Genomic DNA, 576716 nt, shown 5'->3' on the forward strand with positions numbered 1-576716 from the left:
TCATATCACGCTATCACCCGGCGAGCAATCGATGTGAACGGATTGTTAAGTAGTTAGGGAAGTTGTGCAGGATTTACTGCAATCGAAATCACAGGACCTAGAGGGTCTATTTAAGAGAGTTTGAGGAGATTTTGAAAGAGATGCCATTTGGTGTAACAGTGACGGCGCCAGTTACTGTCATGTACAATCAAGCAGCACCAGATGTTTTTAGAGATATTGTAAGGTACCTAGAAGGCACAATTACGAGGCGTAGGGAAATAGTTAGATGCGCTATTGAAGGGATTAAAAAAAGGGCTGAAGAAAGAGTAAAAGGGCAAACAGGGAAAATCAGAGAAATAGAGTTATAGAGGGGAGATAAGGTGTTAATTACACCGCACGGATTGTCGAAGAAACATCGGTTCCAAACAAACAAATTCATTAACCTGTTTTGTGGGCCATTTCCAGTAAGGAGAGTTGTCCATAAGAATGCAGCGCAAGCTGAAACTTTAATAAGTAGACATTCGTGGTGAGCACACCATATATGTAATGTAAGAATATGCAATAGTTAGTGAAAAACAGAACTAAGAGAAGAACAGACTGACAATAGTGTGTAGGCCACTATTAATTATGGCTGAGGTGAATTAATGTAAAACAATAAAGCGAAGTATGTAGGCCAAAGGACGACTAATCGTGAATCAAGTGAGCTGAAAATACGTGTGATGGTATGTTGTAGGACTGAAATAATGATATTTTTTATGTGAATTAGTCGTGCTAATTTTATATGTTTTATTTTGATGCAGCGATGATGCGAGTCTTTGAGGATACGTTTTGAGGCCGCGATGAGACGAGCTTTATTATACTGTGTATGTGCAAGTTGATGTAAGCTATACTAAGCCGGTAGGTAGTTTTATGGTATTGCTATGAGCATGTGATATTTTGTTAATAATGAATATGGCACAACGGAACCATTTAGACGGTGAACGAGAGGAATGAAAAGTAATAATAAGGTCTACATATAACGGGAGATAGAGAACGTAAAAGCGGAGGCTACGAAAGACTAAAGTTGAAGAATTATTGAGTCAGTCGTAAAAATGATTAATTAAAAACATCTAGAGAAAGGGGGCAACATGTTGCAATATTTGAATGGTTGTATTAATTTTTTTTGTTTCTACACATATGTTCCGGAAGGTAGTGATGTTAATGTGTAGAGAAACTTGAGGTCCACGAGTAATAAAGAAGGAAGACATCGAGAAAAGCGAGACAGACAGGTTGAGTAAAATGAAGATTAGAAGGTGTCAAGTTATAAGAGCAACAGGTGGTATAATTTTTTTCTTATTTGTGCAAAGGAGGAGTGAGAAAGTTCTAATGCTGTGAATCTGTGTGAACAACTGAGTACTACATACGTGAGTGATTTCGAATGGAAGCATGATAGCAGAGAATATCACTGGGAATGTTGGAATTATGAGGCCAGACAAGTAGATAGAAGACTGTATACATGATGCATAAATGCTGAGTGATGTGTGAACCAGGAGATTAGCCTGGATCCCCTAACCTAAGCATTAAATCCTTGACTTAACCTATACGTAAGTGACAGTTAGATTCAAAGTAACAGGAACACTTTCCGTGTGGTATTATGATCTACATTAATGGAGTGACAACAATGACAAGTCACTGAAGATGTTTTTTTTTGTTTGTCACATAAAACATAGTAGTGTTAGAACTTTTGAGGGTCGATGCATAAGATAGGGAGAAGTCACTGCGGATAATTTTAGTTACATATAAACTTGTGATTGAAACTGAAAGAAACATTTACTGTGTGGTATTACATGAATGTCATTGAAGATGTTTTTTTGTCACATAAAAACGTGTAGTATTAAAGATTTTGTAGGTTGATGTGTAAGACAGGGGAGAAGTCACTCAGGATAATTTTAGGCACATTCAAATTTGGGATTTAAACTGAAAGAAATATTCACTGTGTGGTATTGCATAAGTGTTGTGACAACAGTGACAAGTCACTGAAGATTTTTTTGTCATGTAGAAACTTGTACTATTAAAAATTCTGGGGATTGATGTGTAAGATAAGGAGAAGTAGCTGATGATAATTTTTAGTCACGTGTAAATTTCTGATTTAAACTGAAAGAAATATTTACTGTGTGGTATAGCATGAATGCTGTGATGACAGTGACGAGTCACTGAAGATGTTTTCTGTCACATAAAAAATTTGTAGTATTAGAACTTTTGGGGGTTTAGGTGTAAAGTGATATCTATGGGATTCATAGTACGTAAGTAGGATAAGTAATATTGTAAGATAGGGAGAGTACTAAGAATTGTTGGCTTGTGCAGATAATAGAGAAATGTCAGAACCGGAGGTACCCATGGGCGTGCCATGGCACAGACAGTGAAAGCTCGCGGCAGTACAACAGGAGGCACGAGCGAGTGTGGCAGGGCGAGGACAATGGGCGCTTACTGCCATGGTACACACGTCAAAGCACAGCAGCATTACAGAGACACGGGGAGTATTTAGATGGAACTATAGTAACTAGTGGATGAAGTGTTTTGTGTGGACATCAAGACTGAGGGCAAAATAAGAAAAATCATAGACGACAAGGTGGGTCGGAATTTTAGGGAAACAGTAGGTTGCATGTGATAATGTACAATTGAGATTGATAATATAAAAATGTTTGCTAACTGTAGCAATGGACAAACTATGAATTCAGGACTTGAAGCTTGACGATGTCAACAAAATAATTCCTTGTACTTTTTCAGTATTTTGATGTTATTTTGGAGTGAAGATTGTATATTGGAGTAAGAGGTGTATTTTGGATTAAGGGGAATATAAAGAGTGGTGAACTTCTCACTAAAGTCAGTCTTTATAAAGTGTTTTGTTTTTCTGAATTTTGTTGAATTGAAATGTCATACGAAGTTATTGTGGGCTGTTTTAAGTGAGAGATGTTGAGTGGAGTGTACATGTATAAATTTTAAGAATCAGGAGTTGAAAGAGTAAACGCAATATAACACTAAAAGGACATTCAACTAGAGCCAGTGTACATGAAAATAATATTTTTCACTAAGTATTTTGTTTTGTGTTAGAAATTCGTAATAGTAAAAGCAATATGACATTGTAAGGGGTCATACAACTAGTGCCAGTGCATATAAAAATAATGCTGTGTAACATATCCTTTGTGTAATTTACCTTCTAATTTGTCATAACTGTAATTATTTTTCTGAATTTGTGGAAACTTCCATATGAGTGAGATGGACAGTTAATCTTAGGCAGCAATTAGGTAAACTTCTGATAATAATGGTTGACAGACAGGCTTATAACGTCCGTTAAGTCAACAACGTTGTATTCAATTATTATTTTTCTATTTTGTTAACAATTTAAACAAATTGCATGCTATATGTCTTGGGAAGTGGACCAGTACAGAGATTAGGGTCTCCTCTGTGCTAGGTCATATATAACAAATTTCACATCATATTTGAAAAAAATGTGCGAGAATGCTCTAGCATGGAAAGTCCATTCTCTAGCCATCTTTTTTTTAATAGGAGTGGTTGGTGATGAGATGTGGCTGTTGTCTTTGGCAATGGCGACTCTTATTTATATTTCTAACAATCTAACAATACTTAATGCAATTGATCGTCATGTTCTTCTGAGAACATGAGTTTGATCGAAATAACATCATTTTTAGGTCATAATAATATCATTTAATTTACTAAGCACAGACTTACTGTCGGTGTCTGCAAACCAACACCAAGTTACAGAAGAATAACCAGTTGAATCGAACTGTTTTTATTGATTGAATAAGCTAAGAATGTCCACTGTTTTCTGTATTTCCTTATCCCATTGAGTCCACTGCAGGAAGGAGAAAGAAATGAAAGTATGAACATATCTGCAGGAAGAATGTTTGGGGAGATAATAAGGATCGAACGAGATATAGCGATTGTGAGTGTACGATAGGGAACAACTAGTAGAAGGGAGGTTTGACCGGCAACTTTAAACCGGGGAAATTCTGAGTCGCTGATTGGCTGGTCGTCGCTTGTTGCTGATCAACAATTTTATAACTAGTGGATGCACAAGTGCTAAGGACCTATAGCATGTAAGTAGGAAGTGTGCTATTACATGAAATATGCGTGTTAAATTAAGTACTGTTATAAATTTTCAATTTCTTTACGTAGCTGCAGTCTTGATAGATTTTATAACGTGGATCCTTTGTTAAGGACACATGGTATCTCGTGTGAAAGCGTGTGTCGAAATTTAGCAAACCAAGAGAAGATAATGCTTGCTTATTCATGTTTATTGGAATGTAGAGTCAAGTGGGGAGATTTTCTGAATAATTAAAAATTCTAAGCGGGGAAATAGATTAGTAAACTGATAAGGCAGCCATGAATTTTTGCTGCAACAAAGTATGTAGTTCATCTTGAGTATGTGTATGTCGTATGTGTGATTTTGGAAGGGTTTTCATATTTCAAAGGGTGAATTTGTGTCGGGAGTAGGCAGCAGTACAATAGTGGCTATCAAAGTGAATGATCAAATAGGCGCGGAAGTTATATATAATAATTTTGGTTTCGGTGGAATAATTTTGAGTGGAGATAGTTACTGTATGGTGGCAATCGGAACTGCTAATGGCTCGATCCTTACCTTTCTCCTATGCATATGTTGTGCAGTAATTGTGTGTGCATGTTGGTTAATGGGTACAGTTGTGGAATGTCCTTTTCTTCCGATCCAAAAGTGGACACTTGTGTTAATAAGAGATACCATTCTGTAGGGGACCATAGTTTTAGTAAAAAGTCAGATGCGTTGACGATAAATAAAGTCAGATGCGTTAAATTTTACATTCTTAATAAGAAAGTCAGATGCGTTCATATTACATTGGGCAATCTGATGCAAATTTTATGCTGTGTAGGCAGCATCCGCATTAATATTTCTTTAAAGATGTTGTAGTGGTTAACAAAAAAAGAAAAAGTGAAGAAAAGAAAAGAAAAGCTTGAAAATGTTGGAAGAAATAGTGAATAAACTTCGTGATTCGGAAAAGCTATTGTGTGGGTGGTCCTAGTGGCGTTTCTGACCAAAAGTAAACCAATTTCCACTACAAAAATTATTTGAAAAAAGAAAATTGAGAATAACAAATGGGACTGACAGAGGGAAAATGGCGTAGATAAGAGTTCATCCTTTACCATGTTAACATGTCTTCTTTCGTGCGGTGTCCAGGTCTTCAAAAATCTCCTACTTCATTTCTGCGTGAAAAGTCTGCTCCGAAATCTTGCAATCGTCAAGGAATCACTAATTTATACAAATCAAAATCATCTTGACATGGAATGCAATTTATTTTACATTGCAATTTCCATCCTCCGAATTTCATAACAACTTCCACAATATGTCTACACACTAATAAGTTTTTTCGTCTTAATCAGTTCAAGACTAGCTAATAAGTTCTTTACGTCAGCATTAAACTTCTTCTCTCGAGAGAGAATAGACGGATACAAAACAAAAAAAGAAATACAATTTTAATATTTTCTCTGCCGTCGAGTGCTCATACTTCTGCGACAGTATAATTTATATATGAGGAAACGAGTGTAACGCGGCCAAATTCAAAGTCCCGCTACAAAGTGAATTTCTTTGTTCTTATAAATATCTGAAATGCTCAATGAATAAACAAATTTATTCTATAAAAATTTCAAATTTTAGTCAGAACATTCTTTCTATAAGAACAGACAAACCTTTCATTAATTTGTTTTATTATCTGTTGAAAAAGAAATTTTATTCAATAATTTTACTAAATGTTAAAATATCAATCATTGGCTCAAGCGGAATTGACATAGCTTTCAAGTTTGGGCTTTTATGCAAAGGGCTCGATAATAAATAAATTGAACATAGTGTTACACTGCAGCAGTAGTATCTACCTTGCAAATATAATCATACAGTGTTTAATAAGAATTTATGAGTCAAAGTTCTCATGTTATAAGAAGGCACTTGAAACAAGGAAACCTTTTGTAGACTTTCTTTCATGTAATCAAACTTTATGAACATGGTGGGAGCTAACAAAGTCATCGAGGTCTTTTAGCATCAGCAATGCCTGATTTAATTCAGCTACTCTCCATCACCTTTGTTTTAATTTTGTTGATCTTCATCTGATAATCTCTTTTCGACTTAATGTCTATTCTATTCAACTGCTCTTGTGAGTCCTTTACAATGTCGAATAAGTTTCGACTACAATGTGTTATGGCACTGTTCCTCACCCTGTTAGTCTTCTTATCAAATGTGTTTGCTTCTAATTCATGTTATGTTACTGGGCTGACAGAACACACAGAACACCATCTCTATTGCTTCATAGCTACTTCTCTGTGGTTTGTTGCAAGATTTATGTGTATGATCTAACGGCGCTAGTCTGACATCTGTTAAAGTCAGTTGTAATATACAAAAACAGAAAGTTGAATGCTGCCGTGACTGTGCTAAGGTCAGCAACAACATACAAGTCAATGATGAAAACAAAACATTCGAATCCAAGTCTCTAGCAATATATATATATATATATATATATATATATATATATATATATATATATATATATACCTTTTAATTGTTCCTTAAACAGGTTGACATAGAAGAGAACCGTATGAGGAACGCAGGAGCTTCGTGATAGGCACAAGCAACTGCTGACGCTGCTCTGTGACTAGCATTTACAGTACACAGTAAAGGAGGGACACAGAACGTATGTCGATCACTACATTGTTCGCGGCTGACGTAAACGATGCTCCAACCTTAGTTGCCGCCTGGCGAAAGAGAAATTTGAGCAAAGGGGAGGAGGCAGTGGGTGGCCACTGTCAGGGTATGAGGCACTGTGGGGACAGCACATCCGTTGGTACTCTTGACATACCACATGAATGGCAACTCCGTCTCATGGATGTTAACTATGGGCAGCCCTCCCGAAAGTATTTTAGAGACTGAGAGCGAAATCTGGCAATAAAGACAGAGTGGGGTGGTTTCAGTACCCAATGCAGAATAGCAGCATCATCCAGAGTTGGTGCATTTGAAGTAATTTGACTTGATTTCTTGCACTCGCCAATGTAGAACAGTAAAGAATTAGAAACGGCGTTAAAGTTGACTCTGTGGACACTTCGCCTGTTCGTATTGAACATCTGCTGTTTGAAAGCGAAGATCACTCGTCCCACCCCACTATTACAATGTAAGTGGGGTGGCACGAAATTGATTTGTAGTAGGATTCTGGGAGATACATTGTGTTCTAAAATTACGACAAACTGCGAAGAAAACGATCTATTGTCACGTATCAAGCAAGGATTTAGAATATTTTTTCATACTACTGACTTTTTATTCGCCCCATTTCAGTCGACAGGAGATTCACGTTGATTCCATATTTCTATATTTTCAGAATGCTTCTGGCACCATCCCTCACAAGTAATGTCTAATCAAAAAACATTCTGTGAGAATGGATTCTTATTTTTTTTTCAGAAAGTTCACAGTTCGTAGAAATTGACATGAAGCCAACTAATGACACCGAAGTGATAACTGAGGTTCGTCAAGGAAGCGCCCTACGCACTCTGTTGTTCTTAATTTGTGTAACCTATTTAGGAAACCTATTTAGATTGTTTGCAAATGAGTCAGTTGTTCACACTCTTGCAGATTTCTCAGAAGGTACAAAGGAATTGCAAAATGATTTAGACAATGTATCTGTGTGTTGCAATAAAGTGTCATTTAACCGGAAATAAAAGAAGGTGAGGGATTCTCCACTAGAAAAAATAAGCATTAGATTTTGCTTAGATGATGAATAACACACATTTAGAAGCTGTAGATTCAATATGTACCTTGGAATCACTATTACAAACAAAATCGAACCATCATATAGAAAATGTGCGAACCAAAGACGGCTTTATTTGGTAGAACACTTAGGAACTGAAACAAATCTACTAAAGGCACTGCTGACACAACCGTTGTCCCTCGTCTTCTGGAGTACTGCTGCGTACTATGAGCTCCCTACCAGATACGCACATCGGACGACAACGAAAAGGTTCGAATAAGTGCAGCTCGCTTCGCACTATCGAGAAATAAGGAAAGTGTCACAAATTATGATAAACTAGTTGGTGTGGGAATCGTTAAAACAAAGGCATTTCTCGTTGCAGGAAGATATTTTTGGCGTTTCAATCACTAACTTTCTCTTCCGAATGCGAAAACGTTTTATTTGCCATCACGTATACATGGAGTAAAGAGTAAGAGAAGTCAGAGCTTCCACGAAACAAATTATTTAACTTACAACGAAGTGTAGCTCTTGAGTGAAGTGCCATGCATTTACACTTGAGTGAGCTAGTTACATTTATGTAATGCTAGCCTTGAAATATGTCATCTATGACAAAGCTTTTAGTAATTTTAGATTTGTACAACGTCTAAGCGTGATCTAAAATTGTTTGGACTCTTATTAAAGCAATCGTATTATTTCGAAGAGTTTAGTAACTGCTTAAATGGGTCTTTTTCCTAACCACTTTTGACATACACTGCACTTCTTGTCTTAGACGTTGCTGCAATGACTTCGAAACAGCCAATAAACCACAGTGCGTGTCTACAGTAGTTGAAGCAGGAATAGTATAACCTTATCTTTTGATTTTTTCACCTGAAAGAAAACATACTATTTGCTAATGAACATGATCGATAGTCCTAAGTGACAAAAGTTGAGAGTTGTTTCTGTATATTCTTTTAAAATCATTAACCAAGATTTTCCTGAAATTTAATTTCTTGACTTTAATGAAAAAAATGAAGCAAGCAAACACAGTTTCTACAACTCCAATTAACCACGAATTATGGCAAAGCGAATATCTCAGAAGATGAGGAAAACTTAAGAAACTAAATAATCACTTTTCTATAGGCTGAAGGCAAGTCCTCTGTCTCTTCTTTTACGTCACATTAACATTGCTCAACAAACAATACGACTATGCATAATTACTTGAAAGAAAGGAACTAATTAGCTTCAAGTAATACGAACACATGTTATTACAAATCATCTTGACAGGGATGTTCTCCATAACTAAGTAACACGAACTTTTCCTAACGTAACCGTTTCTCCCCTCCCACATGTAACTATAAAACAAAAATGTTTTCGCCTGCTTAGCTGCAACATAGACGTATAAGCAGTGAGCAGTTAACACATGACAGTACCTTAACAAACAATTAAACAACAATTAACTAAGTAGTGTCAGCGTCTCGTTTCAAATATGTATGTCCTGCTCGTCGTGTTGCACTTCTTGGCTACAATTCTCCCTGGATTTGTGGTGCAAGCAGTTACGACATAGATCTGGACTCGAAACAATCGTGCATCCGCAGCAGGTATATATCAGCGACCACTTACTTTTGTGAATGCAACAACTCGATGTCTCCATATTTTACTGCACAAAATTAACTGCTTATCGTGCACACTAGCCGTTAATTGCGCTGCGTCACTGAAGACTGCCTGGCTTGACACGTTGTGATATACGAGGGCTGGTGGTGCTCCGTCGTTTTAAAACCATATCGTGTAACATAGAAGTAATTCATAAACAATTTTTAGTAAAGAAAAATGTTAGCGAAAAATGTAAATATATGACAAAATGACTGGATAAGTCCCGTAAGATTAACTATGCTGATGAAGCCAGATAGTTATAGTTTAAACCAAATAAATGTTTACAACATACTATTCACATATAGGTGAAATGTGGCTCACTTGAACTGTAGATTCAAAATAAAAACAAGCAATATTTAATTATGAAGTTTGCGCAGAGCATTAATTAGAAAAACACTAACGACCAAAGTTTTTTAAACTGCACTGTAATTCGCGATAATTAACAGAATAGATTCAGAGTCAGAAAGCAAAGTTTCTCACTATCATTTATAGCAAGTATTGAAGTTCGTTCTCCTGAATAACCGCTGTAAAAAAGTACAAGTCCTCGACAAAAGAATACAAATATCAACTGCAACAAACAGTTATACTCCATTGAAGTATTAAAGTCTATCGCTCGCAGCTGATGTAACCAAACTATTGTTACTTGGGGAGCCAGTGCAGTGAAATTCTGCTGCGGGGAAAATTTTCAACATCGAAAAGGGATTATGCGATTTAAACAAAAAACCTCAAAATTTTGTTGTTGTTCTTGTGTTCCATAGACATCAAGTATCGTGTGATCATGGGGGTGTTTCTTACTGATCACATTGGCCTCCACCACTCAAAGAATTACTTTTGGAGAAATGCAAATGTTTACTGCTAGAACAGTTTACACTTAGAAATTAGTTCTGCTGTGACACTTATATACACTCCTGGAAATGGAAAAAAGAACACATTGACACCGGTGTGTCAGACCCACCATACTTGCTCCGGACACTGCGAGAGGGCTGTACAAGCAATGATCACACGCACGGCACAGCGGACACACCAGGAACCGCGGTGTTGGCCGTCGAATGGCGCTAGCTGCGCAGCATTTGTGCACCGCCGCCGTCAGTGTCAGCCAGTTTGCCGTGGCATACGGAGCTCCATCGCAGTCTTTAACACTGGTAGCATGCCGCGACAGCGTGGACGTGAACCGTAGGTGCAGTTGACGGACTTTGAGCGAGGGCGTATAGTGGGCATGCGGGAGGCCGGGTGGACGTACCGCCGAATTGCTCAACACGTGGGGCGTGAGGTCTCCACAGTACATCGATGTTGTCGCCAGTGGTCGGCGGAAGGTGCACGTGCCCGTCGACACTGGGACCGGACAGCAGCGACCCACGGATGCACGCCAAGACCGTAGGATCCTACGCAGTGCCGTAGGGGACCGCACCGCCACTTCCCAGCAAATTAGTGACACTGTTGCTCCTGGGGTATCGGCGAGGACCATTCGCAACCGTCTCCATGAAGCTGGGCTACGGTCCCGCACACCGTTAGGCCGTCTTCCGCTCACTCCCCAACATCGTGCAACCCGCCTCCAGTGGTGTCGCGACAGGCGTGAATGGAGGGACGAATGGAGACGTGTCGTCTTCAGCCATGAGAGTCACATCTGCCTTGGTGCCAATGATGGTCGTATGCGTGTTTGGCGCCGTGCAGGTGAGCGCCACAATCAGGACTGCATACGACCGAGGCACACAGGGTCAACACCCGGCATCATGGTGTGGGGAGCGATCTCCTACACTGGCCGTACACCTCTGGTGATCGTCGAGGGGACACTGATTAGTGCACGGTACATCCAAACCGTCATCGAACCCATCGTTCTACCATTCCTAGACCGGCAAGGGAACCTGCTGTTCCAACAGGACAATGCACGTCCGCATGTATCCCGTGCCACCCAACGTGCTCTTGAAGGTGTAAGTCAACTACCCTGGCCAGCAAGATCTCCGGATCTGTCCCCCATTGAGCATGTTTGGGACTGGATGAAGCGTCGTCTCACGCGGTCTGCACGTCCAGCACGAACGCTGGTCCAACTGAGACGCCAGGTGGAAATGGCATGGCAAGCCGTTCCACAGGACTACATCCAGCATCTCTACGATCGTCTCCATGGGAGAATAGCAACCTGCATTGCTGCGAAAGGTGAATATACACTGTACTAGTGCCGACATTGTGCATGCTCTGTTGCCTGTGTCTATGTGCCTGTGGTTCTGTCAGTGTGATCATGTGATGTATCTGACCGCAGGAATGTGTCAATAAAGTTTCCCCTTCCTGGGACAATGAATTCACGGTGTTCTTATTTCAATTTCCAGGAGTGTATTACGCGAATTCACTTATTAGATACCACTGGAATTACGGAACTTTCGGAACAGGAATGTAAAACAAAAAGTTTGTTTTATTGCACTTCTCAGCCACAAAGTCTCCTCATCAGACCCACCAGTACTGACACCTGGCAAAAGGCTCCGAAAGACAGACACTGACAAATGCCTTCTGACGATATATCCTACCACTCGTCCTTAAATAGTTTCTGTGACATAACACACTACTGAATTCAAGACAGACATTCCAATAATGAACATTGTTCAAATTTAAAGCTAAGTACGCATATGCATAATATACTAGATTATAGAGAAAACTATGGCACTTATTTTGCACCCTTTCATTGAAATATCCAAATAATATTAAACAAGTCATTAAAAAGATGTACGTAGCATACCTACATCTACAACATGACAATACATACATAAAACTGTAGATATACATGAAGTAGGACATTGTGAATACTCATCGATAAGGAATATTAGGTAACTTTCCAGGACACTCATGCCGCCTCTAGATTACATATAACTATTTGGGATTCACAGAACTGCGCATTAAATTTTAAACCTTCTCTGTATAACGAAAGCCGGCCGCGGTGGTCTCGCGGTTCTAGGCGCGCAGTCCGGAACCGTGCGACTGCTACGGTCGCAGGTTCGAATCCTGCCTCGGGCATGGATGTGTGTGATGTCCTTAGGTTAGTTAGGTTTAAGTAGTTCTAAGTTCTAGGGGACTGATGACCACAGCAGTTGAGTCCCATAGTGCTCAGAGCCATTTGAACCATTTTTGGTATAACGAAAAACCATTCCGGAGTCGCAAATTTTAATTTTTTTTTATTCACTCGATGAATAGTTTCGGACTGAGAATTTTAAGAAGACTTGAAAACCATGAGAAAAATATGCCACGAACAGTTACAGTGCATATAGCAGAGAATTTTCTGGTGTATTGATTTCTCTGTATCATGTTTGCACTGTGTGTAACGTAATTTCGACGAAATATTTCATAATTATCATTAGTTAATCTGTAGTTAATAGTTTCAAACGATAAGACATAAAAATACATTAGATACAGTCTAATCTTGTAGATCTAGATGTGGTGGAAACTTGTGAGCTGTAAACGGTGGATCGCTGTATGTGACTGAGTCCAGGATCTTAATTAAAGCGTTAACGGTTGCTTCTGCGGAGTTAGGTTGCATATTATTAATACAGGGAAAATTGAAAAATGCATCCACCACAACCAATCGGCTGGATTTCACAAAACTGTTAACGAAATCGCAGTGAATTCGTTCTCATGTCCGATTTGGGATTGCTCATGGTGAGAATGTAGCTCTGGTGCTAACATATACCACACATGACTAGTTGCTAGATATCTACAGCAGTGTGTGGGCACCACACATGGTTCAGGTCTAGGTTCTTCGTCTGGGTCATTCCCCAAAGACTTACGTCAGCAGCTTAAGAACCTCCAGTTGCAGAGGTTGCAGGATGACCGTATACTATTGATACTCAGAAGCGAAGATTCATACACAGCTGAAAACAAGTGCTATCATTTGAGAAATGTCCAGAATGGCGTTTATTTTTTTATTTTTATTTTTTTTTACTTTTTGACATTTGGACGTGTTTGGTGATTAGCTATGGTGTGTAGCTTCAGCTGTGGTCCAAGCGGTGACTGTAGAATTATGGTAGCCAACAGATAGTTATCCAGTTGATAACACAATATTTCTACTTTGTCGAATCGTGGGTCTATCACTATCTATGAACGTAACGAGGCACCTGCATTGGTTTATTTCCCAACGTTCTCAAAATGGAATGGTAAGTGGCCTGGTTAGCGATAGCAAAGATTGCTTAACGATCATAACTTAAAGCACATGGCTGAAGCTCCTTTCTGCAGCTCTTATAAACGCTGAAATGTTCCAACCCAGTAAGAAAGATTGACTCATAGAGAGTGGATGCTACAACATCAGTTACAGTCCCGGTAACATCAACCCTATTCAGAAAATTATTTCACAGGGCTGCATTGTTCGCGTGCTATTCTGGTGAATAATTCGGACTCACTTTCACAGTCAAATAAATCTATCAAGCGCTTTCTCGACCGCAATACCAATTTTTTCCTATTGCGACAGTCTCTTAATTAGATTTAAATATCGCAATGATACGTTCATCGTTTGCGTGTATTATACAGTACGGTATTTTCACAGCCGATTCTAATGATAGAAATGATAATTGGATCAAGACTCTACCCTGTCACCGGCTGCGGTGAACGAGCGGTTCTAGGCTCTTCAGTCCGGAACCGCTCGGCCGCTACGGTCACAGTTAAAATCCTGCCTCGGGCATAGATGTGTGTGATGTCCTTAGGTTAGTTAGGTTTAAGTAGTTCTAAGTTCTAGTGGACTGATGACCTCAGATGTTAAGTCCCATACTGCTCAGAGCCATTTGAACCCTACGCTATCGACAGGCGTTGATATACATCAACGAAGACAGTTGACAATGTGTGCCCCGACCGGGACTTGAACCCGGGATCTCCTGCTTCATGGCAGACGCTCTATCCATCTGTGTCACCGAGGGCACAGATGATAGTGCGACTGCAGGGACGAATCCCTTGCACGCTCCCATGAGACCCACATTCCCAACTTAGCGGCCACACACTACGTTCGTAGTGCCCCAACCCATTACACTAAGAGTTCGGGCAATACATGTGCTTCCGCACAGAAGGAGAAGGTCAATGGCGGATTAGCCTTAGCTATATGAAGATGGTATCTGTTCTTTCGGACAAGTCCGAAAGAACAGATACTATCTTCATCTAATAATGGAGTCTTCTGTTCAAACATATGTCCCAGTCAGTGCGGCGTGGTAGTTATATACGAATATAAGTTACAACATTCGCTAATTGACGTAAAATATGCACTAAAACGTATTGTTCCAACTATTACGCAGCACATATGTCCACACAGCACAAAAATTATTACCTGTTATTACCTTTTTAGTTTTAAATAAAGCTTTTAATATCACGTTCCGACCAATACTCCAACGAGCGAACCACGTTTCACTGTGTCTATCTCGAGGGAAACCAGCAGTCTCTGGATTTTCTTGTCAACTGCCACCGATAGCGTGCCGAAGGAACAAAGGCGACGCTAACGTCGGATTGTCGATATCAAAGTGCAACCATGTGTCACTTATAAAGTGAAACCAGGAATGAAGCCCACCAGTGTTACAGTCTATCAAATGCTTTGACAGAGGTGCTCAAACAAGGACCAAGTTATGCTATGTGGTTGGTGATAGGCTGAAACATGTTTCCATGCAAATTGAGTAAAAGTATCCGGACACCCCGAAGTAAAGCGAAGTTGATCACTAGGCGTCACGAGAGACAGACCTACCAGTATAAAAGGAGTTGGGGTGGGGGTGGCAAGTATTATTAGTAGAGCAGCAGAACCAGCAGAACAGGTCGGTCAGGACTAGTGATCGGATGTCACCTAGGTAACAAATCCAACAGAGACACCTCAATCCATCTAAGAGTGCCCAATCCGATTGTCGGTGATGTGAAGGAGCAACCAGAGGTAAAACAAGACTAGGCAGACCTGATGTGCTTACCGTCGAACATTCATAGCTTATGATAGAAGTTAACAATCGCTTTAAATAAGGGAAGGAATCACTCATGACCTCCAAAGTGCTCCAGCAGTCCACCCAGCACAATGACTGTGCGTAGGAAGTTAAAAGTAATGGGGTACAGCTGTCGAGCAACTTCTTATAAGAAACGCATTTCTAGAGTCGGTGCCAAGTGACGCTTGAGACGGTGTGAAGAGCAACGCCACTGAATGCTGGATGACTGGAAACGAGTGCTTTGGAGTCTCCATTCGTGTTATGTTTGGTTTAGCGATCCAGTAAACATTACTTGCCATCACTTGCGTCAACAGTGAAGTACCGAGGACGTGCTATCATGTTTTTCGTGGTCAGGATGTGGTCCTCTTATTTCATTTAAGAAAACACTAAATATGAAACTATATGACCACATTTCATAGCATTGTGTCAACGTGCAGTAGAGGAACAGTTCAGAGTCGGTAACTGCATCAGTATGACAATGGAGCTTGCCAGAAAGTGCCAAGTGAGGTGAAGGTTTGCCGACACTAACACTCCTGAGATGGACTGACCTGCCCAGGGTCCCAACGTCAGCTCAAAGGAACACCTATCGGATGAGTTAGAACGAGGACTCCGCTCGAAATCCTAAGACTTACTTTCTCTAGCCACGGCTCTTTAACAATAATGTGTTGTTATTCCTCCGCAGGTATTCCGACACCTTATTCCCAGTATCGTTCAAGCTGTCTTAAAGGCAAAGGGTGAGTCATCTCCTATAAACATTCACTAATAAGTGTCCAGATACTTTGGTCAGATAGCATATATACATGTAGAACATTTTAATGGCACACTTCTTTTTCGATATGTGAATTGTTCTCAAAAACGGTTGTGATGGTCTGAGATGTAAAAACTGTTGATTACTTGGAACCTTCAGCCTTTCTGTCTGCGGGAACTGCATCAAGACCGTAGAGTATAGCTTTAGTACCATGGGAAAAGGACGAGACGATAGAGTGTACTGAACACACCTCCCGTGGCGAAGATTGTTGAATGAGTGGCTAATATCATCAGCCTAGATTACTACCAAAAGTGTATCTCAGTTATTCAGAGCTATGGATCGATTGGCCCTGAAAGTATGGACTCGATCCAGCTCGTATTTCACAGTTGTTTCACGGCAATGGGAGTGGACTAAGTACAACAAAACATTGGAATTGTTGAGATGTAATCACTGAGGTGGATCTCTTCGCATACTTATGGACAAGATGATAGAACATGTATGAGGACAGCCGCGCGTGATTAGCCGAGCGGTCTATGGCACTGCAGTCATGGTCTGTGCGGCTGGTCCCGGCGGAGGTTCGATCCTCCCTCGGGCATGGGTGTGTTTGTGTATGTCCTTAGGATAATTTAGGTTAAGTAGTGTGTAAGCTTAGGGAGTGATGACCTTAGCTATTAAGTTCAAACATGGCTCTGAGCACTATGCGAATTAACTTCTGAGATCATCAGTCGTCTAGAACTAATTAAACCTAACTAACCTAAGGACATCACACACATCCATGCCCGAGGCAGGATTCGAACCTCCGGCAGTAGCGGTCGCTCGGTTCCAGACTGTAGCGCCCAGAACCGCACAGCCACTGCGGCCGGCTAACAGTTAAGTCCCATAAGATTTCACACACATTTGAACATTTTGTATGAGGACATGGGAGAATTGTACTAGAGAGAGCCATATGAGGCAAAATCCTTATATTGGCGTGGTAGAGAGAGTCGCTGCTTGGCCCATCAGATGAAACAGAAAACATTTGAGGGAATAATTGGCAATTCTCGTTCAATGTCAACGTTAGTCATCAGAACAGTCGTCGAACCCCTGCATCTGTTCCTGCATTTCGTTACAGTATTACACATTACTTCTCGTTTTACGTTACTTTTGTTATCAATAATAGTGTCTTAAGATGGCTGCAGTATAAACACGTTATGTGGAATAAAACAGCAACAACTATCCTTAAACAAACGATCCAGAATTATTCATGAAGGTTAACATGACTACTGACTTACACCAAGAATTTATTTCCTTCATATCCGAATATACTATTGTACATGACTTGCATTCATGTTTTAGGTTTCCATACCTCAGCTAGTACAAACGAAACTCTTAGAGGATCACTTTGTTGTCGGTCCGTCTGTCTGTTCGACTTTTATTTTCAGATAATCATTCTGTGAACTACAAATTTTAGTCAATGCCCTGTCCACTCTTGACTCGTTCCATGGCACAGTAGTTTTGTTTCACAAAAACAAATAAATAAAATAAAAGTCGAATATTGCTAATAAACATAACAAGTATCAATGAATGACAGTTTCAATCTTTATGAGAATTGCATTTATTAATACAATTTCAACTTTTACATGCTGCAAAATTATATTCTCATCTCGTCACGGTCACCGTCGCTGACAACAAACATGTCCACAGGATACCGTTCGGCGACTTCAGTTGTATCAGCAACACACGAAGTATCAATGTGGCATGAGTCTGAAACATAAAATTATTTCATCGTTATTAGAAGATATCAAAGAAAACTATAGTACGAGAAAAAAAATGAGCAGAATTTTATTGTTGTTTTTAACGAACAGTTAAATTATCTTCAATAACATATGTTTTCCTAGTGAAGCAATTTGGTGGTGAATTAACACACTGTAAAGGTGTATTTCTTTACATTGAGGGTCATTTTAAGTTACTGGAGTAACTATAAAGTGTCATTGACGAGTTATCGTGAACTGGCATGTGTAAAACTCAGCACCAAGTTTCTACACGTACATACATATTCCGGGAGCCACCATACGCTGCATGTGTAGGGTACCTTACACCACTGCTAGTCATTCCACTCTCAAATGGAGGAAGGGAGAAAAGACTATCTATATGCGTCCGCACGTATCCTCTCCCCTCTTGTCTTGTGTTCGCTGTCCTTGTCTGAGACGTATGTTCGTGCCAGTAGCATCGTTCTGCATTGTCATATATGCCTGTCTCCTAAATTTTCTCAGTAGTGAAAAGAATGTCTTCCTCCCAGGAGATCCCATTTGAGTTCACGGAGAATTTATGCAAAACTCACGTCTCGATCGAATGTAATAAATTACCTACAGGTGAGAAATCCTTCAGCATGCCTTTGGATTGCTTCGACGTCTTTCTTTAAACTGATCGAATGAGGTGGCGCAGCGGTTAGCACACTGGACTCGCATTCCCGAGGATGACAGTTCAGACTTGCGTACGGCCACCCAGATTTAAGTTTCACGTCATTTTCCTAAATCGCTTAAGGCAAATACTGGGATGGTTTCTTTGAAAGGAGACGGCCGACTTCCTTCCTAATCCTTCCTTAATGCTAGCTTGTCCTCCGTCTCTAAGGACCTCCTTGTCGACGGGTCGTTAAACACTACTCTTCATTCCTTTAGTTCAAATGGCTCTGAGCACTATGGGACTTAACTTCTGAGGTCATCAGTCCCCTATAACTTAGAACTACTTAAACCTAACTAACCTAAGGACATCACACACATCCATGCCCGAGGCAGGATTCGAACCTGCGACCGTAGCATTCCTTTACTTCCTTTCACATATTGAAACGTTGATGTGAATGTCGAAATCTGCAGTAGCTCATTTTGTGATCACTTTAATCTGGAAACATTATTCGAATCTGACCCAGCACAGACAAAAAATGATTGTATAATGAATATGAGTAAAAATATAAGAGAAAATCAACACATTTTAAAAATTGTTTACAAAAATGGATGAATTCGGTTCAAGGTGCCAAAAATGCTTTGTGACATTATTGACCATGATGAGGATCAGTACTATACACACAAAACTATCTGGAAATTTTGATGTCAAAGAAGGACCTCAGTCTTCTAAAGAAGTCACAAGACACATTAATGGAATCACAAGAAAAGTTGAACAACACCTGCACATTAGCAGCTGTGACGTCTGTAACAAACTGAGCGTTAATCACGAAACGCTTCTACATTACATAACACTCTGAAAACCATGGGTCAAAAGTATCCGGTAGATGCTTTACTTCTTGACTCCCAAAAGGCATTTGTCTCAGTACCACACCTACGCTTATTTTCAAAACTATGAACGTATGGGATATCAAGCGAACTTTGTGACTGGATTGGAGATTTCTTGGTGGGCAGGACTCAGCATATTACCTTGGATCGTGAGTCATAGGCAGATGTTGAAGGAACTTCAGAAGTGCTCCGTAGAAGCGTGGCGGGATCCTTGCTGTTTATATTGTATATTAATGACCTTGCACACAATGACGCTAATCTCAGACTTTTCTCTGACGATGCATTTATTTGTAATGAAGTACTGTGTGAAAGAAACTGCGTAGGTATTCAGTCACATCTCGATATGATTACAAAGTGGTGCAAAGATTGGGAACTTGCTTTAAATGTTTAGAAATGTAAAACTGTACACTTCACAAAACGAATAATATGGCAATAGCGTCAGAGAGTCACAGTTGGAATCGGTCAACTCATACAAATCCTTGGCTGTAACACTTTGTAGAGATACGAAATGGAATGGGACGGAAGCTCCATCGTGGGTAAAGCGGGTGACAGGATACTGGGAATATGCAATCAGTTTACAAAGAAGATTGCTTGCAAATCATTTGTGGGAACCATTCGAGTACATTGCTCAAGTGTGTGGGACCCTTACTAAGTAGGACTAACGGGGGATATTGAACGTATGCAGAGAAGGACATCAAGGATGGCCACAGCCTTGTTTGACCCTTGAGAGAGCTTCACAGAGGTTCTGAAGAAGCTGGACTGATGTAGTATCGAAGGTAGACGTAAACTACCGCGAGAAGACCTGTATGCAAAGTTTCAAAACTGGCTTTAAATTATTACTCTAGGAATTTGCTACAATCCCCTACAATCCAAATAGGAATCTTGAGAAAAGATGAGACTAATTGCAGCATTTAGAGAGCTATCTTAACAATCATTCTTCCCCTGCTCCATATTCGAATGGAATCGAAAGAACCCTAAAAACTCTTACAATGGGACGTTCCCTCGGCCACGCACTTCACATTGATTTGCAGGGTGTAGATGCAGATGAAAAATTAAATTTTCTCTCCTGCTTAGCTATAAAAATTCTTGTTATGCTTTAAAACCGTTCAGTGTGTTTATTTCACTAAATTTGTGTGCATATTTCATTTTAAACTAATTTCTAATAACGGTACTAACAAAGCGAAAAAGGTTGTTGGATTTTTACTTTTTTTTTTCAACGCCTCTGAAATATTAGATCCACAAGGCATTCATTATTAGGCACTGCAAACCGTGGGTACTGAAAGGTTACCGATCCCTGCTCTAAAAAAACTGTCCAGGTGCAAGTAGAACTGGCGCACCGTATGTGTATACAGACAGCTTAACCGTTCCGGAAATTGAAAATCTCGACCATTTTTGAATGTTATCGAGGATGATACGTGCAAGATATCGGTCCCAGGGATTCCAAGACTTTAGAGAACGCTTTAGTATCAAATCTGACGTCGGATAAGAAATATCAAAAAGACGTATTTTTCGTTTGATATAATTATAAATTATCAATTTTCGGATGTTTTCCTTTACTTTTAATGTGAAATCTTACTTCTCGCTGAATTTCACGATTCTAGGTAAATGGGAAGTGCCTTATAGGTTTTGATGATTAAGGCTGCGAGTATCAAAATATGTGACATACATGGCCTTATCTTTTGATTGTGCTCACTCAGAAGTTTCAACGTTTTACACCGCCAAGGGACCGTACTCTTTATCATATGACATAAATATCACCGAGATACGTCTACTCTTTCCTAAGAAAAAGGAGTCTCAGCAGACGGACAGACAAATGAGATAAAAAAATTCGTGATGCGACTACAGATTTAACGTTTTCAGTTTTTTCCATTGGTTTGCACTGCAGAAATTCGCTTTTTTGCCACATTTTATGACTCTAGACCAACAGCACGTACTGGTGAGTAAGTTCCCGAGTGGGAAAATATGTGGCATAAATGGCCGTATCTTTTAATAGTGTTAAGTTAGAAGTTTAAATTTATTACACCGTCAAGGGGCCATAGACCTTAGTGTGTGACATAAATTTCAACTTGATACATTTATTCATTCCTGAGGAAAGAGAATCTTAACAAACGGACAGAGAGCCAGATAACAAATGACAAAAAAAAATTCCGCGTAATATAATTGCAGATTTGCAGTTTTCGGAATTTTGCTTTTGTTTTACTGTGAAACATTGATTTTGTCATGATTGTCATGATTCTAGGTCAACGGGAAGAAGGATAGATTTCGATGAGTGAGCTATGGCACCTTAAAAAGGAGAGGAAGTCCCTTCATGACGAGGAGATATGTCACTATTTTAGCGAATTCCATGGCACGAATCAAGCGACCAGCTGACCGTCATTGTCCCTCAATGGCTAATTGAAGATGTAGAAGGATAAAGAATAATTCCGTTGATCGAGATGCCTGGCCACCTGGCTCACCTTTGAAGCAGCAGACTCCCGGCGCAGAGCAGCGGCCGACGCCGCCGGCGCAGCGCATCTCGGGGCTGTCCAGGGGGCAGGGCGCCGTGGAGCGGCAGACGGCGGTGTCCGCGGGGCTGGCCAGCCGGCAGCCCATGTGGGGGCCGCAGCAGATGTGAGGGCCCAGGCACACGCCCTGCCCTCCAGGGCCGCACGGCGCGCACCTCTGCAACACCAGCAGGCCGATCTGTAGCCGCGCTGCAACTACAACAGTCCGTGACCAGCCAGTCTGCCTAGAGTTTAGAGGTGTAAAGATTCTCCCTCCTGCCCCTCTATTCGCTGCAACCACTTAAGCAGCTCAGCATGTCGCGACGGAGACACTAGAGTACCTGTGGACCTGTGGACCTGTGGACCTGTGGACCTGTGGACCTGTGGACCTGTGGACCTGTGGACCTGTGGACCTGTGGACCTGTGGACCTGTGGACTCAGGCGCCTTGCCAAGGTTCGCGCTGCTCCATCAGTCACAGGTTCGAGTCCTCCCTTAGGCATGGGTGTGTGTGTTGTCGTTAGCGTAAGTTAGTTTAAGTTAAATTAAGTAGTGTGTAACCCCAGGGACCGATGACCTCAGCAGTTTGGTCCCACATGAACTTACGACAAATTTCCAAAGTACCTGTGTACTGAAGCACAGCAGGTCAACGTGGGTTTCCGCACGCCCGAGCTTCACAAACCCTGTTCAGCCTGCTGCAGCTGACAGCAGGTTGCGCTATCAATGCAGCATGACTAGCCGGGATATGTTTGCGTACGTTACTTCAAAAATGGTTCAAATGGCTCTGAGCGCTATGGGACTTAACATCTGAAGTCACCAGTCCCCTAGAACTTAGAAATAATTAAACCTAACTAACCTAAGGACATCACACACATCCATACCCGAGGCAGGATTCGAACCTGCGACCGTAGCGGTTGCTCGGCTCCAGACTGTAGCGCCTAGGTAACTTCACTGCAGCTCATTTATCATAACGGTGGGAACAGGAAAATGAACAAAACAAACTTAAAGAAGGCCGAGGAGAAATTAAGAATTGGGAAATATATACCAGTCAAGAAGCAGAGCCCAATTCCAGGAGGGGAAAAGTTTTCGTGCGTTTATGAGGCACTTTCAACTAAATGAGTATGTGTCTCGCAATGCAAATTCAGTAAACAGTTACTACACCACGTATACGGGAACCTCGAGTACGTTAAGCGATGTTTGTAAATTTTACAAGCAGCTTCCTCACTTTAGAAATATTTTGAAAGAGGACAAACAAGCAGTGGCTGACAAGTGAGTAGAAATGTATGCGAAGGGCGTGCAGCCATTTAGCAGTATACAGGCAAGCATTGATTGAAATAGCAAAAAAATATCACTCAGTGGATATTAAAAACCACATTCTGGTGGTATGCAACGTAGAGCGAAGAAAGTTTAGTATGCAAGAAAAGTTTCTTCTTTGAGATATATAGCTTTCAAATCAAATAAAATGGAAAACGAACTCCGTGTTCGCTAAAATACGTTTGGGGAGTTTAGAATGAACTGTTTTTCAGCAAACCCGGAATATACGTTCTGGAAAAAGTAAATAAAATTGCTGTAACTATGGTTAGCCAATGGCCTTGGTAATGCCGGTTCTCGTCAGATCACCGAAGTTAAGCGCTATCAGGCTGGGCTAGCACTTGGATGGATGACCATCCAATCTGCTGAGTGCTGCTGACAAGCAGGGTGCACGCAGCTCTTGTGAGGCAAACTCAGGAACTGTTTGATAGAGAAGGAGCGGCTCCGGTCTCGTAAACTGACATACGGCCGGGAGATCTGTGTGCTGACCAGATGCCCCTCCATATCCACATCCAGTGACGCCTGTGGACTGAGGATGACACAGCAGCCGGCCGGTACGTTGGGTCTTAAATGCCTGTTTGGGCGGACTTACGTCTCTTTTTTTTTTTAGCTGGCTGAAACACACTAAGGTTACAGAAACTAAACTTCCAAAACTTTACTTCAGTTGGCCTTCCAGTGTAATAGACATCTTCAGTTTCTTAGGAATTTCAACTTTCAGAGATGGTTCTGCTTACTACAGAAAACAGGCATTAGAGATGAACTGATGATGGTTCGAATTGAGAATAGCCAATAGTACACGAAAGAGAGCGAAGTTTCAGAGATTTGTTCATATCGAAATAAATAAATAAACCTAAAACATGCCGAAAAGGAAGAAAAGGGCAAACAAAATTCACCATTTTCTGGCTTACAGTGATGCAAAATGAGTACATATTTCATTAATGCCGAAGTCTGCTCATAACGCACTAATGAAAGCGTACAGAATAAACTGCTTCATAGCTAAGCGCAGTGGGAAGATGGGCGGGCAAACTTCCCGTTCTGCTGATAATGTGCGGGTGCCTGCCTGCCTGGCCAGTAGGCAATCATGGACAGGTTAAAAGAAGAATTTGCACACTTCTGGAAGAGTTTGAGGAGTAGGGACTGAATATTCTACCAGCTGCACGTGTGCCGGCCACACTATAGGCGTGGGTCCAGGCACACGCTTTGGCCTTTGGGCTCACGTGTCGACACTTCTGCAAGAAGAGTAGCCCACACTGTAACCATGTTGCACATACAGTACTGCTTTCTGCTACACACATTCTGTGAAGAGAGATCATTCTGCCAGCTGCGATGTGCAGGATGCAGCAGTTATCTATGTCCCAGCACAGAAAGCTCACCTCTGAATATGTAATTGATCATATTACACTAAACTCCACCCGAACAGGCCAAGAAGGCCCAACGGTACCGACCGGCCGCCGTGTCATCCTCAGACCACAGACGTCACTAGACGCAGATATGGAGGGGCATGTAGTCATCACACCGCTCTACAGGCCGTGTGTCAGTTTACGAGACCGAAGCAGCTACTTCTCAGTTAAGTAGTTCCTCAGTCTGCCTCACAAGGGCTGAGTGCACCCCACTTGCCAACAGCGCTCGGCAGACCGGATGGTCACCCGTCCAAGTGCTAACCCAGCCCCAGCACTTACATTCGGTGATCTGAGGGGAACCGTGTTACCACACTGGCAACGCCGTTGGCCGAACATATTACACTGACAAAAAAAGTGAGCACCCAAAAGACATGGTCAGTTGTCAGTGTAACTTCATACATGTACACACCATCATCAGGTACATAAATGATTAGAGTTACAATTCTCTCTGCCCAGTAGAATCATCGCCAGAGTACATTAGTGTTGTTCGCGTTTAGTGTTGTTGTAGCGTCTGGGAGGGTGTATAAGGGACGTGAACATTTTCAGAGTGATCACGGTGACGGCCACGGATATGCCACGTACTCGTATGAGAGAGCATTATCAGCACCCAACATGTTTGAAAGGGGCCTCATCGTCGGTCTCCATTTGCCTGCCTGTTGTCTTATCTTAATGAGAACAATCTAAAATTATCAGTACACGCATCACATAGTGACGATAGGTAGATGTCTACATATGTATACAATGCTCACTATGCAAGTCAGGATCAGACTGAAGTATGTCATTAAGACTAGACACTGTCAGTGCGATCTCAGTAGATCAGGCTTGAGGGTGTATCAGTCGGTTCGAAATTACTCGACAATATACATCCACTGCAACTGTGATAGATTTGTAATCAACTCTTCATTAAATAAAAAGTTTTCTTTAAGAGGCATTCTGCCATTGTTAGTAAGTCCAACTTTTATTGCTGAACTAGCAGTCACTTAAACGTTTAAGTTCATTTTAGAGATGGGTAGTTCGCGAACGAACGGGTGCAAGGGAACGGTTCACCAAGATGAACGAAAGGACCGAGGAACGAATTTCAAGGAACGATCGGTTCATAGTTCACTTCGGTCGCGGCGGTCTACTTATAGTGCCCGGGAACGAGGAACGATCGGTTCATAGTTCACTAGTTCACCTCGGTCGCGGCGGTCACTTCGGCAGTTCTCGTTCCAGCTTCGATCGCGTGCTCGTCTCAGTCTCGGTCTCCCTCGGCCGCACTCGTCGTTCTTCGCATGACCACGTGTCTCAGTTCCACTGCCGACTGCTCCTAGTTAGTTCAGTATCCAATTGTTCGTTTCGTTCACTGCGCTCGAACATTTTACATGTGTTCCAAACTGTTCTTCCACTTAGGTCTGGCTATTCAGCGTCCACGACCGGTAATCAAGATGTATTTTATAGTAAATTACATAAAAATCACGTTGTATGTAATAGCTACGTCTTTTCGGGTAACAAAAGGGCATATCAGCTCACTTCATTATATCGATGAACAGCAGAAGACATAGTTATAACAAGGCAAGTTTTTTTTGTTATATTATATTTTTTGATTTCATCCACTTGATTTAGCAACTAACTTTCAATAATTTGCTTAATTTCTACAGTCAGAAAATTCATATAAAACGATTTTCGTGTATCATATACAAAACATTACATTTAGGAAGGCTCTCAGTATTTTTAATTTTGGTTGTTTCTAATTTGCATTACTTGCTAGTTTGCTTTCTTTGAAAAAAAAAATGGGTTGCGGGTCATTTTGGCTCAGTAGCAAAAGCGGTGCTTCTCCATTTGAAAAGGCATAGATTGCCATAAAATCGTATTTACTTATTATCTCAAAATCATTTGTTCAGAAGGAGCTTTGAAACCGAAAACTTCATTACTGCGAACTTACATTATTATTATTATTGCTGCATTAACTTTAATAATGCAACATATAAACCTAATTTTTACTAAGCGTCTGACGCAAGTATGATGAGAAAACCACATTTTATTTTATGCTAGCATAAAGTCTACTTCGCCTACGAACTCAGAGACAACGTGAAGTATATATAGGGTGTAAACGATTATTGTTTACAACGTAGCATAGCTATGTAGTGGAATTCGAAACGAAGAATTTTATAGAAGACGCTTGTGGTCTATTAAGTTGGGAAACAGCCACCAACAGGTTTACAAAACTACATGTGCTATAGCCCATGCGCGTCGCGTGAGATTTTCATGTCCTCTTGTCCAGCCAGCTCTCTACACATCGTCATCGATTGTTTCGCCATTGTTGTTTGCATTAACTTATTTATTCACTGCCTAATTATTACATGTTTGTCTGTTTGTTGTATCTGCTAGTAACGGGAAACACATCGTCCATAATTGGCGAGCAGTCTGTACTCGGTACCGGTTTTCCGTGCGCCACTCTATATTATTTCCCTGCGATCAATCACACAACGCTCTAGTTGTCTAAACAAGACGTTCTGCAGAATCACAGAAATTACTTCTGAAATTGTGTAAGAATTCTGTGGTGAATAAAAACTCTATACTCCATGGGGGAGGCAAGTGCCCCCTTTTGGGGCCCTCCATCCTTCAGTCACCTACACTACTAGTTTTCAGTTTTTCACAAGAACCATGTGCCAAGCACAAATGAACGGTGAACGAGTAAAAATGAACGGTTCCCAAAAAAGAACTATCAGCAGTGAACTAGTTCCCAAGGATGAACGAGTTTGCCCATCTCTGGTTCATATTACATAAATATCCAAAATCATGATCGTGTATAGAAGGAGTCATTAAACTTGTAAGCAACCTTTCAAACTGGAGCCGCATGGAGTGGCCGCGCGGTTTAGGGCGCCACGTCACGGAGTGCTCGGCGCCTCTCGTCAGAGATTCGAGTCCTCCCTCGGGCATGGGCGTGTATGTCTTGTGCTCACAATAATTTAGTTTATGACAGCTTAAGCAGTGTGTAAGTCTAGGGACCGATAACCTCAGCAGTTTGGTCCCTTAGGAATTCACACACGTTTGAACATTTGAACAAACTGGAAAATATTCTTGCTTTTACTCAGCGTACAGTAATCACACACATGAGACAGTACCATTTTCGTACACTCGAGATTTCCACAACTTATTATAACATGATATGTATTTTCTGTTGCAATTATGGAAGACCATCAGTTGTTCAATGGAATGATGCCAATAAAAATTTGTGCCATACTGGGACTCGAACCCGGATTGCCGGATATCTTACTATTAGCACGATTTATAGACAAACCCAAACTTCCCCATCTTGTCAACCCTGTGTCTAGCCGTGAGTCGTTCTCGGATCGCCTAATGGTAATTGCTCCAAATCCCGATTCAAGACCCAGTCTGGCACAATTTTTCATTGTCGTCATTCCATTATACAGCATTATACAGCTTCTCCATATTCGCAACTGCGAATACATTTAATGTATTTCATTACGGCTGCAGTCACTACAGTGCCTGTTCCATCAGGAACATTGCATCGTAATTCTGAACAACACAGGCACTGCAATAACGTAGCACTGCAATAACGTAATTATTGTAACTTCTGGAATAGTCACTCGTGGACTGCAATAAAACCACGCGATGCTCTTTTTTTTCATTCTAGACTGCAACCAGCGACACCCTACCGCTAATGTCAGTGGTGTATCATGGTATCTCTCTACCGAGCCCAGTGCTGACAACGCAAAGAAACCTCTCACTAGCACGTACCACATGTCCAATACAATTCTCCCCATTCTACGCAGTTCCCCAATGTTGCTGAGTCAGAGTCACGAAGTTCGACATAGGTAAAAGCAGCAGGCGTTTTTGAGACGTGCCAGAGCACGAAGAGAGCGTACCTACTGGAGGAGTACGCTTGGACCAGAAACTAAAGGCTATTGATGTCGGTCACCCTTACAAGGCCTTTCCATACTGCTGAAGAGGACAGCCTCTCCAAACCCGAACAGAGGGAATGACTTAACAGTAAACATAACGTGAAAACAATTTAGAGAAAGTTGATAAATTGGTTGATTGTGTAAATAGCGGGAAGTTTTAAGGTGGAAACAGTAGACAGCGCAGCGAGTGAGAACATGGACGCCTTACGTGTTGCAGGCCGGCCCTCTTGCCCCCACGGGGACAGTTGGTGATGAGACAGGCGGCCGCGACGCTGACAGCTACGGTGAGCAGTACTGCTTGCTGGAACCTCATGGCTGCTGTGTGCCGGTCGAGTCGCGTCCACCGCTTTTATACCCCCACAGCCGTCCGGGACTGGAATACTAACGATACCGACCGTCCAGGCCATCTTGTCCTCACCGCCTCCAAAGCCCTCCCACATCCCCTGTTTCTTTTCACCTCTGGACTGCAATACAACCACTCATGCTCCAACCCTCTTCATCCTTTCATCTGTCCCTTAGTGAGTGAGTGAGTGAGTGTGTGTGTGTGTGTGTGTGTGTGTGTGTGTGTGTGTGTGTGTAAAGGTAGAATGATGTTTAGAAGCAAAGAAGCAAGGAAACTAAGCGGCAGATGTTCCATAATTACCCTATTAAAAAGAAAGAAACAGTAAAAGGGCTCGGCATAATCTTTGATGGGCATTTAAATTGAGAAAAACAAATTCTTTCAAAACGTAGGAAATCGCTCTGTTGCCTACATATAACCCAAAAAAATATGAAGCTATTGTCTCCCGAAAGTAAACGGACATTATTCCTGTCTCTAGTCAGCCAGATCTTTACTACAGCAGTGCATTTATCAAGGGGCAAATAGTGAAAACTCGAGACGACTCTAGCTACCTATGAATGCTTATGTAAGACCTTAGAGTAACACTGAGTTGTTGGATGATAGTCCAAGGGAGAGGAGTGCAATCTAGCTACAGCCGTTTCGGTCGTAACTGAAATCTGTCGAATTTGTATCAGTCAATATCCGCGACTCCACTGAACTGCAGATATATCATTGCTGACTTTTATGAGAAAAACTGCAATTCTGTCTGAATCTACATACATACTCCGCAGGTCACCAAAGGGTGCCTGGCGGAGGGTACCTTGTATTAACACTAGTCGTTTCCCTTCCCGTTCCACTCGCAGATGGAGCTAGGTAAGAACGTTTTTTTTACCCAGCCGTATGAGCCCTAACTTGTCGTATTCTATCTTCGTCGTCCTTTCGCTAAGAGTATGTTGGAGGCAGCAGCATCGTTCTGGAGTCAGTTTCAAATGCTGCTTCTCTAAATTTTCTCAGTAGTGTTGCCTGAGAAGAACGTCGCCTTCCCTCCAGAGATTGCCATTTGAGTTCCCGAATCATCTCCGTAACAATTGCTTGTTGCTGGAACCTACCGAAGACAGGTCTAGTAGCCCGCCTCTGAATTGATTCGGTATCGTCCTTTAATCTGACCTAGTGCGAGCCGGACATTTTGGCCGAGCGGTTCTTGGCGCTTCAGTCTGGAACCGCGCGACCGCTACGGTCGCAGGTCCGAATCCTGCCGCGGGAATGGATGCGTGTGATGTGCTTCGGTTAGTTATGTTTAAGTAGATCTAAGTTCTAGGGGACTGATGACCTCAGATGTTAAGTCCCATAGTGCTCAGAGCCATTTGAACCAACCTAGTGCTTATTCCAAACGCTCGTGCAGTACTGAAGAATAAGTCGCACTAGCTTGCTTTACAGATGAAGTATACTTTCCTAAATTTCTCCCAGCAAAACAAAGTTGAGCATTCGCTTTCCATACCGCAATCACTGTATGTCTTGGGTCTTCTTAGATGGAAATGGAGCGAATTCTTGATGCACCTGAAGTTTCGGCGTTGATCAGCAGCCAAGATAAACGCGACTTTTGCAAAACCCTGCCGAAATAATGTCTTCAGTCTTTTCCCGTTGTTTTCTCGTGCAACCTTACCGAGCTGCAGAAAGGAGTCTGTCTAACACATCAGCGCACAGATTCCGTCGCCAGTTTTCAACTCGTAAACATGGTAGTAATATAGGTGCGTCATCCGTCCGCAATACCCGTTGAGGGCGGTCCTCCCTTAATGCACAACGGAATCACAATAGTTATTTACCATTTATCCAGGTGCATCACAGCAACATATACAGTCACAGAGCTAGGAATTCGGCATTCCAGTTGGTGCTCTGCACAGTAATGTGGTGCGCTAGAGACACGGGGAATATCTTGGTGCAGTCCGCGGCTGCAAAAAGTTGATTCCACCCACGAATTTGAGGAAGGGGTTGAGAGGTTCATCATATTTATCTAACTGTAATGTGGACCCTAGAATAGGCTTTACCTATCAAACGGAAAAAAATGTAGTTTTCAAGACACATTTCGTTCAGTTTCAGTCAATAGTAAAGAAACAGAAACTATAAAAGTAAACAATAAATCCATTAGCTTTGACAGTTCCGAAGCTTTGCAAGCTACACTTTCCATCAGAGTTTAATTAGCCTTTTTGGAGTTTATTTCATGTTTCTTCACTTCGAGGGGCGTTAATGTGGCATTTTTGTTGAGAACCATCAGTATTTTCTCAGTCATTCTTATCTTTTTCCTACGTGAGATTATCAATTTCGCTTCACCTTGCATGCAGACAGAATCTGCTTTCATCGCTGAAAACCACGGAGCGCCATTCCAACTCCTAGGTGATCCTTTGACGACACCAGTCGAGGCGTGCACTTTGATGCTGTGGTGTGAGTGGAAGAGGGTCTAGAAGTATACGTGGCCGTAATCCCTCTGCTGAAAACCGATTCGCAACAATTCGTGTTGACACGTCTGCGGTCACGAGCCCTTCTGTCCTTGCTGTGGTAGTATGATCTGACTCTGCTGCCCTTTACAATACGACGATCCTGGCGTGCGTCTGCGCTGCATACACGTCCAGAACCTCCTCTAATGACCATTGACAGCAGCATCGTTGCAGTACGTCCAGCTTGTGTGGCAGTTCTCCGAAAGAACCATCCCGCCACTCAGAAGCCCACAGTTTGATCCCTTTCAAACTTGCTCAGTTGCAGGAAGCACGAATACGTCTCCGTGGCATGGTTGCCTGCTTGCTTCAAACTTTTAATTACACTGAGCCTTCTGGCTGTGAACATTCCCTATTAAAGTCTAGATACAGATGGTTCTCTGGTAGCTATGCCACTACACCATCTATTGGCGGATGACGTTGAAACCATTATCAGTACATCCGCTAAACCCAAGGTGGCATACACCGTCATTGGATCAAACTCAACGTCGTCTTTCCAAATGGTCTACTTTCTTTCCGGCATTGTATTTTGGCATTTGAAACAAGAAGTCTATCATCCTGTAAGACGTTTTCGCCGGAACGAGAAACGCCTTTCATTTAATGACTGCCACCGCAGCTTGCTTATCATATCCGTGCCACTCTCTCCCTTATTCCTTGACAATGCCACACGAATTGTCCTTCCTCACTGTCCGTCTCCGCCGCCCACTGGTCAGTGTGGCTGACTGCTATGGGGAGGTCCTGACTCCAGTTGCCGGTGCGGCCAGGTAATGTTCCTTGGTGGCAGTACTGGAATGGGTCGCTCTCCGCCTCGTGCTGCTATTTGAGGAGCTACTTGAGCGAGTACTAGCGGCTCCTAGGTCTGGGAAGCTGACAACGGCCGGGACAGCGGTGTGCCGACTCCATGGCACACCATACTGCAGCCTAATGACGTCATATGGCGGAGTGTGACACGGCAGTCCGTCGGTACGGAATGAACCAAGAAGACTAATAGGTGGAGCTTAAGTTTTATATGCCGCACTAACTTAAATTTAATACGAAGGGCGTTCAGTAAATAATACAACACATTTTCGTTTTGAAAGCACCTTGGATTTATTCAGGATTCCAATATACCATATTATTCCCCACTCTTTTGCCTTTTTTCTTTTTTTTTTAATCATCAGTTTTCTGACTAGTTTCATCCGGTCCGCCACGAATTCCTCTCCTCTGCCAACCTCATCATCTCAGAGTAGCACTTGCGACCTACGTCATAAATTATTTGTTTGATGTATTCCAATGTCTCTCGTCCTTCACAGTTTTTACCCTCTGTAGCTCCTTCTAGTACCATGAAAATTATTCCCTGATGTCTTAACAAATGTCCTGTAACCCTGTCCGTTCTCATCATCAGTGTTTTCTACATATTCCCTTCCCCTCCGATTCTGTGAAGAACCTTCTCGTTCCTTACCTGATCTGTCCACCTAATTTTAAACATTCGTCTGTAGTACCACATCTCAAATGCTTTGAATCTGTTCTGTTCCGGTTTTCCCACAGCCCATGTTTCACTGCCATACAATACCGTACTCCAAACGTACATTTTCAAAAAGTTCTTCATAAAACTAAGGCCTTTGATATTAGTAGGTCTCTCTTGGCCAGGAATTTCCTTTTTGCCAGCGCTAGTTTGCTTCTGGTGTTCTCCATGCTCTGTCCGTCATTGGCTATTTTGCAGCCTAGGTAGTAGAATTCCTTAACTTTATCTACTTATTGGCCATCAATTCTGATGTTAAGTTTCTCGCTGTTCTCATTTCAACTACTTCTCATTACTATCGTCTTCCTTCGATTTACTTTCAATCCTTATCCTGTACTCATTAGCTTGTTCATTTCATTCATCAGATCATGAAATTCTTCTTCACTTTCGCTGACAGAAATGCGATCAGCGAATCGTATCATTGATATCCTTTCACCATGAACTTTAATTCCACTCCTGAATCTTTCTTTTATTTCCATCATTGCTTCTTCGATGTACAGATTGAACAGTAGGGGCGAATGAGTACATCCCTGTCTTACATCCCTCTTAATCCTAGCACTTCGCCCTTGGTCTTCCACTCTTATTATTTCCTCTTGGCTTTTGTACATTTTGTGTATTACCCGACTCTCCCTTTAGCTTACCCCTACTTCCCTCAAAATTTCGAAGAACTTGCAGCATCTGACTTTGTCGAACACTTTTTCCAGGTCGACAAATCCTATGAACGTATGTTAATTTTTCTTTAGTCTTGCTTCCATAATCAGCCGCAACTCAGAACAGCCTCTTTGTTCCTTTGCCTTTCCTAAAGCCAAACTTATCGTCATCCAAGACATTCTCAATTTTATTTTCCATTATTCTGTGTATCATTCTTGTCTTGAGATTGGATGCATGTGCTGTTAAGCTGATTATGCGATAATTCTCGCACTTGTCAGCTCTTTTGCCTACAAAAACTTATTTTTCAGCACAGCCTACGTTCACTGCTACGGCCTTACGCCACCTCATTGGGAAAGCCTGTATGCTCGCATGGTACCGTTTTACTGGTCGAAATCGGAGCCAGCGTCTTGTTGCATTAATAACCTCCCCATCATCCACGTGGGGTATGTGCGGAGTGCATTATTCATTGGGCCAAACAGATGCAAGTCGAAAGGTACGAGATCCGGGTTGTCGGGTGGATGAAGAAGAACAGTTCAACGAAGCTTTTGGACTCCTCTCTGGTGGGCAGACTTGGGTGCGACCTAGCCTTGTCATGGAAGTTGTTACTTCAATTTCCTGAGGGTAACCTAATACACTTATGACTTGATTGTCGCAACATAAGGGAGTACGTCAAACAGAATAACGGTTTCACAGTCCCAGAAGACCGCTGCCGTGACTTTCCCGTCTGACGGTTCGGCTTTGAACTTTTCCTTCCGACAAGAGGTGGTGTGGCGCCACTGTATGGATTATCGTTTTGTTCGCGGTTCGAAGTGATAGACAAATGTTTCATTGCCTTTGACAATGGTTGCAAAAAAATTGTCAGTAATAGCCTCGTAACGCGTTACTTATTGAACGTAAAATGAAGAATTAAAATTTCTAGGTGTCCAGACAGACAGTAGACTGTCATGGAAAACCCCTTTTCAGGATATTGTTCAAAAACTGAGTATTGTTATATTTACCATTAGAACAGTATTTGCAATAAGCGAGGGCCAGCACGAAAATTATCTACATTGCTTATCTTAATTCGCCTATTACAAACAGAATTATATTTAGGGTAACTCTTCCCATTCACAAAGCGCAATTTTGGTTCAGAAACGGGTATTTCGAGTTATGCACGGTGTAAGTTTCCAAACCCCTTGTCGATCCTGTTCAGGAGTATGCGAATTCTGACGTTGGCCTCTCAGTATTTGTTGTTTCTAACCTCCTATTTTGCTAACAGTATGAACTTATTCTCAACAGTTTGTAACTTTTACTCAGCTAGTATTGGGCAGGAATCCAATCTGCATCTGGACTGCATCTCCCTGACTCTTGCGCAGAATGATGTACATCTGTCTACAATACGTTACCACAGCAATTTTAAAAATGTTAGTATTAATCTTTTCACATTCGAGTCCAAACTGAAGGACTTTCTTATGGATCATTGCCTCTATTCTGTCAGGGAGTTCGTGGAAAAAACCCTATACTGTGTTCTACTGTTGATTATCGTTATATGGGTTGACCCAGATGCCCCTACCGATGGGTTTTATGCAACCCACAATACCTTCAAAAACCATGCCATATTTTCTAGTTCGCTATGCGCAAATTATTAGTCCTACAGATAAAACGGACAGGACCTTTTTGTTTATTTAACGTCGTTAAATTTTTTACTGGGATACGTTTTCGCTGGAGACCACGGCTTTCGAGTTATTAAAGAAAATCGCATCTCAGCGCCAGTTTTATACGTTTTTCGTGAATAACCTGAAAACTACAACATTTATTAAAAACGTATGCCAGTACATAATTTAATTACATTAAATTTTCTACCAAAAGGTCCTGGTCATTTTTTATGTATGGCTAACGGTTCGCACGTAGCGAGGAGTGAATATGAAAATCTTGCTCGTGATATTTGTAGGCTTTTCGAGCCGCATAAACTCCATAGAGAGGGATAGCTGAATCATTTGTATTTTCGTGGGATCCGTCTACATTTTATTTTGTTCAAAATGGCTCTGAGCACTATGAGACTTAACATCTGAGGTCATCAGTCCCCTAGAACTCTGACAGTGCTACATAGTTTGGTCCTATCGAACTAGAGCTGTGAAATGAGAAAAAAATGAAAAACTAATTTTTTGAATTACTCTCGAATCTAGTGATGCAGTAAAATGTAATTGAAGATACTTTTATAACTGAAATCGGCTATGGGACCGAAAGAATGGTGCATAAAAATGAATCTACGCTGCAATTAAATTTTAGTTTATTAACGCCAGACATTTGATGTTATCGAGAAAATAGTAAAAGATATTTTCTCGCTGCATGAGTCATTGATTAGTTTAGTAAGAAGTAATAAAGTTCATTTTTTCCCCTCTAGTGATTTTGCCATGTGCATTACTATGTTTCTTAAATCATTAAAGATTGGTTGTGACGGATTTCACAATCGAATTTTCATACTATGTAGAAGATTTAAATGCTTGAAGAGGCATCTGCAAGAGGTTTGTGAGTGAACACTACATTTTACTTTCATTTCTACTTTCTAAGTGATAGGTTACCCAAGGAAATTCTGCCGTAATACATGAATGAGTGGAGATATGCAAAACATCTTAAGATATTGCTTTATTCAAGCACGAATCCAGAGGTCGGTTCCGGAGGGGGGCGGGGGGGTGAGATGTGACAATCAGTTACTGTCCCGCTCGTCTCCCCATCCCTCCCCAATGGTTCACCGTCACCACCATTGCTAACGTGTCACATACGCATAGAATTTTAATAAATATGATTGCAAAATATAATAAATAAATAGGCCCACTCTCAGGATATGAGCGTAGGAAAGCAGATACTGGAATCGTCCACCACCGCTCATGGCAAGGTCCTGGTGGGGGTTATTGTCGTTGCCTTCCTCCTATCTGTTACGTAGTGTTAAGTGAGTACTGCTTTGTATGGACAACTGTCGTGAGTGCCTGTAAAGTGAATTCTTGTTGTCATGGATGCAAGGAAGGAGAGGGTGAAACCTGTTGCCGACACACAACCAAGCGAGTAGCACCAGGGGACCTACCCAGCTTAACATCCCCATTCGACGGACGAACAACCATTAACATGACCCATGCTCTCACTTTGTGAGGCACTGCAGAGAAAAAAATGGTTCAAATGGCTCTGAGCACTATGGGACTCAACTGCTGTGGTCATCAGTCCCATAGAACTTAGAACTACTTAAACCTAACTAACCTAAGGACATCACACACATCCATGCCCGAGGCTGGATTCGAACCTGCGACCGTAGAAGTCGCACGGTTCCCAACTGCGCGCCTAGAACCGCGAGACCACCGCGGCCGGCGCACTGCAGAGAGATTTGGAATTTAATCCAGGACGCTGCGCACAAAGAGGTGTTCAGGAGCTTTATGCTACCCCCTCTCCTTCCATTTCTGAACAAATAAACTAAAAAAACCAAACTCCTCCCACGGTACCGACCGGCAGCCGTGTCATCCTTAGCCCTTAGGCGTTACTGGATGCGGATATGGAGGGGCATGCGGTCAGCACACCGCTCTCCCGGCCGTATGCCAGTTTTCGTAACCAGATTTTCTGACCAAACATCGGCAGTGAAAATTTCATCCAGCACTATGATTCGAACTGGTTTACCTTCGAGTCGAGCGTCACCGCACGAGTGTGAGCTAGAGACCCTGTCTACGGGAGCGGGTATGAAAAATATACAGAGTATTTAAAAAAGTGTTCCAGATTTTGAGAGGTGGTAGTAAGGACCGAAACAAGACAGAGATGCCCAGTAAACATAGGCTCTAAAAGGCATACCTTAAGAGCTACGAGCACTTGTTCATCTTCGCTGCCGTGAATCACATCTCTTCTACAGCAAGTACTCTGCTGCAACAAACGACCTATAGAATGCACTAAACAAATAAGAACACGTTCCTCTGCACCTATTCGTGATTACAGCATGCCGTAAACATCTGTTAGTGTCTTTACTGTAAACTGCATCAACAGTTATGGATAAGTGCAGCGCATACATTACTCCTAACAGAACCATTTTGTGTTTCGATAAGGTATTGAATGGTTTCGGGTTGTAGTTTAATCTTTGTGTTCACCAGCGTAATGACTGGACACCGTACTGAGCATCTCTTTACCGATGACTCACAAGTGCTGGACGCACGTAAAGCAAGCAGATTGCTTTAGAAGCTCTGCTGTTTCAGAGCAACAGAATAATATCACTGTCTTATACATACACTGTAAGACAAAAAAAAAAAAGAAAAAAACGATGCACAACGAAGGAACTATCCGAATGGGACGGAAACCGGGAGGTGATGCACATTTACAGGCAAACAAATGCTTAACATTTCAGAAAAAATTGATGGTTCACTGGGCCCTCTTACCACAAAATCTGAGGGGGACAATGAAGGTGTCCTGCCCGGAACACAGAAGTTGCCAAACTGTTGGGAAGCTGTCATAAGCAATAACTGAGATTACATCGAAGGCCTGTTAGAGTATTTTGTAAAATAAATTATTTTCGTCAATTCTATCTTCTAATGTACAGAACTTTTGAAATGACCCTTGTATTTGTTGCACAGAACTGAATATACTCCGCGGTTTTTACAAAATTAAGGGCGAGTCCATTTTCGGAGAGTCGCTGGACATTTGCATTCCATCCTTCCGACAAGCTTTCTCACTTCTCCGTCTTTCCGGTGGACAGGCTTTGCCTTTTGTTGCAGAGGCACTCCCTGTGTAGCAAAGTAAACCCCTCCTGGGCAGAGGGAGAGCTGCGAATGCAAAGCAGAGGCCGTTGACATAGGGAGCGCATCTCATCAGCAGCGGGGATGGGGTGGTGCTTTCGTCAGACCGCATAACGGGATGGAGAGGCACAATGGTGCGCAGAGTGGCTGCCGAGAGCTGCGTCGTGTGTGGACAGCAAACTCAAGTCTTCCATCTTCATTCCCCACACACCGGCAATGGCAGCCGAGGCCCTGAAGTATGATTAATACGTGACAGTGAAGATTCCAAGATCTGTCGAATGCAGGGAGCAGTCTACTGAGCACAGAATATGGACTGTGAGTACACCAAAGAAACACGAAAGTATTGAGAAACGGGATTAACAACAAACTTAGTTTCGAAACTGCCACTATGAATCTTTCCCTCTGCAGTGACATCTGTATTGTTTCTTAAATTTCCCGGTGGATTAAAAGTGTGTTTCGGATCGGGACTCGAAACCGGAATCTTGTCTTGATCTTACCAACTGAGCTATACAGGCACTGCTCACTTCCACTCCCACAGCTTTACTTCTGTCCCCTTCCTACCTTCCAAACGCCATAGAAGTCAACCAGTATATGTTGCGGGACTAGCACAGAATAAATAATATCATGGATAAATGTAATGTATTTGAATTCGAGGCGTAGTTCGGCATATCGTTTCAATCTTCTCAAAACCCGTAGTAAACCAAGTGAACGAATTTTGCTAACTTCAACAAAATAATGCATGAGGAACAAAGCAAAGTGAGTTTTCTTCGCCTAAAGAAATCTTCTGATTTCTTAATTTTGTAGTGTTTCCGATTTATTAACTGAAACACTGTCGTCTTTTCCCTCGTGAGCTACGTCAGGTAATCTGAAATCATTTAACTGTATAAAGACAGTGGTCAAAATTTGTTTTTCATATTGCTGAAACTTTAATATTGAACGTCGTCCAGAAATACGTTATAATATCTATACATTGGGTTGTTTATAATGTATTTATGACGGAAACAGTCCATTTTCCTTCTCTGAGATGACAGTATGCGCAGTCTATGGCAACCGTGTCACCTGCAAACATTGCCGTACTTGTGATGTGTGTCATTGTGAGATGGTACGTACGATCAAGGGCTCCGTACAGTCACTCCAACTGGGCAATGAATGAGACAGATGGACGTCGCAGTGAATGTCGCTGTGAGTCAAAGTAATGTCTCTAGAATCTGGAACAAGTTTCCAGCGACAGGGTCATTTGAGGATCGTCACATCAGTGGCCGCGGAAGAAAAAAGAGCAGGTGCAGGACTGATATCTATGGTATAACAGCCAGTAGATACCCTCAACATAATGCGACATGTCTATGTTAGCAGTTCCCAACACCTGCAGGAGTGCAGACCTCAACACAAATGATACGAAATAGGTTTCCGTGAGCGAGGATTACGTGCCACAAGACCTCGCAAGGCTCCTCCCAAAATGCATGTTCGGAGACAGGTTCCTACCGCGTGGGCAAGCAAACACTCTTTGTGGAGTACGCAGTGGAGGGACACGACGCTCTTTTCTGACGACACCTGTTTCTGCCTCCACCCTGACAACACCGATACTCGCGTGTGGGGCAACGAGGACAACTTTTACACCCGAACTGTAACATAAGCCACCACCGTCATCCAGGCAATTCAATCATGTTCTGGTGTGGAATCACGTATGACTGCAGGAAACTCCTTGTGCCTATATGCGGGGAGATCACTGGTGTGTAGTACGGGAACGACATCCTTGAACTTGTTGTGAACCCGTTTGGAGAACACATCGGAGAGGGATTCACGCTAATGGACTCCCCCACCGTCACAATCTTGTGACCACCTTCCTCGTGTAGCATACAAACAATCTAATGGAATGTCCCCCATATTCTCCAGTTCTTAACGGCATTGAAAATGCGTGGGATTTGCTGAAACGAGCCGTTGCAATCTTCCTGCCCCACCGGAGACCACTGTGGAGGAATGGAGCGATATCCTACAGGCTTTTCTGGAGAAAAGTGTCTCCAGTTACGAGGAGGGCCATTTGGTTCATGAACAATTTGTTATGCAAGATGACAGTGAGAAGAAACTGTAGTGTCTGCAGTCAAATCGCGCAGTCTGAGGCGTCTTGGCCGGCAGCGGGGTCCGAGTGGTTCTAGGCGCTTCAGTCCCAAAAAACTGCTACGGTCGCAGGTTCGAATCCTGTCTCGGGCACGGATGTGTGTGATGTCCTTAGGTTAGTTAGGTTTAAGTAGTTCTAAGTTCTTGGGGACTGATGACCTCAGATGTTAAGTCCCATGGTGCTCAGAGCCATTTGAAACGATTGAGGCGCCTTGCCACGGTTCGCTCAGCTCCCCCCGTCGGAGGTTCGAGTACTCCCTCGGAAATGGGTGTGTTTATTGTCTTTAGCGTAAGTTAGTTAAACAACTCTGGATTGATTTCCGTTTACTCTAACAGATCGGCTGCCACATTTTTCCGTGTTTCTAACTGTTGTGGTGTGAGATTTTTGGGGACCATTTTTGCACAAATATTTCTCATACCAAGATCTTCAGTTATTATTAGATGAACCATTTTCCGGACTGAAGCGCCTAGAACCGGCTTGTACCTAGAACCGGCTTGTACGGTGGGGTGTTAGCCTTAATGCTCACAACGAATTCGCCTAATTGAAATACCGATTCTGGGCAGCATGATCATCGAAATGAAATTTGTTGATTACTCCTTATACTACTGGAAGTGAAGCGTTCGTCCTCCACTCTTTAAAGACTGAGATATTTCAATGAAAAGTTTCTTAATAAGTCACGCTATGAAGATACTATGAGTGCCAAGAAATTTTACATTACTCGAATATCGAGACGAGAAAGAGAAGGCTGTAATGACGATGAATAAACGTTAGTCTCTTTTTAGACAAAATTCTGTAAAATCCTGAATGATTATAACTTAGCATGCATTTATGAAATAATTCATCGTTAAAATTAAATTGTTGGCCTGTGGACATCAGACCATCGAGGCGATTGTCGACATCATTGTTCGCATATAGATGACCGATCAGTCTGTCAAAATAATTACGTGAAAATGTACGCGGGAATGAGAAAACGATCTGCAAATAAATATCAGTATGGCTCTGCTTTGTAATAAGGAATACATAACAATAGAAAATGTAAAGTGGCCGGTCGTTATACCACCGAACAATCCGTCCTCAGTCTTTCCGATGTTGCCACGGTAAAAATAGAGAAATACATGTAAAATTGTATTGATTATACGAGAAACTAGGAAGGTTAATTTTATGTATATATACTGAAGCAGCGAGCGAAAGTTTTGCCAACACAGGAAATCAGACCCGGGTCTCCTGGTTACAATGCAGATGCTCTAGCTCCCAAGCCTTCTTGGCACAGCAGTTGAGATAACTGCACGGATTACTTTGACCCACCTCCCTCGTTGTTGTTGTTGTTGTTGTGGTCTTCAGTCATGAGACTGGTTTGATGCAGCTCTCCACGCTGCTCTATACTGTGCAAGCTTCTTCATCTCCCAGTACCTACTGCAACCTACATACTTCTGAATCTGCTTAGTGTATTCATCTCTTGGTCTCCCTCTACGATTTTTACCCTCCACGCTGCCCTCCCATGCTAAATTTGTGATCCCTTGATGCCTCAGAACATGACCTACCAAACGATCCCTTCTTCTGGTCAAGTTCTGCCACAAACTTCTCTTCTCCCCAATCCTATTCAATACCTCCTAATTAGTTATGTGATCTACACATCTAATCTTAAGCATTCTTCTGTAGCATCACATTTCGAAAGCTTCTATTCTCTTCTTGTCCAAACTATTTATCGTCCATGTTTCACTTCCATACATGGCTACACTCCATACAAATACTTTCACAAACGACTTCCTGATACTTAAATCTATACTCGATGTTAACAAATTTCTCTTCTTCAGAAACGCTTTCCTTGCCATTGCCAGTCTACGTTTTATATCCTCTCTACTTTTACCATCATCAGTTATTTTGCTCCCCAAATAGCAAAACTCCTTTGCTACTTTAAGTGTCTCATTTCCTAATCTAATTCCCTCTGCATCACGCGATTTAATTCTACTACATTCCATTATCCTAGTTTTGCTTTTGTTAATGTTCATCTTATATCCTCCTTTCAAGACACTGTCCATTCCGTTCAACTGCTCTTCCAAGTCCTTTGCTGTCTCTGACAGAATTACAATGTCATCGGCGAGCCTCAAAGTTTTATTTCTTCTCCATGGATTTTAATACCTACTCCAAATTTTTCTTTTGTTTCCTTCACTGCTTGCTGAATATACAGACTGAATAACATCGAGGATAGGTTACAACCCTGTCTCACTCCCTTCCCAACCACTGCTTCTTTTTCATGCCCCTCCACTCTTATAATTACCATCTGGTTTCTGTACAAATTGTAAATAGACTTTCGCTCCCTGTATTTTACCCCTGCCACCCTTAGAATTTGAAAGAGAGTATTCCAGTCAACATGGTCAAAAGCTTTCTTTAAGTCTACAAATGCTAGAAACGTAGGTTTGCCTTTCCTTCATCTACCTCCTAAGGTAAGTCGTAGGATCAGTGTTGCCTCAAGTGTTTCAACATTTCTACAGAATCCATAGCAATCGTCCCCAAGGTCGGCTTTACCAGTTTTTCCATTCATCTGTAAAGAATTCGCTTTAGTATCTTGCAGCCGTGACTTATTAAACTGATATTTTGGTAATTTTCACATCTGTCAACACGTGCTTTCTTTGGGATTGGAGTTATTATATTCTTCTTGAAGTTTAATTGAGTTATAGATGTCCAAAATATGTAGTAGAAATCGTTGTATAACTGTTGGTTACAATGACATAGAAGCTTCTATCTTATGCACAATGAAGGGACCAGGTACCTTAGTACGTGACAAATTTCCACTGTATAGCTTCATATAGTCATCAGAGAATTCGTGCTACATAAAGGTCGAACATTACAAGAGTCGATATACAAACGACAAAGAAGCTTTTTCGTAAACTTTTACTACAAATTAACACTTTTTGCGTTTTGTCGTTAATATTGCTGCTAATACTCATCTCTTTCCAAATACACAAATCAAAAAGAATCTTGCATAACCATGGTTCCTATAACTCCTGGAGATAGACGGTGATACCGGATATTGTATCACAGACACAGTCCGTTTGACTGTTCAGAGATGTCATTAAACCCGCCCAAAGATGTAAACAACCATGCATGAGCAGAGCCTATTAGACTTAGGGGGTCTGACAGCCGATCAGTTCCAGTCAATCCACCAGGAAGGAGGTACACGGCTCGTGTTGTCAGTTCAACCATGCCTAGACAGTCAATACTGTGGATCGATTGCATCCGCATTGTTACTTTGTGCCAGGAAGTGCTCTCAACAAGGGAAGTGTCCAGGTGTCTCAGGGTGAACCAAAGCGATGTTGTTTGGACATGGAGGAGATACAAGTAGTGGAGCAAAGTTAGTAAGAGTCCATTTCATTAGTGCGGGTTTCCTACATCAGGGGCAGGTATGCGCTCAGGGGCAAACCTATTGTTCTCCATTGATTGACAGGTACTTAGCCTATTGTTCTACTTTGACTCACAGGACCTTAATCTATTGTTCTGCTAAAACGATCCCTCCTTTTGATTGACAGGCACTTAACCCGTTCCCACTCCCCTCTCCCTTTAGGAAACCTCCCCACTTGCTGCTGCAGGTACACTTTCAGGTCTGAGTTATTGGAGTTCCCCTCTCACTTTTATCAATTTGATTGACAACTTAATTCAAATCTGATAAGCCCCCTCTCATTCCACCCTCCCTCCCGTAAATTGGCAGGAAGAAGACTCAGTTGATCTGTCATTTGGAGGGAACTCCATTGCAGTGCGTAGAATATCGTTTAAAAAATTTGGGCAAAATGTGGAATATTGTTTATTTAAACAATTTAGGGGATTCAAGGCAGTGTATGGAATATATGGAAATTGGCAGAGAGAAAGGATCCCACAGTAGTAAATTCAAGGGTATACTGTTCATTTATATAAAATTCAGTTTGTGGGGTTGGATTTCTCTTGCTTATTCTCTGCTGTTTGGAAACATATAGGTCTTGTAAGAAGTAATTATATGGGGAAAACATGTTGCATAACCTAACGTTCAGCACTGTAATCTGGGTGTCTTCACCTAATGTAGCGGCACCACAGTTTAAGATAGGAAAGTTAGATTCAGTGCAGCATTTCTGAATGCACAAGTTACAGCTAGGCGCGAACCTATTGACAGTAAGTTATGCTGACCAGCAGTTGCAAAGTAGAATGGAAGCCACAGGGCTGTCGAACCACTGAAAAGCGTAAACTCAGCGGTTTGCATGGCACAACTTACAGGCAGAAGGGGCCCACTGGCGCAACCTAGGTGTTAGGAGTACGTGACTCTGAGCATCATGTTAATAAAGCAGAGGCACACAGCCACGTATAAATAGGTGCAGGTTTCTAATGAGATTCATTCAAGTGTGGCAGCTCTCCTGGATGGGAGGGTATATCACACCACCAGCTACAAACAGCAGCAGATGAGGCACCAGCGTCCCAGTCAACGGCGGGTCGTTGGTTTGACCCTCTGAGGCCGACGGGGGTCCGTAGCCAGCCAGCCAATGGTGGGCCACTCTTCGGCTCGTTACTGCGGGCAGTCATCTTGGCTCCCAATGCGCGTCAGAGGCATCCCGAAGCGACTTAATACTGTGCCTTCTACCTCTTCCCCGTACATTTGGTCATCCTGATACATTCAGTGGCAGAAGCCGCCACTACAACAGAGGACGTCATCTGTCCAGTATGACGTTCGAGCCTACCGCCTGCATTACATTCACAAGATGTGGTGAGTTTTGACCAGTTTTCTTCTGAGTGTTGGACTTTTCTTTCTTGTTTATGTTTTCAGAATGGCCTGCCAGGAGCCACATTTTAGATGTTTTACATGGGCACAGTATTTTTTGTTGACAGAATAAGTGTTAAAGTATTTGGGGCAACAAAATTTATTATTTTTTTCGTAGCTTTTAATTACTTTTGTGTTGGTTTATGATGATACTGAGTGTGATGATACGGAGCTGTAGGAAGTCAGGTTGTTCTTGTACTTAAATGTTTTGTTTCAGGACTAACTGGGAATGAAAGCACACTATGGGAGAGTCAGGGACGCAAGGTGTGTCGGAACCAGAAGCGATGCAGATTTTGATGGAAAAGATAGCACAATTGACTGCGGACAATATGAGAACTGAATTAACATCTAGAAGTGAGGGGGAAGCTGCATCGGATCAGTCGTTGTTGTCTAGGATGCTACAGCAGGAGAGTGATCCAGCTGCCGCAAGTTCGATTATTCCGTTTTCTGGCAAGGCATCTGAGGATGTGCATTCGTTAGTGGAGGATAAACAGTTGTTACATGTAGCCAAGATTAGATTAACAGGTGAAGCAAAGACATATTTAACGTGTTCTGAGGCCTTAAAAAAGGCAGGACAGTTTAAACAGTTGAAGAAGGGGCTTTTACAAAGGTACAAGAAACAGAATAGCTCTCAGTACATTAGGGAGAGGTTGAGTACAATGACGAAGAGTCAGGGGGAGACAGCAGAGAAATTTGCGGACAGAATAAGGGAAATTAATGAGTATACTTACGAGTTGGGTCACAGCGATGAAGCGAATAGTGTTCTGTTGCAGGAGGCCGAGCACTTGATGTATTTTTGAAAGGGTTACCGCAGCATATGTCACAGAAAGCTTGTGAAGGAACTCCGGTAGATTTGTATTTGGCCATTCAGCTTCCAATTCAATATGAGGAAATAGACGTGGCAACAGGGGTACGCGAGAGGCAAACAATGTTTACAGCGGGTGTGAAATGTTTTGTGTGTGGTCGTACAGGACATGTGCCAAGGCAATGTACCCAGTCTCCGAGAAATAAAGGAAGGGGTGGAAATCGGCAGTGGAGAGGATGGAGAACTGGAGATAGAAGAGATGTACAACCGTTAAACGGTATAGGGGGCCCAAGACCCACCTAAAGGAGCTCCCGTTTAATTTCAGTGCTACGAATACGTATGCAGAGGTAGAATGTTCATTGGTAGGATCCATAGGAAATAAAAAGTGTAAGATTTTATTGGACACAGGGGCACACGTGTCAGTGGCTACTAGAAATATAATGGGACGAAGGAAGCTAGACCCACCACGTTATTGGTTGCGTGGAGTGGGGGATAAGGTGGTCACACCTTTGGGGTCGATGACAGTTGACATTCGAACAGAGAAAGTCCGATTTAATGCATGCATGGGTGAGCGAGGGCTACGACATGATCCTAGGAGTAGATTTCTTGCGTCAACATCATGCCAAAATTGACCCTGGACAACGAACTATAGACCCTGGTGGAATGTTATTTCCGCTAGGGGAAACTGTTGCCAATGCAGAGCTGTGGCGAGGGGCGTTCAACGTAATGAATATACCAGTTGAACCACGTACATTAGCATTAAGGTTTAATTCGCATGAGTGTGTGTCTAGTGGCACCGGAAAGTCGCTTTGGGTAAGTGTGGAGTCGAATCTACCTGTAGGTACAGTATGTGTTGTTGAACCATTGGAGGATAATGAAGATTTGGGTCCATTGGGTTGTTTGGTGAAACGTAGTGTTGTACGCGTACAGGAGGGGAACGACGGGCGAGTAGTTCCCGTGAACGTGGATAATTGTAGCGCTGTAGACGGGAATTTGAGGAAAGGAGCTTTAGTGGCAAATTTGTATGTGCCAGATGACGAATACTGGTGTTCGAGAGGTAGGCGAAGCGATCAACCAGTAACTGCCGATAAAACTGCATTGCGAGACAAAATTAAGCATTTTAAAGGAGGAGAAAGAGAGCATATGCTAGAATTATTGTGGGAATTTAAGGATATGTTTTTTCCAAAAAGAGCCGTTACCAGCAACTCCATTAGTTCAACATGGGATACCAACCGGGAATGAAGCACCTGTTTACCGTAAACCATACAGAATACCGAGGTATTTGCAGCCGATTGTGGAGGATTACTAAATACTAAATGTCTTCTTCCAAAGCTGTTTCACAGAGGAAAACTGCACTGTGCTTCCTTCTCTAGATTGTCGCATAGTTGACAAAGTGGTAGATATCGAAATAGACGACAGAGGGATAGAGAAACGATTAAAATCGCTCAAAAGAGGAAAGGCCGCTGGTCCTGATGGGATACCAGTTCGATTTTACACGAGTACGCGAAGGAACTTGCCCCCCCTTCTTGCAGCGGTGTACCGTAGGTCTCTAGAAGAGCGAAGCGTTCCAAAGGATTGGAAAAGGGCACAGGTCATTCCCGTTTTCAAGAAGGGACGTCGAACAGATGTGCAGAACTATAGACTTATATCTCTAACGTCGATCAGTTGTAGAATTTTGGAACAAGTATTATGTTCGAGTATGATGTATTTTCTGGAGACTAGAAATCTACTCTGTAAGAATCAGCATGGGTTTCGAAAAAGACGGTCGTGTGAAACGCAGCTCGTGCTATTCGTCCACGAGACTCAGAGGGCCTTAGACACGGGTTCCCAGGTAGATGCCGTGTTTCTTGACTTCCGCAAGGCGTTCGATACAGTTCCCCACAGTCGTTTAATGAACAAAGTAAGAGCATATGGACTATCAGACCAATTGTATGATTGGATTGAAGAGTTTCTAGATAACAGAATGCAGCATGTCATTCTCAATGGAGAGAAGTCTTCCGAAGTAAGAGTGATTTCAGGTGTGCCGCAGGGGAGTGTCATAGGACCGTTGCTATTCACAATATACATAAATGACCTGGTGGATGACATCGGAAGTTCGCTGAGGCTTTTTGCAGATGATGCTGTGGTGTATCGAGAGGTTGCAACAATGAAAAATTGTACTGAACTGCAGGAGGATCTGCAGCGAATTGACGCATGGTGCACGGAATGGCAATTGAATCTCAATGTAGACAAGTGTAATGTGATGCGAATACATAGAAAGATAGGTCCCTTATCATTTAGCTACAAAATAGCAGGTCAGCAACTGGAAGCAGTTAATTCCATAAATTATCTGGGAGTACGCATTAGGAGTGATTTAAAATGGAATGACCATATAAAGTTGATCGTCGGTAAAGCAGATGCCAGACTGAGATTCATTGGAAGAATCCTAAGTAAATGCAATCCGACAACAAAGGAAGTAGGTTACAGTACGCTTGTTCGCCCACTGCTTGAATACTGCTCAGCAGTGTGGGATCCGCACCAGATAGGGTTGATAGAAGAGATAGAGAAGATCCAGCGGAGAGCAGCGCGCTTCGTTACAGGATCATTTAGTAATCGCGAAAGCGTTACGGAGATGATAGATAAACTCCAGTGGAAGACTCTGCAGGAGAGACACTCAGTAGCTCGGTACGGGCTTTTGTTAAAGTTTCGAGAAGATACCTTCACCGAAGAGTCAAGCAGTATATTGCTCCCTCCTACGTATATCTCGGGAAGAGACCATGAGGATAAAATCAGAGAGAGTAGAGCCCACACAGAAGCATACCGACAATCCTACTTTCCACGTACAATACGAGACTGGAATAGAAGGGAGAACCGATAGAGAACTCAGGGTACCCTCCGCCACACACCGTCAGGTGGCTTGCGGAGTATGGATGTAGATGTAGATGTAGAGATCATTGATTGCGGACGGTGTTATAGAGCATAGTAATAGTTGCTGGGAAGCGGGCATTGTCGTTATGCCTAAACAGTATATGTATGCAACTAAGAAATACAGGTTCTGTTGTGACTACCGATACCTCAATAATAAGACAGTAACGGACGCATACCTCATTCCAAACATATCGGACACTTTTAATCACTTGTCACAGTGCCAGTACTTTTCTACGATGGATTTGACAAGTGGTTATCATCGGTTAGAGGTGGCTCCAGAGGATCTTCCAAAAACTGCTTTCTCTACAGCTGGAGGCCATTACCAGTACATCAGAATTCCATTCGGTTTGCAAAACGCTTCTGCAGCGTTTCAGAGGTTGCTAGACAGTGTCATGATGGGTTTGAAACCACGGCAGTGACTGGTCTCTTTGGATGACTTTATAGTGTTTTCAAGTAGTATGGAGCAACATAAACAGCGGTTAAGGGAAGTCTTTATGAGGTCAAGAAGAGCTCGTTTGACGTTGAGCCTGGAGAAGTGTCATTTTGCATTAGAAGAAGTAAAATATTTGTCAAGGACGGAGTGCGAACAGATCCGAAGATGGTACAGGTTGTAAGGGATTTTCAGGAACCGAAAACAGTTAAGGTAGTGCAATCATTCATCGGAATTTGCAATTTCTATTGACAGTTCTTGAAGAGTTTTGAAGATTTAGCACAGCCGTTGGTGCGATTGTTACTTAAGGGTGTGAAATTTGAGTGGGCAGAAGTGTGTCTGAAAGCGTTTGACAAACTGAAAGAAGTGTTAACATCAAGTCCGGTTCTTGTGTTTCCAGATTTTGAAAAGAAGTTTATACTAGCATGCGATGTATCAAATCAAGCATTAGGGTGTGTCCATAGTCAGGAAATTGATGGGAGAGAACATCCTGTAGCCTATGCGACTAGGCAGTTGAATGCAGCAGAGAGGAATTACCCAACAACAGAGAGGGAGATGCTTAGCGTAATCTATGGAAGCACATATTTTAAATGTTTTTTATATAGGAGAAGATTTCCGGTAGTGACAGATCATGCTGCGTTAAAGTGGTTGTTGGAGTTGAAGGATCCGTCCACTAGACTCGCTCGATGGGCTGTGAGGCTTAGTGAATTCGACTACGAGGTGGTGTACAAGCCTAGGAAGAAGGACGGTAATCCAGATGCACTAAGTAGGAAGGTGGCAAAAGTAGAAGTCATAGGTTATGACCTATCAGTGTGGCAAGAATTACAGGACTCGGACAACGATTGTAAATTGCATCGGACACAGCCACAATTTAATATGTACGACGGTCTTCTGCGCATGGAAACGAAGTTACGGCCAAGGGTAGTAGTGCCAGCGATGTTGAGGGATGAGATTTTAAAGGAACTACATGACCATGTGTTATCTGGTCATAGAGGGTATAGAGCAACGAATAGGAGAGTGGCAGAGAGGTATTGGTGGAGAGGTAGGAAAGCAGATGTGGATTAGTATGTCAAGAATTGTATACCGTATGCGCAGAGAGCAGATTTGAGTCGGAAACAGATACAGCTACAACGATTACCGGAAGCAACATGTCCATTTTTTTTGCTGGGGATCGACATCTTAGGCCCTTTTAGGCGAACACCATCCGGGAACAGATTCGTTCTGACAATAATAGGCCATTTTTCTAGGTATGTGGAGATGGTGGCTATGCCAAATCAACAGGCAGCAATGGCCTTGCAAGCGTTAGTGAACAGCTGGATTTTGAAGTTTGGTGCACTGGAGACAATATTTACTGACCAAAGGGCCAACTTCATGTCGGATTTAATGAAGGAACTGTGTAAATTGTTGAACTAAGGAAGTTGAGGATGAGCATGTTGCATCCACAGGCGAACAGAAGGACAGAACGGGTACACAGAACAATCGGTAAGATTCGGAGTTTTTGTGTGGGTTCTACATCTACATTTATATTCCCCAAGCCACCCAACGCTGTCTGGCGGAGGGCACTTTACGTGCCACTGTCATTACCTCCCTTTCCTGTTCCAGTCGCGTATGTTTCGCGGGAAGAACGACTGTCTGAAAGCCTCCGCGCGCGCTCTAATCTCTCTAATTTCACATTCCTGATCTCCTCGGGAGGTATAAGTGGAGGAAAGCAATATATTCGATACCTCATCCAGAAACGCACCCTCTCGAAACCTGGCGAGCAAGCAAAACCGCGATGCAGAACGCCTCTCTTGCAGAGTCTGCCACTTGAGTTTGTTAAACATCTCCGTAACGCTATCACGGTTTCCAAATAACCGTGTGACGAAACGCGCCGCTCTCCTTTGGATCTTCTCTATCTCCTCCGTCAACCCGATCTGGTACGGATCCCACACTGATGAGCAATACTCAAGTATAGATCGAACGAGTGTTTTGTAAGCCACCTCCTTTGTTGATGGACTACATTTTCTAAGGACTCTCCCAATGAATCTCAACCGCCTTACCAACAATTAATTTTATATAATCATTCCAGTTCAAATCGTTCCGCACGCATACTCCCAGATATTTTACAGAAGTAACTGCTACCAGTGTTTGTTCCGCTATCAGATAATCATACACAGATGTTAAGTCCCATAGTGCTCAGAGCCATTTGAACCATTTTTGAACCACGCCCTGCACCAAGTGCCTATCCACTGCAGATCTTCCTGCATTTCGCTACAATTTTCTAATGCTGCAACTTCTCTGAATACTACAGCATCATCCGCGAAAAGCCGCATGGAACGTCCGACACTATCTACTAGGTCATTTATATATATTGTGAAAAGCAATGGTCCCATAACACTCCCCAGTGGCACGCCAGAGGTTACTTTAACGTCTGTAGACGTCTCTCCATTGATAACAACATGCTGTGTTCTGTTTGCTAAAAACTCTTCAATCCAGCCACACAGCTGGTCTGATATTCCGTAGGCTCTTACTTTGTTTATCAGATGACATTGCGGAACTGTATCGAACGCCTTCCGGAAGTCAAGAAAAATAGCATCTACCTGGGAGCCTGCATCTAATACTTTCTGGGTCTCATGAACAAATAAAGCGAGTTGGGTCTCACACGATCGCTGTTTCCGGAAGCCATGTTGATTCCTACAGAGTAGATTCTGGGTTTCCAAAAACGACATGATACTCGAGCAAATAACATGTTCTAAAATTCTACAACAGATCGACGTCAGAGTTATAGGTCTATAGTTTTGCGCATCTGCTCGACGACCCTTCTTGAAGACTGGGACTACCTGTGCTCTTTTCCAATCATTTGGAACCTTCCGTTCCTCTAGAGACTTGCGGTACACGGCTGTTAGAAGGGGGGCAAGTTCTTTCGCGTACTCTGTGCAGAATCGAATTGGTATCCCGTCAGGTCCAGTGGACTTTCCTCTTTTGAGTGATTCCAGTTGCTTTTCTATTCCTTGGACACTTATTTCGATGTCAGCCATTTTTTCGTTTGTGCGAGGATTTAGAGAAGGAACAGCAGTGCGGTCTTCCTCTGTGAAACAGCTTTGGAAAAAGGTGTTTAGTATTTCAGCTTTACGCGTGTCATCCTCTGTTTCAATGCCATCCTCATTCCGGAGTGTCTGGATATGCTGGTTTCGAGCCACTTACTGATTTAACGTAAGACCAGAACTTCCTAGGATTTTCTGTCAAGTCGGTACATAGAATTTTACTTTCGAATTCACTGAACGCTTCACGCATAGCCCTCCTTACGCTAACTTTGACATCGTTTAGCTTCTATTTGTCTGAGAGGTTTTGGCTGCGTTTAAACTTGGAGTGAAGTTCTCTTTGCTTCCGCAGTAGTTTCCTAACTTTGTTGTTGAACCACGGTGGGTTTTTCCCGTCCGTCACAGTTTTACTCGGCACGTGCCTGTCTAAAACGCATTTTACAATTGCCTTAAACTTTTTCCATAAACACTCAACATTGTCAGTGTCGGAACAGAAATTTTCGTTTTGATATGTTAGGTAGTCTGAAATCTGCCTTCTATTACTCTTGCTAAACAGATAAACCTTCCTCCCTTTTTTTATATTGTTATCAACTTCCATATTCAGGGATGCTGCAATGGCCTTATGATCACTGATTCCCTGTTCTGCACGTACAGAGTCGAAAAGTTCGGGTCTGTTTGTTATCAGTAGGTCCAAGATGTTATCTCCACGAGTCGGTTCTCTGTTTAATTGCTCGAGGTAATTTTCGGATAGTGCACTCAGTATAATGTCACTCGATGCTCTGTCCCTACCACCTGTCCTAAACATCTGAGTGTCCCAGTCTATATCTGGTAAATTGAAATCTCCACCTAAGACTATAACATGCTGAGAAAATTTATGTGAAATGTATTCCAAATTTTCTCGCAGTTGTTCTGCCACTAATGCTGCTGAGTCAGGAGGTTGGTAAAAGGAGCCAATTATTAACCTAGCTCGGTTGTTGAGTGTAACCTCCACCCATAATAATTTACAGGAACTATTCACTTCTACTTCACTACAGGATAAACTACTACTAACAGCGACGAACACTCCACCACCTGTTGCATGCAATCTATCCTTTCTAAACATCGTCTGTACCTTTGTAAAAATTTCGGCAGAATTTATCTCTGGCTTCAGCCAGCTTTCTGTACCTATAACGATTTCAGCTTCGGTGCTTTCTATCAGCGCTTGAAGTTCCGGCACTTTACCAACGCAGCTTCGACAGTTTACAATTACAATACCGATTGCTGCTTGGACCCCGCATGTTCTGACTTTGCCCCGCACCCGTTGAGGGTGTTGCCCTTTCTGTACTTGTCCAAGGCCATCTAACCTAACAAAAACCGCCCAGCCCACGCCACACAACCCCTGCTACCCGTGTAGCCCCTTGTTCCGTGTAGTGGACTCCTGACCTATCCAGCGGAACCCGAAACCCCACCACCCTATGGCGCAAGTCGAGGAATCTGCAGCCTACACGGTCGCAGAACCGTCTCAGCCTCTGATTCAGTCAGTGGGACGAGTATTTGGAGTATATTGTATGCGCATACAATGCAAAAATCCATACAAATACCGGTTTTGACTCCGTTTTAGGTAGTGTACGGGCAAAAAATGCCGACACTGTATTATTTAGTGAAGATACAGAAAGGAAGGACAGGTGAATCTGTACGTCAAATCGCAAGGACAGTTCAGGATGTTTGGAAACGGGTACAAAAGGCGAATACAAAGCCTTTAGAAAGTCAGGAAGACGCAGTAAAGTGGAAAGGAAGTTTACCGCTGTATAGAGTGGTGTAATGGGTAATGCTGGGCAGTCCCTATACGCAAAAAGGGAAAAACGAAGAAATTCCTCACAAGATATCAAGGGCCATACCAAGTTGTTGAAACCACATCCTCCGTTAATGTTAAGTTTCAGCTGCCAACTAGAACAACGATAGTACACACTGGGTGGTTACGGCCATTTAAGGGTTGCCTGGATGTGATTGCAGGCGTGTCAAAGGAAGGAAAGAGGAAGAAAGAGAGAGTGAAGAGAAAAACAGGATGGAAAAACATGAAGTACCGTGTGCTCTGGGATCCAGACACTAGTAGAGTATTTGTAGATTGTTTTTTTTTTTTTTCTTTACGTGGCATAAATCATTGGGTATGGGTAGAGTAATTAGGCATTGTATTTAGATATGTTTTATGTATTTTCGAATATAGCCTGCTGCGGACAGCAGTCCTTTTGAAGAGGGAGGAAGTGTGATAGTGATCCCTGTCCTCAGGTCACTGAAAGGGGGAGCGTTGGTCGGTGATTCATCTCTTCATCATCGGGGTGGACGGCTTACGGGTGCAGCACCTGGATGGGGTTGTGCTGTACTGAAGGCAGGAAGATGTCGTGGTGTTGAGTCACCAGTGGTCATTAAGGTTGGTATGGAATGTATGGGAAATGCGGAATGAAGTAAGGAGGCTTGAGGAGGTGTTCGAAGAGCTTAGGCAATGTGCAGAGGGCAAGGGAATGCTGAAGGAAGTTGCAGGGGAGTAAAATAAATTGCATGAGGCTTATAAGACACTATGGAAGCCGGTGCCACGAGTAAGACGGAAACGACGATGGCTGAACGCAGAGGGAAAAATTTTAAAGACAGTTTTTGGAACCGCAAACGAAAGTGATATAAAAAAACTGAACAACGCGGTGGAAGCAATGAGGCAACTCGCAGAGGAGAGTAGGGCAACGGAAGCTTGGCATGCAACTCAGGTAGGGACATAGGAAGGGGAAGTCCTGAATAGCATATGGTTGCTCCGCACATTAGCAAGGCATGCAGTGGAATATGCTAAGGCATCGGAAGACGTAATAAATCGTAACCTGGGAACCCTACAGAGGCATCTAGGAGTACTAGATAGCAGGGTGGTGTTAATCAGACTTTTGCAAGGCATAGCTGACAGTGTGTGGGATGTGCTGGGAGTCATAACGAATCTGCAAGAAGCGTTGCATCACGCATTGCAAGGCCAGGTAAGTACCGATTTGTTACCGCCGGACCAATATTTACACGGGTTGCGCAAGGCGCAGAAGGAACTAGTATCAGGGTTATATTTAATAATGGAGCGCAGCGAGCAAAATTTGTCGTTTTTCTACCATGTTACAATGGTAAGGGGAACAAACGACCGTGTAAGAGTGTGTATACTTCGGTCCAGTTCCCGGTTATGGGGAAGAACGCGAGGTTTCAGTGTTACACGGTCCACCCATATCCAGTGAAGTGGGGAGCGTTGAGCAAGTTTGTGGAAGTGAAAACTAAAGAGGTATTGTTGATCTCGGCAACTAGAAACCGGTACGCTGAGATGGGAAGGGAGGAATTACGAAGCTGCCATACAGGGAAGGTAACGGTGTGTCCAGCCAGGGTGGTAAGTACCAGTCCGGACACACGCACGGTGCAGTTATTTTTAGCTACAGGGGAAGGAATAGACTGTCTGAGGGACATGGTGGAGCCAAAATTGAGCTTGCAACGGGTCGGGATTCACTGGATCTTCTCCACCTATGAGAATTTGGTAGTAGCAGCAAATTGTTTTGAGCGGGGAGTATTTGCAGAAGCGAAACGTACATAGCTCGAGGGGAGCGGAATTTTATTCAATGGAACTAGGTATAACGTCATAGGACCAACCTGACAGCGTCAATTTCAGGAGTCACGGAATTGAATGTCACGCAGCCACATCGGTACTGGCCAGAATCCACTTTAGAGTATTTGCAAAGGAAGAATCTGACCTCGTTAAATCAAACTCTGGAGCCAGGTCTGTTGAGATCCGTAAACCATTTCATTTTAGAACAAGAGGGGTGCATATCAGCCGAACACCTCGTGCAGTATGTCGCTCAGTAGAGGGAAAGCCAACAGCAAGTAACGATCATTTTGAGCACCTCTGCGCCAAGTGTCATCACAGCCTTAAGTTTGTTATGTGTTGTTTTCTTTCTGATCAGGCTGAGAGCTAATTTCAAAAGGGAACCAAGGGTAGTAGAAGTCTCAGTGGATTTGATACCGAGTACGTGACACGAGAAGGTAAGGGGTTGATCGAGCAGTGGTCGTCCAGTAAGGAATTTTTACGTTTTGTTTCATGTTATGGTTTTAAGGAGCACTAGACCACATTTAATTTTCGTAGTAGTACGGAAATATGTCATAGGTGCCGACCCAAACAAGTAAAAGGTCAACCTGGGGTCCCGTTCTTTCTGAAGAGGGGAATAATGTAATGGCACCACAGTTAAAGACAGGAATGTTAGATTCGGTGCAACATTTTTGAGCGCACACGTTACAGCCAGGCACAGACCTGTTGACAGTAAGTTATGCTGACCAGCGGTTGCAAAGTACAATGGAGGCCACAAGGCCGTAGAACCACTGAAAAGCGTAAACGCAGCGGTTTGCATGGCGCAAGTTACAGGCAGAAGGGGCCCACTGGCGCAACCTAGGTGTTAGGAGTACGTGACTCTGAGCATCATGTTAATAAAGCAGAGGCACACAGCCACGTATAAATAGGTGCAGGTTTCTAATGAGATTCATTCAAGTGTGGGAGCTCTCCTGGATGGCAGGGCATATCACACCACCAGCTACAAACAGCACCAGATAAGGCACCAGCTTCCCAGTCAACGGCGGGTCGTTGGTTTGACCCTCTGAGGCCGACGGGGGTCCGTAGCCAGCCAGCCAATGGTGGGCCACTCTTCGGCTCGTTACTGCGGGCAGTCATCTTGGCTCCCAATGCGCGTCAGAGGCATCCCGAGGCGAGGGCCACAGATTCGGACGCCGGATCGTGGGCACTTGTGGTCGCCATGATCTCAGCTCGCCAGCGAGGAAGGACACAGCCAGCTCGCAGCTCCCAGCGGAGTGGCGCTGAGTCAACGGGGAGAAGACCGCTGAGTCGGCTTCCAGCGCAGCCCTGATGACGCGGCCCTATAAGGCCGACACTCAACAGCGGCTTGCACTGAGTCGCTGCGGCAGTGGCCAAAGCATTGTGGGACCCTCTGATGCAGACCAAGGTGTAGGAGGGCACTGTGGTTGGAGACAGTAAATCATTTGGAGAGCTTGAACGAGTCTTAATACAGTGCCTTCTACCTCTTCCCGCTACATTTGGTCATCGCAATACATTTAGTGGCAGAAGCCACCACTACACTAATGTTTGACCCTTTGTCAGCACACAGCCACACAGCTTATTGTTCTGTTACGTGGTTTTCCATGTCACCTCTATATCCTTAAACTATCATACCACCCTTGGTACAAAATTAAGTAATTAGCTATGTCCTCCCACCATTTTCCGATACACTCTTCGAAAATTTACATGCTTTTGAATGCCATTTCTGGCGCATTCTTCTTTGTCACCCACCACCTGAAACTATTGTACTGCGTTTTACATAAGAATTATACAAATTAACGCAGCGTTCTATACTTAACCTGCTGTTCTGCTCCATGTCATCCACTCACACACACCCTCTCCTTAACTATTGCACTGCTAACGCAACATTCATGTAAAAAATTTATAAAAATTAATTACATCGACATTCTTCACATGTATGAGGTAGATTTTTTTTAATTCGTGGCATCCTGTTGGTCAGTGAAATTGATGGAATATAGTTTAAACAAAAGATTGCTAATAAAAAAGACGTCCTGCCACCCGATGCCGATGCCTGAGTCGGCGTGCATCGGTGCAACACCGACTCAAAGGAAGGCCTCGGCGCTTGTTGGTGACGTCACGTCACCTAGGCACGGCTAATGCCAGGTCTGTTGCAGGCATACTCATAATGGTGGCGCCTCCCTCCCTGACACAGGAAAATGTGAAACTATTGGCGGTAATTGACCAAAACACAACGTTCTGAGAGATTTCTGTAATCAATTAACTGTGCAATTCATTACACTTCTTAACAAATAGTGTACTCCTGAACTTAAATTTCCACCTGTTTTAAGGATTGACATACAAAAACAACTTCATGGTCCAGCAGCAACAGAATTCGTGCTTCTTTAACTTATTTGTAAATCTGAGGAAGTTGCGTTTGTACTGGGTTGCTTTTACAAGAAACTGAACATATTGATGCTCTTCTTTAGGTATCTTGGTTGACTGTGGGGTGAGGAGCACTGAATGTTAATGAAATATCTTGCGATTGTACACGTTGGGGGAGGGGGTGGGGGACAGAAGAAGAGCCAAAAGAGAGATACTTGTTTTATCAAATAAAATTTTTTTACCTTATAAAGTTCCTCCTTTCAGTTGCAAGAGGGGAATATTTATCCTTTCTGATGTGCATGTTTCAAAGTTTAAGCTCAGCAGTATTTTCGATATATGAAGCTATTTTGTTTCCTGTTTAGAATTCCTTTCGTTGAAAACGACTGTAATCTAATGACTGGCAACATTTGGACATTTACACATGTAAATTAGTTCACATTTCCAGTGACGATGTCAAACGAAAATAAATAAATAAAAGAAACGAGTTCATTGTAAGGGGGTGGGGTAAGTTTCGATAACAAAATAGATGAAGTAAATACAATTACTTGAATGTATAATTTCCGAAGCTTGCAATAGGGCAAAGCGTCTTATATTGATCTACGTTTGTTTCGAGAGGATTCAGTAATACAGAACTTGTAACACCATAGCTCTAATACTCCAATGATTTATTTTGGCTTTTGTTTCATTTAATATTACATCGTTAAGCTTCTGTAAATGTGTTTGATTGAATAGATAACACAGTATTGTATACTCCTTTCTTTGTACAAACTTTGATGTCATGGTTTGGTTCTATGCAAAGTAGTGTATCTGTCTTTTAAATTCTTTGTCCCATTTGGAGGGAACAAAACTTACTGTATATAATTGTTTTCTGTGTGAATAATTTTTTTTGTAGAAATGTCAATATGTGCAAATGTTCTGTTTTATTTAATGTATTTGGTTACTGTTATGTAAACTGCTGATCCTCACTTAGGGTTCTTAGTTATTCTGTATGTAAAAGTTGTTGTGGTTCCTCTCGGGAACGGAACTGTGTAGCGCGCGCAAATTGTGGTTGGCCTAGGTGGAAAAGGTGGAACAAGAGTCAGTCGGGGACGAGCTACGAGTCAGGGACGAACTACCAAACTGTGCACTGCTATGTAACAGTGCATATTGTGGTGGTCCCGAGAGAGGCTTTTCTGCTACTTTCCAATGCCGCGGATGGATGGATAAATAGCTGGAACTATTCTGGAATCGCCACCAAGAGTCCAGCAATTCTACCTGCAAATCCATCTACCAACATGTAGTTGCCACCACATTGCGCAATCACTGTATCGGAATGTTTTAATAATGTACAGTGAAGGATCAGCTCATCGGATGTTTTAGTGTGCACAAATATAAGGTAACTCATAACGGAATTTGTGTACCTACCTTGATTTTTTCCTTATCATAACACCTCTCAGGTTCCTCTCCGTTTGAACTAAAGTGATTACCGAGTGTCCCTACTGAAATAACATTAAAGACCAGTGTTTTTGCTAACTAATGCCTCTTAAACATAGTAAAAAGAAAGTTAAAATTAAAGATGCTTGCTGAAAGTAATTTTCCTAATAAAACTGCTTATTAATGTATTGTTGCCATCTTCAAATTAAGAGTTCGTAAGACTGAGGCTTATAAAGTTTTGCTTAGTAAATGATCACATTATTGCCTGTTGTAAATCTCAGAAGGTGAGTCAGTGTCTTACATATATGTTAATTTTGTCTCTCAATGTAGTAAAAGTGGAAAACTGCAGTGTGAAACGTTATATACTCATGTTTGCTAAGTGTTTGTCTCTCCTGTGTATTAGAAGTGCTTATTAATAATATAACAGGATCCACAGTTTGTCTATTCGGTTAATGCTCGGTAATAAGTAACAGAAAGACCACTAATTAGGAAAACCTTAATTTCTTTATTCAAATGATAGTGAGAAGCAACCTGTTAGTGGATTCCAATTAACTTTCATTTTAAACAGTAAAGTATTTAACTGAGAGAGACTTAACCTATATCCAATTAATGATTGTGCAGTGAATAGTAATAATAGCGTTATAAAGACCATTCAGTTTGTGTAAGCCCTGAAAGTAATAGTGTGTTTCGGTATCTGCTATAATTTTGCAAATAGTTTGTGCTGCTCTAACTGTTAGTTTCAATCATATCAACATATGTATGTGTCAAGAGTTCACTGCACTCGCGTGTGACAAAGTATAGGTTCTGTTTATCCATTAAAGTTATTAATAACTATTTTCTTGAACGAGAATATTAATCATTCTCTTTCCTAGTTAGGCTGGCGACCGTTTTCTTTATCCGTTGAACAGTGCAGATAGGCAAAATTTCGTTTGTTACTGTTCAAATATTTACGTAATTCTGACTTTCATTTCCGATAAGCCATCTCCGTTAGGTACAACACGGTAAACATAACAAAATTCCTCTCAGAGGGTAACACTGCTCTGTTGCTTTATACCATAATTGCTTTAACAACATAGTTTTATTTCACGACCTGCTTCCAACTTTAATGTTATGGTATAGCAGTAACGGACGGTAGTGTTATAAACTATGATCTTCATTTGTAGCTTTACGATAGTAAGAAAATCTTTCATCTAAATAAAATTGCAGAACCCAAAACAATACCAAACATTTTGTCCAAAAATAAGAGATTTACAGTTATAAGCAAGCCCAGGCGTTTCTGCCTGCAACAGACCTGGCGTTCGCTGTGCCTAGCTGACGTGACGTCTCCAACAAGCGCCGAGGCCTTCCTTTGAGTCGGTGTTGATCGGTGGCCCCCACAAAGTGACAACAAGGCTGTCAGCTACCATGTGCAAGTGTCAGTTCAGGTCCCACAAGGATGAGGCGGTGGCATCCCTTCCATACTTGACATCTGAGAAATTCCTGGCGAAATACGTGTTCACCTAGGCACCATTGGTGGCGCAATGACGCAGAGCTGCAGGTCCAGCACTATAGAAATGTGTTCCAATGCTTCCCAGAATAGCACAGAGTGCATTGTTCCTATGTGAGCGACGTGTAGCCATGCACCTGCGCTTACCTGCCCAGCGTGGCTGACACATCGCCACAAAATGTTCCCAGGACCTGTTTCGAAAATAGCCCAGAATAACACAGATTGCATTCTTCCTGATGGTCCTAATGAGACACCACATGTTACATTCCTGCAAATCGTTACATCCTGCTGTTAACATACGTCTCAGAAAAGTTAAACGTTCTCACCGCTAAAAGCCTTCATCATGTCTGCGCATGTTTGTTGCTAAAACACAATCATAAAACCATTCTTGTTGTTTGGAAAGAGAGCACTGTCTAAGCACAGGTGGGGAGAAAACAGAATTCGAAGCACTGTCCTACAGAAGAGGAAAAATTGTGGGAATTTTCGGTGTCCTAAACTGGTTTGGAGATGTCCTAATGCACAGTGATGGATGAGTGACGGCATCCCCACCAGAGATTGATGGTCTGCTTCAGCTTGTCTTTGAACACTTGCTTTCTCAGAACTTTCCATGGATACCTTGCCTACATTTTGTTCAAATCAGTTTGTAGACGCTCCTATGCCCCAGGACAAAAGATGTCTTGTGAATGAATGGAGCATTCTGATTGGCTCTTACTGAATTTACCCTCCACATTACTGATGCTGTTGATGTGGGAGCACTGTCCACCTTTTTTTTTTTCTTTCTGCAGACGAGACTTTCAGCGGCAAAACTATTGCACTGACAATTAAACCCTGCAAAGTGGCCTACAGATCGTCAAATACATAGAGATTTTTACTCAATTACACTGCTGTGTCACTGAGGACACGATCTTGATTATTAGAGGGTGAAATCGATCTCCAACCCGTCAATATTAGATTAGATTAGTACGTGTTCCATAGATCATAAATACAACACTTTGTAATGATGTGGAATGTGTCAGGTTAACAAAAGGTGTCTATACAAGATATTACATGACACTTAATATTTTTAATTTTTTGTGGGGGTTGGGGAAATTACCCTCTTACTATATCCAAAAATTCATCTAATGAGTAAAAGGGGTAGTCATTAAGAAATTCTTTTAATTTCCTTTTAAATGCTATATAGCTATCTGTCAGATTTTCGATGCTATTAGGTAAGTGACCAAAGACTTTCGTGGCAGCATAATTTACCCCCTTCTAAGCTAAAGTTACATTTGACCTTGAGTAGCGAAGATCATCCTTTCTCCTAGTGTTGTAGCCATGTACACTGCTATTACTTCTGAATTCGTTTGGCTTGTTAATAACAAATTTCGTAAGTGAATTTATATATTGTGAGGCTACAGTGAAGATCTCTAGCTCTTTAAATAACTGTCTGCAGGATGATCTTGGATGAGCTACAGCAATTATTCTGATTACACGCTTTTGTGCAATAAACACTCTTTTACTCAATGATGAGTTACCCCAGAACATGATGCCATACGAAAGCAGAGAATGAAAATAGGCATGGTAAGCAATTTACTCAGATGAATATCGCCAAAATTTGCAATGACCTTAATGCATAAGTAGCTGAACTTAAACGTTTCAGCAGATCCTCAGTGTATTTTTTCCAGTTCAACCCCTCATCAATGCATACACCTAGAAATTTTGAATATTCTACCTTAGCTAACGATTTCTGAAAGAAGTCTATATTTATTAATGGTGTCATTCCATTTACTGTGTGGAACTGTATATACTGTGTTTTGTCAAAGTTTAATGAGACCCCATGTGCAGAGAACCACTTCATGATTTTCTGAAAAACATATATCACCGCGTACTGTGCCGATGTAGTAAACATACAATTCGTATCGTGCGCCATACAAAATCTCCCCTTTGACATCACGCATGTAGCTATACAAGGTGAAAGGATATCAGTGATACGATTCGCTGATGACATTGCCATCCTGAGTGAAAGTGAAGAAGAATTAAATGATCTGCTGAACGGAATGAACAGTCTAATGAGTACACAGTATGATTTGAGAGCAAATCGGAGAAAGACGAAGGTAAGGAGAAGTAGTAGAAATGAGAACAGCGAGAAACTTAACATCAGGATTGATGGTCACGAAGTCAATGAAGTTAAGGAATTCTGCTACCTAGGCAGTAAAATAACCAATGACGGACGGAGCAAGGAGGACATCAAAAGCAGACTCGCTATGGCAAAAAGGCATTTCTGGCCAAGAGAAGTCTACTAATATCAAATACCGGCCTTAATTTGAGGAAGAAATTTCTGAGGACGTACGTCTGGAGTACAGCATTGTATGGTAGTGAAACATGGACTGTGGGAAAATCGGAACAGAAGAGAATAGAAGCATTTGAGATGTGGTGCTATAGACGAATGTTGAAAATGAGGTGGACTGATAAGGTAAGGAAGAGGAGGTTCTACGCAGAATCGGAGAGGAAAGGAATATGTGGAAAACACTGATAAGGAGAAGGGACAGGATGATAGGACATCTGCTATGACATGAGGGAATGACTTCCATGGTACTAGAGGGAGCTGTAGAGGGCAAAAACTGTAGAGGAAGACAGAGATTGGAATACGTCAAGCAAATAATTGAGGACGTAGGTTGCAAGTGCTACTCTGAGATGAGGAGGTTAGCACAGGAAAGGAATTCGGTGTCAGTAGACAAAAAAAAAAGAAAATATATATAGCTATCGACCGCCAGACACTTGTACATATACCGCCAAGGCAGTACAAGCACATGCACCATAGGTACACTTCTCGCTACACTAGATATTTCCCGTGAGGTCGGGCTGTCATCTGCCCCTACGATGCTTGATCAGTGCGCTCTCAGTCGACCAAAGTCACTCTCAGAAGTGTTGTACAAAGGCTGGGTCAGTTCCTCTCAGTACAAAGGCATCACCGTTTCTGGTCTCGACCAGCTTGTTTGCTTTCTACACCAATCTCCAGACTCTGGGATTACAAGAACACATGTATTTTCACATGGTTTGCTTGAATATTATACCATTTACGCGTTATTTCTCGATATCAAGCACATAGCGATATCGCTTGCATAGCAGTACCACTTGCACAACATAATTCTGAAGCTATAGACTGGAAATTATTTCTCTAGACACCCGAAACTTTAGCGAGGTGGAGCGTGCTGTAAACCACTGTGTAACTAGAAACTTATCTCATCTGTCAAGAAATTGACGTGAAAACTCGAAAAAAAAGTGGAAACTGATATTTCCACTTGCGAATACTGATGTTAGTGATATAACAGATTCCAAATGATGCCTATAATTTACAAAGTCAACTAAGGTGCTTCTCATGCCTAGAGAACCAGCAAACATGTCCTCCACCTGTCTTTCACCTGCTAGATGCACACACCACAATCGATGTTCCCTCAACTAAATAAAGGCGCCAAATGTGCAGAAGCAGTCAACCGGACAATTTACATGGGAGGGAATAATGGTCCAGCGCAAACACACGTCCATATTGAATCTTCTCAGATTTCCATGCAATCACGAAAGCTGTCCAACACATACTAAGTTTTAGTTCGCTATTCAGCCCTCTAGAGGACGACATGATTAAGTCCAGCTACATTCCTACACCCCAACAGGCCTCTCCATTCAGACAGCTCCTACCGTTAGCCGAAAATGTGAACCAATGCCACCACACGTCACCGGCGCTGCACGCCAAGCACGCACAGACTGAATCGCCCTAGGAAAACTGGCCACATATATTTTTTATCCCTGCATTTACAATTAAATATTACGATTGCAGTCTCAATTGAACTACATTCGACAATGAGCAAAGCATCGGAAATGCGCCCTGCTGACGGCTGTGGCTCTGGAAATAGAAATACTCAGGATACCCTCCGCCACACACCGTCAGGTGGCTTGCGGAGTATGGATGTAGATGTAGATGTAGAAATATCTGTACCATTCTTATGACTTGACATACTCTTCCTGGACCATGAATTTAATTTCAAAACCTTTTCTTAAGAATTTACTTTATTTACTAGCGATTCATCAAGAACATTAACACATTTAATCACACAATGTGAGAGTGGAAGTAGTTGCCAGTGGGTATCTGATGAAAACAAATTAAATTTCTTTCAAGAAATGGAAATTTTATTCCTAAAAGCACTTTTTTTAAACGGGTTTAAAATTATAATCAGAAAGCATCCTCTAAATATCAAGTTTCAATTTATTCAGAGGCAGAAAGAACAAATTTTGACAGTATGAGCTTTCGGGCTGAGAACCTTGCCGTTCCCTTTTGACGCGGCCGAAGTCACGACCGCTCACAGCAACCTCTGAAAGACAACACTGGTGCAAATCTGCAACACACCAGATTGCTTTAAACTAAAAATTTTAACAACTCACACAAGCACATAAACTATGCACCCTGTAGGAGGGATGGAAATGGTACAAAACACTAACATTAAAAAAATTAACTTGCCACCGAAGGTGCAACTTGATTTAAAAAAAAAAAAAACTAAAAACTCTTACGGTGGAAAGGTGGCAACTTTATATACTAAAATGACCATTTAAATTAAAATTAAATTCATGAAATTTAGTCCTACATAAAATATACAAACATGCTCTACATTACACATATACCACCTCTCAAGATGATAGGCAAGGTAAAAACATATTTCAGGAATTCGGCCGTTACACTTCAAGCAATAAATTCGTTAACACTGAATCCGACAAACATGACAGAGGCAGCTATTAACGTATGGCAGACAGACCGACAGACAGACACTAAGTGGCTAACAAATGCGGACGACAGACAGACGACAAAGCTGGGGACGAGAGACTGACCAAGAAAACAAGTAGAATTCAACAAGGAAATGAAACAACATATCACGAATCACTTAACTTCTAATAAACTGCGATGTCTGGCGACGACCTGGCGCAGCACCCCCAAAACGCTCTCCCGAACCGTTCGCTGCCAGCCGCTTTAACGGATGCAGGAAGGCGTGCCGATCTCCCCTCTCACGGCGTTGCAGCTCGAACCGGCCAGACCGATGTCGTGGGTTGACTCCTGTTGCTCTCGTGTTGGCCGCGAAGCCACTACCCCCTCGCTAAACAGCGCGGCCCACTGGACTCATGTGGCGACCTCACATGCGCCGACACTCAAGGCGGACAAGTCATCTTGTGTCTCAGTGCGAGGCCGACCAACCGATCAATCCAACCGCCAATGACCGTTGCCCGAGCAACTCGAGCAGACTGGCCAACTGATCAGACTAGGCCCAACAGCGAGCTCATAGCGCCCCTTAAATGCACGTGAACAGTCCCACCAGAGGGAGACACCAAAGCTGCGATTGCCACAGCGGCGCCACCGCCCGAAACGGAGGGCGCCTGCTTCACACTACGCGCTGCGGTGTGCTCTTCAAAACAGCAAAATTTTACCACAGCTCACTTCCCTTTGCTATCACAGTATTCCACATCAAATCCATACCTTCCTTACGATTGGACATAGTCATTTCGTTTGCACATGTCAGAACACAAACACATACTTTACAAGCTCAAGGTGAACCTATCATGCATCCTCTACTACTATGTATAATACTTGACAAATAACTGATTGCTTGCGATACGAAATAATACTGACCGAAAATCAGCGATGGGTGGACACGTCTCAAAAGCTTTTTTTCTTGCGAGTTTTTTTTGTTTTTGTTTTAGAGAGAGAGGCGTAATCGTCTTACAAACCGCCAGATGTTAAAAAAACACGATCGCAACGACCATATTACTATCAGAAGCTGTCTTGATTCTACAGGCGCATACAAGTATCCATGTCAAAAGCCATACTGGCTTTATTAATCGAGATATGGCATTATCTCTGAATGAAGTGGCTTTTCCAGACAAATACCGTGACACTGAATATAGACGGTGATCGCTGGGGTGTATATTATCAGAACAGCAATGTGGTTACACATTTCTGTTGGTGCAACCTCGTAACAAAATTACCAAATTTAGAAAGTTATTCGGCTAAGGAACATTGTATGAAACCGGTATTTGCAGCTCCCTCACGCCGCAACTATATATTTCTCCAGTATTTGTAATACATTCTGTCTCAATGCCACGTCAGAGGTTATGCGATATATCCACTGAGTTATAGGAGATGATTATTTGAGAAGGATCATAAACAGTAGATGGTGTGCTGATTGAGGCTGGAAGAAATGTACACTAGCTTTTCAGGTCTCTAGTGTTACACTCTCCGGTAGAAATGCTGTCTGGGGTTTGGAATCAAGTCTTTCCATTCAACCACATACCTGCATTGGATCCTATGGAGAAGTCCTTTAATGATTACAGCCACTAGTGAATCATATTTCTGGCGCACTCATATCCGGAAATGAGTCACCTTCTTTGAACCTATCAGCTATGGTAAAATTTTAGATAGTCCCTATGTCTCTCAACTCCCGCCATTTCTGCAGCTTTGCGCATGTGATCGTTCCAGTTCATGTAGGAACTGAGCAGAAGTAAGAAAGATCTGAGATCTGTATCTACCACCTTCTGCAACCTGTTCAGAAACAGTGACCTGAGTTAGTGTGACAGAAATGTGTTTGACTATTCGGTGGAAATGAGAACATGTCGTAGCTCAGCCAACAGTGTACGATGTGCAAGGTCAGTGCCAAACAAAGGCTGCAGCTGCAACATAAGGTAGTATAAATGACAGTATGGGGAGGATGAGGATTTTGCAACTGCATTGTGGTGCATCCCCAAACTACATACAAGTACTGCTGTCTGAAGCAGATCCGCATTCTTCAGAGCCAATTCGCGTCTATCACCCCAACATGCTGTCTTCGTTATTCTGTACTATCCAACAGAGAAAAATTATGAACTATTAAAGCTCCACTAACTTCATCCAATAGAGAACTCGATAAGATTTTTACCGCATCTCTCTCCTCCCATATATCGAAAACATATACCTTCTGCATGCTGGCATCAAGCACATGTGACGATCCTATGAAATATACTGCTATTGATCCATTGCAACAACCAGTGTAAAGCTGCATCGCCTGTACTGTAGGAGGATGACCATATCCCACGAACTATACTATAAGTTGAAGTACCCTCCCTGTGACCCTGTGTCGTCATTTGAAACAACGTTCTTTCTTTGCTGTAGCACGCTTTGTACACTGCCAAACAATTTGTTTTTTCCGCCATGACTTTGAGGTCTGTGTCAGGTTCTAAACTGACATTATCACGTTCTGATACATTGCTTCCCACAGAAAACTAGATGTCGCACAATATAAGTAATGTTGTTACTGCTGCTACCATAACACACCACACACACAGGAAAATTTTAAATAAAAGACAGTTTCAACATAAGGAAACTGGGAGAGAGTGGTGGCATTGTGGAGAGTTTCCGAACTGCAGTCTGAAGGTGATTGACGACTCCTATATTTTAACTCATCTGTCACAGTGACGGAATAGCTGATAGCTCCATGTTCCATTTCGACTGATTCCTCATATTGCAGTCATGTATATGATCACTGTTTCGGTGCTAGCCATCCCCAGAAGCTGATGACCCTCCACAAAAGTCTTTCTCCAACTCAGAAAAGAGATGTCAGTAAATCATTACGTGGTAACCAACAGCGTACCAGTGGATGGATGGGATGGAAAAGACACTGTCGATGTACTGCAATAATAAACATCACAGTTGATAGTGCAAACTATTTTCGCAATTTTACAGTAAGTTCAACATGCGACTGCATGTTTCCCAGTTTCAATACCATAGTTAAACTGCCCTTCCTCTACTTTGCGAATATCGATGTGAATGTATATAGATGACTGTGCAGTACATCCATTCATTGTTAATTCTCAAACACAAACATCATCAAAGTCTACCAGACATTGCTCTACACATTTCTAACACCTTGAGCATAGTGCATAATTTACAATTTATCTCTATGTGGATGGGGGTCACAGAGCATTCTCGCAGCCTTAGGATAAAATTAGAGACTAAAAGACCCCCTGCACTGTCTTTGACCAGCCCTCCCTGCATCACCGTTACCAATTTAATCTGCAGCTGAGCAGAAGTAGCCCACTATATTCCAAGTCTCATGAATGAATGTAACCAGCCGAGTCCTCACCCCCCCCCCCAGTACACAAGATTTCCCCAGATGTGCCTATGTCAAGGAGGTTAGCACTCGTTTTCGGTGTATAGTAACACATTGGAAAGTGTTGTGATGTAATAGCAGCCGTTAAGAAGAACAAGAAATGGTTGGTTTTTGTGCATGTTGGAGCTCCAGACGGATGGAGTTTAATGCATTTTTTAGTAAATCAACCAAGCTATCAACTCTGAAGTATTGTTCTAGAGTCTAGAATCAGTATCTTGAAGGTGCTGGTAAGAGAGAACATAAACACACACACTCCTTAGGCTACAAGGTTCCGTACTTAGAACAGGCTATAATGTTAGATCGCTCCAGTTTCCAACCTATTAGTCATATGTAAAGCTTGGCTGTTAATATTCCAGTGTAAGAAATAAGTTTCCAGTGCATGACACACATCCCTCTTGCCTGTTTCTCTATGATAAACTATGGTAACAAACCATAAAATGAAGAAACTACTTCCTTAAAATATTGGTTCTGTGTAATACATGCACAATGTAGCTTTCCAGAGATGTATAACATTCACTGTTCACATCCGATCATTGATCAGAAATTATACTATGCCCGCATCAGTCCTATATAAAATGATCATATTAACGGAGAGTTCCTCTCAAAAGGAAACAGATAAATGCTTAGCAGTGGCGTTTGACATGTGGAATTACAAGTCATGCCACCCCTAACTCTGTAAACAGGACTTCTGTCAAGCAAATGTTTTCATGGCTATTGCAGTGCCTCAAAAGCACCTATTGCTAACTTAGAATCACCCTAGTTATGAAGCTGAAGTCTAGATGCAACATGGGAATGGAATACATCGTATAAATCTTTGTTCGTTTAGAGGAATGTGTCACATTTCATCACATGAGATAGAGATCCTCTGATGACCAAGAGGTTCACTGTTAACGATCACAAGTAGAAACTGCTCTAAGACCCACACAGAACATGCAGTTGTATTCGAGTCAAACGCAGGCTATGTCTCACAACTGGTGCATTCTGACAGAACAATCGGAAAAAATGGTCAAATGAGCTGCAGCAACTTATCCCCCCCCCCCCCCTCTCTCTCTCTCTCTCTCTCTCTCTCTCTCTCTCTCCAGAGTACATCATCACTCTACCATCAAATCGTACCTCGTTAAAATTCCATCTCAACTGACTACTCCATCCACTCTATGTCATCCTTTAACACAGATGCAAGTAAGTTTAGAGGCGGATGGTTCTTTGTTTTTCCAGGAAAGTATCAAAGACAGCAGTCAACTCATGTGTATCACTACTACCTCAACAGACTTACAGTAGAATGCTGCCTCAACTAAAAAAACATGGATTCCTTGTTCCCGATGCTTCCATGTCAACGTTTTCTCATTTTCCTCTTGCTGTTAGAATTCTTGTGCATCAACCAGAAAACACACAAGAATGTCCTCTATTTTCCCACATTTTGGTCTGTCTTCTCTCAATTTATAGCTATTTTCCACTATTCTATCGATTTTTTATGTCACTTCTACCCAGGCGATTATTGAGAATTTTTGGATGCCTCGCACTAGCACAGGAGCACCTGCCCTGCGCTGAGACAGGGGCACCTGCCCCATGCTGGCACGAGGGCACCCACCCCGGATTGGTGCGGGGGCACCCACCTCCGTTAGCACCGACATACCCCCCCCCCCACTCATTATCACTGACACTCCCCATAGAATCGACCCCCCCCCCCCCCATTAGACTGAGACGGAAGCAAAGTCCAAGGCTTACGTGGGGGGCAGGGGTGTGGGCGTGGGCAGCATCAGGGTTGGGGCATAGCACAAGAAGCCCTTACCCTGCCTACACTGTCAGTACAGAATTGGTGGTCTAGCGCACCACAGAAGTTTAACATTGTAGTGTTGCCTTCTATGAACAGACCCCACAAGCCTTTATTTCTTGAGAATTTGCTCCCTTTTCTCAAGATAGTGGCGTTCACCATCTCACAGCTCCTCCATTTCAGCCTCAATCTAATGGCAGGGCTGAACACATTGTTCAGAAGTTTAAAACTCAGATGCAGAAGTATGTATCTGTTAGGTCCTCTGAAGTTGTGTCACACCATTTTTCTAGTTTGTACTGTTTCGCTCCTGTGGGGGACAAGTGCCCAGTGGAGCTGCTATATAGATGCCAAACACGGACCCTCATTCACCTACTGCATCTGTCATCACATCCACTGATGTCACCTGCTCTGCAACAGTTCAAACCAGGAGCGCCTGTCTGGGCTCATGGTTTTGGCCTCTGGCTGAAATGGGTTCCTGCCATCATTGAGCATTGCCAGGGCTGGTGCCTGTGCATCGTCCACAGCCCTGAGGAGTGTAATTTCCCATCACTTCTAGTGGCTATGGCTGCACATGACAGTGTCTGTCCCAGAGAGCCCACTGCCTCCCCTGCCCCCACCACACCGATGCCTGCTCTTGTGACACTGATGGTCTGGTTTGTGCCACAGTGGAGCTGCTGCCTGGCAGACTGCTGTCAGGGGTTCCGGGCACCACCCCACTCCTCAACTGTCATTGCCAGTGCATCCCCCAATGCACCTGATGCTGCAGCCACGGCCATCTCCATTGCTAGGTCTTGTAAGGCCATTGTCTCTGACGCCATCGCTGATGCTTCAGGCGCTGACCACTTTCTTATTCAGGTAATAATGGTATTACGGCAGGTCAAAATGTGAACCCCTTTACAACTGTCTTAAAAATATCTCAGGCATGTTGTAATTACCATGGATGTTAATCTATTTTTAAAGCTCAGGCCAAATAATGGCCATAAGAAAGAGTTACATGCACTATAGGCATGAACCAAACACAGTTCTTAGTTTCCAGGGGTCAGCCAAGAACAGGAGCTTTCGCAAATTGCATCCAACACTTAATCATGTGCAAATGAGGTACTCGCCATTTATCTCTATAATAGACCCCAAGTCACAAGGAATACAGACAGGACCACATCCATCTACCAAGGCACCAGTAATGGGAACTGACTCACTCAGAAGACACAATCTGCATCCATGAAGGCAGAGGGAAGAAATGATTTTTCAAATGGTGCTGGCACACTGTCCATGGTAAACAGCTGCCAACCACAACATAGTGACCACACCAATACCCTTAGCAAGAAACTCCTCTTATTGTGTGGAATAGCAAGATAAGACAATACTCATCTCTCCATGTGTACCATTAAAAATTTGATTGTTAGCTCCAAGAGGCAGGAGACATTCTTCATTGGTGCTACACATTTTAGTAACACTGCAGTGGTCTTCTTCGGCATGCCATTGTAGAAGTGCACACAGTCACAGCTAAATGAAAAATCTGTGCAATATGCACTTTATTTATATATATATACACTCCTGGAAATGGAAAAAAGAATACATTGACACCGGTGTGTCAGACCCACCATACTTGCTCCGGACACTGCGAGAGGGCTGTACAAGCAATGATCACACGCACGGTACAGCGGACACACCAGGAACCGCGGTGTTGGCCGTCGAATGGCGCTAGCTGCGCAGCATTTGTGCACCGCCGCCGTCAGTGTCAGCCAGTTTGTCGTGGCATACGGAGCTGCATCGCAGTCTTTAACACTGGTAGCATGCCGCGACAGCGTGGACGTGAACCGTATGTGCAGCTGACTGACTTTGAGCGAGGGCGTATAGTGGGCATGCGGGAGGCCGGGTGGACGTACCGCCGAATTGCTCAACACGTGGGGCGTGAGGTCTCCACAGTACATCGATGTTGTCGCCAGCGGTCGGCGGAAGGTGCACGTGCCCGTCGACCGGGAACCGGACCGCAGCGACGCACGGATGCACGCCAAGACCGTAGGATCATACGCAGTGCCGTAGGGGACCGCATCGCCACTTCCCAGCAAATTAGGGACACTGTTGCTCCTGGGGTATCGGCGAGGACCATTCGCAACCGTCTCCATGAAGCTGGGCTACGGTCCCGCACACCGTTAGGCCGTCTTCCGCTCACGCCCCAACATCGTGCAACCCGCCTCCAGTGGTGTCGCGACAGGCGTGAATGGAGGGACGAATGTAGACGAGTCGTCTTCAGCGATGAGAGTCGCTTCTGCCTTGGTGCCAATGATGGTCGTATGCGTGTTTGGCGCCGTGCAGGTGAGCGCCACAATCAGGACTGCATACGACCGAGGCACACAGGGCCAACACCCGGCATCATGGTGTGGGGAGCGATCTCCTACACTGGCCGTACACCTCTGGTGATCGTCGAGGGGACACTGAATAGTGCACGGTACATCCAAACCGTCATCGAACCCATCGTTCTACCATTCCGAGACCGGCAAGGGAACTTGCTGTTCCAACAGGACAATGCACGTCCGCATGTATCCCGTGCCACCCAACGTGCTCTAGAAGGTGTAAGTCAACTACCCTGGCCAGTAAGATCTCCGGATCTGTCCCCCATTGAGCATGTTTGGGACTGGATGAAGTGTCGTCTCACGCGGTCTGCACGTCCAGCACGAACGCTGGTCCAACTGAGGCGCCAGGTGGAAATGGCATGGCAAGCCATTCCACAGGACTACATCCAGCATCTCTACGATCGTCTCCATGGGAGAATAGCAGCCTGCATTGCTGCGAAGGTGGATATACACTGTACTAGTGCCGACATTGTGCATGCCCTGTTGCCTGTGTCTATGTGCCTGTGGTTCTGTCAGTGTGATCATGTGATGTATCTGACCCCAGGAACGTGTCAATAAAGTTTCCCCTTCCTGGGACAATGAATTCACGGTGTTCTTATTTCAATTTCCAGGAGTGTATTTCTTCATGTGAGACTTCTTTTATGACACTCACGTGCCGTTTTGATGTTCTAGATTCGGATATTTTACTGTAAATGTTGCTTCTACATAGTCTTTCATTGATTGTATCAGCACCTAATTGCATTGTGATATATTATGAAATTTTGAACATTAGCGAGTGCCATGATAAACATCTACTGTTGTCATCAATTATAGGCTTAATCATAAATGTGCTCTTTAAAAAATTTTGAGAGTGGTAGTCTTAACTTCATTCAAAACAATCATTCTTTGTTGTGCAACTAAATGAGAAATAGGTAATTTTTGAGAATTTTTTGAGACTTAGGGAACTATATTTTCGTAAGTTATTGGTACAAGTGTTTGGATACAAAACGTATTTCATAGCAAATCAGCATTAGTGGTTCACAGTCCTGCCAAAAAATGCATCGCCCCTGAATTTCATTGTATATCAGTGCAGACAAATTCGCAATTTTGAGAATTTTTGGAAGCTACCATTGTTCTTTGCATAATCTACAAGCAATTTGCAGTAAATCAGTATTTGAGATTTAGTTACTGTAGCAGATTTTCGAACTAATGTATTGTGTTACATCTAGTTTTCCCTTAAAGAGGAGTTGGCCTATATGTTATCTGCATTTATCATAAATTAACTCTGTTTTCGAGTTTACTAAGAACTAAAATTAATATCAGAACATTATAGGAAACTAGTAATTTTTACCACAGGTTTTTGTGTTAACAGAAATCTCGTTTCTCATTTTGAGTGTTTTCATCAGTTATTATGGAGAATTAGCGACTTTCTACCTCATCAGATTGAAAGATAATCAGTAGGCTTAACTTAAATTATTTGTTCACTGTATTGTAATACTTTGTACTAGCCAAAATGCAGTCCCACTGTGAATGCTGTTCTTGAACATGGGAGGAGTTGGTTAAAGTTCTTAAGCAGCTGCAAATTGCCCTGACTATTGTCAAACAATTGGCATTTATTGCTAATTGGTATATTGGAAGAGCTCCTGAGAGTCGCGTACCAGTGACAGTGGTACCAGGGGCACCTCAAGTACTATCCTCTCCTGTGGATCCTGTCTCCTCTACAGAAAGTACAGGATCTGTCATTACTCATCCAATCAACCACAAGTGATGTGTCAATGATACACCTAGGTGCCCTGTACAGTGTGAACAGGGGTGAGGGAGACTCAGAGTGTTGTAACAACCCCCCTAACCAAACAGTTTGAGAAGCTGTCTTTCACTGAAACTGAAACTGAGCCAGTGTGACTAACTTCATCTGTTCTGGGGAAACCTGTTTTGTCTGGTGTCAAGAGGAAGCAGATGAAAAAGGGTAGGAGTCTATTAATCATCATCAATTTGAACATATGGCAAATGATGGTACCTCTCGGGTAAAAGCCAGCAAGAGACAGGAAAGGACACCAGCTGCACTTAGTGCGTATGCCTGGGGGGCCTCATTTACTATGTTGAAGAGGCTATTCCAGCAGTCATTGAGAGAACAGGGTGCAACCAACTGCAGATTGTCGTGCACATTACAACAAATTGTCTGGGCTCTGAGAGGGTCATTTTGGCGACTGGCAGAAAAGGCTGAGAAGCTCAGTTTTGTGCCTGGAGTTTCAATGAAGCTCACAATTTGCAGCATTGTCCCAGAACTAATCATGGCCCTTTGGTTTTGAGGCAAGTGGAAGGACTGAACCAGAGACTTTGAAGGTTCTGTAACAAGCTAGGCTGCGACTTCTGGACTTGCACCATAGGGGTCCCACTAAATAAATCAGGTGTATACAATGCATCTGTGTAGGGTGCACACAAGGATTTTTTAGATTAGGCTACTTTACATCCAATCCAGATAATGATAGCTGTAGGAAATCCGGAAGTATCAATATAAGATTGAAAGAAATTCCTGCTACAGGTGAGAGTATTATAATCCTAATGGTAAACTGCTGAATCATATGCAACAGAGTGACAGAAATTGAAGAACTCATGAAGAGCACTGGAGCTCACATGATACTAGGTACAGAAAGCTGGTTGAAACCCAGAAATTGGTAGCACTGATATTTTTAGGGAAAATTGAAATGCATATCATAGTGTAATCATTGGTGGGGACTTTAATCAGCCAACAATTAATTGGGAAATTGCAGTTTTGTTCATGGTGCTTGTGATAAGACATCCTGCGAAACATTACTAAATTCTGAAAACTACCTAGAACAGACAGGTAGGAACACCACTCATGATGAAAGTATATTGGATCTAATGGCAACAAACAGACCTGACCTCTTTGAGGATGACAACATAGAAATTGGTACCAGTGACCACAATGCGGTTGTGGCATGATTACCAAACTATAAAGAACAACTAAAACAAGCAGAATATGCACTATGTGATCAAAAGTATCTGGACACCTGGCTGAAAATGACTTACAAGTTCGTGGTGCCCTCCATCGGTAACGCTGGAATTCAATATGGTGTTCGCCTTGATAACAGCTTCCACTCTCACAGGCATATATTCATTCAAGTGCTGGAAGATTTCTTCATGGACTGCTGCACTGAGGAGAGGTATCGAGATGTCAGTCAGTGAGGCCTGGCACGAAGTCGACGTTCCAAAACATTCCAAACGTGTTCTATAGGATTCAGATCAGGACTCTGTGCAGGCCTGTCCACTACAGGGATGTTATTGTTGTGCAACCACTCGACCACAGGCTGTGCATTATGAATAGGTTGATCCTGGTGAAAGATGCTCTTCAACAGTGGGAAGCAAGAAGGTGCTTAAAACATCAATGTAGGCCTGTACTGTGATAATGCTACACAAAACAACAAGGGCTGCAACACCACCGCCTCCAAATTTTACTGTTGGCACTATGCACACTGGCAGATGACGTTCACCAGGCATTCGCCACACCCACAACCTGTCATCGGATCGCAACAATGTCTACCATGATTCGTCACTCCACAAACATTTTGCCACTGTCCAAGCTCCTTACACCAAGTGAGGCGTTGTTTGGCATTTACTGGCGTGATGTGTGGATTATGAGCAGCCACTCAACCAGCCGCTCACATCCCACCTAACTGTCATAGTACTTGCAGTGGATCTCGATGCAGTTTGGAATTCCTGTGTGATGGACCAGATAGGTGTCTGCCTATTACACATTATGACCCTCTTCAACTGTCGACAGTCTCTGTCAGTCAACAGATGAGGTCGGCCTGTACGCTTTTGTGCTGTACATGTCCCTTCACATTTCCACTTCACTATCACATTTGAATCAGGGGACCTAGGAATTTTTTGAGACTTAAAGAACTATATTTTCGTAAGTTATTGGTACAAGTGTTTGGATACAAAACGTATTTCATAGCAAATCAGCATTAGTGGTTCACAGTCCTGCCAAAAAATGCATCGCCCCTGAATTTCATTGTATATCAGTGCAGACAAATTTGCAATTTTGAGGATTTTTGGAAGCTACCATTGTTCTTTGCATAATCTACAAGCAATTTGCAGTAAATCAGTATTTGAGATTTAGTTACTGTAGCAGATTTTCGAACTAACATATTGTGTTACATCTAGTTTTCCCTTAAAGAGGAGTTGGCCTATGATGTTATCTGCATTTATCATAAATTAACTGTTTTCGAGTTTACTAAGAACTAAAATTAATATCAGAACATTATAGGAAACTAGTAATTTTTACCACAGGTTTTTGTTTAGTAGTTTCGAACTAACATATTGTGTTACATCTAGTTTTCCCTTAAAGAGGAGTTGGCCTATGATGTTATCTGCATTTATCATAAATTAACTCTGTTTTCGAGTTTACTAAGAACTAAAATTAATATCAGAACATTATAGGAAACTAGTAATTTTTACCACAGGTTTTTGTTTAGTAGTGTGGAAATCTCACATACAGATGTACGACACAAGTGACACCCAACCACCTGACCCCGTTCGAAGCCCATGAGGTACATGGGGCATCCCATTCTGCTCTCTCACAATGTCTGATGACTACTAAGGTTACTGATGTGGAGTGCCTGGCAGCAGGTGGTAGCACAATGCACCTAATATGAAAAACTATGTTTTTAGGGGTGTCCAGATACTTTTGATCTCATAGTGTATGTGTTCAGTAAATTTGGTAAAAAATCAGTAGTGTCATATCTCCGTCAGGAACTTGAAACTTTCAGTACTGGGCAGGGACACATAGAGGAGCTATGGCTCAAGTTTAAAAGAATAATTGACCATGCACTGGGTAGATATGTACCCAGTAGAATAGTTCATAATTGAAGGGATCCTCTATGGTATACATTAACTGTTAAGGAACTTCTATGTAAACAGAGATTACTGCATAACATGTGTAAAACAAAATGTAGGGCTGTAAATACAGAGATGGTAGATTTGGCTGCCAAGAGAGCAATGCAAGATGCCTTCCATGACTACGGTAGCAGCATATTGTCAAACGACTTTTCACAAAATCCCAAAACATTCTGGTCATATGTAAAGACTAGTGGCACCAAAGGCATTGTCCAGTCCCCAGCAAATGAGACAGGAACTGAAATTGAAGGTAGCAAAGCAAAGGATTAAATGCTTAACTCCATTATCAGATATTCCTTTGCAAATGAAAACTCATGAGAATAGTCCAAATTTAATCATTGTACCACTGAAAAGATGAGTGAAATCAGTATTAGTATCAATGGTGTTGAGAAGCAGCTGAAATTGTTAAAACTGAGCAAACCTCCAGGGCCTGACTGAATCCCCATCAGATTTTTTATTGAATATGTGGCTCCTCTGATTGTAATCTATCATAGATCCCTCAAATAAAAAGCCATGCCCAGTTCTTGGAAAAAAGCACAGGTCACATCCATATACAAGAAGAGTAGCGGAAGTGATCCACAAAGCTATCATCCAATATCCTTAAAATTTATTTGTTGTAGAATCTTACAACATATTCTGAGCTCAAACATAATGAGGTATCTTGAACAGAATGATCTCCTCCATGCCAGCCGGCATGGATTCTGAAAACGTACATGTGAAACCCTATTTGCAGTTCTCTCACATGTCACACTGAAATCTTTGGATCAAGGCAGACATGTAGATGCAGTATCTCTTTATTTTCAATAAGCATTTAACTCAGTATCGCACCTAAGCTTATTGTCAAAAGTATGATCATATGGAGTATCAAGTGAAATTTGTGGCTGGATTGAGAACTTCTTGGTAGGGAGGATGCAGCATGTTATCTTGGATCGTGAATCATCATCAGATACAGGAATAACTTCAAGTGTGCTTCAGAGAAGAGTGTTGGGACCCTTGCTGTTCAATTGCATATTAATGGTATTGTGCACAATATTAATAGTAACATCAGGCTTTTTACAGATGACATAGTTATCTATAATGAAGTACTATCTGAAAGAAGCTGCATAAATATTCAGTCACATCTTGATAAGATTTCAAAGTGATGCAAAGAATGGCAACTTGCTTTAAATGTTTAGAAATGTAAAATTGTGCCTTTCACAAAATAAAAAAAAAATGTGTACTATCCTATACTGATAATATCACACTGTTGGAATCAGCCAGCTCATAAAAATACCTGGATGTAACACTTTGTAGGGATATGAAACGGAATGATTATGTAGGTTTAGTCATCGATAAAGCAGATGGTAGACTTTGGTTTATTAGTAGCATACTGGGGAAATGCAATCAGCCCACAAAGGAGGCCACTTACAAATCACTCGTGTGACCAGTTCTAGAATATTGCTCAAGTGTGCGGGACCAGTACCAAATAGGGCTAACAGGAGATATCGAATATATACAGAGAAGGGCTACACGAATGGTCATAGGATTGTTTAATCCATGGGAGTGTGTCACAGAGATACTGAAGGAAATGAACTGTAAGACTCGAAGACATAAGACACATAAATTATCCTGAGAAAGTTTGTTTACAAAGTTTCAAGAACCGGCTTTAAATGATGACTCTATAAATATATTGCAATTCCCTATACATCACTCACATAGGGATCATGAGGATAAGATCAGAATAATTACTGCAAGCACAGTGGCATTCAAACAATCAGTCTTCCCATGCTCCATACGTGAATGGAACAGGAAGAAACCCTAATAATTGGTACAATGTAAGGTACCCTCTGTCATACACCTCATGGTGGGTTGCAGCATATGGATGTAGATGTAGATAAAAATCTTGTAAGCTGCAAGGCTGCCCCCTAGAAAAATGCCAGGAAGACTGTTATTAGGAAAAAAGCCAGAGACATTCAGCCAGTGGCTAGAAATGATATGAGCTCATATGTAGCTCACTTTGATTACAACAAATTAAAATTTGTACAAATAACAGGATTGGAAACCAATAACTATAGACAATGATGTTATTGTTTCAATTGCTACATTGTCCTTCCATTTGCATATGTTGCTATTAAAAACTTGTATGTTGTGATATGTGAGGTACTCATTTGCCTAAAAATATATAATAGCTGGAGCAACATGACTTGAACCACTATGTGGATTTAAATTTTACTTTCAATTTCTAATAACATTGTCATTATATCTGCATAAAATTCATTACCATGATATTTGCAATTGTACTCATAAGTAACTTATTTATGATATTTTTTTCAAGCATGCAGTTGAGAATGAATTTGGTTTCTACAACAAAGGTAATAAAATCCAACTTGTAGGTCATGTCCTGTCTGCTTTCATACTGGGTTCAATTTACATTTACAATAAAAAAAGGTATCTTTTTACTTCACCAAATAGTTTATTCTGTGTGTATAATCCAGGAGGAATGAGGTTTGACAGTAAGTATGTCCATTACAGGAAGCAGCATGGCTGAACATCTATCACAGTTTGGGCTTGAGTATCATCAACTGGTTGTAGCATTCTGTGGGAACTGGTCCATTAGTATCCTACTCCAAGGGAGAAACCTGAACTGACAGACACTTAAGGTAGTGGCCAGCTGTCCCACATAAGCCTACTTAATCAAGAACCACTGTTGAGTGAGGAATCTAGGAATATGGACTTACTATGCCATTGCAGTTTATAGGCCTCCAGAGGAATTTCGCAAACATTTTTTTCATGTTTCATGCAGGAACGGAACGAGAAGAAACTCCACCTTTACAGTGATTTGTGGAGTACAGATGTATATATAGCCAAAGCTCATCAGTTTGAAGTTTAGCTTTTTAAAGCTACCAAACACTCAAGACAGTCTTAAACAGATTCAGCATCATTACCACAAACATGGCAGGAATCAACAGCTACAGCAGCAGTAACATTATCAGTAGTAGCGGCAACTGTAGAACTAGCATGTTGCAGATTGCATAAAAGGAGGAAAGTGCCTCCCTCCCTTCCAAAGGACTTTTTAATAGTAGTAGTAGTAGTAGTAATAGTAGTAATAGTAGTAGTAGTAGTAGCTACATTCATCTGTAGATCTCTTTTTACAAGGATATAGGACATGTCAAAGTTTTTTGCTCAAAAATTGCTGCAGTGATCAAACAGTATTGTGTACATATTATGCATTTATGCATAGTCTTTTGCCATATGGTGTCATATTTTGGAGCAATTCAAGTCAGGCAAAACGCTCTTTTATTATTCAAAAACGAGCGATAAGGATCATAAAAAGAGCTGCACCTACAGATCCATGAAGGGAATTTTTCAAAGAATATAAAATCATGACTCTTCCATCCATTTACATCTATGAAAGTATATGCTTTCTGAAGTCTCACCCCCAGTTTTCTTGAAACAGCGAGTTCCATGACTATGCAACAAGACAGAGTAATGACTTTCACAGAGAAGTGCATAAGAAAGCGCAGTAGAACAATAGTGCAATATACCACCCGAAAATTCTCTATAGTGCTCTTCCCTTAAATATAGGAAAGGATTCAGAGGCTGAGCAGTTTTAAAACTGAACTCAAAAGAATGTTAATTAGTAATAGTTTTTACAGTGTTAGTGAATACATGAATTCTTCAGAAAGATAGTGTACCTTCACCTATCTTATAATTCACTCATATACAAACTTGTGTTGTGGGGTAGACTCTTTTATGTACACACAAAAATTAATTAATTTGTCAATATAGAGTTTTATAATCATTGTTTCTTGTTGGTGTCCATTATACATAGAATATATGTAACTTATTTGTGTCCTACACTGTTATAAATTTATATCATGTAAGCTATAATTGTTTTTTGCCTATATATTTAATTCAGATTTGTTCACTGATATTTTTTTACATAGTATGTTGTTATTCATATTTTTCTGTGTGTAACACATGACAAATCCCATATCATTGTACATGATAAAATGGGTGCTCAATAAATCAAATCAAAATCAAATTTACAAGTTTAGACCAATTTAAAATAAGCTTATTCGTATACACATATATTTACAGACTTCTAGTTAGAGACAATCATTAGATTTACTCCTGGTATACAATATTCTTTCTTACAAATAACTTATTAAATAATGTAATGCCACACTGTTCACTCATATCTCACTATCAGCCATTGAACACACTACATGCACATTGTTTCATAACACTTCACTCATTACAGTCTCTCTCTCTCTCTCTCTCTCTCTCTCTCTCTCTCTCTCTCTTCTCTCTCTCTCTCTCTCTCTCTCTCTCTCTCTCTCTCTCTCTCTCCCCCTCTGGTGATCTCTGGACCATTTTCTGTACTGCAACTTCCCATTTGTTATCCTGAAAAACTGAGACAGCATCTCTCCATAATGAGTGAGATGTTGAGCTCAAAAAGAGGAAGAGATGTTAGTATTGTGCTATGCATAGCTTGGGGGGAAGTATTTCTAGAGAGGAAAAAAGAAATAAAGTGAAGGTGTTATGTGGAATGTTGGATGTTTTATAATCATTATTATTATTATTTATTTGTATAACATTTTCTATCAAACCCCAACTCCGTTTTATCTAAGTAATCCTTCAACATATAAAATGTATTGCATAACATGTACTTTTTAGCTGCCTTTTTAAATAAATGTATTTCTGCAATTTCTCCAATCTCTTATGGTAATTTATTGTACAGTTTTATTCATTGGTAGAAAATGCTGTTTTGAGTTTTATGTTTATTTTTTCTTGGTAAATGTAAGTTGAGTCTGTATAGAATACAAGGAAGGAAGAAGAAGTGCCCAAAATAAGTGACCTTAATTTCACCAGCCTCCCCCCATGAACCATGGACCTTGACGTTGGAGGGGAGGCTTGTGTGCCTCAGCGATACAGATAGTCATACCTTAGGTGCAACCACAACGGAGCGGTATCTGTTGAGAGGCCAGACAAACATGTGGTTCCTGAAGAGGGGCAGCAGCCTTTTCAGTAGTTGCAAGGGCAACAGTCTGGATATTTGACTGACCTGGCCTTGTAACAATAACCAAAATGGCCTTGCTGTGCTGGTACTGCGAACGGCTGAAAGCAAGGGCAAACTACGGCCATAATTTTTCCCGAGGGCATGCAACTTTACTGCATGATTACATGATGATGGCGTCCTCTTGGGTAAAATATTCCGGAGGTAAAATAGTCCCCCATTCGGATCTCCGGGCGGGGACTACTCAAGAGGATGTCGTTATCAGGAGAAAGAAAACTGGCGTTCTACGGATCGGAGCATGGAATGTCAGATCACTCAATCGGGCAGGTAGGTTAGAAAATTTAAGAAGGGAAATGGATAGGTTAAAGTTAGATATAGTGGGAATTAGTGAAGTTCGGTGGAAGGAGGAACAAGACTTCTGGTCAGGTGACTACAGGGTTATAAACACAAAATCAAATAGGGGTAATGCAGGAGTAGGTTTAATAATGAATAGGAAAGTAGGAATACGGGTAAGCTACTACAAACAGCGTAGTGAATGCATTATTGTGGCCAAGATAGATACAAAGCCCACACCTACTACAGTAATACAAGTTTATATGCCAACTAGTTCTGCAAATGACAAAGAAATTGAAGAAATGTATGATGAAATAAAAGAAATTATTCAGATAGTGAAGGGTGACGAAAATTTAATAGTCATGGGTGACTGGAACTCGGTTGTAGGAAAAGGGAGAGAAGGAAACGTAGTAGGTAAATATGGATTGGGGGAGAGAAATGAAAGAGGAAGCCACCTGGTAGAATTTTGCACAGAGCACAACTTAATCATAGCTAACACTTGGTTTAAGAACCATGAAAGAAGGTTGTATACATGGAAGAACCCTGGAGATACTAAAAGGTATCAGATAGATTATATAATGGTAAGACAGAGATTTAGGAACCAGATTTTAAATTGTAAGACATTTCCAGGGGCAGATGTGGACTGTGACCACAATCTATTGGTTATGACCTGAAGAAACTGCAAAAAGGTGGGAATTTAAGGAGATGGCACCTGGATAAACTGAAAGAACCAGAGGTTGTACAGAGTTTCAGGGAGAGCATAAGGGAACAATTGACAGGAACGGGGGAAAGAAATACAGTAGAAGAAGAATGGGTAGCTTTGAGGGATGAAGTAGTGAAGGCAGCGGTGGATCAAGTAGGTAAAAAGACGAGAGCTAGTAGAAATCCTTGGGTAACAGAAGAAATATTAAATTTAATTGATTAAAGGAGAAAATATAAAAACGCAGTAAATGAAGCAGGCAATAAGGAATACAAACGTCTCAAAAATGAGATAGTCAGGAAGTGTAAAATGGCTAAGCAGGCATGGCTAGAGGACAAATGTAAGGATGTGGAGGCTTATCTCACTAGGGGTAAGATAGATACTGCCTACAGGAAAATTAAACAGACCTTTTGAGATAAGAGAATCACTTGTATGAACATCAAGAGCTCAAATGGAAACCCAGTTCTAAGCAAAGAAGGGAAAGCAGAAAGGTGGAAGGAGTATATAGAGGGCCTATACAAGGGCGATGTACTTGAGGACAATATTATGGAAATGGAGGAGGATGGGGATGAGGATGAGATGGGAGATGCAATACTGCGTGAAGAGTTTGACAGAGCATTGAAAGACCTGAGTCGAAACAAGGCCCCCGGAGTAGGATTCCGTAGAAATACTGGAACACATGAGGCAATACTGACCTTATGACTTATCTTAGAAGAAAGATTAAGGAAAGGCAAACCTACGTTTCTAGCATTTGTACACTTAGAGAAAGCTTTCGACAATGTTGACTGAATACTCTCTTTCAAATTCTGAAGGTGGCAGGGGTAAAATACAGGGAGAGAAAGGCTATTTACAATTTGTACAGAAACCAGATGGCAGTTATAAGAGTCGAGGGACATGAAAGAGAAGCAGTTGTTGGGAAGGGAGTAAGAGAGGGTTGTAGCCTGTCCCTGATGTTATTCAATCTGTATATTGAGCAAGCAGTAAAGGAAACAAAAGAAAAATTCGGAGTAGGTATTAAAATCCAGGGAGAAGAAATAAAAACTTCGAGGTTCGCCGATGACATTGTAAATCTGTCAGAGACAGCAAAGGACTTGGAAGAGCAGTTGAACAGAATGGACAGTGTCTTGAAAGGAGGGTATAAGATGAACATCAACAAAAGCTAAACGAGGATAATGGAATTTAGTCAAATAAAGTCGGGTGGTGCTTAGGGAATTAGATTAGGAAATGAGACACTTAAAGTAGTAAAGGAGTTTTGCTATTTGGGGAGCAAAATAACTGATGATGGTCTAAGTAGAGAGGATATAAAATGTAGACTGGCAATGGCAAGGAAAGCGTTTCTGAAGAAGAGCAATTTGTTAACATCGAGTATACATTTAAGTGTCAGGAAGTCATTTCTGAAAGTATTTGTATGGAGTGTAGCCATGTATGGAAGTGAAACATGGACAATAAATATTTTGGACAAGAAGAGAATAGAAGCTTTCGAAATGTGGTGCTACAGAAAAATGCTGAAGATTAGATGGGTAGATCACATAACTAACGAGGAGGTATTGAATAGGATTGGGGAGAAGAGAAGTTTGTGGCACAACTTGACGAGAAGAAGGGATCAATTGGTAGGACATGTTCCGAGGCATCAAGGGATCACCAATTTAGTACTGGAGGGCAGAGTGGAGGGTAAAAATCGTAGAGGGAGACCAAGAGATGAATACACTAAGCAGATTCAGAAGGATGTAGGTTGCAGTAGGTACTGGGAGATGAAGATGCTTGCACAGGATAGAGTGGCATGGAGAGCTGCATCAAACCAGTCTCAGGACTGAAGACCACAACAACAACAATTTCACCAGAATGTTCAGTAAATAAGAAACACAATGCAACAATTAGAAATTTAATTAGTAGCCATAGATAGCTTGGTTGTCTGCCTTACTGAACACACTGGTACAAAGGAAATGAAGTTAATCTTCTTATGAATTATCTTGTCACTACAGCAGAACATTAACAAGAGGTGGAGGCCCATGTATTTATGTTCATTGTTATAAGTTCATTGTTATAAGTGATACAATTTCTTTGAGAGAAGAAAAAGATTTTGAACTCTTAGTAGTAGAGTTAAAAGGACAAAATACACTTATAAACTGTTTATACTGTACTTATATAGGTCTCCTGATTGTGATGTCAAAGCATTTTTCACAGTATCAGAAAGCCATACAATGAAGGCTTTCACGACCGGATGGTACTGTTGTTGATAATGCTTCTGGTTTATATGGCTGTGGTCCATGGAATACTTCTATTCCTAACATTTTGTCCAATACTATGTTGGACTTCCTCAGAGGTATGGCTGGTCCTGTTGAGTCCTGCCGGCCTGCCTCTGAGGATGTCCAGCGTATTATTGGACGAAACGTTAGGAATAGAAGTATTCCATGGACCATGGCCATATAACCCGGAAGAATTATCAACAACAGTATCAGAAAACCATCTGAAACTCTCAAATACGTCAATCCTATTAAAGAAAATAAGAGTTACCCAGCCTTCTTACAGTTCTTTCCCATATATATAAAGAAAACTGCTGCAGGAAGCAAAAAGAATCCAAACTCAACTCCAAAAATGAAAGCAAAGCCATTTGAAACATAGTAAAACAAGAAACTTGTAACACAAAGCCAAAACAGATGAACATAGAAGCTAGAAATAAAGATAATTTAACAGATGACCTTAAATACCTGGCCAACTTTGTAAACAACTACTTTACTAGCATAGCAACCAAACTGTCAGAAAAGCTTCCAGAAGTCCAGCAAACAGCTACAAATGACTGTGTACCTTACACAATGCTGCTGCTACCCACCACTAGGGTTGTAAATGCATTTAAGAGTAAAAAATCCACAGGTCATGAAGTTCAAATGTGAATATTAAAAGACTGCATTAGCAAACATTATAAATGAGTCATTTTCATCAGGTTGCTGCCCTGATTCCCTAAAGCATTCCCATACATAAAGAAGGTTATACAGAAAATGTAAAGAATTACAGACCACTTTCATTCCTGTTGTAGGTAATGGGGAACAGGCGTGATAATTATGTTCATAAATAATCACTCGCACTCCTGTCATTTACCATGAATCCTTTTATTCTTGCAGCATATAAACAATGCATTTAGCATAGAGCAAGTACTACACAGAACTGGTCAGGCGAAGATACAGTTATTCTTGTTGTAGTAGGGCAGAGATATTGTTGGGGGTAGAGCCAGTGGTTCTACGTTCCCACACTGTCTTTCTTTTCAAAAATAATGGAAACTATTATGAATAACAGACCTATGGAACATTTAAGTAAATACTAACTTCTGTGCAAAGGACAATTTTGCTTCAGGCCTGGAAAGAGAACAGAAGCTTCTACAGCAAAATTTACAAAAGTATTTTTAGAAACCCTAGATCTCAGCAAAACAATTGACACAGTTGATCATGAAATACTAGGTAAACTTTAAGCGCTAGGGACAAGGAGGACAGTAAATAAATGGTTTAGGTCTTATCTGGCTGACAGAGTACACTGGGCAGAGATTCCTCAAATTTCTTGTGGCTATAATTATGAGGTGAAATATCTTTCAGGTGAAGAAAATTTGAACATTAGAGTCCCTCAAGAGAGTGTGTTAGAACCAATATTGTTTCTCATTCACATTAATCACTTCCTACTGCGGATTACACAAAGACAAACTGTGTTATTTGCTGGTAACAGCAATATAATAATTATAGTGATAACACCAGAAATGTTAGAAGTAAAATGATAAGACACATATGGCAGTCTGCCAATGATCAGATAACAATAAAGTAACTCTTAATGTAAAAAAGACTAGTAACATGAATTTGTACATAAATAAAAAAACCAAACATAATAAAACTTAAAGTAATTAATAACGAAACATAGTGTGTGTAGCTGGCTCAAAATTTTTAGTTATATATGTTGATCAACAATTAAAATAGGATGAACATTTCAGGGTATGTGGAAAAAGAAATAGCACACCATTCCCTTACAAATATTAACCACAGTGTGTAACAGCTCTTGCCTAAAAGCAACATACTATGCACACATACATTCTGTATCAGTAATTGCATAAAATTCTGGGATGCAAGCTCAGACTGTGGAAAATGTGTACAGTTTGCAAAAACAAATCTTTAGAATACTGTATAAGAGTCACAAAATGGGCAACTACACCAATCTATCAAAAAACTGGGGTATTCTGACAATTCCAAGTTAATATATATTCCAAACTGCAATAGCAATAGGCAGCAAGCAGCTCCATACATGCTAATCAAACTAGATGCAGAAATTGCTTGTTTCCAGATAGAATGAGTAGAGAAAAGACCCAAACAATATATTTTACTAAAGAGTTAAGATATAATAAATTGCCAAAAGTAGTTTTCACTCCCTAGCCATTCAACATAAAATTATTATGAATAAATAATCAGGTTAAACAATTACAAAGTGGACAAAGAGGTTAGATAGAAGGATGGAGATGGAGAGAGAGAGAGAGAGAGAGAGAGAGAGAGAGAGAGAGAGAGAGAGAGAGAGAGAGAGAGAGTGTGTGTTTTCTCTAATGATGACATACATATGTGGCGTGCAGCACCGTAAATATCGATATTTGTAAAGAGTGTAAGTGTGCTATCTTTGAGATGGAGAGTTTTGGAGGATGTTTTCCGCTAACGAGTAGTTAGCCTCATCGACTTGTATCTGTGTAGACGTGAAGTGCTAATAAATTGTCATATGAGAGAATACTAGTTGTTTACCTACAACTATCACCCAATTCCCTCACTGGTGACCCCGTTTTGTGTAATACACTTTCAAGTTACGGCACGAAGTGTTATTTACGCGCCTACCGCGTCGGTTTTCTTTTCGCGATCGCGAGGGCCGGTGTTTTAGCTTCAGACAATGGCCTTTCAGCACTCACCGCCGCCCGGATCTCAGCAACATCTCTCCAGCATCCCTGCCGTCGTAGTGGATATGCTGCGAGATCCCTCAGAATCTTTCAGCCCGAACATGCAGTGGAATTCATCGAGTGCAGCCAGTTTCTGCCAACCGCCAACGGTCGCGGACTCTGGCTTTGTTAGCCTAGACTTTTCCACGTGTTCTCCACAGAGTGTTGTTCGGAACATTCCTACTCCTGTGTCGAACGCACAATTCAATACAGTTCGTGGTGTCGAGCGGAATCTTGCCACTTTGGAAAATCCAGCAGTAAATTCAATCCCGAGCCAGTTCCCGCCACGTGTGTATCCTTCCGCGCCGGTTAGTCAACATGTGCTCAATGCTCGCCAAACAGACAATATCACATCGAGTGTGCATCCTTGTGGACATGTGTGGGATCCTTGTGTTGCTCATAATCAAGTCAACAATTCTGTGCTGGACAGTAATTACCCGGACATTTACAACCACCCCCACCATTCACGGCCGAATGAATACAGAGTGCATAACGGACATTCACCGGCGTACGTAAGTACTAGCGGCTTCTCTCCGAGCTGTCTAGTCAATGAGAGTGCACATTATGACTACGATTCTCACAATGTTCGTGCGTCCGTCGCTTCTCAGTCGCCCCCCCGGCGTCAAGTGAACTTTGCGATACCCGCATTACAGGACGCCAATAATTCGGACACTCTATCCTCTTCGTACTCTACTCCCATCCGAAGAAATAGGTGCACCTCCACAGTGACTGCTGTGCCGAATCTGCCGAAACTACCAGACTTCAAACCCGCTCACCCGGAATTTTGGTTCAACCTGGTTGAGCAAACATTCAATGTCTGTGCTTTGGACGACGACGCGCGCTTCGTGTGCCTCATGAACCACCTTCACGACCGCGTCGATTTAATTTACGATCTGGTCAAAGCACCGCCCCTAGCAGAGAAGTATGCTATGGCGAAACAGACGATACTGGAGCGCGTCTCAAAAACCAGGAGAGAAAACGTGCGACAGCTAATTTACGAAGAGCGTCTCGGCGACAGGTCTCCGTCCCAGCTGTGGCGGTACATCCGTCTTCTCGTCGACGAGCAAGTTATGCCTGATGACACACTCGCAGAAATCTGGACAGAAAAGCTGCCTCTGCCTGTCCAGACTGCAATCTCTGCGTATGAGGATAGGCCAGTAAATGAACGTTTATGTGCCGCCGATAGAGCTTACTCCGCCAGGCAGCGTGAGCTCCAAGCACTGCATTCTGGACGTGACCGCACTAAGAAGCTGTCCAACACCACGCCCTTGTCTGGTGCTGCTAATAACAAGTTTGTTAAACTAGCCACCATACCTGCACCTCCAGCTCCGCCCAACGACAGCGCACCGGCCTCGGTGGAAGATTCTGGGTCGCATACTCCGTCACCTAGTTACTACCCACAGGAGCACAGGCCCGCTCAATCTTACTGTTTCTTCCACGCGAGATTCGGGGAGCAAGCACGCAAATGCCAGTCGCCGTGCTCTTACCCAAACTCCAACCGCAGGTAGGCAGCGGTGCCACCTCCTGCGACATAAACAACGTGCACCATCCAACGTTGCATTCCGTTTTGGACAACAACAGTAAGTGTGGTCGAGTCTATGTCCGAGATTTACAATCGGGTGTACGGTTTCTGGTAGACACTGGCGCAGATGTCTCTTTGCTACCGGCTCGCCTAGCGACCAATAAAGTGCAACCGCACAAAACAGTACTTCGTGCAGTGAACTTGTCTACCTTACAGTGTTCGGGTTCTACACTGTATACAGTGAAACTTTCGCCCGAGTGCAAGCTGAAGTGGACGTTTTTAGAGTCAACAGTTGAAGAACCTATTCTCGGAATTGATTTCCTCAGGCACTATCAGTTGTCACTAGATTTTGTGAAAAATACTGTGTTTTACCCCCCACTGAACAAACATATTCCTTTCGCTCCACCGAGTGACAGTTCGGCTAACACCAAACATGTGCGCTGGGCTAAGAAGTGCCCAAACCTATCTTAGACAAACGAGTGGCTAGCGGAGCGCGCCGAGTCTCCGAACTTGCGGATGGAACGTAGGGAAATGCTGTTGCATCCCCTCGACATACATCACGAGTTGACCTCCACACAACAACGCCTCGCGTCACTACAAGCGGACGACTCGTCGGCTACAGACAAGGTTAGTCCGTGCCAATCTGGTGTTCCCGTGCCCGCACACATTAATGATAATGTTGTGAACTCTGCAAACTGTGTCAGCATTCCCCCTTGTAATGACAGTGTATGCCTATGTGCTCATGTTCCATGCGTTTCGAATGAACAATTAACCTCCCAAGCCCGTGGCAATGAAATACAGCCGTCTGCTGTTAGGCCACACCCACTCGGGCCTACAGCACGCATAGCAGCACGGCCCGCTACCAAAAACCAGTGTACCAACCTCGCCCAGGTTAATATGCGTGCGTTCGCTACGCAGCCTTCGAGCGATTGGCACGCCTCAGCGCCACAGCTTTGCTTGCCTGCCACCGCCTGCTCCGCTTCACGGACATCTGACTGTTTTGCCGCGCCATGTATTGCAGTAGTCACTAATGGCACAGTTCACCGGTTACGTCTAACCGCTGGGCCGCCCATATCGCAACGCCCACGCCGCCTCAAGCCGGAATTTATGAAAATTGCAAAAGAAATATTAGATGATTTATTACAAAAGGGAATAATTGAACCTTCTTCTGGTTGCTGGGCTAGTCCTATCTTGTTTGATCAAAAGAAAGACGGTACTTGGCGTATGGTCGGAGACTATAGGCGTTTAAATGCTCGCACCACCATTGATAAATACCCGGTCCCACACATTGCGGACTTCAATCAAGCGCTCGCAGGTTCAGAGTGCTTCTCTGTTTTGGACTGCAAGCACGCATTTCATCAGATCCCCATGGCTCCGGAGGATATTGAAAAGACTGCCATAACCACTCCCTTCGGGTTGTTTCAATACAAATTTATGCCGTTTGGGTTGAAAAACGCCCCCCAAACGTGGCAGCGTTTCATCAATCAAACCTTATCCAATTTAGACTTTTGTTTCGTATACATGGATGACATATTGGTTTTTGCTCATACTTTGGAACAGAGTAAGGAGCGTGTTCAAGTCGTGACAGACACGTTAGCAGCTGCTGGTATAGAACTGAACAATAAAAAGACTCAATTGCACCAGTCATCCGTCACATTCCTAAGTTATGTTGTGTCGTCGGACGGTCTGACACCACCGCAGGACAAGATCAAGCCTGTTCTTGAGATGCCACGCCCCCAGACCTATAGGGAATTACGCAGGTTCATCGGAACAGTTAATTATTACCGTAAACATTTGCCAGCTGCTTCTGCGGTGCAGGCACCTCTCACAGATGCACTCGCAGGCTCACAAACTTCCGGCACCCGCTGGGTCCCATGGACACCAGACATGGACAAGGCATTTAACGAACTCAAACAGCTGTTGGCCTCCGCTGTCACTATTGCTCACCCACGTGCGGACGCGACAATGTTTATCACTACTGACGCTAGTGACAGTGCTGTCGGCGCAGTACTGAGTCAGACATACAATGATGTTACGACACCCCTGCAGTTTTTCTCAAAAAAGTTAAACACTGCACAGAATAAATACTCAGCATTCGACAGAGAATTACTTGGAGTGTACGAGGCCATAAAACACTTCAGAACTGATGTTGAGGGACGAGATTTCTATGTGCTCACTGATCACAAGCCGTTAGTTCCTGCGATAAAAAATCCTTCGTCTGACCCGCCCCCACGACGCTTTCATCACATTGACTACATCTTGCAATTTACAAATGACATTCGCTACATCCGAGGAGCGGACAATGTGGTTGCTGATTTTCTCTCGCGTGTAGGTGCTGTCACAACCTTAATTGACTTAACAGACCTACCTCGGTTGCAATCGGCGGACCCTGATACCATGCAGTTGATTTCGGACCACAGCTCCTCTCTCAAACCGGTACGCTCTACTTTCCCCGGCATACCTGAATTAGTGTGGTGTGATGAATCGACTGGTACGTTGCGGCCGTTCATTCCTAAGCCCCTTCAGCGCCAGGTCTTTGACAAATTACACACATTAGCACACCCCGGTGTCAAAGCTTCCACCCGTCTGGTATCTGAACGGTTTGTTTGGAGAGACATGCGCCGCAACTGTCAGTCTTGGGCCCGGACATGCTTGTTGTGTCAACAGAACAAAGTTTCCAGGCACACTTCCCCATCCCTTGGCTGTTTTGTCCAACCGCCAGGCCGGTTTCATCATGTTCATGTGGACCTCGTAGGACCTTTGCCCCCCTCCGAGGGTTTCCGTTACTTGTTTACAGCCATTGACAGGATGACTCGGTGGGCTGAGGCCGTGCCTATTCCAAACATTACCTCTGAGACAATAAGCCGAGCATTCTTAGATTCGTGGATCTCTAGATTTGGCTCACCTGTTTACCTCACTACTGACCAGGGACGGCAATTTGAGTCTTCAGTTTTCTCCGATTTATGTAAAATGTGTGGTATTGTCAAAATTCATACTTCTGCATACCACCCCCAAAGCAATGGGCTTGTCGAGCGATGGCATCGTACCTTAAAGTCTGCCTTGCGTTGTCATGACTCACTATGGACAGAAGCACTGCCCTTGGTGCTTCTTGGCCTTCATGCGACTTTCAAGGAAGATCTCAAGGGTTCCGTAGCCGAGTTTGTGTATGGCCAACCGGTGGTTTTGACTGGAGAATTAGTCGCTCCCACCCCACTTCCTCGGCCCTCCGAACTCCCTTCACTTCTCGAGCGAGTGCGCTTGCACTGCAGCAAACTTCAGCCGCCACTTCCGGCTAGTCATACACCTCCGCGCGTGTACATACCGCGCACTCTAGACTCTTGTGGGTATGTGTTTCTCAGAGATGACTCAATCAAAGCCCCACTTCAGTCACCCTACACAGGTCCTTACAAGGTTGTCAAATGCTCCGGGAATAACATGGACCTCCTCATAAAAGACTCTGTAACCACGGTCTCACTCAACCGAGTGAAACCAGCTTTCATTGAGCCTCAGGTGGACCCCCCTGATTCGGCCCCTATCTCTTCCAGTCCTACTACAAGTGGCCACTCATCTTCTCATACCATACATTCGGGTACTGATTCTCCACAGCGGGCTTCTTTGCCGAGCACTGCTTCTTCTCCGCTCTCATCTAATTCGAGTGGCCAAACTTTTCGAGGCTTCACTCCTCCCAGCCCTCGCAGTCGAGCTGCTAACCACTTGGATTCTACCATTGTGTCACCATCTTCGTGTGACAGCTCTTGGTCACGCCGTTCAATCCATGTGGGCTCCTCGTTGCCTTCGGCCACACTCCCTCGGCCGTCAGTTTATCACCTGAGGTTGTCGCCTGCGCAGTCCAGTGCACCTGCCACACCCCTCTCCGCAAACGCTTCTCCCTGCCATGGCTTCCCCACACCTCCCTGCCGCCCCCCCCCCCCCCCCCTGGCTCGTACAGGTGCCACCCAAGAAGTCACAACACATGTAATCCTGATGACATACATAAATTATCTGTTGTTGTTGATGGTGATAAGGCGTGTGTGTTACTCTCGTGTGACAAAATTGAGGGAGGAAGTGCAGAAACTCGTGTGGTGCGTCGCTTTAAATTAAGCACAAGTGCTGCGTGTGGCAATTTGGTTGCCTTTGTTAGGCCTTCTGGCAAGGTGATTCTCCGCCTGCCTGCAGACGAAGTGCTACACCTCCACTCCAGGACAGGACGTCGTCTTCGGCCGCCGGCTTCGCTTGCTGATTTTGCCGTCGACGTACCGGGTTTCACCCCCCGGTCTCCTACCAGTCGACCGCTTCCGCCTGACGCTGAAGAACTGTATGTTACCTTCCTAACTTCTCACCCCCCCTCCCCCCATTCACAGGGACGTACTCCATACTGCGCGGGGGGGGCTATGTGGCGTGCAGCGCCGTAAATATCGATATTTGTAAAGAGTGTAAGTGTGCTATCTTTGAGATGGAGAGTTTTGGAGGATGTTTTCCGCTAACGAGTAGTTAGCCTCATGGACTTGTATCTGTGTAGACGTGAAGTGCTAATAAATTGTCATATGAGAGAATACTAGTTGTTTACCTACAACTATCACCCAATTCCCTCACATACAAAGAAATTAGTAATAAATAGATAAATAATGGAATTTTTACTAGTACATCACACTCATACAACTATTTTGTCAACACTGACCTGTCCTAAGAATAAGAACAATTATGTGTACAGCCACAATCAGCCTGATGTGCCATGCATTACAGCAGGAACCTACACTCAAACATTGATGAAGAAGACATGCACCCCCTCACAAATCTGCTCCCCTACAGAAATTCTAAAAACTAATAGGGAAATGTGGGTTATAGGAACGCAAAATGATGGAGTAATTAAGACTCTATTGGTATTCAAAAATCCAACTTCACCACTTATAAATATATCATGTGATCATGTTCCATTACAATTTCAAAGGCAACATAAAAGATAAAGTGCACCTGAAAATATTGCAAATTGATGAAAGTAACTATAATATTGTGTCAGTATCTTGCACAGAAGTGTGAAGGCAAAAATGGCAAATATTTTTGTACAGTTTTTATGTCTGGGACACACCACTTAGAACTATGTTTTCATAGTGAATCTTTCAGTATTCAATGGTGTGGATGTGTTTTGTAACTGAGTTGTTTGCCTAGCAAAATAGAAGCAAATACTATGTAGAATGAACAAAATAAGTCTGAGAAGTGCCTTGTGAAGACTTCGATAGACCTAGAGTCCTTTCATGTTTGTTGTTGTTGTTGTCTTCAGTCCTGAGACTGGTTTGATGCAGCTCTCCATGCTACTCTATCCTGTGCAAGCTGCTTCATCTCCCAGTACCTACTGCAACCTACATCCTTCTGAATCTGCTTAGTGTACTCATCTCTCGGTCTCCCTCTACGATTTTTACCCTCCACGCTGCCCTCCAATGCTAAATTTGTGATCCCTTGATGCCTCAAAACATGTCCTACCAACCGATCCCTTCTTCTAGTCAAGTTGTGCCACAAACTTCTCTTCTCCCCAATCCTATTCAATACCTCCTCATTAGTTACGTGATCTATCCACCTTATCTTCAGTATTCTTCTGTAGCACCACATTTCGAAAGCTTCTATTCTCTTCTTGTCCAAACTAGTTATCGTCCATGTTTCACTTCCATACATGGCTACACTCCAAACAAATACTTTCAGAAACGACTTCCTGATACATAAATCTATATTCGATGTTAACAAATTTCTCTTCTTCAGAAACGCTTTCCTTGCCATTGCCAGTCTACATTTTATATCCTCTCTACTTCGACCATCATCAGTTATTTTACTTCCTAAATAGCAAAACTCCTTTACTACTTTAAGTGTCTCATTTCCTAATCTAATTCCCTCAGCATCACCCGATTTAATTTGACTACATTCCATTATCCTCGTTTTGCTTTTGTTAATGTTCATCTTATATCCTCCTTTCAAGACACTGTCCATTCCGTTCAACTGCTCTTCCAAGTCCTTTGCTGTCTCTGACAGAATTACAATGTCATCGGCGAACCTCAAAGTTTTTACTTCGTCTCCATGAATTTTAATACCTACTCCAAATTTTACTTTTGTTTCCTTTACTGCTTGCTCAATATACAGATTGAATAACATCGGGGAGAGGCTACAACCCTGTCTCACTCCTTTCCCAACCACTGCTTCCCTTTCATGCCCCTCGACTCTTATGACTGCCATCTGGTTTCTGTACAAATTATAAATAGCCTTTCGCTCCCTGTATTTTACCCCTGCCACCTTCAGAATTTGAAAAAGAGTATTCCAGTCAACATTGTCAAAAGCTTTCTCTAAGTCTACAAATGCTAGAAACGTAGGTTTGCCCTTTCTAAATCTCTCCTCTAAGACAAGTCGTAAGGTCAGTATTGCCTCACGTGTTCCAACATTTCGACGGAATCCAAACTGATCCTCCCCGAGGTCTGCATCTACCAGTTTTTCCATTCGTCTGTAAAGAATTCGCGTTAGTATTTTGCATCCGTGGCTTATTAAACTGATAGTTCGGTAATTTTCACATCTGTCAGCACCTGCTTTCTTTGGGATTGGAATTATTATATTCTTCTTGAAGTCTGAGGGTATTTCGCCTGTCTCATACATCTTGCTCACCAGCTGGTAGAGTTTTGTCAGGACTGGTTCTCCCAAGGCTGTCAGTAGTTCTAATGGAATGTTGTCTACTCCGGGGGCCTTGTTTCGACTCAGGTCTTTCAGTGCTCTGTCAAACTCTTCACGCAGTATCGTATCTCCCATTTCGTCTTCATCTACATCCTCTTCCATTTCCATAATATTGTCCTCAAGTACATCGCCCTTGTATAAACCTTCTATATACTCCTTCCACCTTTCTGCCTTCCCTTCTTTGCTTAGAACTGGGTTTCCATCTGAGCTCTTGATATTCATACACGTGGTTCTCTTCTCTCCAAAGGTCTCTTTAATTTTCCTGTAGGCAGTATCTATCTTACCCCTAGTGAGATAAGCTTCTACATCTTTACATTTGTCCTCTAGCCATCCCTGTTTAGCCATTTTGCACTTCCTGTCGATCTCATTTTTGAGACGTTTGTATTCATTTTTGCCTGCTTCATTTACTGCATTTTTATATTTTCTCCTTTCATCAATTAAATTCAATATTTCTTCAGTTACCCAAGGATTTCTAGCAGCCCTCGTCTTTGTATCTACTTTATCCTCTGCTGCATTCACTACTACATCCCTCAGAGTTACCCATTCTTCTTCTACTGTATTTTTTTCCCCTATTCCTGTCAATTGTTCCCTTATGCTCTCTCTGAAACTCTGTACAACCTCTGGTTCTTTCAGTTTATCCAGGTCCCATCTCCTTAATTTCCCACATTTTTGCAGTTTCTTCAGTTTTAATCTACAGGTCATAAGCAATAGATTGTGGTCAGAGTCCACATCTGCCCCTGGAAATGTCTTACAACTTAAAACCTGGTTCCTAAATCTCTGTCTTACCATTATATAATCTATCTGATACCTTTTAGTATCTCCAGGGTTCTTCCACATATACAACCTTCTTTCATGATTCTTAAACCAAGTGTTAGCTATGATTAAGTTGTGCTCTGTGCAAAATTCTACTAGGCGGCTTCCTCTTTCATTTCTTAGCCCCAATCCATATTCACCTACTATGTTTCCTTCTCTCCCTTTTCCTACACTCGAATTCCAGTCACCCATTACTATTAAATTTTCGTCTCCCTTCACTATCTGAATAATTTCTTTTATTTCATCGTACATTTCTTCAATTTCTTCATCATCTGCAGAGCTAGTTGGCATATAAACTTGTACTACTGTAGTAGGTGTGGGCTTCGTATCTATCTTGGCCACAATAATGCGTTCACTATGCTGTTTGTAGTAGCTTACCCGCATTCCTATTTTCCTATTCATTATTAAACCTACTCCTGCATTACCCCTATTTGATTTTGTGTTTATAACCCTGTAGTCACCTGACCAGAAGTCTTGTTCCTCCTGCCACCGAACTTCACTAATTCCCACTATATCTAACTTTAACCTATCCATTTCCCTTTTTAAATTTTCTAACCTACCTGCCCGATTAAGGGATCTGACATTCCACGCTGCAAATATTCATAAACCACAACCACTGATTTCAAACAACAGAAGCAAATTGTTTAATTTATCATGTTCATGTGCTGTTTTCTATTTATTTATCTCCTGTACCAAATGTTGCAAATGAAATAAAGCAGTTTTGCTCATTGAAGCTCACATGATCTAGTGTGTGTGCTGTGACAACTGCTGCAAGAAACATAAATATTAATGTTCACTAAACAGCTGACCTAATCTTATATGCCAATTCTGAGAAGTGTTACAAGTAAAATATACATTTCTGTTCACTGTCATGATGCCATGGTCTTCAGTTTCCTGTGCTATGGTGGATTGGGAGATATCTGGCATTTCCTGGTCAACTACCAACTTTGTCTGTGGAAAGTAATACATGGTGCATTCACATACGTCTTCCTGCACACTTCCTGATCTTTTTTCACGTACTTTTTTTTCAGTTTTTGTAGAAATTCATTGAGAGCAAATTGAAATTCTCTCTGTCTTTGTAGGATCTGGTGTATATTGTGGAGTAACACCCTTATATGGCGCAATATATCTGACAGTGAAAACAATTAATTTTTGTCAGAATAGTTTAATTGGATGGATAAAAAACTACTCAACAAATGGTGGCAGAAAACACACACATAAAAGAAGGTTGAAATTAGGCAAGCTTTCAGAGACAGTGGCTCCTTCTTCGGGCAGCAGTGTTGAAGAGGGAGGAAAAGTAGTGAAGAAAAAGCACTGGAGATGTCTAGGAAAAAGGGGTTGATTTTGGGAAAGTCACCCAGAACCATAGGTTAGGGGGGACTTACCACAAAGGGTGACTGATTATTGGGGACCACATCAGATGAGATTTGAAAACCTGAGAGCTTCAAGGTGGAAGACAGGGTAATATGCAGGACTGAGATTACTGTTTAAACATGATGTATGAGTTTATAAGAGTGCAAGCTAAGTGCATTGTACATAACAGAGGTGGGAGGAAGGGGGTGAAAAATAGATGGGTAAGACAGTGCTTAGACGGAAGAAATTAAAGTAAATTAAGGCCTGGTGGGTGGTGTGAACCTAGGACATGTTGTAGTACTAGTTCCCACCTGTGAAGTTCTGAGAAACTGGTGTCTGTGGCAAGAATCCAGATGGTGTATGTGGTGAGACAGGTGCCGAGGTCATGATTTCATGTTGTAGAGCATGGTCTGCAACAGGGTATTGTATGTTGCCAGTATTCACCCTCTACCTATGCCCATTGATCCTAATCGATAATTTGGCAGTAGTTACGCCAATGTAAAAGGCTGAACAGTGTTTACTTAACAGTTGGTATGTGACATGTTGTTTCACAGGTGGCTTTCCCTTTGATAGTACAGTTCTGCTAGTTACAGGGCTGCTATAGGTGGTGATAGTAGGGTTCGTAGCATAACTCTTGCAGCAGGGACAGTCACAGGGGTAGGAGCCATAGGGGAGGGAGATGGGTGCAGAAGGATGATAGGGTCCGACAACAATATTGTGGAAATTGGGAGGGCGGCGAAAAGCTATTTTAGGTGTGGTGGGCAAAATTTCAGACAAAATGGATCTCATTTCAAGGCATGACTTTAGGAAGTGGCGATTCCTTGAATGTGAAAATCCTGCTATGCCCATTGCATTAGAAAAGGTGAGAAAAACAATGTTACAAATTATCACCAAATCTCCCTCTTAACCATCTTTTCAAAAATTCTTGAAAAACTCATGCATCTTAGCTTAAACAATACCCTAAACAAAAGCGAGTTTGGATTTCGTGCTGGTCCTCCTACAGAACAAGTAGTATTCTGTTTACTCAAGCAAGTTCTGGAAGCTATGAACAAAAAAATGTCTCCATTAGGTATTTTTTGTGACCTCTCAAAAGCCTTTGATTGTGCAAACCATCTAAATCTTTTGAAAAAGGCAGAATATTATGGTTTGCGTGTTACCATTGGTTCATGGATCCCATCACACCTAAAGGACCGAAAGCAGACTGTAATGCTGAATGGCTCATCCAGAGAACCTGCCTCATCTGAGTGGAGCTCAGTAAGTTGTGGTGTGCCGCAAGACTCTGTTCTGGGTCCACTACTATTTCTCACCTTCATTAATGATCTCCCGCTTTGTTCTGATACAAACAGTAAATTTACTCTTTTTGCAGATGATATTACAATTGTAACTGACGATTTTACATATAACAATCTTGAGCAAACCACGAATAAAGTTTTCAATGATATTGTAAACTGGTTTTCTCTTGGTCTCTCACTCACAGATAAAACCCTTTATATGAGATTCCATACTCCACAAAGAAATCTGGAGGAAATTAGCATTAATTGCAGAGACCAAGAAATACGAAAAGCTGAGGTTACAAAATTCCTGGGTGCTTATACAGACAGCAAATGTAACTGGTCAGCACACCTTCTTCATCTTTATAAAACATTTAGCTCAGCAATACTTTCAGTATGGGTTATTGCTTCAGTGGCTGAAGTAGACGCCATTAAGGCTTTGTACTTCAGCTATTTTCATTCATTAATGTCATATGCTATTATATTCTAGGGGAACCAACCTCCCACAAAGAAAATTTTCACCACAGAAAACAAAAGGAATTAGAATAATGAGTGGTGTCCATCACAGGCACTCTCGCAGGCACTTGTTTCGAAAAATGGGGATCCTTACCACCTTCTCACAATATATCTTTTCCTTGTTGACCTTTGTCTGTAAAAACCCTTCTATTTATAAAGATAACAGTCAATTTCATGACTATAACACAAGAACCAATAACAGTATGCACATTGAAGTGAAAAGCCTCACTGTGGTTCAAAAAGGAGCTTATTACTCCAGCATTATGCTGTTTAATGCTCCCCCACCACACATAAAAGATTGTCAGCATTCAAACACCACACAAGGATGTTTTAAACAAAGATGGCGTCTAGTACGGTTGTGTGTAGTGATAAAGTAAACAAAAGTTACAGTTGTGCCTGAAAAACAGGTGTCTATTGGAATTGTAGTAGTGAAATCGTGAAGCTAAAAGAACGAATTTCAAGTTTACAAAAAACTGTGGACGTTTTAAGATATGACATTTCGCCTTTAAGAAACGAAAATGCTGAGCAGCTGGAAGTCCCTCGCAACGTGGCGCCAATTGTAAATAATCAGTCGAATTACTCGACAAACAAGAGTAAAATTTACGGAAATACGTGTTGCGTGTGTAAAAAGTACAACACTTTCAGTGAGAGGATGTGCTTAGCTTGCACTAAAATATCAAAAGTTGCAGAAAGGAGACATGCAGAATCGGAGAAATTCCAGTGTGTAGCAACTACATCTAACGAGCAAAACGCAACGTTGAATCGAAAAGTTTCAGGATTCTGCTACTGCGAACATCGTGTCTGTAAAGGAATTAAGTGAATAAAATGTAAAACTGTGTTTCATTTCTGTTGTATAAATGTGAACTCTCAACAAAAGTTCTGGCTGTGTATGGAAGACGAGTTAGGACTACACTTGAATAACAAAGACTGTACTTACGATATAATCAGTGTGCTCATTGATGAGGTTAAAGAATTAAAAAGTAAATCTGACGAGCTCCCACGACAGAAGTTACAAAATGATGAAGAAATACACATAGACAAAAAAAGGTTCCAAATCATGCGAAACAAAAACTCTATAAGCGAAATCGCTGCAAAAACCAATCAGTATATTACGCCAAAAAAACATCTAAAGCTGTAAAAAAAATTGCGAATGATTCCTCGTTATACATTACGACAAGGAACAGGTTTGATGTGCTACAAAAAGATGAAAATTGTGAACAACAAAGCACTGAGGTAAATAAAAACTTCATAGTTCCAGAAAACAGCATAAGTAGTAAGAAACATTCGTACAACAGACACAGCAGTAACATAAAAAGCTCACCTAAACACAAAAAAAGAATTACAGTGTTTGCAGACAGCCATGGGCGATCAGTTGCAGCTAACTTAATGCATCAAAGTCATAATAATTTCGTAAGCCAAGGAAATGTTATACCAGGTGCACCATTAACTTCAATACTTGAAAGCTGTTACAACTCACATAATCTCACAATTAATGACACAGTTATAATCTGGGGTGGCACAAATGATGTAGCCAAAAACGAAGCAGACAAGGCATTAAATGCTATAACATCAGCATTAATTAAGCTTCAGCACACAAATGTAATCATTGTAGGGATTCCCCATAGATATGATCTAGAAAACTGGTCTTGTGTGAACGATGAAACCGGGCGAACAAATAGGAAAATAGCCAAAATAGTGAAATCTTTCCAAAACACTCAGTTTGTAAAAGTCCCTGAGAACAGAGACTGGTACACTTCTCACAGACTACACCTAAATGCTAATGGCAAGGAAGAAATGGCCAGAACTTTACTTGCAGTCATATCTCCAAAAATCAACAAACCTGCAATATCACTTGAGTGGAAGATTCCAGATGGAACTGAGCAAATAATACCACAGCAAGAAAAAGTTACAGTACCAGAAATCAACCACAACGTTGTCAAGAGGACAGTAACGAACAATGGAGTAGGAAGATCAGTTTGCAGCAACAGGATATTCAAAAGTCCAGAAACACATTGTGCTTCTAGAAGATCCTCAAGACCAATGAAATCCAGAGTTCAAAGTGACATGTTTTTGTGGGAAAGTAAAGCAACTAACAAATTCCCAGGACTGGGTAAAAACAACTCGCCAAGCCAGCTAGTTAAAATAACAGAAGCTGTGGCATCAACTGCAGACTCTTCAGCATCACTTACTCAATCAAATGTGGTGGAGGATACAACTCCAGTTACGGTAACACCAGACAGTTCGGCAACTCCTCGGACTGTACGGAGCAAGAAAGCACCTCAACAGCTACCTTGACAACTAGACAGACAGAAGCCAGGTTGGGTAGTAGATCGAGAAATGCAAGATCGCCAAAGAACAGGAACACTTTTAATGCCTGGATCCAGAACGTATGTAAGTGAACCAACTCAGTGCAGTTTAAAGGAAGATAATCAGAGTGACCAGTTAAAAATACCACTAAGGCTCATGCACCTAAACATACAGTACCTTAGAAATAAGCTTAATATATTACAGGTTTTTGTAAATGAACAGTCACCTCATATAGTAGTGCTAACTGAGCATGGATTAAAATCTGATGAAATTATTTACTGTAGACTAGAGGGCTACTCCTTAGCAAATAGTTATTGTAGACAGCAACATAAGGTTGGTGGTGTGGCAGTATACATTAGTGAGAATCTCGAGTACAAGAAAATAAACTATCTAGACCAGTACAACAAAGAAGGCTTGATTGAAGTGACAGGCATTGAAGTCCACACCAAAGAGTGTAGAGAGGTTATGAGAAAACATGAAGTTATTGGGATTTATCATCCACCAAATGCTGATGTAGTTAGCTTCATAGACATATTTAGTAGAGTAGTGAGACATTGTGGTCCCAGTGACCTAACTATATTTGGTGATCTGAATATTGAGGCAAAATCTTCCAGTTTGTGTCATATGAGGTTAATAGAAACTCTTAACTCATATAATCTCATAAATGTAGTAAATAGTGATACCAGGGTAACAAAGTCCACATCTAGCAGAATTGATTACGTTATACTATGTAAACATATTAAAGACAGTGTTAGGTGTTGGAATATGGATTTTCACTACTCTGACCACGTAAACACAAGCATCCCAAAAATGGCAAAAGTTATCGAAAATAAAAGAATCCTAAAAGAGGGTAACATCCTTGCCCTAAGAAATAAATTAGCTATAGAGGACTGGGATCTGGTTTACCAGACTGAAGGATCTGAAAACAAATGGGCCAAATTCTATGTTACTATGGTAAGACACTTTGACAGATGCTGCCCTGTTAAGAAAATACAAAGAGTGTTCACCCATAACCAAAGTGCAAAAACCAACAGACTGATACTTCCAGGACCTGGATGTGTTATACAAGTCAACAAACCTGCAGGTTTTTAAGGCCAAGTACAACGAAGCCAAGAAAATCTTTAAGAAAGAGCTTTCAAATCTAAGAAAACAGATATACAGCAGTGAAATAGCTCAATCAGACAATATTTCAAAGACCTCATGGAGAATTGTAAATCAATTTCGCAATGCCACACCGAAGCCAGAAACTGAAATTGTAAATATAAGACATGAAGGAAACACAATTAAAGACCCTAATAAAGTCTGCAATGTTTTCAATAAATACTTTATATCTGCAGCTGTTAGTCAAGTTAATAACACAACTGTGAGTAGTGAGGTAAAGCTCTGCCCCTTTGAAGAGCCTCCTTTTGAATTCAAACAAGTAAGTGAAAAAGAAATAGGCAGGATAATAAATAACCTAAAGAATAAGTTCTCATCTGGATGGGATGGTTTGAGTAGTATTGTGATTAAAAAATGTAATGAGGAATTAGTTAAAATAATCACCCACCTGGTTAACTGCAGTATCAGAGAACATACATTTCCAAATGTATTGAAATGGAGCACAGTTAAACCAGTGCATAAAAAAGGATCCAAGGAAGAGGTTTCAAATTTCAGGCCCATATCATTAATACCTGTCTTCAGCAAAGTATTTGAAGTTGTGCTGCTGACACAACTTAGTGACTATTTCTTGCAACATAAGTTCCTAACAGAGACACAACATGGATTCCGAAAAGATCATAGTACTATCACAGCAATTACGGAATTTCTTCACAAAACATATGGTGCCCTTGATCAAGGAATGCAAACAGCTAGCATATTTCTAGACCTTACTAAAGTCTTTGACTCGGTAAACCATGAGTTACTTTTAAGTAAACTTGAGTCATACAATGTAAATGCTGCATCCATGCAGTTGCTGGCTACATATTTATTTAACCGCAAGCAGTGTACAAAGCTGACCTACAAAATCAATAATCAGATCATTAATTTCCAGTCCAAATATGAGACAGTCACACAAGGTGTACCCCAGGGCTCAATTTTGGGCCCTTTTCTTTTCCTAGTGTACATAAATGACATAGAGCAACCTTTCAACTCCCAATTGGTAACCTATGCAGACGATACCTCGCTGTTATTTCTTGGTAAACAAAATGATGAGTTAATGTTGGTAGCAACTGAGGGACTACAGCAAATAACTACTCATTTCCAAGGTCAAGGTTTGAAAGTAAATATCAGTAAATCTCAGTTATTGCCATTTAAACTTACAAACTCACACCAAACCTCTATCAGTAACATAGGTGGAATTGAAGTAGTGGACACAGAAGGCTGCAGATTTCTAGGTATTCACCTAGATGAAAATCTAAGATGGGTAAACTATATCAAATTTTTATGCAATAAAATCAGCAGTTCATTACATCTAATCAGCCAATTATCAAAAGTAGTTCCACATCAGACATTAAAAACAATTTATTATGGAACCATTTTTGCACAGATTAATTTCGGGATAGATATATGGGGTTGTGCTGCCGACATACATATGAACAGAATATTAACCCTACAGAAAAGGGCAATCAGAATTATCCATGGATTAGGGTATAGAGATTCATGCAAGGAAATCTTTGTTCATCATAAATACCTCACAGTCTACCCATTGTATCTTTACAAATTAATTATATTTTTTGTGACACATCGAAACAAAGCAACAAAGTGCTCTGATATGCATGCCTATAATACAAGAAATAAAGACTGCTACTACAGACAAAGAACAAAATTAAAAACAACAGACCATAGTCCAAGCATTAGTGGTCAAATATGGTACAACAGATTACTGAGCTCTATAAGGTGCCACAAAGGGAACTCATTCAAAGTGAAACTGAAATATTTCTTAATTGACAAGTGTTTATATTCTTTAATTGAATATTAATATTAAACTATATATATATATATATATATATATATATATATATATATATATATATATATATATATATATATATATATATATATATATATATATATAGTTGTGTAAAATCTGAATATTTATAATAGGTACGATGTAACACCCAATATTGTGCCTTATTAGGTACAATGGTACATTTCTATCATGTATATGTAATCACATTTGTATATATGACTGTACTAAGCTTGTAAAAAAATGCTATGACGTTTGCAAAAGACACCAGTTGGTGTCACCATGCAAAAAAATACAATAAATAAAATAAATAAATAAATAAATAAATAAAACAAACTCTCAAGGAGTACCTGATAGAGAAATCTTTTTATACAGTTGATGAATATGTGAAAGAAAATGTATAGAATCACTAAATTTGTAAGTGTTGTAAAATTAGTATAATTAATTTTATTTTGATATTCACCATATAGCAGACATGCTGAGTCGCAATAGGCACAATAAAAAGATCCACACAATCATTGGTGAAGCAGCATTAGATATTGGGTCCCAATCATGGCCATTAAGGCCTCTGTCAGCAGTAGACACACACACACACACACACACAGACACACACACACACACACACACACACACACACACACACACACACACACACATTCCATCCTGGATTTTCCATTGTCTAATTTTATTTTGAGTATTATCATAGGCATATGACATTTATTTATTGGTATTCCTGTATTTCCTTTGGAATATTTAGTTTATATTGACTCCTGTATGCATTACACATACTTAACATGTGAAACAAATATTTTCTGTTAACTGAATGTGCTGTTGTTGAGTTGATATCTTATTTACGTTGTATCTTTTATTTTATTTATGTCAGATATATGTCAACAGTGTACAATCTGACACATTCCATATCATAAATATATTACTCATCCTTAACATGTGAAACACGACTTTCTGTTTGTTGATTTTGATCTCATTTAGTTGATTTTTATTTACATTGTATTTTTTATTGTATTTATACAAGTTATATTTGAACTATGTAGAATCTGACATGTTCCATATCCTTGCGATTCACTTGCTACCAGCATTTACGGAACATGAAATGAAATAAATAATATAAATAAATAAACTGAATCACCATCCCCCTATTCTGAGTGAGATGCTGGGCTCAGGAAAATAGCAAGATACTACTACAAAGAGTAATTATAACTACAAATTCAAGAAATTACTCCTAAAACTGGAAAGCAGTTGGTGAAGCAGCATTAGATATTGGGTCCCTACCTGTTCCTTTTCTATATAAATGACCTACCACTTGCTATTGATGCTCATTCAGTTTAACTGACTGATGGTACATCAGTTGTAATTGAAAATGAGGTGTCTGGAAGAATTCCAGAAAATGTTAACAATACTTTAGAGAAACCTGAATCTTGGTTCCATCAAAATGGACTGAAACTAAATGTAACTAAAACAAAAATGATGATGTAAATAAAATAGAAAGAAACTTCCACATGGGAACAATATATTAAAAACAAAGATTCCAAGACTTACCAAGCGGGAAAGCGCCGGCAGACAGGCACATGAACAAAACACACAAACACACACACAGAATTGCTAGCTTTCGCAACCGATGGTTGCTTCTTCAGGAAGGAGAGGGAAAGACGAAAGGATGTAGGTTTTAAGGGAGAGGGTAAGGAGTCATTCCAATCCCGGGAGCGGAAAGACTTCCCTTAGGGGAAAAAAAGGACAGATGTACACTCGCGCACACACACACACACACACACATATCCATCCGCACATACACAGACACAAGCAGACATATTTAAAGGCAAAGAGTAAGGGCAGAGATGTCAGTCGAGGCGGAAGTACAGAGGCAAAGAAGTTGTTGAAAGACAGGTGAGGTATGAGCGGCGGCAACTTGAAATTAGCGGAGGTTGAGGCCTGGCGGATATCGAGAAGAGAGGATATACTGAAGGCCGAGTTCCCATCTCCGGAGTTCGGATAGGTTGGTGTTGGTGGGAAGTATCCAGATAACTCGGACGGTGTAACACTGTGCCAAGATGTGCTGGCCGTGCATCAAGGCATGTTTAGCCACAGGGTGATCCTCATTACCAACAAACACTGTCTGTCTGTGTCCATTCATGCGAATGGACAGTTTGTTGCTGGTCATTCCCACATAGAAAGCGTCACAGTGCAGGCAGGTCAGTTGGTAAATCACGTGGGTACTTTCACACGTGGCTCTCCCTTTGATCGTGTACACCTTCCGGGTTACAGGACTGGAGTAGGTGGTGGTGGGAGGGTGCATAGGAAAGGTTTTACACCGGGGGCGGTTGCAAGGGTAGGAGCCAGAGGGTAGGGAAGGTGGTTTGGGGATTTCATAGGGATGAACCAAGAGGTTACGAAGGTTAGGTGGACGGCGGAAAGACACTCTTGGTGGAGTGGGGAGGATTTCATGAAGGATGGATCTCATTTCGGGGCAGGATTTTAGGAAGTCGTATCCCTGCTGGAGAGCCACATTCAAGGTCTGATCCAGTCCCGGGAAGTATTCTGTCACAAGTGGGGCACTTTTGGGGTTCTTCTGTGAGAGGTTCTGGGTTTGAGGGGATGAGGAAGTGGCTCTGGTTATCTGCTTCTGTACCAGGTTGGGAGGGTAGTTGCGGGATGCAAAAGCTGTTTTCAGGTTGTTGGTGTAATGGTCGAGGGATTCAGGACTGGAGCAGATTCGTTTGCCACGAAGGCCTAGGCTGTAGGGAAGGGACCGTTTGATATGGAATGGGTGGCAGCTGTCATAATGAAGGTACTGTTGCTTGTTGGTGGGTTTGATGTGGACGGATGTGTGCAGCTGGCCATTGGACAGATGGAGGTCAACGTCTAGGAAAGTGGCATGGGATTTGGAGTAGGACCAGATGAATTTGATGGAACCAAAGGAGTTGAGGTTGGAGAGGAAATTCTGGAGTTGTTCTTCACTGTGAGTCCAGATCATGAAGATGTCATCAATAAATCTGTACCAAACTTTGGGTTGGCAGGCTTGGGTAACCAAGAAGGCTTCCTCTAAGCGACCCATAAATAGGTTGGCATACGAGGGGGCCATCCTGGTACCCATGGCTGTTCCCTTTAATTGTTGGTATGTCTGGTCTTCAAAAGTGAAGAAGTTGTGGGTCAGGATGAAGCTGGCTAAGGTGACGAGGTTTTAGGTAGGGTGGCAGGTGATCGGCGTGAAAGGAAGTGCTCCATTGCAGCGAGGCCCTGGACGTGCGGGATATTCGTGTATAGGGAAGTGGCATCAATGGTTACAAGGATGGTTTCCGGGGGTAACAGACTGGGTACGGATTCCAGGCGTTCGAGAAAGTGGTTGGTGTCTTTGATGAAGGATGGGAGACTGCATGTAATAGGTCGAAGGTGTTGATCTACGTAGGCAGAGATACGTTCTGTGGGGGCTTGGTAACCAGCTACAATGGGGCGGCCAGGATGTTTTGGTTTGTGAATTTTAGGAAGTAGGTAGAAGGTAGGAGTGCGAGGTGTCGGTGGGGTGAGGAGTTTGATGGAGTCAGGTGAAAGGTTTTGTAGGGGGCCTAAGGTTCTGAGGATTCCTTGAAGCTCCGCCTGGACATCAGGAATGGGATTACCTTGGCAAACTTTGTATGTAGAGTTGTCTGAAAGCTGACACAGTCCCTCAGCCACATACTCCCGACGATCAAGTACCACGGTCGTGGAACCCTTGTCAGCCGGAAGAATGATGATGGATCGGTCAGCTTTCAGATCACGGATAGCCTGGGCTTCGGCTGTGGTGATGTTGGGAGTAGGATTAATTGAATTTCTCACTTCCAGCCTTGCCTCTCAATCATTCTTGAAAAACCTTAATCCTACTCCCAACATCACCACAGCCGAACCCCAAAAGTGCCCCACTTGTGACAGAATACTTCCCGGGACTGGATCAGACCTTGAATGTGGCTCTCCAGCAGGGATACGACTTCCTAAAATCCTGCCCCGAAATGAGATCCATCCTTCATGAAATCCTCCCCACTCCACCAAGAGTGTCTTTCCGCCGTCCACCTAACCTTCGTAACCTCTTGGTTCATCCCTATGAAATCCCCAAACCACCTTCCCTACCCTCTGGCTCCTACCCTTGCAACCGCCCCCGGTGTAAAACCTGTCCTATGCACCCTCCCACCACCACCTACTCCAGTCCTGTAACCCGGAAGGTTTACACGATCAAAGGGAGAGCCACGTGTGAAAGTACCCACGTGATTTACCAACTGACCTGCCTGCACTGTGACGCTTTCTATGTGGGAATGACCAGCAACAAACTGTCCATTCGCATGAATGGACACAGACAGACAGTGTTTGTTGGTAATGAGGATCACCCTGTGGCTAAACATGCCTTGATGCACGGCCAGCACATCTTGGCACAGTGTTACACCGTCCGAGTTATCTGGATACTTCCCACCAACACCAACCTATCCGAACTCCGGAGATGGGAACTCAGCCTTCAGTATATCCTCTCTTCTCGATATACGCCAGGCCTCAACCTCCGCTAATTTCAAGTTGCCGCCGCTCATACCTCACCTGTCTTTCAACAACTTCTTTGCCTCTGTACTTCCGCCTCGACTGACATCTCTGCCCTTACTCTTTGCCTTTAAATATGTCTGCTTGTGTCTGTGTATGTGCGGATGGATATGTGTGTGTGTGTGTGTGTGCGTGAGTGTACATCTGTCCTTTTTTTCCCCTAAGGGAAGTCTTTCCGCTCCCGGGATTGGAATGACTCCTTACCCTCTCCCTTAAAACCTACATCCTTTCGTCTTTCCCTCTCCTTCCTGAAGAAGCAACCATCGGTTGCGAAAGCTAGCAATTCTGTGTGTGTGTTTGTGTGTTTTGTTCATGTGCCTGTCTGCCGGCGCTTTCCCGCTTGGTAAGTCTTGGAATCTTTGTTTTTAATATAAAACAAAAATGATGTAATTTGAAGCTAAACTGTTGGAACAAAATGAAATAAAAAGAATCTGCAGTGATCAGAATATCATAGAAGCAAACTACATGAAGTTCCTAGGCCTAAATTTTGATAAAAATTTAAATTGGAAGGTTCACAAAGACTGCAAACGTAACACCCTAGCTTTGCAATATATATTTTTTCAGGTGCCACAAGCATAGACATCAGAAAGATAGTCTATCACTCTTGCTCTGAGACCATTATTCTGAGGAAATTAAAGAACAAGTGTGTTGCCAAACAACAGGCATCATGTTGACTACTGTTAAGAAATATAAAAATGCTATATATTTCTTCCCTTTATATGTACGAAGCATTGTTCTTCTTATATAAAAATAAATATACACTTAACTTTTTAAATTTCAACCACAACTACAGCATTTGCTACTGAGAGAATTTTAAACTAACAGCACTCAATTAAAGCCTATGCTCAAACACTAGAGTACATAGGGTTAAAAATTCACAATAAAATAAAATATATTTAACATGGAGGTAGGTTCACTGAAAAGATTGCTCTATACCCATCTGGTGGAAAAGGAGAATTCTTTGAGGGCAGCTTTACAGTTTGAACAAGGAAATTATGGGCCCAGAGCTGAAGAAAGTTAAGGATTCTCCCAGGAATTTGTTAATTCAATTTTGTATTCTGGATGAATTTTATGTCCATAAATCCTAATTGTACTTATGTGTCATTTTGACATAATTTAAATAGTCTATTTTTGCATGTATTTATATCTTGACATAGCTAATGCAATATTTACATACATGTTCATTGTTGAAAGGTGCAGAGCAAGTAAAATACAATGTTTACTGCGTGTGCTTTTTTTTTTAAAAAAAAAAATAGTGCTTAACATCTAAGAGTTTATATATAAATAAAATATATCTGTATGGTAGGTTGGCATAGCAACATATCATGTGTGTATAGTGTTTTTTTTTTTTTTTTTTTTTTTTTTTTTTTTTTTTTTTTTTTTACTTTGTGTCAATGTATGTGTGTTATTACATTCACATAAAATTACAATAAAATTAAGATAAAAATCACAGCATTCATTGGCAATAGAAAATAAAATAAAATAAATATACATTTACTTTTGAATACTGGAAACCATTATATGTAATTGCATAGCAGTATCTCGAAAATGTATATAAAATAACTTAAAAATCCTGATATGTCTCCAGTACATCAAATCAACGATTTGAAATTGCATGTTGTGAGATGCATAAATCTATCATGCTCTTTAGATCTTGGTGCATTTTTTTACATCATTACAATGTGATCTTCTAGTGTAATGTGACAGGGTGTTGTAGTTGTCCCCTTTCATAGTTAACTGCAACTGTGTGTCCTATAAGTAATCTTTAACTGTGTAATATGCATTAGTTGCCAAGAAAGTTTTAGTTGACTTTTTAAACAGATTTAATTTAGCGGTCTTTTTCATCTCCTTTGGCAATTAATTATACAGTTTTATTCCCTTATAGAAAATGCTCTTTTGAACTTTCCCTTTGTTATTCCTTGGTAAATGTAAGTTGAAAATAGCTCCTGTTCCTTGATTATTTTGAACTATTAATGGAAAATTGATAATGCTGTCTCTAATTGGCACAACAGCTATACCATTCACTTGGTACAGCAAAGATACTCAGTTTTTTAAACAGTTCTTTGTTATAAAACTGACTACTACATCTAGTTGTCAATCTTACAGCCCTGTTGTGCGTGTATCCATGTTTTGTGCCTTCACTCCCCAGATAAGAATCTCACAGCTAAAAGCTGTGTCTACCTGGGCATAGTATGTCACCACAAGACATTAGCTGTTATTCAATTCAATTAAATTTTTATTATCACCTAACATGCCTTATACAATCAAAGATTGTGACGTAGGTGACTTGTCAGTTTTACACTATATATAACAATACTAAAAGTAGACAATAAACTAATAATATACATGGTGTAACATCTTCAAAGAGGTATTTTAATTACAATTATAATGCATTGTTACCATTCATGAAATCTTCTGCACTATAGTAACATTTATCTTTCAGATATTTTTCCAGGTCTCTTTTGGTACCTTTTATATTTGGGTCATCCATATCTTTCCATATTTCATTTACAAATTTCATGCCCATATAGTATGGGGTTTTTTCATATGATTTTAAACGGTGGGTAGGTAACATGTAGCTCATTCTATGTCTAGTATCATATTGATGCAAGAAGAAGTTGCCCTCAAAAAGTTCTGGGTTTCTTTTCGTGAAAGAGAGAGTTTCATAGATGTATATGCTTGGAATGCTCATTAGATCCAGTTTTACAAATAAAGGTTTGCAGTGTTGCTTTGGTTTTGCTCCCACCATTGCTCGGATGATTCCTTTTTGTAGTCTAAAAGCTCTAAGTATATTTGTTTTTTCAGACCCCCAGAAAATAATACTATACCTAATGACTGAAACAAAATATGCATTATATACAGTTTTTCTTACAGCAAAATCAGTGATACTATACCAGATATTCATAATATATACAAGGCTATTCCGTCGACCCAGTACATCTTTGAACATTTCATTTGTTGTGTCTAATAAAAGTTTTGCTGTTTTATCAGTGACTATGATTTTGCTGTCATCAGCAAAGAGGATTTTTTCTCCTTGTCTTACACTGTTTGGAAAGTCATTAATATATATTGAGAACATAACTGGACCCAGCACGCTATCCTGAAGGACACCTATGTTTATAGGTTTGTTGTCTTGCAATTGTTTTACTAAAAATTTATCATCAGCAGGCATGTGACTATCTCCACCATTTGCACCTTGATTTCCACTTAAGACTGGAACCACTCATTTGCCATTCATCTTACACTTATTTCTTCTTCTAATTTAGTGGTATTTTATGATGAACAGTATCAAAAACCTTGGACAAGTCTAAAAATTTGCTTGTAGCACAGTCATTCTTATCAAGGGCTTCAAGTGCCACTTTTGTGAACATTGTATCAGCCAGTGTGGCACTTCTCTCACTGTTGTTGTTGTGGTCTTCAGTCCAGAGACTGGTCTGCTGCAGCTCTCTGACTATTAAAATGAAACTGTCTGTGGTAAGAGGTTGTATCAATAGATATAAGTCATTACTTTATCTTCCATGAGTAGATCAATTATTTTTTCGAATATAGACAGCAGTGAATGTGAGCTGTAATTTTCAGTATTCTCTGAATTACCTTTCCTTGGTAAGGGCAAAATGTGATGTGTGTTCCAGAAAAATATCTGAACTAAGGGCCCTTGGTGACATAGATCAAGAAACGAAAGACAGTGTGAATAGCCTTAACTAAAGTGCTTCGGTGAGTCGGCTTTGTGCTATTCTCTGTGTTGTGATGTTTTATTTTGTCTGGTACTGAGTGAAAGAATTTAAGTTGTTAAAGTGTGCTGTCAGTGTTCTTCATTGGATTACCCCAACTTTCAGCAACTTCCCTACAGTGATGACCCTGCACAAAATGCATCACTATGGCTTCAGAGAAGGGAGCTGGCATGAAAATGGTGGGTGTCAAAAGCACTCTCCATTCACCCAGCAGTACTGCAACAGGTCCTCCTCATGATCAACAGTTTCAGCAAACAGCTCTGTAATGTAGGAACATACAAAACATTAAAGTATCAGTGTTTTGGAACTCAAGGTCACATCTCTGGTTCCTACATGTGCAAATTGTCGACACAATATGCAGAATGATACATTACAATTCCTTTCTGTCATCGTCCACTTAAGCAAAGCTCAGACAATCTTTGAGGAGAATACTTTACGCATGCATAGCCGCACAGCACTTGAAGTCTGCCTCATCAAGCACTTTTCACAGTCACCAGGCTCTGCAGATTTAGGGTGGGTGACAACTTAGGAAATATGTCTACCACCCAACTACTGCACAATCTGCACTCGCTGTTGGCACCTGACCTACTTTTGGAGCAGACCCTCCACACAACATGGCACAGCAGGCCTCCAAAGGACAGGGGCTAAAAATGCTTCGCTACAGGTCTGGCAGATAAAGCTGAAAAAATGGCACCTAGCATAAAGGCACAGTGCAAAAAGTATTTTTTTATGTCAATGGCCCCACCCCAAGCTATTCAGTGGCCATCACAAAACTGGCCCTGACACAAGTGTGCCAGCGGAAGCACTGGCCTCACTACTAATAAACTCACCTTAGAGATTAAAATGCTCACCATGCAGGTTACAGCACTACACAGAGGGCAGCACTCAGAAGAGATATGCCAAGGCAGATGATGTGACTAGCATCAGAATGGCACCAGAACAACAAAAGCAGTTGGTGCTGATACCACTACAAGTTTGGTAACAAGGTTCGCACCTGCTCAGCACCTTTTCAGTACCCAAATCTCCCTGACTGTCACTAAATGGCACAGTTACCCATGATGCTCAACATTCAAGCTGCCACTCACCCTGTTACAACTGCTGCATTGGTTTCTAAGGAGCTGCCCAGTCATGTTTTTGTCCACAGTGCTTGTCCAGGCACATGCAGAAAGATATTGACTCTGACAACCAAATTGCTGTCTTGTTCCACTGACATGGTGAATTTACTGCATGCATCTTCTGCAGTCGGATTTCAGGCTTACGACATACAGGAACAGCATGGTGGTGTCCATGCAAACAGGAAGCACAATATTTTTTGGCTAGTGCAGGGTACTGATGTTATGCACAAGTGCCAGGCAAGAAGAGACTGTGCATAAACATAGGCTTACAGGAACCAATCACATGGAATTTCCTAATTGTAGATGTCAGGCAACCTATAACTGGGGCAGATATCCTATATCATTTTCAGTTACTTGTGGATGTTTAGAGAGTCCTGGCATCTCAGACCATCATCATGAGCACCTTGAAGGAGAACAAGTTTCAACAGATCCTGGATCAAGTTTCCTGAGTTCATTTCTCCATCAGGTGACAGACATAAAAGATCAAAGCCTCAGCACCAGCGCAACAAGAGGGAGTGAAGTACAGTCACCTCAGGGCCAAGAACTTGGCTGCAGTAAAGACAGACATGGATAGACAAATTATGGACAGAATCACATTTTCCTCAGGCATCCTGTGGGCCTTGCCCCTCTACATGGAGACTGTGTGAAGATTGCTGGATACTGGTGACTTGTGTGAATCTTTTTGTTGTGCCTATCGTGAATCAGCATCTCCGCTTTATGGTGAGTAGCAACTTTCCTTCTCTAACATTGTTGCTGGGTACTGAATGAGAGAACCATCCTCAACAGTACAAGTTGCTATATGAGCACTTGTATATGCCATATGGGCTAAAAAAAATGCTGCCCAGGCACGAAAAATTTCATCCACCAAGTCCTCTGAGGTATACAGGGTATATATTGCTATAAGATGATAGCCATGTGTTTTCCTATCCATCTACATAGCATATTAAGCAGTTGCAACTACTTTTCAAGTAATTTCAATAGCAGGGATCGTGGTGAACACATCTAAGTGGGTTTTTGGCCTTGGCAGCATCAAGTTCCTGGGGCTTGATGTAACAACAGCAGCCATCTTGCCTCTAGCAGACTATGTCAGGGTGGTGACACTGCCAAGAACATTCAGGAACCTTAAACGGTTCTTAGGGTATTGAACTACTGCTACAACCTACCTCATATGGTAACATTGCTGACACCGCTGAGTGGATTGCTTGGAGGAAAATTTGCAGCAGGAAATAGGAAAGTGCCTTGGAGTTAGAAAGTAATTGCCACATTTGAGTCAGTGAAAGACTATGCCTCACCAGCCATACTGTTGAACCATACTCACCAAAATGAGCCAACAGCTATAATGGTGGATGCAAGCCAGGAGGCAGGGGGCATCATCCTTCAAGAGTGTAATGATAAGATAAGATAAGATTGCATATGGCAGACCATGGAATTCATCTCCTTGCTGCTGACAAAGAATCAAGGAAATTGTAGTGCTATAGATCATAATCTATGCCGATGACAAGCACTTCCTTGATTGTGTGGGTCACCTTGAAGGATCATTAATATGCATCTGCCCCACATGGTTGTAGTCTAGCGGTTCTAGGTGCTCAGTCCGGAACTGCGCAACTACTATGGTCGCAGGTTCGAATCCTGCCTTGGGCATGGATGTGTGTGATGTCCTTAGGTTAGTTAGGTTTAAGTAGTTCTAAGTTCTAGGGGACTAAAGACCACAGATGTTAAGTCCAATAGAGCTCAGAGCCATTTGAACCATTTTTTTAAACCCCACATGGTTGGGTACACTACGGCTCATCCTGATTGGCCTACAATCTTGCAATTAAGGAAAATCTGCAACATTTACCTCATGTACCATGAGGAGCTATGCCTACCAGAGGAAGAACTAATTACTGACAAACCCTCAGACCTCTCCCCGCCAGCTTCCATGACTGAGTTCGGTCAATACCTTCAAGGAAAAAATGGCCCTGCTACGTACTTTCACACTGCAATTACATGGACACAGGAACACTTTCACACATAAGTATCTCTACAGTACAACTCTCGTCTGGCTGTATGATGACGCAGTCCACCCACCTCTCATATCACCTAACAGTGGACCATACAAAGTTCTGCAGCATGGGACACACACCTTTAAATTTTGACGCAGTGGACAAGACAAAATGGTTATCGCTGAGAGGTTGACACCTGTTTGCTTGGACATGGAGGCTACAGACGGCACTGTTACCATACTATTCACCACACTGCCAACCACCTCCAAACAGCACCATGCAGAGGACCCTACCTTCATCAGGTGACACCAGTAGGACCCATTGCTGGAAAAAAACACAAGTTTCCTGATGTACCTGGGGCTCCAGGTTTATAAAAAAAAAGAGGGTGTGGGGGTGTGGATGATGTAGCGACACAGATCAACCAACAAGTAACAAACTGAAGACAGTGTTACATAGTTTTACCTGACATGCTTTGGTGTGCTAACATGGTACTATCCTCTATTGAGGAAATAGGATAACTTTTTATTTCGTCCATCTCTGTTGCATTAATACACAATATTTGATGCAGTGATTACTGGTTTCAAGCTGGCATGCCCATTCTCAGACTACACATCTATTTCCTCTATTAAGTAAATTGGATAATTTTTTATTTCGTCCATCTCCACTGCATTAATATAAAATATTTGATGCAGTGGTTACCGGTTTCAAGTTGATACACACATTCTCAGACCAAACACCTTGTTATTAACCATAACCAGTGATAAAAATGGTGCCAAAAGGCTTGAATAGATCCTACACTGGACGTCCACCAGTGTAGGCACTATTCTTGCATTTTGGCACCATATTGTGTGACTAGTCATGCTTAGTGACAGGATGTGTGATTTGAGAATGAGCGTGTAAGCCTGAAAATTGCAATCACTGCAGCAAAAATTTTATATTAATTCAACTGAGATGGACAAAAAAAATTATGCAATTTCCTCAGTACTGAATAGTTGCGAACCTACCAGCCCCTGGCATCATTCTTTGCATTACCAACCATTCTCTATGCTGTGACGTATTTGGAGTGTTTCAATTTAAGGAATTAAAGCATGAGATCAGGGTCCTTCATTGAATTACTGCACTCTTCAGTGACTTTCTTACAGACCCATTTAATATATTTGTTAATTGGTTTTGTATACTGTTCTTCAGAAGAAAGACTGGAGCCTCTTATATGCCTGCTGACTTCATACTTTCTAATTGTTGTATTGTTTTCCTGACTTCCAAATTTGTTGTGGGAAAGAACATCATTCTGCTGTGATTCTTGAAGTTTTCCCTGCATACTGAATATTCTATAAGGTTTCAGGATTGCAGCTGGATCATGTTGACTGCTAGCCACAATATTTTGGCTGGCAACAGTCCAGCCATCTTCAGGTGAGTGTCTGCCATTGGGGATCACTTGTACACGGTGTTGGCTTTATAAAAAAAAATTGGCATGGAAACACATGTACACTGGCTGATATCACAGAAGCGTCCTCTATCAAAATCCGCACCCTCAGCGAATAATGTTCCATCTGTGGCACACAGCCACAAGCGTAAAGGTGAAACTATATGTCCGCCCTCTGTCAGAATGCATGCTGCGATGGAGCAGTTAATAAAGAAGAATCACAGTTGAAGCATTTTCACACACGAATGTGCATCCACAAATGTTGGTTAAAAATGTTATTGCAAATTTTGACTCTCACATAAGTCGCAGGGGATGATTTCCACACTTGGTGCATTAGTACACGTCCACACCTGCGCATTTGTTATGTTGTTGTTGTTGTTTTCAGTCCTGAGACTGGTTTGATGCAGCTCTCCATGCTACTCTATTCTGTGCAAGCTTCTTCATCTCCCAGTACTTACTGCAACCTACATCCTTCTGAATCTGCTTAGTGTATACATCTCTTGGTCTCCCTCTATGATTTTTACCCTCCACGCTGCCCTCCAATGCTAAATTTGTGATCCCTTGATGTCTCAGAAGCTGTCCTACCAACCGGTCCCTTCTTCTTGTCAAGTTGTGTCACAGACACTTCTCCCTAATTCTATTCAATACCTCCTCATTAGTTATGTGATCTACCCATCTAATCTTCAGCATTCTTCTGTAGCATCAGATTTCAAAAGCTTCTATTTTCTTCTTGTCTAAACTATTTATCGTCCATGTTTCACTTCCATACATGGCTACACTACATACAAATACTTTCAAAAACGACTTCTTGACACTTAGATCTATACTCGATGTTAACAAATTTCTCTTCTTCAGAAACGCTTTCCTTGCTGTTGCCAGTCCACATTTTATATCCTCTCTACTTCGACCATCATCAGTTATTTTGCTCCCCAAATAGGAAAACTCCTTTACTACTTTAAGTGTCTCATTTCCTAACCTAATACCCTCAACATCGCCCGACTTAATTCGACTACATTCCATTATCCACGTTTTGCTTTTGTTGATGTTCATCTTATTCCCTCCGTTCAAGACACTGTCCATTCTATTGAACTGCTCTTCCAAGTCCTTTGCTGTCTCTGACAGAATTACAATGTCATCGGCGAACCTCAGTGTTTTTATTTCTTGTCCATGGACTTTTATACCTACTCCGAATTTTTCTTTTGTTTCCTTCACTGCTTGCTCAATATACAGATTGAATAACATCGGGGAGAGGCTACAACCCTGCCTCACTCCCTCCCCAACCACTGCTTCCCTTTCATACCCGTCAACTCTTATAACTGCCGTCTGGTTTCTGTACAAATTGTAGCCTGTATTTTACCCGTGCCACCTTTAGAATCTGAAAGAGAGTATTCCAGTCAACATTGTCAAAAGCTTTCTCTAAGTCTACAAATGCTAGAAATGTAGGTTTGCCTTTCCTTAATCTATTTTCTAAGATAAGCTGTAGTGTCAGTATTGCCTCACGTGTTCCAACATTTCTACAGAATCCAAACTGATCTTCCCCGAGGTTGGCGTCTACCAGTTTTTCCATTCGTCTGTAAAGAATTCGAATTAGTATTTTGCAGCTGTCACTTATTAAACTGATAGTTCGGTAATTTTCACATCTGTCAACACCTGCTTTCTTTGGGATTGGAATTATTAAATTCTTCTTGAAGTCTGAGGGTATTTCCCCTGTCTCATACATCTTGCTCACCAGATGGTAGAGTTTTGTCAGGATTGGCTCTCCCAAGGCTGTCAGTAGTTCCAATGGAATGTTGTCTACTCCGGGGGCCTTGTTTCGAATCAGTTCTTTCAGTGCTCTGTCAAACTCTTCAGTGTCGTATCTCTCATTTCAACTTCATCTACATCCTCTTCCATTTCCATAATATTGTCCTCTAGTACATCGCCCTTGTATAGACCCTCTATATACTCCTTCCACCTCTCTGCTTTCCTTTCTTTGCTTAGAACTGGGTTTCCATCTGAGCTCTTGACATTCATACAAGTGGTTCTCTTTTCTCCAAAGGTCTCTTTAATTTTCCTATAGGCAGTACCTATCTTACCCCTAGTGAGATAAGCATCTACATCCTTACATTTGTCCTCTAGACATGCCTGCTTAGCCATTTTGCACTTCCTGTCTATCTCATTTTTGAAACGTTTGCATTCCTTATTGCCTGCTTCATTTACTGTGTTTTTATATTTTCTCCTTTCATCAATTAAATTCAATATTTCTTCTGTTACCCAAGGATTTCTACTAGCCCTCGTCTATTTACCTACTTGATCCCCTGCTGCCTTCACTACTTCATCCCTCAAAGCTACCCATTCTTCTTCTACTGTATTTCTTTCCTCCATTCCTGTCAATTGTTCCCTTATGCTCTCCCTGAAACTCTGTACAACCTCTGGTTTAGTCAGTTTATCCAGGTCCCATCTCCTTAAATTCCCACCTTTTTGCAGTTTCTTCAGTTTTAATCTACAGTTCATAACCAATAGATTGTGGTCAGAGTCCACATCTGCCTCTCGAAATGTCTTACAATTTAAAATCTGGTTCCTAAATCTCTGTCTTACCATTATGTCATCTATCTGATACCTTTTAGTATCTCCGGAGTTCTTCCTTGTATACAACCTTCTTTCATGATTCTTAAACCAAGTGTTAACTATGATTAAGTTGTGCTCTGTGCAAAATTCTACCAGGTGGCTTCCTCTTTCATTTCTCTCCCCCAATCCATATTCACCCACAATGTTTCCTTCTCTCCCTTTTCCTACTCTCGAATTACAGTCACCCATGACTATTAAATTTTCGTCTCCCTCCACTACCTGAATAATTTCTTTTATATCATCACACATTTCTTCAATTTCTTCATCATCTGCAGAGCTAGTTGGCATATAAACTTGTACTACTGTAGTAGGCGTGGGCTTCGTGTCTATCATGGCCACAATAATGCGTTCATTATGCTGTTTGTAGTAGCTTACCCATACTCCTGTTTTTTAATTCATTATTAAACCTACTCCTGCGGTACCCCTATTTGATTTTGTATTTATAACCCTGTATTCACCTGACCAAAAGTCTTGTTCCTTCTGCCACCGAACTTCGCTAGTTCCCACTATATCTAACTTTAACCTATGCATTTCCCTTTTTAAATTTTCTAACCTACCTGTCCGATTAAGGGATCTGACATTCCACACTCCGATCTGTAGAACGCGAGTTTTCTTTCTTCTGATAACGATGTCCTCTTGAGTAGTCCCCACCTGGAGATCCGAATGGGGAACTATTTCACCTCCAGAATATTTTACCCAAGAGGACGCCATCATCATTGAACCATACAGTAAAGCTGCATGCCCTCGGGAAAAATTATGGCTGTAGTTTCCCCTTGCTTTCAGCCGTTCACACTACCAGCACAGAATCGCCGTTTTGGTTAGTGCTGCAAGGCCAGATCAGTCCATCATCCAGACTGTTGCCCCTGCAACTACTGAAAAGGCTGCTGCCCCTCTTCAGGAACCACACGTTTGTCTGGCCTCTCACCAGATACCCCTCCATTGTGGTTGCACCTGTATCGCTGAGGCACGCAAGCCTCCCCACCAACGGGAAGGTCCATGGTTCATGGGGTATAGTTTTTGAATTAATTATTCACTCAGACATAAGTAAAGTTTATGCTAGGGAACAAGAATTAGGCGATTATTATACTAAAACCAGTTTTTCACGACACAGTTCAATCACTATTTATTGGCGTTGTTCTTTTCTTTCACACAATGAAATTAGCGCTAGTGAGACTGTTTACAGTTTTACTTTAATGATAATTTGACTCCGAGCCCCCAATAGCAGTAATGTAGGCTGCTATAAACTAAAATTACTCAGTCAATTCGAACAGAACCACAAGTCCAACTGTCCTTTTTGTTCTAACAGTTTTGGCGCGAAATCGCAGTTCGCCAAATGTTCATTTACGACGATGTATACCTCATAAATCGTACTCACACAAATAATCGTAGCACTTTCAGTTCACCAAATATATGCTTGCACACTAGCACTCTTAAACAATACTCTTTGTCGAAATAAATCGGCGCGAAAAAGAATTCTCAAACGACCACATGGGCCGCCCTCAAGTGGGGCTTGCTCGCCACCCACCCTCCAAAACTACTGACCCCCGAGGCAAGATGGCCGCTCGCTTATATAGGCGCGGATGTCCAACCCCCTGGTTATTTAAGTACCAGTCTTACCAGTTAAGGTTACAAATTTTGATACATGCATCCCTCGACAGAAATAAGTATACCATCGGAACCGCGCTAAAAAGTACATCTTATTTACTATCTTACATTAATTTCTAGGATTATTCTTTCGCCCATAAATCAAGTTTTAGCTTCTGCAAAATTTCGCCACTTAGTGCAAATTTGTTAGTTTACATCTGTGCTGCAAAGTTTTAAAATGTAACTGCATATAGCACTGTTTTTAGGCGTAATCTATAGCGATCTATACATTGCGCTCCTCAAAATCTTCATATCTATAATAATAATTAATTATGGGCGACAATTGTCAATAATAATTTGCAAATATTGAGAACTATTACAAGTTACATGTATAATATGTTATAACTTAACGAGTTTAAAATACGTGTAATGCCACCCAAAATATTATATAGTGTCGTTCTTTACGTCATAAATTTCCTATTGAATTTTATAAACAATTTCCCTCAGACTTTGTTTATTGCTCTTTACAGGCTTAATTATTTATGACTACGGCACTCGATCCGCTATGACGAGACGTTTTTAATGAGTGCTCGCTCATCCCTGTAAGTTGTTATTTATTATTTGTACTAATCTTTCACTATTCTTGATATTAACCGATTTTGAGGTTACTATAACTTTTGCGTCTCATGACTTGAAATAAAGATCGATCTTTCAGAAGGTGTATATTGCTGACGACGATCCACTGCCACATCGCTCTTCACCGTAACTTACATAGTTTTCGCGTAATGCGCGAAAAACCAAACAATGCCCCAAGCTACGGTCCACGTGTCCGCCGGAGACCATCCCACCGACCGTTGCAAATTTCGCGCGGGCGCGCCACGCGCTTCCGCGAATTGCGCACCATGTAGCGCGCTCGCCGTCCACTGCCACATCGCTCTTCACCGTAACTTACATAGTTTTCGCGTAATGCGCGAAAAACCAAACAATGCCCCAAGCTACGGTCCACGTGTCCGCCGGAGGCCATCCCACCGACCGTTGCAAATTTCGCGCGGGCGCGCCACTCGCTTCCGCGAATTGCGCACCATGTAGCGCGCTCGCTCTCCACAAAGCAATCCTTGCATACTAGAAATATTCATCGAGTAACGGGGGTTTGTATCGTCCCACTGCTCACATCGCTAAAAACAAATGTCAGATGTTGCCAGATGTATCTTTATGAATAAAATGTTTTCTTTCCCAAGCCTTTTCCAGTTGAAAGCTGTCATCCCAATTTGTAAGATTTTGTGCTAGATGCATTTCCACAGATTTTTTAAATTACCGATTCCCAAACGGATCTCGCTGGGGCCAAGATTTCTGTAACAGAATAATCCATAGAGTGCCTTGTGGTAATACTATGCTCAGCTATGGCCAAGTTATTGGGCTGCAAAAGGCGAGTGTGATGCTCATGTTCAATGCACATTTTGTCTACTGTGAGTATCGTCTGACCTATGCATGCTTTGCCACATTGGCAAGGAATTTTGTACATCCCAGCAAACTGCAGACCCAGTTCATCCTCTACCAAAACAAGAAGGGCACTAATCTTTGTCAGTGGCCAGAAGATTACTTGAATTTGATGTTTCCTTAGGATGCTCCATTCTTTAGATGATAGGTTGCCGACGTATGGAAGGAACGTCCTGGACTTGAATAGCTCCTTACCTTCTTGATGTTGTGGGTTGTCACGTTTCTTCCTCATTAGCAACCCTACTAATCTGATGTGGAATGTAACCATTATCTTTGAACACCAACCCCTGTAGACGTTATAGCTCCTTTGAAGGGCTGTGTGCATCAGGAAAAAAACATGAGTCCCTTACACGTATGTACTAAGGACATGAGTAGTTTGTGAACGGTGATGGTAGCTCGACGCTTGCTGATAAAGTTTCGTATGTGTGGGCTTATGGTAGACAGAATGCCCTAATAACACTTCCATTCTCCTAGTAACCGAGACGTCCAAAAATGGTAAGCAGCCATCCTCCTCTATTTCCATCATATACTGATGTTGTATACTGAATTCAGCTTTTGCAAGAAGCGTGACAGTTAATCTTCACCATGCGGCCACATTACAAAACTGTCATTCACATATCACCAGAAGACTCTCAGATTAATTTCTACTGAATCAAGTGTCCTTTCCTCCAAGTCTTCCATAAAAAAAAAGTTGGCTACAAGAGTGGAGAGAGGACTGCCAATGACAACATGGTCAGTCTGCTCAAAATATTCAGTGTTAAATAAAAAGTAGGTTGAGGAAAACACATTATGATAATGTGCTGTTATATCAGCTATGAACTTATTGCTAATGTTTGACAAAGTTTCCATAAGAGAAACCTTAGTGAAAACTGAGATGACATCAAAGCTCACCAGCAAGTCAGTTTCATTGAGTTGACATGACTTCAGTCTATTGATAAAGTCAGCAGAGTTGCAAACATGTTGCGCGCACTTCCCCACAAAAGATCTTAGTAGACAGGCAAGGTGTATCATCAAGTCATGTATGGGGGCATCGATATTACTGACAACTGGTCATAACTGTACTTCTTTTTCGTGAATCTTCAGAAGACCATATAACCTGGGTGGCACAGAAGCTGTAGGCCACTTCTTGCAGAATAGAAGGAGAATTCAGCAGTTCTGATGTTTTCCTTTCCACTTTCCCTGCAAGGTCTTTGTCAATCTTCCAATACATTCGTTCACTCAGCAAGTTATAAATTTTCTGTTAGAAAATGTAATGTGGCAACAGCATGGTGGCATTTCCCTTATCTGCTGGTAAGACCACTGTGTGAGGATCTTCTTGTAGCTTTCATAGTGCTGTTCTTTCTGTGACTAGAATGTTTCTCTTCTGAGTTGGTGCTTTTGTGAGCGAACGATAACAGCACTAATTCAATCGAACAGAAGCAGGATTCACAGCATAGGGGTGAAGTTCATAGCTTTCCCAAGCACAGACAGTGTTACATGTCCAAAACATTATCTGTTATATTGATCACGGATAATTGATAAGTATCTCCTTGCGGTAATGTTGCTGATATCCAGGCAAACTTCAAAAACTGTCTTGAAGTAGACACCTTATGCATCTAGTCCAACTTGGCCCAGATTATGTCGTCGACCTACTCCCAGGAAAGTGATGGCAGGCTCAATGTGTTCTCCATGTGTATATAAAACAGCTGTTTTAATATGGTGTCCAATTCATGGCTAGTAAAATGGATCCCTTCCTTCACTAGTACTCAGCGTGCCATTTGTGTAACAAGTTTGCAGCAGCAGTCTGGGCAAAATATCTCAGTATAGCAAACTTCAAAATAAGGCCATTGTCCCAACACTAGAGTAAAAAACACAGATAACTTAAAAACCATTCTCACTTATTGTGTAGCTTGTCCAGCCTCTACATATGTAATGCCATCACCTCCCTGTGAGGTATCTGATGTGATTCTTGTAGTTTTCCCAGCATACTGAATATTCTATAAAGTTTTGGGATTGCAGTCAGATCATGTCGACTTCATGGCACAATATTTTGGCTGGGAACCATCCAGCCATATGCAGCTGAGTGTCTGCCACTGGAGACTGCTTATTCATGGTGTTGGCTTTATAAAGAAAAGTGGCGTAGAAACTCATGTGCATTGGCAGCTGTTACAGGGGAATCCTCTGTCAAAATCTGTGGCCTCTGCAAATAATGCTCCATCTGTGGTGTGCAGGTGCACATGTAAAGGTGAAACTACATGTCTGCCCTCTGTCAGAATGGGTGTTTGCATCACTAAAAACAAATGTTAGATGATGTCACCAGTTGCATCATTATGTATTATATGTTTTCTACCAAAAGAAATTAAAGAGATCACTGGGTGCCAAGGCTTATCCAGTTAAAAGCTGCTGACATGATTTATAAGATTTTGTGCTAATTATATTTCCACAGATTCATTAATTACTAAATCCCAAAAGGATTTTGCCAAGGCCAAGGTTTTTGTGGCAGAATAATCTATAGAGTGTCCTGTTGTAATACAATGCTCACTTATGGCTGTCTTACTGGGCTGCAAAAGGTGAGTGTGGCACTCATGTTCAACACACATTTCGTGTACTGCACATGTTGTCTGACCTATGTACACTTTGCTACTTTGGCAAGGAAATTTGTATGTCCTGGTCTTCTGCAGACCCAGCTCATCCTTTACCAAAACAAGAAGGGCACTAATCTTTGACATTAGCAAGAAGATTGTTTTAACTTGATGTTTCCTTAGAATGCTGCCTACTTTAGATAAAAGGTAGCCGATGTATGGAAGGAATGCCCTGGACTTGAACAGCTCCTTGATGCTGTGGCTGGTCATGTTTCTTCCTCATTAGCACCCTAATAGTCGGAAGTGGAAAGTAACCATTATGTCCTAGCTCCTTTGTAAGGCTGGGTCCATCAGGAAAAACATGAGAACATTGCACCAACATTCTAAGGACGCCAGTAGTTTGTGAAGAGTGATGGTAGCTCAACACCTGCAGATAAAATTCCATATGTATGGGCTTATGGTAGACAGAATGCCCTAATGAACCATCCTCTCTCCTAGTAACCAAGATGTCGAAAAATGGTAAGCAAACAGCCTTCTCTATTTCCATCATAAACTGATGTTCTTGTGGATTGAATTCAGATGTTGGAAGAAGAGTGACAGTTCTTCTTCACCATGGGGCTACACTACAAAAGTGTTATCTAAATATTGCCAGAAGACTTTCTGTTTAAGTTCTGCTGAATCAATTGCACTTTCCTCGAAGCCTTCCATAAAAAAGTTGGTTACCAGAGGGAACAGAGGACTGCTCATGGCAACACCATCAGTCTGCTCAAAATATTTGTTGTTAAATAAAATGTAGGCCACGAAAAGGATGTGATGAAAAAGTTCTGTTATATCAGCTGTGAACTCATTGCTAATGAGTGACAAAGAGTCCATAAGAGGAACCTTAGTGAAATCTGAGACGACATAAAGCTCACTAGCAAGTTAGTTTCACTGAGTTGAAGCGACTTCAGTCTATTGACAAAGTCAGCAGAGTTGCAAAGAATAAACATTCAACATTCGAAGCATGCTGAGTGTGGCTATGGCCAACACAGAAAGTTTTTTCCAGGAGTCCCCTCATGGCTCCATGTCATTTCCACTGATCCAGTCTGTCACCACATTTTTGCCTGCAGATGAGAACTGGGTCACCAGTGAAGAAGGAAATGGGCTTTTTTCACTGCTTTCAAATCAATCACATAGTGTTCCAGCTTTTGCTGTCAAACCCACACACTTAGTTGTGAATGTAGGCTCAGGTGATGCTAATTGATTAATACATGATTACATAGTAACACATTTGTTTCTGAAGGTGGTTAGACAAACAATCTTGTAAACTAATGTCTGAATGTTCACATGCCATGGTCATGTGAGGGCAGTAAATAGCTCAATCGTAGATCCTGGAGGGTGCACATTCCTCAGTGATTGAATGTGTAGTATGACTATACAGCCACAGAGAGACAAAGCTTGCATGTCTGCCTGAACACACAAATTCTCTCTTGGCTCACTGGGCACTGTTTAATTCATGGAAGCAATGGAATGAAGCAAATGATCGGTTCCTGTTCAGATGCATGAATGCGGCGGAGGTGAGCATGTGTTGTACACGACCAATGTTATCCACGGCTGACAGAATCTGCAATCAGCGTAAACGTCCACGTGTCATAGAGGTCTAGCTTATACTGGCTTTCACTTCATCTCTTTCATGCCAGTGGGCACTGTAACATAGCCAAAAGTTGGCCTAAGGAGAAAATCTGCACTTTTGTGTGAGTACTGGCATGCTGCCAACTGTGCAATTCTGAGGTATGGCTGCCAATGATCCTGTGGTATGGCTGCCACAATTTAATAACAAAATATGTCAGAATATTAACCCTGATCATTACTATGTGAAGCTTATGAACAAAATCTCTGTGGGTTATATGACTGAATAATGGTTCAGACCACACCAACATCAGTGGTAAATAGTATTCAGTATTTAACTGTATTATTTTAGAAATGTTTCTCAATCTTGCTGCTGTCTAAAGAAATTATTTATTCATCTTTACACATTCAAGGTTCCTCTCACAATGATATAGGAATTATCAAGGTAGTAGCTCAAAATATACAACACACAGATTAACATGTTTTATGAGGATGGGACAGACAGTCTATGATTCACCAGATGGTTGGCAGTGACCTTGATTAAGAAACCAACCTGACATTTGCCTCAGTCATTCAGTAAAAACACAGAACACTCCAATCAGGCCGGCCAGACAGAGCCTTGAATATATTAACAGCTGCAGTGCCTCATTCTGTTGGTCCCTGCTGTACAATGTTCCTTAATTTACACATATACAGAAATTCTTTCCACTGACAAGAGAGCAATGTGTGAAGCCTCCAGTGACTACCATAGGAAAATATTGTCAAATGATCTTTCACAAAACCCAAAGAAATTCTGGACATGTGTAAAGGCTGTTAGTAGCCCTAGCAAAACAGAGAGTAACTGAAATTGAATGTAGCAAAACAAAAGCTGGAATGCTTAACTCTGTTTTCAAATGTTCCTTTACAAAGGAAAACCCAGGAGAATTGCCACAATTTAATTTCTGTACCACTGAAAAGATGAGTGAAATAAGTATTAGTGGCAGTGGTGTTGAGAAACACCTGAAATTGTTAAAACTGGACAAAGCTCCAGGGCCCGATGGAATCCCTATCAGGTTCTATACTGAATTTTCAACTGAGTAGCCCCCTCTTCTAACTATAATCTATTTTAGGTCCCTCGTACAAAAAACAATGCCCAGTTCTTGGGAAAAAGCACAGGTCACACACATATACAAGAAAGGTAGTAGAAGTGATCCTCAAAACTACCATCCAGTATCCTTGACATCGATTTGTTGCAGAATCTTATAAGATAGTCTGAGCTCAAACATAAAGAGAGTATCTTGAAGAGAAAGACCTTCTCAATGCCAACCAGCATGGATTTTGAAAACACAGAACATTCGAAACCCCACCCGCACTTTTCTCACATAACGTACTGAAAGCTTTGGATCAAGGCAGCCAAATACACATAGGGTTTCTTGATTTCGGAAAACTGTTTGACCCAGTACCATACCTAAGCTTATTGTCAAAAGAATGATCGCAAGGGGTATCAAGTGAAATTTGTGACTGGATTGAGGACTTTTAGGTGGGGAGGATGCAACATGTTAACTTGGATGTAGAGTCATCACCGGATGTAGAAATAACTTCGCCTGTGTCCCAGGGAAGTGTGTTGGAACCCTTGCTGTTCATGTTGTCCATCAATGACCTAGCAGACAATATTAATAATAACCTCAGACTTTTTTCAGATGAAGCAGTTATCTATGATGAGTACTGCCTGAATGAAGCTGTGTAAATATTCAGTCAGATCTTGATAACCTTTCAAAGTGGTGCAAAGATTGGCAACTTGCTTCAAATGTTCAGAAATGTAAAACCATGCCCTACACAAAACAAGAAAATGTAGTATTCTATGATTGTAATATCAGTGAGTCACTGTTGAAATAAGCCAATTCATACAAACATCTGGGTGTAACACTATGTAGGGATGTGAAATGGAATGATCACATAGATTCAGGTGTAGATACAGCAGGTGGTAGACTTCAGTTCATTGAAAGAATACTGGGAAGGCACAATCAGTCTGCAAAGGGGTTTGCTTACAAATCACTTGTGCAACCAGTCCTAGAATATTGTTCAAGTGTGTGGGAACCATACCAGATAGGAGTAACAGGGGATATAAAACATATACAGAGAAGGGCAGCATGAATGGTCACAGGTTTGTTTGATCTGTGGTAGGGTATCACAGAGATACCGAAAGAACTGAACTGGAAGAGTCTTGAACACAGGCGTAAACTGCTTGAGAAAGTGTATTAACAAAGTTTCAAGAACCAGCTTTTACTGCTGACCCTGGAAATTTACTATATTTCCCTTTGTATTGCTCACATAAGGATTGTGAGGATGAGATTAGAATAATTACTGCATGCAAAGAGGCATTCAGACAATCATTCTTCCCATGCTCCATACATGAACGGAACAGGAAGAAATCCTAATAACTGGTACAGTGGGATGTACCCTCTGCCATGCACCTCATGGTGGTTTGCATACTATAGATGTATATATGGATAATTTGTTCCAGCCAACTCATTATATACAGCATACTTTGCATTAAAGGACACTCAATGGTGATTCCTGGACTGTTAAGATGCTTATGTGCCTCCCCCCCCCAACGCTTCCCAAAGTTGACTCATGCCTGCACATATGGAACTATACTCCTCAGTCCATATGGAAAACTGGGGCATCTTCTCGCATGATGAGTGAGATGTTGAACACAGGAGAATGATAAGACACAATTATCATGAATGTTACTTATTGATACCCGATGTTCTTGTCAAAGTAGCAAGTGCGATCATGTATTGAAATGCAACGGCGTGTTGTAGTTATCAACTCTCATTACTACTCTCTACTCTTGAGTCCTCTTATTAATTTTTAATTAGTAGAAATAGTAGCATAGTAATAGTAGAATTGCGTAATATGCATTGCTTATTATACGAGCAAACAAAGTTGGCACGCGGCGTGTTGTCTGATGGGAGCGACTGTACATGCCTTTATGGTCGCCCCAACATCCACAGCGCTGAATGTCAACTTAGTTTGCGGATCCAGTATACAGAATAGTTTGGCTACCTTTTTAAACAGATGAATTTTAATAGTCTCTTTCATTTCCTTTGGCGATTTGTTATTGATTTTTGCTACCTGATATATTATTTTGGGTTTTTTGTTTGTTTCCGTGAGTAAATGCTGTACCACGATTATGTGTAGAATTATTGGTGAAATACATAGTAACGTTTTCCCTGATGTGTACCACATATTGATGGGATAGACGTATCGGTACTCACTTGGCACAGTAAGAATGCCCAATAGCTGTTTACCATGAGACCGACTACTACTTTATCCTCTTATTATTAATATTCTTACAGTCATTTTCTGTAGTTGAAAACTGTGACCAAGTTTTGTGCCATGTTGCGTGTCCCCACCTCTCAATAAATATGATTGGTTGTTTGCAGCTGTTACCTTACGGTGAAAACAAGCGCTGAGGCTCTGTGTAGGGAAAACGAATTTTAAATTTAGCGGCTATTGACTCATTCGCTTGTCACGACCTTGGTGAAGTCAACATGGCAGCAGTGGCAGAGATGAAATCATTTTGCTGAAGCGCAAGAAGTTACTGCGACAGTTAATGTTTCGTCAACAAGATAATTGTGGGATGACATGAGATCGGCGTCGTTGTACAGCGTTGAAAAAAAAATTAGCAAAATGCACGACTATCATGTTATCCCATGGATTTCATTAGTTTGTGATGTTTTGTGGATGAGTGAAGAAAATAGAATCGCCGATGTTCTTCGTTAATTGACGCATGCAATGCACATGTAGTTCGTACACACGAAGCGCTGGATTTGTCAGCAGCGCCCAAAAGCAGGAACGGAGAACTATCATGCGTAACTTTACGAGACAAGGAAGGAAGAGATGACATAACCTCCACACTCGAATGTGTTTTCGTTGAAGTTCTAACCATGGCGTAACGTTTGTGCGCAAAGGAAAGGTGTAAATTAACTTTTATAGTCCGTGCCGTTTGTTTGTGTGTTCCCACTCAAAAAACTATGATAAACAAGTGCCTGAAGTTATGCTTCTAAAAAACTCATATGTGATAAGTGTTTTTTTCTGCTGTACGGAACGTTTAAATCAGTGTTGTACTTAAGTTTATTGTTTTATTGAATAACGATGGATGAGAAAAGAATTGCCGATTACTTCGTGGTCGCCGGATTACCTGAAAATCCCGAGCCATTGGAGGAATTTTCTCATGACAGTGCACATCTGAAATCGAACTACAATCAGCCACCAATAACAGATATCACTGTATATTTTCCAACCCTTGGAGAAAGTGTGCCACCAGAATATACTGTCCTGAGCAGAACACCAACAGGTAACTTACAAATTGGCTTGTAAACCAAACTTAACATTAGATTTGTAAAGAAAAGGAATCATCCTTCCAGGTGCACCTTTTGTATGCTTTTGAAAGGCATCTGATAACAAGCATTGCGAAGACAACGCTCTGTACTTGAGATATGTATGATAGTTGTTGTGATATTGAAGAAAATAACTGTCAAGGCCCCCCAGAACCAACAAGTATTTCATACACTCCTGAAATGATTAAATATTGCAAATTAATAACCATATATTTGATAGAGAGTACGTACGTGATTCCACATGTACTGTATATATTATTGGGCTACTGTCCACAGAGAAAGCATAGTGATCCCTGTAAGCTATTGTAAACAACTACAATAACAGACCTTTAACAGGTTTGTATGGGATAGTACAATTGGCCTCTCCACTCTCTTCCAAAAAATTATGGTTGTAGGGACTTTCTGATTTACAATATAGGCCCTAGATCAATTATTAATTGAGAAAAACTTTACAACAATTTTGTGGATTATCTGGCAGGCTCTGTTTTGAGAAACCACTTCATTTGACTCCTCAGCATTCTTGTTAGCAAGTTCTTCTTTTTCCTTTCTTGAGTAATAGTTGAAACTGTCTTTGAACACACTGTACTCACAATCCAGTCGCTGTTATGATTTGATTTCTTGTATTGCAAAATATGACATGTTCCTGTTATAACAAGTATGTGACACTTTGTTGGCGCAATGCACTCTTCGATTGGCTTACACAATTGCAAGATTTATAATTGAATAGAGGTCACTAGAGAAGTAGACTTGTTTGTGGAAGTAAATCAACTTACACTGTACAATTTCTAAAAAAAGTTTAAGGGGATAGTTAAGTCATATGTTTTGTATATTATATTCCTTACTATATTCACTGATATTGCTTTATATTAGTTTTTAATAAAATGATGACTGAAGCAACACACACATTTTATTACGCTGACAGAAAATAGACCTATATATCTGTCAATAGAACATTCATAGATGGATTGGCAAAGAGCAAAAAGAGGATAGAAGCTTTTGAAATGTGTTTCTACAGAAGAAAGCCTAAGGTTAAATGGTTACATGATGTAAATAATGAAGAGGTACTGAGTCGAATCAGGGAGAAATGAAATTTGTATCATAGTCATACTAAAGAATTAATAGCTTAAGGAACATTAAGAAATAGTTAACTGAAGAAGTGTGTAGGGGAACAAATCGTAAAGGGAGATAAAGGCTTGATGGCAGTAAGTAGGTTCAAATGGATGTAGGTCACAGTAGTTATGCACAAATAAGGACTTGCCTAAGACAGAATAGCATTGTGCACTGTGTTAAACCAGTCTTCAGACCAAAGTTGATGACAAAAACAACAACAATGATGATAACAACAACAACAACACTGACCATCAATTATGAAACGTGCAAGATAGGGCAAGTACATAACTCTTACTGAACAAAAGGCTGATTTCTTTGTTAGATTCTTGACTATACTGGAGTCATATACTACACTGACACTTTCAGATACATGTCACTAAGGGTAATCTGTATCATTAAATAATCACGAATGAAAGCAACGCACAAATATTATGGTTATATACTAAAAACTGTATATTAGTATACTGTAGTTAAGGTATATTGAAATAAATGTTTACTACTACTAATATATACTTTACATGAAACATTTCCATGAAAAACAGTTGAGATAAATGATGCCGCAACTAGTGAACCGTGATCCGCATCTCTTTTATTATTCAGTGTCATATATGATGATTATCTCAGATATACGTATTGTAACAATGAATGTTGCAAGTGATTAATCTGTTTCAGAGATTAGTTAACGTCACGATACCATGCCAATCAACCAATGACCTCATTAAAGTGACTGTGATACAAGCTTTAAGAAATGGTCAGAGGTTGACATCACTAACAGTACAAAAACATTAACAAAATAAAATCCAACAGACTAATGGGGTTCTTGTTTTTAATGTTGTCTGATATATTTAAAACTTAAAAACAACAGAACACTGTGGGGAAAATTGGGGTTTTGATCACACACGTTAATGTAACTATTGAATATGTAGTAGGCCTATATATAAAATGAAAGATAGCCATGACACATTTGTTGGCTTCAATAATTCCAAACCAAATCATCACCTGACAAGCAATCCTAAGCTGTGGGCTATGCTATAGCTTATTCTGTCACCATAAAAATTGACAAAAACAGCTTTTTGTTGTGACTCATTTGTTGGCTTCCCCAACTCTCATCCAAACTATCACCCTTGACCCTAACCTCTTCTCAGACTGTAGTACTGTTCAGTTTGTCACTGGAACCTTATGAAAAGTACCATACATAGAATGGAGGTCCATATCCGCTAAACCTATTTAGGTCTAATAAGCAAAACTGTTTAAGCCATCACCCACAAGAAATAAATGTCCGTATCACTATCAACTTTTTTGCCAGTAGTTGTGACATCACACCAATGCCTTTATCTGAGACACACCCCAGTGCAATTCATGCAAGGACACAACGCTGGGGGGTAATCACTTGTAGGCACTGGTCCTCTGTGGTAAGCCTCCCTGGACACCTTTGAATGAAGTATAGAGGAGAGAAAAAATATATGCCATGCTGAAGCCACACTTGAAGAGACGCACTCCAGCCCACCCACCAGGACCGCTGGAATGATTTTCCAGAAAAGCGAGTCAGCAGCCATGGCGGTCACGACCTCTCATGCTGTCAACAGAAAATCCAACAAGGTTTGCCACAAAGCAACATCTGGTGTGAACACAAGAGCTTCTTGCCACTTGAACTCTGAACCAGATCCCACCCATAGCTGCAAATATGGATCAGCATTGGTATGCTGGTCAGTGGAGCATGAAGAAATGCATAAGAATGTGGAGCATTACCAAATGTCATAAGAATACTTACTGAGAGAGAGGGCCACTGCTGCAACTAATGGGCAGTCTTATCCAGCAGTTTGGAATGGGGGCCAAATAAGGAAACCAACGGCTCGTGGTCAGTGATGAGAAGGAACCTCGCCCCATACAGCAAGATGTGGAACTTTTTGACCCCGATGATAATAGGTAGTGCCTCCTTTTCCACCAGTGAGTAGTTTTGTTGTGAAGCAGATAGTGTCTTCGAAGTGTAAGCAATGGACTGTACAGTGCTGTCTGATCTCTGATGGGCAGGACAGAACCAGTGCCATACTGGGATGCATCACAGACCAGAGTCAAAGGCTTATCTGGCATAAAAGAGGTCAGGCAGGGAGCAGAGCACTTATGCTTCTTAAGAGACTGAAAAGCCAGTTTACAATCTGCAGACCAGATAAGCTTAACGCCCTTCTGGTGAAGCCGGTTAAGAAGCTGGCCTGGGGAGTGAACTGAGCATAATATGAAATATTAGCAAAAAATGACTGTGTCTCCTTCAGGTCCTTGGGCACTGGTAGGTTGACAATGGCCTTGAAAGGGGCCTTCCATTGGGATGAGACTGTCTTTACTGAGCACATGACTCAAACAAAAAAACAAAACAAAAATTGTCCTCTGGGTAGAACCATTGCACTTTTCCAGCTTTCAACATAGGCCATTATCCAGGAGGCATTGGAAAACCAGCTGTCATTTCCATAAATACTCTTCTCGATTAGGCCCCATGACCCAGATGTCATTAAGGGAATTGACGCAATAGGGAATGTCTTGAACCAACAGTTTCAAATATCATTGTTAAATTCCCAATGCAAGCGAGATTCTAAAAGACAAGCTATTAAACTGATAAAGTGCGATGAGTGTCTTGAGGACCAAGAAAGTCCAAGAAACTGCATCCAATGGCAACCGCAGGTAAGCCCTCCCCCTGATAACTTCACCAACAAGTCTGCCTGCCATGGATTTGGATAAGAATCTGCGACACATCGTGCATTGACCGTCTGTTTAAAATTGGGCAAAGGCACACGGTGCTGTCAGGCTTCTGAATTACCACCATAGGAGTGGTCCACTGTCTCAATGAAGTAGGAGAAATGACATCCTTGTCCTGTCAAAGGAACAAGTCAGTCTTTACCTTGTTGTGCATGGCGAATGGAATTTGGTGGAGGTGACAATTTTGTGACTGCCAACAGCTTAAGAGAAACGCGTCCTGAAATTTTCTGCGGTACCAAAGATACTGTCGAGCAATAGACTATAGCACCAAGTAAGAAATTCAAATTGGTCACAGAGTTGGACTGAGACACTAAATGCACTTTGTCCATGACCTGAAAGCTGAAAATGGTAAAGGTGTCGAGCCCAAAGATATTTTGCGCCAATGTTGAGTTGACCACAAACAATGTAAGGTGCCATTCCACATTCTTGTAAGGCTCAGACATGGAGAATTGCTCTTGCAAGAGAATGCACTGTTTACTGTAAGACACATCCTGATGAAGTATCCAATTCATTTCTGGACACCACAAGATCCTCTACGTATCCAAATTAATGAGGCTGATTCACTCTTGTGTCTATCTGAAATTCGAACTGCCACTCGTTCACATTGAACATCGGCAAAACACAAACGGCTACCACATGTGGGACCTCAGAGGTAGCCCCAGAGTCCAATGAAAACACCAATGCATTCGATGACTGACTCATGGCCCATCAACTGTCACAAACAATTTCCAAATGGCTTAGCAAACAGCATACAAAAACTAACCATAATTATCCTCCCAACTTTGTACAAAAACAAATTTCCCCTGCCTAATCTTTTCAGTCTCCCTCCACCTCCAAAGTCCCATCGTCCAGCCACAGTGGAGCATTCCCTGTGTAACTCAGTACGATCCAGGACTGGAGCAACTAAATTACATTCTCCATGAGAGTTTTGACTATCTCTCGTCGTGCCCTGAAATGAGAAGTGTCCTGTCCACTATCCTTCCCATCCCTATCACAGTAGTAGTCCGCCATCCACATAACCTATACAATATACTTGTCCAACCCTACACAACCCCTGCTCCCAACCCCTTAACCCATGTCTCATACCCCTGTAATAGACATAGGTGCAAGACCTGTCCCACACATCCTCCCGCCACCACCTATTCTAGTCCAATCACAAACATCACCTATCTCATCAAAGGCAGGGCTACCTGTGAAACTGGTCATGTGATCGACAAGCTAAGCTGCAACCACTGTACTGCGTTCTATGTGGGCACGACAACCAACAGGCTGCCTATCCGCATGAACGGCAACTGACAAACTGTGACCAAGAAGCAAGTGGACTATCCTGTTGCTGAGCACGCTGCCAAACATGACATCCTTCATTTCAGTGACTGCTTCACAACCTGTGCCATACTGATCCTTCCCTCCAACACCAGCTTTTCTGAATTGCGCTAATGGGAACTTTCCTTGCAATACAGCCTACATCCCCATAACCGTCCTGGCCTCAACATTTATTAGTCATTGTCCTGTCCCATCTATCCCCTTTTCTCTGTTCCCATTCCAGCACTACACAGCCCTCATTCCACCATTGCATCCAGTATTTTTTCTTCTCTCCTGTTCCACTATCCTCCACCCCTCCTCACCTCTCTGTTGCCCTCCCTCTAACCTCCACCTCCCAACTGCACATAACTGTCTTATCCTCCTCCTACCTCATCCGTGTGCACTCCTCAACAGCACATCACTGTCCGCAACCCCTACCCTACTTTCCCTCCCACACCCACTCCAGCCTCCTTCTTGCCCCCACCCAGTCGCTACTCCCATCATGTACTGGTGCTGCAGCTCGCATTGTGGCCTCAATTGCCTGAGACTGTATACAGTCATGTATGTGTGAGTTGTATTTGTGAGAGTATGTATGTCTATATGTGTGTGTCGTCTAATTTTGACCGAGGCCTTACTGGCTGATAGCTTTATTTGTGACAGTCTTTTTGTGCTATGTGCGACTCAGTATCTCTGATATATGGGGAATATAATATTTTAATTCTTGTGTTTGTTTCCTTATTTTTTGTGGGCTCATATGCTGTAAATTAAATCATGCCAGTGATAGCATCAAAAATATTTTGAGTTTTTTTTTCTTCCAGAAAGTTTGTGAAATCTCCAATACAAATATCAACTACATTATGTGCCGCATTGTTTGTGTCAGTTATAAACAGATGACAAAATCTCAATTGTGCAGTTTCTTGCATCTTCAACAACTCTTTTTTTCTGATTTCACCATATCACTAACTTGGGTATTAATGGTTATTTTGTGCAGAGTATCGAAGAACTTTCTTACGTGGCACTTCATTTCTATATTATGGATTTTCAAATGCAGTAGCTGTTTCCTTACTACAGTTTAAAGGGTTTCTTAACCTTTTTGACTCACTTCTTTCCATTTTGTTGTAGAAATTCATTAAATTTTATGGATTGTTTTGTTTTTCTAATTTGCTGAATTTATATTTTTGCATGTTGTGCAACTCCAGTTGCAGTATGTGTTTACTCGCTATGCATTTTGTTTTTATTTCTGAAAACCTCATCAGTTGAAATGTTCTACTGATTGTACACGTTTGGTGGGTACCTGTGTGGATTACAGCACAAACAGAATCTTGCGATCGGCGTGTAGCACATTGACTTCTGAGACAAGCCCTGCCTCCTCTTACCAGAGCTACCAGCTTATGACTTAGGAAAAAAGAAAGAAAAAAAACATATAATGGTTTAATGTATTGTAGAAGTGACATGAGAGATGATGGAGAGCAGGTAGAACAACATGAGAGATGATGGAGAGCAGATAGAAGAACTGGGTACAGCCCCTTCACTCACTTCAGTAAATAATAATAGCAGTAACTAGACACAACACTACACATGGACCAACACTATATTAACAGCAGCTACTTGTTGTGCCACACAATACAGTTACTTAGATAAGGCTAGCAATGGGCATACATATTCCAGAGCTGCACAAAGTCAGCCAACTTCCCCTGGTCACAGGAGAGCCAAGGTACAGTGTGTGACCAGTACCTATACCCACACTTGTGCTACTGCCAACATTAATAAGCAATCAAGTCACAATGGAGATATTAATAACCAAATCTGTTGAAGACAATATGGTCAGTAGTATCACTTTATTTTACAGAGGAGTACTATCCGTAACACTTTCTCAAGTACAAATAGGAAGGAGTGTTAGCAGCAGAGCAAGTAAGCTTTGTCCAGCATATTATAGACTACCACAGAGAGAGGAGTGATGAAGAGTGTGCTAGGTGGTGTCTTCCTCACTAGTGTAACACTATACTTGTGCTTTGAGAGAGGAAACAAGTAATGTATGAAGCAGAAGAAAATATTGGCCAAGGATCTCGTGTGTGTTCAGTTATTTTTAAATTTGTCTTCATTGGCTTCCAGCACCTTCAGGATATTGGAGTGGTTGACAGATTTACTATTGTGCAATTCTTTATCAAATACAGGATAATAAATTAAAGGACTTTGAATGCAATCTAAAAGTGTTCATCATTAGACAGAAAACTCTCAAAAATTTTACAGTAATATTGTTCATAGTTCCAAGTGTCTTTCTTATACCATATCCCCTTGGATTTTTGTTAAGTAGGCTTATAATGATTCCGCATTAAACAAACCCATGATGAATCATGCAGTACTTCTCTGAATCGTCCCCCCCCCCCCCCCCCCACTCACACTCAGTATCCCTCCCTCCCTCCCTCTCCCCCTCTCTCCATAATTCAAATTTGTAACAGTCTGAGACCAATGAACAATACTTAGATGTGGTTATTTATTGTTATTATTATTATTATTGATATTGATATTATTTATTTACTCGTCCTTAGACCATTCAAAGCAACAGTATCAAATATGCCAGACATTATAGAAGTAATAAGCACATATATAAAATGAAAATCAAGTGGGATAGGATTAGGTGAGGATAGGGCAGGAAGTCTGCCATTGAATAGTAAATGGAACCATCCCAGCATTTACCTCAGCAACTTGAGAAAACTCCTATTAGGATGGCTGGATGGGGAATAAACCTCTCTCCTCCTGAATGTGAGTCTAGGGCATAAAGACTGATATAGCCACTTTTTTTTATCTCTCTATCTCTCTATACATGAAATTGGAAGGGGAATACAAATACATGGGCAGCATTAAGGTTGCAACATGCACAAGAAGTGAATCAGTGATGTAACTGGAATGTGAAACCTTGATGTAAAACACATCTGAAAAAAATGAAAACACATGAACATGCTATTTAACTGTACTGAAACATATAACACACACAAATGTGCTGCAACTATATCCATCACAACCAATCATCCATTACCAGATGCCTTCTCTGAGATGTGTTGCACAGCATCTGAAACAAGGGAAACAGAAAACCAACAGCAGAAACATTATTTTGCAAAGACAAATACAGCATAGATGGGACATCAGTTAACAGACTCAAAAGAACTCAACAATAAATGAGGACCTAGTATTCCTATAAGTTACTGTATTCACTTACATACAATGTAAGTGAATACAGTAGCTTATAGGAAAAACTTCTAAAAAAGAACTAATTTAAACTGCTGTAAAAGTAGTTTCCTTCCCCAATCTCTTTATGGAATTTGGAAGTGCATTATAAATAATGACACCAAAGTGGCTCAATGCCATTCTTACTTATTCTGTGTACAGGGATTCACTGTTACAAGTATTGTAACTGTTTTAATCGCAGTTAATTAGCAGGCCATGAGTCTAGTTGTTGTCATCAACACACATTTGCAGATGCACAAGGAGGATACAGTAAACAAACACAACTTTTTAAATAAGGGCTTGATGTAAGCCATAGCATAGCTACACTATATAATCAAAAGTATCTGAAAATGACTTAAAAGATCATAGCACCCTCAATTGGTAATGCTGCAATTCAGTATGGTGTGTTGGCCCATCCATAGCCTTAATGACAGCTTCTGCTCTCACAGGCACATATTCAATCAGGTGCTGGAAGGTTTCATGGGGAACGGTACACCTATTATTCATGGATTACTGCACTGAGACGTTGGTCGGTGAGGCCTGGCGCGAGTCCGGCTTTCCAAAACACCCCAAAGGTGTTCTGTAGGATTCAGGTCAGGACTCTGTGCAGGCCAGTCCATTACAGGGATGTGACGGTCGTGTAACTACACTGCCACAGGCATATGACACAAGTGATACCCAATCACCTGACCACATTCGAAGCCTGTGAGTTCTGCGGAATGCCCTATTCTGCTCTCTCATGATGTCTGTTGAGATCACTGATATGGAGTACCTGGCAATAGGTGGCAGCACAATACACCTAATATGAAAAATGTGTGTTTTTGGGGGTGTCCGGATACTTTTGATTACATAGTGTATGTGATAAGATTCAAGCAGCCGTTTCCTGTAATGTAAAAATTTCATTTTATCACCCATCCCCAGAAAACTATTCCATAAGCTACAAAGGACTGGCAGTAACCAAATGAGCCATTCTAGCACCACCTGAAGAGCAAAATTTAGAAATAATTCTCAGAGCAAAACATGCAGACTGAGTCTCGAGAAGAGTTTGGTTACAAGGTCTTTCCAGTTTAAGTCTTGATCAGTTTTGATTCATCTTTTCAATTTTGTGTGTGTGTGTGTGTGTGTGTGTGTGTGTGTGTGTGTGTTGTGTGTGTGTGTGTGTGTGTGTGTGTGTGTGTGTGTGTGGGTGGTAGGGGTCAGCCTGTTGAAGGACTTGATGAGTTGTTGTGGACAACGATTCCTTAATATTGCTCACTATTACACTAGTGTCAGCTGCAGTTTCTGAGATGTGTTTGTCATTTATATAAATAAAGAGCAGGCTATCTTGCAGTGCACTTTCTTTGCATCAGATAATAATATGATTTTATGATTAGAATGAGCTGATGTGAGTTCCATAATCTCGGATCTGCTATGCAAATATGATTGAAACCACTTGTTTTCAACCCCTTTTAGCCCCTTTACTTCCAACATTGCAAAAAGAGTTTCATGAGTAACAGAATAAATGCTCTGGGAAGATGTAAATTATTGATGACACTTGATTTTGAAACCAATAATCATGATTTTAAAAAATAAAATAACAAACAAATTACAGAACTGAATCTAGATCTTAATTTTTCACCCTTAAATTGTATTATGTTTTCTTTTAAGTAATACACTTGCATACAGAGGACACTACATGACATCGAAGGAAAGCCTTCTTGGAATGTGAGGGAGCTTGGTGGACATTGACTGCTGCAATTTTCATCCTAGAACACAATTTCAGAAGCTGCTTGAAACTGACGATGTTGGCAAATATAGTAGGTAGGGATATTAAAAAGAAATGTTTTTAACAAAATGGTGGCACGCTGAAATAAGAGTCACTTTTTTGACAAAACAGTTGCTATAAGAACGTGCACCGAAAATCTGAATTGAAATATATTGCAGTATTCCTGCTTACTACAATAGAAAAAAATGTTGACTTGGCAGTTACAAAAATGTATACTGTAATTACATGTATGTTTTATGAGTTATAGCTCCCACAAACTTGAAAAATGTTGTTAAAAAAAACATTTATAAGTTTGAACTCATGTTTTTTAATATTGAAATTGAACAGACCTTCAGTTGGCAGTGATGGCACCACCCAGTTAGCCTTTTTTTCACCAATGTCAAAACACACTTATCTTGAAATTAATATTGATTTACTGGCTTCTGCTTATCAGTTGAAGCATTTTTTGCACAATTAAGAGTACTTTTTGAAATTTTCTATACATTTGCTCGTTATTTTCAAGCACTTACATTTTACTTCATATAAAAGATAAGTGAAATGACATGTTATGCAGATATGAGAAAAGCATGTGCTTCCAGACTGTTTACCGTAAATGAATTGTTATGAAGAGAAATCTTGTTGAGAATAGTATTTTAGTTGATACTAATATTCACTGTGACACCATCCGAAGCTAACAGGACCCCTATTTCATCAGTAACTGTTATAGTATTACATCGGTTGTTTTCAACTGTATGCTTATTACCACTCTCGAATAAAGGTATCACTTGCAATCTGTGGGAAAACACTCGGTGAATGATAAATTAACAATGTGAGCCAAGGGCTTTGCAATTTGTGAAGCAGTTATGTGTTGTAAATGACACCTGTACATCATCTACATTGTCTGACAGTTTGCATTTGAAGCTTTTAATCTCCTTCACTATCTGATGTTCACTAGTTGGAATGAAACTCGTGCCATGTGCAGATATACACTACCCAAATTTACCCTATTTTGCTAAATTTAAGCTGGGCGTTTGGCAAACATTTACAAAGTAATCATGTATGTAACTTGGCAGATATTTCTTTGCCAATAGTGGTATTACCAGCATTGTTAGTGTAATTTCCTGCTTTTCATATATTTTCTCTCTTTCGCTTTTTACAGTATCCTATGTTGATTTTGATTTATTGCCAAACATTCTTATTGTACTATAGTTTTTACGTAGTTTTTCATTTGCAGTTACCAGCCGATATATTTTCTTGAATGTCTGTACCTATGCCATAAACTGGGGTTCTGTAGAACATTTAATTTGAGAACTGAGCATTTTTTAAAGTCCTACAGAAAAACTTAATGTCTGATATAATCCAGCAGCTAGATTTAGAGACCTGACATGAATGTGCTCTGATTAGTCAGAAAATTCATTTCAGAATTGTCCCTGAATATTGAAGAGAAAGCATCATAGAGGCATTGTTACTACTTGACTGTGAAAACACTTCCAACCAGGATTCATTACGTAGACCTACAACAAAAAATACAATTTTCCTTAGAAAAATTTCTTCTTTAAATAGAAGTACATTCCTTTCTTTTATAGGCATAGCTGGAATTGTAAGGATGAGACCATTATGATCAGATAACCTTAAGTCAGTATGAAGTCAGGCCCATTTACATTCTGCCAACATTGTCCAAGGCTTTGGGATACAAAGTTCGCAAAAAGCTTACTAATTATTTATATAATAGAGGGAAACATTCCACGTGGGAAAAATATATCTAAAAACAGAGATGATGTGACTTACCAAACGAAAGTGCTGGCAGGTTGATAGACACACAAACATATACACAAAATTCAAGCTTTCGCAACCAACGGTTGCTTAATCAGGAAAGAGGGAAGGAGTGGAAAAGACTAAAGTATGTGGGTTTTAAGGGAGAGGGTAAGGAGTCATTCCAGTCCCGGGAGCGGAAAGACTTGCCTTAGGGGAGAAAAGGACAGGTATATGCTCGCTCGCTCGCTCGCGGGCGGACACGCACGCACCCACACACACACACACACACACACACACACACACACACACACACACACACACACACACCTGTGTATGTGCGGATGGATATGTGTGTGTGTGTGTGTGTGTGTGTGTGTGTGTGTGTGTGTGTGTGTGTGTGTGTGTGTGTGTGTGTGTGTGTGCGTGCGTGTGTGTGGGCGCGCGAGTGTATACCTGTCCTTTTTTCCCCCTAAGGTAAGTCTTTCCGCTCCTGGGATTTTAATGTCTCCTTACCCTCTCCCTTAAAGCCCACATCCTTTCGTCTTTCCCTCTCCTTCCCTCTTTCCTGATTAAGCAACCGTTGGTTGCAAAAGCTTGAATTTTGTGTGTATGTGTGTGTTTGCTTGTGTGTCTATCAACTTACTAATTATTTAATATCTTATGGCAGTTTAGATGAATAGCAGTCTGGTTTCTGGCAAAATTGTAGCATGATGACTGTTCTTATAAAAGTGATGGATGAACTGGAATAACATGTGACTATTAAGTGCTTTTTAGATACTCTTCTAATTGTATGTTAATTGTATGCAACTATTCTCTCCCAGTGCAAATATCATCTATACATTGATGGCCTTCATTTGTATGCTCTAAGTGCAGGTCAAACAAACCTGTCCACAACTATCCAGCAAGGAAATGCTGATTTACTTGCCCTACCAGAGCAGGCACAGAATGTGGGTCTGAAACTTAACCCATCTAAAATTCAAGCAATCTTAGTCACCCACAAAAGACTTATTACCCCTCAGTTCAGAGAATCTCTTCCACAGTTAATGCTCAATTGCACAGAAATAACCTTTTTTCTTCTGCAAATAACTTAAGGATTATTCTAGACCATCACTTAGACTGGATTGAACACAAAGCTGCAGTCTGTAAGGTGTCAGAATCACATCACACTCTACAGAAATATAAAAAGCATTTCCTTTTGAGCTTAGAAGGAAGCTCTTAGAGAGTCTAATACTCTTCTTACTAGATATTCTCCAAGGACTTTCGTACAAAAACTCACACAGGCCAGAACTGACAATTAATGCTTTTGTACAATACAATAGTGATGTATGCTTTTTCGACCATATCATTCTTGCCTACGAACAACTGTTACAGGTGTATGCTGATAAATCAAAGTAATCAAAGTAATATCCTTTCTATATCAGGAACCCAATTTTGGAACAATTTTCCTAAAAATATAAGAAATTAAACCCCTTTCAAACTTCAAAATACAGCTAATGGTACACCTTCCATCACAGTAGCCATATCTCCCAACGTCTGTGCAGCTCACTCTCACCATTTCCTCTCCCCCACAACTTTTCTCTACAGCTTGTTGGCAGAGCTCTCTATTTATATTCTGTTCTTTCCTTAGGGGCAGTGTCATGGTAATTTCAATATTCTCCTCTTTCTTTATCCCTTACACTTCTGATAATACTAAACATGTCTTAAATAATACTAAACATGGCTTCAGGTCCATTAAGTTAATCTATACCATTCTAAGGGCCCTTTACCACTATTCTTCTTATTCTTATTCTTCTTTTTCCTTCTTTCTTCTTCTTCTTCTTCTTCTTCTTCTTCTTCTTCCTCTTGTTGTTGTGAAAGGTTTGTGATATATTTGGTACCAGTGTGTGTTGTTCCTGGTCAGGTGGAAGAGAGGCCCTTGGGGCCCGGCTTGGCTAAATAAGCAATAAATAAATAAATATTTTCTATCTCTGTGGGGTCCACATTTGAACATATGTTGTCTGTAAGATTTGTGATTGTATTTGTTATTCTTGTGGGCTGTTTATGAAAGGAAACATGTTGGAACTGTGCAACACATTAAGAAACAGTTTTTTGGTGTATAATCATTCACCAGATTTATGTTGAAGTCCTCACAGACAATTATTGTAGCTTTCTCAGTAAACATATTATCCACCAGAGACTCCAGCTTATTAAAGAAGATGTGTAAGTCCCCACAAGGTGCTTTATCCAGTGCCATAATTGTTATATTACCCATGTCACCTTGCTATTGAACAGCAGCAACTTCAAAACTCTTTTCAGTACTCAGTTCTTCATCTCCCTCACACCCTTTTTTTAATTCCGCATCAGATTTAAGAAAAGTACAAACTCCTGCACTTTTGACATCATGGCTACAAAACTGACTCTCCAGATTATAATGATTAATTTTAACAATACCCAGTTCAAAATCTCTGCACCAGTGAGTGCTCCATATTTTGCATACAGTCAATATTGGCATCATTGACTGCAACTTCAAAGTCAAACAATTTCTTTCTCGGACTCTGGATATTATAGCTTAAAATATGAAAATTTCTAGAATAGAGACTGGTAACAGTTGTACTCACACTTTGCTGTGTCATACCTGGTGCTACTTTTTTTGGTGGGGGGGGTGGGGGGGAGATCCCAAAAATCCTTGAGCACTAAAGGTTGAATAAATGCTTTGTAAGTAGTTTTTATTGTGAGTGAACAGCCTTAGGATTATTCCAGTAAAACTCAGTCTGGAATTAGCTTTCCCTATGGCAGTCAAGAACAGTTTTATTTTTGTCATTATAAGAAACAGAATTAATAGCTGCACAAATTGAATTACTGGATACATATACCTTCAAATCTCTTCACAGGTTTCTCAGCAGACTTGAATCATGGAAGCTTACGCAGTCCTGAAGTTTACCTGTGCTATCGTAGAGGAAGAGACAAGCCACCTCTTGTGGATGTCGGGCAAGTTTTTTGATTTGTTATATTTTGTAATCTGTTCTATTTATTGACAGTTAGTTATTAATATTGGCATATGTGTGGGAGAAAATGCCAAAAGTTCGCAAGATTATTCTTACAAGCAAAATTTATTTTGTAAGTTCATTCTTTGTTTGTCAAATGGAGCAGTAGAAGACAAACATACTTGTATGTGCATATTAAAACTGGCTTTAAAATGCAGTACTGAAATTATTATAGCATTTGGTAACTATTCTGTAAATGTATAACACATGGACTCTGTTGCTTATTATTGTCAGTGCACTTGTTTAACAATAATGGAAATTCTTGTATGGAACAATACATAAAATAAGGGAAAGACAGCCACTCACCTTTAGTGGACTGATATGTGGCACAAGTGTGCTTGCGTATGCATCCTCTCTTTTTCTGGAAAAAAAACACACACACACACACACACACACACACACACACACACACACACACGGACTAACTCTACCGCATACTACCCTCAATGTATTTGTGTACTATGACATTGCTATACATACAGAATTATTGCAATGGTTGCATCTGTCAATACACATTATGCTAAGAATCATCTGAATGTCAGATATTCGCTTGCTAATGAGATAGAGCACATTGATGTACTTTGTTTTAAAAATAAAATCCTGTGACACTTCTTGGTAACACAGAAACATGCTATAGACCATTAACGAAGGTAATCATTAGGATTACAGAATATACCATCTTACTGACTTTACAGGAAAAAGTTGAAATCTTCAACATCTGTGAGGAAAGAAAATCTTAAGTGTACAAGATATAGCAGTGCATTTTGAAGTGAGTAAAACACAGATCACTGATATTTCAAGGAACGTGAGTGACATCTTTAAATTATGGGTTGGAAATGAAAATCTTTCTGCTAAGCATTCATTTTCCAGTACATGTAGGTTAATAGTGGGCAACATAACATTTCAGTCTCTAATTTTCATTTACATACCAAGAAAAGACATTGGAATGTGTCAAGAGAAATGAAACACGTTTCTGCATCTACTTTCACATCTATGTAGATACTCTGCAAAGCGTCGTACCGTGCATGGTGGAAGGTACCTTGTACTGCTCTCCTCCTCCTGCTGCTGCTGCTGCTGCTGCTACTGCTGCACGTCATTTTCTTTTCTGTTCCACTTACTAACAGAGCAAGGGAAAAATGACTGTGTAAAAACCTCCATACGAGTCCCAATTTCTCACATCGTATCTTTGTGGTCCTTACACAAAATGTACATTTGTGGCAGTAGAATCATTCTGCAGTCGACCTCAAATTCTAAATTTCCATAATAATGCCTTGCAAAAAAGAGAATCATCTTTCCTCAAGGAATTCCTGTGTGTGTTCACAAACCATCTCTGTAATACTTGCTAAATGGTCGAACCTGCATATAACAAATCTAGCAGCATGCTTCTGAATTGCTTCCACGTTTTCTTTTAATCTGACATATTTGAACAGCATTCAAGAATGGGTCACATTAGTGTCGTGTACATTGTCCTCTTTATGGATGAGCTGCATTTTCCCAAAATTCTCCCAATAAAATGAAGTCGAGCATTTGCCTTCCCTACTACCAACCTCATATGCTCATTCCATTTAATACTGCATTGCAATGCTACACCTAGATATTTAATTGCTGTGACTGTGTCAGGCTGCATCCCACTAATGCTGTATTCAAACATTACAATATTGTTTTTTGTACTCATCCACACCAACTAGCATTTTCTACATTTATAGCATGCTGCCGTTCATCACACCAACTGACAGGGGGATGTCACAGGGGGAAAATTCATGAAAATTTTACCAATATATAGCACTGTAAGTCTTAAAATAAATGGGGTTGGCTACAGATGACAGATGAATTGCAATATGATGGCTGTGGTTTGAGTTTGAGGTGCACATTACACCATCTGTACTGTTCAGTGTGTGTGACTGCGCAAGTTCATTCATCAACAGTTGTCGCACTGTTAGGTAGCAAAGCCCATCCACCATGGCAAGATATTACCATGCTGCATGGGGAAAGTGGGTTTTTAACCACCCCGGGACCAAAAACAATATAAAAAGCAAAATGGCATTGATTTCTAATTGTCACAAGACTGATGCGAGACTGTTCAGTATGCTGTCCACCATTTTCTGCAACAAGTTGAAATAGAGAAACAGCATGTTCCACAACAGATCAGTGTGTCTCGGGGGTCATGTTTCGAATGTGTTGTGCATTGCATGCCTTCAGTTCAACTACATTCATAATTGGAGCACTGAACACTACACCTTCCAGATAATACCAGAACCAGAATTCACATGGATTAAGATTAGGTGACCTGGACAGTCAAGCTGTAGGGAAATGATGGCTGATAATTGTAGCATATCCAAAAATTTTCTGCAGTATCTGTCACACTGGCTGTGCAATGTGTGGGGAACATCATCTTGCTTAAAAATGAGCCTACACCCCTGCTATTGAAGGGTTGGAATGACATTGGTACCTAAAAGACCCTCATAGTGTTTACTAGTGGTGGTGCAGGTAATGGGACCTGCAGGATTCATCTCCTTGAAAAAATATGGCCCTATGATAAAGGATGCTATCATCCCACACCACACAATCATCTTTGCAGAATGAAAGAGTACCAGTAGACATGCATATGGATTTTTCATTGCCTATCTTCAGCAATTCTGCATATTGACAAGTCCTTGAAGATGGAAATGATCTTTGACTGTCCGCAGAGTGTTCCATGGCTGTTCATTTTCCACTTCCTTGTGAGTAAGAAACTCTAGAGTGAATGTTTGTCTCAGTAGCAGGTCATCAGGAAGCAATTCCAGAACATGGATAATTGTGTATGGATAGTAATACCAGACGTTTAGTAGGATTGCGTTTCGTAGGATTGAATGCAACATGCTTGCAGGCATGCCCAACGTTCGGGCAGTTTCTCATGCACTGCATGTTTGCACACCACTTCTTGACACCTCCAGTAATGCTGTGGCCACATTTTTGACAGATGTCCGATCCACTGCTTTCCCCCCTTTGCCACATTGCACTTCAAAAGAACCTATCTTTATGAATTTTGTAGTCATTTTCTCCAGATCCTTAGCAGATACTGGACCAATGCTTCTTTCATACTCTTGAGTGTCTGCAACTTTTGCAGGGCAGGCACATAGTTATCATTTTTTTTTTTTAGGGCTATATTAGCAGTGTGTGGTCCTTCGTGGAGACAGTAATGTTGGGCATCTTGGATGCAGACTGAGAACTGCACATGTTGGTGTGTGTATTATGACACAGTGCCGTCTATTAGTCAAATTTTTGTTGGTTTTTTTTGTGATGTTTCCCCTGTGTCAATAATATGCTGTTCAAATCTGACGTCATTCTGGGCTGTGGTTCTCTTTCTGTTTTAATTGTGGGAACCTAGTATTGTTGATGTAATTTATATTACAGTGTGACAACATGTGACATTATAAATGCAAAGCTTTTATGTGATATGATTCGTTCAAAATGGGTTACATCACTGTGTATCTCACTTTCATTTTCAGTGACAAGTTGATAGTTTTATTATCTGACATCAATACATAATGTGATGCTTAAATACTTTTAAGCAAATGTGTGACATTTTATAATGTGTGTGTTGTCATTAACATTTACATCAGTTAACAGATTTTTGGCAGTTTAATATTGTAATGCTACTTATGTAGTTTTTCAGTTTTGTGCACTAGAACCTGATGATGGTCAATCGACTAGAAATGATTCTTTATTTGAACAATTTTATCAGAAGCTCAATCAGAACATTTTTCATAGATAAACTAGGTCTTTTCTTCAGAGCCATAACCAGTAAGACAATGTTCTTATAATGTAACAAGTGTGTGGGAGGAAAAATTTCAAAAAGTAGACTTACACTGTGTATCAGCAAGATTGATGAATTTCAGAAACGTGTTGCTAGAGGCAAGATTTCTGGACATAAAGAGGCTACTGGCATTTTCTGTGACTTGTCAAAAGCCTTTGACTGTGTGAACATTTTCTTAAGTAAATTAGAATATTATGATGTCACCGGCAATGCTGCGAAAGGGTTTGAGTCTTATCTATCCAACAGGAAACAAAGGGTGTCATTGTGAAATACCTGTGCAGTAAGCAGTGAGTCTTCATCTCACTGGGAATTAATTACATGTCATGTTCCTCAAGGTTCCATCTTGGGCCCATTGCTTTTTTTCTTGTGTACATTAATGACCTACATACATCAGAACAAAAAACAAAACAAAAGGATCTGCCACAGCAAAACATAACTAGCTATCAGTACAGCATGATTTACAAATGGTTCTGCAAAACCATGTAATGTAAAATTAATATCTGAATAAAGAAAACCCACTGATGATGGCACAGATGCTCTGAAATATGTTTGAATTGCATGAAAAAAACTGTGTTTTGCATAAGAGGTAGTTCGTGTATTCAATAATTTTAACTGCAAACATTGCAAACGCAAGAGCTGTAAGTCTAAATGATGAATACATTAAGAGTAGAAAAAATCTGTAACTTTTAGAACTGTTACTTCATTCTTCAGGGATGAGTGATGGGTAGGGTTAGGAAGGTCTGAAAGGAGGGGTATGTTACTCCAACCCCAGGATGACGACGACTTCCCTAATGTATGGAGGAGAGAAAATATGGATCCTTCGTCATGTGGCAGACTATCAGTTGAACTGCACACTAGAGACCAGAAATCAGTAATGCCACTGGTGTTCATGTCTGAGGTGGGAGTCACAATTTCCGCCCCCACACGCACACACACAACGCCTCCTATATATATATTCCCCCCCCCCCCCCCCCCCCCCCTCTCTCTTCAAATCTGTAGTATTTATTATATGGTACACCAGTGAAAACAATTTTAAATAAGTATAAATACGTATCTGTCTGTATTCTTCATGTGATTATTTATGTTTCTATTTTAACAGCGTAATGTATGAAGGGAAGGAGCGCATTATGGCTGATTCAGAACCAATAGTCACTACTCCTGGAGGAAGAATAGCGAATGTGAACAACTCTGGGGCAAAGACATTTGTCACCTTCAGACGTGCTTCACCCAGCATGCCATGCAATGAGCTTGTTGTGACGGACATATGTGTCATACTCACCAATAAAGGCGAAACAGCACCTCATGCCTTCTGTATGATCAATAGAAACCTTAACAAGGGAATGGTAAGTTCTACCATAAAATAACTATCTTTTCCAGTGTCATTCATTGCCATAAATTATTGTATATTTTTGTTTTCAGGTTGGTTCTGATGTATTTTTATGTTACAAAAAGTCAATGAACAGAGCAACATCAATATCATATAAGCCAGGTATGTTTGTAATTGATTGATCTCTTTTGTATTTGATTTTCTGATTTCCAGGGCTCAGTAGATCAGTTAGTAGATGATAAGATCTCTGTATTGTTAGTTATTTACACAAAACTTTTTAAGTACATTCCAGAATAATGTTCAGAATGTTTACTGTGTAAACATCCTGTTCACTTTTTTCATTTAGTTACAACTTCCTATTGAGCCTTATTACCTCTTGTACCCTGAGGAAATAAAGCATTTACAGACACTAATTTAATATAAAAAATTACACTTCTGATGTTCTGTATATTTAATCATGAACTGGCTTTCATCTCCTTACACCATTGTCAGCTAACAACAGCCTAAGAAACCACAAGCCAAATAAATAAACAAAATTTGTAGAACATCAGTAAGGTTTTTCCTTTTTAATGTTATTGTCATGTTCATTCATTCAGTCACTTGTTGTTGTTGTTGTTGTTGTTGTCTTCAGTCCTGAGACTGGTTTGATGCAGCTCTCCATGCTACTCTATCCTGTGCTAGCTTCATCTCCCAGTACCTACTGCAACCTACATCCTTCTGAATCTGCTTAGTGTATTCATCTCTTGGTCTCCCTCTACGATTTTTATCCTCCACGCTGCCCTCCAATGCTAAATTTGTGATCCCTTGATGCCTCAGGACATGTCCTACCAACCGATCCCTTCTTCTAGTCAAGTTGTGCCACAAACTTCTCTTCTCCCCAGTCCTATTCAATACCTCCTCATTAGTTATGTGTTCTATCCACCTTATCTTCGGCATTCTTCTGTAGCACCATATTTCGAAAGCTTCTATTCTCTTCTTGTCCAAACTAGTTATAGACCATGTTTCATTCAGTCACTTATGGACTATTTTATAACACCTCTGCAGTATTTGTGGCATGGCTGATTTAGGAAAGTATTGCATATCATAAGACTGCTATGTTTTTGACTTTTACATAATGTGTGGCAATAGTTATATGACCTCTATTGCTGTGCTTTATGAAAAATTTAGTACCTTTTTCAGTGACAAAGAAAGAATCAAAATTATTTTGCGTACTTTACACATGGCATTAGTTATTGAAAGACACAAAACATGGATAGTAAATGCTGAGTAATATGCATTCTGGGTTTTAGTCTCCAGTCTTCTTTTGTTTGCACAAATCTCATTTTGTTGCATTCTTAGAAGCAGTGAAGAAATTTCCACAGCACAAGTTGGCGCTGTTCACACATTGTGCCATTCTCATTTGTGAAGATTTCATCATGAGTTTTAGTCTATGAACTGAAATTAAAATGGGTTAGAAATTAATAGACTGCATTAAAAATGGATGGTATTTTATTTTTATGTATTTACAGATAATTTGGTATGTGAAATACTTTAAAATTAAATTTAAAACATGATGTTCTGCAGCAATAATATGTACTGTTCAGTAGATTTTCAGTTGTGCAATCACTTTTCCATACATTTTGAATAACTTTCCTTGTACCGGGTGGGGCACAGCAATTTTCTTTATGTGAACCTGTTGCTGAACTCAGACTGTCAAGTGAGTGTTCACTTGCTGTCGGAATTATTGTGCATGCTAAAAACTGTTTTTTATCTTTATGAGATTGTATCTGAAGGCTTGGCCTTGCAGAAGACTTACACTTCATTGACACTGCATGACAATGCAGCAGCTCACACTGCCTTTGTTTGCACAGCCTACCTGATCTGTACTGATTTGTCAATGGTGCTGCAACCACTTTACAGTCGCAACATGGCTCCAGTGGACTTTTTTTCCTTGTTGTTTTCTTATTTGAAAACTGACATCAAAGGAAAGCATCTTGAGTTGATGGCCAGTATGCAAGTTACTTTGACGGCTTCCCCCGAAGAGCATCCTGATTCATGAGTTACAGAAAGCTAATGATGCATGGAAAGAATTTGAAGTTGTCTGAATCTATCTGAGAATTTTTTATAACAGAGAGAGAGTGTGTGTGTGTGTGTGTGAGAGAGAGAGAGAGATTATTTTCTGGACAAACCCTGTAAGTTCGTTTGCTTAGCTATTGTTTTGCTCGAAGATTCAGCAATAAAATACTCATAAGATTCATCCCATAATTTTTTGTTAGTCACTCATTTGTGCCATTTTTAGCAGTATATAAAAACTGAGAATGATATTGATTACTATACACTGAAATAGGTACTAATGGTTGTCATAGTGCTCTACTATCAATAGATTGTTCCATATTCCTGCCCCTTTTACTACCCATACTGTTTGTGTCTTGCCAACTATCACAGCTGCTGTCATTAAAGCTTTTATCTGCAGCTTTTTTTGTAGTAACTGACAAATGACTCCTCTTCATCAGTACAAGACATCATTCAGTAGCAAAGGCTACAGCAAACAATTTGACTGCCATTTGCCACTAACTGTCAAATTTCACTCCTGACAGTACCAACAGAACCAGTCATGTTGACTACCATCGTCTAACAGCCCAATGTTGTTGTTATTGTTGTTCTTGTTCTTGTGGCGGTGGCAGTGGCAGTGGCAGTGGCGGTGGCAGTGGCAGTCTTATCGGGTCTTGTTCTTCGGGCTGAAGACTGGTTTGATACAACTCTTCACACTAGTCTCTCCTGTATAAGTTTCGTCACCTCTGAATAGCTACTGCTGACTACATCCCTTTCAATCTACATACTGTACTCTTCCCTAGGTCTCCATCTACAATTTTTACCCCTCACACTTCCCTCCATTCTTAAACCAACAGTTCTTTTAGTCAAGTTATGCCAGGATTTTTTGTTCTCCAATTCGATCCAGTAACTTCTTAGTAGTTATTCAGTCTACCCATTGATTCTTCAGGATTCATCTGTAGCCGCCTTTCAATAGCTTCTAATCTCTTTTTGCCTGGTGTAATCTCTCCCTTAATAATTCTAAATAAAAATACCTTGTTCTTTAGCCTTAGGAATGTGGAACTTAAGTTTTGGCTATCAGACTTTGAAGGAAGATGACATACATCATACCACTACAAATAATGGAAAATAAAATGTCTGTGGTGTGTATGTAATTATTTACTGCAAAAATTAATCATAAATGATGGAAAGGTCTTGTGCAATAAAATATTTTTCTCATTTACTTAGTTTATTCAACTTCCAAGAATAGAAACCCACCTAACCATATCTCACTCATTCACATTGATGAAAACTGACAAATCCAAATCCATTCACTCCAGAAACCACAGGTTGTTCAGTGTTCGTATATCAATTAATTACACCCCTCAGTGCAATTATTAAACATATTTGTCTTTAAATTCACATATTTTTACATCCTGACTCTTGCACCAGATGCCACTCCACTGACTCCATCCCACAACTCACTTCACACATTTGCTACAGATCAGAATTGTTGACATAACCTGACATTGCTCTGACCATCAGAAAAGATGTAAAGTGAGGAAAGTTTTACAAGACAAGGCTCGTCAACTGGTGCATGCTGTTAGATTAGGTTAGATTAATTATTCATTCCATAGACCCATAAAAGAGGGAATCCTCCTGGGTGTGGAACATGTCAGATAAACACATTATAAAAATGTAATTAGAAAAACTTTAGTTTCATTAATTTTAATGATCCTCAGTCAATAAACAGTAAAATTATGGACATGAATTAAATTTAAACTTCTAGTATTTACAGGTTTAATACTTACATCTGCTTTCATTAAATCCATCATTCAGACATTTGCTAGTTTCTTGGCTATTACAACCAAGTGTTGTCAAAAATTAAATTATTCATTTCAGTGATCCTCAGTTAAGAACAGTCAGATTATGTACAAGATTCAAAATTAAACTTCCACTATTTACAGTCTTAAGACTTACATCTGCTTTCCATACATCCATCATTCACACAGTAGGTAGTTACTTGGTTGTAACAGCCAAGTATTGTCAAAAATTAAAGTATAAGAAATTTTCATTAAAATGGTCTACTGCACTTGTTGAGAAACTAATGGATGGAATAGGAGGAGTTAGCCACCGAAAATTCTAAACTCTTAATGGTTGCTGGTAACTTATTGAAAATATGCGTTGCTGAATACTGAACTCCTTTCCGGGCAAGAGTAAGTGATTTTAAATCTTTATGTATATTGTTCTTATTCCTAGTATTGATACTGTGATCTAAGCAGTTAGTTGGGATAAGAGATGTATTATTTACAACAAACTTCATTAAGGAATAAATATACTGTGAAGCTGTGGTTAACATACCCAATTCTTTGAATTGGTTTCTACATGATGTTGTTGGATTTACACAACTCATTACTCTTATTATACGCTTCTGTACTCTAAAAATGTTTTCTCTGTTTGTGGAGTTACCCCAAAATATGATACCATATGACACAATGGAGTGAAAATAAGCAAAATATGCCAATTTATTTATATTTATATCTCCTATGCCTGACATCATTCGCATTGCAAATACAGACTTGTTTAGGCGCTTTAGCAGTTCGTTAGTATGTTGCTCCCAACTGAATTTATCAAGTTGTAATCCCAAGAATTTTACACTCTCAACTTCTCCTATTTCCATGTCGTCATATTTTATACACACACCAGAAGAAAATCTATTGAAAGTTCTGAACTGCATATAGTGGGTCTTTTCAAAGTTTAATGGCAGTGAATTGGCTGTGAACCACTTATTAATGTCAGTAAAAAATTGATTAGCTGCCCTTTCTAAATTTATATTTGATTTACTATTTATTGCAATGTTTGTATCAACTGCAAACAAGACAAACTTGGCATCTGGTAATGTAACAGGTGACAGGTCATTAATATACACAAGAAACAGCAGTGGACCTAGTATGGACCCTTGGGGAACACCACATGTAATTTCTTCCCAGTCAGATGATGTCTGATTGCCTGCTGCTAATGACACCCTTTGTTTACTATTAGTAAGATATGACTGAAACCACTTTGCAGCACTACCAGTGATGCCATAATATTTTAATTTACTTAAAGGAATGACAGGTCACAGAATATGCCAGTTGCCTCTAATTTGTTGTCCAATGAATTAAGGACATTTTCGCTGTCAGTGTAAATAGCTTTCTCAATATCACAACCCCTAAGAAACACAAACTGTGACTTTGACAGAATGTTATTTTCACTAAGGTGCTTACGTAGATGCTTGAACATAACCTTTTCAAAGATTTTTGAAAAAGCTGGCAAAAGTGTGATCGGTCGGTAATTTGACAGCATTTCTTTGTCCCCTTTCTTGTGGAGAGGTATAACTTCAGCATATTTAAGCCAGTCCGGGAATCTTCCTGTGACAAGTGATTAATCAATAAATCAATCAATTTCTTAAGATACGACTAAGCTCATATGAACACTCTTTTATTAACTTTGTTGATATGTTAAGACACTATCCATTCCTTTCAGCTGCTCCTCCAAATCCTTTGCTGTCTCTGAAAGAATTGCACTGTCATCAACAAATTTTGGAGTTTTTATTTTTTCTTCCTGAACTTAAATTACAAATGTCTCCTTGGGTTCCTTTACTATTTGTTCAGTGTACAGATTGAATAACATTGGGGAGAGGCTTCAAACATGTCTCACTCCCTTCTCAACTCCTACTTCCCTTTCAGACCCTTTGATTCTGGTTTCTGTACAAGTTATAAATAACTTATTGTAGTCAGTATTGTATCCTTACTTCCTTCAAAATTTCAAATAGTCCAGTCAGGAGCATCAAAAGCTTTCTATAAATCTACAAATGTTATAAGCGTAGGTTTGCCTTTCTTCAACCTACCTTATGAGACAAGTCAAAGAGTCAGTATTGCCTCACATTTTCCTATATTTCTCCCCAAACTGATCTTACACTGTGGTTGCGGCTACCAGTTTTTCCATTGTTCTGTAAATAATTCATGTCAGTGTTTTGCAACCATGACATACTAAACTGATGATCTGGCAGTGTTCACACCTGTCAGCATCTTCCTTCTGTGAAACTGGAGCTATTACATTCTTCTTGAAGTCTGAGGTACTTTGCATGTCTCATTTATCTTGCATATCAGGTGTAATAATTTTGTCATGGCTTTCTCTCTTAGTAATACTGAGGAAATGTCATCTACTCCAGGAGGTCTTGTTTACATTTAGGTCTGTCAGTGCTCTGTGAAATTAGTATTGATATAAGCCAGGGTTGTAGCCTCTCCCCGATGTTATTCAATCTGTATATTGAGCAAGCAATAAAGGAAACAAAAGAAAATATCGGAGTAGGTATTAAAATCCATGGAGAAGAAATAAAAACTCTGAGGTTCGCCGATGACATTGTCATTCGGTCAGAGACAGCAAGGGACTTGGAAGAGCAGTTGAATGGAATGGACAATGTCTTGAGAGGAGTATATAAGATGAACATCAACAAAAACAAAACGAGGATAATGGAATGTAGTCGAATTAAGTCGGGTGATGCTGAGGGAATTAGATTAGGAAATGACACACTTAAAGTAGTAAAGGAGCTTTGCTATTTGGGGAGCAAAATAACTGCTGATAGTCGAAGTAGAGAGGATATAAAATGTAGACTGGCAATGGCAAGGAAAGCGTTTCTGAAGAAGAGAAATTTGTTGACATCAAATATAGATTTAAGTGTCAGGTAGTCTTTTCTGAAAGTATTTGTATGGAGTGTAGCCATGTATGGAAGTGAAACATGGATGATAAATAGTTTGGACAAGAAGAGAATAAAAGCTTTCGAAATGTGGTGCTACAGAAGAATGCTGAAGATTAGATGGGTAGATCACATAACTAATGAGGAAGTATTGAATAGGATTGGGGAGAAGAGAAGTTTGTGTCACAACTTGACAAGAAGAAGGGATCGGTTGGAAGGACATGTTCTGAGGCATCAAGGGACCACCAATTTAATATTGGAGGGCAGCGTGGAGGGTAAAAATCGTAGAGGGAGACCAAGAGATGAATACACTAAGCAGATTCAGAAGGATGTAGGTTGCAGTAAGTACTGGGAGATGAAGCAACTTGCACAGGATGGAGTAGCATGGAGAGCTGCATCAAACCAGTCTCGGGACTGAAGACCACAACAACAACACAATAAGCCATTATTCTCTTTAGCTGCAAACCCCAGAAGGCAGTGGCCAGGCACATATTGAATACACTGTAAGCAGTCAGACATTTATATATTAGTTGGTACCCACTTACAATGTTAAATGCTTTGTCCAACAGGAAATAGCATACTTACACTTTACTGTTTCTGGTAAGCTGCCATCAGTCTCTGTAGAGTTAATCCGAACTCCACCAAGAAAAATTTGAGCCTTTTGAGGGATATTTTTTGAGCCTTTTGTTATAAGGGAACTGTGGTCTCTGGTGGCCAATATGTACTTCATGTATGGGTTCACTGAATCCGATGGAAGAGATGGTGGTATGCTGTGCTGTGCCTTCAGCAAAGGCAAACACATCATAGTAGTTTTGCATCTATATGTTGATGCCTATAAGAAACCTTACAAATTTTTCAGTGTTGTGAAGGTATTTTTTCAGAGTCAAATCTAATTAAGGCCATGGACTATATAGATGATAATTATATTATTATAGGTAATGAGCTGCTGACTTTTTTTCTTTTAAGGGTTCCCTGCATTGCAATGTGTGAGTAATACCATGGGCTCTAAAATGCATACCTTAAGAGTTGTGATGCCTTCTTTAGCTTCGGTGCTGGGAAGTAAATTTCTTCTACTGCATGCCTTTGCTTTCCATATTTTGACAGGTGATGGGGTAGAGCAAAACAAGGAAAAAGTCCAGTAAACATGGGCTTTAAAGTGCATACCTCAAGAGCTGTGAGAACTTGTTCATCTACATATACATAGACATATACATCAGTACTCCGCAAGCCACCCGACAGTGTATGGCGGAGAGTACTTCTGGTACTGCCACCCTTTTTTTCCTGTTCTATTTGTGAATGGCACATGGGAAGAATTATTGTCAATAAACTTTTATATTTGCTCTAATTTCTGAAATTTTTTCATTGTGGTTAATTCATTATTGTATGTTGCAGGAAGTGATATACTGTCTGACTCTTCCCAGAAGGTAGTTTCTCAAAATTTCTGTAGTAAACTTCTTCATTGTGTGCAACACCTCTCTTGTAGTGTCTGCCACAAGAGAGTTTGTTGAGCAGCTCTGCAGTGCTCTCGCAACAACTAAATGAGCCCTTCATGATATCTTCTCTCTCTCTCTCTCTCTCTCTCTCTCTCTCTCTCCCCCCCCCCCCCCTCCCTCTCCCCCTCTCCCCTCCTCCTCCTCCTCCTCCTATCAATACTACCATCACAGCCCCATCAGATTTAGTGGTAAGTGGGCCTAGTGGACGGCTGGTGTGGAACTGAACACAGATCAAGTATGAAAACAGGAAGAAGGGGAGTACTGGACTGTGGGAAGAAGGAGGGGGGGGGGGGGGAGGCAAAGTAGAACGGTGGCTCAAGAAGAGGAAGTGCAATATAGAGCAAGGAAATAATGAAACGGTGTCATGGTTAAGTGGTTATGGTGGTGGACTGCTATTCGGATGAGCTTTGTTCATTCCTCCCTCCTGGCATTTTTTATTTTTATTTATTTATTTTATGTTCACTTTATTCAAATTTGTGTCCGTGTCTTGGTGTTGTAATGTCTGTTTACAACAGTAAGATATAAGTTATGGACCTGTAATGACAGTTGATTCTGCACAACTACACTATTAGCAGCCGAAAGGAAGTGGCTTTTGAATGGGAACCACAAATGTTTGACTAGAAGCCAACAAGTCAACCGAATCCTCCACCAGAAAATTCATCTGGTGTGTCGTACATGACATTAGTGACAGCACGTGTATCATTTGATAGGAATCTCTTATCTACACACCTATTTGGTACAAATGGTAAGTGACTGAGATATACCTCCTTGACTGATTTAGATGTTTGTATGAATGTGAATGTGATCACTCCCAAGGAAATGATGAGAATGTAATAGTTTGTCACATAAACTGCAAGAAATGAATGCAACAGTTTCACAATTACGCAGTTTCTGTGTGCTCTGTCAGAACACGTTTTTAACATTTTTGAAGTTACGTTCCATTTTGGAAATCTCGACTCTTAAATTCCTTTCTTGTAACAAAGTTCACACCTGTGTATTTATTGTTTTCGTTTCTGTGAGAAGTCTATATGGTATCTCACCGATCTCATTATTCATGACGTTTACTTACGATGGTAACATATTCTTACAACATGACTCATTCTATAACCAGTGTATAGTATGACAACTGCCAAAACTACAGAAAGAGAAGAAATGTTTCAGTGACTAGATGGACAGTTCATGATGTTGTGAAAAATAAGTAAATAATTAAATAAATGGCGTGAAGGAGTTTCGAATATGGCTCGTCTGCTTGCCAGTCCAACATCATGACCACTTGCCCATGATGCCGTTGATGTGTCAGGTTGCTCTTCATTGCAGTTCTTATTCCTGGACCATTCACTTTGGTTTCTATTTTAATTATTTATTTATTTATTTTTCCCACACTTCAGTACACATACTTCCTGATTTCATGCTAGATCTTCTGTGTCCAGTTTTTGATGAGCTGTCCATTGATGCCTCTTACCATTAAATCTGAGTGTATCTGATGGGGAGTTTTCCTTGTCGGAATCTGTCAAACAAGCACCCCGTAAGCCATTTCGTCCATGGATGATTTGCATTTCCTTAAGCTTTTCCGTATGAATCTATCTGGTGTCTGCTTTTACTATTGTTGTTTTCTGTGCACCAAGGCATGTTTAGCCACAGGGTGATCCTCATTACCAACAAACACTGTCTGCCTGTGTCCATTCATGCGAATGGACAGTTTGTTGCTGGTCATTCCCACATAGAAAGCGTCACAGTGCAGGCAGGTCAGTTGGTAAATCACGTGGGTGCTTTCACACGTGGCTCTCCCTTTGATCGTGTACACCTTCCGGGTTACAGGACTGGAGTAGGTGGTGGTGGGAGGGTGCATAGGACAGGTTTTACACCAGGGGCAGTTGCAAGGGTAGGAGCCAGAGGGTAGGGAAGGTGGTTTGGGGATTTCATAGGGATGAACCAAGAGGTTACGAAGGTTAGGTGGACGGCGGAAAGACACTCTTGGTGGAGTGGGGAGGATTTCATGAAGGATGGATCTCATTTCGGGGCAGGATTTTAGGAAGTCGTATCCCTGCTGGAGAGCCACATTCAAGGTCTGATCCAGTCCCGGGAAGTATTCTGTCACAAGTGGGCCACTTTTGGGGTTCTTCTGTGAGAGGTTCTGGGTGCACGGCCAGCACATCTTGGCACAGTGTTACACCGTCCGAGTTATCTGGATACTTCCCACCAACACCAACCTATCCGACCTCCGAAGATGGGAACTCGCCCTTCAGTATATCCTCTCTTCTCGATATCCGCCAGGCCTCAACCTCCGCTAATTTCAAGTTGCCGCCGCTCATACTTCACCTGTCTTTCAACAACTTCTTTGCCTCTGTACTTCCGCCTCGACTGACATCTCTGCCCTTACTCTTTGCCTAAATATGTCTGCTTGTGTCTGTGTATGTGCGGATGGATATGTGTGCGTGTGTGTGTGTGTGCGCGAGTGTACACCTGTCCTTTTTTTCCCCCTAAGTGAAGTCTTTCCGCTCCCGGGATTGGAATGACTCCTTACCCTCTCCCTTAAAACCCACATCCTTTCGTCTTTCCCTCTCCTTCCTGAAGAAGCAAACGTCGGTTGCGAAAGCTAGTAATTCTGTGTGTGTGTTTGTGTGTTTTGTTCTTGTGCCTGTCTGCCGGCGCTTTCCCGCTTGGTAAGTCTTGGAATCTTTGTTTTTAATATATTTTTTCCATGTGGAAGTTTCTTTCTATTTTATTTACATCTTCACTATATTTTCTTCTTCACCATAAAACAACTACACAAGTTTCACATGCACTTTCAAGTCTCGCAAATCAACCCCTGTCTGGAAAACATTAGTACTTAACATATACCGTTACAGACTCTTTTTGGTTTTAATAACCTTTGTCAAACCAGTTCTTGCTCCCATCAAGTCAAACGACAGAGTATATGAGTCTCTAGATAAAACATATTTCATTTTTCCCAACAGTCACTACTATTTCACTGCCAAAGAGTAGCCCTTGATTACTCCTTGTAGTGGACATACAGCTTTCAAGGCATGCTCAGTCACCACTTGTCAGCACCGATAGACCGCCACAACTTTAGTCATCTCGTAACATGCGCCCGTTCTGCACACACATAAACGGTGGTGCAGTAGACACGTTTCCACTCTCACACACTCATCCTTAAAATATCGTAGGTTCGAGACGGTGAAATACGAGTGTGTCTAGAATTTACCCCGAAATCCTCGAGGCACTATGTATGCACAATATGTTAACATTTATTTCTGTTCAGGGTCAACTGGCAGAAACTGAATCATTCATCAGTCTTCTGCAGTTTCTTTTTCAAATCAGTACTGTTTTGTAGCATTGTTACTTTTTTTTATAGACAACTGCATCAACTGCAAACAGTTTGAAAGAGCTTCCCACACTTTCTGCTAAATCATTCATATACTGTGAAACACATCTCTTCCACTGAACAAGTGATCATAGCTCCTATGGTATGCATTTTAGACCCCATGTTTGCCAGACTTTCTCTCCATACTGTCTCCTTCCAAAATATGGATTCCTGCCATATCCCTGAATATCCCTGTCATATCCCTGAATACAGACCCAGTAGAGAAGTAATCACCATAACTGTTACATTTATCCCACTTTAAGACAAGAGAATCAATGCCAAAAATATTTGTGGTTGCCATGGTACAATGATTGTACCCAAGTGTGCACCTCTTCGTCCTATGCAACTCGATACCCACAAATGCCTTTCTTCAGGGCTCCAAAAATATGGAAATCAAAGGGGGTGGGGGATAGGGCTGTATGGAGAATGTGTGTAAGGGCTTCCCGGCGAAACTCCTGTTCCTTAGTTGAAACAAAAGGCATACTATCTTTGGGAAAGTCATAATGGCCTTTTTCTTTGATTGCAAGAACACACTGTTCATTAACTTTCTGAAACACAGCTCTACAATTAACACATGGTGATATTTGGGCACTTTCGCATAAATGGAAGCACTGCATCAAATCCAAACACCGGGGACTGTTGACAGAAAGCATCATTCTGTTGCAGAATCATGCCCACCCACATATTGCCAAATGATTGAAACTACACTGTAGAAGTTTCACTGGGAAGCCCTTACACATCATCCATACAGTCCGGATCTTACCCATGTAAATTCTGTTCTGAAGAACAACATTCGGGGCAGTTCGTTGATTTGCTTTGGATGAAGAGTTGCATGCCTGGGTACAATCCTGGTTCCAAATGTAACTGCTAACTTTTTTCCTAAGAAGGCTATTTTCACAGTGGGATAAATGTATTGACAGTTATGGCAATTACTTCTGAAATAATAAACAATTTATTTACTTTTTTCCAACTGCCTTGTTTTCATTTGATGGCCCCCAGATATATATTTGTTGTTCTTGAGAGTTGCACTGAAATGGAATAGACTGTAAAGTGGAATGAAACTGATGTTCTTTTTCAGGTATTTTGTCTCGATATCCATATGCAGATCGTCGAGATTTTCCATTCCCTCCATCTGTGCCATTGTTCTGCTTACCTATGGGCTCTACAATAGAATGTTGGCCAGTTTCAGCAACTCAACCACGGCCTGTTTTCTCCACATTTGTGCTTACAGTTTCAGATGCAGCTGAAAAGGTTAGTCTGAATTTCTGAGTTTTCTAGTTAAAGTGTGTTTAAAAGGAGTGTGTTGGAATATCTTGTAGCATCATGCAAGAGTTGAAAAGGGTTGATGTAGCAGTGAGAAAGAAAAAACATTTCACAATTATAACACTTTTTCTTCCACGAAGAGTCCTCTAACAGCAGAGGTCTGCAAGTACGAGTACATAGACATTTCTTGTGTTTAAGGTGTATGGATCAGCAGTAACTTTCTATGAAAGGATTCCTAAGGATGCACTTTCTTCAAAACAACAGGAAGAACTGGAGTTGAATGATGGTGATCAGAAAACTGTGAATATCAATAAATGTATCTGTCTTCTGTCACATTGGCCATTCTTTGATACATTTGAAAAATTTCTTGGGTACCTTTACAACATGTCATGTGAAGGTTCTCACAATGTACCCATTGAGAGGTAAGTTCTGGCTAGACATTGACTTCAAATTACATTAAATACACTTCAAAGAAAAAATACATTTGAATGTTCTTTTTTTGTTTGAAAATTATACCTGATAAAAGATAACAAAAAAAAAAAAAATTACCGCTCTAAAACAGAGAATGTTCAGTCTGAAGTATATGTTAAGTTTCAAAAGTGCTGTTTCACATTACTAATCACTAATGGCATGCACTCTGTACAGTACTGCATCAAACACTTGGTAAATATTTGTATACCATTTCCCAGCAATGGAATGGACCAAAGTGATAAGCAAAGTAACTCATTTGCAAAATCCTGTGTTTTTCCCTTGACAGTTATTATTATGTGTCATACTACAATTATTTACATGCCATGTTTAGGGTGTACATACCCCCCAGGCAACAGAGAAAGTTGGGAAAAACATGGGAATTTTTTCACCTGGGAAAAAACTGGAAAAACGCCGAAATTTTTTAGAATTTCAGGAATTTTATATTGCTAAGTTTTCAGTTAAATTTTTGTAATTTTGACTGGTGAGAACTGATACTCCAACAAAGAATTTTACTTTAACCTGCTACTGCAGAATAATACTTAGCAATAAAACATAAACAAGAGAAGAACACAAAAATAAAACTTAGATTGCAAAGAAAATGTGTCATTTACACTAATGAAGCATAATGCATGCAAAATGTCTGCCAGTACCAATAAATACTATGCAATGCTTCGTAATAACAAACTGCTTTTGATGAGTGTGATGTCACAACTGTTTAAATTAGGTTCATTTGAGCAGTTGCCAGTGCGCTCATGCCTATGCTCATAGCTGCAATCACTTATGAACAGCACCTTCTCCCACTTTCGGCTACTGGAAGTGTCACTATCAGCTGCATAAGCAGTATCAGCAAGCAAGCAGATGTTAGCTAGAAAAATTTTCTTGATGTCCTCAAGCTGCCAGGTTTGCATGTGCACAGAATATTCTGGGTTGTAGTGGAGGTGTGTGGGGTGTGTTTATGTTTTGTGATTTTGCTATTTTCTTTCTATTTACAGCTCTCGCTTCAAATGAAAACAAAATTGTGTTCTGTGACTGGGAGCTATCTAGTGATTTAAGATACATCCACATAATTACAGAAGACCAAAATATGTTATTAGTTTCAGTTTTCTGAATTTATTTTATTTCCACGTTCTTGGCAATCAAGCATTAATCCCCTTGCAGAGCAATGAAGTTATTTTTGTCGTTTTGCTAAAGAAATTTGGCTCTCAGTAATCTTTTCCTCAGAGCTAGTCAGTTTATTTGAAACAAAGTGTTTCATTCCACACTATTGGCTAGTTTCAACTGTTCACTCAATTGATAGTGCAGATTTTCATTTCTGCCACGTATAACATTATGCCATAATAAAGAACCAAACATGAAATAATACAGTACTGGCACTTCAAGAAAATTGAGATCGCGAAGACCATACTGAAAAGGTTATGGCAACTGTTAAGCTTTACACCTGCTTTCTGCATTGCCCTCCAGGAAACTTGTTTCCCAGCAATGTGGATCCCTGCTCTCTGCAACTATTGAGGATACAGCAAGAACCTTAGTGACTATAATAGAGTGTCAAGTGGAGTTTGTGTCTATGTCCTGAACTCAGTATGCAGTGAACCTGTGCCCCTTCAAACCCCTCTTGAAGCTGTGGCTGTCAGGATAAGGACAGCACAAGAAATAACAGTCTTCAACATATATCTTCCTCCAGATGGCGCCGTAACCTTGAACACATTGGTTGCACTGATTCATCAACTTCCCAAACGTTTCCTACTTGGGCAGATTTTGATGCCCATAACCCCTTCGGGAGCAGTTGAACGGAATGGACAGTGTCTTCAAAGGAGGATATAAGATGAACATTAACAAAAGCAAAACGAGGATAATGGAATGTAGTCAAATTAAATCGGGTGATGCTGAGGGAATTAGATTAGGAAATGAGACACTTAAAGTAGTAAAGGAGTTTTGCTATTTAGGAAGTAAAATAACTGATGATGGTCGAAGTAGAGAGGATATAAAATGTAGACTGGCAATGGCAAGGGAAGCGTTTCTGAAGAAGAGAAATTTGTTAACATCGAATATAGATTTATGTGTCAGGAAGTCGTCTCTGAAAGTATTTGTTTCGAGTGTAGCCATGTATGGAAGTGAAACATGGACGATAACTAGTTTGGACAAGAAGAGAATAGAATCTTTCGAAATGTGGTGCTACAGAAGAATACTGAAGGTAAGGTAGATAGATCACGTAACTAATGAGGAGGTATTGAATAGGATTGGGGAGAAGAGAAGTTTGTGGCACAACTTGACTAGAAGAAGGGATCGGTTGGTAGGACATGTTTTGAGGCATCAAGGGATCACAAATTTAGCATTGGAGGGCAGTGTGGAGGGTAAAAATCGTAGAGGGAGACCGAGAGATGAGTACACTAAGCAGATTCAGAAGGATGTAGGTTGCAGTAGGTACTGGGAGATGAAGAAACTTGCACAGGATAGAGTAGCATGGAGAGCTGCATCAAACCAGTCTCAGGACTGAAGACAACAACAACAACAACAACAACAACAACCCCTTCGGGGGTGGCACCATGCTTACTGGCTTAGTTAGAGATGTCAAAACTTTCTTGCCTCAACTAGACCTCTGCCCCTTAAATACTGCCTCCCCCCCCCCCCCACACACACACATATGTCAGTGTGGCTCGTGGTACTTAATCGGCTATTGATTTATCCCTCTGCAGCCTAGGGCTTTTCCTATCTGTCCAATGGAGAGCCCACAATGACTTGTGTGGTAGTGACCACTTCCCCCAGATGTCTACCAAGATGGGCTTTAAACAAGGCACACTAGGAAGCTTTCACCTCTGCTCTCACCACTGAATCTCCTCCACATGGTACCATCAATGTGATAGTTGAGCAGTTCACTAGAATGATCCTTTCTGCCGTGGAAAACGCGATCCCTTGTTCTTTATGGTGCACCCCGGCGAAAATCAGTATCTTCACGGTCGCTGGATATCACTGAGGCTATTAAAGAGCATCGGTGAGCTCTACAGTGATATAAGCAGCTCCTTCCCTAGAGCACCTAATAGCTTTTAAATGGCTCCGTACCCGCATTCGCCAGCTTATAAAAAGATGGAAACAGGAATGATGGGAAAGGTATGTATTGACCATTGGGTGCCATACCTCACCTTCCCAAGTCTGGACGAAGATAAGACGTGTTTATGGGTACCAGACCCGACAGTTGTCCCTGGCATTAACATCAATGGTGTTTATCTACCGACACAAATGCAGTTGCTGAGCACTTTGCTGAGCACTATGCTCAAGCCTCCATGTCTGAGAATTATCCCCCAGCATTTCCCACCCTCAAATGGTGGATGGAAAGGAAAGACCTCTCGTTCACTGAATGTCACAGTGAACCCTATAATGCTCCATTTACTAAGTTGGAACTCCTCAGCATCCTTGCACATTGCCCCAACACAGCTCCTGGGCCAGATTGGATCCATAGTCAGATGATCCAACATCTTTTGTTCGACTTCAAGTAACATCTCCTCATCATCTTCAGCCAGATCTGGTGCGATGGCGTCTTTCCATCGCAATGGTGAGAGAGCACAATAATTCCAGTGCTCAAACCTGGCAAATACCCGCTTGATGTGGATAGCTATGGCCCATCAACCTGACCAATGTCCTTTGTAAGCTGTTAAAACGTATGGTAAGTCAACGGGTGTGTTGGATCCTGGAGTCACGTGGCCTGCTGGCTCCATGCCAGGGCGGTTTCTGCCACGGTCGCTCTACCACTGATTATCTAGTTTCCCTCGAGTATGCCATCCAAACAGCGTTTTCCAGATGCCAACACTTGGTTGTCGTCTTTTTTTCATTTCCAAAAAGCTTACGACACAACCTGGTGACATCATATCCTTGCCACATTATGTGAATGGGGTCTGCGGGGCCCACTCTCGATTCTTATCCAAAATTTCTTCTCGTTCCATACTTTCCATGTCCAAGTTGATGCCTCCCATAGTTCCCCCCCCCCCCCCCCCCCCCCCCCCCCATATCTAGGAGAATGGGGTCCCACAGGGCTCTGTATTGAGTGTCTCTCTATTTTTAGTGGCCATTAATGGTCTAGCAGCAACTGTCGGGCCGTCTGTTTCATTTTTTCTGCATTTCATACTGCTCCTCCAATACGGGTGTTGCTGAGCAGTGCTTACAGGCAGCCATTCACAAGGCACAGTCATGGGCTCTAGCCCACAGCTTCCAGTTTTCAGCTGTGAAGTCGTGTGTTGGCACTTCTGTTGGTGGTGTACCATTCATCTGAACCAAAACTTTACCTTAATGATGATACACTCATTGTAGTGGAGACATATCGATTCTTAGGAATGGTTTTCGACGCCCAATTGATGTGGCTTCCTCATCTTCATCAGCTGAAGCAGGAGTGCTGGCAGCACCTCAAGGCCCTCTGCTGCCTGGCAACACCAACTGGTGTGCAGTTTGTTCTATGCTGCTGCAGCTCTACAGAGCCCTTGTTCAATCCTATCTTGACTATGGGAGTCTGCTTTATGGTTCAGTGGCACCCTCAGCATTGCGTTTACTCGTCCCAGTGCACCACTGTGGAGTTCGGATGGCAATGGGAGCTTTTAGGATGAGTCCGGTGACCAGTGTCCTGGTGGGGGCCGGAGTCCCTCCATTGAAGGTTAGGCATGCACAACTGCTTGCCAGTTATGTTGCTCACATTTGTAGCTCTCTTGAGCATCTGAATTACTGTCTCCTTTTCCCACCCACGGCAATTCATCTCCTGCATTGGAGGCCCAGGTCAGGGTTTATGATTACGGCTCACGTCCGATCTCTTCTGTCTAAAGGGAGTCCTTGCCTTTACCACCTGTATTTATTTATTTATTTATTTATTTATTTACACGTGAAGTTCTGTAGGAGCAAATCTCCAGGGTCATGGAACGTATCAGTACATGAAATTACAGCATAATAGTAATAACAATTAAAAATAAATGTTCATGAACCTGAAAAAATCAGTCCATAAGTTTAAATAAACTCTATCAGCAATACAGTGAGAATCAGCTTAATTTTTGAAGGAACTCCTCGACAGAATAGAAGGAGTGACCCATGAGGAAACTCTTCAGTTTCGATTTGAAAGCTCGTGGATTTCTGCTAATGTTTTTGAATTCGAGTGGCAGCTTATTGAAAATGGATCCAGCAGTATACTGCACACCTTTTTGTACAAGAATTAAGGAAGTACGATCCAAATGCAGGTTTGATTTCTGTCAAGTATTAACCGAGTGAACAATGCTTATTCTTGGGAATAAACTAATATTTGTAACAAGAAACAACAATAAGGAATATACATATTGAGAGGCCAATGTCAAAATATCCAGACTCATTAACAGAGGTCGACAAGAGGTTCGTGAACTCACACCACGTATTGCCTGAACTACCTGTTTCTGAGCCAAAAATATCCTTTTAGAATGGGAAGAGTTACCCCATAATATAATACCACACGACATAAGCGAATGAAAATAAGCAAAGTAGACTATTTTTTGTGTCGAACAATCACTCATTTCTGGTACCGTTCAAATAGTAAAAATGACAGTATTAAGTCTTTGAACAAGATCCTGAACGTGGGCTTTCCATGACAGCTTACTATCTATCTGAACACCTAGAAATTTGAACTGTTCAATTTCACTAATAATATGCCCTTTCTGTGAAATTAAAACATCAGGTTTTGTTGAATTGTGTGTTAGAAATGTAAAAACTGAGTCTTACTGTGATTTAGTGTTAGTTTATTTTCTACGAGCCATGAGCTGAGGTCATGTACTGCACTATTTGAAACCGAGCCAATGTTGCACACAACATCCTTTACTACCAAGCTAGTGTTATCAGCAAACAGAAATATTTTAGAGTTACCTGTAATACTAGGGGGCATATCATTTATATAAATAAGGTGTAGGAGAGGCCCCAACACTGATTCCTGGGGCAGCCCCCCCCCTCCCTCCCCCCCCACCCCCCCCCCACACACACACACACTTGACAGTACTTCCCACTCACACCCCACATCACAGCCGTTATCAGCAATGTGAATAATGTCCTTTTGCTGTCTGTTGCTAAAGTAAGAGGTGAACCAATTGAGAGCTATCCCCCGTATTCCTTAATGGTCCAACTTTTGGAGCTTTTTTTTATCAACAGAATCAAATACCTTAGTTAAATCAAAAAATATGCCAAGCATTCAAAACCTTTTGTTTAGCCCATCCAGTACCTCACAGAGAAAAGAGAATATAGCATTTTCAGTTGTTAAACGACTTCTAAAGCCGAACTTTACATTTTATAGCAAATTATGTGATATAAAATGGTCAATTAACCTTACATACACAACCTTTTCAATAACTTTTGCAAATACTGAGGGTACAGAAATAGGTCTAAAATTATCTACATTGTCCCTTTCTCCCTTTTTATAAAGCGGCTTTACTACTGAGTACTTCAGTCACTCGGGAAACTGACGATTCCTAAAGGAAAAATTACAAATATGGCTAAATACAGGGCTAACATGTGCAGCACAGCACTTTAACATTCTGCTAGAGACTCCCATCATAAGAGTTCTTAGTCTTCAATGATTTAATTATTGACTCAATCTCCCTCTTGTCTGTATCACAGAGGAGTATTTCAGACATCAATCTCAGAAAGGCTTTTGCCAAGAAAGTTATATGATTTTCTATAGAAACTAAATTTTTATTTAATTCACCAGCAATGCTCAGAACATGATTGTTAAATACTGTACATATATCTGATTTATCAGTGACAGTAATATTTTTACTGCGAACTGACTTCATATCGTCGACCTTGTGCTGCTGACCAGGCACTTCCTTCACATCTGACCATACGGTTTTAATTTTATCCTTTGAACTAGCTATCGTATTTGCGTACCACATACTCTTTGCCTTCATAATAACATTTTAAGCACCTTACAATACTGTTTGTAATTGGCTATTGTAGCTTGAGTGTGACTACTTCTAACATTTTGATTTAATTCCTGCTTTGTTCTACATGATATCCTTATCCCACTAGTTAGCCACCCCGGGCAGCCCAATACTACTAGTACCCCCGTTAAGAATGTTCTAGTGGAAAGCAACTCTCGAAGTGCATGAGAAATGTGTTAAGAAAAGCATTGTATTTATCATCTATGCTATTGGCACTGTAAACATTCTGCCACTCTTGTTCCTTGACGAGGTTTAAAAAACTCTCTATTGATGTTGGATTAACTTTCCTAGATAGTTAGTAATTAAATATGACATTGGTTTGAGTACAAAAGCCTTTTAGTGTTAAAATTTGTGCATCATGGTCTGAAAGGCAATTCATACTTTTACTAACAGAATGCCCATCTAGTAATGAAGAATGAATAAAAATATTGTCTATGGCTGTGCTACTGTTCCCCTGCACCCTAGTTGAAAAAAACACAGTTTGCATCAGATCATATGAATTTAGATCTAGCAACATCCTTTTTCTTGCACCATCATATACAAAATTTATGTTGAAGTCACCACATATAACTAGTTTCTGGTACTTCCCAAAAAGTGAATCAAGAGCTCACTCTAGCTTGAGCAGAAATGCTCAGAAGTCGGAGTTAGGGGACCTATAAATAACAACAATTAGAAGTTTAGTTTCACTGGTACTCGAGTTCCATTCACATACACCTCCACAGTGTACACCTAGGCCATAGATTCACCTGGACCTTTCACATGGTCCTAAGGACTCCGTTAACCCCATGGCTCTCCGCTGTCACTTCCTCTCAATTCTTGACATGTACCGGGACCATGAACTGGTTTAAACCGACGGCTCGATGGCTGATGGTCACGTTGGTTCTGCATATGTTCATGGAGGACATATTGAACAGCTCTCCTTGCCAGATGGCTGTAGTGTTTTCACTGCAGAGCTGGCAGCCATTTCTCGTGCTCTTGAGTGCATCTGCTCATGTCCTGGCAAGTCATTTCTTCTCTGTACTGACTCTTTGAGCAACCTACAAGCTATCAACCAGCGCTACTCCTACCATCCTTTGACAGCAACCATCCAAGAGTCCATCTATACCCTGGAAAGGTCCAGTCATTCCGTGGTGATTGTGTGGACCCCAGGCCATGCCAGAATCCCAGGAAATGAACAGGCCAACTGGCTACACTGAAACTGCTTCTGGAGATCGGCATACCTGTAACTGACCTGCGGTAATTATTACGCTGCAGGGTTTTTCAGCTTTGGGAAGCAGAATGGCATAATCTCAGTACACACAACAAACTGCATGCCATTAAGGAGACTGAGAGTGTGTGGAGTTCTCCATGTGGCTCTCTTGCATGGACTCCGTGGTTCTCTGCCGGCTCCATATTGGCCATACATGGCTACCTCCTCTGTCACAAAGACCCATCTCGGTATCACTGTGGCTCACATATGACTGTCGTCCGCATCTTGCTGAACTGCCCACCTTTAGCCCCTCTGCAGCGGACTTTTAACCTTCCCAGTATCCAATGTTCGGTGTTGGGTGACAATCCTCAACAGCAGATTTAGTTTTATGTTTTATTTTTGATGGGGTTTTTTATTGTACCATCTAAGGGTGGGCATTTAGCCTTCTCTCCGAGTCCACCACCCTCCCTCCATTTTAACTCTGTCGCACTTTCTTTGCATTTGTTTGTCTTGGTGGTCGTCTTTTTCCCTACATGTGTTCATTTCACCTAGTCTTTTTGGGCGGACATTTTAATGTGTTGCAAAAGTGGCTGGCTCATCCTCTTTTATTATTGTAATCAGCCAGCCCAGACCCTGTGCTCGATGGTTTTAATACCTTCTTCTATTTTTCCTTGTGGTGTAAGTTTTCCCAATTTTTTGTTCGTTCCATTCGTTTCCTTTTTAGGTGTGGTTCCCCATTCCTTTTCCCACTTTAACTTTCTCAAACATACTTCGGGTTTTTTTGTATCTTGAGCCTTGCTTGCGTCAGGAATAAGGGACTGGTGACCTTTTATACCCCAAACAAACCAAAAAAACAACCAAGTAACCAACCAGTTGTTTCCTAAATGGCTGGGAAGTTCTAAGCTGCTGAGTAAAAATTTTAACATTCAAAAGATTGATACATTTTACAATTCCGAAGGGAAGTATACTATCACTTGAACATGGAAAAATGTATTTTCACCCGGGGAAATGTATATTTTTAGCCAGAAAAAATTGTATTTTCACCCAGGAAAAGTGTATATTTAACTGGGAAATCCACAGAAAACCCAGAATTTTAAGGAAGGGCAATCACTCAACATCAGCAGACTGATTGGTGTCACATGGAGAAATGTAACTGATCAGAAACTCATCCTGACTCTTACATTCCCCCCCCCCCCCCCCCCCCCACCTCTCTCTCTCTCTCTCTCTCTCTCTCTCTCTCTCTCTCTCTCTCTCTCTCTCTCTCTCTCTCTCTCACACACACACACACACACACACACACACACACACACACACACACACACAAATTACACTGTCTGTTAAAAAGCAGTTTCGGAAGCAGTGGGGGTAGAGGAGTTTTGCAACTGGAATTGAAGGGTAAGTGTAGGGAAGTAGTGGGTAGCAGCAAAGCAGTCAGAAAGCTGTTATTGAATTGTCAGTCTCAAAATGAGAATAAGTTACAATAAACATTATGGAACTGCAAGAGATATGAGAAAGGAAATAGCAGGGAGTTTGGCATAAGAAACCTCAGGATTGTTCCTGGAATAACATTTTTCTACTCTTTGCCAAAGTATATGCTACAGTGGACATTTGTGACAAGCTAAAATTGTGTGGCAAACTGTGATTTAAACCCAGATGCCCTACTTTCAGTGGGGATAAATATAAATGGGACAGTAACTGTACAAAGTGATGGGAAAAATGAGCAATGTGGCAAATGTAAGAAGGTAGACAGCAGGCATTGAGTGTATATTCTGGTCAGCCAAGGCAGATGATCTGTCTGTGAAATGTTACAAGTAGTTGTGCATGGCCCAGTGAGGGTGCAGAGCCTGTGCACTGGTAAGGGTGGGCTGGCTACGATGTGGTGCGCATATGCCAGTGACAGTGCAGAACAGGTGGACAGGCAGTTCAGTGACAGCATCCAGACCACTAAAGGTGGCAAGTTGATGGGTAGCCAAGTCTTGCGGTGAAACTTCCACGTACAGGAGATGCAAGGAAACCACGAGGCGGTCAGAGAGAGGCAAGAGGAAGGACAGCCAAAGGTGGCAATGGGGAGTGGGTGGCTCCAAGCAGGGCCAGACCAAAGGCAGAGCAACAGAAGACCCATCAGGAGGAGATAGGCCTGGCGCTGTGCAAACAGAAAAAAAGATGAGTCATGGCATCAACGGAGGGAGCAAGGAAGACTGGAATGGACAGACACCAAGAGTGCCAGAATGCATTAGGAGCTTGGACGAAAAGGTTCACTGACTGAGCCAGCAACAGTGCTGGAGGCAGTGGCGGTGGCCACGGGGAGGGCAGTGAGAATGAAACAAGCACCAGAATCAGTGGCACCACATAGTGCAGAGGTGCTGCATAGGGCAGTGTTGCGGTCATAACAGGCTGTATCAGGCCAGGTCTGGAGGTGTCAGAGTGGATGGAGGCACCACATCGTGAGGCCTAGAGGAGGCAGAGGCATTGGAATGGGGGTAGGAGTCAAAAGTGCCTGGATGTAAGAGTGCAAGGTAGCAACGTAGGAAACTAGTGTGTGAGAGGTGGAATGGGCAGGGCAGGAGACAGGTGGCCAAAAACAGGGTGACCAGGAGAGAAGCAACAGGAAGTGCTAAATTGCTAAGCGTGTAGCAGAAGCTGTGTTGGCGTGGCTTTACGAAGTGGGGGTGGCACCCCCAAGAAGTACTGAAGTGAAAGAGTGTTTTTATAGTTGAAAAGAAGCAACTGCTGGTCCTGCAACTGGTCAAGTTGCATAAGCAACCGTTCTGGCACAGAAGAAGCCATGTGGAAAGAGGAAGTGAAAAGAGACCTGAAGAGCATGAGAAGAACATGTGTGGAAGCGCACAAATGCTGAGAGAAGGGGACCTGGTTGAGCACAGATACTGGAATGAAGTTCCAGAGACAAGGGTATCCTGAAAAGTTTACCCTTGTTGCCCACTAAAGTATCCATTGTGAGATGGTGCTCAGAGAAAGTAAAAGTTACCTGAGTAGCATTGAACAATAGAAGATTATTTCTATGAAGAATCACAAGAAATATGAACATCAGAAAACCTATTCTCTACGACAAAAATGTAAAAATTTTCTTGACCTGATAGAAGAATTGTCACTCTATCAAACACAGTCCCAGGAAGATGCGAGAGGAAGCACACAGTTTGTCACCATAGGTTACACTTCCGTAGGCATGGTAGGAATTGGTCATGGTAAAAATAAGTTGTTGCAGTGGCATAGTCCTAGTCCTAGAACTGAACTAGGTGCACGGTACCTGAGACTCATCATACATCAGTCGAATTCATGATTGGTTTTAGACTTGACGTCAGACTCCTATTCAGAGTTCTATATTCCAACATAATTATTGTAAAGGAGAGTGACAATAAAATGAGTTAAATGTTTATTTGACACTGTTGTTGTTGTTGTCGTCTTCAGTCCTGAGACTGGTTTGATGCAGCTCTCCATGCTACTCTATCCTGTGCAAGCTTCTTCATCTCCCAGTACCTACTGCAACCTACATCCTTCTGAATCTGCTTAGTGTATTCATCTCTTGGTCTCCCTCTACGATTTTTACCCTCCATGCTGCCCTCCAATGCTAAATTTATGATCCCTTGATGCCTCAAAACATGTCCTACCAACCGATTCCTTCTTCTAGTCAAGTTGTGCCACAAACTTCTCTTCTCCCCAATCCTATTCAATACCTCCTCATTAGTTACGTGATCTATCCACCTTATCTTCAGCATTCTTCTGTAGCATCCCATTTCAAAAGCTTCTATTCTCTTCTTGTCCAAACTAGTTATCGTCCATGTTTCACTTCCATACATGGCTACATTCCATACAAATACTTTCATAAACGACTTCCTGATACATAAATCTATATTCAATGTTAACAAATTTCTCTTCTTCAGAAATGCTCTCCTTGCCATTGCCAGTCTACATTTTATATCCTCTCTACTACGACCATCATCAGTTATTTTGCTCCCCAAATAGCAAAACTCCTTTACTACTTTAAGTGTCTCATTTCCTAATCTAAATCCCTCAGCATCACCCGACTTAATTCGACTACATTCCATTATCCTCGTTTTGCTTTTGTTGATGTTCATCTTATATCCTCCTTTCAAGACACTATCCATTCTGTTCAACTGCTCTTCCAAGTCCTTTGCTGTCTCTGACAGAATTACGATGTCATCGGCGAACCTCAACATTTTGATTTCTTCTCCATGGATTTTAATACCTACTCCAAATTTTACTTTTGTTTCCTTTACTGCTTGCTCAATATACAGATTGAATAACATCGGGGAGAGACTACAACCCTGTCTCACTCGTTTCCCAACCACTGCTTCCCTTTCATGCCCCTCGACTCTTATGACTGCCATCTGGTTTCTGTACAAATTGTAAATAGCCTTTCACTCCCTGTATTTTACCCCTGCCACCTTCAGAATTTGAAAGAGAGTATTCCAGTCAACATTGTCAAAAGCTTTCTCTAAGTCTACAAATGCTAGAAGCATAGGTTTGCCTTTTCTTAATCTTTCTTCTAAGATAAGTCGTATGGTCAGTATCGCCTCACGTGTTCCAACATTTCTACGGAATCCAAACTGATCCTCCCCGAGGTCCGCATCTACCAGTTTTTCCATTCGTCTGTAAGGAATTCGCGGTAGTATTTTGCAGCTGTGACTTATTAAACTGATAGTTCGGTAATTTTCACATCTGTCAGCACCTGCTTTCTTTGGGATTGGAATTATTATATTCTTCTTGAAGTCTGAGGGTATTTCGTCTGTCTCATACATCATGCTCACCAGCTGGTAGAGTTTTGTCATGACTGGCTCTCCCAAGGCCATCAGTAGTTCTAATGGAATGTTGTCTACTCCAGGGGCCTTGTTTCGACTCGGGTCTTTCAGTGCTCTGTCAAACTCTTCACGCAGTATCTTATCTCCCATTTTGTCTTCATCTACATCCTCTTCCATTTCCTTAATATTGTCCTCAAGTACATCGCCCTTGTATAAACCTTCTATATACTCTTTCCACCTTTCCGCCTTCCCTTCTTTGCTTAGAACTGGGTTGCCATCTGAGCTCTTCATATTCATACAAGTGGTTCTCTTCTCTCCAAAGGTCTCTTTAATTTTCCTGTAGGCAGTATCTATCTTACCCCTAGTGAGATAAGCTTCTACATCCTTACATTTGTCCTCTAGCCATCCCTGCTTAGCCATTTTGCACTTCCTGTCGATCTCATTTTTGAGACGTTTGTATTCCTTTTTGCCTGCTTCATTTACTGCATTTTTATATTTTCTCCTTTCATCAATTAAATTCAATATTTCTTCTGTTACCCAAGGATTTCTAGCAGCCATCGTCTTTTGACCTACTTTATCCTCTGCTGCCTTCACGACTTCATCCCTCAGAGCTACCCATTCTTCTTCTACTGTGTTTCTTTCCCCCATTCCTGTCAATTGTTCCCTTATGCTCTCCCTGAAACTCTGTACAAACTCTGGTTTTTTTCTGTTTATCCAGTTGCCATCTCCTTAAATTTCCACCTTTTTGCAGTTTCTTCAGTTTTAACCTACAGTTCATAACCAGTAGATTGTGGTCAGAGTCCACATCTGCCCCTGGAAATGTCCTACAATTTAAAACCTGATTCCTAAATCTCTGCCTTACCATTATATAATCTATTTGATACCTTTTAGTATCTCCAGGATTCTTCCATGTATACAACTTTCTTTTATGATTCTTGAACCAAGTGTTAGCTATGATTAAGTTATGCTCTGTGCAAAATTCTACCAGACGGCTTCCTCTTTCATTTCTTAGCTCCAATCCATAATCACCTGCTATGTTTCCTTCTCTCCCTTTTCCCACTGACGAATTCCAGTCACCCATGACTATTAAATTTTCATCTCTCTTCACTACCTGAATAATTTCTTTTATCTCATCATACATTTCATCAATTTCTTCATCATCTGCAGAGCTAGTTGGCATATAAACTTGTACTACTGTAGTAGGCATGGGCTTTGTGTCTATCTTGGCCACAATAATGCGTTCACTATGCTGTTTGTAGTAGCTTAGCCGCACTCCTATTTTTTTATTCATTATTAAACCTACTCCTGCATTACTCCTATTTGATTTTGTATTTATAACCCTGTAGTCACCTGACCAAAAGTCTTGTTCCTCCTGCCACCGAACTTCACTAATTCCCACTATATCTAACTTTAACCTATCCATTTCCCTTTTTAAATTTTCTGACGTACCTGCCCGATTAAGGGATCTGACATTCCACGCTCCGATCTGTAGAACGCCAGTTTTTTCTCTCCTGATAACGACGTCCTCCTGAGTAGTCCCCGCCCGGAGATCCAAATGGGGGACTATTTTACCTCCAGAATATTTTACCCAAGAGGACGCCATCATCATTTAATCATACAGTAAAGCTGCATGTCCTCGGGAAAAATTACGGCTGTAGTTTCCCCTTGCTTTCAGCCGTTCGCAGTACCAGCACAGCAAGGCTGTTTTGGTTAATATTGCAAGGCCAGATCAGTCAATCATCCAGACTGTTGCCCCTGCAACTACTGAAAAGGCTGCTGCCCCTCTTCAGGAACCACTTGTTGGTCTGGCCTCTCAACAGATACCCCTCTGTTGTGGTTGCACCTACGGTACAGCCATCTGTATCACTGAGGCACGCAAGCCTCCCCACCAACGGCAAGGTCCATGGTTCATGGTGGGAGGTATTTGACACTACCGTAGTGAAACCACAGTCACAGTTCTGTGACTATGGCTTGACTATTGTATTGTCAAATAAACATTTAACTGATATTCATGCAGCAGGAGAGCTGCAGGCAGCTGTCCTATAAAGGCCACCTGGTGTATGGATTCCAGGAAGTGGCTGGCATCACATGCCTTCACCGATGTGAGAAGTGCCAGCTGTGTCCGGTGATCATAGCACCCTCACTACTGCAGCTAATGTCTCAGTGCAGTGGAGCAGCATCAGCTGCAGGCATGACATCAACCTGTAGGGCAATGCTGTGTGGCTTGTTTGCTGGGTCATGAGGCACCAGCCTTCCACTGCACTGCTCTTCCCGTTTGAGCGATCTCTGTGTGTAAACAGTGGCCATGCATAAGCAACAGCCAAGGACATTCATTCCTCTTCCCTTTGGAGGGATATGGTGAAGCCATCTCAATGCGTAGATAGCTGCCATGGCAGAGGTGATAGTCAAGGACATAGTAGGAATTAATGCCTTGGAGGACTGAATAAGGTCCCAAGATAAGTTTCAGAGGTGATTTAACCAAATTTAAAAAATTCTTATTGAAGATACATGCTGATATGTGACTTCATTAGCAACATTCCTTTATTATGTTATTACTTTATTAGGTGAGGTGCCAAATGTGAACAGAAAATTCATGCTGAATAAGAGAGCACACTGTAGTACAGAACCACAAGATGGGCTGATTGTTTCAACAATATGTATACAGTAGTTGTATAGTATCAGAATTAGAAACAGCAATGATTTTTTTCTTACATTTTGTCTACATTACAATAAATTCCTTTCTTTTAGATATTTCATATTTTCATACAATGAGTAAAAAAATTATGATAAGCAGTTGTGTGTCATTACGTAATGCATTTTTTATACTTACTGTGGTCCTGGCAGACTTTTTTTTATTGATTTCCTTATGAGCTGCAGCTTGCCCTGGAATACTGTGTGCCATTCCTAATACATCCCTACAGTTTTCATTTCCTCTAACATTTTCCTTCTAATTTCCCAGATGAATATAGAAATGTTATTATCTACAAGCACTTACTTCTTTATTGTTGCTTGTTAAGTAGGAATATATTGTATTTATATTAATTGAAATATGTTTAGGTACATATCATATTTCTTGGAAGACATTCCATTTCCATCCCCTCAGAGGCCACGAATTCTGATACAGCTTTCAGCTTCTGACCGTCTTGTACTGACACAGCCAGAAGATCTTCCACTTCCCAGAAGGTATGGTAGCAGACTTCAGCATTATGGTTACTTATTTAATAATATGTTTACTTGTTTGATAAGCATCACATATTCTTCAACTTAAATATTATTTTTCAGTGGAGCAGGATTTAGAGAACTTTTGATGAGCCTGGGACCTGATAATTGCCTTCTTGTTTTGCTGTTGGCACTAACAGAACAGAAACTTTTGGTGCATTCTCTTAGGCCTGATGTATTAACAGCAGTAGCTGAAGCAATTTCTATGGTATGTGCTGTGCAGTTTCATTTGCAGTCTTGTGCTAAATAATTGTAAAATATATAAGTAGGATATTGTTTTGTTTCTTTTCTTGCTAACATTGGTACCTTCTCACTTTTTTTACAGATAATTTTTCCTTTCAAGTGGCAGTGTCCATATATACCTCTTTGTCCACTTGGTTTGGCAGAAGTTCTTCATGCTCCACTTCCGTTCCTTATTGGAGTGGATTCAAGATTTTTTGATCTCTACGATCCACCAGTAGATGTTAATTGTGTTGACCTTGATACTGTCAGCATATCAGTGTAAGTTGGATATGATAATGTTGTTGTACGGTGGTGATTTAACTCAAGTGTGCTCATAGACTGAAGCTGTGTAGTGCATCAGAGAGACTAGTGTAGATAACCATACTCTCCTGTAAACTGATTTAAATCTGATATCATAATCACTGAGATGGTCCTGTTTCAGTGACATGCATATATCCAGTAAAACATAAAAGATGACTCACCACAATATAGTTACAAGACTGTTTTAGAGGAAGGTGATAACCCCTTAATGACAGTCCACAGGCCATGGGGTTAACCCATATGCACTTATTCTGTGGCATGTACTGCTTGTGTGCCATTAGCACACTGTGTTGCAACAGCTGCAGGATTGAAGTGCCATCTGTTTGTGGTATGTCATATGCATCTAGGTGGTAGATAAGAGGTATGCATTCTCGTTTTAAGTTGTGCAAGATGTCTGACCATGTGCGGGCTCACCCATTGCAGAGGAACAGGGAGAGGGATGATGGACATCGTGACCTGTAAAGCTGGGCCTTCCAAGCGTGGGTAGCTGCTACCTTGATGCCCAGAAGTGAATGGGCCTCTTAGGCCACAGGGAATGGTGCTGATTTGGCTGCTGACATAGCTGTGTCACATTAAATAGTAGTTGGTGTTCAGGGTTACATGGAGTGAGGTGAGGCTTACTCCAGTTGGTGTTTTTATGGTGGTAGGACCTGCAGTTGCGGTTGCAGTGTGCCCCATAAATGGTATGGTAGCTGAGGTGGCTGCCTTTAGCAGTGACAAAATGTTTCTGTTCTCCTCTTTGGCCAACGGTTGTGGAGATTGTATCTTTCCTTTCTTCTGCCTAAAGGTGTGGGGTCACACACAGTATTTCCTGGGGATGGACTGAGTTAGGCCTCCATGATGTTAACCAAAGCAGAACTATCAGTGTGTGGGGAGGCATGTAACATCTCAACTGATCTTTTTTCCATTTATTGCTTAGGATTAATGTTTCTATTGACAAATGTATGATGGTCTTCTGTATCTGCTGTTTAAAGATTCTGACCATTGGTTTGGTTCTCTTTTTGATTGGGAGTGGAATAGAGAAACAATCAGATGCTCACTCTGTTTTACTGACAGAAATCGTAGGTCTGGTAAGCCATGGGACATGGTCATTTTTGTGCAACAAGGGCTTGCAGTCTCCTCTGATGACAGAGATATTTACCAATAGCTTGGTAATAACCTCCATGTTTGTGGAACCACCCTGACAATATAGAGAAAATGTGGTAGTGTGTCTGTGTAGGTGAATTATATAGGCTGCAAAAATGGACCAGCAATGCTCACCTGTGCACTCTTGTCTTGCCACAGGAAAGGTTTTTGTGACACTACAGTCTGAGCAGGGTTATGTGACCTTTTGTGTCAGCATCAGTGATAGGCCATTAGGGCTGCCGATGGGCTAATAGCTTCATGCAGGCAATTGTTCAGTTGATTGGGTGCAAGGGACAGAGGACACAGGTCGAGTATTTTCTGAGTGAGACACACACACACACACACACACACACACACACACACACACACACACACACACAGAGAGAGAGAGAGAGAGAGAGAGAGAGAGAGAGAGAGAGAGAGTTAATTATTGTATTACAAATGTAAGCAGTTTGGATGCACAGTTTTACTAATAGGAAATGGCTTGGTGAAGTAATGCTGAAACTTCACAATCTCACTAAAACGCAATTATCAACTTTTTAAACAACAAGCTTCACTATCTGGTCGTGCTTTGTCTTTCTTGCATCAGCTTTCTCGTTCATGTGTTCTTGGACTTGATGATACAAGTCTTCTCTCGAAAACCCATCTCGCAGTGGAAAACTTATAAGCTGCCCAAAAATGCTAGGAGGCTTTATACCCAGCAGAACAGTTGAGTGACTTTCTGCACTCTTCTGGGGATATCATATTGATAAGTCTCAAAGTCTGATAACTTTTCATGCCACTTGTTGTGTTGTTTCCCAAAATACACTAAATAAACAACCAACTTCACATGTTACATACTTCACTGGATTGAAAGCTTGTCTGTTGGGAGAAATAGGAATATGTTTCATTTTACTGTCTTCCATAGGTTTCTTCCATAATTTTTATTTACACTATGGACCATTATCACTAATAATGTACTGAGGCTGAATAACATTTACAGAATAGTCGTCTTCTAATTTCTTAAGCATAAAATAGTAATATTTTAAATATGTTGAGAAAAATTCCATACAAAATTTATTCTGTAGCATGGAAGTGGTCAATGCAAGTCAATTGAAAACATCTCACCTGGTTTACATGAGATTATATACATTAGTCTTTTGTGCTGCTCGGTTGACACTTTAGTGGTTTTTTTTTTCATACAATGTATGTCTTCAAAATTGTGCTGAGTCTGTTCACCATGTTGTTAAATGTACAATACATTTGCATGGTCCAAAATTGGCAAAGCTGTTGCGAATATACAGTACCTTGCAAGGTCATCAATAGTATGTCACGGTATACAGACTCTCCATTGATCAAAATTAATGTTACATTTTTGAAACAATATTTCTCTTCCAGATTATAACTTATAATTTTTGTCTTATTCAGATCACCGTATTCATCCACTTCTAGCTTGTCATCTGCATCTTGCTGACATATGATATTCTGCAACATTTTTTGGACAAACTGTTGTCCCTCAACAAGTTTGATAAAATTTACACATGTATCTTTCTGCGTAGGGTGGGCTGTGTTTAACACTATTGCATCTCCAAAAAGGCATGATAATGTTTCTGGTATGACTTTAATCTGTCCAGGTACATATCTTGTTTCAAAGTCAGGTTCTTGTAATGTTATTGCTTAGCACATGACAGAAATGGGCACAAGATGTCAGCTCACTAGAAAGATAGCACTTTGTGGTCAACAATTACTGTTGTATCCTTGCCCAAGAGATAAAATGAGAACTTACCAATTCCCATGATGAGAACTAATGCTTCTCTCTGTATGCTTTTTCTAAAACACAGTTAAGGGTTGACAAGCAAATGCTGGTGTTTCATACCTCTGTTGACACAACATCTGATACAACTGCACACCTATAATACAATCGTGGGAGTCTGCTCCTAAATAAAAATCCACTGACAAATTTGGATGTTGCAATAATTTTGCATCACCCAATTTAGTTTTTTTAAGATCAAAAGCTTCATGCTGTTGGTCTCACATCCACAAAGTTCTGTTTTTAATAATCAACACTTTGGTACAGAGAATTTTCCGACACATCCATTTCGTCCATATCTGGTATAATTGGTTGCAACAATGATGCTGTGATAACCCACTGATGGTGTATGAGGAATGTTTGTTCAAAGAAGCTGTTTCAAATTCTTTAAAAGTTTCACATTTTTCTGGTGCTTTACTGCCCAATACATGAGCTCCATCTATTAAATAGCTAACTCACTCCGTCTTCAGGCCATGAGTGGCCTGCTGGGACCATCTGATCGCCGTGTCATCCTCAGAGGAGGACGCGGATAGGAGGGGCGTGGGGTCAGCACATTGCTCTCCCGGTCGTTATGATGGTATTCTTGACCAGAGCCGCTACTATTTGGTCGAGTAGCTCCTCAGTTGGCATCACGAGGCTGAGTGCACCCCGAAAAATGGCAACAGCGCATGGCAGCGGGATGGTCACCCATCCAAGTGCCGGCCACACCCAACAGCGCTTAACTTCGGTGATCTCACGGTAACCGGTGTATCCACTGCGGCAAGGCCGTTGCCTATTAAATAGCTAACATGTATGACATTTTTCCATCTTTCTGAGCGTATTTAAATGGAAAGCATTTTGCAATTATTTGTTGAAAATCATTGGATGGATGCCATGAAGTGTTTTAAATTGCTGAAATCTTCTCAGGTTAAAACTGTGATCCATGATGATATTAGGTGGTGTAATGATATGTACACTGTTCCATTCTTTGAATGGGTATCAGCCTCATCCTTAAAATTTTGTGATCAGATTTTGCTGTATTGTTGATGCATTTGTGTATCACTTCATTAATGTCATTAAGTTTTGTTTCAAGCTCTGTCCAATGACCTTGTACACCACCAAACAGTTTCATTGCAGCATTCGCATAATCAGTGCACTTTTGATTTCTGGTTGCAGTTCCATAATTGTACTGTCAGACCAAATCGGAAGTTTCAGCTATAGGCTTTTTTCACTTAATCTATTGCTCTTTGAACTGTGTTTATACTGTGATTTCACTCTAATGATTATCACATTTACTCTGCAATTCCACCTTGAGCACATCATGATTATGTGAAATTAAATCAACAAGTTCACTTTTTGTATCTCTTAATTCTGCTTGTACTCCCTGTACAAGATTATTTCTCGACGGATTTTCTTATTTAAACTGTGGAGCAATTCAAGTAATGCCTGGTTATGTCTTCACATGCAGTGTCTGGTTGCGTAGCCAGGACTGTTGTTGCCAAATTCACGTTATCATTATCACCAATTTTATTGCTTTCAAAATTTTCTGTACTTTTTTCTGGCTCAGGGTAATTAATTACATTTCATACAAATTCAGATTCACTGTTCTCTGTGCCATTAGCCATTGTGTATCCACTTCACTTAAGTTCGACAAAGTTAGTAATGGTTCCTAAATATATCTAATGAAATTTAAAATTTACCATCTTATGACCCCACTGCTACACATTTTGTGGACATAATGTAATGACCTGGCCTATTCCGGGCTGCTGTGTGTCAGGATGGGCAAGAGAAATAGTGAGGGAGGGAGCAGAATCATAACAGGGCATGCAGTTCAACAGTTATACAGGGTGTATATGACCCGGGAAATCTGGGAAAGACCTGGGAATTTTTCATTGTTTTAGTTTCAGTTAAATTTTTGTAATTTTGACTGGTAAGAATTGATTCTCTAGCAAAGAATGCTACTGTATTCTGCTAGTGGAGAATAATACTGCAGCAGTAAAACATAAATGACAGGGAAAAAATAGATCTTTAGTTGCAAAGGAAATGTGCCATTTACAACAAGAAAACACTGTGTAGGCAAAAGCATCTGCAAACAGCAAAAATATGTCAAAGGGCTTAGGGCGAATACTATGTAATACTTCATGATAATAAACGCCTTTCCATGAGCGTGACGTCACAACTGTTTACATAAGGTTCATTTGAGCAGTTGCCAGCAGGCTGACGTGCATGCACAGTTGACTTGTGGATGAGCATTACCTTCTCCCGCTTCCAGCTTCTTGAAATGTGGCTGGTAGCTGTATTGGCAGTAGCAGCAAGCAGCCAAATGCTAACGAGAAAAATGTTTCTTGCGCGCTCTAGCTGCCAGATTCATGCTTGCACAGAGTTGTAGTCTGGAGGGTGGTAGTCTTCTCATGACCAATATTTGCATTAAGTGACATTACTGTTTCCTCTTCACTTACAGACCCCACATTAAATAAAAATAAAACGAATTTCTGTGGCCAGGAGCTATCAAGCGAGTTAAAATACACTCTTTATGCTTTATACATACAAACAAGCGGGCTTTGTACATCACTGCAGCTGTGCACGCACCACTTTGCCTGTTTTATAGCTCTCTCTGGCAACTGCTAAATCAAACCTATTTCTGACAGTCTCGGGATAGTATTGCGAATGATGGTTTGAAAAGCATTACTTTCAAAGTAAATGTCCTTTTACGCAAGATGAATTATGTGACGTGTGAGAAAGTGGGATGAATTTCTTAAATCACATAGCATTTGACTCTTGTTTAAAACTGAATACTTTGAGCACCAGCCACATAGAGGAATTTCAAGCCCAGAAGGCCAGACATTTACGTCATTATTTTAAATTTACTGGCACATTTGTGTGGCGTACCTTGTAGCTTATTAATCTTTGAGACCAATATTATATGTGTAAGCTTAGCTTTTCTTGTTCCTACATCATGTATATTAATGTAAACCGTTAACTTTTCCCCTTTGTATATGATGATGACGATGACGTTTGGTTTGTGGGACGCTCAACTGCGCAGTTATCAGCACCTATACAATTTTCAACGTTTGCTCAGTCCAGTGTCTCTCCATTTTCATGAATGATGATGAAATGATGAGGACAACACAAACACCCAGTCAACTCTAGGCAGGTGAAAATCACTGGCCCCACCTGGAATAGAACCCAGGACCCTGTGCTCAGGAAGTGAGAACGCGACCTCGAGCTCTTTATTTATTCACACTACGTAAGTGATCTTGCTATTGGCCCCCACCCCAACCCCAGATGTGAATCATTGATAGTGTGCAGTCTGTCAACCAAAATCCCTCAGGGGATGGTGGCTAGCTAGACACCCACTCCCCACTTCGGTGAAGTTTCCCAAAGTTTCACAGCTGTTAAGCCACAGGTAGGACATACCTTGTGATGCAACTGGATGAATTAATCAGCAGACAGATTTCAAACCGATCTTCATTACACCGTTTTAGCTGTGGCGTATCTGAAACACAAAAGCCCATTATTCTCACCACTTAAAAATACAGACAGAATGGTGGCACAACTAAATGCTTGAGAGCCCCTAAGTTCAAATATTTATAACCTTACAGCTGTGCTTGTGACATAATCCTACTATTGGGGATGGTGTGGGGGGAGGGGAGTAAGTTTGTCATGTAGTTGTTCTGTCAGCTTTTCCTAGTTCGCTCTGCCTCGAGTAAGGGTTGCTAGATTTCCTCAGTAGCACACAAGTACTCTGAGTTACAAAATGTTACTTAACCGCTGGTCACACTGTGTTAGTGGCACCAGGCACCTCAGCCATGACCAGTGTCACAAACCCAGAGTCTCTGGAGTGTTTTGATGTAATGTCAACAATAGCATATCAGCCACACTGGCCTATCTTGTCTGGCCATGGCTGGAAACTTTTTTTTTTAAATTTACAATTTGTGCACCAAACTTTTTTCGGAACACAGCAGTACTAACCGTATAACTGCCATCATCTGCATGTGCCACAGCCAAAGACTGGATGTTGCCCAGACATGCAACTCTATGTTGTAAGCTCCTCCCCTGTTATACTCTCACTGAATATGATTTTTGTCCTCCTCCTGATGTGCAAGTTGCTTAGGCAGTGAGCTTGTAAACTTTATGGTAGGTTTTTGGTGATATTATTTTATGAGCTTTAGGCCATAGTCCAAGACACATTTCTCTGTCTAACATGTCATCTACTAGTGGCTGTAACAATTCAAAAAACTATTACAGTCTCAAACAAGTTCAAAAAGCTGAACTGTTTATACGTTTCCACACTACAGTTGGTTCGTGAGATCATCAGGCCACTGCCTAAGGTCACAGAGTCTATTGATGTGTGTGTTATTGAGCTTTATTTGATTTTAAGCTCTAAAACTTGTCTAAATTCACTCCTTATTATATTCAGTTAAAGTTGTTTTTGAGTTTCTGTGGCATCTCTGTACATCCTTACATAGTAATGATTCAATCTTGATAAAACCATGGTATGATAATTCCATGGTCCCAGTGCATCCTACATCTGCATCTACACACAAATACACATACATACTCCACAAGCCACTAGAAGGTGTGTGGCAGAGGGTACCCTTACCACTACTAGTCATTTCCTTTCCTGTTCCATTCACAAAATACAGCAAGGAAAAAAAATGGCTGTCTGTATTCCTTCACACAAGCCCTAATTTCTCTTGCCCTCATGGTCCTTATGCAAAATGTACATTGGCAGCAGTAGAATCATTCTGCAGTCAGCCTTAAATTCCGGTTCTCTAAATTTTCTCAATACTGCTCCTCGAAGAGATTGTTGTCTTTCCTCCAGTGATTCCCATTTGAGTTCCCAAAGCATCTCACAATAAATGCATGTTGTTTGAACCTACTGGTAACAAAGCTAGCAGCTTGTCTCTGAATTGCTTCAATGCCTTCCTATAAACCGAGCAGGAGCGTATCCCAAACACTTGAACAGAACTCAACAATTGGTCACAGTAGTGACCCATATGCAGTCTCCTTTACAGATGAACACTTCCCTAAAATTCTCCCAGTAAATCAAAGTCAGCCATTCACCTTCTCTACTACAATCCTTAAATGCTCATTCCATTTCCTATTGCTTTGCAACATTACAACCAGATATGTAAATGATGTGATGGTGTCAACCAGTACACTACTAATGTTATATTCAAACATTATGAGTTTGTTTGTCCTACTTATCTGTATTAACTTACATTTTTCTACATGTAGAACTAGTTGCCATTCATCACAGAAACTTGAAATTTTGTCTGTTATACTCAGTGCAGACACATTCCTGTACACCATAGCATCATCACTCAGCAAACAACTGCAAATTGCTGCTCAACCTGTCAAGCAGTTCATTTATATGTGTATAAAATAACAGTGGTCCTATCATACTTCCCTGGAGCGCACCTGATGATACCCTTGTCTCTGATGAACACTCACTGTCAAGGACCACTTATTGAGTTCTGTTACTTAAGAAGTCTTTGAGTCACTCACGTATCTGAGAACCATTGTTCAGCTATTGCTCATCTATTCATGTTGCCCAGATGATAATATTTCTTTTGATTCTTAAAGCAGGTGTTACTGCTTCTTTTTGTAGTTCCTGTTTACACTTGACTGCATATGCAAGGGATTTTAGTACTCCAGCTGTGGCAAGTAGTAGATGTAGGTTCTTTGTAGTGTCCAAATGTTCACACATCCTTCTTGCAGGTTTAAACATTGTGTCAATACCAAGTCTTCCAAGAACTCTGCTGTGACCTGTGACCAATTTTATGGAAGGAAAAATTTCCCTTTAGATGGTTCATTCTCATTAGAATCTTCAGATTTTTTAGGTTTTAGTGACCTATTTATCTCGGTCACAGTAGCCATATCTTCTGAAGGCTGCTCATCCACCAAGTACTGTGGCTCAGACATCCTCTGATCCTGGTCCACTGGTGTTTTACTGTAGTGAACTATTTATCTCTTTGTCACTGTAGCCATTTCTTCTGAAGCCTGATCATCCTCCAAGTAATGTGGCTCACACATTCTCTAATCCTGCTCCCCTAGTGTTCTGGTAACTTCTCTTTTCTATTTGGGATGAACCATACTAAAAGAATCTATGAGCTACAGTACTTGGAGGATACATTTGATCATTTAAAAATTGCCTTCAGATAAAAGAGATATTGTGACAAAAAATAAATAGGGCACTACATCTTAAAAGACCTGGAGAGTTTAATGAAAAAGAACCAACTAAAGGGAAAGTCTTCCTCTCATTCATAGAACCAGTTAGAGCTCACATCGGCAGATTACTTGGAAAACACTGTATTTATACAATGTTTAAACCTTCAAGGAAGGCGCGTGAATATTTGCAGAAGATCTACAACCTCAGGTTGCCACAGCCAGAGTATATAAAATCCCTTTCACAAGGGACCAAGTGTGCATATGAGCAACCCAAAGCAGCATTAATGCCTGCCTTAAGGAACACAAGCCATTGTTATCTGGGTAACACAGATAAATCAAAGTAGCAAAACATGCACTGGTACCGGGAAACCACCAAATTCATTTTTCTGAGACCGTGGTTTTATCAGGATCAAATAATTACTATGCTTGGATATACAGAGAAGCCATAGAAAATCAAAAACACCAAAACAACTTTAATAGCAAATAATAAGGACTGAGGTTAGACAAGTTGTGAGCCATAGTACTAAACAAAGCTCCATAACGCATGTCGGTGCAACCCAGCAGCCTGGCATATAAACTCTTGAGCATGCTGAGGTCGCTTGATGTTGTAACTACTTTCTGAGTTGTTATAGTCACTGACAATGTCTGCAGCACTGGGAGATGAAATGTTAGGCAGAGAAAAATAGCTTGGATGAGAATCAAATGCCCATAATTCAGATATCGCAAAAACACAAATACTGGCTGTGAAAACCTGCATTGTATCATTTATTGGTAGGATCCAAGTTCACAGAAACTCTCACAGTTGCAGGCTAACACGTTAAGTCGACCAAAGCAGAACAAAGAATACATTTAGTTTATTGGTTCCACAAAACATCTGTCTTGACAGTTATTGGTGTCTTATGATCATGGGCCATTACCAGACACCCAGCCCTGCATGTAAAATATAAAGCATATTATTCAGTAAATGTTATACACTAGCTATTAGACACGCATCCACATAGGGGCTCACTTTCATGCATACTACTGTGTAATACTCACAGTACACACTCCAAATCAGGCCCATTTTTGAGACCAGACACAAAGAGCAATTCATCCTCACATTCACACAGCAGTATACAATTCAGAAAAGTCATCGAAAATTGTCTTTGAAGTAGCATTAGAGAATGGCATGATTTCTGGCAGCACTTGATGTCAATCTCTTGTACTTCTATAAGACTAAATGATTTTCGGTGTTTATTATGACTTCTGGCAGCACTGAATGGCAATCTCTTATACTTCTATAAGGCTAAATGATTTTCACTGTTCATTATCCAATAGTTACTGAAAATAAGCAGGTGTTTGATAATAGTTATCAGGTCATATTCAGATATGAATCTATTATTGATTTAACATTAATTGTAGATCAAAGAGAATAGTTTGTAAATTAAGACTGCCAAGTTTATGTGCCAGCTAGCTTAATAGATGATGATGAAGAGATTGAAAAAAAGTCTGGTGAGATAAAAGAGATGATTCAGATATTTAAGGGTGAGGTAAAGTAATTATGATGGGAGGCTGGAATACAATGGTAGGAAAAGTAAAAGAAGGAAAAATAGTAGGTGAATATGGTCTTTGGGAAAGAAATGAAAGAGGAAGCTACCTGGTAGAATTTTACTTAGAGCATAATTTAATCATCACTGATACTTGGTTTAAGAATCATGAAAGGAGGTTGTGTTCATGAAAGAGATGTGGAGACACTGGAAGGTTTCAGATTTGTTATATAATGCTAAGTGAGAGCTTTTTGAACCATATTTTAAACTTGTAAATTTCAATCTCCAGGGGCAATTGTGAACTCATTCCATAATTTATTGGTTGAACTGTAGATTGAAACTTAAGAGCCTGCAAAAAGATTGTAAATTAAGGAGATTGGACCTGGATAATTTGAGAGAACCAGAGGTTGTTGAGAGTTTCAGAAGAAACATTAGGTAATGATGTACTGCAACAGGGGAAAGGAATACAGTAGAAGATGAGTGGTTAGCTTTGAGAGATAAAATAATGAAGGTGCCAGAGGATCAAATTGGTAAGAAGATGAGGCCAAGTAGAAGTCCTGGGATGTCACAAAAGTATTGAATTTAAATGGTGAAAGGAGATAATATAAAAATGTAGCAAATGAAGAAGGCAAAAGAAAATACAAACTTCTAAAAATGAGATTGCCTTGGAAGCAGAAAATGATTAAGAAGCAATGGGTAGAAGATAAATTTAAGGGTATAGAAGCATATATGTATCTACGGGAAAGGTAGACAGCCTGCAGGAATATTAAAGACACATTTGGAAAAAAAGGTAAGAAGCTATATGAATATCAAGAGCTCAGGTTGAAAACCAGTACTAAGCAAGGAAGGGAAAGCTCAAAGGTGGAAGAAATGTGAGGAGGACTATACAATGGAAATTTAATTGAAGGCAATAATATAGAAAGAGAAGAAGATATAGATGAATAGATGAAAATGAGGTAGGAGATATTATACTGTGAGAAGAATTTGACAGAGCACTGAATGACTGAAATTGAAACAATAAGTGACATTTTCTCAGAACTGCTGATAGCCTTGGGAGAGCTAGCCATAACAAACCTATTCCATCTGCTAAATAAGATGTGTAAGACAGACGAAATACCCTCAGAATGTAATAATTCTAGTTGTAAAGAAAGCAGCTGCTAAAAAGTGTGAATATTAGCAAACTATCAGTTTAATAAGTACTGATGTGAATTATTTACAGAAGAATGGAAAACTGGTAGAAGCCAAACCTGAGGAAGATCAGTTAGGATGCCAGAGAAATTAGGAGCATGCAAGGCAGACTAACCGCATGGCTATAGTAAAATACAGGGTGCAGAAGGTTACATACAACTAGCACAGAAACCAGACGGATGTTATAAGAGATGAAGAACATGAAAGGAGAGTAGTGGTTCAGAAGGGAGTGAGACAGTGTTGTAATGTATCCTCGATGTTGTTCAAAAATCTGTATATCGAGCAAGCAGTAAAAGAAACCAAAGAAAAATTTTCAGATCGGATAATGCTGCAGGAATTAGGTTAGGAAATGAGACACTAAAAGTATTAGAAGAATTTTGATATTTGTGTAGTAAAATAACTGATTATGAGGAAACAGAGAGGATAAAAAGTGTAGACTGACAGTGGCAAGAAAAGCATTTCTGAAGAAGGGAAATATGGTAACACTGAATATAGATTTAAGTGTTAGCAAAACTTTTCTGGACCATTATTGGAAGTGTAGCCCTGTATAGAAATGAAATGTGGTAGATAAACAGTTCAGACAAAAATAGAATAGAGACTTTTGAAATGAGATGCTGCAGAAGAACACTGAAGATCGGATTGGTAGATCATAAAGTCAACGAAGTTCGTCAGATGTTTAATCATGTGGCCATAGGACCTAGGTTTCATGCTCATGGCAAGAAATGATAATTATTATTATTTTTGTGCTGATCAGTGTATTCATTATGTTTTCTGTTTTTTTCTTTATTTCAGAGAAGTACTGTCAAATTGGCAACGAAAATTTGTGACCATTTACAAATGCAAACTTCTGGCACAACATGTTGTTTGACAGTTGAACCTCAAAAGAGTGACTTATGATATATCTTTTTCTGTGCTTTCATTGTACAATAACATAAGCAAAAGGATCTTGTTGTTAATATGTTTTTAGATACACTAACTGGAGCATTAATCTCTTTTTGTCACTATGACAATTCATTGTTTATGGAACTTTCAGTACAGTATTGTTATTCTTGCTTGTAATATAGCTTTGATTGCTCAGTGTGTGTTATATGGATATTCTTAAATTATGCATGCTGAAACCTAGGGGAATTCTGTGTAAAGGACTATAACTCCAGAGTCAGTTGATTTTACATTCAAGAAAAGTTACATCACTTATTATTGGCTATTGCAAGGAATTTTGCCAGATGATCTTGTATCTTCTGTAACTTTCCAAATGTATTTCAAGTGGATCTTTAAGTTTTGTGCTCATGGCTGCAACAACTTAGCAAAATAAGCCACTTTGTAAATAATATGTAGGAAAGTGTACTGATTATTCCATTATCTTTCAGTAATTTCATAACAAAGTGATTAATAAAATCAGTGCCAGTATAGTTTGAAACTGTAAGATTGTTGAATGTTAGACTACTAAAATCTTGGAAATTACAGCTGTGAAGATAGAAGAAGCCTCAGTACAAAGCTGCTCCCAAAGAAACCAGCCAGGATATTGCGGAACAGCCTTGAGAATTTGCAACAGAAAGTGATGTTGCACATAAGAACTGTGAACAGTTTGGCTCAAGATACATCAAAAGAAAATAATATTGATAGAGATTTCCAACTAAAGAGGAAGGAGGTAACAAGATTATAACAGTGTGATAAGTAATTTATAATTGTTAATATGACATTCTGCTGTTCATCATTATAATAGAAAGCAACTGAAAGTGACGGCTGAATGAATTTATATTAGAGATGCTTTTTTATATCATCAAGCAACCTTCTGTTGGATCTGTTACATTTTATTGTGGTGGGTGGGACTTGGAGATAGGACTAGAGCAAGTCTTAGGGGCAGATGAGAGGACTGGAATAAAATTCTTGTTTGTCATCCTGATGCTGAGTTTGTCCATTTCACCATATTTGATTAACATTAATTACTAGGGACTTGAAAATGTAACATCTATTTTTGGCATACTTTGCATGTTTTTGACAGTAGACTCCTCTATTTTTTTCCGAAATTTACATCTATTTGTGCCTAAATGTGCATCTGTTTTTGGCGAAATTTGCAGCACTGTTGGGTGAAATTTGCACCAATTTTTTGTGAAGTCACATCTGCTTTTGGTGAAATTCGCATTTTTTTCTTTTTTGTTGTTTAACAGGTTGTCCTGCTACTTGCTTCAAGATGAAGCCACAGTACTTTGAAATGAACCATAAAAAAGGAGAGATATTTGACTGGAATGTTTTGTTTCTATTTAAGCTTTCGGCAAATGATTGTTTCTGCTGAGAAGCAGGAGCATTTTCCTGGAAGTGAACAGTGTGTTTATATGATTTAATGTGCTTCTCAACATTTATTTTTTCTTTCCCCACTCATTTCAATAACTGCAAAATCTGCAGCATATTGGTTCCAATCTTTCATGAGCATTCATAGCTGTGTGACCCATATTAGACAACACTATGTACAGAACTGACAAGCTATGTGCATAAAAGTGGAACTGAAAATAACTCTGTTCACACCTTAGGGGAAAACTTTTGGCATGTTCAAAATATATTTATAGGTTCTGTTTTCTGGTCACTACAGTGCAGAGTGCAGACACTATAAATCAGCCGTCAGCCATAAGAATAAACAAACAAGAATTATGACCTCTAGAGGGGAGAGGAACAGAATAGGGTAACAAGCCCCACCTCTTTCTCTCAGGGCAGCCAGCCAGCCTATACTCATGTTCTGTTTCTGCAAAAGCAGAACCAACACATTGTCATAGGAATTGTTGAACTCTTTTGGTGTTGTAGGAGGATCATAATTGGAACCCCATGTTGGACAAGGATCAGACTCTGAACTCATTTTATATAGGAAAAAAATACGACAACCTATGCATAGTCAAAAGTGTTCGGTAACATCTCTTGCACAATTGCTGACTGAAGTTGGAAGTATTGTAAACAAGGTAGTTCAGGCCCAACCTCTAGCTGTATTGGACACAATTACAGTCCAAAACACTCACCACCTAAAACTTCCACATGAAGTGTCTGCATTATAACAACTTTTGAACTTCAGCTAACTGACAAACTTGCATCTTTCTGTGTTTTAAAATGCTAGATCTCATTGCTGACTCCTGTGTTGCAGTACACTGCATGTATCTTAGACGAACCATTCAGCCTCCCACAATTGGTGTGGAGCCAGAGCTATGTAGCTTCTGAATATAAAAGAAGGGTAATTTCTTCTCTGGTCTGTGTCAAGAGAGAGAAGGAGCATAAGAGATGTTCACTTGGTCTTTTAAGAACACATCTGTTGATCAGCTGGAAAATCTCTGACATTTTTTGCCATTCCATTAAAACTGTCCCTTGCAATCATACTACACATTTTTTCAGATCATTTCACTTCTGTTAGTTCACGATTTTTATAACCTCTTGTTATATGAAAATGCCAGTAGCACACTACCACACTACATTTCCATTTAACATATTCATCAGCAAATTGTTTAAGGTTCCACATGCACTGAATGAATTGTTGCAATACAATGTTTTTAGCCCTCTTTGTCTGTAAATTGCACCATCATCATCACAGAAGATAGTATCTCTTGGCATGTAGGTCAATGTGTCTTTCGGTATCTTGGTTTCTTCCATTAATGTTAAAACATCCTTTCTAAAAGTTTTTAGTTCACTTCTGATATGTTTATATCCATTCTGCATATCTTGCCGCCCATCTCATTTATCTAGTCACTTCACTTCCTGTACTTTCTCTTTTTCTGTTCCTTTGTTGTAGTACTGTCAGCCTATTGCACATTTTAATATTTCCCTTGTGAAAGACAATATTACTACCAAATAGACAGTTTAGTGATATCAATCAATTGGCTACATCCCAAGTTCACTTGTTTATGTAAATTTATAAAAACACTACCATTTAGTACCATAGTCAAGGCATTTGTCAGTCATGGCTGAACGCACTGTATCAGTATTAACAAAGTTAAGATCACACAAGCATTTTAATACAATAACAAGTTAACATAAGTATAGTATAGTACTTAATAACAAAGAGTGAGAACATTTTTACAAATACATGTCCATTAAACAATAATTAATTGCATATAATACTGCATTAAAGAGTGAGAACATTTTTACAAATGCATGTCCATTAAACAATAATTAATTGCATATTATACTGCATTGTTTAGGCAGTGCAATTTGCTATTTCACTGCCAAAGAATTAATTCAAACTGCACCGTGGTGTTTGTCACATATTGTGCAAAATATTTCCTCAAAATTTCACTAATATTTAGATGATTGAATATTTTAATAGTCCTGCTGGAAAATTGGTTCACTTCATTGACAGGTAACAGTTTGAGATGTCTTTTTTTCTTATTGTGTGTGTTATAATTGTGGATATCACTCCTGTTGCTAAATGTTTAATGATTGTCCTACACATACATGAGACAGTTGAAGACACGTTGACAGAAAATTGTCATTACTTATAGAAATGCAGCGGTTGAGTTTCCTGCTTGATATTATGATCTTTATTGCCTTTTATTATTATTATTATTATTATTATTATTATTATTATTATTATTATTATTATTATTATTATTATTTAGTAACAGTACTTCCTTGCTGCTGGTAGAGTGATCAAATAGTAACGGGCCATAGCTGATATGGCTGTGAAACAGTGAATAATATATCATTAACAGATACTGATCACTTATCACATGTTTCAGTTTTCTAAGTCCGTATTTGATTCATGAAAGTTTGTCACACACACACGTGTACAGTGTGGTCTTGCAAGTGAATTTGCTGCCCACCATAATACCCAGAAGTTTCACAGCCCCTGATACCTGCTGCAGTTTTGCCTGGCGTAGTCCCCTTATTGTAGTCAGTCTGCCAAGCTGTGGACATCTATGCTAAAAATTCACAGCTATTTATACAAGATAGCAGCTCATCTGCTGTGCCAATGCACCACATCTAGTCATGTTTTTGACAACATTTTCTTGTCCCACCAGTGGAGAAACTGCTTGACTCATTCTGTAAGACTCCCATCTTCCACCACACTGGCAAGTTCATGGTGCCAGGTCTGATCTGTCTCACAATGTTTGAACAGCCTCATTGCTGTAACAGGCATGCCAACAGCTTGTGCTCACCAGCTGCCTATAGCTTGCACAACTCTGTGTTGCTGTGCTTCACAGAATTACCAATCTTCTTTTTCCTGAAAAGAAATGTTTGGTATTGAAACTCTTTATGTAGGCATCGAAATTAAATTTAATTCCTTCTTTTGAACACAGCATGAAGTTGACTGTTACTGAGTGCTACACAGTCATTGTGGAAGGATTTCCACACACTAAAACTATTTGTTTGTGTTTATCTGCTTTTTTGCACTTTACATGTGGTTTGCTCTCATCACTCACCATTATCTTGGTACAGACTGTTTTGGACTCAGCTCCACTAAAGTGTAATTGTTCTTATTACTGCATCAACAACTCAGATAGCAGATGAGGTACTCGTGGAAGTAAAGCTGTGAGCATTGGTCCTGAGTCCTACTTGGATAATTCAGTCGGTTGAGCACTTGCTGGCGAAAGGCAAAGATCTTGAGTTGGAGTCTCGATCCAGCACACTGTTTGAATCTGTCAAGAAGTTTCATAACACACTCACTTCACTGCAGAGCAAAAAATTCATTTTACAAACTTTCTCCAGGCTGTGGCTAAGCCATGTGTCTGCAATTTTTTTTCTTCCAGGAGTGCTAGTCCCACAAATTTCGCAGGAAAACTTCTGTGAAGTTTGGAAGGTAGGAGATGAGACACTGGCGAAAGTAAAGCTGTGAAGATGAGTTGTGAATCATGCTTGGGTAGCTCAGTTGGTGAGCACTTGCCAGCGAAAGGCAAAGGTCCTGAGTTCGAGTCTTGGTCCTGCACACAGTTTTAATCTGCCAAGAAGTGTCAACACATTTGTCTTTTGGCTCCATGTTGAGAAAAATATTGGTAATTGCTTGGAACACATGCATATTCCTTGCTTTATCAGATTTACAATCTAAGGGGTAAGTATGGCCTGCAGTTGTTCCTCAACTACGGTGTTCATCGTAAATGCACTGAGTTCTTCAACCACAGCATGTAAATCATTGCATGCAGGCCTGAATCTGTATACCCTCAGCTGCCATCTTCTGATGGCACAGGGACACACTAATTTGAAGACATCATTGTCTCATAATTTGAAGACACCATTGCCTCATTCAGGGAGTTAGTTACTTGCATGTTCTATGGATCATAGTTGCAATCTCTTGCTGTAATATGGAATGTTTCAATTTGTTTATCGGTGAAAACCTACCATTTACATTATTGATTTTTTCATTTATGGTAAGCTATTTATTCCTTCGGTGGTTTTTTATTCCCCCCCCTCCCTCCCCATGCCTATGTATTTGGACTCTATCTCTCTCTCTCTCTCTCTCTCTCTCTCTCTCTCTCTCTCTCTCTCTCTCTCCCTCTCTACTTACCACACAGTGGAGATGCTGAGTCTCAAATAGGATGAAAAGACTGTCACAAATAAAGCTTTCTTCCATTAAGGCCTTTGTCAACAATAGGCCACACACACACACACACACACACACACACACACACACACACACACACACACACATGACTGCAGTCTCAGACAACTGCAACCACATTGCAAGCAGCAGCACCAGTGCATGATGGCAGTGGGAACTGGGTGGGGGTAAGGAGGAGGTTGTGGTAGGGGGGGGGGGAGGGATAGTATGGTGGGGGTAGCGGACATTAAAGTGCTTCAAGTTAGATGGAGGGCAGGAGGGAGGCGAGTGGGGGGAAGTAGCAGAAAAGGAGAGAAGTAAAAAGACTGGATGTGATGGTGGAATGACAGCTGTGTAGTGCTGGAATGGGAACAGGGAAGGGGCTGGATGGGTGATAACAGTGAATAACGGAGGTTGAGGCCAGGAGGGTTATGGGAATGTAGGATGTATTGCAGGCAAAGTTCCCGCCTGCACAGTTCAGAAAACCTGGTGTTAGTGAGAAGGATCCATAAGGCACAGGCTATGAAGCAGTCATTGAAATGAAGAACATCATTTTTGGCAGTGTGTTCAGCAACAGGGTGGTCTACTTGTTTCTTTTGGCCATAGTTTGTGGCCAGTGGGCTGGACATTTCTCATGAGAAATGCCCTACCCACTATCCTTCCCATCCCTCCCACAGTTGTATTCTGCTGTCCACCAAAACTACACAATATACTCATCCATCCTTATACAACCCCTGCTTCCAACCCCCTTACCACATGGCTCATACCCTGTAATAGACCTAGATGCAAGACCTGTTCCATACATCCTCCCACCACCACCTGTTCCAGTCCGCCACTAACGGCAGCTATCCCATCAGAGGCAGGGCGACCTGTGAAACCAATCATGTGATCTAGAAGCTGAGCTGTAACCACTGTGCTGCATTCTATGTAGGCATGACAACCAACAAGTTGTCTGTCTGTATGAGTGGCCACTGACAAACTGTGGCCAAGAAACAAGTGAACCACTCTGTTGGTTAACATGCTGCCAAACATGACATCCTCCATTTCAATGACTGCTTCACAGTCTGTGCCATATGGATCCTTCCCACCAACATCAGCTTTTCCGAATTGAGCAGGTGGGAACTTTCCCTACAATACATCCTATGTTTCTGTAACCCTCCTGGCCTCATCCTTCATTAGTTACTGCCTTCACCTATCCAGCCGCTTCTCTGTTCCCATTCCAGTACTACACAGCTGTCATTCCACCATCACACCCAATCTTTTTACTTCTCTCCTTTCCCGCTACTTCCCTCCCCACCTCTCCCTTGCCCACCATCTAACCTGCAGCACTTCACTGTGCACTACCCCCACCACATTAACCTTCCCCAGCCCTGCCCCAGCCTCCTCCTTACCCCATCCAGTCGCCACTTCCATAATGCACTGGTGCTGGTGCTTGCATTGTGGCTTCAGTTGTTTGAGACTGAAGTCGTGTGTGTGTGTGTGTGTGTGTGTGTGTGTGTGTGTGTGTGTGTGGTTGATGAAGGCCTTAATGGCTGATAGAGTTATTTGTGACAGTCTTTTTGTTGTGCCTATCTGCAACTCAGCATCCCCGCTATATGGTGAGTAGCAACTTTCCTTTTCATAATATTACATTTTTCATAGTAAAGATATTTATAATTTAATACTTCACACATTTCTGTGCCAGTATAAGGCTGTATGATGGATTGTGTAATTCATTTCTTCCTCTAGCATCACATTTATTAATCTTGCTGTTTTCGGAGTGTGCCTGTTTATGACAAATTTCATTGTTGTTGTTGTGGTCTTCAGTCCTGAGACTGGTTTGATGCAGCTCTCCATGCTACTCTATCCTGCGCAAGCTTCTTCATCTCCCAGTACTTAACTGCAGCCTACATCCTTCTGAATCTGCTTAGTGTATACATCTCTTGGTCTCCCTCTACAATTTTTACCCTCCACGTTGCCCTCCCATGCTAAATTTGTGATCCCCTGAAGCCTCAGAACATGTCCTACCAACCAGTCCCTTCTTCTAGTCAAGTTGTGCCACAAACTCCTCCTCTCCCCAGTTGTATTCAATACCTCCTCATTAGTTATGTGATCTCCCCATCTAATCTTCAGCATTCTTCTGTAGCACCACATTTCGAAAGCTTCTATTCTCTTCTTGTCCAAACTATTTATCATCCATGTTTCACTTCCATGCATGGCTACAATCCGTACAAATACTTTCAGAAACAACTATCTGACACTAAGCTACTACAAACAGCATAGTGAATGCATTATTGTGGCCAAGATAGATACGAAGCCCACACCTACTACAGTAGTACAAGTTTATATGCCAACTAGCTCTGCAGATGACGAAGAAATTGAAGAAATGTATGATCAAATAAAAGAAATTATTCAGATATTGAAGGTTGACGAAAATTTAATAGTCATGGGTGACTGGAATTCGTCAGTGGGAAAAGGGAGAGAAGGAAACATAGCAGGTGATTATGGATTGGGGCTAAGAAATGAAAGAGGAAGCCGTCTGGTAGAATTTTGCACAGAGCATAACTTAATCATAGCTAACACTTGGTTCAAGAATCATAAAAGAAAGTTGTATACATGGAAGAATCCTGGAGATACTAAAAGGTATCAAATAGATTATATAATGGTAAGGCAGAGATTTAGGAATCAGGTTTTAAATTGTAGGACATTTCCAGGGGCAGATGTGGACTCTGACCACAATCTATTGGTTATGAACTATAGATTAAAACTGAAGAAACTGCAAAAAGGTGGAAATTTAAGGAGATGGGACCTGGACAAACTGACAGAACGAGAGGTTGTACAGAGTTTCAGAGAGACCATAAGGGAACAATTGACAGGAACGGGGGAAGAAATACAGTAGAAGAAGAATGGGTAGCTCTGAGGGATGAAGTAGTGAAGACAGCAGAGGATCAAGTAGGTAAAAAGACGAGGGCTAGTAGAAATCCTTGGGTAACAGAAGAAATATTGAATTTAATTGATGAAAGGAGAAAATATAAAAATGCAGTAAATGAAGCAGGCAAAAAGGAATACAGACGTCTCAAAAATGAGATCAACAGGAAGTGCAAAATGGCTAAGCAGGGATGGCTAGAGGACAAATGTAAGGATGTAGAGGCTTATCTCACTAGGGGTAAGGTAGATGCTGCCTACAGGAAAATTAAAGAGACAACTTGTATGAACATCAAGGGCTCAGATGGAAACCCAGTTCTAAGCAAAGAAGGGAAAGCAGAAAGGTGGAAGGAGTATATAGAGGGTCTACACAAGGCCGATGTACTTGAGGACAATAATGGAAATGGAAGAGGACGTAGATGAAGACAAAATGGGAGATAAGATACTGCGTGAAGAGTTTGACAGAGCACTGAAAGACCCGAGTCGAAACAAGGCCCCTGGAGTAGACAACATTCCATTAGAACTACTGATGGCCTTGGGAGAGCCAGTCATGACAAAACTCTACCAGCTGGTGAGCATGATGTATGAGACAGACGAAATACCCTCAGACTTCAAGAAGAATATAATAATTCCAATCCCAAAGAAAGCAGGTGTTCACAGATGTGAAAATTACCGAACAACCAGTTTAATAAGCCACAGCTGCAAAATACTAACACGAATACTTTACAGACAAATGGAAAAACTAGTAGAAGCTGACCTCATGGAAGATAAGTTTGGATTCCGTAGAAATACTGGAACACGTGAGGCAATACTGACCTTACGACTTACCTTAGAAGAAAGATTAAGGAAAGGCAAACCTACATTTCTAGCATTTGTAGACTTAGAGAAAGCTTTTGACAATGTTGATTGGAATACTCTCAAATTCTGAAGGTGGCGAGGGTAAAATACAGAGACCAAATGCTATTTATAATTTGTACAGAAACCAGATGGCAGTTATAAGAGTCGAGGGGCATGAAAGGGAAGCAGTGGTTGGGAAACGAGTGAGACAGGGTTGTAGTCTCTCCCCGATGTTATTCAATCTGTATATTGAGCAAGCAGTGAAGGAAACAAAAGTAAAATTTGGAGTAGGTATTAAAATCCATGGAGAAGAAATCAAAATGTTGAGGTTCGCCGATGACATCGTAATTCTGTCAGAGACAGCAAAGGACTTGGAAGAGCAGTTGAATGGAATGGACAGTGTCCTGAAAGGAGTATATAAGATGAACATCAACAAAAGCAAAACGAGGATAATGGAATGTAGTCGAATTAAGTCGGGTGATGCTGAGGGATTTAGATTAGGAAATGAGACACTTAAAGTAGTAAAGGAGTTTTGCTATTTGGGGAGCAAAATAACTGATGATGGTCGAAGTAGAGAGGATATAAAATGTAGACTGGCAATAGCAAGGAAAGGGTTTCTGAAGAAGAGAAATTTGTTAACATCGAATGTAGATTTAAGTGTCAGGAAGTCATTTATCAAAGTACTTGCATGGAGTGTAGCCCTGTACTGAAGTGCAACGTGGACGATAAATAGTGTAGACAAGAAGAGAATAGAAGCTTTCGAAATGTGGTGCTATAGAAGAATGCTGAAGATTAGATGGGTAGATCACATAACTAATGAGGAGGTATTGAATAGAATTGGGGAGAAGAGAAGTTTGTGGCACAACTTGACTAGAAGAAGGGATCGGTTGGTAGGACATGTTCTGAGGCATGAAGGGATCACCAGTTTAGTATTGGAGGGCAGCATGGAAGGTAAAAATCGTAGAGGGAGACCAAGAGATGACTATACTAAGCAGATTCAGAAGGATGTAGGTTGCAGTAGGTACTGGGAGATGAAGAATCTTGCATAAGATAGAGTAGCTTGGAGAGCTGCATCAAACCAGTCTCAGGACTGAAGACCACAACAACAACAACAACAACAACAACCATTATCCTCATTTTGCTTTTGTTGATGTTCATCTTATATCCTCCTTTCAAGACACCGTCTATTCCATTCAGAAAAGAGTGTATTCCAGTCAACATTGTCAAAAGCTTTTTCTAAGTCTACAAATGCTAGAAACATAGGTTTGTCTTTCCTTAATCTATTTTCTAAGATAAGTCGTAGGGTCAGTATTGCCTCACGTGTTCCAACATTTCTATGTAATCCAAACTTTTCTTCCCCGAGGTCGGCTTCTATCAGTTTTTCCATTCGTCTGTAAAGAATTTGCGTTAGTATTTTGCAGCCATGACTTATCAAACTGATAGTTCGGTCGATCTCATTTTTGAGACGTCTGTATTCGTTTTTTGCCTGCTTCATTTACTGCATTTTTATATTTTCTCCTTTCATCAATTAAATTCATTATTTCTTCTGTTACCCAGGATTTCTACTAGCCCTCGTCTTTTTACCTACTTGATCCTCTGCTGTCTTCACTACTTCATCCCTCAGAGCTACCCATTCTTCTTCTACTGTATTTCTTCCCCCGTTCCTGTCAATTGTTCCCTTATGGTCTCTCTGAAACTCTGTACAACCTCTCGTTCTGTCAGTTTGTCCAGGTCCCATCTCCTTAAATTTCCACCTTTTTGCAGTTTCTTCAGTTTTAATCTATAGTTCATAACCAATAGATTGTGGTCAGAGTCCACATCTGCCCCTGGAAATGTCTTACAGTTTAAAACCTGGTCCCTAAATCTCTGCCTTACCATTATATAATTTATCTGATACCTTTTAGTATCTCCAGGATTCTTCCATGTATACAACCTTCTTTTATGGTTCTGGAACCAAGTGTTAATTGTGATTAAGTTATGCTCTGTGCAAAATTCTACCAGATGGCTTCCTCTATCATTTCTTGCCCCCAATCCATATTCAACTACTATGTTTCCTTCTCTTCCTTTTCCTACTATCGAATTCCAGTCACCCATGACTATTAAATTTTCATCTCCCTTCACTATCTGAATAATTTCTTTTATCTCATCATACATTTCTTCAATTTCTTCATCATCTGCAGAGCTAGTTGGCATATAAACTTGTGCTACTGTAGTAGGCTTGGGCTTCGTGTCTCTCTTGGCCACAATAAGGCATTCACTATGCTGTTTGTATTTGCCTACCCGCACTGCTATATATTTTTTTTTTAATTTATTTCATAAGCAAGTAAATGTTCAGTGAAGCTGATGTCAATACATCCAACTGTTGAAACAGTTGTGTACAAGCATATTTAAATTGGACATTACATATTGCCCTGCCAACCAGTAACAAGTCCAAATCCAAAACCAGGTTGTCAGTGAAACACAACACTCACAACTGGAAGCATCCTCATTATAGGAGACTACAGCACCTTGGATCTAGATCTGGTCAGTTGTCATCTGTGTGGCTGTGCTGGCCTATCCTTATGTTCTGGTCATGTTGTTACATCCTGTTCACTATTATGAGCATCGAGGATAGTCCATCCCATCAGTTTTACAATTGTCAAGTGGTTCTCAGTACCTTTGAACCTCCCCCATTGTTGATCTGCACCTCTGAACAGTAGTAAGGCTTCATATGGAGGATGTGGATGATTTGTCTGCATTTTTGTCTTCTTCATGAAGGGACATAATCCTTGACTTCATTTGCAATGTCCAACAAACAACACAGGTTATGATATGACCCAAAGTAGTGCTTTGGTTACTTTTCTCATAGCCCCACTTTCCGCAAAGGCATAAGAATCCATACCAACTAACCCAGGCTGTATCTCACTGGCTGGTACTTGACTTTGCATCATTACAGTCTTTCTCCTTAAACATCCAGGGTCAGTATATGTGCTAGCTGCTATGTTTTTCTTCAGTCCTGGTGATCAGATGTTTCACATAGTCATCCTGAGTATCATCCAGTTGGAATGGGAGCAGCATATCCATTTTGTTTTCAGCCGTGCAACCATGAGGAGAGCGAATGGTTGAAGACTGTAGTGTGGTACTTCGCTGTGTTGTATGTGAACATAACAGCATGCAGTTTCGTTCCACATCAGTGTACAGCAAGAGCATATCTGCCAACATCTTATTAAAATGTACAGTGATGCCATTCGTTTGTGGGTGTTCGGCAGTTGTCATCCTGTGGGTAGTGTTGCAACATGAAATTATCCCTGATATTAATTTCAACTGGAAAACTTTTCCACCAGCAGATATCATCATAAGGGGTGCTTCTTCCACATCTTTGTTGACAGCACAGCTAGTGAGGCTGTCAGTGCAGTTTATTATCCATCAGTTCCCATTTGTTGACTTTGGTAACCTCACCAAGACGTCAGTTCCAATTCGGTGGAATTGTGTTGCTGCAGATGGGTTGATACCAGATGCCCCAGAGATGACTGTGGCACCTCCTTCCATCATTGGCATTCCTTACAGTGCCTCACATAGTGTCTAATGGTGGAGACCTGGTCAGTGATGTCTGCATCTGATTTGCTCTAGAGTCTTCATAAATCTCAATCTGATTTGCTCTAGAGTCTTCATAAATCTTAGGTGACAATATATTGGAGTACCATGGAAATACTTCAGAATTGTTGACTGCAGATGAGATGTGATGACTAGCAGTTGTTCCCACCCATCGAATCATAGTTTGTCATATACATCATTCCATTTATAATTAGGATTCTCCTTTGGTCAGTTCTTCACTCTTCAAGGCTTCTATGGTTTTCAGCAATGCTGTATCTTCCCTGTGTTCAGCAGCGATGCCATTTATTACCGTGATGACTGAGATTTCATCCCTGCTTCCGTGTTCTGTCAAGGAATTCCTTGAAAGATGATTGTCAGCATCTCTGATGGCATACTCCTTCCAACTCAGCCCCATGCACCATGCGCCCGCCTCAGGCCACACCTCCTGAACACCTGACAGAGGGACCAATTGGCAACTTGAGGTCCATTCTGTCAGACATTTTGCCAATCATACCTAGAATATCTTTTTGTCACCCTCCCAATCTCCACAATATCCTTGTCAAACCCTGTACTCCTTCGCTCCTATCCCTATGACTGCCCCCACTGTAAGTCTTGCCCTATGCACCCTTGTAACAGACTAAATGTGTACTATCAAAGGGAGAGCCACATGTGAAATGATATATGTCATATACCAGCTGTTATCTAAACACTGTTCAGCCTTTTAATTTGGCATGAGCGCCACCAAGTTATCAGGATGAATCGGCATAAGCAGAGGATGTGTACTGGCAATTCGCAATATCCTGTTGTAGAGCATGTTCTACAACATGACAGTCATGACCTTGGTGCCTCTTTCAGCATGTGTCATCTAATTTTCTGTCCCAGACACCTGTTCCTCAGACCTCCGCTGGTGGGAACTGAACTCGTGCATGATACTTTGGCAGTATTATCTTTCTCACATTTTACCTTATCTTGCATCTTTAAGCTCTCATGTTTTCAAATCTCATCTGTGCAGTCCCCAACAATCAGTCTTCCCTTCTCATCCCATCCAGTAAGTCTCCCCTGACCCATGGTTCTGGTTGACTTTTCAATATTCTACCCCTTTTCTGAAACCTCACCAGTACCTTTCCTTCATTCGTCTTCCTTCCCCGTTAACCCTCGTGCCAGAAGGAGGAGCCACTGGCTCAGGAAGCTTACCAAGTTTAATACACTCTATATGTTTTTTCTTCTGCCTTTGGTGAGTCATTTTTTTATCTATCCAATTACATTATATTCTCAAAAATAGAATAAATGAGAAGTAACGTTTCTATGATAATTACAGTAATACATTGTATAGAAATAAAAATAAGACATACCAGTTTTTAAAAACTCAGTACACTGTATCTTTGCAGGTCACACGTACAATTGTACCATGACAAGAGCTTCCAGTAAGACCTTTCAGTAAGGCAGCATGCCTTAAATAGCACTCTGTGGCTCTCAGTTGGTATTAAAAGCAATAGGACTTCACAATGTTAATTTTCACTTGTGTGTGTGTGTGTGTGTGTGTGTGTGTGTGGTCTTCAGTCCAGAGACTGGTTTGATGCAGCTCTCCATGCTACCCTATCCTGTGCAAGTTTCTTCATCTCCCAGTACCTACTGCAACCTACATCCTTCTGAATCTGCTTAGTGTATTCATCTCTTGGTCTCCCTCTATGATTTTTACCCCCCACGCTGCCCTCCAATGCTAAATTTGTGATCCCTTGATGCCTCAAAACATGTCCTACCAACCGATCCCTTCTTTTAGTCAAGTTGTGCCACAAACTCCTCTTCTCCCCAATGCTATTCAATACTTAACATGTACAAATTAATTAAAGGAAAAAAGTGGAATTGTCACAATAAAATTCAAAATAATATCTACAAATTGGGCATACAGTTATTTCATAAAAAATAATGTACAAAAATAATGACTAGGACTTGTCATGTTAAAAATTCAAATTTGTCACATTTTAAGTGTACGGTTACTTCACAAAAATTAAAATGGACAATTGTGTTGATTAAATATTTTAATATATAGCTATAACATTATACAAGGCAGAGCTTAATGCAACTTTACGCTACTATAAGGTATATAAACCTATATTACAACCTCTTTTTATTTTCGTAGGTTGAGGATGTAAAATGTAATGGGTTTATATTAAAATACACAGAAATGTTTTGACATGTAAAGAACTATAGGCTTTGGTACTGTCACCATCTGGTGGCTGTTGTGTTTACTTCTGCCATTGACACTTCAAACTTGGCTATATCTGCCTCAGCCCATGGAAGATGCACACACAATGGACAACAGGCAAGCACCACTGCTTCACTAGTAAGTCTCAGAAAATGTCAGAGTTCCAGTTCAGCCTGAAATCATTTTGTTCATTGAGCACATGCTGTTGTTCTTTCTTGCCATGAACAAAGCTTTCCATTTCTTCTAGTATCTCTATGGTGTAGCCTTTAGATGCCTTGTATAAAATTTCTAAATTATCTTGCAAATGGCCTGTTTTATTTCAGACGATCACTGAGGGCATTCTTGTTTTGATCATATGTGTGCTCTCTAAGTCTAACTGCTAAGTTCCGGCCATTTTAGCCAACATAAAATTTATTGCAGCCATGGCAGTTTATTTTATAAACACCAGAATCCATGAATTTATTACATAATGCCAATACTCTAGTGTCATATTGCTCCCAAGGCCCCTTTCATGCAAAAGTCTATGTTCACTGTTTCTTTTTTAAAGCAATGCGTGAGTTATTCAGAGTGTGCACCATGTATGTCATTACCTCATACTTTCTATCACGAACATCCTTTTTACAGTCATTAGTCCCCTTTTCTCCCCGCTCAGCTTGTACATTTTCCTCATGTCATTTTCTTTATATCTGTTGGCCCTTGCCACTTGCGTGATTATCCCGAGTTCTTTCTTGATTTCATTACTTTTTTGTGGTAGCTTAAGATCTGTAGTGGCCCCTGGTGCAGGGTGGGGCAGCTATGAGCCAGAATGATGCGAGCAGGAGGTGTAGGCAAAGTGGAAACCCAAGAGATTGCAGAGAAAAGCTGCTGCAAATGTAACAAGTTCTTTTATTGACACGTCTGGGCTGCTTGATACAGCAGGTCAGCAACTGGCTGGCTGGCTGGCTGTCTGTCTGCACGTCCTGCGATGCTGCCACGATACTGCAGAGTACTGACAGACTCATTGTGTACGGTGGCCATACTGTCCTCATGCCAGTGGCTTGCATTCTCGATGTTGCTGCATCCACTCCAGCCCCTGGTGATGCATGGCTGTGTCATTGTGGAGGATGCACATCACATGGAGATGCCCATCCCACAGTGCCAAGATCTGGTGCACAGAGCTGCCCTGCCATGGCTGCAAACTGTTGCCTTCTACTGGCAGTTCCATGTGGCATTCTCATCCTGCACAGCCCTGTGATGCTGGTTGGGCTGTGAGACTTAGAATAATTGTATTACAAAAATGACCAATACTTATAGTTGGCAGTGCCATGCTTGTTGTGCCGCTACCAATTACTTATTCTAAAATACTCCTGCCACCGTCTGTGTAGAAATCTGCCTTACCCCTTTCTGCACTAGTTTGTGCTGTACCATGGAGTTCTTTGTTTTCAGCAAGCTGACCTGGCTCCCAACATTGCATTGACCTTTATTACAGTGACAACATCCCACACTCGCTTGTTGTCTGTGCTGCTGCAATACTTCACTCAGGCTGACTCTGATATGTCCATATGATAGTTACACTACAGGTCCTATGGGTGGCTGATGTAAAATATGCCCACTCCTGTCAATTTGGATGGCTAGAGATGACTCATAACTTTATCTGTGTCTATCAGTATTTTGAATACTGAAAATAAATGTCTCTTGTGATGGTTAGGTCCAAATATTTTATACTACAGTCTTTTTTGAACTCTACCATTAATTTATTTTTTTGTGAATTGCACTCATCTCTTCGGCTATACTGCAAACCTCATCCTTATCACCTTTATAAAGTTACATTAACCTCTACATTGTATAACGTCATAACTATACATTAAAATGTTTTATCAATATAATTGTCCATTTGAATTTTTACATATTGACTTTTATGAAATGGCCATATGCCCAGTATGTGATGTAAATTTTAATTTTTAACATGACAAGTCCTATTCATCGTTTTTACAGATTATTTTTATGATGTAACTGTATGCTCAGTTGTTGGACATTATTTTGAATTTTGCCACGACAATTTTTACTTTTTATCTTGTGTTTAATTTGTGACATTAATTGAATTTTAACATTGTCAAGTCCTTTAACACCACCTATTGTCGACAAGAGTATTATTTGAGGCAGGCTGCCTTACTGAACAGCACTAGATGGAACAATTGTACATGTGGACTGACAAAATGCAGTATGTTGAGTTTTTTTTTAAATGTGGTAAGTCTTAATTTTGTTTCTATTCATTCATTGCATCATATTAAGGTTGTCATCACAGAAATGGGTGCACAATGCTGCAACCACAATTTTTAATCACTTTTCCAGTGATACAAAATGTCTGACAGACAGCAGAGTAAGATTTGAAAGTAAACTGAAAATATGTCTTCTTGAACTCACATCTGTATGTCTTCTTTTTTATGGAAAGAAAAGGGGAAAAAAGCCTTTTTCGGTGATCAGCGTGTAGGCATATTTATAAAAAAATTGTGATGTAAATATAAAATTACTCTTACCATATCATAACAATTTATCCTGCAAATGATCCATGTAACATGAAACTAGCTAACTAGTACACAATTGAAGACTACTTAGAGATCTCAGAGTAGTGGTTAATAATGAAGGGGAGTGATTACAATACCCTGCCACATTACAATATGTGGCCATATCGTGTTTGCATATTTTTGAACTGTTTATTTTCATTGTGTTCTGATTACAAATCCTATATTATTTTAAGATGACCCCTGTATGAATAAACAAAAGTAAATAAGAAGACAGAATTGTGACTACAGCCAACTAGCAAAGACTCGCAGAATAGAACTGTACAGTCAGTATGTCATCTAAACTGTTTACTTTTGCACAGTTTCATAGCTTCCAGCACTTTTTTCAAAGAAAGCTACCACTTTACAATACAGTCATATTGTTGCTCGTAGCTAGCCTTCTCTGTACTCAGTTGCTGCCTTCGACTAGAATGCAATGGTTTGTGTGTTGTAATATTTCATTACGCATGTTATTAACTTTAAAGATTACAAACACAATATGAGAGGTACAAGGTGGTTGACAGAAAAATCTAAGTCTTTCTTTCTAGGCTAGGATAGATACTGCTCCCACTCTGAAATGAGTTACATATGACTAAAAGTAATTGAGGTGAATGTATTAGTGTTCACATTAGGTATTTCATAATCATATGAAAAACAGAGTACAGAAAAGTAAGTACCTTTATCCTGATATGGAACGAGCCAATAGAACTTGTGCAGGAGGAATAAAAAATTATATTATGAGATCTGTTCAAAACATTATAGAACCTTCTCCACAAAATTTTTCTATGCTTACGTTTTACTTTTTGTGCGAGGTCTCATTTTAAATACTCTTCTTCATAATTGATACACTATTCTCAATTATATTTCCATTTCCAGAAGCATTCTTAGTACACCTCTTGCTGGATCATGTGAAGCACCGTCTGTGAATTTTCTTTTATCTAATCTATCATTGTAAATTTTCGTCTTGTGCGCCCGCGCGTGCATGCGCACCCCGTGTGTGCGTGCAATAGTCACACACCAACAGGGATGAATGGATGAATGTGCGGGTGTGTTATCATGATGCAAGAGCCATGAACTATCTCACCACATTACAAGACATTTTCTTCTCACGTTTTCTAACAGGCATCACAACACATCTTGATAGTACCATTAATTAACAATTTGTCCCTGTGGCCTGAATTCATGATGAACTTATCCTTCAGCATCAAAGAAAACTATCAGTGTGGGTTTGACATTTGCTCTGACCTGATGAGCTTTTGTCTTGGAGAACCTTTCCCGACTCATTGTGAAGGTAGAACCTCGGTCACATCCTAACTGTAGACTCACGTCTCATCACCATTTCTCTTAAGGAACATCTGGTTCTCATTTGTGTTATCCAAAAACTTTTCACTGATTGCTAGTCAAAGGTCTTTCTGGCCTTGACTCATGAGCTGTGGCACAAACTTGTTGGCAACATGATTCATTCCAAGATGCTGTATCACGACTTCATGACATGATCCATCTGAAATGTTACGTTCTTCTGCAATCTCTTGGACAGTCAGTCTTCAATTGGAACACTTAATTATGTTGACATTCGTGACATGAGCGTCATCTGTAGACGTCAAAGGGCATCCAGCCATTTTGAAACCATGTAAATCATTCATAACATCTAGCACAGCTTAACCATTCATCATGATAGGCTTCCTGCATCATTTAGTATGTCTCTGTAAAGGTTTTCTAAAGTTTCGTGCAAAACTTAATGCTGAGATGTTGCTCCTCTAACTCTGCCACCTTGAAATTTGCAAACTGTGTGACACAATGTTCTACTCAATACAGTACTGAACAATAACTAACAGATATACAACAATGAAACTTGTAGTAGTTACACATTAAACACAGGCGTGTTCAGGGATGCCAACTGCATTTCGCTCCAACACACCGTTGGCATGAAATTACAAATGTACCGGAATTTTTTGAACAGATTTTGTACATAATATATTTCTTGTATTTTCCTTAATCTTTACAGCATATTCATCAGTTGCTGAACTAGCACTTGAAATTGAGAAGTAGGAATAAGTACCTTTAGAAAAATTCATATTATTGGTATCTTTAAATGTGTGACACATAGGGAGACAATAACCCTTTGCCTTTTGTTTCAGCAAACACTAGAGCTGGAAATTCAAGAAGCATTTCTACGTTTTATGGCAACAATACTGAAGGGATATCGTTCATATTTGTTGCCAATTACCAAAGCACCAACTGTGGGAACCACTGACCCTAATTCATTATTTGACCTACAAGGTAACATAATTACAAATCAGGTGGCATTTGTAACATCATTAAAAATTTGCTCTTAATTTCTAACCTACATAAATGACCTTCCAGTGAATTTAGATGATAGTTCAAAAACTGTAATGTTTGCTGATGTTGAAAGCATACTAATTGAGGGCCCAAACTCAGCTTTAGCAGACACACCTCTGATGATAGTTGAATAGGCCACAAATAGTTCACAGCAAATAGTTTATGCCTTGATCTCACAAAGATTCGTATTATGCAATTTCAAGCAAGCAAACATGACCTGTTAGCATCATAAGTGGACATAATGGCCATACTCTAAATGAAACATTGTGTGCAAAACTCCTAGGGGCACATTGAATATAAGAAATGAGTCAGCACTTGAATTAACTGATCAATTTCAGTCCAGCATGGCATGCCTTTAGATGCATCTCCTGTTGTGTTGTCTTATTTTGCGCATTTTCATTCCCTGTTACCTTATGGAATTATTGTGTGAGGCAGTGCACTTAAAATAAATAAAGTATGTGTTCAGCAGATGTAAGCATTAAGAATATCATGTATAGTAACTAACTTTACATCTTGCCGAAGCCTTTTTAAGGACCTTGGAATTCTTACCCTCAATCTCATTACATTTACTCTTTATTGGCTTTTGTTGCTGATGATAAAAATCAATTGGAACTGAATTAATAATAACAACATTCTACTATAAATAGAATACCATAGCCGTACAAGACACAAAAATAGTTTTCATTTAGACTTTTCCTCCTTGTCCAGGTTTCAGAACGTAGTTACGGGGTGTATATGACCTGGGACAATCAGGAGGTCCGGGAAAAATGTGGGAATTTTTTCATCCGGGAGAAAACCAGGAAAAAGTCGGTAATTTTTTAGAATCCCGGGAATTTTTTGTTGTTTTAGTTTTCAGTTAAATTTTTGTAATTTTGATTGCTAAGAACCGATACTCTAACAAAGGATATTACTGTGTCCAGCTACTGCAGAATAATACTGCAGCATTAAAGCATGAACGAGAGGAAAAAAAATAAAATTAAACTTAAATTTCAAAGGAAATGCACCATATAAAAAACACAGTACCCGTACAGGCATCTGCAAACAGCAAAATGTGCCAAAGGCTTTCGAAAGGCTATGCAATGCTTCATAGCAACAAATTGCCTCCAATGAGCGTGACGCCACCACTGTTTATATTAGACTCATTTAATCAGTTGTGAGTGGGCTCATGCACGCTCGCAGTTCAGTCTCGTATGAGTAGTTCCTTTTCCCACTTGTGGCTGCAGAAATGTGGCTGTTGGCTGGCAGCAGTAGCAGCAACCAGCCACACGCTACTCGGAAGAATTTTACTGGCGCGCCCAAGTTGCCAGATTCACGCAAGCGCAGCAGGCCCACATCAAGTGGGGGGTGAGGGCAAACCGGGGTATCTGAACCGGCCGGCAATTTTGGGGGGAGGGGGCAAATTCATGGGAAAAAACCTTGTTTCACAAAGCACCTAGCATCCAGCACACGTGGGTCTATTTTGAAACGCACCTCTGCTGGTTTTTGAACACACTCTAAGCTGATTTCTGAATGAATTATATGTTGATTTTTGAATGCGTGTGCATAATGTACATGACGTCTCTGCTAGGGGAATCCTCGTCACATCTAGAAATAAACTTTCCTGCAGACAAAACGGAACGGGGCTATACGAGCTGAGTGGAATAAAGTCGAACTGTTGAATGCCAACTGGTGCTTGTTTATGTAGTTGATTCGGTTTGCGAATGTTCAGCAATGTTATAATTACTAGTGAAATCCATAGATTCAGACTACCAGAGTGGAAATAAATGACTAACAGGAATAACAGATAAGAAAGATTATGCATTATCTTCTCGGTGTATCCAAGAAAGTTAAATTTTTACAGAAAATTTTTGGCCAGATTGCTACACTAGACAGGGCCTATGGTAGTCCCCGGGTGGCAGCCGCTTAATTTCCATTCCGAGAGTAGCGCGGAAGACGCGTTGTACGAACACGTAGTAACAGCTAACTGGAGAATAATTGCTGGTTAACTAAACCGGTGATTGTGGCAGGGTTAGTAAAGTTAACCGTAGAATGAGCTTTGACAGTGGTAGGAATAGTTACAGAATTATTGATAACCAGACTGTTTGTTAGAACGAGTAAGGAGAAGAAACGGGGACATCACACAAATTATGGAAGAATATGACAATTCAAGATTTATACAAAAATTTAGTTCTTCTACTTTTCGGTCTAATCCATGATAAACTGGAGTGTATGAATGAAATATGAAACTATTTCCCAATGTAAAGCTTTTTGCTTGTAGTAGGCCAAATAGGTATTGGTACTTTGTGAATTATATTCTGTCATATTATAAAAATGATTATTATTGCCAAAACAGTTTCGTTTATTTCGTGTGTGTTACAGTTGCTGCAATATTAGAAAGGCCTAATTTGTTTTATCCAGCACACAGTGACAAAATAGACATAATCAGATCGAGAATCCACACCAGTATTAACAGCTTTTTCAGTATTAGACAACGACATTTCTATTTTTCGTGCAGCAAAATGTTTGACGAACTTTGATTAGGTAATATCATATTTACTTGAATCTAATAAAAACAAAGATTCCAAGACTTACCAAGCGGGAAAGCCCCGGCAGACAGGCACATGAACAAAACACACAAACACACACACAGAATTAATAGCTTTCGCAACCGATGGTTGCTTCTTCAGGAAGGAGAGGGAAAGACGAAAGGATGTGGGTTTTAAGGGAGAGGGTAAGGAGTCATTCCAATCCCGGGAGCGGAAAGACTTCCCTTAGGGGAAAAAAAGGACAGGTGTACACTGGTGCACACACACACACACACACACACACACACACACACACATATCCATCCGCACATACCGCACATACACAGACACAAGCAGACATATTTAAAGGCAAAGAGTAAGGGCAGAGATGTCAGTCGAGGCGGAAGTACAGAGGCAAAGTAGTTGTTGAAAGACAGGTGAGGTATGAGCGGCGGCAACTTGAAATTAGCGGAGGTTGAGGCCTGGCGGATATCGAGAAGAGAGGATATACTGAAGGGCGAGTTCCCATCTCCGGAGTTCGGATAGGTTGGTGTTGGTGGGAAGTATCCAGATAACTCGGACGGTGTAACACTGTGCCAAGATGTGCTGGCCGTGCATCAAGGCATGTTTAGCCACAGGGTGATCCTCATTACCAACAAACACTGTCAGCCTGTGTCCATTCATGCAAATGGACAGTTTGTTGCTGGCCATTCCCACATAGAAAGCGTCACAGTGCAGGCAGGTCAGTTGGTAAATCACGTGGGTGCTTTCACACGTGGCTCTCCCTTTGATCGTGTAAACCTTCCGGGTTACAGGACTGGAGTAGGTGGTGGTGGGAGGGTGCATAGGACAGGTTTTACACCGGGGGCGGTTGCAAGGGTAGGAGCCAGAGGGTAGGGAAGGTGGTTTGGGTATTTCATAGGGATGAACCAAGAGGTTACGAAGGTTAGGTGGACGGCGGAAAGACACTCTTGGTGGAGTGGGAAGGATTTCATGAAGGATGGATCTCATTTCGGGGCAGGATTTTAGGAAGTCGTATCCCTGCTGGAGAGCCACATTCAAGGTCTGATCCAGTCCCGGGAAGTATTCTGTCACAAGTGGGGCACTTTTGGGGTTCTTCTGTGAGAGGTTCTGGGTTTGAGGGGATGAGGAAGTGGCTCTGGTTATCTGCTTCTGTACCAGGTTGGGAGGGTAGTTGCGGGATGCGAAAGCTGTTTTCAGGTTGTTGGTGTAATGGTCGAGGGATTCAGGACTGGAGCAGATTCGTTTGCCACGAAGGCCTAGGCTGTAGGGAAGGGACCGTTTGATATGGAATGGGTGGCAGCTGTCATAATGGAGGTACTGTTGCTTGTTGGTGGGTTTGATGTGGACGGATGTGTGCAGCTGGCCATTGGACAGATGGAGGTCAACGTCTAGGAAAGTGGCATGGGATTTGGAGTAGGACCAGGTGAATCTGATGGAACCAAAGGAGTTGAGGTTGGAGAGGAAATTCTGGAGTTGTTCTTCACTGTGAGTCCAGATCATGAAGATGTCATCAATAAATCTGTACCAAACTTTGGGTTGGCAGGCTTGGGTAACCAAGAAGGCTTCCTCTAAGCGACCCATAAATAGGTTGGCATACGAGGGGGCCATCCTGGTACCCATGGCTGTTCCCTTTAATTGTTGGTATGTCTGGCCTTCAAAAGTGAAGAAGTTGTGGGTCAGGATGAAGCTGGCTAAGGTGACGAGGAAAGAGGTTTTAGGTAGGGTGGCAGGTGATCGGCTTGAGAGGAAGTGCTCCATTGCAGCGAGGCCCTGGACGTGCGGGATATTCGTGTATAGGGAAGTGGCATCAATGGTTACAAGGATGGTTTCCAGGGGTAACAGACTGGGTACGGATTCCAGGCGTTCGAGAAACTGGTTGGTGTCTTTGATGAAGGATGGGAGACTGCATGTAATGGGTTGAAGGTGTTGATCTACGTAGGCAGAGATACGTTCTGTGGGGGCTTGGTAACCAGCTACAATGGGGCGGCCAGGATGATTGGGTTTGTGAATTTTAGGAAGTAGGTAGAAGGTAGGAGTGCGAGGTGTCGGTGGGGTGAGGAGTTTGATGGAGTCAGGTGAAAGGTTTTGTAGGGGGCCTAAGGTTCTGAGGATTCCTTGAAGCTCCGCCTGCACATCAGGAATGGGATTACCTTGGCAAACTTTGTATGTAGAGTTGTCTGAAAGCTGACGCAGTCCCTCAGCCACATACTCCCGACGATCAAGTACCACGGTCATGGAACCCTTGTCAGCCGGAAGAATGATGATGGATCGGTTAGCTTTCAGATCACGGATAGCCTGGGCTTCGGCTGTGGTGATGTTGGGAGTAGGATTAAGGTTTTTCAAGAAAGATTGAGAGGCAAGGCTGGAAGTGAGAAATTCCTGGAAGGTTTGGAGATGGTGATTTTGAGGAAGAGGAAGTGGGTCCCGCTGTGATGGAGGACGGAACTGTTGCAGGTAGGGTTCAATTTAGATAGTGTCTTGGGGAGTTAGATCATTAGGAGTGGGATCAGGATTGTTTTTCTTCGTGGCAAAGTGATATTTCCAGCAGAGACTACGGGTGTAGGACAGTAAATCTTTGACAAGGGCAGTTTGGTTGAACCTGGGAGTGGGGCTGAAGGTGAGGCCTTTGGATAGGACAGAGGTTTCGGATTGGGAGAGGGGTTTGGAGGAAAGGTTAACTACTGAATTGGGGTGTTGTGGTTCCAGATTGTGTTGACTAGAATTGTGAGGTGTTGGGGGGAGTGGAGCTGGAAGTGGGAGATTGAGTAGATGGGAGAGACTGGGTCTGTGTGCAATGAGAGGAGGTTGAGGTTTGTTGGAAAGGTTGTGGAGGGTGAGTGAGTTGCCTTTCCGGAGGTGGGAAACCAGGAGATTGGATAGTTTTTTGAGGTGGAGGGTGGCATGTTGTTCTAATTTGCGGTTGGCCTGTAGGAGGATGCTATGTACAGCCGGTGTGGATGTGGGAGAGGAAAGATTGAGGACTTTGATTTGGGATAGGAGTTGACGGGTGTGTTCATTGGCCGAGTCGATGTATAGGTGAAGGATTAGGCGGGTGAGGGCTATGGATTGTGCTGTTTGGAACTGGTATAAGGACTGATGGAAAGAAGGATTGCAGCCAGAGATGGGAACTTTAAGTGTGAGGCCTTTGGGAGTAATGCCAAATGTCAGTAATGCCAAATGTCAGACAAGCCTGAGAGCAAGTTGGCATAAAAATTTATACTGCTGTGGTAGGTGTTGGCATCCTGCCTATTTGGCTACATTAATGCGTTCACTATGCTGTTTGTAGTAGCTTATCTGCATTTGTAATTCCTTAATAATGGAAAAACTCATATAAAGATGTGAAACAATTACTAACAAAGAGATAGAGGGGCTGGCCAGTACTTACCTTACCTCAGCTCAGTACAGCCGATAGAAACACAAGAAACAACCAAAAATTTAAGTACCTAGCTTTCGGAAAAAATGTTCCCTCATCAGGGAGGAGAGAGGGGAAAGAAAGGGAAGAAGGGAAAGTGGATTTAGCTACTCACAACCCAGTTTATGAAGCAACAGGGAAAGGAAAACAGGGAGGGTAGCAAGGATTAAAACTGAAGACATTGCAAAAAGGTAGGAAATGATGGAGATGGGACCTGGATAAGTTGAAAGAATCATTGTTGCAAGTTTCAAAGGGATAATTAGGCAACAATGTACTGAAACAGTGAAAGGAATACAGTAGAGTATGAATAGTAGCTTTGAGAGATGAAATAGTGATGGCAGCAGAGGATAAAATAGGTAAAAAGACAGTCCCAGGTAGAATTCCTAGGATATCACAAGACATATTGAATTTGTAAATAAAATAGAAAGAAAATATATTAAAAACAAAGATTCCAAGACATATTGAATTTAATTGATGAAAGAAGAAAATATAAAAATGCAGTAAATAAATCTGTTGAAAGCAAACACCTAAAAGATAAGATCATCAGGAAGTGCAAAATGGTTAAACAGAAATGGCTGTAGGACAAACATAAGGATATAGAAACATCACTAGGGGAGAGATAGATGCTGCTGGTAAAGATAGATGCTGCCTATAGGAAAACTTAAGATGCCTTTGGAGAAAAGAGAAACAGCTCTATGAGTATCAAAATCTCAGATGGAACGCCAGTACTAAGCAAAGAAGGGATAGGTGGAAGGACTATATAGAGGGTTTATACTAGGTAGATGAACTTGAAGGTAATATTATAGAAACTGAAGAGGACGTAGACAAAGATGAGATACTGCAAGAAGAATTTGACAGAGCATTGAAGGACCTAAGTCAAAACACGGTCTCTGGAGTAGACAACATTGCATCAGAAGCACTGATATCCTAGGGAGAGCTAGCCATGGCAGAACTATTCACCTGGTGTGCAAGATATGTGTAACAGACAAAATACCCTCAGACTTCAAGAAGAATGTAATAATTCTAATTCCAAAGAAAGCAGGTGCTGACAGTTATGAATATTACCAGTCTGTAGTTTAATAAGTCATGGTTGTAAAATACTGACCCTAATTATTTGTAGAAGAATGGAAAAAGTGACATAAGCTGACCTTGGAGAAGATCATTTCTGATTCTGGAGAAATGTAGGTACACACAAGGCATACTGACCCCCCCCCCCCCCCCCCCCCCCAGTATACCAGGTGTAGAAGTATGAAACTGGAATTTCCCTAGAGATGATGTTAGTCTCTGTGTAGGGCCCATGAGACCACATCTGCAGCACCATCTGTTTCCTGTAATGGCTGACAACAAATGTCAACACACAGTAACCCAAGTCCCATACATCTACGTCTGTTTCAAACCTGTAAACAACAAATGACCACAGGGCAGTATGGTAATGGTAGTGGTAATTGCAGCAGTCAGTCTTATTTAAAAAGACAGTTAAACTAGTTTAAAAATACAGGTTGACTCTTAACAAAGAAGACAACAGCAACCAGCCACTTTCTGCAGGGCTGTTTATTTAAATAGCGCCATTATTGGTTTCAAACTGACAGGTTCATCTTCAGACAACTGGTTCATGTTGTGATACATTTTACCGTTAGCTTTGGCGTTTTGTTTTCCCAAATGATGAAATTACTTTGGGGTGGTGGTGCCCTACAAATGAAACAAGATAGACAGTGTCTTTTCAAGTGTAATTTTGCCTCACAGTGATTTTAAATGATGTAAACAAATTATTAAAGTAAAGATGTTTTTGGTAACTTAGTTGAAAAATCCACGCTGTTATATTCCAGTGCTGACTGCTTGTGATCATGCAACAGTGATGGCTGTATGATGCCCTTTTTTTTTTTTTTTTTTACATGCGTGAATACACATAATCTTACACATCAAGAAGTTTCAACACATGGAAGTGTATATACAAAGATGGCGATAATGCAACAATAACAATGCCAAAGACTTTCACTCTCGCAGATATTTTGATATATACATATATGTGACAGTAGGAGTTTACAAATTACTGTTGTTCAATTACTTACTCTTTATATTAACAAAGAACTTATTAAAATTAAGATAAACAAATGAGCAGCCAGTTTGTTATAAAGTGTTCCTGCAGTGATGTTATGTAAATATTGTGGTATACATTGAAAGCAAAGTAAATGATAAGGGATAGGTGTACAGAAATAAATATTACAGCTGTGGACATGTTATGTAACTATTGTGGCATACATTGGCAGCAAAGTATCTGATTTGGGTTGGATGTACATGAATGAATATTATCGGTTTTTGACAAAGTAGCACAGTTGAAAAATGTAATAACATAGCTATATTTCGGCCATGTCATCACACTGTGGCTCTTGTTGCAAACTACAAGATACTGCATAATTAATCACAAGTGAGTCAATGACACAACAGGGTATAACATTTACCTCCTTGCCCAGTTTTACAACTGTTATTGTAAGTATATAGACTGGTTGATAATCCATGTTGTGGGGATCTTATCCAAATTCCAGATGCATTTTAAACATTCTGCTCTGTTGCTTACAGACCACTCAGCTGACTTCATCTGTATAAAGTCCTCCCATCTTCTAATCCAGTGACTTTGGGTTCTTGGAGTGCCCCAAGCTATCTGGGAATTTAGCAATATCATAATAATCTTGAAAATTAATATGAAATTGTTGAAGTGTTACATGCTTTTATTGCCTCCACTTACAAAAGTCGATCGTATGTCCTTGAGTTATCAAGCAGCAGAATTACAGAACATATGGTACAGTAACGTATCTATATGTTACATTACATCAAAATTTCCTGTACATTAAGATTAATTCTCTCAGTTAGTGGTAGTGTTGCTACTGCAATAATATTTGTTCAACATTATGCATTTGTATGGTCTTTTATTCAAACATTGTAATACTGTCCTTTGTGACATAACCTACTTCACCGAACACTGGTTGCAGACTGTCTGCTCACCTCAAGTAGAAGTATGCCAGCACACCAACATATTATGCAATAAAAAGCAAAGAGAAACCTTTACTTTAAACTGCACAAATTATTGTTCAGGCTGTAGGACATTATCTCAGGGCACCCTTAAGCTTCCATACTAGACCAGTCCTGCTTCTATTCTGGATGAATTACTAGTAAATATCAGTTTCTTATCTTTTTTTGCAGGCAATGCTTATGTGTTAGTTGAAAATTGAGATGCACAAAAGTTTCCTGTATCAGTGCTCAGTATTCACAACAGCTCAGAAAAATGGTTTCAATTAAATTCGTTGGATGTGAACACATCTAAAACACACATGATGCAATTCAGAACCATATAATCAAAATGCAAACAGTACTAATAAATATTGGTTTCTTATCAGTTTATTGCAGGCAATGCTTATGTGTTAGTTGAAAACTGAGACGCAAAAAAAATTCCCGAATCGGTGCTTAGTATTCACAACAGCACACAAAAATGTGTTTTAGTTAAATTCGTTGGATGTGAACACGTTTAAAACACACATGGTACAATTCGGAACCAAATAATCAAATACTATTCACAACAATGAAGACATAGAAGAAATTCATAGGACTGAATTTAGACAGGCAGACAAAAGTACCCAGCAAACAAATAAAGCAACTTTGCATTTTTCATGCAAATAAGATCAACTGCAACTAACATGGTCACACAAAAAGTCACATATAGAAGGTACTTAAAATTTTTTTTTAATGTAGTATTGTTTTTTGGGGAAATTATGCTAACATAATATGAGTACTAAACATACCAAAAAAAGTCATTCAGAATATGTGCACTGTGGATAACAAATAACTGTATCATCCATTATTTAAAACCCCACAACTATTAACGCTCCAATCACTATATAGCTATGAAATTATCATCTTTTTTTACACCAGATATGAATTGATTGAGGAAAATCATTTTGTTCATATACATGTCAACAGAAACGAAAAAAAACTTTATGCTTTGTATCCATCATCTTAATCTGTATGCCCAGGCCCCTCAAATGAAAGTGTGTAGCTTATTAAAAGGGACCACGTTAATACAAATGAAGTTAGTTCCACTGAAAATAAATCTGTATGAAGCACCACTACAGAAATAGATGAATTCATGTAGGGTGGACTGATAATAATATATATCATTTACTTATATATAAATACCATTTTACTCATATATTATTCTTTATTAGTTTAAAAATTATTGTAACTATGATGTAAATTTCTGACGTATCTGACGTATACAAAGCACACAGTGCACATTTACATCATGAGAAGCACAAATTATAATTCACATATTAGTTTGATAAAAACAAATTGTGTTTGTGTACTTATATTATTTATTTGTTTTACAAAATACACACTAATTAAACAGTTTAAAAAACTTGAACAGTAATTTAACATTAAGAAGTTTCATCAGCTAGCCCCCCTGTCGTGACTGCTTCACTGAGTAGTAGTTATTAATATGAGGTGAATCTTCAGTGGAAGTAAGTAGTGCTTCTCCTGTTTTAGAAGTTCATTTAGCAGCCTTTCTAATGCTGCCCAAGCAGCTACACGCTGCTGGTGCCAACTCTCATATTACTGTGAATGAGGTCTGTCCAATAAATTCCAGAACATTTGTAATTTCACAACAATGGCGTGTTGGAGTGAAGTGCAGTTGGCATCCATGGACATGCCTGTATTTAATGTTTAACTGCAGAAAGTTTCATTGTTGTATGTCTGTTTATTGTTCAGTGCTGTATTGAGTAGAGAGCTGTGTCACACAGTTAGCAAATTTTGAGATGACAGAGTTAGAGGAGCAACACATCTGCATTAAATTTTGCATGAAACTTGAGAAAGCCTTTACAGAGATACACCAAATGGTGTAGGAAGCCTACAGTGATGAGTGGTTAACCTGTAATCGATCTTATGCAAGGTTTACATGGTTTCAGAATGACCGAACAGAAGTTAAAGATGACCCTCATTCAAGGTCCCCTTAAAATCTATCGTTAATGCTCATGTCTGGAATCTCAATGAAATTATGCCTGCCAATTGAAGACTGACTGTCAGAGAGGTTGCAGGAAAATATAGCATTCCAGTTGGATCATGTCATGAATCCAGAGACAGCACCTTGGAATGCATTGTGTTGCTGCCAAGTTCATCCCAAGGCTCATGAGCCAAGACCAGAAAGGCATTGCAATCTATGGTGATGAGACATAAGTCTATGTATATGATGTTGAGGCCAAGGCTCTATCTTCACAGTGGGTTGGGAAAGTTTCTCCAAGACCAAAAAAATCTCATCACGTCAGGCCAAATGCCAAAGCCAAGCTGATAATTTTCTTTGACTTTGAAGGATTAGCTCAACAAGAATTCGTGCCACAGGGACAAACTGTTAACGGATAGTACTATTGGAACGTGTTACAATGCCTGCTAGAAAATGTGAGAAGGAAATCGCATGAAATGTTGTGCGACAGTTCATGGCTCTTGTATCATAACAATACACCCACACATTCTTCCCCATTGTACATGACTGTTGCACAAAAATGAAGTCACTGTGCTGCCTCATCTCCGTACTCTCCAGGTCTGGCCTCTATGAACTTTTTGTTGTTTATTTTCAAAGTTGAAACCCCCATTGAAAGGATGACAATTTGCAATGATAGATCAGATAAAAGAATATTTGCAGACGGCACTTCATGCAATCCAGCAAGTGGTGTACCAAGACTGCTTCCAGAAGAAGAAATGGTGTTGGGAGTGGTGTATCAGTTGTGGAGGAGTGTATTTCGAAGGAGACCATACACAATAAGTGAAGGGTAAGCACAGAAAAATTTTGTGGACATGGTTCCAGAATTTTTTGAACAGGCCTCTACAGTAAATAAATGCAGCAAGTTACTTAATCAAATGTGCAATTTTTGTGGTGGGCAGGCAAATTTTCATAAAGTTAAATTGTATACATATTTCAGAAATTTTATTATCTTGTTTTTATCTGAAATAATTGTTTTCTTTTTAAAGGCTTCCTTCGCTCCAGAGATAAGAATAATCATAAATTTTTCACCTATGTGATGAAAACCCAGATGTTCATACGGTTTATAGAAGAGCGCTCATTCGTTTCGGATATGGATGCAAGTTGGGCATTTTTTGATGAATGTACAGAGAAGGTGACTTTTGTTATTGTATTACTATTAATGGTGTATTTGCTTGTTCACATATGTTTTCATTCTGTGTTACCATGATTTTTGTCTATCAATGTATTTTCTAAGAGCATCCCTGTAGTTTCTCATTGATTATGGGAACCACAGAGCATGCTGAAATAATGAATGTACCATCTGTTTCACGCCTGTTTTTGGTTGTTTTAGGTTGATGATGATGGTGAGTGTCGCCTCTTAGAAATGGATGAGTCTCAACATAGTGAACGCACTGTGTTCATTCCACCACCAGAGCCAACTGGATTATCACCAGGAGTGACATATTCATATGAGGTCTGTGTTATTTTGATATTTATTAACTCTGTATATGTTCTGTGTCCTTATTTCATGTGCCATAGATTAAAAAAAATAGGATATGTCTCACTCTTGAGCAGAAATAAGTGTTTTAGCCAAAGCTTAGCAGCAACAATCTGGAAGAGACTGAGAATTTTACAGAAATACATTGAGATCAATATCATTTTATAACATTCCTGATGGTTATCATATTGATGTTGAAGACCACGATCGCTTTACACATTGCCAAGTAATATTGTAATGTATTATTTCCCCTTTCAAAGATATATTATGTCTATAAAATGGTTGTATATTTCTTGTGTATGTGACATTGTATTGATAATATAGAATACTCAAGGTAAAAGAAAGGTATTTTAGTAACATGATTTTTTTAAGTCACACTAAAGGACCCTTCAATATATTGTATTTATTATTTCATGCATGTTGTACAGTCCCTGAGAGGGCATTCCTTATTTAGTTTTCTTTGTAAATACTAAAAATGGCAAGAAAGTAATACCTTCCATTAATTTACAAGGGATTTTGGTTAAACCATGGTGATAACATTGTTTATGAATACGTTACACCTAAAAATAATCAGTAATTCTGTACAATCCATGATGCATTCCACAACCTCCCTCAACATCCCTACGATGAAATTACCTATATGGATGCGACAAAGTTCTCATTCTTCCTGAAAAACGATTTCTTTACATTTACCCAACAGAATTTCTCAGTTCAATCCCCAAGCATCTGTTACACCTTTCTATCAACTACACTGACCCACTGACCCCTCCTAACAATATGTGATCCACTAACTCGTTCTAACAGTATGTGTCAATTTGTAACAATCATAAACATTAGAATATGCTGTAGGATTCTGTAAAAAATGAGCATTGGCGATTTGGTTTGAAATTCAATTGTATCCATTTCTTTACCCTGATATGCACTAGGAAAGGTATTAATTCTGGACAATATTTTGTGGTGTCGCCGCTAGACACCACACTTGCTAGTTGGTAGCCTTTAAATCGGCCGCGGTCCATTAGTATTCGTCGGACCCGCGTGTTGCCACTATCAGTGATTGCAGACTGAGTGCCGCCACTCAGCAGGTCTAGTCTAGAGAGACTCCCTAGCAATCGCCCCAGTTGTACAGCCAACTTTGCTAGCAATGGTTCACTGTCTACATACGCTCTCATTTGCAATACGACAGTTTAGCATAGCCTTCAGCTCCGTTATTTGCTACTACCTAGCAAGGTGCCATATTCAGTCACTATAATTACTATCTTCAAGAATTGTGAATCATGTACCGTCAAGAGCGACGTTCATCATTAATGGATTAAAGTTAAGTATCAAACTAATTATGTCCGCTTTCTGAATTTTCATTCCTTCTTATGTTCCAGACCTCACTTCAGTATAGTTCTTCCCTCCTCACGCCAGTCCGCATGAGCTGAAACGCGTGCATTTTGGCCTCCAATCGTAACATGGTGTTGGCTCTTCTGCTAACACAAAATGTTTAATATAAAATCTAGTGGGGATTTAAATAAGTTTTGATACCTTGTGCAGTTTGAGTAATTCTTATTGTTTTCCATTACTTAGAGTGGTTATTTCAGTGTCAACCATTATAAGATTTGGTGCTGGTTGGACAGTACCATGGTGGTAGGATCCCCTTGAATGAATGCATATTTAAACGTAGAGTTTTGCTTTGTGTTTAGTGTCTTCTGTTTCAGAAACAAACTGATCTACAAGAGACTGTATGAAAAGTTTTGATACAGCAGTGTCAGTCTGCTGTAAAAGAAATTGCTGTTAAAGACTTGATTACTGTGTGAGATTTTCACTCTGCAGCAGAGTGTGAGCTGATATGAAACTTCCTGGCACATTAAAACTGTGCGCGGACCGAGACTCAAACTGGGACCTTAAAGGCAAAGGTCCCAGTTTGAGTCTCGGTCCAGCACACAGTTTTAATCTGGATTACTGTGATTATTAAAGGAGATCCAGCACCTCAGTGGCTGACTATATTGCTAGAGTTCAACCATATTTTCACCACTTTTCACAAGGAAAGTAGGATACATTCACAGTTTGACAAAATTAACAGAGAAGGTCATTTTCTTGTATGTGGGGACAAGAAATTTATTTGGATAAGGCATTTAGACAGGAGAGCTGACAGAAAAGGGTGGCTGTTAAGAGGAATGCAGCAAGAAGAAACGTTCTGTGGACTGTCTCTATTTTAGTATTACAGATAAAACACCTTGCACTACTATTGTTTAAGTGCCCCGCCCCATCCCATGCCTTCTCACAGAATATCTGATTTGAAATTTTACTGTTATGGAAATGGTATTTATGTTGTTGTTGGCATTTATTTTACTAGGTAGATGTACACAACCCTATGGGGTGGTAAACCTGTTTCTGCAACATTCTGCTAATTTGAGCAGTGCCATTTTATTCTTAATCATCTTACTATTTAGCACTTCCAGCTTGACTGATTCAAACAGTAGTTGTTTTAAAATGTACCAGAGCTAGAAAATGCAACTGTTTACAATTGGTACAAGAAATAACCCAGAAACATCATCAAGTTTAGTGCACACTGCAATACAGAACTGGAGTCCCCAGTGCTGCAGTCTCCTCAGTGACATCAGGGGCACTGACCAATGTTAGCTGCTAATTGTGGGTGGCCTACCTGTTAAATTCCTACCTGCCTTGGTCTCTCTCTCATAGCCACCAGTTACTCTTCCCTCCAACTGTCCCTTCTCCTCTTCTACCCCTCCTATCTTCCATAGTCCACTCCAACAGTTAAAACTACTCACTCTATTCAAGCTGCATTGCAAGTTCATAGTTCTCAACCAAAATGGTGTAGCCATGCAGATGTGTGTGTTTGTCTTCTGTGCTTAATTAGCTCTAAAAGAATACATAACCTAGAAACGTAGCAAAGTTTTCAATCTTGTTTATGTACCTATCGACACTCAGTATCTCACCTATCCCGAGGTTGTATTTTTATACAATTCACATAGTTTTGTGGTTCATTTTCCAAACATCATTAATTTTCTGTTGTCAACAGGGCTTCAATTTGAATCCTTTACTCTTCAAACAAAAGGATGTTAAAGGTTTTCTAAATGCAGCACATCGTCTAAGTGGAGGTGCTCCAGGAAGTCCAATGGCTCGGAGAACAAAGCATGAAATTAAGTTGTCACAAAAATTGGCAAGAAAATATTCTTCTTCTCCTGAGCACTGGGCTAAGTACCTTCTGGGAACATGCTTCAGGTATGTTTAATCTTGTTATCATTTAAAGGTGCCAGTCAGTAATACTGGTATGGTGGACTGATACTAGCTTTGCATTTATAAAGTAATGTGCTGGCATTTTCGATCAGGCATATCAAGCTCAGAGAGGCTTCTTTTGCAGCAGATTAGTTAGAAATATAAAAGTAATAAAATGTATATTAACAGTTGTAAATAAGCAAATTTTTTAACTAGTCCGTTAATCATTATACACTGTGCAACAGAATTAGAGGGTCACTTTTTCAAAAACTTGTAATTGTCTCTTATTCCACTGCACAGGAGTTAGGAAATTTTCCTACCTCCATGTTCTAGAGCAACCGGGAGACTAAATTTGTATCGAAGTTTCTGAAAGGTATATTTTTAAAGGGTTCAACAAAGATAAGGCAGTGGCACCAAGGCTGTTGCTGAACGGGGGGAGGTGGGGAGGTCTTAGATGGGCCCAGTGCAATTTTAATCATGGGTGTGATAATGTAGCGTGTGTGCGCCTGCACACACACACACACACACACACACACACACACACACACACACCACAGGAGGGCATGAAACAAAAGTGCTGAAAAAGCATGAAACCCCTTCACTGCTTTGGATCATATTCAGATTTTATTAAATGGTTTTTAACAGTGCCTAGCGTTTATGCCTTTTATACCAGAGCAAAAACTGCACTCTCACAACATCCCAAAGGAGTCAGATAATGTTCAATGTGGTCAAAACCTCACAATGTCCTTAGAGTAGGACTGAAAGCTCACAGTATGGCAGCAGTGTTGAACAGTGTTCTGTTGCTAATCTTACTGCAAGTATTTGGGAATCGACACCCCAAGGGAAGCAGTGGTCTAATTGGCACGCGTTATGTCACCCCCCTGAGGCATTTCTGTGTCAATTTTGAGCTTCTGTGTGTCTGAAATGTTCCCCTTGACCACCCATGAGAAAACTGCGCAATTTCAGAGCTTTGTGTTGCTGTTGTGACCCCCATCACAGAAGCAGCAAAATAATTGGTGAAATGTGTGTAAGTCGGACTGTTATGACCTTCCTGTCATGTGACATGTCCATGGTGGCATTGGGTAGAATTGTGATGAAATTTGGTTCCAGTGTAACATCATAAACCCACCTTAAAGGTCACACAAACTTCCAAGCTGTGGTCTTTTTTTTCGCATGTGTTGACGCCTTGTTGTTTGAAGCATCACTGAACCTGTAACCTAAACTTCAGCTCATTCACGTTGTGTGAAAATTTCAGTATTCTTCCTTCATACGAACTATTAATACTAGAGAAAAAAGAACTGAACTTTTCTTGTAGGAAATTTAGTGTAGTTTAATTTTGTTATGTAACACATTTTCGCTAGAGGGTGTGATTTTAGAATTATTCATGAAAAATGAATAAAAGTGATATTAATTGTGTTCTGTCGTAGGGATCATTTGAAATAGATCAGATGTCCACATGAAGTTTTTTGTTCAGAATCAAACAGTGGAAAATCTAGGATGGAATGATAGTATTATGAAAGGGATAGGTTTCACCTCACCATATAGTGGACTTAACATCTGCACTTTGTTCAGAATCACTAATAAACCCCTCGAAACATGTATCTTTCCTCCTGACTCACCCTATATCTACATACGGTATCTTTCACAGTCCACTAGACAAATGTATCTTAAGATATGCATTATGGATGGAATCATACTTAGAAATTTTAAAAAAAGTTTCGTAAGTCCCCTTAAATTTGACTAGATACATCAGGTAAAAGGTTGGAGGAAGGTGAGGGCATAAGGACCATGTCAGGTTAATCACTGTTATAATCAGCATTATGTTTTTAATATATGTGCGAATTTTTTTCTCTGTTATCATTATATAGCTGATGAAAAAAGTATGTGTATTGAAAAAGGAATACTAATACAAAATCCTAAAAAAATGATATATGTTTTGAATGTACAACTATTTTCTGTTTGGTGAAAAGCTCTCAGGTTTCTAGCCAGTGTCATTGTTAAAGTACTGCAACATTTCAATGAGTGTCATCCTCGTCATCTTCTGGCAAAGTGTCAAGATATGTGGATGCCGTGATTATAGGGTCAAGTGTCCTCCCGCCTCCCCCCCCCCCCCCCCCCTCCTCCTCCCCCTAGCTGTAGGTGGCTGTGTGCTCTCTGGACCCCAGGCAGGAAGGGGTTGAGGTTGCAGTGATGGGGCTAGTAGGTGCTCCATTTGCATCTCTGTGTGGTCATTCTGGTTGTGTCTTGCAGTTGGATGGTACTGGTTGCACTCTTATCATATTGCAGCTAATCCCAGATGCCAAGTTGCACTAAGCTGATATCCTTCATCTCTGTTGACAAAATGTCATGAACCGTATTTCAATGGATTACTTTATGATGCTTTCTCAATGGCTGGTTGCTCAGCAGAGCACCTTGGTGTTCTGGAAGTCAAGGTGTGGTCTTCCTTGAAGATATGCTCTGCTATCAGTGATTTTTCTGTCTGTCCCAGGGGCACATGCCTGATTTGCTCGTTGCAACATTTCCAAATACAGTGCTGTGTTTTCTTGATGTACTGTTGGCCACATCACAGATGATGCTATAAATTCCTGGTACAATCATTTTAATAAGTTTTCACAGAGCCTAGATGCTCTTTCATCTTCATTGGTTATCAGAAGACAGTTTGCATGTTGGATTTTTTTAATAGTCTTGCAACTTCTTGAGAGTAACCCAGGTGCAGAAGGCAAGCATACCTCTTGTCTTGTTCTTCTTCTTCTTCCCAGTTTCCAGCATCTTATCTCTTTTTGAATACCCTATTAATTTGCCCTTCTTTGTACCCATTTTTGCAGAATACTTCCTTCAGGTGCTGTAGTTGGTTGAGAAGGTTTTCTTTATCACAGGTGATGTACACTCTAAAAACCATCTTCCAACCACTACTGAAGTTGAAAGAGTTGCTGGCCTCTGCAAAAGACCTATTAAAAGTGAATGTAGCAAGAGTATACACCATCACTTGGCAAACACAATGCTGTATTTCGAAAGGCTATGAAGAGCACATCAGGCTTGTGCACCTGGGGCAGACAGAAAACTCAGAAATACCACACAAGGAAGACCACACCTCGACTTCCAGAATACCAAGGTGCTTTGCCGAACAGTTGCCTCTTGGGACAATGTCACGAAGGAAGCCATTGAAATATGGGTTCACAACAATCTTGTCAACAGAGATGAAGAACACCAACTAAATGTCCATTGAATCCAGCCTTAGCAGCAATAAGACAATAATGTGACAAACCCATTCAACTTGCAAGACACATCCAGAATGCTCGCAGAGAAATTTGAGTGGAGGGCCCACTGCCCCTACCACTGCAGCCTCACAGCCCTACACAGCTGTCAACCAGACACTACATGGCCACCTGTAGCCAGGTGGAGGGCACCACACTACTGGTGTAAGTATACAGTATCTGCTTATCTCAACAGCTTCTGCATATCTCACTTAATCTCACACTTCACCAGAAGATTATGAGTGTGACATTCATTGAAATGTCGTGGTATTTTAACACTGCCTCCCTGGTTGGTACCCGAGAGCAAGAGCTTTGACCAACAGTACATGCCGAGAGAGCCTACATTCTCAGATTTCTGTTTATTTTTATTGTGAACATGTATTACTATTGCTTGGCCTCACAGTTTCATTCTGTCCACAGTATCTGGTTCATACACCTACCAAGCTATGTTATGATGTATCGAAGCAAAGCAGCTACTTGTCTACGTACTGCTTATGAGGTCTTAGTAAAAATACAGAAAATGAAGTTGCAGCCTATGGATGAGGTATGTTACAACTTTTTGCAATTGCTAGGCAACTCTTTCATATTCTTCAGAGTCTTTGTCAACAATAAAAAATTGTGAATGTATGTTCATAGTTTTCGGGACTGTTGGTTCGTTACTCAGAGAAGATGAATTGTTAGAAGAGGGTGTGGAGGGGGGAACTAAGACCCCAGAATGAGAAGAACCTGTCTATTGCGTATTCCAACCAGGTGGATACTTCTCATTCTCTGGCCTCTTACACCCACCATCGTGACCTTCCAAATATTTTTTTTCTGTGGATGACAGTAATGGTTTCATAAACTCAGAACTGGAATTTCACTTTATATACAGGGTATCTTAGAAGCAAAATAAAAAGTATACCACTCAAATGTTGTTTAGCTGTCAGGGCGATATCAGTCAGCATTGTTGCCTTTTCTAGTAACTACATTCATTATGAAGATACGGACAGCAGTACATCTTTCTTGAAATAGCACTCTATATTTTTTATTCAATATACCACTGTCTGTCTCCTCAATACCAGTTCAAAAATATATCACAGTGTACCATCCACAAAAACATGACTATATTAAAAACAGAACACAAAAGTCACCTGCACTTCCTGTATTAGAAAACACACAGTTAAAGTGCTCAGGGTAAAAAACACCACAAAAGGCAATAAAACATCTGAAACTTCCTGGCAGATTAAAACTGTGTGCCCGACCGAGTCTCGAACTCGGGACCTTTGCCTTTCGCAGGCAAGTGCTCTACGATCTGAGCTACCGAAGCACGACTCATGCCCGGTGCCAAGTTTTTGTCTCGGTTGGGCACACAGTTTTAATCTGCCAGGAAGTTGCATATCAGTGCACACTCCGCTGCAGAGTGAAAATCTCAATCTGGAATAAAACATCTGTTTTGAAGGTGGGTTCTTGTCAGGATAGTTTTCTCTGTAGAGTTCCTCTTCCTTAGTTACATTACAGCTACCTTCAACCACAATGTTGTAACGATTCGGTTCTTAATTGAAGGCTACCTTAGCTGTACGCTATATATCATTCAAATAACAACGGGTATCTGTATTGTAAATAAAACATTGCAGTTACTGTTCTGTTAACTTACATGCTCCATAGATGAATAGCATTTCTACCGTTTTTCCATTTGGTGTATGTTGCACTAGCACAGACATTTAACTTAGGATGGTTAACTGAGATACAGTTGTGCACTTTCCTTGTATTTCCATTTGTTTACTGTCAACTGCAACAAGTGGATGAGTTACTTTGCCCGGTTACCTGCACTGTGAACTAGTACAGGAGAGTCAGTAAGTTTTGTGACACATCTTGAATAGGTTTTGATGGAGGAAGTGTAGTACTGAATAAAACATATATGGTGCTATTTAAAAAAGACTCATTGCTGTTTATCTCTTCATAACAAAGAAATTTTTCAAGGAAGGTAATGATGCTGATTAATTTTACCCTGGTAGCTAAACAACATTTGTTTCAAAGATTCTGTAATTTGCTTCTGTACAAAAAGTTTTTGGGTGGGGCTGGTCAGATGTTTTATAACTGTTTCACAGGCAACATGTGCTTGTTAAGGTGGAGAAAGAGTGTATCATAGAATAGTAAGATGGATGGGAAGAGAAGAGAGAATAAAATTCATTACCATAAGTTAAGCCTAACCACCTATGTTAAAAGAGTCATTATTTTTGCTTGTAATAATTTCTTTTTATCACTTTCTGTATTAGTGTAGCTCCATTTAAAAATAATTTCTCTAGATGGATCCATTTACTTTCCGTTTACCCTATTTCATTCACATAATTGTAAGATGGTATGAAAGAGAATCTTTCCAATATATCACACAAACCCTGTGTATTGGCGTGTTGAGAAATCCAGGATGGCTGTATAGCAGATAAATACTGTAAAATATTTTCATCAGTCTATCTTATCTTTATTGTTCTAACTCTTTTACACTTACTCCCTACAGTTTTTATTTGAACCCTCTCAATACCGTAAATGTCTGCTTCATTCTGCCTCCCCTCCCAACATAAATGATTTTCACTCACTGTGTTGACAGCATTGTCACTGTGATAGCTTAAAATTGTTAATAAACACTTGCAGCAAATTTTGTTTTCAGAAATGTTAGTAATTTTCTTTTGAAAATCGTGTTTAATACTCAGTGACTTTTATTCACCTGTTTATTTCTTTTGCTTTCCATCTATTCACTGTCTTCAACTGCATGAAATCCAAAAACTCCTCAACTTGTTCCACGACTTCAATCTTAAATACCACTATTTTCTTTCTAATGGTTTGGCTGTACATTATTTAAGTTCTGTTATAATCGATTCTTGACAGTGGGAGGAAGAAGATAGTTTGCTACTCACCATAAAGATTACACATTGATTTGCAGAAAGGCACAATGAAAACACTGTTACACACTTAACTTTTCGCCAAAGCCTTCCTCAGAAAAGGAAACACATACACATTCATTCTCAGTTCATACACACTTGACTGCAATCTCTGGCAGCTCAGAGCAGAAGATCAGCTGCCATGTTGAATGGAAGTAGCAGTATGGAGGGAGCAGGAAAGGGGAAGGGATAGCAGCATACAGGTGGAAGGAAGAGAAGAGCACTGTCTGGTGGAGTGTGCAGGAACTACACTGGTGTCAAAAATTACAGCAACAAACTGCTGTTTTCCCATCCTGTGTTTAATTCATGATACGATCATACAAACTGTCAACCAGATGTCCATATGATCATATTCTGCACAGAATATGGTATTCCGGTCAATGGACAACCATGCCAACAATAATGTCAGGACACCTATGAAACAAGGTGTAATTTGCTGGGTAGCCCCACATCCACAATCTTTGTGAACACAGTCACAGACAGTGCAGTGTGGCACAGAGCAGATGCCTACCAGAATGTCTGCTGTGGAGGACCAGAGATAGAAAAGAAGCGGGACAGTCGCAGACTGATGCGGCTCGATAGCTTAGTGTGCATCATTCTGTTGTTTCTCAAATGTGACAACAGTGTATATGGAGCAAAACTGTATCCCAAAGACCAGGGCCAAGCCGACCACTTGTGACTTCAGAAGAGAGAACCGTTATTTGACTGTAAGGGCATGACAGTACCACCTTAGTACTGCACAGCAACTGGCATGTGAATTCGCAGCATCCACTGGATGTGTTGTATCGAGGCAAATGGTGTGCAGAAGGCTGTGGCAGAATGGCCTTTGTTGTTGGAGACCTGCTGTATGTCTACCTCTGATGTGTCTTCACAGAGGAAATATCTAGAATGGAGTCATCAACATGCTACCTGGGCAGTCAAACAGTGAGCCAGTGTTGCCATCACAGATGAGACATGATTTAGTCAGGAGAGTGATTCTCAATGGGTTTGCATCTGAATGGAATGTGGAACACGATTTCGTGACCCAAACATTGTGGAATGAGCCGATATCGAGGAGGATCTCTAATAGTGTGGGCAGGGATTATGTTGAACACTCGAACCCCTCTTCGTGAAATTGTATGGGTGAATCAACTAGGTTTAACTGCTGTCAGGTATTGTGACAAGATCTTGGGACCTCATTTGTGGTTGTTGCGAAGTGCTACGGACAAGGACTTCGTATTGATGGACGATAATGTTTGACCTTTACAGCACGGGTGGTTGATGTTTTCTAGGAAACATAAAATATTGCACGCATGGTGTGGCCTGCTCACTCTTCTGATTTGAATCCCTTGAGTCATGTCTGGGATGCACTAAGGAGCTGGCTTGCGTCACATCAGTGTCCACCAGCCACTCTCCAGGACTGCAAGCAGCTCTGCAGGAAGAATGGGTGTTATTGCCTCAACGTGAGACTGATGGCATTATTCTCAGCATGCCCTGTCGTTGTCTGGCCTGTATTGCTGCCAGGGGTGGTCACACCCCATAGTGAGCACATTAACCAGTTGTTGGAACGTGTATGCAAATTCATTAAGTTGGAAAGAACAAAGAACATCTTTGTCTACCATTATACATGTTGTAGTTGTGTATGTTCTGTGTTCTTTACATTATTTTTACTTTACTATTGTGTATTTATACTGTTTTGAAGCAAAATAAAACCAACCTTGTAAAATTTCCATATGTTGCCTTAATTTTGGATGCCATTATAGATAGAGGCATGATAAGACTGCCACCAGACACAGTGCCGGGAGGCTGTGGAGGTGAGACAGAGGTAACAATCAGTCCCTCCTTAAAGCCGTAGGTCCTTCGCAGAATCTCTCTCTTGAAACAAATTTCACATCATACTCCAATGACACCCCATGCTCCCATCATCTGCATGCTGCCCAAAATCCACCCAACCCAAAAATCCTGGATGCCCCAATGTAGCTGGTTATTGTGCTCCCACTGAAAGAATTGCAGCCCTCATTGACCAACACCTCCAAACAGTTGCCCATAATCTATCGTCCCATATGAAAATACCAACCACTTCCTTCACTGACTGTCCACTGTCCCCACCCCTTTACCCCTTGGACCCCTACATGTCCCTGTTGATGCCATTTCCCTGCACACCAACATTCCCATTCCCATAGTTGTGCTGCTATTAAACAGTTACCTTTCCCAATGTCCTTCAGACTCCAAACTTACTACCTCATTCCTAACCCACAACTACTACTTCTTTGAAGGGAAGGAATATAAACAAATCCATGGCACAGTCTTGGGCACCTGTGTGTCGGCTTCCCTGTGCCAACCTTTTTATGGGCTATCTAGAGGAGAACTTCCTAGCCTCTGTAATATTAAGTGGTGAAAATGTTTTTGTGTGGTGAAGTTTGGGATGTGTATCGTTGCTTAACACACGAAAATCTTACACCAAATAAATAACACACATCTTGCACCGGGGTGTTGCATCTTAATGCTGCTGTAGGTTCATCTTGATGTTACTGCATCACCACTCAGGAATCGTGCAATGGTAGAAATAAGCCCCAGGAATTTGTGTTTACAAAGAGTTTTATTTTGCACGCTAGATGTTCGGCGGCAAACTAAGACTGATCTCAAACTGCACTGAACTGGACCAAGACTGACTTATGGTGGCGAACAAGTCGCCTCTATTTATATGATTTTAAACAATTACTGACATTGTTACATATTAAATTTACATATTTAACAATTAAAACTTTTACATACATCTTCCCAAATTACGTAGAAATTTACATGAAATAAAAGTGGGTAATTTCATACAAAGACAGGAAAGAATCTGTTTTTATTAAGGCTATAAATTACATGTTTTCTCATTGCAACAATATATTCCGTTAACTTGCATATATTACTTTACTTACTTGAAGGATAAACACCCTATCATTTTCAGGTGAACAGACGGATTAGTTTTATTGAATGAAAGGCCTAGATTCAATTAATTACATTTTGTATGAGTAAAACTTTACATTTCTATATAGTCGTAATTACAATTCCACTTACTAACACCAATTAAAACATGAGTGTGCTTAATTTTGACTGAAAAAATTATTATGCCTTATTAGGGATACAATTTGTTTTTAGCTTGAATACATAAAATAGCTGTCTTTTGATAACTAGAAATATCAGAATTTTAAATGTTAATTACTTCATAATTACAATAGCAATTTTATTCCTACCATGTGCCTGAAGTTTGTATGATGTACAAATTGTGATGGTACATCAGCTTTTAATCCAATGTGTTTCCTTTATTCTGCAATATAAACAATGTCAGATGAGACTGGAAAAGGATACGGGATACCAAAAATGGTTGTGATATTACACCTCCCAAAACACCAAATCCTAGTCTGGTTCAGGTTCATTGACAGTATCAACATAATATGTTTGATTTCAGTGGCTGCTTCTCACTCTAGGCCACATGGATCCTCCCCTCCTTCACCAGATTTTCTGAACTGTGCAATTGTGAGGTATCCTTACAACACTTTCTCCACTCTTGAAATTATCCTGGCCTCAGCCTTCGGTAACCTACTACCCCCAACCTTACAGCCAACAGTTTCCATGTGCCGTCCCTACTCACAGCCCCACAGCCTTCCAATGCTGTGTCTGGTGGCAGTCTTGTCGTGCCTCCTTTTAGTTCCTGCATGCTCTTCTCTCCCATACCCTGCTGTTCCATCTCTTCCCCTTCCCTGCTCCCTCCACATTGCTGCTTTCATTCCACTTGACAGTTCCATTCTGGTCCGAGCTGTCAGAGATGGCAGTCATATGTGCATGACGTGTGCTTGCCTGTGTGTGTGTGTGTGTGTGTGTGTGTGTGTGTGTGTGTGTGTCCTTCCTTTTCTGAAAAAGGCTTTGGCCAAAAGCCCATTTCTGAAGAAGGCTTTGGCCAAAAGCTAAGTGTGTAACAGCCTTTTGGTTGTGCCTGTCTGCAACCCAAAAGGTCATCTTTTATGGTGAATAGCAATCTATCCTTTTCCATATATTGCTGATATTCAAACCTGTTATATTAAGTTCTTCCTTTGTTTATGGTAGGTTGCCTGTACTAGAGGCAAACACTACATGATCTTCAGCAAAATAAAGGTGTTTAGCATATGCTAAATTAACCTGCATTCATTTTTCATTTTCCCAGTTTCAGGATTTGAAAACTTCCTTCAGGGCTACTGAGAATAGTTTCAGATCACTGGAATCTCCTTCCATGTCTCCTCCTTTTAATTGTGAATTTTTCACTATCTTAATGAAGTCAAGTGGTGGCTGTAGCATTGAGTATTGACATATATGTATGTTTCCATATACTAACATAGGTTGAATCAGTGCTGTATTTCTTAAAGGATGTTAGTGCAGATTTGTTCAAAACTGAATGAAAAGCACCCTCAAAATCTGCAAATAACAGACAAGAGAAGAGATTTGTATCAGTTGGTCTTTTTCGTAATTTCTTTCATGAGCTGCAAGTGTTCCATTGTACTTTATCTACTTATAAAGCAAATTTCCTCCATTTTATGATGAAAAACTAATTTTTTTCTGTGTGATTGGATGATAAATTTAGTGGATATCTTGAGCTAGCAGATACAAGGCATTTATTATTTAGTTTTTTTATGTCATGTTTGTCTCTTCTTGTGAAGTACAATAATTACATCACTGTTACAGTTTTAGGTAATTTTCTTTTTCCACAAATATTTTCATTATTGTTTCTAATTTTTTTTGCAAGTTTTCTCCTTAATCCATAGTGACATTGACTAGATAATTGATGGAAAATGGAAGGTACTACCAGCTACAAAAAATCACTAAAAAGAGAAACTCATTCTGTAATTCAAGGCAAGATGAACACACACAGTTATTTTGTATTTTGTTATTAGAAATTTCATGATGGAGAATTAACAAAAATTAGAAAGACAACACACACTTGCCAGTAAATGATGGGTGATGCATAGACACATTCAAAAAATCAGATCATTGCTCCAGCTTTCAAACTGTTCTTGTTAAACACACACACACACACACACACACACACACACACACACACACACACACACTTAAAAACTAATGTAGTAATGTAAACTTAGAAACTAAGGTGACAGTGTACTTTCTGATCTCTTCACTGTGTTTATATGCCACCTACCATTCATCAGCATGTGAATTGCTGTCTTTGTTATTTAATTTTTTGTGTATATTATACATTAGCAGTATCACTGATAGTTGAAATGTGGTTGTGGAGTTAAGGAAGTGTGATTCATGACATTAGACTTACTTTTTACTTTTAAATCACGAGAGGCAGAAACTGGTAACTGTTTTACTGATTAATTTGTTTGAGTCTTTTTCCTTTTATGTGTGTTTCAGGTTTGTTACCGTGTGATGATGCAGCTGTGTGGTGTGTACAGCCAACCAGTCCTTGCAGTGAAACTGCTTTTTCAGATGAAACGAAGTGGTATACAGCCAAATGCTATTACATACGGCTTTTATAACAGAGCTGTATTGGAGGCCACTTGGCCCTCAGACTGCACTAATTCTAGTCAGCTGCTGTGGAACAAGTTAAGGTTTGTGCAACTTTGAGGTATAGACTGAGGAATAGTGTGAAATACTGTCTGTTATATTCTATGTTTATATATACGTATAATCTTATATGAGGTTACTGTTTTAGCCGTGATAGTGTGTGGGATGAATTACTGTTGGAAGCCTCCATATGGTATAAAATGTCACTAATTTTATCTTGTTTTGTGAGACATTTGTAGGAGGGAACAATATGATGACGAATGTACACTGCTGTAATTTCAACACTGAATCACACTGTGATGCACAATACCTCTCTTGTAATATTTTGCACTGGTCTTGGCTGAGCTATTGATGCTTTTTCAATTACTAAACAAACATGTGCTCTGCTCTTTTGATTTTTGCTATTTCTACCATCAGTCCTACGTGGTAAAGGTCCCAGACTGAAAGTACTAGTCAGGTATTGGTCAAATGAGGGTTTTGTTAGCTATCTCCTTCCTGAGGATTCTTCCATTGAATCTGCCTGTCTCTCTTATTATTATTGTTATATGGTTGTTCACTTTAAATCACTTCATATGCATGCTAAAATCAAACAGTGGAAACTCCAGATAACAATATCAACTACGTAGGAAAAGATAGATTTCTACTAATGATAAAGAAGCGACGTGTCTTCTTTATGGTAAGTAGAATTCTATTTTTTCCTGCATTGTTTGTATGCGTGCTTAGATATGTAATGTAAGTGACTGAGTCCAGTGAGTGTTTGGCAATCGTAATCAAATAATAATGGATCTTTCTACCTATTAATGTGCAACATGTTACATTCGTTTCTGTTGTGGGTTAATCTCCAACCCCAGCCCAAGGTGCCAGTGTTATCCCTGCATTTTGTTACAGCTATCAAGCATTGTGATTTCTCTGTATACAACAGTGTTATTCACTAACACTTCATGAAAATCTGTAGTTATGTGCACACTGTTCACAATCATAGTTGAAAATGGAAATGATCTATGCAGTTTTCCAATTGCTTGGCAAACTTCATTCCTTCAGTGCATATAACAGACTGCTGTTAAAAGTGAGGAGAAAGTTCGTTTGCATTCTGTGTGTAAATTCATATAGATGTTCCATCAGGTGCAACTGCCTTTCTTTTGTTGAGCAATTTTAGGTAATTTTCTATCCCATGGTGACTAATCTAAAGATCTGCCAATTTGGTGTTGGTAATATCTTTAAATGGAAGAACCATGGTACAACCTTTGTCAGTGAAACAATTTCAGAAAACAAAAATTGATATTTCAGCCTTCTCTCTGGCATCATCTGTTTCAGTGCGGTGATGGATAGTAAGTGACTTAGCAGATGGATTTGATCGGTGTACAATAATATTATTTTTCCATTGATACTCATCATTTCTATGTCAGAGATAAATATTTTGTTGATGGCTCAAGCATTTGGAGCTGTATCACATTATTGCAAAGTAGGGTTCATCAATATGTGAGTTGGGGTGGCAATCTATAAAACATAGACATTTAGCGGAGATGCGAGCCGCGATAGGCACGATAAAAAGGTTCACACAATTATAGCTTTCGGCCATTAATGCCTTTGTCAGCAGTAGACACACACGCGCGCGCACACACACACACACACACACACACACACACACACACACACACACACACACACACACACACAACTTGCACACACGTCTGCAGTCTCGGAGAACTGAAACCACACTCAGTTCTCCGTGACTGCAGACATGTGTGCAAGTTGTGTGTGTGTGTGTGTGTGTGTGTGTGTGTGTGTGTGTGTGTGTGTGTGTGTGTGTGTGCGTGTGTGTGTGGACAAGTAGTCTGAAAGTAGTTTTCTGAATTTGTGAATCCCCTGCCAAACATTTAATTGTAAACTATAGAGTAATCATGAGCTGTAGAATCCTTGTTCCTGCCACCCACTGTAATTACTTTAGTCTTCTAATCTATAGCAGGTTAAAGAACACACCGAAGTTGTAGTAGTTATTTGACAGTGTTCAAGAAATGTCTTCACATTAACTTGCCCTGTCTATTTACTGTCAGCAGTATTTAACTTTAACGTCATATGCCCTCATAAAGAAAATATGTTGTGTGGAGATGCAAGTAAATATTCATGCTTAGTAACCAACAGAGCTACATTGCAAAGGAAACCTGAGAAATCCAATATGTGGTTGTAAGCGGGGAAAATAAGTAAACTTGTTTGTCGAAAGGTGATAGAATATATCATATGATGATGGAATATATTTAAATTAAAATCATCCACTCCCTTTTCTCTACCTTCATCCCCCTAGCTCACTTAACTATCAACTGTTGAATCTTCACCTCTACTCTTATTTATTGAATACGTGAGGACAATCTTTTTGAACACCAAATGTTGCCCTAATGAATCTCCTCCATTTTGGGTGCCATGGAATATTTTTTAATTACTCTAATTAATATTCACACATGATGTTGATGCCATCAGCACTTTATGCTATTCTACTTGAAACAAGTTAGCTTTGTCAACCAAATCAGCTTCAAAATGAATTAAGGTTGACCAGTTTTGTAATTGACCTCACTTTAGGAGAACAATGTTAAAGTATTGGATTTAGTCAACTAATGTTTCAAGAACAGTTTACAGTATTGTAAAACATTGCCAGTTTTTTGTTTTGTACTTTTATCTTTTCATTAATAAACAAACCATTTCAATAAAATTCTTATGGATGCATGGCTGTGTCGTTATGTAAATAAAAATTCCAGTATTTTGTCCACTGTCATGAGCATCCTTCAATGGATGGATCACATACAACATGTCACTACAGTTGCACAGGGGGTCTCAGCACAGCTATCACAAATTTTCAGAAGAGATAGAGGACACCTAGATGATGGAAAATCACAGAGCAACGTATGGTCATAAATGTATTCCTGGCATAGTAGGGATGACATAAAATGCAAGAAAGGAAGGACATTGAAAGGGTGAGAAAACATGTTTATTATGCTTAATACAGCTAAAATGCTGGAATGACTTTAGCTGATGTATGCAGTAGATGGCTGCAACATTATATGCGTGATCATCGTGACCACACTCGCTGTGAAGCTTCGCTTTGTCTGCCAACACAGTGGCACCTTACACAAATGTGGAGCTGACAGATATACAGGTACATCTGGTATATAAACCCGCTCATGCAGTGAGTGAAGCGCACAGCAGCTGTACACTCATTGTTACCCCATGAGGTAAACTCCCAGCCACATGTTCTTTGCACACACAGACAGGAGGTTGTCCAAAAGGGAATCCTTCAATGAATGGAGATAACAAGGTAAGCAAACACCTGACAATAGTAGCCAGAAAGGAGACTGTGCTAGGGCTGATACACAACAATCCTGGTGTCAGTACAGGCAGTGTCTGGCAGATTCTGCATGACAACTTCATGTGCCAGTACTACATCCACTGTGCTAGCCCGTTCTTGTTACCCCAACATTTGACATCTTTCTTCAGGAAGTATTGTTGCAGCTATTGAACAACACACACATTCCCATTGTGAAGTGTCCTGCATTATGGTTGCAGCATGATGAGGCCCCCTACATTACAGTCTTGATGTGCGTCACCATCTGAGTGCAATGTAACATCATCATTGGATCAACCAGAGTGATCAGGTGCATTGGCATCGGCAGACCCCACTTGCCTTGATTACTTCCTCTATGGATACACCAAGACATTGGTGTACAATACTCCCCTTAACAGTGCTGAGAACCTCGTTGCGCACATTATGGCAACTGCCGGGGATGTCTGGAACACATCCAGTATTTCCCAGAACACTAGGTCCTCCATGCACCAGAGATGTGAAGCATGCAGCATGGTCCGGGGTCGTAATTTTGAACACCTTCTTGGATGATGTTCATTGTCCATTATTGTTCTTACTACTCGGTTTCTTCTGTACTACACATAATAAACAATTTTTCTCAGCCTACTCGATTCCTTGTTTTCTTGTGTTTTTATGGCGTCACTACAGCGCTGAGCTGAAACACCCTTTATATGTTCAGAGGGCACATACCTCATAATGTATTACGTGGTCCCTATACCTCCAGATTTCAGATGACATGGGCAGTAAAGTTTGGAAGGTAGGAGACGAGATACTGGCAGAAGTAAAGCTGTGAGTACCGGGCGTGAGTCGTGCTTCGGTAGCTCAGATGGTAGAGCACTTGCCCGCGAAAGGCAAAGGTTCCGAGTTCGAGTCTCGGTTGGGCACACAGTTTTAATCTGCCAGGAAGTTTCATATCAGCGCACACTCCGCTGCAGAGTGAAAATCTCATTCTGATACAGAATATTGTCTAGCTATTGTAAAGTGTTGCCATGTGCTGTTCCATAGTAAAGTGATACATCTCTTGATGAGTAATGATGAACAGCTCCTGCCTCGTCGCAGGCAATGCCAGATGCTTCTTCCACTCCTCATAGAAGGACAAGGCTTAGTACATTACGGAGTGGAGTAAGGAAAGCAGTAATGTTGCTGAATGTTGCGAGCAAGAATAGTGTGTTACTTCGTCCTCTTTGCCGGCTGACGAGACGAATTGTGGCATACACAAGGCCAAGTTTCAGCTCTGTGAAAAGAATTTGCATATTGCACAAAGGGAATCCTGGGAAATCACCAGAAACTCCTGGCACAGTGTCTTAAATTTCAGTTCAAGTTTTTCTTCTGGACAGTCTTTGTCTGAATTACTTTAAAGTGATCGTTTTGTTTTGTGTGTAAAAGAATTTCTTGTCAATGAGTAGGTAGATCAATATGCAATAACAATGAGTGTTTAGAAGTAGTCCTCATGTAGCCTGCAGGCTCAGGTTTTAACCTGCTATGACAAAGATATTGGGTACCAACCACATTGCATATCAGATGTGTGTTTGGGGTTATGCATATTCACAGAGCTGTAGTTCCCCTGACTATATAGTCTTTTGTGATAGAAATTATTGCCATCACTAACTTCATTCAGTTACATGAGGCTGCATCATCTGATACCTGGGGCCATAGTTTACACAGCAGTTTGAGTGATTTTAAAAAGTTGAAGACTCCCTGTGGGACATCTTGTTACTTGTAACTGTAGATTCTGCATAAAATTGAATTCTACTTTCTGATATTTTTTGTTCTCTTTCACGTAGGTCAGGATCTACTGGGAAAATCCAGGTTGAAAACTTTGACAGGGATGTCTTGAGACAAACAATGGAAGCCTTCTACTTGATCCAGAAGTTTGCTCCCAGTCTGTGGAAACTTTGACCAGTTTGTCGTTGTATTCTTCAGTCCTGAGACTGGTTTGATGCAGCTCTCCATGCTACCCTATCCTGTGCAAGCTGCTTCATCTCCCAATACTTACTGCAACCTACATCCTTCTGAATCTGCTTAGTGTATTCATCTCTTGGTCTCCCTCTACGGTTTTTACCCTCCACGCTGCCCTCCAATGCTAAATTTGTGATCCCTTGATGTCTCAGAATATGTCCTACCAACTGGTCCCTTCTTCTTGTCAAGTTGTGCCACAAACTCCTCTTCTCCCCAATCCTGTTCAATAACTCCTCATTAGTTATGTGATCTACCCATCTAATCTTCAGCATTCTTCGGTAGCACAACATTTCGAAAGCTTCCATTCTCTTATCGTCCAGACTATTTATTGTCCATGTTTCACTTCCATACATGGCTACACTCCATACAAATATTTTCAGAAAAGACTTCCTGACATTAAATCAATACTCGATGTTAACAAATTTCTCTTCTTGAGAAACACTTTCCTTGCCATTGCCAGTCTATATTTTATATCCTCTCTACTCTGACCATCATCAGCTATTTTGCTCCCCAAATAGCAAAACTCATCTACTACTTTAAGTGTCTCATTTCCTAATCTAATTCCCTCAGCATCACCCGACTTAATTCGACTACATTCCCTTATCTTAGTTTTGCTTTTGTTGATGTTCATCTTATATCCACCTTTAAAGACACTGTCCATTCCGTTCAACTGCTCTTCCAAGTCCTTTGCTGTCTCTGACAGAATTACAATGTCATCGGCGAACCTCAAAGTTTTTATTTCTTCTACATGGATTTTAACACCTACTGCGAACTTTTCTTTTGTTTCCTTTATTGCTTGCTCAATATACAGATTGAATAACTTCGAGGATAGGCTACAACCCTGTGTCACTCCCTTCCCAACCACTGTTTCCCTTTCATATCCCTCAACTCTTATAACTGCCATCTGGTTTCTGTACAAATTGTAAATAGCCTGTCGCTCCCTATATTTTACCCCTGCCACCTTCAGAATTTGAGAGAGAGTATTCCCATGTACATTGTCAAAAGCTTTCTCAAAGTCTACAAATGCTAGAAATGTAGGTTTGCCTTTCCTTAATCTATCTTCTAAGATAAGTCGTAGGGTCAGTATTGCCTCACGTGTTCCAATATTTATAGGGAATCCAAACTGATCTTCCCTAAGCCACAGATATATTCAGTGTGAATGAAACTTTAATAGAGTTGAATGTTGGCAGAAGAATGATGATGCCAGTGTTATGGCATGGTGTTTAGCCTCCTCTAAAAGATTTATCACTGGAGGTTTTGGATCAAGGAAGGGGGTTGTCAGGGACACCCAACTAAAATTCTGAGGTAAATCCACAAAAAGTGATTACTATAGTCAAATGAACACTGGAAACTTTGAAAGGTGGTTTGCTAGTATGGTTCTCCCAAATCATCTTGTGGTGACGGACAGTGCTGTGTGACAGACAGGTGGGTGCTGGAATGGCCACAGAAGAGGCATGTTACTTGTAATGAGACCATGTGGAAGCAGTCTCTATTTGTTTTAACTCAAAAACAGCTGTTTAAGATTGCAATTGAATCTCTTCTGTCAGAAACTGTTGATGACTGGGAAGGGTACCACAGGAAGGTCCAGCAAGTGGAAGGAGATTACTGGGGGTGCGACATTTTGCCACAATGTCAGTAGGTAAAATCATTGTCAATACTGCTACTGCTAAATTGCACAGTAGCAATAATAATGCATCATCACAGATAAGTAATTTAATGAGACACAGTGACTTATGTGTATATATATTTTCAGCGTTACATATGTTAATAAATGTTCAAAATTTTACTCATTCCCTTTTTATTGCCAAAATGTAAGTTTTACTACTGGTTCTTTTAACTCCAATTTGTCTATGACAATTGATGTGGAATTAGTAGCCATAAGTACTATCAATGAACACAAAGCTGTGGGCAGACCTTGCTTACTCTGCCCCCCCTGTCAGGATTCGCTCTTCTTCAACAGTAATAGCATCAGTTACATTCCATGCGATTTTAATTCACTGTCATTAATGTGTCATGTTGTATCTGACGTCTTATTCTCTCTTTATTTGGTTTCATTTTGTGTAGTTTTGGCATATATGAAATGGTGTTGCTTGCAAATTACAGTCTTGCGCGATGCGCCTCCCATGCTGTCTTCCTGACCTCAGCTCCTTCCAGAAGCTTTTATGCTGCTTGTCACATAGCCCCAATACCCTTACCATAAAAGCACAGTTCCTGCTGCTTCCTAGCATCCCTGCTGATGTTAGGTTACTCCTTTATTGGCACACCTTATGCAACATTACTCCTTTAGCTATAGTCTCTCAGTACTTAATGCTACTTATTCATGATACATAAATGAAAAGTTGTTATGCAAAGATGATGTGACTTACCAAACAAAAGTGCTGGCAGGTCGATAGACACACAAACATACACACAAAATTCAAGCTTTCGCAACCAACGGTTGCTTCGTCTGGAAAGAGGGAAGTAGAGGGAAAGACGAAAGGATACGGGTTTTAAGGGAGAGGGTAAGGATTCATTCCAATCCCGGGAGCAGAAAGACTTACCTTAAGGGGAAAAAAGGACAGGTATACACACTCGCGCGCGCGCGCCACACACACACACACACACACACACACACACACACACACACACACACACACACACACATATCCATCCGCACAAACACAGACACAAGCAGACATTTGTAAAGGCAAAGAGTTTGGTCAGAGATGTCAGTCGAGGCGGAAGTTCAGAGGCAAAGATGTTGTTGAAAGACAGGGAGGTATGAGCGGCAGCAACTTGAAATTAGTGGAGGTTGAGGCCTGGCGGATAACGAGAAGAGAGGATATAATGAAGGACAAGTTCCCATCTCCGGAGTTCTGACAGGTTGGTGTTAGTGGGAAGTATCCAGACAACCCGGACGGTGTAACACTGTGCCAAGATGTGCTGGCCGTGCACCAAGGCATGTTTAGCCACAGGGTGATCCTTATTACCAACAAACACTGTCTGCCTGTGTCCATTCATGCGAATGGACTGTTTGTTGCTGGTCATTCCCACATAGAAAGCTTCACAGTGTAGGCAGGTCAGTTGGTAAATCATGTGGGTGCTTTTACACGTGGCTCTGCCTTTGATCGTGTACACCTTCCGGGTTACAGGACTGGAGTAGGTGGTGGTGGGAGGGTGCATGTGACAGGTTTTACACCGGGGACATTTACAAGGGTAGGAGCCAGAGGGTAGGGAAGGTGGTTCGGGGATTTCATAGGGATGAACTAAGAGGTTACGAAGGTTAGGTGGACGGTAGAAAGACACTCTTGGTGGAGTTGGTGGAGTGGGGAGGATATAGGGAAACATTCCACGTGGGAAAAATATATGTAAAAACAAGGTTGATGTGACTTACCAAACAAGAGTGCTGGCAGGTCAATAGATACACAAACATACACTGAAAATTCAAGCTTTCGCAACCAATGGCTGCTTCTTGAGGGAAGGGGAGGGAAAGACGAAAGGATGTGGGTTTTAAGGGAGAGGGTAAGGAGTCATTCTAATACCGGAAGCGGAAGAGATCTGGCAGATCTCTACCCAAACTCTTTGCCTTTACAAATGTGTGCTTGTGTCTGTGTATGTGCGGATGGATATGTGTAACAAAGATTCCAAGACTTACCAAGTGGGAAAGCGCCGGCAGACAGGCACAATGAACAAAACACACAAACACACACACAGAATTACTAGCTTTCACAACCGATGGTTGCTTCTTCAGGAAGGAGAGGGAAAGACGAAAGAATGTGGGTTTTAAGGGAGAGGGTAAGGAGTCATTCCAATCCCGGGAGCAGAAAGACTTCCCTTAGGGGGGAAAAAAGGACAGGTGTACACTCGCGCGCACACACACACATGCACACATATCCATCCGCACATACACAGACACAAGCAGACATATTTAGGCAAAGAGTTGCGAAAGCTAGTAATTCTGTGTGTGTTTTGTTCATTGTGCCTGTCTGCCGGCGCCTGTCTGCCGGCGCTTTCCCGCTTGGTAAGTCTTGGAATCTTTGTTTTTAATATATTTTTCCCATGTGGAAGTTTCTTTCTATTTTATTGACAACTTTGTTTATATATTTATTTATATATAACATTAGTAAGGAATCCTTTAACAAATAGTAAGGAATCCTGTAACAATAGTAAGGAATCATATATTTTTGTTAGTACTTACTTGATTAAGACTGGTGTGCACATAACCATTTACAGGGTGTATCATGATTAATGGCGTAAACACATGCAGTTGAAAGTACATGATACTAGAAGCAAAAAAAGTCGCAGTAAAGGTAGAGTCGGAAATGCGTGTCTTAAGAGCTACAAGCAATTTTTTGGCTTCCATACCGTGAAGCAAATATATTCTACTGCAAGCTCTTTGCTTTCCATATTTTGGGAAGTGATAATATGGACCAAAACAAGAAAAAATGTCCAGTAAACATGTGCCCTAGAATGCATACATTAAGAGCCATGAGCACGTGTTCATCTGCAGTACTTTGAAACACAACTCTTGTAATGAACAACTGCTCATAACTTTTAAGGTATGCATTTTAGAGCACATGTTTACTGGACATTTTTTTTTCTTATTTTGATCCATATTATCACTTCCCAAAATATGGAAAGCCATAAGCTTGCAGTAGAAGAGATTTGCTTCACAGTATCAAAGATGAAAAATTGCTCGTAGCTCTTAACGTATGCATTTTTGACCCTATGTTTACTGAGACTTTTTTGCTTTTATTGTCATGTACTGTATGCCTTTACACCATTAATTATGATACACCCTGTATATAAAGTGTAATAGTTATCCTTCAGAGCAGATAGATCTCTCGTAGATGTGCTGATCTCTGTGATTTTCGTGTTTACTTAAGTTTGACATCTCTAGACTTTAAGATTTATGCTGTGATATTGACACTTTTTATTTTCATCAGCCGTTATTTACATGATAATATAACTAAAACCAAACCACCTAAAATCAAATTTATGAACACACAATAACCAATTTGTAGTTGTTTGTTTGTTTGCTTTTTTGTGGGGGGGGGGGGGCAGTTAATGTAGGATGACATGCTTCAAAAGGCTGCACCTATTGCATAAAATTCTTATTGTGTGTTGGTTCATGTTCACAGAAATTTGAATGAATCAGCCCAAGTCATGGTATGGAAACCAATGCCGAAACATCTCAGAACCACCTCTGGCCTGAATTACACCCTTCACACACTGCAGGTTAAACACCTCATTGGGCAGTTAGTGCACTTGATGCCCTGCTTCATTTTAAACAATTCAAAACCATGGTGAAAACCATGTTCTGCTGGATCACACTTAACACCTCCAGTCAGGTGCTGTTCAGCTTGTGTGTTGTTTGGACCATAGAATACCTGCCACAAAGTTTGCTCAGAAACTGGATGAGATAAGTCTGCATTCACAGACAGCAGAAATTTGTGTAGGATTTCAAACCAGTTGTCCTTAACAAGGCATAACACTTGTTCTTATGTAATGTTACGTGGCATTCCTTGTAGACAGACTAAGCAGCTGTGTTGATCCAACACCAAACTGGGCAACTTCATTTGTGGCATTGTCAGAGCCAAGTCCAAACACAGTAGCCCGATTTTGCCATTCTGTCACGCCTCATTATCGACCCACGCTACTGCACTGATACTGTACAACTGACTGGCATATACTCACTACATCCCTGCCATGACTGTCAATGGTGGAGGCTCACATGTCACCTAGTACCATTTCTACACCAAGTACAATGATTGAAAATTAAAATGGTCATTATGTTATTTTAATAAATATATTGTTCATTGAGTCTATGTAAGTAACAATTGCAGACAGTGTGGCAATAATTTGGAGCACATTTGTTCTGCTGCCTTAAATAACAATAAACAACAAACTGTTTCTATAAACTGAAACCAGATTATACTTTATGATTCATTATTTTAATTGTATTGCTTTATTTATTTCTGTTAGGAATGTCATTATTGGAGTTGCATTGTTTCGTCGTTCTGGAGCAAGAAGACGTCTTTCAGAGGACGCTGTTTCATTTGCTGATGCCATGGATGGTTTGTCTCACACTTCTGTAGACAGTGGAAACTCTCATGAATATGCACAGGTTCCTCCATCATCTGATTCATCTGAAGTAAAGAGCAAACACATTGGTGGTAAGTCCCAATGCTAAAATACGATAAAAATATAGTATTTCTCTACTTTTGGTGCTGGTATAGTTTAGAGATTATCTGATGAATGGTATCTGGCTTACATGCTTTTATGGCTATAAATCCTGTACAGCTCATTTCATTTCCAATTTAATTGACATGAACTGCAGATTGCTAGTGATACCACACCAGATTAGCTGCATGACACACAAACTATCTTCCTGATACATCTTATTTGGAGTGGGCTAGAGGTGGTTTAGGTGGTGTCTTCCTTTCTTTCTTTTCTTTTCTTTTTTATTTTAATTAAAAAAAGAATAGAAAATGAGATAAGTGAGTCTTGAGATTTTAGAAGCAGATAGTTCGTTCATCTCCTTAGTTCCTTTCTCTTGACCAGTTATCTTCCTCTGATTGCTTTCCTTCATATTTTTCACTTTTTAGTTTTTGTCACTACTTCCCTTAATATCCTTATTGCCAGAATATGTGGAGCAGGTAAAGAAACCTTTGTGAAATTTGCCATACCCATCATACTGTTATAATTCACTGTTTACATTTTGTTCTTTGTTTGCAGTTGTTTTGTAGTATAAGTGATAGATGAATATTAATACCTACTTAAGAAAAATAAAGCAAAGTTATTAAGAGTGTTAGTTATAAGTGGGTACTGAATAAAATTGTTGTTATTTCTTCTGCTTTATTTGTCCTGTTTGTAATTACTGTGAGAATCAACACCAAACACCTTGTCGTATTCACCATGATTTTGTTTTGCATAAGATTCTACCGGCCACATTTGTTATGCTATATTTTCAGCAGTACTTGGCAGTGACGATTGTTAGGAAGGCTTTTGATGGGACTTTTCAAGTATTGGCAGGAACTTCAGACTACATAGCAAATATTTTGTGACATTTGGCTCACAAGGTTGACCCACATTTGCTTTCAGGTCTTATATCCTTCCTTGGTTATTAAACAAACATCTTTTGCTAACTATATCTTCTGGGCAGCAAATAGTATTCTGTTAATCACTATGCACGCAAATTTGTTTTTATGCTGACTTCTGAAGAGGTTAGAAATAAAACTTGTAAGGTGTGTGTTACCTGTTAACAATTTACCTTTTTACCAAATATTTTGTTTTGAATTTTCGTGTATATGTATTGCTAAGGTACGAAGCTTGCTTTTCTCAGTACTCTTAGGGACCATCCTGATCAGTGCGCATTGTCTCCCTCGCACTCCAACTGCCCCACCCTATGCTAATAGTGTACTGATGGTCTATTTGCATTAATAGATACGTTTCATAACATCTTTAATAAAACTGTCAGCTGCGGAATAAACTATGGGAGGGAGCCCAGTGTATGCAAGTGTTATGTTGGGTTTATTGTGTGAATTGGCTTTTAATCAATGTAATCACAATTTGTGGAAGCTCTCCTCCCTCCTCTCCCCCTCCCCCCATTTCATCTCTCCATTAGTACTTCCATACATCACTTGTCACTCATTCCCATGCTATTCCATAAAGAAAAGATACTTAACAATTCAGGCCACTTGAATACCCACCCCCTTCTTTTCTTAATTATATAGCTGGAAACATTCCCTGCAACTGTCCTTAATTCCCACATCCCTGACCTCAAATCTCCAATGCTCGTTGCTCTGAATCTAGCTTCCTTTCTCCATGCTCCAACCTTTCTCCCACCCCTCATCCGTCCTCCTGCCTTCACATCAGCCTGCTATTTTTCTACCCCAACTTAGGTCACCCATCATAATCTTTCCACACAATTTTCTTCTTATCTGAGTCCTCTACCTTCCAGTCTCCCTTTTTCATTCAGTATGATTACTGCTGCTTATCTAACATGTCCCTCTATTTACCTACACTTTCCAACCCATTGCACGGTCTCACCTAACCCAATCCTTTCTATTCCACTCTCCTCATGCAAAATCACTTCTTGCCCTAGTCAGGTAGTAGAAGTCAGTATTTACTCCTCCCCCTCCCTCCCCCCCCTCCCCGCTCTGTGTGTGTGTGTGTGTGTGTGTGTGTGTGTGTGTGTGTGTGTGTGTACATGCATCATTGTGTGGAAAGCTCATCTTGTGAAAATCATTATTTCAAAATTTTAAACATTGAAGCAGCAACTGTTGAAAATATTCATGGTAAACGATAACAGCCAAACAGTTGGAGGAAAAAGATTTGTTGAAATCCTTGACCACGGTTTCATCATATCTATCTTCATCAGAAGCAGAAATACACTAAAATCACATCCTGCAGTGGAGATACATAAAATAATCGTGCCAAAGGCTTCGTCAATAGTTAAAATTAAAATATCACCTCCACTGGTACAGCATAATGTTTGGCATGATTGTTTTATTTATCTCCACTGCAGGATGTGATTTTAGTGTATTTTTGCTTCTGATGAAGATATATTTAGATATACCAAAACCGTGGTCAAGGATTTCAATAAATCTTTATCTGCAACTGTTTGGCTGCTATCATAGAAGTATACCCCAAAGAAAATCATTGTATCGACAATGGGAGGCCACACTGTTGGGATTACAGATTTACTTCAAACTTTTTACACCATTAGAAGACCATTAAAATAACATAATGTGCAAGTCGTAAGTTGGAAAGTCCAAGAAAACTGCAAGAGAAGTTTTACACATCTGTTATGTGGCTTATGTAGGTGCCTTGAACATGTACGAGGTGACGATTCAACTCTCACACAAATTTAATTTTTAATGCTTTTCTTTTTTTCCATCATTAGTGATTTTATTTAATTTATGTGATATTTGGGACGTAATATAATGAAAAATGCAATATGAATATATATAATCAAAAATGCAGTAAATGAAGCAGGCAAAAAGGAATACAAATGTCTCAAAAATGATATCGACAGGAAGTGCAAAATGGCTAAGCAGGGATGGCTAGAGGACAAATGTAAGGATGTTGAGGCTTATCTCACTAGGGGTAAGATAGATACTGCATACAGGAAAATTAGAGAGACCTTTCGAGAAATTAGAACCACTTACATGAATATCAACAGCTTTGATGGAAACCGAGTTCTAAACAAAGAAGGGAAAGCAGAAAAGTGGAAGGAGCATATCGAGGGTCTATACAAGGGTGATGTTCTTGAGGACAATATTATGGAAATGGAAGAGGATGTAGATTAAGATGAAGTGGGAGATACGATACTGCGTGAAGAGTTTGACACAGCACTGAAAGACCTGAGTTGAAACAAGGCCCCCTGAGTAGACAACACTCCATTAGAACTACTGACAGCCTTGGGAGAGCCAGTCCTGACAAAACTCTACCATCTGGTGAGCAAGATGTACGAGACAGGCAAAATACCCTTAGACTTCAAGAATTCCAATATCAAAGAAAGCAAGTGTTGAAAGATGTGAAAATTACCGAACTATCAGTTTAATAAGTCACAGCTGCAAAATACTAACGCGAATTCTTTACAGACGAATGGAAAAACTGATAGAAGCCAACCTTAGGGAAGATCAGTTTGGATTCCGTAGAAATATTGGAACACGTGAGGCAATACTGACCCTACGACTTATCTTAGAAGATAGATTAAGGAAAGGCAAACCTACGTTTCTAGCATTTGTAGACTTTGAGAAAGCTTTTGACAATGTACATGGGAATACTCTCTCTCAAATTCTGAAGGTGGCAGGGGTAAAATATAGGGAGCGACAGGCTATTTACAATTTGTACAGAAACCAGATGGCAGTTATAAGAGTTGAGGGATATGAAAGGGAAACAGTGGTTGGGAAGGGAGTGACACAGGGTTGTAGCCTATCCTCGAAGTTATTCAATCTGTATATTGAGCAAGCAATAAAGGAAACAAAAGAAAAGTTCGCAGTAGGTGTTAAAATCCATGTAGAAGAAATAAAAACTTTAAGGTTCGCCAATGACATTTTAATGATGTCAAAGACAGCAAAGGACTTGGAAGAGCAGTTGAACGGAATGGACAAAGTCATGAAAGGAGGGTATAAGATGAACATCAACAAAAACAAAACGAGGATAATGGAATGTAGTCGAATTAAGTCGGGTGATGCTGAGGGAATTAGATTAGGAAATGAGACACTTAAAGTAGTAGATGAGTTTTGCTATTTTGGGAGCAAAATAACTGATGATGGTCGAAGTAGAGAGGATATAAAATGTAGACTGGCAATGTCAAGGAAAGCGTATCTGAAGCAGAAAAATTTGTTACCATCAAGTATAGATTTAAGTGTCAGGTAGTCTTTTCTGAAAGTATTTGTATGGATTGTAGCCATGTATGGAAGTGAAACATGGACGATAAATAGTTTAGGCAAGAAGAGGGTGGAAGCTTTTGAAATGTGGTGCTACAGAAGAATGCTGAAGATTTGATGGGTAGATCACATAACTAATGAGGAAGTATTGAACAGGATTGGGGAGAAGAGAAGTTTGTGGCACAACTTGACTAGAAGAAGGTATCAGTTGGTAAGACATGTTCTGAGGCATCAAGGGATCACCAGTTTAGTATTGGAGGGCAGCTTGGAGGGTAAAAATTGTAGAGGGAGACCAAGAGATGACTACACTAAGCAGATTCAGAAGGATGTAGGTTGCAGTAGGTACTGGGAGATGAAGAAGCTTGCATAAGATATAGTAGCATGGAGAGCTGCATCAAACCAGTCTCAGGACTGAAGACCACAACAACAACAATCATTATCCTCATTTTGCTTTTGTTGATGTTCATCTTATATTCTCCTTTCAAGACACCATCCATTCCCTTCAGAAAAGAGTGTATTCCAGTCAACATTGTCAAAAGCTTTTTCTAAGTCTACAAATGCTAGAAACGTAGGTTTGTCTTTCCTTAGTCTATTTATACGCACCTGGTGTGTGTGTGTGTGTGTGTGTGTGTGTGTGTGTGTGTGTGTGAGTGAGAGAGAGAGAGAGAGAGAGAGAGAGAGAGAGAGAGAGAGAGTGAGTATACACCTAACCTTTTTCCCCCCTAAAGTAAGTCTTTCCGCTCCCGGGATTGGAATTACTCCTTACCCTCTCCCTTAAAGCCCACATCCTTTCATCTTTCCTTTTCCTTCCCTCTTTCCTGACGAAGCAACTGCTGGTTGCGAAAGCTCGAAATTTTGTGTGTGTGTGTTTGTGTGTATTTTATTGTAGCTGTCTACCGGCGCTTTCCCACTTGGTAAGTCTTGGTATCTTTGTTTTTAATATATTTTTCCCATGTAGAAGTTTCTTTCTATTTTATTTATACCATCATTACTGTGACAAACTGTGAAATGTGAACAGATTTCAGAAAATAGAACAGAAAGAGTAGTGAGATTCGTTCACAGACTGAAGAATAAAAACCTGTATCAATTGTGGGCCTTTTTACAAAAATGATTATTGATATCAGATTCACACATGCAAGAGACAGTTTGGCTTTACAAATCAAAAGCACCTGTCTGCACTTAATAATATCTTGTGAATGCTTTCAATGTTAAACTCTACACTTGTTATAAAAATACTGAAGTCCAGTATCTCATTATTTCTCAGTCTAACACATATATATGCCGTTTAAATCTACCCACTGTAGCAACTTGAAACGATATTATTATCCGGTGCTTGTGATTCCATTTAAGTCATTGCCTCCCTTGTGCTGTTAACAATTAACAATATGAAGCTGACCAATGGTGTCCATTTCATCATTATGGAAGCTGACTGTTAAATAATTGTAGGAGCCTAGTCACAAGTATACATGATGATGACATAATTCTGGAGCAGCTTTGGCTGTACAAAAGTAATGTCTTCACATAACTGTATACCAGAGGCTTCTAGGAAATGTTTCCATTATTTCTTACCATGTACTCTTACAGAGAGCTCCACCAATAAAAAGGCACCAATAAAAAAGGTGTGCCAACAGGATGTAGCTTGTCTTTGAGGATTCTCCTAATCTTATACATCTTTGGTCTATATACTGCCTCTATCCACCTGCCAGTGCTACTCTCTCTCTCTCTCTCTCTCTCTCTCTCTCTCTCTCTCCTCTCTCTCTCTCTCTCTCCCCCCCCCCCCCAATCCGTCTCCCTCCCCACTCCGTCTCCCTCCCCCTCTCTCCCCCCCTCCCTTCCCCCCTCCCTCCCTCCGTCTCCCTCCCTCTCTCTCTCCCTCCCTCTCTCTCTCCCTCCCTCCGTCTCCCTCCCTCTCTCTCTCTCTCTCTCTCTCTCTCTCTCTCTCTCTCCTCTCTCTCTCTCTCTCTCTCTCTCCCCCCCCCTCTCTCTCTCCCCCCCCCTCCCTCCCTCCCTCCCTCCCTCCCTCCCTCCCTCCCTGAAATGTGTTTAGTTGTCTTTACAGGAATATTTGTTTATTTCCGCTATGCATACTATTAAATACTAAATAATTTCACTGTTAATAAACCTGGTTCTGAGCGTAATGGCCAATACAAAATAACATTCATTACATAATTTCCACATAGACTCAAGACCATTAGTTAATCAATTACAGCAATTTCCTACAGGTGGCACTGACTGATGAGAGCTCACATTTCAGTTGCTTCCTATATCAGTAAACTTGACTGCCTATAAATGGGGGCGAACATGTTTGATTGTGATATTCACACACAGCATCTGTCTTAAGGTCAAGTAACTTGCTAGTTATGCATGTTAAAACTGAGAAATGAATTTAATGTATTATTAAGGTGGTAATAAGGGTCTTTTTAAATAGCTTTCAGAACTATACGTTCTTTACTCGGGAAGGAAAGAGGGATAGAACAGCAATATGGGGGTGGGAGTCACCTTGCTGACAGTAGTAGTGTTTAGGAGGGCAGCACAAGGAGGGATATGTTGGGGAGCGAGTTCAGGCGAGAGAAGACTGGAGGGCCAACTGTAGTCTATACACGGTACACAATAATGTGTTGAGAGAAGTCTGGCGTACCCAGTCGACACTAACTGTAGGAATACCATTAAGAGGTTTGTGAGCAATGTTGACCCTGTGACAAAGTTAGGTCACAAAAGAAAGAAAAAAAAGTTCATGATGATAATAGGATGAGTGATATCAGTGGTGAAAAGTGCCATTTGAAAGCTTTTCAGAAACCTGAGGTCACATTTAATGTTATTCGTATGTAGTCATCTGTGCCAGTGCCATTTGCTGCTGTGAGATTGGAGCTTGTACCTAGCATCCAATGCCCCAAGAACATCCCTCAGAACGAACATACATTGGAGCTAGTGTCTACTAGGAACTGCAAATTGGTGGCAAGACATGGTGATTGTCAGCTGAGTTAGCGTTGTTGAATAATAGCTCCATACAGTTGTTTGTATTACTTTGTTACTGGTGAAGGGTTAATAATTACATGACCTGCTTTGAGGGTCATACAGTAGTCTAAAAATGCCACAGTATGTGTATTGATCATTGCATCTTCCATTATGCCAGTAATGGCAAAATGTCTCTCTACATGACTGAACCACAGACCTGCACACTCAGGCCGTAGCGGTGCTGCTTTGAAGATGTGAGTGCCACAAACAGTGCAGTTGACTAGTCTTGCATCTAGTACACTAATTTATTGCCTGCTTGGATGTAGTTGAGTTTGGTTTCTGAGTATTTCACAGTGGCATACACATATGAAACTTTCTTGATGCTCAGACTTTGCTGTCTGAGTGAACTCGAACTTTTGAAGGTATTCACCAGAATTATGAGGTGTAAGGTAATAGAGACTGCCTGTAACATCATCTCTTGTACCACTGAAATAAATATTTTAATTTTGATTCCAATATCTGAAGTGATGAATTCTGTACACCCAGACATCAATTTCGATATGGAGGTAGAAAAGGACAACTGGCCATTTTCAGATGTGGTGGTTGAACCAAAGATAAGTAAGTGGCTTGGCAATTCCATATACAAAAAGCAGACCCACACAGTTTTGTTTTTAAATGAGTTTCCACCATCCTGTCCAGAAGAATTCTGTCCAGAGCACTGTAAAATGCAGAGCTCAAGACATTTTGCATTGCAATAATCTTCCATCTGAATTAAAATGCTAGAAGTATGTGTTTTGTGGGCAATGGGTACAAATCACACCAGATTAAATCTGTGTTCACTAATAAGTAAAGGTCCAAATGTGTTCATCCAACAGAAGAAAAAGACAGTCCAACAACATTTCTTCCTTTCTATTTAGCAACTTTGAGCAAAATACTACTTAGGGTATTCAAAAATGATTGGTATTACATTTTTGTTCACAGAAACCATATACTGAATGAACGGACACAAATTACATTAGGGATATTCCCCACCAATGCGTCTGCACTTTTGCCATTTTTTCTGGCAGCTTCTGTATTCACCTAGCAAAACGTTCTTTGGATGTATTGTGGTGCCACTGGTGACAAAACTACATTAAGTTCATAATTATTGGCTTATCTCCACACCCATCTGTTGCTGCACAGTGGTGAGGGAATGCACCCATTGTGCACACATCTTCTTCATCTTTAAATCTTCATAGATTTCGGTGTGAAGGATTCCCGGTGATATACCTGTTGCCTTCTCTAGTTCATCAAATGTGATTCACCTGTGCTCCGTTTATCAAGTTGTTGATATGTTGGGCGTTGTTTGGTTTGTGTGTAGCTGCTGGATACCGAGTGCTTTCACATTTTTTCATCACAATCCCTGCTGCTACTGCACTCTAATACCAAACAAAACATGGATCTGTGATTTGGTCCACTTTCCCTACAAATGGCTACTAACAACTTTTAGATTCCTGTAGCAGCTACTCGTTCCTTCCAGAGAAACCACGCTGCCCACCATTACCTACGTTTGTCTGTTTTGATGTCCACCAGCATCCTCACCAGCCACAACAAATGCTGCTACAGTGCACCACCTATGAGAAGCAAAACCACCATCTGGTATTGGTAGACAGTACTGCAGTCGTACCTTCACACATATATCAATACACGTTTCAAATTGCTACTATTCAGGAGTTGTAGATGGAGTGACAATCAGTATGCAGCAGTGTTTCATTTACTACTACAAATTAAAGAAACAGTGCCTTCAGTAAAACACTGCCATGGTTTGAGAGGATCTTGTATTTTTAGTGTTCTGTGTGAATTCATTGAAAATTTCGTAAGGCAAGCAATCCATAGTGTGTCTGGTCACTGTTGTGATCATAAGTGTCACACCAAACTCAAAAAAATAGAAGAGTATGTGATAGTGGAACACTGCTGTACAAAGGGACATAAAAATCTCCTGTGAAAATACAGAGATCCTATGTTGTGCCTTATTGTGCTGGGACTCTATAATAAAGGAAGTGGTAGAAATCTGGATGTATTATTCCACCCTATTCAGTATACAACGAAATTAAATACTAAACAAATAAAGTGCATTCTAGGTATAAATATTCATCATTTTTGAACAACTTAACCCTTTCACTGCTATGCCTGTGTGCATGTAGGTGATAGTTGCTGCATGTCTCAAGTGCTACACCCAAAAGAATACAGGTTTACTTTTCAATTTCAGACTCCACACTTGTTTTAAATCATTCTTATGTTGCTTTTTCCTGATGGGTACCGTTCTTTGTTCGGTCTGGTTGCATCACTTTAATCTTATAAAAATTCCACTGTTGTGCTGTGCAATTCATTATTGCTTTCCCAATGGGGTGTTTCCTGTGCAGCGTTTCTAGCCCACACTTGTCTTAATTAAAAAATGATTTATTCACCCTTCAGCCACGATAACGGCAGCCCATCTGTCCTGGCCGGGAAATGTGTTAAGATTACGTCCAGGTGGGCAGGGCCTCTCACCTGATGTTGCCGGCTCGACCTATCTTACCTGTGGAAATTCTATGTAATTGTTTTTGTAAAACTGTAGGAAGTAATAAATACGAGTTATATTTCTTATGTATGACTTTACAAAAAGAAAAGAAAGAGGAAAAAAGAATCAACTATGAGAAAGTCTGTTTCCGCCACCATGCACAGGTCTTGCACCTGCTTTCCTGGAATTGCAGCGAAAGGGATGATTTTCATAATTACAAACAAAATCTTCCTCTTATCATTTCACTTTCTGCTCATTTCTTTGGCAGAGGTTGGATTAGTGAAACACGTTTCTTTGTCATTCTAATTATTTATTAACATCAGATTGACTGTTCACAACACAGCTTCTGGAGAGAAGTGAGACAAATGAAAGACATCTTCAGATGAGTGGCATTGTATCTTTCAAGCTATGTTTCTTTACAGGTCAAAAGCTACACACAGACACCCTGAATCTGTGTGCAATGCCCATATTTAAAATTCCACATTTCCCATGGGAATTTGTGCAAGGCAAACTTTTTTAGTTACCCCAATTTTATAATCAACACATTAATTTTTATGAAAGTGCATGTTTTAAAAAACCATAGAATTATGGCTACAGAAATATGGTAACTTTTGGAAAAAGAAAATTATTCTTTCAAAAGTGAAGTAAAGAAGGTTTCAATTTAGGTATGTCAAGGTTAATACAAACGACATTCCTCTTGTACAAATTTTAGGCCATACACAGTTTGCCGGTATTGTAATTTTATCAAATTTCTGTAAATAAAATGGTTTTAATGAAACTAACTACACTATTACAATTAGAAAACTGATAACTAAATTCTGAATAATGAAATGTAATGCGAAACATTTTGAATAAAGAAGAACTGGAAAAAAAAGAAAGGAAAATACGCAGATGCAATTATTAAAGAGGGGATTAAAGTTTTGCAGTCACATTTACAGAATGAATACCAATAGGCTAATGAAGAAAATTTTTAATTTCATTTCCAAGAAAATTTTTAATTTCATTTCCAAATTAAGACACACCATGGGATGGCTGGAAGAGACAAGAAGGCATTTGAGAAAACTTAATGTCACAGAAAACACCTTAAATGACAGGGAACATTTCAAGCTAATGATCATACAGCTGAATTTCATATGCGCAACAAGAGCCAAAACATAAGGTGATGTCAGATAAACAGAGGCAGGCCACCAGCCAGTGCATAAGTAGTTCTGGGAAGATAAGAAGAAAAAGATTTTGCCATAATCTTGGGTTCTAAGCAGTCTACAGTACACACACACACACACACACACACACACACACACACACACACACACCACACTATTTCTGGAACATATTGATTACATGTTACTTACAAAATAGCAGAAAAGAAATATATAATTTTATTCATTATTTGGGTCATTAGTTCCCCCTTTTTATTTTTGACTATTACCTTTATTTTAAAATAAATTATATGGTGCCAAACCATCATTACTATATGTTCACCGTACATGTTGAACTAGTTATGTCATTGCTTGTTAAAATAATTACTTATATGTGATTACATTTACTGTGTAGTTCAGATACAAGTTAGTATTGAGAATACCTTATAAACACTGATATAGACTACTACAAAATCAAAATTTTCCTACCCATTGTTAAAAGTTCATAGTGCATCAGCAAATCTATCTGAGATAGTGTCTATAATCTTACTGGAGCCTGGGACAGATTGTTAGAAATGGGGCCTTCACAAAGGATCATAAGTAAAAACTTGATTTCAAGGGGAAATGGTGAGACTGAAAGCAGTCCACAGTTTTCTCCTTGCCCTGCAAAGCTGCCCTGTTGGATAACAAAGGCTGCACTCGCAACCTTGTCCATTTGCACATGCAAATCTCATTCTGGGTGCTGTCATTTTGTCAATAATAATCTAAGCCATTATTTTATAAAATACACACACACACACACACACACACACACACACACACACACAGGTCTTTGTCCTGGTAGTCAGTAAGTTGCTGATGAAAATATAGTGAATATCTTCCATAGCTTGAGTTTTATCGCCAGACATTATGTAGCTTGAACACTGAGAGAGTTTTGTAACAGAGTTTGTCTCCGTAAGGAAATTCTTACCTCAGTAGTATTCATGTGATTTCTTACCTCAGTAGTATTCATGTGATGTATGCTGCAAGGTTTCCTGTGTGAGATGATGAACACATCTAGATGCTATGGCTCATACTCCCAGAAGAAATGTTTCTGTTGCTCTTGGAGTTGCTGATTCTACAACTATTAGTGATTTACCTGTGCTCTTAGCTGCCACAAATTGATGATAGCAGACCATTGAATATTGTGGATTTCGATACTCACATCTTACAGACTTTCGAGACTTGTATTATGTATGCATGAAAGTTCCGTTCTTTCACACAAGTCACAATTTTGTAGTGAACAAACATGATTATGCTATAGTAGATTCACTGATTTGTTTGTTTGTCAAATTACCTGCTGAAGAATTTGCGTTCATGTAGACTTGCATTACTGTCTGACGAGGTCAAACACTAGGTGCCCACTAGCAATCCTCCATAGGTAGTTTGTCACAGTGCTGCATGTAAATTTCTGGAATGATGTTGCTGATTCTAGTGTGCGGTTGTTTGGCTGGTGTAGAGATTATCTGCCCTGTCCCCCATTTTCTTATATTGTGGTTATTTCCTGTTTACCTTTTATTATTTTATTTTCCTCTCTTTCTTTTGTTCTTTTTATTCTTTAACTGAATTATTCTTTTCTCTTTTAATTGTGTCTTGCTTTGGTAATCCAAGTTTAGTTCTCTACCATTAGGGCTCTCTCTTTCTTTCCTCAAATGCCTTCTATCTCCTTGTAGAACAACAACAATGTAATTAAATTAGACATTCCACTGTGTATTGTGATTCTGTATGTGTCCTCAAAAGGCTTACGAAAATGTAATGTTGAAATATTTGTGGTAGCACTGTAGTTTTGGCAATAATCCTTGGTTGTATGAATGTGGCTGTTCTGTAGTTTTATACAGTTTTATTTCATTTCTCTGCACTCTAGTTGTTGTAGTACTTTTCTTCTTCATGCACTGCTGATTCAGTATTGTAGCTGGCTTCTTCTATTGCTTAGGCAACCAGACAGATACCGACACAGGATACAACAGCTCAAGTGTCAGTGTCAATGCACGTGAAGTTCAGCCTGCAGTGACTTCAGATACGCAAACAGAACTTGTTGGTGGTATGTGTAGTTGACTTTGGAAGCTTTCTTGAGTATGTAGCAATATAGTTAATTAACTTGGCATTGCTATTTCTGTTGTAAAATAAATTAACCCTAGTAATGTATCAGTGTAAGTAAAATCATGTATAATTTGCTCTGGGTATAAATTTTTTGTCAGTCTGTTTTTGCTGCATTGTATGATATGTCATTATTTGGTCTCTTAATTATAAATTCTTCAGCATGCTTATATTCTTTCCTTTCATTCATTTTATTCATGTGTGATAAACTTATTTAATTGAACCTGTGTGCATTATGCTATCTAATTAGTTACCAAGAACAAAATGGGAATGAGGTAGGAGGATAAATTTAAAACATTGTAACAACTAAGAACATTACTGTAATGTTGTAATTGTATGTTGTTTTGTATCTCCGCATGACTGACTGATGTTTCAGTGCAGTACTAGGTAGATATTTGTACTTGCAGACTCATTCTCATAGGTGCCTATGATCTGTTCAGATATCTTTTTTATATAATACTTTGAAAATAAGTGAGATGGATGTGGATATATATTTCTTACTTTTCTAAGAACTGATAGGGAAGTGGTTATGTAGCTTCAGGAAAATTGTTTAAATTACATAGAAGCAATTGTGACATGGGAATTCTAATTTAAGAATTTAGTAGAACATACAGTTTAAAGCAGTTTTATTTACTCATACAGCTCAAGGTCTGACACAAGGCTTTCTTATTGTCAACATTCGGGCAATGTCTCTGTCAGGTGTCTTAACTATAACTTCTCATTTCAGTGGCAGATGAGTAAATGTACAATGTACTCATGCTTGTGTTGCTGTTGTTATGATGTCGACTGTTATGGTAGAAGAGAGAGGGTTCACATGTAAGCTGGCTTATATCCAGTTCCTATCAAATAGCACCAAGACAGAAGCTTGGTTTTCACACCCCAAGGACATATCACCGTCAATAGTGTTGCATGGTCTCACTTCTTGACACACTGCAAAAAGGTTTGGAATTTGGAGTCTGCACCTGTATCAGAATAACAAAGTGACTGACAATTGAACATGATAAAATCAAATCAACAGTCACATCAGTGGCTATAATTGTTGCCCGCAGAGTAATACGACAATAGTGAACAAAACAGAAGGCACAACCAAACTTTGTTTGCTGGTTATTTGTTGCTGTGGTAGCTCTTTGGTAAACCACTGTCATTCACTTTGTTATTGTGGTCTGTTTGTAACACAGGTCTTTGGCACAAGATCTGATGATTTTCTAGCAACTCCTTTCCTATCAATACTGGCCAGATAATGGCAGTGAAAAATTTTTTCAGCATTTCACATTAAACCAGTTACTTTTGAGTCTTGTGCCACCTCACTGGTGTGCATTAGCTGCTTCAGTTTTACAGGCAGTTACATATTACATTCATCACTTAAGATAGTTATATTGGAGTAGGAATTAAAGTTAGGGAGAAGAAATGCAAACTTTGGAATTTGGCAGTGACATTGTAATACTGGCAGAGACAGCAATTTAGTATTTCAGGGAAGTGTGGTGGGTTAAAAACTGTAAATCGAGACCAACAGACGAATACAGTGAACAGATTAAAAAGTATGCAGGTTACAGTAGGTCACTCTGTGTCAGCTCTCCTAGGTTTCCCTGCTCAACTATCACAGATTTCAACAAAATTTTATGGAACATTGGTAAATTTTTAACGTTTGTCGAAGCAATAGTCACCTTGTACAACTGGACACTTTCTCTGAAGAATAATAATGAAGAGAATTTTACAGGACAAGTGCAAACTTGAATATTTTGTTAAAACACAAAAAAATTTGGTATTTTCAACCTGATTTTGCAAACAACTGTGTTCTATGAAACTTTTCAAATTGTCTTCATTAGAAAGACCATGGATTTAACCACCTAAAAAAGTATGTTTGATTATCCAAAGTGAGCTTACAGTGCTAGATAATTTGATTCAAACTTGTGCAAGAAAACCACTGCATGAAAAAATTTAAAGTTTGGCTTCTCATATCTTTTAGAGTAAACACATGCTGAACATAAAACTTAATATGCAGTAGCCTGGTAGTACAAGGATGTTGAATACAAAATTTCACTCACCTACTATTTTGCAAGAAGCTACAAATTCATCAAAAAGATGACAGTTTTTGTGAAAAGGGGAAAATAGTTTATATTCAATACTTCTTTTTCATATACCATTTTCTGTTATTACTTCAAAACCAGTCGCATCCGAAACAATGTGTTTTGAACCCCACAAAACAGTGGGTTTAATTTCCAACATGAGCCAACAATGCTACATAAATTGAGGCAAAATAGTCCTACAAATCACTCTGCAAATGAAAACTTTAGGTTCTTGTATCTTGTTGATTAAAAATGTGATGAACATGAAACTTTTCAGACAACAACTTAGTGACATAAGGTTTTCCCAGATAAAATGTCATTCATGTACTGGTTTCTAAATTTCTCAAAATCAGTTAAAACTTAATTTTTGTAAAAACTACAAAAATAGATCACTTTCAGTGTGCTTTCTGGTGAATCTAATTTATATAACTGATCTGAAACTAACCACAGTTGGACAAAGCATGTTTTCAAGCATTCAGAAAATAGTGTCTTAATTTTCCATTGTTTGCTTACATACCAGAAAATGATGGCAAATCGTAGTAAATGGACCGCAGAAACATGCTACATTGCAGCCTCCTGTTGTCCATGTTTTGTTGCTTGTGGTTTTTATTTTTAAAGTGATGAGTAATATATTTCTAAATTGCATTGCTCCATGGTGACATTGTCACTAATGGATGCAAAACATGACCAAGCAACCCCTTTCCAATAGGGTCATGCCTGATAGCCATCCAGTATGAGCCACAGGTGGGTTTCTCCATCAAGGTTTCCAAGCATCTTATTTGGTTTTTTAATATAAGTTACAAAGCCTTGTTATGCTACCTGCCTGCTTATAAAGCCATTTGATAAATAACTTATCTGTGATCCTCAAATCTGTAGAAGTATCTCACATAGGTGGCAAGCAAAAAGTAATATAAATTTTTATTTTAAATTTATCAACATTGCAGTTTTCATTTAATTTGAAATTTTTGAACCTTTTTCTACTGTTCTTTTACTGGAAATTGATACTGTCAGCCAGATGATGATATTGTAGGAACAAAGCGTGTGGAAACGAGATGTTGTTGTGTTACCCAAAAAGCATCTTGTTTCTAGTGCCAATGAAATGAATGAGCTGGGCCTTGAGGATGCATAAATTTTATCAGTGCATCATTTTGTTCAGTTGATATCTCAGTAATGTTACACTGTTCAGAAGTTTAAAATCAAAATTGATATTGCTGTTTGCTTGGCACATACAAGAGATACTCCTACATATTTGAGAATTGGAGATAAGGTATTTATCAAGTGACTTTATAAGCAGACAGACTGTAACACAGGGGGCTTTAGAACCTAAATTAAGAAATGAAAGTGGAGGTTTGGGAACTTGAATGAAGAAACTCACCTAAGGCCGGTATTACACAGCTGTCAGGCTTGACCCCTATTGCAATGAGGTTGCTGGTTCATGTTGTGCAGCCATTCCTGACAGTTTCACCATGGATCAATCCAATGTAGTGAGATATTGCTTGTCAACTTAAAAATAAAAACCACATGCAACAAAACATGGACAACAGGTGGGTGCAGTGTAGCCTGTTGCTGTGGTACATTCCATCACATTTGCCATCATTTCCATGTTTGTTAGTGGACATTGGAAAATCACATGTGATTTCCAACTGTGGTTAGTTTGAAGTCAGTTTTATAAAACAGATTTACTAAAAGCAAACTGAATATGATCTATTTTTGTAATTTTTACAAAAATCATGTTTTAACTGATTTTGTGGAAATTTAGAAAGCAGTAAGTGAATGACATTTTATCTGGGAAAACATTATGTTACTAAGTGGTTGTCTCCAAAGTTTCATGTTCATCATGTCTGTAATCAACAAGATATAGAAACTAAAGTTAAAACTTTATTTGCAGAGCGATTTTTCCAACCAGTTTGCCTCAGTTTATTAAGCATTGTTGACCCATGTTGGAAATTAAATCAACTGTTTTGTGGGGGGCTGAAAATACATTATTTTGGATGAGACTGGTTTTGAAATTGTAATAGAAAATGGAATTTGAAAAACAAGTATAGGATATTCACTGTTTCTACCTTTTCATAAAAATTGTCATCTTTTTGATGAATTTGTAGAATATTTAAAAATAGATGAATAAAATTTTGTGTTCCACGTCCTTGTGCTACGGAGCTGTTGTGTATTAATTTTCATGTTCAATGTGCATTTGCTGTAAAAGATATAAGAATCCAAAATTTACATTGTTGTCATGCTGCAGTTTTTATGACCAATTTTGATTCAAAGTATCTAGTGTACTTAATGTGCATTGGATAATCAAATACACTTTTTAGGTGGATGAAACAATGGTCTTCCTAATGAGCCCAGTTTGAAAAGTTTTATGGAACACAGTGGTTTACAAAATGAGGTTGAAAATACCACATTTTTTTGTTGTTACTAAATACTCAAGTTTGCACGGATTTTATTCAGTATGGCAAAGTGTTTCATAAATGAAGCTTTATCTTTGAGACCCTTGTGGTGTTAGGTTACTACATACCAAGTTTCACATTCATCATACCTGTAATCTTTGAGATGTAATCAGTCAAACTTTTAAATTTTTGATGACTTTGTCTAAATTTTTCTGAGTGTATATGTCTGGTACAATTCTTTTCATTATTATTATTATTATTATTATTATTATTATTATTATTATTATTATTAAGAAAATGTGTCTAGTGGTACAATGTCTTCAAATTTGATTTCTTTCAACAACATATTGCGTGAAATATAACAGCTAAAATTCATGCTCGCTTTGTGTAAAGTGATGCACAGAGTCAAACAAGTGACTATATCTTGGCCAGTATTGCTTTGACACATCTTAAGCTTTACCAATAGTCATCAGACACATGTGTAAATGTTGACACACAATTTTGTTGAAATCCATGATGATCGAGTGTGGAAAATGTTCAAAGTTAGGTTATTTGACATGGAATGACCCAGTAGTTATTCGGAGATGAGTCTTGCATAGGACAGAGTAGCATCAAGAGGTGCATAAAACCAGTCTTTGGACTGAAGACCACTACAACAAACAAATACCCTTCATATATTTTGTCATGTGATGTTGGAATGTAAATGCAGGAGAAAGAAAAGTGTTGTATACCATACAGTAGCTACTATACTCTACATATTTGATACAATCAGGAATTCGTAGCAGATATGCAAGTTTGAATGTTAATAGAGCAGTTGGGAAGTGAAAGGGACAGAAATTACTGCATCAATAATTTTAGCTATTAGCAAGTAAAAGACTAAATAAAACTGTGCTTAAGCATGAATTCCTTGTATCCCTTTTTTATTACATATTTGTAATTTTAATAAATAGACAAGAGTTCAGAAGATACGCTGTTGAAGTTGTGGCTTGTATATTGCTTACAGATGTTAAATGTGCGAGCAAGGCAAACCCTTCTGACTCAGGCTTCGCACAATTTGACCGCTTCCGCTCACGTCATGGCAGCATTGTGAGACCCTCAGGCACTTCCTTGCTTACACCAGTGCGTCCCCTGCATCAACAGCCATGTAAGTTATTGTATGTATAATATATGGCATTTCAACCAGCCACTATAATTGAAAGTTGTTGTTGTAATTGAAAATTGGCAAGAAAGTTGATTTTCCATTAGTGTATATTCACTATACAACATTTTAAATTGTGGCAATTTTAAATGTGTCTTGTGTGAAATCTGATATACTTTTTGCCGTTTCAGAAAAGTCATTGTAAAGAAGGAAAACGTGGACCACAGTATGGTCAGATTGACAAATTTCCCCTATTCTTGCAAAAGTTAAAAATGTTTATTATATGCCTTGTAATCCACATGAAACAAAATTTCTCCAAATCATAAAAACAAGTGAAAATAAACTCTATAACACTTAAGTTATAGGAGTAGATGAGAATGATACTTGGTAAGGGGAAACTGAGGGAAGTATTTAATAGAAGGTACTGTTAGCTTGTCAAAAATATAGAAGTGCAGAAATGCACTGACAGCCCAAAATATTTTGAACACCTTCTTAATAGCTTGTTGGCCAACCTTTGAAACGTGAGACATCAGCAATTCTGTAAGATACAAATTCAGTATGTCTTTGACAGGTTTCTGGAGGTATGTGGCAACAGATATCTATGCACAGGTAACAGGATTCCCATAAATTATGGGCTGGTGGCTTGAGGGTGTGGGAATGGGGCCCAGCGGTTTCCCAACCATGTTCTATGGGTTCACATCAGGTGAATTTGGTGACCAAGATATCAGCATCAGTTCCTGAAGCCACAGTAGCATAGTTCTAGCCTTGTGGCATTGGAAAGTCATGTATATTACTAAAGGTTTATTACAATAGGGCAAGTATTAAAACTAGAAACTGTTTGTATGTGTTGAGGTAGAGTAACTCGTGGTGCTCAAATTATCCAGACTACAGTCATCCAGAATTTGAGAATGAGAGCGCTTAATGACTTACAACAAACTTTAAATATAATTTCATATATTTTCCAAACTTTTTCTCTATGATCTCCCCCCTCGCCCCCCCCCCTCCCCCGCCCCCTCCACCCCCTCCAACCCCCCCCCCCCCCCCCCACACACACACACAAAATAATGAAAAGAGAAAAACGCTTGTTGCTCACTACATTTCGTGCAGTAAAACTTCAGTGTCAGGCATGGCATTTTAATTTATTACTTCTTTACTACTTACTTTATTGACAGCACATTTTGCAGGCAGTATCCATGTATAGCACTGAATGTATGCCACATAGTTCAGGAGATAAAATATTTTACACGAGAGAGTTTTAATAAGTCAGTAAATTTCCATTAAAGAAAAGAACATTTTTGATGCATCTTCATGGTTGGTAAGCTTGATTATTCCAAGGATTTATGAAGAATTCTGACAATATACAATGTACAGTTCATTGTTGATGGCTGTCTGAATTGAGGAATTGTCAAGTGTGATTGACAGTGGAGAAAACAGAGTTTCGTGCTGTTATTAAACATTTTCATATGAAGGGTTGGACTGCCACACAAATCAAAACAAGCTATGATGAATTTCGTGCAGGCTCTGCACCGTCATTGAAGACCATTTACTTTTGGATTAATGAGTTTAAACTTGGTCGGACAAGCACTGAAGACGAAGGGTACTCCGGCCTTTGAGTTGATGTCATCATGAAGGAAACCATTGACAAAAGCCATGATATTGTAACGAGAGACCACTGAATGGACGTTCATGGTATTGCTGAGACTGTAGGCATCTCAACTGAGCAGTACATAATATGCTGCATGGAGAATTGGGTATGAAGAAGCTGTATGCGAGGTGGGTGCCACAATTGCTCAAGGCCAACTAAAAGTATATCCGAAACAACATTTCATCATGGTGTCTGGCAATGTTAAATTGCAATCAGCAAGACTTTTTGCACAGATTTGTGACTGCTGATGAGACCTGTATCTATCATTGCCCACCAGTTTCAAAATGACAGTCAAAACAATGGACAAAGGTGGGTGAAAGTGCACCAAAGAAGGCATAAGACCATTCTGTCAGCTAGTAAGGTGATGGCTGTACTCTTTTTGGGATCCCCAAGGAATAATCCTCATCGATTACTTTAAAAAGGCAGAACCATAACTGTACCTATTATACTTCAGTACTGGATCATTTGAAACTTGTGTTGGATGAAAAAAGACCAAGGGTGGCATGCAGAAAAGTTCTCTTTCACCATGATAATGCACAATCCCACACATCAGCAATAACAATGGTAAAAGTGCATGAATGGGCTCTGAATTGGTTCCTCGTCCACCCTATTAACCTGAATTAGCCCCAAGTGACGTGGAGGCTTTGGCTCACTGGGAAGAAATTTACATCAAATGAGAAAGTGTTAGTTGCAGTCAATGAGTATTTTGCAGAGTTTGACAGAACCTATTTTTCCAATGGGATGAAAAAGTTGGAGGATACATGGGCAAAGTGTGTATCCCTCAATAGAGACTATGGTGAGAAGTAAGACGAACTGTTTACAAAATCTGATCTATCAAACCGGTCTCACACATAGGTGTTCGATCCTTTTAAAGAATCATGGCCTGGAGGTTTACTGGTTCTACTAGAAGGTGCCATCACTGTCAAAGGGTGTCCAATAATGTTCACCTGGTCCACAGCTGTCATGACGCCACGACGCCACATTTGATTGTTATCACAGGTCCCATAGAAGTTCAGATGAATGAATGCCCCCCCACCCCAGCATACCTCTGTGCCCACTGGCCTGCATCCACAGCATGCTGCTTGTTTCGAGCAGCTGTTCATCTGGATGATGGTATAGACACAACTATTATTGTGATGTAATAATGATGTTATTCATATAAACAAGAAACACTTTAGTACTGATTCAAGGTCCCAGCTCGATGATCCCGTGCCCACTGCAGGCATAATTAACATTTTTATTCCATCAATGAAGTAGTGTCATAAAGTAAATGAGACTTGAAAAAGGCTCTGTTATAAGAACATATAAGATGAACATGTGGGATAGAAGCAGGAGAGGGAAAAAATTATGACGAGGGGTCTGTATCGGTTGTGAAATGCCTTTGATATGGTATAATTAACATTTTTGTTCCATCAATGAAGTAGTGTCATAAAGTAAATGAGACTTGAAAAAGGCTCTGTTATAAGAACATATAAGATGAACATGTGGGATAGAAGCAGGAGAGGGAAAAAATTATGACGAGGGGTCTGTATCGGTTGTGAAATGCCTTTGATATGGTTAATCTGTTGATCCAGGATCTTTTGTGGCATTGAACCTAACTTACACTTCTAAAAATGTTTGACTACCAAAAATAACATATGTAAGTGAACACTGCAAAAATAAATAGAATACTCAAGTTAGAAAGTTGAATAATCAGAATGTGCATAAACAAATAATACCAAGTAAATAAACACTGGAGGCTATTTTATAATAAAACTGTTTTCAAGAAAATGGAACTGGTAATAACCACAAAGAAGACACACATTTCATTCTTCAGACATATTGCATAATAACTGTGAACTACTGTTTATTGGATACTCACACCGATTGGGTATACAAAACACAAATAAAGAAAGTACTGAATTCCAAATGCTATGTCATGAATGAGCCAGTTAAGTCACTGATATTAAGCATGTTGGGATACAATAAGATGTATTATCAAAAAACATCAAAGACACTACATGCAATCTTCCAGAGTGTGTCACAAACAAAATCCTGGCAATATGTAGTCTGATGACCCATAAGGCAAAGATACAGGGAATGGCCAAAATAATGTGAACACCTGTAATTATTTGGGAATCATTTATTAATAAGGGGTTGGACCTCCATTTGCCCGTGATACAGCTGCGATTCTTCTTGGAATACTGGCATATAATGATTGTATAGTCCTCAGTGGAGTGTTGTGCCACTCTTTGATCAGAACCTCTTCTAACTCCTGTAGTGAAGAGGAAGATGGAAATCAGCTCCGGAGTCTGCGCTTCAGTACCGCCCGAAAGGGCTCGATAATGTTCAAGTCTGGGGACTGCAGTTCAGTTGCATGCTCCTCATACCACGATTTTACTTTCCTGGCTGTGTGAATTGGTGCATTATCGTCCTGAAATATGGCATCACTTTTGGGGAATAACATTTGAAACATGGGATGCAACTGATCACCTAAAATGTTCACATAATCATTGGATGTAACATGGCCTTTGAGAGTAATTACGGGACCAGCAGAATGCCATGATATGGCTGCCCACACCATCACACTTCCACCTCCACACTTAACTATTGGAATCAAGCAATCAGGATTGCAGGCTTCTTTTGGCGTTCTCCAAGCGTTAACCTGGCCCAATGTTGGAAATAACAAAAACATTGACTCGCTGAACCATGTGACATGTTTCTACTGATCAGCTGTCCAAGATTTATGCTACTGACACCCTGTTTTATACTTCTTCGTGTTGGTTGTCATTGCTGATGGTTTCAGTATAGCAGCTCACTCTACAGTCACTTTAACCACTGTAGTTTTGTGTTGTTTTGACACAGTTCACGTTAGAATATGGCAATCTCTGTCATTTAGTTTTGATTTATGCCCACTATTACATTCACACAATGATGTCCTTCCATGTTTTGTTTAGGCTGTCATGCTGTTCAAACAGTTGCTCTTGTAACATTCAGTAAATTTGCTGTCTTGGTTACTTATGCTCCAGCTAATCGGGCCTCCACATTCTGCCCTCTTTGAAACTCTGTTAGATCTTTCCATTGCACATCAACCTCGGGCTCTGAATGCAAATACAAAATGTGCTCTGCTCGTAAACAACCTCTACTAATGCGCAATTGGTACTGAACACTCACAGTCCAGTACGACATGTGCCGTACCTGCATTGTTGACCGTCAAACACTACCACCCCATTACTACAGTTCACATTATTTTGCCTATCCCCTGTATATTTACAGCAAAACTGAACATCATGAAGCGAAGCAGCTAGTTGTATCTCTGTTTTATTAATGGCAGTTTATTGCGAGGGGTGTGTCGCTTGATGTTGGGTTATGTCGCGGAGCGCTCTGTAGCTAAGCAATTCCCACAGGCATTAGTTGTGTGTTATCATTAACTCCCGTGGGTATAGTAAATAACACATGTAACTGTGCCATAACTGTAATTCAAAAACCTAGAACTTAAGTTTAGAATAAACAAAAATGCTTTCACAATGAAACTGTTGTATTAAATGGTTTTGATAGTCTTATTGTGTTAATTCTCTTCGTTGTCTTTGATTGTGTATCTTTCTACAATTTGCAAAATCCAGTCCAGCCTACCACCCTATAAAGAAGTAATGCTGCAAATGTGCTGAGATCATTTAATACAACTGAGGTCAATTGGTTGAACTTTGGCATGCTAGAATGTGGAAGCAGATAAATGTGTGCTCTATTGAAAGAAATGACAGTTACAAAGTACTTTTTGTGCTAAAATACATACATTGTTTTACACAGTTGAGAGCAGTGCTGGTCTACTGATGACTGGTTTGTACAATGGACCATCTTTGTCAGAAGAGGAGACGGACGTTTTTGACTCAGCTTTTGGAGGTGACTCCCCTACAGTAGGATCACAGAGGAGACGTGCTCGGAGCGGTAGTTGTTCTGAGTTTGTCTTCAATCTGCGACATCATGGTCAGCCTGCCAGCCCAAAGCCAAACCGAGCTTCTGAGACTGAGGCTTGGAAGCTTCTTAGCAGGTATTGTTGATACATTGCTCAGCGCATTAATGTGTTAGAAATATACATAAGAAACAGTTCTTCTTATCAGTTGACACCAGAGCTGGGCAGAAAATCACACAAAAACATTACTATTTGAAACCAAGAAACCTTCTTTCAGTAAAACACTGCCGATCGTCACAAGAAACAGTATGAATTCAACATTAAACAAGACAGTTACTCAGCATAGTCAGGCACGGGAGAAAATAACATAAATAGCTTAAGAGTGAAATCAATAAAGAAATTATTATAGTACGACAATTGAGAACCTTACAATTTAGGAATGGGTGAGAGAGCAACAAATCTGAGACAAAATTTGGAATACCAGCCAGATGGAAAGGATTGACTGCTACTCACCATACAGAGAAGGCACACAGTGACAAAGAATGCTAAAAATATTTCAGCTTGTTGACAAAGCCCTTTTTCAGAAGTAGAAAACTCATTCGCATTCACACAGCTCTCTCTCACACACACACACACACACACACACACACACACACACACACACACACCTCACATGACCACTGTCTCCAGGCACTAATGCCCTACTGTCACCGGACTTTATATTTTCTGGCAATATTGGAAGTGATTAATTAGCACAATATAGGGTCATAACTGTTATGGGGACAAGTGCATGTTGCAGACCAAGTTCCCATTTGTAAAATTGTGAAGTACTGATGCTGGGAGGAAGAATCATCTTTACCAAATGGTATTATACATTCTGTTTGACAGTTTTGTGATTATGTAGGAAGTTAAGTTGTGCAGCAGTGGTGATAATGAAGCTATTGATTTTAAATCCATGTGTGTTGAGGAGAAACATTGTCTGATGGTGGCAGTGTTGCAGAGTTTGCGAGGTGGAGTTATGATGTGACAAGAAATGTTTAGCACTCATTACATAGTGGTCCCATTAGATATTTGCAGTACAGAAAAATTTCTGCTGTTTAGTGTTCTGAATTCTTGCCTTCGTAATAGTAAAGTTTCGAGATTTCATAGCCATATAGCAGAGGCATGATAACAATTGTCAAGTTGATGAGATGTGTGATGACTGGATGGGTAAATGGAATTCTGTTTTGCTTGTCTTTCTCGTTAGTGAAACATTCAGAGAATGTGTTTCGTTAGTAGGCAAAGTGACCGAGGAGTTTTGTTCAAAAAATTCTGAAACATTTTCCACAAAATTTTTTCTGTGCTTACCTTTTACTTATTGTGAATGCTATCCTTCGCAGTACTCTCCTCCGCAATTGATACACCACCCCCCCCTCTCCCCCTCCCTCCCTCCCAATACCATTTCCACTTCCAGAAGCAGTCTTGGTATGTCTCCTGCTAAATCGCTCGAAATGCTGTCTGCAAATTTTCTCGCATCTCATCTATTGTTGCAAATCTTCATCCTTTCAATGGGGTTTCCAACTTTGGAAATAAAAGAAGTCCACAAGACCAGGCCTGGATGGTATGGAGGATGAGGCAGCACAGTGATTTCGTTTTTTGGGCAGTCACACATCCACAATGATGAATGTCCAGGTGCCTTATCGTTATGCAAGAGCCATGAATTATCTTGCCATATTTCTGGCCATTTCCTTCTCACATTTTCTTGCAGGTGTCGCAACACGTCCCAATAGCACCAGCGATTAACACTCTGTCCCTGTGGCACAAATTCATGATGAACTAATCCTTCAAAGTCAAAGAAAACTGTCAGCATCGCTTTGGCATCTGACATGATGTGTTGAGCTTGTTTCGGTCTTAGAGAACCTTTCCCGATCCATGGTGAAGACTGAACCTTGCTCTCAAGATCATGACTGTAGACCCACACCTCATCACCAGATATGATTCTGGTAAGGAACATCTCGGTTTCATTAACACAATCTAAAAGTTCATCACAGATTGTGAGGCAAACGTCTTTCCGGTCTCGACTCATGAGCTGTGGTACAAACTCTGTGGCAATGCAATGATGTGTCAGGATTTCATGACATGATCCAACTGAAATTCTACATTCTTCTGCATTCTCTCACACAGTTTATCTTCAATTGGCATGCACAATTTTGTTGACATTCATGACATGTGTCATTGGTAGACATCGAAGGGTGCCCTAAACAAGGGTCATCTTTAGCTTCCATCCGCCCATTCTTAAACTTTGTGATCCATTCGGACACTGAGTACAGCTTAAGCACTCATCACCATAGGCTTCCTGCATCATTTGGTGTGTCTCTGTAAAGGTTTTCTTTAGTTCCATGTAAAATTTAATGCAGACGCATCACTTCTCTAACTCTGCCATCCCGAAAGCCGCGAACTGCGCACAAACTGTTCAGCGTTCTACTCAATATGACACTGAGCAATAACTAACAGACTTAAAACAACGAAACTTCCGGCAGTTACACATTAAACACAGATGTGTACAGTGATCTCAACTGCATTTTGCTCCAACACACCATTGGCACGGAATTATGAATGTTCTGGAATTTTTTGAACAGATCTCGTATGTGTTTTGAATATGTGTTGGTGATCATATCATCATACCCTATCAGAGTGATTTCAGAGCAGGCTGAGCATGCTTTTTGGTATTTTTAGTCTGACTGAATTGCCCATATATGCTCTTGAAGCTAGTTATGAATCATCGTAGATCTTCAGGTATATGCACTGGAGAAGCATACTAGAAGAATACTAGGATAGTATAGTGTGAAGAATGATACATTTCTTTGTTATTTTCATCAAGAGCCTGTAGTTCTATTTGTACAACTGGTTAAAAGAGAAAGTGAAGCACATTCTTTATTTGTATGGTAGCCAGTATTGAAACTGAGATACTTACAATGAATACCAAAACTTGTGTGTTGAAAGCATAATACACAGAAAGCAAAAGGAGACCTGTTTATTAATGAGCATAACTCACAGAAAGATGTTTAACTACTAATCAATACCAAGAGGTGTGGCATGAAATTGTTGAAAGAGGCCAAAAAGTCTTCTCTACAAAAATAAGTCAAGTGCTCTAAGAATTTCAAATGCTGAAGATAGTCGTTGTATAAAAACAAAATGAGAATCTGAATGCTTCCTATATCCCTGAAGGCCCTTGCTATGTAAAACAACAAAAAGTAGTCGTATTTCTGTGCTTTGATTCAGCACCGTCTTTTGTGAGCAAAGTTTCACATTTGTACTAAGATGCCAACTAAAATATGTCAACCTGTTAGTCAGTACATGTTTCCAGTACAGTATCATTTCCCACATGTATGGTCTGATAGACCATAATCTTCCTGTTCTTCTTGGTCAGTTTCATACACACAGAAAACTATTTTCCCTTGAAAGGGCAGGCATACAAACAGATCCGAGGGGAAACAAAATACCTAATCTGTTGTGAGAACTATTTCTTCTAATCTTCTGTTTTGCTTATTCAATGAAAATCTGGCTTGAGAAAGATTTATTTGTTGTTGTTGTTGTTGTTGTTGTTGTTGTTGTTGTTGTAGTCTTCAGTCCTGAGACTGGTTTGATGCAGCTCTCCATGCTACTCTATCCTGCGCAAGCCTCTTCATCTCCCAGTACCCAATGCAACCTACATCCTTCTGAATCTGCGTAGTGTAGTCATCTCTTGGTCTCCCTCTACGATTTTTAATCTCCACGCTGACCTCCAATACTAAACTGGTGATCCCTTGATGCCTCGGAACATGTCCTACCAACTGACCCCTTCTTCTGGTCAAGTTGTGCCACAAACTTCTCTTCTCCCCAATCCTATTCAGTACTTCCTCATTAGTTACGTGATCTACCCGTCTAATCTTCAGCATTCTTCTGTAGCACCACATTTCGAAAGCTTCTATTCTCTTCTTGTCCAGACTATTTATCGTCCATGTTTCACTTCCATACATGGCTACACTCCATACAAATACTTTCAGAAAAGACTACCTGACACTTAAATCTATATTCGATGTTAACAAATTTCTCTTCTTCAGAAACGCTTTCCTTGCCATTGCCAGTCTACATTTTATATCCTCTCTACTCTGACCATCATCAGCTATTTTGCTCCCCAAATAGCAAAACTCCTTTACTACTTTAAGAGTCTCATTTCCTAATCTAATTCCGTCAGCATCACCCGACTTAATTCGACTACATTCTATTATCCTCGTTTTGCTTTTGTTGATGTTCATCTTATACCCTTCTGTCAAGACACTGTCCATTCCATTCAACTGCTCTTCCAAGTCCTTTGCTGTCTCTGACAGAATTACAATGTCATCGGCGAACCTCAAAGTTTTTATTTCTTCTCCCTGGATTTTAATACCTACTCCAAATTTTACTTTTGTTTCCTTTACTGCTTGCTCAATATACAGATTGAATAACATCGGGGAGAGGCTACAACCCTGTCTCACTCGTTTCCCAACCACTGCTTCCCTTTCATGCCCCATTGACTCTTATAACTGCCATCTGTTTTCTGTACAAATTGTAAATAGCCTTTCGCTCCCTGTATTTTACCCCTGCCACCTTCAGAATTTGAAAGAGAGTATTCCAGTCAACATTGTCAAAAGCTTTCTCTAAGTCAACAAATGCTAGAAATGTAGGTTTGCCCTTCCTTAATCTAGCTTCTAAGATAAGTCATAGGGTTAGTATTGCCTCACGTGTTCCAACATTTCTACAGAATCCAAACTGATCTTCCCCGAGGTTGGATTCTACTAGTTTTTCCATTCGTCTGTAAAGAATTCGCGTTAGTATTTTGCAGCTGTGACTTATTAAACTGACAGTTCGGTAATTTTCACATCTGTCAACACCTGCTTTCTTTGGGATTGGAATTATTATATTCTTCTTGAAGTCTGAGGGTATTTCACCTGTCTCGTACATCTTGCTCACCGGATGGTAGAGTTTTGTCAGGACTGGTTCTCCCAAGGCCATCAGTAGTTCCAATGGAATGTTGTCTACTCCGGGGGCCTTGTTTCGAATCAGGTCTTTCAGTGCTGTGTCAAACTCTTCACGCAGTATCGTGTCTCCCATTTCATCTTCATCTACATCCTCTTCCATTTCCATAATATTGTCCTCAAGTACATTGCCCTTGTAAAGACCTTCTATATACTACTTCCACCTTTCTGTTTTCCCTTCTTTGCTTAGAACTGGGTTTCCATCTGAGCTCTTGATGTTCATACAAGTGGTTATCTTATCTCCAAAGGTCTCTCTAATTTTCCTGCAGGCAGTATCTATCTGACCCCTAGTGAGATAAGCCTCTACATCCTTACATTTGTCCTCTAGCCATCCCTGCCTAGCCATTTTGCACTTCCTGTCGATCTCATTTTTGAGACGTCTGTATTCCTTTTTGCCTGCTTCATTTACTGCATTTTTATATTTAGATTGTATTTATATCTGCTGAAAAAGAATTTTCTTTGTACCAAGGTATGTGGGTATGCATAATGCATAATAATGAAACAAAGCCATGCACATAGTACTGAAAATTGCTTGTTGTAGATACAGTGAGAAATTATGACATTACATAACAAGAATTCCTCAGAATAGGTGCCTGGAAATAGTTATGTTTAATAATATTGTCTCATTGAATTTTACTGTAGCAAGAGAAATTGCCATTCTGCAGTGCTATAGTTTTCAGTGTACTGAAATGGAGCAATTATGTTTCTTCTTCTGCTTCTTCTTCTTCTTCTTCTTCTTCTTCTTCTTCCCATCAACTGTTAACGTGCAATTTTACAAAGAACATGCCCTCTTTTTCAGCCATTTAAATATTGTGTATTTTGTACTGGGTGGGTCATAAGCCAGTCGTCAAAAATGTGTTTGCTGCAGTAATACTAACCAAATGAAAATAAAAATTTATTATCTACACAGAAATACATGAAGAGTTCAGTGAACCTACAAAAGATACAAAGTAGTTTCCATGCTGTGCTAAGCAAACTTTCCACATTTTCGTTTTCAACATTGGTTTATAAATTTTGTCACAAAGCTTCCAATTCAAATTTTGATTGGATTCATTCCTGCAAATGCTCAATATCACAAGTCTTTGCAGAATAAACCTCATCTTTTAGTATATTCGAGACTATAACCAGACTGTGGTATACGAGGATAGTGAAGGCTTTCAAAAGTTGACTATTTTCCAGTTCTATCAACATATCATGAATCATAACTAGTTAATTTACAGAATTGTCAGTCCATATAAAAAAATAAAGCTTGAGGAATCCATCACTGAAAATCCCAACCCATAAACTCATGCCAAGAGAGTTTAACTCTGTCTCCATTGTAGGATCCTAGTAGATACAGTTTTGTCTGTTCACTCTGCCATTTGACTTAAACTCTCCACTTCAAAAGAATGTTTTTGTAAAACTTGGTATCGACTTCTTGCCTGATTGCGCACAAATAGCAGAATTCGTTGTGCCTGTCTGGATCACCTACATTTAGCCCTTGAAGTCTGTGTGATCTTAATTTTTGCTTTTTCTGAATACTTTGTTGGTTTGTTCTTGCTATTCCATACTCCTTGGATGCATGTCTTTGGGATTTAATTAGGTGATTGCGTAAACAAAGTGCAACAGTGTTAATATTCTCTTCTGCAGTAACAGACTTTGGCCTACCTGAATATCAAAGCTCCACTACCAACTCAGTCTTTTCAAATCTTTAATTTTAATGGAGGCTGGATGTCTGGAAAGTGCTCTGCAAACAAAACATCACTTTAATTAGAGTCATGTTTCCACCATATTTGCAAAACAAATGTGTACTGTTCTGTAGTTAACTTTCTATTCATTGTGTCAGATATCAACAAACAACAAACCTCAGACTGCAAGTATCAACAGACTTATGGGTGCTACACACTAGTCAAATTCACGTCTGATTACCATAACATTAGATAAAGTCTAAGGATTGCTAGTGACATCTGAGTTATTGCCCTTCGGTGTATATTCTTTGTTACTTAAAATCTTCTATAAATAGATAAGATTACTGTTTTAATGCGTTTCAGATTTGGCAACTTGCTCGCAATTCAAAAAGGCATAAGCTGTACATCAATTTAATCATTTTATTTAACTATGGTATCTCCATGCTTATGTGTATACTTGTATGAGAGCAGATTTTCTCAACTGATAGTGACAGCACCACAACCACCCACTACAACCATTATTATTATTATTTATAGATGTTAAAGTTACTGCTAATTGACACTTCATTTCTTAGTGCCTACTTCTTTCAGTTAATCTTAGTCTTATGTGCAAATTGTGACATTGACATTGTGACACAACAAAGTACTTTCAGTGTTTGAGCTGCATGGCTACAAATATACTCAGAGGAAGCACTATTTAACTACTTGAATACTGAACCCTGCTCGTTGTCTATTCGTCACTGACCATGACAGGCAGCAGTTCCTTCTGCCATGCTGGGAGCTGACTGTTTGTTTATCAGAGCCTTAATTCAGGAACAGCTGTTTTCCTTTGCACTAATGTTGTCATAACACATGAAAGACTTCCAGTTGTAAGACTATTAAGTACACCAACTAGGACCCTCTTAAATCTTTGACGCATTTTGTGCTGAACTTTGCTTTCATTTGAATGTGTCTCATTCCATTACATCTTTTGTTACATAGCTTATTTCAAAACTTGTGAGCACCTTGCACTCAATTTTCAACTCTATAAAGTTAGTTAGAGATCTGTTTGCTTAAACTTCTGTCCTTTACTTTAAATAAGTATAAAAAATGTTATCCTTTCAGTACTGTCCGTGGACTATTTTCTATGTTCTGATATACTTTACTGCTACTTAATTTTAAAAATTCTATTAATTTGTGGTGATTAGTGATGAATGTAATAAAAATAGTGTTATTGGCACTAATGCGTAATCTGTTCGTCATGTGTTGCTGTATCTTGATAGTGGTGCACTCCAGGGTAAGAGGTATTAGGCTTAACTTTGTGTTGAAGGACTCTGAAGTACCATGCTGTAAGCTGTCTTTGTGTTAGCCCAAATGAATAAATTAAGACAGGCTGCAGTCTGTGTGCAAGTTCTGAAATTTGTCTAGGTGACCACAGGAAGGAGTCGTATTACATTTTTGTCGATACCTGTTTCCCAAAACCCAAATTTTGTAAGTACTGCTTACTAGAAATAGAACAGTTTAAACTTTTTGCTGAAGTGTGTAGTACGACGTTTTCATGATTATCTGTAACAAAATATAGAGTAATTAAAGGAGATATATGGTTGGCCAGGCAGTACTCGCTTTGAGCTGCAGTTCCAAGAACACACTTAAAAGTAGAAAAAACTACAGCAACGTATGGTACTGTTAGCTCAGCCTCTGCGTTTGAGGAACCCTCCTTTTGTGAGGACAGGAGAGACAAAGATGAAACGAGAGACTTTGAAAGAGACTGACTGAAAACAAAATATGGTGTTTCAGTCTTCAATCGCTATTCTTTATTTTCAATTACCGGTTTTGGGCTAGCTACCCATCTTCAGATCATATATTGTAGTTACAGAGTAACGGACATCTTACTCTGTAACTGCAATATATGATCTGAAGATGGACAGCTAGCCCAAAACCGGTAGTTGAACATAAAGAATAGTGATCGATGAGTGAACCGCCATATTTTATTTAAAGAACAATTGCGGAATTCCCAGTGATACAATCATGTCTAGTTTTGATGACTGAAAACACTTGATAAAGAGTGGGCCAACTTCAGTCAAGGGATGATAGACAATCAGAGTGATCCATAAAGATGGATTAATTCATCACTGTACTGAAGCTGGCACAATGCTTACGAATATACTGTCTTTAATCTTTTACTCTCTCTGATGCCTCCATCCCTTGTCCTCACAAGAAATGTTTTTATCTCAGTCTGTTGGTCAGATGACCTGTCCCTCCTTCCTAACCATCCCTGACCCATCCCTCTCTCCTTCCTGAGGAAGGAATTATCAGTTCAAAAACCTAGGTATAGTGTTTTTTCCACTTTAAAATGTGTCACTCTCATGTGTTGGAACTGTGCTTCCTAAAGATTAAGTACTGGTCAGCCATCCTGTCTGCTTGTAATTTTACTGTTTGACACATGATATTACATTACAGTTATGGTCACACATTGCATATTTTATTGTCCAGTTACATTATTGTGCTTGTCAGTGTGGAGTACTGATCGCAATAGACATTAAGAAGTAGCTTTTTGTAATTAGAGTTTTCAAATTATTCTCTACTTTTTTTCTGATCAGGTCAGAGAGTTTTGCCAATGATGCTCAAATTTTGGACAAACTTGGTCTTCAGGCAGAACTTCATAACAACACCAATAATGTGCCTTCAATTCCAGAACTTCCCAGAACTACAAAATCACCAAGTTCTAAAGTCATTCCAAACAGGTAAATTACATCAACCATTGTAGTAGTCTTTTTATCCATGCAGTATTTTCTTTTAATTTTTGTGTTGTATATTTTGGCAGGGCTCTGTTTGGTCGTAGAAACAGCCTAACATTACGGCGTCAAAGCCGGGAATCGTCGTCAGAACATCTGGAAGAGCGAAGTTCAGCTGGCAGTACTGATGATTTGGACTCTGTTGGCAGTAACACACCCAAACACTTTGGTAAACTAATGTCTGCCTGGGGTTCAAAAGTTAGTCGGGTAGGAAATGAAATGTGGGATCGTGTAGGTATGAAGAAGCTAGACAGTGACAGCAGTCTTAAGAAAAGCAGCACTGATTCTCTTCTTGATTATCACAATAATGTGAAGAATAAGAATATTAAGAATTCGTCCTCCTTTATGGTAAATAAAACTCCCCAAGTTTTACACTCTGCAACTACTGCAAGTAATACGCATCAGACACAGGAGGAAAGAGAGAATTTTCAGTGTGACCCAAATCATGTAAATGGACCACTAGATTCTCCTAGTAAGAATTCTGCTGCTCATTCCCAGAAGACCTCACCTGTAAGGACACCTGTTACGGAGAATGACCCCCTTGGCGCTCTACATATGGAAGATGACATACCCCAAGACACAGAGTCACCAGAACCGCCTAACATTCAAGATCATTCCAGTGCATCTCAGTATAATTCAAACGCTGCAACAGTTGTGTTAGAGTTGTCAGATAGTGAGAGAGGTCCTGTGCTTTTTGGTGGTCGGGGACGAACTCAGGGTGTGTCCCGTAGTGCAACTTTTACTCAAGAAAGTTCTCAAGTTGGAGATGAGGATGAATTAGAAGAAGGAGAGGGAGAAGCTCACTCTGTGCAAGGAAAGTCGATGCAACGATCATCAACAATGCCTGTTGACGTTCCGGTTACATCTGGTGGGGTAACTTCAAGTATAAGCAGCCTTGGTTCAAGCTTCAAGTTACCATTCAGGTGAGTTTTGTTTATATAATTATTGACATCAAGAAACTGGGCAGATTACACTGCAAGGCATCAAAGTTCAGGTAGTTTTTGATACAATTTAAATGAAAATTTTTTTTAAAAAATTCTCTACTTTGACAGTAATATTACACAAATCTTTGGACAGTGAAATAGTATATCAAAACATTTTTCCAATCAAAGTTTGCTCATTAATCTTTTTTGCACTACATCCTGCTTCATAAAGTAGTGATGTCTGTTAGTTTTTGTATTTGCTAGTAAACAAAAGTAAACTCCTAACAAAGTAGGGTAAAATTACTGATTAATGTAACTTTAAAGCATTAAAGTCCACTGCTTCATTTTCATGAATGAATTTGGACTTCATTTATCTGCAGAGAAAAATCCAAAAACAATATTACAGTAAATGTTCAACCAGAATTTTGCTTATATGTATATTGGCTTGCACATCAACACATTCAACTTTACCATGTTGCTGCATATAGCTAAGTGGTGTGTGTGTGTGTGTGTGTGTGTGTGTGTGTGTGTGTGTGTGTGTTTGTTTGTTTTAGGATGTGTGGCATGTGTGGTTGCATGCATGAAGTGCTTGTGTGCATACGTGGCTCCACTGTGTCATTCACTCTGCGATATAGCAAAAATTTAAGTTATATCAACCACCAGACTAATTGTATAGCATTGTAATGGCCTACTTACACTGCCATTTTATTACTTCTTGCAAAGCATGCACACTGTGAAACAGCAGCAAAAAGTAAACTACCTGGCTGGCTTCAATAATCTAAAATATTCAAAGAAGACACTTTGTTTCATGTGAACAAATTTCAGAAAAAATGACAGAAGTTGTTGAATCAGTGCATTTAAGTAAGTGCAGTTTATAGTAATGTTAATAATGAGATCTTTGCTAGCTTTGGGATGAATGCTTTTTTGAGTTAGAGTACACATACACATGCGTGTGTGACCCCTTGCCCCACTCTTCCTCTTGCCCCCCTAACACTCTCTCTCTCTCTCTCTCTCTCTCTCTCTCTCTCTCTCTCTCTCTCTCTAACATCGCCTGTTAATGAATGGTTGTCCAAGCAGACACATGTGTAGAAGGTAGAAGGTGGGGGAGAGGACGGGGTGAAGAATTTGGGAAAATGTGTGGGGCAAGCCTGGGGTTCCCATTTGTCTCAGTGTTTCCAGGACAGTCTCAGTTTTTAATTAAATGTCCCAGAGTCCCCAAACCCTCTTAGTGTGACTTTTTCCCTTTCTACACTTATTACCTATTCTGATACAATGGTTTGTCTGTCTGAAGTTTCTTAACATTGGTATTGTGTGTCATTTGCATGAAAAAACCGAACTGTTTTAGTTGTCAAGTTCATATAATATATTGATATGAATATAATAGAGGGAAACATTCCATGTGGGAAAAATATATCTAAAAACAAAGATGATGTGACTTACCAAACAAAAGTGCTGGTAGGTCGATAGACACACAAACATACAAAGTGAAACTACTGGCAAAAACAGAAAGAGAAAATAAGACGACAGAACAGATTTCGAAATGCAACAGTGACAATATATTAATTGTTTCAGAAAATTGATGTTACTGTGATCGTGTGAACAGGTGCATGTGTTCTAACTTCAGTGTGTTGTACTGTGTACAGTAGTTTAGTGTTCCCAGTACTTGCAGCAGGGACTCTGATTATATTAATATTGCTTATGTTAATTGTGGGAAAATGCAAGTGTAAACTAAACAGTAAGGCACTGCAAGAATTCCCATTAAGTCAAAGAAGTGAGAAGAATGCTGTGTGTGCAGTTTTGTGGTCCAAAATGTGGCACTGGACATGGAATGCGCATTGACCTAGTAACTCATATGAAGTCTGACAAACATAAAGCTGAGTTCCGGGTTAGCTCTTCAAGATCAAAATTTGATAACTGCTTTTTGCAGAAGATAGTTTCAGACATGGATAAGCAACTTCTGGTCCAAGAAGCTTTATTTGTGTACCACATAGTCAACCAGAGTTTCAAGTCCATGGACAGCTTCAATGAGGTAATGCATTAAATCTCATGCTCATAAATGAAAACTAAATTAGTGATCATGAATGTGATTGTGCCATTTTCTAAAATAATGAAGGAACTGAAAGCAGTAAAGTTAATTTCAGTGATGACAGATTCTTCCACCCACATAAACTTCAAACTAGCCCTTTAGTCGTTAGATTTTACCACCCGGATAAAGGCATTGTAATGAGAGTGTCGTAGTTGGTGAACTTTGGTTGTGGGAGTGCGGAGCATTTGACTCCGTATGTCTTACAGATGCTGGAGAAGTTCAATCTTAAGAGAAATGATGTGACAGTTCCTGCTGGCGATACACACAGCAATTATGGAGTAAAGAAATGGAAAGATTAAAACAGTATTTTATTTTAAGTTGCAGTGGAAGCTTGAAAATAATTTGATTGATGTAGGGTGTTCTGCTCATATTGTACATGGCATTGTCCAAACTGGCACAGATTGCACACTAGTTGATATACAGATAATTATTAATGAAATCTGCCAATATTTCTATGTCTGTACTGCCCACTTGTTGAGAAACTAAAATCCTTCTCTGACTTCACTGAAGTAGAATACAAGAAACTCTTAGGCTGGAGTAAAATAAGATGGTTATAGCTTCTACCAGCGGTTTAAATTGTCATTGATATTTCCCAAACATTAGAATCCTACTTCTCATCCCTTAAAAAGTATCCTGTCACTGAAGATTTTTCCCCCCTTCAAAAAATGTGCTCTCCTTAATCACTCTTCAGTTTCTTCAAGCTAGTTCCAGTATTTTCTCCAACAGTATTCTGTGCATAGAAAAAGAAAATATAAATGTAACTGATGTTGCAGGCAAAAGATTTTTGACATATGTAGTAAATCAATATTATAAGAAGGAAAGTTGCTACTCACCATACAGCGGAGATGTTGTGTCGCAGATAGGCACAAGAAAATTATTTTCACACTTAAAGCTTTCGGCCAATGGCCTTTGTCAACAAGAGATACACACACTCAATGCAAATGCAACTCACACACAGGACTGCAGTCTCAGGCAACTGAAACCACACTGCAAGCAGCAGCACCAGTGCAACCCTAGCTTACTTATTTGTTAGATAGTTTAATTAATTTCTTTGCGTGTTTTTGGGTACTTGCATTGTTTAATTCATATATTTCGGGCATATTATAGTATTTGAGGGTTGTAGCATCGCGCCTTAGTACCTGAATAGTGCAAATTCGCGTAGTCGTCTGTTTTCTGTTTTTGTTGTGAACGGCCAGTGTCGGCTGGCCAGTCAGTGTGCTCCCTGCCGCCGTTGGATAAGCAGCCGCTGCAGCAAGTCGTATAACCCTAGCTTACTTATTTGTTAGATAGTTTAATTAATTTCTTTGCGTGTTTTTGGGTACTTGCATTGTTTAATTCATATATTTCGGGCGTATTATAGTATTTGACAGTTGTAGCATCGCGCTTTAGTGTTTACTTCTTAGATTCTTATTTAAATTGCGTGTGAGTTTCGTATAGGAGGTGCAATTTCGAGTTTTAGTTACTGTAATCGTAAATTCAGCAGATTGTAGCGCAGTCGTTAGGCATTTGTACAGGTTAGTTGATACATTCTTTGTGTGTTCCGCTTGCGTTATCTAGGCACGGACTCGTGTTTCAGTAACTGTTGTTAAACATCAATTAGAATGGACAGGGACTGCGATTGCTGTGTTCGGATGAGGGCTGACTTGGCATCCCTTCGCTCACAGCTGCAATCGGCGCTGACTTCGGTCGCGCAGCTTGAGGCTGTTGCCAATGGGCACCACTGTGGGGAGCCGGACTCGGGTATCACGGGGATGTCAACCTCATCCCGTCTGTCCCCAGATCGGTCTGCCGCTGTGGTTGCCCCGGTTGCTGCCCGCAGTGGGGCTGAGCCCTCGCCTGTGGTTGATTGGGAGGTCGTTCCAAGGCGTGGCAGGCAGCGAAAGGCGTCCCCGGAGGCTGATCAGAAAGCCTCCCCGGTGCGTCTGACAAACCGGTTTCAGGCACTGTCTCTGGCTGAGCCAGATGCAGCCGCCTGCCCTGTTTCAGAGGATCATTCTCAGCCTTCAAGGTCCGGGCAATCGCAGAGGGTGGGCTTACTGGTAGTTGGGAGCTCCAATGTTAGGCGCGTAATGGGGCCCCTTAGGGATATGGCGGCTAAGGAGGGGAAGAAATCCAGTGTGCACTCCGTGTGCATTCCGGGAGGAGTCATTCCTGATGTGGAAAGGGTCCTTCCGGATGCCATGAAGAGCACAGGGTGCAGCCAGCTGCAGGTGGTGGCACATGTCGGCACTAATGACGTGTGTCGCTTTGGATCTGAGGAAATTCTCTCTGGATTCCAGCGGCTATCTGATTTGGTGAAGGCTGCCGGTCTTGCTTACGAGATGAAGGCAGAGCTCACCATCTGCAGCATCGTTGACAGAACCGACTGCGGACCTTTGGTGCAGAGCCGGGTGGAGGGTCTGAATCAGAGGCTCAGACGGTTTTGCGACCGTATTGGCTGCAGATTCCTTGACTTGCGCCATAGGGTGGTGGGGTTTCGGGTTCCGCTGAATAGGTCAGGAGTTCACTACACTCGGCTGGCGGCTACACGGGTAGCGGAGGCTGTGTGGCATGGACTGGGCGGTTTTTTAGGTTAGAAGGCCTCGGGAAAGTGCGGGATGGGCTGCAATGTCAAAGGGTGCTTGGCAATTACAGGACGTGCTTGGATCAAGGAACAGTCGGAATTATAGTTGTAAACTGTTGTAGTTGCGCTGGAAAAGTCCCTGAGCTTCAAGCGCTAATAGAAAGCACAGAAGCTGATATCGTTATAGGTACAGAAAGCTGGCTAAAGCCTGAAATAAGTTCTGCAGAAATTTTTACGAAGTCTCAGACGGTGTTCCGGAAAGATAGATTAGGCAGAATTGGTGGTGGAGTGTTTGTGTTTGTCAGTAGTGGTTTATCTTGTAGTGAAGTCGAAGTAGATACTCCGTGCGAATTGGTGTGGGTGGAGGTTATACTTAACAGCCGAATTAAGTTAATAATTGGCTCCTTCTACCGACCCCCAGACTCCGATGATACAGTTGCGGAACAGTTCAGAGAAAGTTTGAGTCTCGTAACAAATAAATACCCCACTCATACGGTTATAGTTGGTGGGGACTTCAACCTACCCTCGGTATGTTGGCAAAAATACTTGTTCAAAACCGGTGGTAGGCAGAAAACGTCTTCCGAGATTGTCCTAAATGCATTCTCCGAAAATTATTTCGAGCAGTTAGTCCACGAACCCACGCGAATTGTAAATGGTTGCGAAAACACACTTGACCTCTTGGCCACAAACAATCCAGAGCTGATAGAGAGCATCATGACTGATACAGGGATTAGTGATCACAAGGTCATTGTAGCTAGGCTCAATACCATTTCTTCCAAATCCATCAGAAACAAACGCAAAATAATTTTATTTAAAAAAGCGGATAAAGTGCCACTAGAAGCCTTCCTAAAAGACAATTTCCATTCCTTCCGAACTGACTATGCGAATGTAGACGAGATGTGGCTCAAATTCAAAGATATAGTAGCAACAGCAATTGAGATATTCATACCTCATAAATTGGTAAGAGATGGAACGGATCCCCCGTGGTACACAAAACAGGTCCGAACGCTGTTGCAGAGGCAACGGAAAAAGCATGCGAAGTTCAGAAGAACGCGAAATCCTGAAGATGGGCTAAAATTTACAGACGCGCGAAATTTGGCACGTACTTCGATGCGAGATGCCTTTAATAGGTTCCACAACGAAACATTGTCTCGAAATTTGGTAGAAAATCCGAAGAAATTCTGGTCGTATGTAAAGTACACAAGCGGCAAGACGCAGTCAATACCTTCGCTGCGCAGTGCCGATGGTACTGTTATCGATGACTGTGCCGCTAAAGCGGAGTTATTGAACGCAGTTTTCCGAAATTCCTTCACCAGGGAAGACGAATGGAATATTCCAGAATTTGAAACACGAACATCTGCTAGCATGAGTTTCTTAGAAGTAGATACCTTAGGGGTTGCGAAGCAACTCAAATCGCTTGATACGAGCAAGTCTTCAGGTCCAGATTGTATACCGATTAGGTTCCTTTCAGATTACGCTGATACTATAGCTCCCTACTTAGCACTCATATACAACCGCTCGCTCACCGATAGATCTGTACCTACAGATTGGAAAATTGCGCAGGTCGCACCAGTGTTCAAGAAGGGTAGTAGGAGTAATCCATTTAACTACAGACCTATATCATTGACGTCGGTTTGCAGTAGGGTTTTGGAGCATATACTGTATTCAAACATTATGAATCACCTCGAAGAGAACGATCTATTGACACGTAATCAGCATGGCTTCAGAAAACATCGCTCTTGTGCAACGCAGCTAGCTCTTTATTCGCACGAAGTAATGGCCGCTATCGACAGGGGATCTCAAGTTGATTCCGTATTTCTAGATTTCCGGAAAGCTTTTGACACCGTTCCTCACAAGCGACTTCTAATCAAGCTGCGGAGCTATGGGGTTTCGTCTCAGTTGTGCGACTGGATTCGTGATTTCCTGTCAGGAAGGTCGCAGTTCGTAGTAATAGACGGCAAATCATCGAGTAAAACTGAAGCGTCCTGGGACCTCTACTGTTCCTGATCTATATAAATGACCTGGGTGACAATCTGAGCAGTTCTCTTAGACTGTTCGCAGATGATGCTGTAATTTACCGTCTAGTAAGGTCATCCGAAGACCAGTATCAGCTGCAAAGCGATTTAGAAAAGATTGCTGTATGGTGTGTCAGGTGGCAGTTGACGCTAAATAACGAAAAGTGTGAGATGATCCACATGAGTTCCAAAAGAACTCCGTTGGAATTCGATTACTCGATAAATAGTACAATTCTCAAGGCTGTCAATTCAACTAAGTACCTGGGTGTTAAAATTACGAACAACTTCAGTTGGAAGGACCACATAGATAATATTGTCGGGAAGGCGAGCCAAAGGTTGCGTTTCATTGGCAGGACACTTAGAAGATGCAACAAGTCCACTAAAGAGACAGCTTACACTACACTCGTTCGTCCTCTGTTAGAATATTGCTGCGCGGTGTGGGATCCTTACCAGGTGGGATTGACGGAGGACATCGAGAGGGTGCAAAGAAGGGCAGCTCGTTTTGTATTATCGCGTTATAGAGGAGAGAGTGTGGCAGATATGATACACGAGTTGGGATGGAAGTCATTACAGCATAGACGTTTTTCGTCGCGGCGAGAGCTTTTTACGAAATTTCAGTCACCAACTTTCTCTTCCGAATGCGAAAATATTTTGTTGAGCCCAACCTACATAGGTAGGAATGATCATCAAAATAAAATAAGAGAAATCAGAGCTCGAACAGAAAGGTTTAGGTGTTCGTTTTTCCCGCTCGCTGTTCGGGAGTGGAATAGTAGAGAGATAGTATGATTGTGGTTCGATGAACCCTCTGCCAAGCACTTAAATGTGAATTGCAGAGTAGTCATGTAGATGTAGATGTAGATGTAGATGCATGATGGGAGTGGCAGCTGGGTTGGGAAAGGAGGAGACAGGGGCAGGGAGGGGGAAGGATAGTATGGTGAGGATGGCAGAGAGTGCAGTGCTGCAGGTTGTGCAGGGGGGCAGGGAAGGGGGGGGGGGGGAAGTAGTGGAAAAGGAGAGAAATAAATAAGAAATAATAAAATAAATAAAAAACAGTGGATTGGTGATAGAATGACAGCTGTGTAGTGCTGGAGTTGGACCAGGGAGGGGCTGGATGGGTGAGGAGAGCGCCTAAGAATGTTGAGGCCAAGAGGGTTATGGGAACATAGGATGTATTGCAGGGAAAGTTCAATTCAGAAAATCTGGTGTTGGTGGGAAGGATCCATATGGCACCAGCTGTGAAGCAGTCATTGAAATAAAGGATATCATGTTTGGCAGCATGTTCAGCAACAGGGTGGTGCACTTGTTTCTTGGCCACAGTTTGTCGGTGGCACTTCATGGTGACAGACAGCTTGTTGGTTGTCATGCGTACATAGAATGCAGCACAGTGGTTGTAGCTTAGAATGCAATACATTGGTTGCAGCTTAGCCTGTAGACCACATGACTGATTTCACAGGTAGCCCTGCCTTTGATGGGATGGGTGATGTTGGTGTCCAGACTAGAGTAGGTGGTGGTGGTAGGATGTACGGGACAGGTCTTGCATTTAGGTGTACTACAGGGGTATGAGCCATGAGGTAAGGGATTGGGAGGAGAGGTAGTGTGAGGATGGATGAATATATTGTGTAGATTCGGTGGACGGTGGAATACCACTGTGGGAGGGTTGGAAAGGATAGTGCGCACAACAAGAGGTAATTGAAACCCTGGTGGAGAATGTAATTCAGTTGCTCCAGTTCTGGGTGGTACTGAGCTATGAGGGGAATGCTTCTCTGTGGCCAAATGGTGGGGCTTTGGGAGGTGGTGGGAGACTGGAAAGATATCGCTGCCCCCTACATACTCCCACCATCACCTACTCTAGTCCAGTCACTAACGCCACCTATCCCATCAGAGGCAGGGCTACCTGCGAAACCAGTCATGTGGTCTACAAGCTAGGCTGCAACAACTGAATTGCATTCTATGTAGGCATGACAACCTACATGGTGTCTGTCTGTAGGAATAGCCACTGACAAACTCTGATCAAGAAACAAATGGACCACACTGTTGCTGAACATGTTGCCAAACATTTCAATGGCTGCTTCACAACTTGTGCCATATGGATCCTTCCCACCAACACCAGCTTTTCTGAATTGTGCAGGTGGGAACTTTCCATGTAATACATCCTACATTTCTGTAACCCTCCTGGCCTCAACCTTCATTAGTCGCTTTCCTCACCCATCTAGCCCCTTCGCTGTGCTCTCATTCCAGCACTACACAGCCATCATCCCCCACTGCACCCAGTCTTTTTTTATTTATTTTATTTGTTTCTCTCTATTTCTCTCCTTTTCCGCTACCTCACCCCTCCCCACCTCTCCCCTGCCCGCATCCCAACCTGCAGAACTTCACTGTCTGCCATCCCCACCATACTATCCCTCCCCCTCACAGCCACAGCCTCTTCCTTTCACCCACCCAGTCACCACTCCCATCATGCACTGGTGCTGCTGTTCGCAGTATAGCTTCAATTGCCTGAGACTGCAGTGGTGTGTGTGAATTGCACTTGTGTGTGTGTGCGTTGACAAAGGCCATTGGCCGAAAGCTTTAAGTGTGAAAATCATCTTGTTGTGCGTATCTGTGACTCAGCATCTCTGCTATATGGTGAGTAGCAACTTTCCTTCTCATAATACTGTTACGTTCCATCCTGGATATTCCCATATAGCAAAACAATAGTTACATTAGTTGAAAAGTGAGGGGCTAGTGACACATCACCAGCTCTCTCTGGTACCTGCATTGGATGGATTCGTGAATGACGTGAACATTACTGGTAATTCTTTAACTGATGGAGTGGACTGCCCTATATAAAACCTTCAGCTGTATTAGTGTTCAAGAATTGCTTAGTTTTGTAAAATCTAGTGTCGTGAACTTTACTATGGATAAGGGAGAACTATTTGATGAGTGCTGTTGTGTAATCTGCGTGAAGGTAAACTGCTGGACTGTAATGTTGGTGTCAGTGAAAAACAGAAAGAAAATTTTACTCTTTTTTTTTTTTTTTTTTTTTTTTGCAATGTGTGTTTATCGTAATACATTTTAGACCCTTGGTTGAATTTTCACTGGCCATTCCATGTTCTAATGCATCTCCCAAAAGAGTGTTTTCAGTAATTAAAACTTTGTGGATAGATGAAAGAAATAGTAAAAGCTCTGTCAGTGATAAAAACCGCATTCGTTAGTCTAAATAATTTAACTGGATAGATAACAAAATCTACTTACCAAGTGGCGGCAGAACATACACATAAAAGACAGTTGTAATTGGCAAACTTTTGGAGCCAGTGACTTCTTCTTCAGGCAGAATGGTTAAAGGGAAAAGAAGAGGGGTGAAGGGAAAGGACTGGAGAGGTCTAGGAAAAGGGGTAGATTTTGGGAAGGTCACCCAGAACAGCAGGTCAGAAGAGACTTACTGCATGGAATGAGAAGTAATGACTGTTGGGGACTGCATTGGACAAGGTATGAAAACCTGAGAGCTTAAAGGTCGAAGACAGGGTAATATGCAGGCAGAGATTACTGCTTAAACATCATCTATGAGTTAATAAGAGTGAAAAGCTAAGTGCATTGTATTTAACAGAGGTGGTAGGGGAGCAGTGAAAAATGGTAAGACAATGACAGATGTAGAAAACTAAAATGGAGTGAAGCAAAATACTGAGACGGATGAAATTAATATAAAATAAGGCCAGGTGGATGTTGTTGTGCTGGTTCCCACCTGCGGAGTTCTGAGAAACTGGTGTCTGTGTTCTGCCGCCACTTGGTGATTGCTAGATTTTTTATCTATCAACTTAAATTATTTTGTCAATAATTGATTATTTTTGTTGTTATATTTGTTAGTCTCTTATGTAGGCTTCTACAATTTGCTACTTAATAAAAATAAACTTCTAGAGCAAATACTGTACGCTCCGCTAAATAGTATTATTCAAGCACTGCCTGCAGCACAAAATGTGAGAAATTTGTTTTTATATCTGTACCCATGTGTGCAACACTGCCATTAATCCCTCATCAGTCATATTGTAGATTAAGTGAAAATAAATTCTTATTAAGCCTCTGTTAATTGTAATTCTACTATCCCCTGAGTTTTACTAATTTTGTTATTTTGAAAATGCTGTGGATTTAGTTAACATAATAAGGGAACTCAAAGCAAGTTGCTTGTGTGGAAGTACTGAAAGGTTTGTGTGTGTCATAAAACTTAAAGGGTGGAATATAAATGAGAGACAAAAGGGGGGACTGATGAAAGGGGAATACAGAAGTGAGAACAGTTGCTCCGTCTGATAATACACATCCTCATCTCTGTGCCCCTGAAACAAACATTTCAGTGTGGATACTAAATACATAGAAGACTCTACTGCAAGAAGATATTGAGAATACATGCATCCTTTTATAAACTATTAAAAAATGTTGTAAAATGTACAATGCCAAACCCGAAGTTATGAGAAATGGTTAACAATATATCACATGTAACCCAGATAAATCTGTATTATACAGGAGGGAAAGAAAATTGTATGGAGTAAATGACGGTAGTAAGCTTTGTGGGCAGTAAGAATAAATTATGAAATCACAAGCTACAGATTCATCACTAGAAAAGAAGAAGACCAGAAGTAAATCGCACACAATAGTCGCAACACTTACTTCCCTCGTTACGTTTAGTCATGGTGGTGATAAAGATTGAAGGGTTCAGATATATTCTATTATGGCAACACACACTATACTTTTGGTGGCAATGTTTTGCATCATATTAGCCATCACATTCACACTTGCTGCAGCTGGTAAGGAATTTCAGTTTCTGTAGAGGGAAACTTACTGTTACTCACTTATCCTTGCTTTAAACTGGCCTGAATTCAATAGCACAAATCACTTTAAACAGTCGCTTTTATTGATTGTTCCATTACACATTTTGGCAAATTATACACCTCTCATCAAGTGTGTTTGCATAAATTAATAAGACACCAAATTTGTAAAAAATTGTTGGGCAGTCTGATCCACTTTCTGGTAGTGGTCACAGAAAAGTATTGGGATTAAAAACACTGTATATAACCTGAATTAAACTAAAAATGCATACAGACACAACATATAATCTTTGTTTAGTCAGTAATGGAAATACCAACTAAAGTGATTGGTTATGATTATTTTTGTATGTTCATTAACAGTCCAGATTCCTCACATATCAACAACAACAACAAAAATAATAATAATAAAAAACATGAATTATTCTGTCTAACATCCTTGTACCACAAGAAGACACCAATTTTACAAATAAGGAATAACATATGGAGTTGCAGTTTACTGTATGCTTGGTAGAATGCATGGAAGAGATAGATAAACTCCAGTGGAAGACTTTGCAGGAGAGACGCTCAGTACCTCGGTACGGGCTTTTGTTAAAGTTTCGAGAACATACCTTCACCGAAGAGTCAAGCAGTATATTGCTGTCTCCTACGTATATCTCGCGAAGAGACCATGAGGATAAAATCAGAGAGATTAGAGCCCACACAGAAGCATACCGTCAATCCTTCTTTCCACGTATGATACGAGACTGGAATAGAAGGGAGAACCGATAGAGGTACTCAGGGTACCCTGCGCCATACACCGTCAGGTGGCTTGCGGAGTATGGATGTAGATGTAGATGTAGATAATGCAGAATATGTTATATTTAACCATAACATTAGATCATTGCGAAGTGCTGATTAAAAGAATTTTCTTTTCTTTACTATTGCATACAGTGAGTATTTGTTTGAAAGTCACACTCCATATGGACCTGTGATTTTTAGCTGTTTTTGATTTACAGACTATCGTTCAAAAAATAGGATAGAGTGAATATTACTAACATGTGGGTGATGCCCATTAAATCACCTACTAACAGTTGCAGTTACAGGTAAAGGAGTTCAGTTACTTTAGTGTGCATAAACTCCCCTTAATTTTAGTGGGTCATAAAGGAAGAACAGAGCTCATTTACTAAATTCCTTCTGACAAAAAGTGAGTAATAATGGCAAGTAGTAAACTGATTGAATACATAATAAATAATGATCAATATACAGGTTACTACATTAGGAAAGGTGTCCTCATTTCATAAAAAGAAATCTATTGCAAAAAGAGTCTGACTCTCTGCAAAGAGAGAAAGATGCCTGGGAGGGGGAGGGCTCAGGACATGACCACAATCAGAGATGACCAGCACCTGCAACCAGGGGGGCAGATGATGCAGAGTGGGGTGGAGATGAAGCAGATGGCATGCTGTGAATGTGTCTATTGAGAAAGAAAAAAGAAAATATCTGAGGAAGAAAGTAGGGCCTGGAGGTCAGAGATGGATTGCTGGCAACAGGCAGGAAGGAAGGGCCGTGTGGACTGGCAGTTTTTGGGCCAGAGGTGAGGAAGCATTGTCAGAATCTGAGAAAGCGAAGGCAGTGGCATTGATTCCTGCACAGATGGGACATTGGGCAGGCAGGACACAGTCACAGAAGTTGTGAGTTGTGCAGGAAGCACTCTGTGTGTGATGCAAAAGCTGTGCCATGCTGTCTGTAGCATGTGGGGGCATTGACACCAAACAGTGCTGCATCAAGCAAGCAGTGTGATCATCAGCGTTGTTCCTCTGTCAGCTGGCAGCTCAATAGTAGTTTCCACCCCTGCATTGTCGGTAGTGGTAGTGGAGCATGATTCTTCTTCAGTGACACTAAGCTACCCTCCCTGGACTGGTTTGGTTGTCCCTGCACACAGACCCTTAGGGATGAGTTGTGACTGCTGTTATATGTGCTGTTTGGTACAGGTTCGTTGATCTGGAGGTATTGTCTTCCACAACCTATAATTTTTTGTGAAGCCCATTATAAGCCCCTTTGAGAGTAACACCATGACTACATTCCATTTAAATGACAGATTTGAATGTCTCTGGTCTGTCAGTGATAGTTATTCTTACAATACATGCTCCTGTCGGCTGGATATATTCCCCATATGCAACCTTCTATACAATCACATTTGTATGACAGAACACAATTTTCTTTAGCTGACGATGATAAGCATTCAAATCATAGAAAAAGAATCCCAAGTTGATTAGTGCCCAAACTGGTTGGCTGTCAGGATATCCTGTCACCTCTGTAACTTTCATCCATGAAGGATTTTTATCTTTGCCTCACTTCCATAAATGGCCACCTGATTTAGATTTCCTGAATTCAGCACATAGGTAAGTGGCTGGTACATCTGTAGAGTGACAGGGAATGGCTAGAGCGTGTTGTCTTCTACCTCTGCAGTGGCGTATAACATGTCCAGGGTTTCCACAGTGAAAACAGAGCAGTGTGTTGTCTTCCATCCTTCAGATGTCTGTCCTTCCATGGGATGTTTTACTTGGTTGTGGAATTGGTCATACCCACTTTGATTATATGCTGGGTTGTCATTTGATGGTGGTGGCATAAGACCAAGTTGGCCGAGTCGATTCTCCATCGCACATTTGACTGATGGAGTTTGGTGTGAAAGATTGATACAAGTCTTCTTCAACATTCTCTGTTACGTCCTTATGTTTATGGTTACTTTATGAACTCAGTTCAACATTTCTGGCTGCCTTACTCTACTGTATCTTTTCTCTTACTCTCTGGCATATGAGAGGAGCAAGGTCATGATGGTTCTCCCAAACTCCTCTTTTCTGTGGATTTCCTAGATACACTGGTGTCACTCGATGACTGTTCTGTTGTTGTGACATTCTTTACCAGAAGAGTTTGGTACATGTCCTCTGCAACTCCTGCCATCAACTGTGAGATTTTGCGGGTGCCTGTCATATTGGGGTTTACAGGGCTGTAAATTGTCAAAACTTTCTTTATCAATGACTGTCATTACACCATGACACTGAACCCTATTCTTTGATATTGTTCTTCTGTTAAAAGGACTTACTATCTACTGTCACTAAATATTTTCTTCAGTTCAGCAGGGAATTTTTTCCGAGCTATTCGGCTTCTTTTCGTTGTGTATGAACCGTTGCTGTGCTGTACCATCCAAGTAAAAGTACACATTTGCCAAACACATCATGTCATACATCTGGCAACTCAGTCAAATCCTTTCAGCTGTTTTGTAAGGTTGTGACCAGTATCTCCAGAAATCACGGGTGGGTGTCTGACGTGCAGCGGTCTCCTGAATATACAGACTGTGGGACTGATGTATTGCTTGCATTTGGTGCCTGTCTGTGCAGTTGAGGATTTTACATTTTCTAATTGAAGCAATGGTGATGTAGATGCCTTGAGGATACCCATTCCACCAAACAATGTCATGTCAAAATCACAATCAAGTCCAAATCCAAAGGCAGGTTCATTAGCATCCAAATCCAAAGGCAGGTTTGTCAGCAAAGCACAACAGTTAGAAATGAAAGTAAGTTTATTACTGACACTGATGTACTGTCAGGACAATACTGATCTCTGGACAGTGAGTGCAGTTATATATTCAAACAACAAATGTTCCAAAGAGCTAATATTCCTACAACCATTAAATATTGCATACATGCAAACATTTCAAATGTAATATATTTTAAGAACCTTCCAGAAATGATAAATAATAAATAACAAATAATGTGTGAAGCAACGACCAGCAGCATGCCAAGCAGCGATGCTAAGTGTACACAATGCTGATGGCACCAGAGCATGTGGCAATACAGCCCATCCTTCCAGATATAGCTAAGTAAATTATGTTGTTCCAACACTGCAGCATGGGCTCCTCGTCTGCCCCTAATCATGCCTCTGAGCAGAAGCAAGTAGTGTAGGCAACACAACAGACAACAGTATTACTTTGTGTGGATGCACGAGTTGCTTGGCCACCCGTGCCCGAAGCACGCAGGCAATGAAGTACGATCACCTATGTTATGGCACAGCTACTAGACTACGCACTTATTAGTTGTTTGCCCGTACATGCCTGTGCTTGTCCATTTGCTTGCCAGTGGGCACACAACCTCAACAGCTTGAAGTAAGTAAACACCAGTTGCAAACCTATATTGTATGACAAGTTGGTTGTCTTTGGCACTGAGTACTGTTCACACAGGTTAGGTGCAAAGTATAAAACATCTTAAATAATCTCTCTTTTGCACTATTCAGTTGTAGCTGTAATCAGTCATTATTATCTGTGGTGAATACTAGTCACTAAACTGTGCAAACCACTGAGCCATGGGCATAAAAATTAAATACTGAAATTAAGATTTAGATATTAAGAAAAGTGATCAGTAAACTGGAAATGTTTTATTTGAATGTATAGAAATAGGCATGGTGGCAGCAGATGGAAGTATATAGAAAGACATGAAATATATAGCTTTGGGGAGCAGAGGTCTTCAGTAGAGGGGAAAGATTTGGAAAAGAGACTGACAAGATTTGACCATGCAGGAAAAGTCGCCCACAATATCCTGTAAGGGAAGACTGTCTGCGTGGGATGTTAAGGGAAAGTGTGTAGTTGCTATTTGAGAAAATTTGTAATTTTAATAACTTATAAGTGGCAGGATGTTAGTAGATAAGACCAAGGTGAGTGGAATTGCATCATTAGATAGGAATGGGATTGGAGGGTGGTTGAAGAAAAAATTGTAGACCCAAGGAAAAAAACAAATGAACAGATAATACAAGAAAAAGAAATGGGAACAAAGTCTTTCGTGATGGCATTTATATGTAAAACATTCTCGGATTTCTTGTCATGTCAATTTGGGATAAAATCTCAAGCTTTTGACAACTACCTCCACTGTCATCATCAGGAGCAACTGACTGTCTTCACTGCTGCTGTGGTAGCCTTTTTTATATCCTGTGGACAGCTTCTGATTGGTTGGCTTGTGATTGGTCGGTGATTACGTACTGCTGTCGCATACGGTGTCAGTGTGTGCACCAATGGCACCACCGCTTCTGTTGGAACGTAAACCTTGGAAGGAACGTCTCTGCTGCTTCTCTGCATCAAGCGCTCGTTTCCATGCACAGCTCAGATGGTATCTGCTATCGCGGTTAAAGTTATTTTGGCTCATTCTTATTTCAACAGCCTCCTTAATAACAGAATCCCAGTACGTGGAGGCATGGGACAGAATTTTTGTTTCATCGAACAATATTTTATGTTTGTTTGTGAGGCTGTGCTCTGCAATTACCGATTTCTTCAGTTCTCTATTTTTAATATGGCGCTGTTCTGCACAGTAGTAGGAAACAATATGAATGAATGGTGCGACCTATACAATTGCTTCCACACTCACAGGGAATATTATATACTCCAGGGGTCCTGAAGCCGAGATTGTCCTTAACAGGGTGCATCATCCCCTTAAATCGGTCTTATACCCCGTCTACACAGGACTCTTCCTATTTTGCTGGAAATAGCACCAAAAAAAGGAAGAACCGCAATGCAATCGGTGTTTCATCCTGTGAGTGTGCAGCATTTTCAATATTTATTTATTTATTTATTTATTTTTATTTTTTTTTTGAGCGCTGCCTTTATATCCCGTGCACCATAGCCATTCTTAGAAAAAGAAACCATAAAAAAGAGGGAAAAGACAGTAAAACTTAGTTGGAATTGAAATAAAATAGGTCGTGAAAACCAAGAACACATTGTAGAAACTATTTCCCTTTTGTGATTTTCTGAGGATTTACAATGATATCTGGTTTTACATTCATCATGCTTCCTTATAATGTGTACTAGATTGTACTTTTGATACCAGTATCATTTGCTTCCTTTCCTGTCCCATTCCTAAAAGGTGTGCAGGAAGGACGGCTGTTGGTTAGGCTCTGTTTGAATCATAACTTTTCTCATTTGGACATCATGGCTATGTCCCCTTACTGAAAATAATTATGACTTTGATTTTCCCCAATCACTTTGTTCTTCTATGACCTGTGGTAAATTACTGCTATAAGGGTTATGAGTACATCTGCCTAGTAGATATAGAATCATAAAGGAATCTTATTTGGTCAAATTTCCATTCCTATGTTGAGTGATTGTGGTTGATTTTCAGTTCTGTGATTGCTTATTTCAATACCTGTCATTGCAGCCCTTTCCTTGTTTGTATGATGATTGAAAGGAACAACAAGTATATGATCTTTGACAGTGATCCAATATCAGAAGACTGAATTCAATCTTTTGGGATTGTCTCTGTCCTTAATTTGATAACCAATGAGCACTTGTATTGATGATTTTTGTCTATTTAATGACTTTACTTAAGATGATGATTCATCAGATTGAATGGTGAAATTTTACTTTTGAATTCATTGAATGCTTTCACACTGTTCGCTCCTTACACACATTTAACTTCATTCAGCTGTTGTTTTTCACTAAGGCTTTGAATTTGATTAATTCTGTTTAAATCTCTTGACTTTAAAGTAATTTTGCAATACTGCTCTTGATCTATGGCAGGTCATTCGTACCCCTCACCATTTTTCTCATTACACGTACCTTGTACATGTCTAAAGCTTATTGTACAACACTTTTGAATTTTATCCATTGATTCTCCAGAACTTCAGCCCCAGAGAGATAATATTTGATGCCCACTGCTTAGAGAACCAGTGATTTGTTTCAAGGTCACATTTTCTAAGTAAAAATATATTTTCACATTTCTTAACTTGAATTATGAAAAGAATAGATTGTTACTCACCATATAAAGTGGACGTTGACTCACAGATAGGCACAATAAAAAGACTACGAAACATGTAAGCTTTCAGCCAAAACATCTTCTTGTGTAATAGACACCATACAACCAAGCCATGGCCAGACCAGAGACAGTGGTCATGTGTATGTGAGCTGCATTTGCAACTCAACATCTCCACTAAAAGGTGAGTAACAATCTACCCTTTTCATAATTTAGTCACAAATTCCTTTGTTTACAGCAATTGGACTGAAAGTTTGGGTTTATTCATGTTTTTGTTGTTGTGGTCTTCAGTCCTGAGACTGGTTTGATGCAGCTCTCCATGCTACTCTGTCCTGTGCAAGCTTCTTCATCTCCCAGTACCTACTGCAACCTACATCCTACTGAATCTGCTTAGTGTATTCATCTCTTGGTCTCCCTCTACGATTTTTACCCTCCACGCTGCCCTCCAATGCTAAATTTGTGATCCCTTGATGCCTCAAAACATGTCCTACCAACCGATCCCTTCTTCTAGTCAAGTTGTGCCACAAACTTCTCTTCTCCCCAATCCTATTCAATACCTCCTCATTAGTTACGTGATCTATCCACCTTATCTTCAGCATTCTTCTGTAGCACCACATTTCGAAAGCTTCTATTCTCTTCTTGTCCAAACTAGTTATCGTCCATGTTTCACTTCCATACATGGCTACACTCCATACAAATACTTTCAGAAGCGACTTCCTGACACACAAATCTATACTCAATGTTAACAAATTTCTCTTCTTCAGAAACGCTTTCCTTGCCATTGCCAGTCTACATTTTATATCCTCTCTACTTCGACCATCATCAGTTATTTTACTTCCTAAATAGCAAAACTCCTTTACTACTTTAAGTGTCTCATTTCCTAATCTAATTCCCTCAGCATCACCCGATTTAATTTGACTACAGGTTTATCCATTACTAGCAAATATTGCCTCTCATGTTAGTTCTCTAATTAGCTGCTCAAGCTAATTTTTGGGTAAGACATTCAACACAATTTCTAACAATCCCTGCCTGTGGTACCTGTTTAAGTTGCACAACTCTCACATTTGTAGCTGGTAATTTAAAATCTCCCTTTGCTGTCACAACATGATAAGGAAAGCTGCCAGTGATATTCTCGAAGTGTCCTCCCCCCACCCCCCTCCGTGAAGCTTCTTGCCATCACCACTGTTGATGTCTGCAGGCTATAAAATCATCCAGTTTTTATGTTGGACCTACCTTTGTAGCTTACCTTTATGCAGATCATGTAGAATTTGAAATCTGTAAATTCTCAAATTCATTATGACAGTATATATATTGTCGTCATTGGTATCTAGCCTATCATTGCAATACGTTTAGTTTGAATGTCATTCACTTCTGCTTTCATCCAGCTTTTTGTTCATAGTACTATGTGGATATTATTACTAATAATAAGTCAGAATACTACTGGATATGAGCCCTGCATGTGAGGCTAACTGTCATCATCATTTCAGACAGAGTTATAAAGGAACTGAAATTGGCCCCTGAATCCAGACAGCAGCCACTATTTGTGCATACATGAACCATGACTGATTACTTACTGTCAGTTGTACTCATTGTACTCAGTACTTAAAGGTAGAGCTGCATCCACACCTCATATGAGACTTTTTGGCAAACATACTAAGTGTACACTAGCATTCCTTCCCAACCTGCCAGTTATGTCCCTTAATGACTCCATTACCCATCTAACAGTAGAGCTCCCAAAGATCAACATAAGTATCTTCTCTGCTTTCTGAACTCTGCAAGAACATATTATATCTGCTTATAAGAAGATTTAAAGGTTCTGCTGTGAAGCATCATTGTCTAAACTGCACAATTTTTATACAAGGCAACTGCCTGTTATCTTCAAGTCCAGTTGTGGCCGGCTGTTGCATCTCACCAATTTAAACACTGGTTCACCATAATAAAGCAGGTGTTAAGAGGCAGGACTATAATGTCAGTGCGGGGGACGATCCAGAGCCCTCTGCAGGAGAAACAAGCCGTGAATTCTGCACACATGGCACAAGAAGCCTAGCTTAGCTGTCCTGGCTGGATTCCACATCGTTATCTTGTTGAATTCATTTGGGTGACCGATAATGCCTATACGCAACCAACACTGATTCCCATGCTTTGCTGAGCTGAAATCCTGAGACTCTGTTTAGTAATATGTTAGCTATATGTATTTCAACTGCTTGTTTACTGACAGAGCCTTAATATGTGTAGGCACGTGAGAGGATATTAGTCTCTCCATAGTTCATGTCGTGTCCTGTATGAAGACAGTGTTCAGCAACAGCTTTAACACATCTGTGGATTGTTCTGTTGAGTTTTATAGTGTTTCATATAATGTCCAGCATCAATAGAAAGACTCATTTTCCTTCTTATTATTATTTTTAAAAATTTAGCTGTAATTTTATGTGCACTTGGGGGAAGCCGACTGATGCATAGAAGCAATTAACGTCACAGACTTTTGAGATACCACTCCTTTGTTTACTATAGAAATTCACACTCTGTGTTGAAGACTACTGTTGATTTCTTGTATCTCTCATTACATTTTTTTAAATGTCTCTTTCTGTTTATTGTGCTGAAGGAAACTAGAAATATTTCTACTTTTTCATTATACAATTTTATCTCTCATTGGATGTGACTTTCATTCTTTTAAATTATTGGTGCATTTGACTTTATCTCAAAAAGTAGTAGCAGCCAAACTGTATGTGATATAGAGCTGCTTACCACATAGAAATACATGACAATAAGATACCAGTGTTGCTTAGGTGGAAACAAAATAAGAGGTTTACAATCAGTAAACTGGGTCTTCTGTATCTTTTGTTGTACTGCTCATTTGATACAGTCAAACTTAAGTATTCATTTGTGGAAGTTCAGTTAATTATCTCCCTTTGTTCTTATTTCATTTTATTGTCCTTGAGTGACTGGGGTTATCTTTCATATAATCTTCTCTGACACACTATAAAACTGAATAAGATTCAGATACTCATCTCACTTGTCATTCACGCAAAGAGTGTGTATAAGCGTCCTTTATTTCCAACCAAAATTGTGGGCAAAGTTTAAAATCAAACATTTTAGCCGGTATTTTGGTTGATAACTTGTGAAACATTTATAAAACTGAGGACATATTATTTGAATGACCAGTGGAACTACGAAGCACATAACCCCTTCCCAAACATTAAACTAATAACTGTAGTAGGCAAAGATCCTAAAGTGTTACTGTATGTTTTTTATTTTTTTCACATAATTTTTTGCTTCTTCTTGCAGTTTCTTTTTGTTCACATTTACAAGTTAAGGAACCTAGTTTTACTGTAATTGTTGTTTCTAGATATATTTTTATTTTTGTCGAAAAAGTGTAATGTGGTTTTTGTAAGTTTGTACTTATTCAGTGCTTCCTCACTTCTGTATAAGCAATTCTCTGATGTAAGCTTTTTTCGAGAATAAGTGTTGAAGCAGTGTTTTTGTCACCTTAGTTGTAGCTTATATGTAGTATCCTTTTCCTATCAATCATTCAGCATGCCAGTTGCTCACCCTTTGTGTAGTTTGTGTGCTAACAACACCCATATCTCGCTTCTTTGCAGCCGTTATTCTCCTGCTCGACTCAGTCTGCGTAAAGCAGACCTTCGCATCGGCACTCAGATCATTGAGAATGCTCTCACTAACTTCAGGTCAGATATTCATTACGCACGGCTTTAGAGGTAGTCTGCATGGTGAGCATGTATATTAGAATTGTAGAGGTATTTGCATATAATTGTTTGTGAAACGTCAATCTGTTAACTCTTTGTATTATGTTATAATACTTCTGATAAAATAATGTTGTGGTACTATACATCTTAAATCATAAGTTACTATATCAATAAAGGTAAATTGTCACTGGGAGCCAACAAACCAACTACCAGGATTAAAACCATCAGGATTAATAAATGGGGTCCTAATCTCTAAGCTCGGAATATCATCCCAGTATACTCAAAGAAATAATAATTTTTGCATATAGTCCTTGTGAATCCAGTACTTGGGCTGCAGCTGAGACATTTATCCGATGATTCAGGTGAGTCTTTGGAGGCACTGAGAAATTAGGAGAACATTGTTTGCAGATTTGAAGCTTTCAGTTTGATTATGAGGCATTTCATTTTTTGGATTTTGATCTGGTACATAGTTTGAAAGCTTGCTATATCTACACAACTTCTTTGCAATTCACACTCGAGTGCCTGGCAGAGGGTTTATTGAACAACTTTCACACACTTTCTCTACCGCTCCATTCTCAACCAGCACATTATGGAGTTTTTATATCAGCATAATCTTAAAAGGATTCAACTGATATACAAGCTGGACTGGAAGAGTTGCATTTATTAAGAAATATGAGCTTCTTCGGTACACCGAGAATATGTGCTTCTAACATTTCTTGTTGACAGCAGTTCTTGATTCAGATTCTGGTATATTTATTTTGTCATCTTCGGCGATGGAATTTTGGAAAACTTTATTTAATAACTCGGCTTTAGTAGCACTGTCATCGGTAACATTACCATTGGTATTGCGCAGTGGGGGTATTGATTGTGTCTTGCTGCTGGCATAATGTACATACCACCAAAATCTCTTTGGCTTTTCTGAGACAGAGACAGAGTTTCTTCGTGGAGACTATTAAAAAATTTGACATTGAAATCTGCACTAAATTTATGGCCTCTGTGAAACTTCACCAGTCTTGGGGATTTTGCATTCTTTTGAATTTAGCACGTAATTACCATTGCTTTTGCAAAAGTGTTCTCACCTGTTTTGTGTGCCATGGGAGATCAGTTCCATCTCTTATGAGTTTATTCAATATAAATATCTCAACTGCTGTTGATTCTATTTCTTTGATTTTAAGCCGCATTTGGTCTGTGATTGAATGGGGATGGTCTCTCTCTCTCTCTCTCTCTCTCTCTCTCTCTCTCTCTCTCTCTCTCTCTCTCTCTCTCTCCTTCCCCCCTTTTTTTTAAAAATATATTCTGCATTTCTTTTCGGTGGGTTTGAATGTTATGCGCCATTCAGTCTCACTACAACAATATTGTGGTCACTAATCCTTGTATCATCTGCCATGATGCTCCCTGTTTGCTTCGGATTATTTGTTTCTAAGAGATCCAAGTATGTTTCCACAATCATTAAACTTTGAGTTGGCCCCTGAAATAATCACTTAAAATAACTTTCAGAGAAAGCATTTATTACAGTTTTGAAGAACGTTTTATACCTACTAATGGCTTTCAACATGTATTTATGCCTATATATCTTGACAAGATGGAAGTCATCATCAACTACAACTGTGTGAGTAGGGTATGTATTTGAGATGATACACAAGTTCCAGCAACTGCATCATCTGAATCAGGAGATCAGTAAAAGGAACCAATTATTAACTTATGCTGGTTGTCAAGCGTAACCTCTACACATACTAACTCACTGGAACTATCTAATTCTATTTTGCTATGAGATAAACTACTACTAACAGCAACAATACCAGAGAAGGAAAGTTGCCACTCACCATATAGCAGAGATGCTGAGTCGCAATAGGCATAACAAAAAGATTCACACAATTATAGCTTTTGGCCATTAAGGCCTTTGTCAGCAGTAGACACTCATACACATACGCATACATACACTCACGCAAACACAACTTGCGAGCAGCAGCACCAGTGCATGATGGGAGTGGCGACAGGGAGGGGGTAAGGAGGAGGCTGGGGCAGGGAGGGGTAGGGATAGTATGGTGGGAGTGGTGAACAGTGAAGTGTTTCAGTTCAGACGTAGAGCAGGAGAGAAGGGGTAGAGGGTAAGTAGTGGAAAGGAGAGAGATGAAAAGAAATTTATAGGCTGGGTATGGTGGTGAAATAACAGCTGTGTAGTGCTGGAATGGGAACAGGTAGAGGGCTCGATGGGTGAGGACAGTGACTAACGAAGGTTGAGGCCAGGAGGGTTACAGGAATGTAGGATGTATTACAGGGAAAGTTCCCACCTGGGCAATTCAGAAAAGCTGGTGTTGGTGGGAAGGATCTATATGGCACAGGCTGTGAAGCAGTCATTGAGATGAGGGATATCATGTTTGGCAGCGTGTTCAGCAACAGTGTGGTCCACTTGTTTTTTGGCCACAGTTTGTCGGTGGCCGTTCATGCGGACAGACAGCTTGTTGGCTGTCATACCTACATAAAATGCAGAACAGTGGTTGCAGCTTAGCTTGTAAATCATATGACTGGTTTCACAGTAGCCCTGCCTTAGATGGGATAGGTGATGTTAGTGATTGGACTGGAGTAGGTGGTGGTAGGAGGAGGATGTATGAGCCACAAAGTAAGGGATTGGGAGCAGGGGTTGTGTAAGGATGGACGAGTATATTGTGTAGGTTCGGGGGATGGCGGAATACCACAGTAGCAGGGGTGGGAAGGATAGTGGGCAGCACTATTCTCATTTCAGGGCACAACAAGAGGTAATCCAAACCCTGGTGGAGAATGTTATGTAGCTGCTCCAGTCCCAGATGGTACTGAGCTACGAGGGGAATGCTCCTGTGTGGCTGGACTGTGGGACTTTGGGAGGTGGTGGGAGACTGGAAAGATAAGGCACGGGAGATTTGTTTTTGTACAAGGATGGGAGGATAATTACGGTCAGTGAAGGCTTTAGAGAGACCGTCTGTGTATTTTGAGAGGGACTGCTTGTCACTGCGATGACCATGGGTGGCTAGGCTGTACAGAAGGGACTTCTTGGTATGGAATGGGTGGCAGCTGTTGAAATGGAGGATTTGCTGGTAGTTAGTAGGTTTGATATGGACGGAGGTACTTACGTAGCCATCTCTGAGGTGGAGGTCAACATCTATGAAGGTGGCTTGTTGGGTTGAGTAGGACAAGGTGAAGCAAATGGATGAGAAGTTATTGAGGTTCTGGAGGAATGTGAATAAGGTGTCCTCACCTTCAATCCTAATAGCAAATATGTCCTCAATGAATCTGAACCAGGTGAGGGGTTTAGGATACTGGGTTTTAAGGAAGGCCATCTAGGGGAACCCTTCCTTCACTGACCGTAATTATCCTCCCATCCTTGTATAAAAACAAATCTCCCGTGCCATACCTTTCCAGTCTCCCACTACCTCCCAAAGTCCCACAGTCCGGCCACAGAGGAGCATTCCCCTCATAACTCAGTACCATCCGGTACTGGAGCAACTGAATTACATTTTCTGCCAGGGTTTCGATTACCTCTCATCGTGCCCTGAAATGAGAAAAGTGCTGCCCACTATCCTTCCCACTCCTGCTACTGTGATATTCCTCCATCCACCGAACCTACCCAATATACACATCCATCCTTACACAACACCTGCTCCCAATCCCTTACCTCATGGCTCATACTCCTGTAATAGACCTAGATGCAAGACCTGTCCCATACATCCTCCTACCACCATCTACTCCAGTCCAGTCACTAACATCACCTATTCCATCTAATGCAGGGCTACCTGTGACACCAGTCATGTGATTTACAAGCTAAGCTGCAACCACTGTGCTGCATTCTATGTAGGCATGACAACCAACAAGCTGTCTGTCTGCATGAACAGCTACCGACAAACTGTGGCCAAAAAATAAGTGGACCACCCTGTTGCTGAACACGCTGCCAAACATGATATCCCTCATCTCAATGACTTCTTCACAGCCTGTGCCATATGGATCCTTCCCACCAACACCAGCTTTTCTGAATTGCCCAGGTGGGAACTTTCCCTGTAATACATCCTACATTCCTGTAGCCCTCCTAGCCTCAACCTTCGTTAGTCACTGTCCTCCCCCATCCAGCCCTCTCCGTTCCCATTCCAGCACTACACAGCCGTCATTTCACCACCACACCCAGTCTTTTAATTTCTTTTTATTCCTCTCCTTTCCGCTACTTACCCTCTACCCTCTCGGCACCTTCTCTCCTGCCCTCCGTCTAAACTGCAACACCTCACTGTCTGCCACTCCCACCATACTATCCCTCCCCCTCCCGGCCCCAGCCTCCTCCTTACCCCCACCCAGTCGCCCCTCCCATTATGCATTGGTGCTGCAGCTTGCAGTGTGGTTTCAGTTCTCTGATAAAAAGCTATAATTGTGTGAACCTTTTTGTTGTGCTGTTCGCGACTCAGCATCTCCGCTATATGGTGAGAAGTGTAGCAACTTTCCTTCTCTGGTAGTGTCACATTCCATCCTGAATTTTCCATTGTTTGATTTTTACTAACAGCAACAAACACATGGCCACCAACGAAAGTTTGCTTGAACTTATCTCTAACTTTAGCCCACTTTGAGTACCTATAATAATTTGAGCTTCAGTGCTTTGTACTAGCACTTAGAACTCCGGTTTCTTCCCAACACAGCTACAAAGTTTACTATTATAATGCCTTTGTTTCCTAGGTCTACCCTTGTCCTGTGTTTCAACTGCTCCCTTTGAGATTGAAGTCCTTTTTGGTCTTTTGTGAGCCTTCTAATCTAAAAAATGCCCAATTCACTCCACACAGCCCCTGTTACCAATGTAACCATCTCCTGTGTGATGGACTACTGATCTATTAAGCAGAAACCGATACATCGCCACACTATGGTGCAAGTCAGTGTGCACACAGAGAGCACACTGGACTTCTTTCCCTCCCTGGCAGTCATATCCCTAAGGGCCCCCTTTATGCACCTGACACTGGAGCTCCCAACTAACAGTAATCCCACCCTCTATGGCTCTCCGGATCTTGCAGGCTGAGCGGCTTCCTGTGAAACAAGACAAGTGACTGCATCTGCCTCAGGATTTTCATCAGCCACAGATAGCAACTGAAACCTATTTCTCAGGCGAACTGTGTGTGTTATGGTCGGCCCCATTGCAAGTCTTCACTGCCAGCCACACCTTGGAGTGACCTCCCACTCTGCTATAGGTGAGACTTAACATCAGTGCAGGCAGTAAATCAGGTGGCCTCACCAGTGGATTGATCAGGGGACACGTGGAACATGTTAGATGTCCTTTGGATGCACTTGTCCAGACACCCCCCCCCCCCCTCCCCCATTGTGGGGCCCAGTGACAGCCTCAAGTTGCATAACCTGGACTCTGAAAGAAGGGTCTCCATTTCAGCCTGCATCCTAACACAGCAATCACAGTTGGTGTCCATGCTAAAATTGGTGGAATTCTGCACTAGGCAGTTATTAAATTGCAAAAGTGTGTCTACTATGCATACAAACATACAGTAAATTTACAAACTAAACAACTAAGCACACAAGTAAAAGAAAAGAAGTCACTGCTGTTTGAAGCTCTCACAAAAAATTGAAAAATGTACACTGTACTCTCCTGTGATGCTGATTTGGAGACAAGAACTGCCACCTTATCTCGTTGTTTGATATATAATAATGTTTACAAGAATTACTTTATATTAGAAGTAGTATGGAGTGAAGGTGTCCCCAGTGATCTGTGCAGCACCTTACTGACTCGAAACTCTTAGTTGTCTGTGAAAGAGTTTGCGGATCTATGTATCTAACTCATAAAAAATTGTTTCTAATCCGTTCAAAGACTTTATGAAAATCTGCATGTGTAAATACTGAATGCAGAGGTCATTCATACTGATAGATAACTCCATAGCGTTTGGGGAAATAGAGAATCATTATCTTACCCATTTGCAGAACAACAATGGCTCAGTTTCATGTTAGTGAATAGGCTGATTTTGGTCTATACTTGCAATTTTGGTTTGAGGATCATAATAAACCAACTTTTGGTCACCAGTCACATCATCTCATGTCGATGAACCAGTAATCTTGGTAGAACATTTCTTCATGCTGCCTGTACAAAATCATGACCACACCACTTTGGCAAATACTTGATGTCTCTGTCTGTGTCTTAATTGCTATTTGGTGATATTGCTGTGCAGTACAGGGGATGTGCTTGTTGTGACCTCTTTCCCAGCTGAGCAGTGTGCCACAGCATCCTGCTTTGAACACACATTCTGATCTACCTGAAACTTTATATCATTAACTAGCAATTGATCATGGAAGATTGTCATCATATTGCTCTTGTAGCATTTAATAAATTTTCATAGTGGATTTCTGCAGACAGCCATTTTGATATAATATCATGCATACTGGAAATTGTCCCTATATTCTAGAAATAAGTATTATTTACTTTTCTTTCACAATATTAGGAAAAGAATAGTTGCTACTCACTGTGTAACCGCGATGTTGAGTCACAGATAGGCCCACCAAACGAATGTCCGAAAGTGAGCTTTCGGCGAGCAAGGCCTACACACACACACACACACAAATGCAAAATGCAACTCACACACACAAGATTGCAGTCTCTGGCTGTTGATGCCACAGCATCCAGAGACTGTGGTCGTGTGTGTGTGTGTGTGTGTGTGTGTGTGTGTGTGTGGTGATCTCTATTTCCAATGTAGGCCTTGTTGGCCAAAAGCTCATTCTCTGACAGTCTTTTTATTGTGCCTATTTGCGACTTAGCATCACCACTGTGTGGTAAGTAACAACTATCCTTTTCATAAAAGTGTTACAGTCCTTCCTGGAATTTGCACTGTTTTCTTATGCCAGATTTTTATGACTTCATTGTTATGTAGAAGCATTCATTTTGGTTTAGATATCTCATGTGCCCTATTATGACAACATCAGCACCATATGTAAACTACATGAGATGAAAATATTTATTTTCACTCTGTATTGAACTGTTCTTGTAGATGTTGGGCTTATTACTCACAGGACCATGGCTTAATGCCATATATTTTAGTAATTCAAACATTTTATCACTAATCAGTAGTATAAATACAGTATAATTTATTCCATTATTTTCTCTGTGCACCGTCATTCAATTGTCCAGAATATTTTGAGTTACGCCACATTCTAGAATAGGACTGAGTCAATAATATAAGTCTAGCACAGGTATACTGAACAGATTAACTGCATACCTGGCAGATTATCAAGGTGTTGCTGTTGTTTGTTTCAACCCAGATACATCTTCAATGCATATATGTGATGTTTTTATAACTTGTTTTTACTCACTATAATGAACAGTAGAGATTTGAAAGTATTGTTGGCTCATGACCACTAGTAACACAAATGTAAATTTTAGAATTTATTCTAAAATTCATTTCAGCTTGTCAGCACATTGTAGAGTGCACTATCGATGAGGCACTATGAATAGAGCGTACAAAAATTGTGTAGTTGTGTTATGAACTGAAAGTTTACACGAAAATATCATTAAATGTAGGGTGGTATGAGTTTAATATTGAAATTTACAGTGGCTGGGCTGCAGTTTACTATCTTCCACAAAAGAAATGATACTCTTAATGTTACAAACGGTACCTACTGTTTACCATGACACGTTACTGCATGGCTATTTTTCAGGCTTGAACTGCATGCTTACACAGTGAAAAGTTTAGGCACAAGAGAGAAATCAGAGTATGAGGGACAGAGCAGATTCTTACAAACATGTTCTTGCACTCCACTGGAAGGCAAAAGCTGTGTGGCTCCTTATAGAAAGGAACATGCAGAAATTTTCAAACAGTTGAAGAAAAAACTGCAAAGCGTGTGTACTCACAGTACTTTGAAAGTGACTATACATGATAGGAATATAAATTTGTGATATCCTTCTCTTTCATTGTAAGCAACATTCCTTCTGAAGAGCACCAAAATGTGACTGTAATAAATTACAAATCCACTGCCAACAGTTTACACCATTAAACACGTTACAGCATAGGGACATGTGCAAGATCAAAAAAACTTTCTACTAATGTGTTATAAAAAATGTTTATAGTAATGTGAACATCATTTCTTTATGATAGTTACAAATCTCATACTGTGACATATTCACATTGAATAAATAACACATTAACATCTTCCCTAAAATATTATGTTGTACTGCATCATTAATTCAAGATCCCATCATAAAGAAGCAGTTTCAGAAGTATGGGATAAGTTAGGTTATTCATTACCAGAAAGAAGTAACTTTCAGAAACCTGCTAATTTGCTTCTACGATTTTTTCACTCGTTCCTCTCGCTTATTTTGCTTCTTTCAGTAATTTATGTATGTGAAGTTATTCTGTAATTTAGAGACTGTGTTAAACTGTAGATTACCCCGTAATTAGGAATGTCAGTTCCTTCAACAGGATCATGCCTAGTAAAGAAACGCATTGTTAAAGCCAACGTTCAGGTGGATGGCAGTTTTATCTGTTTAAATTAACATTAAGTCCATTAAGTGTCATTAAACTGTTATGTTCAGTTAATGCTTACATGGGCTATAAATGAACAATAGTTATCAGAAAGGCACTACTTAACATCATTTATACTGATCAGCATATGTTTAGCTTCTAGTGTAATGATCAGAAAGTAGATCTATATAAATGCTGTCAGAACAGAGGCCTGGTAACATCATTGTCACTTGTCATTTTGGTAGCAGGAATGTCTACTAAGATATGTTTTTAATTTGCAATTATTTTCAATTTTTAGCTTTATAGCAGCTGATATTTTATCGAAACCTTTGCACCAGAATACAGAATTTATCTCTATATACTTTTGTATGTTGTATTGTTATGTAAATCACAATTCATGTGAAATTGACTGTTATCAACAAATCCATTAAGGGGCAAGGGTACCCAGCTATAAGTATAAAAATTCCAAAGGCTTTGAAGGGACCTCAGCAAGAAATGCAATATTTACTTTACGCATGATTCCTACTCATATTTGTTTTGCTTGACAGTTAATTTAATGAATAAAGATAATGTTCCACTTAATTGCAAAGACACTGGTCAATTTATTAGAAACATGAGCTTTGTAGCTCACCTTTTGAACACTCATTCTGAGAAAGCATTCTAGGGATCATCTCCTCCTCCCCCCACCCCTTCTCTCTCTCTCTCTCTCTCTCTCTCTCTCTCTCTCTCTCTCTCTCTCTCTCTCTCTCTCTCTGTGTGTGTGTGTGTGTGTGTGTGTGTGTGTGTGTGTGTGTGTGTCCCTCCACCCCCCCCACACAAACAAATAAAATATTGCCACAACTTAGTCCCCAACTGGGTTACATTGGGTATTCTATTATAGTAACTGGTATTTGTGTTCATTGGTGGTAACTATAACTGTTTTATTTTAGTATTTAGTAATATTAAAATATCTCCAGTCACTGTTTTTTGTAACATAACTACTTAGGCTTCTGTGGTCAGTGTCATGATGATTAAAATTCTTCTGAATATGGTACTGCATCATTGTATGAAATTCAATTGAAAATCCAAGATGGAATGTAACAATATTATGAGAAGGAAAGTTGCATCTCCACTATATGGGGGCGAGTGGCAACTTCCTTCTCACAATATTGTATAAAATACTTCAGTTATAAACTATAAAACTAATGTTTTGACTGAATTACAAAGGCCCTCCTCAGGGCAAGACAATGCAGTATGGTTGAAACATTGGTTTTACAGTTTATAAGTAAAGTATTTTATGCAATGACAAGGTACCACACCCAGAAGACTTTTAATTGTCAATGTTGTTTTTGTTATGTCTGATGCATTCATGAACTAAAGTCCATTTCCAGTATCTACAATTTTTGCCTTACATTTGTTTCACTTTTCCAACAAAGCATTGAAGCAAATCAAAGAACTATAAAACTTTTGAGAATGTCATCCCAGTTGAAACTGAATGTAAAATTGTGAATAAAAATTGGTGGCATTTAACTTGGCTCTTTCTTTCCAAAACTGTTTCCTGCATAGATGAAAAATTCTCCAGGTTTGCGTTAGCTTATCGTAAAAGTTGACATTTTCATAATTTGTTATTCCTTATTATGCTTATTTTTGCTGTACATTCATGGATGTTATTAAGTGAAACTAATTTTCTAGCTGCACAGTGTATGCATTTATATTATGTTACCATGTGCTGTGCTGCATACAATGTGGCATAGTGGTTAGCCCCATGACTGGCATGCTGTGGATCACTAGTTAAAACACAGCCACCAGGAATTATTCGTTAATAAGTGTTAACCATTTGTGGAAGTTTCTGAAAATTTCTTATGTTTGTAATATTTGCTTATTATGGAATATTCGATGTCTGTATAAGTAGCAGTGGTCTCCATCCAGGAGTTAGGTGCTGCTCTATCTGTATATTGGTGTTCATAATAAACATCCTTTCAGTGGTAAGTGTTGCACTTCATTGACGACCATACTTTTGGATTTGTACATAACCGCAGTTATGATGTGACAACATGATGTATATATTATTACAAAGTGGAAGTAGATGTTATGGAGTGACACTGAACAAGGATTTGTATGGTAACAGTAAGTTTAATTCCTCAGCTGTGATGAGTTGTTCTTATTTTAAGTTTTTGTCAATTATGTCTAAAGTTGGTTGCATTGCTACAGTTCCTTGCAGAGTTGCAATATTAACTGACTGCTGTCTTCACTAGATGTATGTGTGTCTGTAATTAGCTTGGTGAATTTTCTGCTATTCCTTATGGTTGTGTTGTGTTCAGATATGTACCCCTTTTTCAGGAATTACAAAGATTCTTAATGGACTGCGATCCTTTTCAACTCTGGGTTTAAGAATTTTGTGCTGTGCTTATCATACCTGTAGTTTCCTTACTGAGTAAAATATAGTTACTGTTCTTCATGGCTTCTTCTATGGACCTCTGAAATTTATTTTCACGTACACAGTCACCTGCATTGGGATGGATGCATTACAGTTTTGCTTTCAATATCATCATGTTATTAGCATTTAGTTTCCTAATGATGTTTTGCTGTCTTCCTCTCCTTTTGCGTGAGTGAATGAGAATGTTAAAGCCTAGCTTGGAAGCCGCAGCAGTCATATGTTCCATGGTTTGTTGATGCAATTTAGCGTCAGATACTTTCATGTACAAAGCACTGAGGTTTTGTGATTTACAAAGCAAATGCAAGTTGTGTTGAGTACAGAAGTTTGGGATTTTTATTTATCAGTTTTACTTAATATTGTTTGTGGATTCTGTTGTGGTTACAGTTTCGTAAGTTTGTTGTAATTTTGTTTCATTCTCTCTGTTAAAACGAACAGCTTATCTCTTGTGAAGTTCTCTATATGTTTGTATTCCAGTGTTCATATATGTGCCAAGCTGCAGTTACAATGTGTATACTACTGTCCTGTTGAGATGATGGATCATTTTGTAAAGTGAACTTATTTCAATTGTTACCCTTGATTTTTGAGCAACAGTTAAAACTCTTCTGGTATATGTCATTTTGTTTGAACATTATCTTCACATGGTTTGATGTTAAACTTTGTGTGACAAATTATTTGGAGTCTAATATGCATTACTGTTTTGTCATCTGTACAGATTTTTTCCTAAATTTGTATATTGTCCATATTGCCTGCCAAGATATTCTTAAATCGTTAACATAAGAAGTTAGTATGTAAAATTATATAATAAAAGAAGTATTTTTACTCAATAACATCCATAATTGTGCAGATAAAACATGTGTAATGAAAAATAGGAAGTTGTAAGATTGCTAAGGAGTCATGTATGATATAATGACAAGTATCACTAATGTTCTGTTTGAATGCAGAGGAAGTCCCTTTTCAATGGTGCAAGTGTAAAGACAGAGACGAGGTACTCATTATAAATTCATATTCGTAATTTTTGTTTCACTTTTTGCATTTGGTTTCATCCATGAAGCCATTCTCACAAAATTAATGACTGTCTCTGTAAAAAACTATGCGGAAAACTTAAGCATATGTAAACTGTAGAAATGCAAACTTTAGTCTTTGAAAATGGAATTTAATGTTTAATTTTGAATCACATGTAATAGAAACAACAGTGTTTTTTTTTTTTTTTTAAGTATTCTAACCAAAGATCTGTATACAAAGCAAACAGTGAAAAAAAAACTAAGGAGAAATTTGGAAAAGAAGTTAAAGTTCATCAAAAAGTATAAAACCCTGAGGTACACCTATGAGATTTAAATTCTGTCATAGGCTGTAAAAGACCTGATAGATCAATTTCATTAAATGAAAAGTATCTAGAGAAGTGGTTGCAAGGCAAACATCAACAGAAGTTAAATGAGGGTACGAGAGAGATGTCAAATTAATCAGGTCATGCTGGGGAATTAGATTAAGATACAAGATTCTAAAAGCAATAGATGAAATCTGCTGTTTCAGCAACAAAATAAATGATGGCTGAAATTGGGAGGGTACAAAATGCAGACTGTCAATAACAAGAAAAACATTTCTGAAAAAGAGAGATTTATTGACATCAAAAGTAAAGTTCAATTTCAGAAAGTAAAGTTCAATATCAGAAAGTATTTTTCTGAACATATTTTTCTGGTGTGTAGCCTTGTACAGTAATGAAACATGAGTGATAAGCTATGCAGACAAGAAGAGACTGGAGGCTTTCGATATGTGGTGCTAGAGAAGATTTTGGAGATGTAATGGGTAAATTGCAAGTTTAAAGATAGTGAATTGAATTAGGGAAAAATGAAATTTATGGTATAACCTTGCTAAGAAAGTAATAGTATGATGACACACACCCTGAAGCATCCAGGAGTAGCTTGGTAATGAAGGGAAGTGAGCAGGGGGAGGGAGGGCTGAGAGGAATTTTAAAGGGAGACCCAAGCTTGATTGCAGTGAGCAGGTTCAAGTGGATTTAGACTGGAGTAGTTATGTAGAGATGATGAAGAAGGGACAGGTTGATAGAATACATCCTGCGGAACAACAAATCTTCAGTTTCGTAATGGAAGTTAGTCTTGGGGGTGGGGGGTACAAATTGTTCGAGGTAGGCTAATCTGACTACAGTAAGCATGGGCAGTGAATGTAGACAGCGGAAGTTATGCATAGATGAAGAGGATAGATTTGTATGTAGAGTGTATCACACCACTTCACATCATCATCCTGTTTTTGGGTATTTCCTAATTTAGATGGTCCATTGTAAGGATTCCTTACTTATAATATTACTGTACATATGCAAGCTAGCAGTGACCAATTCTCATGTGCAAACAATTATCGCTCATCTAAAGGTACATTGTGATTTATTTCTGCATAAGTCTATACCTTAAAAGTATTACTGTTTTAGTATCTGTATATTTTGAAAAATGGATTCATATTTTGACTATTATTTTTTCTAGTCCCAGCAGTTTGACTTCCAAAAAATCAAATGAATTATTAATTGGAGGCCTCAATAGCCTGAAGTCTGCAGCTACTTCAGTCGCTAAGAAATTTGATGAAATTAAAGAAGCAATATCTGCCAACTCCACACCTGTAAAAGGAGTAGTTGGGTATGGTGAATTACAACATTTCTGAATATTCTTTGAATGTAACATAGTTTTGCATGTATTTTGTAGTTAACCTGCAGAGGCTACCTGTTCTTATTTTCAGGTATCTAAATTATAATCTTACTTGTTACAAATAATAAATTTGGTGTGTGTATTAACCTGACTGTTAGGCAGACTTGCCAATAAACTTCTTAACAATAATTCAGCTTTTTTCCTGCCCACATATGTATGAAGTTGACTTGGAGCTTTTAACTGATATCAGACTTTTTCATGCAAGAAGACAGTTTTATAGCTAAGAAAACTTGTAGAAAGGAAAAGCTTTCATTATTCAGATTACATTAGATGGCTATAATTGTTAAAGGAAACAATGTGGCCAATCATATCCTGACATTTGCATTGAATGTAAATAAATAATTTTAAAAACTCTTCAATATGTTGCAAAAAATTGTGAATTGATTCTCGGCTTTGGTGCTCAAATTATCCAACTACATGCAATAGATGATTGCAATTTCTGTTCATTCTCTTATTATTCGACATATTGTGTACACGTGGTATTCTGGAACTTTGAAGTATTTGAGGGGAAGAAAGAGAGATTACCTCAGAAGCTGTATATGGGGTATTTGACTGTTATAGACACAAATGAAAGGTGCGAGTAGAGGACAGTGAAACAAGCAAATAATTACTATAAACACAAGCTGATCTACTACTTGGATGATGTACCTTATGGTGAAAAGATTAGTCTGTGGTACATAAATGATGTGCTGGCACACTTTCATGTGACTATTCAGGAATAAATAGCGTGAATCTTGGTCAACAAGTGCATTGATAATGGCTGAACAATGACATGGCCTCCCAGGTCCCCCAACTTGAACCTGTTGGCTCTTTTTTGTGTGGCAATATTTAAAAGCTTTGGTGTATTCCAGACCTGTTGATAATGTTGATTAATTCTGGGGAACACGTTGTGGATGGTTGTCAGTGCCTTTGAAACATGCCTGGTATTTTTTAATTTTTATATGCATTGATAAGATGATGTGCTGATGCCAGCTTTCACATGAATGGTGGCCATGTAGTACACTTATTGTAAAGTGTTTGTTCTCAAGAGCGTATCTGCAATTTGGGTCCTCAGGGACTCTGTTGTAAGGTGATTGTGTACTTGATCACAATACATCATATTGGGGAAAGCGTTGGTTTGTACCTATGATTTTTAGGATTATTTGCTTGATTCTTTGTCATTCAAGCATGTGTTCCTTTGTACCCATGATAGTAAACTATTCTGTATGTGCACTGCAACTCACAGTTTCATTTGGACTTGTTTTGTACCTCTCTCTTGCAAAGGTTACGGATTTCATAGACTAAATGATTTATACAGGTACATATACAATTACTTATCAAGTGATTCATGATGCATGATGCCAGTGGCTTGGTAGAATGTCTTAGCTATGTTGACTAGGTGAGGACAATGATATTGTAACTACTCCTTGAATAAAGTCAAGTCATATTGCAGCTTCTTTGCAGCCATGTCTTCCCTTTTCAAATTATTTCATATTGTAGCCTGAGCATTGCAATTTTGCTTTAGTATTCAACTCTAGACAATTTGAAAGAGTCAAGTGTATAAAGAATATGATTTGATATCTTGTAAACAAGACGTAATATTTGCTTCGCATGCTTGAGAGCAATTTTTTTCATCTATTTTTGGATACTCAGAAGTAGGAAATGAATAAATAAACTACTTTGCAGAAAGAACTGTGTTGCTACCAAGTCACCTCTTGATCTTGAAATGGCTTTGCATTAGGATATGGTCAAGTCTAGTATTTGCTCAGCTGCAAAGTTAGTGTTCTTAAAAACGTGAGAGAGGCATGATAAATAGAAACTTAAACTGGTCTTAATAGAATAATTAATCCCTACTATCAAGACGAGAACTCATAAGAATGTTGTTCCAAATCTGTGACACAAATCAGCTTTAACTTTCCTAGCAGATTAAAACTGTTTTGGACAGGAAGCTCAGTTGGTAGAGCACTTGCCCACTAAAGGCAAAGGTGCCATGTTCGAGTGCTGGTCTGGCACAGAGTTTTAATCTGCCACGAAAGTTTCATATCAGTGTACACACCGTTACAGAGTGAAAATTCATTCTGGAAATTAGCTAGTTTTCAAAAAGGAAAAGAGCAAACAGGAAAAAGAGATGGAATAGAAAATTTTAAGTAGGCTTATTTTGTTTCCTGATACATTAAATTACCATACACCTAGCTTTGCACACTATTCTCCTCTAACTGTACTTGTAGCAAACAACTTGCACAGCTGTTCATTATGTGTGCATCATAATCGTAAATACTTTGAGTTGCTTCTATCTGTGATAACAAATAAGGTGTGTTAAAGAGTAAAGGGAGTTTTGTAATTTTGAGTGTTGCATTAATCTAATTTTTTATGTTGGTGTAAATGATTAATGGAAAATCCCATATAAATATGTGAAAAAAATACTAACAAAGAGATAGAGGGGCTGGCCAGTACTTACCTCAGCTCAGTACAGCCAATAGATACACAAAACAGAACAGAAAATTAACGTTCCTAGCTTTCGGAACTTCATTCGTTCATCCTCCCTGATGAAGGACAAAGTTCCGAAAGCTAGGAATGTAAATTTTTTGTTCTGTTTTGTGTACCTATCGGCTGTACTGAGCTGAGGTAAGTACTGGCCAGCCCCTCTATCTCTTCGTTAGTATTTTTATGTTGGTGAACATTTATGAGAAGTATCTGTGCAGTGTTAGCCATATCAGGTATTTAATTTTGTCATGAGCTACCGAAAAGGTTCCATGTGTTTGGGTAGTATCAACGATTATTTATTTTGATTCAGATAATTTGCATCAAATTCTGCTATTAGATCAGAATAAAGTGCGGTGAAGTTTTAAAATGCCGTGCATCTCAGTAAAGTCCACAATTCTTGAAAAATTTACTCATCCTCCAGTACAGTAGCATTTTCATTATTTAAATGTAACTCTCAATGCCTCTTTTCATTAATACCCCTAGAATATCCTCTAAATATTTCATATAATTATGTATCAAAAGAAATTTGCACGAAGAAAAGCTGTGTTCCTTCAGAAGATTAAATTCTAAGTACTGATTATACACACATATAAAAGTAAGAAAAATCTATCACAGTTTTTGGAACCTTCAGGGATAAGTTGGGAAAGACAGAAAGGAGGGGCTTCTCATTCTTATCATACATTGAGAGAAACGTGCGTATTGCCATGATGATAAAAGAATAATACGGAGACACCAGAGAGATAGAAGATTGAAAGTACATTGATAAGCACTGTTCCAGTTTCAGTCCACAGATGATAGGACAGAGTGAAAAGATAAAAGGTTGATATAGGAAAAGAATGAATGAAGCAATTGAAAACAGAAAACAGATGATGAAAGAATAGAGGGAAGGTAGGTGTGGTAGGGGGTGGTGAATGTTAAGTGAAGAGAAATGAAAAGTGGAAGGAATAGTGCTATTACGAAGTAAAACAGGAAAGTGAAGAGGAAAAAAAGAACAGAGAAAGTGAAGAAGAAAAATGATAAAAAATTAAAAAGTAACAGGGTAAACAACTGAGAGGAAAAAAGGGGGGAATGGAATGCCCACCACTAAATTGGCTGAGCACATGAGTGGAATCAGAAAAACTTGACTTTGGGGACCTCAAATCCTGTAACACCATAAAGACCACTTGAATCATCCCATCCAGTACTAGTTTCCTTGAACTCCAAAAATGGGAACTTGATCTCCAGTATATCCTCAGATCCTGGCACCCTCCTGGATTTACTCTCTGCTAATGACCATCACCCTCTCATTTTCTCCTTCCAGCTATTTACTGTTGTTACTTGTTTCCCCTGATGCTTTCCTCTCTTATTATCTCTTTGGGCTTCCCCCACACCCATTCCTATTTCTCCTCCTATTTCTTAATTGCACTATTCATTTAACTTTTCAGTTCTCTTCCTCTTAATCCATCTTTGCTTCTTAGTGTCATTTTCTCATCTTTGGAACTGAAGCTGGCACAATGCTTACCAATGTATTTTCTTTAACTTACTAACCTCTCCGACATCTTCCCCTTCGTTTTTGTCTCCCAATGTCCTCACAAGAGGTGGTTTTTCACAATGTGCAGTCTGAGCAATTGGTCCCTCCTTTCTAACCTTACCTGGCCTATACCTGTTTCATCCCTGGCGAAGAAACAAATGGTTCTTGGAGCTAGGAAGTTTTTTTTTTTTTTCCTTTTATATGTTGCTATTGGCAGAACTTAGAATTTCGCCTCATGAAGATAAGTTCTGACCAATTGTTATGACTCCTTGCACCTATATAATATTATAGGTTCTGTAGATAAGGTATTTCTGGACTGCCACAAGACCAATACAAAACAGATAATTGTGAAACTGCCTCTGGCTGCTATGATGACACAAACACCCTAACTTGGCATACTTAGCCAGGGGCTAATCTTTACTAGCAAGAAAAGTGGAATCTGATGCTGTTTGCTACTCACCCCCAGACTGGATCTTACAGGGAAACAAAATGCATTCACAATTAAAGTGTAAATATAATATTTCCCTTTTCTGAAATTTCTTGTTTGTCATGTCAGTTAGCTTAAGTTGTCACCTGTCGAATCCTTATTCACATTGCCAAGAATAAATAATTCATCAATAATCAGTTAACTTCCCTGCTTGACCGATGACCTTGATGTTTGGTCCCCTTCCCCAAATCAACCAACCTTCCCAAGTTGTATAACTGGGGTAGGTCAGGGTTGCGAATGTTGCTGAAGTGGCATTCAATTGAAAGATTTGCACTATGCTAGTGAGGCACATGTAAATATTATTATTATTTCTTTCCTTTCTCAGATGTTATGTCTGGTTAAAAATGGAAAGTGACGCGGACCTTGTTTAAGTGTGACTTCCTTTTAACTGTACAGTATATGTTACATTGCATTTAGAAACTTTCGGGTAATTGAACATGTATCAATAATTACATAATTCTGTAGTTGTATATATACGTTTGGATGTAGTTGTATTGCGTTGATGTACTGGTGGATATTGTGTGGTATGACTCCTGTAGTTGATAGTATAATTGGTATAATGTCAGCTTTATCCTGATGCCACATGTCCTTGACTTCCTCAGCCAATTGGATGTATTTTTCAATTTTTTCTCCTGTTTTCTTTTGTATATTTGTTGTATTGGGTATGGATATTTTGATTAGTTGTGTTAATTTCTTCTTTCTATTGGTGAGTATGATGTCAGGTTTGTTATGTGGTGTTGTTGTATCTGTTATAATGGTTCTGTTCCAGTATAATTTGTATTCTTCATTCTCCAGTACATTTTGTGGTGCATACTTTTATGTGGGAACGTATTGTTTTATTAGTTTATGTTTTATGGCAAGTTGTTGATGTATTATTATTATTATTATTATTATTATTATTATTATTATTATTATTGTTATCATTAGCACTGCAACTCATAATGGGATAATTGCAGTTTAATTATGGTTAAATTAGCCTAAAAAGAAAACAAGTTTTCTTTCAAAACATTTACTGTTGCTGTGAACCCAGTCCTGCAGAAGACAAAATGAAACTTTTACTTGTTCAAGTAACTTTTGGGAATACAGTCAGGAAATACCTTCATCTATAACCATTATTGTCAAAGACATTACCCAGTTGCAGTCCCATAAGTTATTAGAACACTCAGAAATAGCAGGAGAAGCTCAAATTTCACAAACTGCTGCTCCCTACTGCAGAGACACTGATGGAAAAACTATTTGAGAGGGGATGGAGGAGGATGATCTGTTGCTTCTTGTTGGAACAAAAGATAAGTGGAATTATATTGTGAGCGGAATAGACTCAAGGTAATATTATAAAGCACTGAGCTGTAGAACCTACCTCAATTCTGTTAGATCCGTATGGACATTTAAATGTTGTGGTCTTTTTAGTGCTAAAACTGGTATATAAAATAGCAACAAACATCTGTAGCAACACAGAACTTTTGTTTTTATTATCAGGACACTCGTGAAGTAGAGGCACACGACGACAAAGTTTGCTAGAGGAAATCTTGGGACATGCATAATGTAAATTGATTGCATTTGTTCATATCTAGAAGAATATTGATAGAACCCGCATTATCTCCAGCACTGTTGAGTGGCTCTATTGCATATTAATAGTTATTTGTGTTATTCTTTGTCAATTATGTACTCATCTCCTCGGTCTTATCTGGTAAAAGTATTTTTTATACAGCTACTCAGTTATGAATGATACTTAACAGCAAAAGGGCAAAGATGTACCGTTATACAGGTGACTACCAAAAATAAATGAATATCATAGTACAAACAGTCACAAACAGTGGATACATAGAAAACTTAGTAACAAAATAAAATTGAGAAACAGGAAAGAGGAAAAATCCATTGATCTCCAACACACAGACAAAAGAACAGGAACACCACAAGATGAGAAAGAAAGGAAACAGAAGATGGCATACAATAACGCACAGTCACAAATACACACACAGAATATACATTTTTTGAAAAACAAGGTATAAAATAACCCAACAAACCAACATTTCTGTTCATAAGTACTTCCCGAAAACAACAGGAAATACAGATCTATACATATTAATCTTGGGGGGGATTAATCTATAGGTTAACAAATAATTAATTTCTGTGGGAAGCTTTTTATGTTTCATTGAGTAGGTAATATCCTCCAGCTTTGATTAGTTTAAACCTCTACGAGTTCGAGCACTTACCTCCTTTTGGATAATTAGCTTCTGTATTCTATAATTTATTGTGGATATTGGTTTTAACAATCACAACCCTTCAGAGTTTTGATAGCAGTTACTCTTCAACTAATTTCTTGCGGTTGTTAATTGTTTCTCATTTCCCTGATGTTTACCAAGAAATTTTCTTTCTGCCGTAATCACAGATTATGTTTATTGATCAAGGATATAATGGATAGGAATTACATATTTCTGATTTATGTTCTGAATTCTATCTTAAGCTTCAGTGTATTTTGATATACCCCCTGCTTTGTTACACCCTGTTTTGAGTAAAAATTTTCCATTTTATATTTTTATGACAGGCAAGGATATCAACCTGAATATGAGAACCAATATCTTGAGGACGAGTCAGTTGACGTAACAGCTGCTGTGCCTGAGAGTAGCAGGAGGATATCTAGCGAATTCTCATACCTCGATTCACGTAGTAATTTATGGGAGTTATTTGGTGATGGCAGCAGGAAAGGAAGTTCCACAAATCTTCACCCACTTGGTGAGATTAATTTTTAATTTTATTCTTTTCTTTTGAATTACAATCATTCTGTATAGTATTATATGAGCTGTTTTATGTATCTTTGTTCATACATTCAGTTGCTCATTTCTTCATACGCTTAACCAAAGCTTGGTAGTATTAGTCATATTCCTCTAATTTATGGTGTTTAAATGACCTCTTGCGAGAAACCAAAATAATTCTATTTCCTGATTATGCAAACTTCACACTCATGATTTGTTAAATAAGACACACCTACTAGCATTGAATTGCATCCCCTTTTTGACCTGACGATGGCAGTCTCATTGGTGTCTGTCACAGCATGGCCCTGAGAGACAATATAGGTATTGAATAACGATCTTGATCCTTGACCACTAGACCACTGCACTAGCTGATAAGTTTTAATCAAAGCAGGATCCAAGACATGTACATCTAGCTTATTGGGGTTCTAAATGTGTTGAATAGGTTTGATGCCTAATCAAAGCTGGATACAAGGCATGTATACCTAGTTCACTGGTGTCCTAGATTCGCTGAATAAGTTTGACATTAGTGGAACAGAACAAGATTGCACAAACATTGCCTTTGCACTGTTTTTTCTTGCTCAAGGTCAGGTTACCTGTGAAGTGCTGCAGTTGAAAACACAGTTGCATAGATCCCTGTAGTATTCACATATGAAAGAAAATAACAAACTATCACAGGATCAGCTCTGTTCCTTGTAAAAATCATCTCTACAACCTGCTGGAACAGTGCCTTTTGGAAAGTGGAATGCATTACATCATGAGATTTCTGCGTACTGTGCCCTGCTTTTAGCATATACCAATATGTACTACAACTAATCAGTCCACACAATCCATGTTTTGTGCATGCATTGTGCACACTAATATCTGTGTCTATTGGCATCGGCTGAGCAGAGAAGGGGGCCAGTGGCTTTTGTCCCCACAATGTGGTGGTGGTTTTGGGTGACATGGCTGCTAATTAGTTGTCCATCAGTGAGTGTTCTGCTTCAGTGTGACCCATCAATCTGTTGTTACAATCTGTGCTAGTTGATAGCAAAACCTGTTGTCTATACATGATTGATGGGTAGGTAACTTGGGTAGTGATGATTTTCCCTAAATAAAGGTTCTCACAGTACACTTAGATTTGGAATTGTGGTGTAGTGTCTACATGATCTAGGACTCATACTGTCCTATTCATTGAGCACTAACAGTGTGGCCGTCATTATATCGTGCTGGTATGACACATCTTACCAATACTGCACTTGCATGTCATACAAGTTGCCAGTATATGGATAACATCCAAGTCATGTGAAATACCAAGTTGTTGCATTTGCGCTGGCAACAGCAACACCCTTTTCTAGGCAGTTATTAACTGATTCTTGGCAAATAAATAGTCACTTAAAGTGGATAATGCACAGAATTTTCAACTTTGTACAGTGCAATCCCTGATGATGGCTACCCCCACGAGGAAAAGGTGTGATTTTAAGAAGAATTCAACTGATAGATAGTAAAGTTGTTGGTTTACTGATACATGACTGTTTTCATGTCCTAAAGCCAAATTACCAGGTGCAACAATGTTAAAAGGTCATTAATGTACCCATTGCTCTTAGTAAAGATATATTATTCAGTGATTATTATGCTAGTGAACAAAGGATGACAAAGACGTGATCCATTAATTTTGTGAAAATTGCTATTGTGTCGATCACATAGTTGTAGTCTCTTGTTTTAAGGTTTACCAGCATCAGTGTGATGGCAGGGCCGTATGGTGTTTAGGAAGAGTTGGAGCAGTCCACACAAGCGATGAGTCTATCGTAGTTGCTGTGTGGGTGTTTCTACTCTTCTCAAGACCAGCTTGCCCTGCCATCAACTTTGCCGTGCCATCACCCCAATGCAGGCAAGTTTTAAAGCAAGGTTCTATAATGACAGCTTCCATGCACCTGCAATTTTAATGAAATTAATGGATCATATATTTGTCATCCTTTGTTTGCTAATGTAATGCAGACAAGATTCACTGAAAAATATTTGTTGACAAGGGCAGTGGGTATGCATATGACCTTTTAACGTTGTTGCACCTAATGATGCTACTTCAGGTCATGAACCAATTTGTGTTTCAATAAAATAACAATTTTACCATGTCAGCCAAATTATTCTTAACATTATGCCCTGTCACAGCTGTGAATGCCCAGAATAGAAAATACTTTACAATGAAATGAATAAACCTAGCTGCATACAGGCGTTGATATAAGTCAATGGCGAAAGAAAAAATGCGTGCCCCGACCAGGACTCGAACCCAGGATCTCCTGCTTACATGGCAGACGCTCTATCCATCTGAGCCACCGAGGACACAGAGGATAGTGCGACTGCAGGGACTTATCTCTGGCACGCCTCCCGTGAGACCCACATTCCCAACTTGTTGTCCTGCACTATATTCATAGTGCCCCTGCCCATTATACTCTTTACTCGCGGCTTTTTGCCAATTCCCGTAAGAGTTTGGGCACTGTTTGTGCATCTGCAAAGAAGGAGATGGTCAAATGGCCAGTGAGCCTTAACTATATATGTATATATGAAGATGGTATCTGTTCTTTCATACATGTCTGAATGTATATAAAATACTTTATCAATGAAGAAAAAACATAAATAAAAATGACTTCGGCTAATCTGATCCCATCCGGTAAGTCTTCCCCGATCCAAAGTTCTGGGTAACTTTTCTGAACTGTACTTTCTGGATGACTTTTCTGAACTGTACCCCTTTCCCTAAATCTCTGTGGTCCTTTTTCTTCACCCCTCATCCTTCTCCTTCAAGTCTTCTGCTGGAAGAAAGAGCCACTGGCTCTGAAAGCTTGCATAAATTAAACCGTTTTGTGTGTGTGTGTGTGTGTGTGTGTGTGTGTGTGTGTGTGTGTGTGTGTGTGTGTGTGTTTTTCTCCTGCTGCTGCTTGGTGAGTAGATTTTTTTAATCTATCCAATTACAAAAAATATATTGGGGTGAACAAACTGACAAAACTTGATTTCAACTTAAAATATTATATTATTTTAAGTGACTACTTTCAGTGATTACTTGCAATAGCAGAGTTTTGGAGATAGTAATGTTAGGAAGTTAACTTATTTTACCTGTTTTGTACATAATATTATAGTAGTTCCAGAGATTAGATGAAATTGCTTTATCAGTTAACAAGTATTAAAGAGTTAATTAATATAATTTTGAATTACTTCATAGTTAGTGATAAGGTTATATGGGGCGGGGGGGGGACATCTTTAATACTGTACAACTATGTAATAGCCAACATAGAAACACCTGAAAGATCTTCAAGCTTATTGACTGTGTAACAAGTTGACATAGACTGTAGCATAACAAATTATTATAAACATGACCTGTGAAATGAGCTGTTAACTCATGTTCTTGTACATCTTTGAAGTTCTTGCACCTGCTGAATATTTGACAGGTGTGCACCAAACCTGTTATTAAGAAGATTTAAGACTGGGAGATAATACACGATATTAGTAATTCACTTGTTCTTAGGGGCAGTACTTGTTGATAAAATTAATTTCAATACTTGTGATGGCCCATTAGTTTTAGGTGTTGTATTCAATAGACTTTCACATCTTATAACAGATTTTATTCGTTCCTGCTTTTCTCCCCCTGCAGGTCCGGGGGTTAGAATTGGCCCAAGGTATTCCTGCCTGTCGTACGAGGTAACTAAAAGGAGTTTCACATGTTTTGGCCTTTATGTGATGTTCCCCTGTAGAATTTGATCTCCATTCTTCAAAATTTTTCTGAAGAGCAAGTCAATTGGGAAAGGACGCCTTACAAGGTGCATCTTGTCCATTGTGCATTGAGATCTTTAGCCTACTTTCTCGTCACTACATTGCAGTCCTGCCTATTCTCCATCTCTTGGGTGAGGACAACCTGCGTGCGTTTTCCACCATGCACTATCCAGTGTCGATTTCTGCGTCAACGATGACCATGGACTCCTTTGCACCTGATATTCAGCACAGTAGCCAGTCCATTACGGTGGGGCCGCCATGTACCCTGTTGGCTGTAGCCTCTGACCACATAGGCATCGCTCTGCTGATGCCTGCGCCGTTAACTCCCCATGTATTACAAGGGGTAGATGCCCATCCCCCTGGGGCATCGGGACTCCCAGCAATGACCATCCTGCTAGGTGGCCTTTTCTGCGGCTGGGTGGCACCTGTGGGGAGGCCCCCTGGTCAGAGTGGGTGGCATCAGGGCAGATGAAAAGTGATGAAGCGTAGTCCAGCTTCTCTTGCTGGTGGTGAAACACCAGCAGTCTCTAAGAGATCATGAGCTCAATTCAATGCACAGAAGTATGAGTCCAAATTGTTCCCCTCCCTGGCCGCACCATGGGAGGAATGTCAGGCTAAGGATGGCAGCGGATCTTATTTGCCCCGGCACCTTGTATGTTCGAGAGCTGATGGGGAGTCTTTCATGATGATGAAGCCCCAGTTATTTGTTTAGTAATTAGAGGGCATTTGGGGAGGTGGAGGGCTTGTCCAAAATGAGATCTGGGTCAGTCTTGATCAAAACAGCATCCTCTGCCCAGTCATGGGAGTTACTTGTGACAAGCTGGGGGATGTTTCTGTAACCATCACACCCCACAAAAGCTTAAATATGCTCCAGGGTATCATATTTCACAGAGACCTTCTTTAGCAGTCTGGTGATGAGCTGCTCGCCAATTTAGAGCGGCGAGATTTACATTCCATCCTGCATGTCCACCGGGGTCTGAAGAATAATCAGGTAGCCACCAGTGCCTTTATCTTGGCCTTTGATGGTGATACTTTGCCCGAGGAGGTCATGGTGATGATCTACCGGTGTGATGTCAAGCCCTATATCCCTTCTCCGATGCGGTGCTTTAAGTGCTGGAAGTTCGACCATATGTCTTCCCGTTGTACTTCCAGTGTCACATGGCGAGATTGAAGACGGCCATCACATCCCAGTACTCCATCTGCCCCACCTCCCATCTGTGTCAACTGCAGAGAGCACCATTTGCCTTGCTCGCCTGACTGCAGGATTCTCCAGGAAGAAAGGAAAATCATGGAATACTGGACAGACTGACCTACACTGAGGCTAAGAGAAAATTTGAACACCTGCATCTTGTGTGTATGGCATCATCATAAGCCGCCGCTACAACAGCTCTGGCACCATCAGCTCCGCCAACCCAGGTCACCTCTCGGAGCCGGAAGACTACACCTGCCCTCTTGATGGTGGGAGACATTTCCCTCCCTGTTGCTCCTGCACAAACTACTTCGGGAGCAACACCCCCCCAACCATCAGGGACATCCGTCCCCACTAAGCCGGAGAAGCATAAGCCTTCTTCGACTTCTCTCTCTAGGAAGGGGTGCCTTGGGTCACTCCCTTCCCAGATTTCTTCTAGTGGGAAAGACAACACCCGCCAATGGCTGAAGAGCCCAAAAGCAGCTGGCCGTAGGGCTTCACGCTCATCCTCAGTCCCAGAGACTGAGCCAGTGAAGTCCTGCCAGCCAGGGAAACCCAAGGAGCAGCAAGAGAAATCCAAAAAGAAAACCCCTAAGACCAAGGAAATTGTGGTGGCTCCCAAACTACCGCCACTTACAAACTCTGCGGCTGAGGATGGGGTGGAGATTTTGCCGTCCACTGATGACCTTGATCTCACCAGACCCTCAGACACAATGGATATGACTGCTTAGTCAATAAATCAGTGGCAGCAGGTGTCTCTGAGGTGTAAACTGCCTCATTGAATGTTCCATGCCTTCCCAGTCCTACGATGTCATCTTCCAGTGGATTTGTGGCTGTTTTTCCACAGCCTGGCTGAGCTATGGTAACTATTAAGCTTTACACCTACTATCTCCATTGCCCTCCAGGAAATCTGGTTCCCAGCAATGCGGACCCCTGCCCTCCACAGCTATAAGGGATATTACAGAAACCGTAGCGACTATAATCCAATGTCAGGTGGAGTTTGCATTTTTGTCCTAAACTCGGTCTGTAGTGAAAATGTGCCCCTTCAAACCCCTCTTAAAGCTATGGCTGTCAGAATAAGGATGACACAGGAAATAACTGTCTGCAATGTATATCTTCCTCCAGATGATGCAGTACCCCTGAATGTATTAGCTGCACTGATTGATGAACTCCCTAAACCTTTCTTACTTTTGGGAGATTTTGATGCCCATAACCCCTTGTGGGGTATTACCATGCTTACTGGCCGAGGCAGAGATGTGGAAAATTTACTGTCGCAATTCGACCTCTGCCTCTTAAATACTGGGGCCGCCACACGTTTCAATATGGCTCATGGTAGTTACTCGGCCATCAATTTATCAATTTGCAGCCCAGGACTTCATCCATCTATCCATTGGAGAGCACATGACGGACGACCTGTGTGGTAGTGACCTCTTCCCCATCTTCCTGTCACTGCCTCAACATCAGGCACACGGACGCCTGGCCAGATGGGCTTTGAACAAGGCAGAATGTGGAACTTCCACCTCTGCTGTCACCGCTAAATTCCCCCCCAAACGGTAACATTGATGTGATAGTTGACCAGGTGACTAGCACAATTGCTTCTGCGGCAGAAAACTTCATCCCTCACTCTTTAGGGTGCCCGAGGCGTAAGGCAGTCCCTTGATGGTCGCCGGAAGTCGCTGAAGCAATTAAGGAGTATCCGTGAGTTCTACAGTGGCATAAGCGACACCCTTCCCTGGAGCACCTCATAGCCTTTAAATGACTCCGTGCCTATGTTCGCTACCTTATCAAACAATGGAAGAAGGAGTGTTGGGAGAGGTACGTGCTCGAGGCGTAAGGCAGTCCCTCCGTGCCCGTGTTCACTACCTTATCAAACAACGGAAGGAGGAGTGTTGGAAGAGTTACGTCTCCGCCATTGGGTGCCGCACGCCACCTTCCCAAGTCTGTGCAAAGATCAAACGTCTTTTCGGGTATCAGGCCCCAGCAGCTGTCCTCAGTGTTACCATAAACGGTGAGTTATGTACTGACGCAAATGCAATTGCTGAGCACTTTGCTCAATCCTCTGCATCAGATAATTAACCCCCAGCATTTCACACACTCAAACGGCGGCTGTAAGGGAATGTCCTCTCATTCACAACACACTGCAGTGAATCCTTTAACGCCCCATTTACAGCGTGGGAGCTCCTCAGTGCCCTTGCACATTGCCCTGACACAGCTCCTGGGCCTGACCGCATCCACAGCCAGTCTCATCTGACTACAAGCGACACCTTCTCGTCATTTTCAACTGGCTCTGGTGCAATGGCATGTTTCCATCCCAATGGTGGAGAGCACCACCATTCCAGTGCTCAAACCCGGTAAATACCTGCTTGATGTAGATAGCTATTGTCCCATGAGCCTCATCAACATTCTTTGTAAGCTGCTGGAACGTATGGTATGTGAGCAGTTGGGTTGGATCCTGTGGCTTGCTTGCTCCATGTCAGGGTGGCTTCCGCCAGGGTCGCTCTACCACTGATAATCTTGTGTCCATCGAGTCTTCCATCTGCATTTCATACTGCTGCTCCAGTACTTGTGTTGCTGAGCGGCACCTCCCGGAAGCCATCCACAAAGCACAGCCATGGGCTCTAGCCCACGGCTTCCAGTTTTCAGCCTCAAAGTCATGTGTCATGCACTTCTGTCGGCATTGTACCGTTCATCCGGAACCCGAACTAATGACAATCCACTCACTGTAGTGGAAACATATCAATTCCTAGGACTGGTTTTCAACGCTCAATTGACTTTACTCCTTCATCTTCATCAGCTTAAGCAGAAGTGCTGGCAGCACCACAATTCCCTCCATTGCCTGAGCAACATCAATTGGGGTGCAGATCGCTGTACGCTGCTGCACCTCTACAGAGCCCTTGTCCAATTCCAAATTGACTATGGGAGTGTCGTTTATGGTTTGACAATGCCTTCAGCTTTGCATTTACTCGACCCTGTGCACCACTGTGGGTTCAATTAGCGACTGGAGCTTTTAGGACAAGTTCGGTGACCAGCGTACTGGTGGAGGTTGGTGTCCCTCCACTGAAGATCAGACGTGCGCAACTGCTCGCCAGTTACACAGCACACATTCAAAGTTCCCCTTAGCATCCAAATTACTGTCTCCTTTTCCCGCTCTCGGCAGCCCATCTCCTGCATCGACGGCCCAGATCAGGGTTAATGAATGTAGCTCGCATGCGGTCCTTTCTCTTCGAACTGAAGTCCTTCCTTTTACCACCTCCACTTTACTTGCGGTCCGTTCACGAACACCTCCATGATGTACGCCTTGGCCACAGCTGTGTCCAGACCTTTTGCATGGCTCTAAGGACTCCATTAACCCCACCGCTCTCCACTTTCGCTTCCTCACAATTCTTGACATGTTCCGGGGCTCTGAAGTGGTTTACACTGACAGCTCAATGGCTGATGGACACGTAGGCTTCACATATGTTGGTGGAGGACATATTGAGCAGCACTCCCTGCCAGTTGGCTGCAGTGTTTTCACTGCAGAGCTGGTGACCATATCTCGTGCTCTTGAGTACATCCTCTCATGCCCTGGCGAGTGATTTTTCCTGTGTACTGACTCATTGAGCAGCCTACAAGCTATTGACCAGTGCTACCCTCGCCACCCTCTGATAGCATCCATTCAGGAGTCCATCCATGCCCTGGAACAGTCCCGCCGTTCCGTGGTGTTTGTGTGGACCCCAGGACATGTCGGAATCCTTGGCAATGAACTTGCCGACAGGCTGGCCAAACAGGTGACACGGAAATCGCTTCTGGGCATCTCCAAAGCTGACCTGTGTTCTGTCTTACACAGCAGGGTTTTCCGACTTTGGGAGATGGGATGCCATAGCAGCAAGCACAACAAACTGCATGTCATTAAGGAGACTATGAGTGTGTCGAAGTCTTCCATGCTGGCCTCTCACAGGGAATCAGTTGTCCTCTGCCGGCTCCGCATCGGCCGTATGTGGCTAACACTTGGTTACCTATTCCATCGCAAAGACCCACCTCAGTGTCGCTGTGGCTCCCAAATGACAGTCGTCCACCTCTTGCTGGACTGCCCACTTTTAGCCGCTCTGCGACAGACTTTTAACTTTCCCATCACCTTACCTTCGGTGTTGGGCGACAATGCCTCCAGAGTAGCTTTACTTTTATGTTGTATGCATGAGAGTGGGTTTTATACTTCTATTTAGGTTTTAGCACATGTCCTTTGTCCCTCTGTGTCCTCCACCCTAGTGCTTTTAGGGTGGAGGTTTTAGTGTGTTGCAGAGTTGCTGGCTTTCCCTTTTTATTCTTGTGGTTGGCCAGCCACTGTAATCTGCTTTCATGTTTTGTTCTCTTTTGTTTCTAGTGTCTCTCTGTTGTTTTCTTGTCCTCTTTTGTTCCTTTTAGTGTTCATTGCCTTCCCTTCGTTCTTGTGGCTTTTCCTTTCTTTCTGTTTTGTGTTATATATTTCGTCTTCACACTTGTGGCATTGTTTTATTAGGAACAAGGGATTGATGACATCTTAGTTTGGTCCCTTCTCCCGCCTTTAAATCAACCAACCAACCAATTGTTCCTAATTTTCACATCTTACCATAAATTGGAAATACATTTTTAAAAAAGTATTTAAAACTATCAGAGCTGTTAATATGTGATACACAACTTACAAATTTACACGAAGTACCTGTAGGATCCTGGACTTAAGAGTATACCCATATCTCTTGTTTGATTCACCAGTAGGAATTCAGGTATGGCGTATGTGTTTGCTTGAAATCTTATTTCTTGATGGAAATTGAAGTTGCAAGCCGCTCCTCTTCTTTATGGATGTTGAGTCTCTGGAGTAAACCAAGGAAAGTCTGTAAATATAAACTGGTATCTGAGGCACTATTAATATTGTTTTGTCAAATTATGTATAGTGTTCTTTAAAATAAGCATTTAGTCGACAACATTGTTCATACAATTTAACTCATCTCAGTATTTTCATCCATCAGGTTCGAAAATATATTATGATGGCTGGCATGAAACTCCATTCCCCTTTGTTGAGCTGCATAATTTTGATACGATGTGTTGCATATTTGTTGGTACTGCTGAGGTTCATTGTGCCATAAAGTAACAAACACTATACAGGGTGTAAATTTTAAGTTGACAAACCAGAATAACTCGAAAAATAAGCTTCACACGAAAAAATGTGTAGAATGCAAAGTTGACTATTTTTGAGGGGGACATCTGCGGGTGCTAAAATTAGCACGCCATCCCAGCCCCCTGAGGGTGGGGTGGGAGGTAACTTTAAAATTTCAAATGGGAACCCCCACTTTTTATTGCAGAATCAGATTCTACATAAAAAAAACTACATACATTTTGTCTTAAACATTTGTTTTGTTGGCACTGTAATTCAAGAAAATCCATGTTCTCATTTTTGTGTGGAAAATGGTTACAGATAAATAAAAAATCTTACTTCACTAAAACTAAAACTCTCCCTCTCTCCCCACAGGGTGAGGATTGAGAGAGTGGAATTAGAGTTTTACAAATGTTGACTCAAATAATAATTTTTTCCACACATTCAGATAAGTTTTTTTTTGTTTCGTGGTCATGAGGCCACACAACTTTTAATTATCAAACAAATCATATGACTAGCTAATTAACTTCAATCCTACTTACTAACAAGTGAACTCATTAACCTACAGAGTAAACAAAGTAAAAGACTAAAAGTATTCCCCTTTAAAATTTGGTAGTCCTGAAAAGGAATGATTGGTTTCGTTTTATTGTTGATTATCTGCCAGTACTTGCAAGTAAATGAATTTTGGGGTGCTTGTTTCCAGTGAGTCCCCTTGCATCTCACTTTCACCAAACATTAACTGACAAAGGTCGCTGATGGTTGACTTCTTGAATCCAGTGCGGGATCTGGCAAAACATTTTTGGTTTGTTTGCATCCACTGAACCCCCCAGTGACAAAACGTTAGATGATTTTGGAAGTCATCGCCATGTAGTTCCTGATGCATGGATACATGGTATGGATGAAATTTGTGGAGCTTCAGGATTTTCCAAACACTCATGTGTGAAATTCCTGATTGCCTTGATATTTCTCTTGTACTCACATGTGGATTATGAGCCACAGCAGCTAGGACTGCCACTTGTTTGCTTTCTCCACAAATAGTAGCTGCACAGGTTCTTTTTTCCTGGTTCACACTACCTTCTGCAGTAAATTGTTTAATAACTCGAACAAAAGAGGATCGTGATCGAACTTGGCCAGGAAAACACTGCACATAAAGTGCGACTGCATTGTCAAAATTTCTGCCACTTTCTCCATAAATGTACACCATCTCAATTCTTTCTTCCACAGAAAGATAGTTCATAGTGACATATGCCACCTATTGCTCTGAAGAGAGGAAAGATAGGGGGTGTCGAGATAGGCAAGGTTAGAATTTCTATGAGCAGGAAGTGCCCCGCTCGGCATAATTCCGTCTATCAATACTAACTCTACGTCAAATGTGACTGGTAGCAAGCAAAAGCCACAAATGCAGTCACACAAGGAAATCAAACAGAAGTCGCCCAAAAGACAATCGTTATAAATGATGCATTGCTGTCTGAATGCTCAGACGGGTGAAGAAAAACAGTTTATTTATTACATTAATACTTACAATTTCTAAAGCCCAGTCTTCTTACGAGAAAGAGCAAATTTCTTGTCCCTGTGCTACCTATCGGCAGCACTCCAGAACATTACACTGCCCGTCAGCAAGGGCTGGAAAGAGCATCGATTATCGATCAGGCCTGTTTGGGATATCGATTATCGTACATAATTCTAAAAATGCAAATGATGTAACAGCCGAGGTATTCTGAAATAAAATAAAGGTGTGAACAATGTGATTTAAGTCAATGAATTAATGAAAACGTTTTCTACATTTTTCCACCCGAAACTAAAAGACTCAAACTAAGCTAGCACCCCAGTTGTGAGACTTATCGACAAACAAAAGTGATCTAATAAAAAATTAGATTCGTTAGTCAGTTAGTTTTCGTTAATGAGTTCACTCATTAGTAAGTAGGACGTTTGGTTAGTTAGTTAGCTAGTCAGATGCTTTGTTTGATGATTAAAAATTGTGTGGCCACATGACCATGAAACAAACAAAACTTATCCAAATCTAAAGAAAAAATTAATATTTGGGTCAACATTTGTAAAACTCTTCATTCCTCCCTCTCAAACCCCAACTGATAGGGAGAGTTTTAGTTTTAGCAGATCAAAATTTATTAAGTAAATAAGTATTTTTTATTTGTCCATAACAATTTTACAAGCAAAAATGAGAACATGGATTTTCTTGAATTACAGTGCCAACTACCAAGAATCGAAACAAATCTTTAAGACAAAATGTATGTGTCTTTTGTGTAGAATCTGATTCTGCAATAAAAAAATGGGGGTTTTCATTTGAAATTTTAAAGTTGGCGGGCTAATTTTAGCACCAGCAGATGCCCCCTTGAAAGTAATCAACTTTGGATTCTACACATCTTTTTGTGTGAAGCTTATTTTTCGAGTTATTCTGGTTTGTCAACTTAAAATTTACAACCTGTATACAGCATTAAAAAATCACATTTATTTAAAAATTTCATTACTTTTCAATTTCAGTCATGCGTTACTTATTGATTTTTATATCGGAAGGAAATTCTAGCTAATTTTTGTTTTTTACAGATTGTGGGTGTATAAACGTAATGGATTTTGCCTTTGCCATGAAATCATCCTCCCCTCCGCCTGTTCCTCCCTATCTCTCTCACTCTATAACCTTCCCCACCCACCCACCCCACCCAAAGTTTTCCTTTTGTTTCCACTTTTTCTACTTTTAGTTTCTTGTTTATGTTATTCTTTGACCTTTCTGTCGCATTCGCTATCTACACTTACAATCTTATATCTCTCTTCTCAAATACTTCATTGCTTGTAATTTTCTTCTCTCGTGCTGAACTCACTTTATTCCATTCATTGAACTCCCATTCAGTAAGGCGCTGCTCCCATTCTTTGTCTACAAATATTTTTTCTATCTAAATTTTTACATATATTAAACACCTTTTTCATTTGCATTTCATGAGGCATTTTCTGTAAATGAACGGTAACAATATATGTACGCAACTGTTACTGATTAAATTGTGGTGTATTTTTCCATGTGGTTATTCTTTCTGATTTAATTCTCTCTCTACTGTCTGTTGTCATGGTTACAAATACATTCTTTTGTCTGTATGCTATAAACATGTTTTGTCGGTTATTGCCAACAGCTGTTACATGCTCTAGGTAGTGCATGACACAAAGCTGTCTATATTTATTTTATTATTACAGCCAGTTTCAATTATCAGTGACTTTCACAGTATTTGGATGCAGCAAATAAGAGCATAAACCTAACACTAATGCATAGGCTACATTCAATTAAAATTAGAGATTACATGAAGTAGTACTTACAAAAAGTGATATATTTGTTACATGTAATGTAAATATTCGACATGGCAAAGTTATTCATACAGCCTCATATTGCATCAGAACTGCTGAACATGAAAGTGACAAATCATTGGATCACTTTATGTCATATGTCTGTTGTCTGATACTCTTTGATTCCATTATGGTTTACCTTACAAGTGGTTGTAACATTGCCTTGAATCTAATACACCACAGTTGTCTTGTCATTTGATTACATATTATCTCTTGGATATCCTCTTTTTGTGAGTATTCCAGATGATCTGTAACAAGTCATAAACATCTTATAACCACTCTGTTAGTTAAAACATTTAACAACAGGGTTTGTCTGTTTCACATTCAACAGTTATGTTGTGACATCAGGCCTTAATAATAACCTTGCCATGTCAAAATATTGATATGGCACAAAACTAATATACACTGTATGTATGTATTGGTTTGTGCAACCTTACATTTCAATTGAGTGTACTCTATTAATTTCTTTTTGTTTTATGCTCTTATTTTCTGTATATAGGTACTGTGAAATTGGTTGAAATTGATAGTCATTCTGAAACATATTTACCTGTTGCCTGTCTTCCTTTTGTTGACTGCAATCAAAATTAAGATCTGCTTATTTTCTGCATTAATTTTCATTCATGCAAGGATAACTTAACTGTTCTTGTCCCGGAGGAGAACACCACACAACAAACTTTATTAAGGCTAGAAAACAACTTATTATAATGGGTACACTAGCCGTGGAGTGGCCTACAATAACAGTCTGATAACACACGAGTTAGAACTGGTGCGTACCGTCTCTAAAAGCTGTTAGCCAGCTGTAGAGTGCATGGATGAGATGCTACACATGCGTCCATGAGTGGTGGCTTCCAAAGGTCGTTAAACTTCTTGTTGCACATGCCGACTTCTGTTGCGCACCTCACAAGTGTGCACCCAGATCTTTGGTTTGGATCTATGTGGGTCACTACAGTTGTCACCCTTTGGGGGGGGGGGGGGGGTCATTGCTGATCCCTGGGCTGAAACGTGGACAGCTGCCAGCTGCAGTGTGGAGACAGCATCCATATCCATGGAGGCTTTGGAAGCAAGAGGAGTGAGCAAACCATGGTCACAAGAGGAGTGAGCAAACCATGATCACTGAAGCAAAAGAGGCCGGTGCGAGGAGAGCCCCAATGCCCCACTGCTGCAAGCTAAGGCTGCTTCTGTAACATTGAACCAGTAAAGGGTATGCACTCCATTTGGAATGCCAACGGAGCTTGTGCGGAGGCTGCAAAGGCATAGGCTCTTTGACCGAGGCATTGTGGCAGATAGGCCTCTCTGCATACGGCATAGATGGAGCAGCCTTTCTGGCAACAATGCCTGGTGTAAAACTTGATGTGCAGGAATGTGATTGTGAGCAAGATCTAGGACAGAAGAGATCGTGCAGCATCCTCAGATGGCGCCCAATAGGCCATCAGAAAAAAATTTAATGCCTCTTGAGTGGGGAAGTCTTGCGGATATTTTTCACGTGGGTCTTAAAGCTGCTAACCGTGTGTTCGACTTCCCCATTAGAATGTGGATGAAAGGGAGGGGAGCAAATGTGGTGCATACTTGACCACACACAGAAATCATGAATCGCCTGAGACAAGAACTGGGATCCATTGTCAGCAATGAGGGTAACTGGAAGACCTACTGAAAATTTTTTTAAGAGAGCTTGAGTAGTGTCCTCAGTAGTGTTCAAGGAGCCGTGGACCACATATGGAAAACACGAAAACTCTGTCAATGACAATCAGCCAGAAAACATCCAGAAGCGTACCCGTAATATGAACATAGATGCATTCCCAGGTCTCGGTTGCTGGAGGCCATGGGGAGAACAATGACCTGGGTGCTGCCTGTTTACTAGTACACTGAGGGACACACAGCAACCAATTGTTTCAGATCTCTCTCAAGGCCAGATCAGTAAACATCCCTGCCAGTAAAGGATTTAGTGCTGGAAGCACCCCAGTCCACCTCAAGTAACTCCTCTAAACTCTCCCACCATAAACTCCCAGGAATGGCCACCCGGGGATCTGCACCAACCATGCAAATGATGACGACACCATATAAGACCAAGAGATGATGGTGCAACACAAAGTAGTTATTAAGAAAATCTGAACAGCATCCCAGTGGATGAGAAGACCAACTCTGTTGGACAAGGCAGGCTACCTGTCTGACTGAGGATGGGGTTGGCTGCTGTTGCCCTGATGACTCAGGTACCTATGATCAGAAAACCATTTACTGTTTGGAGACATCCAAATGAAAACACTTGAGCTCTTCCCAATCCAACCTGGGGTCTGGGCCAACAGGCAGCCAGAATAAGGCATCCACGTTGGCACAGTGCTCCATAGAGTAAAAAGGTATTTCATAGTTGTATTTGGAGAGGAACAAGGAACACAGCTGCAACTTGTGGGCCACCTTATTGTGGACCCAGGTGGACGCATTAAATAACAAAATTAAGGGCTTGTGGCCCATTATTAGCTGAAATTTGGTGTCATATAAGAAAATGTGAATTTTGATGACCTCGTACACAATGACCAGAGCTCCCTCCACAACCTGTGAGTACTTGACTGAACATTTTGGATGCGAATGCCAAGTGGCTGCTCCAAGCTATCTGCATTCAGATGGGCAAGGACCGTCCCCACGCCCTGCTGTGAGGTGTCCATTGCGAAAACCAATGGTTAGTTGCCATTCAAGGTAGCTCGATACAGTGCTGACTGGAAGCATTTCTTCACTGTGGTGAAGGCCTAGTTGCATACTGGAGACCAGACAAAGGGAGCACCTTTGTGTAGAAGGAGATGCAGTGGTGTGCAATGGTTGATGCCCAGGTAATGAACTGATGGTAATAAGCAGTTTTACCTAAAAAAAAAAGCCTGCAGTTCACAGAAATGGCAAGGGGTGCAGCAGGTCCATAATGGCTCTGACAAGACTCTCCGTGGGTCAGACACCCTGCCTTGAATTGACGTGGTCCAGATACTCAAGAGATGGCTGGAAAAATTTAGACTACTGCAGATTGCAGTTGTGACCCATGGCCTAAAGGTTGTGCAGGTGGTCACTCATAGTATGTCCTGTAATGACATAATCATATATGTACTTGAAGTAAAGATTATTATTTGAAATGACGTGGTCCAAATAGTGTTGAAAAACTGCAGGAGCACTTGTCACCCTAAACATCAACCATTGGTATTGATGAAGGCTGAAAGGCGTTTGACGACTATGAACCACTTGATCTCATCATCCAGGGGCAGCTGGTGATATGCTTCAGAGAGATCAAGACTGGAGAAGAACTGACCCGCTATTAAGCGTGTGAACAATTCATCAGGACATAGCAGTGGGTACATGTTGACCATGAACTGTGAATTCATGGTGGCCTTAAAATCATTGCAAAGGGGCAGTTTACCAGAAGGTTTCTTAACAGTGAAAGGTGAAGTGACCCACTCACTAGAGGAAATCAGAACATCAACCTTGCAAGAGGTGAGCTGATCCAGCTCCATCCTGACTTGAGAGTGGAAGGCTGTGGGAATCTTCCTAGTGTGAAAAAATATCCAGGTTATGTGGGCTCGAAAGTTTGTGGTGCACCCTAGGCCTTCTGCAAAAATATTCTGAAATTCTGAACAGAGAGATTCCAATAACAGATATGGGGCCTTGTCAAATACCAATTCTATCGAGTCCATGACCATAAAGACAAACGCCTGAAAAGCATCCAACCCAAAATGTTTTGCTGAGCTTGCGTCATGGACAACAATAAAGGTAATAGGTTGAGATACTGACTTATAGGTGATTTCAGCTGTGAATTGGCTAAGCAAGGTGATTTGCTGTTTATCATATCCCATGAGGTGCCTGTTTACTGGCAACGACTGCAGAGAGCTGAGGTCTGAATGTCTTTGGGCACTAAGCAGGAAAATGCTGCACCGTGTCTGCCTGTTGGTGCAGCTGTCACAAGAGAACCAAAACCTTGATAAAAGGCTTGGAATCATGATCAGTAACCAGCCCTGACAATGCATCATCCTGAACATCCATATCCACCACCTCTGATGCTGCGTTACGTGCAGTTGGGTAGCAGACTACCAAAATGTGGCCCTTACTCTGATGTTTACAACAGATGACCCAACTTGGGGGACACTATGATGTGTCAAGTTTGGAGTAACATAATGAACACAGTAGCAACAAGAGTGGAGGCTGGAACACTACATGCATTATGTGGGAGCCGCCAAATAGGCTGGCTTGCACCACCATGACATCATCATCACACCAAACTTCCAGTTTCTGACCAGCAGATTGTGAGACATCATATAGTTGGGAAGTTGACAAAACCTCTTCAAGGAAGGCTTTTCTAACTGGAATTTCCTTATCTGAGGCAGAGCAAATGATAACATCATGAACTATGACATGCACATACAACTCTTTTGACTTGTCCATTGCAAAATAGCACTTGTGACTAAGGCAGTGGAAAGTTTACAACAAACTTTTTGAGGGAATAAATACACTGCAAAGCAATAGTCAAAATGCCTAACTCCTTAAAAAATTAGTGCTGGTTGCCACATATCTATTCTTGCATTGTTAACACAGAAAAGTTGCTTCCTATATTGTGGATACAAATCAATATGCTCGTATGCCATATTATGTTTGTGGATGTACAGGGATCAGACAGAAACACGGAAATGCCAAAACAAAACACAACACATTGACATGCCTAATAAGGGATAGGAAAACTGTTGGCCTTCAAAACAGTTTCCGTTCTCCTCAGAATGTATAAATACAGATCCTGTGTGGGTCCCATGGGAATCTTATACCATTCTTTCTGCATAATACTGCAAGTTCAGGTAACAATGACAAAGGTGAACAAACACCCCTCTCTTGAAAGTAAACGACAGAGGCTCTGTGTTATTGAATTCTGTTGGTGTTGGTGGCCAAGGGAGATGTGACAGTTCATCCTCATGCTCTCAAAACAAGTCCTGCATGATGCAAGCTTTATGAACAAGGGCCCTGTCATCTTGGAACACAACATCACCATTGAGAACAAATGTTGTACCTCATAGGTATGTCATCTGGCCTGGTTGCATTTCCCTTCTTTGGTAGTTTTAGTTAATTTTGTATTTCATGGTCTCATACCTCAGTATCTACCAGTTTGTTGTTTGTGCACATTTCAAAGGAGGAACCATATTATTACCTTCTATGTGAAGAAATCTCAGAAGACCGAATTCAGTATTTCAGGTTTTCAGATGCACTGAATGCTTGCCACATCCCTGCCCCCTCACTCAGTTTGGCTCCATTCAACTCTTTATGTCAGCTAGGCTGTGGCTTCACTTACATCAGAGATGAAACTCTGTTTGTTTTCACAACAACTTTCTAACATGGCTACTGAACCCTGGTGGATCTTTGCCCTTTCTCACAACCTTGCTCAGCACGTGCTTGTGGAAGGCATATTTAGCAGAGTCAACAAAGACCAAAAAATGACCAGTAAAAAAAAAAAATTGTAGTCACAAACATTTGTACAGCAGTAGAAGGGAGTGTCATGAACAAGGTACTAAAAATCCTGACTGGTGGATTGTGAGTGTAGGGGTGGGGGTGGCATTTAGAGGTCACTTATTTGTTTTTCCTTGAATAACTCAAAAACTGCATCTTCTAGCAAAAATGTTTCCCAGTACAAAATTAAACTGCATTAAGTTTCCAACAGAGAAGATCCTATTAATTTTTCTCTATTTTACATAAAGTGGAGAAATAACAAGATTATTAAAAATAGTGTTTTAATAATATGAAATTAATCTTCATTGTTAAATGAACTGGATTCAGGACAGGTATTTAATGTGGATAACACATCTAAGTGGATTAGAGCTGTATTAAGGAATGAATTTTGTTCTTAGGGTGTAATAGGGTGGAGAGAGAGGTGGAGGGTAGAGACATAAGGGAAGGCAGATTGCCAACTTGTGGTCATGCACTTGTCTCCTCTTCATAGGTCTGCAGACAGAAGAGCAAGTAGGCAAGTCCCCATTCTCTCTGTTCCACTACGTCACAAGAAGCAGCTACTGGATGTTTCACAAAGTTATACCAACCATTCCTCAGTTCATCTTATGAACTACTGGTGGCACCACCTCACTGTGTCAAAAGAAGCAACTACAGGATGTTTCACAAAGTTATACTGACACTTCCACAACTCGCCTTATTAATCACTGGTGACGCAGTGCTCGTACATGCCCAGGGTGATGTTTCTTTTCCGCAGAGTTTCTTAACACATGGTCTACAAATGTGAGTTACTAATAATACCAACACAAGAAATGCATATGGACAAATTTTATATAATATTTGCACAGTGATCACACTTTTAGAGAGGAAACTGATTCTTAGTAACCCTGTATGCCACCTGTAACATTGCTCTGAGAACGGTAGCTTCCCCATCATCAGTACTGCTCACTTTTCAGTTTACAGACAGGCAGACTGCATCACTTCAGCATTTCCTGTCCGGTTCTCTACTGTGAGTAGAGCATGTATTTATACAATAGAGTTACTTTTACTTTACAAACAGAGTACTTATTTGCACGTATTAAATGAGCTTTTGTGTTATGTTCCTATAAAGAATGGCTGAGAAGTGCGTAATTTGTAGTTATGATGTTATCCGTGACATATGTAGTGTTGGCGCAAAAGGGATTGGATTGGTAAATGTGGCACCTTGCTTCTGACTACAGTTTACTGTGTATTGTTGGCCCTAGTAGCTATGTAACACTCACTGGTGGTGAGTTAATGAATGACTAGAAAGTTGATGCTTGTCTCTCATCATCAACAGTGTTAATGCTAGACTGCATAAATAAATCTCTTCCAATCAAGAAATTCTGACACTTGTAGAGTGGGATGCACTGAGTGGAGCCACTTACCACACATACACAATATATCTTGCAGGCTGGGTGTGAATATATCTAGAATGGGACTGATCATATTCAAGTCTGAAACAGTAATCGGCTGTAATGCATTGCTTGACTTATGCTGAAATATCTGAAGTTCCACAAGACCTAGGTGACCTACTTCTTTTGCAGAGGGTGACAATTTAAGCCTTTGTGCCTATTCAGATGTTGTGAGAGCTGAGGCTGGGGTGAAACATTCAACACCCCTCACACTGTGCAAAATATTCCATCCAGTGATGGTGGAGACAAAGAAATCAACATGTTGAATGCATACAACTTGTTACACTTGTGAGAGACTTCTCATTGTGCTAGACAGTTGACAGCTCCAGCCCTTTTTACATAACAGCTCATGTAACAACTGCAAATAAGTACTCACTTAATACACTAAAAATAACTACACTATACAAACTCAGGCTTAGTGAAGTTATTTTGACTACTCACATAAGAGCACTGGACAGGAAAGGGACCGATAGCCCTTGTAGTCTGGTCCCTTCAATCCCACAAACCAACCACTGGACAGGAAATGCTGGGGAGGTATAGCCTGGTCCCTTCAATCCCACAAACCAACCACTGGGCAGGAAATGCTCGGGAGGTATAGTCTAGTCAACAAATGAAAATTGGGAGACGTCGCCTTTCCTGGAAGAATGATACAGGTGCCATAAAGGATGGCTAGGAATCCGTTTCTCTTTAGCAGTGTAGAAAAGTTCGCAGAGATTTATATAGATCCTGTCCAACACCAATTCTTTTGTTAGTAATTCATACCTGTATTCCATGTAGTCTGAAAGCATTTTGTGGAAAATAAACACTCCCCAGCCATGTCTGTGCACTGTGTTGGCAATGATTCATAAGGCATATTGCAGAAGGATCAATATAATGGTATGAAATGCTTCTTGAGACTTAGTGTGGTAGAGAGAATAGGGCATTGCCTCCTCACTCTAAAGTTTGCAGGTCTAAGTAGAACGGATGTACATGGCAGCAATCCGGTGACCTATCTTCCCTCATGCTTGTACCCTCCCCTCCCCTCCCCTCCCCTCCCCTCCCCTCCCCTCCCCTCCCCTCCCCTCCCCTATCACCACCTTCCCTCTTCTCCTCTCCCCCATCCCCTCCTCTCCTCTCCCCCATCCCTTCCTCTCCCCTCCCCCATATGCTCCTCTCCCCTCACCCTCACCCCATCCCCTCCTCTCCCCTCACCCCATCCCCTCCTCTCCCCTCACCCCATCCCCTCCTCTCCCCTCACCCCATCCCCTCCTCTCCCCTCACCCTATCCCCTCCTCTCCCCTCACCCCATCCCCTCCTCTCCCCTCACCCCATCCCCTCCTCTCCCCTCCACCCATCCCCCCTCCTTCTCCTAACAATGTTACACCTGTTGAGCATAATTTACCCATTAATATGGCAATACTTCATATAGATGTAGTACACACATTTAACATTCATTTTATAGCATTAAAATACTACAGGAAAAAATTATTCAGATTTCCATATATTTTATGTGCAGACATCATTCTGATTGTCCATGTGCAGAGTAAGAACCAGCCCATAGCTGTGGGATGATAGTAATGTTGAAATTGCAATTGATGCTACAGTTTTCGTCATTGCTTTTGCCATGATCCATCTACATCTGTACTCTGAAAATAACTGCACAGTATGTGGCTGAGAGTGAACTGACTTAATAAAGACTCTTTGATCCACATCTGCACTTGCCATGGGAATAGCATAGTACATTGTCTGCAGTACATTTGTTTTTACACATCTCGTGGTGCAAGCTTAAATAAATCCATCTCTAGTGGTTATTTTATAGTTTTCAGTTGTTGTGTGTACTCATCTATAGAGCATCATAATTACGTATGAGAATCAAAAGTTTTAAAATATAACATACAAATTTCTCGTGCCTAAAGTACCTCCATTTGAGATGGATAGTTGACATCCCACTGCTTCCAAAGACGCACCCTAATGTCAATTATTGAATTAAATACATAACTGAATTGAAAAAATAAACAACTTGGCGCTCTGACAATGCAGAATCATATATGAATTTTAAGTAGACATTGGAGAAGTGATAACTTCCACCATTTTTTTCTCATCAGCTCATTTTCTGATATTGTTATTAGGACTGCTGCAAGTAAAGTTTTCAGTAACTCTAATCTGCATAGTTAATCAAGCTTTGCATATGTATCCTAGAAGAGATAGAGAATCATAGTCTCTACAAAGGAGACACAGATTTTGGTAGTTATTAGATATTGTTTATGTAATAATGAAGGCAGAATGGGTACAGATGGCTGCACAAGAGAGATGATCCCACATAATGTGGCAGTTCGTCTAAGAAGTGAAATAATCTAACATAGAGAATTGCATATGGAACATGATGGAAACTTTGCAGTAACCTCTACAAAGTATGCTTCCCAGCAGCGCAGTGGAAATGAGGTAAAATGTTGTTAAATGGTGCTATCCACTTTGCGCATGAGAAACTACTATTTACACTTCTGCATTAGTATGTCCTTTATTAGCAATGTACCAAAATTTGTACAGAATTAAAACTGATGTTGATAATGGCATTTTCTGGATTGACTTAGGAAATTTAAACTATTTTCACTGTTATACTGAGTTACTTATAAAGATGTGTGAACATATTGTTTAACACATTAAGTTTTTTTCTGATTAGGTGGTGTTAAGGGATTACTTGTACCCATTTGTTATTCTGATCTTTTCTTTGCTTAGGTTCGGCAGCATCATCTCAGCAGCAGCTCCTTCCAGAGATTTTGTACCCTAAAGAAACACATACCAGGTGAGATATGCTAAAAGGAGAACATTCTGGCAGACCCATAGCTACAAGGATAGCTTGAATAACAATAATATGAGAAAATAGTTACTTTTTGTAAAATGTAATATATTATAACAGTGCTCATGAAAATTAATAACGTGGAAAGGAAAATAGACCTGATTGCTACATGGTGACAAAATTACATTCAGAAGAGTTGAGGATGTGAAATGGCTTTGTATAAGAAAGGGCACAAAAAGCAGAGGGAAAATTCCATCAATGCGGTGTTTCCTTGAATGCAAGGTACTCTTTTTCCCACTACCCTATGATAATACTGTCTGTTATTACAACACTGTAAGCACACATTGATTCAACTGGTCAATCATTATTACAGTATATTTATAAGGCCAATATAGAAAAAAACTTCAACATCTACATAATTACAACATAACAAAAGTCCTTTCTTGACAGTAAATCATTGTTCAGTTTCAAATATTGTGAAATACAATTCACTTCTATCTTCTACGAATACATTTATTATTACTCTCTCTCACTTTATCTTAAATTCTGTTTCAGTTTCTAATCACATTACTTTCCTCTCCTTCCATATTGCCCCTTATTTCCCTCATCTTGCCCCCACTGCCCTCATCTTTTGCTCCTCTCCCCCCTGCTGCCCGTCTGTCACTCCCCCCCCCCCGCCAAATCTCTCCTCCACTGCACCATCTCTCCCTCATTTCTCCCAACTTTCACAACTCTTCCTCATTCCTCCCATGCTGCAACAAACACTCTGCACTGCTGCCCACTTCCCCTTCCCAAATATGCTGCTTCGTCCTTGTCCACTGCCCTTGGAACTGTACCCTGCCCTTGCAACCAAACCCTCCCTCTCTCCCCTTACTATGCTCTGACACCCACACCCTTAATATGGCCTGTCACCCTTTATTGCCACCCCCCCCCCCCTTCCTACCAATGCCCTGCCACCTCCCTTCCTTCACCCTACACCTCTCTTTCTTTCTGGTCACCCCATGCTATGCTTTGCCCTTTCTGCTTTACTCATCCACCCCAATTTACTGCCCCGCCCTTCTGTACTACACTGCTCTCCCACTCCTCTCTTCTCACCCTTCTTCTCTTTTCTCCCGCCCCTCTTTACTCCATCTCGTCTTCCTACTCTCCAACTCCTCCTCTTATTCTAGTTTCCCTATGCCTGCTTTACCACTTACCTTCCCCTCACCCCCCTTCTCAACTTCTGTCTACCAAACTCTGTTTCACTCTTCCTTGTCCTCCATCAGTGGAATATAGAATTTCATTTTTACATATTTTACTGATATTCACGTGCACATGGACCAGCGCAACATTCTCACCCATCTACATTGTGCTTGTACTGCACTTTGATTGGCATTCTAGCACAATATAGTTGGCTGAGAGGGTGTGGCCTAGTTGGTGTGTGTGTGTGTGTGTGTGTGTGTGTGTGTGTGTGTGTGTGTGTGTGTGTGTGTGTGTAAGGATTCACCTGTAAGCTCAGCAACATTCACAGTCTTGTTTATGTGCCTGTCAGCAGTGCCTTACTTCTACAGTAATGAGTTGGTCTTTATTGTTTCTGTTATCTGTACTCCACCAAGGAGATTCATTTTCTGAACTTTCTGTATTATTTCTACAGAGATCCAAATGCTCCTGTTGCATTGGAGATTAGCATGACAACATGCTCAAAGTGCCATAATTGTTCATCAGTGCTGTATGATGAGGAAATAATGGCTGGTTGGGAACCTGAAGACTCAAATTTGAACACAAAGTAAGTACTGGGTTTCATCATGCATATCACTTAAAATGGACCATTTTTATAGATCATTTATTTTTTCATAATTTGGGCAGGAATCGTTACATTAATGCCTAGTTGCAATCCGACTCCTGCTGTATCTACTAGCCAGATTTGATATATTGTTGAATAACTGCTCTCTCAGAAAAAAATTAATTATAAACATGCCTTTTGCTAAAGGTTAATTATGGTCCTTTCTAATACAGATTTGTCTCGTAACCCTCGGCATATGTTTGTTGATCAAAGAGGTTGTTAATAACCAATGAATAAGCAAGAAAACATTTTCAAGTAATAGCTGTTTTCCATAATATTATGTATTAAAATTTCCAGTTATTACATTAAAAAATTAAAATTGTTACTGTTGCCAGTGTAAAAATAACTGTGATCTAGCTGACCAACTGTGAACGTGTGCTTTTCTATACTTTCTATGAGCTCGTGAATGTTTATGGAAAGCCACTGAAAACGATCCACACTGCTGGTTGAAACCAATGTTAAAAATTTAAAATTAATTAAACATGTATGCTTTTGACCAGAAGGCCTTTTTCTGAAAAAAAACAACATACACAGACACACATTCATGCAAACGCATCTCGCACCCATGACTATTGTCTGGCTGCCAAGGCCAGACTAGAGACAGTGGTTATGTGTCCGTGGGCTGCATTTGCTAGAATGTGTGTATTTATGTTGTCCATTTTAGAAGAAGGCCTTCTGGCAAAAAGTTTATGTGGTTAGTAATCTTTTTGTTGTGGCTGTCTGTGACTCAATGTCTCCGCTGTGTGGTGAGTAGTAATCTATTCTTTTCGTAATATTGCCAGTTAAGCAGTTACAAAACGGGACACTGTGGTGGAAACATCAAGTTTCAAACAAAGGACAAAACAGCAGAAAGCCAAAACTCTCGGGAAATGTCCCATTGAGACTAAGCTCCACACCACATTAAACTGCGCTAAAGGTGTTGTGACATGCAGAGACCTGATGCACATTCCCAAAGAAGACTTGAAAGTTGAATGAGTCCAAGAAGGCACTGTAGATGTGCAGAATTTTATGAAAAGGGTGAAAGGCGATCTGATTAAATCCAACTCTTTCTTCCTCACTTTTAATAGCACAAAACGCCTGTAACATTTTAAGGCAGGTTTCTTCAGTTATCATGTGGCCCTATGTCCCCGACCCAACGAGCTGTTTTAAATACCAGTGATTTGGGCACATCACTCTCGGATGTAGAGGAGAAGCCACTTATGGCAGATGTGGTAAGGCTGTCTATGGAGTAGTCAGATGTTCATCTTCTCCAAAATGTGTGAATTACTCTGGGGTTCGCCCTCTCTGGAATAGAGAGTGCACTGTCTCCTTGAAGAACAGAAGATACAGGAGATTAAAGCCAATCCCCTACGGTGAGGCCAGGATGATTTACAAGACCGTGCAGCCCCCAATATTTACCACCTTCTTTGCTTTAATTGTTAAACAGTCAGTACAGAAAACCAATGCTGCTACATAAACTGAGGTAGCCAGTGTCAGCACTAGTACCTGCATTTATCATTGCACTTGTGCTGCTGAGGTTTCTTCACAGCCTACACTTCCTCCCAAAACATCACAAAAATCTGTGGTCACTAACATTGTGGAGCTCCCTGCTCCCTTGAAGGTTCAGTGCTGCCACTACCACTACCATCATTGTGGCTCCAAAGCCTACCCAGGGCAAGAAATCAAAGACCAAGCATCCACCATCAACAGTGTCGGGAAGTAAACAGTCCACTGATGTCAACGTCATCCATCTGATGTCTCTCATTTCTTCGTTAGAGCTAATGGACCTCGATGTTGGACAGGGGCAATCATCTCACCCCAAGACTGAGCCCCCAGCCATTATGGGTTCCCCTCCCCGGCATAAAGACTGAGTGAAAGTATAACCTTGGTGATAGATGACTCCCATATTACAGTGGAACATTAATGGGTTCAGGACATATGTGGAAGAGCTGAAACAACTAGCACAGGAATGCCCCCTGTGCCTGGGTTTACAAGAAATACATTTTAAAATCACTGACGTCCCCGTGCTATGGGGCTATACCCTTCTAAGAAAGGATGACTTGACTGAAGACAGAGCCAATGGAGGGGTTGCTACGTTTGTAAAAAAATGTGCATCACTCCTCTGCTGTCATAGATGTTGTGGATCTTCTGGAGAAATTCCACGTTAATTCTTCCCACTGGGAGTCTTCAATCTCACACCATGTCTTGTGAGGCTTGACCTCTCATTACCCTCAGGGTTTTGGAGAGCCTCACAATGTCTCACGAGGTGTGCATCATCAACACGGGTACTCGCACTTATTTCTGTGATGCTGCTTGGTCAATCTCGACCATCAACTTCTCTAAGTGCTGTCCAGCCCTTGCAGATTCTGTTCAGTGGGAAGTCATTGACTGCCTTCATTTTAGTGTTCATTTCCCACTCCGCAACCACCTTCTGGGTGGACCATTCCCTGAAGAGAAGCCACCAAAATGAATGGTTGTTAGTTCTAACTGGATGCTGTTCAGCCAGCTGGCTGTGTTTGAACACAGCAGCAGCAGCATCCAGGAATGGGTGGACCACATAACACAAGTGATCCATCACACCACTGACCTATCGATCACAAAGTCCTCCAGTCATCTTACGAGGTGACCTGTATCTAGGTGGACAGATAAGTGCTGTTCAGCAATCCAGGACAGGCGTGTGGCTCGTAGCTGGTTTAAATGCTGCCTGACAGCTGACTGCCTCATAGCCTTTCGAGTTGCAAGAGCCAAGGCTCGACGTGTAATTAAGGAGAGCAAGAAAAGGTCATGGAAAGCATTCCTGGACTCCATAAATCATTCCACTTGTTCTACAAAAGTATGGGAAACCATGCAGAAGATTTCCAGTAGACACAGTCGTTTACTGATAGCAGCAGTGCTGAAAGGAGTGTCACCAAACAACGCCCGGAGACATTGCTCAGGTGCTCTCATAGCATTTTGTGAAAACTGCTGCCAGTGCCAGCCAAGATTCACCGTTTCACCGCTGCTGTGCAGTTGTAGAGAGGGGCAGGTTGGACTTCAGATCCGACAATTTGTAACATTATGTGATTGCCTTATCATTTTAAATCATTCACTAATCGAGCAGTCGCTCGGCAACAGCTACAGTTAGCAAATAATCTTGTGAACGACCTGTGACGTAACGTGTTTATTGTCGAAGCGCCGTCAGAGATGCACTGAGCTACTGACTTTGAAAACCGCGGCGCGAAAAACAGACAGAAGAAGAACACTTTTACACATTTCTTTTTTTATTTACGAGATATTCTCGATGAACAGTTACTCATTCTTCTCTTGTAACTTGTGTTGGAAGCGTATGTCTTGCTGCCGTATTATTATCGTTAAAAATAATATTATTTTAGTGTACAGTAAAAGTGCAATACTAAAAGTGCAATACTTCATAGCAGTAAATTTATTGTGCGTCCTGTATGTGGAAACATCAAAGGAATTATTGTCATTCCCAGAAGAGAAGTGCCAGTCAAAAACGGCATCCATGTTAAATTTTTCATTGCAGTGTAAGTTCTTCTATTAATTGCCATAAACTCAGATTTAAATGGAATTGGTGTATGGACTATTTATTTAGTGTAAAATCTGTGTCTCACTCCTTCATGAAGTTATTTAATTTTCTTTATGTTTCTGCCAAATAGAGAGTTCACAGTCACGAATTCTTTCGTCGAATACGGGCGGAAGTTGTATGCGGCGGAATATTTTCTCCGCGCCATATTCTACTGGTAAATGCATGATAAACTACGGTCCATTAGGAAATTCATGTTGAGCTATCCAAAAGTAATTATATTTTGGATAGGCATTTTACTCTCCTCTGCAGTGCAACTTCCGACTGATCAGACGATCCAACAAGAGGCAGCCGCACACGGTCGGCGTTCGCAAATATATCTCCACCGCTGATTATAGCTATATGTTACAGCACAAAAGAAACATATTGTTATAATTAGCAACTACGAACGGGGACGTTTATAACATATGTTTATGTATACACATTACGTAAACATATCGTTATAAATTCTGAGTCTTACAACCGCCCTTTCTCCGTGTGAGAGGTGGACATGGCACTGTCGGAGTCTTGTGATACTGCACCCAGTCTCTTCCAAATCCAATAATGCATGCTTTGACTGCCAGCAGTGTCAAAGGAAATCCTCCTCAAACACATCAATTTGATAGGGCAATCAATCAATTTCCCAACTCATGGAGGGAAGCAATTTTGGTACTATCGTCAAACCAGAAAAGTACAACACATGTCCCAGTAGTTACCGGAGTATTGTCTTAATGAGCTGTGTAGGAAAGGCCCTAGAGCAAATCGTTAACTGTCATTTGGTTTGGTTGTTAGAGACCATGCAACTCCTTAGCCATTTTCAGCGTTGTCATCCTGACACTGCTACAGGCAGCTGTCAGCAGGCTTTTCTGTGTAAATATCACTGTATCAGAGAATTCTTTGATATCAGTGGGACATAAGATACTACTTGGAGACATGGTATTCTCACACAACTGCGTCAATGGGGCTATCATGGCCACCGCCACATCTTCATATAGTCTTTCCTGTGTGTGTTTTTCTAGGACCTGAGGTGGTGACACACTGTCAGATCGTTTTGAACAGGAGAATGGTGTCTTTCAGGGCAGTATTTTAAGTGTTGCCCTCTTTGCCATAGCCATAAACAGTGTCGCATCTAAGGTAAGGAGTCCTGTACAGTTTTCCTTACATGTGGATGATTTTGCTTTTTCTTCTGTTTCTACTCCAGTGCTGCAAAAGTGAGCCATCAGTTGCAACTTAAACTACTGAGGCTAGAGGAGCGGGCTGCAAAGAGAATTTCAGTTTTATGCATATAAGTGTGTGTGTGTTCATTTCAATCATTCCCATCGCATTTTTAATTTACCTGACTTGCATATGAGGTTTCGTGAGGTTTCTGGGCCTCATTTTTTTCACTGAGTTGTGGTTTCCACACCTGTGAGACCTGAAAACCAGAACTCTAACGGCACTGAACGTAGTAAAGTGCCTTAGCCATTGGTCTTAGGGAGCAGACAGGTTGCATCTGCTTCAGTTTTATAGCGCTACTGTGGGTGCACGGTCTATGGATCGACGAGGCCTTGTTATTTGAAGACCGTTGACGTCGTCCACGGTGAGGGGATTAGGTTGGCCATGGGTGGTTATAGGACAAGTCCCAAACTCAGTTTCTCAGCTGTGGCTGGTGAACTGCCACTTAAAATTTGATGGCAACTCGTCTTAGGGCATCAGGCCTATAAGTTCCTTACAGCACTGTATTCACACACATACCATCCTGTTGCTTGTCCCACTCTGGAACACCTTTTCTCCCATTTTCCACAAGCAACAAGGTCATTTGGGATCCACATTCGGCATATGCTGGAGACACTTGGAGTAGAGCAATTACAGCCTCAAATCCAGGGTTTTAACTGTCAACCACCCTGGTCTTTGCAGAGTCCCACAGTCATTTTAGATTTAGCACCATACAGGAGCGAGTACAAGTTGCAGACAGGCACAATTAAAAGACGCTTACATAAAGCTTTCGGCCAAAGACTTCGTCAATAAAAGAGAGACACACAGCATTCGTACACACAAGCAAGTACACCTCATGTACACGTGACAGCCAACTCCAGCCTCTCAGGCCACAATGCAACTATCACATGGGTTGCAAGCAGCGATCTAGGAGGGTTGAGGAAGGGAGAGGGGTAGTAGTGTACAGGTGGGGAGGGATACAAATGCTGTCTGGTGGAATGTGAAGGGACTAGAATGCCAATAGGTGCAGCATCAGAAGGTTGTGGGGCAGCGAGGTGGAGAAAAAAGAAGCAAAAATGGAGAGGAGTGGGGAAATACGGGCAGATGTGATGGCAGAGGGTGGCGAATAAACAAACCGCGAGATGAGAATTGGGAGGAGATGATAGGACAGATGGGGTGGACTCTGTTGAGTGGACAGTGTGGAGACAGTATGTTACCATAGATTGAGGCCAGGATCCCAGAATCACTTCTGCTCCAGATGCAACTCTGCAATCCCTACTCCATATGTCACATCTGTGAAACTGAATCCTTGCTCTCCAGCACCTGGTGGTGCACTCTAGGCACCACCTCCATAAGATGTCCAAACCGCTGACCTCCATAAGTTATCCAACTTGCTGACATCCTACTGGCACCCTGGGTGTCACTATCCACTATTGAACTCCTCCTCGCCCACCCCTCATAGCAGCTAGACCCTACCTAGCTGACCTTTTCAGCTTGCCACATCCCCAAAATTCCTTACTGACTGTCCACCAAATCCAGAGCCAAAACATTCCTATAACACTGTTGTTAACCTTCCCATCAAAACCTTCAGCTCCACAGAGGTTTCATACCATCCATGCCTCATCTTTAGCCCTACACCCAAGTTTAACAATTCTGGACTTGTCAAAGACCTACTCATTTTCTCCCAATCCCTGCAATAGAAGCACTTCTTCTCCAAACATCCGTCCAACCAAAACCACCCTAATTCCGACGTTGAATCCTGCCTCTTCCAGTTCATACCACCATCAAACTGTGATCCTCCCCCCTCCCACATAACCACCCACTGGTCACTTTCCAGGAATTCCTTATGTTCGACTTAGCCTCACCATCCTTCCCCAAGTCTCTTCCCCAGAACAGCAACCTTTCAGTACAACCTCAAAACAAATCCTGACCTAATCGTCGTATCTGCAGACAAAGATTCCACCATCGTTATGAATTATAGTACTACCTGGTGGAAGGACTCCGCCAATTATCTGACTCCTACATATATAAACTCTACCAGAGTGATCTCATCCCAGAAGTCCAGCACAACCTCCAATCCCTTCTTAAAGTCTTAGGCCCTTCCCAGAATCTCTCCCCTGAATCCATTTCTCTCCTCACCCCTGTGACACAACTCACACCCACCTTCTACAAACTCCCCAAAATCCACAAACTTCCCACTGAAAGAATTTCAGCCCTTATTAACTAAAACTTCCAACCAGTTGCCTGTAATCTAGCCTCCCACGCCAAAGACACCAACCACTTCCTACACCGACACTCCACCATACCCACCCCTTTACCTGCTCATCACTGTTGTCACCACCTCCCTATACACCAATCACCTTCAGGCCCATCGTCTTACCTGTATTAATCACTACCTTTCCCAATGTCCTTCAGAATCCAAACCCACTACCTCATTCCTCATACACCTTACTAACTTTATCCCAATGCACAACTTCTTCTACTTTGAGGGGAAAGTATATAAACATATCTGCAGTACAGCCATGGGCACACACATGGCACCCTCCTATGCCAACCTTTACATGGAACATGTAGCGGATACCTTCCTAGCCCCCCCAAACCCCAAGTGTGGTTCAGGCTCATTGATGATATCTTCATGATCCGGATTCAGGGCCAAGACACCCTACATTCATTCCTTCACAACCTCAACACCTCCCCTCCCATCCTCGTTATATGGTCCTCCTCGACCCAGTTTACCACCTTCGTAGATGTTGACCATCTCCTCTCTGATGACTCCATCTGCACCTCTGCTCTTATGAAACCCACCAATCACCAACAGTATGCATCTGGACAGTTTTCATCCCTTTCACACCAAAAAGTCCCTCTCATACAGCCTGTCTCCCCAGGGACAGTGTATCTGCAGTGACAAAAACTCCCTTACTCACTATGCTGAGAATCTCCCCAAAGCCGCCACAGACAGGCTCTATCCCCCAGACATGTCCACAAACAGATCCATGCCATTACCTCTCACACCTCCAATCCTTCCTGTACCCCTCCTGAATGGAACAACTGAACCACGTCCCTTGCCAGGGCTTTGATTACCTGTCATCGTGCCCTGAAATGAGGGAAATCCTATCTGGGATACTCCTAAAATGGTGTTCCATCGCCCACCCAAACTCCACAACAACCTAGTCCGTCCCTGTGCCACTCCCAATCCCAACACCTGGTTATGAGGATCATATCCCTGTGGAAGACCCAGGTGCAAGACCTGTCCAATCCAACCACTCAGTACTTACTGCTCCAGTCCTGTCACAGATTTATCCTAGCCCATGGGGGGCCAGGCCACCTATGAAAGGAGCCATGTCATTTATCAGCTCTGCTGCAGTTATTGCACAGGTTTTTATATTGGTACAACTACCAACGAGCTGTCCACCAGGGTGAACAGCCACCACCAAGTTGTGGCCAAGAGCCAAGTAGACCACCGTGTGACACAACATGCAGCCGAATGTAACATACTTGATTTCAGTGAGTGCTTCAGATACCCAAGCCATCTGGATCCTTCCCTCCACCACTAGCTTTTCTGACTGCACAGATGGAAGTTATCCTTGCACCACATTCTCTGCTCCCATATTTATCCCAATCTCAACTTACAGTAACATACTGTCCCCTCACCCTCCACCCACTTTGTCCTGTCATCTTCCCACCATTCTCATATGTAAGTGCCTTTTGATTGTGCCTATCTGGAACTTAATGGTCTGCTTTACGGCAAGTAGCAATCTGTCTTTTCCTACATTGTTGATATTCCTACCTGGAGTTTCCATTGTTTGGTTTTTCCTCTGTTTTTAGTGCAATATTTTCGGATGTTTTATATGACCACCACAACTATGTAGCTGTCTTTACAGATGGGTCCAAACTGGGGGAACCCACTGGTTGCATGGTTGCTTCCTCAGATCATGTCTTCAAGCTTTTACTGCCTCAAGGCTTTACTGTCTTCAATGCAGAATTATAAGCGATCTTGCAGGCACTACAGCAGATGAGAGATTCTTCCAGTTTTACATTTCTTGCCTGTTCCAATTCTCTGAGTGCCCTTCACAAACTGTACCCAACAGATTCTATAGCCTCACTGTTGGGATCCAAAGTCTTGCATCAGTGGGCAAGTGAGTGGGTGGAAGTGGCAGACAGTAAGCTCTGTGTAGTAAAGCCCACAATGTGGCTGTGGCATACCTCCTTCCATCCACATTGACGGGACGAGGTCCTCCTTACTTGTCTTTGCATAAGCCACAGCTCTATGACACGTGGCTTGTTGCTTCAGCGAGAGGACCGTACAGTGTGTGGTGCTTGTGGCGTACAGATAACTGTGCCCCACATTTTATTGGACTGCGTGTTTTATTTTCTGACTAGCGGGTCATGGCAGATTTGCAGATGGATCTGCCCTTTATTGTAAGTAATGCTCAAACGAATTTGGTTCAAATTTTAAAGTTTTGTGAATTTGTCTGATACTTTTCCCATGATGGTTTTAATGTGATTGTGGTTTTTTTTTTTTTTTTTTTTTTTTTTTTTTTTTTTTTTTTTTTTTTTTTTTTTTTTTTTTGTGGTCAGCCTGTCACATTTCTCTGTGCCTTTCTTTTAGCTCCTCTGTTGTTTTACTTGTGTTTTAATCTCCTGTGTAGCATATTTTAGTATTTATTCATTATCTTAGTATGTATGTTAACATTTGTGTATTTTATCCCCATTCACTTCTTTTCATGTGTGGAAGGGCACCGATAACATTGCCATTGGGTGTCCAAAAGACATGCACACACACACACACACACACACACACACACACACACACACACACACACACACACACACACACAATATTGTCATTATTCCATTCTGGATTTTCCATTGTTTAATGTTAGTTAAGGTCTATATTCTTTTCTCTTAATGTTTTTTTGTGAAAATGTTGAACTTCTTGAACTGATACAAATGGTTTTGAATTTTGTTTGTATAGAGGATATCCCAGGGGAAATAGCCAGTATTCAGGAATATGACAGGAAGCGAAAACAAAAAAGTCCAGTAAGTATGGGGCACACAGCCCATAAAAGCTGTGAGCTCCATCATTGTCTTGGGCAGTTTCCAGCCTCTGGCCGGGTCTGTAAGGAACGTAGGCCTCTCCATCGTCTTCTGTCTTGCCACCATCTCTCCGTCTTCACCCTGTTCCAGTCTTCTCCTTTCTTCTGGACATATTCCTCTACTCCTTTCAGCCATCTGTCTCTCGTCTTTCTCTTGGTATCTTTCCTTCCAGTTTCATCTCGTGTATCCTCCTGGGTATCCTTTTCAATAATGTGAGACAAATCTCATCTACTGCAAACTCTTTGCTTTCCATATTTTGAGAGGTGGCTGTATGGACCATAACAAGGAAAAATTTCCAAAGAGCATGGACTCTAATGCGCAGCCATGAGCAGTTGTTCATCTTGCTTCTGTGAAACACATCTCTTCTACTGTACAAGTACTCGTAGCTCTTGAGCTATGTATTTTAGAGCCTATTTTTACTAAACTTTTTGCTTCAAATTATCATTCCTGTAATTTCCCTGAATATTATCTATTCCTCCTGCAACACCCTGTATATTTTAAATTGGTCAATGTTTCCCCAAATTGACCCAAGTGCCATTAAGACCTAAGTCTCAAGGTTTCACCTAAACAACAAGTTGTCAAAGAGCTGTGGGTCTTCTTTGAAGGAAGGCTACTCGGACATAATAGAAACCTAAAAATATCTAGTGGTCATGTTTGTTAGAACACTCAGTTGCCAACTACATGTGTCAGGAACAGCTGCCATAACCAAAACTCGAAGTGCCATCCTCCAGAAACACTAAGTCACATTGTGGGAGTCCTCTGCACCTACACTGTGTACTTCAGCTCTGGAATTGGCTTACACTATTGTGGAGTATTGGACCCAGCTTTGATTAATAGTACTCACACAAGAGTTGTCAACGCAGCTCATCCATACCATGTGTCTTATAACTGGTCCAATCACACCTGCATCTTTTTCCTGGCTACCCATACTTTTCCACATACCACTGCCATGTACGTGGTGGGAAAGTACATGTGTATGGGAGTACAAAAAACTACTGTAAAATCCTCACCTTCCTGTTCATGCAGACATTCAAACCATCAGTAAAGGGAAGCTTCATCTCATCACCCACCCCTGGCAACTGCAAGGGTGTTAGTTGGCAATGACTTTAATTCTAATGACTGCTGGAGACTCAGATGGTAGGTTAATGCGACAATGGAACAAATGAAGATGCTTTGCATATTGACCAACACACTTGACTTTGAATTGCGACACAAAATATGGTTGGTTTTTAGCCAAATAGGTACAAGCTGTGGCAGGTGTGCCAATTCTCTGCACAAGTGGAAGAAAATAATTTCCACAAGTTGTGACTATGGTGCTGAAAAACAGACTGTTCACCATATCGTTCAAGAATGCCCTCTGAGAGCTTTCCATTGTGATCCAAAATACACTCCTGGAAATGGAAAAAAGAACACATTGACACCGGTGTGTCAGACTCACCATACTTGCTCCGGACACTGCGAGAGGGCTGTACAAGCAATGATCACACGCACGGCACAGCGGACACACCAGGAACCGCGGTGTTGGCCGTCGAATGGCGCTAGCTGCGCAGCATTTGTGCACCGCCGCCGTCAGTGTCAGCCAGTTTGCTGTGGCATACGGAGCTCCATCGCAGTCTTTAACACTGGTAGCATGCCGCGACAGCGTGGACGTGAACCGTATGTGCAGTTGACGGACTTTGAGCGAGGGCGTATAGTGGGCATGCGGGAGGCTGGGTGGACGTACCGCCGAATTGCTCAACACGTGGGGCGTGAGGTCTCCACAGTACATCGATGTTGTCGCCAGTGGTCGGCGGAAGGTGCACGTGCCCGTCGACCTGGGATCGGACCGCAGCGACGCACGGGTGCACGCCAAGACCGTAGGATCCTACGCAGGGCCATAGGGGACCGCACCGCCACTTCCCAGCAAATTAGGGACACTGTTGCTCCTGGGGTATCGGCGAGGACCATTCGCAACCGTCTCCATGAAGCTGGGCTACGGTCCCGCACACCGTTAGGCCGTCTTCCGCTCATGCCCCAACATCGTGCAGCCCGCCTCCAGTGGTGTCGCGACAGGTGTGAATAGAGGGACGAATGGAGACGTGTCGTCTTCAGCGATGAGAGTCGCTTCTGCCTTGGTGCTAATGATGGTCATATGCGTGTTTGGCGCTATGCAGGTGAGCGCCACAATCAGGACTGCATACGACCGAGGCACACAGGGCCAACACCCGGCATCATGGTGTGGGGAGCGATCTCCTACACTGGCCATACACCTCTGGTGATTGTCGAGGGGACACTGAATAGTGAACGGTACATCCAAACCGTCATCGAACCCATCGTTCTACGATTTCTAGACCGGCAAGGGAACTTGCTGTTCCAACAGGACAATGCACGTCCGCATGTATCCCGTGCCACCCAACGTGCTCTATAAGGTGTAAGTCAACTACCCTGGCCAGCAAGATCTCCAGATCTGTCCCCCATTGAGCATGTTTGGGACTGGATGAAGCGTCGTCTCACGCGGTCTGCACGTCCAGCACGAACGCTGGTCCAACTGAGGCACCAGGTGGAAATGGCATGGCAAGCCGTTCCACAGGACTACATCCAGCATCTCTACGATCGTCTCCATGGGAGAATAGCAGCCTGCATTGCTGCGAAAGGTGGATATACACTGTACTAGTGCCGACATTGTGCATGCTCTGTTGCCTGTGTCTATGTGCCTGTGGTTCTGTCAGTGTGATCATGTGATGTATCTGACCCCAGGAATGTGTCAATAAAGTTTCCCCTTCCTGGGACAATGAATTCACGGTGTTCTTATTTCAATTTCCAGGAGTGTAGTTACTAGTGATGACAAAGGGATCAAGAGACTACATTTGTGGCCTAGTTTGGAATATGAGATAATTATGGATATCAATTTTTAGTGAATCCTCCATCCAACCATGATCCACCCCCACTGCCCCCAAATCACCCCGTTAACTTTCCAGAATTTTTTAACCTTGAACCTTGCCTCACCATCATTCCCCAAGTCCCTCAACAAGCAAACTAACCTGACATCCACCCAAAGAACCGCAGTCCACCACCTAAAAACTGATCCACATCTTATAATCGTACCTGTAGACAAAGGCACCACCACTGTTGCTTGTTGTTTCGAACTGCAAGGATTACCTGGCAGAAGGACTCTGCCAACTGTCAGGTACATCCACCTACAAATCTTGCCATAGTGACCCCATTCCAGTAATCCAGCAGGATCTCCAGTCACTACTCAAATCCTTAGGCCCATCTCAGAACCTCTCCCCAGAGTCCATCTCTCTGCTCACCACTACCCAGAGTCCATCTCTCTGCTCACCCCTACCACTCCCCGCATACCTACCTTCTACATGCTTGCTAAAAACCATAAACTCAACCATCCAGGACACCCCATTGTGGCCATTTACTGTGGCCCCACCAAGAGAATCTCTGCTCTCATAGACCAACACCTTCAACCTATTACCTAGATCCTACCTTCTCTTATAAAAGGTACCAACCATTTCCTCCGCCGAGTCTCCACAGTTCATGTCCCTTTACCACATTGTGCCCTGCTCGTCACAATTGGTACCACTTCTCTTTACACTAACATCCCTAATACCCATGGCCTTACCGCTATTGAACACTACCTTTCCCAATGCCCGACAGATTCCAAACCCTTCTTCCTAATCGCTATGACCAATTATATCCTCATCCACAATTACTTCTTCTTTGAAGGCATTGCCTACAAATAAATCCTAGGTGCAGCTATGTGCACCCGAATGACACTGTCCTATGCCAACCTATACATGGGCCATCTAGAGGAATTCTTACTTTACACCCAGACTCCTAAATCCCTCACCTTGCTCAGATTCAGTGATAACATCTTTGCAGTCTGGATCAAGGATAGGACACCCTATCCACATTCCTCAGGAACCTCAGAAACTTCTCCCCCATTTGCTCCAGCTAGTACTACTCAACCCAACAAGCCATCTTCCTAGATGTTGACCTCTACCTCAAAGATGGCTACATCAGTACCTCCATCCATACCAAACCTACCAACCACCAGCAATACCTCCACTTTGACAGCTGCCACCCATTCCATACCAAGAAGTCCCTTCAATACAGCCTAGCCACCCATGGTTGTCGCATCTGCAGTGATGAGCAGACCCTCTTGAAATGTACTGAGGGTCTCACTAAAGCCTTCACAGACCGTAATTATCCTCTCAACCTTGTACAAAAACAAATCTCCCTTTCCTTGCTTTCCCAGTCTCCCAAAGCCCCACCGTCCGGCACAGAGGAGCATTCTCCTTGTAACTCAGGAGTGGAGCAACTGAACTATGTTCACTGCCAGGGTCTCGACTCCCTCTTGCCATGCCCTATATGTCCTGCCCACTACCCTTCCTAGTCCTCCCACGGTGGTATTCTGCCGTCCACTGAACCTACATAATGTACGGGTCCATCCCTACACAAACCCTGCCCCCAACCCGTTACCTCATGGCTCGTACCCCTGTAATAGACCTTGATGCAAGACCTGTCCCATACATCCTCCCACCACCAACTACTCCAGTCTGATCACAGACATCACCTATCCCATCAAAGGCAGGGCTACCTTTGAAACCAGACATGTGATCTACAAGTTAAGCTGTGACCACTGTGCAGCATTCTATATGGGCATGACAATCATGGCCACTGACAAACTGTGGCCAAGAAATAAGTGGACCACCCAGTTGCTGAGCATGCTGGAAAGGACTGATACTTCTGCCGGATTAAAGCTTATGGAGGAAAGGTTCATGGTTGTGTTTTAGGTCTGTTTAGATTCTGGATTCTTTATGGTGTAGGAGCGAGTTTTTGAGGGTGAAATGAATATATTAGGTCTGGGTGGCAGGGTTTTGCAGCTTTGAGGGGATGTGGGGGAGATTTAGAGGTTGTTGTAGAGGTGGTGTATATGGTAGTCCAAGGAATGAATAGGAAATAAACAGGGTGGAGAGTTTACTTTCAGGTGATGTTGTGCATGTTGCTCTAGTTCCTGGAGGGCATCCAGAAATTTAGGATTGTGTAGCAGAAGTATTTTATGAATGGAGAGGAGGTATTGCGAGGTGGCTTGGGCATGATGGATATGGTTCCCGTGACCTTCAACCTTTGTTAGTCTTTTTCCTTACTTTTCCCTTCCCTGTTCCCACTCCAGCACTACACAGTGCTCTATTCCACCAATGCACACACAGTTTCTTTACCTCTCTCCTTTTCCACTAACCCTCCCCTGCCCATTGTCTAACCTCCTGACTGCACCTAGCTGCCCTACCCTCTCTCCACCTCATCCCTGTATGCCCCCACAAGCAGCACTTTACTGTCCACCATTCCTACCCTGCTGTCCCTCATCCTCTCCACTACAGCTGCCTCCTTACATCAAACACACAGTTGCATTCCCTATCATGCATTGCTGCAAAGACTGCAGTTGTGGGTGTGGGTGTGCATGTGCGTGTGGGTGTTCTGTCTCCGACGCAGGCTTTGTAGGCCAAAATCACATTTTCTGACAATGCTTTAGTTGTTCCTATCTGTGACTAAGCATCTCCACTATGTGATGGGTTATAACTATCCCTTTCATAAAATTGTACATTCCATACTGGATTTTCCATTATATGAAATATGGTTTTCATAAATGATTCTAATTATAAATCCTGTATACATCTTTTATATACATCTTTTACAGTTTAATTATTACTAAGGCAGTAGTCACATTTGAAATTTGTTGGGGAATTGGCTACATTACAGTCTGCATGAATCCATTCAGACATTTCATTTGTGTGGGACACAGATGACTAGTTCATGAGTGTCTGCATCATCCAATTGAGTGTCTACATCATTCATTTCATCATCTTGACATAATTCCAATTCATTATCAGTTTCATCTGAGAAACTGCTGTCATTGTGAATGAGTCTCTCTTTCTTCTAAATCTTTTGTTTTCCCTTTAAAATTGTGTTTCTGCTGTTGCTTTAGCAGAAAATTTCTTATAGTCCTTTGTCATTTTTTGTTTATTCAAAATCCTTTTCCTTGGTATGGATGTTAGAATTCCTGAATATTGTGTAGGCCTTGATTTGCTTGATTCTAATAGATTTGTTGCCATCCGAGGTATTGGAGAAATGTCTAGAATAGACATTCATTCATCGGAATAATGTTCTCCTCTGGGAACACATATAGATTGTAAGAAAAGATTCCTGCCTTTTTAAAGCCAGAAACAGCGTTATAAATTCCTGAAACCTTGGTGTATGCAGCATGAAATAATACAGAGATGTTTGCCTTGCAGATCCTTTGATATGAATGGCTTCTCATAAACAGAGTGCATTCTTCATTTTAAGCAGCCATATCTGCTTGTCTAATTTTCTTTCCATTCCTAACTACTGCAGCCACAGCTGCAGCTAATGATTGTTCTGTTCATGAAGCTTTACTGGTTTTTTTGTGCATAATTCAAAACCATCTGGAAATAAAACATTTCTCTTACTAAAATAATTGTAAACAATGAAATTCCAGGTTAGAATATCAACAATGTAAAGAAAAGATAGATTGCTCTTTACCATAAAGATGACACCTCAAGTTGCAGACAGGCCCAACTAAAAGACACTTACACATTAGTTTTTGGTCAAGCCGTCATTAAAAAGAGAAATACACACATTCATTCACACAAGCGAGCACACCTCATGCCCACATGACCTCCATCTCCAGCAGCTTGGACCAGAATGCAAGTGTCAAATAGAATGGAAGCAGCGATCTGGAGAGGGCAGGGAATGGGAAGGGATAGCCTTGTATGGATGCATTGGTAGAGGATACCACACAAAGAGAGTGGGAGACGAGAATAGGAAGGAGGTGGTAGGGGAGAAGGAATGGAAATTATTGGGTAAAGGGTGTGGGGACAGTACGTTACTGTATTGAGGCCAGGATAATCTCAGAAGTGAAGAATATGTTGTAAGGATAACTCTCGTCTGCACATTTCAGAAAAGCTGGTGGTGGGGGTGGATCCAGATGGCTCAGGTAGTGAAGCAGCCATTGAAATCAAGCATGTTATGTTTAGCTGTATATTGTGCCACAGCTTGCTGGTGGCCATTCATCCTGGTGGACAGCTGGGTGGTAGTCTAATCAACATAGAAAGCTGTACAATGATTGCAGCAGAGGTGGTATATGACATGCTGCTTTCACAAGTGACCTGACCTCTGATGGGGAACAATAAGCCTGTGAGAGGGCTGGAATAGGAAATTCTGGGTGGGTGAGTTGGGCCTAGGTCTTTCACAGCGATATTATCCTTGTGGCAATTGGTTGGGGTTGGTAGTGGCATAGGGAAACACAGGATGGGACAAATAAAAGTGGCCTGGATGAGTGGATACTTTGTATGATTGGATGTGAATTTATGCATATAACCATACCCCTTGATACACACACAATGTGTATGCCTGCCACGTGGTCCACACTGATTCAGAGCGTAGTATGGTGTGTGTCAGTGTGAGTGGAGCAGTACAAAGAGGACAATGCTACTCACAGTGGAGCAGCGGGTATTTGTTGTGGAAATTTACGTGACAACAAAGTCATGGAAACGGTGTGGTCAGTTACTTGTTGAGAAGTTTAATGGCGCCATAGTGCCTTGCAACATTACTCCAAAAATAATGTCGGACAGGATCTGTTTTGAACAAGTGAAAAAAACATTCTGAAACATGTCTGCACACCAGAAAATATGGCTGCAGTTCACCAGAAAATGCTTCAGAGTTCTAGCAAATCAACCTGACAGCTGTCACAAGAGAACAGCATATCATGTTGATCCTGTGGACTAATACTCCACCAGAACCTATCTGCACATGCATCCTTACTGAGTGTCTGTTGTTCATACATTAAAACCAGCAGATGCTCATCAGCACCTCCAGCTTTTTTGAGAGGTTGTTGTGGCTGTTCACTGTGATAACAATGAATGGCTTGAACCTGGATCTGTTCTTTATGCCTATTGAAGCCTAATTTCACCTGGGTGGTTATGTCAACCACAGAATCACAGGTTGTGGGTAGCAGAGAATCCTGATAACTTCCACAAAACACCATTGCATGATCATAAGGTTGGGGTTTGGTGTGCAATGTCTGCACACTGCATTATTGGACCTATCTGCTTTCATCATAAGCTGACTTCAGTGCATTGCATTACCAACATTTTGAAACATGTGGCAGCATTAACAGAAGAGGAAAAGACCTACAATTACTTCCAACAGGATGGAGCAACTGCCCATATGGATGGTCAAACCTTGGAGCACATTCACACAATCCTCATGTCTGACAGAGTTGTTTGTACATTTCAGTCTCATTGTGGCTCTAGCTGATCACCCAAGTCACCTGATCTGTCAGTGTCTGATTATTTTGTGTGGGGATCCCTCAAGTCTAAGGTGTATTGCACCAACCTCCATAGTCTTCAAGAACTGCAGCAGAACACTTCAGATGATGCTGTAGCAATTCCATCAGTGCCTAAAAGTGCCAAGAGATGAATGGTGGTCACTTTCAACATCATCTATAGTCATTTTAATACTGTATTTCATTTCCTCTGCTGTATTTCTTTGTACCCTGGAACTATGTTCTTCAGGCCACTTTTGTTTGCCCCACCTTGTACTAGGACATCGTGGAGGTTGGGTGGGTGACAGAAAACACTTTATGAGGGGGTAGGAAGTATCTTAAGTAGAATGTGCCTTGCTTCAGGACACGATGATAGCTAATCATAACCCTGGCAAAGGATGTGGTTCAGTTGTTCCAGTGTGGGTTGGTACTTCTTTGTAGCTGGTTCTTGGGGGTTGTGGGAGGATTGGGGATGTGAGAGGAAATGGCAAGGGAGATCTGTTTGTGGACTAAGTGTGGGTGATAATGTCTGTATGAGAAGACCTTGGTGAGTCCTGCTTATAGGGCAAGGTAGTTCTTGTCACTGCAGATATGCCATCCCAAGGTGGCCCAGCTGTATGGGAGGGATTTTTTGGTGTCCAGCATAACCTCCAATCCCTGCTAAAAGCCTGAGGCTCTTTCCAGAACCCACTATCTCATTCCTCATACACCTTATCAACTTTATCCTAGCTCATTGATGATATTTTCATGATCTGGACTCGGGGTCAAAACAGCCTATTTTTTATTCCTGCACAGCCTCAACACCTTCTCTCTCATCAGATTTACCTGGTCCTCCTCAATCTAGCATGCCACCTTCCTGGATGTTGACCACCTCCTCTCTGATGGCTCCATCCACCTCTCTGTCCACATTAAATCCACCAAACACCAACATTATCTGCATTTTGACAGCTTTCTGTCTCTTCTACACCAGAAAATCCCTCTTATACAGCCTGGCCACCCATTTCTTCCTATTTCAGCCATATCAAAGGTTTTCCTACCCTACCAGAGGCCAGGGCACCTGAGAAAGCAGACATGTCATATACAATCTCTGCTGCAATCATTGCACAGTTTTTTATATTGGTGTTATTACCAACCAGCTGCCCACCAGGATGAATGGATCCTGCCAAATTGTGGTCAACAACAAAGTAGACCAGCCTGTGGCACAAGATGCATCTGAACATAACATGCTTGATTTCAATGGCTGCTTCAGTACCCAAGCCATCTGGATTCCCCCTTCCTCAATGAGCTTTTGTGAACTGTACAGATGGGAGTCATGCTTAAAACACATCGTCCGCTATTGAAATTATCCCAGCCTTAACATATGGTGACACCCCCTAGGCAACAGTTTCCACCTCCTCTGTCCTATCACATCCTCCCTAGTCTTGTCTCCCACCCACTCTGCCAATGCATCTGCCCATCTTTTCCCACTCCTCTCCTTTTTTGCTCCCTGTTTCCCATCCCCTCCACACCTCCCTGCCCAACAGCCTCCTGACACCGTTCCTGTTTGCAGTTTAGTCCTGCACTTTATGCCAGACAGCTCTCTTGTCTCCCCCCACCTGTGCACTGAAACTCTTCCCCTTCCCCACCCTCTCCATATTGCTACTACATGACAATTGCGGTCCAAGTAGCCATAGATGGCAGCGATGTGTGCATGAGGTGTGCTTGCTTGTGTGAATATCTCTCTCTCTCTCTCTCTCTCTCTCTCTCTCTCTCTCTCTCTCTCTGTGTGTGTGTGTGTGTGTGTGTGTGTGTGTGTGTGTGTGTGTGTGTGTTTCTTTTTCTGGCAAAGGCTGTGGCTAAAAACTAATGCGTAAGTGTCTTTTAGTTGGGCGTGTCTGCAACTTAACATGTCATCTTTGCAGTAAGTCTTTCCCTTACATTGTTAAAAGCACAGTAAATTTCAGATATTGGTTATGTTAAAAAAAATCCCTAAAAATCAGACAGTTGTTAATTATGTGTGGGATACAGAGAAACATGCCTTGGAATGCATGCCATTATCCCAGGTTGCGCCATTTTGTTTTGAACACATTTGAAGCTGAACATACAACGAACGAAGCTTGGAATATCATAGGCATTTTGGCTCACATTAAAACAGCAATTTTCTGTTTACCAAGTTTAGAAATTCAATACGTTCGTAGAAAATTTATAATGAAACAAAAATCCAACAATTACTCAGTAACTAACATCTCACTGAAGCAGCTCTGACTTACTACCACTAGCTTCCCATCAATGTACGAATAAAAAATAAATGCCCAGTCTTCGGAAGTAGTAACACTTGTCAAGTATCTTGGTGTGACTATTCGAAATGATCTCAAATGGAATAATCAGATTAAACAAGGAACAGGTAATGCAAACTCTAGATTGCGGTTTATTGGTAGAATCCTGAAGCGATGCAGTCCTTCAACAAAGGAAACTGCTTACAATACGTTAGTTCATCCAGTCTTATAGTATTGGTCATGTGTATGGGACCCTTACCAGTTGTGTGTGATTCAAGAGATTGAGAAGGTCCAAAGAAGAGCAGCAAGATTTGTGACTGGTACATTTAGCCATCTCGAGAGCATTACAAATCTCATAGGAAGTTTTAAGTGTGACACACTTGCAGATAGGTGGCACGGTAAAGGGAAGGGGGTGCTCACTAAATTCTGAAATCCGATCTACACCGAGGATATAGAGCATATATTACCACCAACTTTCAAACCAGGCAGTCATCAACATTCAAACATAAGGGAGATTAGAGCTTGTACTGAGGCGTTCAGACAGTCGTCAGTCGTTTTTCCTCGCGCGATTCGTGATTGGAACGGGGGGGGGGATATGACTTCGGCGCGAATTGTGCCCTCCACCACACACTACTTGGTGGCTAGCGGAGTACATATGCAGATGTAGATAGTGTCACCACACTCACTTCTGTCTATGGACTGGGGGCACCTGACTTTTGAATATGCATCCCATTCACCGCTACATACTATAACCCCTCCCTCTGTCCCCTGCCACTGCAACTATTTATCTCTCTTAATGAGAACAGGTCAGCAGAATTTGAATAACTGAAAATAATTTTTAAAATATCAAATCATTGTAGTGCTGAGTTCAAATATATCAGTGGTTCTTCTCTAGTACTCACAAATTTGAGAAAATACTTTTGTTCATAATGAGTGAATATATTTTCCTAAAAATTAAACTAAAATAAATATGTGTGTTGCTTTTAGACAGAAAATAAGGATCATATTTTGTTTTGTCCTTGCAGGTTTTTTAATTTATTTCCACTTTCACCTCAAAGCTTCTTTTGGAACACTTTCTCCATTTCACTGCCATATGGCTGATCTCTGTGTTGTTGTTGTTGTTGTTGTTGTTGTTGTTGTTTTGCCTTTAGTAGTCTGAAGACATGTTTGTGAAGCATTCCACGCTGTTCCATCCTGTGCAAATCTCTGCCTATCTGCATAACTACTGCAAACAAACATCCATTTGAAACTGATTACTCTATTCAAACCTTGGTATCCCTCAACGATTTTTATGGCCCCCCCTTTCTCTCTCTCTCTCTCTCTCTCTCTCTCTCTCTCTCTCTCTCTCTCTCTCTCTCTCTCACACACACACACACACACACACACACACACAAAACCAAATTTACGAATCATTGATGCCTCTGGACGTGTCCTATCAACTAGTCATTTCCTTTAGTTATGTTCTCCTGCAAATTTCTTTTTTTCCCAGTTTGGTTCAGTACCATCTCCTTAATATTTGATCCACCCTTTTAATCTTCAGCATTATTCTATAGTGCTATATTCCACATTTCTATGTGATTTACAAATTATTACTTATAGGCTACACATAATTCAACCCTACCCCCTCCCCCGCCGCTGTGCTTTCCACATTATTGTTAGACTTAAATCAGGAGTCATATATGATCGTAAAATAACGAAACATAGATTTTAAAAAAACGTGAATCAAATTAAATTACATAAGCTAAAACATATTTATGAAGAAATACTTTGATACTGGGTGTCAGTAATATTACAAGAAAGGTAAAACTCTTTAATTTGCCTGGGGAAAAGGTGTTTACAGTCAATAAGTGGATCCCGAATATGTTTAAGTTTCATTTATGTGATGGTAACTGGTTGCAGGTATACTGACAGCATACAGATGTAAGATGAAAAGATGCTGAGGACTAAGAACATAAGTGATCAGTACTGTAATTGGTATAGAAGAGCAGGCTCTAATGTAAAAATAAAAAAAATTAAAAAAAAGTGGGATTTTGCCAGTCGCTAAGAGAAACAGGATGTAAAAAACAATGATGGAAAAAAAACTCACATCTGAAAACAAGACACAGGCCAGGTGGAACATAGTTCATAATGAGTGTAACATCAAAAGGGATAAACAGACATTATGTAGCAATCGGAATGCGACACATTTCAATACTTCTACTGATAGATACTGAAAAGCAGACTTTTTGATTTCTCAAAAGCTTTTACACTAGCCAAGAGATGATTTTAAGTAAACTGCAGTTCTACAGCTTTACAGAAAACACTTTTATATTATCTTATTCAAGTAGCAGAATGCAGAAAAATTTTTTAATGGTGTACAAGTGCATAAGAACACCCCACAAGGTTCGATACTGTGCCCAGTTATATTTATTATTTATATTAATGACTGGCCATATAACATAATGTGGGACCATATTATGCATTTATTTATTTATTTGGCAATAATCCATCTGCCTGTATAATACTGAGACAACAGAGATGGTAAAATATGAAATAGATCAGACTGCCAATAATGTTGAAGTGTGGTGTAATGCAGACTCCCCTTGAATTGCTCAAGGTAAAGCACAAGAACTACATATTACATGAAATCGTAACATTCAGATAACAATTGATTCCAAAGTATCACAGGATGATCACAAAAAAAGTGTTATGCAAAAGTAGAAAAGATCATTTGCACTTAGGAAACAACGTCTTTCTGTTAGTATTCCAGTGCTGAAAATTGTCAATAATGCTATAATATATAGTCATATAGCATATGGTACCATTCTGTGGGGCCACCAAAAGAACGTGACAAATGCTTTTAAATTACAAAAAAAAAAAAAAAAAAAGACACAATGAGGATAATATGCAGCATGGCACTCAGAACTTATCGACTTAGCTACAAAAAACTAAAGATTATGACTCCGACGTCTCTATATATATTGCAGTATGCAATGCACATAAAGGAGAACGTGTGTAGATACGAGCAGTATTGCTTGTGCCATAAGTACCAGACCAAGGAAAAGAACACGATGTGGTATCATTCTGCTGTAGCTTAAAGAAACAAAACAAAGACTATTAAAATATGCTTTTGAATGAAGTTGTTCTTCCGAAATAGAAACCACACCCAAATTTGCACGAGCACAACTCAGACCCACACGGTCATAGCCTTTGGGCACTGGAGCCTGACTCTACTGCGACTGTCTCTGACGTGAAGCAGTCTGCCCTGCCGGGATGCAGGTAAGGAGATAGCATGTGGTAGGAGAGGAAGGGGCAGCAGGGAAGGATTTGGGGCAGGTGTTATACTCCTTCTGGGAATGTGTAGGGACTTGTTAGAGGCAGGGTAGTGCTGCTAGGTGCAATGTCTGAAGGTTGTGCTGGAGGGGGAGGGGGGGGTTGAAAATTTCCCATGTTGTTGTTGTTGTTGTGGTTATTGTTGTGGTCTTCATTCCAGAGACTCATTTGATGCAGCTCTCCATGCTACTCTATCCTGTGCAAGCTTCTTCATTTCTAAGTAACTATTGGACCCTACATCGTTCTCATCCTTCTGAGTCTGCTCAATGTATTCATCTCTTGGTCTCCCTCTACAATTTTCAACCTCCATGCTGCCTTCCAGTAATAAATTGGTGATCCTGTGATGCCTCAGAACATGTCCTACCAACCAATCATTTCTTCTAGACAAGTTGTGCCACAAATTCCTCTTTTCTTCAATTCTGTTCAGTACCTCCTCATTAGTTACATGATCTACCCATCTAATCTTCAACATTCTTCTGTAGCACCACATTTCGAAAGCCTATATTCTCTTCTTGTCTAAACTATTTATTGTCCGCATTTCACATCCATACATGGCTTAACTCCATACAAATACTTTCAGAAAAAACTTCCTAACACTTGAATCCATACTCTACGTAAAAAAAATTCTCTTCTTGAGAAACGCTTTTCTTGCCATTGCCAGTCTATATTTTATATCCTCCCTACTTCAACCATCATCAGTTATTTTGCTCCCCAAATAGCAAAACTCATCTACTACTTTAAGTGTCTCATTGTTGAGTGTCCTTTCTGCCAACTAGAGTGTTAACCTAGGTTAACTACAGCTGTAGTTGCTCCTTGCTTTCATCACGCAGTACCAGCACAGCAAGGGCTTTTTGGTTAATGTTACAAGGCCAGATCATTCATCCAGACTGTTGCCCCTGCAACTACTGAAAAGGCTGTTGCCCCTCTTCAGGAACCACATGTTTGTCTGGTCTATCAACAGATACACTTCCATTGTGATTGCATCTATATTATGGCTATCTGTATCGCTGAGGCACGCAAGCTTCCCCACCGACGACAAGGTCTGTGGTTCATGGGGGAGGGGGGGGGGGGGAGGGGGGGGGTGTAGGTTCCCATATCCCTAACTATAATGCAGTCTCGCATACTGTTTCCGTGTTGTTGCTCATGGAATCAACCCAAATGATCTGACCGTCAGATTACACATCTCCCGTTGCAACCCTTCCTTCTACAGTCTGTCCAAATTCCATTAGTCCATATCCTTCACCTACCTGGTCTTGCCAACTAGTCAGCATGCACGACACCACCTGATAAACTCTCCAACGTGTTCACCACCTACTCTCACATTTGACTACTGCTGTTTGACTACTGCTCCACCAAACCTTCCTTATCCCCTCATAACCACCAAACCCTGCCTCACAGACCAAGAACGTAGCACACACTCAGAAACTCATTCCCACCACTATGCGGAACCCAGGAACTCCACCAAACCTTCCTTATCCCCTCATAACCACCAAACCCTGCCTCACAGACCAAGAACGTAGCACACACTCAGAAACTCATACCCACCACTATGCGGAACCCAGGAACTAAACAGACCTGAAACGCAAGCCTCAAAAAGCTTCAGTCCCAATTCCTAAATTCAATAATGCTGGGATTTTTAAAGACCTTCTCCCTCAAAAGTGGAAACATTTTTTCACCACCAACCTTGCTAATCAGACCCAGTCTAAAACCACCATTGAACCCTGTCTGACTTGGTTTACTCCTCCACCCAACTGTCATCTGCCCCCACTGTCTCCGAATCAGCACTTATAAACTTTCCAGAATTTGCTAACCTTGAGCCATACCTCACCATCAGCGCCCAAATCCCGCAATGTAAAAACCAACCTTACATCCATGGAAATAACCACAGTCCATCACCTAAAAGCTGATCCAGACCTTATAATCCTACATACTGACAAAGTCTCCACCACTGTGGTTATGAATTACAAGGATTACCTGGCAATGTGACTCCTCCAGTTGTCAGATTCATCCACCCACAAACTCTGTCACAGTGACCCCTTCCAAGAAATCCAGCAGGACCTTCAGTCCCTCCTCAGATCCTTAGACCCATCCCAGAATGGCTCTCCGGAGTATATATTTCACTACTCACCCCCACCATTCCCCACACTCCTACCTTCTACATGCTTCTCTTAAAATCCTTAAATCCACCAATCCAGGACACCTCATTGTGCCTGATGACTGTGCCCCCACAGAGAGACCCTATGCTCTGCTGAACCAACACTTTAAGCCTTTTAACTGTAACCTGTCATCCTATATAAAAGAATGAGGAAACTGACTCCAGAGTTCTGTTCCTTTGGCATCCAGTACCCTCTTCGTCACTGTTGATGCCACCTTCCTGTACAGCAGGGTTTTCCAAACTGTATTCTGTGGAACACTGGTGTTCCACAGGAAGTAAAGTGCTCCGCAAAAAACAATAATACGGCAGTTTTTTCATCATTTAAAAAAAAAAAAACATTTGTGATGATTTTCATTTAATTATGATTTGAAATTGAAGTAATCACTGAATATAACAAATTTTTCTCATTCTTTAAAATTTTGTTAACCTTGTCAATAAACAAAGTACCAGGATTCTCAGTGTTCCATCAGGGAAAAACTTCGAAACTCCTGCTCTACACTAACATCCTCAATGCCCATGGGCTTGCTACTCTCGAACACTATTTTTCCCAATGCCTGACTGACTCCAAACATACAACCTTCTTCTTGGTCACCATCACCAGCTATATCCTTATCCACAATTGCTTCTTGTTTGAAATCATTGCCTACAAACAAGTCCATGGCACAGCAATGAGCACCCACATGGCACCACTCTATGCCAACCTTTTCATTGGCCATCTAGAGGAATCCTTCCTGACTTCCCAGAATCCCAAGCGTCTTGTCTCCATCCAGTTCACTGATGACATCTTTGTGATCTGCACTGAGGGTGAGGACACCCTATCCACATTCCTCCAGAACCTCAACACCTTCCCCATCAAATTTGCTTCATTTGGCTCTCCTCAACCCAACAAGCCACCTTACATCAGTACCTCCTCCACAGCAAACCTTCCCCATAAATCCGCCCCACTACCACCTACTCTAGTCGTGTCACAAGCATCTTCTACCATCAAAAGCAGGGCTGTCTGTGAAAGCATTATGTGATCTAAACAATAAGCTTCACCTACTGTGCCACTTTCTGTGTGGACAGGGTAACGAACAAGCTGTCTGTCTGCTTCAGTGGCCACTGGCAGACTGTGGGCAAGAAACGGTCAGACCACCCTGTTGCTGAATGTACTGTCCATCATGATGTGCTTCACTTTAATCACTGCTTCTCAGGCCGATGCATCAATGCGGGAGCTCCGAGCTCAGTTACCCACGAGCTTCAGGGTCAAAATGGGGTGGAGCCCCATCCTGCTGGACGATGAAAAGAGAGTCCAATTGCATTTGAGGCAGCAGCAACATGTCCAAGTAGGAATATCCACTGACAGTGGTCTTGCACCTGAACTCACCATGTTTACAACTAATGTTGACTATCAGCAAATTACCAAACTATACTGTGGTGGTATATGTGAAAAAAAAAACTTTCAGGGCTTCTCTTCAAAATGACATTTGTATGACATCTGTACAATGTTTGGTTCATCTGCAATAAATAATTGAAAGTGTTCCCGGACTTTATGTACACCCTGTACATCATAACCATTATTTGGTAGTTAGAGAGAAGTAAAAATAATTAAAATTTATAAAAATTACTGTGGGTCTAAATTATGTTATGAGTTGTCGCACAATAAAATGTTATGCACCAAAGATCACAAATGAATTTAATTTTGTTTTTAATGATTGTTAAGAATTGGTGTTGAAGCCACATTAGTTCTGATGTAATGTCATTATTAATAAGGCAATGTATATATATTGTGAGATCTGTGCTGTAGGGTTAAGCATCATTGTCTGATTATCAATACATCCAAAATTTTCATCCAGCAAGTGCTTAAAGTTTGAATAAAAATCATCGGCAATGAGAGCTGAAGACTTCGATATAATAAGTCACCCTCGTTCTGCCAGCAAACTTGTCAAGGGGGATGGAGGAGCGAATGGTAGTTCAGGGCACTATTTTGCCCTTAGTGTGGAAAATTGTCCCTAAAAGGTGGAAGAATCAGCAATGATCAACAGCATGAGGATGCAGAATACAGTGGAAACCATTGCATTAAAGACACGCTGTGTGTATCACAGACATGTGGCCTCTATTTGAAAAAAAATGTTAAGATGGCCTCTCCAGTGTCACAAGAGTCCAGATGAGCTACCATTCAAATCACTGAGAGGGGACTGCCCAGGGAGATGTACCCATGAGAAAAGATGGAATAACCAACCAAGCGGAAACATTCTAAGAGCTGTTACATGGAATGTCAGAAGTTTGAACCTAGTAGGAAAGCTAGAAAAATCTGGAAAGGAAAATAGGATTTCCACTCAGACAAATATAATATAATATCAACAGCAACAAAAAATGATGTAATGGGAATAAGATTTATTAGGAATAGGAACACAAGGCAGAGTGACAGGGCTCTTCTCATAAGAATTAACAACAAACTGACACTGGAAAAAATTTTCTGCCATGCGAAATGGTGCAAGGTGTTTGAAATTCTGAGAAAAATAGGAGTAAGCTATAGCGAAAGATGGATAATATACAATATGTACAGCAATGAAGTGCTCAGCTTAAAAAGGCTGTAAGACAGGGATGCAGTCATTGCCCCTACTGTTCAATCTGTACAACCAAGAAGAAGTAATTGAAAGAAAGGTTTAAGAGTGGCGTTAAAATTCAGGCTGAAAGGATGTCAATGATAAGATTCATTGATAACATTATTACCATCACTGAAGGTGAAGAAGAATTACAGAATATGGTGAATGGAATGAGCAGTGTAATGAGATCAGAATGTGGATTGGGGTAAACCATGAAAGATGAAAATAATGACGTGTAGCAGAAATGAAACCTGCAATTAATGTAACATCAAAAATTGTGGAGCACAAACTTGATGGAGTTAAAGAATTTTACTACCTTGGAAGCAAAATAACACACGTCACATGAAGCAAAGAGAACATAAAAAGCAGATTGTCATAGGCAAAGAGAGCTCTCCTGGCTAAGAGGAGTCAACTAGTATCAAATATAGGTCTTAATTTGAGGAAGAAATTTCTGAAAATGTATATATGGAGCCCAGTGTTGCATGATAGTGAATCATGGACTGGGAAAGCTGGAAGAGAAGAGAAGAGAAGAAAAGAAAGGATATGAGATTTGGTGCAGTACGAGAATGGCCCCCCATGAACCATGGACCTTGCCGTTGGTGGGGAGGCTTACGTGCCTCAGCGATACAGATGGCCGTACCGTAGGTACAACCACAACGAAGGGGTATCTGTTGAGAGGCCAGACAAACGTGTGGTTCCTGAAGAGGGGCAGCAGCCTTTTCAGTAGTTGCAGGGGGCAACAGTCTGGATGATTGACTGATTTGGCCTTGTAACACTAACCAAACTGGGCTTGCTGTTCTGGTACTGTGAACGGGTGAAAGCAAGGGGAAACTACAGCCGTAATTTTTCCCGAGGGCATGCAGCTTTACTGTATGATTAAATGATGATGGAGTCCTCTTGGGTAAAATATTCCGGAGGTAAAATAGTCGTCCCTCATTCAGATCTCAAGAGGACATTGTTATCAGTAGAAATAAAACTGGTGTTCTATGGATCGGAGCGTGGACTGTCAGATCCCTTAATCGGGCAGCTAGGTTAGAAAATTTAAAAAGGGAAATGGATAGGTTAAAGTTAGATATAGTGGGAATTACTGAAGTTTAGTGGCAGGAGGAACAAGACTTGTGGTCAGGTGAATACAGGGTTATAAATACAAAATCAAATAGGGGTAATGCAGGAGTATGTTTAATAATGAATAAAAAAATAGTAGTGCGGCTAAGCTACTACCAACAGCATAGTGAACGCATTATTGTGGCCAAGATAGACACCAAGCCCATGCCTACTACAGTAGTACAAGTTTATATGCCAACTAGCTCTGCAGATGATGAAGAAATTGATGAAATGTATGATGAGATAAAAGAAATTATTCAGGTAGCAAAGGAAGACAAAAATTTGATAGTCATGGGTGACTGGAATTCGATAGTAGGAAAAGGGAGAGAAGGAAACATTGTAGGTGAACATGGATTGGGGCTAAGAAATGAAAGAGGAAGCCGCCTTGTAGAATTTTGCGCAGAGCATAACTTAATCATAGCTAACACTTGATTTAAGAATCATGAAAGAAGGTTTATACATGGAAGAACCCTGGAGATACTAAAAGGTATCAGATAGATTTATAATGGTAAGACAGAGATTTAGGAACCAGGTTTTAAATTGTAAGACATTTCCAGGGGCAGACGTGGACTCTGACCACAATCTATTGGTTATGAACTGTAGGTAAAAACTGAATAAACTGCAAAAAGGTGGGAATTTAAGGGGATGGGACCTGGATGAACTGAAAGAGTTTCAGGGAGAGTATAAGGGAACAATTGACAGGAATGGGGGAAAGAAATACAGTGGAAGAAGAATGGGTAGCTTTGAGGGATGAAATAGTGAATGCAGCAGATGATCAAATAGGTAGAAATACGAGGGCTAGTAGAAACCCTTGGATAGCTTTGAGGGATGAAATAGTGAATGCAGCAGAGGATCAAATAGGTAGAAATACGAGGGCTAGTAGAAACCCTATGGTGACAGAAGAAATATTGAATTTAATTGATGAAAGGAGAATATATAAAAACACAGTAAATGAAGCAGGCAAAAAGGAATACAAACGTCTCAAAAATGAGATCGACAGGCAGTGCAAAATGGCTAAGCAGGGATGGTTAGAGGACAAATGTAAGGATGTAGACGCTTATCTCACTAGGGGTAAGATAGATACTGCCTACAGGAAAATTAAAGAGACCTTTGGAGAAAGGAGAACCACTTGTATGAATATCAAGAGCTTTGATAGAAACCCGGTTCTAAGCAAAGAAGGGAAACCAGAAAGGTGCAAGGAGTATATAGAGGGTCTATAAAAGGGTGATGTACTTGAGGACAATATTTTGGAAATGGAAGAGGATGTAGATGAAGATGAAATGGGAGATATGATACTGCGTGAAGATTTTGACAGAGCACTGAAAGACCTGAGTCGAAACAAGGCCCCCAGAGTAGACAACATTCCATTAGATCTACTGACAGCCTTTGGAGAGCCAGTCCTGACAAGACCCTACCATCTGGTGAGCAAAATGTATAAGACAGGCGAAATACCCTCAGACTTCAAGAAGAATATAATAGAATGAGATTTTTACTCTACAGCGGAGTGTGCGCTGATATAATAATTCCAATCCCAAAGAAAGCAGATGTTGACAGGTGTGAAAATTACCGAACTATCAGTTTAATAAGTCACAGCTGCAAAATACTAACACAAATTCTTTACAGACGAATGGAGAAACTGATAGAAGCCGACCTCTGGGAAGATCAGTTTGGATTCCGTAGAAATGTTGGAACACGTGAGGCAATACTGACCTTAAGACTTATCTTAGAAGAAAGATTAAGGAAAGGCAAACCTACATTTCTAGCATTTGTAGACTTAGAGAAAGCTTTTGACAATGTTGCTTGGAATACTCTCAAATTCTGAAGGTGGCGGGGGTAAAATACAGGGAGCAAAAGGCTATTTATTATTTGTACAGAAACCAGATGGCAGTTATAAGAGTCGAGGGGCATGAATGGGAAGCAATGGTTGGGAAGGGAGTGAGACAGTGTTGTAGCATACCCCTGTTGTTATTCAACCTGTATATTGAGTAAGCAATAAAGGCAACAAAAGAAAAGTTCAGAGTAGGTATTAAAATCCATGGAGAAGAAATAAAAACATTGAGGTTCACCAATGACATTGTAATTCTGTCAGAGACAGCAAAGGACTGGGAAGAGCAGTTGAACGGAATGGACAGTGTCTTGAAAGGAGGGTATAAGATGAACATCAACTAAAGTAAAATGAGGATAATGGAATGTAGTTGAATTAAGTTGGGTGATGCTGAGGGAATTAGATTAGGAAATGAGACACTTAAAGTAGTAAAGGAGTTTTGCTATTTAGGAAGTAAAATAACTGATGATGGTCGAAGTAGAGAGGATATAAAATGTAGACTGGCAATGGCAAGGAAAGCGTTTCGGAAGAAGAAAAATTTGTTAACATCGAGTATAGATTTAAATGCCAGGAAGTCGTTTCTGAAAGTATTTATATGGAGTGTAGCGATGTATGGAAGTGAAACTTGGATGATAAATAGTTCAGACAAGAAGAGAATAGAAGCTTTCAAAATGTGGTGCTACAGAAGAATGCTGAAGATTAGATGGGTAGATCACATAACTAACGAGGAGGTATTGAATAGAATTGGGGAGAAGAGGAGCTTGTGATAAAACTTGACAAGAAGAAGGGACCAGTTGGTAGGACATGTTCTGAGACATCGAAGGATCACCAATTTAGTATTGGAGGGCAGCGTGGAGGGTAAAAATCGTAGAGGGAGACCAAGAGATGAATACACTAAGCAGATTCAGAAGGATGCTGGTACTGGGAGATGAAGAAGCTTGCACAGGATAGAGTAGCATGGAGAGCTGCATCACACCAGTCTCAGGACTGAAGACCACAACAACAACAACAACAACAGGAGAATGTTGAAAATTAGGTGGACTGTTAAGATAAGCAATGATGAAATGAGGAAGTTCTCCACAAAATCAGCGAGGAAAACACTGACAAGATGATAGGGCATATGTAAAAATATCTGGGAATAACTTCCATGCTAATAAAGAGAGCTGTAGAAGAGAAAAATTTTATCGGTCGGCAGAGATTGAAATACATCAAAAATCAATTGTGAGAACATATGGTGCAAGTGCAACTCTGAGATGAAAAGGTTGATACAACAGACGAATTCGTGAAAGGCCACATTGAATTAGTCCTAAGACTGATGACTCAAAAGAAAAAGCCTTGTTAATACTATGTCATTTTTGTACACAATAAATGGAAAAAGTTGTTATATGAGAAACTGAGGATGGAATTTTCTGTGATTTTTATTGAATGGAGCATCCAGAAATCTATAACAATTACCTATCATTTTATAAACAATTCTGTCATTGCAGGCCTATGTAATCTGCTTTCTGTGAATTACATATTTAGTGGCTCATTTTACAACTTAATATCTTTTTATTTGGAATTAGTTAGTTTCAGAGCTTTGTCCAGTCATCCTAATTTAGATTTCCCCCCAATTTTTTCCCAAATCCTTGAAGATGAATGCCAAAATGGCTGCAGGAGACAGCTTATTTCCTTCCCCAGCCTTGTTCAAGCGCATATTGTGGCCTCAATAACCTAGTTGGCAATGGGTTGTTAAATCTTAGTCCTCGTTCCTTGTTCACAGAATAACTGTGGCTCATGTGATGTCGCAAAACCTATTAAAATGCATTCAATATTAACTGCTTTATTCTAGTTTGATTGTTTTTAAGTTAATATGTATCTCATCCACATTTCTTTAGTTTTGTTCCGAATTTTTTTTTGTCACATTTTGCAATGTTATCCATCCTTTATACATCTCCTGTGGAATGAGAAGGGCTTAGCTGTAAATTACAAAGCATGTGACTCTGATACAGATCATAATGAAATGCAGTGGGGCTAGTTTCTGTTCTGCCTACCATGCTCGACAAAACAGAACATTGGGTCCTGAAGCCAGATGAAAATACGGATAAGAATTTTGTATTTCGCACATGTGTAATGGATGTAAAATATCAGATTCCAGGCTGGACTTTTTTTTAATATTTTTTGTAACACAACATTGCAATAATTGTAAGTACTATCATTATGATCATCACCATAAAAATGTAATTCATTATGCATTTCTTAGCGAACTTACAAGAAAAGTTCTTGATCATAGCATTTTTATCAGGTATTACACAAGGAAGTCACACTGACCTGCAATCAATTCACAATTACCGCTATTTCATAAAAATTTTGGAATTACATAAAGGATAGAAATGTGTTGTTAAACTTGTTTATCACAAATTATTTACTTTACAGATTTTTTTTCCTTTTTCAGGTGCCAGTTTTGTGGGAAAGCCACAGTTCCATTTCTTAGTGTTACCATACTTGATTATCGGTCACAGCCAAAAATGGCTTCAGCACAAAGTCAAGAAAGTGTGAACAGAAGTAAAACTTCCTTAAATCGGCTTTCTTATCTGGGTAAGCAGACTCTGCCTACGCAGCAGTTATGATGAGTTGTTGAAAAACCCTACTATTAGTGATTTTATCATCTAAAGTGCTCATTTATTACTGTACAATTTATGTCTCTCCCACATGAGGATGTGTACATGATAAATGTACTTTGGTATATGTTAAGTGAAGTACTTAAGCAGCACAAAAGTTTAACATACATTCAAACACGTTGTGTAAGCAGCAAACCTGGGCTGAAAGTTGCAGTAATGATTTCAACTGCAGTAATAAAGTGTAAGGAAAATAAAAATACAAAAAGGGAAAGAATTCTGTTGGACAAAGTTGAATTATCTTTGTATGTATTCACTATGAAATATGCTTGGATGCTGTTGTGAACAGATGTAGATTATTTAGTGAGGTTCAGGAGGGAATCTTAAAAAATATTGCCACAACAGCGATATGGAATGTTACATGTTCCACTACTAAGTATAAAAGTAGCAGTCAAACTCAGTTCTCAATAAATCAATGAATATAATCAGTGTTTGAAAATATGATGTGATAGGATAGATAATAGAAAGCTACTCACCAAACAGTGACACACAAAACACACACCAAAAAAAAAAGAGGAAACGTGTGAGCTTTCTAAGCCGGTGGTTCCATCTTCTGGCAGAGGGGTTGAAGGGGAAGGAAGGTGGATGAAGGAAAAGTCAGGATTGCTTTGCATATATTGCAATGTATTATCAAGATGGAAGACCTCATAGAAACATATGTAGAAGTTAAAAATTGCAAGTTTGAACTTGAAGTGTAACATTTTAAATGTGAAGAAAATCTTTTACAAATGTTGACCATTTTAAATTAAAGTAAAAAGATGATTTTGTGAGCAGGGAACTTGTTGGTTAAGAGTGGAACTCATATTAGTGAATCGCCTTCGGGCCATTCAGAATAGGTTTCCTGTTGTTTAAGTCATCTCTGGTGATTAATAGGACATTTCCTCTATAAAAAGTGTGGCTGATTTCTTGTACCATTTCCATCCAGTGCAATCAAATACTCTGTCTACAATAATGTTGTTATCAACAGAATGTTTAACCACAGCTTTCTTTTCTTCTTTGTTGTATAATTTTCTATAGTTCTCTTAGAAAAATTTGCCGGTTCCCAATTCTGACTCAAATAACCAAACCCCATGGAGACAGTACACAATTAGTAACTATTTACATTTAAAGAAAGGAAAAGACCCTGTGGTGTTAAGGACAGATAGTTGATTTTATAAACAAGTACAGGTTCAGTTCCTCAACAGAGACCAGCAGTTCAGCTCTGGCTTTTGCACTGACTTTTGCCTATGACACCTGGTCTCAGTCTGTTGACAGTGTGCTTTCTAACTCTAGAATCACTTTTTTTTTAAGCAATCAGACCATCTGCAAACTTTTGCATAGAAGTAGCATGTACAAAGTGTAACTAAAGCAGTGTGGGTGGGTATGCAACACAATGAGGTGTCAGATGACTGAGGAAATGGTTCATGACTTTAAGCAGTGAAGCTTTTGGACACTATATAAGGAAGATGTCTGTGTCATGATGAGTGAAAGAAAGAATTGTTCTTGGAATAAAGTAACCTGACAGTAAAGCAGAGTCTCTTTATACTCTGTTCTTCATACAGCCAGGATTGCTGTGCATGAACTGCAAACTATTATCAAAATGGTAAACCTCATAGATACATCATTACACAGGCATTCCATCACCAAGTCCAAGCACTTAGAGCTTTCTTGAGAAAATCTTTGTAGTGTATCACTGTAGTTAGCAACTGGAAGCACACCCATTTCTGCAAGTTTGTTTTTCAGCTTCAGGAAGAGCTAATTATATTTTAGTAGTATGTGGAGAGATGCTGCTGTTTCGTTGCATGTTGTAGCTGTATGTTCGGCCTACTTCAGATTTTTATGTAATTTTACACTTAGACCCCTTGCTTAGTGGAAGAAATTTAGATTTATCCTGCTTAAAAATAAGGATGAAAAGAATACCTGACATTTCATGCCAACTAGGATAGAGTGATGAACCAGAAGAAGTTGGATTTTAAGTGGAATGCAGTGCATACAAGTCAACATTGACATTATCAAAGGCTGCCTTCCAAGCTATTTGGTTTTTGCACTTAACTGAAGTCATTAGCTTACTTTTGCTATTTACAATAGGACAGAACTGATGACATATCATTGACATACAATGAGAAGAGTAAAAAACCTTTTACCGATCTCTGAGGGGCATGTGCAGTCTCTGTTCTGTTTTTGCAATTTCAGAAATGATGCACTGCAAGCAGAACACCGGATTTAAAAAACTGTTCTCCTTTCACATAAAATAGTCCAATGGTGACAGCATAATAGTTGCACAGTCTTCTTTACGTAACAGGGTTTCGTGTGAATTGTTGCTTTCTTTCAAGAACTCCCATTTCAGTTTCCCAGGGATTTCTATTACACTTTTGTATGGACTATACTAACCTGTTATGCATCTCTGAGTTCATTCATTGTCTGTTGCCGTGCTTTCTTGATGCTGACTCTGGACGCTGGAACAATACTCTAGAATTGGTTGCAGTAGTGTCTTTATGTGATTTCCTTTGCAGATACCTTGCACTTTCCCAGAAACCTTTCAATAGATGTAAGTCTTCCTCCAGAGTGATTGAATTCTGTAGTGGGGGGGGGGGGGGGGGGAGGTAAGGCCTTTGAAAAGGGGGACTGAGGCTTTTGGAGGACATGTTCATGACTTTGTTTTGTGTCTCTTTAATTTCTCGTTTCTGTTTTGGTGGTGGGAGTGAGTCTCTGATGGTGTGGTAAATGTAGTACGTCTGCAGGACAGGGTAAATTGAGCATGAGAGGATGTGGAGCAGTTCCAGAGGCTCTTGCAGAAGTGGTGGTCCAAGGTGGGAGTGGGAGTTGAGTGGAATGGAGAGTTTTTTGAGGTGGTGGTGTGCAAACTAATCTAGTTTGTGGAGGGCTATAATTTCAATCTGAGAAATGGGGAGCAGGAATTTGGGAGTGTAGAGCAGGAGAATTGTAAGAATGGAAAACAGATATTACAAGCAGGTTTGGATCTGATTTACATGGTATTGCAGGGCTAGGGTGGTGAAGCTTATGGACTGATGGAATTTGACAGAGGTCATTGTGATTGTGTAAGGACAGGTTGCAGCTGGAGATTGGTAAACTAATAGTCAGGCCATTTGGTGGGATTCCATGAGCCAAGCAACAATTCAGGAACAGTATGTCAGGCTGGGTTCTGGCTAGAAATAGGGGAACTTTTCTGTATTTCTGCTGATGGAAGGAATGAGGTCCATTGTGTGAAATAAAAAAAAAGGCGCTTAAAATACATGGCAAAAAGGATGAAACAGATGAGGTATGAGGAGAAAAAGGTGAAACCTGAGGGAGTGAGACTGATAATGAAAGAAAAAAATTGGCATAAAAATAAAAAGATGATAACGTAGCATGCAGGTTGATAGGTGTATATGAGTTGAGAAAGGGACAGCAGGTGAAAAATGGATTGGGTGAGGTCAGCATGTGCAGGCTGGAATATGCGAAAAGAATGGTGGGGGGTTGTTATGAGGTTCAGCGAGTTCATGACGCACAGGGAGTTAGGGGGTGTAATAACTTTGAAGGAAGGCATAGAAATGATTGTATCAGTGTGCAGAGTGTGGGTCATTAGATACTGCCCTAACAATCCACATAGTCACATATCCATGTGTTGAGTTTGGATGAGGCTGTTGATACAGTGTAGCTCAGAAGTCAGTGCATGTGGAGTTTGGAAAGCAACAGTAAAACACAGGAAATAAGAGAAAGAAAAGGACAGAGATAATAAAATGTGTTAGATAATAACAACACAGGAAAACAGCACTGGGTTGTGTGATGGAAGAAAAGCTGTTAGGCAAAAAAGTCCAGGATGGAATCATTATGAAAAGGACATACCACATAGAGGAGGAATTGAGACACAGCAAGGCATAATGAAAAGACTGCTAAATATTAAATCTTTTGGCCAAAAGCCATCATTGGAAACTGACATACATTCACTTCAGCTCAACTCACACAAACAAGACCACAGTCTCCAGCCATTGCAGCCTAACTGTGGACTGCAACTGTGTCAGATGTCAGGCATGAGCAGAAGTCTGGGGTGGGTGGTGGTGCCAAGGAGGAGACATGGCACAGGGAAGGGGAAAGATTTCAAGGTAGTGGTGGTGGAAGGTGTTGCACTGCCTGTGAGAGCATGTAAGGATGTGTTAGGCCAGGGTTGGGCTGCTATGGGAGTGGAATAGGAGAGAAGTAGAGAAGGGGAAAAGACTAGTTGGTGTGTTGGCAGAATAGAAGGCATGCATTGTGTGTAGTGGTGGAGTGGGAACAGGGAAGGGGATATATAGGTGGAGGACAGGAAATAGCAAAGGATGAGGCCAGGAGGGTTATGAAAACGAAGGATACATTGTAGGGAGAGTTCACATCGGTAGAATTCGGAAAAGCTTGTGTTGGTAGGAAGGATCCTGATGGCACAGGTTGTGAACACGTTGTGTTGGGCAGCATGTGTCTTTTAGTTAGAGTTAGGCAGTGCCTATTCATGCAGACAGACAGGTTGTTAATTGTCATGCCCATATAGAAAACAGCACAGGGTTGCAGCTTAGTTTGTAGATCACATGGCCGGTTTCACAAGTAGCCAAATCTTTGAAGGGATAAGTGATATCCGTGACAGGACTAGAGTACTTGTTGATGGTAGTAGGATGTATGAGACAGGCTTGCATCTAAGTCTACTGCAGGAGTATGAGCTATGAGATAAAGGGTTGGGAGCATGGTTGGAGTAGATATGGACAAGGATATTGTTGTAGGTTTGGTGGGTTACAGAATACCACAATGGGAGGGGTGGGGAGGATAGTGGGTAGGGTATTCCTCATTTCATGGCACAACAAGAAATAGTTGAAACCCAGGCAGAGAATGTGATTCAATTGCTCCAGTCCAGGGTGTTAACAAGTCACGAGACAAGTGCTCCTTTGTGGACAGACAGTTGCTATGTGGAAAATAGTAAGTGACTGGAGAGATGTAGTCACCTACCACTTCCCATGGTCCGCTGGCCGGCCACAAAGAAGCACTCGCCTCGTGACTCAGTACCACCTAGGACTGGAGCAAGTGAATCACATTCTCCACTAGGGTTTCAGCTTCCTCTTGTTGTGCCTAAAGTAAAGAATATCCTACCCACTGTCCTCCCCCACCCCCCCCCCCCCACCCCCCTCCCGTCTCTCAGTAGTATTCCGCCACCCACCAAACCTACAAAATATCCTTGTCCACCCTTACTTCACCCCTATTTTCTGCCACATACCTCATGGCTCATATCACTGCAATAGGTCTAGATGCAAGACCTGTTTGATGCATCCTTCCATAAGCACCTATTCTTGTACTATCACAGCATTTCCTATCCCATCAAAGGCAAGACTACCTGTGAAACCAGTTACATGAACTGCAAACTGAGCTACAACCGCTACGCTGCTTTCTAGATGGACATGAGAACTAACAAGCTGTGTGTATGCATGAATGACTTCCTCCAGATTGTGGAGAAGAAACAATCAGACCACTCAGTTGCTGAAAATGTTGCCCAACATGATATGCTTCTCTTCAGTGACTGTTTCACAATTTCCACCACTGGGATCCTTCCTACCCACACCAGCATTTCCAAATTGCGTGTGTGGAAATTCTCTCTACAATTTATGCTGCATTCCTGTACTTCTCTGATGTCAACCTTTGCTACCTCCAGTCCTCCATCTACCTATCCCCTTCCCTACTCCCATTCCACAAGCCTTCTGTCCCACCATTGCACCCGCTAGTATTTTCCCCTTCCTTACTTTTCTTCTTTCCTTTCCACTTTCCCTTTTGTGCTCCGCTAGTGGTCCTAAAATGTCCCCACCACATCTCACAGGCAGGACATCATCTTCCCCCAGCACTACCCTGCTATCCCTCCCCCTTCACCTCCCCATCCCATACCTCCTCCTTATTACAATCATTCATCTCAGATTGATGCTCATGCCAGATGCAGTTAAATCCACAATAGGGCCACAATGGTGAGAGACAGGGCCCAGTGCATGCGAGTTGTACTTTTGTGAATGTGTGTGTGCATGTTTTCCATTTCCGAAGGAGACCTTATAGCTGAAAACGTAAATGTTTAGCAGTTGTTTTGTTGTGCCTGTCTGCAACTCAGCATCTCCTGTATGTGGTGGAGGGCAATCTATCCTTTTCATAATGCTGTCATTATTTCAATCCGGACTTTCCGTTGTTACAGTATCATGCACTTACACCTAGTTTACTTTTTTTATTGTTGCACAGCTCGCATCTCACAAGAAGAAAACAAAATACACACGGTATGAATGCAGCTAAACAACATAATTATGTAATTTCATCTACTGTCATTGAAGTGTATTGTTATAAAAATTGAGCACCTATGTGTGGATGAACTTTACTAATGGAAATAGGGAACGAAAACTCTGACCACTGAAGATGTTCAAAATAAAGCAAAATATGTACAGTGTAAATAAGACTCTTAATTACAGTTGAAAATTGATGGTACATAACCTAAATTATGTGTATAATTGCAGTTGTGGATAAAGAGGCCAAAGAATAAAGATGACAAAATGTTATTTTTATTTCAGTAAAATATTCCCGATCCAGTAAACTTATTGTGTCCCATTAGCCAAATGTTCATAGAGCTAATCAAATATATGGGACAATATTCCTTACAATTATATCTCTGTTAGCAGTCAGTAATGAGGTAGAGTATTGAATGCCTTTAAATAATTTAGTAAAGCCTAATTTGCCTGTTCATGCACATCTGTTGTTTGCTACTGATTATTTTAGAGATCTTTATTGTCCTCCAGGAACATTTGAGCTTAGAGTAGGCTGTAGGTTTCTGCAACAGATTAACATCATGGATATTTGTTTTTAATTCAATGGCTCCAATCTGTTGTAGTCACATGGAAGTATTTGTTGTGCAAGAGCTTCTCTATAAATATGAGCTAGGGAGGGGGCTAACTGTGCAGTTCATTGAATGTAAAATATAACTGGTATCCAGTTAGCACCTAATTCCTTGATCACTTTAAGTAGGTTTACTTGTTCGCAGTATTGAGGAGGGAGTATGGGGGGGGATAACAATATTTTAAAATCAAGCCTTTATATGGTAATATCCTCGCACACAAAAATATTTTTAAATATGGTATTTAATATATCTGCTGCCTTCATTTTCAACACCAGGAGGACATTTGAGAGATTAGATGGAAGCTTTGGACCCGTTCATTGTCATTATGTGTGACCAGAACTTCCTAAAATTTTGTTATAGATCTTTTGCCAGGACTGACTGAAAGTTATTGTGGGCTTCACACATATTTATTCTTATGGGTGCACAAGTTGCTATTAAATGTACTGTATCAATTTCCCTGCAGTCTCTTTTGTAGTGAGAGTGTTTTAGTGTCTTGAATGGTACTGGCTACATACTTATCTAGACCACAATTTATAATATTATTCAGCTTTAACCACAATTGCTCTTTGTTTGCTAGATCTAAATCAAAGATTCTCAGGGCATCCTTTAAGTAAGGCAGTAATGACTGCCAGCCTGTTTGACCAAACATCTACATATACATCTACATCTATACTCTGCAAACCTCTGTGAGGTGCATGGCAGAGGATATGTCCCATTGTACCAGTTATTAGGGTTTTCTCCTGTTCCATTCAGGTATGGAGCACGGTAAGAATAATTGTTTGAATACCTCTGTGGAGTCTACCTGTTCAGTTTCTTCAGTATCTCTGTGACACGCTCCCACTGATTAAACAAATCTGTGACCATTTGTGCTACCCTTCTCAGTATAAGTTCAATATCCCCTGTTAGTCCTTTCTGTTACAGGTCCAACACTGTTGAGCAGTATTCTAGGATAGCTCACACACATGATTTGTAAGCAATCTCATTTGTAGACTGGTAGCACTTCCCCAATATTCTACCAATAAACTGAAGTTTATCAACTGCCCTACGCACAACTGAACCTATGTGATCAGTCCATTTCATATCCCTACAAAGTGTTACACCCAGGTATTTGTATGAGCTGACCGATTCCAAACATGACTCATTGTTATTATAGTGATAGGATACTAAATTTTTAATTTTGTGAAGTGAAGTGCAAAATTTTACATTTCGGAACATTTAGAACAATTTGCCCTTCTCTGCACCATGTTGATCTTATCAAAACCAATCTGAATATATATGCAAAAACAAAGATGATGTAACTTACCAAACGAAAGCGTTGGTATGTTGATAGAGACACAAACATCTTTGTTTTTAGATATATTTTTCCCACGTGGAATGTTTCCCTGTATTATATGAATATATATGTAGCTTCTCTTAGATAGTACTTCATTATAGATAACTGCATCATTTGCAAAAAGCCTGATTTTACGATTAATATTGTCTGCAAGGTCGTGAATATACAACATAAACAGCAAGGGTCCTGTCACACTTCCCTGGAGCACACCCAAAGATACTTCTACATCTGATGATGACTCTCCATCCAAAATAACATCCTGTGTGTTCCCTATCAAAAAGTCTTCAACCCAGTCACCAATTTCACTTGATACCCCATATGATCTCATACTTTTGACAATAAATATTGGTGTGGTTCTGAGTCGGGAGATTTTTGGAAATCAGGAAACACTATTCATGATCCTCATTATGTTTGAGCTCAGAATGTGTTTTAAGATTCTACAACAATTTGATGTCACAGATATTGGATGGTAGCTTTGTGGATCACTCCTACTATCTTTCTTGTAGATGGGTGTGATCCGTGTCTTTTTCCAAGAAATGGGGATGACTTTTTGTTCAGGTGATCTACAATAGATTATAGTTAAAAGAGGGGCTAACTCAGCAACAAATTCAAAATAGAGTCTGACAGGGATTGCATCAGGACCTGGAGCTTTGTTCAGTTTTAACAATTTCAGCTGTTTCTCAACACCATCGACACTAGTACTTATTTCAATCATCTTTTTGTTGGTACAAGGATTAAATTGGGGCAATTCTCCTGGGTTTTCTGTTGTATCCTGACTACTCATCAAATATGGGATGCCTAGGGAACTGGCTTCTCGGATCGCTAGACAACAATTAAAGCAAATTGTATTAAAGAATTTTATTATGAAATGAATCTATGACAATACCTAACTTCCATTTACAAATAGCCACAAACAATGGATACAAAGAGAACTTGGTAACAAAGCTGAACAATAAAATCAAGAAACAGAAAAGAACAAACACCCAACTGCCACCAACACAAGGACAAAATCACACACAAAGAAACACACAAAATACAAGAATAGATACAGCACAAAGTGTGGAAGAAACAGAAAGTAAAAGATGGTGCATAATGACGAACAACCACAAATACACACACAGAATATCCAATATATTCAAAAAACAAGGCATAAAAGTAGCCCACCAAACCAACAACTGAATTCAGAAATACATCCAAAACAAAAAAAAAAGGAAAACCTGATCTGTATCAGAAATCAGGAATATACCAACAAATGCAAATGGAAGATAGGTCAAACCAGGAGGGCATTTGACACCAGATACAAAGAGCATGGAAGTATAGGACAAATCATTCAACATTTGCAGAACACTTACACCATCACCAACATACAATTATAACCAGACACATAGACATGGAAATCATAAGGATAAACAAAAACAAAAAACACCTCCTCACCCTACAAGAAGACTACCACATCCAAAAAACCATAACAGTAAAGAAACAACTCATAAATGATCAGATCAACATGGCAAGCCACACACTCTTTAAACTGATTGACCGCTTAATATAACATTAAAAGTACAAATATAACCACAGGCTCAAATGACCACTACCATTTTCTCCCAGTTCTATCCGATAATCAGTGTCCCGGCAATCCCTGTCTTCCCCCCCCTCCCCCCTTTCTTTAGAAGGGGGGGGGGGGGACACCCCTCTCATGTCTGTATCTACATAAAAGACAATTTCACTAACTAACACTCTCTCTCTCTCTCTCTCTCTCTCTCTCTCTCTCTCTCTCTCTCTCTCTCTCTCTCTCTCTCTCTCTCTCTCTCTCTCACACACACACACACACACACACAAAATCGTTTCATAGGTTGTCAACACCCATAATGTGAATGAAAACAAACGAATAGACATAAAGACTAGCAGTGATGAGAATGAAGAACAGTTAAGAAAGTCAATTATAAGTAGTGCAGTGCGGGAAATAATGCAAAATGCCAAAAACTGCAGATGTGTAATGAAGCCTGTCGACATCAACCACTGCTAGCATGAGGGGAAGGTGCAGACTATGTAGAGAAACACCATAAGTAGCTTATAGACTAACTTCACAAAGAAAACGCTGTTTTTAACCTAAAAGAATCAAAAAATAAATGTACAAATGTATGTATCCAATTTCAGAATGCCACTGAAGGTGCTTTATAAATAAAAGTGAAACGCGTCTGGTGTGATTCTTTTTAGTTACATTGCAGTCAGCTCAAGGCAGATAACCTATAATTACAGATGTACATAGGCGTGTTGCAAGCAAAGGGCAACATGCAGTATAATCAATGTCCTTTAGTATAATGATTCCTACACAAGTGAAGGAATACAGTGGATGCTTGTATCCAAGTCGCTGATCTTGACACTTTTGTAGAACTGGCTGCGACCAGTCGGGAGCAGCGCTTTTGTTTGCTTCATCTAGAGGCCGCTGCTGTCACGTTGTAATCCTAGAGGGATTGGTCAGTGTGCTATTGGCTGACTACTTCTTCACAGCCCTCTCTGCTCTGTGGTTTCTGACTGGCATCCTGGTGCTTGACTTTATGCTGGAACATTTTCCTTTGTAAAGGAACATTTGAAAACAGAGATAAGAATTTGAAATTTTGCTTTGCTACCCTCAATTTCAGTTCCTGTCTCATTCGCTAGGGACTGGTCACAAATACTCAATTAGCTTTTTTCATGTCGTTTTTGCTTTTGGTGACCATCATACTCTAGTAGCTTCATGGCTTCCCTTACCGCTAAAAGTAATGTTTAGTTTTTCCAGTCAATACTGGATGGGTTAAAGTCACCACCATAACTAGCTTCAGCTCATGTGTTATTTTTGGTAAAACTGTTGAGGTGTTGCAGTGTCCTATGTAAGTCTGATTGGTATTTATCTGCTAGGTTATTTGTCATCAAGTAGTCAATATACTGATCATGACTTTATATTGTAAGGACTTAGCTAGCAATGAAAGAACACAAATGGGACAGTGATCTGAGACTGCTGTGGCAGTTCCTTTTTGGGCAGCAGTTTGACAAGTCTTTGTTTCCAGGTCACTGGAAAAAAGCTTGTAGTCTGGTGGTAATAGAAGATATCCTTCATTGTGAGCAGTAGTGAGTCAGTAATAAGTGTGACCTTTTACAGTGTAATGGCATCATGTCCATTGGGTGCTGATTTAATACACATCATGAATTTTTCAACAATATTTTTGGTAACATGATTATGAAAGAGTATTTTCCGTCTAGAATCAATTACCTCCATGAAGTAAATAGTAAGTCTAATTTTTTGAGGCTCAGTAGTGGCTGTTGGCAAAGTCAAGCTGTGGTTCAGATCCTCAATAAAGACAATGGGTTCAGCTTAGCTTTACTGGACCGATCCCTATATCTCACTGACTTTCTCAATGACATCTAATCTGTCTGTTGTCAGTTAATGTACATGCATGTCTATTTCAGCATTTCCTACAGGTTTGCTGACACACTGCAGCATCTACTTACAGGCAGTATGATTTTCCAGGGTGAGGCATCGTCTGTATGTCATACATGCAGCCCTCTCTTCAGCTCATCATTTAGCCATGGTGCAGGATTTCTTCTGACTTTCATGGCCTTTGGCAGAAATTATTTGCCTTATAGATGAGAAAATATGCATCAGTTTGAAAGTGCTGTTTCAGGTCATCCCACTTTTCTCACTTATCTTCAGAGTCTGTCTCCTCTACAATTATTATCCTCCATACTTCTCTCCATCACCAAATCAAGTATTCCTTGATGCGTCAGGAGGTGTCCTATCAGCTGATCTTTTCTTTTAGTCAAGTTTCACCATAAGGCTCGTGGAAAAGAAAAGTATTGGCATGAAAATGAATATCACTATATGGAACAAAAATAATGTTTGTATAGTATTAAATACAAGCTAAAAAATAGTGACGGTGAGTACTATTAACACATGTATTGGAATTATGAATAACAGCATTGAGCTAATGGCTCACTTAGTGGGGAGAAAACAGTTTTGTTGTATTTGGATATCTCTGAGGGTAGAACATAATGAACTTTCACTTGCAGAACTGTGACTTGTCTCTCTAATTTTCCTTTTTTAAGGCACTGTGTGCACATTTTGAAATTACATATTGTGGATTTATGTGTGTAATTCAAATTCAACAAACCTATAATAAAACTGAACTATAGTTAGAAAGAGTGAATAAAATCCATGTATCAAAATACTTTTTTTTAATTGCTGAACAAAGGGAAACCCATAAAGACATCTCACATAAGTAGCTGTTTACCTGAGAAGCATTACAGTGTGTTGTGGTCACTCTTAGTAGGATAGAAAATAATGTCTTTCACTACTAGGATGGCCAATTAGCACTGTGCATTTTTTAAGAGTCCTTTGATCACGGATTTTTGTTGAAATAAAAACAATTTTGTGTGATAGTTATCTTCCATATGTTCAGTTTCCATTTTGTGTACAATATTTAGACAAGCGACCCATCCATCTTCTTCAGGTGCTGTGAGTTTTGCCATTGTATTTACTCACTGCCTGACTGAGAGTTAGTGTTGGTCTCACACTGCTGTGTATAACCAACTGCAATTCCCATCATCATCGCCACATTTAGTTAGGTACATCAATGTACTGAGAAGTGATTTAAGGATGATAAATTTAGTCATGATACTGGATGGCTTACCATGAGTATTGTTTGCAATGGAGGTATCGAGAGTATTGGTAACCTTGAAAGTTTTGATGCTCTTGATGTCATTACTTAGCATATATTTAATCTTGGTGAAGTTTTTAATAAGGATATTGGTACATCTCATTTTTATTGCTCAATGCCTTTTGCATATGTCTGGTTGGAATCCAGGCAGCGAGTACAACAGCGAAACTCGCAGCAACTGAAGAAGACAGCAGGGTTGGTCTTCAAAATATTGTGCAGAGAAGTGAACAACTCGGTTGAAAACCCGAAATCTCACTTCTAATCAATCACGCCAACAAAACCTGAGAGTTACATTGGTATAATTTCAGCTGTTGAAACTGATGAATTACTTTATTACAGGTCTGAGTAACTCATCAGTAGATTCCAGCAGTGCAGCTGAAACAGATGTCAGTAAACTTCGTCCAGCAGAAGGAGATCCTCTGACTGCAAGTAACAGGAAGGTAAAGATTAAATGTGACTAAGTGAAAGTATTTCTTACATTTTTTTGTGGCTCATGTTTTTGATAACTCATTATGCAGTTTATAAATATAATACATTTTCTCAGTAAAGATGAATGTGTATGCTCACCAGTCACATGACTGACTTTGGAATTGTAGTTAATCTACATTTAAATGTAATAAATGAGTCTATTCAGAGAAGAAGAAACTGCTAAGTCAAAGTGAGCTTAGTTTGTTAGTTGTATTATGTTTCTTCGATTAATTATATTTGTAGAAATTAATTATTATGTAGAACTTTTCAGTTGTTCATAAAAGTAATACGTTTATCAGTGAATATGCTCACCATGTTCACTATTCACTTTATAATTAATTTTCGCCTACCTATAAATTTAGTAAATAACAAAAATTCACCAAGTAAATAATAGAAATGGCCAAGAAAAAATTATTCAGTTTTTATATTAAAACTGTTTTCATATTTTGATGAGTTCTTAACAACAAACTAAGTAAGACAGTAAATATATTGTGACACTGTTGTTTGGACACCTATTTTTTAAACTGCAGCTGTACATGGTCTGGTAGTGGAACACCAGGTGTTGTCCTTACAGCACACTAATATGCAATGGATACATGACATTAACAAATTGCAGTATGCAAAGTGCTTTCATGATATACATAGAGCAAATTTAGCTGAAATATCTCTTCAAGAATTTATTTGATATGATGACTGGAAGAGACAATCATTAACATGTTGTTAGAACAGTACCAGTGAAACATTGTTACAGGAATTGGAAACATTGTTACAGGAATTGGCATAGGAATATCCAGTTGTAAAATGATTGTTTCCCACTTCAGTATCCATTCTTGCTGCAAAAACTACCTTCATTTAGTGAAGGGGAAGTATGTAGATAAATTAATATCAATTTAAAGAACATTAATCTGGTCTATGCCAGGTGGTGAGAACAGGGGTGGATGGATATTGACTATTTTGAGATGTGCCATTTGCTTCTGCCTTTCATGGACAGTGATGGACGTTGTTCTTACCAAATGAGCTATCTGAACTCTGTGGACTAGCATTCCTGGGAGAAGAGATATCATAGAGAATGGCTTAGTGACAACTTACAGTTTGTTTCCAAAGTAAATATTTAAGTTTACATGGAAATTGGCCTCTTGTGAAACTTCTCAACAGTAAGCTGTATGCCAGACATGTACGTATACAAGGTAGACCACTAGTGTTCACCAAATTAAAAAAGTCACTGACCTCCTCAGTGTGTCAGCAGTGTCAAAAGATAATTGTAGAGGAATTAGAAAAAGGAGAGGTCAGAATTAGAGGTGAATGAAAACAAAAGTGCTGTTCGCCCAGTCCCTTAAGGTCAACAAAGAAACTGGCAAAAATGCAAAATTGCTTAACTCTGGAAACACACAGGTGAGAAAGCAGTCAATAAGCAGACAGCGATCATTTACAAGATCTGGAAACAAGAGGACTGCCAAGTGGCTGGACATTTGCCCCAATTTGTCATCTTTAAAAAGAAATGAAAAAATAAAATGTGAACAACCATTTTAGCATCTTATTTACCTTTATAAGTATGAGATTTTCTCTAAAGCCTTCTGTGGCTGCAGAACAGTTTGACTCACAAAACGGAAATATCAAGGAGGATTTAGGAAAGACTACTCTTTTGCTGTGCATGTTCCAGTGTTACATCTCTGTTCTTTTATACCTGAAATTTAAGGATAAGGAATTCTTAGTTACCTTTATTTATTTCATGAAAGATCACAACCCTGTTGATTGAAGTACGCTAAACCAAATCCAGAAATAAGTCACCTTAGACAAAAAAATAAACAATCATCCAAAAAAACCATGATTGGCACCACAAGTGAAATTCAGAAGGTAAATTTCAGAGCCTATGAGGTCGGGATGGGTGTTTAGGAGATGGCCTGTCACCTCCACTTTTCCCTTCGTGCAAGTGGCTCAAAGCAGTACATGGTGAAGTTATCAAAAATACTGTTTGTTGCTATTTTCTTTTGCACTCTCCATTCTCTCTTAGGCTTCTAACTTCCTGTTCAGGCATTTCTATTCACTGTGAGGTCTTCTGCTGCATACAGAATGGGTACAGCAGCATTGGTCTGACACTGATTGCTCAGCTTTTGCAGATGATTTTGCGATTTTTTCTGATTACCTAGGCATAGCCACAAAACAAATCAAGAAATTCAAAATCAACATGGCAGTGGTTGGCCTCCAGAGGTCATTCGAGAAAACAAAATTTATAACGGGCAATAAGTCACCACCCAGAGAGGTAGATGCAGATGATGGAAAAATCAGGCAGGCAGAAAAAAAATCAAGCACCTAGGAGACTCATTAGAACCAGGCATTTCCGAGAAAGTAGCCTTTACATCTGGGAATAACTAGATGGAAATGGCATAGAAGCTGTCAAGAAGTATTTACACACTACTGTGCAATCATTTAATCAGAGGCTTTTTATGCAGCAGACTGCCTCACAGTGAGTAGAAATTCCTGAGCAGGAAGTTAGAAACCTAAGAGAGAATGGAGAGTACAGAGTACAACATAGCAACAAACAAAGAGGTCCTGCCCTGGTTCACTCAGGTTTTGAACAGGATCTTCAAGAAGTGGTGACCATAAATGAAATCCTCCACTAAAGCTACCTGATGGCAAAAGTTAAAAACCACTGATCTTGTCATGTCATTTGCCAAATGAAAAACTTCTGATTCTAAAAACTGAAATTCCTTCTGCTTTTGTTTGTTCATTCATCTATGTTTACTTGATAAATAGACATTTATGAAAAATGTGTATAGTTGTATGATGGCATTTGCTGATATATACTTTATTTAAGAAATCACCTGTGAGATAGGAGGAGTTGTCAGACACACACAATTTTTAATATGTTTTTAACTTATATCCAAAGATATGTTACCAAAGAATAATGCAGCTCTATGGTTTACATATTTCTGTGCCAAAGATAGGTGCAGTGGTAAATTGTGAAGACCATTCACCTCAAATTGGCGTAGGGAAAATTAAACATCTTGGAGTGACTCCTAGTGTCTAGGCTAGTGAATAAGGGGTAGGGCACATGATAAGACATCTGCTGGAATATTTAGAAAAAATACACAGCTCACAAGGAAAGTCCCTCAGCATTCAAGAGGGAGAGTAAAAAACAATTAGAACAATGAAACTAGCTGATTTAAGTTTAGTGATTCTATCTATAACACATTTTCTGCTCATATACCAGAACACATCATTTTACATTAATCACTATTGTGTTTCATAACTTTCATCAGCTGTCTAATATTAACATACCTGTAATAATTGGAAAAAAGACTTAACATAAAGATATGCTAATATTTCACATATTTGCTTATATCTACATCCTGTTCTGGCGGCTCGCATGAATTTATTATAAAGGGACAGAACAAGAGTGTGTGGGGCGGCGTGTGGAATTTTGTTGTTAAAATGTGGAATATCTTTCCCAACGATGCACCATATGTGGGGCGGTGTATGGAAATATTTGTTATTAAAATGTTCCTATGATTTATTAATGCTTTTGTTTGCTGTTCTCAACACTGGCTCTCTAACTAGAATATTGGCAACCAGAAATTGTATAGCAAAACGTGAAGCCTGTTATTAGAATTCCTAGTGCCATCTTCAACTGAGAAATACACTTATAGCTGCAGTTTATAGCTCTGAGGAATTAGGAGATTGTCTGGGATTCATAATCAAAAACGATTCTTTCGAAAATGTTCACTATATTCTGAAAGTCACAGACCTAAAAGAATCCACACAATCCATCTACCAGAGCAGTTCAGAGTCTAATGCACTGATGCAACTATAACTGTACAAATTAAATGTTTAAGTGAATGCTTGCCATAATTTGATGATAATGTTCATCAAACGCCACGCTAAATAATGGTAGAATGACTGTCCCGCAGCGGCACGTGAAAATACGACGTACGCAAACTGAAGATAGATCATTAAAGTCATCCCAGAATTAACACTTCACTCGAAAACGATTTCATGGTTACGCGTATCCCGAGTAACTTATTACGGCCTCCGAGGCTGTTTATAGCAATGATACCAACGCGACGCGACTCCCGGCACAGGTGGTGCGCTAAATGGCTCTGAGCACTATGGGACTTAACAGCTGTGGTCATCAGTCCCCTAGAACTTAGAACTACTTAAACCTAACTAACCTAAGGACATCACACACATCCATGCCCGAGGCAGGATTCGAACCTGCGACCGTAGCAGTTGCGCAGTTCCGGACTGAGCGCCTAGAACCGCTAGACCACCGCAGCCAGCGGTGGTGCGCTAATCAGCGTCTGGAGAGAACTGGGGCCTTAATCTTTTTCACGCAGCTTTCTTACATATAAAGCCGCGGTGCAGACGGCTAAGGGAACGCCTGATCAAATCCGCTCTCCCGGCTAGCCGCTGGGCTAGTAATGCACCACTTTAAGTTATCGAATAAATCATTGCTTCCTTTGCTGATGGCCAATAAAGCTCTCAATTTAAATGCTCAATCAGCGCACAGGTAAGTAGTCATAATAAAAGTCTGATGTGGCTAAGTCAAATATTTTGGGCGAGATAATTAATTTAATTACACTACACGCAGTAGACGAGCTCTGAATTTGCCCTTTGGAGATACGCTACCGCTATAGTTTTATAGTTATTCAGTTGAAACTTCTCACATCCTTATGATTATAGCGGATCTCCCTTCTACTTGAATTTAAATATCTACTTAACCTATCTTGCTTCCTTAATTTTCAAGACAAAAACCAGAAAATCATGAATTTCAACTAAAATTTTAATTTGTGAGATCCAGAATACTGTTTCCACTAAATTATTATGCAAAAGAAATCTAAATATAAATTTTTAAGTTTCTAGCTCTTTTCTGTTGTGCCAATGATTTTTACTGAAAAATGTCCAAATCTCAAAAATGGTTAAAGCTATTGAACTGATATTCAACACATAATGATATAATATTACTCCTGACATGCTAGAAACGTTTCAGTTTATTTACTTGATTCTTAGAGTATTGCACAACATTTATGATGTCAGGGCTAGTTACAGCGGACTGGCTGGCACACAATGGAATGACGGCTCTGAATTTTATACGGCGTGAGTAGGCTGCTTCACTACAAGTGGCTGGAAAACATTACCAGCAACTAATTACTAAACTGGATAATAGATGTGAGTTGAACACAGTGATTGTAAACTGCAGTATAAATGTAAAAGCATCTCCATTGCAGAGAGAAGACCCTCCGGCGGATCTTCCAGTTACACTTGAGCCAATCACTGTGCCATATCTCAATCCATTAGTACTGAGAAAGGAATTTGAAAATATTTTGTACAATGAAGGAGATAGCTGTCTTACGCAGTCCCGGTTTGTGGATGAGCATCCAATTATATACTGGAATATGGTAGGTAAAATATTCTTTTTCCATTACATTTCAGATAATTAATTGAATTCGTCATACAGCAGTTTGTATTGCATGAATATTGCAGGTCTGGGTGTTTCAACGCATCACAGCTGTAAGTCATTTGCCTGGCCTGTGTTTACATGCAGCGTCTGTAGAAAAAGGAAACCGAACTGTTCATCCATCGTGGGCCAACAGTGATCACAATAATGTTTTGATTCACTGCATGTGGGATAATCCTCGCCTTCACGAAGAGGTAAAACTTGCTCCTTAAATAATTGCTGATTGTGTGTAGTAATTATTTAGTTTACCACAAACTGTCTGAAAACCCTTTACTGTCGTCTTCTGTAAGTGTACATCGACAGTTCACTGAATAATAATGTCCCCAAAGTCAAGAAATAAGTATTAAACATTGCACTAATATTACACAACTGCTAAGAGAGAGTTCCTCAGTTTAATGAAAAAGACGCTTAAGTCACATATTTTTTGTGGCCATTTTACTTGACCATAACTGTTACCAATTGTAACTGACAACACTGTAATTGTACCAGAATGAATCTTTAACTATGCAGCAGTGTCCGCACTGTTGTGAAACTTCCTGATTGCTTACAAGTGTGTGCTGAACCAATAAGATAGTGGAGAGGTAATGGTAGTGTGGAATTATTTCTGCTTCACAAGTAAGGAACCATGTGTGTTTAGAATATGCCAGTGTCATCACTGTACTGATATTTATTAAAATTATCACCAACAGCATGAAAAAAACCTCGAATTTTACTCAAACAAAGGAACAGACCTAGAAGAGAATGTAGCACAATGGTCCTTTTGCAATTTATGAACAAAATAAGAGAACAGAGAATTGCTTGGGATTCATACATTTAGAAAAAGCTGTTCATTCAGGGCCAGAAAAATATGCACAACAGTCACTGAGAAATAAAGCACTGATTCAATGTATGAAGAATATGTACACCAATACTAGAGCTTCAGTTTGACATCAGCTGTTCTCAGGAGCCCTAGAGGTGGTTCTCAGATCTCTAAATTGGAAGAAAGGGAGGAATACTCATTAATAAAACATACTGTAACCAGCTTTGTTTTTCTCATGACATCATGATGTTGATTCCTATTGCAAATCATTTTCAACAATGTATGAAAAAATAAAAATATAACAGAGCAAGTTTGAAAGTAAGCCTTAAAAATATTGTGATCAGTATAACCAGCACACACACAAAAAATAGTAAAAATTAACAAAGATGTCTTAGATCCGTTGGATTGTTTTGTATTTAAGACAGTTGAAGGCAATGACTACATGGACAGCAAAAGAAATAAACGGAATAAAAATATCTTGGAGTGGTTTTGGTAAATTAAATGAAGTATTTGAAACCAAGCTTTTGATTTGTTTGAAACTAAAAAAAAATTACAAACAGCAAGGATTACCAGTTTTAATTGATAGCAGTGAGACTTTGGGATTTTTTGCAAAAACTATCCAAAAACAATGAGCAGTAGAAATGTACATCTTGGGAGTTACATGGAGATGCAGGAAGACAAACAAATTGACCAGTGTACAGATTGGAGTGGACTACTTAAAATGAAATAGTTTAACAGCTGTCGGGCAAATTGGTGGTAGATGGGCCAATGAAACTCATTCCTGGATTTTAGCAGATAAGAGAAGATTGAGATGAAAACTTAATGCAAGTTGCGAAGATGTCATTAAAACAATAGCATGAATTTGTATAACTGAAGAGGTCTGGAGGTGGTCTTTATCCAGTAGTGGGTGTCAAACATTACTGCTGCTGGTGATTATGATGACGATAAAAACACTATTGTATGTTTCAGTGATCCAACATTCTCAAAAATTTATAATAACTCTGTTTTCCCGTGTGGATTAGTTATTGCTTTTCTTGCATACTTGACTGCAGTTCATGTGAAGATTATTATTCAGACACTGTACATTCACACTAAATCATCAGTTCTTTCATTAATAAATAGCATGGCATCTAGACTCCACTTAATTCTCATATATCTGTAAGGAAGCAAACTGCAGCATGGTACCCTGTTTTAAAAAAAACAATAATTTATTTTTTTGTTACTAGTTTCACACCTCGGGTTTTTAATATTTACATCTTAAAATTATGACCCCACATTTTGTAGCTGTATGTATTTTTCTGTGGCATTGTAAAGAACATTTAAAGAGGACTTCAGTGATGCAAAACAGTCAGTGTTGTAATTGGGCAGCTATAAACATTAAAGATTACTAGCATACGTAATAAAATTCGCCACACTGTTCATAATAACTTAAAGAAAACTTCATCTTTATATATTTATGCATTCGGAATATACAGGGTGACTCAGGGGCAAGGTACATGCGTTGAGAGGTGATAGTATTGGTAATTCTGAAAAAAAAATTTCAAATGGGCATATGCCCTTTTCTTAACTCTTCCAGTATACAGCTGTTTGAAAATCATGGGTGTCAGTCACATATCTTCCTTCACTGGCACTCACATAAGAATACAATCAAAGTGACATTAGGCCATGTAGTGTTGTCTTTACTGACTATTACAATGCGCACATCACTTGCACATGGTGGGATGACAGGTCATGCAAGAGTACACATTGTTTACCTCACATGACAGTGCTACAGTGGTTGCACCAGTGTACTGCAGTGTTGTATGTATAGTCAACACAATCAGGTCATTGTAGTGAAGGTGCCACACATCTTCATTCATGCAGAACATGGTGACATGATCTTTGTCTACATGTTTTGTAATTGGAATTCCAGAGCCACTGTTTGCAAACACGAATGTGGATTTCCTCCTGATTACAGATTTCTGGATAGCACAGTATTTTGCAGGGTGTTGACCAGTTTGCGCAAGCCTGGTAAGCTTCCCAGCATACATAATGTATCTGAACATCCTGTCCAACAAGATCACAGTGAATTTGAGAACACTTTTGAAATGGCAGAACACAGTGCAGCTACCAACTTTATATGACTTGCTACACAGCTTGGTGTTCCACAGACATGAATAATGCGCATGGTACATGAGAAGGGTCTCCATCCATATCATCGGCAGATTGTGAACCATCTGCGTTGTTTCCATTGTTTCCTCAGAAACTCTGAAGAATGGACCATATGTTCATATGGCATTTTTTGTTCGGAATTACTAATACTATCACCCCCCCCCCCCCCCCTCCCCAAGGTAAGTACTTTTTCTCACCCTTCATTTAGGGTGGCCTATTTTACCTGCGTATAGGACATGGTTTTGTTATAAAGTAAAGCCCAAATATTTCTGAAAATTAATGAGTAAAACAACTTAATCTCCTCAAGTAAATAGAACATATAGAGCCTATGAGCAGATAGAAAGTTTTAGTAAAACACAAAATCACTTGTACTGTTTTCTGTTAAAGGATAAAAATGTATGCATTCATACAAGAAATCATTGTTGCTGTCTAATGGGCTTAGGATAGTTAGGGAAATTTATTGCTTCAAGAAAGGATGGCTAACTGCAGTTTGATGATTCACTGATTTTATCCTAATAAAGCCAAGGTGTTCTCAAACTGTCATGGATAAAATAGTTCTTAAATAGTTTTCAGTGCTTGTAAAGAATGTAACTGGATTGAATTTTTTTCCTTTTTATTAATAACCAGCTTTTACTGTCTTTTACCGCACAGAACAGTATATCTGAAACTGTTAAGGCAAGGGAGAGAGTGAATAGTTTCTTATACTGTGTTTCTGCACTTATTGTTTCATTTCCATTTACAGGTTGGACAACCTATGTATGTGTTGTGGCAGCTAAATGAGGAACCAAGTTCTCTCGTAAGTGCTCTACTTACAGATCCTACCAGTGTGTCCAAAGGGTAAGTTGAATCATGTGTATTGAATATAACATCTTTGTAAATAATTTAGCAATGAAGGAGACTACTCCATGAATAGCAGTAGTGTTAAGTCGTTAGCATGCGCACGAAAAGAACAAAACTTGGCTAGCTTTTGGTAGAAATCCTTTGAAAAGCTAGATATCACACGCGTTCGTGCGTGCGTGCGCTGTCTCTCACGGAAAGGAGCAGGCAGCGTGAAGAAGGGTTGGGAACAGGTAGCTAGTGACTTGGAGGGAGGCAGAAGTTGTGCAGAATAGCAATGTGAGAGGAAGAGGTGGTTGGTGCTCAGGCTAGGGATGCAATACATGGGCATTGGAACCAGCGAGGTGCATTGCATGATGGCGACATGAAGGCATGGGTTGGGAAGGGGTGACAGGACAAAGGAAGGGGAAACTGCTGGGTGGGCGATTTGGGAACAGTGGGTCATTGCTGAGTGAGGAAGAAGGATTATAGGGGTGTAGGATGTGTTGGAAAGATAGCACCCATATATGTAGTTCAGAAAAGCTGGTGCTGGAGGGAAGGATGCAGATGGCATGGGTTGCGAAGCAGCCATTGGTCTCTGACAGTTTGTGCCCAGCAATGTGTTTTGCCAGTGGTTGGTTAACTCTGTTCTTGGCCCCAGTTTGGTGATGGTCATTCAGTTGGATGGACAGACAGTTGATAACTATGCCTAAATAAAATACTGTGCATAAATTGCAGCAGGGCTGTTGTATGACGTGGCTGCAGGACTCAAGTATGATGTGCTTGATGGGGGGTCAGGCAGGTCTTGCACAGGGATATGCCTGGAGTTGGTGGGAGGATTGGGGAAGTGTGAAAGTGTGTGAGAATATGGCATAGAAATCTGTTCATTGACTAGGATTGTGGGGGGGGGGGGGGGGGGGGGTAGTGCCTATCTGGGACCATCAGCATACTGGGCAAGGGAATTCTCATCACTGCATATATGTTGACGATGGGTAGCCAGGCTGTATGGAACTGATTTTTAGGGTGCAAGCTGCCAAGGTGCAGGTGCTGCTGGCAGTTCATAGGCTTAAAATGGACTGAGGTATGAATGGCACAATCAGGGAGGTGGTGGTCAAAGTCAGGAAGGTCACATGTTGAATAGAGGAAAACCATGTGAAGTGGGTGGGAGAGGAGGAGGAATGAGAAGAGGGTTGTCTTCGTCCAGGTTCCAAATAGTGAAGACATCAATGTACCTTCTTTTCAAGGGGAAAATAGTTGTGTGTTAAGATATAGTTAGTAACAATATTACAAGAAGGAAAGTTGCTATTCACCATAAAGCGGAGATGCTGAGTCGCAGATAGGCACAATTATAGCTTTCGGCCATTAAGGCCTTCGTCAACAGTACACACACACACACACACACACACACACACACACACACACACACACACACTCGCGCGCGCGCAACTCAAACACAGAACTGTGAGAGTCGTGTGTGAGTGTGTGTGCGCGCATTTATGTGTGTCTATTGTTGGCGAAAGCTATAATTATCAGAGTCGTTTGTTGTGCCTATCTGTGACTCAGTATCTCAACTGTATGGTGAGTAGCAACTTTGCTTCTCATAATATTTCTACATTCCATCCTGGCTTTTCCATTCTTTGTTGGTAAGGTGTGTAAGAAATGATGTAGTGGTTGTGGAGATGGAAGGACATAGGGAGAGGTACTATTCCATAGTGGTAAGGACATGGGCGTGAGGGATGTTGGTGTATAGGGAAATGCCATCGAGAGTGACAAGAAGGGATCCAGGTAATAACAGGGTGGGAGGATGGTCAAGAGCCAGTGAAGGAAGTGGGTTGTGTCTTTGATATGAGAGGCTAGCTTGTGGGCAGTTAGTTGGTTTTGGTTGACAACGGTGGAGATTCTTTCAGCCAGAACACAATGACCAGCTGCATTTGGGGCATACAGTGTTGTTGAGTTTGTGGATTTTGAGAAGCATGCGGAAGGTGAATGGATTTTGGGAGGGGTGAGGGATTTGGTCTCGGAGGAGAGATTCTGGATTGGCCTAAGGTACTTAGTAGAAATGATGTGAGCACCAGGTAGTTCGTAGGTGATGGAGGTAGACAGTTGATAGAAGCCTGCTGTCTAGTAATGACTGCAATTCATCACAGCAGTGGTACACCTATTTTTACAGATAAGTTGATTGAATCAGGACCTATTTTGTGGTTGCAAGTGGCTTTCCTTTCTTATGTGGAGAGATTTGTGTTCTTTGAAGTGATCTGGAGAAGGATGGTGAGGCCAAGTTGGATGTAAGGAATTGCTGGAAGGTGACCAGGGGTTGGTAAAGTGGGAGGGAGAGAGGAGGAACACTGTCACTTCTGGAGGAAATACAGAATCTCTAACTACTTGTCCACTTCACTGTTGATAGCATATCAGTGGTGGTTCTAGAAGTCCTGTACAGGGGAAAGAAGGACCAGGAGAACTCAGGATGTTAATCCACCACACTAATCAACAAGTTTGAGGTGCTGTCTTCTGCTGAATCTGAGCCAGTGAGACTCACTTCACCTGTTGAAAAACATGCTGCATCCCATGCCAAGGGGAGTCAAACACAAAAAGGTGGGAGTCCATTATCTTTGGCAGTTGAAATGTACAGCTAATAATGGCACCCTTTAGGGAAATGACAGTAAGGGATGAGAAGGAACACTGTGCACTCAGTGTGTATTCCTGGGGCCCTCATTCAGCATTGTTGAAGAGGCTATTCGGGCAGCCATTGAAGGGCGAGGGACAACCAAGTGCAAATTGTGGTACATGCTGACAAATGATGCTTGTTATGTGGCTCCAAGGTCATACTTGGATCATTACAGCAACTGGCAGAGAAGGTTGAGAATACCATCCTTGCTCACAGACGTTCACAATCGGCAGCCTTTTTGCCCAGAACAGATCTGGTCCTGAGTCGAGTGGCAAGCCTGAACCAGAGACTACGAAGGTTCTGTAACTTCCTAGTCATGTGCCATCTGGCTGAGAATAGTAGGGTCCTCCTTATTGAGTCAGGTGTGCTGGGTGCACACAAGGGTTTCTTAGATTAGGCAACTCCCCATCCTTTCCAGATAATGATATCTGTAGGAGACCAGGAACTATTGTAAGATCCAAAGAAATCCCTCCACTCTCACCCCCCTGTATATGTGGGAGAATTAAAATCATAGTGAGTAAATGTTGAAGCAATAACAACGTGCTCCTAAAAAGTAATGAAGCTCACATACTAAATTATAATTGAATCCTTCTACCAACCACCTGACTCACTTCTGGTGTAACGAAAAATTTTACAGGAAACCTCATTTCACTAGTACGGAAGTTCCTCAATCACACAAATAATCAGAGAAAACTTAACCATCCAACAATCAATTTCAGTAATTAAAGTGTGTTTTTCTTAGTACTGGGTGTGATAATTTCCTGTGTAACATTACTAAATGCCTTCTGTGAAAACTACCTAGAACAGTTCAGAAACCCTCTCATGATTGAAATAGATTAGATGTAATAGCAACAAATAGACTTGACCTCTTCGAGGATGTCTGCTCCAAAACTAATATTAGTGAACATGTGGCAGTTGCAGCGACAGTGGTTACCAAAGTACAAAGGGCAATGAAGCAAGTAGAAAGAAGGAAAAGAAATGAAGGAGGAGTAGTGTCATATCTCAATGAGGAAATTGTAACTTTTAGCTCAGGACTCAAGTTTAGAAGGATAGTTGATCACGCAGTGGATAAATATGTACACAGTAAAACAGTTCATGATGGTAGCAACCCTCTGTAGTACACAGTCGCTGTAAAGAAACAGATACTACTGCATAATATTTATGTAAAAAGCATAGTGCTATAAATAGGTTGGTGCTAAATGAAATGCATTTAGCTGTCAAGAGAGTCATGTGTGAAGCCTTCAATGGTTTCTGTAGTAGAATAATGTCAAAAGCTCTTTCACAAAACACAAATTCTGGTCATATGTAAAAGTTGTTAATGGCATCAAACTTCGGCTCCAAACACTCTTGGTTGTGACAGAGACTGAAATTTTGGGTAGTAAAGCGAAAGCAGAAATACACTACTGGCCATTAAAATTGCTACATCATGAAGATGACGTGCTACAGATGCGAAATTTAACCGACAGGAAGAAGATGCTGTGATATGCAAATTATTAGCTTTTCAGAGCATTCACACAAGGTTGGCACTGGTGGCGACACCTACAATGCGCTGACATGAGGAAAGTTTCCAACCGATTTCTCATACATAAACAGTAGTTGAATGGCATTGCCTGGTGAAACATTGTTGTGATGGCTCGTGTAAGGAGGAGAAATGCGTACCATCATGTTTCCAACTTTGATAAAGGTCAGATTTTAGCCTCTCGCAATTCCGGTTTATCGTATCGCGACATTGCTGCTTGCGTACGTTATGATCCAATGACTGTTGGCAGAATATGGAATTGGTGGGTTCAGGAGGGTAATAAGAAACGCCGTGCTGGATCCCAACCGCCTCGTATCACTAGCAGTCGAGATGAGAGGAATCTTATCCGAATGGCTGTAACGGATCGTGCAGCCACGTCTCGATCCCTGAGTCAACTCATGGGGACGTTTGGAAGACAACAACCATCTGCAGGAACGGCAGCAGCATGGGCTATCAGCTTGGAGACCATGCCTACAGTTACCCTTAACACTGCATCACAGACAGGAGTGCCTAAGATGGTGTACTCAATGACGAACCTGGGTGCACGAAACGTCATTTTTTGGATGAATCCAGAGTTTGTTTACAGCATCATGTTGGTCGCATCTGTGTTCGGCGACATTGCGGTGAACTCACATTGGAAGCGTGTATTCATCATCGCCATACTGGCGTATCACACGGTGTTATGGTATGGGGTGCCATTGGTTACACGTCTCAGTCACCTTGTGTTCACATCAACGGCACTTTGAACAGTGGACGTTACATTTCAGATGTTTTATGACCCGTGGCTTTACCCTTCATTTGACCCCTGCGAAACCCTACATTTCAGCAGGATAATGCACGACCACATGTTGCAGGTCCTGTACAGGTCATATTGGATTCAGAAAATGTCCGACTGCTGCCCTGGCCAGCACATTCTCCAGATCGCTCATCAATTGAAAACGTCTGGTCAGTGGTGGCCGAGCAACTGGCTCGTCACAATACGCCAGTCACTACTCTTGATGAACTGTGGTATCATGTTGAAGCTGCATGGGCAGTTCTACCTGTACATGCCATCCAAGCTCTGTTTGACTGAATGCCCAGGTGTATCAAGGCCGTTATTACGGCCAGAGGTGGTTGTTCTGGGTACTGATTTCTCAGGATCTATGCACCCAAATTGTGTAAAATGTAATCACATGTCAGTTCTAGTATAATATATTTATCCAATGAATACCTGTTTATCATCTGCATTTCTTCTTGGTGTAGCAATTTTAATGGCCAGTAGTGTACTTAACTACATTTTCAAATTTTCTGTCCCAAAGGAAAATGCAGGAATATTGTTGCAATTTAATTCTTGTGCCACTGCGTTGGTGATTGACATAGTTATTAGTATACTTATTAGTGTAAGTGGCATTGGAATACTGAATTTGCTGCTGATTTAGCCTCTCCTGTAACAATAATCTGCTGTAGATCCCTTGAACAAAAACCATGCCCAGTAGCTGGAAGAAAGCACAGGTCACACCTGTCCACAAAAAGAGTAGCAAAGTGACCCACAAACTACATGCCTAACATCCATTTGTTGTAGAATCTGAGAACATATTCTGTGGGCTCCAACATAATTCAGTATCTGGAATTGAGAAACAGGGTGTATTCTGAAAACACTGATTTTGTGCAATCCAACTTGCACATTTCTCACATGACATACTGAAAGCTGTGGATCAAGGCAGTCAGGTAGATGCAGTCTTTCTCGATTTCTGAAAAGCATTTGACTAAGTACCATATTTACATTTAATATCAAAAGTACAATCGTGTGGGATATCAAGCAAAAGTTGTGACTGGGTTGAGAGTTTTTTGATAGGGAGGATGCAGCTTGTTATCTTGGATGGAGAATCATTAACAAAGATAAAAGTAATTTCGAGTGCATGCCAGGAAGGATGTTGGGATCCTTGCTGTTCATGTGGTATATTAATGACCTTGCAGACTATTTTAATAGCAACCTCAGACTTTTCACAGATTATGCAGTTGTCTATAATGAAGCATTGTCTGAGTGAAGCTGCACAAATATTAAGCCAGATTGACAATTTGCTTTAAATGTTCAGAAGTGTACATTTTTGAGCACTCATAAAAACGAAAAAATGAAGTATGCTGCGGCTATAATATCAATCAGTTACAATTGGAATCGGTCAGTTCATATAAATATCTGGGTGCAACAGTTTGTAGGAATATGAGGGGAACAATCTTATACACTTAGTCATAAGTAAAGCAGGTGGCAGGCTGCAGTTCATTGGTAGAGTACTAGGAAAATACAATTGATCAACAAAACAAACTGCATACAAAATACCCGTGGGACGCATCATAAAGAATACTGCTTAAGTGTGTAGAATGAGTCCCTAATGGGACTACCATAGGGTGACCAGATGGAAAACTATATGGAATATGGGCACGTTCAGTTCAAAGGAACCATGTTTGCATACATGTTAATCAATATAGGCAAACTGTTGAAAACCTAAATCAGCATACTGGATGGGATTTTCAGCCATGTTCCACCTGAAACCAAGTCCAGTGCCCTAACCATTGTGTCACCTTGATCGGTATGAGATAGTTAAATATTCCAATTATTATGGCATGATTAGGAGTCATTCATGCTCTCAAATTTTCATTAACTGCAGCAGATATGTCTGGGATCTAGCAGAAGGATTAATCTAAAACCTTTAGCCTGTCCTCGGTAGTTAGTCTTGTCCAAAATGTTCTACATATCAATTCATTTTTTCTGTAGCAATATTATGAGAAGGAAAGTTGCTACTCACCATATACTGGAGATGCTGAGTCACATATAGGCACAACAAAAAGACTCTCACAATTATAGCGTTTGGCCATTAAGGCCTTCATCAACAACACACACACATGCGCACACACTCACACAAACGCAACTCACACACATAACTGCAGTCTCGGGCAACTGAAACCACACGGTGAGCAGCAACACCAGTGTGTGATGGGAGTGGCAACTGGGTGGGGGTAAGGAGGAGGCTGGGTGAGAAGGGTAATACAGTGGGTTGGCAGACAGTGAAGTCCTGCAGGTTAGATGGAGGGCAGGGGAAGGGAAGTAGCAGAAAAGGAGAGAAATAAAGAGAGACTGAGTGTAATGATGGTGGTGGAGGTGGAATGATGACTGTGCAGTGCTCCTGGATGGGTGAGGACAATGACTAACGATGGTTGAGGCCAGAAGAATTACGGGAACATAGGATGTACTGCAGGAAAAGTTCTCACCTACACTGTTCAGAAATGCTGGTATTGGTGGGAGGGATCCATATGGCACAGGCCATGAAGCAGTCATTGAAATGAAGGATGTCGTGTTTGGCAGTGCGTTTAGCAACAGGGTGGTCCACTTGTTTCTTGGCCAGAGTTTGACAGTGGCCATTCATGTAGACAGACAGGTTGTTGGTTTTCATGCCCACACAGTGGAGCACAGTGGTTGCAACTTAGATTTTAGACCACATGACTGGTTCCACAGGTAGCCCTGCCTATGATGGGATGTGTGTGATAGTGACCGGACTGTAGTGGTGATAAAAATCCCTGCTAGTAATGTGGGCATAAAAATGCCTCCATTCCTACACAAATACATGTTATTCTTTGCAGCTTTTGTGTACTGTCACAAATATTGAACAAATAGTAGTTGATAAATGCAAGTGTTTGGTGTAAATGAGGAATACCAGCATCCCAAATTAATATACGGTTGCATCTCTTCAGTTACTGAAGAACTAAGAAAAATATCTATATTGTGTGTTAACAGGTGTGTGTGGTGGAGGCATTTTCTTCCATTGTAAGAGTGACTGTGTTTTTTTTTTTTTTTTTTTCCTATCTTTGTCAACTATTTCCTAAAATTATCAGTTGAGAGGAAGTTTTTTTTTTTATTTTTAGCAAGTTTACGTATGCAATTCTATTGCTCACACTATAAATGACTACTGAGAGTAAAAAAGATAGACTCATCAATACAATTTTATTGTATTGATGAGTCTAACTCTCTTTTTTACTCTCAGTAGTCATTTATAGTGTATTACGAGTCCGCGGCAGCTATTTATCTTATTGTTAATGGAGTACACATTAAATAGCATTCTGCTCTTTACTAGATGCTACACATCCTATTTGTCATACTGTTAACTATTTTCCATACTTCCTTATGTTAGGTTGTCTCACAGCAGTGAACTCTTGGTCTTAAAAGCTTGAGAGTCAAAATGTTCTTTGTAATTGATGGTATATATTTAGAAAGCAGTCCTATGTCACAAGGCAATACCATCTGTTTGATTTTCTTTCTTTATATTTTTATATTGTTCTAGTTTATATTACAGCTAACTCTGTGTATTCTTATTGTTTTCAGAGTAATGGACCACGTTCTATTGGGAGTTCGATGCAGTGACCTCTTGGAGCCACTCAAAAAACTAGCAATCGAAAGACACAAGCTGAAAGGCCGAGGTGTCATTAGAGGCCATTCTTTATACAGAGAAATGTTATTTTTGGCCTTCACTGCCATGGGCAGGGACAATATTGACCAAAGTAAGCTATCAAGCAGTAGAGGTGATTATCATTTCTTTTATATGTATGGCATAAATAAATAGGTTTTTTTCTCTTCTTACAGGTGCATTTGATAAGGAATATGTGACAGCATATGATCGTTTGTCCGAGAGGGAACTTAAATTATACAGTAAATGTGATCAGCCTCTTACACCAGCATCACTCTTCTGCAGGCTTTACTTCAAAGAATTGGAGTTATGACCTAGATAGTAACTAAATGTGAAGCACTTAAAAGCAAATCACTGTAAGTATTTTCTTTCTTCTTTTAAGTTAACATTTGATACAAAGCTCCACCTCTTACTGATGTAACATTGGTTTCAGGTGTTAATTCCCTTAAAAAGTTCATATTCATTATTTGTAGTGGCTAAGGATTTTCTGTGATATGGCGTTTTCCCTGTTTTAAAACTGTTTCTTCATTACATCATACCTTTCTCAGGCTTTGTTTCATTCTGAAACCTTGTCCCCTGAGTGCATTACACATCTTGTACTACTCTCTTTGGAAAAAACTGTTTGCTGTGGATGAGTTATTCAGCATGAAGTGTCCTAATGACTACTTCATAATACTCATTCCTAACTGACAGCACTAACAAATACATTGTGTTTGATATAGAAAATTCCTTCAATGCATTATCATCTTAAAGTCACTTGACTTGACAAGCTACATTCAAAAATTTGCATTTTGTTAGTATCAGTATCAGAAAGATGTCCACAGTTCCTTAATTTTAAATGTTCATTTCAGCCCTGTTGCTATTATTTTTGCTGACCCTCCTTCACCAGCTAGCTTTGCTGTTTCATAATTGCTCGGTGTTGGATTCAGTCATCTTCCAACCCTGGAAGTTACAAGTCACTCAAAGTTATCTTTCCTTGTGTTCTGAACATTGTAATTTGAACTATTAATAGGATATTAATTAAAGTTGCACGTATATATCTAAACATATGGGTTATTCCATCCTGGTGTTTTGTACTGTTAGATTTAATGTTGACCAAGCATGACTTGCAGTTAAAACTAATGTGATAATTTATATAATTGAGTTACCACAGTCAGTTGTAAACACCTAATTGTTGATCAGTTTTCACTGTTTTTCTGCAGCATGCATTTTACGCAACAGAATATCTGAAACTAGCTGTAATAGTTTACAGAAAAGCAAGAAGGCTATTATAGTCACACCAAACTAATGCAATAATGTACTAGTACGAGAGGACCATTTGAGTGAAACCAGTATGAAACCATACATCCATATAATGGTGAACTGAGAACATTGCCCCCTTCTATGCTCAACTGTCAATCACTTTGTTATTCTGATCCAGGCATATACGCAATAAATAATAGGCTCTGCAGTAGTTGCAAAATGCTGCATCTATTTTCATCTAAACTTCTCCAGAACCGCATACTGCAACATTAAGTAGTGAACTATATTCTGTATCATCAAATTAACATACTTATGCGCCTATCCATGTTTTGCCGTGAGTTTTTGTGAAAGCTTTTGCCCGATGCATACAAATATTTAAGAAATGAAATATTCTGAATTTAGTCTTTAGTTTAAGATAGCATTGCACTACCTTGAGTTCATTGCCCGACAAGACTCCACATTGAAATTCACAATTCTTTTCAGGTCCATAACTTAATGTGATGTTACACCGCCACCATGAACAATTTTGGGTATAACCTGCTGAGGATTAATCATACTTTGCAGCATTTTTATATAGAATTGAGTACATATTTACGACGACATGTAAAAAAATTTTGAGAAGGAGCTATAAAAATTTGACTTGGGTTAACTCAAAATATTGATGTCCAAACTATTTTTCTGCTATGCTTTTGGCAAAGCAGTGCAGAGTTTTTAAAATATTTTAATCTTATAGGCTTGAGAATGTAAGAATGTGTGTTCTCTGGTGCACCAAATGCAGCAGATATTTTTATGCTTCTGCAAAAATATGCAGCTACTTGTTGAGTTTTTGGATTTTAAAAGCAGTGGCCTCACTTTCCAGTATGGTATCTGCAGTCTCTCTGCAACACAAGAGAGAATTGCATTAATGTGGTACCTGCAACTGAATAAAGACTGTTTCATGTTATATTGTAGACAATATTAAATCCAGAAGAGCTAATAAAATGGAAAGTGTTTTTCTAAACTGCAAACATCACAAAAATATTTTTGTAAGCATAATGTACTTTGAATTATAATTACAAATGCCTCACTCACATTTCAGGAAGAATTTGAGTACGCTGTATATATTATAAATATTTATGCTCCTTTTTCTGTGATTCACTATTCAGAACAAAATGCATTCTATTTTACTGCTCAGAAAATTGTGCTTGTTAAATAATGTGATCCTAATTGAATTGTTGCTTGTTTTGAATGTATGATTGTTGTAAAATTTTTAAAAACAAAACAATGTATATAAACAGATGAATTTTAAGGCCTATTTGTTTTGTTGCAAATTGATTAATGGTGGTGGTATATATTGCTTCACCACACTGGTTGTGATTTCTGATTATGTTAATTGATTGTAGTGTTGACTTTCAGTATTTTGTTAAGTTGGAAACTCAAACATATTTATATGGAATGAACTATTGCTTGAATCCCGGTTTTGAACCATTATTTTCACATTTCACTTTGTTTTATAATTAACGTATTTATATCATCATGTACATGTACTGTCAAAATTCTTGATTTAAATTTTAATATATATTTTTGTATGTGAAAAAATAAAATGTAAAAAATTGTCAGTAAAATATGTATTTTACTTAGAAGTGATCAGAAAGATTATTTTGTTTCTCCTTAACTCCCTCCACAGTTAAACTTTCAATACAACAGATTGTACACACTCATGTAAAATCTAGACAGATTAAAACCATGTTTCAGAATGAATGCCAGGAACTTCCCTTACAGTTTGGGAACAAGACAGAAGCTGATCGCCAAACCAGGGACATCTGAATAGCCCAACAAGTTTCTCCAGCCTCCACCTTATTACTTCCAACAATTAACATCCACCCCCTTTTTTTCCTTTCTTTGCTCTTGAGACCACCTCTAAGATGTTTTCTTAGAATGTGTTTCAAAATTCTCAACATCTTATATTAGTCTGACATATATGCAAACACCCTGTAATTGTGAGTATAAGATCAAGAAATCAAATAATTAAAAAGTTAGGTTAATAGTATCACACTGATCTTTTTTTAGTCCAGCTGGACATAATTTCAAAATGTTCTGGTATGAGGAACTGCTTAACACTGTTACTGAAAACACTGTGCCCATTTCAGCATCTGTAACCTACTCCTTCCAAGTTTGAATTCAGTGTGCTCCTTCTGTCTTCATGTCAGAATAGTTACAGCACACTGGGCAATAACTGTTAATGATAAATCACCCATCTTGTACTGGAGCTATATAGAGTTTTATGAAATTGATATAATTTGCTCCAGCCTGTTACATGAAATGCTAAATTTTACAAATTTTGTGAATGAAGTATTCTCACTTACTCTAAAGATAAATCTTAGTGTAAAATTAAATGTTGAAAATTAATGTTTTTCCACAAGTTGATTATAGACAGACATATGAAACAGAGATGCAAGTGTGATAACATATTATCAAGTGGAAAGTGAGGAAAGGTGAGAAGCAGGATGACACAAACATGGAATGATACCAAAATAAGCATCTTCTCACCACCTTCACCACCACCACCTTAGGAATATTTACATTAACACTACCAGTGTGTGAACTGGCCTCCCTCAATACCCTTAAAAGAGGAAGTGAATCCTTGGTTAAGGCTACTGCAGTTGCTTTGCAGAGGATTATTCACTAACTGCAACAGGCTATTTATTATGTCTACATTATTAGTATCTGGGATACGCCTGTGTAAAAATGCTTTAAAGACAAGAAGCAAAATTTGTTACACAAACAAGAAAGGAACCTTTTACCTGTCACAGAGACAGATCCCTCAATACTAAGAAGAATCATCATCCATTTAGTATCCAAGGAACAACATAAGATACAGAAATTTATGCACAGGCTTTTCATTTATAAACACAAGCTCCTCATCCAAGTGATGGCAACTGATTGCCATTTCATCCTCTGTCTTGTGGTGCCATGCAGATATGGTATGGAGGGGCATGTGTTCAGCACAATACTCTCCCAGCCATTTTGCCAACTTTTAAGATCATGGAACCACTTTTTCTCATTCCAGTAGCTTATCAATTGGCATCATGAGGCTGACTGCACTCTACACTTGACCTCTCACCAAAGAAAAATCCTTAGCAGGACCGCAAATCAAATCGATGCCCTGTGTGTGCTGCATGGCAGCCACCTTCACTGGTCACTCAGGTGTGGAGGCAGACTTTTTCATTTATATCTTCCTGTAAATTTATGTATGAAGGCACACACAATGAGGCAGTTTATTTCTGCCCCCTCACAGCCTAAGCCATCATCAATACAGGTGAATTAATTGTCAGCAAGCCAAATACCTTAGTTGCATACAAATGCAATTCCAATGCTGGCAGTGGGGGACATGGACTCTTATCTCCCCCCCTCCCCCCCCCCTTCCACACACACACACACACACACCAAACATTTTGCAAAAAGCATTTTTGTTTCTAAATATATTAATTTATAAATTTTTCAATGAACTTTCAGAGAATGCAGAATGTTGTAAACTATTCAGTAGGCTGACCATACCTGTTGTAAACAACAAATCCAACACAGTTTGTGAATCCAAGGTGGAATCAGCAAACCAAAGAAGTTTAGGGAAAGCAGGACAGAAGGGGAAGGATGTCCCACTAAAAAAAAAAACAGGAAGACTCACTCTACTGAACATAGGTAAAAACAACAGAATTGCCACAGCTATTGCTTTTTCTGAGGGCAAGCAGTTCAGTGTGGTTAAATGATGATGGCATCCTCTTGGGTAAAATAGTCCCTCTCATCATTAAGAGAGAAAAAAAAGAAGCTGGTATTCTACAAGTCAGGGTATGAAATATCGGGTAGGTAGGTTAGAGAATTTCAAAAGTGGAATGGGTAATGTGGTGGTACATGTTTCTATTCAAGGTAGCAACATGTCCCACTTCCTTTCTAATATGCCAGTGGCAGATGATTATGCAAAAACCTTAATTCATGTGGTCTCGCGGTTCTAGGCACGCAGTCTGGAACCGTGCAACTGCTACAGTCGCAGGTTCGAATCCTGCCTCGGGCATGGATGTGTGTGATGTCCTTAGGTTAGTTAGGTTTAAGTAGTTCTAAGTTCTAGCAGACTGATGACCACAGCAGTTGAGTCCCATAGTGCTCAGAGCCATTTGAACCTTAATTCATGGTAACAGTGGTAGAGGAAAATATGCATACTGTGTACGCATTTTTTATTTTTATTTTTTTTAAATGCACACATAAACATAGTACAGCCACAAGATGCGATAGAGGGGGTGAGTGTTTTAATTTAGGGGCAGGAGCTATTTACACTTTGACATTGTAACTTGCTGTGGATGCCAAAGAGGAAGAGGTCAGAACAACAATTGCCGTTGTTCTGAAAATAAAAACAAAAGAAGATTCTGTGGGATTACTTACTTCTTGATTTTGGGATACTAATGATCTATCTGTCAACGAGTTTGGTTGTTAAGAGCTAAATGTGAATGTTTAACTGATTGGCTAAAAATATTTTTGGGACAGTTAAATACATACAGGTGTTGAAAAGGAGTGGTTATGTGATTTTGTAGCTAGCAAATAGCAAACATAATCTTCCATTATCACAGCACTTTCCTACAGATGGTGAAAAAGTGCAATATAGGTACAAGTGGTACTACATAACACGACCACAACTTCAAGGGGTAACACGAGTACAGAAGATATAAAGGTACAGGTATCTATGAACATACTGTAGCGGCACCACCAATTAGGATAGGGAAAGTTAGTTTTGTGCAATATTCTGAGCATAAGTTACAGCCAGGTGCGGGCCGGATTGCAGGGAGTTACACATACCAACAGTGAGAAGCAGAATATAGGCCACAGGGCCATCAAATTTCTGAAAGAGTATACATAGTGGTTTTGCTTGTCGCAAATCACAGGCAGAAAGGGCCCACTAGCCAACCTAGCGGGTTATGAGTACGTGACGCGAAGCAGCGCATATGGCAAAACAGAGGCACACAGCCACATATAAATAGGTGTGGGTTTGTAATGAGATACATTCAAGTGTGTCAGCTCTCCTGGACAGCAGGGCGCGTTGCACCACTAGCTACACACAGCAGCAGGAGGGGTGCCAGTGTTCCAGTCCACGGTGGGTCGCTGGTTCGACCCTCTGAGGCTGATGTGGTCCGTAGCCAGCCAGTGGCGGGCCACTCCATGGCTCGTTACCTTGTGCAATTGCCCTGGCATCCCGAGGCAAGGGCTACAGATTTGGACTCCGGAACGCAGGCACTTGTTTTCACCGCAATCTTAGCCACGCCAGCGAGAAGTACACAGCTGGCTACCTGTGGCTCACTCCGAGTTTCGCTGAGTCTGCCAGTGTTAGTGTATTTGGGGCAGTAAGGTTTTTTTTGCCATGGCATTTAATTACTTTTGTATTGGTTTGAGTAGGTACAAGGAGATACCGAGTATGATGATACTGAGATGTAGGGAGTCGGGTTATTCTTGTACTTAAATGTTTCATTTCGGGACTAACTGGGAATGAAAGCAACACAATGGCAGGGTCAGGGATGCGAGATGTGTTTGAACCAGAAGCAGTACGGATTTTGTTGGAAAAAGTAGCACAATTGACAGCAGACAATATGCAGTTGAGAAATGAATTAACATCTAGATGTGAGCGGGAAACCGCATTTGATCAGTCGTTGCCTAGGGTGCAGGGGATTGATCCAGCTGCCACAAGTTTGATTATTCAGTTTCGTGGCAAGGCATCTGAGGATGTGCATTCGTTTGTGGAGGACTTGGAGACTTCAGCTGTGATGAGTGGTTGGTGTGATCAGCAGTTGTTACATATAGCCAAGATTAGATTAACGGGTGAAGCGAAAACATATGTAAGGTGTTCTGAGGCCTTAAGGAAGGCAGGACAGCTTAAGCAGTTAAAGGAAGTTCTTTTACAAAGGTACAAAAAACAAAAATGCGCTCGGTACTTTAGAGAGCAGTTAAGTACAATGTCAAAGAGACGGGGAGACTTTGGAGAAATTTGTGGACAGAATAAAGGAAATTAGTGAATATTAATTAAGAGTTGGGTCAGAGCGATGAAGCGAATAGTGTTCTGTTGCAGGAGGCTGGGCAAAGGACACTTGATGTATTTTTGAGAGGGTTACTGGAGAATATGTCACGGAAAGTGCATGAAGGGACTCCGAAAGATTTGTATTCGGCCATACAGCTGACAATTCAATGTGAGGAAATAGACATGGCAACAGGAGTACACAAGAGGCAAACAGTGTTTACGGCAGGTATGAAATGTTTGAAGTGTGGTCATGTGGGACATTTTCAGAGGTAATGTACTCAGTCATTGAGGAGTAAATGAAGGGGTGGAAATCGGCAGCAGGGAGGATGGAGAAGTGGAGATAGGAGAGGCGGACAAGCGTTAAATGACAGGGGGCCAACACCCACCTTAAGGGAGCTCGTGTTTAATTTCAGCGCCATGAATACTCATGCACAGGTGGAATGTTGAATGGTAGGACCCATAGGAACTGAAAAGTTTAAGATTTTGTTGGACACAGGGGCACAAGTATCAGTGGCTACTAAAGAGTTTAATGGTGTGAAGGAAGTTAGATCCACCACGTTATAGGTTGAGTCGAGGGGGATGTTATTTCAGCAATGGGAAACTTGGCAATGCAGAGGTGTCGCGAGGGATGTTCAATGAACAAACCAATTGAATCACGCATATTAGCAAAATGGTTCAAATGGCTCTGAACACTATGGGACTCAACATCTGTGGTCATCAGTCTCCTAGAACTTAGAGCTACTTAAACCTAACTAACCTAAGGACATCACACACATCCATGCCCGAGGCAGGATTCGAACCTGCGACCATAGCAGTCCAGCGGTTCCGGACTGAGCGCCTAGAACCACTAGACCACTGCGACTGGCTCGCACATTAGCATTAAGGCTTAATTCGCATGAGTGTGTGTTTAGTGGCACTGGGAAGTCGCTTTGCGTAAGGGTGGAGTCAAATCTACCTGTGGGTACAGTATGTATTATTGAACCATTGGAGGATAATAAAGTTTTCGGTCCATTGGGTTGTTTTGTGAAACATAGTGTTGTACACATACAGGAGGGCAACATAATAGGTTCGCTGCTTTTTATGATTTACATAAAAAAATCTGGTTTATAGTACTGACAGCGGCATTAGACTGTTTGCCGATGTAGTTTTTGCCTACAGGAAAGTACTATCACATGAAAGTTGTGAACAAATCAATGAGGATTTGCAGAAAATAAATGCATGGTGTAATGACTGGCAGTTATCTCTCAATATTAATAAGTGTAACCTACTGTGTATAACAAGGCGAAAATCCCCATTAATGTACGAGTACAAAATATATGCCCAGTCTTTGGAAACGGTAACATCCATCAAGTATCTGGGTGTGACTATTCGAAATGATCTTAAATGGAATGGTCAGATTACACAAGTAACAGGTGAGGCAAACTCTAGATTGCGGTTTATTGATACAATCGTGAAGCGATGCAGTCCTTCACCAAAGAAAATTGCTTACAATACGTCAGTGTGTCCAGTATTAGTGTACTGTTAGTCCGTATGGCACCCTTACCAGTTGGGTCTGATTCAGTAGATTGGAAGGTCCAAAGAAGAGCTGCAAGATTCATGATGTACATTTAGCCATTGCAAAAGCTCTACAAATCTCATAGAGAGTTTGAAGTGGGACACACTTGCAGATAGAAGACACGCTAAACGGAAGGGGCTGTTCAATAAATTCCGAAATCCGGTCTTCGCTGAGGATATAGAGCATATATTATTACCACCAACTTTCAAATTGCACAAAGATCACCGTTCAAAGATAAGGGAAATTAGAGCTCCTACTTAGGCATTCAGACAGTTGTTTTTCCCTCGCGCGATCTGCGAGCAGAACAGAGGGGGGGAAATATGACTGTGGCGCGAATTGTGCCCTCCGCCAAACACTACTTTGTGGCTAGCGGAGTATATATGTAGATGTAGAAAGTGGATAATTTTAGTCCTGTAGACGCGAATTTGAGGAAAGGACTTTTAGTAGCAAATTTGAATGTGCCAGATGACGAAGACTGGTGTTTGAGAGGTAGGCGAAGTGATCAACCACTAAGTGCTGTTAGAACTGTGTTTCATGACAAAATTCAGCATTTGAAAAGAGGAGAAAGAGAGAATATGGAAGAATTATTGTGGGAATTTAAGGATCTGTTTTTTCCACAAGAGCCTTTACCAGCAACTCCATTAGTTCAAACAGGATACCAACAGGGAATGAAGCACCTGTTTACCATAAACCATACAGAATACCAAGGTAATTGCAGTACTTTTCTATGATTGATTTGACAAGTGGCTAAGGATGATTTCATTGATCACTGATTGCGGACGATATTATAGAGCATAGTAATAGTTGCTGGGGTTGGGCATTGTCGTTGTGCCTAAAAAATCTGTGGATGGAACTAAGAAATACAGCTTCTGTTGTGACTCCGATACCTCAATAATAAGACAGTAATGGATGCATACCCCATTCCAAACATATCAGAGACTTTGGATCACTTAGGACAGTTCCAGTACTTTTCTACGATTGATTTGACAAATGGCTATCATCAGTTAGAGGTGGCTCCAGAGGATCGTCCAAAAACTGCTTACTGTACTCCTGGATGTCATTACCAGTACATTAGAATGCCATTCGGTTTGAAAAACGCTCTGGCAATGTTTCAGATGTTTCTAGACAGTGTCTTGAGGGGTTTGAAACCACGGCAGTGTCTGGTCCATTTGGATAGTGTTTTCAAGTAGTATGGAGCAACATAAGCAGCAGTTAAGGGAAGTCTTTATGAGGTTAAGAGCAGCTTGTTTGATGTTGAGCCTGGAGAAGTGTCATTTTGCATTAGAAGAAATAAAATATTTGGGTCATATTATCGGTAAGGACAGAGTGCGAACAGATCCGAGGTTGGTACAGGCTGTAAGGGATATTCAGGAACCAAAAATAGTTAAGGAAGTGTAATTATTCGTCGGAATGTGCAATTTCTATCAAAAGTTCATGAAGGGTTTTGCAGATTTGGCACAGCCATTGACAGTTGTTACAGAAGGAAATTTGAGTGGACATAAGAGTGTCAAAAAGTGTTTGACAAACTGAAAGAAGTGTTAACATCAAGTCTGGTTGTTGTGCTTCCAGATTTTGAAAAGGAGTTTGTACTAGTATGCAATGCACTGAATCAAGCATTAGGGTCTGTTTTTAGTCAGGAAATTGATGGGAAGGAACATCCTGTAGCATATGCGTCTAGGCAGTCAAACGCAGCAGGAGAAATTACTCAACATTTGAGAGGGAGATGCTTAGCATAATCTATGGAATCACATATTTTAAATGTTATTTGTATGAGAGAAGGTTTCGGATAGTGATGGACATGCTGCATTGAAGTGGTTGAAGGATCCATCCACTAGACTTGCTAGATGGGCTGTGAGGCTTTGTGAATTCACTACAAGGTGGTGCACAGGCCTGGGAAGAAGCATGGTAATGTGGATGCACTAAGTAGGAAGGTGGCAAAAGTAGAAGTCCTAGCAGTATGGCAAGAATTACAGGACATGGACAACTATTGTAAATTGTATGGACACAGCCACAATTTAATATGTACGATGGTCTTCTGTGCAGGGAAATGAAGTTTGCACCAAGGGTAACAGTGCCAGCGAAGTTGAGGAATGAGGTTTTAAAGGAAGCACACGATCACGTATTATCTGGTCATGGAGCATGTAGGGCGACGAATAGGAGAGTGGCAAAGAGGTATTGGTGGAGAGGAAGGAAAGTAGATGAGGATCAGTGTGTCTAGATTTGTATACCTTGTACATAGAGAGCAGATTTGTGTGGGAAACAGAGCTACAACGATTACCGGAAGCAACACGTCCATTTTCCTTGCTGGGGATCGATGTCATAGGACTTTTCAGGTGAACACCATCAGGGAACAGATTCATTCTGAAAATAATAGACCATTTTTTGAGGTATGTGGAGATGGTGGCTGTGCCAAGTCAACGGGCAGCAATGGTCATGCAAGTGTTAATAAACAACTGGATTTTGAAGTTTGGTGTACAGAGACAATAATTACTCAGCAAGGGACCAACTTCATGTCAGATTTAATGAAGGAACTGTGTAAATTGTTGAACGTAAACTAGTTGAGGATGAGCGCGTTGCATCCACAGGTCAATGGAAGGCCAGAACGGGTACACAGAACAATCGAGAAGATAACCAACTGCGACATGGTCGCGTACACACACACACACACACACAAAAGAATTAAAAAAAAACAATCGGGAAGATGCTGAGTTTTTATGTGGATACTCATCACCATCAGTGGGATGAGTATTTGAAGCATATTGTATGTGCATACAATGCAAAAGTCCATACAAACACCAGTTTGTCTCCATACGAGGTAGTGTGTGGGCGAAAAATGCTGTCATCATTTGATTTGGCGAGGCTACAGAAAGGAAGAACCGGTGAATCTGTACATCAGTTCGCAAGGACAATAAGGGAGGTTTGGAAATGGGTACAAAAGGCGAATACAAAGGTTTTGGAAAGGCAGGAAGATGCAGTAAAGAAGAAAGGAAGTTTACCGCAGTATAGAGTGGGGCAATGGGTAATGCTGTCCAGCCCCTATACACAAAAAGGGAAAATGAAGAAGTTTCTCAGAAGGTATCAAGGGCCATACCAAGTTGTTGAAACCACATCCCCCATTAATATTAAGCCTCAGCTGCCAACTAGAACAACGATAGTACACATTGGGCGGTTACGGCCATTTAAGGGTTGCCCAGATGTGATTCCAGGTGTGTCGCAGGAAGAAAGAGAGATGCTAAGCACAGAGAAAACCAGGAAGGTAGAGTAGAGCATGAAGTACCGTATGCCTTGTGATCCAGAAAGTAGTGGAGTATTTGCAGTTTTTTTTCATATCATGTACCATTGGGTTTGCGTAGAGTAATTAGGCTTTGTATTTTCATATGTTGTATGTACTTTTGAATATAGGCTGCTGCAGACAGCAGTCCTTTTGAAGAGGGAGGAAGGGTGATCGTGATCCCTGTCTTCAAGTCACTGAAAGGGGAGTGTTGGCAATGATTCATCTCTTCATCATCAGGGTGGATGCCTTACGGGTGCAGCACCTGGATGAGAGTGTACTATACTCAAGGCAGGAAGATGTGGTGGTGTCGAGTCATCAGTGGGCATTAAGGCTGAACGTGGGGGAAAAATTTTAAAGACAGTTTTTGGAACCGCAGATGAAAGCAATATAAAAGAACTGAGCAACACGGTGGAAGCAGTGAGACAACTCACAGAGAAGAGTAGGGCAAGGGAAGCTTGGCATGCAACTCAGATAGGGACATTGGAAGGGGTAGTCCTGAATAACACATGGTTGTTCCGCACATTAGCAGGGCAGGTAGTGGAATACGCTAAGATGTTGGAAGACATAATAAAGCATAACCTGGGAACCCTACAGGTGCATCTAGAAGTACTAGATAGCAGGGTGGTGGTAACCAGACTTTTGCAAGGAGTAGCTGACAGTGTGTGGTATGTGCAGGGAGTAATAACGAATCTGCAAGAAGCGCTGCATCACGCATTGCAAGCCTACGCGGTTTGCGGAAGGTGCAGAAGGAACTATTGTCAGGGTTATATTTAATAATGGAGCCAAGCGAGAAAAATTTGCCATTTTTCTACCATGTTGAAACAGTAAGGATAAAAACCGACTGTGCACGAGTCTATATTTTGGTCCAATTCCCGGTTATGGGGAAGAACACGAGATTTCAGTGTTACACGGTCCACCCATATACAGTGAAATGGTGAGCGTTGAACGAGTTTGTGGAAGTGAAAACTAAAGAGGTATTGCTTATCTCAGCAACTAGAAACCAGTAAGCTGAGATGGCAAGGTAGGAATTAAGAAACTGCCATAGAGGGAAGGTAACGGTATGTCCAGCCAGGGTTGTAAGTACCAATCCGGACACATGCACAGTGCAGTTATTTTTAGCCAGGGGGAGCCAAAATTGAGCTTGCAACAGGTTGGGATGCATTGGATCTTCTCCACCTACGAGAATTTGGTAGTAGTAGGAAGTTGTTTTGAGCGGGGAGTATTTGCAGAAGTGAAATGTATAGAGTTAGAGGGGAGCAGAATTTTAATCAATGGGACTAAGTATAACATAATAGGACCAACCTTCCACCTGCCAGTGTCAATTTCAGGAGTTATGCAATTGAATGTTATGTAGCCATAGCTGTACCGGCCAGAAACCACTTTAGAGTTTTTGCCAAGGCAGAATCTGACCTTGTTAAATCAAACTCTGGAGCCAGGTCTGTTGAGATCCATAAACCAGTTTATTTTAGAACAAGAGGAGGGCATATCAGCCAAATGGCTTGTTCAACATGTCGCTCAGTATAGGGAAAGGCAACGGCAAATAATGATCATTTTGAGCACCTCTGTGCCAAGTGTCATCGCAGCCCTTAACTTCGTTATGTGTTGTTTCCTTTCTGATCAGGTGGAGAGCTAATTCCAAGAGGGGATCAGAAGTAGTCAAAGTGCCAATGGATTGGATAACAAGGGCATGAGACACGAAGGTAAGGGGCTGATCGAGCAGTGGTCATCCAGTGAGGAATTTTTACGTTTTGTTTCATTTCATAGTTTTAAGGGGCACTAGACCACCTTTAAGTTTTCTAATAGTGAGGAAATTTGCCATAGGTGCCAACCCAAACAAGTTAAGAGATAGTTATGGGTCGACCTGGGGACCGGGTCTTTCCGAAAAGGGAAATAATGTAGCAGCACCACCGTTTATGATAGGGAAAGTTAGTTTTGTGTAATATTCTGAGCACAAGTTACAGCCAGGCACATGTCAGATTGCAGGGAGTTACAAATACCAACTGCTGCGAAGCAGAATAGAGGTGACAGGGCCGTCAAATTGCTGAAAGAGTATACGTAGTGGTTTTGCCAAATTACGGGCAGAAAGGGCTCACTGGCCAACCTAGCGTGTTATGAGTACGTGGTGCAAAGCGGCATGTATGGCAAAACAGGGGTGCATAGCCACGTATAAATAGGTGTGGGTTTCTAATGAGATTCATTCAAGTGTGGCAGCTCTCCTGGATGGCGAGGCATGTCGCACCACCAGCTACACACAGTAGCAGATGGGGCGCCAGTGTTCCAGTCCATGGCAGGTCGCTGGTTCGACCCTCTGAGACTGATGCGGGGTCCGTAGCCTGCCAGCGGCAGGCGATTCCATGGCTCGCTAATGCAGGCAGTCGTGCTGGCTTCCAACACATGCCAGAGGCATCCCGAGGCGAGGGCCACAGATTCGGACTCCGTATTGTGGGCGCTTGCTGTCACCACGATCTTAGCGACGCCAATGAGAAGTATGCAGCTGAACGGCTCACACCGAGCGGCGCTGAGTTAGCTGGGTCACAGACTGTTGAGTCAGCTGCTGGCATCCTGACGACGACACAACTCCGCTGCCGTACAAGGGCGACACACAGCAGTGCATGCAACGTTCACTGAGGCAACCATTCCATGCCAAGCCATTTCACAGACAGCAAAGTGGTATCCTCAACTTTGCGGGACCCAGTGATGCAGATCGAGAGGAATGGGGGCACTGTAGTTGGAAACAATAAATCACTTGGAAAGTTCGAACGAATCTTAATATGGTGCCTTCTAACTCTTCCGCTGCATTTGGTGTTGCTGTTACATTCAGTGGCAGAAGTAGCGACTACAATACAGTCATATTCACGGAATTGGCACCCTGGTTAAATACTCTCCAGCAGCGAATCCCCCTGTGGGGATGGCGGAATGAAAGAGAAACATGTTGAGATAAAGTTGTCATGATACAAAGAAGAATTTGACAGCAAAATTGTCAGAAAATATATTATTGCCAAGTGCAACATACTAAACAAGGATGAAGAGAAGAGGCATACCTGAAACTTATTATCACAATAAGGAAGATATGTTGTGATAACAACCAAATAACTAGATAACAGCAAAATAAACATAGGAAAGAAGATTTATTAAAGAAAATAATTTTTCAACATTAAAAATAGTTATCGTGTGTGAGTACTGGCTCAGCATGTCATTCAAGATATATTAAGGCATCTAAATGGAAGAATCTGCAAACGGTTTCCAACTGCAGTTCATGGCAGGAATGCTCCATATTTCGGAGAAAGGGTGGTTAACTGTGACAATGGCAACAGCTATGGCTACGAGACGCCTGATCGGGCATTATGTCGCATCACACACACACATGAAGGCATCACCTGCACACTGCAGAACAATATACAACCAACTAGATGAGTTGTAACATGGGCCACCTACAATTGTGAGTAGTGTTTCGCATCATCACTAATTTTTTCGGCAGTACTAAATACTGGTTTCAAGATGATAAAACATGTACTCAAAATATGTCTACCACTGTGAGCATGGATACAAAAATGTTAAGTAAGATCTTAGATAAGCCGAAACAGCTTGATCAAGTAGATGAACTGTCTCACAACATAACAACTATGTCAAATGATGTGTCAACAACATCAAGAGACATGACAGCACTCAAAACGGACAGTAGAACTGAAACAGATAAGTTGAAACAGCTGGATAGGCTGAAAGATGTATCTCATAACATACAAACTCTCTTAAGGAGGATCAAAACAGAAATGAAGGAACACTAAGGCTCGGTTAGGGAGGAGGTAGAGGAACACTTTAATAATATCAGTGATATGATCAAACAATTAGAAGGTACAACTATGAATGATTTCAAAACTGTAGCAGCCCAAATTTCAGATACACAGAGCAGGATTGAGGTATTGGAATTAAATAGGAAGCTTACTGAAATAGCTACTGTTCCAAATGCTTTAACCAGTTGGGAGAAGCGTACACAGGTATTACTAGGACAGAAAGTACAAGGAAAATGTAGACATTACTGGCAGTAATTCTAATTCTATGGATGGTAATGTTGATCATTAGAATGAATTTCAAAGATTGTGTCAAGAGTTAAGTAACACTAAATGGAACTTAGGAATAAATACATCTAACATTGAGTTATCAACAGAGGGTATTAGAGGAATTGCAATTAGGAAATGGATTAAATTGGTCAAAACAACTGCCTCATATTTAAACATGAAAGTGATATACATCAGATGCATTTCTTAAAAGTATTTTCCTGATCTTTGGCCAAGAAATGGGTTGACTAAGAAAATATGTTTCGTACTGGGATATTTAGTAGCTGACACTGCAGAAAGGAGGACAGCCCATACTGAGGATTTTAAATCGTGGGTGGACTTCCAGTAAAAATTTAAGAGACGATATTGGTTGGCAAGTACCCATGAGAAATTAACTTTAGAACTGTTAGACCCAAAAAGTACTATAACATTTCATGGGGCACACATACGAATTATATATTGAATGGCATTTAACCAGATCAAAATACTGAAACAATCCATTAGATGAAAAACATTTAGGTTAGTATATATATATATATATATTACCTTATTATGTAAGGAGATATTGTATAGTGGTCAGTGCATTGTATCATGCATGCTATGTGCTGTATTATTGAAGCTGCAATTGATTTATTACATGGGAATCACTTAATACTTAACAACACATGTTAGGAACATCACATTATTGGGGAGGGGAGGGAGGGGGGATTAGTATGCACAACTCCAGCAAGGATATTATGATTTCCTAACATATAAACACAGGACATAGGTACAAAGGAAAGAGGTATATGGCAACTCTCGATGCTTGGCTAGCAAAAGAATGTGCCACTACTACTTATGGGCTAAGAATACTGCAGTGATCATATGTTAGTGAGGGCAAAAGACCTGGTGTGTTTTATAGCATGGTAAGATCATTGTGCTATTAAGCAACTTCAACATTGGTAATAGTGATGAGGAAAGGTCAGAAACTGCGCATACTATTACACATTTTTTAGATGAAAGGAGTTAGGAAATAAAGGATACGCAAATCCAACATAAAGGAATAGTCTAATCCGCAGACATGTGAATCCAGAGAAAGAATGACCTGAACCAGTTTCATATAGATAAACATTGAAGGAACACTTGTATCACATATATTACAAAGTATGTTCCCAATATCTATCCACAGTATTAGATGAGAATAAATTGGTTATTGAAGTACAAAACTGTAAAATAAGAGTAACGGGGTTGCCACAAGATTCCTCAAGTGAAATTCCCTGATTTCCAGACAAGTCTTAGCATTTTTCCCTGACAAATTTTGAGATCTAAAGGGTAAGTTAAGACATAAGTTGCCAACATGTCTTTGCAACTACAGTACAAGAAACAACAGTGCAAACGAGGAAATACCTAAAACAACTTTCAAGCAGATGGCGTTTCCTGATGTGAGCAAAAATCTTAAATACGAACATCAACACCTTTTGTAATGAACTGTTTTCATATGGAGAAAGCAAGCCAAATGGTGTATGTGTTTCATTAAGACCGCTGATGTTATTTTATTCCAGTAAAACGAAACACATTTGGTGACAAAAATATGCCATTTGCTTGGAGTCGCAAGACAGACTTACAGACTGATTTCAGGAAAAACCTCAGAAAAAAGAGGCCTCTTGAAAGAAGTGTATAAGGTGGGGAAGAATTGTGTAAACCAACACCGTAGGTGACTGCCAATAAAATTTGGTTGTACTATTTCATTATTGTCGGTTATTACCCTCTGTGTTGAATCTATTACTTTACATGTATTGTTTTATTTTTCTTTCGAGAAATATATCAGTATATAGCGTACAAACCACCAGTGAATGACAATTTTATTCTTATCATTCATACTTTCTGATACATAAATTGCTTTTTAAGTGCCAAAATTTAGTAGAACAAATAAAAATATCTATAAAACGCCACAGGGTATGCCGTACTTGCGGCAAGACAGTTGCATTTCCTGAAAACCATCGCCCATTGCCTCTGACCTGCTGAAGAGCATCGCAATCCTGGGTCCATGGATAAACCATGAAAATCCCCTGCATTATAACACATAGAAACTGACCTGGACTGTGTGCAGATCAGTCAGACTAGACCACACGGGTAGTGCCTGCATATTAGTGGGAACCGAATGGTTTTAGATTATCAGACCCGATCCATTATATATACCCACAGGAACGGCCTACGTTTTTGGCCCTTTGCGGAAATCCATTCGTGTAGGAACAGTCAGCAAGTTAATGAAATGAGACTACAGTGATCAATCCATGCAACAGACAACTTGTTCAAATACTCTGAGAAACAATAATAATGAGGATAGGTAGCAACTTGTAACACCGAAAATGCAGGATGCATGGTACCTGCTACCTATATATAACTTTTTTTCTGAATTCTATCTAAATACCTGTAATTTAAATGCTTTCTTTTAATAAGTAAGGACGTTGCTTTACTGTATGTGTACATTTAGGTAGAAGGCTGTTGACGTTTCATTGTATTTATTGTGTTTTACTGTGAAACTTATAAGCTCTGGGAAAAAGCCAAAGGAATTGTTATTTGCATCGACTAGCAACAATAATAGCAGTGATTGTGCATTGTAAAATCTTTGGGTGGGGAGTTGTTGTGCAGAGCGCACAGACAGATCAAGAAACAGGTTCCAGCGCTTGTGTGCAGAAGTGTCATGTTAACACTCTCGCAATAGAGTACCATTTTCAGCGGCATCATGTATGCACGCTGGCCAGTTGTCTAGAGCAGGAGTACAGACAGTGGACGGGTGGAAGAGGCTGTATTAATTATGATTGCCCGTTCCTATGATTAGCCGTGGCTCCACAATATGCCACCGTCTTCAACCACAGCAGCAGTTCCAGCAACAGTTTCGTCGTCAGCTCCAAGTTTCGTCGTATGCACAGCACTGAAGTATGACTGTTCAATGGTAGAAAGTATTAACAGCTGACCCAGGAGCACAACTCAGTGTGATTTGATTCATAAGATTTATTTAAATATTAATCAATTAAACTCAGGGCGATTGAGTCCTCATTGCCCCCAGACAATGTTACCAAGCAGAATTCTTGTTCCTTTTTTCCTAATATGCTGAGTGTCATAAGAAACAAATTGAATAGTTACAGCCAGTTTATTAATGAATAATTTCTCTTTTAAGAATTTTAGCCTCGGTCTACTTTCAATTAACTATTGTACAACAGAGGCTTCAGTATATGACTAAAGTAAAGCAATTTAATTTTTCAAGTTTGAGAATCAACCACTGAAAAGAAATCCAAATCTAAAGAAATGCACAAATTAAGAGTGCGGAAGTTTTATTTATTTTACATATAGCTTGGAGCACATGGCTGTTTGGTTTGGTACATATTCTAGTATTTAATTCTGTTCAAGTCAGTATAAAAGGATCATTTGTTCAGACGATAAAATGAAATCCAATTTGCAAAATAAGTAACGGCAAAGTAAAAAGTGCTTGCTTTTTTTTTTTTTTTTTCTAAATTGCTTTGATGACGTTATGCTGAGGTCACTAAAAGTCATTGTTCACGTAACGAAGTTCAATACTAACATACAGTTTAGTTGCCTTTTTCAAAATTTAATGCCAAACATAACGTAACAGTGACTTCTCAGTTTTCTTTATCATTAGATACTCACTTAAAATCAGTGAAAAAACGTGGCAACCTTTAGTTGCCACGTCAATGTTTAATAATACATGTTTTTCTTTTCCATCATCTTGTACAGGATTTTGGATGTAAATTGCCCTAGTGGGCTGGTGACTGTTAATTATTTCTTTTTCGTTCATTAGTATAACTTTTGGATTTGTGATCCCCTTTCTGTCCAGTGTTGTGCGTGAGTGAATGCACAATTTTCCAAATTATAGCCCTGTTTGGTTTAATTACTTTTATTTTTAGTACGCTTTCCATCAGAAGGGTCAGTAGTACACTTTCCTCCTACTCGCCATAAAGATGTTTTCTGAACTGTAGACAGGCATCAAAAAAAGAAAATCACACTCTCACCACTAAATTCAGTCATAGCTTTTGTCAGAAAACAAAAGTGCACTCACACAATCACCCACACACAACTCACACACACGTGATCACCATCTCCATTTGCCACATCTACAGGCCCAGAATCAGATCCGAACAAACCATTCCTCAAGCCTCCCTGCCTCTCATTGGCAGCTGCTAGGACAGCGGCAAGAAGTGGTGGTGTGCTGGCTGCAGGCTAAGAACAGTGGTAGGAAGGGGAGAAACAGTAGTAATGAGGGGAGTATCACATGTAATCAGCTGCATCCAGCCAGCGATAATGCATGAAACCTCAGTAAACAAATTGTTTCATGCTACTGAGACAGAAACGAGATTTTTCCAGTTCTCTCTCTCTCTCTCTCTCTCTCTCTCTCTCTGTTCCAGATTTCCCTGATGTGTTTGAAATTCCCTGAGTTCCAGAACCTGTGTCAACCCTGAGTAAGGGAATTAAGAGAAGCACTCTCCTGAATAATTAAAGCATATGGACTTCCCTAATCAATGTTGGTTCTTTTAAATCTTCGTTTTTCCATGCATGTTGTATGAAAGCATATCTGAAATTTGAAGATGGGAGAAGTAGAGTAAATGGTAATGCAAACATGTAATTCCTTCTGGTAAGTAAGAGGTTGGAACTTTGCATATCAAACAAATCGAGGCAAGTACGCTTTTGCAAAGCAGTTACACGGGATTAACAATAATCAACAGATATGTAATAGGAAAATGGTTCTCACTGGTTTTTACAACTAAGAATGTATTTTGAAGCAAAATGGTCAGCTGTCTCAAGAATTTAAGTCATTCATTAATCTGTGGAAATATTCTGTTTATAACAACATTCACAAACATGTAGAGTGGGACATATGGTGAAAGAACTCTTGTGAGGAATTAGCATAAATAATTATTAGTTCCTAATCATACATTCATACAAAGAGATTAACACCCTGATGAACCAATGGATTACAAATGGAACAGTTAATTGAAAATATATGAATGTGTGTTGGTTGTTGTGGAAAGAATTGAAATAAAGCTTTGTTTTCAGAGGCCCTTGATGTGGAACTACTAGTAATTTATGGATTGATGTGGAACTACTAGTAATTTATGGAAAGTCAAAGCTACACAATACTGTGATTAGTTACAAATAATTCTAGATGACATCCCTCATCTAGATCGGAGGACCTATTCGAGGTCGCAACATGTTACACTTCCTTTCTAATATGCCAATCAAAGATGGTTGTGTAGTAACCTTAATTTACAGTAGTAATGGTAGAGGAAAGACTGCATACAGTGTGTGCATTATTTATTTATGCGCAGATGATGTTGTTGTTGTCGTCGTCTTCAGTCCTGAGACTGGTTTGATGCAGCTCTCCATGCTACTCTATCCTGTGCAAGCTTCTTCATCTCCCAGTACTTACTGCAACCTACATCCTTCTTAATCTGCTTAGTGTATTTATCTCTTGGTCTCCCTCTACGATTTTTACCCTCCAACGCTAAATTTGTGATCCCTTAATGCCTCAGATATGCGCAGATATGAAATGCAAATGTGAGCTCGGAACAGCCACAAGGCACGACAGGGGGTGAGTGTTTTAATGGTGGGAAGGAGGAGTTTGACATCACAATGTGGTGATGCCATGGACGACGAAAAAGAAAAGGTCAGGACAACAATGGCTGTTGTTACAAAAAGAAAAACAAAAGACTTACTTCTTGACTCTGGGATACTAAACACCTATCTGTCGACAAGTTTGGTTATTAAGACCTTAAATGTGAATGTGTAATTGATTCATTGAAAATGTTATTGGGACTGTTAAGTATAGAAGGATTTTGAGAAGTGGTTATGTGATCTTGTATCTAGTGGGTAGCAAACATAATTTTCCATGATCACACACTTTCCTCCATATGGTGAAGAAGTTCGATCTAGCTATGAGTGTTACTGCACAGCAGGACCACAACTTCAAGGGCTGATATGAGTGCAGAAAAGAAAAGGTAAATGTAATTACGAACATTCAATTGACAGATCACATTCATAGAACTGATACCCTGGTTAAGAACTCTCCAGCACTGAACATCAGCAATAATATTCCATTAGGGTTAACCTTTGCACTCCATAATGCAGTCCCAGGGATTTTCTGTGCACATTCATTTAAATTTCCGCCGCTGGGACAGTGAGTGTGCTCCAGAGAATTGCCAAGTCTCTTTGTAGAAACAATGAGGCCACTGACCAACAATTAAGGGCATACATTAAAACAATAAGAACGCTTCCATTCAAGTATATTTACATACATTACAATAGAAAACTTTCCATTGTGTGATATTTTATGAAGCTATTCAAGGTGAACTGTTTCGATCATCACTTCACTTAAACTGTTTACAAATCAATCACTGTCACCCTCATTTTCACTTAGACATTCCTCCAAAAGCTCTACAGTCTCCTCCTTGAAAAGGACTGTTGCATTAAAAGCTAGCCCTTTCATGCCTACTGATGTGGATGTAGTAAGTACAACCTCTCTCTCAAAAACAACTGCTATTGTTTGACACTGAGTTAACAAAGGTTTCCCTAGATGGCAGAACTATGCAGCATTGATTCCTAGCCCAGTTAGATTCAAAGAATGGAGCATGTGCGAGCTACGAAAAATGTTGTGGAACGAGGCTCGACATTGGAGTGGAAAACAAAATTCACACTTTCGAGTGCCACTAGCTGTTGGAGTTGAAACGGTTAAGGTTATAAAAAGGGCCTTCATGAAGTGTGGCAGCTTTTAAAAGCAGGACTTCTGGCCAGGCGACTACAGAGTTATAAATACAAAACAAAGTAGGGATAATACAAGAGTAGGTCTAGTAAGGAATAAGAAAACAGGATGGCAGGTAAGCTCCTATGAACAATGTAGTGCACACACTATTGCAGCCAAGATACATGTGAAGCCAACAGCCGCCACAGTGATTCAAGTTTACTTGCCTCCTTTCTTTGCAGATGATGACGAAACTGAAAGAATGTATGAAATAAAAGACATTACTCAGATAGTTAACCTCTAAACCAAAACATTGGTCCAGGAGACCTTGTCGGTTTGCTAAATGTGTTGTGTGGCAACAATGTTCTGTTTGCCACTATCCCCTCCACAGTATCTTCTCACTGGAAGGTCATTTACGTAGCAGAAGCATGTTGGTTCAGTTTGTGACTTCTCGTTGTCACATATGTATTAATTTTATAAAATGTGCTGGTCTACTACACAGTGTTTCATGTTATGTATAAAATGGCTCAGTCTGTTAGACCGAATGTTTCATATACATTTAATTTATTTTTTCTATTTCATTTTTTGTATGTTTTAGAAGACACCATAATGGATAACACTTCAGCGTGTATTCGTGAATCTACAAGAGGCCTAAGGAATGAGAGAATATTGTACAGTGATGCCAGTTTTGAGAAGAAACTTTCAGAGCTATTGCAGAAGAGCCATGATGAATACAAGGTGGAAAATGATTACTCATATGTGAATTCCAACTTTATAATTACTGACGTAAGAGAAGATGATCCGGGAAGAAAAAAGAATGGTAATAGGCTGAAAGTAAATGAGAGTAATGATGATGATGATGATGATGATGATACACTGGAAGATGAACATTTAATTACTGACTATACACATGGAAAACTAATTAGCATGCCAGATATTTTTGTTGGTTGCTACACAAATATTGTGCTTCATTGTTACTGAAGACTAACATTGTAACTGTTTATGAAATACCAAATTAATTTTGAACAAATAAAACTTAAAAAAAAACACTCAATTTGATGTTTAATACAAGATAAAGAAAAATATCATCCCAAACACACAAAAAAATTTTAAATGAAAATCTATGAAAAAATAATGATTGAGGAAAAATCAGGTATCTCAGACCAGTTATCCCTAATTAAGTACTATCGACCTACGTTTCTGTTTAAAGGTTATGGGAGATGAAAATTTAATTAAGATGGGAAACTGAAATTTGATGTTACTTAAAGGGGTAGAAGAAAAAATAGCTGGCAGCAGGACTGGAGCAAGAGAATGAAAGCGAAAAATGCCTGGCAGAATCCTGTACTGTGGATAATATAATCACTGCAAACACCTGGTTTAAGAATCATGAAAGAAGGCTGTATGCATGGAAAATGCCTGGAGACACTGGAAGGTTTCAGAGAGATTTAAATAATGGTGAGACAGTGTGTTCAAACTCAGATTTTAAACTGTGAAATATTTTCTGGTGTATATATGACCTCTGAACATACTAGTATTTTATTGATTGTAAACTGCAGATTAAAACTGAAGAAACTGCAAAAAGGAAGGAAATTTAGGAGATGGAACATGAATAAATTGAAGGAATCAGAGGTAGTTGAGAGTTTCTGAGGGAGCATTACGCAATGATTGACTGAAACAAAGGTAAGGAATGCAATAGAGGATGAATGAATAGCTTTGAAATATGAAGTAGTAAAGGCACCAAAGGATCAGTCAGAAAGACAAGGCCTAGAAGAAATCTTTGGATAAAGCACCACGAGATATTAAACTTAACTATCGCAAGGAGAAAATATAAAAATGCTGCAAATGAAACAGGCAAAAAGGAATAAAGACACACAAAAATGAGACTGACACAAAGTGTGCAAAATAGTTAAGTTGGAATGGCTAGAGGATGAACACAAGGCTGTAGAAGCATGTGTGACACAAGCAAAGACAAAGACAAATACTAATTTTTATATAAAAATTAAAGAGAAAAGAGATAGGGGTGTATGAATATCAAGAGCACAGATGGCAAGCCAGTGCTAACCACAGAAAGGCTATAAAAGGGAAATGAAGATAATATTATGGGAAGGGAAGTTAAAGAAATGAAGGTAAGCTGGGAGATAAAGACACTATACTTCAATAAGAAGTAGCCTCTGAACAATGAAATATCTATGTTGAAAAAAGTCCCCCTGAACTATTGATATCCTCAGGAAAGGCAGCCATGACCAAACTATTTCACTTATGTGCAAGATGTATGAGAAAAACAAGATGCCCTCAGATTTCAAGAACACTGTAAGAATGAATCCAATTCCAAGGAAAATAGAAGCCGACAGTTGAGAATTACTGGTTTAATACCACTAATTATTTAATATGCAGCAATACTTGAGAATACTGACCCTATGACTTACCTAAGAAGATAGACACAATGAAAGCAAACCTGCACTTACAGCATCCATAGATTTAGAGAATGCTATTGATAATGCTGACAGGAATACAACACTCTTTGAACTTCTCAGGATATCAGGAGCAAAATACAGAGAGTGAAAGGTTATCTGTAACTTGTAGATACAGCAGACTGTAGTTATAAGAACCGAAGGACATGAAAGGGAAGCAGAAGTTGAGAAGGGAGTAAGGCAAGGTTGTAGCCTAGCTCTAATGTTATTCAGTCTGTAAACTAAGCTAGCTGTGAAGGGAATCAAGGAGAAAAGTGGAAATGAAATTAAAGTTCATGGAGAAGAAACAAAAATTTTGAGATTTGCTGTTGGCATTGCAATTCTGTAAAAGATGGCAAATGACTTGGAAGAGCAATTGCACAAAATGGATATTGTCTTGAAAAGAAGTCATAAAATGAACATAAACAAAAGTAAAACCTAGGATATGGAATGGAGCTGAGTTACATCAGGCAAAACTGAGGGAAGTACATTGTGAAGTGTAGATGAAATATACAAAATAACTGATGATGTATGTGGTGTCTGTTCTTTCTGGCACCTCCAAAAGAACAGACATCACATACATAATTAAACCAATATGGCCAATGATCCTCTCAGTGCAGATGCACACCAAGCTCGAACTCTTACAGGAATTGTGTGTGTGTGTGTGTGAGACGTGAAGACAAACTAAAATTGTTGCGTACTCATGCATTCGCAATGAGTCAGTCTATCTCACATTCACCAAAACAAATTAGGAGAGAAAGTAGCTATACATGAAATTAAACCACATAACACAACACAGAAGAGAGAAAAGAAAAGACAGAGAAATGTGGATGGCCGACCACTTACAAAAATTTAGGGAGAGCCAGCCAACCTGTTGACACATTGCAAAAGTGTCCCAAAAATCTAAGATATTTAGTGCCTTGAGGGTTCTGGCTTTCAGGTGTCTCGGGTGTGGCAACCACAACAATTTTGAGTAAAAAGTGAGGCCCAGAAACTGCACTGAGTCTCTAAAATGCAGGATGATGTCCCCCATAAAAATGAGAAAGATTAAAATGAACAAATTCAGACTTATCCACAGAAAACTGAAAACCAGTCTTTGCAGCCCACTTCTCTAACTTCTGCACTGTAAATTGCAACTGACAGCTTGCTGTTGCAACATTGGAGGAAGAACAAAAAATGGCAAAATTGTCCGCAAATAACAAGCACTGTACACAACTCCTTACTGCAGACGCGATACCATTTATGGCTATGGTAAATAGGATAACACTAAAACACTGCCCTGAGGGACACTATTCTCCTGCTTAAAACGATCTGACAGCGGGGCACCAACCCAGGCACAAAAAAAAACTGTTGAGGCAGGAAAGACCGTATGAAGAACAGGAGGTTGTCACAAAAGCCCCATTGATGCAGTTGTGCAAGAATACAGTGTCTCCAAATAGTATCATACGCCTCACTGTTGAAGAATATAGCAATACAATGAGGGCTGCTCAAGAAAGATGCTGAATAATCACCTTTAGCAGAGGTCAGGTTGTCAACAGTGGACTGAAATCTCTGGAATCCACACTGACAGCTGCTAAAGAGTTGTCTGGTCTCTAACAACCAGACCAGATGACAGTTAACCATTCCCTCCAGGGCCTTCCCTGCATCTCGTTAAGGCAATACTCCTGTAACTACTGGGAAATGTACGGTCCTTTCCCAGTTTCAGGAGAAGTACCAGAACCGCCTCCCTCCACAAGTTGGGGAAGTTGCCTGTCTGACACGTAAGATTAAAACATTTCAGGAGGACTTCCACTGACGACACCGGCAAATGTCGAAGAATGCAGTATTGGATTTGGTAGTAACCAGTGCAGTACCATGAGTCTCGCACAATGCCAACTCGAGCTCCCACATGGAGAAAGGAAAGTTGTAGGCTTCAGAACAGTTGGATCTGAAGTCCAACTTCCCCTCTCTACAGTTGCACGATAATGACGAAATGCTGGTCCTGGTTTGCATCGGCTGTAGTTTTCGCAAAATGTTCATCCAGCATCTGAGCGATGTCACTAGGCATCATTTAGAGACACCCCTGTTTCAGCATTGCAGCTATTGGTAAATGGCTGCATTTACTAGAAATCCACCCAATGGCTTCCATACTTATGTACAACAAGTGGAATGGTTAATGGAGTCCAGGAATGTTTGCCATGACACTTTTTTGCTCTTCTTAATGACACTTTGAGCCTTGGCTAAGACTTGAAAGGCAATGCGATTGTCTGCTTTCAAGTGTCAAGGAGCAGCACGTCTGGCCCAGATGGCTGAACGACACTCTTCTGTCCGCCAAGGTACAACTTGCCTCCTAACAGGACAGAAAGGCTGTGGTATAGAGAGGTCAGCAGCATGATGGATCATATGGTCCGCCCATTCCTGGATGCTGTCACAGTGTTCAAACACATCCATATGGCTGAATAGTGCACAGTCAGCCCTGGCAATCATCCATGTTGGTGGCTTCTGTTCCAACAATGCACCATTCAGTAGGTGAATGCAGATTGGGAAGTGGTCACTGGAATGAAGCTTGTCAATGACCTCCTAGTGAACAGCAAAGAGATAGGCTGATGGCCAAGAATGACCCAGTAGGAGCATAGAAATGAGTGGGAGTACCCGTATTTAGGACATACAGCTCTTTAAATCTCAGGAGGCTCAGCAAAACCTGACTCCAAGAGTAAGTAGAGGTCGAGTCCCACAGGACATGATGGGCATTGAAGTCTCCCAGGAGGACAAATGGTCGAGGGAGTTGTTCCATAAGATCTGTGGGAATCTCAGAGTCCACTGCATTCAGTGGAGGTAAATACAGAGAGCAAATTGTAAGCCTCCGAAGTGCATTCAATTGGTACTGCATGCAGGTCAGTAACCAGAGGTAGAGCAGAAGAGAGGTGCGCATTAGTGACAAACACTGTGACACCTCCCTTGGCTCTTTCCCCCCCGACAGGTCATCCTTGCAGTATAGAGTATAGCCCAGTAACACAGAGACGTCTGTATATTTGACACGCGTTTCTTGTAAACACAATCACAATGGAAGTGTCTGTGCTAGGAGTTTCAGTTCCTCCACATGAGTCCTGAACCCATTAAAGTCCCACTGTAGTATGGGAGCCATGTCATCAGTGTGGTTTTAATTTACCCCTATATTTGCACCAGGGAGGTGAAGCACTTGTAGAGCAACGGCGGGTGGAGGGGCTGACTGGATCTGAGGCATCTAACTCCACAATGTCATCCTCATCAGTCAGACATGCTAAAAAGACGTCTGATGGTGCCCAGGACAGCTTGTGACCTGAACATCGGGATCCTTTTCCTGCACCCTGTCGCATCGAGGATGAGGGGGAAAGGGACCATTGAGAGGCACTCTGCTTTGTTTGCCCGCTTGGGATTCTCACTGTGGAATTGTTGTAGATCTTTCCTGTTGCAGCTGCCTTGATAGCTTTGTCCTTACTCTTTTTTCCTTGGCATGTACATGTACAAGTACAGGTGCTTGTGGTGGATACAGGCACTACAGATGTCATCTGTGCTGAAGCATCCACCTTGGGAATAGATTCCTGCACCATGGAAGAAAATGAGGTGGCAAAGACAGGGGGTTTCATTGCCTTATATTCTTTTTTGGCTTCAGCATAGGGGATCCACTTGGTCACTTTTGTTTCCTGTATTTTGCACTCCTCAGCAAAATCAGGGCAATCTCGGCTCCAGACTGAGTGGTTCTTATTGACGTAGATCGCTGAAGACAGGCAGTAAGTCTCAGCATCATGAGCTGGTTTTCCTCACTTCCCGCAGATCGCTTCACCTCCACAACTCATGGCTGTATGGCTGAAATGCTGGCATTTACAGCACCGCTTAGTGATTGGTATGTACTGCCAAACATTAAGTCAAAGGAACCCCGCCATAATATATTCAGGCAGTGTTGGAGAATTGAATGTGACAATGAAAGTGCGGTCTTTTCAGTGTCTCCATTAGTCCTTTGTGTTCATTGCTCCACATCGACTACCCCCGGGAATGACCATTCTTGTTTCAGTTCCTCTATGCCCATGTCCATATCATCTTGGCACATGACAATGCCAGATTGGAGTCGAGAGAGGTGTACATCTCAACAGTTACATTCACCCAGTTGCTGGGATTCCTTAAGAAATTCCACCTGCTTTGACCTGTTAGTTTTGACTTACAGTGAGAGGAGACTGGCAGTGCTTACCAGTCCACAGTTCAGAAACCACAGGGTCGCCAAGCCCTTACCCAGCAAATAATGCTCAGCCCCTGAGGGCTTACAGGAATGCGATATGCCGCAAGTAATGAGGCTAATGAGCCGGGACACTACATCAGTACCGTGTGGTATAACATGAGAATTTAGTTCTGATAGGAGACATGCTTGGGTACTCCAAGCAGTTTTATGGCCACTGTGTCCAGATGGCATAGTGGTCAGCATATCTGCCTTGTAAGCAAGAGATACAGGTTTGAATCTCGGTCCAGCACAGATTTTTTCAACCTGATCCATTGATATAAATCACTGCCCATTGGCAGTTGTCTTTAATTCCTTTGTGTCACAAATGCTGATGGTCGAAGTAGAGAAGATATCACATGCAAGCTGTCAAAAACAAAAGAAGCATTTCTGACAAAAAAAAACCTGCAAATTTGAATATGCGTGTTTGGAAATCTTTTCTGAAGGTATTTGTCTGGAATGTGGCCTTGTATAGGAACGAAACTTGGCCAATGAACAGATGAGGCAAGAACAGAATAGAAGCTCTAGAATGGCACAATCTGACCAAAGAACTGGTTGGCTGACAGGAAACGTCCTGAGGCATCAAGGAATCATCAACTTGGCAATGGAAGGAAGCATGAGAATGGTAAAAGCTGTATAGCAAGACCAAGGTTCAAATGCAGTGATCAGGTATAAATGAATGTAGACAGCAATAGTTATGAAGAGACTTGTAATTGATAGTTGCAGCAAACCAGTCTTCAGATTTAAGACCACAACAATGACAAATTAAATTATAGAATTGCCAAAGTTGTGAAAGTTTGTTACTATTCCAGTTCTTAAAACAAATTCAGGACACCAGCAATCTTAAAAGTTTGAACAAGCAATTTTTGTTTTGTTTTGCTTTTCAGATCAACTGCTTATATGTACTGCAATTTTTTAGAAGTTATGTTGAAGTGATGTGCTAAGCACTCATGGAAACAAATTATTTTAAATGTTTTAATACAGCAATCATACATTATTCTTTTTAAAATATTTTTCAATAATATATATTTTTTTTAGTATCATAGGCATCTGTGGCTCATTAAAAATCCTGGTTGCAAAACTTTGTCCACTTTTCTTCCAAGTGTTTACTAAAGTACACATGCTGTAATGCCAACAATATTCCCAAACTTAAATTTCTTGCAATAAATAACTTAATATCTGTATAAAACTGGGCTTCATTAAGATCAGGTATTCAAAATAATTATTTTTATGCTAAATAGGATGATGGCATAACTTTTTTCAAGTTTATCAAAGCAGTGGCAATGACTGTTTTCCTCAATGAAAGAGCTCATGTATGCTCCACAAACACTATTTTCAAAACATTGTTTAATTTCTTCTCTTAGAAATTACATAATAATATGGATACATTAAGATCACAAGAACACAGTGGAATGCTACTTCACTGCAACAAAAAAGTATTTACAAATGCCAACACATTATGCACATTCTATAAAAAACATAGAGGAGTATACTGAATCAAGTGCACAGCACTAGTACACCGTGGACAAAAAAACTGAGAAACATGAGTGATAAAAATTAAACTTGTGTTGGTTGTCTATACTAAAACAAAAAAGACCTGTGTGTGTTGTATAAACTTCATCACAATATTTGTAAATATTAATACAAAAATATAAGACATGATTTTTTTTTTAAATTGTGGATGATCAGTGTACAGGACATTACAATGTTTTAGTTTCCATACAATGCTTGTTTGTTAGTGTCATATATATTGGTAAATGATCTGTTAGATTTGTAAGAGCTGTTGAAAAACAGTAACCCACTGGTACTGATCCAGAGATTGTTTTGTTGAACAAAATTCTGTCTATTCGTCGCATGCCACCCCAAGGAACTGGACGGATTAAACCATCTTTTTCAGGATTAGCAACTGCCATTCTTAAATGATGACCATGTACCTAAAAAACAATAACAGTTTAAGAATTTTATAATATTTAGGTGCAAGTCATATTATGAGCATCGCTGCAAAGTTAGGAGATAGATATTTACAAAATTAACACAGAGGTCATCACATGAATTTGTATTGTAATTATTTTACAGCACAATGCACTGATTAAGTTACACGACAATTTTATTATGCAGCAATAAAAGTACTTTGCCTTGATGTGAGAACTAATTTGACAGAAACAGAATCCCTTCAAGCAAAAAAAAAAAGTAGAAATCCTCTCAAGCTCCACATCCAAACTACTCAACCTCCACATCCAAACTTTCAGACTGTTCTCCACCTATCTTTAAAAAACTTAACCCCTGGAAGATTTCCAGTCCTCTCAATAGGTCAAATCTCCAGTTCCCAATCCAGTTTGAACTGTTCTGGGCTTATAATCAAGGATTTGCTCCCTTTAGTAGGTACTTTCAGTGGAAGCAGTTCTTTGTTACATCCCATTGACTACAATCAGTTCAGAGCACATGCTGAACCTTCAGTTTATAAGTTTTTGAGCAAACTTTCAGAAAATAAGGTAGCATGAAAACTAAGAGCCTCAAAAAGCCTGGGAATTCTAGAAAATTACAAGCTATGCTCAACACAGGATACCTTTCAATTGCTTGCTCAAGGGCTGACCCACATGTAAGGGCTTGGTGCCTGACTGGCTCCAGTAAACATTCCATCAAGGTAAAAGTACTGATTCACAAGCTGTCTCCTTGGGCTCGAGATAATAAATTCAATATGGTTTGTGAGTCCACTGGTAGAAGCGGCAAATTATGGGAAACATGTAGGACAAGAAAGGAAAGGGAATGTCCTCCATTAAGGAAAAAATAACAGAAACATGACTTCTTTACGTAAGTGACAATGAATGAAAAAACACCACTCCCCCCATTTGCATCCTCACATAGCCACAGCCTGCAAATCTATGATCAAAATCGTAGTGTTCAGTGAAATACTGATAATAGTGAGTGCACATTCAATTTTATACTGAGTAAATTATGCTGTCAAATCTGTGGGAATTTCTTGCTATTATGGTTCTTAAATGAACTGATGAGAGACAAATTTATCAACTTTTCAGATGAATGCTTTCGATACTTGTTTTGCAAATCAAACTGCCTTTTCCTGCTGCTAGTTATTTTATTCAATCCATACGCGTTTCGCCTTCTACTGTTTTAAGGCATCATCAGTGGGATCTATAATGATACAGTTTTGTTAGTTATAGATTATCAAACACTTCACTTCGCGATTTTTTGTAAACTGTCTGATAATCTATAACTAACAAAACTGTATCATTATAGACCCCACTGATGATGCCTTAAAACAGCAGAAGGCGAAACGTGTATGGGTTAAATAAAACAACTAGCAGCAGGAAAAGGCAGTTTGATTTGCAAAACAAGTATTTACATGCTTGCTGTGGAGGATGGCCACACAAACAAACTTGTGAATGCTTTCAAAATGATATATTTCTTGGAATTTCAAGGCATGCTAAAGAAATATACTAAGCACTAATGTAAACAAGACCATCAACAAGAAAATGGAGGTTGTTTCGAAGGGAACCAGCTGAGATATAACAAAAGTCCACGTTATGTAGGGCCCCACTTGTCAGGATACTCAGCAATAAAGAGCCCTTGCTGAAAACTGCCACTAAGATGAAGAGAGAGAGAGAGAGAGAGAGAGAGGTGGGGGTGGGGGGCAGTTTGGCACTAAAGCCATGACATCCACTTCCACAATGCATCTCATAATTTCTTTGAACTTTTTTTTACTTTCATCAATTGAAAGTGATTTCTGTAAAGAAGCGTATTATAATCTTTTTTTTAAACGCACCATAATAGAGTAACATTCACTTCACAGTATATTCCTCACAACAGTAAATATTTAAAAGCCATTACAGGGTGTCTACAGATTGTTAGAGCAGCAATTCATGACTTTTTCATTACCTCTCAAAAATATGCATAGTACAATGATAGAAACAGTTTTTTTATGAACCCAAAAGCTGGCTGAAATGAAAGCTGAATGTAATTATTCTTGTATCACTTAAACTGTTTTCAGCATGGACAATGTAACTGCATATGACCTTCAGTAGACCAGCCATCAGATACTATAAAAACATTCTAAACTTTCATGTACAATGGGGTTTTAATATTTTCAGATATATGTATGATGACATCAATTAAAATATCAACTGATTTAACACAATAATATAGCGGAAGCTTACAATTTTCCTTAGGACAACAGAACGCTAGTATCACTGATTTTTAAGTTTCAACTAAAACTTCTTTGTTATTAGAAAAGCCTCTTTCTGCTGCAGCATTTCCGTTAAACATGCATAGCAGCTTCTGCACAGATCTGATTACGTAATGGTTCACAGTCTGTAACAAACTCATCAAAAAGTGATCCCGTTTATCCTCATTTGGACTGAATTATTGCAGTTGATTTGAGGAGCAGTCACAAAACTGTAAGTACTCTCTCTTATTACGTCAGCTGTTGATTGAGTCTTAAGGTTTTTGACACAATGCAATTGTCAATCAAGCATTTCTCAAACTGTAGCTCTGCTTAACTTCAGGTGATAAACATGAACCACCTTTGACTATCTTTAATTTCAAAGGACTCTTCTCAGCAAATTTTAGGCACAGACCTGTGCATTTATTTCTGAAAATAAGGGCAAATTTTACCATGTAGTACTTGCTAGCACAAGTGGCATCAAATCCAATATCTACATGATGAATTGTTTCATGAATACATGCTTTGATAATATCAACAGTAAGTAATTTGCTAGAATTTGTCACCATTTCCATAACAGTTTTCTTTATGAACCAAGAGGTAGTGCTACATATTAAATGCTGTACATTAAACTGAATAAATTTTTGCACAAAAAGGGGAACAGAGAGTCGTTTGACTGATACTTAGTCAACAACTCCCAAAGTTCAATTGATAATGATAGAAGAAACTCAAGTTTTACACAAAGGAATCGGTCTTGTAAGTGACATTTAATTTTTTCATGGTTTCTACTTTCAGGTGGTCTTTTTTATACTTCAGTAACACACTTCTTCAAATGCGAAATAAGTTGAAGTGCTCTCTTTGTGGCTTCAGTATTTCCACCCCATCTTACAGAACAAAATTTGAGAGGAAACTTGGAAAACCCAGTGATATTTGAGAAGGTTGCCCTCCTGGAAGCCAAGACCTTAATGAAGTACTAGATCACCCTACGAAATTCATGAACATTCCAACCACTTTCATTACAAGAGATTTCAAAGCTCCATTCATTACATGAAGAAAGTATGTGCCACAATGAAATATTTGTGGTCAATTATATCCTTCACTGATTGTAAATGCTTGCAAATCATGCGACATCTTCAAGCTCACATTTGGCCCACCTATTGAAATTTGTATTATATTCTTAGATGACAAATTCAAAACATTCAGACCTTCTTGGAAATTTTACCTTAAACCAGAAGATGTGGAAGAATTCAAAAACACATATCTTAAATATCTTGTAGATACAGACTGATTTTGTTCTTCCCAAAAGCTAATCACCAAATTCATCTGTCCCTTTTGGACAACTTTGTTTAAACCGTTGTCCTGTTGTTGTTGTGGTCTTCAGTCCTGAGACTGGTTTGATGCAGCTCTCCATGCTACTCTATCCTGTGCAAGCTTCTTCATCTCCCAGTACCTACATCCTGCTGAATCTGCTTAGTGTATTCATCTCTTGGTCTCCCTCTACGATTTTTACCCTCCACGCTACCCTCCAATGCTAAATTGGTGATCCCTTGATGCCTCAGAACATGTCCTACCAACTGATCCCTTCTTCTGGTCAAGTTGTACCACAAACTCCTCTTCTCCCCAATCCTATTCAATACTTCCTCATTAGTTACGTGATCTACCCATCTAATCTTCAGCATTCTTCTGTAGCACCACATTTCGAAAGCTTCTATTCTCTTCTTCTCCAAACTATTTATCGTCCACGTTTCACTTCCATACATGGCTACACTCCATACAAATATTTTCAGAAATGACTTCCTGACACTTAAATCTATACTCGATGTTAACAAATTTCTCATCTTCAGAAACGCTTTCCTTGCCATTGCCAGTCTACATTTTATACCCTCTCTACTTCAACCATCATCAGTTATTTTGCTCCCCAAATAGCAAAACTCATTTACTACTTCAAGTGTCTCATTTCCTAATCTAATTCCCTAAGCACCACCCGACTTTATTTGACTAAATTCCATTATCCTCGTTTAGCTTTTGTTGATGTTCATCTTATATTCTCCTTTCAAGACACTGCCCATTCCATTCAACTGCTCTTCCAAGTCCTTTGCTGTCTCTGACAGAATTACAATGTCATCGGCGAACCTCAACATTTTGATTTCTTCTCCATGGATTTTAATACCTACTCCCAATTTTTCTTTTGTTTCCTTTACTGCTTGCTCAATATACAGATTGAATAACATCGGGGAGAGGCTACAACCCTGTCTTACTCCCTTCCCAACCACTTCTTCCCTTTCATGTCCCTCGACTCTTATAACTGCCATCTGGTTTCTGTACAAATTGTAAATAGCCTTTCGCTCCCTGTATTTTACCCCTGCCACCTTTAGAATTTGAAAGAGAGTATTCCAGTCAACATTGTCAAAAGCCTTCTCTAAGTCTACAAATGCTAGAAACGTAGGTTTACCTTTCCTTAATCTTTCTTCTAATTTAAGTCGTAAGGTCAGTATTGCCTCACGTATTCCAGTATTTCTACGGAATCCAAACTGATCTTCCCCGAGGTCGGCTTCTACCAGTTTTTCCATTCGTCTGTAAAGAATTCGTGTTAGTATATTGCAGCTGTGGCTTATTAAACTGATTGTTAGGTAATTTTCACATCTGTGAACACCTGCTTTCTTTGGGATTGGAATTATTACATTCTTCTTGAAGTCTGAGGGTATTTCGCCTGTTTCATACATCTTGCTCACCAGATGGTAGAGTTTTGTCAGGACTGGCTCTACCAAGGCCATCAGTAGTTCCAATGGAATGTTGTCTACTCCAGGGGCCTTGTTTCGACTCGGGTCTTTCAGTGCTCTGTCAAACTCTTCACGCAGTATCTTATCTCCCATTTTGTCTTCATCTACATCCTCTTCCCTTTCGATAATACTGTCCTCAAGTACATCGCCCTTGTATAAACCCTCTATATACTCCTTCCACCTTTCTGCTTTCCCTTCTTTGCTTAGAACTGGGTTTCCATCTGAGCTCTTGATGTTCATACAAGTGGTTCTCTTATCTCCAAAGGTCTCTCTAATTTTCCTGTAGGCAGCATCTATCTTACCCCTAGTGAGATAAGCCTCTACATCCTTACATTTGTCCTCTAGCCATCCCTGCTTAGACATTTTGCACTTCCTGTGGATCTCATTTTTGAGACGTTTGTATTCCTTTTTGCCTGTTTCATTTACTGCATTTTTATATTTTCTCCTTTCATCAATTAAATTCAATATTTCTTCTGTTACCCAAGGATTTCTACTAGCCCTCGTCTTGTTACCTACTTTATCCTTTGCTGCCTTCACTACTTCATCCCTCAAAGCTACCCATTTTTCTTCTACTGTATTTCTTTCCCCCATTCCTGTCAATTGTTCCCTTATGCTCTCCCTAAAACTCTGTACAACTGCTGGTTCTTTCAGTTTATCCAGGTCCCATCTCCTTAAATTCCCATCTTTTTGCAGTTTCTTCAGTTTTAATCTACAGGTCGTAACCAATAGATTGTGGTCAGAGTCCACATCTGCCCCTGGAAATGTCTTACAACTTAAAACCTGGTTCCTAAATCTCTGTCTTACCATTATATAATCTATCTGATACCTTTTAGTATCTCCAGGGTTCTTCCATGTATACAACCTTCTTTCTTGGTTCTTAAACCAAGTCTTAGCTATGATTAAGTTGTGCTCTGTGCAAAATTCTACCAGGCGGCTTCCTCTTTCATTTCTTAGCCCCAATCCATATTCACCTACTACGTTTCCTTCTCTCCCTTTTTCTACACTCTAATTCTAGTCACCCATGACTATAAAATTTTCGTCTCCCCTCACCATCTGAATAATTTCTTTTATTTCATCATACATTCCTTCAATTTCTTCGTCATCTGCAGGGCTAGTTGGCGTATAAACTTGTACTACTGTAGTAGGTGTGGGCTTCGTATCTATCTTGGCCACAATAATGCGTTCACTACCCTTGTCGTATGACACACAAAAGAATCCAACATCCCTAGCTTTGTTAGCTAGGAGATTCTGGAAATGAGGGCCAAATTCATAAGTAATTATAAATGACAACTTATCCTTGTGTAATTGGAATTTTTTCAAAATCATGCTGCCAGGAAACATAACTTGAAATATGTCTGTTGTGTTTCCAGAACTTCTTCCTGAAGAATAAGGCATGGCTTTATCCATGCCCCATATAATTTCAGATTTTACTGTCTTACCAGTGACTAAAATTTTTTTCAATGAGCTTGTTTTGGAACACACTTCATCTGAAGTTCTAGAGGTTGTAGCACGAGCAAGTGATTGTAATTCATTACCGCCATTCAAATTCTGTTCAGAAAGAACTTGTGACTATGCTGGCACTGCTTCTACTACAGTAAAAGGCAACTTGTTTCGCTGCCTTACGACTAATGAATGAACCAATGCTGAATGTCTCTTTTCTATGTCATGTGTTTTTACACACGACATGCCACTGATACTAATGTCAAAGTCACATTTGCACCAGTTAAAGTTATTACTATCTATTGTTGGAAGCCACATTTTCCAGTCTTTTGAGTCATCATGTTGTAGCCACTGAAACTACACTTCCTAGACATCTTGAAAAATTTAGGAATCTACTACTTCAGTGTCAGTACCTATGACTAAAATGAAGGCCATTAGCAACAGGTTTCTAAAAGAATATATTCAAAGAAGCATGTTAATTATACTGCATGTAGATCATCAGTGTGAGTTAGGGGAGAGGATGGGGAACTGAGATTCAGTCTTTCATCACTTAAACATGGAACAATGAACACAACCACAAATTCAGTTGTAAACCTTTCCCTGGAATAAATAAATATGATTGTCTTCACTTTGCATTCTTCGCGGATGCCTAACTTAAGAAAGAGATTTCATACTTCAGTGACTTTTCGTCTTCCAGCTAAGGTGGTCTCTCTCAAGCCCCCTTTACATTGACGCAATTGCTCGCAAACACAAGCAAATTCATGTGAACACTGCACAAGGATTCACTAGTGTGCACCTCCAAACAGGCATTTACACTGGATCAAACAGAAGATAACAACACAAAATAACTGAGCAGCCATGCTGTACTTGGTGGTTTTCATACTTATTCATCAGTATGACGAAAATATGCTGTTTTCGTGATACATGGACACACAAAACAAATAACAGAATAAGCAGATGCCAGACACATTCATATTTTTAATTTTAATTAGCATGATAGATGGATACTTTTAGTTGTTTATGAAGCTTTCTCCTTTCCTGATTGATGGAGGCATGTAACCAATTGTACATTTGAGTGCATCGGCAATTTTCTATCAGATTTTCAGTGTAACCTTTTGGTACAGACACTGTTTAGCAAATGGCCAGAACAGTGTGTACTTTTTACAACAGTGAAAGTTTTCATAGTTAATTACGCATTTCAAATACATTACATCGACATGCATATTTATTCTGTTTTATTTCATTTCCTTGTATGTGGTTATTCAAACACTATTAACATTCTTCTGACAAAAGCGGTATTGCCATCACTGTTGACTTTGATATTTTCCATGAGGCTGGGCTATTACCAAATAGAGACGAGTAGATAGATTTTAGTTATGAGGATACTAAAATAGATCCATAAATTTTCAAAACAGTACAGATGGAAAGTAAAACAGAGCATTTTACAATTGCGTGACCAGATTTATTTCTCTAATATACTAGTTCTGAAAATTCTACTGAAGGCCCTACATTTAAATGAAATTGTTTGCTTGATGGCAGGTGTTGGTCTTCCAAGCACTTTAATTTATATTTGTTCATCTAACGTCTAACAGGAAAAACTTATGAAGCAAACCACTTACAGCAATCATTTCACTCGCAGTAAATTATTATTATTCTTTCTTTTCTCAGACATTATGTCTGGTCAAAAATGGAAAGTGACACGGACCTTGATCAAGCGTGACTTCCTTTTAACTGTACGGTATATGTTACATTGCATTTAGGAACTTTCGGGTAATTGAACATGAATCAATAATTACAGATTTCTGTAGTTGTATGTATAAATTTGGATGTAGCTGTATTGCGTTGATGTACTGGTGGATATTGTGTGGTATGACTCCTGCAGTTGATAGTATAATTGGTATAATGTCAACTTTATCCTGATGCCACATGTCCTTGACTTCCTCAGCCAGTTGGATGTATTTTTCAATTTTTTCTCCTGTTTTCTTTTGTATATTTGTTGTATTGGGTATGGATATATCGATTAGTTGTGTTAATTTCTTCTTTTTATTGGTGAGTATGATGTCAGGTTTGTTATGTGGTGTTGTTTTATCTGTTATAATGGTTCTGTTCCAGTATAATTTGTATTCATCATTCTTCAGTACATTTTCTGGTGCATACTTCTACGTGGGAACGTGTTGTTTTTTATAAGTTTATGTTGTAAGGCAAGCTGTTGATGTATTATTTTTGCTACATTGTCATATCTTCTGGGGTATTCTGTATTTGCTAGTATTGTACATCCGCTTGTGATGTGATCTACTGTTTCTATTTGTTGTTTACAAAGTCTGCATTTATCTGTTGTGGTATTGGGATCTTTAATAATATGCTTGCTGTAATATCTGGTGTTTATTGTTTGATCCCGTATTGCAATCATGAATCCTTCCGTCTCACTGTATATATTGCCTTTTCTTAGTCATGTGTTGGATGCGTCTTGATCGATGTGTGGCTGTGTTAGATGATACAGGTGCTTGCCATGTAGTGTTTTCTTTTTCCAATTTACTTTCTTCGTATCTTTTGATGTTATGTGATCTAAAGGGTTGTAGAAGTGGTTATGAAATTGCAGTGGTGTAGCTGATGTATTTATATGAGTGATTGCTTTGTGTATTTTGCTAGTTTCTGCTCGTTCTAGAAAGAATTTTCTTAAATTGTCTACCTGTCCATAATATAGGTTTTTTTTATGTCGATAAATCCCTTTCCTCCTTCCTTTCTGCTTAATGTGAATCTTTCTGTTGCTGAATGTATGTGATGTTTTCTATATTTGTGGCATTTAGTTAGATGTGAATGTGTTGAGGTGAACTTCTTTAGCCAGAAATTTGCTATTTTATCTTTTCCAGGGGCTTTCCAATTGTGAGTAGAATTAATTGCTTAGGTGACTTCATGTTGCAAAATTATCACTTCAAGTATTTGTGGTATCATCTTGTATGTGTCTGTTTCTGCTTGTATCCACCGTGCATGCCTGTTATGTTGTACCAGGTTTCACCATATGTTGCTCCACAAGTGTTCCATGTGTGTTATGTTTGGTGGATTGTCTATTTTAATGTGTGTGTTATCTGTTGTCTGGTAAAATTTCTTTTGGTTTGAGTTGAATGTTTGGTTTTGTTTCCTTCTATTTTCACTTTTTTTGTATCTTCTAAGTCGTTTGGCCAATGCTTGTAATTTCTGCTTCTTTTCATCTAATTGCTTTATCGCTTCTTGTTGTGAGATTTTACCTAACTTTTTTCAGTTTTTTTGGGGGATTTAATTTCTTATAAACTGTGTTAGCTGTCCGATGTCTTTTCTCAGTTTTTCTATTCTGATCTGTAGCCTGTGTTGCCATGCTGGTTTTGTGGGTTTCTTCTGTGTGTTGGTTTGTTCTGATCTCTGCCTAGTGTGTATATTTAGTGTAGTGAGTGCTCCTATATAAACCAGTAGTTGTAACTCTTCCATAGTTGTATTTTCATTTATTTTATTGTGTATGATTGTGTTGATAGTAGTTGTTGTTGTTTCGACTTGTGGGTTATTTGGTGGTCTATGCAAGAATGGTCTAATGTCTGTATTTGTGTCTTTGTATTCTATATATGTTGGCTGAAATTTTTCTTCTATATCTAACATGTGTGTCACTTCGTGTTTTATTTGTGCTTGTTCTGGTGGCTGTCTTAAGATGTCGTTTTCCTCTGATTGTTTAATTGATGCATGGTGTTCTTTGTTTGTTTTCTCTGGGATGTTTGAGTCCATTACTGTATTTTCTTCTTCTTCTTCTGATTGCACATTATTTTGTTCCATTATTTGTTGTACTTGTTGTTTGATGTTTTCTAATTCTGACTGGGGTATCCTGTTATTTTTTATTATTACACGGATCTGATCAGCTAATCGTTGTTCTGTTAAAAATTTTAATTCTGGGTATCTGGTAATAAATGTTGTGTATACTTGTGATCTGTATCCAGTTGCGTTGGTTCCTAAGTTTGTTGCTTGGTAATAACAGAACATGAGGTGTTGGTTAACTTCATCTGACCATCTCATCCTCTGTCTTTGTTTTCCTTCTAGAGTGGTTGCAGGAAGCATATCCTGCAAAACACCTCTATTTGGATTTAAATCATTTTCTGTGTGGCTAGCAGTGTCGTTACCATTGTGGACAGGCATAGGGTTCAAGTTTCGTCCCCAACCATGACAGCACTTGTCCGAGGCTTCATTAGTTCTGTCCTGAACCAACTAATCACACTAAAAGGGGGGTTAGCCCTATTAGTGGTTTGTTCTTTTCGTCGCCTTTTACGACTGGCAGAACATACCGGAGGCCTATTCTTTATTATTATTATTATTATTATTATTATTATGCTACTTGTATTGTGTAACACAATAAAATCTCACATGGCTTGATGAAATAAAACATTAGCAGGCGACAGCAGTCGGAAGGCTTCAGGAACATTTTGGCTAGTGAGAAATCGATTTTACTCTGTTTGTCCCCAACACCTTTAAAACAAGATTAAAATTACAATAGTTTTATATTAATTATTAAAATCCCGTTAAGGAAATATCTTTCCAAAAAAGATGTGGAATAAAAATATTTAAACGGAAGTGGGAGCAGACAGAATTAAAGAAACAGCTGTTTTAACAAACTCTTACAGTAGCTTTTGCGTATCAGTTTGTCTGTCTGTGCGGAGCTCCATGTTCAACAATGTACAATGAATGGTGTGCTCTGAAGCACTTGTGCATGCACAGTCACTGTGCTCTTTTGGTTGAGATGCCACAAACCTTCATCAGTCCTACTTTACAGAGCAGACAAGGGTCCAAACTCCACATTCTGTGAAGAGTCAAGGACATCCAACCATTTAGCGCCTTTGGTAGTTTTACTGTCATTTTATCTCTTTCCACAGATGACGACAACAGAGGCACGTGAACATTTGATCAGCTTCACCATTTTCAAGCTACTCGTTCGCAGGCTTTGTGTAATAATAATCTGCCCTTTGTCCGAGTTGTTTATCTTAATGGGCTTCCCCATAGCTCAATGAAGCCACACCTCCAAACTTCTATATCCACACCTGTCCCTCAGGGTTGCAAATTCCAGTAGCAGTGGTTTTGCTGACATGGCTTGCACAGATAGATATGCAAGTCCCCTATAGATAACAAAGACTTTAAGAGTTCTTGTGAATCTTTATAATATATATACGATCTTTTACTGAATTGACTGCAGGATACTACATTTTTGGGAGTAGCGCTACCTTGCTACTCCCTTTTAGAACCACACTGACTGAACACAAAACAAAATTCATGACTACCTACTCAATTTCATAACTTTTCATTAATTGGATGACCACATGTTATTACATCACGTTTACAGAACTTTCATGATCTGCAGACATCCTGCATTACAGTCAGGTCAGAGAATCTTCCTAGTTGCACAATATATTTTAATATTGCTTACAAACATCACTTAAAACTTCTGGGCTATTAGGCTGTGGGCGATGTATTAGACTTGTCCTAAATTTACCTCTTCAACTGTGGGAGACATCTTGAGAGGTGAAATGGCAAACTGCAACCAGAACTCAAGGGAGTGCCGAATACAAGGGCAGTGTAGAGGGTGCCACAGTCTATTACGAGTTGTTGGTTACAAGATGGTATGCCAACATTCTCGACTGAAAATAATCGTTTGTCATTCTTACATTGCAATGTTGACATCCAAATTTTATCTGATTTCAAACTTTCCTCTTATCTGTTAAAATTATTATGGTGTTTATTAATCTTGATTGCCTCTCTATAAAAATGCGCTTGATAATGAGACACTCGTCCCAGTGAACTTTATTTCATTATCACCCTCCTGGTAAACATGTTCTACTATGGCTAATTTATCCATATGTTCCAGGCAGCAGTTCCACTTCTGTACAATGAGACTGGTGTCAACACTTCTTTTTGTGGTATTAATATAAACCAGCTCACAACTACAAGGAATTTTATAAACACCCAGTGTAGTCAAATAGTGTAGTATATTTTTTGCTGATCTTAAACATTATTTTATCTTCCTGGTGTGCCTGAAGGAAGTTTCCACATTATATTTGCTCAACACTTTCCCAATGTGATCTGTAATCATACTGATGAACAGAAGGAAAATTTTCCCTTTGAGCAGCTGTTGTTCCTTATAATGTCCTGATTCTTTCCCTAGGGTGCAGTGTTCTATCTGTCTCCTTGTCAGAATAACCTTTCTTCTTGATCATCAACCATACATGTTCAAGCTCACCTTGTGTGTAAGTTTATTCACAAATTTAGTGCACCCTATCTACCAAGGTTTTAATCACCCCTCTTTTTTGTTTTTGGTGCTAGTTTGAATCTTTATGCAGATAATGGTCAGCATATGTGGCTTTTCTGTACGCTCTATGGCCCAACGACCCCTTCACTCTCTTGGCAACAGACACATCCAAGAAATTTGGTTGGCCATAATAGTCCGTCTCCATAGCAAATTGTATTTTCGGATTGATACTGTTGAGATGTATCAGAAAGGCATTCAATTCCCCTGCACCATGTGTCCATACTACGGAAATATATGGTCACAGTAATATATGGTCCTCTGTAAATGTGAATTAATGGTTCACGTGGTGCAAAGTCACAACCCTTATTATTTGAAGAACAATGATCTACTGAAATGTTTGCTTTTCAGTATATGAGAAATAAACAAAGATACATTATAAGTATTCTGTTCCTATTAACAGTACTTCAATTGAACACAGTGTTTCTTACCTTGCTACTATGCAAACATTAACAGCTAAAGTGTGCAACGAAGAACAAATAATAGAAGAAATTTATCACAAGATAGGACATTTTGAGAATAGTGTATATCATATCAGTCAAGATTCTCTTCTTAAAAGATGACTTGAATTCGGTTTTATTGATATAGCAATCTCAGAAATTACAGCTGAGACATAAAATTATCTATTGTAATAGTCGTTGTCAAAGTAGCAGTAAGAGATAGATCCAACTGGTGTCAAAGTAAACACTGCACATTTGGTACATTAAATTCTATACTAAAGCATGCAACAGGAACACTTACTATGACATCAGCATCGAGAAGAAACCTCCTACGCTCTGTGTCATCAGCTAGAATCTCCTTAAATATTTCAGGATCTGAAAGTTCCTCAGAGTGCATTGTCATTTGCCTCATTTCTGTCCCTATAGCCCAATCATGATCTTTGCCTGGTTTTTCCACACATACGTCACAATATTCTTTGAAAATGACATGATATTGAAAATCCTCATCAGCTGAAACAAATTAACATTTTTTAAATTCTTACAGTAGTCAAGTAATGTTGTACAGATAACAGAAGCATCATGAATTTTGAGAAAAAAACTGAGTTGTTTCTCTTGTTGTGTAATACTGATGTTGTTTCACAATCTAACGTAGGCCACACCAACTCAAGCACTAGGTGCTTGCGCGCCTCGGTGTCGCGGCGCCTTGTGGAACGACAACCGTGCCTAGCAGCACCAGTGCTTTGCCATTCCCTCCCCTCTTTCCTCCCATATAGAGGCTGTAGCAGCCTGTGCATGACGGAGAAAATGCTCGCCCTCGTGCAGTCCTCTGAGCATATCGCTACAGTAAATATCAAAGCATCAACAGTGTGCTGTCACTACAAAAATATACATTCCAAAACACACGAGGGGATTGTTGGACAGAAGTGAACTGATTATTAAATTAAAATCAGAACTGCCATGATCTGAAGAGGTAAACCTTGTTTATATTGTGCATTCTAAAAGAAAAACAAAAATATACCTTTTTGCAATTGTACTTATAGAAACTTGCGCTACTTCTCTGTAGATAGTTTTGTTAAACTAAATTATGAGACTGTTTTGTATGGTAAGATTTTAAAGTTAATTATTGCTGTTGTCCCACAGGCTTCTGAATTGAACTGCACATCGGAAAGCACAGTTCAAGCAAGCTATGTCTGTTGCACTGAAAATTGCATAAAGTGGAAGACCTTTTACGAATGGCTAATTTGTAAAAAGAGTGATCAGAAGTAATATGTCCATCTGCAGTGGCCCTATTTGAGATGCTACACTTGTCTGAATATACAATTTCTCAAAATAGTGCATGAAATTGCTGTGGAATTAAAGGAGCACTTGCCCAATAAATGTTGTAACTTCTTAGAGTACTTAATTGCCCTCGATGAGAGTACTAACAATCACAGCATAGCTCACCTTGCAATTTTCACAGTAAGATATGTCGAAAAGGGTTTCACTGTTGCCAGCGAACTGTTGGATGTTATTTCTTAGAAAAGTGTTACAACCAGGGAAGATATTTCCCTGGCTATAGAGGTGGTTCTGAACGATATGCAGTTGTTACTCGAGTGCCTTTACAGAACTGCGATTGATGGGGCCCCTGAAATGTTGTTTGAAGGGGTAAGTTTTGTAGAGTGTATGAAAAAAAAGTGCACTACCTAGGCTTCCCCCAATTTTGACAATACACTGCCTTTTAGAGTAGAAAGCAAAGCAGGAATTTAAAGGATTTTTGAAGGATCTTGAATCAATTCACAAAGACGTTCCTTTTTACTGTATCACACAATGATTAAGCTGCTCTACTCTCAGTCTTTTTTGATTTGAGACAAGAAATAGCTGTGTTCACTGATATGAAAGTCTGTCCACAGTCAGCCTTGATGATGAGCAATGGATCACTGACCTCACTTTCATGAAAGACATCATGGGGTATTTACATGATTTAAATATCAAACAAGGGAAAAATAAATTAATTGGCACTATGTGTGACTGTATTGAAAGTTTCAAATTGCATCTTTTGCATTTTAAAAGTCAGCTTCAAAGAGGAAATTTGGACAATTTTCCCTCTCTAATATCCTTGAATTTAGGTACTTATGAACACATCAATGATCACACAAAAGCGGTACAGTCATTGCATAAAGAATTTGAAGATAGGTTGGAAGAAATAAAACTAGTAAAACCTGTACTCAAAGTTTTTATGACACCTTTTTTGGTGCATCCAGAGGGTGCCCCCCAAGTCTCCATGTTGAGCTGAAAAAACTACAGTGCTATTCAATGTTGGCAGATCTGAACCATTACAAAGGTGATTTGATTTCATTTCATAAAGGCATTGATCAACAAGAATTCCTGAGGTTTCATGCCCCTGACCTTAAATGTGTTGCTATGTTCAGAACAATGTTTGTTTGTGAACAAATGTTTTCAATTATGAAGATTAACAAAACAAAAACATGGGCAAGTTTGTCCGATGTTTCATTGGAAACTATACTTCGAATTGCAATTGCAATAACAATTATTACAAATATTGGAAAATTACGGGCTTCAAAGTCATGCTAAAAATAAACAAAGAATGTTGTAAATTAGTTCAAAATAAGAAGAGCAATGAACTATTCATCGTGTCTGTACACAAAACTGTTATTATTATTATTATTATTTATTTTAATACTGGCATGCCGCCTGGCAAGTGCTGATTTGCCCAGCCCTATTCAACAACATGTTTCTCTCCTGCCACTGCCACAACAGTGGTGTGTGTGCCTCCCTCACCCCACTGGCAGTACAGTAGAGCACTGGTGCTTTTGCCAGTGCTGGCTGGTGTTCATGAAGCACCTGAGTTGGTGTGGCCTGATCCAATGGCACTATCTTTCATATCGAAACTGACTACCAAAGAACTTCCAGCCCAAGATGCTGGAGGGCGTGTGTGTGTGTGTGTGTGTGTGTGTGTGTGTGTGTGTGTGTGTGTGCGTGTGTGTGTTTTGCTGATGAAGGCTGTGGCCAAAAGCTTTATGTAAGTGTCTTTTAGTTGTGCCTGTCTGCAATTTGATGTGTCTTCTGTATGGTAAGTAGCAATCTGTCTTTTGCTACATTATTGATACTCCTACCTGCAGTTTCCATTGTCTGAGTTTTACCAAGGAAGTTGATATTTTAATACTGTCAGCAGATTTTACTAAATAAATGAGGACTAGTCATTATGGTTTTTTAATCCTTTTCTTTTTTTGTCAACTGGTTTTCCAAAAGCTGATCATTTTTATAGCAAAATAAGAATGGATTTAACATAAGTATAAACACACACTGATTAATAAATAAAACTTGTGTATATTTTGAACAATATGTGGTATATTGTAATTATGTTACTTATAAAATTTCTGTATGTGCTTCTGTTTGGCAATTCCATCAACATCTTTTCACAACTACACAAGCAAACCAAAAATTTCTCATTTTAATTGCTTCATTTTCTTCCAAATCTGGTACTCTACTATCCAAAAGAAGTCCTCTGCATACATTATCATCATCTTTTAGCAAATCTTCCTGTTATTGTATATACTATTAAACTACCATCAAACAGCAGAAGCATACAATCCTCAATAGCTACACAAAAACGATGGAGAATGGAAAACTTGCTAGCTTTCAGAGATATCCTTTGACGAGCTAGAGTACATGAATATACACGCACACGCTCACATGTGCATTGTGTGTGTGTGTGTGTGTGTGTGTGTGTGTGTGTGTGTGTGTGTGTGTGTGTGTGTTTGCACTCTAGCTCTCCGACAGCTAGCAACTTTTCCTTTTTTGTGTGTGTTTACCAACAATTCAATGCTTCTGTTTTTGCTGAGTGGTCTCCTTTAATCCTAAAGTATGTACGGTCTACAAGAACATTTCTACAACCATAAAAACATCAAAATCAAATGTCTGTTCCTGGTACTATTATAATCTGATGATAATTTCAAAACGAAACCAAAAAATAGAGCAGTACATAAATCTGACTAAGAAATGTCTAATAGTGTGCAGTAAACTTTTACCTGGAGACATGTTATCAGCATTGAAATCTCCACATATAACATCAAAATCAACAACATCTGTTTTTTCCGTAAATTTATACTTGAACATATGAATAAATACATATGCATCTGTCACCTGCCTTGGAATGACAGGTTCATCACCCTGAAATGCTTGTGTATGCATGTTGCTGATGAAACCAACATGGCGATATAAGCCCGAGTCACTCAGCAAGACCTGTAATTGAAATGAAATAAGAAATAATTACTCTGAACTATTATACAAGATCAACTTTTCTAAGATGACGTTAAGTTCCTTCTTTCTTTTTTCTCCATCTTCTTTGCTCCACGTTAAATTTAAAAAACTGGCTGGAAGTAGGTCTCTCTAATGGTAGTTATTATCCTACCTGGGATGACAGCACACCAAAACAGATTCCTAAGTTTTATTGCATTTCATTAACAAACTGCATGAAATAATTGAAATCTGTTGATACTTTCTCTAAAGTAGTTATGAATTTGTCAGGACAGATTTACTAAGTTCACAATATAGTGCTGATCATTTGCCTGTTAATGGGGACATTATGTTTGAACCTTGGAAATGAAAGAATGTGACAAAACAGCACCTGGTTTTCTCCTGTTTTAAATTTGGATTATCAATTAAGTTTTCAATGATTTCCAGTAATTTTCTTAGTATTCTGGTTAGTATAATGCAATCATTTACTTATTCATTCAACCATTCCTTCAGCATGAAGCATCTAAAACTAGCACACCTAATAACAATCCAGCTTCAAAACTTTTAGAGTTATCTATAGTTACTTATATGACAGTGCAGGTGATTTATGAGAAGTCCATATAATATTTTCTCCGTGTTCTTCAAGAGGAGAACACAAATGAATAACAGAGACCAGCAAAACTGACTGCTATCAATCAGTGCATTTATGTTGAAAAGCAGTATATTATGCACTTACATGTAAGACTGTGTTATAAAATTAAGGATTTGATCAACTACATAACAATGTGTTAATTATAAATTACATATTTCCTACTCTCATGGTCAAATATCATTCCTGGAATGGCTGTTCGTCCACTGACCAATTTCAATTTAAGTGTGGTTCACTGACATCATCAATGGAATGTGTCATTATATTGAAAGTGATGGTTATACGGCAACAACAGTTATTACTGGTTGAGAGTAACAAAAACCAAACTCCCTCTAAATTGCGCAATGAGTTTTTGTTCAAATTTTCATAGCCAAATGAATAGCGAGAAATGGACAAATGGGGTATCAAATACAACATGTGTAGCAAAACAAAGGAAAAAATGAAGTGCTTGAAGGAAAATTACACTATGAATACTTGTCCAAATGGTTTTCTTTGCACCAAGTACTATATTAAGGACATTTCAAGGACAGAAGACATTAGGAAAGTGATTTTGTAAAGGTTTCTATGGTAACACCTCAGTGTTGTCACAGCTCTATGTATGACTAACAGCCATTAGTGTCTCACAGTTAAAAGCTGGCAACAGCCTGCTTGTGTCTGCGTATGTGCGGATGGATGTGTGTGTGTGTGCGCGCGAGTGTACACCTGTCCTTTTTTCCCCCTAAGGGAAGTCTTTCCGCTCCCAGGATTGGAATGACTCCTTTCCCTCTCCCTTAAAACCCACATCCTTTCATCTTTCCCTCTCCTTCCCTCTTTCCTGAAGAAGCAACCGTCGGTTGCGAAAGCTAGAAATTCTGTGTGTGTGTTTGTGTGTTTTATTTATTGTGCCTATCTACCAGCGCTTTCCCGCTTGGTAAGTCTTGGAATCTTTATATAAAAATAAACACTTTCAGTGATCTCTTTTTACCACCAGAAACTCATCTGCATGATGTCATGTTCTCTCTGCTGTGATTCACTAACAGGAGCAAACCGAACTCATTTGCACAATGTCAAGTGCTCTCTGCTGTGATTCACTGATAGGAGCAAACCAAGCAGGCACACCAAGCTGATTTGCATGGTTGTGATACTGAAGTGGCACATTTGGTAGTTTTTGTATTTACACTCACATACTATGAAAATACGCAGCTTAAATTATGCTTAACATTAATGATCTCTCAAACCACATCATATTTTTTCTATGATTTTTTTAATAAAAATATCTGGATATGTGCTGTCACCAAATAAACTATTACCTCTGGTTACAGATTAAAAGAATGCAGAAAACAAATTATCTGTGGTGAAACTAGTAAACTGCCGGAAAACACGGTGAGACGAATACTTCAGACAGGGGTGAAGGAAAAAACAAACACCCTGGACTGTACATTTAAAGTAAGCTAACAATTCTTATGGACAGATCCATTCAAAACTGTGTTAACAGCCCTAGGTTCCTGTTTCAAGCATAGGATTGTAATAATGACCTGTAGAATGACAGGTGCCAGCTGTGTAGATATTCTGAAGAGATACAATTTCCTTCATAATTTAGTGGGAAAACAACTTTTCACATCATGAAATGTAGAAGCTATGAAATGTTATGCTGAAGGCAAATGTACAAAACAGGAGCTGTTTTCATACTACAGGAAATGTTGGTGAATCGGGAGCATGTATCAAAAGTGAACTTCCAAGTTATGATAAACCCTTCTTTTGAAAAACTTTGTGTATGGTAGCTGAGTTATTTTTCCTTTAAATGGTTAGATTTAATGGGTTTCATGTGAATTAGGCATTTATTTTTTCCATTAATTTCAATTTGCACTTTGACATCACTGCAAATCTTCAGGAGGCACAAATCCGCAATTCCGCAAATCCGCAATTCACTCAATAATCTCATATGGAATATTAATCTCGGGTACCGCCACCCCTTGAAAGAAAGTGTTCATTGCTCAAAAATGTCCTGTAAGAATAATATATAGTGCCCACCTACAATCACCTAGTAGACATCTATTTAAGTAATTAGGCATTTTGCCTCAGAATATATTTATTCTCCATAAAATTAGCTGTAAACGATCTACTGCAGTTCAGAAAGAACAATGTACATAACTACAATTCCACAAGGGAAAAAACGACTTTCATTACTACACATTAGTGTTGTATTTAGCACAAAAAGGAGTGCACAATGCTGCCAGCAAAATTTTTAATAATTAAGCTAATGATTTAAAAAAAAAAGAAAGAGAGCAAAGTTAAATCTGAAAACCAACTGCAAAAGTTTCTCCTTGACAACTCCTAATATTCTGTAGAAGAATTTCTATTTTTGTAATGTTCAATAGGTGATGGGTAGCAACTACTGACTCACAATAGTATTAAGACAAACACCATTGAAAACTTAGATGTAGCCCTATTTACATATGAATGAGCAACATGAATGTAAAATTACTCATTCTACATAATTATGATTAATTATGTTATTGCTCAAAGTAAGACGACCATCTATTCCAAGGCCAAATTATGTCACCTAATGACAGCAAGACAAATTCCTGGCACCAATGAGAGTTAGGGAGTCTGTACGTGTTCATGAAACATATAGGTTAATTTTCTGAATACTGCACCACTGGTTAATTTTGTCCAAGCACTGCTGTAATTATCAAGCGATGAAGAGACTGCAACAGCTCTTACAGACAACAGTATCAGTTGCATAAAGTGCAATATCACTGTCAATCTGTTTAGGTATGCCATTCATGTAAACAGAGTACTGTTTACAGCCTAACCCAATAACTTGTGGCAGTCCAACCTCAATTGGATGGAACCAATACTTACAAAGAACTGCTGCTTTGTAAGGGTGGAATCAATCCAGATTATGTGCTCAGGACATCCAAGTAGATGAGGCCATCAGAGAGATGTAGTCAAAAAATTTATCAATATTAGAAATACTGATCCTGTCTTCTCCCTTCACCCTGACATTATGGACATGATCAACCCATCACAGTGATAGCTGGAGTTTGGAATGCTCGATGTAGAAACCAAAGTACTCATACATCAGAATCCCCCCCCATGTTATTTTCAGAGGGCAGGAAGGGTGCTGGGGACATGTAAGAACTATTCACTCAAGGAGTTTGTTGAGATCTCTTAAATAGGATAGTAGTATTCAAAGAGTAGTAAGTTTTTGTTAAATTTAGGAAGGATCATAACTTGCACTGTTTTCCATGCTGAAGAGAAGTAGGACAGTTTCAGCCAAAAACTGCAAATGCTTCACAAGAGAGGTTATGGTGGCTGGAGGGAAGAGTTTAAGGACAGATGTACAAATCAGTCAGGGTCAGGGAATTTGTGATTACCTTGACACATTATTAGGATTCAAGACTGTAGGCTTGTTAACAAACCTAAACCCTGTTGTTGGCCTTGTTTTTCCGTATCTGAGTCACTCATCCAATGCTGTCATTTCCTGCCAGTAACACTCACTGTCACCAATGATGTGACTTTAGAATTATGACACTGGACTTTCATTTGGGAGGACAACTGTTCAAACTCCAACCCAGCCACACAGACTTAGGTTTTTGTGATTTCCCCAAATCACTCCAGGCAAATGTCGGGATGGTTCCTTCACAAGGACATGGCCAACATCCTTCCCCATTCTTGACACGATCTGAGCTTGTGCTCCATCTCTAATGACTTCGATGCCGACAGGATGTTAAACCTAATCCTTCTCCTCCCTCCCTTCCTTCCTTCCTTCCTTCGTTCCCTCCTTCCTTCAGAACCGTGACCCTTAGCTCTTCAGCCATTACTTCCACCTTTTCTTGTTCCTCACACCCAAGACCACCTTCACCATGAAAAGGCTTGTTCTCTCTGATGAGTGCTTTTTGCTGCCTGCTAATCTGTCCAATCAGTCATTGGGTAGCATCTGTTTTATCAGATCTCAGCACTTCTGTACTCCTGTAGTCGTCGTTTAAACTCATCCTCTAGTTTCTGCAGGCAGATGGTGGTCATCAGGGTCTTGACGATGTTGTACCACAGCCTACACGTTCTGAAAATGGTGGCAATGGGATTCCACGTGTTATGGGGGCAAGTTTCTAACATCATGTTCAGTGGCAAGCCTAAAGCTTGATTCAAAAGATGAGCAGGGATGGATAATGTAGGTAAAATGCTCAAAATCCAACTCCACTTCTCTTTTTGTCCACAACTGTAAAATTTCCTCCTTGTGTCTCCTACCAGAAAGTTGTAACTTTCCCAGTTGGTAATGACTGTGTTTTTACCATTGTTCCAGCTTTGTGTTGAACACTGGCTAAATTCTGAATAACTGAAATGTGATTGGAGCTCACATCATAATGCACATTGGCTGCCACACACTAGCCAACTTTTTGATCATGATTATTTGCAGAAACTCTAGAATTTTTTCTTGAACTGAATGGTATTTGTGTAGACTCTTTGGGACCAATGACGTCAGCAGGCAAATCTTTCGCTAAGCCTACACGACCTCTGTCAACTAGACAGTTAACAATACATGCGACACTACAAGAACAATTTTCATTTTGTAGACTGGATAGCCAAGTACATTGTACCCTTTCGGTGGTGTTCTGCTGGATACAGTCCATGTTGTCTATACACGAAGATACAAAACAGCCTTTTTTCTTAAAACAGATACACATGTGATATCTAACACATACTGTAGGGACACGAGAGAACAGCCAACAAAATGAGAGGAATTAATAAGTCTCAACAGTCAACAACAGCCTCCACTTTCGGCGGAACAACACATTATTTCAGACCAACCGCACAAAAAACAGACAAAATCAGATGTTTCAGATGGTGGACTGTTATCTATCTGATATCAGTCATCACCGTTTTACCGAAGCCCAAGATGTCCACATGTATCTTCGCATGCTGATTATCATTCGCTGCCTGTCATGACCATGTTAAATAGACAAGCACCAATTGAGATGCTGATCGGTTTACATCTTTATGGCTTCAGTCCCAGGGACAACCATGTTTTGGTGGACTCAGAGTTATCTGTTTGCACAAAACCACTGCTTTTACCCCAGGGAGCCACATGAAATTATTAGCATATTACTTATCTTCCACCCACACACTTCAAGATATACTGTTTAATTTTGTTGTTTCATTGCAAATAAAAATTAATAACGCACTTTTTAATGTAAGTGATCCCCTAGGGGCACATTTCCTTCATGTAATGTTTTCCGAAACCAAGTAATTTGTTCCAAAATGTATAAATCATTTCCTTTCGGCAGTTTGGCACCCAACAATCATAATTTAAAAAATGACTGCTATGAGTGCAGAGCCACTTGTGTCAGATTATAGTGGGAAGATGAGTGGAAATCTCTGTAAGTAACATGGATCCAAACTGATATTTTTCAATATGAAGACCCCTAATGGTTTGACAAGCTCTGTGGTCAGTCAATCAGTTTCTGTTCAATGGTGGTGGCAGGCACTCACCAGTCCAAGTGTATTACAGCACAACTGACTGTTTTCATGCACTGGATACATCAAACTTCATAGAAATAGTTGTTTTACATGTCAATAAATATTTGTTTCATGTTGTGCCTCTACTACTATGACATCCTCTATTCCAACTTCTCTTCAAGGAACTATGGTGGCATACTCAGGAACTGAGTTTCATACAATAATGCCTCCTCTTCTCCACACGTTTATCCACTACTGAACACTTAAAAGTAAGTAAGAATACCAATCACGTAAAGAAAAAACAAACTGCAGCATGCATAAGCAATATTTTTAATGAGCTCTACCTTCAGGTAAAGAAAAAAAAATTATAAAAAAAGAAGATGAAACAAAGTAGTGACAGTTTGATATTGACATTTCTAGTAATTGACATATGGATAAATGTGTAAAAAAAAAGATTGTCATATTGAAACCTGTATCTTTGTCTCATGAAACACACACACGCGTACACACAGATATGATATATATTTATATTTTTTATTAGTTGCTATGCATCAATTACTTACTCAGACAACATATAATCTACCACATTATATGATTTTTGCTTTAGTAATGCTCTTTTTATCTGTGGTTTCAATGCTTCATCACTCCATATTCACTTCCATTGTTACCATAGGTCCTTAGTCTTGCTTGGTTAACTCACTATTTTATGACACTTTTAGTCGACTTTCATAGCACAACTTCTCAAAATCATACATTCCCCAATGCAGTATGTGTTAGTGTGCCAGCAACAGTACACAAGTGGTGTGTACTAAACAGCATTCATATTGGTCACTTTTGAACTTCCATGGGTATTTTTTACAACATACAAAAAATTCTAATACCTGCAAGAAGAGAAAGATGGGGAGAGGCAGGAGGCGAATATAATGTTTCTTTTCTAGGAAGTTTCCTTCAGTTTGAAACTTATTTTTTGTTACTGTAAACACCCACAGTTGGTCAGTACTGTTGACCTTCCAAGGCCTGTTCGGATGGAGTTTAGTTTAATTTTTATAAAGATATGTTATTTTCTCCTCTTATTTTTGACATTCAACAAACAAATTCTTTCATTTACAAAATGAAAGTGGCTTACTTCAAAAACTTGATGGTATAATCACTTTTGTAAGGATGTCACCTGGACCAGTATTTTATGCACTGGAGGTAAATGTATTTCACATAATATTATTGCAGCTACTACAACTCTGTAAAAGTGGTAACAAAATGCAAAAACAAATAAATTGATGACTAACACACAATGAAACTGTAAGTGTACTGCTAGTGAGTAGCAATGAACTAGGTTTTAAGTCCAGTCTGGCAAACAGTTTTAACATTTCCATATAATCACTACTCAAATAATCTGCCCACAGTAGAAAAGTTAATTCTCAAAAAATGTAGAACTTCCAAAATAAGTAAAGTGCACCTTACTTTCAACTAATCTAATTAGTAGCAGAAACTGTGCTGCACAAATAAAAGAAAATTACATGAAGTAGTTCATAATTAAAAAGGAAGAAAATCTTCACAGAAAAATCAAGAAATGAGTCAAAGAGTTTGAATTATCAAGAAATGAATCAAATAAACTTAAGTGTCAAATAACATTTCCTAAACAAATATCAATAATAACTGTTTAACATTACACAATGTACATTGCAAGAGAGAATAATTACTCGTGAATAAAAGTGGCACATCAGCATCAAAGACAACAGGGAAAGACAACAAAATTATAAACGACTTACCCTCCTTCAGAAAGTACTTATAGCTACCAGGGAAAAAAGACTAAAACTATTATTAATTTTTAAATATAGGAACAATACAACCAAACAGCAACCAAGACAACTTAAAAACTCTCACACTGTACTGGAATGACTTCTGAGGAAGCGATATCCAATCTAAAATTGTCATGCTGTAAAATGCTTTTTAAAATGAATGAAAATAGGCTGCAGAAAATTCTATAAGCAGTGCACAGGATAAAAGCAGCCAGCCATTCAATAACAATAAATTGATGGACCAGCCACAATGGAAAATTCCCTTATCAACAACAGGAGGACTCTAGACATCACTCGCTCTTTCATTTGCAAAACAGATGGTATTTCTCCACTAGAATGTGATGTTCTGCACAGATGGTCCATTCCTGAACTATCATGGTGCTGGTCACTCTCCTCTTATTGTGGCACAACACTGTGTGCTCTACAGAGATACACACCACCTGTTCAGCTCATCTGATGAATGCAACAGATGATTCTCTAAGTGGACATATCTTGTTGACTAAGGAATGAACACAGCAAATTGTGAGTTTAATGTCCCACACCTATACTGAGTATTCAGATTAAGAACAGCATTTTGGGAGATCCCTATCTGGCAAAGGAATACAGACCAGTGAGTGACATGTGGAATGTACATTTTCCACACTGTTCATGATACAATGGCCATAACAGTGGGAGAGAAAAACAAGGGATCCACGACAAAAAATGAGCAAGTTGCACTGATTATACTCCGTTCAAACAAGATACATTCAGTGTTACAGTGAAGTTCTGAATAACTTGGTTCTTGATATTTGTAGAATTACTATAATGTTGGGAACTTAAAAGTGACATATATCATCATCTAGAATAACGGATTACTTTATGGGTACAAAATAGCATTACATTTTGTGTACAACTGCAAAAGTAGATTCCTAACAGTTGCAATTAGCTTGGCACAGTTGCTGCCCACATCTACCTCAATTCATCGTGAAACACGATTTTGTATGTGTCTTCATAGCAACACCTCACCTCAATGTTGTCACTGGACTCAAGGTGACTACTATTTTCATCTGCAATTGTTTACACTTCACAGCTGAAAGCTGTCAAAAGCACTGCCTGCTGTCAGGGAACTTTTCTTGCCAACTACACTATAAGATATATGCATCTGTAAGATCATTCATACCTGGGCTTGACTTATATCCCTTACAAAATATTAATATTCTAAAACATTGCCTTTTTCTTGCCACCGAGTGTGCTACACAGAAGGTGTCATATTGTAATATTTTTGGTTTACAACCAAATTACTTGATTTAAAAAAAACACTATGTGATCAACAGTATCAAGACACTTCTTAGCATATATTAATATGAGGTGAGTCCACCCTTCACCTTTATGACAGCTTCAACTCTGCTGGAAACATTTCCAATGAAAGTGCCTGAATGTCTGTGGAGGAATGGCAGCTCATTCTTCTTCACAAACAGAAACCAGAAGAGGTTGTGATCCGGACACTGGGATCTGGAGCAAATTCAAGATTGTAACTTGTTCCAAAGATGTTCCATTTGGTTCAGGTTGGGACGCTCGGCAAGCCAATCAATTTCTGGAATGTTAATTCCCGTAAACAACTGTCTCGCGATGCTGATTTATCACAGGGTGCACTGTCATGCTAATACAAATAATCATCATCTCCAAATCAATCAGCTACTGTGCACAATACACAATGCTGTAAAATGTGTTCATATCCTTCCTCATTTAATGTTTTCTTAAGTGCAATAAAGAGGCGCATCCCAACTATCAAAAACAGCCCCATACAATTACACATATCCTCCTCCGTACTTCACTCTTGTAGATACACAGATACACACGACAGCAAGTAACATTCTATAGGTATTTGCCTAACCCCAACCATTTCAGCAAATTGCCAAAGGATATAGCACTCCAAACCAGTTATTCCCAGTCATCTGCTGGGGGCATCAATCTTTAAATCACCTCAAAGCACTGTGTATCATTGACTACAGAGAAGTGTGGCTTATGAGAACTCCTTGATCGCTGTGCCTCATTCTTTTTAATTCCCTCAGCACAGTCATCATGCTAGCTGGACTGCTGGTGGCATTCCAGCTGGTGGCATATGATTTTTTACAACCACCCTCTGCAATACTTAACAGACCCTATCCATCAGTACTTACGGTCTGCCTGGACTTGGTTTCACTGTGGTTGTTCTCAAACCACCAGCAGTCAACATGTCACTCAAATGACCTCCACCGATTTGTCCACGTTCAAAGTCACTGTGCTTTCATGACCAACCCATTCCACTGTTACTGCTTTTCTATTAATCCCTGCCTTTCTTACACGGGCAAGTCAAATGGGTGTACGTATACTTTTGATTAGATAGTGTACATTCCATATCATGTTTAAACACAAGTCTATCAACTTTTTGGAAGACTGATTTAGCATAGGGCATATTTGCAACCCATGTGTATTACTCTTTCTTTCACATATGCTTTCTTGGTGTAAAACCAGCGTGATTTGTTCATCTGAGTACATATTCCTTTGGGAAATTTTTTGTAGGTGGTGTTATTCTCCACTCAAGCCCTAGGAGCTGTGGTCCTCGGCATGCCCTTTCTTTATGAAGCAAGGTGATATGTAGAGGTGTGGAGGTTGAAAATAGTTTGTCTACCTACATACAATATTGCCCTAGGATATACTTGCTCTTATCTTACACATCCAGGAATGGGACTCCACCCTATTTTCCTAGTTCTATTGTAAATTTTATATTTTTTTGGGCTGTGGTCATACCAAAAACATGCCCTCTATTATTTAGAGATATATGAAGACTTGAACTTAAAAAGTTTTAGTATCTTTGCTTCTAATTGTTATGTGTGTAGGCCTGTCACAACTTATAACTGGGTACCCTCATTCATCTGTCCCCCCCCCCCCCCCCAAAAAAAAAAACACATATGAAAAGCAGCAATTAGTTCTGTGACTCAAAAAGCTTTCTCAGAGAGGGACACCACAGTAAAATCGACCATAATACCTTTGTTCCAGAGCCACACTCCACTGGGCCAATATACCAAATTGACAGAGCTGTCATACTTTTCAGATATCAGGTATTCTGACAACTTGTATTTGAGGCAGCCAATACCACTATTTATTGATCTTAGAGGAATCCTTTTTGTACCTGGAAATGTTCATTGATTTGCAATATCAGACCTGCCTGTAGTTGATAATTTAATATGGCATTAGGGCCTATATGGCACTAACACAGCAAGGATTAATCACCTTAATTTCACTGGTGTTATCTGCTTGAGGGTGCAATTATTCAACAGTTCAGACATTTTACTTTAATCCACATGAGGAACTAACTGAAATGTTGTCCTTGTCAGTAAACAGAAGATTTCTATGATCTGACCATTTTCTTTAGAGACACTGGTATCATGCATTGACATTTAGGTAAAAGATCTATTATTGTTACTGCACTCCTCTTCACTATTTGTCAATAATGGGAGGTGGTGGTGGTGGTGGTGGTGGTGGTGGTGGTGGTGGTGGTGGTGGTAGTGGGGGGGGGGGGGTTCTGACATTTGTTAATTATATCCTCATCAACATGTTTCAAAGTATGGCTGACTATGGTACAGCCCCATGCTCTGCCATCTTCCTTCAGTGGCTTGCTTTTTTACTAATCATCAATAAGGCACAGCTAAAACCCCAAACCCTAAAACAGAAACTTAACTACTTAACTAAGTGCACCGTGAACACTTGAGCTATTATAGCACTCACTCTCTCACGGAACTGGCAACCAGCACAGTACATCACAAGATTAAGGGAATATACTTGTACAAACAGAGCACAATTCCAATCTGCCTTTGGTCACATTTTTTTATCACTTCAGGCATATGTCACGGAAGTTTCTAAATAATAGGAATCAATTTATTTAATAGTAAAGATATTAATGCTCATGATGACAGAAGCAACCATATCTTGGGTTCCAAACTCTTTTCTGAGAAATCATAAAGCAATGGATTGCTGCCTTCTGGACTCCCTTTCTCACTGTAATGTTCCAAGTTGCAAGTGGTTCACAATGGTGAAGCACTTGCTGTTGCCTATTTCATTCAATATATGTAGTAAATAAAATACGTCAACAGCACAGGGAAAAATGTAGTTTTAGACTGTAAGAATAAAAGACTCAGTAGTCTGTAGAATAAAGCAGATCCCAAAAATAAAATCAATTAGGAGTTGTTAGATTACAGGATACAGGTAACAGTCACTGTTGTGTACCCAAAAACTAGTTGAAAGCAGTATCAAAATGACAAAAAGGCTGGCAACTTTTGACAAAGTGATAAAATTGCCAAAAGCTGTGAGACTTCACGTGGGAGTAAATCCAAACAGTTTGGGTTATGAATTGACAGTACAGTACGTTATGTACATTTTCTGATCAGCTGTATGTGTGCATCTCAATATGGCAATTTTGAGGCTGGCCTCCACAGTCACAACTATAGTTTTGATTAATGAACAGAAGTTTTTAAAATGAGTATTTAATTAGCTGATCAACAAAATCTGCAACCAATGTGTTAGCTCCAACACACTCGAGGAATCATAATTTCCAAGGGACTTCATGAAGTTGTGTCCCTTGTATAATCAATAGGGTTCCAAATTGTCTTAAACATAACATTTTATTTGCTGTTAATAATTGTTTCCACTACAATACTCAGAAATCATTCTGACATAATAAATAATGCCTTTTGTAGATCCCAGGGAAGCAATCAACACTGAACTGGAACAAACTAATGGAAACTATAAAAATAATTAAGTTAGAATACAGAGACATGAATTTTTAAATAAATTGTAGAGAACAACTAGAGCAGTAGTAAAGATAAAGCAATATAGGAAAAGAAGCTACATTTTAATAGCTGTTAGACAAAATATAATCTGTCCCCATCTCTATACAACATCTACACAGAACATGCAACAAATCAGTGTCAAGAATAATGAACACATTTTGAAATAAATGATGAACGAATACAAGTTTTCAGATGACACAGCTGTGAAATCACTTTAAGAAAGAACATCAAAATAATGTTACAAGATATGGATGCAATAGTAAGAGATGTATTGAAAAAAGATGAAGCACAAGATATTACTGTTCACACAAATCAAGTTAACATGTGGCTTGGAGGCTGATGGCAGTGATCATATAGGCATTTCCCATTGATGACTGACCCCATCAGCCACCACGCTTTGTGTGAATAGCAAAAACAACAAAGTACGGAAGCATAACAACATTTATGAAGAGACGAAAATGCTATGCTCAAACAATACAACTATAGAAATGAGGAAAACATTAGTTACCAGCAATTTACAGCAATGAAAACTGATGATAACAAAAAGAAAATGAAAGGTTTTGGAGCATTTGAGACATGGTACTTCAGACACCTGTTAAAAATTAAAATAGAATGAATGGATAGAACTGCCATCCATTAAATCTTTTAAAGAACTATAAAGACAGCATTTTTAGAAAAGTAACTGTATGAAACTACTGGATAGGTCACATACTATGTTGCGGCCAATTTGTTGTAAATACTCTAGAGAAATCATTGCAAGAAAAGTGAGGTAGAGTATAGCCACAATCCGTAACTAACGAAGAGTAATTACCACACAAAAATGAAGGATTAGCTTTAATAGGTCCAGATGGAAAGCTAATACCTGACGAAAGGTTGATGATGACGATGATGATGATGATGAAGTGAGAATTTAGGGCAGTGGCCAGCATTAAAGTCCAGACCTGATGTTCACACCATGCAGCTATGAACAACCACAAATTGCCATCTTGACAAATAGCTTTGTGATGTGACATACGGGTGAGATCTGCTGTGTGGATTATGTGAAAGAACTTGCTCCCCTTCTAGTAGCTATTTCTCACGTTTAATGGAGCAATGAAGCATTCAAAGTGATCGGAAAATGTGCAGATCCTTCTCATTTTTATGAAGTGTCAAGTGATATACAGGGTGGCCCATTGGTAGTGACCAGGCCAAATATCTCATGAAATAAGCATCAAATGAAAAAACTACAAAGAACAAAACTTGTCTAGCTTGAAGGGGGAAACCAAATGGTGCTATGGTTGGCCACGAGATAGCGCTGCCATAGGTCAAATGGATATCAACTGCGTTTTTTTGAAAATAGGAACCTCCATTTTTCATTACATATTTGTGTAGTAAGTAAAGAAATATGAATGCTTTAGTTGGACCACTTTTTTCACTTTGTGACAGATGATGCTGTAATAGTCACAAACGTATACGTATGTGGTATCACGTAACATTCCACCAGTGTGGGCAGTACTTGCTTCGTGGTACATTACCCAAGTTAAAATGGACTGTTTACCAACTGCGGAAAAGGTCGGTATCATGATGTATGACTATTGTGATCAAAATGCCCAACTGGTGTGTGCTATGTATGCTGCTTGGTACCCTGTACAACATCATCCAAGTGTCTGGACCGTTCGCCAGATAGCTACGATATTTAAGGAAACAGGAAGTGTTCAGCCACATGTGAAACATCAACCATGACCTGCAACAAATGATAATGCCCAAGTAGGTGTTTTAGCTGCTGTCATGGCTAATCTGCACATCAGTAACAGACAAACTGCGCAAGAATCTCAAAAAGTCAGTGTTGAGAATACTACATCAACATCAATTGCACCCGTACCATATTTCTATGCACCAGGAATTGCATGGCGACGACTTTGAACATTGTGTTCAGTACTGCTACTGGGCACAAGAGAAATTATGGGACGATGACAGGCTTTTTGCATGTGTTCTATTTAGCGATGAAGCGTCATTCACCAACAACGGTAACGTAAACCGGCATAATATGCACTATCGGGCAACAGAAAATCAATGATGGCTGCGACAAGTGGAAGATCAGCAACCTTGGCGGGTTAATGTATGGTGCGGCATTATGGGAGGAAGGATAATTGGCCCCCATTTTATCGATGGCAATCTGAATGGTGCAATTGCAATGTATGCTGATTTTCTGTGTAATGTTCTACCGATGTTACTACAAGCTGTTTCACTGCGTGACAGGGTGGCGATGTACTTCCAACATGATGGATGTCCGGCACATAGCTCCGTGTGTTTGAAGCGGTATTCAACAGCATATTTCATGACAGGTGGATTGGTCATCGAAGCACCATACCATGGCCCGCACATTCACTGGATCTGACATCCCCAGATTTCTTTTTGTGGGGAAAGTTGAAGGATATTTGCTATCATGATCCACCGACAATGCCTAACAACACGCGTCAGCGCATAGCCAATGCATGTGCGAACATTACGGAAGGCGAACTAATCGCTGTTGAGAGGAATGTTGTTACACGTATTGCCAAATGCATTGAGGTTGACAGACATCATTTTGAGCATTTATTGCATTAATGTGGTATTTAAAGGTAATCACGCTGTAACAGCATGCGTTCTCAGAAATGGTACGTTCACAAAGGTACATGTATCACATTGAAACAACCGATATAAAATGTTCAAACGTATCTATGTTCTGTATTTTAATTTAAAAAACCTTCATGTTATCAACTGTTCGTCTAAAATTGTGAGCCATATGTTTGTGACTATTACAGTGCCATCTATCACAAAGCGAAAAAAGTGGTCCAACTAAAACATTCATATTCCTTTATGTACTACACGAATATGTAATAAAAATGGGGGTTCCTATATAAAAAAACGCAGTTGATATCCGTTTGACTTATGGCAGCGCAATCTAGCGGGCCAACCATAGCGCCATCTGGTTTCCCCCTTCAAGCTAGACAAGTTTCGTTCTTTGTAGTTTCTTCGTTTCACGCTTATTTCATGAGATATTTGGCCCAGTCACGATCAATGGACCACCCTGTATATAGTTATGGACCTTTATATAACATGTTTAACCTTATGTATTCCAATATTTTTGGAGCAAACATACACCAAATAGAATTAAAATAACAAGAAATATTTAACTGCACAGGAACAGAGAAGGAAGAAAAATAATTCTATTGTAAATATGCAAACTAAAAACGATACTACCAACATTGGATGAATCACAGCCAGAATAAAAAATAAAAGTAAGACAAAAAGCAAATAATGAGCTTCCAGTGCGAAACTGTAGGAAGAACAGAATAAATGAAAGAAATCATATAGGAATAGAATATGATGAGAATAATAATTTATCATATTCTTCAAGAAGAATGCAAATACAAAAAGGACTTTGCAAGTACCACATGAACAAAAAATGAAACTAACTAAACTTTATCAGAAAATAAATGTACCATATATAGGCTATGACCACTCAAAAACCACTTTAGAATTTAAATTGACAATGGACTAGTAAAATTAAGAATAAAAACAGACACAGAGCTAGCAAGAAACAAACTCATCAGGCAGGAATTCATAAATGTAGATTTTGAGAACCTACTTAAGAACTGCTAGGCATGCCAAATTAACATAAGGAACAACATCAGGATCTTGAAAAATGAAAACTGTACAGAAAAAAGGGGCATCTATGTAAAAAAGACACTTAAGCAATCAGCAAAATATATTGCAGGTACGAAGGAGACAAATGGAAAGAAAATCTCAAATGAAACAAGGCCACTGTTAAATAAGAAGGGGAAGTTTCAAGCACAAAATTTAGAGAAATTATTAAAAACAATAAGAATATGGATGTGACAAAACAAGAACTTATGTTGAGTATACATCAGATTTTATTCCGTATAATATCACATTGACTAAAAAGAGAGAGAAAATTATACATGCATTCAAAGATTTCTTAAAATGTTTGTATACTTCAAAAGGATGAATCAGAAACAAAGCTAGCTAATAATGACACAATTTGACAGGGAGGCAGGCAAGGAGATTCCACATCACCAAAACTATTATCAGCAGGCCTAGAAGAACTTTCCACCTCTCCGTACGTGCTCATGGAACATACCTGGACCAACTTCATTTCGCTGACAACATTTTACTGGTGACCTCTAGTAAATTTCTGCAACTAATGGAAGAACTTAATAGGCCTAGACCAAGATTGACAGTTGCCCTGAAAATTAATTATAATACACTATACAATGTATAATCAACACATCAGAAGGACATTGCACACATCAAAATGAAGTCATAGAATCAGTTGAATTTTTGTATTTTTGGCAAAAGAAATAGATAATAAAATGGCCTCAAATACTTTTTGATAAACACAAGTTTTCAAAACTAAGCTTTCAATGTATTTCTAATGGAAAGTTTACAATAAATGTGTATTACCAGCTTTGACTAATGACAGTGAGAGATAATCATAAAAAACAGAGTTGTTCAGGGAGATAATGAGAACTGAATTAAGAATTATTGTATGCACACTGTTACTTGACACATCATACAGGAGATGGTGAGTGGCTATGGCTTCCATGTGGACTGTCGAATTATTGTGTGTGTGTGTGTGGTACTGGGAAACAAACTAGAGCAGAAGATGTAATTGTGACTATAATGATGATGGTGGACAGGAGATACACATAGGCAAAGGGATGGCTGATGGACTGAGGAAATTCTTAGTTGGATTCAAAGGCATAAGAAAAGACCAACAGAATGACCTAATGGAAGGCAGGAAGATGAAGAAAGGTTGCAGAGACAACATGGATGAATGTAGCTACACATCTTAAGGCATAGAGAGGTCTGGAGGAGAACTTTATAAAGAACTGGTTGGCCGACAGAGGGTGATGATAGAATTATGGCACAAAATTTAATTAAAAGAAAGGAATATAATTCAAATAGAGGTGTAAAAGTGATACAAATTAATATACTGTACTTTGTTTCTGTAAGCAATAACTATCACTCAAATTGAAAAGATATGAGCAAATTAAAAAAGAAACCTGTTATGGTTCAGGACAGGAAAAAATTATTTTTTTTATGGCCAAATTTGTTATCATCTTTTTTTCCATTCAGTGCTATTTTTCACCTCAATCGGTGTTATTTTCTATCGGAGTCATCATTATTTATACAAATTAATACTCTTTACAAATACATTATTATTTATTTGCCCAATTAGGTGTATTTTCTGCTAAATTCAGTTTATTTTTTGACACATCTACTACCATTTCCTACCAAAGCCAGTGTTGTTAATGCCACAAATATTCTTTTTTACCTAATCTGGTAACTTTTTTGCCAAATTCTGCGTCTGTTTTGCCAAATTCAGTGTCCATCAAATTTTGTGGTTCTTTTGTCAAATTCCGTGTTGTTTTTGCCAATTTTGGCACTCTATTCGCTGTCGCATCAAAGTTCATTATGCGGGAAAAGATCCGTCCGTTTAAGATTATACACAAACCTCATCTTTAATGAGATAAGAAGTCAAAATGCAGTTTTAACATTCAATAACTATCAGTTACAAATACTAGTGAACTGCCATCATCAGGTCTATAACATTTTTACATGGCAAAACTACAAATTTCCCCATGTCTCCTAAAAATGCTCTAAACAAAGCAGCCATGGAAGTTCTGGGAAAGAAAAGAAAATTTAAGACAAAGAAAGATGTAAAGATCTGGACTGAAGAAATACAAGAGGCTATTAAGAAAAAATTTACAGCATACAGAACACTTTTAGGCAATCCTACAGCAGAGAATCAGGAAGTTTATCAAATAAAGAGAAATACAGCACAGAACCTAGTAAACAAGAGCCATCGATGTTTACAAGATAGATTCACTTCAAACGTTGATAATGATGTCCATGGTCAATAGTTTTTATGTTGCAAGGCATTGAAAATGTTACATAAAGAACAGAAAGACACTGTGAAACTAACTGATTGACAAGAAATCCTGGCATTCCTACTTTGGAAATCTTTGGTATTAAGATAAGAATTCCAAGGGGAAAAAAACCATATACAGATGAACTTCTTGGATTAGACATCTCTCTTGAGGAGGGTACTGTCATAGTAAAAGCCTTAAAAACACAAAAGAAGCAGGATTGGACAGGATTAATGCTGATAGCTGTAAATATGGTGGAAGCTTCTTACATGTTCACTGACATGGGGATACAACTAACAGCACCAGCAAAAACAAATAAAGAAGTCAAACAAGGTTGCTGTCTCTCCCCAACACTTCTTAATATTTAAGTGAATGATGTCATAGTAGGATGGAAACAAATTTTCAAGTGCAATATAATACTCCCACCATTTTATGCAGATTATCATTATAATGAATCATCCTCCTCTAACATTACCTTATTTGTTATAGAGATAGCCGATACCACGTATACTATCGATTCTTGCATAGGTTAAAATTATCTCAGCTATTTCACTAATAGAACGCATATGATTTTGTATATGGTGTGTTATATTTCAAGCTAAAATATATAAAAAGAAATTAATGCGTTACAATCAATATGTACAAACAGATAAAATTACTCTTCTTTTAAGAATAATTGAAATTACGAAATTTCTGGCATACTTAAGATTCATATTATTAATTGTGCAATCAAATACTAATTATTATATTTGTTTCTGTTTATTTATGAAATCATGATATAATTTAGTAAAAGAAAGTTTGTAAACTCGCAAACTCTATGGAAACTATGAGTAACGCATAATGTAGGTAGTCGTGGGCCTGCCTATGATGGAAGTAGACAAATTGCTAACCTTGTCAACAACAATGTGAATTCATGTTCTGGAGTGAAAATTGTAAAGTTAGTGTGATTTAGAAGAACGGGATGAAAATAAAAGAAAATCATAGCAATAGACAAATCTTTATCAGTTATTTCATCTGCAGAAACCCATTAAATCAAAATTTTCAGCAGCAAGAATGTACTCTTAGACACAAGATTTTGAGCCAGCAACAACAACAAAGAGATAATGGAGATAAGTAAAAAGTTATAATTTTGTAAATCTTACACCTCTCGAAGCTTTTGAAAATAGTGAAGATACTAAGACAATGAATTTAATAGTGATGTGTGGGAGGGTAAGATTACATGTGTTATTGTAATACAGTCTAAAGAGGGCTATACAACTTGAAAATATAGGAGAAGAATATGGGTTCATAATTTCCACATAAATCAAAAATAAATTCCCAAATTGAGATAAATTACAAAATACTGGGGCAGTTACCTATCTTTAAATATCTTGCATGTGAAATATACACAACAACACATCACAACACAAAAATCAAACTTTGCAAATTTAAACATAAATGTGCAACAATTCAAAAAAATCTGAAGTATAAAACCAGAAAGAAATGTAAATTGCAACCTTTTTGAAAGAGGCAGTAGTGGTAGTGTTTGAAAGTGAGATGTTGGTACTCTCAAAGAAAAAAAGATGGAAAATTACATCACCTGAGATGAAATTTCTCAGGGCAGTCAAAGGCTGCACACTGACAGGCAATTTACAAAACACAAACATAAGACTAGAGCTACAGATTTTCAATTTGGAAACCAAAATATAAAAGCAACGGGAATAACTATTTCGAAAAAATGCATCAAGATTGTCTACCTGGAATCACCATGAACTAAAAGACCACTGGATGTACAAGGACAAGATGGTTTCTGAAACAGGCTGTGTACCCTGCTCCACGAAGTAAAGATGATGATGAAATGCTTAGGGAAACAATTGAGACTTATTCAAAGGAAGCATCTTAGCATTTGCCTCAAATGATTTTGGGAAACCACAATAAATGGTAGACCGGATTTGAAAACCATTTCTAAAAACTATGAGTCCAGTGCCCTAGTCAATGAGTTACCTAGTTCACTATAAGATAAGGTTTAGGTTTGATGTTCAATTGTGAATTACAAGAAAACAGTAAATATAAGGATAAGAAAACCAAGAACAAAGGTCAGAAACAATATAACTGGGAGGATGTAGAACTGAGCAAGCACTGTACACAAAATTTACAAGGGCGATGGCAAAAATTATTGGAAATATGAAATAAAAGGTTTAGCAAATATTTTAAGAATTCTTAGGAACTGTTGTAATATTAAGTTCTCGCATTTTATTCAGATACGCGTTGCTTATTAAAACAGGGTGTGCTATTGTGGAGAAATCTGAGTTTTAAAGAACATTCATTTAAATTTCAAAATTGAACACTTGTATAATGAAAGGGTTTGCTGATTGGTATGTGTGCAGAAGATTTTTTTAAAGATTTTAAAATTGTCATTTTTTTCAGGAATTTTCAGAACTGAATTGCTAAACTCACAAATCTATCACAGCAAGTCAACCAACCTTAGGAATCATCTCCACCTGACCATCTCCAGTTTGGATAAGATATTGCATTGATGTCCTCAAATGAATGAAACTAAGTTTGAACATTTGCACTCAAGATACAAAAAAATTCAAAAAGCTTTCAATAGGAGACTGCAAAATGTCATGTGAGCTCTTCAAAGTGTTGCACAAATTTAAGTTGCTTTCCAGCATGATTTGACACCTTTTGACTTCTTTCTTTGCTGTTTCATTAAGGACAATAGGACAATGTTTACATACTAACACTTACACAGAACCCAGAAGAGTTGAAGAACCAAATCCATACTGCCGTAAAAGGGTGACAACGGACATGCTTACCCGGGAGGAATTTGAGTATCGATGAGACAGTGTTCGTGTTGCTGGAGGAGGACATATTGAACATCTATAATCTACACTTGAGAGATTTGCAAAAACGTGTCCCAAGCTTCATAGTCGCACATTTTACTGTTTCAGTGCACGATTTGTGATGGTACAACTGGAACACCATACTGGTACCTTTGATGAGAAAAAAATCAGAACCGCAGATTTTGAGATGTGGTACGCCAGAGCTTTTGCGCAGTTGAAGCTATGTAAAATGAATGTTGTATTTCCACTTTTAAAATTCTCAGAAAAGCATTAAAATAATGTATTAAGAAGCCTACATTTCAAAAACCACACGTGGGTGGTCACAGCCCTGGAACTATTACTTTTACGAACTGAGCACTGGAAATATTCGTGTTCTTTATGAAACACCCTGTATTAAGATTATGCCTCATGAACACAAATGGGAAGCCCTGAAAGGAAGACAATGCTCTCTTCACAAGGCACTACTGCAAAAGTTTAGGGAATAAGGCATTTGAGGCCACCTGCAAATCGATTCTTCTAGCACCAATGTACATTTCCCATGACTATGTAGATAACATGAGAGAAATTAGGCCTCATACAGAGTCTTACAGACAGTTTTTATTACCTTGCTCTATTTGCAAGTGGAACAGGAAAGGACTAGTAGTGGTACACTCTGCCATGCATCATACGGTGGCTTGTGGAATCTACACGGACATATAGACACGGATATTCTGTAGGTTGGGAGGATTGTGGAACATTACTTTGAGTGATGTGGGGAAGTTAACAGAGTTACTGGTGTCAAAGGAGGAGACAACACAGGAGATATGTTTACAGATAAGCTGGATAGGGTACCATCTTTCAATAAAGGCTCTGGTAAGGTTATTGATACATTTCGACAACTCCTGCTTTTTACTGTACGTGAAATGCAATGTCGATGGGTGGTGAGGCTATATGAAACAGACTTTTTGACAAGGAACCTGTGACAGCTGTCAAAGTGGAGGTGCTTTTGGTGGTTGGTGCACTTGATATGAACGGGTGTATTTATGGAGCCATCTGAGAGGTGGAAGGACCAGGTAAAACAGATTTGGGAATAGGTGTTAAGATAATAGAGGAAGGAGCACAGATTTCCCTAAAAAATGTCATCAATTAATCTGAACCAGACAAAAGGTTCTAGGTGTTGAACGGAAAGGCAAGATGTCTACAGATGGCCCTTTAATAAGTTGGCACAGGAAGGTGCAATGCGAGCACTCATGGCAGTACCATGGTTTTATTTATAGACTTGATGATCGAAAGTGAAATAATGTGGATCAGGATGTGGTTGGCTACGAGTGTTAGGAAATAAGTGGTAGGTTTGGTACCAGGAGGACATTAGGGGAGATAAGTGTCTAGTGGTGACAAGGCCATAAGCATGAGGGATGTTGGTGTGTAAATACACTCCTGGAAATTGAAATAAGAACACCGTGAATTCATTGTCCCAGGAAGGGGAAACTTTATTGACACATTCCTGGGGTCAGATACATCACATGATCACACTGACAGAACCACAGGCACATAGACACAGGCAACAGAGCATGCACAATGTCGGCACTAGTACAGTGTATATCCACCTTTCGCAGCAATGCAGGCTGCTATTCTCCCATGGAGACGATCGTAGAGATGCTGGATGTAGTCCTGTGGAATGGCTTGCCATGCCATTTCCACCAGGCGCCTCAGTTGGACCAGCGTTCGTGCTTGACGTGCAGACCGCGTGACAGGACGCTTCATCCAGTCCCAAACATGCTCAATTGGGGACAGATTCGGAGATCTTGCTGGCCAGGGTAGTTGCCTTACACCTTCTAGAGCACGTTGGGTGGCATGGGATACATGCGGACGTGCATTGTCCTGTTGGAACAGCAAGTTCCCTTGCCGGTCTAGGAATGGTAGAACGATGGGTTCGATGACGGTTTGGATGTACCGTGCACTATTCAGTGTCCCCTCGACGATCACCAGAGGTGTACGGCCAGTGTAAGAGATCGCTCCCCACACCATGATGCCGGGTGTTGGCCCTGTGTGCCTCGGTCGTATGCAGTCCTGATTGTGGCGCTCACCTGCACGGCGCCAAACACGCATACGACCATCATTGGCACCAAGGCAGAAGCGACTCTCATCGCTGAAGACGACACGTCTCCATTCGTCCCTCCATTCACGCCTGTCGCGACACCACTGGAGGCGGGCTGCACGATGTTGGGACGTGAGCGGAAGACGGCCTAACGGTGCGCGGGACCGTAGCCCAGCTTCATGGAGACGGTTGCGAATGGTCCTCGCCGATACCCCAGGAGCAACAGTGTCCCTAATTTGCTGGGAAGTGGCGGTGCGGTCCCCTACGGCACTGCGTAGGATCCTACGGTCTTGGCGTGCATCCGTGCGTCGCTGCGGTCCGGTCCCAGGTCGACGGGCTCGTGCACCTTCCGCCGACCACTGGCGACAACATCGATGTACTGTGGAGACCTCACGCCCCACGTGTTGAGCAATTCGGCGGTACGTCCACCCGGCCTCCCGCATGCCCACTATACGCCCTCGCTCAAAGTCCGTCAACTGCACATACGGTTCACGTCCACGCTGTCGTGGCATGCTACAAGTGTTAAAGACTGCGATGGAGCTCCGTATGCCACGGCAAACTGGCTGACACTGACGGCGGCGGTGCACAAATGCTGCGGAGCTAGCGCCATTCGACGGCCAACACCGCGGTTCCTGGTGTGTCCGCTGTGCCGTGCGTGTGATCATTGCTTGTACAGCCCTCTCGCAGTGTCCGGAGCAGGTATGGTGGGTCTGACGCACCGGTGTCAATGTGTTCTTTTTTCCATTTCCAGGAGTGTACATTGCATCCAAAGTAACCAATAAGGAGTCTGGTGGTAACACAAAGGAACTGTGGAAAGGCAGTGAAAGTGAGTAGTGTCCTTAATTTAAGAGGGGGGTTATGGACAATGGTTTTGAGATGTTGTCCATCAACAAAGGCACAGATTTGTTCAATGGCAGCATTGTTCTCAGCCACAATAAAACAACCTTTGAGGAGACATGTGGGGTTGGGTTCATAGATTTTGAGGAGTAGGCAAAAGGTAGGAGTGTGCAGGTGGGGGATACTGGTGTGAGGAGACAGACATATTCAGATGACAGGTTTGGGATGGACCAATCCAGAGCTTATTATTCCTGCAGATAAAGGAACCACCACAATGATCATGAAACCTTATTGACAATGTGGCTGAAAATCTCTGCCAACTTTCTGACACCTCTGTAGACTAACCGTACACCAAGGATCTTAACTCAGAAGTCCAACAATACCTCCAGCAGCTCCTCAAGGTCTTAAGTCCATCCTAAAACCTAACACCTGAATCCATCTCTCTCCTTGCACCTGCAAACCCCCTCCCACCCCACCCTCCTACTTTTTATCTATTTCCCAATGTGGCTGTGTACAATGCCCCAACTGACACAAACATCTTCCGTTGTTGGCCAACTCCTTCCAACCACTGTACACAATTTCCCATCCTACATTCAAAATACTGCTTATTTCCTTAATAGCCCTACCACAGTTCCTGTCCCATTACCATCAGACTCCTTGTTGGTCACTGCAGATGCAATGTCTCTATACACCAATGTTTCTCATGTTCATGGCCTTGCGGTCATGGAACACTACCTTCCACAATATCCTCCTGACACAAAACCCACAGCCACACCCTGACCTACAATTCCTTTACTTTCAAAGACCAAATATATAAACAAATCCAAGTTCTGCCATGGTTACTAGAATGGCAACTTCCCATGCCAACTGATTTATTGGCCATCTAGACGAATCCTACCTCTCCAGTCAATACCCAAAACTGCTTGTATGGTTCAGATCCACTGATGACATTTTCATAATCTGGACTCATGATGATGACAACCTGATCTGGACTCGTGGCAAGGACAGCTTGCACTCCTTCCTTCATAACCTCAACATCTATTCCCAAATCTGCTTCACATTGTCTTTGTCAACTCAACAAGCGAACTTCCACCTCTCAAATGGCTTTATATGTATGTCTGTACATGTCAAGTGCTCCAACAATCAACAGTACCTTCATTCTGACAGATGTACTTGTACCATGTCTTTATTGACAGAGAATATTCTATTCAGGTCATCCATACAAAGTTCGCCTGTGCCACCTTCTCCTCTGACACCAATAATCCTGTAACTAACCACCAACCAGCACAGCTCTAATCACCCAGTATCACTTTGGCCTTGAAAAACTCCACCATATCCTTCGACAGGGCTTTGATTACCTTTTGCCATGCCCTGAGATGAGAGATATCCTTTCCAAAATCCTATCTACGTCACCCAAAGTAGTGTTCCACCACCTACCCAACCTCCAGAATATACTTGTCTGTCTCCACTCCACCCTGACCTTTCACATCACTCCCCTGTGTTTAACTCAGGTGCAAAACCTGTCCCACAAAGCCATCCACCACCTCCTATCACAGTCAAGTCACGGGCATCTGCTACCAAATAAAAGGCAGGGCCACACTGAAAGTAGCCATGTTGTATATCAGCTGTGCTGCAATTACTGTACGTTATTCTGTGTGGGAATGGCAAGTAACCAACCGTCCACTCACAAGAATGCCAAATGTCAAACACTGGCCAACCGCAAACTTGACACTCCAGTTGCCATGTATGCTGTGCACCACAATGCCAATGTCTTGAACTGATGCACCACTATACAGTCCATTGGACATTACCTGTTTCTCTGAACTACACAGATAGAAATGGAATTCTCTCTACAGCATATATTGCACTCTCACAATCCCCCTGGCCTAAAGCTCACTTTACATTTTCTGATCTTTCTTCTGTCCACAACACTCCTTCCCCATTCAGGTCATGTACTGTCTTATCCTACCACACTTCCTGACCCTTCCCTCACCTCCCCCCCCCCCCTTCATTATCCATGCAGACTCTCTCTCTCTCTCTCCCTCTCCCCCCCATCTTTTCACCCCTCTCCCCCTTGTCTCCCTCTTAACCTCCACATTCCTCTCCTTTCCTACCCTGTTTCCCTCTCTCTATCCTTATTACATGCTCTATCCGCTGAATACCTTCCATCTTGTGCAGCTGCTGAGTCATCTTGTGAAATACCTGCCTCATACTAGTCTTCTACCCCCGTCCTTGCCTTGTGCATACTTTCCTATCTCCTCCACCTATTTCCAATTTTTCCAAACAGGCTTTTGAAGTCATTGATAAAATATTTCGCTCACTAAGACAATAACACTGTATCTGTGTTAGCTCTAAAATCCAAAGAAACTCCCTTCAGGCTTGGGTCTCCAAGTTGAAAATTCAACCATTACAGAACCCAATTCTTGCACTTTCAATTAAATGTTCATTCGTCACCTTTTTTGTCATAATATTTCAAGTGAATCAAAATGCATTAAGTGAACTGTTATATTTGAAACCAATGAAACTTTCTGGAAAAGCTGTACTTGTTAAAACAACCATCTAGGTCACAAACGGTGTTTTTTTTCTGTTAATCATTTTCAGTCATAGAAAGATCTTCTTCAGGGTATTATGTAATTAACAGCGTAATCCATGACTAATACAGCCACTCAACTTGTACAGCATTACGTAAGCAACATAGTTACAAAATAAAAATACTACATGCATATAACTACTGGTGATGAGACAGCTCTGTGTATTGGCTCCACACATCACCAATGGGTATATAAATGTTGTATTTTTATTTTATTGATATGTTGTTTCTTAATGCTATATGAGGTGAATAGCAGTATTATTCATGAACCACTTTGTTCTTTTCAGAATTACACACTGGGATGAAGATGGTCTTTATCACAGTTGTTCCACGTATGAGTTCAAAAATTAAACACTGTATTTTTATTTTATGGCTATGTTGTTGCTTAATACTATATAAGGTGAATAGCGGTATTATTCCTGGTCCACTTTGTTAATTTCAGAGTTATGTACTAGTCTGAAGATGGTCTTGATCACTGTTGTTCCACTTATGACTTCAAAAATTAAAGCTGTACTTGAAAGTTGAACTACTGCACAAATATTTGTAGGTTTCTTATAAAGAATGTACTTGTTAAACTGTTGGCCATTTTGCAAGACAAGCAATAAATTAAGTGCAGTTATATGTAAAAGCAATAAATACTAAAAGTTGTACTGATTACATATACAATATAGTGTTTTACAAATATAATTGTAGTCTCAAAAAGTTGAAAAATTATCGTGACTGAATTTTCCCCAACTTTAACCTCGTGATGCGCAAATTGGTAAATGGCAGAGCTCTGAAATTTTTATGGTGCACTGAATACAAAAAGTTGTACATCTAATCCAAATATTTGTCTTACATTATTAATTCTTGTAATTTTAAATCATCAAATTCGGCCAAACCTGTCAAGATCATATACATTTTGCAGGCCTCTCACGCCTAGAATTTTTTTTTGCTTTGAGCTGATGAAAAGGCATAACTCCCACACGGAAGTGTGTGTCAAGGGCCTACATGAGAAGTATGTGGTGTACCCATAAAGATGTCATCAACCCAGAGTTTGGTATCAACATGACTGTCTTTTAATTAGACCTGGTCCTGTTGTAGGTGGTATGCCATTGTCTTCCGACATCTGAAATTATTTATGCAGCCAGTTGCAGGAAGACCTGCAGTGTAACGTGGACTCCAACTCATTGTAGAATTCACTATTTGTCACATAAACAAATGTTGGCAATGGTGAGAGAAGTGATAAGTAACATAAAAATCTAAGCACTGACCAGGTATCAAATTTGAGACTCTTGGATATGTAGCCTGCACTTCATGATTGAGCTGAAACAATCTACAATTTATTAAAAACTAAATAAACAGTCCTAATAATAGTTTCTACAGCACTGAACTGACCATCAATCATTCACAATGACCAAGCTGTCATAGTGAATATTCTGGGCATTGTGTTATGTCTTTCATATAAAGAAAATGCCTAGTAATTTTCTGTTGAACAACTCAAGAAAATATGGAACTCACTGAATAAGCCTGTGACAAGAAGAAGTCATTAAGTGGTGCGAGTGAGAAAATTCATCTTAAAGTAGTCTGCAGTCTTCAAAATAGGGCAACGACGGGTAGTATGGGCCAGCTGGTTTTTCGACTATTTACTACAAGATAGCAGCACGGTACACAATGTAATCTTTGCCACCAGTTCAATTTCATCATGTGCAGAGAGTTATTTTGATTCCCACTATCATAACGTCTGTGAGTGATTATTGCTTGTTTGTGCTCCTTCAAATTTTTACCCCAAATAGTTTTTAACATCACCCTGAATCATTACAGTAAGAATATGAAACTAGAGCTGTTATTTAATTTAATCTGTTAATATAAGACACTGACAATTGGATTTCGTTTGCTCTAAAATGTTTCACTTACTATCATGTTTTCATATCAGTGTGAATATGGTAATATGGGCCATGCTACATGTGGTATGGGCCATGGACCTCATTTCCTTTTTTAGGATACTATGCCAACAATAAGAAAATACCAGAAAGTGAAGTTTGGGGAGAACAGTCAGAGAATGACACGAAAAATGCTGTTCCAAGTGTACTGGAAAATAAATTTTCCAAAACAGCCACCTCTGACCGATACTATGTACCTAGAAGCACTCTAAAAAGAAAGTTAAAAGCTATAGCAAATAATGAGCCAACTGATATGAAACCACAAATGGAGGCTTTTAAGGCAACTTTTGATGAAAGCTGTGAAAAACTGTTAGTAACTCATCTGACAGAATTAGATTCGAGTCTAATGCCCCTGTTCAAAACAGTGTTTTTGAAACTGGCCTATGACCTGACAAAAACATTAATCTTGATTCACAGATTCAACAAAAGGACAAAAACGGCTGGAAAATATTTTTATGCCAGTTTTATGAAGAAGCACCCATATTTGACATACAAAAAACCACAATCAACTAGAATGATGCAGTGTGTAGGGTTTAATAAGACAAGTCAAAAGGTTCTTCAGCTAGTTTGAAATTCTCTTAAAAAAGCATTCCTTTCATTCACCCCAAATTTTTAATGCAGACAAGACTGGCGTATTACGTATGCATGAAAATGACAAGGTCATTACAATGAAAGGCAAATATTAAATGGGGGAAAATTACTTCTGGAGAGAGGAGACGTAATGTTACAGTTCTATTTTTCATGCGTGGAACTGGGCAATTTATTCCTCCAATTTTTATTTTCCCAAGAAAACTAATGAATGAGCACTTCTTGATTGGTGCTCCAAATGAAATCATTAGTTTTTCCAACTTCTAGCAGTTGGATGACAGCTGAGGCTTTTCTTAATTGACTTCGACACTTTGTTTCCTTCACAAAGCTCTCAGCAGATCATTTCTTGCTGATTGTAGATGGGCATGCCAGTCACAAGGACTTAGATATCATGTTTGCTCGGGAAAACCATGTCCATATGTTAAGTTTTTCCCACACACTTATAAGTTGCAGCTTCTGGATAGGAAATTCATGAAATCTTTCGAAAACTGCTACAACGCTGCTTGCAGTTTGTGGATGAGGGTTAATCCAGGGTCAAGAATTAATGACTTTGGTGTTGCAAAATTTGTAGCTGATGCCTACAAGAAAATGTGTGAAGTAGATTTTGCTGAAAATGGATTTTAATGGACTGGCATTTACCCGACAAATCCAGACATATTTACTGATTTGGACTTCATAGGCAGTGATGTTACCAACATTGTACAGGAATCTCTCCCCAAGATGACGTTTGATGGGGCTGTTGTTGTTACAGCCAAGACACCCACATTGATCTCACCAGCAGCTCTGATAGCTCCCCCTCAGCTTGCTTCCCAGGCAGAAACTACAATCACTTCTTGAGAGACCACCACTTCTTCCAATGCACTACATTCCAGTGAACATTCTGATTTTGCAAGTGTTTTAAAAGTGGTGTCGCCTTTGCCCTCCTGCAGCAAAAACAGGTTGACACGTTGGAAAAGAAAAGCAGAGAGAAGCGAAATATTGACATCTACTCCAATAAAAAATATGCTGACAGATAAAGACTGAGAAGAGCAAAAGGAAAAAGCACAACACCAAAAGGAACAAATAAAATTTTCAAAACAAGAACAAACTATGATCAATAAGAAGAAGAGGAAGAAGAAAAAGCAACAAATCATTTTTTTTTTTTTTTCCATAAGGACAGTCCTACACCAAACACTTCTCAAGATGTTGTAGATGTAAAATGTATTGTGTGTGGAGAAAGCTATGAGGAAAACTAGATTCAATGCAACAAGTGTGGAGGCTGGGCACATGAGCTCTGTGCAGACATTGATGACTTACTGTTTTACTTTTGTGATCTCAGTAAGCTAAATAAATCATAGAGTAAATGAGCTACAATATTTTATACATTGTATATAGTATTAAACAATAAAAGATTTATTCAAAACAGTGTTTTTAATTTATAAACATAATCATATTGGTGTGGCCCATACCACCTGCCACTTTTTAAAATGCCCGAACTGCACGGTTAATTCTAATTACATTTTGTGTTACATTCTCTTCATATATTGCTAAATATATTTTTATTACTTAGAGGAAAAAAGTTGAAAATATGATTTTTTTCGCTAATAACTGAGTTAAGCTACAAATATATTTTGTAATTTACATTTTTCCATAAATGGCCTACAATACCCCTACTATACCTGTTATAGTGCATGTGGAAACAATTTTCTCATCACGACACTAATAGAAACTACAATCCAATATATATTCTTACAAAAAATGAATAGACCCAGGCCCCACATTACTTAAATTTGATTCAGATCTTCTTATATAGGTAGGACATAAGCAGATACACCAACCTTCACACAAAGCACTCCTTGAGAAGTGTATTTCGCATGCTTCGTTCTATACGAGAATGTCTTGAAGTCTGCCGCAAGTATGGGTTTTTTACTTGCAAACATAAGACCACTGCCTTTAACAAACAAAAATATGAGATTTAGTTCTTACTTCAATTTCTTATCTACAATAAACAATCATATATGTAATTACGTACTAACAGAGGCCGTACATACGACAAAAAAATCGTTGTAATGTATAAGCTGAAGAATTTACCTAACATACAGTGATTGATGTCCCATGAATATTCACCGACGTCATATAAAAAATATTTGAACTCATCTTTAAGTCTGTCAATTAATATTAAAGCATAAGAACGTTCCCACACTTCCTGGAGACACAAGAAGTCCGTGTACGGAACTTCTGAATGCAAACTCTCTAGTTTACTACACACTTCGTAACCAGCATCATCTTGGTCTAAGTTATGCAAGTGTTTTCCTGTATGATTTGTGAATATTTCCGCGATAGCAGCTGCTCTAGATTTTGAGTCTGTAACATTATTTAATCTGCAGACAAATTCTGGTGCCAATAATACATTAGCCGATCCAAATGTGAAATATTTATTTTCATTTCTCTTCGAAATAAAAGCCGACTCGCAGTCTGAATTGACCTCCACATAGGTATACTTCTCTTGTTTGAAATTACGGCAAATTATCAACCACAAAACGATTCCAATTACGCCAACTGGACTTACTACTATCACTAGCAGCAAATAAATACTTCCCATTATTATGTTCATTATTTTATCTTCAACACTTCTAGCTGCAGATTCTCTAACAACACAACATGACAATAACAAACTGAGCAATGTTACCCAGGGTAACATTAAGTTGTACGAGATTGTGTCCAATAAATCGGCATTTTTGCTGTAGTATCGTGTTGCAATATCTAGCCTGTATTGTAGCTCTGGTGTATCATCTTTCGCATCGTCAAGTTGTTTCTCACTACAATCACACTCTTCCATGGCTATTCGCGAACACGAATCACCGTTCTGATTAGAATTTCTGACGAAACTGGTGATGACTGACGCGTTCAGTTGCCGACACAAGACATTTCATGACTACTTCACAGAAAACGCAATCTACCCCAACCCCATCATTGTATTTTAATAACAAATCGGCTTCTGCTCCACTGTTTACTATACGCTGTTTGCACAGAAATGTCTATGGTTTGTTGTCATCACCATCATAGGGTTTATTACATAAAGGTCACACTACAGGCCTGTTCACACGCAACGATCTGTCTGAGCAAATATCTGCGCACATCAAATCTGCGCAGAGAGATCGTTGCGTGTGGACAGAAGATTTGCCCCAACTTGAGGTGTGTGCAAACCTGGAAGTTGAATAATCTCCGTACATGTTCACTCAAAACGTATACAATAAATGGCTTATAAATCAAATGAAGATTAGCCTTAATTTATGACAGGCAAAACGAAGAATAGGGAGAGAAGTGGTAGCGTTTGGGTCGCGACTGACTTATTGCAAGGCGACAGTTGTGCTGGTCAACGTGGTTGTGTCATGCGCTCTCTGCTTACAGTAAGCGTTCACTGGGAACATAGGCCACAGTTTATATGATTGAAAAACATTGTCTCAACTGGAAACTCGCTGCATGGTAAAGTGAATCTTGGCTAACGGTTTTGCTCTGAACTCGGGGTGTTGGTATAAAACAGACCACTTAGCATAATTTAAAACAAAACACTGCGCCGACGCGGACTCTTCGAGTATTTGCTACACTAAATAATTATAAAAAGCGTTGTTATTAAGCTATTTTTAAACTTCTACAGGTGTTATAAATATAATATAAGTTTTGTTAAATTAGTGGAAGTGTTAGTGAAGTTTAAAATAAGATTAAACTGTGTAAGAAGCGTATATTTCTTCTCGCGCCTGTAGCACGAATCCTAGGCCTAATTTCACGCGCGCGAATCGTAAGTAAGCAGTGAATTAAACTTATAGGTAAACGTTTTCAATTGGTATAAATATATTATAAGTGTTGTTACATTAGTGGAAGTGTCGGTGAAGTGTTGAATAAGATTAAACGGGGTAAGAAGTTTATTTTCCTTCTTGCGTGATAAATCTTGAAAATAGGTTTGACCTGTTGCCTCAGTCAGAATCGGATGAGCCTCATGTAGCTGAAGCTGTAGAAAGGGCACAACAAACTTTCAAGGATTTGAAAAAGGCAGGGAAATTTGTAAAGAGAAAGAAAGTTCTGTTGTTAGGTAGTTCCCATGGTAGAGGTGTTGGCCAACTACTGCAGGTCCAGAGTACCAGTCACAAACTTTTTCAAGCCTAGTGCAGATCTGGGTCAGTTAACAGAGGATATAGGTTCTCTATGCAAGGATTTCACGAAGGAGGGTGCCATGGTTATAGTGGGTGGTCCGGGAAACAGCATTGATAGAGACTCTGAATATTCCATAGAGAGTGACCTGGTGAAGATAGCATCAGCAACGAAGCATACGAGTGTGGGATTTGTGTCTGTGTTGATACGCCATGATCGGCCTCATTTGAACTCTTCTATAGGGAGAGTGAACTTGGAGTTGGAGTGGCTGCTTAGGACGGATATAGGGTCCCATATTGGTTTGATTCCTGTGGATGCTATTGATAGGAGGGACTACACTAGGCATGGCCTTCACCTCAATAGGAAAGGGAAGGGAAAACTGTCTGGCTTGATTGCAGAAAACTTAAGGGGGGGACACTGTCACAAGTGGTAAAATACCAGTGGTCACAGGTGTCAGAGGGATGCCTTTTTTAGGATAGGGAAGGGGGATAGAAAACGACTTTTAAGAGAGATTGGCAGACAGACTCAGTTTGAGAAAATAGATGAACAGAAGTCAGATTTTAGCATACAGCCTCCATTTAAACAATCTTTAACAGAAAGTAATCAGAAACTGCCAGTTCATCTTCGCCAAAGCAGTTATAATCGCATTAGTATGCAGTATCAGTTATCTTTATTACACCAGAACATTCCGGGACTCAGAAATAAAGTTGAAGAACTACTCATGTGTATCGATGAAATGAATTCATCTAACGAAATTGACATAATCTGCATCTCTGAACATCAAATAACCACTGGTATAGATATGTTAGACATTCCAGGATTTAAGCTAGCTTTCTACTTCTACAGAGTAGATATGGAGGCAGGAGGAGTTGCCACATTTATTAAAAACTCCCATAAATTCAAGAACATTGACATTAATAAATTCTGTTTGGAGCAGCATCTAGAAGCATGTGCAACAGAAGTAGAGTTCCATAACAGATCCTATATAATAGTAACTATTTACCGAGCACCTGCAGGAAATTATAATCTATTCATAAATCATCTAGAAGCTGTTTTGGGTTATTTAACAGTAAGAAACAAAGAAATTTTGATTGATGGTGACTTTAATACAGATTTTCTAATTCAATCTTCCAGTAAACATTTACTGCAGTTAGTAATGTTGTCTTTCAATCTAACTCACACTGTAAACTTTCCAACTAGGATTACTAATTTAGTACAATTCTAAGTTAGTTGTGTAACCAGTCAATTATAACTGGGACATTTCCTGACTGGCTGAAATATGCAGATGTTAAGCCTCATTTCAAGAAAGGGGATAAAGAGATGCCATCAAACTACAGACCGATTTCACTTTTGCCAGCATTCTCAAAAATTTTAGAAAAAGTAATCTACAGGCAGCTTCTTAACCATCTGACCACAAGTAACATATTATCAAGAACACAGTTTGGATTTCTGAAGGGTTCTGATATCGAAAAGGCTATTTACACCTACAGTGAAAATGTACTTAATTCATTAAATAACAACTTACAAGCAGCAGGTATTTTCTGTGATTTGTCAAAGGCATTCGATTGTGTAAACCACAACATCCTTTTAAATAAATTAGAATTCTATGGTGTCTTAGGCAGTGCTGCAAAATGGTTCAAGTCATACCTCGATAACAGGAAACAAAGGGTGTCAGTGCAAGGGACTAGTGAATTAAGTCATCAGTCATCATCAGAATGGGAAGAAATTACAAGTGGTGTCCCACAAGGATCCATCTTAGGGCCATTGCTTTTTCTTGTGTACATTAATGATCTCTCATCAGTTACACTGCCAGAATCAGAGTTCGTTTTGTTTGCAGATGACATAAGTATTGCAATAAATAGCATGTCGAGTGTAGTTGTAGAAAGATCTGCTATTGATATTTTCATGGATATTAATAAATGGTTTAAAGCCAACTCACTGACATTAAACTTCGAAAAGACTCACTATATACAATTCAGAACCTGTAAGAGCTTTCCACCCAGCATATGCATAAAGTACGAAGAAGAGCAGATAGAAGAGGTTGACAGTCTTAAATTCCTGAGATTACAACTTGATAATAAATTCAGTTGGGAGGAGCACACCACAGAACTGCAGAAATGCCTTAACAAATCTGTTTTTGGAATTCGAGTGTTAGCAGACATAGGCGACATAAAAGTGAAAAAGCTTGCATACTTTGCCTACTTTCATTCCATAATGTCATATGGTATAATATTTTGGGGTAACTCTTCAAGTCAAACAAAAGTTTTCAGAGTCCATAAACGTGTAATACGTATTATTTGTGGAGTAAACTCGAAGACGTCTTGTAGAAACCTCTTCAAAGAACTTGGTATACTAACTACTGCCTCTCAGTACTCCTTCTACTCCAATGACGAATTTTTTAATAGAAACAAATGATGTGTTGTATATATTTATACCATTAGTATTGTTATTTCAGCTTAAAAAAATAAAAATAAAAAATAAAAAAACTGTGAATGTTCCACATCCATGAGGATCTCCTCAACATGGATCAATGGAACGAAAAACTAATCTAATCTAATCTAACTTCTTGTCTGCTCACCAATCAACTTACAGGGATAAAACAAATCAATTCTCTTTCATCATCAACAAAATTTCACTGCCCTCTGGGTGTTAATAGCCAGAAGTCATCTTGTAGCTTCGTGCATTGAGTTAATCAATCAAGGAACTACCACTTACGAAAACGGAAGGCATGGACAGAAAAAGAATAAATGGTTGGGAAAGAGGATGCAGAGACACAAGAAAGGAAAGAAAGAGAAGGTAGAAAAAGTCGATTTGGGCGCCCGCTATTTGGATACCTTGCGGATGCAGTATGACAACACAGGGCATTACAGAGCCCTTAAGTGCTCACGTCTGTGGGGCAAGGATAAGGAACCTACTTTCATTATAGGGCATAGAAAAAATGCTTCTAGGAAAGATGAAAGAAAAAAGAGTTGATAACGACACGAAAACGAAACATAAGAAAATGCCATGAGCAGCTGGGAGAGTGTGCTTGCCAAACATATTGTGCAAGCTGCACATCCCTGGAGATTAACTAAAAGCTATACAAAAAAAAATTAAAAAACTTCTCATCACAACAAGTAAGCATGACATACTTCTTCGACGAGAGTGTTGTGTTTTTAAAATACACAGGCAGTAACTGTATTATGGATGTGAAATTTATGCTATAAAGGAGATATAAAAGTTCTTCTCTGTATGCAGACAAAATGCTGCAAATACTGCAGTATATATCAACACTCACATTATAGAAGAGACGATGGCGGTGGCAATATGGCTCATGCAGCAGCGGCGTGGGCGACGGGGCAGCTGGTTGCACGGCAGCGAAAGAAAGCGCCAGGGGCGTTGATGCCAAGACACAAACGCAAATGGCAGCGGGGGGGGGGAAGGGGGGAGGGGCTAACAGGCGACGAAACTGGGGCGGGAGACGGCGTTGAGAGGTGAGCGGCGGCAATGGCAGGGAAACCGCGCCAACTGTGAATAGCGCGCATGTGCGCTTTGTGTGACCACGGAGCGGCACGGACGCCTTGCGCGTTTTCTTCCGGTCTCGGCGCCTGGCTCAGAGTCGGCACGCACTGCGCATGTGCACTGTGAGGTGCAACCCGGTGGACTCAGGGAGCATTTGTAGCAGTGGCGCGCTGTGGCGGCAGGCAGTAGACTTTCCTCCAGGCGCTGGTATGTGAAGACGGAGCGTCTGATGCGGTATCACAGCTGGCTCAGCTGCAGCAGCCAGGCGGGGCTCGTAGCGAAATGACAATGACGAATATTGACCGACCACACAATGTCAAACATGAACCAGAATAAACGGCCAACCTGTGGACCGATCAGTGGGAGCGAATCGCGATTCTGACACCAAATGTAAAGTTAGGGGAAACTTATGAGGGACTTCCACAACCAATGTAAAGTTATATGGACTCTATCGTCCCAAATCTGACATCAATTGTAAAAGAGTATGTGCCGGGAAGGGGGGATATAATTGTTATATCCAATTCCTGGCACCAACAGTAGAAGAGTACATGGTTTGGGGATGGGGAGAGAAGCTTCTGACACCAATGTATATGGCGGGGAAGGGGGAATAAGGTTGTTATATACGTGTCGTGGCAGCAGTGTGCAGGACGTCGAGCGGTCAGTATTTGATAGTGGGCATCCAGGGCTGCCATTAAATGACAAATCAGGGAATTAAGTACAATAAAGAGGATGTATTTCAATAGGTGGAGTACAAAAGGCCCACCTAGGGTCGGAAGTTTTAGGCCAGTCTAAGTGGTTGCACAATTAAATGAAATGGGCAACAGAAGGGGAAGCGATTCATTTTAACTTACACTGGTGGCCGGTCGTGGGAAGCAGAGCCAGAGGCTCTGCCTTCCAAACAGACGTCTGTTCTGCTCGAGGTCTGCATTACAAGAGAGCGAAGCAAGTGCGTTCTGCTCCACAGGATGCTCCAGCGATCACCCACGTGATCGGTATCCTGCATACAGTATTGGCTAAAATCAATGGCGCGAATTCGCTAGCAGTTCCAGCAGAGGGCTCAGGGCATCTCCTGTCAGCAGCTTTAACTAGACAGAACCGCCTCGATTTTGAAAGGTAAGCGACTTGTGTCACGTACACATGGCGTGCGTTACTCTGGGAGAGAAGATTCCACTGGGCCTTTGAAATAAATTTTTTAAACTAATTCCCTAAAATTTTCTTTGACTGGCTGCCATCCTGTACAATGAACAGAACTCAATATAATAGCAGCAGTTGGCTTTGTAAGAGCTTAGCTTACATAACTACCTAGACAGATACTATGAAGCCACTGTGAAATGCATGGAAGATGGTACTTATCCTTGTAGCAGAATATTAAGGTTTCCGACCGGCCAGACTGGCCGAGCGGTTCTACAGTCTGGTCCTGCGTGACAGCTACAGTTGCAGGTTGGAATCCTACCTGGGGCATGGATGTGTGTGATGTCGTTAGGTTAGTTAGGTTTAAGAAGTTCTAGGGGACATATGACCTCAGCAGTTAAGTCCCATACTGCTCAGAGTCATTTTTTAAGGTTTCCTCCTCTTACAATTGTGTATGGAGCACTGGAATAATGACTACTATTTGTTAGGTTGCTGCATAAGATCGTAGCATTTTTCTGTAAGTATAAGAAAATACAACACATACACATAACAGAAATTTTAGTTGTCAAGAATAATTCATTCTGCTTCACTATTTACCACCATTTTTCAAACAAGATACCACTCCAAAGATTTGCTGAATACCTAACTGTAATTAACAACTGAAGATTTACTACGAATACTTTATGTACAGCTCTCGTAAGCTTCCAAATAGTCCGAAAAATTTACTGCCAATAATAAGACAATTAAATTTCGAGGGAATAATTACCTATATGAATATAATGCCACAAAAATATGTGAGTAGCTTAGTTATAGTGTATGCTAGATGATACAAGACCCATATAAGACAATTTGCATAGCACTCACAAACATTCGAAAACATACAGTACATGTAACATAATGAATACATAAACAACTACACTGCATGGACTGAGTCAAAATTGTATCAAAAGCGTCTAAAAGTATGCATTTGTCTAACAACTAGCATTTGGAAACTACAGTTATATAAATCAATATTGTAGCCGTATACCATATTAAATTACAATTCTACTTTCATCGTATATGAAATATATATACACATTCCTAAGTATTTGAGAATTCCTTTCTCTGTCACTTTGTGGTTTATGTAAGCTAATTCTCGTTTTGTAGACACTATTACACTACAGTTTGTAGTGCACATAAACTCATTATTATAGAAACAATTCCGTACCGGAAATGTTTTGTATTATCTTTAAAAGTATATTTATTGTTCACCTCTCTAGATTGAAGGGAGATTTTCTATAGCTTTTAGCCCTGCAAAGGATGGATTTGATTTGCATTACATAGTGCTTCCTCTGGGCTCATGGAAGAAGTTCTGTTTCCTTGTGTCGTGTGTATTCAGGACAATGTTTGAATTCTGCTCAACATAGGGGGTCATATATGTACATGCTTGCTAGTGTTAAAATCTTAAGTGCTTTAAACGTTGCCTTACACAGTTCTCTGCATTTAAGTTTGGCTTTTATTCTTGTTGCTCTTTTCAGAATTTTGAATACTCTATTCATAATCATTTTGAAACTGGCTCCTTACAAAATAACGCCACAATTTAATACAGAATAACTTAGTGCAGAGCGTTTTATTTTCATAATATTTACGTCTTTTAGGTTATTCAGTTTGTATGGAACATATAGGTTTGAGAACAGTTTTCAGCTTATACATTGCTTGCCAAAAAAGGTGAAGGTCCCAGATGAAGAGAAGGAAGCGAAATGAAACTTTTCATGTTGACAGAGTATATAATGTTATTTCAGTGATAACAGTATCGAGTCAAATTTACTAAGTACCTGGCAGTCTGAGCCCAAATACATGGTGAGTCAATAACTATTGCCACCTAGAATAACTCCAAAAGTATGATAGGGGCTGAAAAGTTTGTGTGACAAAAGTTGCATGGGACAATCTTGACCACAATATGACGTTGGTGTTTTTGTTGCTAGGTGGGGTCGCTTGAGAGATATGAGGGACGACTTTGTTTTTTATGGGATACTATAGTTTGGTACTTATTTTCTGAAAGCGGCTATTGAGACGAATCCAATTATGTGTAACAATAAGATCTTTGAAGGTCAACGGTGGTCACAAAGGTGGCATGAACTTCAATTTTCAGAAGGTGTTCAAAGTGATGACTATTGGCATTAATTCAGTGCTGCAATCTTCTTATCATGAATTGAGTGGTATTTCTTATCACACTGGCACTTATCGAAGCACATGCTCTGATAATTCGCTCTCGCATATCTTCAGGTGTAGTTGGAACGTCATTATAAACAATATGTTTTACGAATCCCAACAAGAAAAAATCTAGAGGCATCAAGTCTGACGAACGAGCTGGCCACGACACATCACCTCTGTGTCCAATACAACGATTTGGAAATTGCCTCTGTAACTCATTTCTAACCTTCAGCGAAAAATGTTCCGAACACCCATCTTGTTGAAACTACATTCTGTTCCTTGATCGTAATGGTATTTCTTCCAATAATGGACCTAATGTTTCTTGCATTAATGTGGTGTAATTCCTACCATTAAGATTTCCTTTGATGAAGCAGGGGTCTATAACTCTGTCCTCGGAATCCCATACCATACATTCACCGATCATGGTTTCTGGTGTGCAACTTGCCACATCCAACATGGATTTTCAGTTGCCCAATAATTCATGTTATGCAAATTAACATTTCCATGGTTCTTGAATGTAGCCACTTCAGTAAATAAAATGAAATTAATAAAAGTGTCATCCCTCTGAATCTGAAGATGAGCCCATTGGCAAAATTCAATGCGATGTATACAAGTTGTAGCAGTTAATTCTTGGTAGAGACTGATATAGTAAGGATGATATTTATGACGAACAACACTACTCTTTCTCATGCCTGATTCCCTTGCGATTCGATGCGAACTAACACAAGGATCTCTAACCAGAGTGGCGTGAGCACCAATTTGCGTTTCCTCGTTAGTAACTTTCCTTTGCCGGATATGTTTCTGATGCTTTAAAGATCCAGTTGTTCCCAATTTATCGTACAAATATTTAAATGTACGACATGTAGTGTGAGTGCGTTGAGGACATCTTTCAGCTAATAAGTCTCTGGCTCTTACTGAATTTCGTTGGCATTTCCCGTACATGAGAAGCATATCGACTTATTCTTTGAAGAAATACATCATTCGCATGATTCGACGATACTAGTCTTACGTTTCCTATTAGTGTTGTATTACGAAACCTTCAAATGGTGTTTACATGTTTATGGCATGTGAGATCGATCTGCCATATTCGGCGAATATTTACTATTTGCACGATATACGAGAAAATTATCGGAGCATGTGCTTCGATAAGTGCTGAAGTGATAAGAAATACCACTCAATTCATGATAAGAGATTGCAGCACTGCATTGATACCAACGGTCATCACTTCGAACACCTTCTGTAAATCGACGTTCATGCCACCTTTTTAACCTTTGTTGACCTTCAAAGACTTTACTGAGACACATCATTGGGTTCGTCTCAATAGCTGCTATCAAAAACAAGTACCAAACTATAGCATCCCATTTAAGAACACAAATTTGACCTTCATATGTCTGACACGAACCAACCTAGTAACAAAGAACCATTATGGGCCCCATTGTCCGTGCACCTTTTGTCCCACAAACTTTTCAGCCTCTGTCATACTTTTGGAGTTATTCTAGGTGGCAATAGTTAGTGACTCACTTTGTATAACTATCACTTGACAAGTCAGGAGTACACTACACAAAAGAGACAGAGTACTTGTAGAGCGCACATGAGAACTTTTTAGGCTAGGCACTAGTCTGAGGTGTTCTAATGTCACTCAATATGCAGCAAGGGAAGTCAAATGGCGTTCAGAATAAAGACGCTTAGACTGTCATAATTTTATCAGTTAACTGTCGAAGTAATCGTAATAAAAATCCCGAATTTACAGCCCTCTAGGAAAGTTCTCGAGTTGAAATTATTCTTGGGACCGAGAGCTGACTGAAACCCTAAGTGGAAAGCTCTAAGATCTGAGATATTTAATGTGTCGTGGAATGTATACAGGAAAGATAGATTAGAGGCCATGGGGGGGGGGGGGGGAGAGTGTTCATTACAGTTAACAAAAATATTGTCTCCATGGTCGAAGTTGAGAGTGACAGTGAAGTTATCTCGTCACGTATAACACGTCTAAGTGAAACCAAGATATTTTTGCTGGTCACGCCATTCTGTTGTGACAGTTCTAGACTCATTGAAAGAAATTCTAGAGTCAATAGCACTTAAATATCCAGATAATGTATTACTAGTTGGAGACGACTCTAACCTAACAAGTATAGATTGGGATGTCTATGGATTCACAAGGGGGGGGGGGGGGGGGATAGGCAGACAGTAATGCGAAATACTTTGAACACGTTTTTTTGAAAATTCTCTCAAGCAGCTAACTCGACAGCCCACACACGATGGAAATATCTTAGACCTCTTAGCTACAAATAGGCTGGAACTTATCCACAACATCACTATAAAAATAGGGTTTAGCAATCATGGTGTCATTATATCAACTATAGTTACGAAAGTTAATAAATCGGTCAAAAATGCTAGGAGTGTTTTTCTGCTGCAGAGAGCTATTAATCAGTTGTTAGAATCTTCTGGTGGTTCTTCACTGCTTGTACTCCTCGCACTATTATGCAATACAGCCGTACCCACAATGATTGACATCGCTTCCTGTGGATTACATCTTATTCCTACAGATAATATGGAAAATCTTCTCTTCCTCATACCGTATTTTCTCTCAACAGTGTTTCTAGTTTTAATATGAGACCTGTTATATCGATGCCCTGCTTCATTTTGCGGATTTAAAAGTGTAGTTAACAAGTCGGATTTACATGCATAACCACTATCTCCCAATATGTAACCTTGTGGTATTTCTCCGTTTTCAAATTGAGCTCTGCGAGCGCAGTTGAGAAATATGGTACTGTTGTGCACAGAGCCCTGCCATCGAGCGACAATACCTCTTATTAACAAATTGTGATCACTAATGGTTTGATAGTTAAAGGAAAAATATAATTTCCTATTGTGAAAACTCAGATGGAAACCCAGTTCTAAGCAAAGAAGGGAAAGCAGAAAGGTGGGAGGAGTATATAGAGGGTCTATACAAGGGCGATGTACTTGAGGACAATATTACGGAAATGGAAGAGGATGTAGATGAAGATGAAATGCAAGATACGATACTGCGTGAAGAGTTTGACAGAGCACTGAAAGACCTGAGTTGAAACAAGGCCCCCGGAGTAGACAACATTCCATTGGAACTACTGACAGCCAGTCCTGACAAAACTCTACCACCTGGTGAGTAAGATGTATGAGACAGGCGAAATACCCTCAGACTTCAAGAAGAATATAATAATTCCAATCCCAAAGAAAGCAGGTGTTCACAGATGTGAAAATTACCGAACTATCAGTTTAATAAGTCACAGCTGTAAAATACTAACGCGAATTCTTGACAGATGAATGGAAAAACTAGTAGAAGCCGACCTCGGGGAAGATCAGTTTGGATTCCGTAGAAATGTTGGAACACGTGAGGCAATACTGTCCCTACGACTTATCTTAGAAGCTAGATTAAGGAAGGGCAAACCTACGCTTCTAGCATTTGTAGACTTAGAGAAAGCTTTTGACAATGTTGACTGGAATACTCTCTTTCAAATTCTGAAAGTCGCAGGGGTAAAATACAGGAAGCGAAAGGCTATTTACAATTTGTACAGAAACCAGATGGCAGTTATAAGAGTCGAGGGACATGAAAGGGAAGCAGTGGTTGGGAAGGGAGTGATACAGGGTTGTATTCTCTCCCCGATGTTATTCAATCTGTATATTGAGCAAGCACTAAAGGAAACAAAAGAAAAATTGGGAGTAGGTATTAAAATCCATGGAGAAGAAATAAAAATGTTGAGGTTCGCCGATGACATCGTAACTCTGTCAGAGACAGCAAAGGACTTGGAAGAGCAGTTGAACGGAATGGATAGTGTCTTGAAAGGAGGATATAAGATGAACATCAACAAAAGCAAAACGAGGATAATGGAATGTAGACGAATTAAGTCGGGTGATGCTGACGGAATTAGATTAGGAAATGAGACAATTAAAGTAGTAAAGGAGTTTTGCTATTTGGGGAGCAAAATAACTTATGATGGTCGAAGTAGAGAGGATATAAAATGTAGACTGGCAATGGCAAGGAAAGCGTTTCTGAAGAAGAGAAATTTGTTAACATCGAGTATAGTTTTAAGTGTCAGGAAGTCGTTTCTGAAAGTATTTGTATGGTGTGTAGCCATTTATGGAAGTGAAACATGGACGATAACTAGTTTGGACAAGAAGAGAATAGAAGCTTTCTAACAGTGGTGCTACAGAAGAATGTTGAAGATTAGATGGGTAGATCACATAACTAATGAGGAAGTATTGAATAGGATTGGGGAGAAGAGAAGTTTGTGGCACAACTTGACCAGAAGAAGGGATCGGTTGGTAGGACATGTTCTGAGGCATCAAGGGATCACCAATTTAGCATTGGAGGGTAGTGTGGAGGGTAAAAATCGTAGAGGGAGACCAAGAGATGAATACACTAAGCAGATTCAGAAGGATGTAGGTTGCAGTAGGTACTGGTAGATGAAGAAGCTTGCACAAGATACAGTAGCATGGAGAGCTGCATCAAACCAGTCTCAGGACTGAAGCCCACAACAACAACAACGTTGCGGAAAAGTTGAGCGTTATGTCCTCCAGAAGACTGAATTCTTATATGGGTACAATCCAAGGTACCAAGAACGCCAGGAAATCGGTCCAATTGACTAAAACCATACATCACAGAGAGCACTTATACTCTTGTAGGAAATTTTATAAAGCGAGGAGACAGTGATGGTATGATGTTTGATACATCACTGATGATTTGTTGTGCTGTTGTACGATGTATATTACTGTTATTTCTAATAAGAATGTTGAATGCACCTGTTGCATATGCCCTTAAAGTAATCAAAATTCTGTTTATCGGAGAAACAGGGTCATTTCGATCAGTAGGAAATTCTAACCTATCACCAATTTGATTTAAAAACCACCAGACTGTTTCTTTTGACAGACGAAATCTCTCTTCAAACTTCCTGTCACCATAATCTTCATTAGGGTTTCCCCTTTCCACAATCCCTCCAACACGATTTCGGTCACGATTTAAATGGTCAAGGTATAACAAATCTTCCTCAATGTAATCCATAACATCAAAACGCGCCGCCTTCTTAATAGTATATGCTTCTAAAACCGTGGTTATGTCGAGAAAACCGGGAACGAGCCCCCGTTAAATATAACCACGGTCGATTCCCTCATTTAGCTTAGATCGAGGTTCGTGCACCAGAATATTGCGCTGAACAGGATTATATATCGACTTAACTGCGATTAACTGTTAATCGAGATTGGTGCACTCGGCCATTAAATAGTGAACTGGCATCACTTAGTTCCAATAAGATAGATGTAGAGGCATTATGAGTAAAGTTCAAGCAGATCGTAAATCGTGCTCTGTGGAGTTAAGTGCCTGGTAGGTGAATTAAGGACAGGAAAGTGACGAGATTCGGAAAATGCTGAGGAAGCACAGGCTGTTGCCTCTCGGTTCAAAAGAGAACTCACAAATTACGACAAGCAAAAGTTATCAAAGATTCTTGCATTTATGAAAAAATCTGTGCACAAAACGTACAACAGCTACCACCATCACAACTTTGCAAAAATCTACACTATGTGATCAAAAGTATCCAGACACCCCCAAAAACATACATTTCTCTTATTAGGTGCTTTGTGCTATCACCTTCTGCAAGATACTCCATGTCAGCGACCTCAGTAGTCATTAAACATCGCGAGAGAGCAGAATACGGCGATCCGCGGAACTCACGGACTTCGAACTTGGTCAGGTAATAGGGTGTCACTTGTGTCATAAGCCTGTATGCGAGATTTCCACGCTCCTGAACATCCCTAGGCCCACTGTTTCTGATGTGAGAGTGAAGTGGAAACGTGAAGGGACACATACAGCACTGAAGCGTACAAGCCGACCACTCTGTTGAATATCAGACACCGCAGATAGTTGAAGAGGGTCGTAATGCGTCATAGGTAGACATCTATCCAGACCATCACACAGGAATTCCAATCTGCATCTGGATCCACTGCAAGTACTATGACAGTTGGGCGGGAAGTGAGAAAACTTGGATTTCATTTGTACCTGATTGCCCCTCCACTGACTGCTCCTCAACCCCACACCATGATAGCAGAAACAACACTGCTTTGCCTCTCCAAAACAATGGAAGAGTGGGACTGCTCCGCAGATCACTGCTATACTTGTGGTCATCAAGAGTAGTACATAATCATGATTCATTTTTGAATATAATACAATTCCATTCATCAGCAGTCCATGCTCCCTGGTCATGGCTCCACTCCACACACAGTCATTTGTGCTGTGATATTAACAGTAGGTACAGTAACTCTCTAGTCTTGCTAATTCTACACACATAACAAATGTGCAGGATGACACAGATGTTGCTGGTCCGTTACTTGTTCTTAAATGGCAGGTGGAGATGTGCCTGGATTACAATGTGCTTGATGCACAATGCGGCGATCGTCCATTGTCGTGCTGAGTGTTGTTCCATTGGAACCCTGACGATTTTACCTGCCTCATTTCCCCATGCAGTCCAACACTGGGACATTGTCATATCCCGATGCCCCACTAATCACAAGCGGCAAGGCGCAGTCAATACCTTTGCTGCGCAGTGCCGATGGTACTGTTACCAACGACTGTGCCGCTAAAACGGAGTCATTTAACGCAGTTTTCCGAAATTCCTTCACCAAGGCAGACGAATGGAATATTCCAGAATTTGAAACACGAACAGCTGCTAGCATGAGTTTCTTAGAAGTAGATACCTTAGGGGTTGCAAAGCAACTCAAATCACTTGATACGGGCAAGTCTTCAGGTCCAGATCGTATACCGATTAGGTTCCTTTCAGATTACGCTGATACAATAGCTCCCTACTTAGCACTCATATAGAACCGCTCGCTCACTGATAGATCTGTACCTACAGATTGGAAAATTGCGCAGGTCGCACCAGTGTTTAAGAAGGGTAGTAGGAGTAATCCATCTAACTACAGACCTATATTATTGATGTCGGTTTGCAGTAGGGTTTTGGAGCATATACTGTATTCAAACATAATGAATCACCTCGAAGGAAACGATCTATTGATACGTAATCAGCATGCTTTCAGAAAACATCGCTCTTGTGCAATGCAGCTAGCTCTTTATTAGCATGAAGTAATGACCGCTATCGACAGGGGATCTCAAGTTGATTCCGTATTTCTAGATTTCCGGAAAACTTTTGACACCGTTCCTCACAAGCGACTTCTAATCAAGCTGAAAGCCTCTGGGGTATCGTCTCAGTTGGGTGACTGGATTCGTGATTTCCTGTTGGGAAGGTCGCAGTTTGTAGTAATAGACGGGAAATCATCGAGTAAAAGTGAAGTGATATCAGGTGTTCCCCAGGGAAGCGTCCTGGGACCTCTGCTGTTCCTGATCTAAATAAATGACCTGGGTGACAATCTGAGCAGTTCTCTTAGGTTGTTCGCAGATGATGCTGTAATTTACCATCTGGTAAGGTCAACCGAAGAGCAGTATCAGTTGCAAAGCGATTGAGGAAAAATTGCTGTATGGTGTGGCACGTGGCAGTTGACGCTAAATAACGATAAGTGTGAGATGATCCACATGAGTTCCAAAAGAAATCCGTTGGAATTCGATTACTCGATAAATAGTACAATTCTCAAGGCTGTCAATTCAACTAAGTACCTGGGTGTTTCAATTACGAAACAACTTCAGTTGGAAAGACCACATAGATAATATTGTGGGGAAGGCGAGCCAAAGGTTGCATTTCATTTGCAGGACACTTAGAAGATGCAACAAGTCCATTAAAGAGACAGCTTACACTACACTCGTTCGTCCTCTGTTAGAATATTGCTGCGCAGTGTGGGATCCTTACCAGGTGGGATTGACGGAGGACATCGAATGGGTGCAAAAAATTTCAGTCACCAACTTTCTCTTCTGAATGCGAAAATATTTTGTTGAGCCCAACCTACATAGGTAGGAATGATCATCAAAATAAAATACGAGAAATCAGAGCTCGAACAGAAAGATTTAGGTGTTCGTTTTTCCCGCGCGCTGTTAGGAAGTGGAATGGTAGAGAGATAGTATGATTGTGGTTCGATGAACCCTCTGACAAGCACTTAAATGTGAATTGCAGAGTGGTCATGTAGATGTAGATGTAGATGTAGAATCTGGATAATCCATGATTCTATCAGCTGGTCAATTGGAGACCCCCTATGAAGCCCCTTTCAAACTAGTGCTGCCCACATCATTTACACATGGTACCTGCCAATGGAGTCTCCCTGTATGAAGCTATAAAGACATCTGTTCTGGGTGCTTCACCTTTCTTGTCAGGTGGTGCATTTTAAAGCAGATACCTCTTCTAACAGAGCAGCAATAATTTATCTGTACACTCCTTTTTGTTCTATGTTTTGCATTAAGTTAGATTCACCCATGTAAAAATGGAATTTCAGATTATTTCACAATGCATTATAAATATTTGGCATTAACCACGTTAGTCAACAGAATGGAACGAGACTTCAAAGTCAAGGTGACTCATTAACATAGTTTTGACCTTGGCATTGTTAGAGGGGAGGGATGAAGTTGCCTGTTAACGTTGTGTTGCACTCACTCATGTTGTGGTGTTGAATTTAGCGTTTTTGATTGTTCTTAGTGCTTATCTTACTGCCACAATGCAAAGGTTCCATGGCAACTTGAATTTTGTTTCCATTGAGATCTGTTCAACATGAGGCAAAAAAGAGTTAGTTTGTAAAGTACCTGGACATAGAGAAAGTATACACTGTATATAAATGTAAATAAGAACATAAAGAGATGAAGCTATCATCATGAAATAGATTTTTTGAATAGTGAAAATGTCAAGGAAGAAAATACAGCCTTTTTCACAGAATTTGGTAAAAACACAATGAACAATATAAAAGAGCCCTGTGTATTGGCTTAAGTATGTTGTTTGACATGACTGAAAATATATATTTTGTCTAGAGAATAAATGCCTATGTTTTGAAGAGTTTGGACATATTCTAATGTTTCACTTCTCAATAGTTTACCATAAAAAATTTAATGGGAACATCTTATATAAAGTTTGCTTTGGATATTACCCAAGTTTATCGTCGCTCGGTCCTTAATTTGGATACTACATTCCATCTTCTTGCATCAAGCACTGAATTTCATGCCCTTATATCCACAGTTTCGTAATGTGCTAAGTCCTCTGTCGTCGAATTGGCATCCTGTGAGCACGTCACCATTTGAAGATGACAATGACTGCTTATCGATTCAATGCAATTAATGTCTAGTAGGAATCATTTATGTCCTGCCACCTGACATGCAATTTTGGATACAGGCACATGTAACGTGCAGACATTAGGTAGGAAATATGAACTATGACGACTTTTGTATGGCATGCAAAGTCAGCTTGATCTTCACAGTAGCAAGTATACCATATTATCACTGAAAGAATTTATATACTCCCTGAAATCAAAAAAAGTTTTTGATACATAATGGAGCAAATTCTAGTTTACTATTGATGGAGCTGATTTCAAAATCGTGCTTCACTAAACCCACTTTTCCACATGTGACAAAAGTGACGCCACAACAAGTGGCATAATGGCTGATATGTCAGTGACACCATATGTTGCTGTTTCCACATACTCTTGTTACAAGCTTCATGGTGCAGTTTTGAACATGGCGTCATCTGGAATTATTCATATGGACGATGGTGTTGTCATTCTGGTCATAGTATTAGAATTAAGACAAGATTCCCATATGAAGGAGAGAAAGCTTAAATGTTGGATTTGGAAGTGAAATTTACACATGAATGAAACAGTGGCATCAGTGGATGTAGCATTCATAAACAAAGAACCTTATGTGACACACTCCCAGATAACGAAAGCTAATTTGTTTGTAGAGCAGTGGTTTGAGCTCTATTAAAAATTCCAGTACTCACATTGAAGATGTTTGGGGGCTTGAATAAAACTAGAAGTGATATTTAGGTATTTGATATCTGATGTTTACATCTTTTCAATGCTTAGCTCTGTACCAGCTGCAGATAGGCACAACTAAAAGATTGCATAAAGTTAGTTTTCAGGCAACAATGACTTTGTCGAAAATAGACAAAACACACACACACACACAGCACAGCACACACACACAATGATGCAAACAAAACTCACACACGCACATGATCACACTCTCATTCAGCTGAAGCCACTCTGGAACAGATATGACCGTGGTCATATCTGTGTGAGTTCTGTTTATGTGTGTGTGTGTGTGTGTGTGTGTGTGTGTGTGTGTGTGTGTGTGTGTGTGTTTTGTCTGTTTTCAGTTTTAACAAAGGCCTTGTTGGCCAAAAGCTCACTTTATGACAGTCATTTTGTTGTGCCTGTTGCGACTCAGCATCTCTTCTATATGGTGAGTGGCAGCTATCCCTTACTTAATACTGAAATATTAAATTTATTTTATACCGAATTTTGGAGCTATGTTTCGTGGAAGTACATTAAAAGACACTGTAATATAGTTGATTTCTTTTATTAGAAGCTTCAGTCAGTAAGAAATAATATTCCCATTAGAAACAATGTTACTTCGTTTTTCAAGTCCACTGGGCAAGTGTTTTAAAGAGCAATGAAGTTTTCAGTACTAGAATTTGATTATCTAAATATACTGCCAGTATTGTATTAATTTTCAACATTTTTAGAACGAAAGTGAGCAACAGTGAAACTGCAAAACAGCTTTCACTAATTAAATAATACTTGATTACTCACACAGAAATTTTATCCATGCGTTGTATAACAGAAACATCACATTTTTCAGCATATAAATTTACTATTATATGATATTGGCAACACTGCGCCAACGCGGACTCTTCGAGTATTTGTACACTAAATAATTATAAAAAGCGTTGTTATTAAGCTAATTTTAAACGTCTACCGGTGTTATAAATATAATATAAGTGTTGTTGAATTAGTGGAAGTGTTAGTGAAGTATAAAATAAGATTAAACGGTGTAAGAAACGTATTTTTCTTCTCGCGCCTGTAGCATGAATCCTAGGCCTAATTTCACGCGCGCGAATCGTAAGTAAGCAGTGAATTAAACTTATAGGTAAACGTTTCCAGTTGGTATAAATATATTATAAGTGTTGTTACATTAGTGGAAGTGTTGGTGAAGTGTTAAATAAGATTAAACGGGGTAAGAAGATTATTTTCCTTCTCGAGCCTTTAGCACAGACTTGAGGCTTAATTTCACGCGCGCGTATCGAAAGTTAACAGTGACTTAAACTTATATGTAATCTCCAGTGTTTTTTATTCATTACGCTTTCAACTTATTTATATCTGTCTGAATAGTTTCTAGGATCCTTTGTTTACGTATTAGCCAGTACTTAAATCAGTTTATACGATTTCTGTTTTTGCATGAGTGAGAAGTGTGTGACATGCCGTAGGATCGTTAGTTCCGGGGTATGGTGTGATGGGTGTGTAGTTTCTTTCATTGGGGCGAATGTAGTGGCGTGGGAAATAGGGACATAAATGAGGCTCACCAGTGGTATTGTAGAATCTGCGGTAGAGATAGGAAAATACTGGAACAGGAAGGGAAAATTGCAGCTCTTCAAGCTGACCTAGACAAGGCAAGGGAGGAACTGGACAGGTTAAAGAGGGAGAAGGGTGAACAGAGGTGGGAAGTGGCAACAGGTAATAGGGGGAACAGGCAAAGGAGAGCATCAGACAGCTTTGTGATAAATCTTGACAATAGATTTGACCTGTTGCCTCGGTCAGAACCCGTAGAGCCTCATGTAGCTGAAGCACAACAGACTTTCAAGGATTTGAAAAAGGTAGGGAAATTTGTAAAGAGAAAGAAAGTTCTGTTGTTAGGTAGTTCCCATGGTAGAGGTGTTGGCCAACTACTGCAGGTCCAGAGTACCAGTCACAAACTTTTTCAAGCCTAGTGCAGATCTGGGTCAGTTAACAGAGGATATAGGTTCTCTATGCAAGGATTTCACGAAGGAGGATGCCGTGGTTATAGTGGGTGGTCCGAGAAACAGCATTGACAGAGACTCTGAATATTCCATAGAGAGTGACCTGGTGAAGATAGCATCAGCAACGAAGCATACGAGTGTGGGATTTGTGTCTGTGTTGATACGCCATGATCGGCCTCATTTGAACTCTTCTGTAGGGAGGGTGAACTTGGAGTTGGAGTGGCTGCTTAGGACGGATATAAGGTCCCATATTGGTTTGATTCCTGTGGATGCTATTGATAGGAGAGACTACACTAGGCATGGCCTTCACCTCAATAGGAAAGGGAAGGGAAAACTGTCTGGCTTGATTGCAGAAAACTTAAGGGGGGACACTGTCACAAGTGGTTAAGTACCAGTGGTCACAGGTGTCAGAGGGATGCCTTTTTTAGGATAGGGAAGGGGGATAGAAAACGAGTTTTAAGAGAGATTGGCAGACAGACTCAGTTTGAGAAAATAGATGAACAGAAGTCAGATTTTAGCATACAGCCTCCATTTAAACAATGTTCAACAGAAAGTAATCAAAAACTGCCCGTTCATCTTCACCAAAGCAGTTATAATCGCATTAGTATGCAGTATCAGTTATCTTTATTACACCAGAACATTCCGGGACTCAGAAATAAAGTTGAAGAACTACTCATGTGTATCGATGAAATGAATTCATCTAACGAAATTGACATAATCTGCATCTCTGAACATCAAGTAACCACTGGTATAGATATGTTAGACATTTCAGGATTTAAGCTAGCTTTCTACTTCTGCAGAGTAGATATGGAGGCAGGAGGAGTTGCCACATTTATTAAAAACTGCCATAAATTCAAGAACATTGACATTAATAAATTCTGTTTGGAGCAGCATCTAGAAGCATGGACAACAGAAGTAGAGTTCCATAACAGATCTTATATAATAGTAACTATTTACCGAGCACCTGCAGGAAATTATAATCTATTCATAAATCATCTAGAAGCTGTTTTGGGTTATTTAACAGTAAGAAACAAAGACATTTTGATTGCTGGTGACTTTAATACAGATTTTCTAATTCAATCTTCCAGTAAACATTTACTGCAGTTAGTAATGTTGTCTTTCAATCTAACTCACACTGTAAACTTTCCAACTAGGATCACTAAATCCTCAAGGACAGCCGTTGATAACATTTTTATAGACAAAGCAAAGGAACAAAATCATATCATAAAACCTGTAATAAATGGACTATCAGATCACGACATGCAGCTCCTTGTTTTAGATGTAAATTCTAAGCAGATTATCAAGACTGCTAGATCTGAGTACAGGAGAGTATTCAATCAACCAAAAATTGAGTGTTTTAGAAAACTGCTCAAAGATATGAACTGGAAAGATGTTTATAGTGCTCATGACATGAATGAAAAATATAACACATTCCTGAACAATGTTAGTACCATGTTTGAAAACTGTTTTCCTCTAAAAGTTACTCAAATTAAACAGAAGTCTATAATAAAACCATGGATCACACAAGGAATAAAGATTTCCTGTAATAAAAGAAGGAAAATGTTTCTGTCGACCAAGAATAGCTCCAATGCTGATGATTTAGCTAAATACAAGGAATACTGTAAAATATTAAAAAAAGTAATTCAGGCATCTAAACAAATACACTACGAGAAGAAGATAGCAATGTTAGGGAACAAAATAAAAACAATATGGGATATAGTGAAAGAGGAGACTGGTAGAACCAGAGAGGAACAGGAGCAAATAGCACTAAGGATAGATGACTCATTAGTAACCGATGGGCATAGTGTGGCAAATCTATTTAACAAGTACTTTATATCCATTACTGATAGAATGGGAATGTCAGGATCAGTAAATAATGCCCTTGAATATCTGAAACTAGCCTTTACAAATAGCTTTAGGAACATGAATATGTCACTCACATCACCAAAAGAAATAACTTCCATAATAAAATCTTTAAAAACAAAGCATTCTAGTGGTTACGATGAAATATCAACAAAGGTAATGAAGGCATGTTCTTGTGAGTTTAGTACAATTCTAAGTTAGTTGTGTAACCAGTCAATTATAACTGGGACATTTCCTGACTGGCTGAAATATGCAGATGTTAAGCCTCATTTCAAGAAAGGGGATAAAGAGATGCCATCAAACTACAGACCGATTTCACTTTTGCCAGCATTCTCAAAAATTTTAGAAAAAGTAATCTACAGGCAGCTTCTTAACCATCTGACCACAAGTAACATATTATCAAGAACACAGTTTGGATTTCTGAAGGGTTCTGATATCGAAAAGGCTATTTACACCTACAGTGAAAATGTACTTAATTCATTAAACAACAACTTACAAGCAGCAGGTATTTTCTGTGATTTGTCAAAGTCATTCGATTGTGTAAACCACAACATCCTTTTAAATAAATTAGAATTCTATGGTGTCTTAGGCAGTGCTGCAAAATGGTTCAAGTCATACCTCGATAACAGGAAACAAAGGGTGTCAGTGCAAGGGACTAGTGAATTAAGTCATCAGTCATCATCAGAATGGGAAGAAATTACATGTGGTGTCCCACAAGGATCCATCTTAGGGCCATTGCTTTTTCTTGTGTACATTAATGATCTCTCATCAGTTACACTGCCAGAATCAGAGTTCGTTTTGTTTGCAGATGACACAAGTATTGCAATAAATAGCATGTCGAGTGTAGTTGTAGAAAGATCTGCTAATGATATTTTCATGGATTTTAATAAATGGTTTAAAGCCAACTCACTGACATTAAACTTCGAAAAGACTCACTATATACAATTCAGAACCTGTAAGAGCTTTCCACTCAGCATATGCATAAAGTACGAAGAAGAGCAGATAGAAGAGGTTGACAGTCTTAAATTCCTGGGATTACAACTTGATAATAAATTCAGTTGGGAGGAGCACACCACAGAACTGCAGAAATGTCTTAACAAATCTGTATTTGCAATTCGAGTGTTAGCAGACATAGGTGACATGAAAGTGAATAAGCTTGCATACTTTGCCTACTTTCATTCCATAATGTCATATGGTATAATATTTTGGGGTAACTCTTCAAGTCAAACAAAAGTTTTCTGAGTCCAAAAGCGTGTAGTACGTATTATTTGTGGAGTAAACTCGAGGACGTCTTGTAGAAACCTCTTCAAAGAACTGGGTATACTAACTACTGCCTCTCAGTATATTTACTCCTTAACGAAATTTGTCCTAAATAATATATCTCTTTTTCCAACAAACAGCTCAGTTCATACATACAATACCAGGAACAAAAATGATCTGCACAAGGACTTAAAAGCACTTACTTTAGTTCAAAAAGGGGTCCACTGCTCAGGAACACTCATCTTCAATAATTTGCCAGCAAACATAAAAAATTTAGTTACAAATAGAGATCAGTTTAAAAGGAGCCTGAAAGACTTACTAGTGGCCAACTCCTTCTACTCCATTGACGAATTTTTTAATAGAAACAAATGATGTGTTGTATATATTTATACTATTAGTATTGTTATTTCAGCATGGTGACATGTTCCACATCCATGAGGATCTCCTCAACATGGATCTATGGAACGAAAACTAATCTAATCTAATCATATCTGCAATGCTGCAAGGACTAAACATTTGTAAAACGAAGTCACACACGCTGCTACTGTAGTATAATAAACCATATTCAATACAATGCATTTTGGAGAGGTCCTTAATAAGGTGCAACATTGTAATTATATACATTCATAATACACGAGTACAAATATGAAAATCTTCAAATATGGCACGTTAACTTTCTGCCGCCAATTGGTGGTGGGAGTCGTAAAGTGGTGGCACAGAGTTAAAACGTTTTCAGCTTTTGTGGATTGGTTAAAAGTGGCATCATTCGAATGGTGCCACAGGAATTTCGATGTTTCCACACATAACTTTGGTGACACCTCTTGAGTGGCAGCCAAGTGATGTCATTGCTGCTGCATATTAAAACCCATCTTCCATCACTTCTTGTGTATTACTGACTCTCAAACACTTAAGATCTGGTGAGAATAGCAGAAAATATATTTTTCAAGAAACATAAAGTTGAGAGTACAGCATAAATTCAACTCCTTTAAAGGGAATAACTTGTCACTCTTACATCTGATGTCTCAGTATATTATACACTTCAGCTTTTCTTTCCTCCGATTTCATTTTCTTTCATATTTTTTCTCTATAGTTTGTGACTGCCTTGAACAATGAAGTCTTCTCAGTGCTTATATCTCTGAAAGCTGAACACTGTGCAGCTAAATTTGGTGTATACACTCCTGGAAATTGAAATAAGAACACCGTGAATTCATTGTCCCAGGAAGGGGAAAATTTATTGACACATTCCTGGGGTCAGATACATCACATGATCACACTGACAGAACCACAGGCACATAGACACAGGCAACAGAGCATGCACAATGTCGGCACTAGTACAGTGTATATCCACCTTTCACAGCAATCCAGGCTGCTATTCTCCCATGGAGACGATCGTAGAGATGCTGGATGTAGTCCTGTGGAACGGCTTGCCATGCCATTTCCACCTGGCGCCTCAGTTGGACCAGCGTTCGTGCTGGACGTGCAGACCGCGTGAGACGACGCTACATCCAGTCCCAAACATGCTCAATGGGGGACAGATCTGGAGATCTTGCTGGCCAGGGTGGTTGACTTACACCTTCTAGAGCACGTTGGGTGGCACGGGATACATGCGGACGTGCCTTGTCCTGTTGGAACAGCAAGTTCCCTTGGCGGTCTAGGAATGGTAGAACGATGGGTTCGATGACGGTTTGGATGTACCGTGCACTATTCAGTGTCCCCTCGACGATCACCAGAGGTGTACGGCCAGTGTAGGAGATCGCTCCCCACACCATGAGGCCGGGTGTTGGCCCTGTGTGCCTCGGTCGTATGCAGTCCTGATTGTGGCGCTCACCTGCACGGGGCCAAACACGCATACGACCATCATTGGCACCAAGGCAGAAGCGACTCTCATCGCTGAAGACGACACGTCTCCATTCGTCCCTCCATTCACGCCTGTTGCGACACCACTGGAGGCGGGCTGCACGATGTTGGGGCGTGAGCGGAAGACGGCCTAACGGTGTGCGGGACCGTAGCCCAGCTTCATGGAGACGGTTGCGAATGGTCCTCGCCGATACCCCAGGAGCAACAGTGTCCCTAATTTGCTGGGAAGTGGCGGTGCGGTCCCCTACGGCACTGCGTAGGATCCTACGGTCTTGGCGTGCATCCGTGCGTCGCTGCAGTCCGGTCCCAGGTCGACGGGCTCGTGCACCTTCCGCCGACCACTGGCGACAACATCGATGTACTGTGGAGACCTCACGCCCCACGTGTTGAGCAATTCGGCGGTACGTCCACCCGGCCTCCCGCATGCCCACTATACGCCCTCGCTCCAAGTCCGTCAACTGCACATACGGTTCACGTCCACGCTGTCGCGGCATGCTACCATGTTAAAGACTGCGATGGAGCTCCGTATGCCACCGAAAACTGGCTGACACTGACGGTGGCGGTGCACAAATGCTGCACAGCTACCGCCATTCGACGGCCAACACCGCGGTTCCTGGTGTGTCCGCTGTGCCGTGCGTGTGATCATTGCTTGTACAGCCCTCTCGCAGTTTCCGGAGCAAGTATGGTGGGTCTGACACACTGGTGTCAATGTGTTCTTTTTTCCATTTCCAGAAGTGTACATCAGAGACCACAGTATATCTGTCTCAGACCTCATTATATCATCAAGCACAAGGATCTAATTTAATTGAAAAACATAACAATTAGTTCCATCAATGCAAATACAGTCACCACTATCCTTTTTTTCAAATTGGCTACTACCACAATAATGAAAAAAAGCTGTTCTGAAGTGAATGTCTTAAGCTGCTTACGTCTTGTGGGTTACAGAACAACAAGTATGGGTTATCGTTAGTGTGGATATCTTTAACTCACACGTATACAGTGGTAACCATGTCGTTATGTGCGTTATCAATAGTTGTGATTTCATTAATCCACAGGTTATCGTTTGTGCTGATCACATTAACCCATGATTATACACTGGTTAATTGTGTCCTTATGACTTGTGACATCTGAATGTAAGTTATTTAATCGTTTAATATTATATATTTTTTTGTTACCAGATGGATTCGCTCTTGCTTGGAAACAGATGAAATTTCTCTTCTTTCTTTGTATACTGTATGGAACTGAATAGGATTGACTGTGTCATTAGATAGCATTTGGTCCCATTTCTTATAAACCTAACTCATTTGTAATATTATGATGACCTACATGATTAGTCATATATTTGATTTCCCACCTACCATCTCCAGTCTTGGTTACTTCAGTGTTGTTTGTTACACATCATATAATATCTGTCATTTTTATATGATCTACACTTTTTTTTTACATAAAATGACATGTTTCCTTCACTCCACTGCTTCCCATCACTAAACTGATACAAAAATACAAATTCAGTTTTCATGCTGCAATTGATACATCATATTTCATTGTCAAGGGAGCGAAAGAGCATGTCTTGAACACTACTGAAAGATCGCTCAGTGGAAATTATATTTTCAGTAGTATTCTCTGGTGCATTTGCGTCTCTTTGAGTAAACTAAATTACGATACTGGATAGATATTTGCCACATAAATTGCATAAATATTTGAAATATATTAGCACCCTTAGTTGTGGATCGATGCACTTAGCTTTTTTGCTTCTGCCTGTAATACGACCCTTCAAATTCTTGTCATGACCAGAGCTATTTCCATACACCAAAGTTCAGAAATCAAACCACTAACAGCACATGTTTTTTGTCTGCTGTCTCCTATAGCTTCAGCTCTTCCTGAAAGCAATCAGGTCCATGGAGCTGCGGTTGAATGTTTGGGGCTCAACACAAATGTGGGACTCAGACTTAAATTGTCGCTGTTGCATCTTGTGCAGTGCCATATTTTTCATACTAGGCTTACTTGTAAACATTTGAAGGGATGCTCAGGTTTACAATTTGCACACACAAATCCCTCCGTCACACACATTTTGAAGTATCAGAGGTCTCAGTTGCACATTTTGTGTGACCCGGAAGCTGAAGTCACGGTGTTCCTCTCATTTTAGACATCATTTTATTTACCAATTTTAACAATTTATTGGGACATTGCAGTTAAAAGGAACACCTTGCTTTTTTAAGCAACAGGCGGATCCTACTTTAGGAACACAGACAGTGAAACTGGGCATGATGTATGGTACTGAAGTACGTCAGTAGTGTTAGGAACCATGAGCAAGCCATGAGAGTGAATCTAATTAGGTGATTTTGAACAATGGTGTCACAACGACATTTATACACACAACTAAGACCTTTTATTTAGCAAATATTGATTTTTAGAGTCCACTTTTGGCACATTAAATGCTAGGCGGAGACTAAGTGTCAGTAAAGCTTTACAGACACATTGGTGGCTCTTTGCATCTCCAAAAGAATCCAGTATGCTATGACAACTTGTTGTATGGACTTCTTCAGTTTGAGAACATCACAGAACAGGTATGGAGGAGTTTTAAGCTGGATTCACTAAACGGATCCAGGAAACGATTACCTTAACTTTGTCATTCTCGAGTGCGAAGGAACGACCAGTGGTACTGTAGACTGATCATACTACTTCTACATACTCGTGGCTAGACTGAGAAACATTTATGGAACTTTAGTATCACAGAGGGATCTAGCAATATGGAACTGTTAGTGGCAATAATTCGTCGAAATAGCTATGTTGAGGATGGAAAGTGAAATTTTGCGTCCTGTGTGTCAGAAGAGACAACTTTAAAAAAAAAATTATGTTGAGTGTAGGGGATGCAGTACTGAAATATTTGTTCTAAAGGTAAGGGACACAAACAGTATCACAGTTTATTGCAAAGTAAAAATAGTGCAGAAATTAAACTTCGAAATAAAGTGACTGCAATATGTGACTTGTGGGTAGCAATGCTTAATAATAATAATGCAAGTCATGTATTGTGAAATGTGTGTGTCATGGAAAGTAATAAATTTACATGTAGAAAAAATTAAAGATATGTCCAAGGATTAAGAATATTTCACAAACGAAAGACAATGAAAAATTATGAGAAGGAGGAAGATAGAACACAATGGCAACAGATGTGAGGAGTCAAGCTATGTAACCAAAGGCAGAATTGCTGTGCATTGTGGAGGACAGTAAGGATGGGAAAGAGTTCAACACATTGTGTGGCTGTGGAAGCAGTGTAGGGGTGCGACTCAGATGCACACATGTAGAGATCCAGAGTTGGTTTGCGGAGGTGTCGTCTGCACATTCTACAACCAACTATGTTGTCAGGAGGGTGCAAGAAATTATATTAAGTATGTCGGGACTTACATCACGGAGAAGAGTGCTTAAATATTAATAATTAAGTGCTGTAATGAACATTCTATTTGAGGATAGCTAAAGTAATGAGATGTAAACTGAGTAAAAATGTGAAGGGTAAGAAATAACTCAAAGAACCAGAAACTAAATAAAACATAATCGTGACAAAGACACACAGGCAGTTAGTAATGGGGATGTAACTAAATGCGATGAAAACGTAAAAATTAATTATCATGGTGTATGTCAAGCTTCTGACAAACACATGGAGACTGTCTCTGAAAGTATGAATAAAATGATGGAGTGTATCTCTGAAAGATTAGCAACAAACAAAATTAAAACGGAAGCAAATATCGGTGAAAAACCCAACATATCTGCTGTAGAATCACTTTCTAAGGATAGACACAGTACTGTTGACACACGCAGAGTTGGAGAATATAAATGAAAATATAGAAGAATCAGTTGGGAATACTAACAGTGAAGGTGACAAAATAGCAACAGATATAACTGATATTAACAAAGAAACTTAAGACCTACAAGAACGCTTTTCGGCTTCAGAGAACAACCTGATTAAATCGCAAATGATTTATCCAATAGTGTAAATTCTAATGAGGCCCATCAGACTCAATAACGATTTAAAATCAGTGATGTTACCAAAATAACTCATATTAAATTAAAAGCATGTATCAGGGTTAGTAATAGCTAATTAGAAGAACTAATGGATACCATTAGTAAATCTGACAAAATGGAGGAAGCACTCATGACAAGAACAGAAGCTCTTATGACCAAAATTGATGAAATACAAGTATATGTCAATGATACTATTACAAAATATCAAAAGGACTAACATTGAATAAGTGGAAGAATCTGGAATAGTAAATTCAGATACCTCTGATCATCAAGGTACTCATTGGATTTGTTATTATAAGAATAAAGATATAAAATTTGTATTTGATTCATTTGATGGTAACACAACAAAAAATTAGTCAACTGCTTGGGAAAAAGTTATCTAGACAACAATACTGAGAGAATAAAAACGTAATTTGTGTTCATTTGTGTGTCTTTTCTTAAAAACTGCTTTCAGATAAATATAAATTTAATACTATTTTCAATTTAATAAATGGAGATTTTTGGAAATAATCTGCAGGCTAAAGGTCACAGATTAATAATCAAATAAAATTTAGAAAACATAAAACATGAATTTATCAACAAATAGAAAGTTTTATTAAACAGTTTCATAAAATATTTTTAAGAAACTTAAGGATATATCGATTGTATATATAGAAGAATAGTAGATATAAAAGATCCAGTAAATGATTTTGATGCTGTTACTAAACATTAGTTAGAAGAAAAATATACCACACAACCTGAATATACAAGTATTCTAAAAAAAAATCAGTTATTATGTCACAACAAATCATGTGAATGATAAAATTAACTTAAAATTAAATAACTTAATAAAACTGATCTAACAAATTATATTACAAACGAGGAAATAGAAAAACCTTTATCAGATAATTTCTCAAAGGCAGATTTAACACCATATGTAAGTGGGTTATCCATATTAAGAAAAGTATGTGTGAGAAACGAAAACTGAAATATTATTTTGTAAGGGCTGATGAAATATTGAAATATACATTTAAATACAATGTAAAAATCAAGAGAATTATTTTATTTTAGTGTCAATACAAATGGTGTTTTGCCAACTATTGATTTTAAAAGACATAATATCGATGAAAAACAAATCTTATATGCAATTCAGTTTGATAATCCATTACTTCAAATGAAAATATAAGTTAAAATATTTTAAATAAATCAATTACAATTGAACCTGTTTCAGGTCAATAACTCATGTTTGGTGGAGTGTTGATAGGAACAAATGACGATGAAAGAATGGAACATTAATTTAAATCTTTTTTATTCTATATAAATGGAGATTCGTGCTTTACAGTCAGTACATCTAGTCAACCACAATTAATGTTTTAAGTGTAAAAGGTTTCCTGCAACAAAAAAATCCTTGCAGGGCAAGAACTAAACATGAAAGACAAAGAATCGAAAGCCTGTGTACAGTATGTGAACCTAAAAGAAACATTTGTAAACAAATTTTTTTGAGAAAATCTTAAAAATAACTATACACGTCGAAGCTGTGTTTAGTACTACAGGATATACCCATGAAAAATTATTAATAAATTACATAAATCAATAAGAAAAATTTTTAAAAGAAGAAATGTAATTTCTCAGTACACAGAATAATGTGAAGACAAAGTACAAATGAATACCATGTAAGAAATTACAACAATGCACGGATTCCTTGCATGTGTGAAAAAAATATTACTAAATATTATTATAAAAATCATTTACAACGAATTCCAAGTGAAGAACAATCAAAAACATTATTATGCTGAAAAACAAGACTCCAGTACAAATACAAAAAGAAATTAATGCTCTTACAGAGATTAAAAATTTTGATTGTTTCTGTGTTTCTATTGTTTCTATGAGTGAAGGAAACGTAGTAGGTGGATATGGATTGCTGCTAAGAAATGAAACAGGAAGCCGCCTTGTAGAATTTTACACAGAGCACAACTTAATCATAGCTAACACTTGGTTTAAGAATCATGAAAGAAGGTTGTATACATGGAAGAAGCCTGGAGATACTAAAAGGTATCAGATAGATTATATAATGGTAAGACAGAGATTTACGAACCAGGTTTTAAATTGTAAGACATTTCCACGGGCAGATGTGGACTCTGACCTCAATCTATTGGTTATGATCTGTAGATTAAAACTGAAGAAACTGCAAAAAGGTGGGAATTTAAGGAGATGGGACCTGGATAAACTGACTAAACCAGAGGTTGTACAGAGTTTCAGGGAGAGCATAAGAGAACAATTGACAGGAATGGGGGAAAGAAATACAGTAGAAGAAGAATGGGTAGCTTTGAGAGATGAAGTAGTGAAGGCAGCAGAGGATCAAGTAGGTAAAAAGACGAGGGCTAGTAGAAATCCTTGGGTAACAGACGAAATATTGAATTTAATTGATAAAAGGAGAAAATATAAAAATGCAATAAATGAAGCAGGAAAAAGAAATACAAACATCTCAAAAATGAGATCCACAGGAAGTGCAAAATGTCTAAGCAGGGATGGCTAGAGGTCATATGTAAGGATGTAGAGGCTTATCTCACTAGGGGTAAGGTAGATGCTGCCTACAGGAAAATTAAAGAGACAACTTGTATGAACATCAAGGGCTCAGATGGAAACCCAGTTCTAAGCAAAGAAGGGAAAGCAGAAAAGTGGGAGGCGTATATAGAGGGTCTAAACAAGGGCGATGTACTTGAAAACAATATTACGGAAATGGAAGAGTTTAACAGAGCACTGAAAGACCTGAGTCGAAACAAGGCCCCCGGAGTAGACAACATTCCATTAGAACTACTGACGGCCTTGGGAGAGCCAGTCATGACACAACTCTACCATCTGGTGAGCAAGATGTATGAAACAGGCGACATACCCTCAGACTTCAAGAAGAATAGAATAATTCCAATCCCAAAGAAAGCAGGTGTTCACAGATGTGAAAATTACCGAACAATCAGTTTAATAAGCCATAGCTACAAAATACTAACACGAACTCTTTACAGACGAATGGAAAAACTAGTAGAAGCCGACCTCGGGGAAGATCAGTTTGGATTCCGTAGAAATACTGGAAAACGTTAGCCAATACTGACCTTACGAGTTAAATTAGAAGAAAGATTAAGGAAAGGCAAACCTACGTTTCTAGCATTTGTAGACTTAGAGAAAGCTTTTGACAATGTTGACTGGAATACTCTCTTTCAAATTCTGAAGGTGGCAGGGGTAAAATACAGGGAGCGAAAGGCTATTTACAATTTGTACAAAAAACAGATGGCAGTTGTAAGAGTCGAGGGGCATGAAAGGGAAGCAGTGGTTGGGAAGGGAGTAAGACAGGGTTGTAGTCTCTCCCTCATGTTATTCAATCTGTATATTGAGCAAGCAGTAAAGGAAACAAAAGAAAAATTCGGAGTAGGTATTAAAATCCATGGAGAAGAAATAAAAATTTTGAGGTTCGCTGATGACATTGTAATTCTGTCAGAGACAGCAAAGGACTTGGAAGAGCAGTTGAACGGAATGGATAGTGTCTTGAGAGGAGTATATAAGATGAACATCAACAAAAGCAAAACGAGGATAATGGAATGTAGTTGAATTAAGTCGGGTGATGATGAGGAAATTAGATTAGGAAATGAGACACTTAAAGTAGTAAAGGAGTTTTGCTATTTGGGGAGCAAAATAACTGATGATGGCCGAAGTAGAGAGGATATAAAATGTAGACTGGCAATGGCAAAGAAAGCGTTTCTGAAGAAGAGAAATTTGTTAACATCGAGTATAGATTTAAGTGTCAGGAAATCTTTTCTGAAAGTATTTTTATGGAGTGTAGCCATGTATGGAAGTGAAACATGGACGATAAATAGTTTGGAGAAGAAGAGAATAGAAGCTTTCGAAATGTGGTGCTACAGAAGAATGCTGAAGATTAGATGGGTAGATCACGTAACTAATGAGGAGATATTGAATAGGATTGGGCAGAAGAGAAGTTTGTGGCACAACTTGACCAGAAGAAGGGATCGGTTGGTAGGACATGTTCTGAGGCATCAAGGGATCATCAATTTAGTATCGGAAAGCAGTGTGGAGAGTAAAAATCGTAGAGGGAGACCAAGAGATGAATACACTAAGCAGATTCAGAAGGATGTAGGTTGCAGTAGGTACTGGTGGATGAAGAAGCTTGCACAGGATGTAGTGGCATGAAGAGCTGCATCAAACCAGTCTCAGGACTGAAGACCACAACAACAACAACTATGTTTATCCATCACATAAAGGTAAACATAATAATAAATTTTAAAAAAATGTACTTTAGAACATACGTAAAATAAGAAAAGAGAATCATATTGTACTAAATATTTATATATCTATCAAACAAGGAGTCTCACTGGTCAAAATTTGAAACTAATTTTTTTACAAATCTTAAAATTTTCATTTCTGTAAAAAAGAAGACCAAGGGGAGAAATACACAGTTATTCAATTTCATGATTATTGTAAAAGAATAAATTATGAGGGTTACAGAAAGTTAAATACAGTTGATCTAAGTAGATTTAGTCATCATCTGACACAAGATGGAAGTGTTTGAAAAGAATTACCTTATTATAAAATACGAAGCAATGACGAAATTTTTCAAAATAACAAAACTATACCATTGAGGAAATATTTCCATTTTCTATCGATGTGTTTACAAAACAAAAAAGTAGAACTAATGATGACAAATTATTTCCCATGTAGGTATTGGTTTCTTGGAGAACCATGAGACAGAAGAACAGATCACGATTATCTAGTTGATAATACATATACAAACAGATTACAAACTATAAATTTTGCAAATACTATAAACTTAACTCAATGTAAAAATTATTTGACTGCAGTGAAATCGAAAATTATAAAATTTGTGAAAGATAATCTAAGTAAACAACATGGATTGAAAGTAACTTTTTAATTCGTTTCTGAGTGGTAAATGCAGATAGACCGAAATATTATGAAATTTCAGTTTAAAACGAAAAACTATATGATCGCAAATGGAAGAGAGTTAATTAAAAATTTAAAAATGGCAAACAAAGTATTTGAGCAAGAATGTCTAATTTTCAAACACTAGGATCAGGTTGGTCATTAAATATAATTACTGTTTTACAACTGCAAATTAATAGGTATGTTGCATTGAGTGGATCATCTTACATTGGATAACCTGATATAATAAAAAATAAAAAGCATGTACTAATGTAAAAAATAAAGATCAAAAATATTTTCTTGTGGTACAAAATTTGCATAATGTCTTGCAGAAACATTCAGTAAGAGTTAAAAAATATTCAAATGTAGGTCTTGATCTTGATCAGAAACTTGAAAATTTCTAACTTCCTGCAGTTATTGGTGACATTCAAAAAATTGGGGGTATAATTAACGTCTCCATTAATTTTTATTCGTTTGATGAAAAATATCAAATTTATCCATGAAAAATTACGAAATGCAAAAGAGAGAAATCATACTATTGTCATATAAAAAATTTATATCCTCTTGTTTCGCATCAAATTAGTAAACATGAAAAATTAAATTTTATTTGTGATATGTGTTTACTCCATTTCACTAGTAAAGAAAAAGTCGATAATCACAAAGAAACTGTTTAATTAACAAACCATTAAAAGTAGAAATGCAAGAGTGTGGTTGATATGTAAATCTTAAAAATTATCAAAATACACAAAAAGTTCGAGTTGTTATTTATACTAATTTTAATGTTTACTATTAAAGATGGATAACAGTCAACTAAATCATATACAATGAAATATCAAAAGCATGAACTGAGGTGTTTTTTTACTATCTAAATTCCGTGAATGGACATTATAAAGATCCAGTTTTATACAGAGGACCAAATTATCAAAAAATATGAACATATGAAACAAGAAGTAAAAGAAATTGGAAGAATTTATTCTGAAATTGAAGAAATGAAACCATTAATAGTTGAACAACAATCAAGGCATAATAAATCTAAAAAAAATTAGTTGTGTAGATGTCACTGTACAAAAAATAATGTAATTATACAAACAATAATGTAATTATACAAAAATAATGTAATTATACAAAAAATAATGCAATTATGTAATAATTGTAATTTAGAGTTCAAACATACAATTTATTCATATAATTTACGAGGATATGATTCACATCTGTATGTGTAAAAACTTGCTATGATAAAAAAAGAAATAGATTTAATAACAAATAATGAAGAGAGATATATTAGTTTTGGTAAGAGGACAAAAGGTTTGAAAATGAGATTCATTGACACATAATAATTCTGGCTTGTTCAGTTGACAAAGTTTCATCAAATTTCAAAAAGGATTTTCTGAGAAGAATTAATCAGTCTAGTGAGCAGAAAAGATTCTTGGGAGAAATTTGAAGAAACACAATTACCACCAAAAAGAAGAATGACTGTGAAGTAGATCATAATCAGTTTGGAAAAAAGTTAATATGAAAAATTGTTTCTTAAAACTTATGTAGTGTTGCTGGCTGATGTTTTTGATTATTTTGGGAAAATCTTATGATTTATATCCATCTTGATACTGTACAGCATCTGGTTTACCATGGGTTGCAATCTTGAAAATGACTAAACTACCAGTAGAATTATTAGACGATTATGAGATGATTTTAATGGTAGAAAAAGGAATAAGAGGTGATATATCTTAGTATTGTAAAAATATGACAAAACAAATAATAAATATATGAAAGATTCTTATGATAAAAGGAGATCAAATTATTTAGCATATTTAGATGCTAACAATATATATTGTTGCTCTATAAGACAATATTTTTCATATTCTGGATTTGAATGGGATGGGCCAAATAATTTTGATTGTACAAAAATAAGTGAAATATCAAATACTGTCAAAATTGGATATGTTTTCGAAGTATATTTAGAGTATCCAAAAAATTGGTCGATCTGCATGAAGAGTTACCATTAGCTCCAAAAAATAAAATTGTACCAGGAAGTACAGAAATCAAGTTGTTGACTGTTCTGAATGAAAAACATAATTATATAGTTCATTATAGAACCATTAGACAGTATCTGTCTCTTAGAATGAAAATAACAAAAATAAATACAATCTTGAAATTCACTCTATCACATTCGTTGAAGAAGTATATAGATTTAAATACAGATATGAAAACTAATGCCTAAGCCAATTGTGAAGATTTATTTAAATTAATGAATAACTCAGAGTTTGTGAAATCGATGGAAAATATCAGAAATAGATTGAAAAAAATTAGTTTCTGATGGAAAAAAGAGTGATAAAATTATAGCTAAACCAATATTTAAAGGAAGAACTATATTTAATGAAACTCTTGTTGCTATTCATACAAAAAAACAAAAATTACATGTAATAAACCAATCTACATTGATATGAGTATACTTTATTTATCGAAAGTACTGATGAACGATTTTCACTATAGAATAACGAAACCAAAATGTGGAGAAAGTATTGAGTTGTGTTATCAAGATACGAACATTACATTTACAATATTAAAACTGAAGAGTTTTATAATGATATGAAATCAATGAATGATTGATTACTTTCATTTGAGTGATTATCCAATAGAGAATATCTATGGTATTACAAAAATAGAATAAAGACGAATGCAATGGAAAAATAATGGAAGACATTTGTGGTTCAGAGCAAAAAGGTACGTTTATAAAGTTGGTGATAAAATAGAGAATAATCTAGAGGAGTTATGAAATGTATTGTTAAAGATGAAATAAGTTTAGAAGATTATAAATACTGTTTGTATAACAATAGAAATCAGTTCAGAAAAATTTGTATCATTCGAAGTGAAAAACATGACAACTGTACAGTTTAAAATAAAAAAGAAAATGTTGAGTCCACATGATGATAAAAGATATGTTTTGGAAAATAAAGAAGATAAATGTAATATGGACATTACACATTGTAAAAAGATATAGTAAATTTTTTTCTATACAAGCGGATACTCAAATCAAGAAGTTCAACAATGCAAGTGTCTCGAAAGAGATTAAAAAAAGTGAGATATAAATGATTGATATAATATTACTGAATGTAAATATTTAAATACTAGATGTGGGGAAAATATGTATGGAGCTTAATAATAACTTTAATATTATTTTACCAGATAGATGTTCTAAACTGAAATATAAAGGTATGAAGAAACTTAAAAACTTAAAAATAGAAATAATGAATTTCATGATTTGGAATTTTATAAAAGTTTTATTTTTGCTGTTAAATTGTATAATTTTTAAACTAATAGTTCCAAACAGCTTAAGTTGTGTAGTAGTTGTATGGATAAAAAATATTGACGAATTTCATGAAGATTGCCGCGCATCAAACACTAGTTACTGACAACATCAACTCTGCCCCAGATTTTTTCCCATGTCGCTCCCTCAACTAGTGAATTACGTGGACCTACTGTAGACTTTACAAAGTATTAGGAAGACAGGGTTCAAGTGACAGATGCTCATTACAAATTCCTTAGATTATGTAAGCAACAAGGATAGACATACTGATAGTGTATGACTGAATTGCAAGGCCTTCTAGACAGTATAGATTCAAATGGGACTGTAGCATGTATTACAGTGATGCAGTGCTTCATGATTCCATCATGTACAATGTAGCTGACTCTCGAATTCGAGAACAGATTCTTAAATACACATTGTAACAGGCTCTAAACTATCAGGAGTCTTGCGAAAATGCAGTATAAAGATTTGAGGTAGCAGCTGTTTGTTCTGTAGGCAGCCATAACAAACAGGCGTCACAGCCAGCTCGTAAACAGCAGCCTTGCCGGCCATAGCTATGTGCTCATGTCAACACCTGTCACATCAGGCACAGGGTGTGAAGTCATGCCCACGCTATTATACGGCACATGATCGCTTCTTACTCTCACGTAAAGCTACTTTTTTTTAAGGCACCACCTGCTGCTACCCCTGCACATAAATTTCAGTTACAAACTGTGTGTGGTGTGTTTTCAAAGCCATGCAGAGTTGTTTGTGCAAAACAACAAGATAATAGCTGTTCAGCAAAGTGACTTTGCTCAGCCATAGGACTCACGAATTGGTTGGCAAACCTGTTGTGCAAATCGTGCCAAATGTTGATGACGTATAACTGCCAAGACATTCCTGTCTTAGGCACTTGTAGCCTTCCAACAACTTTCCGAAATTTGACAAAGACAGTAGAATTTATAGTGCTTTCCTCCCGAAGCAGTGGTACTATTTTTGGCCTAGACTTCATTTTAAGCATAATTCCTGTTTCCTCCTTTAATTCTCAGGACAGTGTTTCTTAATTATATGCAAAATTTCAGGATTTGTTTTCTGAGGGATTAGGTAAAGCCAGTAATTTGTTGCCCTTGTTTCAATGAAAGACAGTGTATAGCCACACTTTGTTACAGTTCATCCTGTTCCTCGTTCTCTTAGAGAACAGATGGTTCAGGAACTCACTGCTTTGCAATACAGAGTGGTTGTAGCACGCATTACAGCCAGTTAGTGGGTGGTCCATTTTGTTGTTCTATAAAGGCCGTGCAGCAGACTCCGGTTGTGCTCCGATTTTAAGAAAACCGTGAATTCTTTAACAGCCATTGATAGCTATGCCGTGCTAGGGAGAACTGATGGATAAATTGGATTCTGGTCCTTACTTTCCCAAAAGTGATTTCCATGACACTTACTTACAAATACCTCTGCATGAGCAGTCGCAACAAGTCTTTGTCTTTAACACTCATATGGAACTTCAGATTCTTGAGATTGCCATTTGGCAGTGCTTCCACACCCGCCATCTTTCAGTGCATTTTGGGACAGCTGACCCTAAAAGTTACTGCTCGAATTATGTCGATAACATCGTTACCTCAGGTCATCCTGAAGAACACATTAGCAATCTTCGCAATCTGTTTCAAGTGATGTCTGCAGCTAATCTCAAAAGTAACAGAGATTAATCAATGTTTTTCTGACTGATCCTGTATGCTTAGAACATGTCATTAATAGCCAGGGCGTTCACCCACTGCAGTCACATTTGCTTGCTATTTGTGACCTCTCACCCCTAACACGTATTATGTTCGAGTGTAATGACTTTTCTGGAGACTAGAAATCTACTCTCTAGGAATCAGCATGGGTTTCGAAAAAGACGCGTTATTCATCCACGCGACTCAGAGGGCCATAGACATGGGTTCACAGGTAGATGCCGTGTTTCTTGACTTCCACAAGGCGTTCGATACAGTTCCCCACAGTCGTTTAATGAACAAAGTAAGAGCATATGGACTATCAGACCAATTGTGTGATTGGATTGAAGAGTTCCTAGATAACAGAAAGCAGCTTGTCTTTCTTAATGGAGAGAAGTCTTCCGAAGTAAGAGTGATTTCAGGTGTGCCGCAGGGTAGTGTCATAGGACCGTTGCTATTCACAATATACATTAATGACTTTGTGGATGACATTAGAAGTTCACTGAGGCTTTTTGCAGATGATGCTGTGGTGTATCGAAGGTTGTAACAATGGAAAATTGTACTGAAATGCAGGAGGATCTATAGCGAATTGACGCATGGTGCAGGGAATGGCAACTGAATCTCAATGTAGACAAGTGTAATGTGCTGCGAATACATAGAAAGATAGATCCCTTATCATTTAGCTACAAAATAGCAGGTCAGCAACTGGAAGCAGTTAATTCCATAAATTATCTGGGAGTTCGCATTAGGAGTGATTTAAAATGGAATGATCATATAAAGTTGATCGTCGGTAAAGCAGGTGCCAGACTGAGATTCATTGGAAGAATCCTAAGGAAATGCAATCCGAAAACAAAGGAAGTAGGTTACAGTACGCTTGTTCGCCCACTGCTTGAATACTGCTCACCAGTGTGGGATCCATACCAGATAGGGTTGATAGAAGAGATAGAGAAGATCCAACAGAGAGCAGCGCACTTTGTTACAGGATCATTTAGTAATAGCGAAAGCGTTACGGAGATGATAGATAAACTCCAGTGGAAGACTCTGCAGGAGAGACGCTCAGTAGCCCGGTACAGGCTTTTGTTAAAGTTTCGAGAACATACCTTCACCAAAGAGTCAAGCAGTATATTGCTCCCTCCTACATATATCTCGCGAAGGGACCATCAGGATAAAATCAGAGAGATTAGAGCCCACACAGAAGCATACCGACAATCCTTCTTTCCACGAACAATACGAGACTGTAATAGAAGGGAGAACAGATAGAGGTACTCAGGGTACCCTCCGCCACACACCGTCAGATGGCTTGCGGAGTATGGATGTAGATGTAGATGTAAGCAATGTCCGGGAATTGCAGTCTGTGTCAGGGAAGCTCATGCATTACATCCAGTTTATTCCTAACGCTGCTCAAGTCGTGGCACCCTTGCATCGCTTCCCTTGCGCAGGAAGAGTGTTCCTTTTGTTTGATCACTGGAGTGTCAGTTGGATTTCGAGAAGTTGAAAGATGCTTTGATTAGTGATCGATGCACATGTTCATTTTGATCTGGCCAAAAGCGTTGTCTTGGCTGTGGATGCTTCCTCTGGCAGTATTGGTGCAGTTTTGTGGCATGAATTTGGTGCTGTTGAAGACCGTTTGCCTCTGCTTCGAAGTTATTGAACAAAGCTAAGCAGAACTACTTGCAAATTGAAAAAGAAGTTCTCCCCACTGTCTATGGTGTCACTAAGTTTCACCAGTGTATTTTTGGCAGAAAATTTTACTTGGTGACTGACTATAAACTTCTATAACCTTTGTTTAGCCCTTCTCAGTCAGTCCCAAATCGCACAAGGCAGAAGCCACAACGCTGGGTTCTTCTTTAGTCAGTTTACCAATATGAGATTGTGTATGGACCCATTCCTAAGCATGCAAACGCAGGTACTCTTTCTCGCCTGTTGGCTCTGATTCCGCATTCAACGAATCATCTGCTTCTTATTGCTATGTTGATGCACAAGACACAGATGTTTTGCATAATTTTTCGCTTAATCACTGCAAAATTGCCCAGACCACAGCAGCGGATCCTGATTTTCAGATTCTGTTACACTGCAACCACAGCAGCCGATCTTGATTTTCAGATTCTGTTACACTGCCTTCGCACTTTTTCACCATGTTCAGCCAGACAAATTCATAGCTCTGTGGTTTGCCAATATTTTGCTCGTCGGCCGCCCTCACAGTTCATCAAGCTGCCTTCTTGGTATGCACCGATAATGACCAGTCACATGTTGCGGTTTCCTATGTTCTCCAGCCTGACCGGCTTCGTTTGCTACACCAAGGTCATTAGGGCGTCATTCGCATCAAGCAGCTGGCGCGACGTCATTGCGCTTGCCATCCAGACGGATGTACAAACTGAACAGCTGACTTATCAAGCCGGCCGTAGTGATCTAGCGGTTCTAGGCGCTCAGTCCGGAACCGCGCGACTGCTACGGTCGCAGGCTCGAATCCTGTCTCGGGTATGGATGTGTGTGATGTCCTAAGGTTAGTTAGGTTTATGTAGTTCTAAGTTCTAGGGGACTGATGACCACAGATGTTAGGTCCCATATTGCTCAGAGCCATTTTTTTGACTTATCAACAACAAACTTGTGCTGAACATCAGTCAGACCCCAGTCAGCAGTTCTTTAAATGATTGAAACTCAAGCACGTTGGCAACTTTTGCACTTGGATTTCATGGGTCCTTACTGGGATACACATTGGCTCATCTTCGTTCATGCTTCCTGCAAATTTCCCTTTGTGGTTCTTATGCACTCTATTATGACTAGTTCCACAATCCAGACCTTCTCCTCGATGTTTACCTTTACTGATTGTGGCTGACAATGTACCTCAGTTTGTTGCTGCTAACGTTGAACAGTTTTGCACTGCTTCTGGCCTCACTCGCATCAGTGGTGCACCGTTCCACCAGCAGTCCAATGGCGAAGCTGAACACTTTGTACAACATTTAAGCAACAGATGCACAATTTTCTTGCCTCCAACACTCGGGATAAAGCTCTGTTGCTATTTTTGTCTCCCTACTGCTACCAGCCACCGTTGCTGGTGGATTTGTTACACAGGCGGCTCCACCACACCTTGCCTCAGCTGCAACATCCGCCACAGATGATGGCGTCCACCCCAGCCAGATGGGCAAAGTATCACACGAACGATTCAGTCTTTTACAGATTGTACAGTGGGCGGAGGTGCTGAGAGCATTGCATGAGGTACTGGACGATCTATGTTTCTCATACAAAGACCTAGAGGATTTCTGCGACACCATCAGAATCAAATTCGTCCATGTGAACTGCATGATCCTGCCATAAGCCTGTACCTACCTGTACAAAGCAGCCTTCGTTGCATCCATTTTGCACTATCTGCAAGCCCCTGGCGCCTGTCCTGAAGCTGATGGATGTCAATGCCCTATCATGTTCTTCGCCATCTCAACAGTCACCATCATCGGTGTATGGGACCCTCTTCCCAGCGACTGTCCGACATGCTACTTGAGGGTGCATGCCCTTTCCCTGCTTTTTTTGCTGATGTTCCTGGGCAGGCTCAGGGCATATGATGGGATGTGGATACGAGCTTGGCATGGGCTTAATTTTCGGCTCTTCTCCCCTCATTCACACTTGCATTTAGGCCTCATTCCTTGTTATGAGAACACGATGAGGAGACTTGGGAGGGGGGGGGGGGATGTGGTGTTACATATCGATACCACCCCACACGCTTAAAAACTGGCAATGAAATTGCAGGTTTCTATCTGACACTGATAGTGATTTTGTGGGATCTGTTGGACACAATAGTGCACTCCCACACAGCCACATACCACAAGGGCCCTCCTTCTCTTCTTCTTTCTTGGCTCTACAGCTCATGATGAGCCTTGGCCTCTTCTACAATTTCCTTCCATCTCTCTCGTTCCTTTGCCAATACTCTCCAGTTTTTATAGCTCATCTTCCTAAGATCTTCGATTACTCCTTCTTCCCATCTGGCTCTTGATCGGGTCGACCACGTCCTCTCTGCCCTCCTTGCTTTCCTTGTTATGTTCTTTTCGGTACTTCTGTATCATTCATGCGAGCCACATGTCCCGCCCAGTTAAGTCTGGATGATTTTACTATCCTTCTGATGGGTTGGCCTTTGTGTATAGTATACAACTCATGGCGTATCTCCTCCCCCATCTTCCTCTTTAACAGATTGGGCTGATAATTCGTCTAAGTACCTTTCTATCAAATGTATCCAGTTTTTCAATATCTTTAGCTGTTAATGTCCAGGCTTCAGAGGCATATATAAGCACTGGTCGTATAAGTGATTTATACATAGTTAATTTCGTGGTACCAGTCAGGAGCCTTGCAGATAGAAGTCTTGTTAGAGCAAAATAGGCTCTGTTGGCCAGTATTAATCTCTGCTTAATTTCAAAGGAGGTATCATTTAGATGTGTAACTGTCCAACCCAGATACTTGAAATGTTCAACCCTCTTAAATGTATAATTGCCCATTGTTATTACATTTGGCATATTTTCTCTATGTGCTCTTCCAGCTGCCATATATTTTGTTTTTTGTTCATTAATAATTAACCCCATGTTCCTACTGGCCTGTTCAAGAGCTGTAAATGTCTCTTCCATCGCTTTTTAGGTTCTTGCTATTTTATCTATGTCATCTGCATAGGCCAGTATCTGCACCTCTGTTCAGAAGGTTTGCGTTTCTCATCACCTTCTCCAGCGTGGCCTTAAAGAGAAGGAATGCAAATGCATCCCCTTGTCGCACTACATTTTTAATACTCAATGTGTTGGACATCATTCCTCCTATTCTTACACTACCTCATGTTTCGCTCATTGTCATTCTCACCAGCCTTACCAACTTTCTAGAGATTCCCAGTTCATCTAGAGCTTGATAAACTGCTCTCTATTTATCCTATCATAAGCTGCTTTGAAATCTATAAAGAGGTGGTGCGTGCCAACTCCGTATTCGTTTGTTTTTTCCAGGATGCATCTTAAGGTGAATATTTGATCTATGGTTGACTTCCCAGGAAGGAATCCGCATTGGTATGGCCCTGTCTCCCTCTGTATGATTGGGAGTATTCTGTCGAATAGTATATTAGAGAATATTTTATGTCCTAAATTAAGTAGTGTGATCCCTCTGTAATTGCCACACCCCATCATATCTCCTTTCTTATATATGGGTCGTATGATACCCTCTTTCTATTGTTGGGGCATTTTCTCCTCTTCCCATATTCTGGTGACCATTTTCAGAAGGCTTCGTTCCAGCTCTCTACTTCCTTGCTTAAACAGTTCTGCTGGAATACCATCTGTCCCTGTAGCCTTCTTGTTTTTCACTTTCTTAATGGCAGTTTTCACTTCTTCTATATTTGGTGGGGTAGTGTTGTCTGGGTCCTCTTCCCCATTCGTGTCTGTTGGGTTCTCTAGTATAGTTATTCTAGGGTTGAGGAGACAATCAAAATACATGCGCCATCTTTCACATATTCCCTTCCCTTCATCTTTTATTGAGCTTGTTTTGCTACCAAAAATTTTCTGTGCTGCATTCACCTCTCTATACAATTTTCTTATTTCATTTTTGCTTCTCATGAGCTCCATATCTTTGACACTTGCTTTCATCCATTCTCTCTTTTTCTTTGGTGAGTCCTCTTTTCAATCCTCTGTTTTTCTTTGTATTCTTCTACTATCCTCCTCATACAGTGTGATCGCAGTGTTCTTCTATATGCTTTGTTCTTTTCTTCAGTTACTATTTCGCATTCAGTATCAAACCATGATGGTCTTACTTGTCTTGTCCCAATTCCAAGTATCTCTCCTGCCGATGTCTCCACCATTGTTTTTATCGCTCCCACTGATCTTCAATATTGTTATATTCTCCAGCGTTTTCCAGAATCAGAGTTACCTTCTCCTGATACTGTCCCCTTACTTCCACTGATTCTATTATATTTCTGTGCCCTGGGTCGGTCTCCTTTCGCTGCGTTAGATATCCTTGCCCTCACCCATACCCATACCAGAAAATGATCTGTATCTGTGTTTGGGACTCTGAGACTCCTCAAGTCCAATAAGTCCAATTTGTGTCTCCCATCTATCAACACTCTAATTGTTGCCAGCATCATATTTACAGTGAAAGAACTGGAAGCGAGGTGTAGCAAAGCTAATGCAGTGAGCGCTCAGCTACGATCTACTCTCTTCTGCAAGAAGGAAGTCAGTACCAAGACTAAGTTATCTGTGCACCGTTCAATCTTTCGGCCAGCTTTGTTGTATGGGAGCGAAAGCTGGGTGGATTCACGTTACCTTATCAACAAGGTTGAGGTTACGGATATAAAAGTACCTAAGATAATTGCAGGTACTAGTAGATGGGAACAATGGCAGGAGGGTGTCCACAATGAGGAAATAAAAAAAAACTGGGAATGAACTCTGTAGATGTAGCAGTCAGGATGAACAGGCTTAGATGGTGGGGTCATGTTACACACATGGGAGAAGCAAGGCTACCCAAGAGACTCGTGGGTTCAACAGTAGAGGGTAGGAAGAGTCGGGACAGACCAAGGAGAAGGTACCTGGATTCGGTTAAGAATGATTTTGAAGTAATAGGTTTAACATCAGAAGAGGCACCAATGTTAGCACTGAATAGGGGATCATGGAGGAATTTTATAAGGGGGCTACGCTCCAGACTGAACGCTGAAAGGCATAATCGGTCTTAAATGATGATGATGATGATGATCTATCAACACATGGTCGATCTGGTTTACTGTGTTTCCATCCAGTGAGTTCCATGTTCCCTTATGACTTTCTTTATGTGGGAGCAGTGTTGATCCTATTACCATATTTGTTTATGATCGACAATGCGTGGATATTTTTGTCTCTATTGTACCAAAAGTTAGTATCAGTACTTATTTCAATTTACTTGAACTATACTAGTAATTGTACCTCAGACTTTAAACTTATTTACCAGCTTATGCTACAATTTTGCTATCGTTTATATTTTGCTTATGTTTGTAAATCTGACTTGTAGCACATCCTTGCAAATTATCTCAATACAGATTAAAGGGATTGGTAATAAGTAAATAAAATAAAATAAGACCAACAAAAGAATTCATAATCTAGAATTTCAAATTGGTCTTATCTGACATAAACTGTCTCAAACAAAGGAAAAGCTGTAAGTATTCTTTTAAATATAAGCTTCTGAAATGTGATAATTTCATTTATGAAACCTGCTGTGTTAACATACCAAAGCTGAACACTGCAGAGTCAATTTATTATCCTCAGAAAGGCGAAAATATGGGAGTATCTTTGGGTAGCTAACATTGTTAGACTTGCAAATTCATTTAAATGTTAAGCTGCCAGTAGGAGAGAAATATCAGTATAAATGAGGAATCACCAGATACTATTCAAAATAGCAGCTTTCATGCTCAGTAATTGGAGTAGCATTAAGTTGACCTAATCATAAGTAATACTGAATAGTATAGTAATTGTTTATGGTGTGCAGTATGCAGATTAAGTTTCTAAAAGTTTATTCTTCATTATTAATGTTAACTTCACCTCATTCCCCATCCACTAAATATCTTCTCCCTAATAGGTTCTACAGAAGTTGTGATGAATGAACGAACTTATTTGTAATTGTATTTCTTTATTAGTCCCGTAAGTAATGATGCAGTGCATAGTTTCTACAAACTGTATAGGACAAATCAGCTTTGATAGAGCAAATACAATTTGCACACACTGTACTATGATTTCGAAAAATGTATTGATGATTTTATTTGATGTTTTACTTGGTCCTGTAGATTACATATTGTATAAAGGGTGTTCTAGTTATATAGGACAAGACAAGTGAAATAATATAAAATTATTGATCATACCAATCCTTATTTCTATAAATGATTGGTTGCAGACAATATTTCAACCTGCATTTTTTCGATAATAATTTCAGGTGAATGCTTAAAATAGCAGAGTGAATGGAAGTACACATTTTTAACCCAGTCATTATGATTTAAATCAAAATACAAAAATTGTTATCTTCATCACATAAATAAGTTCAAGTGAATACTTAATAGTGAAGAATAAATGTAGGAACACATTTTAAACTATGATAAAAATAAATTAACATTTTAACATTATAATTTATGTTAGGAATGCATACTTTTGTCTTCATGACATAAGTAAGATTTTCTTGTAAGAGTGTTTTTTCTCTTTTTTTAAGTGGTTTCCTCTGTTTTTACTTAAAAGGATGCCCTTTTTCTCTAGGACTTCCTTCATTTTATAAAATGTTTGTTCTCTGACGATATCTTTTAGTTTCTTATTGAATACCTGTATGTTATTAATTTCCTTTTGTATACTGGTGGGAAACTTATTGTATACTTTTATTCCTGACTCAGTTACTCTCCCACGGACTTTTGTGAGAGTTGCAGAGCCTTTGTGGAAATTTTTCCCCTGTCTTGTGTTATGCTTGTGAATGTCACAGTTTTTCTGGAATAATTCCCCTTTTTGATGGCTGGAAACACCATCAGTGAGTGTATATATATATATATATATATATATATATATATATATATATATATATATATAGGAGAGAGAGAGAGAGAGAGATTTGTAACAGTAAATATTCTGAGCATCTTAAAGAGACCACTGCAGGATGTTCTGCTAGAGACTCAACATATTAACCTCACTGCTCATGTTTGTAGTTTGAAGACTTTCTCAACTCCTGTAACATTTCTCCAGAAGATAATATCATAGGAGAGTACAGAATGGAAGTGTACGAAATGTGACTAAAGCAATTTCTCTGTCAACAAGGTGAGAAATAGCTCTCTCGACAAAACAAATTGTGCTAAGTTTTTTGACCAGTTGATCAATTTGCTCTTTGCATTTTAGCTGGCTGTCTATCTGGATGCCCGGGGATTTTGTTAGTGTGGTTTCAGAAATTTTTTGCTTGTTGATCTCCATTTCATGCACTTGCAGTTTTTTATTTGCTGTGTGAAACAGTATAATGTTTGTTTTCGAAAAATTTAGGATTAGATTATTTGCTGTGAACCGTTTGTGTACTTGGTTGTTGACTGTCAGGGCTGTATCTGCCATTGTGGATTTGATACCCTTGATCAGAATACTTATGCAATCCACAAACATGACTATTATTGCTCTAACGTTCATTGTAGCTGGTAGATCATTAATGTAGATCAGGAAAATCGGTGTCTCAAGAATTGAGCCCTGGAGGACTCCATATTCCATATTGCCTCTGTCTGAGTTTGTTACACTTGCTCCATTAAGATAACCCTTTGCTTCCTGTTGTGTAGATAAGACTCCAGCCATGTAAGAGTTTGTCTTTGATGCGATAGAGTAGAAACTTTTTTAGCAATGTGTTATGATCTACACAGTCGTAGGATTTAGCAGGGTCACGAAAGATACCTGTTGGATACCTTCTGAGATTTAATTCACTTGTAGTCTCTTCTGTTAGCCTCCATATAGCTCTCTCTGTGGAGAATCCCTTACGAAAGCCAAACTGAGAAGGTGCTAGTAAGCCATTTTGTGTCATATGGCCATAAATCCTATGATACACTACTCTCTCAATCACCTTTGCGAGCTCTGGCAGCAAAGATATGAGCCCATAATTGGATAATACATTCCTTGCCCAACTTTTGTGGACGAGTATCACTATTGCATGTTTCAATCTATCCAGGAATGGCCCAGTGGTCATTGGCTTGTTCAATCAACATCATAATATGTGACTGATAACGTCTGCACATTTTTTTAAAGTCCTATTTGACATTTCATTGTATCCAGGAGATCCAGAGCTTTTAAGAAATTTTATGGTTTTTTTTCGATTTCTTTAGGAGTCATGATTTGAAATGAAGTTCTGTGTTTGGTGTGAGTTGCATGTTATTTAGTAGCTCTATACCTTCTGTGGGGAACTATTTATTACGGTTCTCTGTTCTTTCAGCTACAACGAGAAAGAAGTTATTAAAAGCAGAGATTGCAAGTTTTTGATTATTATTTACTACCAGAGGACTGTGGAGTACCTACTTGTTTAGATATTATGTTCCTATTTGTCATACTTTTTATGATGTTCAGTATTGCTTTTACTTTATTGTTTGACTTGATAATTTTTCTGCAGAATGCATTTGTTTGGCCTTCCTGATTAAACAAGTTAGAATTGTACAGTATTTTTTGTAATGTAGTTTCATTACTAGATTTGTAATAGCCGTTTATTCTATATACAAGTCTCACTTCTTTGCACATGATTGTTCTATGTCAGTTGTCATCCTCTCTCTCCTTCCACAATAGGCTGATTTAATATTAATCTGTCTTTGGGGAAAGCAGGTTTCAAAACGTTTGAGAAATAAGTGAAGGAATGAATTGAATTTCTCATTCATTGTATCTGCCTGGTATGCTTCATCCCATTTTCGAGGAACAGATTATCAATCAAGATCTAGCTCTACCCATATACTCTCTTGGGAATGAGACCACCAGGCGTATATTGAAAACTGACAACAATGATTCCAGTTGTTTATGACTGTTACTATCTGAAAGAAAATTGATGATAAAATCGCCACATAATCTGGCTGTTATTCCTATAAAGTTTTCTAAGTACTAACTCTAGCTGCAAGAGGAACTTTTTAATGTTTCCCACAGATGTCCTGTAAGTTGCAGATATTATGATGAACTGAGTTTCAAGTTCTAAGTTGGCAGCACAGCATTCAAATTGTTGTTCAACACAGTACTGAGCTACATCAATACATGTTGCATAGTGAAAACATATTTATTATAAGAATAAGATGATTTCAGTTTCACTTTAAACTTAATAAATTTGATATCTGTTTCCAATAGGATGATATGTCAGTTTACAGCGTAATGCCATCATGATAGACCCCTCCTCCTCAAGTGTCTGTACTTAAAATATTGAGATGCAGGTTATGAGTCTGTGCAATATCGTAGGAGTGAAGATCACAGTTATACCTGAAGACATTTTCTTCTTTTAAGTTTCTCCCATAGTGCTCCACAGATGTATATATAAGGACAGAACAGAATATTGAGACTTACAAATACTGGTCTACAGGAGCCCCACTATTTCACATGTTTTATTATTTTTACATTATTTATCTGTATCTAAATCTTTCTCTGCTAGATAAAGAGTTCCCACAAAAGACAATTCAGTGCACCTGTATGACCGTATAGTGCTTTGGTACCCGGTGGCCAGAGATGGGTGGCTTGTATTCTTACAGCATTCTTACAGCATGTATGATTGTATTTAACTTTTGTTTACAATTTTGAAGTTTTCCTGAATACACACACTTAAAATTTTTGTCTTGCTCATTAATGAGAAAGTTTTTTCCCTAGTGTTAAAATCGGTGTTGCGGGGTGGAGTTCCTGTGCAATATGAAAGTTATCTGTCACTGTTTTTTCAGAATTTATTATTAGCCTTTTAGTTCTGAAAAATTGTCAACATTTGTATTGAATTTAAACTGATTCATGAAAGATATCTTCATTGCACAGTTTAATTAGGACATTTGTTTCGTCTGCAAAAAGTACAATGGTCCGATTAGTCCATGGATTAGTTACTTCTTCTGATAGATTTGCAAAGAATGAAAAGAATGGGCGTAAGATCTGACTATTGCGGAACTCCACGTGCTTTGCTTTTTTTCCATTTAATTTTATATTGTTTTTGCAAAGGTACGTTTATATATAAAGCAGCAATTTTGTGTGTTTTCGTATCTTCGTGTTTTATTTAAATGTTCTGCAGGGTATTTAACAATCTAGTTTACAAAATACCTTAGCAAAAATGTTATATAAATAAACCCTAGTAATAAACTAGGGTTAACTGAAGTAGTGGAAATATACCTTAACTTTCGCTTTTGTGAAGGGGTTGAAATATTTATGGTCCTCACCTTGTAATCGATGTTTCGTCAAGTGTGATATCTTTTGGAGCTTCTTCGCTGAGGCTGTGTTTATATGTTTGACAGCTCGTAGTACTTGTTATTGGTTTTCTCAACAAGTTATGGTGTAAATATTCAAATACGTAAATATTGCTTTCGTGTACCATGGATGATAATTCCCTTTTTAAACTAGAGAGCGGATCCATCGATGAGGCGTCTACAGTTGTGAAAGACTTCGCGGAGAAGGTAACTTCCGCTAATTTGTTGCTTGTTTCAGGGTATGTTAGTTGCATCGTTACCTGTCACATTTTATATATATATCTCGGACGGATGTACCCCAGGAGAATATGCCTTTTTCTAAATCAGTTACCGATACGAATTATAATATTTAGTTTCGTTTGCGGTTCAGCTTGTGGAAAATAGTTGCTCAACCTTAGTATCATTAGATAAGGAATTGTAGTTTATAGAGTTCTGTTTGTACCCTAGGAGTTCAGTAAAGTCCGTACGCATTTCCAGAAATTCAGCTTTTAGGATCCTTTGAGCCTACGTTGTTATAGCTTCAGGCTACGACTTGTTGAAATTAGGGCCTAGTGGAAACAATTTGTATTTTGTTCCGTGGCAGTTCTGATCATTTTGTCACCAGTTGATCCAGTCTTGTAGCCAATCCTGTTTCTGAGTTTACCATTTAATCTACAATCTCCTGACTGTGTTACGAGCACTGTGCACATTAAGTCGCGTAATTGTGGTGCGGCTTTTAGGTATGGTGACCTCCCTGATTTTTCTGTCGGGGTTGCCTCCATTAAGGAAGCCGCCTTCACCATGCCTCTAGAGCCCTCCTTACCCTGTATCGTGGACTCTTTGTCTGGCTCTTGAGTCAAGACCACTCCGGCTGAGGTGGCCCTGCCATTATCTATGCCATCACTAGCACAGCACTCAACTTTGTGGAACACCACAAACCCTTCCACCTGGCACTGAAAGTGCCATCAATAAGGTAGTGTCCCTTGGGAGGAGGAATCAAAAAATTCAAAAATATCATGAAGATTGGAGACAACACCTCATGAGAATGTCAGGTCACAGAATTCTGCAGAAGATCTTGAACTACAATCTTAATGGGAAATGAGATATTGGAAGACCTCAAAATATATGGGAATGATGATGATGATGACCATTCACATCATAAGGACCTGATAATCAACAGAAAGTTTGTTAATGAACTGGAAGCATTCATGAGAAACCCAAAGTCTACTAAATTTATGATACACTTTTGTCTTAGTGTGACTGTTATTCAGAAGCGAATGGAGATAGAACAGAGAAGATATTTTTACAGAATGGTGACCTCTCAGAATATTGTTGAAAAACTGTAACAGTTTAACAAAACAATTATTGTACATTTGGCAGACAAAAAACATATCTACAGATACAAAAATCCAAATCCACGGTGAATGAGAATGCTCATAGAAGCAAGAAAAATATGTTTTATGTAAATATTTTTGTGGCAACTATTCCTTACCAACATGACCTTATAGATATTATTTATGAACCAGAAAATAATTACAGAAAGTAGGAAATTTAAAAATTTGGAGCTGTTGCAAACATGATACATTCTTTGAAACAAGTATTTCAATCAGGGACTCGCATTCGGGAGGATGACAGTTCAATCCCGCGTCCGGCCATCCTGATTTAGGTTTTCCGTGATTTCCCTAGATCACTCCAGGCAAATGCCGGGATGGTTCCTTTGAAAGGGCACGGCCGACTTCCTTTCCCATCCTTTCCTAATCCGATGAGACAGATGACCTTGCTGTTTGGTCTCTTCCTCGCAAACAACGAACTAACATAATTTCAGGAACATTGGCTGCAACTGCAAGACAAACAATAGAGTACTCAAGGCAACACAGGATAGTGTGGATAAAGACTGAGATGCACCTCATAGACCAAGACTTTTCTTAGTTCCTAGAAGAAAAAGAGCTTCACTGAAGTTGTTGATACCACTTGTCTGCTTTGACTCATGTTGAAACAGGTATTGTTGTTTGACGTCATGGTGGCACAGCGCTTGAAATGGGGCATTCTTGCAAAGGGCATGGTGGTGTATGTGGTGGCACTGTCTAGTGTTGGATGCTTATGTTTCTAAACTGTTTGTGAGTGGTATTAGTGATTCGTTAGACTTCTTGAGTGCTTTTTGTGAGAACGATACTGAAAGAGTTTTTGATGGTTTGTTAATGAGTTGTTATGATGTTGGCAGTTTTGGGCAGATTTTCGGTTTGGAATTACAATGCGGTTTGTTGTTTATTTGTGGGGATTTAATTTTATGTTTCATTTTTTATTTGTTATAGATATGACTACAAAGTTCATGAGCGGATCCCTGCTAGCTACAATGGGGGACAACAGGTTGATCATAATTATATTCCTACAGTTATTTAGTTTAACTGCCAAATATGTGTTGTGTTACGAGACTCGTGCTGTAATCAGCAGAATTTGCTCAGGTTGTGCAATATTATGGAGTCCGCAAATACCAAATATTAGCAGTGACTGATATGCCAAACATACTCACTTCAGCACAACATGCCATCACAGAAAGTAATTTTTTTTTGTTTTGAGAATTCAGCAATGTGTGCATAAGTGATGGATTTCATTGGTTCAGTATGCGAGGGTGATAGAATTCTGCTGTATGTATACTGCAAGATGTAGGGTGGTATTGCAAGGTATGAGAGGTTAAAGCATCATGTACAACATTGAAAAAGTGGGGGAAATTGAGAATCAACATTTTGTGTCTGCAAGGGCCATGCATGAAAGCTGACACATTTTTTCTGAAATGCCGCAGATTTGTGCAGGGCCAAAACTGAATGACTTCAAATGTTATATTCAGCATAAATTTACTGCAATAATGTAGTGAACACATGACCCATGTAAAAGGTTCTAACCACCCAAGGAGGCGGGGGTACTATAACAAGATATTTTCGTCTTGGCTGTGTCATAGGGAGAAGTTTAAATATCTTATTTGCCTTGGGGAAAGGAAACCTTTAATTTATGCTATGAAGTTGAACACAAAGCCCCACTATTTTAGAGAGTAGTATAGGGCAAAAAGAGGATGCTACTGCAGGAAATCATAATGGAGCTTAACATAGATGTTGTCAATAAAGATGGAAATCTCCCATTGTAGGAAGCAGAGCTGGTGCAAAATCGAACATAGACTCCACATTAGCTATCAAATGAGTGGCCAGAAAGATTAGTAGCTGAACTTTCGCAGAAATTATTCTGTGAAAGAGAAAAAAGGTAAAGCAGTTATCAATCCAAAGACGTTTTTGAACACCAGAGTGCTTTACCAGGAATGATCCTATTGGAAGTGGTACGGTTTTGGCTTACTCCAACCTTTGAACATACTTACTCAGCCATTTATGGGGGTGACATACAACTGAATATGAATTTCGAACCATGGTGCAACTCAACATTTTTCACATTAGCAAACATTGCCAGAAATGAAAGAAGTGATAAATGACAGATAAACACCCTGGGGATATCATGAACCTGAAACCTTTGGATTTGTGGTTTGGCACCTTCCCACCAAGTAAATTACAGCTGGCAAAACGCAGTATAACATGCAGAAAGACCTCGAGAACCAAATGAGAAATCACTTTTTCTGTCTGTATTCTGTAGATATTAGTGACGTTAAAGGTACAAAAACAGAAGAGCTAGTAAGTGCAGTACAAAACAGCAAGCAAAACTGGAAATCAGACCTACTCAATCAAGAAGACAAATTCCATCGAACAAAGGCCGCCAAAGTTCAAGGAAATAAGTCGGAGAGTAAGGAGATTAAACCAGAAACAGTTACATGGTGGATGACACTGCTCAGAGACTTGAATGGTACAAGAGCCAGGGGCAGCAGTTTCAAGAAATCTTGTGACAAGTGGGAATGAGTAGCTGGAAGCAATTTGTGACACAGAATCAGTGTCTTGATTGTTGAGGCACATGATCAGAATTGTGTGTCAGGAATTAAAATTACCGTCTATGCTATCAATATTAAATGGTGAAGGTGGGTGTATGACTCAGAATTAGCAACAATCAACTCAGTTTTCAATGAGCAGGCCTATGTTGATCTCAGGTGAGATCTCCAAACATAGTAAACTTCATAAAAATGGAGAGGAACGTGAATAAGCCATTGAGTGGATTGTCCTTTTAGAGAGTAGGAGGCCAAGGAAGAAATATTGAAACTAAAAAGAAGCCAATCCTTGGGTCCTGCTGACATTTCTGACCAAGTTATGCAGACTCTTCATCTGCAAATTGGTCCACACTTTTGCCAGCTGAGCAATGCAAGTTTCCTACAGTGCAGAATGCCAACAGTATGGGACTAAAATCCTCTACCTTCTAAGTCCTTTAGGCCAATATACCTATTAGGCGCTATAGGAAAATTGCTGTCCACCAGACTGCTGTATGGAAACAGTCATCAGAGTGGCTTCAGAAGGGGAACTCGACAAAGGATGCTGTAAAAGAGGCAATGATTTTAGCAAGAAGTGCTTTACAGAAATACGCAGTGGCCAGATATGGCTGGGTTTGTTTGACCGTCTTTGTGACGAGAAAAGTAAGGAAGATCAGTGTTTAACACCCCATCAACATTGGGGTCATTAGAGATGGAGCACAAGCTTGGAATGTTTCAAGGATGGGGAACGAAATCAGCTGTGCCCTTTCTATGGGCCCACTCTGGCATTTGTGTGGAGCAATTTAGGAAATTGTGGATAACCCAAACCAGATGGCCAGATGCGGATTTGATTCGTCAAATGCGAGTCCAGTATGCTAACCACTGCACCATGCCGCTTGGTCTCTGTGACAAGAGCTTTTTGCTTGTGTAAGTGATTTAGATTCTCTTACAGCTCTACACAGCTGTCTGAAAGACTATTGTCAGGATGAAGAGGTAAGACTTGCACTTCCAGATCAACACCTGAATGAAAAGATTTCCAAAGGCTGCCCACAAGGATCCATTTGTGGACCTGTGTTCTGGGATATGTGCTGATTACATTCCTAGAATAGCTGCAAGAAAATCATTGAGCCATAGGTCTGGTGGTTTGTGCTGATGGTGTAATGATTCTTGAGAAGGGTGCCTTGAGAACTGATTTGGAAACTAGATGTCATGTAATACTTGAAAAGGTGTACAGTGATACCATGGACTAATATTATCAGTCTTTGATACCTCAGGGTGTGTTCTGCCAACCAAACCCTTCTTTTAATCAAGTTATGCCACAGATTTCTTTTTTCTCCAGTTTGATTTAGTAGCACCTCATTAGTTATTCTACGTACCCATGTAATTTTAGAGTGAACCTGCTTACTGTATTCAAGCCTTGGTCTCCCTCTACCATTTTTATCTCTCACACTTCATGCCAGTACCAAATTAATGGGTCCTTGCTACCTCAGGGTGTGCCCTGTCAACCAAACCCTTCTTTTAATGTAGACATGCCACAGATTTCTTTTTTCTCCAATTTGATTTAGTAACACCTCATTAGTCATTCCATCTACCCATCCAATTTTCAACTTTTATTCTGTAGCATTACATTTCAAAAATTCTTGTCTACAATGCTTAATGGCCATGCAAAGTTACACTCTAGATTAATACCACCAGGAAAGAGTTCCTAACACTAACTTTATTTTTGTAAATTTCTCTTTTTCAGGAGTGCTTTTTATTGCCAGTCTGCATTTTATACGCCCTCTTCTTTGGTCATCTCAAATTGTATTCTTACTCAAAAAAGCAAAACTCATCTACTTCTTTTAGTGTCTCATTTCCTAATCTATTTGTGTTGGCATTGTATGATTCAATTTGACTGTCTTCCATTACCCATGCTTTACTTTCATTGATGTTTATTTTATGACATCTTTTTAAGTCATTATGCATTCCATTCAACTGCACTTCCAAGTCCTTTGCTGTCTCTTGACACTGTGAACCTAAGGACGTTTGCCATTCCCACAGTATCGTATTTCCCATTATATCTCCCATGTCACCAATAAACATCACAAGTCTTTATTTCTCCTGTACTGCCTGCTTATTGTAATATCAGGGATATGCCACAACCCTGTCTCACTCCCTTCTCAACTACTGCTTGTCATTCATGCCCTTCAACTCTTACAACTGCAGCCTGGTTTCTGTACTAGTTGTAGAAAGCTTTTCACTTCCTATATTTTAGACCTGCTACCTTTGGAATCTTAAAGAATGTATTCCAGTCAAAATTATCAAAGGCTGTCTCCAAATCTAGAAATGCTGCAGACAAAAATTTGTCTTCTTCAATCTGTCTTCTAAGATAAGTTATAGGATCAATATTTCCCCATATGTTTGTAAATTTCTTCAGAACCCAAACTAATCTTAGCGTTACAGTGGTCATTTTAATTTTTTGGTTTTAACTAATAATTTTGTGAAGTTTTGCTGGTATTGGTATCGGCTGTGTTGTAGTAGTATTAATACAAGTAGCTGCTTTCTTAGTAGGCGGAGAATTTCGAGATCATTATTGTTAGTTCTTAAATAGTTCTACTGGTGTAACTGAACTTTGGTATCGTAGACGTATAGTTTTTTTTCAGTAACTGTAAAATTTTATCATGAGTGAAAAGTGTGGGCTCTGTCGTAGGTTTGTGAGTAGTGGATTACGGTGTGGGATTTGTTCAAAGTATTTTCATTGGGGGGAATGCAGTGGGGAAGACAGTGGTCATTTTAGGGAGATCCTCTCCTGGGAATGTAGAATCTGTAGTAGAAACAAGTTAATAGAGGAGCAGGAGTGTAAGATATGCGCCCTTCACAGTTACAATGCGCAAAGGAGGAATGGGAACTGGCAGTTGGCAAGAATGTAGCTAGGAAGAGGAGGTATTCAGATAGTTTTACTTTGCATACATGCAATAGATACGACCAACTGTCAGGGTTGAGTGGAGAGGAGCCCCGTGTAGCCATAGATGTAGGTAACTTGCAGCAGTCCTCAGCAATTAGGAGGCCTAGGTTAGTTGCAAAGTCTAGCAGAAAGAAGGTTCTGCTTCTAGGTAGTTCCCACGGTAGAGGTGTGGGCCAACAGTTGCAGGAAGTGCTTGGGAGTGAGTACCAGGTCACCATCATTGTGAAGCCTAGTGCAGGGTTGGCTCGGATGACTGAAAGCATAGGGGAGTTATGTAAGAATTTTATGAAAAACAATCAGGTAGTGATAGTTGGTGGAGCAGGGAACAGTCTCGATAGGGACGAGGAATATGATGTCAGTGGTGACTTGATTAAGAAAGCTGCTCAAACTGGTGGCACTAATGTGCATTTCGTGCAACTGCTTCAGCGTCAAGATCGGCCTCGTCTTAATGCGGCTGTTAGGCGCGTTAATGTGGGGCTTGGGAGGGCACTGATGGTGGAGGGCATGGATCACATCTCAGTGGTGCCAGTTGGATCTATCAGTAGATGGGGTTTCACTAGGCATGGCCTGCACCTCAATAGGTATGGGAAGGGGAGGCTGGCTAAGCTTATAGGTGACAGTTTAGTGAGTGGTTGTGGTGGTAGTGGTATCACTCATGGAAAAATTCCTGTTGTAGTTGGTGTTAGAACTGCACCTTTTTTAGACTGAAGTCAGCTGGTAGATATACCTGCTTAAAGGAAGTGCTTCTAACCAAGGGCTCACCTCCAGAGGATGTAATGCTTCCAAGTAGAGAAGGAATTAGCATATTTCATCAAAATATAAGAGGTATTAGAGATAAAGTTAGTTAACTGCTAATAGATGTTAACTCTGAAATTATTGGTATATCAGAGCACCACTTAAATAATTTGACAATTCAGAGGCTCCTTTACCAGGCTACAGATTAGCTGGCTGTTTCTCGAGGAGTTCCTTGCGGGGTGGGGGAGTAGCTCTGTACGTAAAAAACAGTATTTCATTTGAGTCCATAGATGTATCACGACACTGCACTGAACAACTATTTGAAAGTTGTGCAGCATTAGTTGAATTTAGTGAAACTAAACTTCTAATTGCTGTTGTTTATAGGTCCCCTAACTCAGACTTCAGAGCATTTTTGCTTAAGCTAGAGAGGGTTCTTGATTCACTTAGTAGGAAGTACCAGAAAGTAGTTACATGTGGTGACTTCAATATTAATTTTGTACATGATTGTGTAAGAAAAAGGATGTTGGTAGATCCCCTAAATTCATATGATCTGATGCAAACTGTGTTTTTTCCAACTAGGGTGCAGGGGAACAGTAGCACAGTCATAGACAATATTTTTATTCATTCTTCATTACTAGATGGGAATTCTGATAGTAAAAGGGTGAATGGCCTTTCAGACCATGGTGCACAAATTTTAACACTAAAAGGTTTTTGTACTCAAACCAATGTCGTATTTAATTACAAACTACGTAGGAAAGTTAATCCAACAGCAATAGAGAGTTTTTCAAAACTTGTCAAGGAACAAGAGTGGCAAGATGTTTATAGTGCCGACAAGATAGATGATAAATACAATGCTTTCCATAATACATTTCTCATGCTCCTTGAGAGTTGCTTTCCATTAGAACATTCTAAACGGGGTACTAGCAGTAATGGACAGCCCGGTTGGCTGGCTAGTGGGATAAGGATATCATGTAGAACAAAGCGGGAATTATATCAAAATGTTAGAAGTAGTCACAATCAAGCTACAGTAGCCCATTACAAACAGTATTGTAAGGTGCTTAAAAATGTTATTAGCAAGGCAAAAAGTGTGTGGTATGCAAATAGAATAGCTAATTCACAGGATAAAATTAAAGCCAAATGGTCAGTTGTGAAGGAAGTGTATGGTCAGCAGCACAAGGTTGATGAAATAAAGTCAGTTCGCAGTAATAATATTTCTGTTACTGATAAATCAGATATATGTACAGTATTTAACAACCATTTTCTGAGCATTGCTGGTGAATTAAATAAAAATTTAGTTCCTACAGGAAATCATATAAATTTCTTAGCAAATGCCTTTCTGAGATTGACGTCTGAAATATCCTCTGTGATACAGACAAGAGGGAGATAAAGTCAATAATTAAATCACTGAAGACTAAGGACTCTCGTGGTTATGATGGAGTGTCTAGTAGAATATTAAAGTACTGTGATGCACATGTTAGCCCTGTATTTAGCCATATTTGTAATTTTTCCTTTAGGAATGGTCAGTTTCCTGAGCGATTAAAGTACTCAGTAGTAAAGCCGCTTTATAAAAAGGGAGAAAGGGGTAATGTAGATAACTTTAGACCTATTTCTATGCCATCAGTGTTTGCAAAAGTTATCGAAAAGGCTGTGTATGTAAGGTTAATTGATCATTTTATATCATACGATTTGCTATCAAATGTACAGTTCGGCTTTAGAAGTCATTTGACAACTGAAAATGCTATATTCTCTTTTCTCTGTGAGATACTGGATGGGCTAAACAAAACGTTTCGAATGCTTGGCGTATTTTTTGATTTAACAAAGGCATTTGACTGTGTTGATCTCGCAATATTGCTCCAGAAGTTGGGCCATTACGGAATAAGGTGAGTAGCTCACAATTGGTTCACCTCTTACTTTAGCAACAGGCAGCAAAAGGGTCATTATTCACAATGTTGATAACGGCTCTGATGTGGGATCTGAGTGGGGTACTGTCAAGTGGGGGGTGCCCCAGGGATCAGTGTTGGGGCCGCTCCTGTTCTTTATTTATATAAATGATATGCCCTCCAGTATTATGGGTAACTCTAAAATATTTCTGTTTGCTTATGACATTAGCTTGGTAGTAAAGGATGTTGTGTGCGACATTGACTCAGTTTCAAGTAGTGCAGTACATGACCTCAGTTCATGGCTTGTAGAGAATAAACTAACGTTAAATCACAGTAAGACTCAGTTTTTACAGTTTCTAACACACAATTCAACAAAACCTGATGTTTTAATCTCACAGAACGGGCATATGATTAGTGAAACTGAACAGTTCAAATTCCTAGGTGTTCAGATAGATAGTAAGCTGTCGTGGAAAGCCCACATTCAGAATCTTGTTCAAAGACTTAATACTGCCATTTTCACTATTCGAACGGTATCGAAAGTGAGTGATACTTTGACACGTAAATTAGTCTACTTTGCTTATTTTCATTCACTTATGTCATATGGTATTATGTTTTGGGGCAACTCTTCCCATTCTAGAAGGATATTTTTGGCTCAGAAACAGGCGGTTCGGGCAATTCGTGGTGTGAGTGCATGAACCTCTTGTCGACCTCTGTTCATGAGTCTGGGTATTTTGACATTGGCCTCTCAATATGTATATTCCTTATTGTCGTTTCTTGTTATCAATATTAGTTTATTTCCAACAATAAGCAGGTTTCACTTGGTTAATACTCGGCAGAAATCAAACCTCCATTTGGATCGGACTTCCTTTACTCTTGTGCAAAAAGGTGTGCAGTATACTGCTGCATCCATTTTCAATAAGCTGCCACTCGAATTCAAAAATCTTAGCAGTAATGCACGCACTTTCAAATTGAAACTCAAGAGTTTCATCATGGATCACTCCTTCTATTCTGTCTAGGAGTTCCTTGAAAAATTAAGCTGATTCTCATTGTATAGCTGATAGCATTTGCTTGAACTTATGGACTGATTTTCTTGCGGGTTCATGAACATTTATTTTTATCTGTTATTACTTTTATGTTGTAAGTTCATGTACTGACACATTCCATGACCTTGGAGATTTGCTCCTCAATTTGGTCCTACGGAACTTGACGTGTAAATAAATAAATAAATAAAAGCTCAGCTTCTACCAGTGTTACCATTCTTTTGTAAATAATCTAGCAGTATTTTGCAACCATGACTTGTTAAACCAAATGACTCAGTAATATTCTTACCCGTCAGCACCTACATTTTATGGAGCTACATACCTCTTGAAATGTGTAGGTATTTTGTCTATATATTTTGCACACCATGTGGAATAGTTCTGTTATGGCTGGTTCACCAAAAATGCCCTGCCACTCTATCATTGGTCGGATCGATAGGGAGCAACTGATCGCTGTGTTATCGTTCGCCATCTGGCATCATGTGGATGTGCTCTGGAAGGATATAGTGTCAGCACACCACCCTCCTGGCTGTTGTCAGTTTTGCAGACCTGGAAGCCACTACTGGAATTCCAGTAGCTCCTCAGTTGGCAATATGTGGCTGAATGGTCCTCATTCTAGTCCTTCAATGACAGAAAAAAATACTTTTAGTACCAAGAATTGAAATCTGTCTTCCATATTGCATCCTCCAAACTGGCTGTTTCTCCCAACGATCTCAGTACTTCTAAGGGAATTTTGGCTACTCCAGGGGACTTGCTTTGAAACAGGTATTTTAGTGCTCTGTCAAATTATTCTCACAGTATCAAGTCTTCCATCTCAAGTCTTCCTCTACTTCCTCATTCCTTTCTACAACATAGTCTTCAAGTTCATTTCCCTTACACACTCCTTCTGTGTATTCCTTTCCCATCTTTGCTTACCACCTGAGCTCTTGATATTCATACACCTGCTTATCTTTTCATCTAAGGTTGCTAATTTTTCTATATGTCTATTTTTCACCTAATGATGCATGCTTGTACTGCCTTACATTTTTCAGCTGCCCATTCTTGCTTTGCAGTTTGCTCTTCCTGTCAGTCTCGTTCGTAGAAGCCTGTATTCCCTTTTGCATGCTGCATTATCTCCTTTCATCAATGTGGTTATACATAATAATAACAGTAATAATAATTGTGAGCTAGACATATGTAAATATAGAAGCAGTAATATAGATAGTGACATTGGTAGTATTAGTAGTTCTGTGGTAATAGTAATTTTTGTTGTATTTGTAATTGTAGTGTTGTTATTATTTAACTTAAAGTGAGTGTAGAAGCATACACTGGGGTGACAAAACACCAGAGCTTCTTCTGGCCGGTGTAGTGCAGCAACTTGACATGGCATAGATTCAACCAGTCGTTGGAAGTTCCCTGCAGCTGCAGATTAGAATAATTACTGCATGCACAGAGGCATTCAATCAGTCATTCTTCCCGTGCTCTATACGCGAATGGAACAGGAAGAAAACCTAATAATTGGTACAATGGGATGTACCGTCTGCCTTGACTCTCACGGTGGCTTGCAGAGTATGGATGTAGATATTGAGCCATGCTGCCTCTATAGCTGTCCATAAATGTGAAAGTGTTGCCGGTGCAGAATTTTTGCACAAACTGACCTCTCGATTATGTCCTGTAAGTGTTCGATGGGACTCATGTTTGGTGTTGGATGGGACTCATGTTGGGCAATCTTGGTGGCTAGACCATTCGCCCTAATTATCCAGGGTGTTCTTCAAACCAGACGTGAATAGTTATGGCCCAGCTACATGGTGCATTGACATCCATAAAAATTCCATCATTTTTTGGGTACATGAAGTCCGTGAATGGCTGGAAATGGTCTCAAAGTAGCCGAATGTAACCATTTCCAGTCAATTTTCCATGTAAACAGCTCACACCATTATGGAGCCATCATCAGCGTGTACACTGCCTTGTTGACAACTTGGGTCCATGGCTTCATGGGGTCTACACCACACTCAAACCCTACCAACAGCTCTTACCAGCTGAAAACAGGACTCATCTGACCAGGCCACGGTTTTCCAGCCACCTCTGGTCCAACTGATATAGTCATGAGCCCAGGAGAGGTGATGCTGCCAATTTCATGCTTTTAGAAAGGACACTTACATCGGGGGTCTACTGCCATAGCCCATTAATGCCAAATAGCGCAGTACTGTCATAATGGATACTTTCGTTGTACATCCCACACTGATTTCTGCTGTTATTTTACCAATGTTGCTTATCTGTTAGCACTGACAACTCTACGCAAAAGCTGCTGCTCTCAGTCATTAATTGAAGGCCGTCGGCCACTGTGATGTCCGTGGTGAGAGGTAATGCATGAAATTTGGTATTCTCGGCACACTCTTGACACTATGGATCTTGGAATGTTGACTTTCCTGATTATTCCCAAAATCGATTGCCCTATGCATTTATCTCCAACTACCATTTTGCATTCAAAGTTTGTTAATTCCATCGAATGGCCATAATTGCATTGTAAATCTTTTCTTGTGAATCACCTGAGTACAAATGACAGCTGCACCGATGGACTACCCTTTTAGACCTTGTGTGTGCGATACTACAACCATCTGTACATGTGCATATTGCTATCCAATGACTTTTGTCAACTTCGTGTAATTGTAGGCAGAAAATATGTTCCAATGTAGAATACTTGATAATGCGATGTAAAATAAATAAATGAAAGTATTCCAGTGCCAACTGTAAATGATTGTGAATTTTGGAATAGCTGCAATACTGTTAAAAATTTAAGGAGTTTAATGTTGTTAAAGGAAAAATATAGATCTCTTGCCATTTGAGATTGCAATTCTCTTGGTGATCTAAAAGCTTTGTTGAGCAAAGTAGATATAGTACTCTCTTCCATACTAGTGGGAGATAATGTCAAAATAAATATATTGTCAGTTTGTTTTTATGTAAAGATCTTGTGTGATCTCAGTCGTGCGGGAATAAAATTTCTCTATTAAATGTAAGAACCAATAATGGTGTAACGTCAAGTGCTCTTCAGAGCAGGCCAGAAGTGCAAGTCATAACAATCTTAGTTGGCAACACATCATCAAGCAAAACTAGAGTCTCTTCAACTTGGATTTTTATCAGAAGTTGCTTGAGAGTGGTGGACAGGTAAACAAAAAGCATAGTAATAAAGAGTGTTGGAAATAAATTGTGCTTTATTGTATGTGCCAGTAATTTTGGCCTCTACAGTACAGTAACTGATATTTGGGACTTAACCCTTGAGTGGGTGTGTCTGTGTGTAAAGTGTGCCAGCCACAATTAACATTGACTCATACAGTTTCAATGCTGTTCTGAAATTGCGAGCCCCTAGTTATCCGTTCCCTATTGCTTCAGCTAACACTGTGATAAGTTGTGGTGTCACACATCCAAGAGAGTTGCAGTAATATAAAATAAACAGTGAGCTAGATGAGAAAAATGTACAATCCATGCGTGAAAGTGACCCAGATACCGAGCTAGCAGCACTAACCCTATATGAAGCAGTGGTCTTCGAGGTAATTAGCACTCGAATAAGTATAAAGGTGGTATCTGAAGCAACTGTGCTGTTTGGTGCTGTGAGTGAGTCATTGCTGTGAGGTAACACTTCTACAAGGCAACAGACCGATATAATGAAAGTTTATTTTATTATTGTTCAATTAAACACTGTCTTAGCTTGTATAATGTAAGTTTATTTTATTGTTGTTCAATTAAACTAAGGTGAAACTGTTTTATTGCTCATACATTTTATCTTGGTAACATAATAGACAGCTATTCTTGACATTTGTACGAAGTACACCACCTGTCTGCTTGTGTTATAAAACAGTGCAACTGCTTGAGGGTTAATGAAGAAACACAGAGAATATTTTGCCCTGACAAGTTGAAAGGAAAATAGTACTGTTGATTTTTAGGATAAACTTTGTGCATTGTGTTGTAAGAATTTCATGATACAATAGGTGTAGAGTCAATGAATTACTGAGAATCCAGAGTTATGTTCTGTCCTTTAACATCACAGTTACAAGTAATATGAAATGCTTCTAGCTACAGTGTAATGTTTGTGTATATTTTGCAGCATAGTCAAACATATAGTTTCCATGAAAATGATAAGGAGACTCTTGAAAGACTGTGGGCAGCTTTATTTCGAAGACTAGAAAATGAAAACAGTGAAGCTTGCCATAAATATTGTCTTATTTGCATTAGACTTCTGAGGTAAGTTGTCACTCATCATTAATTTTTCTTAGTAAATTAAAAGAAAATTAATGCTGTATAAGAAATCCCATTTGCCCCTTCCTCGCGAAATGAAACCATTGAGTATTTTAAGTTGTGAGTGGATTGTGCTTTCACTCGCTAAAACAAGAATATTCCTGATGCTACATAGGCATTCTGAAAACACTTAAATGATTGAAATACATATTATTTATCACAAGTGTTCTGTCACCTTGTCATTTGAATGTTAAGATTGCTAATAATTAATTAGAAAATAGGACTGCAGATAAGCTACTGTAAAAAACATACTGTCATAACAAAGGTAATCCCAAAACCAACTCCCACCCCAATAGTGCCAGTTTGTATGCTCTCTAGTTCCACAGATGATGAAGAAATTTTTTAAAAAAATGTGTGATGAGGTGAAATAAATTCTTCAGATAATTAGAGAGATGAATATTTAATTGTGTTGGGAGCCTGGAAATCAGTAGCATAAAAAGGAAGAGAAGGAACTGTAAGAAAAGAACATGGACTGGGGAAAAGGAATGAAAGGGTAGAATTTTGCACATAGCATAATTTAATCTTAGCAAACACTTCTTAAATCAAGAATCATGAAAGAAAGTTATATTCTTTAGGAAAACAGTCCAAGCAAAGCCCAGTTTGTGCAGCGTCAGAGTCCAACCAGTTATTAACAGAGTCTGAAGAGCATACACTTATAAAGCAAATCCATAACAAGAACCGAACCAATAGACCAACCAGTGCACAATTTCACTGCATCAGTAATGCGATAGAATTACAATTAGCCCAGATCGGCTTATATGTAGGTTTCTGGAAGGTATGGCCTCTTCAGAAGGCATTCTTGGTGCTGGTGACCTGCAATATCTGGATAGTGCTGCCATGGGAATCGACAGTAATTTTGCTACTCAGTTACCATAGTAACATCAAGTGGGGCAGAAGTATTAGGTGGTGCTTAAGCCATCGTGATCCCCACCGGGAAGATTGGGGAAATCAACTTGAAGACAGTGCTATACAAGTAGAAACAGACATAAATGAAGATGAGATGGTAAGTAGGGTACTGTGAGAAGAATTTGACAGAGGACTGAAAATGCTCTTGGAGTAGACAAAATTCCCTCAGAATTATTGAGATAGTTCGAAGACTTAGTCATGACAAGACCATTCCACCTGGTTTGCAAGATATGTGAGATAGTCAAAATACCCTCAGACTAGAAGACTGTAATAAAACCAGTTCCTTAAAAAATTGTTGGCAGGTATGAATGTTACCAAACTATCATTTCAGTAATTCATGGTTTCAAAATACTGTTATGAATTATTTACAGAAGAGAGGAAAAACTGGTAGAAGCCGACCTCAGGAAAAATCTGATGAATTCCGGAGCAATGTAGGAACATATGAGGCCATGCTGAACTTGCGACTTACCTTAGAAAATAGGTTAAAGAAAGGCAAACATAGATTTGTAGCCAGAATTGTGTTGGAATTTGGTTTCGACTGACTGACCTCATAGTAAAGTCCAAGTGTATCCAATGATGAAGTCAACTTTTCTTCTACATCTTCAGACCATCCCCTTGAGCAGCCACTGCTGTATCATCAACATAAGTGAAATGTGTGGAGTGTTCAGCTGCAGTGGTCTGATAATTGGTGCAAATATTAAAAGCCATAGAAGTGAGCACACTTCCTTGAGGTAGGTCACTCTTTTGTGTGCCCTTATCCTGGAGAAAGACCTTGACTCTTCTATTCTAGTCTAATGAAATGAGATGGTACTGAGAGAATTATATTAGGAAGTGAGGAACTAAAAAGTAGAGATGATTTTTGCTGTTTAGGCCATAAAATAACTGAAATGGCGAAACTAGAGAGGATGTAATGTAGACTGGCACTAGCAACAAAAGCATTTCTGTAAAAGAGGAATTTGTTCACATCTAAAATGAAGTTAAGATTTAAGAAGTATTTTCTGAAGTTATTTGTCTCGAGTATAGCCTTATATTGAAGTGGAAAAAAGGACAATAAATGGTTCAGGGGAGAAGAGAATAGAAGCTTTTGAAATGCGGTGCTGCAGAAGAATGCTGAAGATTTTATATTAACCAATGGAAAATCCAGATTGGAATGTTACAATATTATGAAAAGGAAAATTGCCACTCGCCATACAGTGGGTGAGTCGCAGATAGACACAACAAAAAGACAGTCACAAATAAGCTTTCAGCCTGCTAGGTCTTCGCCAAAAATACACACACACACACACACGACTGCAGTCTGTGGCAACTGAAGCCACTCTCAGTGTCCTTTGTCTACTTTTGACGAAGGCGTAGCTGGCCGAAAGCTTATTTGTGACAGTCTTTTTATTGTGCCTATTTGTGACTCAGTGTCTCCACTATATGGTGAGTGGCAACTTTCCTTTTCATAATACTGAAGATTTTATATTGATAGACAAAATGACTAATCGGCTGGAGGAAAAAAGAAATGTGTGGTACAACCTGACTAAAAGAGGGGATCAGTTGATAGGACACGTCCTGATGCATCAAGGTATTGTCAATTTGTGCAATGAAAAGATGTGTGTGGTTTCTGATTGACTTTAATAACTCACATACTAAATATTATTGCAGTTATGATAATATGTGCTGACTTGATGCCAAACATGAGACATGAAAATTTGTAATGGGTGAGAATGGAATGATTTTAAAACTTAATGTTTATTTTGTAAATAAAACACCAGTATATCCAAATTGTGTTAATACGCTGTAAAAAATTGTGTGTATATACTTGTAGAAACATTATTCCTTAAATTTTCTTATTGAAGTTTGCTTTCTGCGGTCAGGATAATCTTTTGGTGTTCTTGCATGTAATGTAACAAAAATTGCTTTTGTGTGATTAAACTGTGAAAGTCTTGCATCAGCTTGATCCCTCTTTCAACTGTATCGTCCACTGCCCTCAGCATTTAAACTTTCTTTGTTGCTTCTTGTGAAGAAGCATTATTTGACCATGGGGGACATTCATGGAGAAAACTGTCATCAATTTTAAGGCAATTGGACACATTCTAGCTACTGAGTGAAATGAAGTCATAGATGTTTTTCTCTGTAATTAAAAAAAGAGAAAGTGAGTTACCAAAATTGTGATGTAAACAGAAAACTAAAGAAACAACTTCTGTATGTATTTATTTAACTTACCACACAGTGGGCTGAAAAGTTCTTCCTTTTACTGTAGTTTCTAGATCCACCTCATTGTAAGACAGTGACAAGACAGACACTTGAGCAGTCAAATACATAAATGCTGCCTTATCCTCTGTAAAGCTGCTGTGGGGATGCCTTTATAAATTTTTTGATAAACCTTCACCGACTTAAAAAGTACAAACTATGGTAGGGTGCTTTTACTGCCAAATTACATTGTAGTTTTGGCTTGTCATAGGATGTCACATTGAATAGGCAAAACATCTGACAGTAATTATAAAGTGAGCACAAAACTATGATATTTTTAGGCACCTGGATGTTTATCTCCATATAAAAATATCACAGAAAGCTCTACCAAATCTCGATAGTTGTCTCTGACTACTTTTTGGTCAGTTCAGTTCGGCAAAACACAAGCAGATTGCCAATTTCAGAAAGAGTCAAGTGGAATACAAGCATTGGTACTTTCCCAGTTATCTTGGAACTTCTTGAGCAATGGAAGATCACTGTCACCTGACTGATTTTTACTTTGGACATGTGTTATAAGACCATTTCTTGTAAGTGATGGCAGGAAGCAAAAATAAGCAGATTTCTATTAAGCGTTTCTCCAAGAAGCACACAGGCACCATTGATATGATCTATATTTGAAGCCTTAATATCACAGCAAAGAAATTACACTTATGTTAGAGATACCAGTCTACAATCGTGTCCCAAATGGCTTTCATCTGTCCGCATCCTGGAGAGCGATATGTTGCCCATTATTTTCATGTGAAATAACTGTCAGATGATGTTCTCATATTCATTTCCAACCATGTCAAGCAGGCAACAGTATGCCATCCCGGCCAACAATCACAATAGGTATCGCATTTTGAAAATTAGTTTTATAGCTTCTGCATACTCTTTCCATTTTTCCGTATGAATTCTTCAAATTGAGGACTTATTAACCTGTTATCCATCAGTATTATATCCAAGTGTCTCAATGGTGTCTTCAAGAATAAACACTGAATACATACTTACCTGACATCTATAAGGGGCATTCAAATGAAACCCAGTCATTAATGTAAAGTAATGATAACAATTTCATTAACTCAAAAATGTAGTTATACTTGGTACACATACTCAAAAATAGTCGCCAAAACTGTTGGCACATTTATACCATTGCGACACTAGCAAGATTCCATCCTTGAAGAAACTAGTAGGTAGCTGTCGGATACAGGCCTGGACCCACTCACACACTCCATCGTCCATTGCGAATCGATGTCCACGAATAGCTTGTTTTAGAGGTCCAAACAGATGAGTCACACGGTGAAATGTCAGGACTGCATGGTGGATGTTCGAGCATTTCTCACCAAAATTGCTACAATGTCATCTTCACTGCATTGGTCGTGTGTGGGCAGGCATTATAACGCAGGAGGATAACGCCATTGGACAACGTGCTTCGGCATTTTGACTTGATGGCTCATATAAGGTGCTGTAAAGTGGCTTGATAACGCTTGGCATTGATGGTGGTTCCCCGTTTCAGGAAGTCGACGAGCAATGAGCCCTTGTGGTCAAAACAGTATATCACGACCTTACTAGAACTGCTGTGCACAGCCATTGATTTCTTTGGAGGTGATGAGGCCACATGTTTCCAGTGCTTGCTCTGGCGCTTGCTTTCTAGTTCAAAATGGTGACACCATGTTTCGTCAGCTGTGACAATATGCGACAGAAAGCCGTATTCCTCCTCATGATAACATTGCAGATGACTCAAAGACAGCGCCTTTCAAGTATTGCTCTGTTCAGTGGTCAGTTGGTGGGGAAATCACTGCAAACAGATTTTTTGAAAGTTCTAGTGTTGATGCATTATGGTGTGGGCGGTGCCCACAGTAATATCCGGTAACTGATGGATCTCATCGACGGTGGTTCTTCGCTTGTCCAAGACTAAAGCAATCACTTCCACAACCATTTCTGTTGTGATGACACAATGAGCCTGTCCAGGATAAGCATCATCTTCCAGTGACTTGTGCCCCTCAAGGAATCGTTTGCGACGTTCCACAATACTTGAATGACTCGGACTCTACTCACTGTACACAGCCTTTATCTTTTGATATGTTTCACGGCCTCCAACTCCCTCCGTCGCCAAAAATTGAATCGGTCCCCGTTGTTCCTGCTAACTCACCTGCATGTTCTGTAGTGGACGATAACTTGTGTGACCTCCTTCTCTTCAGCGTGAAACCTCACTGGCTCTATGCAAAATCAAACGGAGTGTACACATCAGTCTCTCTACCAATAGATGGCACCACCATACCTGCAGTTACGTGGTGACACCTTATGTGTAAAGCAAAGGTAGGCACACTGACCAAGTTTCATTTAAATAGACCTCATATCTAGCACTATTACTAATTTTGAAGTAGAAAAATTTTTCTGCATAGTTATTTTTGCTGGTTCCAGTGTGTATGTTTTTGATCACAGTTGGGAAATGTTCATATAAATGCATGTCATTTTCATTAGAATCAGAAGATGAGTCATTTTTCAATGGTTCATAAAATGATGTCGAAGGAGTTGGTATGGAAAAGCATTTAGCACATCACTTCTCTCCCTCAGTAGTTCTGAGGCATGACCTTTCCTCTTTATTAGCCACTTTTTGTCCAACCCAGCTAAATGACCAGGCTGACCTGACACTCTTTCACTGCAAGAAGATTCTGTCTTCATTTATTTCCATTAACTGAATTGCATTGGCATGTGCAATGTCAAGCAAATAATCTAACTTGTTTCACAAAATTAGGCAAAGACTTGATAGGTATACTGGCGTGCTCCTAAAAGATAATACATGTGCAAATAGTGATATTTGCACTTTTGCTGACAGTTAAATTCACTTCACTACACTCTTAAACTGGCACACTTGTCTTTGTTGCTGGTCACTTGACTGCAACTGGTCTAATGGAGTAGTTACAACTTAGCAGTTTTGTTAGTAAGAATCATTTGGATTTTATTTGATGCTGTGGAAAATGTGTGGATTTTCAAGAAGTAGTTTTTCTGTTAGCTCTGTAGATATGTAATGAAAACTCTTTACTGCGAGTCCTCTACTGGACCAATGAAGTCACAATCTGTAGGCAAATTGTGTAAAATTCATGAAAAACAGAAGAATACCGAGATGGAAGATGAAGGATATACGAGATCACTGAGTAGAGAACATGGAAAATTTTCTTGAGAATTGTAAAATTAAGAAGGTAATGAGAAGTATTATAATGAGTGCTGTGATGGGAAAACTTAATATCATAGCCAGCTATAATGATACACTTTAGCATGTCAAAGTTATTCATAGACATGTTACTTACACAACTTTTTCTCCATAATCAAATTAACACTTACAAAATACTGTAGATAATTACTACCACATTATGAGGGTTTGCTGAACTTCACATTCTATTACATCTACATCTATGTGACTACTTTGGAATCCACACTTGGCACGGGATGCTTGAGAGATGGTTCATAGAAACACTTTCAGACTATTTCTCGACTGTTCCACTCTCGAATAGCATTGGGAAAAATGAACGTCTAAATATTTCTGAGTGAGCTCTAATTTATCTTATTTTATCATGATAGTTTATTTTTCTTGTGTAGAAGGAAAACAAGATATTTTCACATTAAGAGAAGGAAGTTTGTGATTGAAATTCTGTGAAAAGATTTCACCGCAGCAAAAGATGCTTTGTCCATGGACCCCCCCCCCCCCCCCCCCCAAACACGCTTGTCATATGTCATATCTGTGGCACACTCTCCCCCTGTTTCCCGTTAATACAAAATTAGTTTCATTCTTTGAACTTTTCCAATGCTCTCCATCAGTCAGCTGGTAAGGATCCCACACCGTTCAGCAATACTCAGAAGTGAACAGACATGTGTAGTGTAGGCAAGCTCCTCCCTATATTTGTTGCATCTTCCTAAATGTTCTGCCAATAAAATGCAGTCGCTCCCCACAACATTATCTATGTGATGGTTCCAATTGAGGTTTGTAATTGTAATCCCTACATTTGTAATCGAACTGAGAACATTTAAATTTGTATTGTTTACCATAGAAAATTTATTGGAATTTTTCTAGTACTCATGCAGAGGACCTCACACTTTTTATTGTTCAGAGTCAACAGTCACTTCTACACACATACAGAACACAATACAGGATTGCACCACACCAGTAACAAATACAAAATGAAGCCTGAACAGGGAAGAAAGAAATACTGTAAGAGCCAGCTGAAGGTGGGATTGTAACAAGTTTGAA

General features: G+C 39.9%; 4 protein-coding genes across 8 annotated transcripts in view; 2 read left to right on the top strand and 2 right to left on the bottom strand.

Annotated features, from left to right (window-relative positions):
* Positions 1 to 17658: 17658 nt before the first annotated feature.
* Positions 17659 to 28704, bottom strand: LOC126281710 (oxytocin-neurophysin 1-like). Its single transcript, XM_049980884.1, has 3 exons — positions 28600 to 28704; positions 21751 to 21955; positions 17659 to 17771 (listed from the first exon to the last, which is right to left on the bottom strand). The coding sequence occupies exons 1-3, from the start codon at positions 28702 to 28704 to the stop codon at positions 17659 to 17661; spliced, it is 423 nt and encodes a 140-aa protein (XP_049836841.1).
* A 104063-nt stretch (positions 28705 to 132767) lies between these two features.
* Positions 132768 to 425426, top strand: LOC126281424 (DENN domain-containing protein Crag). 4 transcript variants are annotated; one of them, XM_049980368.1, is made up of 35 exons: positions 132779 to 133619; positions 148417 to 148513; positions 153465 to 153708; positions 153785 to 153854; positions 166376 to 166548; positions 166759 to 166982; positions 182982 to 183107; positions 183207 to 183351; positions 183469 to 183644; positions 196932 to 197115; positions 216174 to 216315; positions 228328 to 228473; positions 228672 to 228794; positions 231844 to 232046; positions 235715 to 235838; positions 243583 to 243779; positions 255011 to 255201; positions 268031 to 268138; positions 273654 to 273794; positions 279220 to 279460; positions 288605 to 288748; positions 288829 to 289722; positions 311546 to 311632; positions 325015 to 325164; positions 332239 to 332426; positions 355428 to 355494; positions 357122 to 357253; positions 391148 to 391290; positions 404593 to 404693; positions 409947 to 410117; positions 410203 to 410370; positions 413869 to 413963; positions 422481 to 422656; positions 422739 to 422918; positions 424288 to 425426. In XM_049980368.1, the coding sequence occupies exons 1-34, from the start codon at positions 133418 to 133420 to the stop codon at positions 422873 to 422875; spliced, it is 5910 nt and encodes a 1969-aa protein (XP_049836325.1). In that variant the 5' UTR covers positions 132779 to 133417; the 3' UTR covers positions 422876 to 422918; positions 424288 to 425426. The 4 variants fall into 4 exon arrangements, with proteins under 4 accessions (XP_049836328.1, XP_049836325.1, XP_049836326.1 ...); XM_049980371.1 differs by lacking the exon at positions 268031 to 268138 and having other exon boundaries at positions 132768 to 133619; XM_049980369.1 differs by lacking the exon at positions 311546 to 311632 and having other exon boundaries at positions 132803 to 133619.
* A 28021-nt stretch (positions 425427 to 453447) lies between these two features.
* On the bottom strand, positions 453448 to 504465 carry LOC126281426 (sphingomyelin phosphodiesterase 3-like). 2 transcript variants are annotated; one of them, XM_049980375.1, is made up of 6 exons: positions 504149 to 504296; positions 502780 to 502892; positions 488332 to 488436; positions 471309 to 471522; positions 467582 to 467790; positions 453448 to 454067 (listed from the first exon to the last, which is right to left on the bottom strand). In XM_049980375.1, the coding sequence occupies exons 3-6, from the start codon at positions 488344 to 488346 to the stop codon at positions 453834 to 453836; spliced, it is 672 nt and encodes a 223-aa protein (XP_049836332.1). In that variant the 5' UTR covers positions 488347 to 488436; positions 502780 to 502892; positions 504149 to 504296; the 3' UTR covers positions 453448 to 453833. The 2 variants fall into 2 exon arrangements, with proteins under 2 accessions (XP_049836332.1, XP_049836331.1); XM_049980374.1 differs by lacking the exon at positions 488332 to 488436 and having other exon boundaries at positions 503033 to 504465.
* Positions 504466 to 554608: 50143 nt separating this feature from the next.
* The window catches only part of LOC126281425 (synembryn-A), a 130361-nt gene continuing 108253 nt past the window's right edge, over positions 554609 to 576716 (top strand). The window contains exons 1-2 of the mRNA XM_049980373.1: positions 554609 to 554818; positions 569160 to 569296. Of these exons, the coding sequence (XP_049836330.1) occupies positions 554738 to 554818; positions 569160 to 569296 (218 nt within the window). The 5' untranslated portion in view covers positions 554609 to 554737. The remainder of the gene's footprint in view (positions 554819 to 569159; positions 569297 to 576716) is intronic.

Source organism: Schistocerca gregaria, chromosome 7, assembly GCF_023897955.1.
Source record: "Schistocerca gregaria isolate iqSchGreg1 chromosome 7, iqSchGreg1.2, whole genome shotgun sequence".
In the NCBI taxonomy this organism is placed as follows: Eukaryota; Metazoa; Arthropoda; class Insecta; order Orthoptera; family Acrididae; genus Schistocerca; species Schistocerca gregaria.

Bases quoted from the DNA above. Each gene is read 5' to 3' on its own strand.
- LOC126281710 (XM_049980884.1), bottom strand. From the start codon at position 28,704: ATGAGGTTCCAGCAAGCAGTACTGCTCACCGTAGCTGTCAGCGTCGCG. The intron at 21,956-28,599 runs GTAAGGCGTCCA...CTGGTGTTGCAG, and splicing joins AGAGGGCCGGCCTGCAACAC to AGGTGCGCGCCGTGCGGCCC. The intron at 17,772-21,750 runs GTGAGCCAGGTG...TTTATGTTTCAG, and splicing joins GGGAGTCTGCTGCTTCAAAG to ACTCATGCCACATTGATACT.
- LOC126281424 (XM_049980368.1), top strand. From the start codon at position 133,418: ATGGATGAGAAAAGAATTGCCGATTACTTCGTGGTCGCCGGATTACCT. The intron at 228,474-228,671 runs GTGACTTTTGTT...TGGTTGTTTTAG, and splicing joins TTGATGAATGTACAGAGAAG to GTTGATGATGATGGTGAGTG. The intron at 422,657-422,738 runs GTAAGCTATCAA...CTCTTCTTACAG, and splicing joins CAGGGACAATATTGACCAAA to GTGCATTTGATAAGGAATAT.
- LOC126281426 (XM_049980374.1), bottom strand. From the start codon at position 503,780: ATGGAAGAGTGTGATTGTAGTGAGAAACAACTTGACGATGCGAAAGAT. The intron at 502,893-503,032 runs GTAAATTCTTCA...TGTTTGTTAAAG, and splicing joins CATCAATCACTGTATGTTAG to GCAGTGGTCTTATGTTTGCA. The intron at 467,791-471,308 runs GTAAAAGTTTAC...AATTTGTTTCAG, and splicing joins TGCTGATAACATGTCTCCAG to CTGATGAGGATTTTCAATAT.